Below are 479,516 nucleotides of genomic sequence, written 5' to 3' on the forward strand. Positions count from 1 at the left end.
CGTTTGCAAACTCTGCTCCAGCCTCGTACGGACGACCAACTGTGGCAAATGGTTGACAGAGAATGGAGAACCATCCCTCAGGACACCATCCGCACTCTTATTGACTCTGTACCTCGACGTGTTTCTGCGTGCATCGCCGCTCGCGGTGGTCCTACATCCTACTGAGTCGATGCCGTGCGCATTGTGTAACCTGCATATCGGTTTGGAATAAACATCAATTATTCGTCCGTGCCATCTCTGTTTTTTCCCCCAACTTTCATCCCTTTCGAACCACTCCTCCTTGGTGTTGCATTGTCACTGTCAGTCAGTGTACATGGAAATACATCACAACACCCTAGCTCGGTGAGTGGTCTCATGTAACTTTCACAAATACATTCAACAGAATAGAAATAATAGACGGCTTGGGAAATGTGCATCTCACCGAACAGGCATAAGCTAATCTACGAGCTCCTACCACAACACAACAAGATTTCCAGAGAAAAATTGCAAATTATATAAGGGAAAGTCGATTGTCAACATTTATCTTCAAAATAATGTAGTATGTTTGATACTGACATGGTTTGGGGAAATGCCAACAATATTTCCACCCTAGCCACAGGCTAATTTAAATAACCTCTCAGTAGTGACAACTGATGTACTTCCGTTAGTACTCATTCATGAACACACAAAACCTGCCCTGGATGACCTGCTGGGACTTTTATCCTGTAAGGACATACTGGTCATCATCACTGATGCCTAAGAACAATCTTATAAAACTCATTAGTGACCTCACATGTTGCACTATACATTCATCATCATTACTAACCTCAACAAGTTTCACTATACCATCGCTCGCGAATTCACATTATTAGCCTCACATCAAGAACTCACTAACATCATCGTAGATTCACATTATTAGCCTCACATCAAGAACTCACTAACCTCATCGTAGATTCGTTCTATTAGCCTTATATCAAGGACTAACTAACATCAAAGCAGATTCACATTACTAGCCTCAGATCAAGGACTAACTAATATAATGGCAGATTCGTATTACTAACCTCACATCCAGGAATAACTAACATCATCGCAGATTCATATTACTAGACTTATGTCAAGGACTTCTAACATCATCCCGGATTCGTATTGCTAGCCTCACATCAAGGACTCGCTAACATCATTCATCGTAATGTAATGGTTATAGAGTCCGCCATGCCAACTCGCTACGCGCCGGGGGCATCACCCATCGCCCCCATCCCCGTTACGCTCGAGCGCTCCAATCCCGAGCAACACTTGGTGCTAGGCCGGCCCTCTCGCCTCCGTACGCGGCCTCACAGCAAAGGACGACGGATATTACTACTATTAATCTGGAGTCTTCCATCCCGCGAGGTTCCTGGATCCATCAAACATGCGGACGATTCTAGAAGGGCCAGCCTGGAGTCAGTGAGAGTTAGACGGAGTTAGTGAGTAAGAGTGAGTGAGAGCGAGATTGAGTTCGCTGGAGCGCAGTCAGTGATGGCCTGGGAGAGTGCAGCCTGATGGATTATCTGCCTGTTGGAGCCGAGGACTCGTTCCTGTTCCCCTGACGTCGCGTGTGCGTATGCGCGCCCCTTGTGGCTGGCTGCTGGAGGAGAACCTTGGGAGCTCTGGAGCGGCGAAGAAGGGAACACTGTGTGACGACTTGTGTAGACTGCGAATGTGGTTTGACCGATTGAGTGAACAGCGGATACTATCCCGACCTGCGAGACTGACGTATAGGCTGTGGACCGGGACAGCGCTAACGAGTGTGACTGAGTGGCTGAGTAAGTGTAGTGTAAATAATCGGGGACTCTGTGTGTATGTGTCATTGTAGATGGGAAATGAGAAACTAAGAGAGAGAGCGCGCGAACCGTGTAAGTGTACTTGTGTAACTTGTAATCTCGGCTATCGTCTGTGTGTGTAAATCTGCAATTGTAGTGCTAAGTTAATAAGTTAATAGGACGCTACCAGGTTCTGTACTCATTTATTCATTTATCTTCCCCACCAATACGTTACAACTGGCGTCAGAAGTGGGATGGAAAGTGTGATGAACTAGCGGATAACCTCTTACGTTAAAACTGGTGTCAGAATCGAGTATCTGGTAGCGAATTTTGTAGTCGACAGAAATTTCTTCGAGTGAAATGAATTCCGAACAGCTTCAGATTTATATAAGCAAATTTAGTGAACTAGAAAACAAAATCTTATCTACCTATGGCGAACTCATTAGTGAACTAGGATCTGAACGGAGATCAAACCCGGACCAATTGAAAACAGACTCAAGTGAACGGAAGAGCGAGCAGTTAAAGTCAGAAAACGAAGTGCGCTCTCTTGAAACCGAAGTCGACGATGACGATGTGCGGGATGACAACGAACTGGAAGAGAAGGGATCCGAAGAGATGCTCGCGGTTGTGGAGTACGGAGTTCGAGGCCCAGCGGTGGAAGTGAGTGCCCTGCGTGCGGAAACGATGGCTGTGGAGACGCAAATGAATCCCCTAGCAGCGACGGCGGCTCCACCTTCGTGAAATCGGAAAACCTACAGGACGAAGGGATTACTTCCAAGAGAACATGCCGGACTCAGTTCGGGACCGGATCGTCGTCCAAGAAGAGTGCCGAATACCCGATCACCCGACTACGTGTACAGAAGATGATAGTTCAACGCAGCCGCCAGCCGAGTTCGACCTACGAGGAGGTTGTGGGAGTGGTGTCCACCAACCGAGTCCAGCTGCAGGAAAGGAGTCAGCTCACCGATGTAACGCCGCGGATAATCGACGCCGAGATCGAGCGACTAGGCGACGTGATATTGGAAGAGTTATCCCGTGGTGACACCAAGCTCGAGGCTCTGACGATGGCCCACGAGACAGAGGAAGCGATTGCAACGGCACGGCTGGGGGGACCCCTACTAGAAGACGGAGCACCAATGAAAGATGAACCGATGACCAACGAACGAGGATACCACCTGACCACGACTCTTGTTCCGGCACGAAACTGCGTGACGGTACGAACATCAAATTCAGCATCCTTGAAGAAAAGGAAATTCAGCAGTGCTAAAACTGGGACCACAAACCAGTCACGGCATCCCACCAGAGGACTTCGAAGGCGCTCAAGCCCTTAACGTGGACGCGGGTGTGGACGAAAGGAGAACCACCGAGGTTCCGGCTGCCACGCGAAGATTTGCCGATAGTTATGAACGGGAACGAGGACACCGTCGACCGGACCCAGCGGATCCCCCATGGGAAGGTGGTGGCCAACCGAACAAACCATATTGCAGCGTATCCTGGAGCAGCCCGAGACGAGCAGCCTTAAGGAGGGGGCAATGTAATGGTTATAGAGTCCGGAATGCCAACTCGATACGCGCCGGGGGCGTCACCCATCGCCCCACCCCCTTACGCTCGAGCGCTCAAATCCCGAACAACACTTGGTGCTAGGCCGGCCCTCTCGCCTCCGTCCGCGGCCTCACAGCAGAGGACGACGGAAATTACTCGACTATTAATCTGGAGTCTTCCATCTCGCGAGGTTCCTGGATCCATCGAACAGCAGGACGATTCTAGAAGGGCCAGCCTGGAGTCAGAGTAAGACGGAGTTAGTGAATGAGTGAGAGCGAGATTGAGTTTGCTGGAGCGCAGTCAGTGATGGCCTGGGAGAGTGCAGCCTGATGGATTATCTGCCTGTTGGAGCCGAGGACTCGTTCTTGTTCCCCTGACGTCGTGTGTGTGTGTGTGTGTGTGTGTGTGTGTGTGAGTCCCTTGTGGCTGGCTGCTGGAGAAGAACCTTGGGTGTTCTGGAGCGGCGAAGAAGAGAACACTGTGTGACGACTTGTGTAGACTGCGAATGGGGTTTGACGGATTGAGTGAACAGCGGATACTATCCACTATACTTAGTGGCTGAGTGAGTGTAGTGTAAATAATCGGAGACACTGTGTGTATGTGTCATTGTAGATGGGACATGAGAAACTAAGACAGAGAGCGCGAATCGTGTAAGTGTGTAACCGTGTATTTGTGTAACTTGTAAACTCGGCTATCGTCTGTGTGTGTGTAAATCTGTAATTGTAGTGCTAAGTTAATAAATCTTAGAAATAGGACGCTACCAGGTTCTGTGCTCATTTATTCACCCCGCAAACCCGTTACAGTATTGTTAGCATTACATCAAGGACTAACTATTATCATCCCAGATTCATATTACTAACCTCATATTAAAGACTCACTAACATCATTAATTTTCACTGATACAGTTTACGATGAGCAGACAACGGATTAGCATCAAATGCCGACATGTAGTGGTCCTAAACCGGCAAGGAAGTACGTTTGAAGGCTATCTTCGACCAATTATTGAGTTTAATAATGCAAGTACACATATATTGGAATATATTCGAAATTAGTGTATACATTTCAAATTTCGGAATTATTGTACATGTTTTCGAATTTTATTTTAAATATTTTAAGCTGTTCTACAAGCATTATTCAAGAAAGTTTAAGTAATTAACGTGTGAAGACTTTCGGCAATGACACAGTTGAAAGGTCACTGATATCTATCACGACACTTAGAAAACACACCGGGATCAGTCAAGAAGCTAGAAACACGTGGATTGCGTCTTGGGGTACGTGACGTGTGAACTGAAAGGTTTCTCCCAGGAATCCTTCGGATTATGACTATCTACCAGAATGTTTATCACCCACATTCGCTCCCGAACTCAAGTACTCTCTTGTCCGATCCGATCCGTAAATGTAGAGATCATTCTCCACGCAGAAGCTAATTTTTACAGACAAACGCCACAGAATTTAAATAGAAGACCTGCAAAAGTCTTCGTGCACTGCAAAGCATAGCAAATAATACGGACATCGAAATAATCATGCAAATTAGGCAAGTTATAATCTGTTAATAATTCTGGTAACAGAAAATAAGGAGCGTACTACATCCATCCGTCGCCCTTATTCCTAATAAATACACGGTGATGTAAATGTGAACATTTTAACACAAAAATGAGAGCGAAACCCGCAGCGTTAAATTGGCGTCGTAGATAAAATTTCTAACTCTTAGCAAGTTGACCTTCAGATGTCCATACTGTAGCGTAATAAATATCACAAGGGAATAATTATATACGGTACTTCACAAACGTTATTTCTATTTGGTGAAACGAAATTAAATGCAAATTAAATTCACATAAAACAACCTTAAAGATAAATACAAACACATTTCCAAATACAATATATTTATTTGTTCGGTTCAATTTCATACAAGCTACTTAAATATAAAAAGTGCATCATCAGCAGCTAGTATAAAGGGAACATCCTTCATGTGAAATATGTGGCTATGTTCTTGATTCCGTACTGAAATTATGACTATTTTTGTGTCTCATTTTCTATCTTACTGTGTATATTAGTATCCACCATGAAGGTCGGTTAGAAATTTCATGTTATTATTATTTGAAAATTTTTCAAATGTTTTAGTCTCAGAAATTAAGACAGTGTATATTTCATCCATTCCGCAGCCAGAGGTATGGTTAGTTATTTCTTTATAATTATTATGGACAACATGGCATTTCAATTGAATGGTGTGCCAAGAAACATACAGCAGTCCGGCTTATCGCCACTATGGGCACTTTTAGGTTCAACGATTGGATATCTCATAGCATTACTCAGAATTATTTTGCTATGGAGAACGCATGCGACCCAATATGTTCCTACAGCGTGGGTTTCTGGATGAAGGTTTTGCTCAGCAATTTGGCTTCTAACCTGTAGGTTTCCGGCTAGAGGCAAGTAGCACGCCTAATCGCATGTATACGCCCGCAAATGTTGTTAGCACAGCTTCGCCGCACCAACTGCAGGAGTACGGCTTGTGCCATTGTGTGTCATAATGTGATTGGTTAGATGAGCTTTCTGGCTAAAGGACTTGCTACATATATTGCATGTGTACGGCTTGACCCCTGTATGACTACGCAGGTGTTTGGGTAAATATGCCTTTAAGCTAAATGCCTTCCCACATACATTGCAAAAGTAAGGCTTCAAGTGCGTATGCGTAGGCATGTGGTTAGTCAGATTCGTTTCATTCCTAAAGGCCTTGCCACAGGTATTACAACAGAACGGCTTCTCGTCAGTATGTATCCGTAAGTGTCTAGAGAGATTTGTTATCTGCGAAAAGGACTTTCCACATATGTTACACAAGTGGGGCCTTTCACCGGTATGAGTCCGTAGGTGTTTTGTTAGATCGCCTTTTATGTTAGACGCCTTGCCACATATATTGCAAACGTACGGCATTTGGCCTTTATGCGCCCGCAGGTGTGTGGTTAGACGGTATTTACGAGTAAAGACCTTCGGACACACATTGCATTTGTACCGCTTCCCGCTCATATGCGTCCGCATGTGGATATTCAATTGTGACGCACTTCTGAACATTGTCTGGCATACTGAGCAATGAGATCTCATTACATCCGTGTGCAAACCCATATGCACGGTCAGGTTGCTACTCTGTGTGAAGCTTTTCTGGCAAATTCGGCACTCGTGGAGCACCTGTTCCATGTGGATCAAGACGTGTTCAGCCAGGCTGTTTTCGCTACTGAATAGCTTTCCGCAGTCATCGCATATTAAGGGACGATCCTCTTCCGGTCTCTTGAGATGTCGTCCGCCATCCGGAGGTGGATGATCCGCGCAGCTCACTTCTGGGCACAATCTGAAGTGACAAATTGAAACTATGTGATCAATAGTTCAACAGGCTACTCCACTACAAGCCTCACACAAAGGAAAGGCTACTTACCATTTCACTGACTATTTTTTCCCATGCAGGGAGCTCGTTACTAATGACCATAACATTACTGAGGGTGAACCTCATCTCAAGTCAAATTCCGAGTGCAATCGTGAATTTAAAAAGCAATTGCTTCTTAAGAGGAGGTGTTGCGTCTTTTCTCTCGAATATCTAATGTCACAATATAAAGGTCAATAATCTTCTGACAATTTAGTAATGTACGAGCTCATAGACTACCTCATTTAAAGAATGAAAGAGGAGAAGTGGTCTAACCAAAAGGAGAATCTCTTACATCCGGCAAACATTTATCTATATTTAAATTAGTAAGACTGCTCTCCTACGTAAGGGACGGCATATTCTTTGGAGTTTTGAACTTGTTCAACCACACTGTGGTTTGTGGCATGTGTGCAATTAATTTTTGTAAAAGCCCTTGTTGTCACTTCTGAGAATCTCAGTGTTGTAAGTATTAATAAAGCTGAGAACGTTCTTTGGCGACAGTCATTAAGATCCACCAAACCATGGCAAATAGTTTATAAATATTATGTACTGTGACACAAACATGCTATAACACTCTCAGCTGCACCCGAAAAGAAGTTGACTATCACTATGCAAAAATGTACGAAGAGACAGAATGTGCGGCAGAAATGATAATAATCATTTGTCATTTCATTTGAATGTCATGCTATATGCCAGGGAGGGAAATTTATGTACTTATGAATGAACGATGATTTGGGAATAGTCTCCTATTTTGATTAAAATTATTAGTATTAGCGTGAATGTGCGTGTAGAGGTTTCTTCATGTCGCGCCGACGCAGGGAGGCATTATGGCGACAATGCGATAGGAAAGGTCTAGGAGTTAGAAGAAACCGCCCGTGGCCTTAAATAATGTAGAGCGCAAGCATTAGCATGGTGTGAAAAGGGGAAACAACGGAAAACTATCTTCAAGGCTGCTGACAGTGGGTCTCGAACCCACTAACTCCAGAATGCAAGCTCACAGCTGCGCGCCCCTAACCGCAAGGCCAACTCGCCCTGTGTACAGTTTTCTTGCTAGAATTGTAAGATTTACAAGATATTCATACGGAAGGGAATTTGACGTACGTTACCGGTACCAAGAATTTAATAACTGGCGTCAAAAGTGCGAGAGTGCTTGGAAATTCGTGACCGTTAAAAGACAGTAGGATGTAAGGTATATAATACAAGGAATAATGACTTTGGTGAAAGAGTTTGAACGATTCAAAAATGCCGATCTGAAGTACGATATGGAAGAACGCGATGAGCATATTCCCGAGATCAAGGCCGTGTTATTATCACGACTTCCAGCTGGAACAGAAGCAGAAAGTAAGGATACAGATAAAGGCAACTTTGAAATAGCAGGTGATACTAAGAGAACATCCACAAATGTTAGAAGATCGTAGAAGGTTCTAAAAAGACTAGCCAAAAATTTTGGTTTATTTGAGTAAAAGCTAGCGAAATATTTTCGGAAAAAGCTGTAAATTATAGATTGGTAGAATCTAAGAAAACTGAAATTGATAAAGGAATAAAACAAATAGAAACTGATATAGAGCGTAAAACAACGAGTAGAGAGGGCCGATTTGCATCACCAGAAAAGGAGTCCATACGAAAGAAGAGACCTACAGCTGAATAGAGAAAAAATAACTGAATTTTGCAGAGACGGTGCGTGTGAAACCACCACCTTACGTTCGTAAAACTCCATGGAATTCTAATCGAAGGCAATTTTAAGCCGCAGCCCACACCGATGGGTTGACTAGAAAAGAAAAAGGCACTGCCTTGGAAGTTGCGCAGCAAGTTGATACACTGGATATATTCCGAGCGATTCCAGGCAGTGACCAATGTAATTTCAATTCCCAGGTGGCCAGATTACAAATGAGATACGATGATAAAACTCTCCAACAAATTTACCATAGTCAACTTAGCAGACGCCAGAAACGTAGCGGGACACTAAAGAATTTGAGACAGACATCGCGCGTCTTGCTTGTATGACATATCATTCAGCTACAAAGGATGTCATAAAACAGATCAAGTTATGTAGAGTCTCTTGTGATGGATATATCCGACCCAGAAATGCAACGAGCTCTTCGTCTGGCGCACCCGAATAGGTTATATAATGCGTTGGCTCGTGCATTTTAATCCGAAGCTGCTACACTGACCGCAAATCTACAGCAGCTTCGAAGGCTGGATGAGGAGGAGCCTCTAGACGGAAAGGTAGAGATGATTGCATTGATAACACAGTCCAACGAGGATGGAAGATTTTGAAGGCGGGTGATTCGCTGTTGGAGTTATGGTGAGCTTGGATATACAATAAAGAAAGAAAAAGATCCACCTTTTCAATTCTATATATTACGTGAAAATGTTTACATTTCTGTTAAATCATCACGTTTATGAACTTTTGGTACCGGTTTCGACAAAACTATATGTCATCATCAGCCAAGGGCAAATTATACAATGACAATAAAATACAGTACATTGATCATGACTCTTATAGTAAAATCACAACAGTGGTTTAGGAAATATACGTGATAAAACTAAAATAATATTTACATATATAAGGTGATAGTCAGTAATATAATAGTCATTTTTATAAGGTGTATACCTTAGTGGTCCTAATTAAAAAGAATGACTTGTTAAAAGAAGTTAGGTTTTTATACTATATATTTGTAGTAAAATATAATGTCAGCTTTGATCTATCGTATTTTCATCTACTGAACACTCTGGTTCATTTTATAGAGGTTTAATAGCCATGTTTGACATTCTAAAAGAAGCGGACAAACACTTAGTCATAAGTTGTTCGACATGAGTATATACAAAATAAAATGTAAAGAATATGCTAATGGGGCTTTAACATGGACTTGGATATGTCAGTAGGCGCCGCCATAAAGACTCAAAGTTTCAGGAAAACTAAAGAGGGTGGTGCAAAGAGGCGATATAGGCGTTTCAGCCCTTCTGCCCCGAGGAAGGTGGTACATTATCATTTTACTCGTGCGTCGTTCAGACAGCATTTCTGTCGACGGATCAGTGAATGGTTTTGCTCGTACTTTGCTTCTAGACATCGGGGCCCCACCAACGTTGTCAAGGAAACCATAAAAGGACACCTGAAACCTACATTTTACTGAAAACCGCAACCGAAGACCCAGTGAACACGTACGGCGAGACATAATTGAACATCGGCCTGAGGAGCAAGTCGATAGAACATCGAATAAAAGTAGCTGATGTCACAGATGTTATTCATGGCATGGATATAATGACTAAATTTGAGCACACTTTGGATCTGAAACGGGGATGCTTGAAATTCGCAAACGAACAAGACTTTCATCGCGGATGAATCAGTACAACCATTCAAAATGTTTTAAGTACAGACGAGGTACTTAATCCCAGAAGCAATTATGTGATCGTGGGTCAGATGGATAACATAGACCGATAAGTGACGGGAATTGTCGAGCCCGTTGCAGAAGAGGAAGTCTGCCCAGTAGTATTAGAGGGAAGATGTTTTGTAAATGCTAAGGGGCCTACTCCAATCAGAATGATGAACCTAAAGATTTCCCAGTATCACTGAAGAGAGGCACTCAGGTGGCCTGTTGTAATCCCGTATGATCCATTGTTCGTGGGGAGACCACGAAGGATACCCAGGATGTCCAAAATTAACAGAGAACTCAAGACATACTAAGCTGACGCAGGATCAAAGGGCCAAAGTCGAAGAAATGTTCTTCAAATATCAAGATGTCTTCGCAATCGAGAATTGTCCGTACGGCAGGACGAGAACCATGAAATATAAACACCAGAAATATACAACCAATAGGACAGCACCCACGAAGCTCCCCACTATCGAGATGGAAGGAGGGTGAGAGAACTGTTTTGCCATATATATGCAGGGTGTTACAGAACCGTCAAGCAGTCCCTGGACGTAACCGGTGGTTTTAGTGAAGAAAAAGTACGGGTCGACCAGACTGTATGTGGACTAGCGACAATAAAAGACATCCATTATCCAGGAGAGATGACACTCTAGACACACTGTGTGGATCTTAAGTGTCCTCAACACTGGATTACCAAAGTGGATATTGGCGAGTAGAAATGGAGGCTGAAGATAGAAGACAGCGCTCTCAATTCGAACAGGACTTTGACACTTCACGGTTATGACTTCTGGACTTCGCAATACACTAGCTACGTTTGAAAGACTGATGGAAACAGTACTCCGAGGTCTGTCGTAGGGAACCTGCCTCGTTAACTTGGATGAGACATAGCAATAGGTAAGACTTTCGAAGAACACCTATTGAACCTGGAGGAAGTATTTAAGCGACTTCTGGAAGCCAACGTGAATATGAATCCAAAGAAATGGAGAAATGTCCGTTATTTTGGATATGGTGTAGTCGTAGATCCAGAGAAGATACGTGCCTTACAAGAATGGCCTGTCTCCAGAGATGCACATGAACTCGGGAGTTTCTTATGGCTATGCTCCTAATACCCATGTTTCGTGCCCAAATATCCCAACAAAGCTAAACGGATGAACAGGACGATTGAAAAACAGCTTTCTAAAGTTGTGACTGACAACCAACTTGACTGGGATGAACACTTGCCATTATTTTTAATGGCATATCGGTCTCCGGTCCATGAAACGACAGGACAGACTCCGACCTGCGTTCCCTTCAGGAGGGAGATGCGTTTTCCCTCCGATCTGAAGTTCGGCAGTAGACCCGGCGAGCATCAGATGGCTGGGGGACGAGTACATGAGGTGTTTGAGAGAAAGAGTGGGGTCAGATTAACGGCCTCGATCGAAGAAACTCAGAAGCTGCTGGTGGCCTAATAAAAAATGCCTACGAAGCGCGTGCTGAAGAAGGTGGATTCGAAGCCAAGGATTTGGTGTGGCTCCTTAATACACGAAGGCGGCGATGTCTGCCACCTTAACTCCAACGTTCATGGGATGGGCCGTAAGAGGTGTTGAAGTCTTTATATATCGTGTTCTTAGACCTTCCAAGGGAATGCCAAATGCGGTGCATTTCAATCGGTTAGCACCATACGAAGGAGCAAATTCCTTGACTAACGGGTAATCGAAGACTGGTTGCGAAATGATCCAGGACGGAACAGTGTTAAGGAGGGGAAGTATTACGAGTGAAGGAGTAATAATAACTCCTTCAGCTGGACTGAGAGACAAGTGACGAGCGCTAAGCGAAAAAGCAAGTAGAGACAGAATGTGCTGCAGAAGTGAGAATAATCTTTCGTTTGTTGTTGAATGTCATGCTGTATGCCAGGGCAAGGAAATTTATGTACTCGTTAATGAAAAACAATTTGGAAATCGTTCTGTTATTTTGATTAAAATTATTACGATTGGCGTGAATGTGCGTACAATTCACTTGATAATTTGGTAATGGGATTTACAAGGTAAGGTGACATAGGGATTCCTACAGAAAAGAAATTGACGTACGTTACCGGTACTCATGAATGTAACAATAAGTACTGTACTTGTACAATGTTATCATACCAGTGATCATTCTATTGTGTCACAATTTGGTCATAACTGATCACATAGCTTTCATGTGCAATCAAACAGAGCCTGCTTAATTATAGTACAGTAGGATTAAACATAGAAGTTCATACTGACTACCATGTATTACATCAGTCTATGAAATAATTGCTTTCTTTAACAAAGGCCATATGCAACATGGAAATCACTTATCCTGATGAAATTTTGGGGAAGCTTAAAGTTAACAACCAGATGACAGCTCTCTCCCTAACTTTTGGCGCTTACACATCATCTATAGATAATGCTGTCCTAGACGTTACGATGGCGACAAAGAATATAGCTTAGGTTGTAGTGTTTTATTAAAGTGTTCTGGTATCCTGAAAAACTTGAATCCAAATGCTAGCTATCATGTCCATGAATTATTTTCTTACAAGTGTTAAATTGACACTACAGCTAAAAGGAGCATGAAAATCAAAGCTTAAACAACAATTCGATACAACAGGACATTGAAATGCACCGCAATGTCACACAGAAAATATCGAAATATGCATACCAAGCAAATTACAGCTGCTATGGACAAGAAACATAGTAGCTACGACTACACATAAAGACGGGAATCTCCGTGCATATTAGTGGTTGCTGCAAATGAACCCACGGCACGATAAATCGTCTTTGCTCCCTTAATGGCAAGAGTTCTCCCAAAATGCAACCCTTCACAAAATCTTTACTGATCTGCATTAATTATCTGCTCTGGTGTAAACTTATACTCAATAATGAAATGCCTTACTTCCTTAACAAACTCACCAGTCTTCTCTTCTATATCAGAAGAATGAATGGATGAATATTAATTTAAAACAATCCGTGGATCCGACTCGCAATGCCTCACCTTCCCAGGAACTATATGACTGACCAAGGCACTGCTTCCAAAGCACAATCCTGAATCGGTGATGCTTGTTGTCTAAATGGGTTCAATATAAGGTCAAAGGTCCCTCATAATGGCATTTTTGCTAGTGAATAAGAACCAAGGTATTCCTCAAGTTGCGGTACTAACCAAAGTTAGCGTAAACTCATGGTGTTCCAAACATTATGGTGCTACTAACAAGTATTGTACGTCGTACAGGTAACGCACACCTATGGTGTTTCTCATATAATGGTGACACCCGTCGGCAGCACAAACCCGTTGTGCACCTCACATAAGTGTACTAATCACAGGGACTTCTACTATGCCATAGTGTTCCTCACATTGTGGGTACAGATCACAGATAATATTTTTTGCTAGTTGCTTTACGTCGCACCGACACAGATAGGTCTTATGGCGACGATGGGACAGGGAAGGGCTAGGAGTGGGAAGGAACTGGCCGTGGCCTTAACTAAGGTACAGCCCCAGCATTTGCCTCGTGTGAAATCACAGGTAACGCAGACCAACAGTGTCGCTCATATAGTGGTTCAATTTATTTTTTGAGATGAACAATCCATGCACTAATGATGTCAATGTAAGTAATGAGAGGCTATTAAAAAGCTTAAGTGTAGGTTCACTAGGGATAATAAAAGTAGGAAAAATTTAGTTGGAGGCAAAAATTTGCATAGCAATGTGAAACCAAACTTTTGACCACATATTTGCTATTGCTGAATTGTGTTCCCAGTAAATCATGGGTTAGAGTTCTCTAGATTTGTTACTGTGTTGTGAAACCACATGCGAAATTATTAATAATGCAATTAAGTCATCAGGCTTAAGCATGAAGAATGACCTTTCTTGGTTACTGAGAACAAATTTTTTGGTTTTGCCTGAAGTTACCTATAAATGTTAGGTTCTTCTGGCTCGAAACACTAATTTATGATCAAATACAATTTACAAAGTGTATGAAAACAGAACCTTTAACAACAGACTATACCTGAAGAAGAACGACGTGTTTTATTCTTGAATGACTTCATCAGATTCTAAAAAAAACTTTTTTTAAATTGTGAATTGATTAATATAATAGGAAGTGTACGACCTTTCATGTTAAGCTATTGTGCACTCCTTTAATAATTGCTGAAGTGTTGTTTTTTTATTTTACACATTGTTTTATGTCGCACCAACACATATGTTTATTTATTAATGTCTTTCTGTACATGGCGGGGCTCAGGCTATGAAGCCTGCTATTAAGCCAAACCATATAATTGTACACCTCCATGAACATAATATATTGAACATTACAACTAATGTACTTAAAATTAGAAATAAGTTTATTATAATTTAAAATTAACATGAGATGTAATTTAGCTGAAATGTAAAGTATCATAAAAATGTTTTTAACATTTTAAAATGAATTTATAGTATTTTCTGTTACTAAAACTATACCTCAAATATTGTCAACTATAATGTTACTAGTCTTACATTTACATTTTATTCATTTGACTTAATCTAACATTTGAGGGAGCTTCTTAGAGTAAATTATTCTGAATGTACGTAACATTTCCAGCACATTCTTCTGAATATCTTCAGGTTGCTTACGTCTCTAATTTCATCTGGGAGAGAATTCTAGGAATGTATGGTCCCCAGTACAAATGAGTTGTTATACATACTAGTGTGGTGGGTGGGGATGGACAGCAGGGATCATACTGATGACTTGAGGGTGCTCTACCTGAGGGAGGGAGGTAGCTGAAATTTATTCTCAGGTAATATGGTTTACCTGTTTGCAGTATTTTGTGCAGAAGGGAAACAGCATGGTACTTATGTCTATCACTTAATCTTAACCAGGACAGCTGATGGAGGAATGGGATGATGTGGAAATGGAGCGGAACATTTAGAATGAATCAAATGCAGGCATTATCCACCCGTTAAAGTTTAGAACCAAGTGAACAACTTATGTTATTACAGACTACGTCACCATAATCAAATATTGATAGTATTAGTCCTTGTACAAGCAGTTACCTGGTTTTGACAGGTAGAAAGTCCCTCAGTTTGTACAATGAGTGTAATGAACTGAATACATGTTGACAAATTTTTGACATCTCTGACCAACTTAAATACTTATTAAAAATTATTCCAAGGTTCTTAACGGAGTCTTTTGGTGTTATAGGTGTTTCACTGATCTTGATAACCGGTATATTGATACTTTCTAACTTGGCATGTGCGTTTTTAGATCCTATTATGATGGCTTGTGATTTTAATGGGTTTACCTTCAGGCAGTGGCTACTTGTCCATTCGTTAATGTTAAATAGGCCTTCATTTAATTTCATGGTTACTTCTTGTATGTCTTTGGGCTTGGTATGAATATACAAATGGATGTCATCTGCGTATAAGTGATATTTACAGTCAGTCAATTGTTCTGATAGGTCATTCATGTACAGGGGGAATAGAAGCGGTAATAACACCCCACCCTGTGCTTCCCCAATCTCAGTATTTAGCCATCTAGACATATTGTCTCCCACTGACACACATTGTTTATATCCACTGAGATAGGAATATACTGAACCATTCAGTTCATGGACCAATAGTATAGATTTTAGTATTAGATATTGGGATTACATAAGACCACCCAGGAAGTCATTGTTTTATATTTTATTTCATAAAAGATTCCAGAAGAAGCGTTCTCGTGGGAAGAGAGCTAGAGCGTCATTATGAAAATCTCCAGAACCTCATTAAAGGGAGTTATGTCCCAAGCCAAGCCTCTTAATGAAGATTGGGGACGCTTCCCGGATCCCGGCAAAACTAACCTTCGGAGGGAAGAAAGAATTAAATTAATATCTTTGGTTACGAAAGAGATGCATTGGATCTGATACAAGAATTCCAACCTGCATAATTTATGCTTAATTTTGATATGCAATACGGCTATAATCATAAATGCATTCGTTAAGTAGGGTACTTGACGTGCTTTGTGCGGGAAAACTTCGAGTCGCGGGCGCGCGTATCCTACACGCGATCAAGCGGCGTGGCTACGCCAACCTGATTATAAATGCAAGGCCGCCTGGCACATCAGTCTCATTCTTTGACCGTAAGGCTGCTTGAACGAAGTCGTCATACTGCGAGTCGGCACCGCGAACAACGTTTCATTTTCGAGCTGCACATACAACTAGTACTACTGAATCTGCGAGGAATTACCCCTGCATCAAGCCAGAACGAGCTTCTACATCATCATTGCGAGGAAGCCACAACGGGAGCTGAAGCCGGCACAACATCGGGAATCGATCCAGGAACGTGGGGCGTACCTGATCAGCGCGACGTCGAAGGGGACATCTTCCAACCATCTAAGGAGCTGCAAGGATTCACGCAAGATAGAATGGCTCCAGTCGTTCACCAGTATCTTCTGCAAGCGTCGCAGTTTGTCATGATGTGGTAAATTCAGTGGTCCACAGGAAGGGCCGCTCCGTCATGTCATCAATCATATAAGGTCAGAGCTTTCCAATTCTGTTTCAAGCATGTCATTTAAATTTAGATAGGAACAGGGGGGCCGTCAGCCAACAGGTTAGTTTATGGTAGGAAAATTCTTGGTAATAAGAGCTAGGCCTCAAGCTCGAACCCCGTACATTAGAGTAGATGATAGTTTGTAGAATCCTTGTTGGTGTGATTATATTGCATTTCGATAGTATTAGATTAGTGTACATGTAATCTTCATGGGTCAGGTCGAACTCCCTTGGTGATGGTAGGTAAGTCTGACAGGCAGGCTCTGTTTATTGTGTAGCGTTTAGGCATTTGTCTCTGCAGACGTAGGTTGTATATTTGAGATCAGGATTTACCCCGTAACTCACCTAGCTTTACTGACAGGGCGAGCGAGTCCGTATGTTTGAGATGTGGGCATTATGCATGTAGCTGACTGTATGAATTGATATGAGAGAGCCCAGCACCGTTTGAGAGTATTGGATGCATTTGAGATGCCTTATTATGGCTATGTGATTATAGCTTACTGAATTGTGCCTTTGTACTATCAAGGTTGAGCCCATGGGAGGCGGAAATGAGATTTGTTGTATTGCTGGCGAGATTGAGATGAGGGCGTGTAGCCCATGTGTATTTAATAGAGCGCTTTTAGCAGCCAGATTATGTGAGGTACTTTGAAAGGCGAGGTTTCTTAGCACTTAGCTACTAGTCAGTCAGCTGAGCTCGTACATTGTGTGGACTGCAGCCGGTCGAGTGCACTGCTGGTGAGGGTTATTGTGCCTGACGTCACAGTCTTGGAACTTGGTTATATTGCTGTCTGCAGCTCGTCGAGGGTGTACAGGGGAGAAGACGACCTTGATGTTTTGACGCAGGGAGAGATTTTAGTTCTGTTTTTTCAGCTTTATTTTAACACTTGCCCGTTTGATATGGACCCTTTGGACAAGTTGGTTGTATTCCTTTTTATATTGTTTGTATATGAGTATTCAACGCCTTGCTCTTCATGGGACCAGGGTTCGAGACCGGGTCAGGGCACGGTACATTATGTGTTTATATTTGTTTGCACCGGGGTTCGATGGTACGAGGCATAGTAAAATTTTATGGAAATTACTGTTAGATGTGTATTTCAGCAGATATCCATTTTCTCTGTATTTAATTACTTACACGATTGTATCATGCTTGTTACAGCAAAGCTGTTTCGTGAAGGCAGTGAACTGGTAGTCATCAGCTCAACCTTATCTTTACCCCAGTCACATTTGAAAGCTCTTCTATTTGTAAATAGTATTTTATGTAATAAATCCCTGATTGTAAAACTTTGAATGCAGCGATGTTTTCTGTTAGATATTTTTTTTCATTTTATTTTAGCTGATTCTTACCTGATTAGTCACATATCCTACTGTTTTATCTTAATTTTGCCCTTTGTTCACCCTTGTTATCCCTGAGATGTGCGCGACTGTGCGGCCGAGCGTGGATATGTGTTCAGGTAAGACTATGTGCACAAGCTCACGTTTGTGGGAGTTCTTTCACTACTGTACTCTGGGTTCGAGACCGGCATTCGCCTGGCCGGAACCATAGGGTCCTGTAGGGCACAATACCCAGCATAATAAATTATTAGAAAATTTCATAATTTCTAATTCGGCTTTGTAAGGTCGAGAAGAATTAGAATTGTCATCTGACCATTATCCATTGCTAGCTGAATGTCGCTAGTTACTTTTACTAATGCTGAGTTGGTACTGTAATTTGATCTAAACCCTGATTGATATCTGTTGAGTAAGTTACGATGTAAGAGATAGTCTGTAATTTGTTTGTGTTCTAGTTTTTCCAGTACTTTTCCTAGTACAGGGAGGATACTGACAGGGCGGTAATCGTCAAGGGTTATAGGGGTACTATTTTTTGGCAAGGGGCATTTCTCCAGTTCTCAGGAAAGATTTCCATCATAAGAGAGGTGTTAATAATGTGCGTTATTGTAGGAAGAATGACGTTCAGAATTTTTCTTCAAAGGACAGGTTTATTCCGTCGTGTCCAGTAGACCCTGATTTTATGTCATTGAGGGCGCTCTTTACATCACCTGGAGTCACATCAGAGAAGTAGAATGTTTCTCCATCATGCTTTCACTTTGAAGATATTCTATCAGTAGTAGCTCCCTTGGTATTTTCTGTTCGTCTAGACGTTTCCTGAGCTAAAATAATCATTCAGATCATCCAAAGGTGCATTACGGTTACTATCCTTTGTCTTTGTTTTATTACACACATATAGCAGAGAGTTTACCATACAACAGCAGACTTATGTGTATTTAAAACTTCGTATGAGTGACGTATCTTAGTGTTTCTTATCATCTGCATTGTTTTATTTTGGAGTCTTTTATATTTCTCAAAATTGTCCTGTGCTGGATGTTTCACACAGTAACCATAGACTGCATGTCTGTCTTTCATTTGATCACGAATTTCAGGCAAGGATTAGAGGGTCGTTTCACTCGAGCAGTACGTAAAGGGGCATGTCTGTCATGTAAAGATAAGAGAAGTTCATTAAAATGAGATACTTTTTTGTCAATGTCCTTTATATAATGAACTGTGTGCCATGGTGTGCTCAGAGCATCCTCAATGAGGGCTTCTTCGTTCAAATTTTTGAAATCTCTCTATGTGATTACCTTAGGTTTGTATTTAGGACACCTCAAAGAATATGCAGCATAAATCATATCATTGCGGGAAAGGCCTGGCACAGGCATCTGTCCATGTGACAATATACAGTCTTCATTGTTTGCAACAATTAGGTCAGGAAGTCTGTGCAATGTTGCAACATGGTGTGTGGGTTGTAAGGGCAGAATTGTCATATTAATGTACTCAAACATGCATGTTAGTTACCCAGTTTCAGTAGTTTCATTTGTGAGGTCAGTGTTAAAATCTCCCATTTAAATCATATGTTCATACCTGGATATATAATTCTGTAGGGCTTCCTCTAGATTTGTTGCATTTCCAGTCTTTGCTGGGCGATACACTTCACCGAGTAAACACTTCATACCACGAATTTTAATTTCTACGAACAAGAACTCTGCTCTGTGAGGGTATTCACTTTGCGATTTAAATATTACCTTGTATTTCAACTCATCACGTATGAATATTCCGACTCAGCCTGCAGGCTTTCCCTCTCTATCATTCCTAATTAAAGAGTATCTACACATTTCAACCGGTGCTGAAGGGATAGACTGACGCAGCCATTACTCCAAAATCAATATAGCACACAGATTACAGGTGGAAAATATTTCGGAGAATTCTGAGAAATGTGGGACAATGTTCTGTGTACTGACATGTGCTATTTGTAGACAACTAGAGTAGGCTGCAAGAATGTCTTTGAGATGGTAAGCAGTATTCTTGGAGGGGGCTGGCACGACGGGGTAATGACCTGCCTGGGACAGTGGTGAAAGGAGGCTGAAAGTAGAGACCTTTGTTTTCTGGTTGTTTAATGCTGCCAACTTGAAAGTTAAATTATGGCAACTGATACTAAGAAGTACCTACTACAACTATAAGATTAGCACATAAATTAGAACTACAACTACGTGGAAAATTAAGTGACCTAAAATAACTATGGTAGTCCTTATATTGCAGAGAGTCTGCTCATGACTAGTGAATACTGTTCAAATCTGAACGATTAGTTATGGCTATTTTATGGTTCCCTTGTTTTACATATATGATCCCATCTCTAGACCATATGTTCTGGACGGTAAATTTTGCGACTGTGTCATCAGGAAGTCGGAGTCTTGCTGGAGTAAGGTAATCATGGATAGTTTTATTCGAACCCTTAAGTTTCTTTATGTTGGTGAACATAGCGTTTCTTTTAGAATATGACGCAAACTTGACAATCATAGGTCCCAGACGCCTGTTCTCGTTTTTCCCAACCCTGTGAGACCTATCAATGTCATCCACCGAAAGACTGACCCCGATTTCCTCCGCAATGTCAAGTACTAAGTTGTCAGTGTTCTCATCTACAGTTTCCGGTATACCAAACACACGCAGGCACTGCCTACTTTGATACTGTTCCAAACAGTCAGTTTTATCCCGCAGTTCAGTTCTTAAATCCCTGATTGTTTTGTCCCTCTCCTCCAGAGCCCTCCTAGGTTCTTCAATTACACTCGTATTAAAATTAATAGTCTCTTATTGTTCAAAAAGTGACTTTGTTACCTGGTCCTGGATAAGGTTGGCAAGCATGCCAAGTGTCTCCTTGTTGCTCAGCGCTTCCTGTACAGCCTGCTTAACTATGGCTTCCAATGGCACTTGCTTCACCTCACGTGGCATTATTAATTTATTGAATTTTTGCTTTTTGCTTTCACCAATCACTTCACTAACATCATTCAGAACCGCTGCACTGGTAGAGATAATCCAATACACTCTGAGCTGCCACACTATGAAAATTCACCTGTTAAATTCACATCTATGCACTGTCTGCCATTAACGATGATGGCGACGATGGGACAGGAAAGGGCTAGAAGTGCGAAGGATGAGGCCCGGGCCTTATTTAAGGTACAGCACCAGCATCTGCCTGGTGTGAAAATGGATAACCATGGTAAACCATCTTCAGGGCTGCCAACAGTGGGGCTCAAACCCACTATCTTCTGAATAATGGGTCTACTGTGTTGGGAGGATAGTTATATTCTACCATGATTTCTTTTACTCTTTGCATTTTTGGTTAAAATCTCTTTTGACCACTGGTACGATCACAGAGCTGTGTATCATTGTGTTCAGTTCTGCTAATCTGTATGTGGTACGTGATTGGAAAAGTCATCTGTTGTGTTTGATGTTCCATGTATATCTTCTAGAACAATTTATCTTCAATTCTACTGATCATGATGTCAAAAATGTTGATCCTCTCATTTCTTTCTGATTCCATTGTGAACTTTATTAACTCTGTAATGAGTTAAGTACAGGGTGACCCGAAAATCCATTAACATTTGACCAGGCAATACTTCACAAAATATTGGAGATACAGAGGTAATAACTGACACACATGTCTCAGGTTTTATGAACACAAGACTTTTGTACTCATCTTAACCGGTGAGATCTTGAAGATATTATTGTATCGTCCCGGTCCTCGGAACATTGTCATTCCTTCATGTTACCACATTTTCTAGGCCCGCCAAAACTCCATCCCAGTTTAGGCCTGCATCATTACATTGGCGGGTACTTCAACATTACAATTCTCCATCTGATCCATCATAGAGTAAACTGCAACTTATATAATTCAATTAGTACAATATTATACACCAAAATAAATATTTCAGTATTCCGATGCCATACTCGACTTGTATGTCTTTCTGTAAGGGACTGTAGTTTCTACTTTTAAGATTTACTTTACTTATTGGCATACAATTATCAGATAAATTCAACTGTACTGCAGTTACATATCTTGTCATTCATGACAAGCAGTGATCATTCTGATTTTTCCTTATACTCTTTTCATATTAAACAAAACCCAATTCATCGCTACAATAATATAGCTGTGTGCATTTTTCTGACTAAGAAAAATCTAAGCAACTTTGCCTCTTTTAATAGTACTTCTGAGAAATGAGAATTGAGGAACATTCTCTTTGACATACCTGATCTCACAAGCGGGAATGCTCAATTAACAATGGAATGTGCCCAATAATTCATATCGTTATTCCTCCAATTCTGTTCGAATCGACAGCTTCCTAGAGAATTCTCAATCATTTGTGGATGTCCATAGCAAACAGATACTGCATAACTAATGCAAGTGAAGGTAAATCCAACATATGTATTTCATAAGATTTTCCAGTCCATGACCTGCATTGAATACACTGTCATCGAAGTGAAACATTGTGCATTAGTAATCAATTTACTCTCCTGTCCAGTACGGTCATCTTCACTCAATAGTTGAGTACTTTAAAATCAAACTTCCGGACACAAATTTATTAGGTACCACAGAGTTCTGCTCTTGTCAATTTTCACACAATGAATATTTACTTTAAGTTATCACTCAGTTAAGCGAGTTACTTTGAATTATTGCTATATCAAACCATAAACTGACAGGACGTATGTTTTTCTCAAGATTTCAACAGACTTCAATGTTATAATGAACTTTAAAAAGTCCTTCATGTTTGACCGGAATCAGCTGAAAGGTATAACATATATATATTCCTTTGCAGCACTGCACAATTAAAGGTTTTCTCAACGATATTTAGGTATAATTATACAGTATATCTATATAAATATGTATGTGTGCAGGCATGGAGGTTTAGGAACAGAAAAGTTGCCTTATCAATTTATTAATTACATTATTTAGTAGGGAAATTTTGAACTCTGAATGGAATACTGAGAAATCCAAGTTGTGTGGTTCTTAACTAGCATACTGAAAGCAGAGCAGATTCTTACCAATGGGGAGTTATAGTGAATTAGTAAATTAAATAATATATTTTAAATTATATTTAACTCCACAAGATAAAATGAATTCTGGTAAGCAAATCTCCACAGTCTATATGCTCATTACTAGACCAGACTGATGGCTAGTCCATGAAATATTTTTATTTAAGCACTGTTTATCTAAGTTTTTAAAGTTTATTCTATTCTGTACCTATGTTTTATTTAGTTCTGAACCAGTGATTATATAGGCAAAGTGAGGTACGTTTTTGTCTGAAATTTAACATTATAAACATGTGACTTGAAATATGTCGAACAGTCTGATATCAAAGTTTTGTGTCTTTTATATTTATTTACAAGGAAAACATATATGGTTTTCAACAATAGCTTTTTATCATGATGTGAAGATCAAACTTTGATGGCATCATTGTTCTCTGGTCTACCTTTTTAAACATTTCTCCAGAATTTTGGACTCTTATGTTTCATATGTTGGTTGTCTGAGATTATTTTGCTGTAGATTATGTATGAGTGATCGGTAACACAGTTGTGTATGAATTATCGTTTATGTTTGTTATTTACACTCATCGACAAGCAGTTTTTTTGCTAGTGGCTTTACATCACACCGACACAGACAAGTCTTATGGTGACGATGGGATAGAAAAGGGCGAGGAGTGGGAAGGAAACCGCCATTGTCTTAATAAAGGTACAGTGGGATTTGAAACCACTATCTGCTGGACACAAGCTGACAACTGCACAGCCAATTGTACTCATCACATGGTGAAATATGAACATTTCTCTGATATAAAATGTACATGCAGCTTCAAAAGTAAAACAATGGGCTGAGTCATTATCTGAAACAAAACTCTTGTTAGTTATCTAAATCTAAGCAAGGAACCACTACTTAAAGAGAAAATATTGATGAGGTACTTTATGGTGCAAATAAATATTGTATAATAGCTATCAAATTGCATAAACTATTCCCAAATGCACGGAAAATAATCGACTGAATGTGAGATAGGAGGAGAAGGTCCGTGTAACACAGAGGTTATGATATGAGTAAAGGAGTGGAATCGGAGGTAAGGCTTTTTGCGGATGATGTTATTCTCTATAGAGTGATAAATAAGTTACAAGATTGCGAGCAACTGCAACGTGACCTCGAAAATATTGTGAGATGGACAGCAGGCAATGGTATGTTGATAAACGGGGTTAAAAGTCAGGTTGTGAGTTTAACAAATAGGAAAAGTCCTCTGAGTTTTAATTACTGTGTTGATGGGGTGAAAGTTCCTTTTGGGGATCATTGTAAGTATCTAGGTGTTAATATAAGGAAAGATCTTCACTGGGGTAATCACATAAATGGGATTGTAAATAAAGGGTACCGATCTCTGCACATGGTTATGAGGGTGTTCACGGGTTGTAGTAAGGATGTAAAGGAGAGTGCATATAAGTCTCTGGTAAGACCCCAACTAGAGTATGGTTCCAGTGTATGGGACCCTCACCAGGATTACCTGATTCATGAACTGGAAAAAATCCAAAGACAAGCAGCTCGATTTGTTCTGGGTGATTTCCGACAAAAGAGTAGCGTTACAAAAATGTTGCAATGTTTGGGTTGGGAAAAATTGAGAGAAAGAAGAAGAGCTGCTCAACTAAGTGGTATGTTCCGAGCTGTCAGCGGAGAGATGGCGTGGAATGACATTAGTAGACGAATAAGTTTGAATGGCGTCTATAAAAGTAGGAAAGATCACAATATGAAGATAAAGTTGGAATTCAAGAGGACAAACTGGGGCAAATATTCATTTATAGGAAGGGGAGTTAGGGATTGGAATAACTTACCAAGGGAGATGTTCAATAAATTTCCAATTTCTTTGAAATCATTTTGGAAAAGGCTAGGAAAGCAACAGATAGGGAATCTGCCACCTGGGTGACTGCCCTAAATGCAGATCAGTATTGATTGATTGATTGATTGAGAGGTGGCAAGGGAAGTGAGGCTATTGAACCTGGATACTTCTTTCCAAACTGAAGACTAGGAGACAGAAGAATTACCAGCCACAATCAATGACAAGTATGAGAGCTTTAGTGGGTTTAGTAACCATAGTATTCCATTTTTTATACATATGTGCCTCTATTGCAATCAGTAGTTAACCAATCTCCTCAGCTCTAAATCATCACTGAAAAATCAATAAATATAATAGTGAACTGAAGTTGCATTGTTTTGAGCTTGAAAAAACTTTACACTGCCAGATGACAAGGAATTGCCACTTCGTAAGGAAACTGTCGTAGGCATATGAGAATATTTTCCTATGCCAACAATACATTAAGTGTGTTGTAATAGGCCTAAGCTCCAAAATAGGAATGGAGTTCAGGGGTGAATAATGACTGTTCATTACCAAGTTAGGAGTTCTTAATGGTTGCGTAATTCCACATTGAGTATACTACACAGTTTTTATTCCTTCGTCTATTTAAAAAGACACATGTCTCATCTCTCACATATGAGACATATGCAGCCTTGATACAATTGTAATTAAAAACACATAATATTCTTGATAACAATCTAGAACAATGACTTACATAAATCTAGGAGTCCACATGACTCTGTCAAACCATGCATAAAATAACTGTAAGCAGTTCATTCTGTTAAAATATCTTGTGATGATAATATTGTCATGAAGGTAGACTGCTGACTTACAATAAGTAGTTAGGAAAATGGAATCTTATTTGTTGGACTATTTGACAGTCAAGTTCCTTACATCTTATTTTAAATGTTCATAACAAATCATGGCAACATTCAGAATACCAATGCAACCTGCAGGGTAGAAGACAGGTACCAATACATTTTTTGTTGAACCTTCAAGATATATCATCTACAATAAAATAATTTAGTTACCACTTAAAATGCAGATGACCATCAAATAAACTAGCTGAAAATGAAATACAAAAACCAAGGAGGAGTTAAGTCATTTAAACAAAATATAGCCGACATGTCTGAACATCTGAAATATGACACCTATTCAGATTTGTACTCTACTCAATGAAAATGAGTACTAGTAGTATTGTGCCATTTCACCGTTCTATAGTTGCTGTATTAGGAACAAAAATGGCGCTCCGGCTATTAACGGATCAGAATAAAAGCAATTAGCAGCGGTACGAGCTGAAGAGACAATAAATTCAACCGGCAATCACGGAAAGAACCACTTTTAGAAGGCGGTGCGAAAGAATGACGAGAGCGGATTATTTAAACCGATTATTGAAAAAAAAGTCTTCCATTAGAACAAATCTCAATCCTGCACTGCATCGAAGAAAGGACGGAGTCGAGTAAAGAAACCAGCTAATTATCGAATTCTTTAATCAATTATTGAAGAAAAGATCAAATCTGCGATAACATGCTTAACATCAGCTGTGGTTGACACATATACGTGAGATTATAGACCAGCTGTTAGGAAACGTCAAGTTGGTTCTGTACTACGTCACGGTTGGGCTCGGAACATTGTATTTGCCCGATACTGCACAACTTCAAGAGAGTTGAATTAAACAGAAAATAAAGTGCAATTCTAAAAGCACGTAAATTCACACCGTTTCGGCGAGCAAGGCAGTGGAAATAAGACGATATTTAGAGCTCTTATAAGCAAACTAGACGGACCAAATTACACATATACTTTTCGCATTAGCACTACTAAGCAGATTACAACATGTATAAATCAACTAATGCCTTGTGTTATTCTGTCCTTGACGCAATGAAGACCACTATGATGTTCTAAGAAGCTGAGGCAGAGACTACTCCGACTATGGTGGCGCTTCATGAGATTGATGACCCAGGAGGGCGGTAATCAGCTGTGAGGACGAGATGGACCCGATTACCTAAGCCGAACCATGGAGCGAGGCCTACCATCCCATGACGATTAACAGCGAGATGGAAGTCAATACCCAATAAGCAAAGTTAAGTCCCCATTTGAGTCGTATCGTAAGTAGAAACCTTTATTCTTTTGGTTAATATATAATGTGCATTATGACATTGTGTGTGCGTAGTTAATATACAAGTGTACTTACAAGGAAATAAGTATTCATCTGAAGCTACCAAAAATCCCAGACATAGGTGTAAAATACCAGTGAATGCCGTTCGTAAGTTTGTCAATATGGTATTGGAGAAGTGATTGATATTTTTCTTAAATCGTTGTCAGTGAAGTGTTAGAGTATTAAGAGGAAGCTAATATATATATGCGTGATGGCTTTAACAAAATAACAAGCGTAAAGATCGTATTTAGGGAATGTTTACAATAAAATATAGTGGCACAATTTTAAGGTTACTATGTGCTGTTCTTTGATACTATGACAGTAATGATAATGGTTTTATATGTGTAGGTTATGGCACATATGTTGCGTATTTGATGAAACGAGTGCTTCGATTATGAATGCTACGCGATAATTGAAGTGTTAAATGGTGAATGTAATAAGCATATGAGTTGATAGTATATTTTGATGGTGATAGTTATTGTTATTTAGGAAGTTGGTCATAGTATTCTTCGAGAGATGGTAGTATGTGTAGGTTGCACATGCTAAGGTATATGTATTGAAACGTACTGTTTCCGATCGCTATTTTATTCCCTAATATATATAATACAGATTAGGATACGATCTTAATGCCATCACTATAGAATTAATTGAGTATGTAGGATCATCAGAAGAGCCGAGAGGCCACCTACGTCAATATTTAGGCCTTCACTGACATACCTATGATTGTTTTCATGTATTCTCACAAACGGCAATTTAACTTGTGATTTTATGGGAGCAACTTAACACATCACTGGTAACTTAGTCTTTCATATGTGGATTTTAGATGAAGATAGAGTCTTCCTATGTGTCAATTTTTCCACCTATGGTATTATTCGTTGGAAGGTTAATTAAATACACTTGGTAATGCTATATTAAGTCATATACGCACTTTAATTGAATTTCAACCATGAATTAAAATAATAATTGAATGATTTAACCACATAAGCCTTACGATTGAATTAATTTTAGATTACTTACGACTTAAAATGGACTTAGATTTGCTTATATGGAGGTCAGTTGATGTGAAATATGAAACATGTAAAAATTTGAAACCTCAACTAGAGAAAATCCCTAATGGACAGACATTATTTTCTCACACGATTTTTCTACTGTGCGTGGACATTGATGTGAAGTGTTCAGCCGAGTGATATGCATTTCTTTAATTGCATGTGAATTTAGGTTCAGACGATTGAATTTTGGTAATTTTAAGAAGCAACCTAGCTTAATATGGAAAGATTCCAGATCTTAATTAATTAATTAATTGATTGATTAATTATTGGCCACTTTCTTTGCGTTTTCACATTTTCAATTGAAACTCAATTTGAACATTGTATATAGTAGGGAGTATAGCTTATTTTACTTAATTCATTTGGATGCATCCGATTATTATAATTATGTTGAGTAATTTTACTTGATTATATAATTTATTTTTTTTTCTTTTCATTTAATTCTCTTGGATACTACTTAGTCACGGTACAATTCTTCGACAGGCCAGGAGTAGGATATAGATGAATGAGGCCTAATTTCATTTATTTATTAAAGGTTTTTCCAAACATGTTTTCTCCAATGCCATTTAATTACGGCACTTAGAGATGCTGATTGCGTAGAAAACCAGCCACAGTGTATAAATAATTTTTCAAGATACTCTACCTTTATTTCAGATCATACTTAGACAAATTTATTAATAAAAGCTGAGTAGTGAAAACATTAAATTCTTTCAATGTCTACTTAGAATAAGTACTAGATATAAGCTTATAATGACTAATTCTGATTGCGATTATGATGATGACATGCATGGAATTCTTGACAAGCCATGATAATCTGATTTTTACGATAAATTTCGGTATCATACAAGTACGGTATCCGACTGATAGCGTGTTGAAGACGTTCTTCTACGTAGGTTAGGATTTACCGTAGACCATCGGTACTTTCTCACGCGGAACTCACAACCCAGCAATATTTGGCAGATGAAATTGTTTTTAAGAGCTAGTCTGGAACTCGTGTATCCCCACCTGGACGCGGGAGTGGTGCAGTATACACAGTGTAGTTGAAGTGAGGTACGTGTGAGTCAAACATGCCTTTAAGGTGAAAACGAAGTTAGTATCAGCAGCTTACTGAAATTTAATAAGGCTGTACAGTAGGGCTATAAGAAATTGGAAGGTTTTTCCCCAATATACTGAAAGAATCGGCAGGGATGTATCCACAGTGTATTGGTGTTGGTAACAATGATAAAAAATGCACTGTTTCAAGAAGACCAGGGTCTGGTCACACACAGGCCACTACAGAGAGGGAACACCGGCATATTCACTGCACGGCTGTAGTGGATCATACTGCATCTGAAGAAGCAAATTGTAACAAATTGATTACATGAGGGATAGTTCCAAACCAGATGTCCTGTAGCGTTCATGCTAGAAACTCTGAATCACTGCCATCTGCAGAAGCCAATAGAGCTTCAGAGTGACACAGCAAACTGTAACAAAGTGATTATGTCAGGAATAGCTCCGAACCATCTGTCCTGTAGCATTCATGCTAGAAAGTCTGAATTACTGACATCTGCAGTTTCAATGGTGTCAATCTAGAGCTCATTGGAGGGCAGAGTGGAGACTGCTGTGTTCTCAGGGGAGAGAAATTCCTGCCTTGGAGACGGTGATGGCCATAGGTTAGTAAGAAACAAATGAGCACTTGGAGCCAGGCTGCCTGTCGCGTCAACACACTGGACCTACACAAGGAGTTATGGTCTTGGGAGTGACTTCCTGTGACAGTACGAGCACTCTTGTTGTTATCCCAAAATACTGACAGCAGTTGAATATGTTTTAAAATTGGGAGTTTTCCGACTGGACAACATTAGTCCTCCTACTGTTACTGTCACCCAATGTGCTCTAGATAAGGTTGACCAGTTCCCTTGACCTTCAACATTAAAATACCTTTTGCCTACTGAGAACATTTGTGACATTATGGAAAGACAATTTGAGTGTCATCCAATGCCAGCATTAACTGTTTCTGATTTGGCTGACCAAGTTCAAGAGGCACTGAACTCCATCCCACAAAATGACTTATGGCACTGGTATGACACAGCATGCATGTTTGTTTCCATGCATACAAAATTGTGGTGAATACAGCGGCCATCAATGTAGCACCATATCACAAGTTCACTCGCGAATGCTTGAACCTGTGACATGGAAATATTAATAAAATAAATATGTCACCTAGACAATTTAAGAATCTAAATTGCATTCCTCTAAACTAATTTGGTGTTTGGATTATGTTTTCTGCAAATATGTACAACCACTTAACAAAGAAAGAGCAGCAGCAGCTGCAAGATTTTGAGAATAAAGTTTATAGAAAAATATTTGGCTCATGGCATAATCCTATCTTTCAAAGCTGGCTGAAAAATCTAAATCTATGAGATTTACACCCTCTCTCAACAACACACTAATCCAACACATTATGCTGGGCTGGACATTGAACTGACACTAAGAACACGACGAAGACCTAGTGCGGTGGATTTGGTCAAAACTAGCAAAAAATGGCCAGGAACTGGACCTGGCCTCTTACAGATAACAAACATATAAGAGATGCAAAGAAATAAAAATATAACAGTAATAAGGGCAAGAACTTAAATTTATTATGGAGATAAAAAAAAGTTGCATAGGTAAAACAAGGAGGCTAAAAATCAAATAGGTACTATTAATAATATGTGGCTCATAATCAAAATACACCAGATTCTTTGATTATAGCACCTTCACACATGCTTACCTTCATAAAAGAAGTGATGAAAAGTTTGGTATAAGGAGTTGGCATCTATCATAATTAATTGAAGAATATGAATTCAGTTGGTTACAAAGCATTTCTTTGTAGCACATCGGGTCTAAACAACCATAAGTTTAGGGAGTAACAGCACCTAATCATAACATTCACCCTTTCAATTCCTCAGATAAGACCTAAAACTCTCAACAATAAAAATCAAGTCTCCCGAGAATACAGTATCATTAAGTAAAGAGCTTGAAACGGGAGAAGAGGGAAGGGTGCACCGAGCTCATAAAATAAATGCAAAGAGAAAAGGGGAAGTTACCATGGTTTCACGCCAAACAACAAAAACATATGGAAAAGGCAACTCACAAAGAATAAAATATATTAAACTAGAAAATAGGTAAAGAAAGCCAATCACAGCAATGTGAAATGAGCAATAAATAAAATAAATTAGGCACAAAAGGTATCATGAATCAAGCGTCAGAACTACCCACTCACACAGAGACCAAGGGGTTAGGTCGCCGAAATAAACGGACGTATAAGAACGTCAATGCACAGCAGATAACCAAATAAACAACCGCTCTCAAGCTCAGACAATATGAACCAGAAAGTGGTCCATTTTAAAGAGACGGAGTGTCTCCAACACCAAAACACACAGAAGCAGACCAATCGCGTTGTTAGCTCGTATTCATACCAAGTCTATGAAGTGGACATGAATTATACCGAACACGCCATAAAATAATACAACATCAGCTCAAGTAAAATTTTAGTGAAGCAACATGAGTAAAAGGTCTCGGCCGGCACACAGCAAACAATCTCACACGCACACACACATGAATCTGCATCTCCTTCTGTTCTCAAAATAAACATAGTGGATCGGTAAATGAAAATACCGAAAGAAGCATGTAAAAGTAAAGTTAACATACAAATAAATTAGAAACACATGTAATGAGGGAAACCTTTCTAAGCACAAAACGAAGCAATAATGAAACCAAGAGAAGATTAAAGAAAACTAAATACCATAATTACATAAGCAATTCACATTCTCGAAAGGCCGAGATATGTACAATGATGTCTTGAATCTGTTAAAATATCTTTAATATGCCACAAAGGCGACTTGGAAATCCAATCCTTCCATCTTCTCAAGTCAAAAATCTCAACACCACCCCCCAGAAAGATAACCCAACAAGATGGGGCAGAAAAGAAATGCTTTGACCTATGCTATCGTACGAGATGCCATCTACCGGAATAAGGAAAGATTACATAGTGGTAACAACACATGATGGGAAAGAGTAACAGTTCATAAGTACAAGAGTTCGCTAGGAACATGAAGACTTCAGAAAAGACAAACATACCATAAAACGACATGGTGCGGTTGAAATAGTACTGACGATGCAGGATAACAGAGCACCGGAGCATATTTGGGACATACAAGGGATCTCTTAATGGGAAAAGATGTTCAGGAAGAAAGAGATGAACAAGATACGCCGGACCCTCCAAACCGATAACTGGGAAGAGCGGGCTCAAGATCGAAAAGGTTAGAAGAGGTTGTGAGATCAGCACAGGAACTTTACATCCTGCAGAAGCCTATGGAGTGAGTGAGTAAATGAGTGTGTGTAACCACTGGAAAGTAAGTAAATGAACAGATACAGTTCAAAACATGAAGACAGAATTCAAAAAATGAAATGGGGTATGGATATTAGTACCGGGATGTGTCCGAGGACTTTGGCTCACCAGGTGCACGTCTTTTGATTTGACGCACGTAGGGGACCTGCGCGTGATAATAAGGATGAAATGTTGATGAAGACAACACATACACCCAGTCAACATGCGAGGGGATTCAACCAATTATGGTTAAAATTCCCAACCCTGCTGGGAATCGAGCCCAGGACCCCTGTGACCAAAGGCCAGCATGCTAACCAATTAGCCATGGAGCCAGACTGCAGAATTGAAACAATTAAGCAAATTGCAGGATCACACAGTCTTCTGAACAAATACATCAAAAATTGAAGTAATAATTGTCATAACTTTGCAACTCACATATATGACCTAAGTACATTTATTCTGCATCTGTTATACAAAAAAAAAAAAGCATCACTGTGAGAAACCTTGGCATGACTACGACTTTAACTCGACTGGATATCACATATCAAAAATTTACATCAGAAGGTATTCACTTCTATATCCATTCAAAAGAAACAAAACGTTTAACCACCAGACATGTGACAAAGACTAGTTGAAACATTAATCCTTCCTCTCTTCATATCCTGTGAACTAATCTCTTCTGATGCAGCTAAACAACAAATGATGAAACTGCAGTGACTTTTCAACATTTGCTTCACATTCACTTTTTTTAACCTGGCAATGATGGACATATACCTCCATGCTATCAAGAACTTCAATGGATAAAACCTGATCAAAAGTTCCAAAGCCTGTTTCTAGTCAACTGAGTCCAGAATGGAAGGAATGAAGCCCTATTTAGTGCCAAGAATAGAAACAATGCAAGCTGTTGAAGGCTGCCACACTCCTTTGTGGCAATGATTAATGACTGGCAGGTGAAATGAGTTGCTGGAAAGAAAGATGACAGTGAAAAGAGGAGGACATGGAGAAAAGGCCGTCTGACCTCTGCTTTGTCCAGCACAAATCTCAGCTGTAGTGACTGGGATCTGAACCCCTGAACCCAGCAGTCACAAGGATGGCAGCGCTGCCGCGACTTGGAGGCCTAAAATCTGATAATACACAAAAACGTAACATATTTCATTAGTACATAAACATCTGCAAAGCAACTCGCCTCAGTACATTCCTCCAAATTTCACTTGTCTTCCTCCTTTCATTACTGTAATACGAGTGTTGGCACTGGCCTCGCTATTCCTCTCCACCAATCATCAATATATAACAATCCCTTTACTGTGAGTCGTTCCAGACTTTGGAGTACCTCACAGTCATTGTCAGGGACAGTGGTTGAATACCTCAATTCAAGATTACCTGTTGATAGTTACGGATTGTACAGCTGAACACATCAATGATGAAGGATTACAAGTGGTTTTCTTTGTACATCAGCACCTACTTAACTGTTGTGTAATATGTATAATTATTGTGTGGGTGCAAGATTACTTGATATTCATATTGGTTACCCTACAGTACACCATTTAAATTCTTTTATGAATGTGAGAGTGTGTGTTTGAGTATACTGCAACAGTTGTAAAATGAGGTCAAGTGTAAGGAAAGAAGCAATATCAATAAATACATCAAACAAATATACTGGAATGTGTTGGCAGGGTAAGTGAATGAATAGATGAGTGCAGAAACTGGTAGCATCCTATTTCTATGACTTATTAACTAAACACTACAATTACACATTTACACACCCACACACACACAATTGCTGCACTTACAACTTACACAAGTACACGGATACACACTTACACGGTTCTTTCTCTCTCTCTCTCTCTCTCTCTCTCTCTCTCTCTCTCTCTCTCTCTCTCTCTCTCTCTCTCTCTCTCTCTCTCTCTCTCTCTCTCTCTCTCTCTCTCTCTCTCTCTCTCTCTCTCTCTCTCTCTCTCTCTCTCTCTCTCTCTCTCTCTCTCTCTCTCTCTCTCTCTCTCTCTCTCTCTCTCTCTCTCTCTCTCTCTCTCTCTCTCTCTCTCTCTCTCTCTCAGTTTCGCATGTTCCATCTACAATGAAACACACAGAGTGTCTTTGATTATTTACACTACACTCAATCAGCAACTCAGTCACACCGTTAGCGCTGTCACGGTCTCAGCTTGGGATAGTATCGACTGTTCACTGAATCTGTTGAACTCCGTTCGCAGCCTGCACACGTCATCACCCAGCGTTCCTTTCACACAGCTCCAGAACACCCAAGGTTCTTCTCCAGCAGCCGACCTCACACACATGACGTCAGGGAAAGAGGAAAGAGTCCTCGGCTCCAACAGACAGATACACCAATAGTCTGACACCTCAGCCCAGGCTGGACTCTTCGCTAACTCACACCAGTAAACTCAATCTCAGTCTCACTAACTCCAGGCAAGGTGTTCCTCTCTTATATACCCGCGCTTGGCCTTTCTAGAACAGTCCGGATACTAGACGGATCCAGCCATATGGCAACAGCATCATAAATTCTTATATATCTTCACTTTATCGGAGCCAGCATACTTTTTATTTATACTAACGCAATGCTACAACTTTCTAAAGAAATTAGCAATGCTGGGACATTACAAGTGATGAAATGCATTTGATGACACTTTCAATAGGACAAAAAAAGAATTTCATCACTTGTAATAATAAAGCCAACCAGGCTAATAAAAACAAGTATCAAAACCTTAAGATAAAAATTAGTAAGATCTCAAAAGATATTCAATTCCTGAAAGAATGTGTAAGATCCAATCTAGTACCGAAGTTTTTGAAATCAACTCAAAGGAAAAACATTCCAAAACATAAATGTAAAGACATTCAAAACAAAATCAACAACATTTGGCTCAAAAATGAAATAAAACTAATGTATAAAAAGAAATCTTTTTTAAATACACAACTTTATCGTGAACATTTGATTATCACGCAATTGTTATCTCCTCTAGAATGGAATTCTTATCAACAACACATTGCATATAAAATACAGATTACATTGAACAAAAAACAAGAAACCCTAAACCGCAAATTAACACATCTAAAAGAATAAAAAGCAAAATCGCTAAACCAGAACAGTAGTATGAAAATATCCCCCTCCCCTTGGAACAATGTTCCAACTACAATCAATCTATCTGACATCACCTTCTCAGAGAAAGAAACACAATTGTTCAACCAAGGCCTAAAACATAATTGGCCCAACCCACATAAAGCAGAAGACATAATCACCACAATAGCCGAAGCTGAAGCAAACATAAATAAACAAATTCCAACAGCCAAACAGAATGATGTAAAATACGAAATTAAAAAGAAGTTACCTGCCCTTGTAAAAGAAATTTCTAACAAAAATAACTCTACCTCACAAAAACAGATCCAAGAATTAAGAAAAAAAGTGGACACTAATAACATCATAGTAACTGAAGCCGACAAAGGTAATACTACAGTCTTAATGAAATAGACAGGATTACATGCGAAAAACAGAGGAGTTCTTCTCTAATGAAACTTACACAACAATCCCAAAAGATCCCACTACAAAAACTCAACGTATAGTTGGAGACAGAACATGACGACCTCAGTTCCTAGAAGTGAGCCGGAAGCCAGTAGTCAATCACACCCTGCACCCTGCTGAGTTAACGAGTTCTAAGTGATCCTAGTTTGTTTTGGAGAGGCTGCCAAACCACTTTCCTCCTCACTCTCTGTAGTGTTTACCCTTTCTTCGTGTAGAGTGCAGTAGCCAATTTGGCAACTCTGGCTACAGCGGAGGTAGTAAATCCTATAAATCGCTAATAGACACCGAGCTGCCGCTGGAAAGTAGTGGTGTGAGGCGAGGTCGTTATGATTTGTCCCCAACTATAATCTAAAAACACTTTTTAAAAACTCTTCATTTTTATTTAATGAACATGAATACCAAAGTCTCATTAACATGAACCCCAAACTACCCACCGTCAGATCATTACCGAAGGTACATAAAAAGGACGTTCCCATTCGACCGATCATAAACAGCCAAAATAGCCCGACATACAAAACTTCACAATTCCTCCAAAAATTTCTCAAAAAACATTTCAAATTCCATAACAAACACCCCAAAAATTCAATAGAACTATGTGAAACCCTTAAAAAATTCAACTTAAAACCTAATCATATAATGTGCTCTTTCGACGTCACTAACATATATTCAAACATTCCCGCTAAAAAACTACAGAAATAATAAAAAAACAATCTTTCCAAACACAGCAGTTTAAGCAAAATAAAAATTGAAGAACTCTTAAAAGTACTAAACTTTGTCTTACATAACAACTATTTCACTTTCAACAATAAAATATACAAACAGGAAGGCCTGGCCATGGGAGACCCTTTATCTGGAATCCTAGCTGAAATGTATATGGATAACCTCAAAAACAGCAAAATAATAAAAGACATCAATGGATTAAATGTCTGGCTATGCTATGTTGATGACATGCTAGTAATAATTGACAATAATCTGAAGAACAGTGAAAACATATTAACTTATTTAAATAATCTAGATAACAGGATCAAATTTACTAAAGAGGATGAGAACCAAAACTCAATTAATTTCCTTGACATCACAATAACAAGAACTTTCAATAAGTTTGATTTTCAAATTCACAGAAAATCCTCATTCCCCTTTCAACCACCAATTTAAAAAAAGCAATGAATACAATATAAAAGAAATAGCCACTTTTAATGAATACAACCCCTACATCATAGATAAACTAATTAATAAGGTTAAATTGAAACTATCCACAAACCTCTCCCCAATAAAAAATGAAAAACCAAAGTATGCAACCTTTACATACACCAACCCAATCATACATCAAATAACCAATACCTTAAAAAATCAAGAGATCGAAATAGCTTTCAGAACTCAAAATTCAAACCAAAAAACGTTCTTCAACCACAATACAATAAACTCTGGAAATAATAAATAATCAGGCTCCGGTATCTATAGATTAAAATGTAATGAGTGCCTCAGCTCATACATCGGACAAACAGGTAGAAGCTTCATAACTAGGTACACCGAGCATTTCAATGCTCAGAAACATAATAAACACTCAGCAATGAGCAATCACATGAAAGAAACTGGGCACAACTTCACCACAATTGAACAGGACCTTCAAATTTTAAAATGACTAGGAAGCCCTTTATATGATCACATAGTAACATTATTCAATAAAGTAAACTTTCTGGACAAACATTATTTTAATATTTTCAAAACGGTATCAATAAACGCTCCTTCCATGTCAACAAACACATCACACCCCCCTTCCCCTCCCAACTTACATAATTCCCCTCCATGTGCCAATCTTAAGCCATTAAATGCTCCACACACCCCCCCCGCTTCACCCACTACACACAACTCCCTCCGGTACGCCAATCACAAGAATACAACCCCGCCCCCTTCAACCCATCCCCCTCCGCCCAGACAACATACATACAACACAAGGAGTAAAAACGTTAGTGATCACTAGTATCCTGATAACGTTTTACATAACATGTCAAACGGGCTAACAACGCCATAGGTAAGCACCAACATCTTCTCTCCAACAACACTTCGACAAAACATTCCCAAGATTTTTCTTTTCATTCTCATCAAAATTAACTAGTTTTTTCTTCATTTCAGAACCCACCAATCACAATAATAATTCAACAGCCCCATCAAACTTCCACAATATCTTCAATAATATAAATTTCTACTATCAATGTTTTGAAAACATATATTGTCATCAGATGAAGAAAACAACAGCCATTCAACCTTCACGTCAAAATCATACCAACGTAAAGAATAACATGGTAATTGTCTTCAGATGAAGAAAACAGCCATTCAACCTTCGCGTCAAAAATCATACCAACGTAAAAAATAACGGCTCATCATTATCTCAACAAACTTACTTTGATGACTTAAAATAAATTTAAGCTAACTACAAACTCCCTTTTAACACAACCTCGCCGATCAAATCTATATACAACCTATGAACTGTTGACCATTAAACCTCACGGATAAACATACGCTAATGCCAAATAATATTTGCCCAGCAAAATTGGAATGTTTTTCCTTTACATTTTATATTCAACGATGGAATTTATTTCATATTTATTCATTACATATTAGCATGTTATTTTACTTATACTTCAAACATTTACTACGGCTTTAAGCCATCAATTGTCACTCATAATTATATGACACCTCCATCTTTATGTGTACTACCTACGAATCTACTAGTTTTTTAAAGATCATTTGAATGTATTGTATATCTTCACTGTAATGCTTTTATACGCTTCCCACTATGTTTTGGATATCTGGTATTGACTAAGGCTTCAAGCCATTTTCTTGTTACTGTACCATCGAATGACGTCCTATTCATCAAGTGAATTACACATGATTTCATCATTATATTAGATTTTTAGTTATTCATGAACATTATTACAATAACTGTAAAGAAAAATTTATCTCTCCTACAATCATTATCAAACACATTTTAGGATAATTTCAACCTGTTGTCTGACAAAAATAAAAAGGTTTTGATAGTGACTGAAGATGCCTGACAGTAAGAGGCAAAACATGTCTCACATTTAAAAAAAAGTTTAACTTATATGTCAACATCTTGTATTGTATTGAATAGGTGGAAATAAATATTAAATATTTTCCTATATACATTTTATAATGCTGGGACATATCGGGATGATTACCATCATTTGAAGCAATTAATTACCTTTCAATATATTATGAAATCATACAATACTGAATTTGTACATTTAGTTGACAATCTATCTCTGGGTAAAATTGTAGGTACAAAAGTCCATATTTCTTAGAAAGTTGAGAATGCTTTGGAGGAAATAGTTATAGATCACATTTCAGATGATAAAAAGATATGACGACAAGCACTGTAGTGACAGTGAAAGAATGAAGACAATTTTCATGGTTGCTCAAAGGTACTAAATGAACCCAATTCAGAAGTATCTGATTTACCTCAGATACATTTTACAGACTGTATCAGCTAAAACTATGAACAGATTAAAAATGTTCTTAAAGATCCTGAACATTTCACTTGGTTCTAACCACAAGTTTTTAAGATTATTCAACCTCAAAGTTAACCTTGTAAAGAGACAATTAAAGTGATGGACAAGGGCAGTTCATGAACATAAAATAATACACACAACTGAGCATGTTAGTGAATAAGTAATTAAGATATTTCATTTTATGTAGGTTTAGTGGTGTACTTACTTGTTTTCTTCTTTGATAATTGGAACAGGTTGATGTTGTTCAATGAACATTTCTTCTTTAATATCTGTAGAAGGCTGTAAGTAAGATATAAGGAGAGAAGGGTGAAACACATCTACAAGAAGCAGATAAGAAAATAAATTTGATATTGCTAAAATAATCATTAATTTATCATCCTATGTAAAAATATGAGAAATGGAAAAGAAGAAATGAAGTGTTAAATCAAGTCATAATTATATGGAGAGGTGGGAAAATGAAAAGGAGCACACAATCATACAGTAGCAGTTGAACTGGTGGCAGCAGGACATGACAACCTACATATCCTTAGACAATTCTCTTGCAATTGCTCTTTCCAAAAAAAGCAAGCTATATTGTTTATCATATTCAGTGCTCCATTCCAAGCTGCATTGTTTCTATTCATGAATTCACTTGTCACTTTTTGTTTCTTTCCATTGTAAAGAGGATTCTAACTATAAAACAGACATGTAATGGCCCTCATTGCAACAAAGCTATCCACCTTCATGAATTGCCTACCATCATTCCAAGACAGTTTCCCAATCATACACTATGTATATTGCAAAAAATCTTGGATCTCTTTCAGCTGTTGTATGGTATGGACCAACAGGCCTTGGAAAATGCTAGTTGCCATACAACACCTAACTAAGTGTTACAACACCCAATGAAAACCTTGGAACGATGTGCAGAAAACCAGAATACTATATAGAACTAGCCGTTACCCACGGCTTCGCTTGTGAGGATTTGTTAAGTTGATAAAAATTAATTGTTCTTTGAAACTGCACCAAGACATTATCTGAAAATCCCTAAAGTATAAAAACTACCCAAAAATTTGCATTTTATCTACACCAGAACCTCTTTGTAAACCATGTTTGTGGTATTGCCTTTTGGAGCTAAGATGCTTCTTCTGCTATTTGCTTTACGTCAGACCTCCACAGATATGTCTTATGGCGATGATGGCATAGGAAAGGCCTAGGAATGGGAAGGAAGCGGCTGTGGCCTTAACAAGGGGTGAAAATGAAAAACCACGGAAAACCATCTTTGGGGCTGCTGTCAGTGGGGTTCGAACCCACTATCTCCCGATTATTGGATACTGGCCGCACTTAAGCGACTGAAACTCTCGAGATCGGTGGGGTGAAGATGACCAGCCTACTGGCAAAGCTAAATCTGGAACATGCGACATGGAACTCTACATGTGGGAAACAGTCCTCTTTTAAGTCAGAAAGAAAAGGGTTTCTTTACTTCTAAAGGAGATTCCAAATACCAGTTTTCATGTCTGTAACATGTTAGGTTTTTGTGATATATTGTAGATAATCTTGCTACTGTCAGAATGCTGAAGATGACATTGCCATGGTTATGGCAGTTAATTTCTATATCTGATTCCTAGAGCACGGATAGTGTGGTGTCAATATCTCCATAACAGTGGGTTTTAGGGCCTTTTAACATGGTTTTCAGGCCCATAGGGCTTACCGAGTTTTGTACTTTGCATTAAGGGCTTAAAATGAGGTTTGTCTCGTCCTTGTTGGATAAATTCGATTTCGCCTAAATTAGCCTATTATTTTATATTTTTATATCTCCCCCCCCCCCATTGACACCCACCTTGAATTATTTTGAAAATAAAATACTGCCCATGTTACTCACTGGAAATATAGCTTCCTATAGGTGAATTAATTTTTAAAATCGGTTCAGTAGTTTTTGAGTCTACCTGTTACAAACAAATATACACATTTTTCTTCTTTATAATATTAGAATAGATACCTAACAAGCCTATGATAAATACTACATTTTAGAACAAATTCTGACTTAGTGCTCCAAAATAAGGAGTCTCTCTTTGAAATGGGATCTATAGTTTTCTCATGTTACTACAGTGTGTCAACAAGAGTAACAAATGGAAATGTACAGAAACTCTGTATTCAAAGATACTCACAGAGTCAAAATTAATAGTAGCAATGATACCATCTCCTACACAATAGGTAATGGAGGTTGTTGAGAATATACCATCTGCCCCTTGATACCTACTGTGATATCTTGGAACAACCCAAAGCAAATATGGAAATTTGGTTATAAAAGGACATTCAAATTTTATGTAATGAAATAAAGGGTCACACAGTGAAAACTGTTTTGCCTTCTTCTTACTACTTTCATTATCAGACAATGGCTTATCAAATTATATACATTACCTCAAATTCATTTTCATGTGTTGGCCCTGGCTCTGTTAACTCTAATTTAGTTTCTTCTTTCAGAGGTATCATTTCTGATACAAGTTGAGAATGTTCCTGCAGAAATGAATATATATCAGGCATGCAATTTGCACATATCCACTAAAATAGTCACCAACAAATTAACATTATAATACATTATCTGTGAGTATTTGAGTTAATTTCAAAATTTCACTATTAATTAGGGAAAATTTCTACAAACAGGGCATCCTTAAATCCAATGGGTGCAGTTCAGTAGAAGAAAAACATCCTATTAGATTGCAAGGGATGCTTTTCATTGCATAGGAATCATTTCAAATATAAAACACTTTAAAATATCACTAAGATATCAGGAAAAGCATACATAAATACTGATAATTATTCTACTCATCCTAATATTTAAACATTGAGACCACCAAACTTTACTTATGTAGTTATGTGAATGAGTGAGTGAATGTCTTGAGTAAATAGTTCCCAAAAGTTTACATAAATTAATGTTATATTATATTAATTCCAAGTAGAGTAGTTAATATTGAATTTATTTTGTTCATTTTAGACATAGGATGAAGATCTTTCAGTTTTAGTCTATATTAGGTTATATTATTATATACAGTATGTTATGTTTGAATATTAAGTTTGTATTCATTATCAAGCCGCATAATGTGGTTAAGTGTAAGAGAGGTCCAAGGGCCGTAACTTTGTTACAAATAAAGACACCAATAAACACATAAATAAATCCTGAGCTAAAAGAATGGTTGGATCAACTCAAAAAATCTATAACCAACTGCACCAGAGAGATCAGGTACTACCAAGGACGCATACTACAGAAATTAGGAGTGAGATAGTGCCAGAAAGTGCTATCACATGTTAGTCTGCAATAACCACAGATTTTGTTTTTTACTATTTGTTATACACAAACAAACATGGACATGCCCCATGGCAATAACAGGTTAGAAAAGAAATGAGCTGGGACTGTAGCCTTAAAATAGGTAAGTAAAATGGAAACAATAGAACACCAACTTCAGGGATGACAACAAAGCCGTTGGACACCACTATCTCCCGAATGCAACCTGGCAGGTCTATGAATTTGACCAACTGTGGTCTCTGATTGGTCGGTATAGACTAAGTTTATTCAAAATATCATGGGTAGATGTATATTCCTGTCAATATTTTATAAAGGTATATACTCAATACTCGTACATGTTTCAAATGATATGGTATCCACTTTTTTCATCAGAAGCCTAACGTATACAAAATAAAAATTCCCCTATTCGAAGATCATCTTAATCTAACTTATATTAACACCTATAAATATTTAAAATTCAACATTAATATATACAACACTGTTGTAGTATTGATTACAATTTTAGTTTAACCTGACAGGTCTGCAATACAAATCGCTCAGTTAACTTGCACGATCCCTATGATATCTATAACAAAAGCCAATCATAGATACAAACAATGACCCAAACGTCTCATAGCAGTGGTCTCCAGTACTAACAAGAAACAAATGAGGTACTTGCAGCTGCTGCTATCTGCCACCAAACAAGTGATGCCTATCCCCTCACACCAATTCAATAATGCAGCACGGCCTATTCCTCCCCACTTTTTTTTTTTTTTTTTGCTATTTGCTTTACGTCACACCGACACAGGTAGGTCTTATGGCGATGACCTCCACCTTTTAATACTGCTGTCTTCGGATATGTGATGTCCTCTATATCCCCTCCAATTCCCGATTAATCCTTCACACAATGAACATAAAAGACCGCGTTCTTTACAAGATCCTCACACGCCAATACCTGGTCTCTCAAACTTATCCACCTGTCCTTGGGCTTCAAGCCTGAGGAAGAGGTGAACAGCCAAGAAAACCAGCAAATTTTTGGTGGATAGTGGTATGATCCAAGGGGAGAGTCCTCTCCCCCAAACTCAGTCTCTGACCTGATCTACAGGGCTCTTCAAAGAGAAACTGAGAGGTTATGTTAGGGGTAATGTGTTACATTAGGTTATGATGTGATGACCTCAGTGAAGTCAGAGAGGTAATTGATTTTTCTTACATTGCACCAATTAAAAATGTTGACTCAGAAAAATTCTAGTCGCCCATCCTAGTCCACAATTGCCCTAGCACATACTATTGATATCAAGGCAACATCTGGACATGAAATCTCTACTGCTTTGCTGATTATTACTATATTCATATATGGTTATTTGAGACCATGTTAAGCAACAATCACACATTACTGGAAGCCCTCCTTGCAGCTTAAAATCTTTGCATTCTTTCTCTAGCACCCTCTTTCCTCTATCCATCCCTTATTCAGTTTCCATTCATCATGGAAGCCTCTGAAGCTGTCAATCACTGATCTCTACTTTTTTCAGTTCAGGATAACTTCCTCATTTAAACCAGACTGTTCAAGATCATTTCTTTACCTGCCTGAACCATTTGTAAGAAATTTTAGGTCTGCTACCAAATTTTTTAAAATATGTTTTGTCAGCCTATTCTCATCCGTATTAAATATATGTTCAAAAAATTTGAGTATTCCTTTCCTTGCTGACTCAATCAATGCACAATGCCCACAACAATGCAATCTAGAGTCAGCACTTAAATGGAACAGTAAGACTGTTGGGGGAATCAATTAAGCAACATACTCTGAGAGATTTGGCAACATGCTCATCTTTCTTGAAAACATTACACACAAATTTTTCTTTTTCTTCTAGAACTGAAATGCCCATTTTACTCATTTATGAGTGTCTTAGGGTGTTTGAACTTGCAGAATACGTCAGCATCCTTGCAATGTGCACTGACTGAGCAAATGTTATGGGATAGCGGAGCACTGATGCGCAGGTGTGTTGTCTGCACACCACACACCCCCTGTGCCAGCGGCAGTTGTATAGGACACCTTGTGAGCAGTGGCTGTGCATGTGACAGGTGTAACATGGAACGTCATCATGAGCTGACACTGTTCGAACGGGGTATGGTGGTCGGTGCCCAACGGATGGAAAGTGTGATTTTGGAAGTGGTGCGGGAATTCGGCTTCACACGATCAACCATGTCCAGGGTGTATCGTGAATGGTTGAATGCGGGCGTCACCATCCACGACAGTCGAACGACCGGCCGTCCAGATACCCTCGATGACCGTGACCGGTGACATCTGAGAAGGATTGTCAATAGTGCCAGATGGGCAACCGTGCAACAAATCACGGCTCAATTCAACACAGGCCGGCTAGACACGTCTCCCAGTTGACAATCCATAGGAACATGGGCTCCAAGGGGTATGGGAGCCAGCGCCGCACACGGATGGCACTGTTAACCCAACGTCATCGGGCACAATGACGCGCATTTGAGGCGTCTAGTATCAAAACCGGCCAAGTCACAAAATTTACTAAATGAGTTATCAATTTGAAGTAGAAGTATAGTACTGTCAGGTAAAACAAGAATATGCTTTAAAATCGTCCATGTCTTCATGTTACAGAGCACTGAATTCTTGGTCATGCAACAGAATGGGCCAAGTCATGCAGTCAGTGAATTCAAAACCGGCCATGTCATGTTGCAGCATTATTGTCTGGAATCGTGTGTTGTTACCTTACACAACGTGATAATATCAGTAGGCAAAATCGTTCCATGTATTGTATATTCTTTGTAGTCATAATATTACCTATTTTGTTCATTTGCAACACTGAAATATGTATTCGCAGGCTTCTTACCTTCATTTGCACAAAACCAATCCTATTTCCTGTGTGCTCGTATTTTGTCATTGTTGTGTAGTATAATGTGTATATTTTTCCGAGTGGTGAACTTAAAAATTTATTTTCATACCTTGTCCTACATTACGGAAACATAAATAGATGAAATCCCCAGATCAAGTGCAAGAAAGAGAACAAGAGATACATCACACAGGAAATCACAACAATGGAAGCAAGAGTGGTAAGAATAATATTTAATTTTATTTTAATACAGATTATCAATGTTTCTCGCACAAAATTCTGTTCATGTAAATGGTGAGGTATTTTACAATCACAGAGTGATCAAAGGCATTACTCTTCCTGTCTCTAAAACAAAAAAATCTCCTGCAGAACCACTTTGGCCCAACGTGGCAAGATCATCAATCACTGCAATTTTATAAAACTATAATATTAGCAAGAGAAACAATTTTCAATGGTCATGAGAGTTCCAGCACTGTCTCTGAAGTCTGCATCAATAGTTCACGTGAAATGCCTGACGTATAATAAATAAGAGCAAATTGAAGACTTAAAACAACAATATTATATATTATTTGCGAACAGTACGTATCTTAATAATGATTCTATTAATATAAGTGACTATTATTGCTGATCATTTTCTTTCTAAGTGAGCTACAAACTTTTGGTGAGAGAAATTCTATTTTGTATTCTCCTCAGCTTTCTGATGTTCTTCTTCATATATTATTATTCCATTTATGATGAAATGCTTTTTATTGATTACACTAAAGAAAAGTACTTACCATGTCAGTTTATTTTCATGTAATTGCCTTTTTTCACAAGTGTTTGAAACTTAAATTGAATACAGTTTTAGAAAAAAAAGCCTAAAATTATACAAAATTGCAACAAAAACGGCCAAGTCAAAATTTCTATTAACAAAAAATATGGGTTAATTATGAGTCAGATTTCTCAAAACAGTGGAACTTAAATATTAAACCATTAAGGATGTAACTATGAAAAAAAACCTTTTGTGACTATCATTGCTTTGTCTCTAACAGAATTTTCATCCATACTGAAAAATATGCCTTCAGTGACTTGGCCGGTTTTGATATTAGACGCCTCATTTGTCACCAGTCATCAGGGATGGACACTGGAACAATGGCATAATATGATATGGTCAGACGAATCACGATTTCAACTGCACCATGCCAATGGGATTCACCGTGTATGGCGCAGACCACATGAAGCGATGGATCCCGCCTGCCCCGAAGGTGTGGTCCAGGGTGCTGGTGTCCCTGTTATGGTCTGGGGTGCATTTTACTGGTATGGAATGGGCCCCTAGTTGTTCTGGAAGAGACTTTGAATGGTACGCGGTATGTTGGGCTGCTCAGAGAACATCTCCACCCATTTTTGGCCTTCCAGCGCCCAGACGGTTCTACGGTGTTTCAAGATGATAACGTGCCGCCATATCGCTCCCACGTCGCCTGGGAATGGTTCCAGGAACATGCAGCGGAGGTCCAACGACTGCCATGGCCACCCAGGAGACCCGATATGAACCCTATGGAGCATATCTGGGATGCCCTGGAATGCAGCCTTTGTGCCATGGATCCTGCACCCACAAACAGACCAGCACTGGCGGCCGCTCTGCAAACGATTTGGTGTCAGCTGCATCCAGAGGACTACCAGGGACTTGTCGACTCACTTCCACGATGTCTCACTGCAGTTCGCACTATCCCATGACATTTGCAAAGTCAGTGTAGTTTGTTCTCAATGGGAGGTAAGACAGCAAATTTAAATTTCTACAATACTTGGTAATAAGTGACAGTTACATAGTTCTATTAGTTTTGGAATTATTGTAAATTTTTGTATCTAAAAATGGGGAGGAGTAAAAACCGTCCCTACTGTTGAAGTTTTACTTTGACAAAGTTTCCACTATAGCACAGAGGTACAGAAACAAGGTGCTGTTCATGGTTTGAATGTTAGATGATATTTCTCTCTATAAATGTTCCAAATTTATCTAAATATAATTTTTTCATTTGTGTACCAATTATTAAATTCTATCTATCCCATGTCGGGCTCATTTGCTCATTATCTCACTCATGCCAATAGTACTGGAGATGGGAATGGCATCTGGCTCTGGTCATGGGGGATTCCATTGTAAGACACGTGGGGAAAGTGTGTGGAGGAAAGGGAACCAGGGTAGAATGTTATCCAGGAATTAGGTTGAGGCAGATGTTAAGGAAAGTAGAAGAGAGGGAGGAGGGGAAGGAGAAGGTGGCAGTGTCTCACGTTGGTACCAACAACGTAAGGCAAGCTGATATAAGTACTAACATAGTTGGAGATGTGTGGGATCTGGTAAATGCAGCACGGGAGAAGTTTAAGAAAGCGGAGATTGTTATTAGTGGAATACTGTGTAGGAGGGATACTGACTGGAGGGTGATTGGGGATTTAAATGAGACTATGGAGTGGGTATGTGGGAAACTGGGAGTGAAATTTCTAGATCCTAATGGGTGGGTAGGAGATAGGGATCTGCGCTCGGATGGCCTTCATTTAAACCGCAGTGGTACGTATAAGTTAGGAAATTTGTTTGGAAGGGTAATAGGGAGGTACATTCAGGGAAATGGGATGGCCTAGGGAGCGGTGATAAGGGAACAGGGAACTGGAAATCAAGTAGGGATGACATAAAATTGTTAGTGTTGAACTGTAGAAGTATTGTAAAGAAAGGAATAGAATTAAGTAATTTAATAGATATATATTTACCAGATATTGTAATAGGAGTTGAATCATGGCTGAGAAATGATATAATGGATGCAGAAATTTTCTCACAGCACTGGAGTGTGCATCGTAGAGATAGAATAGAAAAGGTGGGAGGGGGAGTTTTCATTCTGGTGAAAGACGAATTTGTAAGCTACGAAAAAGTTAAAGATGAGACACATGAAATTCTAGGTGTAAGGCTCATTTCTAAAGATAATAGGCAACTTGATATATTTGGAGTGTACAGATCGGGAAAGGGTAGCACTGATGCGGATTCGGAATTATTTGATAAGATAATCAGCTATGTAGGAAATACATGGAAAGAAATATGATTGTACCGGAAGATCTAAATTTGCCAGATGTCAATTGGGAAGGAAATGCGAACGACAGGAAGCATGACCAACAAATGGCAAATAAGTTAATATGGGAAGGACAACTGATTCAGAAAGTGATGGAACCAACTAGAGGGAATAATATCCTGGATGTGTTGCTGATAAAACCAGATGAGCTCTATAGGGAAACTGAAGTAATAGATGGTATTAGTGATCATGAAGCTGTTTTTGTGGTAGTTAAAAATAAATGTGATAGCAAGGAAGGTCTTAAAAGTAGGACTGTTAGGCAGTACCATATGGCTGATAAAGCAGGTATGAGGCAGTTTCTAAAAAGTAACTATGATCGGTGGAAAACGATAAATAAAAATGTAAACAGACTCTGGGAAGGGTTTAAAGAAATTGTTGAGGAATGCGAAAACAGGTTTGTACCTTTAAGGGTGGTAAGGAATGGTAAAGACCCACCTTATTATAATAGAGAAATAAAGAGACTAAGAAGGAGGTGCAGACTGGAAAGAAATAGAGTTAGAAATGGCTGTGGAAGTAAGGAGAAATTGAAGGAACTTACTAGAAAATTGAATCTAGCAAAGAAGGCAGCTAAGGAAAACATGATGGCAAGCATAACTGGCAGTCATACGAATTTTAGTGAAAAATGGAAGGGTTTGTATAGGTATTTTAAGGCAGAAACAGGTTCCAAGAAGGACATTCCAGGAATAATTAATGAACAAGGAGAGTGTGTATGTGAGGATCTTCAAAAGGCAGAAATATTCAGTCAGCAGTATGTAAAGATTGTTGGTTACAAGGATAATGTCGAGATAGAGGAAGAGACTAAGGCCAAAGAAGTAATAAAATGTGCATATGATAACAATGACATTTACAATAAGATACAAAAGTTGAAAACTAGAAAAGCGGCTGGAATTGATCAGATTTCTGGGGATATACTAAAGACAATGGGTTGGGATATAGTACCATATCTGAAGTACTTATTTGATTATTGTTTGGCCGAAGGAGCTATACCAGATGAATGGAGAGTTGCTATAGTAGCCCCTGTGTATAAAGGAAAGGGTGATAGACATAAAGCTGAAAATTACAGGCCAGTAAGTTTGACATGCATTGTATGTAAGCTTTGGGAAGGCATTCTTTTTGATTATATTAGACATGTTTGTGAAATTAATAACTTGTTCGATAGAAGGCAATTCGGTTTTAGGAAAGGTTATTCCGCTGATGCTCAACTTGTAGGATTCAAGCAAGATATAGCAGATATCTTGGATTCTGGAGGTCAAATGGATTGTATCGCGATTGACATGTCTAAAGCTTTTGATAGGGTGGATCATGGGAGACTACTGGCAAAAATGAGTGCAATTGGACTAGACAAAAGAGTGACTGAATGGGTTGCTATATTTCTAGAAAATAGATCTCAGAGAGTTAGAGTAGGTGAAGCTTTGTCTGACCCTGTAATAGTTGAGAGGGGAGTTCCTCAGGGCAGTGTTATCGGACCTTTATGTTTTCTTATATATATAAATGATATGAGTAAAGGAGTGGAATCGGATGTAAGGCTTTTTGCGGATGATGTTATTCTCTATAGAGTGATAAATAAGTTACAAGATTGTGAGCAACTGCAACGTGACCTCGAAAATATTGTGAGATGGACAGCAGGCAATGGTATGTTGATAAACGGGGCTAAAATTCAGGTTGTGAGTTTCACAAATAGGAAAAGTCCTCTCAGTTTTAATTACTGCGTTGATGGGGTGAAAGTTCCTTTTGGGGATCATTGTAAGTATCTAGGTGTTAATATAAGGAAAGATCTTCACTGGGGTAATCACATAAATGGGATTGTAAATAAAGGGTACCGATCTCTGCACATGGTTATGAGGGTGTTTACGGGTTGTAGTAAGGATATAAAGGAGAGTGCATATAAGTCTCTGGTAAGACCCCAACTAGAGTATGGTTCCAGTGTATGGGACCCTCACCAGGATTACCTGATTCAAGAACTGGAAAAAATCCAAAGAAAAGCAGCTCGATTTCTTCTGGGTGATTTCCGACAAAAGAGTAGCGTTACAAAAATGTTGCAATGTTTGGGTTGGGAAGAATTGAGAGAAAGAAGAAGAGCTGCTCGACCAAGTGGTATGTTCCGAGCTATCAGCGGAGAGATGGCGTGGAATGACATTAGTAGACGAATAGGTTTGAATGGCGTCTATAAAAGTAGGAAAGATCACAATATGAAGATAAAGTTGGAATTCAAGAGGACAAACTGGGGCAAATATTCATTTATAGGAAGGGGAGTTAGGGATTGGAATAACTTACCAAGGGAGATGTTCAATAAATTTCCAATTTCTTTGAAATCATTTCAGAAAAGGCTAGGAAAGCAACAGATAGGGAATCTGCCACCTGGGCGACTGCCCTAAATGCAGATCAGTATTGATTGATTGATTGGCTGTAAAACTCAGATCATCAGGAAATGGTCAAGAAGTAGAAGAACTGAATCAATAGGAATTTCACTGTGCTCCGGCAATTGTGTCCATCCTCCCTTGCAAAATAAATCACATCATCACAAGCATGGATGAATGCGGGGACTCAGGAAAGGAAGGCTGGTCATAAGACCTAAATTAATCATCGCAAACTTCCTTCAAACATTTTCAAATGAATCATGAAATACTACCTTCATTCATAAACTAATTTTCTTTCCATCCTATCCTAGTTACCTAACAGAGATTACTGCAGAGAACGGATAAAAATCTAGGATGGAGATACGAGGTCCAAGACTTCTGGAGGAACAACTGGAATTTAGCAGAAAACATCAATAATTGAACGGTGTTATTCAATGGAGTAATTTTTAAAAAAATAAGACTTTGATGCTACTAAGTGAATTGTACAACGAACTATCTGTTTTGGTGCCTTTCACTTAGTAATGGTAGTAGAGAAAATGCAACCCAAAGTAAATAATGTGGTGGAAACCACATTTCATCTTTCCCCAAGAGTAACCAAAGAAAAAACTGGAGACATCTTGCAATATGATGGAGACTAATATCAAGGAAGAAAATGGTAAAAGAGGGCAAAAATGTGACATGGAGTAAGACCATATGTGCAATAAAACGAACATGGCTGCTTCCTTTTGGGAAGTGCTTTACATCATCTAAGAACATTAAGCTTAAAAATCACTCCAAGCAAATCGTAAGCCAAACAGAACCAAAATGAATGAAAATATTAATTTGCAACACCAGCAGAAAGTTCAATTGGCAAAACACAAAGACCCATATGGAGAGATGCTGTTTAAACAAGACAGCAGGCAAAATAAATATGTGACAAATTGCAGAAAGAGAGTCTCCTGCTAATTCAACTTCGACTTCACAAATGCAGTTCCACAGATACCAACTCGTGCTACTCCCATACCACCAAGAATGCTTTAACACCTTCTCCTCATGAGACACCACTTACCTTTGTATTCAAACAAAGCTCTCTTGTAGCAACATAAGTGGACATAAACATTGCACTGTATGTGTATGTTTAGTCATCAGCCCGAATGCTGGTTGGATCCTCAACAGTTCCGCCATGAGCTGTCATAGATGGCCTAGGCATCACTGAAGAGGCATACTAGGGAAGTGAGGTAGTTTCCCGTTGCTTTCCTCACTGAGCCAGCCGTTGCTATTGCATATCAGTCTGCCAAGCCCACTGAAATGCATGCACCAACCGACCCTATGAGCAACAGTTTCACACTATTCATAGCAGGGACTGGCTGCGTAAGGAATGGCATTACTAACATCGCTCATACCTCAGTCACTTTCATATTGTCAAAGCCAAAGATAAGACAGACACAGATCAATGAAAGTAACAAAATTGCTCTAGCCTATACCAGAAGACATAGTGCAGTGTAAACACTAGGTCCCACCAGCAAAGCCATAAAACATTGCACTATGTTATTCAAATTGAGAAATAATTCCATTCGAAATCACATATAGACAGTGTTACCAATATCAGAACAATACATCCTCAAACAACCAGGATCAAAGCCCATAATAAGCAATACAGTCACACAAATATGCATTTGAATAAGAACCTTGCACTGTAGGTAACATGCAAGTTAGATACAGGAACATCTAGCCGCATGAGATCGCATGCTGTACATTAGAAAAATAAAAAACTAACATCACAGTACAATATGAATTATGATTCTAACACAGATATAACATGTCCACCAGGTACTACTGAAATAAAATATCCATACACATCGGATGGTAGAAAACATGCAAGATGTACTGGGATAGGAGCACGACATTGTGTCCAACTTACCAGATTCCATTTACTGCTGAAGATAATTAATAAGAAATGGGTAAATATTAATATGTATGCCCATATTTTTCTCAACAGAAACAGCCTCAAACCTGAACCAAATTTGGTTAGCAATACTTGAATTTGAAACTCATTAATATATCAAAGACTTTTGGTGAAATTAATGGATACTAGTAAGAATGATCCTACTGCTGTCTAGTGTGACCAAGTTTAGTAAATTCCGGATATTAAGAAATCACAATCAGGTCGGAAAGAGTAATTGGAGCTAAATGGTAATTGCTCAACATCAAGCTTGAGGACTTTAAGATCTATCCGAATAGAGTTATATTCAGTTCATGTCAAGTTATATTCAGCATGTCAAAGATCTAATGAAACCTACCATCCTTAGGTACAAGAACTCCATATGCAGGATAATAATGATCCAAATGGTGAGGTGAGAAAGAAGATAATCATGAGATTAATGCAGTGGAGGATGTAGGATTATATGTACATCATCACTGATGACATATCTAACTTATCCTTATTCCCTTCCATCAGAGTACTCTCCTGCCATTGTTCTAACCCATAAGTACCACCAATCACTTTTGATGTTTTCATGTGTAGTTACTTCCTGTTTATGATTAATATATTCTGAGTTCTTCTAGCTTAACTCCCATACCACAAATTTGGGCTGAAACAGAGTGTTGTAAAGAGTCCTTTCTTGCGGAATACCAATGCTCGCTGCAAAATCTTTGCTATATCTACATTAAATTTCACATAACATATTACCATCCTGGCACTTAAAATGATCCACTTCTTTCAGTGTCATTTTTTCTAACAAACATTCAGCCTCCTGATTTTTTTTTTTTTTTCAAAAGACATCCTTCAGTCTTAATAATAATGTTATTTCTTTTACGTCCCACTAACTACTTTTTAAGGTCTTCGGAGATCCTTCAGTCTTGGAAATGCTGACTCACTATACCTCCTTCCAAGCTCTAAGATACTGCACCGCCACTACAACCAAATCCATCACATAGCCAAGAATCCTTACTATATTTCCATTTACCGTAATCCCTCCCTGCCGTTTAATGATCCATGTATACCATGAATAACCAGTAACAAGAGTGAGCCTGTAATATTCTATGGCTAACAACCAATGACTTTTACTTCATACTCTGACGCATGCCTATACTAAAACTACAAATGATAAGCATAACTGTCTACTCCTCACATAGTATTTTACAGTTCCTTGGTTGATCTGACCGCCCCTCTGTGCTCTGAAGAACTGCATTGGCTTTCATCCAATTGACTCCATTTTACACTCTCAATTATTCAATATTACTTATTATAATCAACTTACTAAGTATGGGGGCTCTTCTTCTGTATCCAACAATGATGTTGGCTCACATTTGACAAACACAGGTTCCTCCATACTTTTTGACAGAATGCCCTGCAAAATACAAGCAGTACAGCTCTTAAAATAAGTCCTATACACAGAAAATCACTGAATTAAACACTAGAAATTGTAATAATGCCCCCAGATATACCTTCATATCACTAAGAGTGATTTAGATTTTAGGGGATGTAAATTGGGGGTAGTTGAGCTTTTTCCCTTAACTCTAGTCAGAAGAATTTTAAAAAAGAGGAGTTCAGTAAAACTGCAGTAACTAGCTCAAGCAGAGAGATTAAAATCCAACATGGCGTCATTCACACGACATCACAATATCCTACACAATGTTCCCAATTTCGGAGCTATTCTTTCACGGGCTACGGATAAGAACATGACAGAATATGAGACATGTCTGGCTAGTGATAAGACCATTAGGCCCCAGGTTAGAGTCGCAAAATGGCCCACACACTTCTACTATCCACTGTAAGAGCACTGGCTAGTGACAAGACCAATTTATAGTAATGTCACCTACCGAGCTCGATAGCTGCAGTCGCTTATGTGCGGCCAGTATCCAGTATTTGGAAGATAGCAGGTTCAAACCCCACTGTCGGCAGCCCTGAAAATGGTTTTCCGTGGTTTCCCAATTTCACACCAGGCGAATGCTGGGGCTGTACCCTAATTAAGGCCACGGTTCCCTGCCCCATCGTTGCCATAAGACCTATCTGTGTCGGTGCGACGTAAAGCAACTAGCAAAAAAAAAAAGTAATGTCTCTGAAACTGCCATTATATTCAGCACACGCCATGGCATTTCACTTTCAGACTCTGAGGTTTCATTATTCTCGGTCTGGATTTTAGGGCAGACGTTTTCTAAATACCATCTGTTCTCCAGCTGAAAATTCCCACATAGTATGTACAAGAATTGGAGCTGCAGCTATCCTGGTAATAATGCCCTCTCTCCTAACTAAAACAATAATCTGTCAAAAATAATGAGTAATTAGGTCACACATGGACAGGAAATCTTAATACCGTACCAGAAATTAACTACTAACAATTTGTATCTCTACCGGACAAAACTGAGGCAACAACAGACAGCATTCCTCATCAAGTCATACACTGATATTTCGCCATACCACGATAAGTGCATTTCCAGTCCAAAAGATGTATTTTTGTGTGATCTCAACGTAAAAGTATGTAACATTAGACCCTTAAAATAGCTGTATCACACTGGAGTTCAGCAATGGTGTCATGTTCAGATTCATGGGTTTTAACTGGAAACTGAAGGAGAACTCACCACGATATCTTCAACTGTCGTGGTTTTGCGTGGCTATTGTTTGGAACATTTAGAAAACTTCAAATCCCTATTTCTCAATAACGCGATTTAGCAGATACCGTAGCCTTGCACTCGCATAGCAATGTGTTAATAACAGAAACGAAAGCTGAAATCATACGATTAAGACCGTGACTCTGCTGGCCGACAGGAGCTGTACCAGTCACCAGCAAGTTCTAAACAGAATGACGGCCAGTTCGAGACGGAACTTTCACCTTCCTACAGAACTTCAATTTAACATTATCGTAAAGAAACATGCTGAAGAAGTAGCAAGCTGTGGCAGCAACACTTCCAGAGCAAATTACATGTTTATCTACCATTATAAATCTAAATTAGTGGCAAGCACTATTACTGGTTGGGAAAGACATTGTACAATCACCACAAGTTGTACCGGTAATCGTTATCAGAGCCGAAAGTAACACATTATTATATCTGCAACGTATTTTAACTTACCTCCCGTCAGAAGAAAACAAAATTTCAGCTTGATTATTAGAAGAAGTCCTCTCTATATCCTGAAATGGTAGAAGACTTCGAGAAACCACTAAAAAGTTTTCGCTACTATTGTTTAGTCGTGTTATCCCGATATTTAACGCTGTCATGGTCCCTTGGCCGTGATGACGGGTGGAGTGGGATAAGATATGTACGGTGTAATAATTAAGTTATTACCTAACTGAAATTAGCGTTAAGATATTAGAGTCGCCTCTGTACGCTAAAATATCGAATGAATAGCGCCTACTGTACCGGTAACTAATTTAAGCGACATTATATGAGACGAGCCAGTTTATGTTGAAATCATTGATATTTTAACTGTAAGAGCAGGGGCTTATTTTGTGTGATAACAATAGTTTCTTGTGTCTATTTCAAGCAAAGTGCATCCCTTGTAAGGTGTGGCGAGGCATTGAGGGGTATGAGGGAGGAGTTGGAGAGTTTGAGGGAGATAATTAGGATTCTCACAGAAGACAGAATGTACAGGTTACAGTAGGTGTAATAGAAGGATGGGAAGGAAAGGGGTGAGTTGTAGAAGACAGGTTGTCTAATGTTCTAAGGGGAAGGAGATTGCAGGCTAAGGGCTCTATTCAGGATCAGAATTCAGGACAGGTGTCTGTGCGAAATCGGTACGAGTCACTCCAGGTAGAACAACAGAGGGAAGATGAGGGACAGTAGAGATGGCTGAAAAATAACGTAGCAGTTACTTTGTCCCAGTTACATGTCTGTCACTGTTACAAATATAACGAGGACGAGAAATAACAGGTTATCGAGTAACGACAACAGAAAAACATACTAGTGAAAACAGTAACTGGGAAGTGGGGACCAGTCACTAGTAGCAGCTTGCACACTAGTAGCACCTTACAGACACAGAATGTGACCTTCAGATAGTACGCATGTCTTCCAAGTGAGAGCGGTTTCGTAGGAGATTGCTTTAAGTTCCTGCTGTCATCTAGTAGTGGTAACTAAAGTGTAAACTGTTATCACACATTCAACTGTTCGTGCAAGGCCACCTACATTATAATATAAGTTTCACCCGTATAATTTTTCTTGTACCATAAATAAATTATTATGCTAACTTTCCATACTGAACTGATATTATAGAATGAACGTAGATAAAATGCATTTTGTAATACTATTTTACTTTGACATCATTATAATTGAATAAACCTGACCCCGCCGGGAATCGAGCCCGGGACCGCCAGGTGACAGGCGGGCGCGTTGCCCCCTACACCGTGGAACAAAATGAGCACAATTGTTTGAATATTCATAACAAGTACAATAAATTTTTCAGATTGTCATGAATGAAACGAACGTGATAACGTCTCTTCACCCACTTAAGTTTTTATTAATTCATTTCACACAATCCATTATAACAAAATAACACATTATCGGTTCTTCGTTTTACTTAAACGATCCTCTTGTACCGGTTTGTGCAAGGTTTGGCAGACAGATCATCATGTTTTCTTGTCTTCCATCCTTAACTGGGGCATTGTCAAACTCACTCCTCTAGATTTCAGAAAAAGATGCTATGTTGTCTTCTCATTTCATCCCGTGTCTGCCTCTTGATAACTTTATAGCAAATTGGAATGCGTGTTTTGCTGTTCAACAGCGTGTGTAGTGATGCGTGCGCGCATGTGTGAGTGAATGAATGGCAATTTGCAACACAGCTGTAAGGGGACAAACTTGAAGCCGTGACCAGGCTGTGACCAGTAAAAGGTGAGTAACGTTGGACGTTAAACGGGGACAAGCTTGAAGCCGTGACCAGGCTGTGACCGCACAGAACACCTATGTGTGACCGGTAAAAGGTGAGTAACGGTGGACGTTATTTTTCACTGCTACTTTTCACAATTACTTTATTGTAGCAGTGACAGATGTAGCAGTTACACAAAAATAACCGTTTGTCACACCTCTAAGGGACAGGGAACTGTTGCTGAGATGTGTGGAAGTAGGAGGAAGGGAAAAGGTAGGAAAGAGAAATGTAGAGTAGAGGATAGGAAAAAACAGGTGGAACAGGGTAATGGGAGAGAGAAAAGGGAGGAGGGAGTATTATCCGCATACTTTATCTTGGTGCATTTACACCCTTGTGCTTCTTCTTCTTCTTCCCCTTCTTGGTTAGTTGTTGGACATCGTCGTAAGACGCTACGTCCAGTCACTGGTTTGCGGGTTAATTAATGTCTGGGAGAGGTGCCAACATTTGAAGAAAGTAGTACACTACGAAAGAAGAGGGTTAGCTATGTAATGAAGCTAATTGCAGCAGGTAATGATGAAACTTAGGAAAATACCAATGATATATAGGATAACCTATCAGGGCATAACACAAAAACACTGGGACACAGGGTTCTAATTCTTCATGTCTGTGTGGTCTGTCACGACGTCTTACTACAAACAAACAAGACCGGACCACAAATAAGGGTTAGTATGTGCAAGTCCGTACCTAGAGGAAAGGAAAAGGTTACAAATGGATGTTACCTGTAACTAAAAAATTGATGATTAAGTCTACAACGTGAAAAGTCGGTTAGAACACTAAACACGAAACGTTTAACGGCAGTTGGTAGCCCGCATGAAAAAGCTTACCTATGAATTCGCGACGGTGATGGTCATATGTCTGACAGTGAAAAAAGATGTGAGTTACAGTACTGACTGCTCGGCCGCATGGACATAAGGTACTTTCAAGAAGAGTAAGGCGATAGAAATGTGCAGGCGTACAGACATGATTTAGGCGGAGTCGGATGAGTGTAGATGCTCCTACAATTCTATTGCAATAGCCGTATGTTTTACTTGGAAGGAGTGGAGTGTCCCAATAAAAGAAGAATCTCATCCTGTAATGACTTTAACAGATGCTTCACTTGGATATTTTGTCCCATGTTTTCTATTAACTCTTCAAATTTCTTAGAGACGGTGCGACATTTGTCGGTAGAAGTAACATTTGAATTACAGTGTGAAGCCGTGACAGAGGGAGGTGCAGACAGTTGTGCGTGGGAATTCGAAGGTTGCCCTTGGGGACTTGACTTCCGTGATGTAGATGCAGGCTCGTTAGGAGTAGCAGGTATCAAACGCACTACTGGAGTGCCAGAATGTTCTGGAACCGTCTTCGGATTACTTATCAAATTCAGATATGATGCCCTGTCATAACCTGGTTTAACGGATGGGCGGGGAGGGTTACTAACCACCATAGTAAATTTACGCTTTCGAGGGAGAGTTTCTTCCGATTGGGAAGGTCTATTGGGTAAAGGAGGGAAATGTTGTGGCATCAGAAGGGGGTTGGATATGGACTGTAATGGGGCAAAATAGTTTTTCACTTCTAAATATGATTTGTTTTCAACACTCATAATGCGTTTGATTTCTTTCTGTTGTTTGTGGATTTCACAACATTCAGCCCCCGCAGGATGATTTTCTTCACAATTAGCGCATTTAACTAGGTGGTGAGTGCAATCTTCGGTAGAGTGATTAAGGGAACATTTTCCACATCTCGGCTCCCTGGAACGACAATTAGTAGCGGTATGTCCATACCGCTGACATCGTTTGCATAATAAAGGAGAGAATATAAAGGCCTGAACCTCTAAAATGACCTTAAAAATGGACACACTTTTCGGAAGTTCTTGACTTTCAAATACAACCTTTACAGTACCTGTAGGGATATGTTCAGTTTTACCCTCTTTGGATGATCGTCTATTTAGACGTTGTACTTTCACTACAGGATATGGCGATTCTAAATAGGTGAGAATGTCGGATTCGGAAATAGTAGTATCTACTCCCCGTACTACCCCTACTCGATGAATATTCGAAGACGGAATAAAAGCTGTCAATTTCTTTTCCTTAAGAATGGGATGAGAAAGAAAGGCGTTTGCAGCCTTACTAGACATGAAAGTAACTTGGATCTTATTTCTTCCCTTCCTATGGGTGGCCTTGACTTCACCAATTTGCCTCTCAAAGAAAATCCGACCCAGAGTCATAGGGTGAATATGTCCTATTTTATTTTGAGATTCGGTCGAGTCTACATATACTATGTAGGAGCCAAGATGAGTGTTAGAATATGTAGATACAGGAACGTGCTGGCGCTGATCCATGTCACGTATTGTATCTTGAGAACTGTCTCGTTGGGTATCAGTATTACTAACGTCCATGGGTAAGTGCTCACGCATGGCAACATTGCCAATATCAGGAGGTCTTCCGAAAGGTCCACCGCCACTATCTATAGACATAGTACTTCGAAAGGTGAGGACACAATACTAGCCCCGAAACAAACACAAGAGAAGAAGTACTAGGATACGAACACAAACATAAAACACTCTACTTATCTACAGACGGGAAAAAACCGCTGCACCAGTGACCGGAGAGAGACGTGTGCACTGCACAACAGCCGAACACCGAATGATATTTTTCTTACCTAGTGCTGAATCGGTCGACCTCGGCGATCTTCGAGATTCGTACTGGCAACCTTTGAAACACAAACTATGAATCGCTAAAGCATCGTTGTGCGACATCTGGCGTACACTTTACGTACTAGTACTGTTGTTGTTTACACAACAAAGCCAAAGTATAGAATTCATGCTGCGAACAAGATTCGCATCGAGAAATGTTTTATAATGTTATATAATGTGTATGTGACTTAGTTGTTGGCTTAAGATGATAACGGTTTAGAAATTTCATATCGATCGATCACATTCTCGATTCAATTCAGATTTCATTAACATTCAGTTGGCAACACCAGGCAGCACTATCAGTACCGGGACAGCTCCCTCCTTACTCCTCACCCCCGCACACAAATGCACCAACATAAAGTGTGCAGATAATAGCTTCTGCAGCTGTCAGGAAAGATAGGGCTGAGCAGGAGGCGATGGGATCAAATGAGGTGGGTAGGGTTGAGGCTCTGGTCATGGGGGATTGCATTGTTAGACACGTGGGGAAAGTGTGTGGAGGAAAGGGAACCAGGGTAGAATGTTATCCAGGAATTAGGTTGAGGCAGATGTTGAGGGAAGTAGAAGAGAGGGAGGAGGGGAAGGAGAAGGTGGTAGTGTTTCACGTTGGTACCAACAACGTAAGGCAAGCTGATATAAGTACCGTACAATGGGGTGAAGTCGATCAAAATAAATAGTTTTTTGCATATTACGGGATGAAAATAGAGGAAAGCAATTCTCAAAAAGCGTACATACATGTAATGAATCTTTATCTTTCTAAAGGTTGCGAAACAACATGACAATCTCAATATATTACGAAGTTATTACGGTCTTAAGTGTGATCGACTTCACCCCCTCAGGTGGGGTGAAGTCGATCATAGATTTATTTCAGCCTAAAAACGACTTTATAAATGATGTGGGGTGACTTCGATCATCGGTTTAGTTTTAAAAATGTTTCGTTAAAGATTTAACACTTTTAAAATTACAAAATGACTACATTTAACTAATATTTGACACTTGGATGCCTAGTCTCCAAGTATGGAATATAAATCACAAAATAAAATCCCTGTTTAATTTAAATTAATGTTCTGTACATTTCTGCGATATCATTCAATACTGGAGATATCTATGTTTGGAAAGATATAGCGTCCCCTTTGCAAACATTTTGAGGACAATTTCACTATTATTTGTCAACCAGATGTTTCTTGAATAACGGGCACATCTGGAAATGAGAAATATATTTGCTTGACACCTCCTTTTTCAGATATGATATCTCGTGGCCATTATCAACTTCTTTTACAATTTGTCCTACGAAGTTTCTGTCTCTTTTCAGTAGGAAATGAAACCACAACAAAATCATCAACACAAAAAATGTCTCGTTCACCTTTGACATCACTTTGATTTTTTAAACTGCAATTGTATTCTCATTCACATCAGAGTGACTTTCATTATCTTCGGCATTATGAAGATCATCATCATAATATTCCTCCAATGCTGCTGTCTCAACTAGTTCTTCTTCATCAGAATCAAGGAGGTCATTTACGACTATTCCCTTACTAGCAGCAATATTCTTTCTCTTTTCTCTTGCTGGACGTCTTTCACTAGGTCTTGTTCCTCCAATTCGTGCCTGGTGCAGATGTTCCACAAGTGTGTCACTACATCTCTTTTCTGCTCCTATTAGCGAATCTCCGGGATCCTGGTTAAGGCTTGACAATTTCTTCAAGACCATTTCTCGATTTATTGGTACAAGTAGTATAATAGGACAGTTCGGGCGCCACCACCTCCTCCGGCTCTCGGGAGGGCCCTCCACCACCACCACAGCCAGAGGCCTCCCAGAGGTCTCCTCCACCACCCGCGGGAAATTTGAATTTGTAAACAAAGCCACGTGCTTTTTGAGAGCTATCATCGACAACAACGCATCGCTAACCTCACTGCTGCCATCTTGACGGGCCTAAACCTCAGTAGTACCAACTTAACCTAACTAGCGCGAGGTAAAAAAATCCACGTGTTTTTTGACAGCCACGTGCTTTTTAACAGACAACAACGCATCGCTAACCTCAGTACTGCCATCTTGAAGGCCTAAACCTCAGTAGTACCAACTTAACCTAACTAGCGTGAGATAAACAAATCCACGTGCTTTTTTGACAGCTGTCATCCGCCATCTTTAAACTACAGAGCACCGTGCTGCCCTCTTTATCCCAGTAGCAGCAAATTAGTCACCTGTCATCGGCAGTGCTGCCATCTTGGCGGGCCTAAACCTTAGTGCTACCAACTTAACCTCACTAGCGTGAGTTAAACAAATCCACGTGCTTTTTGGCAGCTGTCATCCGCCATCTTTAATCCAGAGAGCACAGTGGTGCCCTCTTTAGCTACTTACCTTTGAAATGTGGTGACGGATAATTTGAAAAATGCTTTTTGACAGCAGCCATCTTTAATCTAGAGAGCACCGTGCTGCCCTCTTTAGCTAGATACCTTTGAAATGTGGTGGTAGGCAATTCCACATGACAGCAGCCATCTTTAATCAAGAGAGCACCATGCTGCCCTCTATGTGGTGGCGGCAATTTGAAAAATTCTACATGCTCTTGTTTGGAAACAAACTCACGCGCTTTTTTGACAGCCGTCATCCGCCATCTTTAATCAACAGAGCACAGTGCTGCCTCTTTAGCTAGATACCTTTGAAATGTGGTGGCGGCAAATTCCACGTGCTCTTGTTTGGAAACAAAGACATGTGCTTTTTTGACAGCTGTCATCCGCCATCTTTAATCAACAGAGCACCGTGCTGCACTCTCTAGTTGAAATGTGGTGGCGGCAAATTCTACATTCTCTTGTTTGGAAACAAACCTATGCGCTTTTTTTGACAGCTATCATCCGCCATATTTAATCCAGAGAGCACCGTGCTGCAGCTACCATCCGCCATCCTTAATCCAGAGAGCACCGTGCTGCACTCTCTAGTTGAAATGTGGTGGCGGTAAATTCTACATTCTCTTGTTTGGAAACAAACCTATGCGCTTTTTTGACAGCTATCATCTGCCATCTTTAATCCAGAGAGAACAGTGCTGCACTCTTTAGTTGAAATGTGGTGGTGGCAAATTCTACGCGCTCTACAAACTCATGTGCTTTTCTGACAGCTGTCATCCGCCATCTTTAATCCTGAGAGAACAGTGCTGCACTCTATGTGGTGGCGGCAAATTCCACGTGTTCTTGTTTGGAAACAAATTCTACGTGCTCTTCAGCTGTCATCCACCATCTTTAATCAAGAGAGCACCGTGCTGTCCTCTTTGTGGTTGGGGATAATTTGAAAAATTCTTTTTTGACAAGCAGCCATCTTTAATCCAGAGAGAACAGTGCTACCCTCTTTAGCTACTTACCTTTGAGGCGGTTAATTTGAAAAATTCTATTTGACAAGCTGCCATCTTTAATGAAAAGAGCATCGTGCTGCTATCTTGCGGGTAATTTTTACGTCACAGCTGTCATCCACCATCTTGCATTGCTAACCTTAGTGCTGCCCTCTTTAGCTACTTACCTTTGAAAATAAATCTATTTGACAAGCTGTCACCCGCCATCTTGCATCGCAAACCTCAGTGCTGCACTCATTAGTTGAAATGTGGTGGCGGATAATTTGAAATAATCTTTATGACAAGCAGCCATCTTTAATCCAGAGAGAACAGTGCTGCCATCTTTAGCTACTGCCATCTTACATCGCTTACCTCGGTGCTGCACTCTTTAGTTGAAATGTGGTGGCGGTAAATTCGAACAAGTTTAATCACGCATCGGGAAAGCTAGAGTAAGCACGTGCTGCAGTGATGACGTCATCATGCATGTTTAAACTTATCCGTTTTCTTAAGAGTAAGTCGGTGTAAAGGACTGGAATAAGTACAACATTTTTGAATGCGATCAAATATTTATTTACAAATGTACTACAACAGTGTTCGTATTTGCTGCTGACAAGCTTGGTGTGCTTCTTAACAACGTATGCTTCTGAAATGCATCCTGCAACATTCAAATTAAACAAAACATTTAGAAATACACTGACTGACAGAGCAAATGCAACACCAAGAAGGAGTGGTCAGAACTTTATGCCAATTGCAGGGTAGACTGACGACACTGAGGTATGCTCATGATGTGAAATGCGCCGCTGTGCTGCGCACGTAGCGAACGATAAATGGGACACGGCGTTGGCGAATGGCCCATTTCGTAACGTGATTTTTCAGCTGGCAGTCATTGTAGAACGTGTTGTCGTGTGCCACAGGACACGTGTATAGCTATGAATGCCAGGTCGCCGTCAACGGAGGCATTTCCAGCAGACAGACGACTTTACGAGGGGTACGGTGATCGGGCTGAGAAGGGCAGGTTGGTCGCTTCGTCTAATCGCAGCCGATACCCATAGGGATGTGTCCACGGTGCAGCGCCTGTGGCGAAGATGGTTGGCGCAGGGACATGTGGCACGTGCGAGGGGTCCAGGCGCAGCCCGAGTGACGTCAGCACGCGAGGATCGGCGCATCCGCCGCCAAGCGGTGGCAGCCCCACACGCCACGTCAACCGCCATTCTTCAGCATGTGCAAGACACCCTGGCTGTTCCAATATGGACCAGAACAATTTCCCGTCGATTGGTTGCAGGAGGCCTGCACTCCCGGCGTCCGCTCAGAAGACTACCATTGACTCCACAACATAGACGTGCACGCCTGGCATGGTGCCGGGCTAGAGCGACTTGGATGAGGGAATGGCGGAACGTCGTGTTCTCCGATGAGTCACGCTTCTGTTCTGTCAGTGATAGTCACCGCAGACGAGTGTGGCGTCGGCGTGGAGAAAGGTCAAATCCGGCAGTAACTATGGAGCGCCCTACCGCTAGACAACGCGGCATCATGGTTTGGGGCGCTATTGCGTATGATTCCACGTCACCTCTAGTGCGTATTCAAGGCACGTTAAATGCCCACCGCTACGTGCAGCATGTGCTGCGGCCGGTGGCACTCCCGTACCTTCAGGGGCTGCCCAATGCTCTGTTTCAGCAGGATAATGCCCGCCCACACACTGCTCGCATCTCCCAACAGGCTCTACGAGGTGTACAGATGCTTCCGTGGCCAGCGTACTCTCCGGATGTCTCACCAATCGAACACGTGTGGGATCTCATTGGACGCCGTTTGCAAACTCTGCCCCAGCCTCGTACGGACGACCAACTGTGGCAAATGGTTGACAGAGAATGGAGAACCATCCCTCAGGACACCATCCGCACTCTTATTGACTCTGTACCTCGACGTGTTTCTGCGTGCATCGCCGCTCGCGGTGGTTCTACATCCTACTGAGTCGATGCCGTGCGCATTGTGTTACCTGCATATCGGTTTGAAATAAACATCAATTATTCGTCCGTGCCGTCTCTGTTTTTTTCCCAACTTTCATCCCTTTCGAACCACTCCTTCTTGGTGTTGCATTTGCTCTGTCAGTCAGTGTATATTATACTAAGTATGTTATGCTTTACAGAGAAGATCATATACTTCTTACCTTTTTGTTATTCCTTTTCGGAATTATCATAATCATGAGGTACTAGAGAAAGTTCATTCATACACTGTGTACAGTGTTCAATCCTCGGATTTGGTCCATCCCAATCATCATCACCATTTTCTCCTCGATGCTTGTAATGTCGTTCACAAGTTCTGCATAAAGCTACTTCGATAGACATCTTACTGTGTAGAGGAAGGATGTCCCAAAAATTATGTACGTAAGGGGCAGCGTACGTATATAAAAATCCTGGTGGTAAGTATTGAATAAGATGTTTCGGCATCGACGATCTATGTTTATAGAACATCTTAATAGCCTCAATCACTCGTGTAAGGTAAATAAGATGTTGCGTATGAGCATGCAAACAGCATGCACATTTACAGTTTTGTTCCATAGCGTACGATGTCGAAGCACACACTAATGAAAATGATAAAGATCTATTCTTATTTATAGTCTCGTAACAATATTCGTTAGCGGATGGTAAGTAACATCACTCATATGAATAATAAGACAATAGGCTGCTGTGTTAGCAGGAATGTTTTCAGATGTTTCAAATTCTAAACGAATATCAACTGGAGATTCTTTTATAGATTCTTCATGATAAGAGCAGTCTATAACTACAATCGGAGCTTTATTTTTAAATTCTTGAGGTGTAAATAGCGGACGATCTTCTTTCTGATAATACGATGATTGAAATTTACAAAACATGTCATAGAGCATCCCAAACGTATTTTTCTCAAAGTTAATGTCTATGTTTTCGTAGGGATACGTAATTCCGTTGAGATATAGTCTAACGTGTCTTAATTTACAGTGATCAAACAGTGAGCTATCTTTTTCGTGATTGAATTTACGATTAGTTTGAAATCCAAAAATAATGTACAAGGGCTTCTCAGTAAAACGTGATGTTTTAACAGCCCAGCTATGCTTGTTTGTATGTGGTAACACAGGATATTCATGCAGCTCCCAACTTCTAAAACGTATAGGTAATGGTGTATCATTTTCTACAGTCTTGAGCAATCGAAGTTTTTCACGATCAGATAAGGTTACATGTGGAATCCGCCACAGTATACGATGCAGTGTTATTTTCGATTCTACTGGTGTTTCTACTGCTTTAAGAGAATTGTAATCACTTCGATCACGGATTAGAATAAGCTCTTGTTTTGCGTTGATTATAATACGTGTAAAGTCTTCTGCGAATCCAAAAATATGTTTCAGTGATAACATACCAGTAAAAGTTCCATCCTCATTAATCATCCAGTTGTTAGTAGCTTTTGGACACCATCCAGCCATCCGCAAAAGATTACTTTCTTCATCACAGAAAGAAGGGTAGAGTTTCATTGCACTTGTAATACCAAGATTCTTCGTTCGATCTATTTCAACATTATTTACTTCATATCGCGCTTCAGAAAAGAGTAAAGCTAGAGCATGGTTGTTTAGTTGTGAAGTGCTTGGTCCACTTCCATCAGACTTTTCTAGTCGTCCTTCAATATAGAGGTAGCTTTCGTGTGGTAAGGTGTAAACATCTTGCTGATTAATAATAAAAAGGAATTTCATCGTTGTTATTTAATCCAAACGTAAAAGGTTGATAGGAATGAAGCTCACTTCGTACTACACCTTCACGACTTTCTACTGTATTCGTAATGTCTAGCATTTCTTCCATTCTGTTGTAGTAGTGTATATCCTAAATCTTGGAGTATCTGCTTATGGGTATCTGTTAACTCGATGAGTCTCTGCACACATGTAGTATGTTTTCGGAATGTACACCGTGTTTTATAGATGGTTTTCATACTGGTTTAAGATGTAGTTTGTAAGCTACGTACGCGTGCTGATCTAAATGAATAAGCTGATTATGTTTATTTACAAGTCTAAGAGTAATGTTGCTAATGTATTTTACAGACAAAGGATGATAAAGAACTACTGCTGGTTTCTCACAAATAGTTTATCCACGTTCCTCTGTAACAATAAAGTCGTGCAGGACGTGCGAAGGTTGTAGATTACTATTCAAGTCTGTAATATTACAAGTAATGTTCACATTATAATCATTCAAGAGTTTTATAGGTTGATCGGACTCGTAACGTACGTTCGGTAGGAGCTCCCTCGATGAAAATCCAAGCAGTGGTCCAATCGAATCATGTTGTGATTTGAAGTCAATCTTAAATGATGATTCAATAACAGTGTGATGGTAGTAGTACCAGACCTGTAGCTTAGACCCTTTCCAACAGAACAAAGATGGCCTAGGCCACCATAGCTCAATTGGTAGAGCAACCGATGCGAAATCGGGAGGTTGTGGGTTCGGATCCCACTGGTGTCGGGTTGGCCATTTTTGTTCTGTACATAACATCTCTTCATCACGTACTAAATGTACGTAACACGACCTAATAGGTTGAAAGTCGCTTTCGATTACAATGTGGTCGTGAAAATTCAATATTCATTGACTTGGCCCTCAACGGGCAACTTGAACGCACTCTACAGTGTGATGGTAGTAGTACCAGACCTGTAGCTTAGATCCTTTCCAACAGAACAAAGATGGCCTAGGCCACCATAGCTCAATTGGTAGAGCAACCGACGCGAAATCGGGAGGTTGTGGGTTCGGATCCCACTGGTGTCTGGTTGGCCATTTTTGTTCTGTACTTAACATCTCTTCATCACGTATTAAATATACGTAACACGACCTAATAGGTTGAAAGTCGCTTTCGATTACAATGTGGTCGTGAAAATTCAAAATTCATTGACTTGGCCCTCAACGGGCAACTTGAACGCACTCTACAGTGTGATGGTAGTAGTATCAGACCTGTAGCTTAGATCCTTTCCAACAGAAAAAAGATGGCCTAGGCCACCATAGCTCAATTGGTAGAGCAACCGACGCGAAATCGGGAGGTTGTGGGTTCGGATCCCACTGGTGTCTGGTTGGCCATTTTTGTTCTGTACTTAACATCTCTTCGTCACGTACTAAATGTACGTAACACGACCTAATAGATTGAAAGTCGCTTTCGATAACATTTATGTGTAGTGTTGCTTATAGTGATTGAGAACTTGTAATTATGATTACTAAAACTATCTTCCCCAAACTGATCAATTAACGTACTTTCAATATAGTCGTGAATATCGTCTACTGTATAACTACCTGAGGGTAGTGTTAGCACATACTCATCGTAATAGAACTTGTTTAAACCATCACGCACATTAGAGATTTTATTGTAGCTTTCAAACGATACTAGTCCAAGACTATGCGGCTGATAGCTAAGTTCGATTGGTGGATTAAAATAGACGGTTGTTTCAGGTCCTTCTCCACGTACAGCAAACGTTCTTTCACTGTTCGTCATCACGTAGACACTAATGCACTTTCTCTACTGTCTGGGTTTGATATAAGAACATAAGACATAATCGTCCGCACATACGTGTATTAAAGTTTTGCACACGGTTTTTATTGTAAACAATGTCTGCACTGCTTCCGAAATAACGTATGAGCTCAAAAGGGGGAGGTAAGTCTCCATAGCTATCAAAATACCATACTTTAGATTTACGTTTTACATAAGCAACGTAATGAGTTCCAGGTCCACGAATGTCGTCCAAGTTAATTACGGCACTTTCACGTTCACGTGGGCGCGCTAGTAGTTGATCGCGCATATACACTCCTCGAAAATAATGAATTCCTAGTTGTTTAGCAAACGTAAAAACTTCATCATACGTTAGAGCTCGATATGGCAGTGCATTCAGTAGACGTTTTTTGGAGAAATGTAGATACCAAGCCCTTTCTTGTATGGCGCTAGCTTCATGTTCATACCTTTGCCTCGTAACGCAATTGCCTCCATCGTCTTGTTATGACGTTCACTCTCCTTCAACTGTTGTTTCGCTTCTTCTACAGCTTTGACAGTTCTCGCTACAGCACTAGCACCACCTAGCAATGACCCTAAAGCTGATAAGCCAGCAAACAGCGCAGGAAGAAATCCTCCTCGTTTTGGTACAGGAATAATTCGTGCACGTTTACTAAATATTGCTCTGCACTTTGGAGAAATTCTCGCTCTCGCTGCACGTAACGCTTTAGTAATAGCTACACGAGGATTGTATTCCCCTCGAATAGCTTTTTGCGCAGCCTTTATAACATCTTTCCATCCAACAGTTTTTACATTCTTCTTCTTCTTCATGTCGTTTGGATATCGTTGTTTTACCGTGCTGGACACGACTTTACTAGTCAAGAGCAAATCATAAACTAACCGTTACCTCTTGTTTCGTTTAATATATATATTACTATTACGTACTTTATGATACAGTTATCATGAAGATTATAAAGCAGCAAGACACGCTACCTGTTACCGACATTGTACCACATCTCTTACCTAGTTCTAGTACAACTACAGGAAAACGTCATGGAACGTTGTTTCCTTTTACTGCTCGATGTATTATATCAGGCCCGTCGGGATGCGGGAAAACCAATCTTTTACTCACACTTATTACTTCTGTAAATGGTGTACGCTTCGAGAATATTTACGTTTTCGCAAAGTCACTCTATCAGCCGCTATATACTATTCTACAAACTGTAATGCACGATCTAGTTAAAGATGGAATAAGATATTTTAAATTTAATTCGCATGAGCAAGTACCATCACCAGACGATGTGCTTCCTAATTCTCTTATGATCTTTGATGATGTCGCAACAGAACAGCAAAACGTTATTCGTGCATTCTTTAGTATGGGTCGGCATAAATATGTTGATTGCATCTATTTGTGCCAAACCTATTCTCGTGTGCCTAAGCAGTTGATACGCGACAACGCAAATGTTATTGTGCTTTTTCGGCAAGATGAGCGCAACATGCGACATGTGTATAACGATCATGTTAACACTGATATGACATTCGATGACTTTAAACGTATGTGTGCTAAATGTTGGTCATTACACCGTTACAGCATTTTAGTTATTGATAAAGAAAGTGATGTACAGCATTGACGATATCGCATGGGTTTCGATCATTTTATATGCATTAACACAGAATTACAATAACTACTTGATTAAAAACCATCATCATGTTAACATCTAGCAAGGAGATCACAAAACATATCATCCAAGCTCGAAACAATATTCGACGGAAATTTAAGGAACATAAACGTATTCAAGCAGACACGGATTTATTTTTAAAAACACAACTAAGTACACCACTCAAAGAAATTTTTAATTCTACTTCATTACCACAGTCTACTTCAAGTTTTGCTTCTATGCAAACATCATATCATAAAGAGAAGCACAAAGAAGAAAAGCATGAACAAGATAAGGAAGAGAAGAAGCAGGATGTAGATCAAGAAGAGGAAGATAAGGAAGAAGAAAAAGAACTTAATGATACATCACCATCTAAGCGTGTTGAGTTTTTAACTACAGATGTTATTGCTGAAACACCTACTACATCGACGCAAAATCTACCATCTTTGTCTGAGGTTATGATTACACCAGAGTATCGCAATCAATTTAGGACTTTTATTCAAGATACCTATGGATCTCTCTTTGCACCTTATATAGAAAAACTTTTTACAGGACAAACTGACACTACCTACGGTATTCGCTACGAAGATGACTGTTTCCGGATAGGAAATTCAAATGTTAAGATTAATAAAAACAAACTCATTGTAAAAGGTGTTACCTATAAACCTACGAAAAGACTCTTAGAACTTCATTTCTCACGAATACCTGACAAGGATATAATTTTACATGATGATCTTAAAAAATATAAAGCAATACTTTTTGCTACTGATGCAACACGACGTAATTACAAGAGAACAGAAGCTGTAAATGCGAATAAGAGTTACAAGTATCGTGAGTTTATTTCTAAGCTGTTTCCGACTGCACGTAGTCTTGATGTTATCTACAAGCCTTTGTTGCCGTATGTGGATGTAAGATACTGGAATGACCCAACCTTACTCGTTGAACGATTACAACTTTTAAGAGCATCGCAAGAGGCTGGTCACACTGGTCACGGATCAGAAATTCTAGAAATAGAAAGAGAACTACGTTATGCCGGTATTATTTTGTAATGGCTCGTCAAGAGAAGATCTCACCTGTAAAGGTAAACATCGCACATGAGTTACATAAACCAGCACGTCGCACCTACTGTCGCAGACGCGTTATTACACGAGGAAAAGATGATCTCTGGCAAGCAGACTTAGTAGAAATGATTCCATATGCCTCTACTAATAAGGGGTATAAGTATCTACTTACTGTTATCGATGTGTACTCGAAGTTTGCTTTTGCACAACCCGTGCGTTCTAAAACAGCAGCTCAAGTTAAAGAAGCATTTAAACATATTGTTGAAGAATCGAAACGCTGCCCAAGGCTTCTTCAAACTGATCAAGGTAAAGAGTTTTACAACAAGGATTTTTCTTCTTACCTCAAGTTACTTGGCATTCAACACTACTCTACGTTCAGCAATCTCAAGGCTAGTGTTGTAGAGCGCTTTAATCGTACACTCAAAACAATGGTGTGGCGAGAATTTACAGCGCAAGGTTCATATCGTTGGATTGATCTGCTACCTCGAATTTTATCTACCTACAACGACACACCTCATCGCACTATCGGAACAAAACCACGTCTATCGCTTTAAAGAAGGTGATTTTGTTCGCATCAGCAAACACAAGTCTATCTTTGCAAAAGGATACACACCTAACTGGAGCACTGAAATTTTTCAAATCAGAAGTGTTAAGCTTACTAATCCAGTTACGTATTTACTTCGTGATCTCAGAGGACAGCCTATTGAAGGAGGATTCTACATCGAAGAACAGCAGAAAACAAAATATCCTGATCACTATTTAGTTGAACGTGTTATTCGACGTCGTGGCAATAAACTGTATGTTAAATGGCTTGGTTTTAATAACAGCTTTAATTCATGGATTAATAAAGAGGATGTACTTTAAATCTTATGTGTGTTTTCTTTTAATCCTCTACGTTTCCTTCCTTCTAAGTCACTAGGACATGCTGTAGGATTAAACAACACCTGTATTATGTTTTGACAATTCATATTTATTTTAGAATATATATACATTTTTATCTTTTGTTTATTTTACGGTCTTTGTCACTCAGTTTTCGTTTTATTACACCAACAACGACAAGTGCTGCTATATTCTTCTGAGCAGCTAAAGCACTAGGTAATAACACACACACGGCATAACTTTACGAAGCAGATTTTAACAGCTACACGACATACTCTATGCAGGCATCATGTAACTACGTGTCAGGCGAACGTGTTCTAGGGCCGCAGGGGAGATGAAGCACGAAGAAAAGAAGATCAATCACTCTATTGATGAGTCCACGCCCAACATGCTTCCTCATCTTTCTCCCAGCACGTTTCTTCACCTTTTCCTTGTTTACTCTCTCCACAGCCATGATAAGTGTTTATAAGCGAAGACAACTCGTTAGTTTTAGGTCCGTGATACAGTTTAATTAGTTGACATGTACGGCACTGTCTCACAGAAGGTCTTCTACCTAAACTCACGTGTTCATGATTTAAACTACAAGTTTGAAGCTCTGACAAAACAGGATCTTGAGTCCACTCACGAGGCACCTTATCCCAAATCTTCTTTACAGCATTCGCAGCTACATTAACCAAAAATGCCTTTGGAAATGCATTTAACTCTTCTTCAGTAAAAGTGTTAATTTCTTTTTGCATGCATAAAATTTTACGATCGCCTATTCAACTGCGTTACACTTAGTATCTCTTAGAAATGACATGATGTCTTTACTCTACAAATGTTTCTTTTACACTAAGGTTATTTCGACACTGCAGTATACATATGTTGTTCACTTCCCGGCATGCACTGCAACACAACCAATCAAAGAGCATGCATACATGTTGTAAAGACTGTTTACTTGTTTCTCTACTATGCTCTTTCGGAAGAGTTTTAAATGATGGGCACCCTAATTCATGCATGTCGATAATTTCACACGATGATGGTAGAAAATCACGCAACCATTCTTTCTTTTCACAACCCTTTAAAAGAACAAGATCTGCTCTTGACAAATGTGCATTCATCATTAAAGGTAGAAAACGATAAGGTATTCCTTTTTCTTCCCACTTCAAACTTAAATTGTTTTCAATCCACTGAGTCTGCTTTTTATCTTCATCTGTTTGCAAGCAGTAAGGGAACGGTGGACTAAATACTAAACTAACAAGATTTGGTGCCCACAACACACTGCAATCTAACACAGCCACCTCTTTAAACACAAATTTGTTTCCGATTACTTTAAAGCCTTGCACATCAACTATTAATGTTTTCGTCATGTTTGCACTCCACTCTCTATCACTGTTTCTTGAAGACTAAAGCTTTTAGTCAACGAACGGGTTTAAACATGCACAAAAACGTCATCACTGCAGCACATGCAAACTCTAGTTTTTATTTCAAAATTTATGATGCATACTTATTGCATTCCTTTACACCGACTTACTCTTAAGAAAACGGACAAGTCTAATCATGCATGATGACGTCATCACTGCAGCACGTGCTTACTCTAGCTTTCCCGATGCGTGATTAAACTTGTTCGAAATTACCGCCACCACATTTCAACTAAAGAGTGCAGCACCGAGGTAAGCGATGTAAGATGGCAGTAGCTAAAGATGGCAGCACTGTTCTCTCTGGATTAAAGATGGCTGCTTGTCATAAAGATTATTTAAAATTATCCGCCACCACATTTCAACTAAAGAGTGCAGCACTGAGGTTTGCGATGCAAGATGGCGGGTGACAGCTTGTCAAATAGATTTATTTTCAAAGGTAAGTAGCTAAAGAGGGCAGCACTAAGGTTAGCAATGCAAGATGGTGGATGACAGCTGTGACGTAAAAATTACCCGCAAGATAGCAGCACGATGCTCTTTTCATTAAAGATGGCAGCTTGTCAAATAGAATTTTTCAAATTAACCGCCTCAAAGGTAAGTAGCTAAAGAGGGTAGCAATGTTCTCTCTGGATTAAAGATGGCTGCTTGTCAAAAAATAATTTTTCAAATTATCCCCAACCACAAAGAGGGCAGCACGGTGCTCTCTTGATTAAAGATGGTGGATGACAGCTGAAGAGCACGTAGAATTTGTTTCCAAACAAGAGCACGTGGAATTTGCCGCCACCACATAGAGTGCAGCACTGCTCTCTCAGGATTAAAGATGGCGGATAACAGCTGTCAGAAAAGCACATGAGTTTGTAGAGCGCGTAGAATTTGCCACCACCACATTTCAACTAAAGAGTGCAGCACTGTTCTCTCTGGATTAAAGATGGCAGATGATAGCTGTCAAAAAAGCGCATAGGTTTGTTTCCAAACAAGAGAATGTAGAATTTACCGCCATCACATTTCAACTAGAGAGTGCAGCACGGTGCTCTCTGGATTAAAGATGGCGGATGGTAGCTGCAGCACGGTGCTCTCTGGATTAAAGACGGCGGATGACAGCTGTCAAAAAGCACGTGGATTTGTTTATCTCACGCTAGTGAGGTTAAGTTGGTAGCACTAAGGTTTAGGCCCGCCAAGATGGCAGCACTGCCGATGACAGGTGACGAATTTGCAGCTACTGCGATAAAGAGGGCAGCACGGTGCTCTGTAGTTTAAAGATGGCGGATGACAGCTGTCAAAAAAGCACGTGGATTTGTTTATCTCACGCTAGTTAGGTTAAGTTGGTACTACTGAGGTTTAGGCCTTCAAGATGGCAGTACTGAGGTTAGCGATGCGTTGTTGTCTGTCAAAAAGCACGTGGCTGTCAGAAAACACGTGGATTTGTTTACCTCGCTCTAGTTAGGTTAAGTTGGTACTACTGAGATTTAGGCCCGTCAAGATGGCAGCAGTGAGGTTAGCGATGCGTAGTTGTCGATGATAGCTGTCAAAAAGCACGTGGCTTTGTTTACAAATTCAAATTTCCCGCGGGTGTTGGAGGAGACCTCTGGGAGGCCTCTGGCTGTGGTGCTGATGGAGGAGGCCTCTGGGAGGCCTCTGGCTGTGGTGGTGGTCTAGGAGGCCTCTGGGAGGCCTCTGGCTGTGGTGGTGGTGGAGGGGCCTCCCGAGAGCCGGAGGAGGTGGTGGCGCCCGAACTGTCCTATTATACTACTGGTACAATCCTACAAGCCTTGAAACCAGAAAGAAAAGTTGAGCTGTCATGGGCTCCCGCAACACTGAATGACTTCTTGAGCATGGAAGGAAACTCACACTTGGGTAACACACCTATTTTCGTCATCTTCCATATTATAATTTCGTTTACCGACAGGACCTGGCTTCTTCTGGTATATTCGTCTCATGATCGACTTCACCCTATAAAATGTAAACATTAGGCACATTGCATCATTGCCCGAATGCTGAGAAAATTGGATGTACCGGTACCAACATAGTTGGAGATGTGTGGGATCTGGTAAATGCAGCAGGGGTGAAGTTTAAGAAAGCGGATATTGTTATTAGTGGAATACTGTGTAGGAGGGATACTGACTGGAGGGTGATTCGGGATTTAAATGAGACTATGGAGTGGGTGTGTGGGAAACTTGGAGTGAAATTTCTAGATCCTAATGGGTGGGTAGGAGATAGGGATCTGCGCTCAGATGGCCTTCACTTAAACCGCAGTGGTACGCATAAGTTAGGAAATTTGTTTGGAAGGGTAATAGGGAGGTACATTTAGGGAAACGGGGTGGCCTAGCGAGCGGTGATAAGGGAACAGGGAACTGGAAATCAAGTAGGGATCACATAAAATTGTTAGAGTTGAACTGTAGAAGTATTGTAAAGAAAGGAATAGAATTAAGTAATTTAATAGATATATATTTACGAGATATTGTAATAGGAGTTGAATCATGGTTGTGAAATGATATAATGGATGCGTAAATTTTCTCACGGAACTGGAATGTGTATCGTAGAGATAGGATAGGAATGGTGGGAAGGGGAGTATTCATTCTGGTGAAAGACGAATTTGTAAGCTACGAAATAGTTAAATATGAGACACGAAATTCTAGGTGTAAGGCTCATTTTTAAAGATAATACGCAACTTGATATATTTGGAGTGTACAGACCGGGAAAGGGTAGCACAGTTGCTGATTCAGAATTATTTGATAAAATAATCAGCTATGTAGGAAATACATGGAAAGAAATGTGATTGTAGCGGGAGATCTTAATTTGCCAGATGTCAATTGGGAAGGAAATGCGAACGACAGGAAGCATGACCAACAAATGGCAAATAAGTTAATCTGGGAAGGACAGCTGATTCAGAAAGTGATGGAACCAACTAGAGGGAATAATATCCTGGATGTGTTGCTGATAAAACCAGATGAGCTCTATAGGGAAACTGAAGTAATGGATGGTATTAGTGATCATGAAGCTGTTTTTGTCGTAGTTAAAAATAAATGTCAAAGTAAGGAAGGTATTAAACATATTACTATTAGGCAGTACCATATGGCTGATAAAGCAGGTATGAGGCAGTTTCTAAAAAGTAATTATGATCGGTGGAAAACGGTAAATAAAAATGTAAACAGACTCTGGGAAGGGTTTAAATAAATTGTTGAGGAATGCGAAAACAGGTTTGTACCATTAAGGGTGGTAAGGAATGGTAAAGACCCACCTTATTATAAGGAGAAATTGAAAGAACTAACAAGAAAATTGAATGTAGCAAAGAAGGCAGCTAAGGATAACATGATGGCAAGCATAACTGGCAGTCATACAAATTTAAGTGAAAAATGGAAGGGTATGTATTGGTATTTTAAGGCAGAAACAGGTTCGAAGAAGGACATTCCTGGAATAATTAATGAACAAGGGGAGTGTGTATGTGAGGATCTTCAAAAGGCAGAAATATTCAGTCAGCAGTATGTAAAGATTGTTGGTTACAAGGATAATGTCCAGATAGAGGAGGAGGCTAAGGCTAATGAAGTTCGGTATTAAAATTTACATATGATAACAATGACATTTACTATAAGATACAAATTTGAAAACTAGAAAAGCGGCTGGAATTGATAAGATTCCTGGTAATATACTAAAGATAATGGGTTGAGATATAGTACCATATCTGAAGTAATTTGATTATTGTTTGGTCGGAGGAGCTATACCAGATGAAAGGAGAGTTGCTATAGTAGCCCCTTAGTATAAAGGAAATGGTGATAGACATAAAGCTGAAAATTACAGGCCAGTAAGTTTGACATGCACTGTATGTAAGCTTTGGGAAGGCATTCTTTCTGATTATATTAGACATGTTTGTGAAATTAATAACTGGTTCGATAGAAGGCAGTTCGGTTTTAGGAAAGGATATTCCACTGAAGCTCAACTTGTAGGATTCCAGCAAGATATAGCAGATATCTTGGATTCAGGAGGTCAAATGGACTGTATCGCGATTGGCCTGTCTAAAGCATTTGATAGGGTTGATCATGGGAGACTAATGGCAAAGATGAGTGCAATTGGACTAGACAAAAGAGTGACTGAATGGGTTGCTATATTTCTGGAAAATAGGTCTCAGAGATTTAGAGTAGGTGAAGCTTTATCTGACCCTGTAAAAATTAAGAGGGGAATTCCTCAAGGCAGTATTATTGTACCTTTATGTTTTCGTATATATAAATGATAAGAGTAAAGGAGTGGAATCAGACGTGAGGCTTTTTGCGGATGATGTTATTCTCCATAGAGTAATAAATAAGTTACAAGATTGTGAGCAACTGCAACGTGACCTCGAAAATGTTGTGAGATGGACAACAGACAATGGTATAAACGGGGTTAAAAGTCAGGTTGTGAGTTTAACAAATAGGAAAAGTCCTGTGAGTTTTAATTACTGCGTTGATGGGGTGAATGTTCCTTTTGGGGATCATTGTAAGTATCTAGGTGTTAATATAAGGAAAGATCTTCATTGGGGTAATCAGAAAAATGGGATTGTAAATCAAGGGTACAGATCTCTGCACATGGTTATGAGGGTGTTTATGGGTTATAGTAAGGATGTAAAAGAGAGGGCATATAAGTCTCTGGTAAGACCCCAACTAAATTATGGTTCCAGTGTATGGGACCTTCACCAGGATTACCTGATTCAAGAACTGGAAAAAATCCAAAGAAAAGCAGCTCGATTTGTTCTGAGTGATTTCCGACAAAAGAGTAGCGTTACAAATACGTTGCAAAGTTTGGGCTGGGAAGAATTGAGAGAAAGAAGAAGAGCTGCTCGACTAAGTGGTATGTTCCGAGCTGTCAGCGGAGAGATGGCGTGGAATGACATTAGTAGACGAATAAGTTTGTGTGGCGTTTATAATAGTAGGAAAGATCACAATATGAAGATAAGGTTGGAATTCAAGAGGACCAAATGGGGCAAATATTCAGTTATAAGAAGGGGAGTTAGGGATTGTAATAACTTACCAAGGGAGATGTTCAATAAATTTCCAATTTCTTTAAAATCATTTAGGAAAAAGCTAGGGAAACAACAGATAGGGAATCTGCCACCTGGGCGACTGCCCTAAATGCAGATCGGTATTGATTGATTGATAGACCCTCCGATGAGGTTGGGCAGCACAAACACCCAGCCCCCCGGACCATTTGAATTAATCAGTGAATGTTAAAATCCCCAATCCGGCCGAGAATCGAACCCGGAACCCTCTGAACCGAAGCCTGTTCGGTGACCATTCACCCCACGAGTCGGATTTTCTGTGATGACAAGGAATACTGTACCAAGACCAACTACAACTTCTCAGACCTTGATGCAGAATCCAACATGGCGGAAACATTGGGCACACTCGCTGCTGTGGGACGTAGCAGGGCATTAATTCCTAACAATATAACTAGTGTCGATAACATTATAATGTTCGTAAAGAAGAATTAGTACATGAAATATAAATCACGTTTCCATAGAAAAAAACTAAACGTTTTAAAACGGTATTCCAAAAACATAACCCTACATCAGTATATTTGACAATGACAAAATGTAAGTAATTAACATTAGATGGATGGATGGGTGGCTGGATGGATCTCGTCTTCAATACACAATACCCTTTGAGCTTTCTCTCAGACTCAAGAATTTCTTCCACAGAAGCAGTATAAGTGCAACCACTCAAACTTTTTTACGCACCAAACCTTCCCGCTATGCTATCTGTCTGCAATTTGGCAGGAAGCCAATAAGGCCAGTGGTACTTATTGAAAATATGTTTACACAGTTCTATCACTGTAGTAAGTGTGTGTTTCAATCTTCCTTCTGTTTATGACATGTGTCATAAGTCTATGCATATTTTTAAACATGTAAGGAATGAACGTTTCATGTCATTAGGACCAGAAATTTGACTAGTATCTTCATTTCTCGTATATGTACATTTCATGGGATTCTGTACATTACAAACTGACCACCACTTTTGAATTAATGTCAGAAACTGGATTGTGCAATTGGAAACAACCACACGTTGACCTTATGCGAATCCAAACCAGCAAAACTCTTACGATCAAATAATTTACTTCTAATGATGTAGTCTGTCTCTATTGATAATGGGCGGAGAGCTTTTTTTAGCAACATTCTCTCCTCTGAATGAAACAAGTCCTTAGTGTCCTTCATCATCTTCAGTATGATGAGCGTCGTGATCTCATTTTTTCACTTCATTAGTAACTGCATCCTTAACGAGATTTTCCCTTAACGAGATTTTCCATCGTGAACCGTCTTCAGCTCTTCTTAAGATACTGTGAAGAGGCAGACCGGTGATCTTCTTGGCTTTGCCTAACCATCTGTTTGTTGTCTGTCTGGTGTCTTGCAGAAAGGTCTCTTCTAAATTGTCTACTTTTCTTCTCAAAATGTGTCTCAGGAACTGGAGCTATCTTTAACGCGGGAAGATAAACGTTTTGTTATGTTCAATTCTCCTATAATGGAGGCATTTGTTCTTCTTTTTGCCCATGGTATACGGAGCATTCTCCGCCAACACCACATCTCAAAGGCATCTGTGACGGACTCAAGGCGATACCGCACGCCATCTAGCGGTTGTAGTAACGTCTATGTATGTATTTATGTAGAGTCTGAGTCTGGGGGATTGTTAATAAAAGGAGACTAGCTTGTAATAAACACGCTGTTGTTACTCCACAACTTTTGGTGCAGAAACCCGGTAGATTATTGAGAGTTCACACGAACCACGAATACTGTCGGTTTACGAAACATATTTGGTCGTTTCTGTGAGGAGAAGGCAGTGATGTTAAGTTCACTTCTTAAGGATTATTGAAAACCGTAAATCACTAACTTCACGTCATCAGGTTTAGCCTCAACACGACGGATAAGTACAAGCTTCCTTTCTTAGTCAAATACTTACTGGCATTCAAGTAGGGCTTGGCTCAATAGTTGTTTTTCCCTTTAGTGCCGTAATGATTGGTTTAGGTGCGCGTTTAGTTGTATGAATGCTTGAACCCATCATTTAATTCCGAAGGCGTCATTTTGTGACAGAGAAGACTTGATACCACAAATCCACGCTGGTCATCTTGACTAGTGCTGCCATCTGCCACTTCTCTAGGAACTCAACCTAATGCGAAGATTCGTCATTTCTACTCTAAAGTACGTACAAGCGAGAATCCAGCATCAACATGACTGAAATTGCAGGGCATCTTTCAAAATTAAAACGTAAACGGATAACTCATCGAGCAAATGCCACACGCTTGATAAATCAAATAAATACGTTCGATCATTCCACACCTGTTGACGAAATAGTGCATTTCAGTGAACGTTTACGCGAAGCTTTGGACAACTTACTCGCCTTAGATGATTCTATTCAAGATCTGCTCGATGACGTAGAATACAATGCAGATACAATAGAATGTGAAGAATACAGAGACAAAACAAACGAGCTATTAGAAGGGTGAAACATATTCTGGAGCAGAGTCAAGTTGGAAATAGCACGAATGTCGCCACCCAATCTTTTACAAATCCAACGGTTGACAACGTTGTCCCAGAAGTCAGGTCACCAACGATAAAACTACAAACTTTCACGGGAAGGATTGAGGAATGGTCTCGTTTTGGGAACAATTTGAGGCATCCGTAGACAGTCTCTGCCATAAATAAACACGTCTCTCTGCGCGGATACTTGGAACGTGAACCAAAGCGGGAACCAATACGATCGTATTACACTTCTTCCACCAGAGCGTGTGGCAATCGCATGTGCGCTCGGGCACCTATCGATGATGCATGTATCGAATATCGTACTAATCTTCTTCCGACAGAACGTCGATCGATGAGCAGTAGATAGCGAAGATGCGCGCGCACATGCTGATCTTAACATTCTCTCCCACTCACTCAACGTAGGTATAAATACGAGTGTAAGACAATGTGTCCCTTGCTTGCCTCGTAAGAGGCGGCCGTGCCCTGGCCCCAGGGCAATATGTTTTGTAGAGGAGACATCGCTACGGTGGTGGACCTCTATGGAGAGAGAGAGCACATCTCTCACTCACCCGTCCCTTGTTTTTGGTAAGAGGAGATAGGGGAGAGAGGACTACCTCTTTAAGCCCCCTATAGTCCCCCGAAGTCAAAAAAGCATAACCATTTACTTAGGTTAGCCTAAGATAACAGATATCGAATTTCAAATTTTGCGCGCCGACGTGCTTAAGGTAGCATCCATGAGGATTAAGCCGCGTCAAGATGCCAGCACGATGCTCTCTGGTTTAAAGATGGCAGATATCAGCTTGACAGCTGTCAAAAAAGCACGTGGAATTTCAAATTGCCCGCTACTACGTGCCTATGGTAGTAGCTATGAGGTTTAGTGCCGTCAAGAGGACAGCACTGAAGTTAGCGATGCGTTCTTGTTCAAAGATGGCAGCTGTCAGCTGTCAAAAAAGCACGTGGATTTGTTTACAAACAAGAGCACGTGGTCATGACATCACGGGGTCAATGACCTTTGGCCGGAGTCAATGACCTCAAGTGCTGACTCAACGCCTTAGGAGCCACAATGCTCCACTACTGAACGGTATTGAACGAGTAAGTGCCGCGAGTGTCCAAGGACAAGTTCCCCTCACCTCTTGATCAATCTCTTAGACACCATTGGGAGAGCTACACGTCTGGGAGTGAGATGATATTGATGATGATGATTAGATATGGAGAAGGTCACACATAGCCTGCTCCTGACGAATATCACCGAGGATCTGCTCAAGGTTTGACGTCATCATCAGAGCGACGAATCACCATGAACAGCGTCGTTGTCCTCAGTCCGTAAGAACACTCCTGAAAACAGTCTTTCGGCACGCAATCTAGTGATTCGAAAATGCGTACCACCACCTTTTCTAGATTCTGAATGAAAACTTTTCCACGATAGAGACTCGAACCTGCTAACACAGTGTAAGACCATAAAGACTTAACGCCCTAACGATCACGGCCACACACGCAGTTCCCCTACCTTGTCGGAGGGTCTGTCTTACACCAGACACACAAAAATCTTATTAATACCTCGACTTTAGAGATAGTGAAGAATTTGTCTGCACAGCTGACGCCAAAAGAGGACCAGAGTTGACGAGGGCAAATACGAACGACGAAAGGAATGAGCAACGACACACTCCATTGCACGCTCATCGCGATGGGATGGAATACAGTATGAGTATCAACGCAAAATATGTTTTGTACCTTTTGTCCAATCTCTGCTTTCCCATCAGTTCCCGCACCACATTTTGTAGCGTTTTACGGTGAGTCTGATTCTCGTGGTCACTTCTTATTGTCTGCACGGGACATTATAGCATAATGAAAATTCTTTGATGAGAAAAAGTACCTTATAAGTAAGGTCGGAAAGTAATTTCAAATATGTATATCCAAGACCATCTACAATATTATTAGACCTGAATGCATACGTGACAAAATGGCTGCCACATAGGGCCACGTGTTAGCCGGCGTGTTAGGCCATGTTCACATTCAGTTTGGTTCAAACCGCGCACACATGTGGTTGGTTGAGGTAATTTTGTTACTGGAATTGGTGTTTGTGTGTTAAATAGTGCTGCAGTGTCCTTTTATCGGCTCTTTTATTGGTTATCTAGATACTTTTAAAAAGTTAGTGATGTTATTAGTAATTATTATTATTATTATTATTATTATTATTATTATTATTATTAAGGTGTCTTTATTGTGGCGAAGTTAGCGCTCCCGGCCCTTTCTTGCATTTAACCACTTCATGTATATACAATATAATTTTTACATAAAATTTAAATATATGAAATCTTTACAACCTAAAGTATAACTAAAGCAACTAAAGTATCACTAACTAAACTAACTAAAGTGAGTAGCCTAAAGTATAATTAAAGTATAAACATGAACACATTACAATAAACAACCATATTCACTCTCATTCATGCATCCCGTTCACACTCAAGTAAGACTGGAAGTGCTTATAAGATGACGCTGGCAAAGGATTTTAAATTTTGTCTTAGATTTAGCTTCCCTGATGTCATTGGGGAGTTCATTCCACCAGTTCGTGGCGGTGATCGTGATCGATCTGTTGTAGGTTGCGGTTCGATGCACAGGAATTTCTAGCGTACAGCCTGACCGGGTATTGAACAGGTATAGGGAACTAAGGTAGCGAAATCTGGTGGATGGGTAAGGAGGAGTGTTTTCAGAAAGCACTTGATACACCAAAGTAGTTGCGTGGAGTTTACGTCTGTCATTCAGTTGTAACGAAGATAATTGTCTATAGTATGGGGATACGTGGGCATATGGTCGTATGTCGTATGCATACCTGATGCATGCATTTTGGGCACGTTGAAGTCTCATGCCTTGCTCGTTATTGATATCAATAAAAACTGTATCACAGTATTCGAGAATTGGGAACAAAAGTGATTGAATGAGCTTTATTTTCAGGGACCAAGGAAATATATTTTTAAACCGCTTCAGAGTATGCAGGCTTTGATATATCTTTTGGCACACTTTCGTCACATATTGCGACCAGTTCAATGTTTCGCTTATAGTCACACCAAGATTCATAACTGTTTCATAATATGGAATAATGGTATAGTTTAGTGCTACAGGAGGAGGATTAATTTTGAGATTGTTCCTCAGTGCAAAATTACTTTTGAGACTTAAATCTGCATTAACTTTTTCTACAGCACTCTGAATTTTAACAGTTCCTGAGTGGTAGTAGATGTGCAGATCATCAGCATAAAGATGATACTTGCAATGTGTAATCGATTTGGCAACATCGTGTAAGTAAATTGCAAACAGCAATGGTCCAAGTACAGACCCTTGGGAGACACTGAGGGGTTTGTTAAGCCACTCAGATCTACTAATATTTACTTTGACACACTGACGGCGATTTTTGAGGTACGAACTGAAAAAATTTATTGCCGTTTTGCTGAAATTTAATGAATCCAATTTTGAAAGTAGCAGTTGAGGAACAACAGTATCAAAAGCACTAGAAAAATCAAGTAGAACCAGTACAGTCACTTGTCGAGTGTCCATTGCGTGTCGGATATCATCAGTTACTTTCAGTAGGGCAGTCGTTGTGCTGTGTCCTTTCTTGAAACCAGATTGGTAAGGGTCAAGCAGTGAGTAGTTAGTCAAGTAAGTGAGGACTTGTTCGTGTACCAAGCGTTCTAGTAGTTTGGAAAGGGGTGGGAGAATGGATATAGGGCGATAATCTGATGGTAAACTAGGAGAATTCTTCTTAGGAATGGGAATGACGATACCGTGCTTCCACACAGTTGGGAATACTCCTCTATTCCCGCTCGTTCCATACGTGTCGTGGCCTAGAGTCCTCCTGGAGGAGGGCAACGTCTCCGATCCTTGGCACACCCTGTTGATTGTGTGGTATTTTCACCTCGTGGTAGCTTCGCAACTGGAGAAGATACTCTTCTTTCCAACTTTCCAAAAATCTTGAAGAACTCGCTGCCTCCTTTTAAATTCCGATGTCAAATTTTTCCCTATGGTGGGTTCTACTCCAAAAGGGATGGCTGTTAACCTTGTTCCGGCTAGAAAGTGAGACGGGGTCAGAACATGGCCAGTGTTTGTGTCCTCGGTGATCGGTCTGCTGTTAAGGGCGGCTTCTCTGCTGACAAGTGTTGTGTACAAGCCTTCCTCGTCCTGCTGCGAGCGTCCTAGAAACTTCCTCAGGCATCGTTTGGTAGAACCGACCATCCTCTCCCGGAATCCTCCCCACCAAGACGCCCAAGGTGCGATGAACTTCCATTGGACTTCTTGGTGAGCACAGTAGTGATGCATACTGGGGTCTACCAAGACGCCTTCGAGAGCCACGAGTTCCTTATTCGCTGCAGAGAAAGTGCGTGCGTTGTCCGAGTATAAGGTGTGCGGTATACTCCGTCGGCTAATGAATCTTTGCAAAGCCATTAAAAAAATTTCTGTTGACATATCGGTTGATAGTTCCAGGTGGAGTGCGCGCGTGGAGGCACAAGTGAACAGAACTATGTACGATTTATTAACTTCTCTGCCCCATTTAACATACAGGGGGCCAGCGAAATCCACACCTGTTACAAAAAATGGCTCCGTAAGTTGTACACGATCAAGTGGTAGGGGGCCTCCATCTCGCTAAAGCGAGTGTTTCGATCTATCTTGCATGGTAGGAATGAATGGAGTACTTTCTTAATTGCTCGCCTAGCTTGGAGAATCCAGTATTCTTGTCGTAGATCTCCTAATACGTTGCGAACTCCTAAGTGGTGCAAACGTATATGGGTGTGTCTAATTAGCAATTTTGTGAAGTGGTGTTCACCATGCAGTATAATTGAGTGTTTCTGCTCATTGGTCAACTCCGCACATTGGAGTCTCCCACCTAGTCGAAATACACCTTGGTCCATGAAGGGGTTGAAGCGTGCAAGCTTAGATGTATTGGGTAGCTGTACATCTCGCTGCAGTGCGCTTATCTCGGCAGGAATTTTTTCTCGCTGGACGTTTTTGATCCAGTATGTTCGGGCGGTTTGCAATTCTGCGGCTGTCAATGCGTTAGAACGGGTTGTTTTATCTTCAAGAGCTCGGATGAATAGAAATACCCACGCTGTGACATGTAGTAGTTTCCAGTAAGCGCTTAGCTTTAGTACATCTAGGACGGGTTCAGTAGTGGTGATTACGAACACATTTGGCAGTTTTTTAACCTCTGGATGTGGCAGGTGTCCCATTGTTATATCAGGTGGGCAAATGTTGCTGTGAGTAAGCCATCAGAGAGCACACCACCACATTTCTAATGAGAGTAGCTGGTCTGCGTCTATACCTCGCGTGAGATAATCTGCAGGGTTTTCGTCTCCGGGAGAGTGTCGCCATTGGCTGGGAGTTGTGTGGCTAATTACCTCTGTTACACGATTGGCAACGAAGGTCTTCCATTTGTTTGGGTCGTTTTTTTATCCATCCCAACGTCACTGTAGGGTCGCTCCACAGAGTGACCCTGTTGAGGTCGAAACCTGTTTCCTCACAAAAATAGCGCAGGAGGCGAGTGCCTATAAGTGCGGCGAGCAACTCTAATCTTGGAAGCGTCACCTTCACTGGTGCTAGTCTGTTTTTGCTGCAAACTATGCGAGCGGGTGTAGTATAGTCCCGTGTTGACGTCACATAAATAACTGCTCCGTATACCCTATCGGAGGCATTACAAAATACGTGCACATGTGATTCGTGATTTGTCTGCCCCATCCCGATCCATCTGGGGATGTTTATAGATGACAGGAAGTGAAGTTTGCTAATCCATGAATGCCAATCCTTTGGTATATGCGGAGGTGGTAAATCCTCTCAGGTTAAACCTCTAAGCCAGGTGTCCTGAAAGATTAATTTAGCAACAATTCCTACTGGTGCGAAAAGTCCAAGAGGATCGTAGAACTGGGCGGTGGCACGAAGAATGTTCCTCTTGGTTCCTGGTTTGTGCTTAACCTTTACCACTCGTCTGTCGGGTGAGGCCCGACATTACGATATTCCCGTTCCGGTCGCATGTCGGAGAACACCCGACATGGCGTTTTATCGCCCACCGCTCGTCTGCCGTCTCTTAGCCGACAGAATACACGATGATATACTATACTGCCATCTTTTGGTTCCACGTAGAACTTTGTAGAATCCAGATACTATTCGACAGTCAGTCAAAAATCCATTATTTAGATGGCAGTGTAGCCGTCAGCTGTCAAATCACGCACATGAAAGCTCGAGCGATAGTAAACAAACATGGCTGCCATGTGCTCTTCTAGTCATATATATGTTGTATATGTCAGGCAACACACAGAACCTCAGAATTTTCGCACCTCTGCTCCTAATGAATATATCTAATAGCATTTCACGATGCCTAAAAGTGAACTGACGATGGTCGGTTTGTGTACCGTAACCCAACATGTACCTGATGCTGACGGCTGGCACAATTATAAATCAACAGATTCAGATTTAAAGAAATTGCCGTTTACAGTGGTTTCAGCCTACAAACTACTGCGAGGTATGAAAACAGAGACTGAATAGAGTTTTTCAATTGATTTTTAGCAATAATTTGTACAGTAAATTATTCACGAAACCAATCGGTATGCGATAACGGTAACAATAATAATAATAAAAATGTAAAATAATTCGTCTTAAATTCCAAATATTCCTTTTTTTTGCTCCAGTATAGCTTGCTGTAAACGTGTATAGCCTAACTACATCATTTAAAATCAAGTGCTATCTCCAAAATCGTGAAAGATTAATACAGGTCATATAAGATAAAAATGTACATTTAAAGTACGAGTAGTAGAGGCAACACAGAGAACTTTAATTCGAGGGGTAAGGGTTAAGATCGCTAGCAATCTTCTACTTGTTGGTGAAGAGACACCAGTCTACTCCCAGAACGGACGTCACTCTTCGTTCCTCCAGCTTTTCCTTGCGCCATAACGTCTTTAACGGTTCCGAGTTAGTTGGAGAGTGGGAGTTTAATCTGTTGTAAGAGCGCGGCGAGTTCGTGATATTTAGCGATTACCTTTCAGTCATCATTAATACTTGCAGTGAAGCCATCCATAAACATAGATTTGTCAACTAGCTCCGATGCAACTGTATATCTGTCCCGATTCAGTGTGGCAGTTTCCCTTATAGTGGCCGACAGGAGGAATGGTCTAGATGTCAGTCAAAGGGCAAGCATATAAAGCGATAGGTTATCAGCTCGTTTGATGTGTCACAGGTTCCGTCCTCCCTCCGCTCGACACAATTCCATAGAAATCTCGTAAGATCTCTATCATCCTCGTTGAGTGTTAATTGTAGGAATGCTTGTTGGCTGTCACATAAAATTGCCTTGGAGTGTTTTCTAAATCTTAACAGTATGCCCAGAATTTCCTGTAACATGTTAGGGCCCATTTCCAGCGCGTCGTTCAGTGATGGAGAGCCTGCTTCGTGGGAGGATGTGTCGAAGACGACTCTGTATTTTGTGATACTCACGTTGGATTTCTTCACAATGTGGTGGGGTAGGAAAAACACATCCCCAGAACAGTTGTTGTGAGGAACAGCCTCTACTTGATCTCTCCACATATAATCTAACATGTGTTTATGGTAAATGGACTTCAGCTCATCATTCCTTTGTAGTCTATTTTCTAATGATGATAATCACTTTTCTGCTGTGGTGAAGTTGTAGGAAAAGAGAACGCCCTGTTTCCTGGGAAGCGAGACAACTCTCCTTATGGTAGGTGTTGTGATCCTTGGGTGACAGTGCTCCCCCTTGATGTTCTCAAAACTGACGTACACCGTCATCGGAGATTTCATCTACAGCAAATGAAATATGAAGGACCATTATCTGGTTGACTGTAACGCCGGATCTGTTTCCGCAAACTACGTATCCAAATATAGTAGGCAGTAGAACAAGAGAATGGGATACTCTCATTGGTTGCTTCATAGTCACAGTCTTCCAGTAGTGATGTGCACCTATTACATCTTCTATCGGAAGTTCTCTTTCGTCTTGCGGATCTGCTAGTTTGATTTTCTTGAGTGAAGCCAGGACCGTTATGTCATGCGGTGGCGTCAGTTGTGGTGTATAGGTGTTGTTACTTTCGAAAGCACCAACTGAAATACGAGCATTAGTCGAAAATCCCATCATTTCAAATGAGACGTTCCTTCTTGAAGTTAAAGTCCTAGCAGGTGATTCAAAGGTGCTTAACTCCAATGTCTGGCTATGATTAACGTTCAGTTCCAATGAATCTATCAGAGAATGATGAATAAAGCTAGACTGACTACTGTCCAGGACACAACGGGTAATTTTCAGTTTTCCTGTCGGTCCTTTGATCCACGTGCGAATAGTCTGAAGGTATGTGAAGTTAGAAGAGTTGACTTCTACTTTGCCAACGGAAGAAGACCCTTACACTGGTTGCAGGATGTCTTTCCTCGTTTGAAACACTCATCCTTATTGTGACCTTTCCTGAGACACAGGAAACAACGTTTTGCCGTCTTAAGTTTACCACTTCTAACCTTGGGGTCCTGACTTGGCCCCAGTGCCCTTCATTTTCACAATACACACAGAACGGTGCCGTTTCTCGCTTGCTTCTTCCCGCAGCATTGTTTACTTTTGTGTTCACCTGAAAAGTGGCGGCTGTAGGTATTTCACAGCGAAGTCAGAGATTTATATGATACCCCTGCCTATTAGATAGAGGTCTCCGAGTCTACCTAGGTCAGTACTACCAGAATATGCAGTAGTTTCGTGTTCCTGCCTTGCTGCGTGTTAGCCGCCCAAGAAGCTGAAGCGTGTCTACTTGTTCTTTGCTTTTCGTCCAGACACGTCGAGTTCAGCAGCAGTCGCTTCGTAGACCAAGGCTGTAGAGGTTTAGTTTCCTTCCTCCCCCGTCGTGTAGGGTGCGTGCTTTGACTCTGAGTTCAAATCCTCACCAGGTCAGATAATTTCCCCTTCGACCTATGAGCAGAATTTGAAATTGCCCGCTACTTTTTGCAGGCAAAAAGTTTTAGCCCCGTCAGCACAGAACTTAGTTATGTTTAAAAGATGACAGCTGTAAGAAAATCACGTAAAATTGTCCTGTAGTCGTAATGTTTCACCCCCCATCAAGATGGCAGCACATGTCTAAGGTAGCAGTCATGAAGATATAGCCCCGTCAATATCCTCTCTTGTATAATGATGGCCGCTGTCAGATGTTAAAAGAAAGCACGTGGAATTTTTTCAAATTGCCCGCTAGCATGTGCCTAAGGTTGCAGCCATGAAGTTTGAGCCCCCGTCAAGATGCTAACACTGAAGTTTGCGATCGTCTGTTGTTTAAATATGGTCGCTGACAGCTGTCAAAAAGCACGTGGCTTTGTTTACAAAGAAGAGCACATAGAATTTTTGAAATTTCGTGCACCCACGTGCTTAAGGTAGCCCCAATGAGGATTTAGCACCGTTAAGATGCTCTCTTGTTTAAAGATGGCCGCTTGACAGCTGTCAGAAAAGCACGTGGAATTTCGAATTGTCCACTACTATGTCCCTAAGGTGGTAGCTATGAAGTGTAGTGCCGTCAAAATGGCAGCACTAACGTTAGCGATGCTGTCTTGTTTAAAGATGGCAGCAGCTGTGAGCTGTCAAAGAAGCACACAGCTTTGTTTACAATCAAGAGCACGTGGTCATAACGTCACGGTCGCCTGGTCATGACGTCACGGGGTCAATGACCTCGGGTGCTGACGCAGCAGAAAAGTGCTGACTCAACGTCTTGGGAGACACACTGCTCCACTACTCCGTTCGTCGGTTCGTGACGTTCAAATGAACGAGGTAGTTCACGAGCTGGTGTCGTGGCTCCTCGATCAAAAACGAGCAACGAACTAGAGAGAGGACTCTAGAGTGGCTACCAGGTCTGCTATAGCGCTCTGTGTGATGCCATGGCGAAATAGCGCCGCCGTATTATATTCGACTCTCAATTACGGTTTATTCCTTTTATGGTTTGGTTCTTATCGTGGATAATTGCACTGAATCGGATAAATTAACTGCATAAATTATGCCGCCTATATGTGCAGCATGCCTTTGCTGGCAGGACCTAGTGTTTACAGTGCACTATGTCTTCTGGTATGGGCTAGAGCAATTTTGTTTCTGTCTCTGTCTTATTCTTGGCTTCGACAATATGAAAGTGACCGAGGTATGAGCGATGCTAGTAATGCCATTCCTTGTGCAGCCAGCCCCTGCTATGAATGGTGTGAAAACGTTGCTCATAGGGTCGGTGGGTGCATGCATTTTAGTGGGCTTGGCAGACTGATATGTAATAGCAACTTCTGGCTCAGTGAGGAAAGCAACGGGAAACTACCTCACTCCTCATTTCCCTAGTACGCCTCTTCAGTGATGCCTAGGCCATCTATGACAGCTGATGGCGGAGCTGTTGAGGATCCAACCAGCCTTGGGGCTGAAGACTGAACATTCATACATATGTGCAGCAATCAACTGCAACTCAAGGATATATCATATTTCAGCTAAGTTTCTTTTAGTAAAGAGCGCAATTTTTGGTGCTTAACGGAGTTTGTTAACCCGTTGCCACTGTTTGTAAATCAATCCATGCTTTTCTCTAGTAGGTTCCCTTTGAAAGATAGGAACTCTCGAAACAATGGGTAATAAAAATGAAACGTGATAAATGGTTTCCTACAAAGCACAGTTTGCTGTGTTCACGACATTTTGAAGAAAAATACATAGTGATCAACAATGATAGAAGACGCTTGTTGTCCATAGCCATCCCTGCAATGTTTTATAATCCGAGTCACCTTAAGAAAATACAAAGTACTAGACTTCCTACAACTATACGAAGCAATAAGAAACCCTCCAGTTCCACGCCAACACTATCCGACTCTTCGTCCACAAATATGGAATTGAATAATTCAGGTGACTATGAAATTTAACATAATTAACATTAACACAATAATTAATTCAAAAGGTTAGACCTACGACGTGTTCTGTCTTTTATAATTATAATTATTGTTATTATCATCATCTTCATCACCGCTATGAGACGGTTTGTTGCAGTATTCGGTTTTCCATGTGTAGATATTCCAAGAATATATGGATGTCATATGTTAAGAGAGTTTGGGTTAATTTTAAGATTGAAAAGTTTCATTGCAGAGGTAAGTGTTAGGTTGGATAAATGTTACACAGATATCCTGCACTGCTCTAGTTGCTTAAATCACTCTTTCTTTGATGTGGGTAGTGAAAACAATTACCTGATTTTGAAGATTTAACTCAAGTTCTTGAAATACATTGTCATTTACTAGTTAAAATGTGTATCTGTACATTACCTCCTTCTGCCAATCTTCATCCTTTGATGCAAAATTCAAGCTACACTGTTTTCTGGTGGTTAATTTGCAATTCATCGGACATTGCCCATGCTGAAAAATGATTTCGAGATTCCTGCTGTTCTTCTTTTGATGTGTAAGGGTCAGCCGCATATGTGTAAATATTTACTCTTGTGGAATTGGTATTGCAACTTACATCTGCTGTTACCATATTTCAAAGAATGCTCCTTAGAGGATCCCCCTCTAGAACCCCGATATTTTGTCATCAATTACTACGTTATTTTATTAACTACATGGTCCTTTCTCATCGTAATTTTCTTAACTTATTGTTGTCTGTTAATCATATCAAATGCTTTTGTAATATCTATGAAGACTGTGTATAGCTTTCCTTTAGCATGTGTCAAGGAATCATAGACATAGTCTCTCAGACTGCCCCTACATCCAGTAACCTGTCAATTATTACCCTCGTAGGAAGATCTAGTCCTTATTTGTTAGTAGTAAAGCTAACAGAGGATTATGTGTAATCGTTTCACTTTTATTTTTCTTCTGTTTTCAGGAAGTGCTGAGCTGAAGATCAGAAGAAATGATCATTCATACTGTGTCCATAGCCCACGCAAATAAAAAGAATGTACAACAAGGCAACGGAAGAAAATTCCAGTTTAAAAGAAAAGGTGAAATGTCTTCAACAGAACATTAATAGAAATACTAGTAAAATAATTAAATACCAGCAGGTAGTCTTGGGACTAAAAAAAAGGCTATGTGAATCTGGCTCTGAGATTTTAGACAAGTATTTACCGGTGTACTGAAGGAAATTGTAGAACCTCAGATCAAGGTTTGTGGTCAGAATTATACTGAGAAGATGAGAAGATTTGCTTTGAAGCTAAAGTGTTATTCTTCACGAGCATATCAGTGCCTCAGAAAACATGTTAAACTTCCTCGTCCAAGGACTCTCCGGCGTTGGGCATCAGTTCTGGATGGTAATCCAGCCTTCACAGAGGGAAGTTTCGTGAAAATTACACAGGATATAGAGGGAAGTGCCGAACCTATCCTTCCATCTTTAATGTTTGATGAAATGTCAATAAGGGAAGATGTTTTGTGAGACGGTAATAACATTTGTGGTTATGTAAAGTTAGGGCTGGGCTTTATTGGAAGTGATAACTTTCCATTGGCCAGGGAGGCTCTTGTGTTTATGGTTACGGCTTTAAATCGTAAATGGAAGACACCTGTTAGGTATTGCCTTGTAGATGGCACATCAACGCCTATGGAAGCTAATTCAATAGAGCAGTATCTTATCAAAATGCATGAGTCGGTATAATATGTGTAGCCTGTGATGGAACACATACAAATACATTTGTTATGCAGATATTGGGTGCTACTTTTTCTGGTGATAATGTACGGTACTGGTTCCATCAGCCATCTTAGCAGCAGGGAAAAGTTTATTGTTTTTTGATGCTGCAATATGTTAAAGTTAATGCGGAACTTGCTGGCAGATAGGGCAGTTCTCGCTGATGGCACAATTCAAGCAAGTGACAATAATGATATTAAATAGGAGTATTTTAGTAGTCGGGTTACTCTCCGGGGAAAAGTGGGTTTATTGCTGTTAGACGACGACATATTTATTATGAAACCCAAAAAATGAAATTTTCCCTTGCTGTTCAGATATTTAGCAGGTCAGTGGGCTATGCTATGTGTTTCTTTAATGCATTAAGATATCAGGAATTTGCAGGGTGTGAACCCACTGTTATGTTTGTTAAAGGTTATTGATTTAATAAATGATATCTTAAATTCCTACAACCCAATGGGTAAAGAATGAAATCTCCCATCTCCAGGACTGTGTCAATTATCTATGAAACATAAATCTTTCAGATAGAATACTTGTTTGCAACTCAATGAGGAAAACGCTGATTGTTGGGCTCACTGTTGATCGTCCGACCAACCAGACGAAGTCTATCTACCAGCCTACAGTGCTGTATTATAAGAACTGGACGATATAGAAGTGAAGGGTCTCATGATCGGTGCGAGAAGAACATCAGTACCAAGGAGTTCATCGACTGGGGGCTGAAAGCGCTCAGGGGTTCTCTTTTTATACTCAGACACCACCTATACTCGCCAGACTGAGACATAATTTACTTATTTTATTTTTGAACGAAATTGTATATGTATTCTTTGTCTTTGGAAGCCTCCAAATGGAGGAAGATTTTGAAAATAAAAAATAGATGTCGTAGATGTCTGTTAACTCATCACTCAACCAAAGTTTCAATGGATATACCCATACGCTCTTTGACCCCAGGGGCTCTTAACAAGGGAGCGTGGGCTGCTCCCACGGGGCACTTAGCTGAGTTATCGCATTGCTCCCACTTACTTGTGCCAAGCTATTAATCACCTATGCTATCCGATTTCCCTTGGTCAACACTTGTTCTTTTCCGACCCCAACGGTATTAGGTTTTGGAGGCCTACAGACTCTTTAATTTTCACGTCCTTTGTGGCTCTTAGCTTTCTTAAACCGATATTTTCATTTTTCGAATTGTCGGACCCCTTCCGTTTTCCCCTCTGATTAATGTTAATAAATAGAGGATCTTTGCCTAGTTGTACTTCTACTTAAAGCAATGATCACCACCACCACCACCACCACCACGCTCTTCCGGATATTTCGTACCGTGGACATTTCTTACCACTTGATTTTTCTGGAAATCTAGCAGGCCGTTAACTACCTGAGAATGGCTTTCCCATAATGTATTTATTTATTTATATATTTATTTCTTTGAAAGTGCACCTTTAGCACCTGCGATGCAAACTTCACCACCTTTCAGAGCACGTTGAATATTTTTCTCGTACTGACTTGTTAACCACGATACAGAGGCTTTACTGTAGTTTTCATTTTGTTCTTTATCTATTACTGCAGTGGTTTCTTCTTGGAGATATTTTGATCGGTATATAACCATACACAAGCCAGCTATACTTAAATAGCAGAACGGATCAATGTTTGCAAGTTCGAAAAATTGTTTTCGTAGTTCTAAGCATCCTCTTCTCAGAATATCGACATCGGACTCGCAGTAGTCATTAATTTCGGTCTCCATCTTGAAAACAATGTTTTTCTTCAACTCTTTCTTTATGCCATTTCAGATAGATTTCTCAATCTTTAGGCTTCATGATGTCAACGCAATAATACTTTATGTCAGGGATAGGACCTATGTAATTTTCATTTTCTTTCGTATTGAACAGGTGATGAATGTATCCACCCAAATGTTTTTGGAAAGGAACTCAGATACAAAATTACTACTGTCAATAATTTTCATGCCTAATCTGTGAATTTCGAGTAACATGCGTTGTAAGGTTCAATCGTATTTTCAACGCAATACTTTAGAATAAACTGTGAACCATAGGATAATGAGCGATAACTATGTACTGTAGCTTTTCAGAAATCATCCACCTACAAAACTGAACCACTGAAATCGTGAGCCACAACTAAATTCGGTACATGAATTCCAGTTTCCTGTTGTCCCTCGTAATCGAACGACATATATTTTTCAGTATAGCTACATACTTTTGCAGGTTTCGAAATACCTATTTTATATTTACAGCACTTGAACTTGGTACCTTTGATGACTTTGCTGCATTCAGAACATTTGAAATAATAATAATAGGGTACATGTTTCACAATTTTGTTTTTATTTGGTTAATGCTCATCCGTCTTTACTACAGCTTGGACATCGTCTAGCCATCGAAGATTTACCATCTCCCTCAATTAATCTATAGCACACACCACCTTTTGCTTCAGATTTCTCATGCAGCACTTGTGACTTTCAATTTTAATCACTTCTAGACAGTTTCTACATACTTCATAGCCACACCTACGGTCAGACGAATTTCTTAAAACAATTTTGTTACATCCTTCGCATTTGTAAGCTGTATCACAAAAGTTTTGGTGGTTATCTAAGCAATATCTGTTGCATTTGTGGCAATATAGTTTACGTTCTTCACTTTTATGCTCCACACGTTTTCTTTATTTTTACTTATATACCTATGTTTATTTTTATTGTCGTAGGCAGTATTGCATTTGTGACGAAAGTAAGATGAGCCAAAGAATGCCTGCATAATGTTGATGACGTCAAAGTGACTTTTATTTTTGTACAGATATATCTTGATCTGTCTGTCGCTGCCTCTGTAAATAATCGAGTTGAAGTTTTCTGCGCAAACAACATTGATTTGTATATTTAACAAGTCTTCGGTGTTTTTGATATCGGTCAACGTGAAGCCTTCTTCATTAAATTTACGTAGTCTGTTTTATAATTCTAGAGCAATTTTTTGTTGTAGTAATCTTCTTTCTCTGGTGTACTTGACCTCATTATTGCTTAATTCTCTGAGAAGGATAGATTTGGTGTGCTATGTTAAAACCGTAATGACAGCTCTAGGATAACTTAAATTATCTGCATTGTTGATCTGAGATATGAACTTTTTCGTCCGCACATCTTCACTTAAATTTATAATTTTCATTCCACCCCAAGCACCTCTAGGCTTTGATATCACTCTGATGTTAAAATTAGTACTAGTAAAGTCAACAGAATCATCTGAAGTTTAAAATCTGAGCAACTTGATCGCATAATGAGCGAACTGATTGATTGTAGCTCATAAATCTGTAAAATGGGAGACCGTAAATGCGGATTACGAGCAAAAATAGAGATCCGATCGTCTCTGCGTAGATTAGTTCTTTTTCTAACTAACCTTAGCTTTTTGTTTAGTGCTGATTCAATTATGTAGACGTCAGGATTTTCAAACTCGACGTTCTCGTTGAATTCAAAGCTGTAATTAATTTCGTGTGCGTTAAATCTAATGTTGAACCTCGGTGGTGATTCTACGATGCTAAAAATTTCCTGTTCTCTGCTAGTATTAAATAATTCATCGCCAAACCGATAAAAGTAATTTATATTGGGAATTCGATTAGATCTTTGAGGTCTTGGTTGCCAAAATACTCCAGTAGAATAAGGAAATACATCATTCAAGGGTGTCGGTTCTGGAGTATAAACTATTTCATGGTCTTCTAGATTAGAAAATGGCAACTCCTCAATCGCTTCTCTATTCTGACTGTAAAAATTTTCTACGCGCTCAATAAGCTCTGCTTTTTAAGTTCAGAATAACCTTTGATACCCCTAGACTTGCAAATAGCTTGAAGTTATTTTACGGTAGGCGTTCTACTAACTGTGTTTGACGATGGTTCGGTATTGTTGTTGCTGTTGATTAAGTCAGTAAGTTGAGATTTATTAAGCTTAGAGTAGCCTCGAAGCCCCAAGTTCTTAGCTTGAGCTTTCAACTGGACAACTTTGAGGGTCTCCATTTATTCGAAATAAAATTTAGAAGAATATTTTTTAGTAAAAATAATTATGTGAAATTAATGCAGTAATTTTTTCATGATAAAAGAAGTTTCAGATGGCTTTTCAGACTACATCTGGAATTTTTTTCCACAGACGCATTCAACTTTCTCAGCTAATTTTGCTTTTTAGTTTTGGTAGTAGGCTTTCGAGCACTCTTTGCAAATGTAATTGCCAGTGCAATTCAAATACCGCCCTTCTCTTGGAGGCCGATAACCGCATTTGTGAATATATCTGTTGCTATTTCTAACATCTGTTGTCGCACTGTGGACAAGTAAATATTTCTTTCTTCCAGTCTTGTTCGAGTCTCTTTATGTGTTCTAAATGATGTTCCCTATATTCCTTTTGCTTCCTTTTTATACACTCAAAGCACCCGCTTTTCGAAGGTAAATTTTGCTTGGTTACTTTAATTTCTTTGTGAATTTCTATTTCTTGGTTGCACAAAGGACCGATAACTACAGAATAATTTTCCATTTATAAGACAAGAAAATGTGTGGAAACTGATAAGACACCCATCACACCTGGAGGCCTAAAATTTGAAATATGGAATATCAAGTTCAGTGGGGTACGCCCATCCCCCACTAACTATATTTGAGGGGTCGTGACGCCGGTCCCTAAAAATTTAAGAGTATCAAATCTCGTGTTACAACACGAAATATATGTTTCAGGCCTATGTAAGTCTGAATAGCTTTTTAGTATATAAATAAAGTAACTTCAAAAAAGTTTCTAAATAAATGGAGCAAATAAGTTAGTCTACAATGGCAAACAAGTGTTTATGGTTACTGATGAAGAAAATAACCCATGGTTTCAAGGAACCGATATAGCTAGAATTCTAGAATATAGAAACCCAAGACCAGTCGTATATGATAATATAGATAAAAATGATACAAAAATATATAGCGAATTAACCGTATGGTTGTCAATAGTAAGCCAGACACTATTTTTATTAATGAATCGGCTCATTATGGAGTTGCAGCCTGTATGAGCATACAGACTGAAAATTAAAGAATATTTCAGTAGGACTGAATGCTACCCAACTACATTTCAGAGTCTGGCACGCCAGACACTGGAAAATATTTTTAACCCCTGACAAATTACCGGGGTTAATAAGTAATGAAAAATCTGCAACATCTATTAGTGAACCTGGATTATTTTTCTCTTAATAATTTTTCCTATTAGATAGAGCAAACTATGGACGTACAAAATAACCAGCTTGTCTACAATGGAAAACAGGTTGCTGCGATTATTGATAATGAAAATATTCCTTGGTTTAAAGCAAAGAATATATGTGATATTTTAGAATGTAAGGGGAGTAGAAAATCTGTAGAAGATAAGGTTAGTGAGAAATATAGAACAAGCTATGTCAATATAAAGGGTGGAGCCCCGAGTCCCATCCTTAAAAATCAGCAACCGCATGAGATTTTTTTAAATGAGCCCGGCCTGTACTCATTTATAATGAAATCTGAAATGAAAGCGGCTAAGCTGTTCCAAGAATGGGTATTTGAAGAAGAGCTACCAGCAATTCGCGAAACAGGACAATATAAATTACAAAAGGCTATAGAGTTAAAAGGTCAACAAATGAGACCACTAGCTTTAGAAAAAGAACAACTCGCTCTAGAATTAACAGAAGAAAAATAAAAATGATAAACCTAAGAAAAGTTGTAAAAAAGATCGAAAATTGAATTAAAGATTGTTATCAACGTTGTAACTACAGACATACATCAAAAGACCAATTCTTCGAAGTTGGAGGTACAACTAAACATGAATTAAGCAAGGGTTAGCGACGTACAATACTGGCGAACATCCAAATATAAAATTTCATTACATTTACATTGGAGAGTACATTAACTATTCATCTTTTGAAGGCCGTTTTAAATCTTATTTCGAGTAGTTCATAGTAGAAGACGATAAAGAATTGTACAACATTACGCTCGAGGATATAACATACTATTTAGACATTTTTATTGACTCAGAATCCGACATGATTTTTAATCAGTTAAAATAAAATACTGAAGAAGTAACTGAAAAATTATATGATAATCTTTTAACTCCAAAACTGAAAATTGAGCCCTTAGAAATTTCTCAAGAGCTCGTCACTAAAATTAACAATAAAGTTGTAGGTAAAATGATCTTAAATGATCTAAACGGAGATTAAATTATTGAAATTATTCAAAACTGTTTTGAAGCTTATCCACATAAACAGGAAATTACTAGAAAAGATTTTGAACAGCACTGGATACAACATAAGTAAGAAAAGAGCAGAGAGCTCTAGGAAGTAGAATGAAATACAAATATTAATTTTTCTTTCGCTTCATGTAGTAAATAAAAATTAATCTACTTCATCTCCATTAATATCATAAATAAATTTTACAGATTTATCACTTAACTGATTTATAAATTCTTTAACTTTATTTTCATCATGGAATCGAGTTAAATAAAAATCAAGAAAAATATTTTTTCTTTAATGCTATTTGGTTCTTCAAATTTTTTACGTCCATTTATATAAGATAAAATTATTAAGTGAATTCCAGAAAAACTCAATTATTGTATATTTATGTTCAGTAGCGAAATATATTTTGATAACGTGATCATGTTTTCTACTAGGACTCGCCCACTCCGTATTCAGCAATAGCCTCTTTGAACATAGTTATTGATGCGTATAGTGCATGCTATGAGTACTAGTTTACTCTCTTTGGCATAGAACAATTTTGGAAGTTCATCTAATTCGTAGTCGATGGTGAAATTTTCTAATTCACCCACGACGTTAAACAATGCCCTTTATATAGATAAAAATAAGCTAAGCTTCAAAAAATTCAAATTTAATATATTCGTGTTCAGTACTGAAATATAACTCAATAATGCCGACAGTAGTTTCCCAACCATCATAATCCTCATCTTGAGCTGCTGTGTCCTCAAATTCTGTCAATGTTTTCAATATGAAATGTGTACGCCATTGATATTACTGAAAAATACTTTCGCTTGTTCACTCAAATGATAGTTTATATTGAAATTGTCTAGTTCTCTACAGCACCATTTATTTAGCAAAAATTAGGCGACACTATTTTCTAACTGAGCTACAACATTTCTCAAATTACTTAAAATTTCCATAAAGGAGGAAGACTTTTTCGGACCACATATACCAAACCCGTTGTACTCGTGCACAGTCTTGTCGTTAAAGAAATACAGTATTCCATTGATCTACCGAAACGCTGAATCCATAGCTGGAGGCAAACTGGGAAAACTTCTTGAAATTATTCCGTGACGTTTAGGCCGAAAATTACACTCATCAATGTCTGTAAAAAATGTGTCAGTGTGGAAAATAAACGTATTCAGAGCTGTGTGGATGTTTGTATCTGGCCGAATATTCCACATAGACATTGATTTTGAATAACCACTTGACAACATTAAACTCGGATAGTCCATCATATAAGTCTCGTTGTTCAATCTCACCGGATGCTCTTTGGTAAACAGCCACAATGTTTTTGAAGACTTGAGGAAAGAATGTCAGCCAATCAGGAATGAGCTGAGGTCGCGTATTTTTTATAGTTGTAGAATTATCGAGATCGAAAATCCAGAATCATTTTTCGTGAAATGTGTACATCAGTTGATTGACAGTTAAAAATATGTTTACATTCAAATCGCAGTTTAGGCTCAGTCTTTAGTGACTTGGGGGTTGGAGTATATTTTTCAGGTTCATCACCGTCGGTAGGTTTTCTATACACACTTTGAATAGTAAGAATAACACCTTGGTGTAATAATAATGTTATTTGCTTTACGTCCCACTAACTACTTTTACGGTATTCGGAGACGCCGAGGTGCCGGAATTTAGTCCCGCAGGAGTTCTTTTACGTGCCAGTAAATCTACCGACACGAGGCTGTCGTATTTGAGGACCTTCAAATACCACCGCACAGAGCCAGGATCGAACCTGACAAGTTGCGGTTAGAAGGCCAGCGCCTTAACCGTCTGAGCCACTCAGCCCGGCATACCTTGGTGTAGTTCTATTTGATTTTTATTGTACGGGTACATGATGGCATCTTGAATATTTGAATGTGTTATTCCTAATGCATGTCCAATTTCGCGTAGCAAAACAGCATAAATACTTGTTTGACCTTGCGGTGTATTGAGGTCAATGTTCAACTACCAAAATTGATCTCGATCGATATGAATTTCAATAGGTGAATTAATGCTATTTGCGCAATGTGTGTGAGCAAGTATTCCTCCTTTAACATCAAATCTACCAGAATATTGGCAGCCAATTTTATGATTTCGATGTGGATTTCCTCGCTTGTTGCATATAATGATATCTGGATTCCGTATTGCTCCCTGGTGGGGGTGTGATAAGCGTCATGCAATTGTAATTATTTATGGAGGAATATATATTTCATTTTCAGAATAAAGAATATCTTACTGTACATACAGTAAGAGCAGGCCAGGTCGAGATGGTATGGTGAAACATACACAGATTATTGTCTCCGCTGAGATTAACAAACACAATGAACGGCAGAATTATAATTCTCAGAAATTGTGACGACGGGGGAAAGAGAAAGGCACGAGTTGTTGACAAGTTGCGGAAAGTTTTCATAGCCCCGGGCAGAATAGGTAGTGGCAACAGCGCAAAGAGCTGGGTGCAGATTTCTGATAAATGATGGCAGGGTATCTCCATCTACTAGCGGGAGTTGAACGCGGGGTTGGCACTGGAAGAAAAAAAAATATGAGCCTTCCCGGTCCCGTGGTTTATGTGGACCAATAGAAAATTTCATCGACCAGTCGCAGGTACGCCAACTTCGTATTGTAAGAAGCACTAGCGAGGCTAACACCGCGGATTAAATTGATAGAAGGAAGTGAGATATCAATTTAGAATAAGGTGGAATTTAGGAGCCTTACTATATTATAAAACTTATAAAAAGTTAATAATTGCGGGAAATTGCATGGTGTAATTCTGAGAATTAATGAATGCTATCCGATGATTGGCTGGAGGCAAAGGACGCCACAATATAGCGCGAAACCCCGAGCCGGGATACGGCAGCTAAATTCGCAAATATAACGATTACCAGCGAACGATAATAGTTGAGAATTGGTATAGAGCGTTTGAGAACATAATTACATCATTGGATCATATACTAAAGCCACGGCCAAACCGCAAAGTGTCGTAGGAGGATATCGGGACTGCGCGTCCAAAGATGACCTCCTCTGAACTCGGAAGAGAGGGGATACAAGTATAAATATGAGGTCGTGGACAAGGACTGACAACTACTTTCGACAAAGCGTTCGAGCGGATACCACGCGTGGGGTGCGTGACAACTTCTGATATTTTGTTCGAGCCGTAATTACGCCAGGGGTGCGTGTGTGTACTTACTCGTGGAGTAGGGTTCGAAATATTATATTGTTACATAGTACAGTGATTCGTAACGTGATGTAGCTCATATTACAGTCTTGAGCAGTATATTAGTATGAAGTGTTTCAAATAGACAGGACTCAGTAAAGCATAACTTACGGAGTGTGAGATTCTACCAACAGATTAGGAAGTACGTTACGTGAGAACGATCACGAGTGTTTGATGTATTTCACCTAGTAAACAGTCGATTATAAACTGATACCTGGTCAGCTGTGTGAACGCGTGACGGAAATTCAAGTGCGCGCACGGGCCGTTGTAAAGGGGATCCCGAGGTATCCCATGTTCCTAGTGTCCGGGAAAGGAATGAAGAATGTATATCTACATTAAGTGGGCTAGATACAAGGCCGAGAGTGTAAAATTTGTGAGTAGAATTTAGGGTGCAAATTATTCCAGAGTAAAACAGTTATTTTACTTGTTTTTATTCACAATTTGTCAAGTTGAAAAGGGTCAAGGATTAATTCTCCAAGCTGGCATGAATACCAGTGGAATGCAGTGCTAAAACCGGAGGGGCTAGGCTCCTTGTCCGGTTTTAGCAGACTACAAGGGCAGAGATGAGTAACCTTTTAAAATATTTGTAGATGGCTATCGTTAGGGGGTGGAAATTATATAAATTTATCATGTAACTTAATTGTGAAACGAGCCGTTTCCGGCTCGTATAAATTCAAAGATAGATAGACAAAGGGACGAATTAATATGTACATAATTAGATCAAGCACTCACCAAAATGTTGATTATTAAATAGAGTAGAGTAGTGTTTATTTGTTCATTCAAGTGCTTGAGTTGTTTGATATGATATGGAGCACGTTTCACGTAAAGATAATGTTAATATTCATTTAGAAGTGCTTCCAAAGTGTTTTTCCGTTATCGGAACTTTTATACATATTAAGGCATGTTGTTAAGATAATCCAGAGTTAGGGTTGCCAAGTGATTTAAATTATTGTGGGACGGAATGAAGTCAATTGATCTGTTTGTAAATAACGCGACGTTCGCCAGTGGACAAAATAATAATAATCTGTACAAGTGTCGAAGTAGTTACATTAATATTAGGTAATGTGTAAAGGCGTGTTTAATAATAATCTTTGAGAATAAAGGCACGGGCTTAGTTGGATAGAATGATTGCAAATCAAAGTAATTTAAATGTGGAGATATTAGGTGGCATGAATATTTAATTTGGGCATTGAATCCGAATTTAACACTAATTGTTGATGTAACGTTTTTGGACTCCATAATAATCATAAATAATTTTGGTAGAAACGAGATAGGAATTTTGATAATATGGTCACGCTATGTTTGAGGCCCAGGGTGATTTGAGTCAAAAGTTGAAATTTGGAGTTTTGTGGGACAGAAATCCGGCCCGAAATAAAAGTGAATTGTACTGATGTTGATGAAGATATAGATAGATCCTAAGGCCTACATAGAGGTTGTATTTCTATATCGGTGATATGAGTGGCAGAAGAGAGTCCACACACCGAGGGTTAATTAATGAACATGTTTTGAAGAGTTCCGATGGATAAATGGATTTCAAAATGGAAAAGGAAGGAATAATTTAACACTTGCAGAAATTGGAGGTATTTGCCCAAATGCGAGGTGTTATGGAATTTGAGAATTGTCTTAGGAGCATATGGTCTGCATGAATTAACTACAGTACGAAAATAAGGTTGCGGGTTCGAACACTATTATGTCCCGAACGATGTGAATTCGGATCTTGGTGTTTTCTGTTTGGGAGAGAACGTATGTGACTAAATTATAAAGATGGGGAATAAAAATAAAGATTCTCGAAAGCATAAGAATATTAATAATAATAATATTCCAAGTAAATCATGTCTGGATTGATTAGTGCCAAAATAAATCGGAATTGTAAAAGGGGTTATGCGTTAAACATATTAAGAGTGGACTACCGTGTAACGAGCGAAATATTTTTTTAAATAATAATAATAATAATAATAGTAATAATAATAATAATAATAATAAAAAATATTTGAATAAGAAGAAGAATTTACTTTTTATATTTTGAACATAATGATGATTTTGGGAGTTGAAATGAAACATTTGAGATTTTTAACTAATAATAATAATAATAATAATAATAATAATAATAATAATAATAATAATATTTGAAGAAGGAGAAGAAGATTAAAAAGGAAGCTACTTTTTTTTATTTTTTGATGAGAATAATAAGAGCGAGAAGTTGAAGTATTATAGCGAGGATGATTACGGGTTACGATAATCACGATTTCCACCATTAATAATAATGTTGATAATAATAATAGTTTTTATATTTTATTTTATTGTATTATTTCGGATGCTGATCATGAATGATACTAGGGAAGTCAGCTGGCGAATAAACGTAATAATGTCAAGTGTTGTGAATAATAAGTTAAGTTAATAGTTTTAAAATTAAGGCAAATCCCTACATCTGGGCCAGTAAGTTAGAGTCTCTTTGTCGTTTCCTTCAACTTACGATTAGCATATCTTGGTTAGGAACCCGGAGAGAGTTTGTAGTTTCCCGGGTTGGTCTCATCTCAATCAAAGTGGAGGCGATAACATGGTCCATGTGATCGCGCCTACTTAGCCAACAGGTAATTGATCCAGGACCAAATATGATCATGGTGTTAACGAAGGTAAATCTGAAATCTGATACCTTCAGATATCAACGGTTCCACCGCCCAAATGGAAGGGTGGTCAAAAGTGATAAATATTATGTAATCATTTTTCAGGAATAATTTGCCAAATTACCGGCAAATCAAGGGTCAACAGATTTTGATTGTGTGTAAAAATTATTTTGTTTACTTAAATACTCCTTTAGCATTTGCAAGGAAACAGTTCCAGGTTCTTGTTCTTGTAGAATAGTAAACCCTTGGTGACCGTTTAAATATCCGTCCCCATTCCTAGGACGGAGCCTTCATAATTTTCCTTTGATCTGAATATATATATAATTTGTGTATTTTCTGATGAGCCTTAAAGTTAAAGATTAGAGTGTCCCGTTCAACCCTGTAGTACTGATTGGATGGCGCCCTTACATTTAGATTGAGATCTTATATCTCAAAATATAAATGTTTATTGTTTATTAGTTGCGATAGATTCGGACCGTAACCCTCCCTGAGATAAATGCTGGTTGGGACTAAGGCTTTGAGCGGGTACATCATTTCGCCCAACGTAAAAGGGCTGATTGCATCATACTTGAGCAACGTGTGACTTTAATTTTGAAAAAAAACGGAACTTTGTTGCATTAGCGACGACATCATGTCACACAACTAAGGGACGGATTGCATAATAGTTAGACCAAATCGTGATACTTTAACATTTATGCTGATTACATCATGATTAAACCCAATCGGGGTATTTGAATTAATTATAGACCGCATCACGGTTACGCGTAGTTGGGAAGCATTTATTCAGATCTAGGAAGGTAAATCTAAATAATGATGGCATTATCTAGTGTACGAGATGACCCCATTGTTATAATACTTTGTTTATTAAATTTGATGTTTACATTTCATTTGTTTTTCATTTATTTATTCTGTCATTGTGTTCAGAAATGTATTAGCATAGCATAGGCTAGTAGTAATTTCTGAACGGGACTCATTTGATAGGATGATAGAAGTAGGTTGTTGGGCTCATCAGTTAGTAAAAATTTTTTTGTTGTAAATTTTCTGATGCGATTTAATATCTGCGAATGTGGAGGCTCCACACTTTGGTCACCAAAGGGCAGTAGGAGTATATTATAGGAACAAGGAGAAAATGGTAAAATTTATACTGAGTACCGAACTCCAAGTTAATACAGGAATGAGAACTTGAACTGTGTCGACGAGAATTTATCAATTTCAGATTTAAAGCTACGAGACGGCTCTGTTATGTCAAAATTTCAAGGTGGTGTTTGACATTACAGTTCTGAAATTAATTTATATACGTGTCTAACACGCATTTATTCTGGATGGAGCCAAGCAAGATTTGTTGTCCTTATGCTACTCGTTGTTTGATACGAGTGATTGAATACAAATTTTGGTAAGAAAATATAAATTTATTTCGAGTAAGTGAACCGTTAGGTGATAGGATTTTGACCAACTGTTAAGCGTAGTGCTGTAGGGCGAGGAGCCGTTTGGCCCTATTTGTTATTATATAAACTCAGAATGTCTGATGTAGAGGGGGAGATATCCCAGGATGGGCATGTAGGAGAGGAAGAATCGCTCACGTTGGCGGAGATGATGAGGGTTATGGCTCTTCAACTTAAGTCGTTAGATAGGTCGGTAGAGCAGTCCAAATCTTCTTCAAAACAGTCGATGGAGCAAAATAATGATTCCTTAAAACTAGTCGATGGAGCAAAATAATGATTCCTTAAGTTCGATTCTTGAGGGCAAATCACGCCAAAATGGTTCATCAATGAGATCACAAATTACATCCAAGAGCACAGGATACCTGCCGAAAAACAACTGCGGACAGTGGAAAAATTTCTGGACGGAGCGCCAGCGATTTGGTTCAGGGCGTTTCTTTACACCTTTGATGACTTCATGGGGTTCCTCCAAGCCTTTTTACAGAAGTATTGGAGTATGGAATCGCAGAAGAATCTCAGGTTAGAGTTATACTCGAGACGATACTCTACTTGTGCGCCAACAAAGTACTCCGAGTACTTCACCGCACAATTTCATAAAATGCGCGAGTTAGACAATCCGGTCTGTGAGACCGAGCTCATAAGTGCTATTGCGAAGCAGTTGCCGTTCGAAATTCAGCGAATGTTGATTGCTTCTAATGTACGCACTGCAGTACAGACGGAAAATCTGTTAAGACAGCTTGACCAGACGACCCATCACGGAAATGGTAGGCACCAAAGATCGTCAGAGCCGCAGGTCAATAATATTGAAATGGGGACAAGCCCGAAAACAGAGTCCACTAGAGACCAGAGCACGAACACAAGTCGTGAACTAACAACTTCTAACGGTAGAACGTATGAGCAAAATTAGCAACATAGACCATGGAACAACCGACGGACATTTCAGGAGAAAGGAAGACCGCAGTACCGAGGAAACTTCCGGAGAGATAGGGGATACCGAGGATATCAGGGAAGGAGGAATGACAGTCGACCTTACCCGTACCCAGGACGGAACCCAGTCCAGCATACAGCTCGTCAGAAGGCCAATAACGAATTGGAGAATCGACATCAGGAGAGCAGGCGATATATATATGAAATAAATAAACGGAAATGGAAAGATGCGATCCAGAATAGAAATCCAGATGAACAGGTTTCGGTAGCTGAGAGCATACAGCTACAGCAAGCCAGGGTTGAGCGCCAATTGAATCCGAACGCGAGCCAATTTGATCCTGAACAAAGGTTCGGGGCTACAAAAAACGCCAAATTTTAGAGGGGGTATGGACGATCGCAAAGATCGATTCATGGATCGCGACCCCGGAAGAATTGATCGACGACCCCCAGCCTCTGTTCGCCAAGGGCATCAGACAGTTACCCATTATCTTTACTAGGATTAGGAACTTAGAGATTCGCTCACTTATTGATACAGGCGCTAGCATCTCCGTAGTTTCACAAAATTTAATGGATGAATTAAAATCAAAATTTAATATCCCTATTATTCCAGTTTCAAGTATCAAAATTCGAGGGATAGTTCCGGACAAAAATATAGTCTGTAAGCAGCAAGCTTTACTGGAAGTCGAAATTGGTCAGTCGACCTCTCCACACGCGTTCGTGGTGATGGCTAAGATTAACTACAATCTTATCATTGGGCCGATTTCATGACTGAGTATCACGCTTTGATTGACATGGGAGAAAATATAATCAAGTTCAAATGTGAAGACATTATAGAAGACGCATCAATGGACCCTCAGGAAGCGACAATATATAACGAAGAAACTGTCTGGAACACGGAGGTTCAAATTTGGGACAACGAACTAGTGGACGCAGCAGGTATTGATACAGAAGAAATTGTCGGAACTTCGGGCGAACATGATGGGGACTGTGAGAAGAACATTGAGGGAAAAATCAATGAAGCAAACATCGATCCAGAGGGAAAGGAAAAATTAGCGGACATTTTGAGAAAACATTGGGACACATTAGGCGCGAAACCGGGGAAGATCCAAAATTTTGAATATGAATTAGATGTTAATGACTGGTCCCCGTATAAGAGTAAGGTGTACCCGGTCGCGGAGAAATTCTATCCGCAAGTCAGGGAGGCTATTAGGGACATGGAGAAGGAAGGTCTTATATCTAAGTCTCCGACTCCATTCTTAACCCGTTAGTGGTGGTCAGAAAACCCGATGGTTCCGTGCGCATTTGCCTGGACGCACGGGCCATAAATGAGAGTCTGGTACCAGAATGTGAACAAGCGCCAGCCATTAAAGAAATTTTAAAGAAATGTAGGGACATGAGGTTCTTCTCGCGTTTGATCTCACCTCGTCCTCTTTCATCATATAGTATTAGAAGAGAAATCAAAATTGTTAACTGGATTTTTGTTTGACCAGCAAACATATGTTTTTAACAGGCTCCCATTTGGTATTAAGAACGCTGGATCAGTCCTTATCCGCGCTCCTGATCGAAACCTCAGCCCTAAAGCCAGAGACACAACCATTCGGTATGTGGATGATATTTTGATAGCCACAAAATCTCTAGAGGAGCATTTAGGAATCATCGATGAGGTCCTCACAGATTTGGGGAAGAATAACTTCAAAGTAAATCTACCCAAGTCCCATCTGTGTCACGAAGAAGTTCTGTTTTTGGGTCACTTAGTTGACGGAGAAGGAGTACGACCAAATCCTTTGAAAATAGAGGCAATTAGGTTATTCCCGAAACCTACCAAAATTAAACATATCAGGCAGTTTCTCAGAATGTGTCAGTTCTTCGCAGATCATTGCCCAGAGTATACATCGGTCGTGGTACCATTGCAAGACCTCCTCAGAAAGAACAACCGTTAGAAGTGGGATTCGGCATGCGAAGAGGCTTTCACTCAAACCAAGCAAAGGCTCTTGCAGAGCGTGAAACTAGGATATCCAAACTACGAAGCAAAATTTATCATTCAGACAGACGCTTCCACCATAGGGATCGGGGCTCATTTATTACAAGAAGAACCAGAAAACTCCATCAAGAAAACATATATTGCGTTCGTGAGCCGAAAATTGCGGAAACATGAGACGAAATACACCATCACCGAGTTAGAGATGTTGGCCATCGCCAATGCTTTGCAATATTCGAGGAAGATAATCTATGGTTTCCCGATTATCATTCGCACAGATCACAAGGCATTAACGTTCATAATGAAGACAAATATGTCAAGTGAGAGGTTCAGCCGGTGGGCTTTGTTTGTTCAACAGTTTGATCTTACCGTTGAACACTACCCAGGGAGATTGAATATCTTGGCGGATACATTAAGTCGTAACCCGAACCCAGATGATTTCGCGATACACCGTTTGGAATTGGTCGATGAGGATCGTGAGGTACTAGAAAAGTTGAGGGAAATCGGAACGCTGCAGAAGAGAGACGATTTTACCAATTTCATGATTGATTTCCTTACCCAGAAACTTCAACCTGGCAGTCCCGAATTTGTTAGAGCAGGAAAAATGGCTCCAAATTACCATTACTACAATGGGACCCTGCACAAGTTCGTGGACGAGAACCATACGAAGCTGAGGATAGTCGTGCCTTCGGAGATCCAAAAGGCACTGGTAAATCACGTTCACCGAGTCATAGGCCACGGTGGAATCTGAAAGGTGTAATCCACGATAGAAGAAACTTTCGTACGGAATAAAATGAACAAAACTGTCAGAGTTGTGTTGAGAACATGTGACATTTGTCAGCGAATTATGCCGAATCCATTCTTGCTCAAACAATCACCGCGTCCATTGTTACCAACTGAGCCAAAAGAGATGTTCGCAATGGACCTATACGGCCCTTTGCCAAAAGCCCGCAGGGGAAACAAATTCATTTTAGTAAGTTTAGACGTGTTTTCCAAATTCGTGGCTCTATATCCCATGCAGAAAAGAATTCTAAACTGGTATTGAGGGGGATAATATCTCACATAATCCCAACCATGGGAAAGCCAAAATTCATCTTGACTGACCATGGAAGTCAATTCACATCCTTGGCATTTGCAAACGAACTATGCAGGCTAGACATCAAACATGTACTGAGCACGATACGGCATCCTGAAGCCAACCCGTCAGAACGAATCATGAGGAAATCGCCAAATTCTGTAGGATTTACTGCTCAGAAGCACACTGGCGATGGATTGATGTGGTACCCACAATCACGGAATGTATCAATACCACTATGCACGAAGCTACGGGACGAATATCTGCGGTAGTTCACCATCACCATTTTCCAGCCAGACCTTGGCATGAAGACGTCGATTGCCCGACGGATCCGCGAGAGTCACAAGAAATGTGCGTGACTAAGACACGTGAACACCTGCAAGCGCAAGCTGATAGAAGGTTGAGGAGGCTGAAGAACAAGTGGTTTAATCGCCCATTGAGGGTAGGCGAGCTTGTATTAGTCAAGAAGCCGACGCCATCGAATCCAGAGCAAAAGGTATACCACAAATTTTCTCGACTTTATGTGGGACCATTCAAAATTATTCATACATACGAGAATAATTCCTACAAAGTCCAAAACATGGATGGCACCACAGAAAGTGTGTACAACGCTGCAAACCTTAAATTGTACCACACGCCAGCCGAGGGTATAGAAGAAGAAGGCGGAGAAGACGAAGAAGACGAGGTAGAAGAAGAGGGGGAAGGAGATGAAGAAGAAGATGCCATAGGAAAAGAAGAAGCCATGGAAGTAGATGTCCAAATGATCCGGCCTATATCAGTAGCCAGACCATGTTCAGAATATGGAAACCCAGACAGCGACGTCCTGGAGTTCATATAAATGATTCGTCAATTAGAGCAAGAGAAAGAGGCTCTTCAAAAGGAGTATCATCAACGACGAAACGAGATTGTAGAAGCCAAGGAACTGATTGAGTTTAGATGGATGTCAGAAAACAATTGATGACGCTATAGTGATAACAAAGTTATTAAAAATTTCATGTATGCACAAAAATTTTAAATGTAGCGTGGGAAATAATGCGCCCTGGTGGGGGTCTGATAAGCGTCATGCAATTGTAATTATTTATGGAGGAACATATATTTCATTTTCAGAATAAAGAATATCTTACTGTACATACAGTAAGAGCAGGCCAGGCCGAGATGGTATGGTGAAACATACACAGACTATTGTCTCCACTGAGATTAACAAACACAATAAACGGCAGAATTATAATTCTCAGAAATTTTGACGACGGGGGAAAGAGAAAGGCACGAGTTGTTGACAAGTTCCGGAAAGTTTTCATAGCCCCGGGCAGAATAGGTAGTGGCAACAGCGCAAAGAGCTGGGTGCAGATTTCTGATAAATGATGGCAGGGTATCTCCATGTACTAGCGGGAGTTGAACGCGGGGTTGGCACTGGAAGAAAAAAATATGAGCCTTCCTGGTCCCGTGGTTTATGTGGACCAATAGAAAATTTCATCGACCAGTTGCAGGTACGCCAACTTCGTATTGTAGGAAGCACTAGCGAGGCTAACTCCGCGGATTAAATTGATAGAAGGAAGTGAGATATCGATTTAGAATAAGGTGGAATTTAGGAGCCTTACTATATTATAAAACTTATAAAAAAGTTAATAATTGCGGGAGATTGCAGGGTGTAATTCTGAGAATTAATGAATGCTATCCGATGATTGGCTGGAGGCAAAGGACGCCACAATATAGCGCGAAACCCCGAGCCGGGATACGGCAGCTAAATTCGAAAATATAACGATTACCAGCGAACAATAATAGTTGAGAATTGGTATAGAGCGTTTGAGAACATAATTACATCATTGGATCATGTATTAAAGCCACGGGCCAAACCGCAAAGTGTCGTAGGATGATATCGGGACTGCGCGTCCTAAGATGACCTCCTCTGAACTCGGAAGAGAGGTGATACAAGTATAAATATGAGGTCGTGGACAAGGACTGACAACTACTTTTGACAAAGCGTTCGAGCGGATACCACGCCTGGGGTGCGTGACAACTACTGATATTTTGTTCGAGCCGTAATTACGCCAGGGGTGCGTGTGTGTACTTACTCGTGGAGTAGGGTTCGAAGTATTATTTGTTACATAGTACAGTGATTCGTAACGTGATGTAGCTCATATTACAGTCTTGAGCAGTGCACTAGTATGAAGTGTTTCAAATAGACAGGACTCAGTAAAGCATAACTTACGGAGTGTGAGATTCTACCAACAGATTAGGAAGTACGTTACGTGAGAACGATCACGAGTGTTTGATGTATTTCACCTAGTAAGCAGTCGACTATAAACTGAGACCTGGTCAGCTGTGTGAACGCGTGACGGAAATTCAAGTGCGCGCTAGGGCCGTTGTAAAGGGGATCCCGAGGTATCCCATGTTCCTAGTGTCCGGGAAAGGAATGAAGAATGTGTATTTACATTAAGTGGGCTAGATACAAGGCCGAGAGTGTAAAATTTGTGAGTACAATTTAGGGTTGAAATTATTCCAGAGTGCAACAGTTATTTTATTTGTTTTTATTCAAAATGTGTCAAGTTGAAAAGGGTCAAGGATTAATTCTTCAAGCTGGCATGAATACCAGTGGAATGCAGTGCTAAAAACCGGAGGGGCTAGGCTCCTTGTCCGGTTTTAGCAGACTACAAGGGCAGAGAAGAGTAACCTTTTACAATATTTGTAGATGGCTATCGTTAAGGGGAGGAAATCATATAAATTTATCATGTAAATTAATTGTGAAACGAGCCGTTTCCGGCTCGTATAAATTCAAAGATAGATAGACAAATGGACGAATTAATATGTACAGAATTAGATCAAGCACTCACCATAATGTCGATTATTAAATAGAGTAGAGTAGTGTTTATTTGTTCATTCAAGTACTTGAGTTGTTTGATATGATATGGAGCACGTTTCACGTAAAGATAATGTTAATATTCATTTAGAAGTGCTTCCAAAGTGTTTTTCCGTTATCGGAACTTTTATACATATTAAGGCATGTTGTTAAGATAATGCAGAGTTAGGGTTGCCAATTGATTTAAATTATTGTGGACGGAATGAAGTACATTGATTTGTTTGTAAATATCGTGAAGTTCGCCAGTGGACAAAATAATAATAATCTGTACAAGTGTCGAAGTAGTTACATTAATATTAGGTAATGTGTAAAGGCGTGTTTAATAATAATCTTTGAGAATAAAGGCACGGGCTTAGTTGGATAGAATGATTGCAAATCAAAGTAATTTAAATGTGGAGATATTAGGTGGCATGAATATTTAAGTTGGGCATTGTATCCGATTTTAACACTAATTGATTTAACGCTTTTGGACTCCATAATAATCATAAATAATTTTGGTAGAAACGAGATAGGCATTTTGATAATATGGTCACGCTATGTTTGAGGCCCAGAGTGATTTGAGTCAAAAGTTGAAATTTGGAGTTTTGTGGGACAGAAATCCGGCCCGAAATAAAAGTGAATTGTACTGAAGTTGATGAAGAAATATATGGATCTTAAGGCCTACATAGAGGTTGTATTTCTATACCGGTGATATGAGTGGCAGAAGAGGGTCCACACACCGAGGGTTAATTAATGATAATGTTTTGAAGAGTTCCGATGGATAAATGGATTTCAAAATGGAATAGGAAGAAATAATTTAACACTTGCAGAAATTGGAGGTATTTGCCCAAATGCGAGGTGTTATGGGATTTGAGAATTGTCTTAGGAGCATATGGTCTCCATGAATTAACGACAGTACGAAAATAAGGTTGCGAGTTCGAACACTATTATGTCCCGACCGATGTGTGTTCGGATCTTGGTGATTTCTGTTTGGGAGAGAACGTACGTGACTAAATTATAAAGATGGGGAATGAAAATAAAGATTCTCGAAAGCATAAGGATATTAATAATAATAATATTCCAAGGAAATCATGTCTGGATTGATTAGTGCCAAAATAAATCGGAATTGTAAAAGGGGTTATGCGTTAAACATATTAAGAATGGACTACCGTGCAACAAGCGAAATTAATTTTTTAATAATAATAATAATAATAATAATAATAATAATAATAATAATAATAATAATAGTTTTTATATTTTTATTTTATTTTATTATTTCGGATGCTGATGATGAATGATACTAGGGAAGTCAGCTGGCGAATTAACGTAATAATGTCAAGTGTTGTGAATAATAAGTTAATAGTTGTAAAATGAAGGCAAATGCCTACAACTGGACCATTAAGTTAGAGTCCCTTTGTCGCTTCTTTCAACTAACGATTAGCATATTTTGGTTAGGAACCCTGGGAGAGTTTGTAGTTTCCCGGGTTGGTCTCATCTCAATCAAAGTGGTGGCGATAACATGGTCCATGTGATCGCGCCTACTTAGCCAACAGGTAATTGGTCCACGACCAAATATGGTCATGGTGTTAACGAAGGTAAATCTGATACCTTCAGATATCAACGGTTCCACCACCCAAATGGAAGGGTGTTCAAAAGTGATAAATATTATGTAATCGTTTTTCAGGAATAATTTGCCAAATTACCGGCAAATCAAGGGTCAACAGATTTTGATTGTGTGTAAAAATCTATTTTTGTTTACTTAACTGAAATGCTCCTTTAGCATTTGCAAGGAAACAGTTCCAGGTTCTTGTTCTTGTAGAATAGTAAACCCTTGGTGACCGTTTAAATATCCGTCTCCATTCCTAGGACGGAGCCTTCATAATTTTCCTTTGATCTGAATATATATATAATTTGTGTATTTTCTGATGAGCCTTAAATTTAAAGATTAGAGTGTCCCGTTCAACCCTGTAGTACTGATTGGATGTCGCCCTTACATTTAGTTTGAGATCTTATATCCCAAAATATAAATTTTTATTGTTCATTAGTTGCGAAAGATTCGGACCGTAACACTCCCTGAGATAAATGTTGGTTGGGACTCAGGCTTTGAGCGGGTAGAGTATATTATTTTCAAACTGTAGATCAGCATGTTGTTGCCACGCTTCGAATGGGGCTTCGGCTAATCCTAGTACTTGTTGATTAGCTAAAGCATAATGCAATTTTATATTTTTATTGTTCCACTTGCACTTTTTCGCACTGAAATAAATTTCATCGTCCGGAACAACACATCTCGGACTGCTGATTAATTGTAATGTTGCTTGGTCTAATGTTCCAGCAACTTGGAGATTGTAGTACTCTTGGAATAGTTTTAGAGCTTGTTGATATGTCGTCACATTTACGTCTGAAATTGGTTGTTCACCAATAACTGATAGATAACCGAATTCATGTAAATAATTTATGGTAGATAGAGTTTGATTTTGAGTGGATAGTGTTGTTGGCCTCCTCTGCGAACCATGTGACCTTGCCGCGGTGGGGAGGTTTGCGTGTCCCAATTATGCAGATAGCCGAGCCGCAGGTGCAACCATATCGGATGGGTATCTGTTGAGAGACCAGACTAACGAATGGTTCATCGAAAGGGGGGTAGCAGTCTTTGGGTAGTTGCAAGGGCAGCAGTCTAGATGATTGACTGATACGGCCTTGTAATAATACTCAACATGGCTTAGCTGTGTTGATACTGCTACACGGCTGAAAGCAACGGGAAACTACAGCCGTAACTAACTCCCGAGTACATGCAGCTCTCTCTGTATGAATGATGTATTGATGATGGCTTCCTCCCGGGTAAAATATTCCGGAGGTAAACTAGTCCCCCATTCGGATCTCCGGGTGGGGACTACGCGAGAGGGGGCGATCATCAGGAAAATGGATACTGACATTCTGCGAGTCGGAGCGTGGAATGTTAGAAGTTTGAATCGTTGTGGTAGGTTAGAGATTCTAAAAATGGAGATGGATAGGCTAAAGTTAGATGTAGTTGGTATAAGTGAAGTACGTTGGCAGGAAGAACAAGATTTTTGGTCAGGCGACTACCGAATTATCAACACGAAATCAAACAGGGGAAATGCAGGAGTTGGTTTAATAATGAATAAGAAAATAGGGCAGCGGGTAAGCTACTACGTTCAGCATAGTGAAAGTATTATTGTTGTCAAGATAGACACCAAACCAATGCCCACCACAATAGTGCAGGACTAACTGCCTACTAGTTCAGCGGATGATGAAGAAATCGAAAGAATATACGAGGAGAGAGAAGATTTAATACAATATGTAAAAGGTGACGAGAATCTAAGTGTGATGGCAGACTGGCATGCAGTGGTAGGGAACGAAAGAGGAAGTCGTCTGGTTGAATTCTGCACTGATCATAATTTAGTCCTTGCCAATACTTGGTTCAAACACCACAAACGACGGCTGTATACATGGACGAGACCTGGAGACACTGGAAGGTATCAAACAGACTTCACTATGATTAGGCAGAGATTCAGAAACCAGGCATCAATCATCAATCAATCAATACTGATCTGCATTTAGGGCAGTCGCCCAGGTGGCAGATTCCCTATCTGTTGCTTTCCTAGCCTTTTCCGAAATGATTTCAAAGAAATTGGAAATTTATTGAACATCTCCCTTGGTAAGTTATTCCAATCCCTAACTCCCCTTCCTATAAATGAATATTTGCCCCAGTTTGTCCTCTTGAATTCCAAATTTATCCTCATATTGTGATCTTTCCTACTTTTATAAACGCCATTCAAACCTATTCGTCTACTAATGTCATTCCACGCCATCTCTCAGCTGACAGCTCGGAACATACCACTTTGTCGAGCAGCTCGTCTTCTTTCTCTCAATTCTCCCCAACCCAAACATTGCAACATTTTTGTAACGCTACTCTTTTGTCGGAAATCACTCAAAACAAATCGAGCTGCTTTTCTTTGTATTTTTTCTAGTTCTTGAATCAGGTAATCCTGGTGAGGGTCCCATACACTGAAACCATACTCTAGTTGGGGTCTTACCAGAGACTTATATGCACTCTCCTTTACATCCTTACTAAAACCCCTAAACACCCTCATAACCATGTGCAGAGATCGGTACCCTTTATTTACAATCCCATTTATGTGATTACCCCAGTGAAGATCTTTCCTTATATTAACACCTAGATACTTACAATGATCCCCAAAAGGAACATTCACCCCATCAAAGCAGTAATTAAAACTGAGAGGACTTTTCCTATTTGTGAAACTCACAACCTGACTTTTACGCCCGTTTATTAACATACCATTGCCTGCTGTCCATCTCACAACATTTTCGAGGTCACGTTGCAGTTGCTCACAATCTTGTAACTTATTTATCACTCTATAGAGAATAACATCATCCGCAAAAAGCCTTACCTCCGATTCCACTCCTTTACTCATATCATTTATATACACTGACTGACAGAGCAAATGCAACACCAAGAAGGAGTGGTCAGAACTTTATGCCAATTGCAGGGTAGACTGACGTCACTGAGGTATGCTCATGATGTGAAATGCGCCGCTGTGCTGCGCACGTAGCGAACGATAAATGGGACACGGCGTTGGCGAATGGCCCACTTCGTACCGTGATTTCTCAGCCGACAGTCATTGTAGAACGTGTTGTCGTGTGCCACAGGACACGTGTATAGCTAAGAATGCCAGGCCGCCGTCAACGGAGGCATTTCCAGCAGGCAGACGACTTTACGAGGGGTATGGTGATCGGGCTAAGAAGGGCAGGTTGGTCGCTTCGTCAAATCGCAGCCGATACCCATAGGGATGTGTCCACGGTGCAGCGCCTGTGGCGAAGATGGTTGGCGCAGGGACATGTGGCACGTGCGAGGGGTCCAGGAGCAGCCCGAGTGACGTCAGCACGCGAGGATCAGCGCATCCGCCGCCAAGCGGTGGCAGCCCCGCACGCCACGTCAACCGCCATTCTTCAGCATGTGCAAGACACCCTGGCTGTTCCAATATCGACCAGAACAATTTCCCGTCGATTGGTTGAAGGAGGCCTGCACTCCCGGCGTCCGCTCAGAAGACTACCATTGACTCCACAGCATAGACGTGCACGCCTGGCATGGTGCCGGGCTAGAGCGACTTGGATGAGGGAATGGCGGAACGTCGTGTTCTCCGATGAGTCACGCTTCTGTTCTGTCAGTGATAGTCACCGCAGACGAGTGTGGCGTCGGCGTGGAGAAAGGTCAAAGGTCAAATCCGGCAGTAACCGTGGAGCGCCCTACCGCTAGACAACGCGGCATCATGGTTTGGGGCGCTATTGCGTATGATTCCACGTCACCTCTAGTGCGTATTCAAGGCACGTTAAATGCCCACCGCTACGTGCAGCATGTGCTGCGGCCGGCGGCACTCCCGTACCTTCAGGGGCTGCCCAATGCTCTGTTTCAGCAGGATAATGCCCGCCCACACACTGCTCGCATCTCCTAACAGGCTCTACGAGGTGTACAGATGCTTCCGTGGCCAGCGTACTCTCCGGATCTCTCACCAATCGAACACGTGTGGGATCTCATTGGACGCCGTTTGCAAACTCTGCCCCAGCCTCGTACGGTCGACCAACTGAGGCAAATGGTTGACAGAGAATGGAGAACCATCCCTCAGGACACCATCCGCACTCTTATTGACTCTGTACCTCGAAGTGTTTCTGCGTGCATCGCCGCTCGCGGTGGTCCTACATCATACTGAGTCGATGCCGTGCGCATTGTATAACCTGCATATCGGTTTGAAATAAACATCAATTATTCGTCCGTGCCGTCTCTGTTTTTTCCCCAACTTTCATCCCTATCGAACCAATCCTTCTTGGTGTTGCATTTGCTCTGTCAGTCAGTGTATATAAGAAAACATAAAGGTCCGATAATACTGCCTTGAGGAATTCCCCTCTCAACTATTACAGGGTCAGACAAAGCTCACCTACTCTAACTGTCTAAGATTAATTTTCTAGAAATATAGCAACCCATTCAGTCACTCGTTTGTCTAGTCCAATTGCATTTTTGCCAGTAGTTTCCCATGATCTACCCTATCAAATGCTTTAGATAGGTCAATCGCGATACAGTCCATTTGACCTCCAGAATCCAAGATATCTACTATAACTTGCTGGAATCCTACAAGTTGAGCTTCAGTGGAATAAGCTTTCCTAAAACCGAATTGCCTTCTATCAAACCAGTTATTAATTTCACAAACATGTCTAATGTAATCAGAAAGAATGCCTTCCCAAAGCTTACATACAATGCATGTCAAACTTACTGGCCTGTAATTTTCAGCTTTATGTCTATCACCCTTTCCTTTATACACAGTGGCTACTATAGCAACTCTCCATTCATCTGGTATAGGTCCTTCGACCAAACAATAATCAAATAAGTACTTCAGATATGGTACTATATCCCAACCCATTGTCTTTAGTATATCCCCAGAAATCTGATCAATTCCAGCCCCTTTTCTAGTTTTCAACTTTTGTATCTTATTGTAAATGTCATTGTTATCATATGTAAATTTTATTACTTCTTTGGCCTTAGTCTCCTCCTCTATCTCGACATTATCCTTGTAACCAACAATCTTTACGTACTGCTGACTGAATACTCCTGCCTTTTGAAGATCCTCACATACACACTCCCCTTGTTCATTAATTATTCCTGGAATGTCCTTCTTGGAACCTGTTTCTGCCTTAAAATACCTATACATACCCTTCCATTTTTCACTAAAATTTGTATGACTGCCAATTATGCTTGCCATCATGTTTTCCTTAGCTGCCTTCTTTGCTAGATTCAATTTTCTAGTAAGTTCCTTCAATTTCTCCTTTCTAACTCTATTTCTTTCCAGTCTGCACCTCCTTCTTAGTCTCTTTATTTCTCTATTATAATAAGGTGGGTCCTTACCATTCCTTACCACCCTTAAAGGTACAAACCTGTTTTCGCATTCCTCAACAATTTCTTTAAACCCATCCCAGAGTCTGTTTACATTTTTATTTACCGTTTTCCACCGATCATAGTTACTTTTTGGAAACTGCCTCATGCCTGCTTTATCAGCCATATGGTACTGCCTAACAGTCCTACTTTTAAGACCTTCCTTTCTATCACATTTATTTTTAACTACCACAAAAACAGCTTCATGATCACTAATACCATCTCTTACTTCAGTTTCCCCATAGAGCTCAACTGCTTTTATCAGCACGACATCTAGGATATTTTTCCCTCTGGTTGGTTCCATCACTTTCTGAATCAGCTGTCCTTCCCATATTAAGTTATTTGCCATTTGTTGGTCATACTTCCTGTCGTCCTCTATGGAGGAAGAGTGGAGAGTCATGAAAAATGAAGTCAGTAGGGCTGCTGAAGAAATGTTAGGAAGGAAGAAAAGATCAACTAAGAATCAGTGGATAACTCAGGAGATACTAGACCTGATCGATGAACGACGAAAATACAAGAATGCTAGAAATCAAGAGGGCAGAAAAGAATACAGGCGATTAAAGAATGAAGTGGATATAAAGTGGAAGGTAGCTAAGGAAGAATGGCTGAAGGAGAAGTGCAAGAATGTCGAAGGCTGTATGGTCCTGGGAAAGGTAGATGCTGCATACAGGAAAATCAAGGAAACTTTTGGAGAAAGGAAATCTAGGTGTATGAATATTAAGAGCTCAGATGGAAAGCCACGTCTAGGGAAAGAAGACAAAGCAGAAAGATGGCAGGAGCATATCCAACAGTTGTATCAAAGTAAAGAAGTAGATAATTCGGTTCTGGAACATGAAGAGGCTGTTGATGCTGATGAAATGGGAGAACCAATTTTGAGGCCAGAGTTTGACAGAGCTGTGAGTGACCTCAATAGGAACAAGGCACCTGGAATTGATGACATTCCCTCTGAATTACTGACTGCCTTAGGAGAAACTAGCATGGCAAGGTTATTTCATTTAGTGTGCAAGATGTATGAGACAGGAGAAATCCCATCCGATTTTCGGAAGAATATTGTTATACCTATTCCCAAGAAAACCGGTGCTGACAGGTGTGAAAACTACCACACCATTAGTTTAGTATCTCATGCCTGCAAAATTTTAACACGTATTATTTATAGAAGAATGGAAAAACAAGTTGAAGCTGAGTTGGGAGAAGATCAATTTGGCTTCAGAAGAAATGTAGGAACACGTGAAGCAATCCTGACTTTAGTCTGATCTTAGAAGATCGAATGAAGAAGGAACGTACATGACATTCGTAGATGTAGAAAAAGCATTCGATAATGTTGATTGGACCAAGCTATTTATGATTCTGAAGATGATAGGGATCAGATAACGAGAACGAAGAATTATCTACAATCTGTATAAATATCAGTCAGCAGTGATAAGAATTGAGGGCTTTGAAAAAGAAGCAGTAATCCAGAAAGGAGCGAAGCAAGGCTGCAGTTTGTCCCCTCTCCTTTTCAAAGTTTACATAGACCAGGCAGTAAAGGAAATCAAAGAGAAATTTGGAAAGGGAATCACAGTCCAAGGAGAGGAAATCAAAACCTTGAGATTTGCCGATGATATTGTTATTTTATCTGAGACTGCAGAGGATCTCGAGAAGTTGCTGAATGGTATGGATGAAGTCTTGGGTAAGGAGTACAAGATGAAAATAAATAAGTCCAAAACTAAAGTAATGGAGTGCAGTCGAACGAAGGCAGGTGATGTAGGAAATATTAGATTAGGAAATGAAGTCCTAAAGGAAGTGGATGAATATTGTTACTTGGGTAGTAAAATAACTAACGATGGCAGAAGTAAGGAGGACATAAAATGCAGACTAGCACAAGCAAGGAAGAGCTTTCTTAAGAACAGAAATTTGCTTACTTCAAACATTGATGTCGGAATTAGAAAGATGTTTTTGAAGAATTTCGTGTGGAGCGTGGCATTGTATGGAAGTGAAACATGGACGATAACTAGCTCAGAAAGAAAGAGAAGAGAAGCTTTTGAAATGTGGTGTTACAGAAGAATGTTGAAGGTGAGATGGATAGATCGAATCACGAATGAAGAGATAGTGAATCGAATGGGTGAGAGGAGATCGATTTGGCTAAATTTGACGAGAAGAAGAGATAGAATGATAGGACACATCTTAAGACACCCAGGACTTGTTCAGTTGTTTTTTGAAGGAAGTGTAGGTGGTAAGAACAGTAGGGGTAGACCAAGGTATGAATATGACAAGCAGATTAGAGCAGATGTAGGATGCAATAGTTACGTAGAAATGAAAAGGTTAGCACAGGATAGGGTGGCGTGGAGAGCTGCATCAAACCAGTCTATGGACTGATGACTCAAACAACAACAGTGTTGTTGGATAGCCATTCAAGACTGTGATAATGGTTGTAACAAGAATTAGTCTGTTCATTTATGTAAGCGAAAAAGTATCTGAATAAAATTATTGCTTCTTACAAAATATTGATCACTCACACCTGTTGGTGAAAGTGTAAGAATAGAATTGTAGTGAGTATCGGAAGTCAAATATAGAATATCCCAAGCACCATTACCATCATATTCCAATGAATGTCTTTCTGCTTCTTCAATTATATCTGTTAATGGTACTGTTTCCATTTCAAGTTCACTATGCGCATGTGTATATTTTTCTCCAACCCACGTTTCGCATATTTTAATAAGCTTGTAAGAAATATTTCATTCCTTTAATTCTGATTCAAATATATTTATCATTATATGGTCTGTTGAACGTAATCGCATTCTGCTTTTCTGCTCTTCCATTTACACCCAAATCACAATACAACACCATCTCTCGATATCCAACTGTTGTGAGAATTATCGAACCCAAGCCACTTGACATAAATTTGATCTACTTTCTTTCGTAGCACTTTTTCAACCAAGTAGTCTTTGGGATGTTTTGTTTTCTGTAGTTCTTGTTCGTAGAATGTAACTTTAATTACTTCGCCTGTAGAATCTTTAAGAAAGTAGTAGGTGGATTTGTTGCAAAAACTTTGTAAATAGTAAATATTTCTGTCGACCAGTTACCTGTGTATCCCTTTTCGAAGAGTCCTTTTATTTTGCTCACACGTATATAGTCACCGACCTAAAATTTTGGTTTTGTGTGTATGGTAGAATCAGAATGATCATATACAAATTCTTGGTTCTTTGGACTTACATCTACTTGTTTCATTTTGATCGTGCGATGTACTGTGTGATTGTAGTCGTGTACTAATTTTGGAAGCATATCGACCCACTTATAACTTCCTTGCATAGAAAACTGCTTCCATATTTTTTCCTTCAGTGTTCTGTTGAATCGCTGGACAACAGCCGCTTTGATGGTTGTATACGTAGAGCAGTGGTTAAAGTTGAATTTCTTTATGGGATCATTTACGTCCTTGTTGTAAAACTCTTTACCCTTGTCTGTTTTCATGTTTGATGGTGATCTATTTGCTGTCTTAAATATGTGTTCTAGCGCGTCTTTAACACTTTTTCCTGATTTATCTTTAAGTGGAATAGCCCTTGCAAACTTGGAAAACACATCGATGATCGTCAATAAATATTTGTAGCCTTTGTCGATTTTTGAAATTCCTTTCAAGTTACCAGAATCCATTTCTACAAGATCAGTTTGCCAGCTGGTCTATGTCGTCACTTGGTGAGCATCAGCTGTGTCCGTTGCTTCTTTGCACTTCATGCACAAGATACGCGTCATTTATAATGAGGAAAATTGAATTCAGTCCCTACTTATTGAGGTAAAAGGGGATATAGCGCGATACCCCCTTAAAATATGCAACCTACTGCATTTCCAAGACTACAGTCGTCGTAGCGCCATTAAAGTCGACCAAGTTATTTCTCCCATCTGGGACTTCGAGACGTATATTTTGAATTTTGTCATGTGGAGTAAAAACAGTGGGCATTGTGGTTCGTAGCATCATCTAGCATAAGAGAAGCAAACACGTTGTCCATCCTTTTGAAACATTCCATCAGCTAAATTAAAGTGAACTTTGATCATTTCGAAGGGAATTATTTTTGGTAAGTGACGCGCTTTTGTTTTTGGCTCTACAATTTGTTTATTGAAACCCAACACTGACCCACTGCTTTCTTCTTTATCGAAGTACAATTTAAAGTCGCTCTTGGTTTCAACTCTGTTTAGCTGTTTATTTGCTTCAATATTATGTTTGTAGCGTTGAAAGGTGCTTGACTCAGAATCACTTTTTCTAAATCTTCTAGTGTATATTGACCTGCAGGAAAAGTTATTGTTTGTACAGGTTCCTTGTCTGTTTCATAACGGAGTTTATTGTTTTTAAATTAACATTCGGCGTCAGAAATCGAGAATAAAAACCCCCAAGTCTAACTTGAGTAATTTACCGGGCGAGTTGGCCGTGCGCGTAGAGGCAAGCGGCTGTGAGCTTGCATCCTAGAGATAGTAGGTTCGAATCCCACTATCGGCTGCCCTGAAAATGGTTTTCCGTGGTTTCCCGTTTTCACACCAGGCAAATGCTGGGGCTGTGCCTTAATTAAGGCCACGGCCGCTTCCTTCCAACTCCTAGGTCTTTCCCATCCCATCGTCGCCATAAGACCTATCTGTGTTGTTGCTAATCGGCACAGTCAGTCTCTGTATCCCCACTCAGCCTAAATAATCTACTCATTTAATACTAAATGAAGACTGACTGGGAACCAAGAATAAGATTTCCCGAGAAAAAATAAAACATAGACATGGAGAACTTTTGCCGAATTCTATTCGTTGTGCCATCATTCGGCCAAGTCGATGTGGGAAAACGCCGATTATGATAGATAATTATCTCCTGGCTCCAGGATGGCTCAATTGGATAACATTGAACACTTGTACGTGTTTTCAAAACGTTTAGACCAAAAAAGTATCAGCAAATGTAAGAAAATTGAAAGTAAAAGCGGTCATTCGATAGCTACGTTTATCGACAATAATGAAGATGCTACACTTTTAGAGGAGTGTGAAGATTGTTCCGTAGTTTTATTTGACGATTTAATTCTAGAAAATCAAGACAATCGTTAGGGAATATTTTACTAGACGAAGACACAAGGGCATTGACTGCTTTTATTTAGATCAAAGTTGCTCTAGAATTCTAAAAGAGTTGGTTAGAGATAACTTGAATTTTTAAAGATATTCAAACTAGACGACTCCAACTTAAATCACGTTTACCACGAAAAAGTCGGAGGAGACATGAAACTAGATGAATTTAAAGAAATGTGCAAAGACGGTTGGAATCAGGATGATTTTGGATTTGTAACCATAGACTTGACTCGTAAAACACACGATGGCAGATACAGACATAAAATTGCAATGTTCTCAAACATATAGACACACACTAAGATAACAGCAGCCTGTTTTCCTGTCAAATATATGCTAGCCATCATGATTCTGTGGTTGATAAACAGCAAAAGAAAAGAAGAAGAAGCAAATGAAACAAGCAAGAGGAGATTCTGAATCAGCAGTTAAGCAAGCAAATAAAAATCTTAGAAAACTTCAAAAACTAAAAGAGGGCTTCAGAACCTGGAATATAAAGCCGATAACAGAATACGAAAAATACAAGACGGAAGATCACCCCATCATAGATGCTATAGATAAAGTTCAAAGTAAATTAGGAGGAATCGAAGAGTGTGTCCTTAAAGCTACATAAGAAAACAGAGAGGTTGAAAAAATTAGTACCTTATAAACACGACGTTAATAATTTATTCCCGATACCTTCTACACCTGAGAAACGTCGTTTGAAAAACGTTTATTCGATGACGATGAATCAATCCCTTCTCCGACACGAAGAAGTTTAGAACCACTTTTGGAACAAGTTGAAAACCAAGAAAGAAATAGAATGATCAAAAAAGGTGTTGAGTTAGTAGAAGCCCTCAATAACGCCAACGATTTAGGCGAGTAGAGGTTTATTGGAGATTTTCGATCACGATGATGTTGTCGTTGAAAGCACTGGCAAAAAATATGTAGGAGAAAAGCGAGTACACAGCGGAAGATTTAGATCACTACTAGGAAATTGCAATAGACACAAATTTGGTTTATGAAAACAACGATCCGACTACGAAAAAAGTAATATCGTCTACTGGAGACAAATGGATGGTTATTGTAAGTGATCTGTGGAAAAAAATAAGGGAAGAAAAAGGTATAGGAAAATATCGAGATCAAAGTCTGTAAGCACTCCGCGAAAAACTGGTACAGGATTTGTGAAGCAATATACAGAAAAAGCCACTAGAATCTGTTTGGATGAATGATGTTCGGGATTTAATCGATAGACTTGTAGTCATTCATGGAGAGGAAAATGCCGGCAACAATAATTTATACAACGAGAAAGTTGGGATCACACAAATGCTAACTAATAAGTTTAGTGACTTTATTTTCAATCATCCTTATCTAATTCGGTTCTTGAGTATTCTTCCTCATATTTTCTGGAAGTCGGAAAAATAGGGTAAAGAAGTTCTACAAAATAATTATGGTGGACATGGAATTTTCGGACGAGTTCCTGATATTGTATCATTTCTAAGTAGCATTACTCCACATCTAAATACAACTCCACAACAGTTTCGACGAAGAAGGCTGTAAACCTCATGATATTGCATATAGAGATTACAAAGATTTAGAACATAGACACGAAGCCGAAAAAAGTTACAAGATATAGCTGTAAAGAGATTGCTAAGTAAAGATGCAAATTTTAAAGAAAGAGTAGCCGCAGCAGCCGTTACCCCAGCTATGTACGCAAAAAGAAAATTAGGTATGGGTATCGAAGTCGATCAAAATGGTTTAGGTCTGTAAAAAATTTTTATTGTCAATAAATGAAACCGTTCAGTATCAACTTTGTGCCTTGTCCGAGTGGCAAATTTAAACCCAGGTCTGTTTCTGTAAAATTTTCTAACGATGAGCTGAAGGAATTTGATGTCCTCGATGATTACCTATCTGATGCACAGCAAAAGAAGGAAAAGAATCAGATAAAAAAGGTGGGAGTTTACTTCTAACATTTGCTATACCTGTATTTAAGGAAATATACGAGCATTTACTAAAAAAAAAGAAAGAGGGTTCGGATCTGACAAAACATAAAGAAGGAATTTTGCCCATTTTGCTGCATTAGGCGCTCTTGGTGCACTAGCTGGAGGAGCTGCAGCAATAACAAGCTCTGTACACAATAAAACAAAGAATGATGCAGAACTAGGAGAGCTAAAGAGGCATAATTTACCTATGGAGAAGAAAGGATCCGGTCTATCAACAATTCTTGGATCACTATTAGTCAAGTACGGTTTAGAGAAAATGATTGAGACACTGAAGAACAAATCTGGTCAAGCGAAATAGATGCGGATATCGCACGTCCACTATGTAATTTTGACATTGAAAAAGTAATTAAAAATTAAGGATTAAATTTTTAGAGGTGTGTTTATGATCAATGAGCTGCCGGCTAAACTGGATAAAAATATTGAATTAGGCTTTGTAAATCTAGATACTTCTAATCATGTTGGTACTCACTGCTATTTCAAGAAAGATGATGAAAATTGTTTATTCGATTCTTACGGTGGCAATGTACCCGAAGAATTAGTTGACTATCTCAAACCCGATCACGTATTCTTTAATGTAGAAAGAATACAAAGTTACGACGAATACATCTGTGGTCACTTGTGCCTATGTGTTCTGAAATTGTTTTCCGAAGGACACGATAACCCGAGTGAAATTTTAAACACAATAAATGGCCTTAAACATTTTTGGAAAACAACTTCAAGTTAAGTTTGGTGTGACAAAAGATGAGCTGGATGCGAAAATTAAGAGTCTGCCAAACAATCTGAATGAAATCGTTCCAAAATGTTTAAGCCGTAAGATAACTACGTTAATTTTCTCAAGTAGAGATCAATTAACACAGCAGAACCCGTCGAGAAAAAAGTGCAAGCAAAGGGGCTCATGATCTGAATAATTATTTCACTGTAGTTGAAATGGAGATAGCGTTTCGAGATTACTCTACAAAAACGGAAATCGCCCCTTTAGCCAATGAAATTTATAATCTATGTATAAAAATATTAGATAGCGATAAAAAGTGTTTGACAAAATTATATTTGAAGAAGATCTCGTAAAGAAAATTGACATCATAAAACAGTTTTTTCAGAATGATGTCTATGTAAGGAAAATAATTATTCGAGTAGTAGAGCCTGATAATATTTTTACTAAGTATACAGAAGCAGAAATGAAAAAAAGTTTTTGATGTTTCCGTTACTCATGAAGGAAGTAGAGAAACAGAAAAATGTAATCGATGGTGGTAAGTCATTTTCAGTTCAATCAGGTGATGAAATACTTTCCAAGGTGAATGAAGGAAATAAAGCAATGCACATCAATGTGCAAGTCATGTTTGGAGAACTAACTGTTGACCATCCTTTTAAATCCGAAACTGTAGATCCCGACGAAGAGGATGTGAAGAGGACGTCACATTTTATTTTCTATAAATGGATAAAGTTGAAAGCTATCATTGGCATTCATTCCCACCGAATGGAAGAACTAAAAATAACCTTATGGTTACAAATAAAGACACCGAACAAGAAATCAAAGTTGGCGATTGATGGGAAAAGAATAAATTTCAACTAGCCATGAATTTCGATATCACTCACGCCATTGGTACCGACTATACCCACAACGAAGGATATCGAACGTAAAGCTCATAGATAATTTCCCTGATTTTCTGTGGTCTGCAGTTTTCTATCAAAAAGGGTAACCATCTTGTTTCTAGAACAGACTATCCCGGTATCGTCGCAGCAGTATTGCGTCAACTTACTTCCTCTTTAAGTGATGAAGTTCGGCTAGAATCTAACGTTGTCAATAACGGTAAGCTGCAATCAAAATCAAACGAAGTGCTATATCCTTTGGAAAAGCTAGGAGGATTCTTTAAAGATTACCAAGAGATTGAGTGGGAAGGTAATTACACAATAAGTTTTACTTGGAGCCCATACGCAAAAGATGCCCTCTACAGATGGAAGTCAAGTAAGGAAAATGGAACATTGGACGATCCTTCTCTTCCAGAAGAAGGGAAGTAACCATTGCACATATGGAAATACGGACGCCTGTTATCAAGTACGAGCCGAATTATGAAGTTTAACGCAGAGAGCAAGTATAAAAAAATCCGAAAAATCTCATCTCATTTTTTGATGTACGAGCGCACGAATTTTCTGATATTGTTGGAAGAAGAAATTTTGTAATAGACGTCACCAATTTCTATCAGTCTATGGAGTTTGACCAGCCTTTATATATGCTTGTAGTGTTTCAAACCAACAGAAAGGAAAATCGATTGCTCGATTCATCTCAGTTAGACCATGCCCAGCTTGAAAACATTTATGTGAAAAACGGCAGAGATGAAATATTTCCAGAAGAATCTTGGGATCTTGATCCTCCTAACAAATTCTTGACAGCTTACGGTGCGTTTACAGATTTCAAAAGAATAACTCAACTAAACTCAGACGTAGGCATCAGTCCTCGACAGTTTATACGATCGTATCCTATTTATATCATTAACATGAGTAAGCGTAGAAATGTTGTTACTGCTGCAAAGACAGGTATGAATTTGTGCTACTATACCCGCAAGTAGTATAATTAGATGGTTCGGACGCCACCGCCACCGCAGGCTCCCAGAGGCCACCTCCACCACCACCACAGCCAGAGGCCTCCTAGAGGCCTCCTCCACCACCACCACCACAGCCAGAGGCCTCCCAGATGCCTCCTCCACCACCACCACAGCCAGAGGCCTCCCAGAGGTCTCCTCCACCACCCGCGGGAAATTTGAAATTGTAAACAAAGCCACGTGCTTTTTGACAGCTATCATCGACAACAACGCATCGCTAACCTCAGTACTGCCATCATGACGGGCCTAAACCTCAGTAGTACCAACCTAACCTCACTAGCGCGAGGTAAACACATCCACGTGCTTTTTTGACAGCTGTCATCCGCCATCTTTAAACCACAGAGCCCTCTTTATCGCAGTAGCTGCAAATTCGTCACCTGTCATCCGCAGTGCTGCCATCTTAACGGGCCTAAACCTTAGTGCTACCAACTTAACCTCACTAGCGTGAGATTTGAATCGGTAAACAAAACCACGTGCTTTTTTGACAGCTGTCATCCGCCATCTTAAATCTATAGAGCACGGTGCTGCCCTCTTTAGCTACTTACCTTTTAAATGTGGTGGCGGATAACTTCAAAAATGCTTTTTGACAGCAGCCATCTTTAATCTAGAGAGCACCGTGCTGCCCTCTTTAGCTAGATACCTTTGAAATGTGGTGGCAGGCAATTCTACATGACAGCAGCCATCTTTAATCAAGAGAGCACCATGCTGCCCTCTATGTGGTGGCGGCAATGTGAAAAATTCTACATGCTCTTGTTTGGAAACAAACTCACGCGCTTTTTTTGACAGCCGTCATCCGCCATCTTTAATCAACAGAGCACAGTGCTGCCCTCTTTAGCTAGATACCTTTGAAATGTGGTGGCAGCAAATTCCAAGTGCTCTTGTTTGGAAACAAAGCCATGTGCTTTTTTGACAGATGTCATCCGCCGTCTTTAATCAACAGAGCACCGTGCTGCTATCATGCGGGAAATTTCGTCAGCTGTCATCCGCCACCTTTAATCCACAGAACACCGTGCTGCCCTCTTTATGGTTACTACCTTAAGCACGTAGTAGCGGGCAATTTGAAAAGTCCTGTTAGCTATCATCCGCCGTCTTTAATCAAGAGAGCACCGTGCTGGCATCTTTAGCTAGATACCTTTGAAATGTGGTGGCGGCAAATTGAAAAATTCCGCGTGCTCTTGTTTGGAAACAAACTCACGTGCTTTTTTGACAGCTACCATCCGCCATCTTTAATCAACAGAGCATAGTGCTGCCCTCTTTAGTTTGAAATGTGGTGGCGGCATATTCCACGTGCTCTTGTTTGTAAACAAAGCCATGTGCTTTTTTTGACAGGTGCCATCTCCCATCTTTAATCAACAGAGCACCGCGCTGCTATCATGCGGGTAATTTCGTCAGCTGTCATACGCCATCTTTAATCTACAGAGCACCGTGCTGCACTCTTTAGTTAAAATGTGGTGGCGGCAAATTCTACGTACTCTTGTTTTGAAACAAATTCTATGTGCTCTTCAGCTGTCATCCACCATCTTTAATCAAGAGAGCACCGTGCTGCCCTCTTTGTGGTGGCGGATAATTTGAAAAATTCTTTTTTGACAAGCAGCCATCTTTAATCCAGAGAGAACAGTACTGCCCTCTTTAGATACTTACCTTTGAGGCGGTTAATTTGAAAAATTCTATTTGACAAGCTGTCATCTTTAATGAAAAGAGCATCGTGCTGCTATCTTGCGGGTAATTTTTACGTCACAGCTGTCAACCACCATCCAGCATTGCTAACCTTAGTGTTACCCTCTTTAGCTACTTACCCTTGAGGCGGACTATTTGAAAAAATCTATTTGACAAGCCGTCACCCACCATCTTGCATCGCAAACCTCAGTGCTGTACTCTTTAGTTGAAATGTGGTAGCGGATAATTTGAAAAAATTCTTTTTTGACAAGCACCCATCTTTGAGCACCGTGCTGCTATCTTTATCGTAGTAGCGAGCAATTTAAAATCTAGATGCTTTTTTCTAACAGTTGTCATCCGCCATCTTTAATCTAGAGAGCACCGTGCTGCTCTCTTTGTGGCGGTGATAAATTCCACGTGCTTTACAAACCCACGTGCTTTTTGTCATCCGCCATCTTTAAATAAGAGAGCGCAGTGCCGCACTCTATGTAGTAGCGGATAATTTGAAAAAAATTACTTTTGACAAACAGCCATCTTTATTCAACACAGTTACCGCCATCTTACATCGCTTACCTCGGTGCTGCACTCTTTAGTTGAAATGTGCTGGCGGTTAATTCGAATAAGTTTCTTCATACATCGGGGGAGCTAGAGTAAGCACGTGCTGCAGTGATGACGTCATTATGCATGTTCAGACTTGTCCGTTTTCTTAAGAGTAAGTCGGTGTAAAGGAATGCAATAAGTATGCATCATAAAAACAAGAGTTGGCATGTGCTGCAGTGATGACGTTATTGTGCATGTTTAAACCCGTTCGTTGACTAAAAGCTTTAGTCTTCAAGAAACAGTGATAGAGAGTGGAGTGCAAACATGACGAAAACATTAATAGTTGATGTGCAAGGCTTTAAAGTAATCGGAAACAAATTTGTGTTTAAAGAGGTGGCTGTGTTAGATTGCAGTGTGCTGTGGGCACCAAATCTTGTTAGTTTAGTATTTAGTCCACCGTTCCCTTACTGCTTGCAAACAGATGAAGATAAAAAGCAGACTCAGTGGATTGAAAACAATTTAGGTTTGAAGTGGGAAGAAAAAGGAATACCTTATCGTTTTCTACCTTTAATGATGAATGCACATTTGTCAAGAGCAGATCTTGTTCTTTTAAAGTGTTGTGAAAATAAAGAATGGTTGCGTGATTTTCTACCATCATCGTGTGAAGTTATCGACATGCATGAATTGGGCTGCCCATCATTTAAAACTCTTCCGAAAGAGCATAGTAGAGAAACAAGTAAACAGTCTTTACAACATGTATGCATGCTCTTTGATTGGTTGTGTTGCAGTGCATGCCGGGAAGTGAACAACATATGTAAACTGCAATGTCGAAATAACCTTAGTGTAAAAGAAACATTTGTAGAGTAAAGACATCATGTCATTTCTAACAGATACTAAGTGTAACGCAGTTGAATAGGCGATCGTAAAGTTTTATGCATGCAAAAAGAAACTAAACACTTTTACTGAAGAAGAGTTAAAAACATTACCAAAGGCATTTTAGGTTAATGTAGCTGCGAATGCTGTAAAGAAGATTTGGGATAAGGTGCCTCGTGAGTGGACTCAAGATCCTGTTTTGTCAGAGCTTCAAACGTGTAGTTTACATCATGAACACGTGAGTTTAGGTAGAAGACCTTCTGTGAGACAGTGCCGTACATGTCAACTAATTAAACTGTATCACGGACCTGAAACTAACGAGTTGTCTTCGCTTATAAACACTTATCATGGCTGTGGAGAGAGTAAACAAGGAAAAGGTGAAGAAACGTGCTGGGAGAAAGATGAGGAAGCACGTTGGGCGTGGACTCATCAATAGAGTGATTGATCTTCTTTTCTTCGTGCTTCATCTCCCCTGCGGCCCTAGAACACGTTCGCCTGACATGTAGTTACATGCTGCCTGCATAGGGTATGTCGTGTAGCTGTTAAAATCTGCTTCGTAAAGTTATGCCGTGTGTGTGTGTGTGTTATTACCTAGTGCTTTAGCTGCTCAGAAGAATATAACAGCACTTGTCGTTGTTGGTGTAATAAAACGAAAAATGAGTGACAAAGACCGTAAAATAAACGAAGGATAAAAATGTATATATATATATATATTCTAAAATAAATATGAATTGTCAAAACATATTACAGGTGTTGTTTAATCCTACAGCATGTCCTAGTGACTTAGAAGAAAGGAAACGTAGAGGATTAAAAGAAAACACACATAAGATTTAAAGTGCATCCTCTTTATTAATCTATGAATTAAAGCTGTTATTAAAACCAAGCCATTTAACATACAGTTTATTGCCATGACGTCGAATAACACGTTCAACTAAACAGTGATCAGGATATTTTGTTTTCTGTAGTTCTTCGATGTAGAATCCTCCTTCAATAGGCTGCCCTCTGAGATCGCGAAGTAAATACGTAACTGGATTAGTAAGCTTAACACTTCTGATTTGAAAAATTTCAGTGCTCCAGTTAGGTGTGTATCCTTTTGCAAGGATAGACTTGTGTTTGCTGATGCGAACAAAATCACCTTCTTTAAAGCGATGGCGACGTGGATCAGCTGTTTTAATTACAAGATGAATATCATTTATACGAGGTGTATTCTTTGTAACAAGACGTGGCTTTGTTCCGATAGTGCGATGAGCTGTATCGTTGTAGGTAGATAAAAGTCTAGGTAGCAGTTCAATCCAACGATATGAACCTTGCGCTGTAAATTCTCGCCACATCATTGTTTTGAGTGTACGATTAAAGCATTCTACAACACTTGCCTTGAGATTGCTGAACGTAGAGTAGTGTTGAATGCCAAGTAACTTGAGGTAAGAAGAAAAATCCTTGTTGTAAAACTCTTTACCTTGATCAGTTTGAAGAAGCCTTGGGCAGCGTTTCGATTCTTCAACAATATGTTTAAATGCTTCTATAACTTGAGCTGCTGTTTTAGAACGCACGGGTTGTGCAAAAGCAAACTTCGAGTACACATCGATAACAGTAAGAAGATACTTATACCCCTTATTAGTAGAGGCATATGGAATCATTTCTACTAAGTCTGCTTGCCAGAGATCATCTTTTCCTCGTGTAATAACGCGTCTGCTACAGTAGGTGCGACGTGTTGGTTTATGTAACTCATGTGCGATGTTTACCTTTACAGGTGAGATCTTCTCTTGACGAGCCATTACAAAATAATACCGGCATAACGTAGTTTTCTTTCTATTTCTAGAATTTCTGATCCGTGACCAGTGTGACCAGCCTCTTGCGATGCTCTTAAAAGTTGTAATCGTTCAACGAGTAAGTTTGGGTCATTCCAGTATCTTACATCCACATACGGCAACAAAGGCTTGTAGATAACATCAAGACTACGTGCAGTCGGAAACAGCTTAGAAATAAACTCACGATACTTGTAACTCTTATTCGCATTTACAGCTTCTGTTCTCTTGTAATTACGTCGTGTTGCATCAGTAGCAAAATGTATTGCTTTATATTTTTTAAGGTCATCTTGTAAAATTATATCCTTGTCAGGTATTCGTGAGAAAATAAGTTCTAAGAGCCCTTTCGTAGGTTTATAGGTAACACCTTTTACAATGAGTTTGCTGTTATTAATCTTAACATTTGAATTTCCTATCCGGAAACAGTCATCTCCGTAGCGATTACCGTAGATAGTGTCAGTTTGTCCTGTAAAAAGTTTTTCTATATAAGGTGCAAAGAGAGATCCATAGGTATCTTGAATAAAAGTTCTAAACTGATTGCGATACTCTGGTGTAATCATAACCTCAGACAAAGATGGTAGATTTTGCGTCGATGTAGTAGGTGTTTCAGCAATAACATCTGTAGTTAAAAACTCAACACGCTTAGATGGTGATGTATCATTAAGTTCTTCTTCTTCTTCCTTATCTTCCTCTTCTTGATCTACATCCTGCTTCTTCTCTTCCTTATCTTGTTCATGCTTTTCTTCTTCATGTTTCTCTTTATGATATGATGTTTGCATAGAAGCAAAACTTGAAGTAGACTGCGGTAATGGAGTAGAATTGAAAATTTCTTTGAGTGGTGTACTTAGTTGTGTTTTTAAAATAAATCCGTGTCTGCTTGAATACGTTTAAGCTCCTTAAATTTCCGTCGAATATTGTTTCGAGCTTGGATGATATGTTTTGTGATCTCCTTGCTAGATGTTAACATGATGATGGTTTCTAATCAAGTAGTTACTGTAATTCTGTGTTAATGCACATAAAATGATCGAAACCCGTGCGATATCGTCCATGCTGTACATCACTTTCTTTATCAATAACTAAAATGCTGTAACGGTGTAATGACCAACATTTAGCACACATACGTTTAAAGTCATCGAATGTCATATCAGTGTTAACATGATCGTTATACACATGTCGCATGTTGCGCTCATCTTGCCGAAAAAGCACAATAAAATTTGCGTTGTCGCGTATCAACTGCTTAGGCACACGAGAATAGGTTTGGCACAAATAGATGCAATCAACATATTTATGCCGACCCATACTAAAGAATGCACGAATAACGTTTTGCTGTTCTGTTGCGACATCATCAAAGATCATAAGAGAATTAGGAAGCACATCGTCTGGTGATGGTACTTGCTCTTGCGAATTAAATTTAAAATATCTTATTCCATCTTTAACTAGATCGTGCATTACAGTTTGTAGAATAGTATATAGCGGCTGATAGAGTGACTTTGCGAAAACGTAAATATTCTCGAAGCGTACACCATTTACAGATGTAATAAGTGTCAGTAAAAGATTTGTTTTCCCGCATCCCGACGGGCCTGATATAATACATCGAACAATAAAAGGAAACAACGTTCCATGACGTTTTCCTGTAGTTGTACTAGAACTAGGTAAGAGATGTGGTACAATGTCGGTAACAGGTAGCGTGTCTTGCTGCTTTATAATCTTCATGATAACTGTATCATAAAGTACGTAATAGTAATATATATATTAAACGAAACAAGAGGTAACGGTTAGTTTATGATTTGCTCTTGACTAGTAAAGTCGTGTCCAGCATGGTAAAACAACGATATCCAAACGACATGAAGAAGAAGAAGAAAGTAAAAACTGTTGGATGGAAAGATGTTATAAAGGTTGCGCAAAAAGCTATTCGAGGGGAATACAATCCTCGTGTAGCTATTACTAAGGCGTTACGCGCAGCAAGAGCGAGAATTTCTCCAAAGTGCAGAGCAATATTTAGTAAACGTGCACGAATTATTCCTGTACCAAAACGAGGAGGATTTCTTCCTGCGCTGTTTGCTGGCTTAGCAGCTTTAGGGTCATTGCTAGGTGGTGCTAGTGCTGTAGTGAGAACTGTCAAAGCTGTAGAAGAAGCGAAACAACAGTTGAAAGAGAGTGAACGTCATAACAAGACGATGGAGGCAATTGCGTTACGAGGCAAAGGTATGAACATGAAGCTAGCGCCATACAAGAAAGGGCTTGGTATCTACATTTCTCCAAAAAACGTCTACTGAATGCACTGCCATATCGAGCTCTAACGCAAGATGAAGTTTTTACGTTTGCTAAACAACTAGGAATTCATTATTTTCGAGGAGTGTATATGCGCGATCAACTACCAGCACGCCCACGTGAACGTGAAAGTGCCGTAGTGAACTTGGACAGTCGTGGACCTGGAACTCATTACGTTGCTTATGTAAAACGTAAATCTAAAGTATGGTATTTTGATAGCTATGGAGACTTATCTCCTCCTTTTGAGCTCATACGTTATTTCGGAAGCAGTGCGGACATTGTTTACAATAAAAACCGTTTGCAAAACTTTAATACACGCATGTGCGGACGATTATGTCTTATGTTCTTATATCAAACCCAGACAGTAGAGAAAGTGCATTAGTGCCTACGTGATGACGAACAGTGAAAGAAAGTTTGCTGTACGTGGAGAAGGACCTGAAACAACCGTCTATTTTAATCCACCAATCGAACTTAGCTATCAGCCGCATAGTCTTGGACTAGTATCGTTTGAAAGCTACAATAAAATCTATAATGTGCGTGATGGTGTAAACAAGTACTATTACGATGAGTACGTGCTAACACTACCCTCAGGTAGTTATACAGTAGACGATATTCACGACTATATTGAAAGTACGTTAATTGATCAGTTTGGGGAAGATAGTTTTAGTAATCATAATTACAAGTTCTCAATCACTATAAGCAACATTACACATAAATGTGTTATTGAATCATCATTTAAGATTGACTTCAAATCACAGCCTGATTCGATTGGACCACTGCTTGGATTTTCATCGAGGGAGCTCCTACCGAACGTACGTTACGAGTCTGATCAACCTATAAAACTCTTCGATGATTATAATGTGAACATTACTTGTAATATTATTACAGACTTGAATAGTAATCTATAACCTTCGCACGTCCTGCACGACTTTATTGTTACAGAGGAACGTGGATATACTATTTGTGAGAAACCAGCAATATCATCCTTTGTCTATAAAATACATTAGCAACATTACTCTTAGACTTGTAAATAAACATAATCAGCTTCTTCATTTAGATCAGCACGCGTACGTAGCTTACAAACTACATCTTAAACCAGTATGAAAACCATCTATAAAACACGGTGTACATTCCGAAGACATACTACATGTGTGCAGAGACTCATCAAGTTAACAGATACCCATAAGCAGATACTCCAAGATTTAGGATATACACTACTACAACAGAATGGAAGAAATGCTAGGCATTACGAATACAGTAGAAATTCGTGAAGGTGTAGTACGAAGTGAGCTTCATTCCTATCAACCTTTTACGTTTGGATTATATAACAATGATGAAATTCATTTTATTATTAATCAACAAGATGTTTACACCTTACCACACGAAAGCTACCTCTATATTGAAGGACGACTAGAAAAGTCTGATGGAAGTGGACCAAGCACTTCACAACTAAACAACCATGCTCTAGCTTTTCTCTTTTCTGAAGCGCGATATGAAGTAAATAATGTTGAAATAGATCGAACGAAGAATGTTGGTATTACAAGTGCAATGAAACTCTACCCTTCTTTCTGTGATGAAGAAAGTAAGCTTTTGCGGATGGCTGGATGGTGTCCAAAAGCTACTAACAACTGGATGATTAATAAGGATGGAACTTTTACGGGTATGTTATCACTGAAACATATTTTTGGATTCGCAGAAGACTTTACACGTATTATAATCAACGCAAAACAAGAGCTTATTCTAATCCGTGATCGAAGTTATTACAATTCTCTTAAAGCAGTAGAAACAACAGCAGAATCGAAAATAACACTGCATCGTATACTGTGGCGGATTCCACAAGTAACCTTATCTGATCGTGAAAAACTTCGATTGCTCAAGATTGTAGAAAATGATACACCATTACCTATACGTTTTAGAAGTTGGGAGCTGCATGAATATCCTGTGTTACCACCTACAAACAAGCATAGCTGGGCTGTTAAAACATCACGTTTTACTGAGAAGCCCTTGTATATTATTTTTGGATTTCAAACCAATCGTAAATTCTATCCGAAAAAGATAGCTCATTGTTTGATCACTGTAAATTAAGACATGTGAGACTATATGTCAACGGAATTAGGATATTTTGGTTCATAAATTACTGGAGTACCAAATATTAAATCAGGTTTGAAAGAAGCAATAATATTTGTTTCACGGTGAAAATGCCCAAATCTTTTACAAATATTCCATCGGCATGGTTAAAATGGATTTTAATCATTTCGAACGGAATTATTTTTGGTAAGTTGCGCGCAAGTGTTTTGTGTTTTGGTTCCACAATTTGATTATTAAAACCTAAAACTGAACCAATACTTTTACACTTATCAAAATAAATTTTATAATCACTAATTATTTTAACTCTGTTTATAATTTTATTTTGTTCAATAATTATACTAGGTTCTTGATTTTGAATAAATTTCCCTACATTTTCTAGAGTATATTGTCCTGGAGTTATAAACATGACAATTATCTTATGTGACCCAACTTCACTTACTCCAGGGACTTTTTTCATAATGTAGTTTATTATTTTTTGTTGTAATATTATGGGTAAAGAATGTTGAATAAAATCCAATTAATCCAACTATTTAAAATTCACCTCTCAACGGAATAGTTAATCTTTTTATAAAACTGATGATCTATCAATTAATTCAAATATTTTAATCATTTATTTAGTAATAAATAGATAAAAATGAGTGGTAGATTGGGAACCAAAAGTAAGGCTTCCTGAGAAAAAATAAAGCATAGAAATGGAAAACTTTTGCTAAATTCTATTCATTGCGCCATCATTGGCCCAAGTGGTTATGGAAAAAATACACTATGTTAGATACCGTAACTACTTTATAGCTCCAGGATGGCTCAATAGGGAAAAAATCAAACACTTGTATGAATGTTCAAAGAGCTTGGACCATGCAAAGTATCAGAACCTCACCAGCAGATTTAAGGAAATTGAAGATAAATGCTGCTTTTCGATACCTACATTTATCGACAAAATTGAAGATGCTATACATTTAGATGAGTGTGAAGACAATTCACTTGTTGTTTTCGACGATTTTATTCTAGAAAATCAAGACATTGCTCGATAATATTTTACAAGAGGAAGTCATAAATGTATTGATTGTTTTTATTTAGCCCAAACATACTCGAAAATACCACAACAATTGGTAAGAGATAACTTGAACTTTTTAAATATATTCAGACAAGATGATACCAATTTAAATCATATATATAAAGAATTTGTGGGTGGGGATATGAAGCTTGAAGATTTTAAGGCTATTTGTAGCAAATGTTGGAATGAAGAATTTGGTTTTATTACTGTTGTTATGACTCGAAAAACTATTGATGGGAAATATCGTACCAAATTAAAACGTTTCTACAAACAACACAAACAAACGTCAACGCCAACGTTATCACATTTTTTGCAAAATATGATGCTGAGGTTGTTAAAAAGCGAAAAGGAAAAGGGAGAAATATGAAGAAATGAAGGATGAGTTTCGAAAATGGGAGAAGCAGCCTATAATAGAATATGAGAAATATAAAATAGAAGATCAACCTGTTACTGATACTGTCGGTGTTTTAGGAGATAATTTAGATACTATTAGAGAAAATGTTACTAAAGCTATAGAAGAAAATAGAGAGGTGAAGAAGCAAATAATTCCTTAAAAATGAATATAAATATGAATTCCCATCAGATTCTGAAGACTCACATTTTATAGATGAATATGATGTTAGTGATGAGCAAAAAGAAGCTTTAAAATCAGCAAGAAAAGTCGGAAGAAATTTAGAAGTTCAAACAGAAAACTTACAGAGAAGAAGTGTATATGAAGATTGTGAGGAAGATATCAATAGAAAGTATATAACAGATTGTTCTACAACGTACCTGGGGCCTATGATTTCAAAATATTTGCCTGGAATTAATGATCCTAAATTTAGGATAAGATACGATGAGAATTTTCATAACCATTTTATAGGTGATTCAAAAGTTAATTTCCATAATGATGATATTATAATTAATGGTAAGAAGTTTAGAGGTACAAAAAGTTTAATGATATTTTTAACCTCAAATAATTTATCAAACGATGATGAGTATACTGAGGAAAATTTAAACAATTATAAGGATATTTTAAAAATAACAAACGCGATACATTAAAATAATGACCAAAGTAATCCAAAAACTACAAAATGTGTGGGTAAAAAGTATAATATGTTGATAAGTGATATACAGCATTCAGAGAAAGCATCTCTAACCACTCGCCCAAAATCAGGATTCGGTTTTGTAAAAAAAGTATTCAAAACTCCGATTGAATATATTTGGATGAATGATGTAAGAGATTTGATAGATAGATTAATGGTTATTCATGGTGAAGAAAGTGCTGAAAATAACCACCATTACAACGAAAAAGTTGGAATAACAAAGATGCTTATGAGTAAGTTTAATGATTTTATTCTTTACAATCCTAAAGGGATACCATGTCTAATTAGATTTTTTAATAACATTCCTCATACATTCTGGAAATCAGAAAAATATGGCAAAGGATTAGTTAATTGGGCTTTAGATAATTTGCTAATGCCTGAGATGCATATGCCAGGATATAATAATTGTGGTTCATTTACATAACTTGACGAAAGGTTAGCTAGAAGAGATAAAGGAATAAATCCATTAGACGAAGCTTGTAAACAACATGATATTGCTTATAGAGATTATAATGATCTACAACATAGGCATGAAGCTCATAAAAGATTACAACAGGCTGCAAAAGAGGGAATGTTTAGTAAAGGCTCAGATTATAAAAAAAGATTAGCAGCAACAGCAGTTACCGGTATCATGTTTGGAAAACGAAAATTAGGAAAGGGCGTTGAAATTGATGACAATGGTTGGTGTCTTTGAAGTAAATTTCGTCTTTTATATATTTATATTTTTTATTTAATAAATGAAAGGATTTAGCATTGATTATAATATTTCCCCAAAAGGGCATGCAAAACATAAAGCTGTTAAAATAAAACTCTCGAGAAACGATATACAAACTAACTACTTTTTGGACGAATATTTGACAGATGCACAAAAGAGTCAGAAAGCAACATAAATAAAAAAAGAAGGAAGTTTACTTCTAACTTTGGCTATACCTGTAGTGAAAAAATATACGAATATTTGAAGAGAAAGAAAGAAGGTTCAGGATTAACAAAATATGAAGGAGGAATTTTGCCAGTGGTGATAGCCGCACTGGGTGCTATTCGTTCACTAGCTGGTGGTGCTGCAGCAATAACAAGTGCAGTTCACAAAAAGCAAAAGGAAGACGTTGAATTAGCAGAACAAAAAAGACATAATTTGGGAATTGGAAAAGAAAGGTAGTGGAGTTAGACGACAAACTTGTAAAAAACAATTTGAAAAAGTAATTAAAAATTATAATAAACCACCGAGTAGTTTTGATTTAGAAATATCAATTACAGAATTAAAAAGAAAATATTTTAGAAATGTTTTTATGATTGATCAAATACCAACTAAACCAAAAAGATTTGAATCAGGAATTGTTAATTTAGATACTTCTGATTATGTTGGTACTCACTGGATTTGTTATTTTAAAATAAATAATGAAAAATTTGTTTTTGATTCATTTGGAGGTAATATACATACACAATTAGTTAATTATCTAGGTTCAAATAATTTGTTTTACAATACACAAAAGATTCAAAATCTTGATTTATATATATGTGGCATTTATGTATTTTGATTTAGAGGTTATAACTTAAATGAAATTTTAAACGAAATAAATGGATATATTCGGAAATAAAATTAAAAACGATGATAATACAGAATTATCTCCACTTAAGAAAAAATAACAAGTTTAATAAAAACTATAGATTATAAGGTTTATAGAAAGATAGATGTACATAACAAAATTAAAAATTTAACATCTAAAGGAGATTTTGATAAAGAAACTAAAGGAATATCAATATTAATAAATAATGTCGATGATAATGTTTATAAAGAGACAGATGTAGATAATAAAATTAAAGATCTCCTATTTAAAGAAAATTTTGATGAATTCAAAAATATAATCTGGTATGCTAAGGAATATTTTGGATTCAGGTATAAGATATTAAGAAATATTGGTGATGGTGTTAGGGATAATGATGAAATTAATTTGGAACAATTGAATGTAGCATTAGAAAAAGTCACCAGTTCAAACGATACTTCTCATGATGAGTTTAAAAAATATTATACAAAAGAAGAAACTGAAATAATATTTCGAGATTATACAACAAAACCGGATATTGCCCCCATAACAAATGATATCCAACATGAAGAACAAATAATATAGAAAGGAAGGTGTTTGATAAAATTGATATAAATAAGACCTTTACAACAAAGGAAGATACTGAAGTAGGGCACACATTTTTATATAAAGTATATATTTAAAAAATTATCGTTTCAGTTTGTGATTCTAAAAATCCTATTCCAAAAATATATACAGGTGCTGATATACAAAAGTTTTCTCCTGTATATCTAAAAAGATATATTTTAAGGACACTATTACACATATAGATTTGAGTAGATCATTAAAAATTGGTCCTTTACATAAATTAAATGTCAAAATTGGTGATTGTCTTAAGATCTTACCTACTCAAGTGAAAAATAATTATGTTTGGCGAGATAACACTTAACGATCCTACCGAAACAGAAATTGATCCTGATGAAGGCGTTGATTTAGAATTGCCTTATATTTTATCATTTAATAAATGAATGATCATATTTGGTGTTTGAATTGCAAAAAATATACTGAAACAGTTCATCCCCATAGACTTGAGACTAAAAAAGTAATTATAAACGAAATCCATAAACCTACGAGGAAACTTTTTCCAAGAAGACAGAGACTGACATTTGGAATTGACGATTTAGTTTAACTTGATTCTGGTAAATTAAAAGGTACATCTAATAAAGGTTATAAATATTCGTTAACAATTATTGACGTGTTTTCAAAATATGCTAAAATAAAACAGGCCAAAATGTTTCAGGAGCATTTGGAAACATTTTTAAGGATAGAAAACCAAAGAATATTCAAAAAGATAATGGTAAAGAATTTTATAATAAAGATTTTTCAAAACTGATGACAAAATTTTATATTAATCATTATTCTACCTTTACTGAAGTAAAAGCTGCAGTTGTAGAACGATTCGATAGAACACTGAAAGATAAAATGTGGAGACAGTCTGATATTCATGGCAACTATAAATGGTTTGATATTTTGCCAAAATTAGTCAATAATTACAATAATACAAACTATAGTACAGTAAATACGAAGCCAGTTGATGTTAATAATAATAATAATGAAAATATACTGTTAAAGACTGTTTTTACTAAAAACGTAGTACTAAAATGGCTAAATCTAAAATTGGTGATAAAGTATGAATCCGTAAATGAAAAGACATTTTCGAAAAGGGATATACAGCAAACTGGTCAACAGAATTGTTTGAAATTTAAAAAATATTTATTCGGAACCAATTACATATAAGTTGAAGGATAAAAACAATGAAGAAATAAAAGGTATTTTTATGAACACGAATTGCAGAAATCAAAATATCCAGATATCTATCTTGTTGAAAAGTTTTAAAGAAAAAAGATGATAAAGTTTATATCAAGTGGCTTGGATTCGATAATTCACACAACATTTGGGTTTGAAAAGATAGTATCATAATCTAATAATTCATGTTTGTAGAAACGTTTTAATTTTTGTATAATAGTTTATGGAAATTGTAAATAATTTAAGGAATGTTGTGAGTCAGTTAGAAAATAATGTTGTATAGTTTTTATATACATAAATTACTAAAATAGATTCAGAGGATTTGGAGCATAAAATTACAACACACATCATTGAATATAAAAATCCTTGAAGTTTTTTGACAATTCCATGATGAAAATAATGTTAAAGAATTTATAAATCAATTAACTGATACATCTACAGAATTTGTTTATAATCTTAATGGTGAGGAAGTAGATAATTTTTATGTATTATATGAAACAAAAGAAAAAGCGGACCCTGCCAGAATACGGGAACAACGTTAGGAAGAAGATGAAGTTAAGAATTTATGAACTGAAATATTATTATTATATTATTACTATCATCAGTATTATTATCCAGATTTTCTTTCATTCTTGGATATTTTTCTCTTTTAATTTTCAAATTATATTGATTTAAAAAGTTATATACAAATGGAAGCTGAACTGAACAAAAAGACTTCCCAGAATTAATAAGAATTTGTAAGGAAAAGAAATACAAAGATTTTCCTAAGTTGAGAAGAAAAGATATCTTAATTAATCTAATATTACAAAAGTCCAATCAAACAAGAAAAATTAAGTGATAAAACCATAATGTCGTTATGGCGTTTATGAAGTCAATATAAAATTAAAAATTATTACAATATGAAAAAATGTGATCTTGTTAACGGAAGAGAAGAAAAATGAAATAACCGCCACAAATAGATCAAGAAGAACAGGAAGAACATCAGGAAGTTCTAGAATTATGTAATATCTGTGGAAACGTTACTAAATAAAATAACAGATGTTATATCAGTGAGCCAGTTATAAGGAATAGTAAACATAATACAAACTCAGAGAGACTAAATCGGTTTCGTAAAATCTTATTACATTTAAATTTATTCTTAATAAATGGTTAACCATTTCGAACATTGTCAGATCTGTGACAGATTCAGTGTATTAGACAGTTGTTGTTATAATTGTTATCTACCACACGTAAATACTCATAGCAATTTTAACTATAGACATAGACGTTTTCATAAATACTTGTTAGAGTTAATAGATAGTCATTGTGATAGAATTAAAATTGAAGAAGTCTTTGAAATTTCTATTGATACTTATAGAAAAAAGCTTTACCCTATAAGTTTTTTATTGCAAAGATAGCTGATTTATTAAATATTAATCATAATGTTCATATTTCTAACTTTAAAAGAAATATTCAATTATGGATTGACCTTTTGGAGATGAAACCTTTAGATTTTATTGAAAAGAAAAAGCAGTTTAAAGAGTATTTTGAATCAGATTAAGATGATGTAAAAGTGCAGGATTTAAAAGTTCGTCTCTAATAAATGGAAGCTGTTCTCAAACATGCAACTGTGAAGCAACTCCAAAATTATTGCAAACAAAATAATATAATCAGATATTCTAAACTTAGAAAAGCTGATTTGATTAAAAACGTTATAGATGATATTCAGAGAAAACAATTTGTAGAGAATTTAAATTTAGTTCTGATCTAATTGCTAAACCTAGAAAACCTAGACCTATTAAAGAACCATTACATAGATTTTTTAAATTTTGTTTGTGATATTTTTAATAAACCAAAAGAAGAAAAGCCAGAAACATTAACCAAATATTTCCATTTAGCGATAAATTGTTTAAAGAAGAACAGAAACGCAAGGAAACCACACAGGATAAGATATTAGACATTATTGAAATCACTTCGACGTTTAACAAGTAATTTAAAGCGTGGTCTGTATATTACAAAGTAACATTTACAAAGGACGTAAATACTACATTTTCCATACTTGCTAATAAGGTTGGGTATGGGAATATTGATGTGATACGAACAGCTATCAATAATATTGTAGAATTAATGAAAAAGGGAACTAAACTCCGTAAACGTGACATGATCAGGATCACAGTGGAAAACCCTCGTTTATACTATGCCATTTCTACTGGCTATAAGAAATTTAACACAACTGATAACCTAATCATAGATTTGTATGAGGAAATTAAAGATACATAAGGGAGATTGGGACTGAATTTTGAAAAATAGTAATTATTGATAGAATTGAATGAAATTTGGTTTGTGGTCTCCTAGTAGTGAAATAAGGCCATATACTAATTTTGAGGAAAATAGCAACAGCACTTTCTGAGAAATTAACACTTACAATTTAAAACTTTAAAAATTGATGAGCATAAAAATGCTCCAGCTGAACAGTTACTTCAAATATCACATTGAAAACTGGTGTACAGGCACTTCAAGGTACGGAAAGAATGTCTGCATATGTAGTCCATGAATGTGAGGAAAATGTGTTTTATATGTTTACGTTTTTCTCAAATTATGCTAAAAAATACCCCTTGGTTCAGCTGAAACATTTTAAATACCTGAAAATGTGTATATGAGAAAAACACATTTCCGTAAGTAAAAGCTAGTGGATGGGGACTCAACCGGGCATTTAAATACCACCGCCAAATGATCCGCAGGAGTCCGCCGTACAATAATATGCAAAAATTGAAAAATCGATAATTAATAATGTATATATGTATATACTGGATCGATTACTAGTGTGATTGGCTATCTACCGCGGACGTGTAAAGACACATTTCCAAGCGCATCCCAATGGAATTATGACATAGAATCAAAGTTTGTGTCGACTTAACGTTAATAAATGTAATCATCCGAAGTCACTCCCAAGTCGTGCGTTTCTTTATTAGGGCCGAGTCCCAGGTGTCATATGGACATGTGCGCGGCCACCAGGCTTTACTGTTTTGTCATTTCGTGTTGCTAGTGAGTGATATTAATGTGTTAGATTGATAAATCCATTTCACCCGATTTCTTTCTCTTAGTCACGAGATTTATGTACCCGTAATCCCGTCAATGTACCTATGGTGTTTGCGTCAGGGAGAGGTTAGATTAATTAGCTCTGCCGATTTGATTTTCCGAACAGTAACCATGCGCTCTTCCGCGACTAGCCCGGGATATTTTGAAGACAGGTACGGTACAGTATGGTCATCAAGACGAATCCTCTCGGCCGTTATTCCTGGCTTTATAGACCGGGACCGGTATCTCACAGTCAGGTTGCTGCTGGATTATAATCAAGTGGGCTGAGTGTACCTCGAACCAGCCCTTATATCTAGGCCGGGCATCGAAACCGTGACCTCCAGTAAGAGGCAGGCAAGCTGCTCCTACATCGCGGAGCCAGCTGTTTACTTTTAGTTCTCCTTATTTTGGAATTTAACTTAAGCCATCCTGCATTCGATTCCCGGCCGTGACAGAGTTCACAATGCAATGAGATGGGGAATATACAGCCTTGTTAATGGGTGCAATAGAGTTGGCCTTGAGTCTCCCGTAATCGAAATATCTACGTCCTGGAAGTCACATTTACGGCCGGAAGTTTCAAAATTTTTCCTTTCCTTAAGAAGACAAATTAAATGAAGATTCTACTTCCTCACAAACGAAGAATAATATTATTAATATTACGAACAGTTTCAATAATACAGTCGCTTTATGTTAAGAGTACGGAAGGTATGAGGGCCATTCATCATGAAACGAGCCGGAGGCTACAAAATGAAAACCTGTACCGTTACGTCAAACGTATTGCTCAGCACTGATGAGGCACTTGACCCACTGCGACACAAGGCGGTGAGTGGCCGTCTCGTACAATTCCTGGGGCTGCGTTGTGAACCAGTTCCTGCTTGACGTCGTCGTCCGAGGTAAATCGTATTCCTCTCAGAGCACTGTTTAGCTCACCTTGGATATTCGGGCGGCGGAGACCCTGTATGCTACCACTGGAGGCTTTGTCGTTTTGACTCGAGTTCGAAGTGATGGCACCATGTCTCGTCTCCAGCGACCAGTTGTGACAGGAACAAATTCCCTTCCTTGACATAGCGCATTAGATGTTCAACAAAGAGGTTCATTTGACATGGTTCTTGTGGTGATTGTATACAGTGAGGCGCCCAATGGGCGCACTTTAAGCGAAATTTCAAATTTTCCTTAATGACGGCGTGAACAATTCCGACACTCACTCCGAACTCTCTGGCAATGGCTGCTACCGTAACTCGCCGGTCTTGCATAATGAGGGCATCCACCTGCTGGACAATGGCATCGGTGATGCGGGCTGGCATTCCAGATCGTGTATTATCGACCAACGACATCCGTCCTTCCCTGAATCACTTGAGCCATACCTTGGCCCTTTCAACGGGCATGCAGTGCCCTCCATACATTTCTGCAATTCTTTTACGAATGTTCGTTTCTCTCAATCCTTCTGCTGTCAGGAAACGTACCACACCGCTTTGCTCTCCTTTTGAAGCCCCCATTTCACTGTTTTCAGCACAACTGGGTTTAGTGAATGAACAAAGCGAGCGCGCGCTCGCAGATATATCCCTCCAGCAGCCAGCACTCATATAGGGACCGTACCTTCTTCCGCAGGCAATTGCTTTACGAACCCTTAACGGTTTTCATTTCATAGACCCCAGCTCATTTCTTATTGAATGGCCGTCATACATGGTAACAATCAAAACCATCAATATCTACTAAATATCCGTCACTTCACTCGGTAGGACCGGCTTTATTTTCATATCCCCTCCCAAGTTAAAGTCGTATCCAAACTACCGGCTTGGACTTATACCACACTGAAATTATTTTCTGGGCACGCCTCTGCATCCACTCACCATTTAAGGTACAAGGTAAGCTCTAAGAATGGATGGATACTCAATATGCACAGCCATGGATGATGTGGTTATGGCTCAAAAGTGCTAAGGAATGGTAAGCGACGGGTTGTACGGTTTTAAGCAGAATCCGAAGCAATAGAACGTGACGTGACTGCGATTCAAGCCTCGCCCGTCTTGATGAGAATATAGAACCATTAGAACTGAGTTATCACGCCCGCCAATTACAAAATTGTTACCCGCACTTTTGATGGTGCCATTTGAGGTTCCAATCAGTTCCCGGGCCTTATAGAACTTAGGCACGCATCCGCGATCTTGTTTTGCTACTACATGCTAGGGCTGCCGATAGAATAACTTACCGAGGATGTACATAGGTTTGGCTTCTTTATGACAAAACCGTCCATTCTATAAAAAGGAACTAACGTGCAGCTCACAATACGGTTACAGTCTTCCTAACATCGCAACTTAAATACAGTGCATTTCTGAACCACGGTTCAAACCGACAATAGCGACCGCGCTGTGCCAGGGTTCCTGGGATATTGTTGTTTCCTGGTAACGATGTACAAAAGCTGACACGATGCAGTAAGCTTGCAACTTTTTCTTGCCGTGGGCCCCCGTGGTCACGTTCCGGCCCCCTACAGTGTAATCCTTTGCTAATTGCCCTTCGCCTCATCTCTTGGCATTTGTCAACACACGGTTACATTCTGAATACTGAGGCCTACAGGGAATTGTCCCCACGCATCAAATCCTACTTTCATTCATGCTTATTCAAGAAGTACAGATATGTTGAATCACGTAAGGACCCACTGAGCCTTGCTAGTAGATTCTTTGTCTCTACGTTAAAATAACATTTCGGCGCCAGTCCTTAATTTGTTCGTACCGTATGCGAAACAACGTCTGATCCTCGCTCTATTTTCAGGATGTGCCTCCCTTCTTTCTACGCCAGTAGCTAATAGAACATAACGAAGGTGCGTGTGTAGTTGGGGACAGAACATGACGGCCTCAGTTCCACAAGCGAGCTGGAAGCCAGTCAATCACACCCTGCTGAGTTAAGGAGTTTTTAGTGATCCTTGTTTGGTGTGGAGAGGCTGCCGATGTGAAAGAAGAATGGAAATATCATCAACATTTACAAATCTAATAGAAATGCTACCACTAATTAATAAGTAAGTATTATTTGTACAAAGATGAACAGGAAGGCATCATAAATTAGTACCGGTACTTAAATGTCTGATGGACGTGGATCTCCGTCGATGCTCTGGAACTGCTCGTTCACATGATGCTGGTAATCTGCTCCAGTCGCTATCTCCCCATGTTAGATGTTGCCTACATCTTAATTCGTCATAATGACAGCCAAGTCCAGATCAGTAATATTGTAGGTTTCTCCTTCAGATGGTAATTGAAACATGTTCCGGTCTTCTTCTGTCTCAGTGAGGAGAAGGCTGCCTTTCTTCTTGTCGAGTGCTGTAAGCCGCTAATAGACACCGGCCTGCCGCTGGAAAGTAGCGCTGTGAGGCGAGATAGTTATGATTTGTCCCCAGCTATACCAGCGAAAAATGTTGATCCAAATTTTGAGGATTCTTAGAAAATAGATTCAAGAAACATACACGTGCAGTTAAGAGCGGTGCCATCGTCATGTTGCGTGCGGAGCATGTTGAAATCGCAACTGTTTGGCAAAGAGCTAACTCCGCTGTACTCAATCAGAGTAAATCAGGGACTTCTAAAACTGTGTGGATATAGATATAGTTTAAAATACTTACATGTAAACATTCACAGATTCAACATTATACTTGCGTTGCTTCTCTCCAGTAAACAAGAGAACACAAAAAGCATAAATACAGGACAAATGCGTGATAAAATAGGACGGTGGTCAGGTGTAGTTAAGTAACACAAAATCAATTTCCTGTTCATATTAAGCCTTCTAACAACAGGGCACGATATTTCGCTAACTTTTGTGTAAATGACCAGGACATTTGTATAATTCTGTCCAACGAGCGATAATTCCCCCTCTCGCACGAAGCGAATGAGTGGGTTTTTATGGTAGACAAAATACAGTCATCGCCGGTTTAAACGCTGTCCTTCTGAGCTCAGGTTGGCAGCTACGAGCCTTGCTCAGTCCGGTGATACTTGAAGGTGCTCAAATATGTCAGCCTCTTGTAGATTTACCGGCACTTTAAAGGGCAAATCAGCGCCTCCGAAAACCGTGTAAGTAGTTAGTGGGACGTAAATTCATTATTATTGTCGATATTTTCTAAGCGTGATTACAAGTGGAAATATAACCCTAGGCTGTGGTTTCAGCCCAGTATGGAGTTTATACTCACCTTTTCCTGAAATGTGTGTTTCGCTTGAATATTTTAACTTGTAAAAAGATTTGCGTTGATGTAAAGGGAGAGTGGTAAATTATATGATTGAAGAGAACTGAAAACTACTTACAATAATTTTTACAATTTGCTTTACATCGCAAGACACAGATACGCCTTATGGGATAGGAAAGGACTAGGAGTGGGAACGGAGCGCCCATGGGATTAATTAATGTACAGCCCCAGCATTTGCATGGTGTATAAATTGGAAGCCATCTTCAGGGCTGTCGACAGTGGGGTTCAAACCCACTATCTCCTGTATGCAAGCTGACAACTTCGTGACCTACGGCCTGCAGCCACTCGCTCGGTATCATGCATGTGGCCATTCAGTGAAAGGAAAATATCATTCCTTGTATTTCCTAAAACATTAATTTCAGTCTTCAAGGTAAGATCCAATGAATCTCATTCACATCGACATGGGAATCAGCCGCGAAGTCAGCCCAAGTAGGCCAAATCACATGACAACAAGTGACAAGCAAAATATAACTTTATACGCACGGAAATGAACTTCAAGGAATCATACCTGTGAAATGGCTCAACATTGCTCTTTATCAACCCCTAAGCTGCACAGGGGAATGGAGTTTTCCTTCAGAGAAGTATATACTTCAATTTGTCGGGAAGCTCCAGTAGCGATAGTGCCAACCTATCCAGCTTTCGCCAAACAGCGCGCTCCCTCAACATCGCACGCGACTGCAGTGCCAGTGCTACATCCAGTGAATTATTTACTAACATTATGTTTCTACAAGAGAGATGCATGTATACTTCCCGACTGTTTCAACCAAGAGTAGAAATGATTTTGAAAATAATAGCTGGAATTCTTGGGATAAAGAAATTCCATATCTTGTTCTGAATGCTATACCTTATAGTGAAGGAACACCTCAAAACTGTGAAAAGGTACAGGGCGGAAATGATCAGTTATACTGGTATGAAACAGTGAATGAGGAAATGCAGTCATTGAACAAAAATAATACATGAGATCTGGTGGAATTACCAGAAGGTGAAAAGGCAATTAAGAGTAAGTAGGTGTTCTTACTAAAGAGAAATGTTTGTGGTAATGTGATTTGCTATAAATCTAGATTAGTTATGAAAGGTTCGCAACATAGGGAAGGGCTTGATTATTTTGAGACACATGCACCAGTTGGAAAGCTGGCTACACTCAGAATATTATTGTGTGTAAGAAAAAATGCTAAGCAGCACTTTGCTTGATATAAAAATGCCTCCTTAGTTGAAGTCCTAAAAGAAAACATTTGTATGTATCCACCAGAAGGAATGAAGCTCAACGGAAGTCTGTATTATATACTTAACAAGACATTGTATGAACTAAAACAGTCACCCCAATAGTGGAATGCTAGGTTCAATGTGTTTGTGAAATCCCTTGATTTTGTGCAATTCCTGACTGACAGATATCAGTATATAAGAGTGGATGTAGCTGTAGTTGCATATTTGCTCTTGTATGTGGATGATTTTATAATTACCAGTAATATGCTTGAGGTGTTAATGGATGTGAATCAAAATTTTATCAGAGAATTTAAAATGAGAGATCTAGGAGAGCTAAGTTACTTTCTGGGTATTAAAATAGTGCGTATGGGAAACATAATTTTACATCTCAGAAACAGTATTCGCAAAAGGTAATCAGTGAATTTAGGATGCAATCCCCCAAACCCAAACAAACCCCTTTAGGAAGTACAGCCTATCTGAGAGATAAATACCTCACAACCTAATGCATTAGGAATTAAACCCTATCATGAACTTATTCGAGAATTAATGTATGTGTGTCTGACTTGTGTGCAGCAGTAAATTTTTTACAGTCAGTACCAGAAATGTGCCACTAAATTTCAATAAGATGGATTGAAGAGGATTTTGATGCATATTCAGGGTAAAGTAAATTTGGGTCTATGGTATAAAACTAGTGGTAGGGTGTGCAGATGCTGACTTTGCTAACCATATGCATAGAAAGTCTGTGTCAGGATTTATGTTTGAAGTGTATGGGGATACAGTAGTGTGGACCTCAAAGAAACATAAAATTGTGTCACTGTCAGCTACCGAAGTGAATTCATTGCAGTGGCTTCGGCTGTAGCAGGACCAATTTAGTTACAACAACCACTGGAGGAGATGGCGATCGCAGTAAAATTTCCAGTAAGAATATATGAGGACAACCAATCATGTATAAATTCTTTATCTGTTTGGGATCAGAAAAGACTTAAACATCTAGGTATAAGCTATAACTTTGTGAGGGATCTATGCATCACGAAATGAGCTGATGTTATGTATATTCCAAGGCAGATATTTTCACAAAGGGACTACCTTTTGAGTTGTCCAGGAAGCACAGAGAGAACTTAGGTACGTGTGAAGTAATAAGTAAGTAAGAGAAATTGAAGAGGAGTGTTAGCAAGCAGCAATATCCTCATGTGCTGAGAATGTAAATGGGAAATTTCTCACAGGTGTTTTTCTGTTTATTCCTTGTATTCTTCGGTACGATTGGCATTATAGTGTGTAGTTTGTTTTACGTGCGTTGTTATATAAAATTAGTGTAAAGAAGTGAATTCTGTATTCTCTGGGAAATTTTGTATATATTGAAATGTGTTTATATCATGTACGGTATTAAAGTAGCATACTAACATCGATCTGATAATTGTTTTATTACTGACAAACAGTAACCTCTTAGGACAGTTAGTTCATCCAACTAATAATTTCTCATGGCGCTTCCCTTTCATTATCCCTAAGGTCGAGTTTCTCGAAGTTATACAAATAATATTAATAAGAACTTCGTGTGTCTGGCGCAGCTCTAGTAGGAGAAACTGCGTGTGTGGCCGTGGCTGTTAAGGTCTGACACTGTCGTTAGCTGGTTCGAGTACCGTTCGTGGATAAGTTTTCAATCAGAGTGTACTAAAGGGGTGGTATGCAATTTCTAATCTCTAGATTGCGTGCCAAAAGCCTGGATTCAGGTAAAAACCTCTCAGAAGTGTTCTTATAGATTGATGGCGCAAGACGCTGTTGATAGTGATTCGTCGGTCGTATGGGTACGTTAAGCCTTGGTGCTATTGGATAGAAGTAGGCTGTGTTTGTCACCGAGCTTCATCCGCTTCTACCTCATAATAATCATAATCATCATTGTCTCACTCCCAGACGCGTAGATCTAGAAAGGGTGTCTGATATGAACGGAACTTGTCCTTGGTCACTCAAGGCACCAGTTCATCAGTTCGAGTCGTTCAAATGAACGAGGTAGTTCGTGAGCTGATTCCGTGGCTCCTTGATCAAGAGCGAGATATGGCGGCGCTTAGTTCGAGTGGTAGCACTGGTTCCTTCACTTGTGGCTTGTCGACCTCAGGAGACAGTAAAAATGTAAATTATTTGACACGTTCAAGGATGCTGTACTTCCTCGGTATGTAAAATATAACCTTTCTGGATACGACGGTTTGATAAATGGATACATTGAAAGCATTAATGACACTGTGTTTCTGAATAATTTGATTTCACCAGGATATTTTTTTCTATAAGAGGGAATGAAATCCAAAAGAATGTAACTGAATATTGTTTTTCGTATTTGTAGACATTTTAATGCAGAAGGTGCTACATTCTATACTGTAAATTAAAATGTTCTTTTACAGGTGAAAATGTATGGTTTTCGTGGAAGACAGAACGCAACTGTCACACCGAATTTGATTTCCCATGTCATCCTTTTCCATTAGATAAAACTACACATTAGGTTTCCTCAGGGACCAACATTTTTCAGTAATCTTAAACAGAACAGCGTAGTATATATTAGATAATCTTCACAATATAAAATATGGCCTGGAAAAATATCTAATCAAATTTTGCAAAATTTTCAGTTTAGCACTTTAAAATTTCACTTCATTCCCGTTCCTGTATTGCTGTTTTCTTCATCCTCTTATAGCAGGACACAAATAGGGCCTTTCACCTGTATGATTTCGCGTATTAAAATCCTCAGTTAAGTTATAACTATCAGATGGTGTTAGTATTACAAATCTGATCTCTATATGTTTGTCTGTGTGCTCATGCTCTCTATGGCGTGTCGGAGTGGTACTGGGAGCTAGGCTCTCGGAAAGCCACTAAGGCATCGGACTCTCCCTGATCCCCATATGATGTCCCATGAATCCTTGCGGAATTATTTGCTCTATATTGTAAAACATTCGTTTTTATTCATTAGTCTAATCATCTCAATTTGAAGCAAAAAAAAATTCGTGCATTCTCCACACAAAGAGACTGGTTTGTGCAGCACGGACGACTTTGAAGTGTGTAAGAATTTTGAATGATTTCATAGTTGAAAACGATAATTGGAGGATGAAGAAAATTGTATTCAAAACTATATTTTACGCTGAATGCAGTCAAAGTATAGGGACGCCTATCTGTCGCAGTAGCATGTCTACGATTGGTGCCAGAAATCGCAGAAGGTAAGACGTTATTGACTGATGCTCCCCTTTTTCGTCAGGCTCATCGAGTTGTGACAGAGGAATCCATAGTCTCAGCCAATCGGTTGAAATGGCTTGCTTAATTAATATGAGTTTCGGTTCAGTACAACACATTGTGCATGACGAACTCCACTACAGAAAATTGTCCGCCACGCGGGTCCCTCGAGAGCTGATGCAGGAACTGAAAGACTGTTGGTTGACGCAGGTCAGAAGTTACTGAACCGTTATGAAGATGATGGTGAAGATTTTGTAGGTAAAGTTGTCATCGGCGATGGAATTGGGTGAATTATTTTCAACACGTGACGAAACGTACAAGAAAAGAATGGCGAGATTCGGCTTCGCCGAAAGTAAAGAAGTTTCGCAGCCAACCCTCTGCAGGGAAAGTCACGTTTACTTTATTCTGGGGTAATAAAGGTCCCATTCTGGAACACTACATTCTCCCAGAAAGGTCCCATTCTGGAACAATACATTCTCGCACATACGGCAGTCATTACTGCCACCTACAGCGACCTTCTCAAGAACTATTTGAAGCCAGCGATACGCACAAAGCGAAGGGGATTGCTGAGTGCAGGACTTTTGCTTCAGCACCATAACGCTCGCACTCATTCTGCTCGTGCAACCATAAATACCTTCGACAACCAACGCCTTAATTGCCTCCCACATCCGCCATGCTCGCAGTGTTTGGCAGCATCTGTTTTCCGCATGTTTGGTCCGTTTAAGTAGCACCATGGGGGTAGAGGTTCAAGTCTGATGAAGGCACCCGATCGGCGATGTTCAGGTGACTGCAGCGTCAACCAAAATAATTTTCCCCCTTGATATCGACGTAGTACTTAACCGATGGTGTAGGTGCATTGATTTGCGAGAGGATTATGTAGAATAATAAAGTACAAGAGAGGTAGAGCCGAGCTTGAGCTGACAAAACAGGAAAACAGCTTACTTAGGCCATGCCCTACGAGGTAGAATGTACGGGCTTCTACATCTCATATTACAAGGAAAGATAGAAGGCAAGCGAAGAGCTGATAGACCACTTGCAACACCAAAAACACCGAACAAGTCTTCAAGTTAGCTAAAGGAAGGCGTGCCAACCTCTGGGGAACTGGATTGAAGAAGAAACATTATCTCTGTATTAAAACATTGAAAAAATAGCGATTTATCGTTCGATTCTCCGTCGTATCTGTTTCTTAGTGCAGTCTCGGTTTGATTTGTGGCTGTAACAGTAATGCAATAGCACTTTCTGGTCTAGAGAGGAAAACAACGGCAAACTACCTCATCATTGAACCTCCATCCGTGTTTGCATTTTTCTTACAATTAAATAATATTTGATGGTGCTTTTCAAGGACCCCACAGGCCTCCGAAATGGGGACTTAACAGACCAACCATAATCCGGGTTATTTATCAAAATTATATAAAGCTCACTTCAAATTCTGAAGTTTGAAATGTATTTGCAGAAGTATGCACGAAAATAACATTTTCAATCAGAAATGGTAATTTTTAAAACACAAGAAAAACACAAGGTCACCAAAATTCAATAATCTACCAGAGGATTAGAATGTGTAAAAGAAATGTGTATTTATTTTTAATAGTTTACACGTTTTTACAGAATGACCCTTACCATAACATAAGGTGGGCTTTGCAATTTTGTCTGTTATTGTTAACAATTAGCCATTCGATTTCAATTTTCTTTTCAAGAATGTATGGCATGGAAGAAAAAGACACCATTCCAGATATATTCTAACACTTCCACCAAGACATTGTAACAGGTCATCTACAACTGTGCCTACGTATTTCTGCTATCGCAGTGGAATGTTCAATAGAAGAGGAAATGGATTATGGCATACGGACATTCAGGGTTCTTGTAAAATAAACACACTACCACATTTACAAGAATCAGCCGGCATTGATACGCAAGTAAAGAGTAGAAGCAACAACTTGAAAGGGCCTGAGGGACGGTTTGTGGAAAATCACCAGCATTTTAAACATCTATACAGGAGACGCCATAACGGAACTTTTAGCTACCACCAATCACGCACACATGTTAACGGCAAACTGCACAGTAGCATACAGCACTGCTAACTGAAAGTGGGAGAAGCACTAAATCACGTTAAATAATTGCTAAAAGGGAGAAGAACGAGGGTTAATGACTAAATTGCTGATGGAAGGGGAAAACTAGATCAAGTATAGGAATTCATATATCTCGGAAGCCTGACGGGAAATGTACGAGAGGAGGAAATGCACAGGCGAAGGGAGCTTTCTCTGCCAACAGATGAGACCAGCGGCATGGAGGTACGCAAACACTATGGAACCTGTGGTGCTGGCGTCGACTCCCAGGAATGCCTTAGACGAGAACGTTCTCAGGGGAGCAAATGAGACACGTGCCTTAAACGAGAGAAGAAATAGCTTCGTTTGCCACTTGGTTCGTCATTCTCACTGGTGTACCACACTCTTTGAAGGGTAAATGGAAGGTAGAAAGTTCAAAGGAAGTTCTAGGGTGCAATTTATAGACAACAATAAAGCAAGTACACCTACAACCACTTGAAGCTGTTGACCAGAGTACGGAAACGCTTGGAAGATATGCTTGTAACCCACCAACCTTAGGTTTGAGGAGAATAAGAAAAAAGAAAGAATAGAGATCTCTCACACGGTTATGAGGGTATTTAGGGGTTCTAGTAAGGGTGTAGGCATAAAGGAAGGTCATATATGTCTCCGGCAAGACCCCAGTTAGAGTACGGTTCCAATGGATGGGACCCACACCAGGATACCTTGATAAGAGGACAGGATAAGTTCCAAAGGAAAGAAGCACGAATTTTAGTTTTCTGGGTGATTTTTGATAAGAATGTTGCAAACTGTGGGATTGGAAGACTTGGAAATAAGGAGACGAGCTGCTCGACTAAGCGGTAAGTTCCGATCTGTCAGCGCTGGCATGGCGTGGAATGACGTAAGTACACAAATAACTTTCAGTGGAGCGTTTAAAAGTAGGAAAGATTAATTTACCAAAGAAAATCTTCGATAGATATCCATGTTCTTTGAAATCATTTAAGAAATGGTGAAGTAAATAACTGATAGGGAGTCTGGCACCTGGGCATCATGCGGTCTCCAATTTAAAGCACAGTTCTGGGTAAATCTTTAAAAATATGCTCCTTTTTCTACTCTGCTCTATGTGTTTATAGGAATTTATTATTATATTTCGTGTGAAGAGCTACGTAAATTCATTGTCTTACTTTATAGATCACACCTTGAGTCACCAGTCTTATGAGAATTATTCGCACCGGAGAAACTTTACTGGAGATTAAACCTTCAGCAGGTTGCGATAAAATAGTTTTCAAATCTTGGACTTCTACTCTTAGTTCTGTAATATTCTTTGCGTTCGATCCATTTCCACACGTAACTGTTTGAAATTATTCGCTTCTTCTGAACTGTCATTAGCTGTTGGCGGACTTCTCATTCCTCTTCGTGCTTCTACGTTTCCTATTCCTTGAACGACGACTTGAGACTTTCCTTGGGTAAGTTCCTCTCCCAACAGTTCCACTTGCAGCACTGCTATGTACTCGGACGGAGACACTTTACTCTTTCTATATGTGACGTGAGTGTTAGTTGACGCTCAAGCTTGGACAGCCCTGCCGTTTTTGCAAACCTTGAATATCGTGAACAGCAATACCAACCTCTAGGTTCATCATGACAATTGTAACCAAGAAAATGAATGCAGTTAATATGAGTACAAGCAGTACATTAGTGTTTTCTTTCTCTATTGTGAGAAGGTTGATCAAATTTAGTTCCCCATTGATCATAACAAACACCTTTATAAATCCTACATGAGGATACATGAATTCATCAAAGAGAGGCATTATGATGCATAATCTGAATGTGAAGCCACTCAGCAAGAAACAGTAAGCCGAAAATTCTTCACAAATTCTGTAAGAACTTCCACAAAGATGGGAACATAAGGACCAAACAAGGGTAGTTGGCCTATTTGGTACATAAGACTTGTCCAACCTAGCAGAACAGCAATTGCTGCCAAATATTTCTGCCAAAGTTTAATGCGTTCTGTGTAAATAGCGATAGAGACTAAATAGAGACTAAAACCGTGAAAATTAGCAAGACATTTTATTCAGCTTCCACAACACGGGGAACTATCACTTATAAAGACCCTATATTTGACATCTCGTGTTTTCTGTAACATTGAATCGAATTTGTCGTACAAGGACGAGACAAAAGCTCATTTTAAGCCCCTTGACGCAACGAACAAAACTTGGTAAGCCCTATGGGCCCAAAAACCATGATTTAAGGCCCTAAAACCAACCGTTATTGAGATATTGGTACACACTACCTCTGCTCTGGGAATCGGATAAAGAAATGAACTGCCGTAACCATGGCAACATCAGCTCCAGTATGCTTACAGCAGCGAGATTATCTACAATCCTACTATATATAAAAACTAAGAATGTACCCGTGCTTCGCTACGGTATACTACGATGTATACGGATATCGAAGTAAATTGCTGTACATGAAGTGAATAAGATTTTTTAAATTGCATGTCTCTTGGCGTTATCCGACAAAAAGCATAGGTAGGTCCGCAGACGTTGTTTCCAATGTAAAGTGCGAGTTGCAGAGTTGTGATGATAACGACAGGTCTACTTGTCTGCCGTAATTCACTACACGTAACGCCAGTCACATTTTGATCGGTAAATTTGTTTATAATCGGGGGCACCTATACCTAATGTTATAGAGAATCAGGTAAAAGAGTGTTTTTTTTTTAAAATTGCATGCTCCCTTGCCTTCTGCTAGTCAAATCAAGAAGGGAATTATACATTACAACGGTACACAGGCGCTGGTGAAGGACACCATTCCTATTGCTAGTTAAAGTCGATGTGGGGAGTACTGATTACAACAGCAGACGCCCTCCTGCTGAGAGTCACTATTGATTTGTAAAGTATTAATTACAATGTAAGACACACCCCCTTCAAGATCGCTACAAATCGACTTAAATTAATAAACGTAGATCGACATATGGAAGTATATGCATGTTCACCTTCATTTACAGAATAACTGCTGCTAAACGGTGCTTTCATATTGAAAAACGGATTGTATGAAAAGACGCCTCTGGCCTCATTTAGCGATCTAAATGGCTGGCCCTATGATATTTCCTCGTATGTCAACTATTTAAAGATAAGATTATTTAAGAAACGTTGAATAGGGTGAAATTTGTGTAAGGTTTACACACAGTGAATTACTTTTCAGATACTTATGCGACAGCTTCAAACATAGAATTTGGCTGCGTGGGCCAATATTCGTGTAGAATTTGATGATCCCATCTTTCCTATAAGTGAATCAAACCATCAATTATACGTGTACAAAGTGCAAAATTTAGGTAAATCCAGAAATAGAGCCAAATTTAACATAAGGGATAGAGATACGACAAAAAGTCTTTGGACCAAAGTTGTAGATCACTTCAAATTGAACAGAGATTGTGCCATCGGTTTTGTGATACGACTTACCGTTTAGGCACCAAATACCTCGAAAGGAAGGTCTGAACCGCCCTTAAAATTGCCTCCATATTTCGATATTTTCCGGGAGTAAAAAATAAAATGTTTAAGGGGATTGGTACAGTAAACAACCTTCGGAATGTTGACATTTTAAATAACTTTTATATCAGCTTCTACTGTATATACAACAACGAAACTTCATAAATGAAGCATACTGCATGTTTACTATGCAAGCACATATATCATGATTGATTTTGGCATTATCAAACTCGCTAGTTAATTATTCAAAATGGCGGCCCTTTGTGTGTCTGTGTTCACCGTTTCCTTCATAGCTGAGCCATTTATCAGTATATTAGTATTCTGTTTTTTAAATATACCGACTGAAGTTACAGCTACAAAACTGACCCCTTCTAGAACTGTATTTGCAAAATTAGTATTTTTAATTTTGTGTTACTTAAATATTGCATATTTTGGTCATTTTTTTACATGTAGATATTTTTTTCCAAACAATCATCAACCCTAGGCACATGAGCTTGGTCAGTTGATCACTAAGATCACGAGAGAAAAGTGGCATTGTAATACACCATATAATGTAGGAGTTACAAGGGAAATTCTTTTGAAAAATGTAGTTTTGAGAAAATGAGCTGCAAAGTTATATGACCCCTGTAAGGACACAGCAGCCTTCTAGTGGCTGCTAAAATGTTCCTGGGGCAAAGGATGTTCCATGTAAAGCAGTTTTATGAGCTTCGTTTTCCAGTCTTAATCTTCTTCTGCTTTGTCTGGCCTCTTTTGTGGCTTCTCGTACATTTTTTCAGCAGACTTTATAAGCAACACATCCCCTTGTAGCATTGCACGTTCACAAAAGACACCAGTATTCATGCCCATTTTTTGCGGCACAGCCAACCTACTCTTTACTCCATCATTAAATATCATGACTGTATCATTTGTGGCAATCTCCACAATTGTCTTTCCATAGAATCCAGTTTTGGGGCACATAAGAGGCTCATTAGCATTCTGTGTATAACCTCCTAAACAGTTCAGTAGCAACCAAATCCCTGAAAACATCCATAACAGCTGAAGGTAATGTGTTTTTGTGTTTCCCTGTGCCTGCAGTGACAGCTTGCTGGTACGGGCACCAGGAATTATCTCTTCTTGAGCAGAAGTAATGAAGTGCATTTTCATCAGATGAGCTTTTATGGTACCAGATAGCCCAGATAGCAGTTCTCATATCATTTAATGATGTTGAATTACTTCTTATGGCATTTCCACAGTAGCTCGTCTGAGTATTTATTGCAGAATCTGTCAGTCTGTTTTTTACCCCGACAGTAACTTGCCATCTGAAAGTTTTTCCACTTGAATTCTTTCTTCAGATTCCTCAGTCGTGTGCCCATGCATTTCTGAACATGACCAACAGGTTCAGCTTTGGTGATTGATACACTAGGACCATACGGTTGCATATCTTGTGTCACCATCACCAATGTATGGTACATACCGCACGCCATATCTTATCTCAGAACGTTCAGAGTTCTCTAAATAGCCTATGCATTGTCTAGCATTTTAAGTCATAACTCCCAAACTAGTGCAGATATTTAAATAATTATTTCACCAGAATGAACTAGAACAGCGCAGTTATACATTAAAAATACTTTGAAAAATCAAATTTTTGAAGGTTGTTTACTGTACCGATCCCCTTAAACATCTCATAAAATTTCAATCGGTTACAGGCAAAAGGCTATAATTTTGCCAAATTTCTGTTTTCTAACTTGTCTGGGAGATTGTGCTGCCATCTTGATATGGGGGAGGGGGTTAAAAATTAGGACTTTCAGGAAACTTTTAAGCCCATGAAACCTATAGGTTATCGTTCAGGATAAATATCACCGACTGTGTTCTTTTGCAGATTTGAAACTCCCAACGTGTCTCTCTCAGAGAATTTTGAGAATTTTAGATTTTTCTAGGGATCCCGAAGTCATCAGGTTGACTTGTACCAAGTTTTAAGTTTCTAGGATGCCTAGAATGGTATCATTAATTCACGTCTGTTTTCATTTTTATGCCTTAATTTATATATGTATAGTACAGTATATATAAATCGCGCCAAACTGACTTCTATTTATTAATATGGATTATATATTTCAACCGCTTCCGAAACGGTTCTAGGGGCGTCTTACTCCCACAGTATGTTTTCCAGGTAGTAAGTCATACTTGAAAGTCATACTGGAACATGCACACCTCTATTACCTTGGGCATTCTTGACCATTTATTTTCTCACCCTTTCTCACCATTTATGCCAAAGGGGGGCATTTTTGAAGCTGGATTTTAAGAATCCGGAATGTTACTATTCATCTCAGCGACCCGAAAAACTATGGATTAGGCAGTATATTCGATTATTATGTCTCAATCCCCCTCCCCCTAAAGGGGGTTAAACTTTGAGTTTTAAAAAATCAGGAGTGTTACTATTCATCTCAGCGACCCCGAAAACTATGGCTTCGACACTATTGTCGATTATTTTTAAATCTGAATCCCCCTCACCCCCTACCAGAAAGGGGGATGAACTTGGACTTGTAAAATATCCGGGGTCTCACCATACATCTCAGCGACCCCGACAATTATGGATTCAACATTATTTTCGTTTATTTTTATATATCACTCTCCAATTGCCACCCACCACGAAGGGGGCTGAACATTAAAAAATTCCGGAGTGCCATTATTGATCTCAGCGACCCCAAAAAGTATGCATTCGACACTACATTCGATGATTTTTATATCACAGCCCCTTCGCCCCCCCGCCCCTAAGAGTTACTGGGGTGTCCTACCCCCACGTGGTTTGTCTCCTGATACTACAAATCCGAAGCGTACAATTAACCTCGGCGACCCCGAAAACTATATATACGACACTATTTTCGATTAATTTTCTATATCACTCCCCCCTCGCCCTCCCCAAAGGGGGATGAACTTATAAAATATCCGGAGTCTCACTATTCATCTCAGCGAACACGACAACTATGGATTCGACACTCTTTTCGATTATTTCCATATATCACTCTCCCATCGCCCCCTACTACGAAGGGGGCTGAACTTGGACTTAAAAAAATTCCGGGGTGTGACTATTCATCTCAGCAACCACGAAAAGTACGGATTCAACGCTACTTTTGACGGTTTTTGTATCTGAGCCCCCTTGCCCCCCTGCCCCTACAGTTTCTTGGGCTGTATTACCCCCACGTGGTTTGTCTCTTGATACTAAAAATCCGGAGTGTCACTATTCATCCCAGCGACCCCGAAAAGTATGGATTCCACAATATTTTCGTTAATTTGTATATCTGACCACCCTCATCTCCCGCCCCAAAGGGTTCCTGTGCTGTCTTAACACCACGTGGTTTATCTCCTGATACTAAAAATCCGAAGTGTACAATTCACCTCGGCGACACCGAAAACTATGGATTCGACACTATTTTCGTTAATTTGTATATCTGATCCCCTTGCCCCCACCCCTAAGGTTTCCTGGGCTGTCTTATCCCCACGTGGGTTGTCTCCTGATACTAAAAATTTGGAGTGTACAATTCACCTCGACGACCCCGAAAATGTATCCGACACTATTTTCCTTTAATTTTATATATCAGTTCCCCCTCCCCCAACCCAAATGGGAGCAGAAATTTGACTTTTAAAAATCGGGAGTGTCACTATTCACCTCAGCGACCTCAAAAACTATGGATTCGACACAATTTGCGATTATGTAGTTACCTGAACCCCCTAACCCCCACCCCTAGGGGGGCTAGTGGTGGCTTACCCCCACAGTGTTCGTTTTCAGATAGCAAATAATATGCGTTCAAAATTTGATTGAAATTGCTCCAGTGGTTTAGGAGGAGATGTGTCATTTACACACATACATCCATCATCAGTCCCCCATCGCCCCCCACCCAAATGGGAGCAGAAATTTGACTTTTGAAAAATCTGGAGTGTTACTATTCACCTCAGCGAACCCCGAAACTACGGATGCGACACTATTTTCGATTTTTTTTTTTATCTGACCGCCGTAACCCCCACTTCTAAGGGGGCTAGAGGTGGCTAACCCCCACAGTGCTCGTGTCCGGATAGCAAATAATGAGTGTTCAAATTTTGATTGAAATTGCTCCAGTGGTTTAGGATGTGTCATATACACACATACATCCATCATCAGTCCCCCTCGCCCCCCACCAAAATGGGAGCAGAAATTTGACTTTTAAAATATCGGGAGTGTCACTATTCACCTTAGCGACCCCCAAAACTACGGGTGCGACACTATTTTAGATTATTTTTTTACCTGAACCCCTAACCCCCACTCCTAAGGGGGCTAGAGGTGGCTAACCCCCACAGTGCTCGTGTCCGGATAGCAAATAATGAGTGTTCAAATCTTGATTGAAATTGCTCCAGTGGTTTAGGAGGAGATGTGTCATTTACACACATACATACATACATACACCCATTTTTATATATAGTAAGATGCATGTATGTATGTCCGACTCGTTGGCTGAATGGTCAGCGTACTGGCCTTCTGTTCAGAGGGTTCCGGGTTCGATTCCCGGCCGGGTCGGGGATTTTAATCGCTACTGATTAATTCTTCTGGCTCGGGGAGTGGGTGTATATGTCCGTCCCAACACTCTCCTCATCATATTCAGACAACATACTACACTACCAACCACCACAGAAACACGCAACAGTGCTTACATCCCTCCATAGGGTTGGCGTCAGGAAGGGCATCCGGCCGTAAAACAGGGCCAAATCCACATGTGCGACGCAGTTCGCACCCGCGACCCCACAGGTGTGGGAAAAGTGGCAGGAAAAGAAGAAGAAGATGTATGTATGTGTGTAAATGACACATCTCCTAAACCACTGGAGCAATTTCAATCAAATTTTTTACACTTATTATTTGCTCTCCGGAGACGAGCACTGTGGGGGTAAGCCACCTCTAGCCCCCTTAGGAGTGGAGGTTAGGGAGGGTCAGGTAAAAAAATAATCGAAAATAGTGTCAAATCCGTGGTTTTTGGGGTCGCTGTGGTGAATAGTGACACTCCCGAATTTTAAAAGCAAAATTTCTGCTCCCATTTGGGTGGGGGACGAGGGGGAACTGATATATAAAATGAAAGGAAAATAGTGTCGAATACATAGTTTTCGGGGACGTCGAGGTGAATTGTACACTCCAGATTTTTAGTATCAGGAGACAAACCACGAGGTGTAAGACAGTCTAGGAAACCTTAGGGGCGGGGGGGCAAGGGGGTCAGATATACAAATTAACGAAAATAGTGTCGAATCCATACTTTTCGGTGTCGCTGAGATGAATAGTGACACTCCAGGTTTTTTAAAGTCCATGTTCAGTTCCCTTTGGGAGGGTGAGGGGGAGTGGCATATAAAAATAAACGAAAATGTATGTATGTATGTATGAATGTATGTATGTGTGTAAATGACACATCTCCTCCTTAACCACTGGAGCAATTTCAATCAAATTTTGAACACTTATTATTTGCTATCCGGAGACGAAAACTGTGGGGGTAAGCCACCTCTAGCCCCCTTAGGAGTGGGGGGTTAGGGGTTCAGGTAAGAATGTAATCGAAAATAGTGTCGAATCTCCATAGATTTTGGGGTCGCTGTGGTGAATAGTGGCACTCCCGATTTTTAAAAGTCAAATTTCTGCTCCCATTTGGGTGGGGGACGAGGGGGGGACTGATGATGGAAGTATGTGTGAAAATGACACACCTCCTAATAAAACCACTGGAGCAATTTCAATCAAATTTTGAAACTTATTCTTTGCTATCAGGAGACGAGCATTGTGGGGATAAGCCACTTCTAGCCCCCTTAGGTTTGGGGGTTAGGGGGGTCAGGTAAAAAGTTATCGAAAATAGTGTCGAATCCATACTTTTCGGGGTCGCTGAGATGGATAGTGACATATCGAGTTTTTAAAGTCCAAGTTCTGCCCCCTTTGGGGGTGAGAGGGTGAGTGATATATGAAAATAAACGAAAATAGTGTCGAATACATAGTTTTCGGGGTCGCCGAGGTGAATTGTGCACTTCCGATTTTTAGTATCAGGAGATAAACCACGTGGGGGTAAGACAGCACAGGAACCCTTTGGGGCGGGGGGTGAGGGGGGTCAGATATATAAATTAACGAAAATAGTGTCGAATCCATACTTTTCGGGGTCGCTGGGATGAATTATGACACCCCGAACTTTTAGTATCAAGAGACAAAACACGTGGGGGTAATATACCCCAAGAAACCTTAGGGGCAGGGGGAAAGGGGGCTCAGATACAAAATTCATCAAAAGTAGTGTTGAATCCATACATTTCGTGGTCGCTGAGATGAATAGTCACACTCTGGAATTTTTTAAAGTCCAAGTTCAGCCCCCTTCGTAGTAGGGGGCGATGGGAGAGAGATATATGAAAATAATCGAAAAGAGTGTCGAATCCATAGTTGTCGGGGTCGCTGAGAAGAATAGTGAGACTCCGGATATTTTATAAGTTTATCTCCCTTTGGGATGGTGGGCGAGCGGAGAGTGATACATAAAATTAATCGAAAATAGTGTCTAATACATAGTTTTCTGGGTCGCCGAGGTAAATTGTACCTTTAGGAGTTTTAGTATCAGGAGACAAACCACGAGGGGGTAGGACACCCCAGGAACGCTTAGGGATGGGGGGCGAGGGAGTGAGATATAAATATAATCGAAAGTAGTGTCGAATCAATACTTTTCGTGCACGCTGAAATGAATAGCAACACTCGGGAATTTTTTAATGTCCAAGTTCAGCTCTCTTCGTTGTGGAGGAGATGGGGGAGTGATATATAGAAATAATAGAAAATACTGTCGAATACGTAGTCTTCGGGGTCGCTGAGATGAATAGTGACACTCCGGAATTTTAGTACAGGAGACAAACCACGTAGGGGTAATACACCCCAGGAAACATTAGTATCGGTGGGCGAGGGGGCTGAGATATACACATCATCGAATGTAGTGTCGAAACCATACTTTTTGGCGTCGCTGAGATGAATAGTGACATTCCGGAATTTTTTCAGTCCAATTTAAGGGCCCAATCGTGGTGGGGGAGATGGGAGAATGATATATTAAAATAATCGAAAATAGTGTCAAATCCATAGTTGCTGGGGTCGCTGATATGAATAGTGAGACTCCGGCTATTTCATAAGTCGAAGTTCATCCCCCTTTCGGATCGGGGGCGAAGGGGGGAGTGATATATAAAATTAATCGAAAATAGTGTCGAATACATAGTTTTCGATTTCGCCGAGGTGAATTGTACACTTCGAAATTTTAGTATCAGGAGACAAAACACGTGGGGTAGGACACCCCAATAACCCTTATTGGCGGGGGGGGGGGCGAGGGGGCTGAGATATAAAAATCATCGAAAGTAGTGTCGAATCCATACTTTTCGGGGTCGCTGAGATGAATAATGGCACTCCGGAATTTTTTAAAGTTTAGCCACCTCCGTGGTGGGTGGCAATTGGAGAGTGATATAAAAAATAAACGAAAAAAATGTTGAATCCATAGTTGTCGGGGTGGCTGAGATGAATGGTGAGACCCCGGATATTTTACAAGTCCAAGCTCATCCCCCTTTCTGGTGGGGTGAGGAGGATTCAGATTTAAAAATAATCAAAAATAGTCTTGAAGCCATAGTTTTCGTGGTCGCTGATTTGAATAGTAAAACTCCCGATTTTTTAAAACTCAAAATTTAACGCCCTTTAGGGGGAGGTGGAGTGAGATATAATAATAATCGAATATACTGCCTAATCCATAGTTTTCCGGGTCGCTGAGGTGAATAGTAACATTCCGGATTTTTACGGTCCAGCTTCAGCCCCCTTTGGCATAGAGGATGAGAAAGGGTGAAAAAATACATTGTCAAAAATGCCCCCTTTGGCATAGAGGGTGAGAAAGGGTGAAAAATAAACTGTCAAGAATGCCCAAGGTAATAGACGTATGTTCCAGTATGACTTTCAAGTATGACATACTACCTGGAAAACGTACTGTGGGAATAAGACGCCCCTAGAACCACTTCGGAAGTGGGTGAAATATATAATCCATATTAATAAATAGAAGTCATTTTGGCGCGATCAATATATATACGGTACTATACATATATAAATTAAAGCATAAAAATGAAAACAGACGTGAATGAATGAGACCATTCTAGGCATCCTAGAAACTTAAAACTTGGTACCAGACATCCTGATGACGTCAGGATCCCTAGAAAAATCTTAAATTCTCAAAATTCTCTGAGAGGGACACGTTGGGAGTTTCAAATCTGCATAAGAACACAGTCGGTGATATTTATCCTGAACGATAACCTATAGGTTTCATGGGCTTAAAAGTTCCCGGAGAGTCCTAATTTTTAACCCCTCCCTCATATCAAGATGGCAGCACAAACTCCCAGACGAGTTAGAAAATATAAATTTAGTAAAATTATAGCTTATTGCCTGTAACCAATGGAAAATTTGCGAGATGTTTTAAATTTTAATTTTTACCCCCCAAAAATATCAAATATGGAGGCAATTTTAATGACGGTGCAGACCGTCCTTTCGAGGTATTTGGTGGCTAAACGGTAAGTCGTATCGCAAAACGGATGGCACAATCTCCGTTCAATTTGGAGTGATCTACAACTTTGGTCCTATGACTTTTTGTCGTATCTCTATCCCTTATATTAAATTTGGCTCTATTTCTGGATTTACCTAAATTTTGCACTTTGTACACGTATAATTGATGGTTTGATTCACTCATAGGAAAGATGGGATCATTACATTATATACGAATATTGGCCAATCCAGCCAAATTCTATGTATGAAGCTGTCGCATAAGTATCTGAAAAGTAATTCACAGTGTGAAAACCTTACACAAATTTCACCCTATTCGTTTCTAAAATAATCTTGCCGTTAAATAGATGAGATACGAGGAAATAAAATAGGGCCGGCCATTTAATCGCTAAATGAGACCAGAGTCGTCTTTTTATACAATCATATGAATGCACCGTTTATCAGCAGTTATTCTGCAAATGACGGTGAACATGCACATACTTCCGCATGTCGATCTACATTTATTAATTTAAGTCGATTTGTAGCGATCTTGAAGGGGGTGTGTCTTACATTGTAATTAATACTTTACAAATCAATAGTGACTCAGCAGGATGGCGTCTGCAGTTATAATCAGTACTCCTCACATCGGCTTTAACTAGCAACAGGAATGGGATAGTTCTCCAACGCCTGTGTATCATTGTAATGCTTAATTCCCTTCTTGATTTGACAAGCAGAAGGCAAGGGAGCGTGCAAGAAGTATAATAGGCGGGTTCTAGCGCCACCGCTACCGCGGGCTCCCAGAGGCCACCTCCTACGCCACAACAGCCAGAGGCCTCCCAGAGGCCACCTCCACCACCACCACAGCCAGAGGCCTCCCAGATGCCTCCTCCACCACCACCACAGCCAGAGGCCTCCCAGAGGTCTCCTCCACCACCCGCGGGAAATTTGAATTTGTAAACAAAGCCACGTGCTTTTTGACAGCTATCATCGACAACAACGCATCGCTAACCTCAGTACTGCCATCTTGACGGGCCTAAACCTCAGTAGTACCAACTTAACCTAACTAGAGCGAGATTTGAATAGGTAAACAAATCCACGTGTTTTTTGACAGCCACGTGCTTTTTGACAGACAACAACGCATCGCTAACCTCAGTACTGCCATCCTGACGGGCCTAAACATCAGTAGTACCAACTTAACCTAACCTGCGCGAGATAAACAAATCCACGTGCTTTTTGACAGTTGTCATCCGCCATCTTAAAACCACAGAGCACCGTGCTGCCCTCTTTATCGTAGTAGCCGGAAATTCATCAGCTGTCATCCGCAGTGCTGCCATCTTGGCGGGCCTAAACCTTAGTGCTACCAACTTAACCCCACTAGCGCGAGATTAGAATCGGTAAACAAATCCTCGTGCTTTTTTGACAGCTGTCATCCGCCATCTTTAATCTATAGAGCACAGTGGTGATCTCTTTAGCTACTTACCTTTGACATGTGGTGGCGGCAAATTCCACGTGCACTTGTTTGGAATCAAAGCTATGTGCTTTTATGACAGCTGACATCCGCCATCTTTAATCTATAGAGCACAGTGCTGCCCTCTTTAGCTACTTACATTTGAAATGTTGTACGTCACAGCTGTCATCCGCAGTGCTGCCATCTTAACGGGCCTAAACCTTAGTGCTACCAACTTAACCTTACTAGCGCGAGATTTGAATCGGTAAACAAATCTACGTGCTTTTTTGACAGCTGTCATCCACCATCCTTAATCCATAGAGCACAGTGGTGCCCTCTTTAGCTACTTACCTTTGAAATGTGGTGGCGGATAATTTGAAAAATGCTTTTTGATAGCAGCCATCTTTAATCCAGAGAGCACCATGCTGCCCACTTTAGCTAGATACCTGTGGTGGCAGGCAATTCCACGTGACAGCAGCCATCTTTAATCAAGAGGGCACCGTGCTGCCCTCTTTGTGGCGGTGGCAAATTCTACGTGCTTTACAAACTCACGTGCTTTTTTCTGACAGCTGTCATCCGCCATCTTGCATCACAAACCTCAGTGCTGCGCCCTTTAGCCAGTTACATTTGAAATGTGGTGACGGCAATTTGAAAAATTCTATGTGCTCTTGTTTGGAAACAAAGCCACGTGCTTTTTGACAGCTGTCATCCACCATCTTTAATCAATAGAGCACTGTGCTGCTATCATGCGGGCAATTTCGCCAGCTGTCATCCGCCATCTTTAATCTACAGAGCACCGTGCTGCCCTCTATATAGTAGCGGGCAATTTGAAAAGTTCTGTTAGCTGTCATCCGCCATCTTTAATCAAGAGAGCACCGTGCTGCCATCTTTAGCTAGATACCTTTGAAATGTGGTGGCGGCAATTTGAAAAATTCTGTGCTCTTGTTTAGTAAACAAAGCCTCGTGCTTTTTTGACAGCTGTCATCCACCATCTTTAATCAATAGAGCACTGTGCTGCTATCATGCGGGCAATTTCGTCAGCTGTCATCCGCCATCTTTAATCTACAGAGCACCGTGCTGCTCTCTGTAGTAGCGGGCAATTTGAAAAGTTCTGTTAGCTGTCATCCGCCATCTTTAATCAAGAGAGCACCGTGCTGCCATCTTTAGCTAGATACCTTTGAAATGTGGTGGCGGCAAATTGAAAAATTCCACGTGCTCTTGTTTAGTAAACAAACTCACGCGCTTTTTGTCAGCTGTCATCCACCATCCTTAATCTATAGAGCTCAGTGCTACACTCTTTAGGTACATACCTTTGAAATATGGTGGCGGATAATTTAAAAAGAAAAATTCTACATCAGCCATCTCTCGACGCTAATTGCACAAGATGGTGGCTATACATAACTCCTTAAAGGTGCTTATACACGATGGCCGCTATACATAGGTTCTTATGAGATGCCCTTGGGATGCTTGCGCAAGATGGCGGTTATACAAGGCTCCTTATCAGACGCCCTAGAGATGCTTGCGCAAGATGGCGGTTGCTCTTATGAGGCGGCTTAAGGGTCCTTGCACAAGATGACTAGAGATGCCCTAAGGATGCTTGTGCAAGATGGCGGACGCAAGATGGCGGCTATACACGACTCCTTATGAGACTACTTAAGGGTGCTTGCGTAAGATGGCTGCTGCTCTTATGAAGAAAGCTAGCTTAGAGGCCAACGTGTCGTGCTAGTTCGATTCATTAAATTTGGGGCTTAAATGCATAATGTTAAATATCTCGAAAACGGTGCATCGTAGAGCAAAACGGACAAAATTCTTCTACCAAATACCTCGGTTCGCAGTTTGGGGAACATGATATCATAAGAAAAACATAGTCTAATGATGAGATCAACGGTTCGGTTCTAACTTAGGCCCTTTGGCATTAGCTTTGTTTCAGCTTGTAATGAAGCAAGTCTTCGTAACATGATCAGGTCTAGCTATGGTAGAGAGTATAACGTACCGTGCGGGTTCGATTCATTACATTTGGGGCTTAAATGCAAAATGTTAAATATCTCGAAAACGGACAATATTTTTCTACCTGATAACTAGGTTTGCAGTATCAGGAACATGATAGCATAAGAAAAACATAGTCTAATGATGAGATCGACGGTTCGATTCCTACTTAGGCCCTTTGGCATTGGCAGCTATCTATTTCTACCAGATGGCGGCTATACATAGCTTCGTATGAGACAGCTTAAGAGCGCTTGCACAAGATGACTGCTGCTCTTATGAGACGCCCTAGGGGTGCTTGCGGGAGGTAGCAGCGACAAGACGATGACTATACACAGCTGCTTATGATACGGCCTAGAGGTGCTTACACAAGATGGTGGCTGCTCTGATGAAGAAAGCTAGCTTTGCATCGTGCAGGTATTTTTACAGCACTAAACCTCATACCTTTGAAATGTGGTGGCGGGTAATTTAAAAATTCGACATGCTTTTTCATAAGCTGTTAAGGCCTCCTCTTATGTCAAGGCATAGCTCTATCGAACAAGTTTAAACCTGCATCGGAATAGCTAGAGTAAGCATGTGCTGCAGTGATGACGTCATTAAGCATGTTTAGACTTGCAAATCACAGAAGAAACGTAACAAGGCTGGAATCGAAAACTGCACTCTATGCCGTTAACTTTATCATGTGATCGGAACATTGATTGAAGTGTTTAGAACATTAAACAAGTAGAACCGAACACTGTACTCGATACAACATGTGTTTAGAACATGTCAGGGGATACCTTTGTTCTAAGAAGATTAGTTTACCGCACATTCCTTGTAGGGCTAATAGGCTAAGGGGCTAATGGGCAAAAGGGCTAAAGGGCTAATGGGCTAATGGGCTAAAGGGCTAAAGGAGCAACAACCTCATCGATCGCTATCAGCAAGAACGCTTGTACTTTGTTAAGTGAAGAAGATTAATCTTTATTTGTAAATGGTTTCATGTTCAGAACAAGAAATGGAACCTAGGGGTTACGTCTTACCTAATAAAATCCCCGAGGTGCGATGAGTTACGTTTTTCGAACTAGTGTTTGGAACACTGAACTTTTCAAGATGCTAGCAGAGAGTTTAGCAATGTTCTGTTGTTGGATTATAAATTCCGCGCTACAACATGCATAAGGTAGCAGCCTTGAGGTTTACTGCCGTAAAGATGACAAGAGTGAGGTTAACAATGTTCCGTTGTTGGATTTTAAATTCCGCGCTATAACATGCATAAGGTGGCAGCCTTGAGGTTTACCGCCGTAAAGATGGCGGCAGTGAGGTTAGCGACGCTCTATTGTCCTTCAAAGTGAGGTTAGGGTTCGTCAAGAAGACAGCTGTCAAAAAAGCACGTGGCTACGTTTACCAAACAAGAGCACGTGGCTGTGACGTCACGGTCACGTAATCAATCCTTAGCTCGACGACGTTAAGAGCAGCATTAGGATTAGCTATGCTTAAAAGTCTTGGGAACAGAGCAGCAGTATGAATGGCCATGTTTCAAAGCGTGTACACATCACCTATCGATTTTACATGCATCGACCATCGAACTAAACTTCATCCGCTAGATCGTGCTGCTATCTTAGTATAACCTATACCCATAAAATTAAAGTTCAATGAATGAATAGCCATGTTTCAAAGCGTGTACACATCACCTATCGATTTTACATGCATCGACAATCGAACTAAACTTCATCCGCTAGATCGTGCTGCTATCTTAGCATAACCTATATACATAAAATTAAAGTACAATGGATAGCCATGTTTCAAAGCGTGTACACATTACCTATCGATTTTGCATGCATCGACTCTCGTACTAAACTTCTTCCGCTAGATTGTGCTGCTATCTTAGCATAACCTATACGCGTGAACTTAAAGTACAAAGAATAGCCATGTTTCAAAGCGTGTACACATTACTTATTGATTTTGCATTCATCGAATCTCGTACTGAACTTCTTCCGCTAGATTGTGCTGCTATCTTAGCATAACCTATACCCATGAACTTAAAGTACAATGAATAGTCATGTTTCAAAGCGTGTACACATCAACTATCGAATTTGCATGTATCGACTCTCGTACTAAACTTCTGCAGGTAGATTGTGCTGCTATCTTAGCATAACTTATACACATGAACTTAAAAGTACAAAGAATAGCCATGTTTCAAAGCGTGTACACATTACCTATCGATTTTGCATGCATTGACTCTCGCACTAAACTCCTTCCGCTAGATTGTGCTGCTATCTTAGCATAACCTATACGCATGACCTTAAAGTAAAAAGAATAGCCATGTTTCAAATTGTGTACACATCACCTATCGATTTTGCATGCATCAAATATCGTACTAAATTTCTTCCGCTAGATTGTGCTGGTATCTTAACATAACCTATACCCATGAACTTAAAGTACAATGAATAGTCATGTTTCAAAGCGTGTACGCATCAACTATCGATTTTGCATGTATCGACACTCGTACAAAACTTCTTCAGGTAGATTGTGCTGCTATCTTAGCATAACTAAGACGCATGAACTTAAAGTACAAAGAATAGCTATGTTTCAAAGCGTGTACACGTCACCTATCGATTTTGCATTCATCGACTCTCGTACTAAACTTCTTACGCTAGACTGTGCTGTTATCTTAGCCTAACATATACGCATGAACTTAAAGTACGAAGAATAATCATGTTTTAAAGCGCGTACACGTCACCTATCGATTTTGCATGCATCAAATATCGTACTAAACTTCTTACGCTAGATTGTGCTGCTATCTTAGCATAACCTGTACGCATGAACTTAAAGTACAAAGAATAGCCTTGTTTCAAAGCGTGTACACATTACCTAATGATTTTGCATGAAACGATTATCATACCAAACTTTTTCCACTAGATTGTGCTAAAATCGTGTAAGTGTGCTGCTATCTTAGCATAACCTCTCGATTTTACATGCATCGACTATCGTACCAGACTTCTTCCGCTAGAGCATATAGCAATCGCTTTTGTGTATCCCTAACCCATGTGCACGAACTTAAAGCACACAGAAGAGCTATGTTCCAAAGCGTGTACACATCACCTATCGATAATGTATGTATCGAATATCGTACTAAACTTCTCCTGCCAGAGCGTACGACTATCGCTTGTTTGTGCACGAACTTAAAGCATAAAGAATAGCAATGTATAAAAATCTTGTAAACAAAGCAGCAGCATTAAGTGTAGCCATGTTTAAATGCGTGTACACATCATGTATCCATGATGCACGCAGTACTAAACTTATTCCATTAGAATGTACAAAGTACGCATGTGTTTGTGCTGCTAACTTAGCATAGCCTATGTGCATGAACTTAAAGCATAAAGAATAGTTATGTGTAAAAAAATTGTGAACATAGCAGAATGTTTACTACGTAGATGTAGACATTGAACTTTGCATGCTGAGGCAGCATACTACGTGACCGTGACGTACGACCACGTGCTCTTGTTTCGTAAACATAGCCACGTGCTTTTTTGACAGCTGTCTTCTTGACGAACCCTAACCTCACTTTGAAGGACAATAGAGCGTCGCTAACCTCACTGCCGCCATCTTTACGGCGGTAAACCTCAAGGCTGCCACCTTATGCATGTTGTAGCGTGGAATTTATAATCCAACAACAGAACATTGCTAAACTCTCTGCTAGCATCTTGAAAAGGTCAGTGTTCCAAACACTAGTTCGACAAACGTAACTCATCGCGCCTCGGGGATTTTATTAGGTAAGACGTAACCCCTAGGTTCCATTCCTTGTTCTGAACATGAAACCATTTACAAATAAAGATTAATTTTCTACACTTAACAAAGTACAAGCGTTCTTGCTGATAGCGATCGATGAGGTTGTTGCTCCTTTAGCCCTTTTGCCCATTAGCCCCTTATCCTATTAGCCCTACAAGGAATGTGCGGTAAACTAATCTTCTTAGAACAAAGGTATCCCCTGACATGTTCTAAACACATGTTGTATCGAGTACAGTGTTCGGTTCTACTTATTTAGTGTTCTAAACACTTCAATCAATGTTCCGATCACATGATAAAGTTAACGGCATAGAGTGCAGTTTTCGATTCCAGCCTTGTTACGTTTCTTCTGTGATTTGCAAGTCTAAACATGCTTAATGTCTTCATCACTGCAGCACGTGCTTACTCTAGCTATTCCGATGCAGGTTTAAACTTGTTCGATAGAGCTATGCCTTGACATAAGAGGAGGCCTTAACAGCTTATGAAAAAGCATGTCGAATTTTTAAATTACCCGCCACCACATTTCAAAGGTATGAGGTTTAGTGCTGTAAAAATACCTGCACGATGCAAAGCTAGCTTTCTTCATCAGAGCAGCCACCATCTTGTGTAAGCACCTCTAGGCCGTATCATAAGCAGCTGTGTATAGTCATCGTCTTGTCGCTGCTACCTCCCGCAAGCACCCCTAGGGCGTCTCATAAGAGCAGCAGTCATCTTGTGCAAGCGCTCTTAAGCTGTCTCATAAGAAGCTATGTATAGCAGCCATCTTGTAGAATTAGATAGCTGCCAATGCCAAAGGGCCTAAGTAGGAATCGAACAGTCGATCTCATCATTAGACTATGTTTTTCTTATGCTATCATGTTCCTGATACTGCAAACCTAGGTATCAGGTAGAAAAATATTGTCCGTTTTCGAGATATTTAACATTTTGCATTTAAGCCCCAAATGTAATGAATCGAACCCTCACGGTACGTTATACTCTCTACCATAGCTAGACCTGATCATGTTACGAAGACTTGCTTCATTACAAGCTGAAACAGAGCTAATGCCAAAAGGCCTAAGTTAGAACCGAACCGTTGATCTCATCATTAGGCTGTTTTTCTTATGACATCATGTTCCCCATACTGCGAACCGAAGTATTCGGTAGAAATATTTTGTCCGTTTTGCTCTACGATGCACCGTTTTCGAGATATTTAACATTATGCATTTAAGCCCCAAATTTAATGAATCGAACTAGCACGACACGTTAGCCTCTAAGCTAGCTTTCTTCATAAGAGCAGCAGCCATCTTACGCAAGCACCCTTAAGGCGTCGTATAGCCGCCATCTTGCGTCCGCCATCTTGCGCAAGCATCCTTAGGGCATCTCTAGTCATCTTGTGCAATTAGCGTCGAGAGATGGCTGATGTAGAATTTTTCCTTTTAACTTATCCGCCACCATACTTCAAAGGTATGTACCTAAAGAGTGTAGCACTGAGCTCTATAGATTAAAGATGGCGGATGACAGCTGACAAAAAGCGCGTGAGTTTGTTTACTAAACAGGAGCACGTGGAATTTTTCAATTTGCCGCCACCACATTTCAAAGGTATCTAGCTAAAGATGGCAGCACGGTGCTCTCTTGATTAAAGATGGCGGATGACAGCTAACAGAACTTTTCAAATTGCCCGCTACTACAGAGAGCAGCACGGTGCTCTGTAGATTAAAGATGGCGGATGACAGCTGACGAAATTGCCCGCATGATAGCAGTACAGTGCTCTATTGATTAAAGATGGTGGATGACAGCTGTCAAAAAAAGCACGTGGCTTTCTTTACTAAACAAGAGCTCATACAATTTTCCAAATTGCCGCCACCACATTTCAAAGGTATCTAGCTAAAGATGGCAGCACGGTGCTCTCTTGATTAAAGATGGTGGATGACAGCTAACATAACTTTTCAAATTTCCCGGTACTACATAGAGGGCAGCACGGTGCTCTGTAGGTTAAAGATGGCGGATGACAGCTGACGAAATTGCCCGCATGATAGCAGCACAGTGCTCTATTGATTAAAGATGGTGGATGACAGCTGTCAAAATGCACGTGGCTTTGTTTCCAAACAAGAGCACATAGAATTTTTCAAATTGCCGTCACCACATTTCAAAGGTAACTAGCTAAAGAGCGCAGCACTGAGGTTTGTGATGAAAGATGGCGGATGACAGCTGTCAGAAAAAAGCACGTGAGTTTGTAAAGCACGTGGAATTTGCCACCGCCACAAAGAGGGCAGCACGGTGCCCTCTTGATTAAAGATGGCTGCTGTCACGTGCAATTGCCTGCCACCAAAGGTATCTAGCTAAAGAGGGCAGCACGGTGCTCTCTGGCTTAAAGATGGCTGCTATCAAAAAGCATTTTTCAAATTATCCGCCACCACATTTCAAAGGTAAGTAGCTAAAGAGTGCACCACTGTGCTCTATGGATTAAAGATGGTGGATGACAGCTGTCAAGAAAGCACGTAGATTTGTTGACCGATTCAAATCTCGCGCTAGTAAGGTTAAGTTGGTAGCACTAAGGTTTAGGCCCGTTAAGATGGCAGCACTGCAGATGACAGCTGTGACGTACCACATTTCAAAGGTAAGTAGCTAAAGAGAGCACCACTGTGCTCTATAGATTAATGATGGCAGATGACAGCTGTCAAAAAAGCACGTGGATTTGTTTACCGATTCTAATCTCGCGCTAGTGAGGTTAAGTTGGTAGCACTAAGGTTTAGGCCCGTGAAGATGGCAGCACTGCGGATGACAGGTGACGAATTTGCAGCTACTGCGATAAAGAGGGCAGCACAGTGCTCTGTGGTTTAAAGATGGCAGATGACAGCTGTCAAAAAAGCACGTGGATTTGTTTATCTCACGCTAGTGAGGTTAAGTTGGTAGCACTATGGTTTAGGCCCGCCAAGATGGCAGCACTGCGGATGACAGCTGATGAATTTCCGGCTACTACGATAAAGAGGGCAGCACGGTGCTCTGTGGTTTTAAGATGGCGGATGACAGCTGTCAAAAAGCACGTGGATTTGTTTATCTCCCGCAGGTTAGGTTAAGTTGGTACTACTGAGGTTTAGGCCCGTCAGGATGGCAGTACTGAGGTTAGCGATGCGTTGTTGTCTGTCAAAATGCACGTGGCTGTCAAAAACACGTGGATTTGTTTACCTATTCAAATCTCGCGCTAGTTAGGTTAAGTTGGTACTACTGAGGTTTAGGCCTGTCAAGATGGCAGTACTGAGGTTAGCGATGCGTTGTTGTCGATGATAGCTGTCAAAAAGCACGTGGCTTTGTTTACAAATTCAAATTTCCCGCGGGTGGTGGAGGAGACCTCTGGGAGGCCTCTGGCTGTGGTGGTGGTGGAGGAGGCATCTAGGTGGCCTCTGGCGGTGGTGGTGGTGGAGGAGGTATCTGGGAGGCCTCTGGCTGTGGTGGTGGAGGAGGCATCTGGGAGGCCTCTGGCTGTGGTGGTGGTGGCCTCTGGGAGGCCTCTGGCTGTGGTGGCGGTGGAGGTGGCTTCTGGGAGCCCGCGGTGGCGGTGGCGCAAGAACCCGCCTATTATACTACTCGTGCATTCTTTTTAAACTCTATTACCTGATTCTCTTTATCATTAGATATAGGTGCCCCCGATTATAAACAAGTTTACCCATCAAAATGTGACTGACCTTACGCATAGTGAATTGCGGCAGACAAGTGGACCTGTCGTTATCATCACAACTCTGCAACTCGCACTTCCCATTGGATACAACGTCTGCGGAGCTCCCTATGCTTTTTCTCGGATAACGCCAAGAGACATGCAATTAAGAAATGTCTATTCACTTCAGGTACAGTAATTTACTTCGATATCCGTATACATTGTAGAATACCGTAGCGAAGCACGGGTACATTTGCTAGTACATCATAAAAACCTAACATGTTACAGACATAAAATTTGATATTTGGAATCTCTTTTAAAAGAAAATAACACAAATTTATGATTTCAGAAAATCCGCTTAATGGGTGAGGATTGAAAAGAAGTGGGGAAGGAGTTGAATTCTTTGAATATAATAAGAAAATCGGTTGATCTATCAGAATTGCAATAAAGGATCACTCTCCCTCCCTCCCTCCCTCCCTCCCTCCCTCCTATTACATTTAAATTTATCTACTACTACCTTAAAACATCACGCTTACCTTTAATTACTATTTACACATAATCTATAAATCATACTTTTAAAATAAAATTATTTATTTTTGTTATAGACATTAACAGGACAACATGTATCTGACCCTTATTATTAATTGGCGCCAGGATTTGTTTGTTATGAGTCCGAACAGATTTCTCCTTCACTTACAATAGACACCGTGAATTCTTGACCTACAGCTACGGAATTCCAGCAGCTGAGAGATGCATTTCATCCATTGTAATGTAAGCAGATTCCCATGCAATTTAACACATAAATAGTGACAACAAAAATACAACCATGATTCTAACAGTTGACTTTATTCTTAGTTTCTTAAAATACAAGAACTTTTCTATTCGTCCTGGTGTGATCCATTCTTTGTTTAACAATTTAGCAACTCTCTTTCCATTTTTGATTTATATTCACCTCCAAACTATTTAGTTCTAAGTGCGTCATACTCTCAATACATGAGCCTCTCCCATTATTTCCCCACACAGTAAACAATGATTTTCATAATGTTTTTCTCCCAGCGCCTTATTTTTTTATATCCACATTAGCCACCATACCTCAATTCCTAGTTCTCTATTTGGAAACCTTTCGTTCCTTATTGAATATTTTGGATAATGGATAATTTCACATAATTCTGATAATTTTCTTTTAGTCTCACATTTTGCCATAATCATCTGCTTCTCAATGTCCTTCACTCTGACCGTTACTTTCTTGATGAATCTCTTCTCCTTACTGTGCATCTCCCATTCTAATTCTGACTGACATACTTCTCACTACCGTCAGCCGATAATCATCATCATGTGGTTGTGGTATGCTACATTCAATATTTCCCGACAATCTGCTATTATTAATCTAAAAAATATTTTACTACCTTCCTAGTTAAATCTGCTTGGATGCTGATAACGTCACATAGTCTTTTAGCTCCACTAATTGCTGCACATTTTGGTAGATCCATTATTATGTTACAGAATATATTAATTATATCTAATTCGTTTTCTGTCTACTTCGATATTGTAACCGTTCATAACCACGCCATAGGCATGTCATGAGGTCTAGTTAACAATATATGCCGTTTTCCGTGACATTCTGCGACATACAGTGTCGTAATTAGCTATTTCCGCCCAGATCGGGATGCGACTTGCGGTACGCTAGCTGGAGGAGAGCAGGTTTAATTGCTTGTACCTAGAGCGAGAAGGCGCATTACAGCGGAACCTTGGAACTGCGCTCCCACTGCGCGAGAGAGAAGGGAGAGAGCACGCCAAGCGCAGAAGAGTATGTGGATGAGAAGTCGGAAAGTATCACGGCATGCTAACCCAAGAGATATAAATTCTTAGCGATTTACCCACACCTTCATTGGTGCGAACCCACCGTATTTAACTGCTCATAATACTCATTAACATTTGCAAGGACTCATCTGAACCGGCGTATTTTATGCAAATTGATTATGTAAGGCAATACTTTATAAATGGAGCGGTAATGCCGCAGTGCGTTTGGGTCTGACCGCGGGAGATAAACGAGTGAATCCCCAGAATATAATCAGGGAAGCTTTCGAGATTACAAGAAATTCAGTGATCGGATCTATATAAAATAGATCAGTGTAAAATAGGAATCAAGAGCTACAATTTAATTACCCTGACGACGCTGAAAGATCATGATTAGCCTAGGGGCGTTGTTTACCACTTCCGTAGTCACCCGGCCAGATTGCTATAAGTCAAACCCAGACCTAGCTCCATCAACTCATTGTAATTTGTGCAACCGTAGTACTTACGTGTCGGCGTGAAACTGTGACCCAGTGCAAAATGGATAATAGTGTGAGAGGTGCCAGCGCGGTACAGGCCGCGTGGATTGAGACAAGTACAGTAGTGTTTAATAGAGGTGTATTTTTCATTCCTATAGATGTTTGTAACTTCAGTGACGGCTCATAAAATAATTGTCAAAGAACGGGCAACGTATAAGGTCGCTCAGAGATAGTGAGACAGCCGATTATATTTAAGTGATTAATAGTGGCCGAATTTAAGGTAGCTGAATAGTGATTGACGCTCAAGAAATTAATAGAACGTTGTTCTCAAAAGAAGTACGTCTGCATACTCAATGGACACTCACGTTAAGTAACGGTAACCATTAATCAGGCCGTGTAACGAAACGGGACTACACAGACTTACCGCTAATCAGGTTAGTCCACTTGAGTCAATGGGTGGGTCTAACCACCAGTAGGTTATTTGAAAACACATAAACAGTATTCATTAAAAAAATTCCCATTTTTGCCTGTATATTTGTGAGTAATCATCGAACCCATGATAGGAATCAACTCGAGTCGCCCTTTAGTGCCAGCATTCATCTCTTCAGGGAACATCGAAATATTCCAACTGCAGGAGACTACAGTTCGAGACATCATGGACAGCACCCAAAGAAAGAGGAGCCAAGGCCTACCTACTTACGAGGCCGCAGTGATGGAGGCCAAAAATGCCCAGGTGTACCCTCAAGATGACAGTAGACCGCACACAGTATCGATGGGTACATTTTAATGTACTAGGCATGAAATCCGCATGGTCGCATAACAAATACAATTTGTACATATCATTCTTGTTTATTTTTATATAATTAATAATATTGAATGTATGGGACGCTATATGCGTGTTACTGGGGAAGGTTATTCATTAATTCAATTTTTATTACGATTTTCTTCTGTGATTTAAGGATAATCAATAATTTCTTCCGCGAGCTTATTTGCATGAATTAGTACGTAAGATCCTATAGGGATTAGTTGCGTGAGAAGCATATTTTTAAGGGTTGAACCAGCACTTCAGCTGAATTTATAATTCATTCCTAATTTCACTAACTGGTATGGATCTTCACAATATTTTGAGCATATATTACGCATTTGCTTCACATGGTAATGCATGCATTTTTATAATTTCCTTAATATTTAAGAATACTGATAATCGAAGATTTATAATTCCGAAGTGCAACCTATGAATTATATAAATACGCGAGTGAGGTGGTGTTAGTTAACTACCTGTTGAGTAGAGTAAGGTGGATTTGAGATGCAGTAGTGTGAAGGCAGGGGAGATGATACTTGTGAAATGTTCGAGATGACAGAATGGGAAAAGAATTTGAATAATTATGATTATCACGACGTATTTAACCAGGCTGAATATGGCCAGAATTATGAGGGATAAGAGTTGGCACCTCTGAATAATTATGAACCTGGAAGGGAGCAATTGAAAATTACGGAGAGAAGGAACATTGTAGGTTGTTCGTATGGGCCAGCTGGTTGAACGCAGCTCACTGTAAAGGGACAGATTCGTGACATGAAGGTGTGTCAGGTCCTGTGGTACGGGCCAAGCCGTCTGTTAGAGCTCTCGGAACATTAGCACTGGTATTCTCGTTCATTTCACACTGGATCAATAATTCCATGCCAATGATATATTATGACCAGCGTTGTGAATTTAATGAGTCTGTAGAAGATGGATTCCTCCCCATTTTTGTATATTAAATTAGCTCGTGATAGGTGATTCAGATGTTTGTACCTCGGAAGCTGGCGAACGCGGGTTCGACCTGCGTCAGGATGATGAATTTGGGCTGACACCATATAGCTTGACTAGGCCTTAACTTCAGATATATTGTTTGTTGGTGTATTTACTAGTGACTGTTTATTTCTTTGTATATTGTATTCATGTATTTGTGTTATCCATGAATGTTTTATGGTGACGGGCAGGTAAGCCCAGAAATACGTGTATGCGTTTAATGTAATGTGTAATTGATTTGGTCAAGTAGACCGTATGTTCGATATGCGGCAATGTGATTTCGTGGGTAGGGAAATGTACGCAATTATATGTGTAAGAAACTCCATAATCATGACGGCCGAATAAAATAATATGGCCTCACGAGAAATGTCATTTGCATATTTTGTCTATGCATTCGTTGAACAGACACCATCGGGTCTCATTGTCAGGTGACAGGATAAAACTTGTGATTTGTGCATAGTTTAAATTAGAAGTGCGTGTTAATATGGCGATTTAAGGCATGGAAAATGATAGCCAAAAAGACAAGATGAACTGGCAAGGACATTCAGGCATTCTGCGTATAAGTGATTTTTATGTATGTAATAACATGGCATTATCTCGTACGATTTGATCTTGTGCTTCTATCAGTTTATTAAATTCTTTGTTCAAAAACTGGGGAAAAAATCTTCTCATTTACTAGTATTAGAGTATTCCGCTCACATTAGAGAAAACCCTACTTTCTATATGTTTAAATAATTTATTTATTTATTTATTTATTCCTGACTTACATTTGTGACGAAGTTAGGGCTCACGGCCCTCTCTTACACTTAACCACTATGAGCAGAATTTAAAAATGTAAACATAAAAGTAAGACATAGAAGTTCTAAAAAGAAATAATACTACACACAGATAATTCTAAGACTATCGCTAAGTTAGGCCTACATATCAGTACAGCAATTAATGTGACAATATTATTAATAATAATAATAATAATAATAATAATAATATTAATAATAATAATAATAATAAATGAAGAAAACCCATTCACACAGCATACACACAATTACTCACACAACTCAATATTACCAGGAAAAACTTTCTGCAGGCAGATTTGAATTTATGAGAGGAAGTAAGGTGCCGAATGTCCATTGGGAGTGTATTCCAGAGTCTCGATGCGGTAACTAAAAAGGAATGTGTTGTAGGAATTCGTTCGACTTAGTGGAATTTCAAGTAAGGAACCAGAACGGGTACTAATTTCATGGAATGAGGAAAGGAAACGAAAATTAGAAGAGAGGTAAGTAGGAGTGTTCGTCGAGAGCACTTGATAAACAAGTGTCATTAGGTGAAAATTCCTTCGTTCATTAATGCGTAGCCATTCCAATGTTTTGAAATATGGTGTAACATGAGCGTCATGTCGCAGTTGGAAGGCATATCGTATGCGTGAGTTTTGTGCTCGCTGAAGTCTCAAAGCTTGTTCAGCATTCAGATTGACTAGTACCCTATCACAGTAGTCTAAAATTGGGAATAGTATTGCTTGGATTAATTTTAATTTAAGTTTTTGAGGAAAAGAATTATTGTGACGTTTCAGGGGATATAGAGCTGCATGAACCTTTCTACATACATCTGTTACGTGTTCATTCCAGGTCAGATTCTCATTGATGGAGATTCCAAGATTAGTTACATTTTTAAGGTACGGTACAGCAATGTCATTGATTATGTTTGGAGGAGGATTGATATTGCTTATTACATGTAATAATTTAGAGTTTCCTATGATAATACTTTGTGTTTTACGAGGATTTAGGAGTATGTGGTTGTTTTTAGCATAGGCGTTAAGCCTTTCAATATCCGAATTAATATGCTGATCTGTTTCATGTAAATTGTTTGTAGTGGTGTGTTTGTATATCTGCATATAATCAGCATATAAGTGGTAGTTGCAATACTGAAGTGTGGAAGATATGTCATTAATATGCAAGACGAACAGTAAGGGCCCTAGAACAGACCCTTGAGGGACACCGGATATTTTTACAGCCCATTGGGATCTTTGATTGTTTACGACTACGCACTGGCGACGATTTATAAGGTACGACTTAAAAAATTAAGGGCTATCGGGCCGATATGCAGAGAGCGTAGCTTGGATAATAGTATGTCTATATTTACCGTGTCGAACGCACTACTAAAGTCAAGGAGTGTCAGTATCGTCACCTGCCGTTTGTCCATTGCAAGTCTTATGTCATCTGTTACCCGAAGAAGAGCAGTCGCAGTACTGTGTCCCTTTCTGAAGCCAGATTGCAATGGGTCAAAAAGAGAATTACTGGTTAAGAATTCTACTAGCTGCTCGTGTACAACTCTTTCAAGAACTTTTGAGAGAGGGGAAGAATCGAGATGGGACGGTAATCAGATGGCGCATTTGCTGTGGTACCGGTATGCTTTAATATTGGGGTTACTAGAGCATTCTTCCATGCAGTTGGAAACGTCCCTGTGGTGAGGCAGTGGTTTACAATGTGGGTAATAATTGGTAGGACCGCGCCAATAATGTTTTTATAAAGCCAACTGGGATGTAATCTGCTCCTTTCGCTTGTGACTTAAATGAATTCAAAATACGCTTTACATCATTTACACTGACAGAGTGAAAAGGGAAATTATTTTCGTTTTCTGTAGGGTCACTGATGATTTTATTTAGATTGATATGATCTTGAGGTTGAGATTCCTATTTTTCTTTTGCGAACAGACCATTGACCCGTAATGCTCATGAGCTTAGTCGTTGATTAAGTGAAAGTAGGAAGGATGGCACTTCGAGGCCCGGGAAGTGATTTCCGAAGTTTCTCATATAGGGAATTCCATCCATATAATTCCTTGTGAAACTGAGTTATTTAAATGATGCCCTAATAAGCCCGGGACAGGTGCAGTACAGTATTTGATCGGTCCAGACTGTACATAATGTGCATGATCCAAGAGTCGGAGCGTATACCGTATATTATGATCATTATACCGTATTTGATTCCTCCAGACTTTCAGGTAGGTAATACTACTTTCAATGTTCAATTGTAAAGTACACGGTGACGATGTATGCCGGACGCCTTCGTGGAAGAAAGGCAGGGGCTGCCATAATTGCAGTCTCGTGCTAAGTGCTCTCGTAACGAGCTACACCTGTGATATCACCGAGACCACATCCTTCACTTCTCCAAGGTTTTCCAAGCAGCAACAAATGAGAGCGGTTTACGTGTTTATTGAATGAATTAGTGCAATGTGCGAGTACTCGCACGGAGGAAAATTACGATACATACCCCTTATGCCTTTCAGCGTTCAGTCTGCAACCTCTGTCGCCTCATTTAGTTCTATACCTCTCCTCTTGAAATCATTAATCTCCATGACCGAGTCTACTATTTTCCTAAGTAACCCACCCTTCTCCATTCGCCTCACATAACGATGAGCAGACATCGGATTTCTCTGCAAATGCCGATATGTAGAGCTCCAAAATCGACAAGGAAGTGCGTTTCAAGGCAATATTCGAACAATTATTGAGTTTAATAATGCATGTGTATATATACATATATATATATATATATATATATCAGACTAGTGCGTTCATTTCAAATTTCGTACTTATTGTGCGTGTTTTCGACATTTATTTTACATATTTTAACCTGTTCTACAATCAACATTAAAAAATTAAGTAATTAATGCGTGAACAGTTGAAAGGTAACATGCATCTACAAGGATACACTACGAAATCATACCGGAATCAGTCAAGAAGCTAGAAAAACGTGGATTGCATCTTTATGGACGTGAATTGTGAACTGAAAGGCTTTCCAGGAATTCTCGGGTAATAAGGCTCTACCAGAATGTTTAACACGTACACTCGCTCCCAAATTCAAGTACTCTCCTGTCACATCCGTAGCTGTGGAGAGACTATTCTCCGCACTGAAGCTAGTTCTAACAGACAAACGCCACAAAATTAAAATAGAAAATGGAAAAGACTGTTTTAGTGCACTGCAAAACAAAGCAAACAATAAGAACATGGATATAATCATGTAAATTACGCATCAGTTATAATATGTTAATAACTCTTGAATGCAACATAAAGATCGTACAACATCCATAAATTGTCCTTATTCCTAATCAATGCACCGATGATGTAAATGTGAACATTTTAACATAAAAATAAGAGCGACCACCGCAGGCCTAAAGTAGCGTCGTAGATAAAATTTCTACCTCTTAGAAAGTTGACCCTCTGATGTCCATACCGTGGGATAATAAATATCTCAAGCGAAAAATTATACTCGGTAATTCTTAAATGTAATTACTATTAGGTGAAACGGAATGGAATACAACTTAAAATTCACCTAAAACAACTATAAATGTTAAATGAAAACATAGTTTAAAAACAATATATTTAAGTGTTAGGTCCAGTTTTGATACAAGCCACTTAAAACTCATCAAATACCTCATCAGCTTGTGTACTTGGAGCTTTCTCCAAGTGAAATAAGTGGCCAAGTTCTTGACTCCTCACTGAAATGAAGACTACTTTTATGTTTCTTATTTTCTATTTTACGGAGTATGTGAGCAGAGTATTCAACATTAGGGTAGGTTGGATATTTGAAGTTATTATTAATTGCGAAGTTTTCAGATGCTTGAATCTTACAAACAATCACAGTCTTTATTTGATCAATACTGCAGCCAGAGGTTTAGTTAGATTATTATTTTTTAAAATCATTATGATGATTATTACGGAGAGCATGGTGCTGCGATCGAATGGTTTGCGAAGAAACATACAGAAGTGAGGCTTCTCGCGAGTGTGAGTCATCATGGGTCTTTAAGTTACAATACTGGATATTTTATAGTATTACTGAGCACTTTTTGCCTTCGAGCACATTTGCTTCCGAAAGTGTATCAACAGCGTTCGTGTCTGGGTGTAGGCAGAATGGATCCTAACCTGTATGTTACCGAGAGTGTTTAGTTGAGTTGAGTTTCCGGCTAAAGCCCTTGCCACATATGTTGCTGAAAAACGGCCTCTCTCCTCTTTGCGACCGCATGTGTATGATGAGAGAGGCCTTGTGGCGGTAAGATTTCCCACAAATATTTTATTTGATCGGCTTCTCGCCTGTATGAGTCCGCATGTGTCTGGTTACATCGCCTTTTATGGTAAAGCCTTTACCACACGTACAGCATACGTGCGGCTTTTCCCCTGTATGCGTCCGAAGGTGTATGATAAGAGCGGCCCTGTCGCTGTATGTTTTCCCACAATTATTGCAGGTTAACGGCTTCACGCCGGTATGGGTCCCAGTGTGTTTCCTTAGTTCGTTCTTAGTCCTAAAGTTCTTCCCACATATATTGCAAAAGTGGGGCTTCTCCTCTGTATGAGTTTGCAAATGTTTCCGGAAATCGCCTTTCTCACTGAAGGTCTTCCAGCACGTTACGCAGCAGAATGGCTTTTCGCCTGTATGCCTCCGCATATGCCTGGTTACATCGCCTTTGTTGCCAAAGAACTTACCACACACACTGCACGAGTGCACCTTGTCGCCTGTATGCGTCCGCATATGTCTGTTTAACCCGCTCTTAAAACCGAAACAGGTGCCACAAATGTTACAGCTGTGTGGTTTCATTCCGGTATGTGACAGCATGTGCTTGGCTAGATTCGAATCCTGGCTGAAGGATTTGCCGCAGATATTACAGAAGTACGGCTTCTCTCCTGTATGAACCCGCATATGCAAGGTCAACTGCGACGAAATTCTAAACCGTTTTAAGCACACTGCGCACTGAAATCTCTTGTCATCTTCGTGCGACCCCATGTGAACTGTCAAGCTGCTCCTATCTGCAAAGCATTTCTGACAAATTTCGCACTTATGGAGCACCCTTTCCTTGTGGATCATGATGTGCTGTGACAGGCTGCTTTCGCTACTGAACAGCATTCCGCAATGATCGCAGTTGAAGGGACGATCCTCTTTGTGTCTCTTCAGATGCCGTCCGCCATCCGGGAGAGGACATTCTGCGTAGCTCTCCTCTGGGCTCGATCTACAATGACAAATTGAAACCATGTGACCAATAATTCAACAGTCAACCCCACTACAAATCTCACACAGAGGAATGGCTACTAAACATTCCACTCACTGATATCCCATGCAGAGAGCTCTTTATTAATGACCATCACATTCCTGAGGGTGAAGATCATTTTAACCCATTCGGTGGCGATGCGCCGAGATCCGCGGCTACAAGTCGTTTGCTCGGTGGGGAACGTGGATATATCCGCCGATTCAAATTATATTTTTTCTCAGTTGCCTGCCTGCAGAGGTTATTTCCTTTTCAGCAGCGTATTCTGGATGAGTCTTCCCTCTGATGCGAATTTTTTCAACTATGTTCTCCCAATACTAATGTGTCATCCATGAGTTGCAACATAAAGAACGCAGCTGAGTCCGAACGATCTAAGGTCTAATAGCTCCGCGCTAAGGCTTTAGCTCATCGCCTAATCGTCCCTTAGATGTAATAATATTGCTGTAGAACGAATTTCTAGAGATTATGACACTGAACAGACCTCTCTGATGACATTTTAGAACTGTGACCTGATTTATTATCCCCAGTCTTGAGTTCTTCCTTCACGACTGGAGTGTGTGTTTATCGCGAGTTACACAACATTTTATTAGCGCACGCATCCGTAACACAGTCATATTTTATGTTTTCCGTCCAAAGTGCTGAGACCAGGGTTCTATTCGATCCTTTTTTTCTTACATTTTCCGCTAAAATATCTGTAACGAATTACCGGTCCGGACTGTTAGAGGAAGATGATATACGGCTCGTGATATACGAAATGTTGGTATTCAGTGCGTAGAATTGTGATTAGTGAAGTAAGTTCTGACGAAGGGGAACTCGTGAAAGGAAATTACCTGGAATAAGTACTTCAGGCTCGATTATACAGGATTTGGGCGTAGCTGATGCGAATGTTCAGTAGTCGCAAAAGAGACAACACGTGTTCGATTCCAGTTCAAGTAGCAATCATGACAGTGCCAGTTGTGACGATAATACTGATTACAATCCAACTATTGCAAGTTCTTCGTCAACTTATACTGAAAATGGACAAAGACATTCCCGCTTTGATCTAAATTTCCATCGTGAAGTAAAGAGAGTGTTTTTAGGGAAAGCAAAACTGGGCGAAATATTTTAATTACTTTCTTATGACGAGATATGCCAGAACATAGCTCAACAGACAAAAGATGCCGAGCAGGAAATCGCACATAAAACCCAGTTTAGTAGGACGAAAAGAAGGAATCGAGATCAAGACCGTGTCCGGACAAATAAGGACGAAATAAAGCTTCTTATGGCCATACGATTTCCGCAGGGGATTGTCCATAAACCTAAATTAGGACACTATTTCTCGCAATCGCTTGTTCACTACGCCTATTTTCTATGAGTTGATGACACAGAATAGTTTTTTCTCGCCAGATTGAGTGGCCTGGCCAGCCTCCGGACCCCAACATGGCAGGTTCGATTCTGGCTCAGACCGGTGGTATTTGAAGGTGCTCAAATACGTCGGCCTCTTGTCAGTAGATTTACTGGCATTTAAAAGAACTCCTGCGGCACTAAATTCCGGCACCTCAGTGTCTCCGAAAACCGTAGAAGCAGTTAGTGGGACGTGAAGCCAATAACATTATTATTATTATTATTATTATTATTATTATTATTATAAATAGATATTCTTCCACACCTTTTTAATATCTCTGACAATGAGGTGAATAATGCAAAGCTTCCTCCCGAAACATACGAGATAAATCCAGTATTTGACCATCTGTTACCAAAATTTTCGATCCGGGCTGAGTGGCTCAGACGGTTAAGGCGCTGGCCTTCTAACCCCAACTTGGCAGGTTCGATCCTGGCTCAGTCCGGTGGTATTTGAAGGTGCTCAAATACGACAGCCCCGTGTCAGTAGATTTACTGGCACGTAAAAGATCTCCTGCGGGACTAAATTCCGGCACCTCGGCGTCTCCAAAGACCTTAAAAAGTGGTTAGTGGGACGTAAAGCAAATAACATTATTATTATTATTATTATTAAAATTTTCGAAAGCTTATACACCTGATGGCAAAATGTCAACTGACGAGAATCTCTTTCTATGGAAAGGGTGGCTAGGGTGGAAAGTTTACACAATAAGATAACGATCGCGTTTCGGAATGGAATTATATAAATCATGCGAAGGCGAGAGAGGTTATATAACAGTACCTGCTTCCGTGTGTATCATAATGAACAGCTGTAAAATACATAACACTGTGAAGACTGTACATACTGTAAATATTACCTGTATTGTAGTGTAATATAGTCCGTTTATGTTACATGTGAATTGTAGGGAGGCTATATAAACTTCATCCCTCGAAAGCGCTAACCAACATAAGAGAAAATTCCGTGAGTATTACATTTTTATTCCATTGTACATCTTTTAAGTACATATAAACTTTGTAAATCTACAATTTACATATACAGAAACATTTATTTACAGGCAGAGATTGATAGTAAACTGCCTAAAATATTCAGGTGAAAGTTACTGTATAAAAAAATGCAGAGCTTTGCTGTTAGGAAGTAGCAATCTCGATTTCACAGTGTGAAAGCACTTAGTACGTTTTTGCACAAAGCATTGAAAAATTAAAATAATCAAATTTTTCAACAATTAAATACATTATATTCCAGTAAATATTTCTCTTTTGACCCTTCAATAGTTCATTTTAGTCTAAGATTATTTTTAATCAAGTAACTAAATATTTTCTTCAGTCAGGGAAATCGCTCCCCACCTGGGAGTGAGCTAGTGTGAACCGAGCTCCCCGCTTAAGGGGTTAAGTCGAATTCAGTGTAGTCGTGAATTTCAAAATCACTTGCTTCTTAAGAGGGGGTGTTACGTCTTTTCTCTGGAATGCCCACCGTCACAATATAAAGCGCAATAATATACTGACAATTTAGTAATGTACGAACTCATGGAATACCCCATTTAATGAATGAACGAGGAGAAGCGGTCTAGCCGAAAGGAGAAGCTCTTACATCCGCCTAACAGTTATCTGCTGAAATCCGAGAAAGACTACTCTCCTACATAAGGGACGGCATAAGCTTTGATCTTGTTCAACAACACTGAGGTTTGTGGCAGGCTTGTAATTAACTTTTGCAAAAGCCCTTGTTGTCGTTTGAGAGAATCCCAGTGTTGTAGGTTCTAATAAATTTGACAGTCAGCATGTCTGCTCAACGATGGCAAACTGTTTATAAATATTACTTACTGTGACACAAACATACTATAACACTCTCAGATGGACCGGGAGACGAGTGACGATCACTACGCAAAAAGTACGAAGGGACAATGTGCGGCGGAATGAGAATAATAATTTGTCCTTTGTTTTCAATGTCATGCTGAACGCCAGAGCAAGGAAATTTTGTACTTCTGAACGAAAATTTCGGAATTGTTGTACGTTATTTTGATTAAAATTATTAGTATTAGCGTGAATGTGTGTGTAGAGTTTTCTTTATGTCGCAACGACACATACAGGCCTCATGGCGGCGATGCGATAGGAAAGGCCTAGGAGTGGAAAAGAATCGGCCGTGGCCTTAAATTATGCAGAGGCCAAGCTTTAGCCTGTGTGAAAATGGGAAAGAGTTGAAAACTTTCTTCAAGGCTGCGACAGTGGGAATCGAACCCACTAACTCCCGAATGCAAACTCACAGCTGCGCACCCCTGACCGCAAGGTCAACTTGCCCGGTGTACAGTTTTCTTGGTAGAGATGTAATGAGATTTACAAGATATTCCTACGAAAGGAAATTAACGTACGTTACCGGACCGACGAATGTAACAACTGGCGTTAGAAGTGCGATACTCCTTGGAAATTCTTAACTTTAAAAGATAGTATGATATCAGGAAGACAATGCAAGGAGTGATGGTTTTGATGAAAATGAGTCTGAACGATTTAAATGTTGCCGAACTGAAGTGCAAGCTGGAAGAACGTGATGAGGTAATTTCCGGAACCAAGGCCGTGTTGCGGTCACGAGCAGTAATAGAAGCAGAAGGTAAAGATACAGATAAAGATATTTTTGAAATTGCGCAAAATTTTGACGTTCCTAAATAGTTCTAAAAAGACAAGCCAAAACTTTAGCTAAAAGCTAGCGAAATGTTCTCAAAAACTACCTGAAAATTATAGATTGGTAGAATCTAAGATAACTGAAATTGATCAAGGACTAAAATAGAAACTGATGTAGAGCGTAAAACAACGACTATAGAGGACCGATCTGCATCACCAGAAAATATGTATATACGAAAGAAAGGGCATACCACTGAATTCAGAAGAAAAGCAGAGAATGTTGCCGGGACGGTGCGTGTGAAATCACCGCCTTATGTTTGCAAAACTCCATGGTCTACGTATCGAAGGCAATTTTAAGCCGCAATGGATTGACTCGAGAGGAAAAAGGCACTGCCTTGGATACTGCGCGGCGAGGTGATGCGTTGGATATACTACGAGCGATTCCAGACAGTGAGCAATCTAATTTAAATTCTCTGGTTGGCCGATTAGAGATGAGGTACTTGGTTATTGCGCAGCGAGGTGATGCGTTGGATACACTACGAGCGATTCCAGACAGTGAGCAATCTACTTTAAATTCTCTGGTTGGCCGATTAGAGATGAGGTACCTTCAACAAATTTACCATAGTCAACTTCTTAGTAGACGTGGCGAGACAGACATCGCGCGTCTTGCTTCTATGGCTTATCATTCAGCTACAAACTATTTCACAGAACAGCCGAAATTATGTAGAGTCTCTTGTGATGGATATAGCCGACCCAGAATTGCAACGAGCTCGGATAGGAAACTGACGTACGTTACCGGTACCCATGTAACAACTGGTGTACTAAGTGGGATAGTCCTTGGACAATTCGTGACCGATAAAAGATAGTACGATATAAGGAAGACAATACACGGAATGATGGCTTTGATGAAAGTGAGTTTCAACGATATAAAAGTTACCGATCTGAAGTAAGAGCTGGAGGAACGTGATTAGGATATTTCCAGAACGAAGGTCGTATTACGCTCACGATTTCGAGCAGTAATAGAAGCAGAAAGTAAGGATATAGATGGAGACACTTTTGAAATAGCGGGTGATGCTAACATATTTGCACAAATGTTGTAAGAATGATCAAGGAATAGAACAAATAGAAACTGAAGTAGAGCGTAAAACAACTGCTATAGAGGACCGAAAAAGAAGTCCATAGGAATGAACACGCCTGCCGCTGAATTCAGAACAAAATCCGAGAATGTTGCAGGGGCGGTACGTGTGAAACCAGTACCTTACGTTTGCATTACCCCGTGGTCTACGTATCGAAGGCAATTTGAGGCCGCAGCTGCCGCCAATGGGTTATTTTGGAGCGAGGTGATGCTTTAGATATATTCCAAGCGATTGCAGACAGTGGGCAATCTAATTTCAATTCTCTGGTGGCCCGATTAGAGATGAGATTCGATGATAAAAACCTTCAACAAATTTATCATAGTCAACTTGGTAGCAGACACCAAAGACGTAGCGAGACACTAAAAGAATTTGAGACAGACATCGCGCGTCATACTTTATGGCTTATCCTTCAGCTACAAACGATTACATAGAACAGCTATATGTAGTCTCGTATGATGGGTATATCCGACCCAGAATTCCAACAAGCCCTTCGTCTGGCGCAACAAAATAGGTTAGACAATACTCTGGCTCGTGCACTTCAATTCGAAGCTGCTACACAGACCTCGAATCTACAGGCGCAGCATCGACGGTAGGATGTAGGGGAGCCTCTAGACAAAAAGGTCAAGAGGATTGTTTTCATAACACAGTCCAAAGAGGATGGAATACCTCGAAGTCGGGGGATTCGCTGTTGGAGTTGTGGTGAGCTTGGATATGTCAGTAGCCACTGCAATAAAGACTCAAAGTTTCAGGAAAACTAAAAAGGGCCTGTGCTGAGGGGCTAGAGCCACATGTCACCCAGATGTCCCGAGAAAGTTGGTACGTGTTATTTCACTCGTTCGTCAGAGAGACAGTATCTTTGTCGACAGATAAGTGAATGGCTTGGCTCGTACTTCGCTTCTGGACACCGGGGCCAAACCAACGTTGTCAAGAAGGACACCTGAAACCTACGACAATTTTATCGAAAACCGCAACCGAAGACCAAGTGAACACGTACGGCGAGAAATAATTCAACACCGGCCTGAGGAGCAAGTTGATATAACATCGAGTAACAGTGGATGATATCAAAGAAAATGTTATTCTTGGGGTGGATGTAATGGCTAAATTTGAGCTCGTTTTGGATCTGAGACGAGGATGCTTGAAATTCGCAAACGAAGAAGACATTCATCACGGATGAAACAGTCCAACCATTCAAACTGTTTTAAGTACAGACGAGGTACTTCATCCCAGAAGCGATCATGTAATCGTGGTTCAAATGGATAACACAGACCGAGAAGGGACGGGAAATGTCGAGCCCGTTGCCGAAGAGGAATTATGCCCAGGAGTATTGGAGGGAAGAGGTGTTATAAAAGCTAAGGGGTCAACTCCAATCAGAATGACGAACCTAAATGATTTCCCAGTATCATGGAAGAGAGGCATTCAGGTGGCCTGTTGTAATCAGTATAATCCATTGTTCGTGGGGACATCACGAAGGATACCCAGGGTGTCCAACACCTTTCAAAATTAACTGAGACCTCGGACATACTAAGCTGAACGAAGAAATGTTATTCAAATATCAAGATGTCTTCGCAATCGAGAACTGTCCGTACGGAAGGAGAGAGTGCGCTCGTGAGATATAAAATAAGCACCGGAATATACAACCGAATAGACAGCGCCCACGACGCTCGCCACTATCAAGAAGAAAGGAGGCTGAGAGAATTGATTGTGACATGTATTAGCAGGGTGTCACTGAACCGTCTAGTAGTCCCTGGACGTCACCGGTGGTTTTAGTGAAGAAAAAGGACGGGTCGACCTGATTTTTGTGTGGACTAGCGACAGCTGAACACCAAGACAGTGAAATACATCCATTATCCAGGATTGATGTCATTCTACACACATTTTCTTATCTCAGGTGTTCTCCACTCTGGATTTGAAAAGTTGATATTGGCAAGTAGAAATGGAGGCCGAAGCGTTCTCAATGGGTACGGGACTTCGCCAGTTCATGATTATGAACTTTGGAGTGTGTAATGCACCAGCTATGTTTGAAAGACTGATGGAAACAATACTCCGAGGTCTGTTGTATGAAACCTGCCTCATTTATTTCGATGACGGCCTTGAAATATGTAAGACTTTCCATGGACACCTACGGAACCTGGAGGAAGATTTTAAGCGACTGCAGGGAGTCAACCTGAAGCTGAATCCAAAGATATGCCAGCTGTTCCGAAAAAAAGGTCTGTTATTTCAGACATGCCGTTTCCAAAGATGGTGTAGCCGTAGATCAAGAGAAGTTACGTGCAGTAAAAGAATGGCCTGTCCGCAGAGATGTACATCAAATCCGGAGTTATTTAGGACTATGCTCCTACTACCGATGTTGCGTGCCGGATTTGCTAACAAAGCTAAACGGATGAACACGACGATTGGAAGACATCTTTCTAAAGTTGTAGCCGACAACTAACGTGACTGAGATGAACACTTGATATTATTCTTAACGGCATATCGGTCTTCGGTCCGTCAAGCGACAGGACAGATTCCGGCTTGTGTTCTCTTCGGCGAGGAGCTGTGCTTTCCCTGTGATCTGAAGTTCGGCAGTAGACCCGGCAAGCACCAGATGGCTGGGGATGACTACGTGAGGTGTTGGAGAGAAAGAAAGGGTCAGATTCACGCCCTCGATCGAAGAAACACAGAAGATGCTAGTGGCCGAATGAAACATGATTACGACGCGCGGGATGAAGAAGGCTGATTCGAAGCCAAGGATTTGGTGTGGCTCATTAATCAAGGAGGCGGCGAGGTCTGCCACCTAAACTCCAGCGTTCACGGGATGGACCATACGAGATGTTAAAGACGTTATATATCGTATTCTTAGACTACTCCGAGAAATGCAAAAGGTGGTGCATTTCAATCGGTGGAGCAAATTCCATGACTAACGGGTAATCGAAGAATGGTTGCGAACTGATCAGGGACGGAACACACTTAAGGAGGGAGCAATATTACGCGTCAAGGAGTCGTAATAACGCCCCCAGCTTGACAAGGAGACAAGTGACGAATGCTAAGCAAAAAAAGCAAGAAGAGGCAGAATGTGCAAGGAAATTTACGTACTCGTGAATGAAAGAAGATTTGACAAGTGTTCTATGTTATTTTGATTAAAATTATTAGGATTAGCGTGAATGTGTGTGTACATTTCACTTTGTAAGTTGGTAATGAGATTAGCAAGATATGGTGCCATAGAGATTCCTATGGAAAGGGTATTGACGTACGTTACCGGTTTCCATGAATGTAAAAATACGTATTGTACTTGTACATTGCTATCATACAAGTGTAGCACTCTATTATGCCACAATTTGGTCATATCTAATTACACAGCTTACATATGCAATCAAACAGAGCCCCCTAAATATAGGAGAGTAGGATCATACATAGAAGTTCATAATTACTATCATGAATTTCATCAGTCCATGTGTTAATTGCTTTCTTTAACAGAGGCCACATGAACATGGAAACCACTCATCATCATCAGTGTTCTGCCAGGTGACAGGTCTTCACACGGCACCGCTCCACGCAATCCCATCGCATGCCACCCTCTTTGCTTCCACATACTAGTATTCTATCCTCATACCGTCCAGCATCTGATATCTTCTCCGTTCTCTTTGTCTTTTTCCATTTACCGTTCCTTCTATAGCTTCTACAAGCAAGCAATCTCTCCTCATCCAATGACCAATCCAACTGTGCTTTCTCTTCCTGATTAATTTTAATATATTTCTCTCTTCCCCAACTCTTCTCAAGACTTCTTCATTCGTTACTTTTACTATCCATTGTATACTTTCTATACTCTTGCAAAACCTCATCTCAAATGCCTCCAGTCTTCCTTCGCCCTCTTTTCTCGATGCCCATGTCTCAGCTCCATACAGTGCCACGCTCCATACAAAGCACTTCACGAATCCTGCCTCAAGTCTCTATCCATTCCCCCACAAACATGTCTACTCTTCTTATTAAATGCTTCCTCCGCTATCGCAATACGAGTTTTTAGCTCTCGACTGCAACTCATGTCCTCTGTTATTACACTTCCCAAGTATTTGAAAGCATCCACCTGTTCTATTATTTCCTGCCCTAACTTCATGGTTGTCTTAACTTTTCTTGTGCTTATCACCATACATTTAGTCTTTGCCTTATTAATTCTCATTCCAAATTCTTCACAGACAGCATTTAGATAAGTTAGCATTGCCATCATAATTCGTTCACTCTCTGCCAGCAGGACCATGTCATCAGCAAATCGAATACATTCTATTCTCCTAACACCAACTTTCACTCCTCATTTTCCATTCATGCATTTCTGGATAATCTCTTCCAAATAAAAGTTAAAAGTATGGGGGAGAGACTGCAGCGTTGTCTTACTCCCCTTCCGATTTTCGTTTCCTCAATCATCTCATTCCCTATATGCACCCTTATCTTCTGCTGTAGATACAGATTGTTAATCAGCCTTCTCTCCTTCCAGTTGACTCCGTTCCTGCTTAGAATGTCCATTAAACTTTTCCACTGTACTCTATCATAAGGTTCTTCCAGGTCAGTGAACACAGCATATATTTCTCTTCCTCTTTCAATGTATCTCGCGCCTAATGTTCTTAATAGTCCAATAGCAACTCTTGTTCCTTTACCTCCCGTGAAGCCATACTGTTCCTGAGAGGTACAGTTGTCTAGCCTCCCATGAAGTCTTCTGTTCCGTACTCTCCGTAATACATTGGCTGCATGTGTGATCAAACTGATGGTTCTAAAATCTTCACATTTCCTTGAATTTAACTTTTCAATCGGTACTATTACTCCTGGAAGAAAATCATTTGCCCATTCGCCACTTTCATATATCTTACTACAGAGATATATTAGAGCTTTCACTCCTTTATTTCCAAGACTCTTAAAAAGCTCTATCGGTAATCCATCAATCCCACTTCCTTTGCGATTCTTCATTTCTGCTATGTGCTTTACGTCGCACCGACACAGATAGGTCTCATGGCGACGATGGGATAGGGAAGGCCTAGGAGTGGGAAGGAAGCGGCCGTGGCCTTAATTAAGGTAGAGCCCCAGCATTTGCCTGGTGTGAAAATGGGAAACCACTGACACCGAGGTGTCGTTTTTATTCGTCGTTTTGTTGTGGGCTAATCGCCATTGAAATTCCTGTCAAACGATCTTCGTTCCTTTTCTTTTCTACTGCTGTTTTATTCAATACACCTGATCTCCGAGCATTGCGCTCAAAGTCTGGGTTTGACCTTATGAGAAGAAAGCTCCTTGTATGTGCGATCTCTACACGGAGTGTTCGTACTACGATGCTCCGCCCCCTAACCAATTACAGCTCTCTGCAGAAAAAGCCTTTCCTTTGTGGCACACCGATAATCGAACAAGATGGCAATCGAACAACAGGCGGCCCAACATCGCAGCCCAAGTCTTCGACTGTCAGCGCGGCCACCAAAGAGATAAGAGGCTCTCCCCAGCGTGAATCACGCCAGCTACTTAGAGAAGGGCCTCAATAGAACACAAACACAGGAAATGGAGAGCGATGGAAATCTGGGCGAAGCCAATAGGCTAACAACAATAACAGAGGGTGGAAGGAGTATGAGGTAGAGCAATTCACAATAATGACACACTCAGTCACACAAAAAGGACCAAAACATAATATAATCAAAAGAATAATAAAGGTGGGTGGTGCAATTTTAAAACAGGAAAATGAAAACAAAACATCATCTTTTAAGAAAAGAGAAAACTGATGACAAGGCTCATTTACAGAAGAATCACCAACCGTAGTCACCATGCCAATAGTTACAACTAATTTTTTAGAAGAAATTCCACAATATTTCCCAACACCATTAACTTCAGTAGATTTAAAAGATTTCATACAATTTACTTGTTGTTACAATTTACTTGTTCGAGCTCGAAACCATCCTTCTCTAAGGAAGTTAATATAATAATAATTTTTAGTTATTCATATTTTAGGTGCACCTGGATACGTCGCGCGCGACCTTACAAATTACACAAAATTTTAAGAAAATATATGTTTGAAATTTCTCAGTGAACACCGAAGCGTTTCGAATTACAACATTCAACCGCGTCCCCGAACGGACGGACAATGTCCACAAGAAACATTAAGGAAGGAACAAAATAAAGAGCCCACATCAAAAGAAAAACAAAGAAAGATGGAAGGAAATTAATAATAATAATAATAATAATAATAATAATAATAATAATAATAATAATAATAATAATAATAATGTAGCACAATAATGAAGAAACAATTAACACGCATCTTGTGACCCAGTTCATCACATTAACAACATAGGCACGCTATGCAACAACGAACGTCAGCATACCACGAGTATTGTTAACAGACACACTCCGCGACAATGCAACAGAATCACGACGTTATCAGAAAAAAAGACGGAACATACCCCAACAACAGTGGAATAGAAATGGAGCGAAGGTTCAAACCGTAACATTTCATCAAAATTTAAAGAAAGAAAAATTAATAAAATAATAATAATAATAATAATAATAATAATAATAATAATAATAATAATAATAATAATAATAAAGGAAGAAAATTAATTTAAACAGGAAAATGGAATTAGATACAATTCGATCCGAAACACGCTTCAGTATTCACTAGGTTTTAAAATAATTTTACAAATTTAGTCGCCTCTATGAGGCTAATGACACAATAGACTACACACACCTTCACTTGTCACAGCTCCAGTTAAAATAGCAGATCATTTTAAACCACACTGTTCCCGTGACGCATAAGTATGTGCATCAATAGAAATCATTCACTTGTTTTAGTATAACATAATTGGTAGGCCGTATTTAGATTGGCGGAATTCAATAATGGAAGATGCGACCGAAAACACAGATAAGATCAAGATAATACAACCTAACGGTCACAAGATTAATATAACAATGCATACAAGACCAATAATAGTAAGAACATTAGCAACTTCCGTATAATTCAGAAGGAAGAAAATATAATGTATCTACCTAAAATATCCCCTTAACAAATATAAATATAGGAGAGTGTCCAAGAGCTAATATATTTATGAAGTAGCTTCGAAAATATTATATTCTTAACGCCTGGAAAACCATCTTTATCACATCACCAAGATGTAGCACGATATAAATATTAACCGTAGCAGTTTTGGAAGTAGAAACCCATAAGAATATTTACCGAACCAGCACAATATTCTCAACTAAATTTTATAAGCTCTCAAAAGAAAACAGTTTTTATTATTATTATTATTATTATTAGTGTCAAATTTAAATACCAGTATACCGAAGGGGTTCGCACAAGAATCTCCTCTGGCACATAAACATTGCTCTCCTGCAAGTAGTATATTGAGGTAGTGGTTCACAAGATGTCTCCCAAAAAATATTAATTCAAAACATCGAAGAAGGTAGCCATGTTGGCGTCTTACTCACTGCAGAATAATCCCCTGTAGTTTACATGGAAGGTCTGTTGTAGTTAATATCATGCCATACGATCACTTACCAGACAGTTGATAACAATTTTGCAGTACTCACTTATACCTTTTCGCTCAAAATATTCCCAAGGATAATATTATAATGAGCTGCAGGCACTCGTAGTTGTGAATAAGGCTGCATTCCACATTCACACACAAGTTAAAATTACACTACCACATAGGAAAATCCACATATAAAGGTCATTACACAGGCCTACGCCTCCTTTCACAACCACGTTACGATGGTTTAAAATCGTTCTCGCCTGCCATAATGAATGGCAGCAAGCCAAGCGACATGAGCCTGCCCTAGCCGAGCGCTGTAACAGAAGTGCTCGTTTAGAATAACGGCGCCGTGCAGAAAAGTTGACTATCAAGCAGTAGAGCTACCAACTAACGAGCTCATAGACAACAACGTTCAATAAAGTCCAGTGGCGAAGCAATTGCCCACAGTTATATTACATTTTTCCGGTGTAGCGGTGATTTCACACAGTTCATAAATTATACCGCTACACCTTGTTCATCCTTGCTCAGTGAGAGCGGCCATTAAGTAGGAGATTGATCTCTGTACCGTGTGTCTCATGTGCGAGAGGATTTCGGCGTGCGTTATGGATTACGGCTGAAGTATACATGTGAGATGGCTCCTTCTCTCGCCTTCAATATGTTTTTAATGTAATCTACATCTTCTTGGGAGCGTCACCAGACTGTATGTTTTTTAAATTTTCCTTATGGTTTTATCATCATTTAGTATTAAAATGGCGCTTTGGTGTCATCTCAAGTTCCGGAATTTTTCCGTCCCTTCGTGAAATGGAACTTCTTTTGGTATGGATCTATTTTGAAAATTTACTGGATTATGTGGAGTGTGGGACTCTAAATAGCTTTCAGTCTTCACATCTCGGCTTAATTTTTTTAAATTATTATAAATCAAAGATATTATTCGGGTTCGTTGTAATTGAGGTGTTGATGCTATTGAGCGTGTACTGTAAGTGCACTTAAACTTGGGGTGAAGCTAAATTATCATTTGAATTACGTTAAAAATTTGAAAAATTGTGTAATATTTAATTTTTGGTATGCTACCAAAACACCCCACTAGGTAAAGTTTTGAACCATTTGAGTTCCAACCAAGAGGACGGACATTTTATTTCATTTTACTCTGTCTTAATTTTAATTTTCTTGGTTCATTCTTTGTTCTTTTCGTGTAATATTATGGTTTTCTCTTTCGTTATTCGGGCTATTGTTACCGTTGTAGCTTTTCGTTATGCTTTGGTTCATGGTGTTCGTGCGTTGCAACAACGACCGGTGATTACTGTACTGTTCTTCCGTATGGATCAATAGCTGTCATGCTAAAAAGGTGGACACGGTCCTGAATGAAACAATGCGTGTCATAAGTGGCACAGTAAAATCTACTCCTCTTTTCTGGTTGCCAGTGCTCAGCCACATAGAACCTCCTAGAATTAGAAGAATGAACTTGTTCAGAGAATACAACAAGATATTAACTAATCCTGATCTCCCCATCCATGAAGATGTTGAAGTCAGATTCAGCCGCCTCAAATCAAGATCTCCTCCTATTCAAACAGCACAGGAACTTGTTAGGAGGGATTTCAATCCAAAAGCAGATTGGCAACAAGAGTGGAACAGCGTAGCTCCGATTCAATGGCGGACATTGTTCAATTATAAGAATCTTCCAGCTGGCTTTGATTTGCCCCGCAAGACATGGGTAGCCCTCAACACAGTCCGTACTAATCACGGGAGATGTGGTTCAATGATGTTTAAATGGGGTATGAGATCTTTTCCAGCCTGTGACTGTGGTGCAGTTAAACAGACTATCGACCATATTGTCACCGAATGCACTGGAAGGGCATTCGCTGGATCCAATCAGGACTTTGTGGTGGCTTCTGCTGAAGCCATACAATGGCTAGAGATCTTAGATCTAACTCTTTGAACCGTTTTGCTTGCATGTTTGTTTTCAATGTAATGTGTATATCTTATAATTATGTATATAATAGTTTGTGCTTATTGTTCATGTATATTTAATTTTTGTATTGTTTTGTGTACGTTACCATACGCTAATAATAATAATAATAATAATAATAATAATAATAATAATAATAATAATTTTTTAAAAAGGAATGATGATGTTTTCTGCTTTCCCGGAGACTAGCTATCTTGTGTGACGATTCTATTTTATTGTATGATTTCCGCTTGCTCTAACGAAATTTTGAGCTCGCATTTGAGCTATTTAATATAAATTTTCTGTCTTTATTTCTCCCTGTGTGAAGCAGTCGTTGTGATAATTTTATCTCGACTACCGGTAACCCTTCCTGTTGGTGAGAACTCCGTGGTTAAAGAAGTAATATTTTAAAGTACAATTATAAACAAATAATTATTTTATTTTCCCTACTCCTCTGGTATGTTGAGGTCTCCAAGATATTAGTTTATGTTATGACTAGCTCATTTTCCTTCTTGCGTTGGTCGACCACGATTTGTCACGTTAACTTTTCGTTTGGGATCCTAACTTAATTTTTGACAGTTTCTTTTCCTGCATGGACGTTTTCCCTGTTACTAATTTTATATTCAATTTCATTTGAAAATAAATCGTATTATATTTTCTTTTAAGAAAGTCAGGAAAATTTCGAGAACTTAATTGTGAGATCATTATTAAGTAGTTTGATCGCTTGTATTTAAGAAAGTTTCAAGCAAGAAGGACATGGATTGTAATGGAAATGAAATTATGAGAATAGTTAGAAAGATGTAAAATCAATAACTACCGATCTGCATTTAGGACAGTCGCCCACGTGGCAGATTCCTAGCCCTTTCTTAAATGATTGCAAAGAAATTGGAAATTTATTGAACATCTCCCTTGGTAAGTTATTCCAATCCCCAACTCCCCATCCTATAAACGAATATTTGCCCCGATTCGTCCTCTTGAATTCCAATTTTATCTTCATATTGTGATCTTTCCTACTGTTAAAGACATCACAAAAACTTATTCGTCTACTGATGTCCTCCCACGCCATCTCTCCACTGACAACTCAGTACATACCACTTAGTCGAGCAGCTCGTCTCCTTTCTCCCCAGTCTTCCCAGCTCAAACTTTGCAATACTTTTGTAAACGCTACTCTTTTGTCGGAAATCGCCCAGAACAAATCGAGCTGCTTTTCTTTAGATTTCTCCAGTTCCTGAACCAAGTAATCCTAGTGAGGGGCCTATACACTGGAACCATACTCTAGTTAGGGTCTCACCAGAGACATATATACTCTCTCCTTTACATCCTTACTACAACCCTAAATACCCTCATAACCACGTGCAGAGATATGTACCCTTTATTTACAATTATATTTATGTGATTACCCCAATGAAGATCTTTCCTTATACTAATACCTAGATATTTACAACGATCCCCAAAGGGAACATTCATCCCATCAACGCAGTAAATAAAACTGAGAGGACTTTTCCTATTTGTGAAACTCACAACCTGACTTGTATCCCCGTTTATCATCATACCATTGCCTACCGTCCATCTCACAACATTATCGAGGACATTTTGCAGTTGCTCACAATATTATAACTTATTTATTACTATGTACAGAATAACGTCATCTGCAAAAAGCCTTATCTCTGATTCCACTTCTTTACACATATCATTGATATATATATATATATAAGAAAACATACAGATCCAAAAATACTGCCTTGAGGAATTCCCCTCTTAATTATTAAAGGGACAGATAAAGCTTCACCTACTCTAATTCTCTGAGTTCTATTTTCTAGAAACAGAGCCACCCATTCAGTCACTCTTTTGTCAAGTCCAATTGCACTCATTTTTGCCAGCAGTCCCCAATGATCCACCCTATCAAATGCCTTAGACAGGTCAATCACGATACAGTCTAATTGACCTCTTGAGTCCAGGATATCTGCTATATCTTGCTGGAATCCAACAAGTTGGGCTTCGGTGGAATAAGATTTCCTAAACCCAAACTGCTTTCTATCAAACCAGTTATTAATTTCGCAAACATGTCTTATATAATCAGAAAGAATGCTTTCCAAAGCTTACATGCAATGCACGTCAAACTTACTGGCCTGTAATTTTCAGCTTTATGTCTATCACCATTTCCTTTATATACAGGGCCTACTAGAGCAACTCTCCATTTATTTGGTAAAGTTCCTTCATGAAAACAATATTCAAACAAGTACTTCAGATATGGTACTATATCCCAACCCATTGTCTTTACTATATCCCCCGGAACCTTATCAATTCCAGCTGCTTTTCTAGTTTTCAACTTTTGTATCTCATTGTAAATGTCATTTCTGTCATAGGTAAATTCTAATAATTTCTTAGTATTAGTTACCTCCCCTATCTGGACATTATCCTTATAACCAACAATTTTTACATACTGCTGACTACTTCTGCCTTTTGAAGATCCTCGCATATATATTCCCCTTGTTCATTAATGACTCCTGGAATATCCCTCTTTGAATCGGTTTCTGCCTTAAAGTACTACACATACTCTTCCATTTTTTACTAAAATTTGTACGGCCGCCAATAATACTCGCCATCATGTTATCCTTAGCTGACTTCTTTGCTAGATTCAATTTCCTAGTAAGTTCCTTCAATATCTCCTTACTTCCACAGCCATTTCTAACTCTATTTCTTTCCAACCTGCACCTCCTTCTTAGTCTCTTTACTTCTCTGTTGTAATATAGTGGATCTTTACCATTCTTTACCACCTTTAAAAGTACAAATCTATTTTCACATTCATCAACAATTGCTTTAAACCCATCCCAGAGTCTGTTTACATTTTCATTTACCGTTTCCCATCGATCATAGTTACTCATTAAAATCTAGCTCCTGCCTGTTTTATCAGCCATATGGTACTGCATTATAGTCCTAAATTTAATATCTTCCTTTCTTACACATTTATTTTCAATTACCACAAAAACAGCTTCGTGATCACTAATACCATCTATTACTTCGGTTTCTCTATAGAGCTCATCTGGTTTTGCCAGCACCACGTCCAGAATATTCTTCCCTCTGGTTGGTTACATCACTTTCTGAATCAGGTGCACTTCCCACATTAACTTATTTGCCATTTGTTGGTCATGCTTCCCGTCGTCCGCATTACCTTCCCAGCTGACATCTCCCGCTACAATCACATTCCTTTCCTTATCGTTTCCCACATAGCTGACTATCCTATCAAATATTTCTGAATCCGTGTCTGTGCTCGCATTTCCCGGCCTGTACACTCCAAAGACATCAAGTTGCCCATTACCTTTAGAAATGAGCCTTACACCTAGAATTTCATGTTTGTCATCTTTAACATTTCATAGCTTACAAATTCTTCTTTCAACAGAATGAATACTCCCTCTCCCACCATTCCTATCCTATCTCTATGATACACCCTCCAGTTTCGTGAGAAAATTTCTGCATCCATTATATCATTTCTCAGCCATGATTCAACTCCTATTGCAATATCTGGTAAGTATATATCTATTAAATTACTTAATTTTATTCCTTTCCTTTACAATACTTCTACAGTTGAGCACTAACATTTTTCTGTCATCCCTACTTGATTTCCAATTCCCTGTTCCCTTAACACCGCTCCCTAGACCACCCCTTTCCCTGAATGTACCTCCCTATAACCCTTCTAAACACATTTCTTAACTTATATGTACCACTGCGGTTTACGTGAAGGCCATCTGAGCGCAGATCCCTAACTCTTACCCACCCATTATGATCTAGAAATCTCACTCCCAGTTTCCCACATACGAACTCCTTAGTCTCTTTTAAATCCCCAATCACCTTCCAGTCAGTATCCCTCCTACACAGTATTCCACTGATAACAATCTCTGTTTCCTCAAACTCCACCCGTGCTGCATTTACCAGGTGCCACACATCCACAACTATGTAGGTACTTATACCTTACATGGTTAGTACCAAAGTGAAACACTACCATCTTCTCCTTTCTCTCCTCCTTCTCTTCTACTTTCCTCAACATCTGCCTTAAAATAATTCAGAATAACGTTCTACCCTGGAACCCTATCCTCCACACACTTTCACGACATATGTAACGATGACAGAGTAAGCCTGTATTTTATGAGTGATGTAGAATAAGCAGGATGCCGCGGATAAGAGGCCCTGTATTTCAACGGAGAGCATTTTTGTGACATAGTGTATCGGATGAGATGTAATATTTCTGAGAGACAGGCTGTATAAGAGGAACAATGTCCTGTAGCCATCCAGGACGACTGATGAATACAAAGGTTGCCAAATCCACGTGAGCGCGTTGTAACGCCTATTTTGAGTACAAGTTAGTATTCTCCCATGATTACTACTGTATTTTACGTAAGACCGTAGGTAACGACAAGTCTAAGTGATGGTTCTATTTCATACCAACTAAGTGCATTTTGTGATAGCCGACCTCACGAACAAAATACATTCTGACACACGGTCAAGATAATACTCGATTACCGTAAATTGAATTCTATTCTGTACCTTTACGAGACGAAAATATCACTGACTGGAATCATTGCGGGTGTGAAAAATAAATGTTATTAGAATGAGAGTTTAGGTTGCGTACATCGATGGGAAGTTACTTGACTGGACAGTTCACAGTGATTCCAGTTTGGAATGTTAACATTACAGGTCAGTTGGAGCCTCACACTCGAGTTGTACAGTGAACTTCGTGATGGTAGTGATTACTGTTTTCAGTGAAAAAATCCACCGCCTGTTTCCAGTCAATGACCGGGTCAGGAATGGAGTGAATGGAGCCCCCATCTAGCGGCTAGGATAGGAAGTGTGCCGGCTTGCCAAGCCTGTCGCACTCCTCTGGGGCAATGATTAATGACTGACAGATGAAATGAAATGATAGTGGAGAGTGTTGCTGGAATGAAAGATGACAGGGAAAACCGGAGTACCCGGAGAAAAACCTGTCCTGCCTCCGCTTTGTCCAACACAAATCTCACATGGAGTGACCGGGATTTGAACCACGGTATCCAGCGGTGAGAGGCCGGCGCGCTGCCGCCTGAGCCACGGAGGCTTCACTGTTTTCAGTGATATTACGTAATATCAAACGAGAGTCGAGGTCATTTTTATTTAGCGAACTTCACTGCATGTGTTGAGATTGTGTTGAGGAATTTCGATTTCACACTTTATTGTAGGAAATAGACACATTAATATTTCAAGGTTCGAGTTCATTTTTGTAGTGATTTTTACTTCATGTTGTGTTGGAGATTCAACGAGAATCAGACGTAAATATCCGGATATTGTGTTAGAAGTTTCGATTTCGCCAGGCAGTATGAGTGATTTGTAGATACCATAACGTTGTTCAAGGATAGATTTAGGATGCCGCGTGTATTACATAACTTAAGGATGAGTAGACACTGTAGCGTTGGCTCAACAACAGGATTAGGGCGTCGTCTGTACATAGTCGAGTCATAGGTCATCGACTTGAACGATGTTAGTGTTTGCAGTAGTGGATACTCTTCAGGCCATGTTTCGGCATAATTCTTACTAGCTAGAAGGTGCTCCCATAATAGCGTTGCATCAGTAGCGACATGAATATAAGGGATGTCCCACGTGGAAACCTGCCTAATGGAGACTGATCCTTACTGCTTAGCCGCGTTTGTTCATGTTCGATGACCTTTCGTTTTCAATTTTCTTGTCTTTACTTTAAGATTTATTGTCCGGGTGCCCGGTATATTACGATATTGTCGAGTGTTGACACCTAGTTCATTTATGTAGGATTTACACTACGAATGCGGTTTCAATTCGTCAGCTGTTGATATATTTTATTTTCATTTTTTGTTATTCACATTATGTATGTGAGACGTTGATCTAGCGATCACTTGTAGTTTGGTTAATTGGGACAAGTGTAGGTAGACAGATTTGTGATTGTAGTCGCAGTTATGGAAAATTGGAGGGATTTCTGTTTGTTTGTTTGTTTGTTTGTTTGTTTTATATTGTGGACTTGTATTTAACGAATTTAACGACGTAACTGTTTCATAACCTGAAAGTTGGTTTAGTAAGAACATTTTCAAGTGATTTATCACTTTTCTTTAACTTCAGTGTTTAGTATTTCTTCTAAATGCATAATGATTTCATATTTTCCTGCATTTCGCAGTTTTGTTCCTTCAGAGCGATGCAACGTAAGATCCCATCGGATCAAGTGTTGTTGATTCCTTCTTAACATCTGTCTGGGGTGATCCAAATTCAGGATCGGGATTCATCTGTAACTTAAGGGTGTCACGAGATGACAATACATGGTGGAATTTTGTTTGATTGTCACAACTGCTGTTAACTTGTAATGAACAATATGCTTTCAAGTAATATTTCGCAACCTATTCAAACCAAATGATAGTCGATTTGGTTCGATTAAGGATCCATTTCGGGGGGTGTTCCAATATCCGACAGGATAGTCGACTGGTAGATAAACTTAATTACATGTAAATCTGGAATTCTACTTGTTGAAGGTCAGATTTTCCACGGATCACGTGGATTAACTCTCAGTTATCGTTTGGATCAATGGTGCCCGATTTTCAGGTTGCATTCTCGTTTTCCGGTTTTTGCTATCCACGAATTTTACACTACGTTTTCATTGTTTGAAAGATAATAATAAGCAATTTCAGTACAACTTTACCACTCACGTTATGCATTGCGACTGCGTTAAAATATGTTGTGAAAATTTAAGTGATTTTTCTTGCCTTTTCAATAAATAAATTATCGTGATTTACATTAAATAAATATTTTAGTAATCACATTTTTGCTCCTCACTTGAGTTAGTTATGCTCTCCTTTGAACCCTATCGTTTGGTCAATGAAGTGACAGAAAAAAGCTTGCAGTGACCCCAAGATCCATATAGCTGTACTGAAGCAGCCGAGGCAGAAGACTAACGATGGAACGGTAAGTTCAAGGATTATGTAAAACGTGGGGCTTAAGTCACCCGACGAAGAGATTTTGACAAGTTGTTCGCCAGTAAAATGGCCTATGTCACGATAACGATGAAGGAACCTTTCACACAAAAATAATGATAATAGGAAATAATTTTGGGGCCTAAGCCACATTATAAATATACCAGATCAGGGAAAACCACAATCGACCAAAGTAAGACGAGAATTAGGAAATAACTGCGAACAATCACATCCTAGAAAAGAGGACTGGAATAGGCGTAGGGAGAACTGAAATTATCACCAGAAGAGGAACCCTAACCGGAGACGGTATTATTGAAATGGAGGTAACCGCAGGCATTTTACGAATGATTAAAATAACCGAAGGGACAGAAAGGTACCTTAAAGGTGCGCCGTTATTATGGTTCAAAGGCTTTCCTTATCATTTTGACACTTTTGACGAGTTCCAGCGGGTGTTTCTAAGTAATAACGACGATGAGAGATATCGAGAGCGGTTTCGATATGCTGATGAGTTGAGAAGAACTCAGGAGAAAGAAAAGTGAAAGGGTGCCATTCAACACCGGGAAGTAAACACAGATTGTTTTGGGGCTGAAGGGTTAGAGTTCCAGGGAGCAAATCACCAGGATTAGCGGGATTCTAACTTAAATCCTTTTGTGAGGAGTTTCGAACGTGATTCACAACCGTCACCTGATAATGACTCTTGGATCATTACACCCGATGACCTAGTTGAAGACCACTTGAAACAGGAAATTACCAAAGTAAAGAAACTACCCCCAATCAATGTCCGCATATGTAATTTTCAGGTCAAATCTTTCGTGGATACTGGTGCCAGTATCAGCATCATCTCTCAAGCTCTTTTTGACAATTTGAGACATCGAAATAAGTTGACAATAATCAGTCCTACCTAGTCAGCGATCGGGAACAGGCGTGCTGAGTGGAGTGTGGCGGTAGTGCGGGAGTAAGGGAAGAGGAAGATGATTGGTGTGGATCAATATCGGCTAGTCTTTGGAAGATGGCAGGGGAGGTGGAAGAAGGAAACAGCCAGGAATGAAGGAGGTAAAGTGGAAACAAGAATGATGGGTGAGATGATACTGGTGGCAGCGGTGATTATGGTACTGCTAGTTATAGGGGGTGCGGAAATAAACCCCGGCCCGACTTCCAGTGACAACATGAACTGGGAAGACGTGGAGGTCATAAAAAGTGTAGTTAAAGAAGTTTGGAAGAAGTATGCCCGTTTGAGCAGATTAAAAACATGATGAAAGAACAAATGAGAGAATTTGAAAATATGAGGCGTTGGATACAGGGAAAACCCGACGAAACAATGAACAAAGTGGAAATCAACGAGAGAGAAATTATTTCACTCAAGGTAAAAATAAGGGACATGGAGGAAGATGTGGTGAAGCTGAAAGCAGAAATAGAAGATAGTAGCCGAGAACGCAGGAAGAAATGTTTGTTTATATATGGAGTGCCGGAAGAAATCAGAGGACAAAGTGTTGACAACCTACAAAGTTGTGGAAGTCATCCAAAAAATGATGAAAATTAACTTCAGTGAAGCTGATATTGACGATAGGGAAAGGATAGGCAAAGCACGGGGTAATACGCCGATAAAAGTGAAGTTGTTTTCCACCCTGATGGCGAAAATAGTGATAAGAGGAGCGGATAACATACGGAGTACAAGAATTTGGATTAAAAGAGACATGGGAAGAGAAGGGATTAAGAATATAAACACTCTGAAGAAACATTTGGCCAGGGCAAGAATGCAAGGGTTAAGAGCCTATATTAAGGGTCAACAATTAGTGGTAACAAATGGACAATGGACCAGATTTTGGACAGTAGCGAAATTACGGGAAATGAATGAAAAATGAAGAACGAATTGGTAATGGGGAAGAGAGTGGAAGAAAGGCAAGTTAGAGACGTAAAGCCGGTGAAGACGGGCATGGGGATAAAGAAAAACACAAGGAAAATAGGGCATTGGAACAGAGCTTGCAGCAAGAAGAAATCAGCAGGGCAGAGGAAGGTGTGCATGCTATCTTCGAAACGATCGTAGAAGGAGCCAGGGGAGCAGCAACTGAGATGAGGAGGGAGACCAGGACATTAGTTGAGGAGCTGAGGACTGATGCCAGTGTGAGTGAAGAAAGGAAGATACAGGGAGTGAATAAAGCACAAGGTGTGACAAGTGTACATAAACGAAGTGAAAATACGGCTTGGAGAGAGGAAGTAGAAGCAAAAGGTATCTTGACGAAAGGGAGAAGCTTGAGCCTAAAAGAGATATGGGGTAAGAAGAGCAAATTGGATGAAGGTGTAGTGACAAGAAGTAAAAAAACAAACAGTAGCAGTAAGTAAACTATTTAAGCACAGGAGAATAGTGAAGTGTGTGTGTTATTTGTAACTGAGACAAGAGCGGATAAGTAGTTAAATTAGTAGGTGGTGAAGTGTGTATTATAAGTGCTGTCATTAGATGGTATTGGAAGAATGTAATCAAGATGAGGCGGGTATTTGGTTAGTGAGTAAGGAAGTGAGTGATTGTAAGACAAGGAAGGTATATGAGCTTATGGTCTAAGTTGTTACTGAATAAGATAGTAGAGTGGATGTAATTTTTTTTTGCTAGGGGCTTTACGTCGCACCGACACAGATAGGTCTTACGGCGACGATGGGACGGGAAAGGCCTAGGAGTTGGAAGGAAGCGGCCGTGGCTGAAATTTAAAAAGATAATAAGTGTAGCGAGATAACAGAGTTAAACAGTGGACATTAGTAATGAAACGTAAGGAGAGTAATTGCACACCGGCACGGCAGTGGATGTAACACGTAAGCTGGGTTTGCAACCTAAGCAAAGCAACAGAGAGGTCAGTGTACAGGAAGGATTACGCTGAGTTGCGAGCTCGGCCGGAAGTGATATATACTTTGTTTGAATGCAGATACCGCCTGCAGACACTATTGTACTCCACACAGCGGACAGTGTCTGCCCTGTCTCATTGCCATTTTATTATTATTTATATTATTTTATGATTATCATTATTATTTATGGTTTTGTTCATGTGTCTGCCTATCTGGTGGCATTCTTTTACTTTTCTTTTAGTAAACTGATCTAGGTCAGACTTGTTATTTTTTCGCTCCATAAATGGATAATATACATACTATATAGATTTAGAGAAAAAATAAAGAATCAATCAATCAATCAAACAATCAATCAAAAGTTGCCAATAATTCCAGTGTCGAAAGTAAAATACGAGGGGTCATAGCTGAAAAAGTTGCTGTTTGTAGGGTACAAACGTTTTTGGATCTCCAGATTGGAAATTCCACGTTCGCTCATCCATTTGTGGTCATGTCCAAGATGCACTACAATGTGGTTTTAGGAGCCGATTTCATTAGAGAAACTAAGTCTGTGATTGACATAAGTAAAAATCATATTAAATTTAGGAAAGATGAAGGATATGAATTTGTTCAATTAAATGAGGATTCGCTAGAAGACAGAATATTTGAATATGGCGAAGAGGATGTCCCAGGTTCAAATCCTGTAAATAAAGTAGAGGAAAATTCTGGTGAAAGTGAGGTTATAGAGGATGAAGGAATTCATCGTGAGGAGCTACATGAACCGTGGAGGAAAAGGATCAACTTAGATATATTTTGATGGAGTATATATCAGTGTTCGATTCCAGACCACGTCTAATCCCTAACTTCACTTATGCTTTAGCTGTTGCGGATTGGACGCCTTTCAAGAGGAAACGGTATCCTATTCCCGATAAATACGACACCCAAGCTGACAAAATTATCAAGTTAATGGAGGAGAATGGGTTAATTTCCAAGCACCCTACGCCATATTTAAATCCGTTAATGGGAGTTCACACTGCGAGTGTGTCTGGAGACTCGTGCCCTCAATTAAAGATTGATCCCCGTGAACGATCAAGCTCCGCACACTAAAGATGTTATTAGACGTTTTAGAGGAAAAATCACGATTCATCAGCGTAGATCTAACATCCTCATTCCACCACATCAGGCTGGACCGTAAGTCAAAGCTGTTTACTGACTTCATTTTTGATCAGAAAACGTATGTTTTCAACCGCTTGCCCTTCGGATTAAAAAAAAGGCGGTGCAGGTCTCATAAGCGCCCTAGCTCGCTGTCTCACAGAATAAATTAAGACTGTGACAACGCGTTATGTGGAAGATATTTTGTTATCTTCAGGAAGTTTCGATGAAAACATTCAAAAATTCAGGAAACTGCCGGGAAATTTAAGGGCATCAGGCTTCAGTAAATTTAAAGAAGTCCCACTTTTGTCAGAGGGAAGTTTTGTTTCTTGGTCATGTTATTGGTGGCGATGGATACGCCCGAATCAGTACAACTTCAGGCCAAAAGCAAGTTTCCGAGGCCACTCAAACATTAAAAATGTGAGGCAATTCCTTGGAATGTACCAATTTTTCGCGGATCACTGCTCAAATTATACCGAAGTTGTGGCCCCACTTCAGAGCTTGCTTCATAAAACAATAAGTGGAGGTAGATTCCAGTATGTGAGGAAGCATTCAGGAAGACCAAAGAGCTACTGCTAAACAGCGTCAAGCTTGGTTATCCCGATTGTGAGAAACCCTTTCTTTTTACAAACGGATGCGTCCACCGTGGGAATCGGGGCACTTTTATATCAGTAGAGTTTAGACTAGCCCACCGATAGGAATTATTTGTCCTTCTAGAGTCGGAAACTAAGATCGCATGAGATCAGGTACAGCGTGATGGAACTGGAAATGTTGGCCATTGTTCAGGCATTGCAGCACTAGGAAATGATGATTTATAGATTTCATACCAGTACGACAGACCACAAGGCACTTACTTTTATAATGAAGACCGCTGTTGCGAGTGAACGAGTGGCCAGGTGGGCTCTGTTATTCCAACACTTTGACTTTCAGATTGAGAATTATTCAGGGAACTCAAATATCCTGACGGACTTATTAAGCAGGAACCGTAACGATGAATAGAATGTGGTAAACCATCTAGATATAGTCCAGGAAAATCGAGATTTTCTGATAGAGTTGGGAATACTAGGAGACCTACAATCGAGAGACTATTTTTTGCAAGAAAATGATCTCGTACCTTCGAGGAACCCTTCCAGCTGAGCATCCACGATACTTTGCCTTCCGATAGGTTGCTGATAACTACTTGTTTGTGGATAATACACTCGTGAAATCTGTAGATAGTGGTCATGTAAAATCCCTGATATTGATACCAACGCAGCTACGAAAAGGATTAATTTGGCACGTGCACATAGTTTACGGTCATGGAGGGATGGATAAGGTTGTTTCAACCATTCAACAGACCTTTACCTGGGTGAATCTGCAGGAGAATATAAGAGAAAACATCATTACATTCGACACATACCAGCGGGTTAAGGCAAACCCTTATTTAATTCGACAGATACCTTTCCCTCGCTTGCCTTCACAACCAAAGGAGCTATTCGCTATGGAGATTTATGGACCTCCTGTGAAAGGAGAGCGTGGCAACAAGTTTGTCTTAGTAACCACTGACGTCTTCTCCAAACTTACAACACTGTTTCCTATGCAGAAAGTGAACTCCAAGCTTGTTTTTGAGGTGTATTTCCCGCAACATTATTCCAGATATGGGCAAGCCGAAATTCCTTCTCACAGATCATGGCCCCAGTATACTTCCGCAGAGCTTATGACGGTCATTCAGAACGTGGAAATTCATCATATTCTCAGTAGAGTTAGGGAAAAACTAGCGAGAGGGTAATGCAGGCAATCATCACATATTTACTCAACTGGTTTGCTTTCGAAGATTTGTCTATAGCACTGCAGTGTTGGACTATTTATTTCCAGTTTAATGTTTGGCAACCAGTCAGCTGTTCCGGATTGCTAGCGGAATCTCATATACAGCCTGCCACAGAAATATCACATTTAATATACAGTCTGCCTCAGAAATTCTTCGCCATCGACAAATAAAGCCTCTTCATCGCCTATCACAATAATAATAATAATAATAATAATAATAATAATAATAATAATAATAATAATAATAATAATAATAATAATAATAATAATTACAGCAGGATAAATTTTTTCAACGTTAAACTAGTATTCAACAGTAATGTCGAATAGATCTGCGTTCGTTTCGAAATCCAGTGAAGTCTGGTAGAGTTATATTTATTGATTGGAAGTAATTTTTTGTGACACCGTGTATGTTGGTGATATAGGAAATCACGCTATGTTATTTTGTCTTTGAAGTCCGAAAGTTGTAATGAAATGAATGAAAAGATTCTTATAAAATTGTTCGTCATGAGATTATTAAAGTTTCAAAGGTTTTGGAACAGGAAGAAATGGATTGTGTCGGAATATGTTGAGAGAATAGTTGTGTAGATTTTGAAGGCATACGGAGCCTGTATTTCATGAGTAATGCCGTCGTGATGATAGGCGATGAAGAGGATTTGTGAGACAGGCGATATTTGTCGATAGCGAAGAATTTTGAGACAGGCTGTGTATTAAATGTGATATTTATGTGGCAGGCTGTATATAAGATTCCGCTAGCAAACCGGAACAGCTGACTGGTTGAATGACGGTCAGAGTCGAAGTGAGTGCGTTGTGACACACATTATGATTTCAAGTCAAGAACTCCCCGTAATATACAATTTCTGTAGAAGATTGTAGCTCTTGGCAGTTATGTCCAAATGACAATTTATGTAAAGTCAGCATAGTGAATGTTATAGTAAGCGACCTCAAAAATAGAAGGGAATTCTGAACACGGTTGGTGTTATTTAACTGTCGCAACAAATTTCCATTCAGTATTTTTTTATTACGAGACGAGGTTATCATTAAATCGGAAACATTGTGGGATGAGATATTACACTTCATTATAGTGATAGTTTGACGGTGTAGATTTAAGGAATTTCGCTTCACTGGATATTTCATGGATAGAGATGTTTTGAAAGAGTGAGATGGTAGGCGATATTTTGGCCTCGCCCTAGATTAGGCTACAGTGTGGATTTTGCATTGGTGATGATTACTGTTTTCTGCGATATTTACGTAGAGTTAGACGTGTGCTGAAATTCATTATTATTTTTCCACACTTCACTGCGTATGTCGAGATCGTGTTGAGTCGTGGATTGAGTAGCCGCGCGATATTAATTTTCATTTTTCGTTTTGTTGACGAGATATGGACTTAGTTGCATTTCCAGACTTGTGTTCATTCTGTGGCAAGATTCGTTTCATTGTGTGCTATAGTTTCGACATGGTTTCAAGGTAAATATGAGAGTGTGTTTGAAGTTACAATTTCGCCTGACATTTTAGAGGATGAGTAGACATCCCAGTTTCCGCTCGACAATAGATTTAGGATGTTGCGAGTATCATAGGAGTATACTGATGAGTAGACATCCCCATTTACGCTCAACGGTAGGTTTAGGATGCTGCGTGTGTGTATAGAGATGTTATTGTTAGGGTGTGTAGACACTGTAGGCTCGAAGACAGGATTAGGGTGTCGTCTGTATATAGTCACGTCTTAGGTTAGGTGTTTTTGCGAACTGACTTGAACGATGGTAGTGTCTGCAGTAGTGTATGTAATGCGAAGGGTGTTAGCAAAGTAATATTGAGGCAATGTTTCGGCACAGCCCTTACCAGCTGGAAGGTGTTCACATAAGATTATGGAACCACTAGTGGCATAAACGTGAGGGGTTTTCCAGCATTGGATACTGATCTAACGGTGATTGATTATTACTGCTGTTTGCCACGCGCGTTTGAGTTCATTGAAATTTAGTATTTTAATTTTTCTTGACTTAATTATTTGTCGTTCAGACGTCCGATTGCTTTGATAGTGTGCGTGTGGACACTTAGCTTATTTATGCGAGGCTTGAGTTACGAATGCGGTTTCGATTCGTCAGCGTCGAATATATTTTATTTTCAATTTTCGTTCTTTCATTTTATAATAGGTATGACTTTGATCTATCAATAACTTGTAGTTAGTTTATTGGGACAAACATAAGTAGACGGATTTGTAATGGTAGTCATAATTTGTAAAATGGAAAGAATTCCTTAGATATCCCTTTGGTATTTTTGGATGATATTGAAAGGCAATTTTCCAAAATACATGACAGGTTGAAAACCGATATGGACAAGCGTTTCGATGAAAGCCACGACATATACGGTAGATTATGCGATAGTCAGGAGGTGATGAGGAAGCAGACGTGCCAAGTCTCCCGATTTGAGTGGGAGACTCCCGATTTTTCGTTGTTCCTCCCGATCTCCCGATCGCCGGGTCCGATCTCCCGATTTTCAGAGCGATATCCGTAGTTTTCGTATTATTTTAAACTCCCGCGGATTTCCTCGTTCTATCGATATATGGCTGAGTATGGCTGGTCGATAGTAGTTCTAATAATGATACCAGATGGCAGTACGGGGCACGGTGGCCAGTAATGTGCTGCTCTTTGGAGTAACCTAACCTCAGAAGTAGCACACCATAGTCGTTCTGCTCGTGCTGTGCCTTAATATTTGTTTTGGCCAAAATGTCAAAAAAGAAATATGATGCAGTGTTTAAAAGTGCTTATAGGGAAGAGTTTCCGTGTTTGAGTGAATCCAGAAAGGGACCAACGTTCACATTCTGTACTATATGTAGGTGTGAGTTTTTGTTGCACATGGTGGGAAATGCGATATACTTAAGCGTATGCAAACGAACAATCACAAGGAGTGTCCAGTGTGTAGAAAGAAACCAGAAACTGAAATTTTCATGTAAAAACCAAGATGTAAATCCTGTGACGAATGTCGAGGCATTATTTACGTCATTTATAGTAGAACATAACCTGCCTGTAAATTGTGCCGATCACACCGGACCTTTGTTTCGCAAAATGTTTCCTGATTCGGAAATCGCTAAACGATATGGGTGTGCTAGAACGAAAACAGCGGCTATCATTACAGAAATGTGCATGAAAGAAAGGGCGAAAATGTATCACATTTGCAGGTGAATGCATTTTCTGTTGCTACTGATGGTACCAATACAAGCGACTTGAATATATATCCCAGTGTTGTAACATTTTTTAGGTCTGAACCCAATGAAATTCAGAGTTGTCTACTCTCTGTGCCTAATTTAGAAGGGGATGCTACTGGAACTAACATTGCCAATATTTTGCTCTCAACTTTTCGGGAATTCTGCATTCCATTAAAAAACTGCCTAGCTCTTGGTGCTGATAATGCTTCAGTAATGGTAGGATTAAAGAATGGTGTGGCAGAATGTTTGAAGCTGGAAAATAGTAACATAATCATTGTAGGCTGCTCTTGTTACCTAATTAATCTTGCTGCCGAGAAGGGTGCGGCATGCTTGCCCATAAATGTAGATGAAAGTATAATTGATATATCTTATTATCTGGAAAGGAGTGCAAAGAGGAAAGAAAAGTTCAGAGAATTTCAGACTTTACACAACACAGAGATCAGGAAAATTTTGAAGCATGTGCCTACTCGATGGTTATCACTAAGAAGGTGTTTAGATAAGATTTTGCTTCAGTGGGACCCTTTGGTTACATTATTCAGGAGTGAAATTGTGAGTAAGGGTTCTCAGATGGGAACCTTAAAGACTTACAAAATTCCTAAGCACAGTTTAAGTGCAGATGTGTCTTGTTTGTCTGAAAACGTTAAGGATTCTCATAACATTTCACCTCAGTTAAAAGGAAAACCCAGTAATCAGTTTCACTAAAAAAAATGAAACTACTGATGACACTAAGAGCCATGCATTGTCACGTGAAGAACGACTTTTCATGTTCCTTTCACCAAATTTACAAAAAAAATTGCCTTTTTCTCTCAAGTTTTATGGATATCTTTGAGAATCCAAACGTAGCTCTTCAGTCAAGTATGCCACACATCCACTTATTGAGGTCAGTTTTGGAGGAACTATTGAAGAATGTGATGGCAAGTTTGGTGAAACCAGACGTTATTAAAAGATCCTCCTCTCTCCTTGATGTAGATTATCATACTCCAGCAAATCAAAAGGATGATTGTGATCTGATGATAGGGAACTCTGCGTTTGTTTTAGTGAACACCTTGAAGTCTGAGGAAAAGTTCATATTCTTTAAGTCTGTTAGAAAGTGTTTCTCTTCATCGTGTGACTACATGGTACACAAATTTCCATTCAAAGATGAAGTTTTAATTAATGCAAAAGTTGCGGATATTTCTGCTATAAGTAAGGCATCATTTTCTAGCCTTAGATTTTTTATTAACAATTATCCGAACATTTTGACTATTGAAACGGAACATTTGGATAAAGAAACTGATATTCTGCACTCCCAGTTCTGTAACTTTCAGCTCAAAGAAACAGACCTGGCAAAAGGAAGAATTGATGTTCAATGGGCATTGGTAGGTCATATGAAATCAGCTGATGGTGTACTTAAATATGACAGACTCTCTAAGGTGATGCTTGCTATTTTATCAATTCCACATAGCAATGCAGAATGTGAAAGGATTTTTAGCAGTCACAAAGACAAAAACACATTTCAGATCTTTGCTGTCTGAACAAACTTTGGAGAAACTTTTAACCTTGAAATCAGTTCAGCAAGGCAAGTGCTTTGAGCAAAAATTTACTTCCGAGTTTCTGCAGAGGGCTAAGTCAGCTACTGGTGTGTTGAACAAGAATTAGTCGTGATGTGATCACCATGTTGGAAGATGAGAAGTCACATGTTCCTACAGTTGAGGTATGACCAGTATTTAGTATTCAGATATAAATGATGAAAAAAAAAAATATATGACCAAATAGAATTGTTAATGTATTGAATTATAATGAATTTGTACATGTTCTGCCATCAGTGATGTGTCATAATACGTCGCGATTCGCTGCGAAATTTCTCCTGATTTTTCACTTTTGAAAGTTGGCATGTCTGAGGAAGGAACTTGACAAACAGTTAATGAGAGCCAGGTGATACATAAACTGCTGATCGATATCCATGTCGAATTAAAGGCCGACATTACCCAACACGTCGTAGACATACGGAATTCCACTGATCAGGAGAAGGGGAAAACGTTAACCATATTGGATGAACAGCGTGAAATTTTATCAGCTGACATTAAGTCATTGGATAGCTAGATAGACAGTCAGTGGGGAACTGGACAGTAAATTAATGTCGAAAACTGAACCCATGGAGAAGAAACTATTGCAAATTAATGGAGAAGCAATTAGTAAACTCCAAGTTGCTAATGAGGATTCTGAAATTTTAATTAAAGAAATACAAGAAGAATTACTTGGAATACGAAATGAACACACTCGGGAATTCAACGATAAGAATAGTAATAGTGAACAGGATTCGAGAGAGATTACTAAAGCCCAGGAGGAAACGAATGAGAAGGTCAAGTCCAATGAGAATGAAGTCAGTAGTGAGATCAGTACAGCTGATATGCAATCCAAGGTGGTTAGAAATTTGAGTCAATCTACGGAAGTTCATACTCCAGACATTAGTTGTAAATTGCCAAATGACAGTGACGTAAATGTTGAAGGTCAGAGTTTGAACTTTGAGACGAGTCAGTCTCAAGGCTCAGGGATTACGAAAGTCATAAATATGATTAGGACATATCAGGATCTGAAGGAAGACCCGCATGTAACTGAAAAGGGATTCTTTAAAGATCTTAGGGATGATATCCTGAAGAACGGCGAGGGAGTACAGCACGTGAACATTTTTACTTCGATAAGGGAAAAAAAGGCCGAAGAGCCACTTCAATGAAATGCAGGTAGCTATTGTAACGAGAGAGACATGCCGGAGAGACACCCTAATGAGAGGCAAACAACAACTACAACAAGAGACAGGCTGAAGAGCCATCCCAATGAGATGAAAACATCAACAGCAACAAGAGATAAACCAGAAGAAAGAGTCCCACCACCGGATGACGTCGCCTTAGCAGCAGAGGAAATGGTCGTCGAAGAAGATGAAGAAGAATAATTACAGCCCGTAAATACGGTCACAACGAGAGAAAAACAGGTGGAAGAACCACTCCGAGGACAGGCAGGCAGTTGCAGTAACCCAGAGGAAGACCAGGAATGTCCACAGTGTATATCTTTAAGATTTTTCATCGTAGAATTATAGGTTCAATACTTCATCGGTAGATTCTGTTCAAGTCAGTACTCCACCTGCTAGTGCACAAACTCTTACTCGAGGTTCATCCTCTTTGCCAGTTTCGCAAGTATTGCTTTCCACAGCCGTCGTTCAAATAAAGAATTCCAGAGGTCAATGGAACTCGGTTCGATGTCTGGTGGATAATGCGGCCACTCACGACTTTATTAGTGAGAATTTCATTGAAAGGCTAGAATTGCGAAAACTTCCTACCGATGTGGAAGTCACAGGCATCAACAATAACAAAATATCTTCTACTAGTTATGTGAGGATCTATATTAAGGATTCCATTCAAATCAATGTACTTTTTAATTTGAACTGTTTAGCTATGAACGTTGTCGGTAGAAATACACCTCCTCTTTCCTTTGACATTCAAGACTGGGTCATCCCCCCTTATGTCAAATTAGCTGATCCTAGTTTTTTCGAGAGCGCGCCTATAGATCTTTTATTAAGTGCTGTTATTTTTTGGCAATTATTTTTACCTGAGAAGATACAAATTATGCCTAATGTGTCTGCCCGTAAAACTAAGCTGGATTCGATTCTCACTGGACGTCTTCCTACGAATTCTATGACTATTAAATCCCAATGTCATTTTATTTCCACTCAAGATCAATACAATCTAGAAAGATTTTGGAAATAGGAAGAATGTTCTTCAGATTGCCTTCAACTCTCTTAGCAGCAGCAAGTCTGTGAACAACCCTATAAACAAACTACTTTTCGTAATTGTGATGGTAGATTCGTGGTCCAACTTCCTCGTGTCTCCAATCCCCCTGTCTTAATTTTTTTGCTATTTGCTTTACGTCGCACCGACACACATATGTCTTATAGCGACGATCGGATAGGAAAGGGTTAGGAATGGGAAGGAAGCGGCCGTGGCCTTAATTAACGTACAGCCCCAGCATTTGCCTGGTGTGAAAATGGGAAACCACGGAAAACCATTTTCAGGGCTGCCGACAGTGGGGTTCGAACCTACTATCTCCCGAATACTGGATACCGGCCGCACTTAAGCGACTGCAGCTATCGAGCTCGGTGTCTTAATTAATACTAGGCCTCGTGCTCTTAAGGCCTTGATAGCAATTGAATCAAAATTCAAGCATGATCCCTCTCTTAAACTTCAATATACTCAATTCATGGAAGAGTATGAATCTTTAGACCATATGGAGGTTGTAAAGAAAATTGAAGACACTAGCCTTACAGATTTTGTCTTAATCATCATCCCATTTGGAAGAGTGAAAACGAAAAATCTAAGAAAATTCGATTAGTAGTCTATGGTTCAGCCCTTGATGATCAAGGAATTTCTTTAAATTATACTCGCTTGACTGGTCCTTCTATTCAAGTAGATTTATCTATTATCTCGTTGAATTTTAGTTTATTTCCTGTTGCAGTGATGGCCGACATTCAGCAGATGTATCGACAAATTCTGATTGATCCTACTCAACGTGATCTGCAAATGATTCTTTGGCACGATGATAATAGAAAACCATTAAAAGGCCTCAGGTTAAAAAATCTAACGTATGGATTGAAACCTTCCGCCCTTCTGGCTATCTTGCTCATTTGGATGGTCACCTTTTTCCTCCTGAGGTAAGTCAGGCTCTAACTACGCCCTTTTATGTGGACGATTTCTTGTCCTCTTTTTCTTCAGTCTCGGAGGCTACCCAGGTTGCTAAGGGTTTGGTTCAATTACTTGAAGGAGGTGGATTCGTCCTACACAAGTGGTGTTCCTATCACGACCAATTTCCAACTGCCTTTAAGGATAGAGATCTGATTAATGATTGCGCAGAGTTGTTTAAGGAAGAAACTACCATCTAGGCTCTTGGTATATATAGGTGTCTCAAGAAGGATATATTTAATTATAAACTGACACTCTTCCCAGAGCCGCCTACCACTAAACGTCAAGTTCTTTCAGAAATTGCAAAAATCCTTGACCCTTTGCAATATTTAGCTCCCATTATAGTCCTGACTAAACTTTTCATGCAGGAGTTATGGACATTGAAAACTACTTGGGATGAAATTGTGCCCTCTAGCCTTCTTCAAAATGGATTAAATATAGAGACAGCCTTCTTGAATTTTCTACTATACCCATACCTAGAGTTCTCATTAAGCATCCTCCTGCTGATATTCTAGAACTTCATTTGTTCTCTGATAGTTCAGAAAAGGCATACGGGTGCTGCGCTTATCTAGTCCCAAGAAACGAACCCTTTTTTTCCAATCTTGTGTCTTCGAAATCCAAGGTGGCTCCTTGAAAGGTTGTTTCCTTACCTCGGTTAGAACTCTGTGCCTCCCTACTCGCTATAGAATCGTCCGATAAATTGCTTCAAAATTTAAAGGTCCATATATCTCAAACTTTTTTCTGGACTGACTCGACTATCGTCTTGTCTTGGCTCGTTAAGCATTCATATTATTGGCAACCTTTTGTGTCTCAAAGAGATGCTCAAATTCAACAACGAACTTCAGTGGACTCCTGGCGTTAGGTCCCTACTCGTGATAATCCTGCTGATATGATTTCAGGGGGTTGTAGTCCTAAGCGTTTAGCTAACCCTGCTTTATATTGGCACCGTCCTAGTTGACTTAGTCAATCCACATCTCAATGGCCTACCTATCCTAATTTAGAGTCTGTTGAGCAAATTGAAGTTCGCAGAACTGTCATTTCTGCGCATTACAAGTTATCGATTCCTTCAAAGATTTTCCACTTTCCATAAACTCGTACGAGTAATGGCTTATGTTCTCAGATGGAAATTTTTTGTACTAGATCAACCTTTAAAACCTCGAGAATTTCTAACTGCCTTAGAGTTAAGGGCAGCCACTAATCAAATCTTTTTTTAGTGCAACAAGAAACATTTCTGGAGGAGTTTCGAATCCTCAGTAAAGGTATTGCCTTGAAGAAGCGTAGTAACTTTTGTCGTTGTCCCCCTACCTTGATCACGATAATCTTTTACGAGTGGATGGTCGGTTATCTTCTTCGATCTTTTCAGAGGATAAGAAGCATCCCATCATCTTACCTTCTAAACACCACGTTACCAACTTCATTATCAGCATTTGCATGCCGGTGCTCGCACTTTGTTATATCGTACTCGTGAACATTATTGGATCATTAACGAGATTCATGAGGTTAATTCTGTGATTCGTAAATGTGTAAAATGTTTTCCTTTCTTATGAATAATTGACTTCCCTTCTTGTCTTGATTGAAGGCCGCTTACCCCTTACTCCAATCCATGTCCGGTGCTGCTCCGGAGACTTGATTTATCTTCGCCAATTTTGTGGAAGAAGGTAGAGGCTGCTTGTAGCCTTGGCGCCTGCAATACCTGAGGCAGCTTCAGGTAAGGAGTAAATGGCAGTTTGAACCCAACATCAAAGAAGGCGACTTGGTTCTTCTCCGAGATCCAAGTCCTCGTTTAGTTTGGCCATTGGGTAGAGTTGTTCAAATTTTTCCGGGGCAGGATAAGAGGATTCGGGTGGTAAAGATCCGCACCAGTGGTGGATTCTTTATTAGACCCATTACGTCGGTATGTTCTCTCCCTCTTGATATTTCTTGATTAATTTGTAATCTTTATAATTGTAAGTCCTGAAATAATATTTTTTTTCTTTTTGCCCTCACCCCAGTATGATTCATGCGCCCATGAATGTCCAATTTGTTGGTATTTTTCACTATTTTCGGTACCTCTCCTACTTGTCTGAATTTATGTTAGATGTTGCTCTTACCTTAATTGCTTTAGGTTTGGTTACTTTTCGGTAATTTATTATAAGTACCCTTTGACGTGCAATCATGTCACATGTTATATGAACACTGCTCGCCTATCTCTGGCTCCACTAACTTACGTCATTTTTCCTTGCCTGTTGATTGGTTACATTACCTTGACATGACTATTTGCGTCAGCAGCAACTTCATTTCCACTTGGTACCGGGAATGTATTCTTCCGCGTCTTCCTACTTTTTCACTGGGCATTTCTGTTATTTGCTTTTTGTCTTATTAATTGGATGTTATTTTTCTGGACTTCCTTTCTCTCGTCATTTTATATTTTTGATGAGGTTTTTATGTACTTTTTAGTAATTACTACTGTTAGTCTTACAGCACTACTTTATGTCGGATCTGGAACCTTCTGCAGTGCTTCTTAAGGACTGTCCCTCATCATGTTCTCCAGGATTCGGCTCCTCATTCTCAACAAGCAGCTCACCTTAATTGCCGCTCCGCTACAGCTTGTATGCTGACTTCTCGTCCTGGCTTATATTTTCGCCGCGCGCACTGGAGGCGGCATTTTTGACGACATCCATTTCACTTCGCCTAGCTTGGGACCGTTGACCTGGGCTTTGCTCACCTAATTGAACTAAAGCATGTCAAGTGGAGCACTTTTGACACTCCTGTAGCTGGCCTGTCCGGCACTTCTAATCTCTTACTGAATTCTACTAATGACAGCCTGGACTTTGCTTTCTGCATGAACTTGTGCATTAATCTTATGAATATTTTAATCTATGTTTTTGTCAGCATGTCTGTTTCTGGAAGACTACATTTTTACTCAACTGGTTTGCTTTCGAAGATTTGTCTATAGCACAATACAGCAAGGCAAAATGTCATGTGTGCATTCTATGACATCGAAGAGAAACAGATGACGATCACAGAAATCAAATGAGAACTTGACAAACCGAGTAACTCATTAGATAACACTTCTCTTTCTTATACTTGGCCAAGATGGCTTGAAAATATTTAAAATAATTAATATAATTATTATGACATTAAGGAAATGAAATTCAAGCGCCATAAGCTTATACAGAGACTACTTACATGATAGGTTAGTTCAGAGCTCTTCAACGTAAATATACCTTTACAGACATGAAAATTAGAAATAACTGAATTAAAGGAAAAATGAATATCATCCATACATTAAGGTTGAAACCCCAAGGATATGAAAATAACGTAGATATGATTAAGACCCGATTCTCAATTTTAAACAACCTCGAAAAGTTCAAAAACCAACTGTAGACTTTCTTACATATCCTTGCGCTTAAAAGTGTCCATGTCTCTTAGTACGATTACAGCACTCTTCGTTTTGGTAGGTTAACAGTACAGAAACGGTTAAGATTTACTTACAAGGTCGGACGCTAGCATGAATCAAAATCAATATTTTAAAAAATAACCCATAAATTCTTCAGGCCTTACGCCCAGATTGGGAAAACATCATCCTGGATCGAGTCCCACAACCATTCTTCCTTCTTCTTTGACAATTTTACACAAGAAACACGACCAGATGTTAAGGTTTTTTTTAAGCGTCTTATTCCAATTCAGCCACAAGAATCAATCATTCAAACAACTGCTGCTCAGAGTTAATTGTCGGGCTCATACTTCACTTGCCGCGATCAGATAGCAGCACCGCTTAGCGAGCTCTCGGCTCAAGTTCCGAGTTGACCGCTAGATGTCTCACCATTACCAATTACGGAAGATCATTCCTTCCGATATTTGTTTACGTAGAGAAGCAGACAAGGTGAGAGCGCATAAATATAATGCAGAGTACATTGTACCATAGCGAGTAATAATTGTAATTCCATTACAAACTTGTCCTTCTTTAAGTTTTGTTTTGACTACATTATTAATTTCAGTTATTCTTCGGGCATTTTGTCTGTTTTGTCATTCGTCAAATATTAATTCAAATGAACTATCATTGTTGGGTGCTCCTCTTCCGAATTCAATGTCCTTGGTAAAATAATGTTAATTTTTAATTTCACTCCTTTAAGCTGACGTTCAATAGTGTTTTAAGCAATTAAAATTATCAAACCTTCATTTCAGTTGAACTATGAACATTATTTCGTACTGGTACCTCTGTTCTATTTGTAGAAATTTACGAAAATTGGCTTATTATTAAAGTGCGGCCCATGATCATACCTAAGGTTTCCAATGCGGCCCTCGAGCCCTTACTAATTGGAAACCCCTGCTCTATATGATCAAATAATAATTTTGTTTAATAAGTTAAACCTTCAAGACAAAAAATTCTTCCAAGTTTTTAGGACAATATCAATAAGCACCCCCCACTAAGCTGATAAAAATATCACACCCCTCTTCCTCTCCCAATGCACACAATTCCCTCCCATGGGCCAGCCACAAGCCCACAGCTCCGCCTTCTCAGGTCCACTGCCCCCACCAAGACGACACACACACAGTACAAGGAGCATAATGTTAGTGACTGCCAGTATTCCAAAAACCTCATAAGGAACAAGATAACAGCCCAACAACACTAAAGGTAAGCGTTAACACCACAGACTCAAAACTTTAAGCGTAAAACCTCATCTCGTTTCCTTCATTCTATCAACTCTATTAACTATGGATTTCTGCTTCCTTTCAGAGCTTATATACGTTGGACAGCTTGACATGATTAAATCATACCACAATTTCACAGCCCCTTTCAACTAATAAACCAACATCTGAATACTCCAACAACAGAAACACACTATCAACATCAAAATATTAGTCAACAAAAGAAAATATTAATGACACTTCAGCAGTCCTCACCAAGTTATTAATTTAATTATTCAACATAGTTTCGATTTTCATTACGACATGAAACCATCGTATTTCTGTGCTAGGCACATCATTAATACAGAGAGTGCTCAACGAAAGTGGATGGTCTAATGACATTTCGGCAAACTCATTTGGTTGGTCTACAATATATTTGCTCAACATAAGTGCTCAGGTTGAACAGCAACATGAATGCAACGTCTTTCTGGGCTAGTCGCAAACTGAAAAGCAAAAAATCTATAACTTGTTCGCTATTTGAATAGACTAGATCAAGTACCGCATGCCAAGGTCAAACATGACAGAAATTGGCACAGTATTGGAATTCTTTTCCTCTTTATTTCATACATAAATATTTGCATTGTTCTATACACATTTCCACTATTTTGGAATAATATTTTTTAAACTTTCATTAATATTTAGCATCGACCATGGCTCCAGACCATTAATATTGTTAATTTTACTTATATGACGGCTTTTTAAAGTGAAGTTTGTTCAATGTATCATTGATGTAGTAGATATTTGATCAGTTTTATACATAGGTGATGTGCACTTCAAATTTGGCCAGCAATGAACATTTTATTGTGTAAGGAAATAAGAGGCTGTCATTCATTTATTATGGGTGATATATTTCAAGTTCAGTTCTACACAGTCGTGCTCGCATGCATGGAACCGGTTTTTACCAGCCGGGGGAGAAGTATTGATTTTTCAATCGACAATTCAGCTTTATCATGTGACCTACTTGGATACTTTCAAGGCCAAGCTATGTGCAGTGCATGAGGATTATTCCGGAGAATGTAATTTCTAGAATTGCAGTAACCTATCAGGTGTAAGAACAACGTCCAGTTACGAGACGATATTGTGACACACCCACCGGGTTGAAGGATTAAATACTCGTGTTTTACGAAGAAACGCTCTCTTATACTTTGATAATTTGAGACGCTGGTACTCTGACAGTCTTACACTCTGATATTTGGACACTCTGAGACGCTGATACTATGATATTCTATTTATGGTACTCTCCGACATTATAGTATTAGACGAGAAAAGCAGATTTTCGAAGGCTGTTACAAACTGTTCTTCAATAAATTCAACGTGGTTGATGATGCCCCATAGGAAAGGGCGAAACATGTCCCTACTCTCATTTTAATAATGTTACAACTAAAACGTCAATATCATGAATTATATTGAATGGGTTGAAGTAAAATAAATTTCTTACATTTATTATGTATTACCAGCTACTATTGAAAGGCAAATAAGTCCTATCTGTGTGCAGAAAATGAAAACAAGTGTGGATATTCAAAATCCATACAATAACATTGTTCATCTGTAGAACCGTTAAACACACTCAAAATCCGAACATTTTTCAGAAATTCTGGAATACTTGGCAGGTATGTTACTGGAATGGTAACATCATTAGTGTAGCATCAAAGTCTGTGCCTGTGTCCACACTGCAGAGTGGTCTAGATATTCTAGTAATGAAGAGGCAGAAATACAAATTACTTGGTTGAAGGTGGAATCCGTTTAAAAGAGGCAGATGGGAAAAGTGGATCACGCAGGCCAAAATAAATTGTAACATGAAGTGGTACTTCCCAATTGTCTCTGTATGCCCAGCATTTTTATGGCACTGCGGGATTCATGACTTCCTCACAAGAATAGTAGTGGGAGGCTCGACATCGTGTTGTTGTAGTTGCACTCTTTGGAAAAAATAAAAGGACAGAGAAGAGGGGGATTTGATTCCAGATATGACAGGCTAGACCACTTGATCATCACACAAGATATTGGCACCACAAGACAACACGGGGCAGAAAACACGACAGTGGCTTTTATGCCATACATTTTATGACATATCAATCAAGAAAAGGTGCAATACTCTGCGCAATTCTCCTTTATGTAATTAGGTTTTTGGTGACAAGTGATTTATCAGGTTTTCAATTAGATGGTCAGTAAAATGGTATTTCATGTTGTATTGATGAATATTCGCCACGAACCAGTTATGCTGCTGCAAATCGCTACTTGACTGGCAGGAAGCGCGGGACACTGGTGGAACTACTTTGACAAAACTTCAATCTTGGAATGTCCCCATCTACCAATCCCAACCACTCCGCTGTTGATGGTCCAAAGGAGGAAATTGACGTCACTGAAGTCCAGGCTGTGCAGAAGGAGATGAAACCTGGGAAAGCAATTGTTCCTGATGATCTTCCGGCAGAGTTTTGTCCAATGATCTTCCAGCAGAGTTTTGTCCTTTCAATGGTGGGATGCAACAATGTGGCTAAAACAGCTTTTCAACCAGTTCATTTGAAGAAGGTCAAATACCACACTTTGGTGATGGAGAATCCATTAAAAAATAAGGGAAGCCCTGCCAATTTTTCTAATTATCACCCGATCAGACTTCTGAGCCATGCAATAAGAGTTCTTGAACAAGTCCTCGAGAAAAGGATTAGCGACTCAGCCAAACTTATAATGGCCAAGCTGGATTTGCGGCACAACAGCTGTAATCCACACTGCACGGCTGTTAGGTGAGAAACGTCGTGAAAAGAATAAGATGTTTCATCTCCACTTTCTGGACTTTCAGAAGGCCATGACCTAATCTGGTCAGCGCTACGACACATGGCATTCCAGAGCACCTTGTTGTACAATTGGAGTTTTGTTCAAGGAGCATAGAATGACTTCCGCAGATACCCTGCCTTATCACCACTGCTGTTCATTCTTGTGATGGACACGTTACATCAGACCTGAACAAGCCAATACTACAGACACTTCTCTATGCTAAAGGTGTCGTTTGGCTGCAGAGAATAAGCTTCATCTACAGTGCCAGACAGAAAATTCGAACAATGCACTACAGCAATATGACTTGCACCTCAATAAAAAGAAGACAAAGTACATGACATTAGATACTCGAGAAGTTGGAACCATCTACGTTGATGGTGAAGATACACCATGAGTACATAAATTATGTATCTTGGCTCCACAACCTCTGACGATGACCAAATTAACGATGAAGTCAACTTAAAGACATACGCAGCCTGGCTGAAGTGGTGAATGACAACGCCCGCCCTTGCGACCATCGAATGAAGTACCATCTGAAGTGTAAGATCTACCTAACTGTTATCCATCCTGTCATTTTCTATGGCACAGAATGTTGGCCAGCTACAAAGGCGGTAGAATGCCTACTAAGTGTCATGGATAGGAAAATGCTTAGGTGGAAGCCTGGCATAACTAGACTGGATCACATTTCAAATTACGTTATTAGGAAACATGTTGGCGTTGCACCAATCCAGCCTACTAAGTGGGTCATTAGGGTCATGTCTCTCTCCAGAAATGGAAGGTAATCTGAGTACTAAATGGTTAGCTCAGGGCCATGTATCCTTCTACAAGTCAGCAATTAAGAAATTGATTAATCTTCATAACATGCTCTTATGTAATTCGGTGCCAAATTGAAATGGAAAATCTTTTAGACATTTTTAAAGAAGTCATTTAAGTTGCTCCATAATATTTGTAGACTGCTGAAATCAAAACAAGGACAATACAGCGCCAGAGGTGAGATGTTAAAAAACATGGGAAGCTGTAGATATTGTAAGAGCCTGTCAACTGGATCCTTCAGAAGCACCCAAGTCCTATGATATTCAACGGACTAAGCTACTTAGAAAATGGACTGTCCTCTGCCTTCTATACTGAGAAAAATTATTATATGCAAAAGTCTTGTTACATTTCTGGTTAGAGAGTGCCTCTCCACAACATATTATAGGAAGAAGAAAGCAAAATTAAACCCCATCCGAAAATAAAAATAGGCACTGTGGAATAACGATTTTCATAAGCAACATTTTTATTGGTGGTCATATGATGAGATTGTTTTCTAAATTAGCCTATTGTGTCCTGTTACACAAGAATTACAAAGAAACAGGAGAATTTGAACCTCGAAGAGTTGATATATTAGAGCGTTCTCCAGTTGTGTGCATGGGTCTTCTAAGACTAATGAGAGAATATAATCTGGTACTTGACGGTTCTGAGGACCAAAGAGAATATTTCATGCCACTAGTTGTGAATGTACAGAAGGAACAAGTCAATGCATCACACAACAGATGAGAGGACACAAAAAATACCAATAATCCTTTCAGACAGAATTCATAACTTCCATCAAGGATGTGGTATGAAGACAAACCTTGAGCCATGACTAGCCATAGCAGAACCAGCCGATACAAGACTGCGGCTGAGAGTACAAGTCTGAGCTTATACGAGCACATGCCAGGAAGCGCAGGAGTGACAATCAAAGATCATTTTATGCAGTAACCAGCAAAGGTGTGACAGCAAGAACATAAGTAGCAAATAGCCCAATGGCACACCCACAGTTAGGAGGTCACTACTGCGTTAAAGTGTGATAAAAGGATATACAGTGGAGCTACACTGTGACATCACTGATATAATATCAATTCTGAAATAAAATTAAATCATCACATTATTATTCACCTAACTTACATGTATGAGATAGTAAACTTAATTATGTGAAGAATTGTGGCAATTTTTACCCCACCTCAACAAATTTAAAACTTCTCCTGTAGCTGCCCATTTGAATACTTTATACTAACTATATATACTAATTATAGTAATTGTGTAACTGTGTCTGCAATCAACACAGTACAAGCACTTGACTGACAATGAACACTAAAATGAAAAGTAGGAAATGGTAACAATCAACCAGTATGACCATAACACTTGAACAAACTTCAAATCAGCACCACAATATCTTGTTACGCTTACAAAAATGTGGAAATTTTAGTTCAAAACTATGATATCTAAGATGTGGATCTATTCATTTCCACATCCCTTCTGCTTTGGCATCCACAAATGGAGGAATTTGACACAACACACAATAGAACTGGATAGATCATAAGAGATGAAATCTAACAAAACAAATAATTTAAAAAATGACAATATTCTTTGTGTTATTATACTACTGAATGGAGCCATCAATATACTGATTAATGAAGCTAAGTTATGTAACTTGAAATAATTATATTGTTTTCAATGTCCATAAAAATTTAACGATTTTGAATTTGTTGATTTTGTTTATAATCTATAAACATGGCTTCCTCTGTATGTCACTGTTGGTACTCACACACAAAATTTCTGAGAATATCTGGAGGTAATAGTTGCAGATGACATTTCAGATGACAAAAATATGATAAACGAACGATGCAGTGACACTCATACCTGCCAACTTTCGAAAAGAGAAATCCGGAAGATCCTTAAGCGGATTTTTTTAACAATACGGGCATGCATACCAGTCATGAGATATAATGAAAAAGGATGGCAAGGGGTGTGGGAGATTATAAACAATACTAAACAAGTTAAAAACAGTAAAACCTCAATTCATCGTTCCCGGAACTGTAGTTTTTCCATATTCATCGTTGAATTTATTTGGTCCCAAACATGTTCCATATAAACCAATGATAAATTTTGCCGCATTTATAATTTCTCAAACTACTATCGTTTTATTGCATCAATCGTCGAAAAATTATTTGTCCTCAATCACAATTTTCCGGCACTGATCGATCGTACATTAGAAAAATATACGGAAATTTTTTTTGGAAATTAGAGGGACTGCCCAATAATCTTAGCATATAATAGCGGCAGCCTGTTACGCGAGAATGTACATGCAATTCGGAGTTGGTAGTCTTGAACAAGGATCTTGTAGGCTAGAGTGCTGTGTGCAGGTTATTCACGCGCAACCTTACTACAAGCATCCTGCCAACGCTTCTCCTCGACCCATAAACCGACCCCTGGAAGTATTCTTATTTATAAGAATTAAATCATAGACAGCATAAAACTCAAATTTGCCACCATTTTCTGTGCTGGTATAGGCTGGTTAAGGCTGCCAACTTCGTTAAAGAAAGAGAAAATCGCACAGTGCGCCATATACAATTTTAATTAGGCACAGGGTGATTAATCGCGTCGTACCTTGTGGGATGCTAGAGGCCTGTTAACCGCTTTGTTGCCCTCTGCCCAATAGTCTCGTGACAAGCTGAACCTACCCCAGCCAGACCAATAATCTTTTCTCATAGCCTAGTCTTGTAACTAGTTCTTAAGTTGGCAGCTTTGAACAAGCCACTGCGACAATATTCGAGACAAGCAGCATTGAATTTCTAACCTCTGTGACATCGTCTGAGCTGAGCTGCAGGAGCCACGCCACGTTGGGTATTAAACCTATCGTTCGCAAACGGTCTACTGAATCTTCTCCTACATACAGGTTATCGCCGTAATATCCACGTATATCTTTAATTTGCAATAAGGGAACTGAACTTAAAGGTTTTCAATTATTACAAAATGTGTAAAGGAAGTGAAATGAAACTGAGTAAAAGTCACGCTTTTTATTTTCATCCCGTAGGCCTATATCATGGTTGCAATATTTTGATATGGTTATGTATAGTATGAGCTAAATGGTTAACACGTGTTGGCCTTTGGTTCAAGGGGTCTGGATTGGGTCGAGGATTTTAACTTTCCTTGGTTAATTCCAACGGATCGGGGGCTGTCTGTTCGCTGAATTAAACATTAGAATTCATCTTACGTAGGGCCGCATTTTCATATGCGTGTAGATCGTCTATCACGCGACAACTCAAGAGACCTGCACCCAGCTCCAAATGCCACACGTCATTATTGTTTTTTATAATAATAATAATAATAATAATAATAATAATAATAATAATAATATACTGGCAAAATTTTTCCTTCCGCAGCCCAAATTTATAATATTATAAGGAAGCTAAAATAATGCAAATCTTACTTGGAATACCTTATAGAGGAGAGATGTGTTCATTGCGATGTCTAGGCACCCACCATCCCGCCCCCAGAAGTACATTTACTTTTATAACCTAATAAGAACAGCAGCCGCCATCGGCCATGGCTAGAGTAACTACTCGCATTCTCATTGGTGAACGTGAACGGAATGTGACGTCATAGCAATCAATGCTGATAGGTACATTGTGTTACCAACCCCGGCTGAATAAAAGCTCAAAGAAAAAACACCATGTAAAGGAAACAATGTGAAATACACAACAGCAGTAATTCAATTTAATACTTACGTCCAGATAAATCGTGTTTCCTCACGAAACTAGCTGCCTAACGCCGCTTCGCGGCTTCTAACCATCCAGACCAATGGTCTTGTCCACGGCAAGAATCCTAACTGTCCAGACCAATGGTCTTGTCCACGGCAAGAATCCTAACTGTCCAGACCAATGATATTGTCCACGGCAAGAATCCTAACAGTCCAGACCAATCGTGTTTCCCCACGAAACTAGCTGCCTAATGCCGCTTCGCGGCTTCTAACCATCCAGACCAATGGTCTTGTCCAAGGCAAGAATCCTAACTGTCCACACCTATGGTCTTGTCCACGGCAAGAATCCTAACTGTCCAGACCAATGGTCTTGTCCACGGCAAGAACAGTAACAGTAAGACCCACTCATTAGTTCCTAAGTACAGAGGTTGGCAGCCCTGATCGCCTCTCGACAACATTCTACTCGAGTGTGCAAACAAACGACAGTCATACAGCGTGCAGCTGAATGTAGCGAGTGCTGGGCTCCGGAAGGTAAAATTATAATGAATAACATAAAGAAAAATGTCCCAGTACAATAATTATTTTGCTCTCCCGTTATTTTTTATGTCGCCCACATTTAAATTTTTCCTGCATCTGTCATTATTTTCCCCTTGCCCCCTGAAAAACGATGTATCGAGGTTTTACTGTATATGTTATGATCACCCCTGACATTAAATTTAAAAAAACAAAAAAAAAAACCCCATGGCACTACAGCCCATGAAGGGCCTTGGCCTACCAAGCGACCACTGCTCAGCCTGAAGGCATGCAGATTACGAGGTGTCGTGTGGTCAGCACGACAAATCCTCTCGGCCGTTATTCTTGGCTTTCTAGACCGGGGCCGCTATCTCACCGTCAGTTAGCTCCTCAATTCTAATCACGTAGGCTGAGTGGACCTCGAACCAGCCCTCAGGTCCAGGTAAAAATCCCTGACCTGGCCGGGAATCGAACCCAGGGCCTACAGGTAAGAGGCAGGCACGCTACCCCTACACCACGGGGCTGGCCCTGACATTAAATACTGTACACAAATTTACATCTAGATGAGTGCTCACCTGTTATCACTTAACACTGGGAACACTTTCCGTGATCGTATAAAACAAGGAAATTAAGCAGAAAAGGCCTCCCGAAAAGACTGATAATATCATTTCTTAGTTGAACTCATTACGAACACCACTAAAAATACTAAATCGCTTAGAAATTCGTCACACAATCCCACGAGTTTCAGAACTACTGCCAATGTTATACACATACGCAAACAAAGCCTTTCAGCTGCTACAAAGCACGACATAGTTACTAAAGATGTTTTATATAAATGCACAGCCTCCTACTTTTCATGGATTTCTTTTCTTCAAAATCGCAGCCTGCTACTTGTGTGGGAACATCTCTCATATTCTCATTGAATGAAGTAGCAGCTGAGGTCGAACAGGTGACAAAAGCACGGTGATAATCGATAATGTTATTATTGATACATTTACCAGTTGAATTTCAAACACTGCATCTCGTATTACCAGCTACAGTCGAAAGTCGAACAAATCCGATTTGACCGCAGAAAGCAAAACCAAGCGCAGATATTCAAAATCCGTACAATAATGTTGTTCATACGTACAACCGTACAACCGTACAACCGTAAAACCAGAATACTTTTATAGTTGCTTAAATGTATTATAAACATATACACTTCAGAAATATCTACATCTACCAGATGTTTTTTGCATATACATATATTCAATAGAACTACATTGAGGAACATTAATATGATCTTACAGTTCCTGAAAATTTTAGAAAATTTTAACAAATCGATTTTTAATATATTAGAGTATAAACGCAACCTTGTAAAGAAAGGATAAAACATGAAAATGGCCGGTTTTTGGAGATAAAATATCCACAACTGAACAAAACAGTGAATAGGTACAACCTTATTCCTTTCTATATAGGGTTTGTGGTGTACAAACCTTGTTTCTTCTTTGATGTACGGAATGAGCTGCTCACCAGTGTGTTGGTCCATGAATATTTCCTCCTTTGTGTCTTCAGAAGACTATAAGTAAGAAATAAGAAAAGTGGAATAAAGAAGTGAGGAAAAAAATATAAACAAGAAAAAGCTGAGAAAATAATTGTCATATTGTCACAATAAGAGTATAAGTAATTTATCTCCCAATGTAAAAATATAAGAATGGAAAGGAACAGACAAGTGACAAGAGAGATAAGAACATGAAAAGAAACACATGATAGGATAGCACTAAACGAGGTAGCAATGGAATAGAAGAAGCATGAAAGCACAAAGACTGTCTCCAAATCCTTACCCAATACCATTCCTTGCTACCTTTTCTCTTTCTTTTGACTCGTAATTCCACACTGTCTAGCTATTTTTTTATCCTCTTACATTCACATTCCCCTGTTCCCATCTTTCTACACACGGCTTGACTTGTCGCTTCTTTGTTCCATTTTCCTACGTACGTTCATTCCCAAAACACCACACTTTAATACCAAATAGTCCCACATTATTTCTACCACTTTCGCAACAAGTGGACATTGCTTAAATCATAACCATAGACATATCAATCCTCCCTCTCTGTACATCACATTAAGATGATCAAGCATAAATTAATTAATACATAAATAAATAAGTCAACCATAAAATCCATCAATCAACACAGATCAGCATTTACAGCTGTCATGCAGGTGGCAGAATGTTTACCAACTGCTAATGTAGAAAAAAAAATTGAAATTTATGAAAGAATGCTCTTGGTAAATTATTTCTTTTGCTAACTCCCCTTCCTATAAATGAACATTTGACAATATTTGTCCCCTTGAATTTCATATTATTTTCATGTTGTAATCTTTCCTAAATATAAAGAACACTGACTTAAATTTATTCATCTAATAATGTCATTCCAAGCGATCTCTCCAATGACAACTCACAATATATCACTTAGTCGTGCAGCTTGTTTCCCTTCTCCAAGTCTTCCCAGCTCAAAATCTGCAAAATCTCTGTAACAAAACTTTATTGTCAGAAATCGCTGCTGATGATGATGATGATGATGCTTGTTGTTTAAAGGGGCCTAACATCGAAGGTCATCGGCCATTGTCAGAAATCACCCACAAGAAATGGAGCTGCTTTCTGTGCATTATTTCCTGTTCTCTAATCAAGTAATCCAACTCTAACTGTGGCTTTGCTGGAGATATAAATGCCCTCTCCATTACAACCCCTTAATAAACTCACATAATAATACTCCAATGCTCTTACTTCTATTGTCTAGAAATATACCCACCCCTTTAGTCACTATTTTATCCAGCTGAATTGCACTTATTTTTGTCAGTATTCTCCCATGATCTGCCCCTTAGGTAGGTCAATAATGATACAGTCCATTAGACCTCCTGAATCTAAAATATCTGCTATATCTTGCTTGAATCCTGTAAGTTGAGTACAGTAGAGTAACATCTCATAAACCTGAACTACCTTCTTTTAAACCAGTTAGTTATTTTGTAAACATGTATAATACAATCGTAAAGAATGCTTTCCACGAGCTTGCATGCAATAACAGTCAAGACAACTAGACTGTAATTATTGGCATTATGTTTATCACCTTTAATTTATACAACTCTTTATTTTTTTAGTATACTTGCTTCATACAAACAGTAATCAATTAAGCACTACACTATGTATACTGACTTTAGTATATCCCCAGAAATCCTATCAAACACAGAAGTATTTCCAATTTTAAAGTTTTGTATCTTATTATCATGGCTTTGCTGGTGAGACCTGGTTTTTACAGTACATTATGTCTTCTAGTACGTGCTAGAAATATGTTGTTACTTTCAATGATCTGGCACAGTCTTATCCTTCACTTTGACAATAGGAAAGTGAGCGAGGTATGAGTGATGCTAGTAGTGCTATTACTTATGCAGCCAATCCCTGCTATAAATGGTGTGAAAATGTTGTTCATAGGGTTGGTTATTCCATGCATTTCAGAAGGTTGGCAGAGTGATGTGCAATAGCAACTTCTGGCTCAGTGAGGAAAGCAATGGGAAACTAGTTCACTCTTCATTTCCCCAGTATTCTTCTTCTTCAGTGATGCCTAGGCCATCTATGACAACTAATGGTGGTGCTGCTGGTGATCCAACAAGCCTTCAGACTGGGGGACTGAACTTTCATATATTTAATTGTTGTCTTTTGAATCATAGGCCCATGTGGATATGGGTGAAACTGTTATCTGTGTCAGGTACTGCAGAAGGACATGACAATAACACTTTTCCTGTGCCTTCTCATTCATGGGTGCGATGCCCATTTCCTCATGAACGGTGTCTTTTTTATATGATACAGGGGTTCAATGCCCATCAACTGAGTATACATAATAGGTGCAGGCTCTAACACACAATGAAGTCAACACCATTCCTGTTGGATGTTCTCAGATAGATTAGTTCATAAACATCTCTGACGTCATGAGATTTCTGGCCTTTCCAAAGCAAGCAAGATACAATCTAATTATAACAACTATTCTTCAATTATAAACTTTACTTAAATGTATCCTAAATACAACAAGTTAAATGAAACAATAGAAATTTAGTGAGAGCATTATTCCTAGCGAGATTTATCCCCTACAATGTAAAGATTATGTAATAATAAAGCGTGCATAATATTTACTAATCATTTAACTACACTCCAATAGGTCGTAAATACACTGACTGAGCAAATGTCATGGGATAGCGGAGCACTGAGGTGTAGGTGTGTTGTCTGCACACCACACGCCCCCTGTGCCAGCGGCAGTTGTATAGGAGACCTTGTGAGCAGTGGCTGTGCATGTGACAGGTGTAACGTGGAACGTCGTCGTGAGCTGACACTGTTCGAACGGGGTATGGTGGTCGGTGCCCGACGGATGGGAAGTGTGATTTCGGAAGTGGTGCGGGAATTCGGCTTCACGCGATCAACCGTGTCCAGGGTGTACCGTGAATGGTTGAATGCGGGTGTCACTGTCCACAACAGATGAACGACCGGCCGTCCAGCCACCCTCGATGACCGTGACCGGCGACATCTGAGATGGATTGTCAATAGTGACAGATGGCAACCGTGCAACAAATCACGGCTCAATTCAACACGGGCCTTGCTCGACACGTCTCCCAGTGGACAATCCGTAGGAACACAGTTTCTATGGGGTATGGGAGCCGGCGCCGCACACGGGTGCCACTGTTAACCAACGTCATTGGGCACAACAAGGCGGATTTGTTGCCAGTCACCAGGGACGGACACTGGAACAATGGCGTAATGTGATATGGTCAGACGAATCACGATTTCAACTGCACCATGCCGATGGGAGGCACATGAAGCAATGGATCCCGCCAGCCTCGAAGGTGTGGTCCAGAGCGCTGGTGTCTCTGTTATGGTCTGGGGTGCATTTTCCTGGTATGGAATGGGCCCCCTAGTTGTTCTGGAAGAGACTTTGAATGGTACGCGGTATGTTGAGCTGCTCTGAGACCATCTCCACCCATTTTTGGCCTTCCAGCGCCCAGATGATTCTGCAGTGTTTCAAGATGATAACGTGCCGCTACATCGCTCCCACATCGCCCGGGAATGGTTCCAGGAACATGCAGTGGAGGTCCAACAACTGCCATGAACCCTATCGAGCATATCTGGGATGTCCTGGAATGCAGGCTCCGTGCCATGGATGCTGAACCCACGAACAGACCAGCATTGGCGGCCGCTCTGCAAACAATTTGGTGTCAGCCGTATCCAGAGGACTACCAAGGACTTGTTGACTCACTTCCATGGCGTCTCACTGTAGTTCGCAGGGCCAGAGGAGGCCTCATACGCTATTAGGTGACTATCCCATGATATTTGCTAAGTCAGTATATAATAGTTTAAATGAAACAACAAATGAAGTTAAAACTATGAACCTATGAAACTTATAAACATATAAATCTTTCACTGACTACGTACACAACATTTAGTTTGATGATATTTAATAGTTTTATGGCAAGAACAAAAAGGTGAAAAGTCTGAATGTAATTAACAGTCAAAGAACAAAGGCCAGTTGTATGATGAATTTTACTAAAATTTGGATGTGCGTCGCAAACCGACATACCTAGGAAATGTAACATGGCAGATTAGTATGCATGATTATGTTTTGTTGGGCTTGTTGAGATTTTACTTAAATTATAATATTATCCAGCGAACCCCTAGTAGTGCACATGATTGACGTGAGCGCTAGACTTTGGTTAACTCTACTGTCTGTACTGTACTGCCATCTGGCAGCATGCACTGTACTACTTGACTCGTCTTTTGTGGAGCTCTGCGTCAAGCGACAATAACGTGACTGTCTGTTGTTCTCCTGAGATCGTCGGACTAGAAACATCGAGCTCTGATTGCTGGATTAAGGTTTAAAAAGAATTAAGTAAAACAAGAAGGATGGATGCTGCACGTGTATGAAGCAGGTTGATTATATCGCCATCCGGTGATACGCCCTGTTTCTTGCTTTTTTCTACATCCTCTACTCATGCTTTGGATTACTGTAAGAAGCTGTTTAACTTATTGATTGCTGGGATTGAGCTCCACTGACAACTTCGCCGTATCAAGCTTAAGGAATATGAACTGTTTAAATTTAAACCTTGTTTGGTGAACAAGTCAAATAATCACTGAACTATGATAATTCAATATTAAATGACCCAGTACTTAAACGTGAAATACATTGGTTAATTGTATACTGGTATTAGGCTTATTTTTTGAGCTCTCATTAAATTTAATTACCTGGAAACATTTCTTTGGGTAACTTTCTTGTAATTTATGTTTAATCATGGAAAATGTCAGGGAAATCATGTAAACCTAAACGAAATTGGAAATTGTTTCTGGTCATGATCCAGTAATTATTTGGCAGGCATGTTGCTTGCTTTGTTCACGTGATCTGGTTGCTATGGGTTCCCTTTTAAACATTCTTGCATGGGGTGTGTCCTTTGTTGACAGGTAGCATATGAAGTGTGACTACTGAGTCCCGTGTTATCTGTTTTAATGTCGTGGATTGAATCTTGATTTTGTTTTCTCTTGTGTCTTGGGTTTTATTACGTTCACGTCCTAAAACTATTGTGAACCCTTGGTGAATTAACCTGATTTATTGTTTCCTTATTTATTTTCCTTGGGTTGTAGCTTGATATTTTTCTGGGAATGTTTTATTTCTCTTACATATAAGGCCACTCTAAGTCATGAAGAAACAGTTTCATTCTCAATTTTAACATGAAGTAGTTCATGGGTGATGCGTCACTCAATTAATTAATTCAATAAGTACTTATGTAAAGATTGTAAGGTTTAAGTTCAATTTCAAGTAATTTATTATTGTATGTTTCAAAGACATTGATGGTTATATAATTTATACGGTTTGATCCTTTTCACATAGTGGTTTTCTTTGAGAAAGCCAAGAATAATAGCCGGGAGGATTCGTCGTGCTGACCACAAGCACCACATAATCTGCAGGCCTCCGGGCTGAGCAGCGGTCACTTGGTAGGCCAAGGCCCTTCAAGGGCTGTCGTGCGATGGGGTTTGGGCTTTCTTTGAAGGAATTCTGATTAATTATTCAATAATTCCTTGAATCTTGGTTTTAATTCATTGTTGAGTTGATACCTGATTTATTTTAGTCAGTAAATTTGATTTTCTTTTCTTCTACCGATCCACCTGACCCGCGTGGGCTCAATTTCTTCCACATTTCTGCACAACATTCTTTGAGATATTATTGATAAGTGTTCCATATTATTTTATGTCCTTCTTGTTTACTGTCCTTGGACATGCAACTACTGTCGCTGATAATATCTGGAAATTATGCGATAGCTGAATTACTAACCAAGATTAATTAAACATCCTATGATTCTAACAGTTTCTCTTTCACCAAATAATTATTTTTAACAATCTGCTTTACATCACGCCAACACAGATAGTCTTATGACAATGATGACATAGATAAGAGCTAAGATTTCAGTGAAAATGTGAAACTATGGAAATCCTGCACTTCAGGGCTGTCGACAGTGGGTTCGAACCCACCATCTCCCAAATGTACACTGATAGCTACATGGCCACTTGTTCATTATCACGAAAAAAAATTTACCTGAATTCCCCCTATTCCTAACCATATTGTTGGGAATAAGTATAAGGAATATCTTCACCATACCGACTGGCCCAGAAGATTGAGACGCTGGCCTTCTGAACCCAACTTGCTGGGTTCAATCCTGGTTCAGTACGGTGGTATTTGATGGTAGTGAAATATGTAAACCTCATGTCGGTAGATTTGCTGATACGTAAAAGGGACAAAATTCTGGCACCTCGGCATCTCCAGGAACCGAAAAAGTGGTTAGCGAGACGTAAAGCCAATAACCTGATAATAATTAATTAACATCCTAAAATGTAATTTCAAACAGTATGTTAAAAATTAAATTTTTATTTTAAAAATTGAGTGTTCATTGTTACCCAGATATACATGTAACTTTAGACATAGGTTTTCACAGACATTTCCAAAATTTTATGATACATTGTGTTACATCACAAAATAAACAATAAATTAGAACTCCACTGCACAGCACGCTTTCCTCCCTTGAAGTAAAGGTGGGCTGCCTACCTACACTCTTCGGTTCTAGGATCTAGGCTTCTTCGTATGTCATTCACCCAATATATCTTTAAGAACCTTACCGAGCATATCACCATTGTAATTACGATAGATCATCCTTCCAGGTTTATGCTTATATTCTTGCAGCACTGTCCTCACAAGCACCATACTTAGAAAAAATGCCAAAGACATGATTTCTGAGGTAATTAACCTGATGCAAGTTGATCCAAAAAGATATTGAGTTATTGTAAAACACTCAAAAACAATTCACTTCAACTAACATTTGCTCACAATGTGAAAAAACAAGAAATAGGTTTATCACAATACTGATATGAACTTTGACTGTCCTATATCAACAACAGATCTATCCATTTTGAGAAAAAGAAGCATACATATGTTGAAGTTAAATGTGTCCTCAGGATTAATCCCATTGAATATTTTGAGGCAATACTAAGAAAATTCTAATGAAACACCACTAAATTTCATGGTATATCCTGTAAAAGAGAATCAAGTCATAATTAGCATTGCCCTCGGGAAAATAACAAATAGCTAGGGTGAATTCCAGAGCGCTTTAACAATTCTCGATAATCGCTCACAGAGCAACTGCATTTCACAACGTGTTGTTCAGAGGCTGCAAATCAAGAAGTAAAGAAACATCTTAAAACTACAGGTATCTGAATATCTCACTTCACAAGCGAACACAATCATCAAAGCAGAAGTTTATTCTGATTAGAGCAACTGCAATTTCAACATTGACTGAATTTTCCTTTCTAAAAGAACTGATCATCACCTTCCTACTGGAACATTCCTGGAGAATTAATACTTGCTGATCCCACTTTCCATACTCCTAAAACTCACCTATCAGCGAGAACTCAAGTTTTCATGCACCCATTTAATAATGGAGCAGAAAAATCGCAAAATCACAAAACACAAAATCGGGATGAACTGACAGTTATCTACAAACAAGAAAGCAAGATGACAAAACTACAACTCATCATTCTCTATTCCTACATTACCTACAAAACAAAATTCAACTACTTTGGAACATACAAGAGGAGGACACTACAGGAAATGGAGTGTGAAGCAGACTTCCAGAAACACATGATGACAGACACATCAGGCAGATACACTGTAGAACCCCACATTAAGGAAGACATTTTAAAGCTTGGTAGATCTAAACAAACGGCAGCTCAGCATGTCCTGCCCTTGGAAAAAAGACTGAAATACAAGGAGAAGTTTCGTCAGAAATATATTAAATCCATGTGAGAATTCGAGTCACTTGTTGGATTTTAAGTATTTTATTTTCTACTTTCTGGTTAAAATTAATTCTTTTTCTCCTATGTTAAATTTCCCTGCATCAATTCCTATTTTCGCCATGTTCATCCTTATTTTATCTATATTCATTACACTATTTTTTTCTCGGCTCTCCCCTTGTGCGTGTTTTACATTTTTATTGGCTTTCAGGTACCCTTATGTATTCACTTAAGTTCCTTTCTCATTAAAACCAAGTACGTGATAAAGTTTGGTCTAAATAAATTCTTATGTAAGGCAATGTAATTTAATTGGGTAAAATATAGGGACACCCCCACCTGGAAATTATATACATGAGTGGTATCGTATATTGTGAACATGACACGAATATAGCTCCTGTAAATATGAAGGCTACTCATAATTTTACAAATTTCAATACCAAACTTGGAAGATACTGAAATTGTAAACATGTATTAATCATCATTTCTGTGGTTTAAATTCCATCTAAATTTCTCTTATTGTTACTGATATCTAAATTATGACCGTGGTATGCCATTTTAATAGGTCTGATATCCAAGATGATTTCCTCTTAAATTAAAATCATTCTACATGTTATTTATTTTAAATTCTAGATATTTTAATTTTATATCTTTTATTTATCCTCCCACCATTCTTATTATTACATTCAATTTTGGTCTTTAAACTATGGCATATAATGTTATTTCTGGTAATTGTTCTATTTCTTGTACTGTGTAAGATCAACTCCTCAGTTGCAGTCACTTGAGCTTGGTACCTGCCCAGATATTCCATGGCTTCAAGTCCTGTCTTGTGCTTTGTGGCATCCCTCAGAAGTTGGTGTGATGTTCGCATTGGGATAACCGCTGAACTTTGTCGTTGTTATGCTTGCAATTGACACTGATCTTTCCTGTGTTTTGCTGTTGTGGTGTTCGACAGTTGGTACGCCACAAAATGAGTGGTACTGTACCATATACTGACCAAGGACAAACCCTCTGACTTAGTGTCCAAACAACCACATATGAACATAATCTTCAATAGTTCACTTTGTTGGCATGGTCCCAAATGGTTGAACTAAGATGCCTTGGGTTGGCCAAAATCAAAATGTGATGTTCAAATTTATCTCACAGAATAAAGAGTGCCACCAATACTTCTTACAGCCACGCATGATGATCTATTCATAACAAAAGTTTCCACATTATACAAAGTACAAATAGTAGTTGCTTATTGTTTGCAACTTGCCTCACATTGTTGTAGACAACCCATGGAATGAACTTACAGTTCACAGTTCATATTCAATTTCAACTCCGCACTCTAATTTTGCATTAATATTGTGTAGGAAGCTATCAACTTATATTAAGACTATAAACCCAATCACAGATCAAGAAGGCAATATTTATGTCGGCAGAGGACTGAACAATGCCCAAATTCTAGTGGAGTCAAAACACCACATCTATCTGCATCCATACCATCATCTAACAAGCTAATATAAGTTAATATTCATGGCATAACACCTTCGACTATTTCATCCTGACACTCCACTCTTAAATACATCTCTAAATCAAACAGAAAATGTTAGCATCCCATCAGCAAAAGGGACGGTAAAGAAGCCACACTCATGCACGTCACATGCGTTGCAAGTTGAATGCTGATACTTCTGTACAATTGATGTGAAATACAACAAGGATTCATGTAACTCTGATGCACCCATTCCTTAACAATGGAATAGACTATTCTGGAACAATGCTCATAAAAAACGTAGTGAGCTCGAACAAGACCACACTGGCTAGCTACCAAGGCTGTCTACATAGACATGACACCTGATCTGACCATAACTACATTTCTCGCTGCTCTTCGTCGACTTCATTCTCATAGAAGTCAACCCCTGAACATTTACAGTGATCTGCCAAATTATAATAATAAGAACAAGTATTTGCCCTTTTGAAGAGCAAAGTTGTTGAATTTTCTATTGCTAGTTCTACAGCTTGTCTATTCATGAGTTATTTATTCTTAGGAGACTGCTACATATATTAAGAAGTTCGCAAGTCATGAAATAGTGTCATGTCATTGTTGGTCATCCTGGAACTTCAGCAGTATTGGTGCGCAAGTTGTGTATCTTATTGTTCGTTGATGTCCTATGCTTATTGTGGTGTAACTGCTCTCTTTTAAGGTTAGTAATTATGTTACTTTTTCAGTAAGAAATGCGGAGTACTTAGTAATAAGAAGCCGTCTGGAACAATGCATTAAATCTGTTGTTATTCTCCGTTTAGGGATTCTAACCTACAAATTGAGATGGGGAAGCGTTGTGACTTGAGCCCTCATAAGAAAGCCACAATTACTACATTATTATCCCACTGTCAGTATAACCAACAGCATATTGCATCAATCATGGGGATTTCACACTCATCGGTGAGAGATGTCGACATAAACATGAAATAAGCACACCTCTTGACTCATGCCGCAGAGGTTGGTACGGCAGAAGGAGGATAACTTCGCCCAGAACTGACAGAATAATTCACAATTATGCAACAAAAAATCGTTGTACATCTGCTTAAGTGTGAACCAATAAACTTCGGAATGCTGGGATTGCTTCATTGCAAAGAACTTTAGAGCAGCGTTTCAAACAGATGGATCTGAAGTGATGCTGCCCTTTAAAGAAACCAAAGTTGACAACTGCTATGAAACAAAAAAGGCTTCAGTGGGCTAAGGATAACAAAAATTGGTCAGAGGAAGATTGGAATACGGTTTGTAAAATTGTACATGCAATTTCTTGTGTTCTCTTGATATAAGATAATATTGATGAAAACTTTCTTACACTGCCATTGTACTTTTCATGTTTGCTTCACAGATTATCTTCCATACAGATCCTCGATGATAAAACTGAGTTTGTTTGGCACCGCACTAATGAAAAATTAAATGAAGACTGTGTTGTAGAACGGGTGAAACATCCTCTCTCCATAATGATATGGTCTGTGATTAGCAGCAAGAGTGGCGGGCCTCTGTATATTGTTCAAGGAACAATGCGGAAGGATCAGTACGAGCTGGTGCTAAGAAACATAGTTTTGCCTCAAGTGTCAGAATGGTTCCCGAAAAATTATTTTACTTTCATGCATGATTCAGCACCATGCCACAAGCCTAAATCGCTAACAGCATTCCTACAGAATCAAAAAATGAATGTATTGGACTGGCCAGCCTACTCACCTGACATGAATCAAACAGAAAATATTTGGAAGGCACTGAATAAAGAAATTATTATAAAAGGTGTCACTACAAGCAAGAACATGCTCCTAGAAAGACTTAATGAGGTTTGAAACAGCCCATACATGGAGGAACAGGCAAGAAAATGCAATACAAGTATAAAAAGAAAGGTCTCTGCACTGATTGCAGCTAAGAGTGGCTCAGAAAATACTAAATTTTGATCATTATACGGACCACTTTAGTTAAGAAACTGATTTTCTGTGGAAAATGGTAAATAGAATATGTGAAATACAAATGATATAAAGAAAATGCATGAAACTTTAACAGAAATATATTTATTTTGCCAAAATGTTACCATATCCATGTATTTTCAATCTGTATATAATAATTTGGCAGACCACTGTACAGCGATAAAGGCAAGAACTTCCTTGGAGCAACTAAAGAAATTGAGGCAATTCTGTAAGACAATCCTCATAAAAAGCAATACTTCACTGCAACTGCAGGCATGGGACTGACATGGCATTTCATCCCTCCTGCAGCGTCATATTTTGGGGGATTCTGGGAAACATCAGTCAAGAGTCTGATATATCACCTCAGAAGTGTTGCTTGTTGTTTAAAGCTTGTTGCCTCAGAAGTGTGATGGGTACTTATTACTTCACCTACAATGAACTGACCACCTTTGCAACACAAACGTCCTCTCAACATAGTTAAATAATAGCCCTTCTGACAATTCTTACCTAACTACCATATTTTCTTGCATAATTAATGCCGTTGCATAAATAATTTACACATGCCAATATTTTTGCTCGACTGAATATAAGAATGTATCTTATAGCAAATTTGTGTTTGAAGATGTTTACGCAGTCAAAAGTATTAGTAGCAATAATGCCAGTTCCAAAATGATATGCATTAGAGATCTTTGGAGCAATCCCATCTGCTACATCATACCTAATGCAAGATCTTGGAACAACTTGAACGAAATATGAAAATTAGGCAAGCAAACAGTTAATCTCATAAAAAAGAAGTATATTTTCCATAGTACTATCAATCATACACATCAAAATGAAGGGTCATCCATTGATACCTGTTGAGCCACTTTCTAACCATTTTCATTACATGACAATGGCTTATTAAATTATGTACATTACCTCAAATGAACAATCCTCTGTTGGACCTGGCTCTGTTGACTCTGATTTGGCTTCTTTTTTCACAGTTATAATTTGTGTTACCTGTTCAATATTTTCCTGTGGAAAAGAAGATATATTAAGTAAGCACGTAACACACTTCTACGAATACAGTCACGAACAAAAGAGCATGGCAGTTCATTACCTGCCAGTTTTACACTTATTTTCAAAATTCCGCTAAAGTTTACGGGAGGTTTCTACCAGGAGACAATTCTTAAAACCGAAGGCTGTATTAAGATTGGTGTTACTATCCTTGCTCACACCTAATGTCATGGAAAGGACAGGAATGTTATCAACATATAAACTGAGAAAAGTTTTCCAGGCATACCAGAAGATACATTGCATCCTACCAGAGATGGAATTGGAGCCATCTAGCACATAATTTTGGAATTAAGCAGCCACAGACATAAATACAAAATCATATAAACTGTTTTTATATGTCTGATCATATCGAAATTATTTTATAGGCTGTTTGAACCTTTTCAAAGTGTTAAAACTGTTCTACATCTGTTGACATACAGTGAGAGATATAAATACTACATAAAATATCTGAGGCACATTCTCTACTCTGGTTTTGCCAAGCTCAAAAATTGAAAAAATAATATTAAAAAAGCAGGCTTATCAGTCACATTCCAGGAAAAGATGTGATGTGGATCACACTCAAAGCAACTACAAATGAAATGTTTTAAGAATACAAGGATGTTACATGGTGTTCTGTAAAGGACTGGGGGTTTGAGAACACCATCAGTGCTGAGCCAGCAGTGTTGGCAAGTACATCTGCTGTTTCAGAGCCTCTTTCATGATCTACTAGGATGTGATGAAAGGAAGACGCAATGAACATTTGGAGAGGTTTCATTTCTTATTATATGAAAATCTTTAAAAGGTCGGTATAGGTCTTTGGACATTCAATGCATCATTTAGAACTCTGCACATTTATGAAGAAAAAAATTGTTTCTGATATTGGCACACATTTCTCTAACATAATTTTGATATTTTTACAAGAGGTGGCAGAATGATATGCAGGAATTCAGTATAACTAAGGACATGTGCTGGGATAAACCAGCTTCTTCAAATACCTCTAGACTGACCCCAAGTCATACTTCATCATCATCATCCTAAACCATCTCCAGTTTCCTGGGTGTGGTATATGAGCCTCCTCCATCTCGTCCTGTCCTTGTACCATTCCTCCTCCAGCAACTTGTCCCAATCATGACCTCCCATCATAACATCATTTTTAACTAAATCTATCCATTTCTTTTGTGGCCTTCCCACGGGTTGTCTTCCTTCTACATTTCTGTCAAATTCCTTCCTTGCAGTTCTGTTGCCTGGCATCCTCTTCATGTGACCAAACCACTTCAGTCTTGATACCTGAATCTTATTAAGGAGAGAATCATCTATTCCTACTTCTTCTCTAATTTTCTCATTCCTAATCTTGTCTTTCCTGGTTTTCTGGATCATAGTGCATAGGAATTTCATTTCAGCTGCCTGGAGTATGGAATTATCTCTATTGGTCAGTGTTGCGGTTTCGAGACAGTATGTAAGAATTTGTGTAAAATAGGACTTGTAGAATGTCATTTTTGTTTTCATAGGTATTTGCTCATCCCACAGCAGGTGTCTTACCTGCTGGTAAAATTGTGTTGCCTTATTGATTTGATTGTTCATCTCATGTTTTGTTAGATTGTCATTTGATAGAATGCTACCCAAGTATATGAAAACTGGAATGCTGTCCAGTTGGGCTTCATTTAACATGACTATTACTTCTGCTCCTTCCCCATACACTTTCATCACCACCGTCTTGGTCTTACTGATGTTTAAACCATATTTCTTAAACTCCTCATTCCAGCTTTGCATTCCCACTCCCAATTCCTCTTCAGAGTCACTCCAGATTGCAACATCATCTGCAAATCTCCATGTTCTTTCCTTTTAATAGCTTTCATTACTACATCACAATAATAAATAGAAGTGGTGACAATGAGCTGCCCTGTTGCACTCCTCTCTTTGTTTCAAACCAGCCTGACAAACCACGTCCTACTTGAACACAACTTCTATTCCCACTATACAACATTTTAACTTTGTCTATGAGGCTGTCTTGCACTTTAAGTTCTTTCATGCATTGGCAAATTCTTTCCCTTGGTACAATGTCGTAGGCTTTCTCAATGTCCAAAAATATTAGAAATAAAGGCTTGTTCTTCTCCCAGTAGTTTTCCATTAGCATCCTAATTGCAAATACACTGACTGACAGAGCAAATGCAACACCAAGAAGGAGTGGTCAGAACTTTATGCCAATTGCAGGGTAGACTGACGTCACTGAGGTATGCTCACGATGTGAAATGCGCCGCTGTGCTGCGCACGTAGCGAACGATAAATGGGACACGGCGTTGGCGAATGGCCCACTTCGTACCGTGATTTCTCAGCCGACAGTCATTGTAGAACGTGTTGTCGTGTGCCACAGGACACGTGTATAGCTAAGAATGCCAGGCCGCCATCAACGGAGGCATTTCCAGCAGACAGACGACTTTACGAGGGGTATGGTGATAGGGCTGAGAAGGGCAGGTTGGTCGCTTCATCAAATCACAGCCGATACCCATAGGGATGTGTCCACGGTGCAGCGCCTGTGGCGAAGATGGTTGGCGCAGGGACATGTGGCACGTGCGAGGGGTCCAGGTGCAGCCCGAGTGACGTCAGCACGCGAGGATCGGCACATCCGCCGCCAAGCAGTGGCAGCCCCGCACGCCACGTCAACCGCCATTCTTCAGCATGTGCAAGACACCCTGGCTGTTCCAATATCGACCAGAACAATTTCCCATCGATTGGTTGAAGGAGGCCTGCACTCCCGGCGTCCGCTCAGAAGACTACCATTGACTCCACAGCATAGACGTTCATGCCTGGCATGGTGCCGGGCTAGAGCGACTTGGATGAGGGAATGGCGGAACGTCGTGTTCTCCGATGAGTCACGCTTCTGTTCTGTCAGTGATAGTCACTGCAGACGAGTGTGGCGTCGGCGTGGAGAAAGGTCAAATCCGGCAGTAACTGTGGAGCGCCCTACCGCTAGACAACGCGGCATCATGGTTTGGGGCGCTATTGCGTATGATTCCACGTCACCTCTAGTGCGTATTCAAGGCACGTTAAATGCCCACCGCTACGTGCAGCATGTGCTGCGGCCGGTGGCACTCCCGTACCTTCAGGGGCTGCCCAATGCTCTGTTTCAGCAGCATAATGCCTGCCCACACACTGCTCGCATCTCCCAACAGGCTCTACGAGGTGTACAGATGCTTCCGTGGCCAGTGTACTCTCCGGATCTCTCACCAATCGAACACGTGTGGGATCTCATTGGACGCCGTTTGTAAACTCTGCCCCAGCCTCGTACGGACGACCAACTGTGGCAAATGGTTGACAGAGAATGGAGAACCATCCCTCAGGACACCATCCGCACTCTTATTGACTCTGTACCTCGACGTGTTTCTGCGTGCATCGCCGCTCGCGGTGGTCCTACATCCTACTGAGTCGATGCCGTGCGCATTGTGTAACCTGCATATCGGTTTGAAATAAACATCAATTATTCATCCGTGCCGTCTCTGTTTTCTCCCCAACTTTCATCCCTTTCGAACCACTCCTCCTTGGTGTTGCATTGTCACTGTCAGTCAGTGTATAAGTTCTGTAGTTGACCTTCCTGGTCTGAAAAAATACTGCTCTTCTTCCAAAATTGATTCAACAGTATCACTGATTCTGGTCTCTATTATTATTTTCAATATTTTCAGGACATGAGACAGTAGTGTAATACCACGATAATTAGTACATTTTCGTCGGTTCCCTTTCCTGAACAGAGGTACAATGATGCCCATCTTCCAATCCTCAAGAATAGTATTTTCATCCCATATCTTGTTGAGCAGTCTGTAGAGCCATTGGATTCATGGAATTCCCACCGCTTTTAGCATATATGCATTTAGTTCGTCTAGGCCCACTGCTTTTCCTTTCTTCATGCTCTTGAGCGCATTTTTAACCTCATGCCATGTAATTGGTTGTTCAGTTGTAGTTCCTAGACTTGGCTATCCTCTATACGTTGTTATGTTTTCTGTATCTCCATTCAGCAACTTTTCGAAATAGATCCTGTGTTCCTGTTTAATTTCTCCCTCTTCTTGTGCCAGAGTCCCATCATCACGTTGTATTGCTTTTATGGTCTCTTGATTCCTTCGCTTGCTTTTCACGACTCTGTATAGCAACTTCATATTTCCTCTACTGTCCTCTTCCAGTTTGTCTGCAAACTCATTCCATTTCTTCTCTTTTTCTTCCTTTACAATGTTCTGTACAGCAAGTTTCTTGTTCCTGTATATACCTTGGACTATTTGTATTTCTTGTTCATTGCATTCTTGTCCCTGTTTTTTGATTTTTCCTTGTCTAGTGCCTTCTTTATTTCACCACTGTTTTCAGTCTATCATTCCACCATGGTGTGTCCTTTTTTTCTTTTGATGGAACTTGTAACTCCACATAGGTTTTGGCTTCTCCAACAAAGGTGTCTTTGAAAGCTTTCCACTCTTCATTAACGTTGGTTACTTCACAATTCGGTAGACTCTGTTGAATCCTTAGTTTATATTCTCTCTTTATTTGGACTTCTTGCAACTTCCAAGTTTCAACCCTTGTTTTTTTTTTTTTGTGTAATAATTTTTGGCGTTTCCTTAGCCTTATGTTTGAAGGCTACTACCAGCAATCTGTGGTCACTGTCCATGCTTTCACTGGAGATGACCTTTACATTTGTGATGTATCTACAACCATCTTTATTCATGATTACGTAGTCAATCAATGTTCTATACTGGCCATCCCAACTGTACTTTGTTACTCTGTGACTGTCTCTTTTTTTGAAGAATGTATTTTTGATTATAATATCATTTCTTCTGCACAGATCTAATAGTTGCTCTCCTTCTGGGTTCCTTTGTCCAAATCCGTGTGGACCAATGACAAATACCCCAGTACCCCTATCTGTCTACCCCAACATGAGCATTTAGAACTCCAATAATAATATTTTCCTTATTATCTGTATCTTCGAGGTCTTGCCGAAATTTCTCTTTGTCTTCCTCACTGCAGCCTTCCTGTGGGGCATACACATGTATGACGGTGTACTTAGTGTTTGCCAGTTTCATGAATATTTTAATGATTAATAAGTCACACTTGCCAACATGAAATTAGCATGTCATCACTTTACCCTCTGAGCTATCAGATGAAGGAGCACTGAACTGAAAGCCACTCAGAAGATCGCAATGGACTGAGTTTTGACTGCTTTTCTGCCTTTAACATAGTGTTTGCTTTAGATATGCTATACTGTGACAGTATTTTACTATGTACACACCCAACATTAGTAACATTGTATAGAAATTTAAATGATGAAAATCTTACCTGGAATGTCTTTCGAAGGAAAAATATGTTCACTATGATAACCAGGGAAATACCAGCAATAACCTAATTAAATCTAGCACCCACCAATGTCCATCACTTCAGCAGCTAGTAGCATTGCAATTGACTGATATGACAGGAAATGATGTCAATCCCACAAATATAAAACTAGCAAACCATGCGGAATAAAGACCACCACACAACCTTCTCAAAGCCATATCAATAATCAACAACAGTACAGAAAAAAAAATAAACAGTCAATCACTGGGTACTTAGCACATGAAAGGCACTGAAGCCTTGATCATGAGACTCTGCCTATCATGACTTTGTCACTAGCTGGACCTAACAAAGCCTCCTTCACTATCAAACACAAAACACTGATTCAGCTTTTATACACTATCAAATATAAAATACACTGCTGTAAAAATGAAAACCTACAACCTGTTTTCAAGTCAGAGACCAGCTCAGGGATGGAATGAATGAAGCCCACATCTTGTGGCAAGGATGGGAATTGTGCCCACTGTCGAAGCTTGCCGCAATCCTCTGCGGCAATGATCAATGACTGACAGATGAAAATATGTTGGAGAGTGTTGCTGGAATGAAAGATGACAGGAAAAACTGGAGTACCCGGAGATAAACCTGTCCCGACTCAATTTTTTCACCACAAATCTCACATAGTGACCGGGATTTAAACCACGGAACTCAGCAGTGAGAGGCTGACGCACTGCTGCCTGAACCACATAGACATACAATGCACTACTGTCTCCCTAGTAAATGCTAGAAGCCAATTGGCCACTTTGTGGCCGTAATCTGGGGGCTTATGCCACCAGAACCCTTTTGCTTACCAATGAACAATGATTTTGTCACTAGCTAGACCCAAATATGTACATCGATACTGCTGTTTTTAGTTCCTAAGTGTTGGCAGCCTTGTGTGTAGCCCACTGTCACATATTTCCAGATGAAGAAACATAACAGAGACATAACATGCCTAAATGTCCATGCTGCAAGTGGTGACTGCTGGTGTTAATATTGGGTAAGCACATAGTAAATTTTGCCCCTGCCAAATTTATTCAGCTACTAAGGGTTAAATTCTGATCTCCATAAAGTTATCTGGAACAAGACTTACAAGTGAAGCATTTCCTGTTCCTTCAAGCCAGGCTGGCTCCTCTTTGATCTTTGTTTCCATGTCCACTTCACACTGCAGTGAGTAGGTAGAAGGTACTGGGATTGTTGATTACTTCCAGTGACCTTACACTGAAAACCAAGCCAGGAAAATATATTATCATTTTGCTGTCATTATTATCTAGGTTATTTGTCAACAGACTAGGCAACAAGCCTGTAATATTACATGATTGTCAATATCATGATCATAGCAAAACACTCAAATTTTACAAGACTGTTGATATTCTGATCGCACCGATAGAGGCACAAGTTCTGTATGATTAATACTATGATCATAGACAAGGACCTCCAGTTTTACATGACTGTCAATACAGTGATCACTTCCATAGGATATCTAATTTAACTGACTGTCAATACAGTGATCACTTCCATAGGATATCTAATTTAAAATGACTGTAAATACAGTGATCACTTCCATAGGATATCTAATTCAACATGACTGGCAAAACAGTGATCACTTCCATAGGATATCTAATTTAACATGACTGTTAATACTGATCACTTCCATAGGATATCTAATTTAACATGACTGTTAATACAGTGATCACTTCAATAGGGTTTCTAATTTAACATGACTGTCAATACAGTGATCACTTCCATCGGATATCTAATTTAACATGACTGTCAATACAGTGATCACTTCAATAGGATATCTAATTTAACATGACTGTCAATACAGTGATCACTTCCGTAGGATATCTAATTTAAAATGACTGTAAATACAGTGATCACTTCCATAGGATATCTAATTTAAAATGACTGTAAATACAGTGATCACTTCCATAGGATATCTAATTCAACATGACTGGCAAAACAGTGATCACTTCCATAGGATATCTAATTTAACATGACTGTTAATACAGTGATCACTTCCATAGGATATGTAATTCAACATGACTGTCAATACAGTGACCACTTCAATAGGATATCTAATTTAACATGACTGTCAATACAGTGATCACTTCCATAGGATATCTAATTTAACATGACTGTTAATACAGTGATCACTTCCATAGGATATCTAATTTAACATGACTGTTAATACAGTGATCACTTCCACAGAATATCTAATTTAACATGACTGTCAATACAGTGATCACTTCCATAGGATATCTAATTTAACATGACTGTTAATACAGTGATCACTTCCATAGGATATCTAATTTAACATGACTGTTAATACTGATCACTTCCATAGGATATCTAATTTAACATGACTGTTAATACAGTGATCACTTCCATAGGATATCTAATTTAACATGACTGTCAATACAGTGACCACTTCAATAGGATATCTAATTTAACATGACTGTCAATACAGTGATCACTTCCATAGGATATCTAATTTAACATGACTGTTAATACAGTGATCACTTCCACAGAATATCTAATTTAACATGACTGTCAATACAGTGATCACTTCCACAGAATATCTAATTTAACATGACTGTTAATACTGATCACTTCCATAGGATATCTAATTTAACATGACTGTTAATACAGTGATCACTTCCATAGGATATGTAATTCAACATGACTGTTAATACTGATCACTTCCATAGGATATCTAATTTAACATGACTGTCAATACAGTGATCACTTCCACAGAATATCTAATTTAACATGACTGTCAATACAGTGATCACTTCCATAGGATATCTAATTTAACATGACTGTTAATACAGTGATCACTTCCACAGAATATCTAATTTAACATGACTGTTAATACAGTGATCACTTCCATAGGATATCTAATTTAACATGACTGTCAATACAGTGACCACTTCAATAGGATATCTAATTTAACATGACTGTCAATACAGTGATCACTTCCATAGGATATCTAATTTAACATGACTGTTAATACAGTGATCACTTCCACAGAATATCTAATTTAACATGACTGTCAATACAGTGATCACTTCCATAGGATATCTAATTTAACATGACTGTTAATACAGTGATCACTTCCATAGGATATCTAATTTAACATGACTGTTAATACTGATCACTTCCATAGGATATCTAATTTAACATGACTGTTAATACAGTGATCACTTCCATAGGATATGTAATTCAACATGACTGTTAATACTGATCACTTCCATAGGATATCTAATTTAACATGACTGTCAATACAGTGATCACTTCCACAGAATATCTAATTTAACATGACTGTCAATACAGTGATCACTTCCATAGGATATCTAATTTAACATGACTGTTAATACAGTGATCACTTCCATAGGATATCTAATTTAACATGACTGTTAATACAGTGATCACTTCCATAGGATATGTAATTCAACATGACTGTCAATACAGTGATCACTTCAATAGGATATCTAATTTAACATGACTGTCAATACAGTGATCACTTCCATAGGATATCTAATTTAACATGACTGTTAATACAGTGATCACTTCCACAGGATATGTAATTTAACATGACTGTTAATACAGTGATCACTTCCATAGGATATGTAATTTAACACGACTGTTAATACAGTGATCACTTCCATAGGATATCTAATTTAAAATGACTGTTAATACAGTGATCACTTCCGTAGGATATCTAATTTAACATGACTGTTAATACAGTGATCACTTCCATAGGATATCTAATTTAACATGACTGTTAATACAGTGATCACTTCCGTAGGATATCTAATTTAACATGACTGTTAATACAGTGATCACTTCCATAGGATATCCAATTTAACATGACTTTTACTACAGTGATCACTTTCATCGGATATCTAATTAAACATGACTGTTAATATAGTTATCACTTCCATAGGATATCTAATTTAACATGACTGTTAATACAGTGATCACTTCCATAGGATATCTAATTTAACACGACTGTTAATACAGTGATCACTTCCATTGGATATCTAATTAAACATGACTGTTAATACAGTGATCACTTCCATAGGATATGTAATTTAACATGACTGTCAATACAGTGATCACTTCAATAGGATATCTAATTTAACATGACTCTTAATACAGTGATCACTTCTATCGGATATCTAATTTAACATGACTGTTAATACAGTGATCACTTCCATAGGATATCTAATTTAACATGACTGTTAATACAGTGATCACTTCCATAGGATATCTAATTTAACATGACTGTTAATACAGTGATCACTTCCATAGGATATCTAATTTAACATGACTGTTAATACAGTGATCACTTCCATAGGATATCTAAATTAACATGACTGTTAATACAGTGATCACTTCCATAGGATATCTAATTTAACATGACTGTTAATACAGTGATCACTTCCATAGGATATCTAATTTAACATGACTGTTAATACAGTGATCACTTCCATAGGATATCTAAATTAACATGACTGTTAATACAGATATCACTTCCATAGGATATGTAATTTAACATGACTGTTAATACAGTGATCACTTCCATAGGATATCTAAATAAACATGACTGTTAATACAGATATCACTTCCATAGGATATGTAATTTAACATGACTGTTAATACAGATATCACTTCCATAGGATATGTAATTTAACATGACTGTTAATACAGTGATCACTTCCATAGGATATCTAACTTAACATGACTGTTAATACAGTGATCACTTCCATAGGATATGTAATTCAACATGACTGTTACTACAGTGATCACTTCCATCAGATATCTAACTTAACATGACTGTTAATACAGTGATCACTTCCATAGGATATCTAATTTAACATGACTGTTAATACAGTGATCACTTCCATAGGATATGTAATTCAACATGACTGTCAATACAGTGACCACTTCAATAGGATATCTAATTTAACATGACTGTCAATACAGTGATCACTTCCATAGGATATGTAATTTAACATGACTGTTACTACAGTGATCACTTCCATCAGATATCTAACTTAACATGACTGTTAATACAGTGATCACTTCCATAGGATATCTAACTTAACATGACTGTTAATACAGTGATCACTTCCATAGGATATCTAATTTAAAATGACTGTTAATACAGTGATCACTTCCGTAGGATATCTAATTTAACATGACTGTTAATACAGTGATCACTTCCATAGGATATCTAATTTAACATGACTGTTAATACAGTGATCACTTCCGTAGGATATCTAATTTAACATGACTGTTAATACAGTGATCACTTCCATAGGATATCCAATTTAACATGACTTTTACTACAGTGATCACTTTCATCGGATATCTAATTAAACATGACTGTTAATATAGTTATCACTTCCATAGGATATCTAATTTAACATGACTGTTAATACAGTGATCACTTCCATAGGATATCTAATTTAACACGACTGTTAATACAGTGATCACTTCCATTGGATATCTAATTAAACATGACTGTTAATACAGTGATCACTTCCATAGGATATGTAATTTAACATGACTGTTAATACAGTGATCACTTCCATAGGATATGTAATTTAACATGACTGTTAATACAGATATCACTTCCATAGGATATGTAATTTAACATGACTGTTAATACAGTGATCACTTCCATAGGATATCTAATTTAACATGACTGTTAATACAGTGATCACTTCCATAGGATATCTAATTTAACATGACTGTTAATACAGTGATCACTTCCATAGGATATCTAATTTAACATGACTGTTAATACAGTGATCACTTCCATAGGATATCTAAATTAACATGACTGTTAATACAGTGATCACTTCCATAGGATATCTAATTTAACATGACTGTTAATACAGTGATCACTTCCATAGGATATCTAATTTAACATGACTGTTAATACAGTGATCACTTCCATAGGATATCTAAATTAACATGACTGTTAATACAGATATCACTTCCATAGGATATGTAATTTAACATGACTGTTAATACAGTGATCACTTCCATAGGATATCTAAATAAACATGACTGTTAATACAGATATCACTTCCATAGGATATGTAATTTAACATGACTGTTAATACAGATATCACTTCCATAGGATATGTAATTTAACATGACTGTTAATACAGTGATCACTTCCATAGGATATCTAACTTAACATGACTGTTAATACAGTGATCACTTCCATAGGATATGTAATTCAACATGACTGTTACTACAGTGATCACTTCCATCAGATATCTAACTTAACATGACTGTTAATACAGTGATCACTTCCATAGGATATCTAATTTAACATGACTGTTAATACAGTGATCACTTCCATAGGATATGTAATTCAACATGACTGTCAATACAGTGACCACTTCAATAGGATATCTAATTTAACATGACTGTCAATACAGTGATCACTTCCATAGGATATGTAATTTAACATGACTGTTACTACAGTGATCACTTCCATCAGATATCTAACTTAACATGACTGTTAATACAGTGATCACTTCCATAGGATATCTAACTTAACATGACTGTTAATACAGTGATCACTTCCATAGGATATCTAATTTAACATGACTGTTAATACAGTGATCACTTCCATCAGATATCTAACTTAACATGACTGTTAATACAGTGATCACTTCCATAGGATATCTAATTTAACATGACTGTTAATACAGTGATCACTTCCATAGGATATGTAATTCAACATGACTGTCAATACAGTGACCACTTCAATAGGATATCTAATTTAACATGACTGTCAATACAGTGATCACTTCCATAGGATATCTAATTTAACATGACTGTTAATACAGTGATCACTTCCGTAGGATATCTAATTTAACATGACTGTTACTACAGTGATCACTTCTATCGGATATCTAATTTAACATGACTGACAATATTGTGATCATAGCCACCAACCCCTAGTTTTACATGACAGCTGATATCACAATCATACAGTTTTACATAGAAATGAAACCACAGCAAGGTGAGATTTCAATTTTAAAACTTGAGGTAACTAAGTGAAACTAACTAAACAATTCCCAGTGCTCTGAGTTTTTTTCTATCACACTTTCCCTTCTTAGGATCAAATTCTAGCGAACTGTTCTCCTCTCATCAAGCTGATTCACTATCTCCTTATTTCAGACATGTTCTATACATCTAATCTTCAACAACTTCCGATAACACCACATTTCAAAGGGTTCAACACTGTTTTTCTCAGCACCAGTTACTATCCACGTTTCACTCGCATACAGTGCCATACTCCACACTAAACCTTTTACAATCTGCTGAATCTAAGGAACGTATTGATGAAAAGATTGGAGTTCAGGCATGATTTAGTGATGATACTTATACATATTGAGATGGCATATGACAATGTACCACGGCAACTGGTCTTCGATACACTGTTCAAAAATGAAGGCAGATAGAACAGCAGAAATTATCAAAGCCACATACGAAAAGTGAAAAAAAATATGAAAATTACAATAGGATAAACAAACTGGTTCAATGTAGAAACAGAACTTCAACAAGGATGTGTACTATCCCCTCTACCATTCATTACAGTCATGGATAAAATCCACAAGAGTAGGCCTATACAACAAACAATGGGAAGCATAGAGACAAAGGCCTTACACTTTGCAGATGACATTGTAATATGGGGAGAAGTTGAAATGGAAGTACAAGAAAAAGTTACTGTATTGAATCAGCAGGTAGAAGAATATGGAATAAAATAAGTGCAGAGAAGTGTACAATGGTAGCGGTGACAAGAGGTAATAGAGAAAGAAGAAGGACGAGAGAATATTGAAGTAAATAGAAGACCATTAGAAGCTGCAGAAAGATTCAAGTATTTGTGGAGTTTACTTGCAGAAGATGAGAAAATAATATATAATAGTTATTTGCTCTACATCCCACTAACTACTTTTTTTACAAATTCCAGCGACCGCAACTTGCCAGAATTGAGTCCCACAGGAATTCTTATGTGCCAGTAAATCCACCTACATGAGGTTGACATATATTTGCACCTTCAAATACCTAGACTGAGCCACATTCAAACTTGCCCAGTTGGTGTCAGAAGGTGAGCACCTCTACCATCTGAGACACTCAGCCCAGTGATAATGGGATAATAAACAGAGAAATTGGAAAGACAACTGAACAAGTTTTACCAATGTGTGAAATTTATAGTGTGGAATTGGAGCGTCCCAAAGAAATGCAAGAAAATTCTGTACCCAAAGTGTTACACTGGAATTTTGATATATGCGACAGACATTGACAGCAACAAAACATAATGAAAGCAGAATCCAGGCAGCCAAGGTGAAATTCCTTAGAGGAATAATTTGGAAGACATGAAGTGATAAAAGGAGAAAGATAGAAATTAGGAAGAGAATTGGAATTCCTAAACAGCTGGACGAGGTAGAGACCAGTAATCTGAAATGGTATTGACACATGATGAGAAAGGAAGAGGATAGAGTTCCAGAGAGTGTATTTAGAGAGAAAATAACAGAAGAAAGACAAAGGGGAATGCCCGGAAAGAGGTGGATGGATACCGTGAAGGAGAGTACAGAGAAGAAAGGAGTAAAAGTAGAAGAAATATTGGAGTAGGAAGGGAGTTGGAGAGATAGAAAACTGAGGTCTTTGATTTACAACTCAACCCACAAGACTGGAAACGGAAAATGAGAAATAAGAATCTGTTCAACGGAAGACAAATTTTATACAACACTGGTATCATCTCATTTCACTGAACAATGCTACCAACCTTTCTTTATTTTTCTGTTCATATCATGTCTAATGACAGAACCAAGGGGGTGCATACCACAGCCCCCCATGAAGGGAGTTCCATGTCAAACGAATTTTTTTCAATGTTTAGCAGTTTTTATTGTTCCCCTGGTGGTACGAAAATTGTCTGTGTTGAATACCTCAAATGGTGCCTCACCTAATTCATTTCATTCTATAGCAGTGTTTGTTAGTCAATGATATTTTACCATCCAAGCTCACCCCAACTTGCCCCTAACCATGCAGCCAACTCACTCAGTCCTGAAGAAGTCCCTTAACACACCAATAAATATCAGAAAATAGCTTACAAAAGAGAGGCAGGCTACTGTTAAGATAAAACATGAGGAATAAATACTGGACATAGCTGTTGTGGGGTAATGATATGACACAGAAGAATCTCCAAAACAACACTGATATGCCAAGAATTCTACTCATTCAGATAATCTTACAGATATCCTAAACGGAACAACTTGCAAGATTCCGAACAATACTACCATCTTTCGCAGCCTACAGTGTAAAAAAATCAACATTCACAGTGTCACTTTTAGATCGCACACAGAGGCAAATAACATATCAACACAATAATTACAATCTATACTAATATTATAAAGAGGAAAAATGTGTTTGTTTGTAACGAATAGTCTCAAAAACTACTGAACCGATTTAAAAAATTACTTCACATATATAAATCTACATTGCCAATCAGTAACATTGGCTGTATTTTATTTTCAAAACAATTCGAAGTGGGGGGCATGGGGGGGGAGATATAAAAATAATAGGCTAATATAGGCAAAATATCGAATTTGTCGTATAAGGATGAGACAAAGATTAATTTAATCCTCTTGACGCAAAGAACAAAACTCGGTAAGCCCTATGGGCCCGAAAACCATGTTTTAAGGCCCTAAAATCAACCGTTACGGAGATATTGGCACCACTCTACCCCTGCTCTAGGAATCGGTTAAAGTAATGAACTGCCATAACCATGGCAACGTCTGCTTCAGGATTCTACAGCAGCGAAATGATCTACAATAAATCACAAAAACTTGACATGTTACAGGCATGAAAACTGATATTTGGAATCCTCTTTAAAAATAAAAGAACACAAATATTCGTTTTCAGAAAATCCACTTAAGGGGGGGGGGGGGGTGAAAGTGAGGAAGGAGTTGAATTATTTATATGAGGATACATATATCTCAAAAAAGAAGATGTTACAGACTTTAAAATTTTGTACTTGGAATCTCCTTTAAAAATGAACACACTCTTTTTGGAAAATCCACTTAAGGGAGTGAAAAGAATAAAAAAGGGGGTGAATTTTTTTAAAAATGAGTATCTTCTTCTTCTATCGCTTTACCCACACCTGTGAGGTTGCGGGTACGAACTGTGTCGCACATGTGGATTTGACCCTGTTTTACTGCTGGATGCCCTTCATGACGGCAACCGTATGTGTAGGGATGTAATCTATACTTCTACACTAATATTATGAAGAGGAAATATTTGAATATTTGTTTGTAACGGATAGACTCATAAACTACTGAACCGATTTTAAAAATTACTTCACGTAGAGAAAGCTACATTGCCAGTGAGTAACATGAGCTGTATTTTATTTTCGAAATAATTCGAGGGGGCGACGGGGGGAAATCGAATTTGTCGAACAAGGACGAGACAAAGCTCATTTTAAGCCCCTTGACCCAAAGAACAAAACTCGGTAAACCCTTCGGGTTCGAAAACCATGTTTTAAGGCCCTAAAACCAACCGTTATGGAGATATTGGAACCACACTACCCCTGCTCTAGGAATCGGATAAAGAAACGAACGGCCGTAACCATGGCAACATCAGCTCCAGGATTCTACAGCAGCGAGATTATGCCTGTACGTTTGGGCATAGCTGCAAACCAAAATTGATACACATATGACTTACTATCTGGAAAAATTAAACTGTTGTGTAAGACGCTCATAGCACTCCTTTGGGCAGGGATGGGAAGGGAGTGAAGTATAAAAGTAATAGCCCGGGAGTTCTGCGTAGTACAGCGACCAGCGGTTGCCGACGGGCCTCCGTTTTTACGTACGGTACTGGCTTAGGTTTCAGCATTTTTGCGGAGTCTGTTACCTATAGTTTAAACTATTTTCTATCAAATCATGGAGTAGTAGGATCATTGATGTTATTAGTGCCGATATTTTAGTCCACTTTTACGATCACTCTAACCATGAAAACAACCTATATACTGTACACAATTGTCAAGATTGTCATGACTTGAAAAAATTTCTCAACGTTTATACTCAGACAAGGATGACAAGCCCTGAGAATTTTCTCGATAATTATAGTAGTTTCTTTTGTGCATCGCGTATTGCCTTCATCATTTGTAATAGTTACGAAATGTCGGATCAAACAAATACATTCAATAATATTCATATTTGTGGTACTATCTAGCGGAAGTATACTTACACTAAACCTGCAGCTTGGTGAAGGGAGCAGGTATATCTAGGTGGGAATGAAGGAACAACATGGTAGCAAAAGATCTTAGAGGTCGACGCTAATTACGAACAAATATTTAGAGGCTCCCATGAAGAAAAGAAGAAGAAGATACACTATTATTCCAAACATGACAAATAATTTCTACGTACTTAAGTAAATACACCAGTGATATAAATATCTAATGAAGTCAGTCACACCGAAAGTATGACTAACAAAGGCCAGTTTCTGATAACCCGTACGAAGAACGGATACTTCTGCTAGTTACACATAAAATTTCTTTCTAATGTCACCATCCTTAATTCTTCGGGAAAATTATCCATACCATTAAATTCAGATATCCGATTCACTGAAACTGAGATATACCTTACACTGTTTCAAAACAAGAGGGAAAGACTTGCCGGCAATTGTAACGCAGAGGCTAGGATTTTTCAAAACGAAGCTAGTTATACAGGTCATCACCATCATCATCATCATCATCACTGTACAGTTCCAGTTTCCCGGCTACTGTTAATGAACCTCTTTCACTTCTTCCTGTCCATATACAACTACAGGTATAAGTTACTAATGCTTAAGTAAAAATAGCTTTTAAGAAAGTAAAATTAGAGGTAGCTCGAAACATGCAGAAATCTGAAACTGAGAAAGGTTAGTATTTAATTCTTACAGTTCTCGATTGAGATCTATAAGTTTGGCAAAAGTAAATGATTGAGACTTGAACATTACCGACAATATGTTAGAGCTTGTGGACACAAACAATTCCTTAATGAAGAGAATCTTAGAGAAGTACTTCACTGAATTAATGGAATAAGTTGTACGGTACTACTGCCTAATTCGCAAAATATAAAACTGCATACCTGTCATTTCGAAACCGAACCTGATACTGCGATGTACCGGTATCGTACCGTAGTTAAATAGTAGTAAATATAACATCGTATTACGTACAAACGCTTGAAGAACAAATTTGATTTCTATCAGCCAGTAGAACAGGCTGGGTCTAGAAAATTACAACTTCAGAGTATACGTGGGGGAAGTATCAATCAAACAATGAATCACTACTGATCTGCATTTAGGGCAGTCGCCCAGATGGCAGATTTCCTATCTGTTGTTTTTTCCTAGCCTTTTCTTAAATGATTGCAAAGAAATTGGAAATTTATTGAACATCTTCCTTGGTAAGTTATTCCAATCCCTAACTCCCCTTCCTATAAACGAATACTTGCCCCAATTTGTCTTCTTAATTGCAACTTTATCTTCATATTGTGATCCTTCCTACTTTTAAAGACACCATCCAAACTTATTCGTCTACTGATGTCCTCCCACGCCATCTCTCCACTGACAGCTCGGAACATACCACTTAGTCGAGCAGCTCGTCTCCTTTCTCCCCAGTCTTCCCAGCCCAAACATTGCAACATTTTTGTAACGCTACTCTTTTGTCGGAAATCGCCCAGAACGAAACGAGCTGCTCTTCTTTGGATTTTTTCCAGTTCCTGAATCAAGTAATCCTGGTAAGGGTCCCATACACTGGAACCATACCGTACTCTAGTTGGGGTCTCACCAGAGACAAATAAGCTCTCTCCTTTACATCCTTACTACAACCCCTAAATACTCTCATAACCATGTGCAGAGATCTGTACCCTTTATTTACAATCATATTTATGTGATTACTCCAATGAAGATCTTTCCTTATATTAATACCTAGGTATTTACATTGATCCTCAAAGGGAACTTTCACCCCATCAATGCAGTAAATAAAACTGAGAGGACTTTTCCTATTTGTGAAACTCACAACCTGACTTTTATCCCTGTTTATCATCATACCATTGCCTACCGTCCATCTCACAACATTATCAAGGTCATTTTGCAGTTGCTCACAATCGTGTAACTTATTTATTACTCTGCACAGAATAACATCATCTGCAAAAAGCCTTATCTCTGATTCCACTTCTTTACACATATCATTGATATATATAAGAAAACATAAAGGTCCAATAATACTGCCTTGAGGAATTCCCCTCTTAATTTTTACAGGGACAGATAAAGCTTCACCTACTCTAATTCTCTAAGTTCTATTTTCTAGAAACAGAGCCACCCATTCAGTCATTCATTTGTCAAGTCCAATTGCACTCATTTTTGCCAGTAGTCTCCCATGATCCACCCTATCAAATGCCTTAGACAGGTCAATCGTGATACAGTCCAATTGACCTCCTAAATCCAGGAATCCAGGAATAACCTTTCCTAAACCCAAACTGCCTTCTATCAAACCAGTTATTAATTTTGCAAACAAGCCTTATATAATCAGAAAGAATGCTTTCCCAAAGCTTACATACAATGCATGTCAAACTGACTGGCCTGTAATTTTCAGCTTTATGTCTATCACCATTTCTTTTATATACAGGGGCTACTATAGCAACTCTCCATTCATTTGGTAAAGTTCCTTCATGCAAACAATAATCAAACAAGTACTTCAGATATGGTACTATATACCAACCCATTGTCTTTATTATATCCCCCGAAACCTTATCAATTCCAGCTGCTTTTCTAGTTTTCAACTTTTGCTTCTTATTGTAAATGTCATTGTTATCATATGTAAATTTTAATACTTCTCTGGCCTTAGTCTCTACCTCTATCTCGACATTATCCTTGTAACCAACAATCTTTACATACTGCTGACTGAATACTTCTGCATTTTGAAGATCCTCGCAAACACACTCCCCTTGTTCATTAATGATTCCTGGAATGTCCTTCTTGGAACCTGTTTCTGCCTTAAAGTACCTATACATACTCTTCCATTTTTCACTAAAATTAGTATGGCCACCAATTATGCTTGCCATCATGTTATCCTTAGCTGACTTCATTGCTAGATTCAATTTCCTAGTAAGTTCCTTCAATTTCTCCTTACTTCCACAGCCATTTCTAACTCTATTTCTTTCCACCCTGCATCTCCTTCTTAGCCTCTTTACTTCCCTGTTACAATGTAGTGGATCTTTACCATTCCTTACCACCTTTAAAAGTACAAACCTATTTTCAAATTCCTCAACAATTGCTCTAAACCCATCCCAGAGTCTGTTTACATTTTTATTTACCGTTTTCCACCAATCATAGTTACTTATTAAAAACTCCCTCATGCCTGTTTTATCAGCCATATGGTACTGCCTAACAGTCCTAATTTTAATCTCTTCCTTTCTTTCACATTTATTTTTAATTACCACAAAAACAGCTTCATGACCACTAATACCATCTATTACTTCAGTTTCTCTATAGAGCTCATCTGGTTTTACCACCACCACATCCAGAATATTTTTCCCTCTAGTTGGTTCCATCACTTTCTGAATCAGATGCCCTTCCCATATTAACTTATTTGCTATTTGTTGGCCATGCTTCCTGTCGTTCGCATTTCCTTCCCAATTGACATCTGGTAAATTCAGATCTCCCGCTACAATTACATTTCTTTCCATGTTGTTTCCTACATAGCTGATTATCTTATCAAATAATTCTGAATCCGTGTCAGTGCTACCCTTTCCTGGTCTGTACACTCCAAAGACATCAAGTTGCCTATTATCTTTAGAAAGGAGCCTTACCCCTTACCCCTAGAATTTCATGCTTGTCATCTCTAACTTTTTCGCAGCTTACAAATTCTTCTTTCACGAGAGTGACTACTCCCCCTCCTACCATTCCTATCCTATCTCTACGATACACCCTCCAGTTCTGTGAGAAAATTTCTGCATCCAATATATCATTTCTCAGCCATGATTCAACTCCTATTACAATATCTGGTTAGTATATATCTATTAAATTACTTAATTCTATTCTTTTCTTTACAATACTTCTACAGTTGAGCACTAACAGTTTTATGTCATCCCTACTTGATTTACAATCCCCTGTTCCTTTAACACCGCACCCTAGGCCACCCTGTTTCCCTGAATGTACCTCCCTATTACCCTTCTAAACAAATTTCCTAACTTATATGTACCACTGCGGTTTAAGTGAAGGCCATCTGAGCGCAGATCCCTATCTCCTACCCACCCATTAGGATCTAGAAATTTCACTCCCAATTTCCCACATACCCACTCCATAGTCTCATTTAAATCCCCTATCACCTTCCAGTCATTATCCCTCCTACACAGTATTCCACTGATAACAATCTCTGCTTTCTTAAACTTCACCTGTGCTGCATTTACCAGATCCCACACATCCCCAACTATGTTGGTACTTATACCTGCTTGTCTTATGTTGTTAGTACCAATGTGAAACACTACCACCTTCTCCTTTCCCTCCTCCTTCTCTTCTACTTTCCTCAACATCTGCCTTAACCTCATTCCTGGATAACACTCTACCCTGGTACCCTTTCCTCTACACACTTTCCCGACATGTCTAACGATAGAATCCCCCATGACCAGAGCCTCAACTCTACCCACCTCATTTGATCCCCTCCCCTCCTGGTCAGTCCTATCTTTTCTTACAGCTGCAGAAGCTACTTCCTCCTCCCTTTTCTCCATCCCATGACCCTGTTCCACCAGTGGCGTATGCTGGGATCAGGACGTGGGCTACCACTAGACTTAGGTTATTCCTTTTCGATGGTTGGTTTAGTAAACGTCAAGCTTTCAGCGATTTGAGCTGCAGCCAATAGCCTACGGAGAAGCTTGCTGTGTTGTGAAGGCTGCTTCACAAGCTACTGCCCTGGCCTCTGCTACTACCAATACTTAACACCTGATCAGTGGAGATGGTAGCCTAAGGTTTAGCAAATTAAAGTACGGTTTTGTGGCTAAATTTATAGAATGCTTGCCTTTGGTCCGAAGCCCCAGATCAATTTTCAGAATCAACTCCCTCATACTGTTAATTTCTCTGGCTTGGGGAATGGGTGTTTATGATATCTTCGCCTTTCATTTTATCTTCATTAGGACCACACCAAGCCTAACAGATGCCATGCACCATTATTATTATTATTATTATTATTATTATTATTATTATTATTATTATTATTATTATTATTATTATTATTATTATTACTATTAAATGAAAATGTTGAATTTTACAGCGGTCGTATCCATTGTTCACTGGTTAATTAGCTTCCTCGGGAGATCAGTGGTGGTGTCCGACTCATGATCACGGGTTCGATACCATCCAACAAAAGAGAACCTGAAAGATTGCATTCCATTTTAGCAGATTTACATATTAAAGAAAACTATATTACTGCTATAACAGCAGCCCTTTCGTGTCTTCCTACGAGGAAGCGGAAGTAAACTGAAGTGTTTACAAGCACTCTGTTATCTACATGATTAAATCAGAAGAATGAGGTGAGGAAGTATATACGATGAGTAACGCTTGGTTGATAGTTAACAGTGGCGACCTGATGGACCGAAGCCTAGCACACCTATCTCCCCCGGTTCCCGCTCCTATCTGACATATAGTAGTAAGGCGCGTGCGGCGAGTAGAGGGGAGGGGAACGAGAATCTGGGCTGCGATATCAGTCTCCGATGCTTAGCTCTCAGAAATACGTGAGACGTTTTTTCTCGCTGCTTTCAAGTTTTGTAAATGTAACAATGTGTCAGATGGTTACATTATAATGTGGTTTAGACTTTTATTTCTCAATTGAGGTTTGGGCTTCACCGATAGCCTTGGTAGCCCTCAGTATACGCTACTGTGTTCCACCATTCTTTTCCTATCCACTACTCCATATTTCCCTTTCCTACTTCTTCCCTTTCTCCTACTTCCAAACTTCTCGGCAACAGTTCCCTGTTCCTCTTCTTCCCTCGGTTTTTCTGCCTGCAGTGACTCGTAGGCCTACCGATTTCTCACCGACACCTGTCCTGAATTTTGATCCTGGATGGAGCCCTTAGCCTGCAATCTCCTTCCCCTTAAAACATTTGACCATCTGTCTTCCACAATTCCCCCCTTTCCTTCCAATTCCTCTATTACGCCTACTGTATCCTGTTCATTGTTTGGAGGCCTACTTTCCTTCCTGTCCTCTGAGAGAATCCTAATTACCTCCCTCAAGCTCTCCAACTCCTCCCTCATACTCCTTAATGCCTGGCCACACCCACAGTTCCTACACTCGCACTGCTTAGCCATTTTTTACTGACTAGTGAACAGAAAAGGAAAAATAAGATAACTTATTCTGTGCAAAATAAAAACGAAAGGAAAGAAATATTGTCTAGGTTAGTTCACAAAGATCACACGACAGTAAGTTATTTAATATAAGCTACTACTTCACTACTATACTACTTAATTGTACTATTTTTATTCCTACAATACGCTAACACGATGAAAATTGCTGTTAATTACTGGAAAAAGATGAATACACAAGAATTAGGGGAGGATTGAAACACTTTTAAGAAAATTTACTGTACGGTACCTAACTTCTATTTTACTGGCTTCAGATGCTCGCTATTTGCATTATAATTTCGCCTTGTGTTTAGGGCACAAAATGTTAACGATTTCAGAACATTTACATTCACACATTCTTCACAAAATACAAACATGTCATCACCTGCAAAATGTATCACACCTCCCTATGCTAGAGAGATTTGATACACCATTCAGGAAGGTATGATACACTGTACATTATTGTTAATTAAAGCAAACAAATACCGTACTCAGAAATACTTAAAATATATACATAGGTTACATCAAACAGCGTTACCACAGGTTATTTATTCCAAACAACCCTTCTTTAAAAATTATTGCTACAGTTCTCTTATGTTTCAACATAATCTTTGGCTCACTTAACACCTTTTCCGGTAGAAATTCAGTTAGACTTGCATTATTTTTACGGCATGATAAGGATGTAATATGTTTGAAATCTTAAGTGGAATACCTTGTAGAGGAGAGGTGTGTTCACTGTGACAGTTAAGCACCCACCCCACGTCCCCCAGAAGTAATTTTGCTTTTGTAACCTAATAGAATTTATCCCGCGCCATAGTCCATCGCCTAACAACGTACCAGCTAGAGTTGGTCGTTCATGAACTAACTAGTTAATTTGAACGACTCTTTTATTTGAACAGGTACGAGTTCGTTCAAATATTTTGAACGGGTCGTTCACGTGAGCGTACAGCATGTTAGAGGACGAAGACCTAAGCAAGCACCATCTACTGTAAAATGTACGTACTAGCTCGCGCTTCGTTCAGTCGTTGCCTACGAGCAAGACCAACCAAAGCCTACTAGACAGAAAGCCAATTTCTTGCATTAAAAGCGGGGTAATAGTTTTTTCTCTTTTCCACCGCTAGGTTCGCGTTTATGTTCTGTTGTTTGGCGCGAATTCTATGATTACGTGTGTTACTGCAACATGTTTTATGAGATGATATAACATATTCAGCTTCATTTTATAAGGCAAGGCCTTTTCTAACATGAAATATGAGAGATTTGTCGTTTTTAAATTTATTTGCAATATACGAATGGTTGCTGAGATGCATTTAACATTTGTTTAGTTATGTGCTTCCAAATTACCGTGAAGGTGGTGGTGGTGATTGTTGTTTTAAGAGGACGTACAACTAGGCAACCATTCTCTATATAACACTAATCAGGGAGAAAAACTGGAAGGGACCCGTCACTTCGAAAAATGAACGTATTGGCCAAAGGAAGACAAGGGCCACGAAGGGCGTGAAAATGAAAGACTCCCTAGGCCTCGGAAACCTAATAGCATCGGAGTCGGAAATGAACTAGAGTTGACAAAGGAAGGTCGCATAGGATAGATGAAAGTGAGGAGCCTGGCACAAGTAAGTGGAACAAATGCCAGGGCTCAGTTAAGGGCGTCGTGGTCGCCAACCCACGCTCCAAAGTTCAGAGCCCCTGGGGCCAATTACCGTCAAGTTTCTCTTTCCATTCTGTAGGTTAAGATGGTTTATTGTTGCGTGCCTAACTGCACATCCGACACCGCGAAGAAATTTACACAAATATAAATCTTCATCTTTTTCCTAAAGATCCGAGTTTACGGGAGAAATGGAGGCTTGCTATTTCTCGACAGGGCAGCAGAAAAGGATCTCTTTGGGCTCCTAATGATAACTCCAGAATATGTAGCTTGCACTTTGTCGAATCAGATTACAGTGTAAGTACTGTGAGGGGAATTCTGCCTCCCCGACAAAGTGCCGACGCAAATTCGTCTTCTTCTTAAAAATGTATTAATATTTACAACGCGGGCGTTAGGATATCTCGGAAAATGTAACCTTGTTTAAAAGCTGAAATTCCTTACCGCTCCAAAGTTTAAAGAGACGTTTCAGTGCTGCTACTGTGATCAAGCACACATCACATACGTTATACTTACAAAAATTTTCAGGCCTGTTCTTGGTAACAATGCAAAGAAAGTGACTAATGGCTGTGATTTATTAAACAAATTCAAGAGCAAGCCTCTGAGCAGAAAAGTGTTGAAATTATAGAAATAGGGAAAAATCGGGTGAGTACTTCTATTTAGGCGTTTTTTCCCTATTCTTTATTCTTGTGTGATAAACAAGTGCAAAATGAAAGAAATCTATGAAGTGTAGTGTGTTCTAAGTGGTTTTATATATTTATATCTGATTCCCACCGGGCATAATGATAATAAAAATGTATTATTTCGCGTTATTGTATGAATATTCAATATAAGGATATAGACAGAACATGAGAACAACAGAACATAAACGCGATCAAAGCAGCCATTGCCCGAACTACTTTGTTCGCCCAGAAATGTGTCGGCTTGTCCAGGCCTTCTATTATAGCGTAGGCAACGGACCAACTCCAATACTCAGACCTCAAGCAGGTTTCGATTAGTGGCAAGATGGTGGTCAGCGCGGACCAGTGTGATCGTGAAAGCCAGTTAAAGTAATCGTATTTCGGGTCTGTTTTTAATAGCTTTCAGTAGTGACAAACAAGTATAGGAGTCGTCCGGTTCTTTTTATCTGGAAGTAGCCTATAGGTTATCTCCTGTTTACACGTGGTCATGTACAGGATATGTGTTTGTTCATCTTTGTGTTCGTGTGTTATTGATAATATTATTAGTGTCGTTTTAGAATTTAATGTACATATTTTAGATTAGCATGGGTCGATCGTGTTGTGTACCTCTCTGTAAGTCCAATTATGGCAATTCTTCGGGAATTTCTGCCTTTACATTTCCGAAGCACACGGTCTTACAAGAGAAATGGATTCGTTGCATTCATCGTGAAAATTTCACTAAACATTTTGACCCTAAGTTTATTGTGCGTGAAGATATTTTTCCCTTTGAGAATAGTGAACCGATTCGCATCCCTAGGAAAAATCGTAATTGCACCTGATGCCCATCCAACCATATTTGACAAATCAGCCTTCGTATAATACCATAATTTTGCATCGAGAAAAAAATTACCCTGAAGAGTGTAAACAGCACTTGCTACAGAAAGACGAAGAAGCGTTTAAACGTTGGTGTGAAGAGGACAAGATAGATAATTTTCTGGTTTTCACGACAAAAGTGAAGAAGAGAAATATGAGCCCATTCAATGTGATTGTAAAAGATAATAGTGTTCTATTCTTAAAACTTCAAGACCAAGGTATTCCACCAATAGTGGTGAGTTTTAAAGTGATGAGTGACCTAGAAGTGAAAGCATATTTTAAAAACATCCCTTTACCTGCAGAAAAATTAAAGTTTATATTAGGATGTGAAGGACAGGATGGCCTGAAGTATGACAGATGGAAAAGATTCGAAACTCTGGTAAGTCATCTTGGTAATTAAGAAAAGAAGTATTTAACTGAAGCAAGTGAGATATACTTTTGAGTTGCTAATATAGGCAGCAACTTCTTACTCTTCTTTTCCTGGGGCTTATTGCATGTTGAGGAATACACATGTGATGACTTTACCACATCCTGTCTATTTAAGACACTTTTTGACAAAAATAGGTCCAAATAGCACTGGTATTGGGCCTTCTCAAAAATAATTTTTAAAGGAGAAGGCTAAACTTCTCCAGTACAATGATAAAGTTGTGACATTGATGTTGGATGAAGTCTTGGTCAGTTCTAAACTAACATATAAAACTGCAAAGATTTTAGGAGTGGCAGAAAATAGTTCTGAGCTGCATCCAGCTATCACCATTAAGGTTTTTATGTTGTCTTCAATACTTTCTGACCACACAGATGTTATTGGACTCTTCCTGGTAACAAAACTAAATGCAGACACACTTTTGAAACTCACAATGGGGTAAAACTTAAGAATGAATGGTGTAGAAACATTCTTTAAAACCGTTTGTTGGATATGCACACTGCTAGTTTTGTTCGACTGCAATATTTTGGCGAAGGGTGAATAATGAGCTAATGGGTATGTTGTGTTAGTATTAATAAGTTAGAAGGAAAACTGGTTTTTTTTCTGTGCTTGTTGTTATGTTCCTTAGTCTGTAATATGTTTGTTGGATGTGTACACTACTAGTTTTGTTTGACTGCAATATTTTGATGAAGGGTGAATAATTAGCTAATGGGTATGTTGTGCTGGTGTTAATAAGTTAGAAGGAAAAATAATTTTTTTCTTTGCTTGGTGTTATGTTCCTTAGTCTGTAATATGTTCGCTGGATGTGTGCACTACTAGTTCTGTTCGACTGCAATATTTTGGTGAAGGGTGAATAATGAGCTAATAGGTATGCTGTACTAGTGTTAAAAGAAGGAAAACTGATTTTTGTGGGTGTTATGTTACTTAGGCTGTAATTTTCTTGAATATGTGTTTACATTTAAATGAATTCATACTTATAACTTGCTGTTTTTCGTAAAGCTTTCAAAGTCTGCTCTATGTACGGTAACATACTCTCATAGGTAAAGCGCAATTGAAATTACCATTGTTATTTTATGTTTCAAATATTGCGTGTTTGATAACCATGGAAAAATATTTTCATACTACAAATTTCTTAGGACTATTATTAGGTTATTCGTCGCCATGTCAGCTTTGGCACGGTACGGCAGCCATGTTTTTTCTGCATTGTGATCTGAGTATTGGAGTTGGTCTTGCCTACGAGATATACAAGGCCGGGACATAGCTACTAATTTGTCGCTGAAAAAGTGGCCCAACCGTGTTCACGGTTTTTTTCAATTCAGTCAACACTGATCTGCATTTAGGGCAGTCGCCCAGGTGGCAGATTCCCTATCTGTTGCTTTCCTAGCCTTTTCCTAAATGATTTCAAAGAAATTGGAAATTTATTGAACGTCTCCCTTGGTAAGTTATTCCAATCCCTAACTCCCCTTCCTATAAATGAATATTTGCCCCAGTTTGTCCTCCTGAATTCCAACTTTATCTTCATATTTCCTACTTCTATAAACGCCACTCAGACTTATTCGTCTACTAATGTCATTCCACGCCATCTCTCCGCTGACAGCTCGAGACATACCACTTAGTCGAGCAGCTCTTCTTCTTTCTCTCAATTCTTCCCAACCCAAACTTTGCAACATTTTTGTAACGCTACTCTTTTGTCGGAAATCACCCAGAACAAATCGAGCTGCTTTTCTTTGGATTTTTTCCAGTTCTTGAATCAGGTAATCCAGGTGAGGGTCCCATACACTGGAACCATACTCTAGTTGGGGTCTTACCAGAGACATATATGCCCTCTCCTTTACATACTACAACCCCTACACACCCTCATAACCATGTGCAGAGATCTGTACCCTTTATTTACAATCCCATTTATGTGATTACCCCAGTGAAGATCTTTCCTTATATTAACACCTAGATACTTACAATGATCCCCAAAAGGAACTTTCACCCCATCAACGCAGTAATTAAAACTGAGGGGACTTTTCCTATTTGTGAAACTCACAACCTGATTTTTAACCACGTTTATCAACATGCCATTGCCTGCTGTCCATCTCACAACATTTTCGAGGTCACGTTGCAGTTGCTCACATTCTTGTAACTTATTTATCACTCTATAGAGAGTAACATCATCCGCAAAAAGCCTTTCCTCCGATTCCACTCCTTTACTCATATCATTTATATATATAAGAAAACATAAAGGCCCGATAATACTGCCTTGAGGAATTCCCCTCTTAATTATTACAGGGTCAGATAAAGCTTCACCTACTCTAATTCTCTAAGATCTATTTTCTAGAAATACAGCAACCCATTCAGTCACTCTTTGGTCTAGTCCAATTGCACTCGTTTTTGCCAGTAGTCTCCCATGATCTACCCTATCAAATGCTTTAGACAGGTCAATCGCGATACAGTCCATTTGACCTCCTGAATCCAAGATATCTGCTATATCTTGCTGGAATCCTACAAGTTGAGCTTCAGTGGAATAACCTTTCCTAAAACCAAACTGCCTTCTATCGAACCAGTTATTAATTTCACGAACGTGTCTAATATAATCAGAAAGAATGCCTTCCCAAAGCTAGATGTCAGGTTTCCGTTCTGTTCTTTGCGGACTTTAACATTGTGATATGCGAAGTAATTTTGATGCTGTGTTGATTTTGTGCAATTTATTGTGGATATTGTTTCTGACGGTGAGTGTCTCTGAGAAGAAGGTGCACTGTTGTGTACCTCTCTGTATTTCGGATGACACTAAAGAAGCATGAAAATTGACGTTCCATAGTTTCTCTTCCGAATGCGGTTTACGGGAGAAATGGAAGCAAACTACCTATTTCTAGGCAAGGTGATATAGTAGGATCTCTTTAGGTACCTATCAATTCTTCTCATAAAACAGTTTCAGTGTAAGCACATCAATCAACTTCCTTCTGTTTTCATTGTGTATCCTGTTTACAAACAGGAAAATGTCAAACGCAGGAAGTGTCCAGTTCCCAAAAATGATATATTGCCATCAAAATTTAGTAAAAGTTCCGATTCAGATAACGATGAACATACCATATCTTCATACGTCAGCCACAAACGAAAAAAGGAGTACAAGTCTCATTTCTACATCAAGGAAAGTCTACGAGTATCTCTGTTAAATCTAAAAAAAATATACGTATGAGAAAATTAAATACCAGATTACAGAAAACGATCTGTAAATTGAGAAGTAGGATACGGGTAATGAAATCAGAAAAAAGTTTTACGGTATCTAAACTGGACCAAAAAGCAAGCCAAATTGAAAAGCATGCTAAAATTGGTCATTTAGCAGCTTTATTCCTGTCAGAATGAATTTAATTTTCTTCTTCTTTCTTCATCCGTTTACCCTCCAGGGTCGTTTTTTCCCTCGGACGCAGCGAAGGATCCCACCTCTACCGCCTCAAGGGCAGTGTCCTGGAGCGCCAGACTTTGGGTCGGGGATACAATTGGGGAGGATGACCAGTACCTCGTCCAGGTAGCCTCACCTGCTATGCTGAACAGGGGCCTTGTGGAGGGATAGGAGGAGAAGTGGGAAACCACGGAAAACCACTTCGAGAATGGCTGAGGTGGGAATCGATCCCACGTCTACTCAGGTGACCTCCCGAGGCTGAGTGGACCCCGTTCGAGCCCTCGTACCACTTTTCAAATTTCGTGGTAGGGCCGGGAATCGAACCTGGACCTCCGGGGGTGACAGCTAATCACAATAACCACTACACCACAGAGGCGAACACAAATTTAATTTTACGGGAAGAAAAAAGAGAAATACGGTGAAACGACGCTAAATATTTGTGTCCTCTGGCATAGGAAAGCACTTACCAGTTACTCTACCGTATCAGAAGACGCTAAAATATTACATAGCATTTTCTAATGGCGAAATGGGCATAACATCGCTCACCAAACAGCGGTTTCAATACGAATGTCAAAACGTCAGATGTGCGGAGGAAAAGATTGGATCGCTGATAATTGGTGAAAAGGCGATTAAACCCAAAGTTATTCGGATACTCTGAGGCACAATTAAAGGAATCGGTAAGAAGTGACAAACTCGCTATCAGATTTCCCTGCTTCTTTCGTGAATTACTTATTTCGTTTAAGCATATTGTAAGAAATACGTTGTAGAAAATAAATCAAACAATTGCCCTTGGTCTATCTTTGATCTCTTATCTGATTGCTGCCTTCTGAAATTACTAGTATTAATGATTTTGTATAGTTTTTCATATTCGAACGTGTTGCAATGAGCGGGCGAGACGGATCAGTAAAGAGAACTCTAGCGGCGCTTGTCGAAAGTATCTCGAGGACGAGTCTAGTGTGCTGTATTTCCCGGCCTTGTGTATCTCGTAGGCAACGGTTCAGTGAACGAAGTGCCGCGAGAGATGTTTCCATGCAGACAGCATAAATGAATTACCTCGTTCATTTGAACGACAAAATAAGCTCGCACATACATCGCCAATGGCGTGCCGTGTTAATGATCACATAACAGCACATCTCCTCTCAGGCGGCGGCGCTGTGCTTTGAGTACTTGTTGTCTGTTCGTGCTAAGGAGCTCCGAAAGACAATCAAATTCCAAGTTCGCAGAATGTCGTACTTGCCTGCTAGCTATAACTGAGCTCATGTTTGTTCGAGTCCGGTCTTATGCAAGATACGGTCCACAATACGCACAATGGGGTGATAATGTCGCTGGTTTACCTCTTAAACATTACGAAAAACTAAAAACGTGTTTACAGTCTGGCAATTACGTACAATACTGTAAGCGTTCTATAATACACGACAGTTGTGGAAATTATACACGGGCACTGGTAAATAAATACTTTGTCTACACACAACAACATGAGGCACAACGAAATCACACGCACTTGGAGCGGAGTAGCAAAATCATGTTATCACACGAGACTACGGCACTCTATTCAGTACGCATCTTAAGATGAGTGTATCGGCGTAGAAGAATAATCAAGTAAAATAACAGCATATGTTAAACTATTGTTCATACCACAAAGTGCCCTCTTGTCAGAACATTTACTGGCACGTAAAAGAACTCCTGCGGGATGGAAATTCGGCACCTCCACGTCCATGAAAACCGTAACAATAAATGGGGGCCGTTAAACAGTTCGGATATTACCGTTCAGAAATAATAGCTGCTGAACCCTTTTTCGTGCGAGACGATTCCTATTCTCGGTCACTATCTGTCCTGTCCCATGTGTAATGATGTCTAAAAAGAGATGTATGTAGTAGTGGTTAAAATTAGGTGGTGATCGACAGAAAACTATAGAAGTTCACACCGGTAATTTCAGTCATTACTCCCCTTATTACAATGTAATATTAATGGAAAAATTAAGGGATTTAGAATTTACACACCAATAGCGCATATCAAACGTTAACGGGCTTCTGATAAATTCACTTGCATACATCCGACCGTCAGTGGTTAGGGCCTGACACATCCCACTCTGATGAGTGTAGTGTCAGGCATAAGGAAAAACACTGGTTTTATACAGTAAACATTTGAAAAGACTTGCAATTTTAGTTAGTTACTAGCAGAAGTACCGGTTCTTCGTACGGGTTATCAGAAACTGGCTTTAGTTACTCATACTATCGGTGTGACTGACTTCATTAGATATTTATATCACTGATGTATTTACTTAAGTACGTAGAAATTATTTGTCATGTTTGAAATAATAGTGTATCTTCTTCTTCTTTTCTTCATGGGAGCCTCTAAATATTTGTTCGTAATTAGCGTCCACCTCTAAGATCTTTTGCTACCATGTTTTTCCTTCATTCCCACCTAGACATACCTGCTCCCTTCACCAAGCTGCAGGTTTAGTGTAAGTATACTTCCGCTAGATAGTACCACAAATATGAATATTATTGAATGTATTTGTTTGATCCGACATTTCGTAACTATTACAAATGATCAAGGCAATACGCGATGCATAAAAGAAACTACTATAATTACCGAGAAAATTCTCAGGGCTTGTCATCCTTGTCGCCCATCATATAATGAATCTGAGTATAAACGTTGAGAAATTTTTTCAAGTCATGACAATCTTGACAATTGTGTACAGTATATAGGTTGTTTTCATGGTTAGAGTGATCGTAAAAGTGGACTAAAATATCGGCACTAATAACATCAGTGATCCTACTACTCCATGATTTGATAGAAAATAGTTTAAACTATAGGTAACAGACTCCGCAAAAATGCTGAAACCTAAGCCAGTACGTAAAAACGGAGGCCCGTCGGCAACCGCTGGTCGCTGTACTACGGAGAACTCCCGGGCTATTATTTTTATACTTCACTCCCTTTCCATCCCCGCCCAAAGGAGTGCTATGAGCGTCCTACACAACAGTTTATTTTTTCCAGATAGTAAGTCATATGTGTATCAATTTTGGCTGGCAGCTATGCCCAAAAGTACAAGCAAAATCTCGCTGCTGTAGAATCCTGGAGCTGACGTTGCCATGGTTACGGCCGTTCGTTTCTTTATCCGATTCCTAGAGCAGGGATAGTGTGGTTCCAATATCTCCATAACGGTTGGTTTTAGGGCCTTCAAACATGGTTTTCGAACCCGAAGGGTTTACCGAGTTTTGTTCTTTGGGTCAAGGGGCTTAAAATGAGCTTTGTCTCGTCCTTGTACGACAAATTCGATTTCGCCTACATTAGCCTATTATTTTAATATTTTTATATCTACCCTCGTCGCCCCCCCTCAAATTGTTTTGAAAATAAAATACAATCCATATTACTCACTGGCAATGTAGCTTTCTACAGGTGAAGTAATTTCTAAAATCGGTTCAGTAGTGTTTGAGTCTATCCGTTACAAACAAATATACAAATTTTTCCTCTTTATAATATTAGTATAGAAGTATAAATTACATCCCTACACATACGGTTGCCGTCAGGAAGGGCATCCAGCCGTAAAACAGGTTTTAATCCACATGTGCGACACAGTTCGTACCCGCAACCTCACAGGTGTGGGTAAAGCGATAGAAGAAGAAGATACTCATTTTTAAAAAATTCACCCGCTTTTTTTATTCTCTTCACCCCCTTAAGTGGATTTTCCAAAAAGAGTGTGTTCATTTTTAAAGGAGATTCCAAGTACAAAATTTTAAAGTCTGTAACATCTTCTTTTTTGAGATATATATATCCTCATATAAATAATTCAACTCCTTCCTCACTTTCACCCCCCCCCCCTTAAGTGGATTTTCTGAAAACGAATATTTGTGTTCTTTTATTTTTAAAGAGGATTCCAAATATCAGTTTTCATGCCTGTAACATGTCAAGTTTTTGTGATTTATTGTAGATCATTTCGCTGCTGTAGAATCCTGAAGCAGACGTTGCCATGGATATGGCAGTTCATTACTTTAACCGATTCCTAGAGCAGGGGTAGAGTGGTGCCAATATCTCCGTAACGGTTGATTTTAGGGCCTTAAAACATGGTTTTCGGGCCCATAGGGCTTACCGAGTTTTGTTCTTTGCGTCAAGAGGATTAAATTGAGCTTTGTCTCGTCCTTATACGACAAATTCGATATTTTGCCTATATTAGCCTATTATTTTTATATCTCCCCCCCGTGCCCCCCACTTCGAATTGTTTTGAAAATAAAATACACCCTATGTTACTCGCAATGTAGCTTTCTATAGGTGAAGAAATTTTTTAAATCGGTTCAGTAGTTTTTGAGTCCATTCGTTACAAACAAACAAATTTTTCCTCTTTATAATATTAGTATAGATTCAGGAACATTCCTTATTAACAGCTCTTTAACAGCTAAAAAGGGACAATTATCTTCTTAGAGAAATATTTTCCCGTGGATAAAACCGGTAAATAGCTTCTTCTCGCTCAAACTCAAACAGCTGATTCATACGCCCCTCGAACCGCCGAGCTTTAAATAGCTGTTGCTAAGATGCTCATAATAAACTACTTCGTTCATTTGAACGACTTCGTTCATTGAACGAAGTGCCGCGTGAGCTCTTTCCATGAAGACAGCACAAATGAACGACTTCGTTCATTGGAACGACTTCGCTGATTGAAGGAAGTGCCGCAAGAGCTGTTTCCAAGCAGACAGCACAAAAGAACTACCTCGTTCATTTGAACGACAAAATAAGCACGCACATAAATGGCCAATGGCGTGCCGTGTAAATGGTCACGTGACAGCACATCTCTCCACACTTCTTAACTGAGGGAGAAGGAGTTATACAAAATTATCTGTCTCGCCGTCTCTCGTAGATACCATTTCTCCATTTAGGCAGACTGGTGGCATTGTGTAGCTGTTTTCTGTTTGTGCTCATAATAAACTAACTCGTTCATATGAACTAAGTGCCGCGAGGGCTGTTTCTATGACATCACCTCATGAACTACCTCGTTCATTTGTACGACTCAAGGCTATGAACGGTATCTAATGAACTAGTTCAAGCAAATGAACTAACTGGACGCATCCCTAGTACCAGCATTTCCATTGGGTGAGACACAATGGGATAGGACGTCACTCCCAGCAATGAAGTAAAATGAATTCCGTAACCAACCCACGCACAAGAAATACACAACTGCCCAGACCAATGGAGGTGTTACGCGGGATACTAGAGGCCTAGGGCCGCTTTGCGGCTTCTAACCTGGGGGCTTACGTCCCCAGAACCCCTTCGCTTGATCCAGACCAATGGTCTAACTAATCCAAACCAACGGCTTTGTCACTGACCAATGGTCTAACCAGTCCAGACCAATGGCTTTGTCACTATCCTACCCTGACCAATCTAAACCATTGGAGGTGTCACGCGGGATACTAGAGGCCTAGGGCCGCTTCGGGGCTTCTAACCTCGCCCCCTTTGCTTCATCCAGACCAATGGCCTCACCAATCCAGACCAATGGCTTTGACACGAAATTTGTAAATTCAAAAGTAGTGCCGCTGCACTAGGACTAGTTCTTTATATAAACAGTTTATTTATTTATTTATTTATTTATTTATTTATTTATTTATTTATTTATTTATTTATTTATTTATTTATTTATTTATTTCATACCACCAACAGAGATGTTTATCCAATTACAGGCGGCTTAGTCACTATGAGTAGTATAATTGGACAGTTCGGGCGCCGCCACCGCCACCGGCTCCTAGAGGCCTCCTCCACCACCACCACAGCCAGAGGCCTCCTCCACCACCACCACAGCCAGAGGTTTCCTAGAGGCCTCCTCCACCACCACCACAGCCAGAGGCCTCCCAGAGGTCTCCTCCACCACCCGCGGGAAATTTGAATTTGTAAACAAAGCCACGTGCTTTTTGACAGCTGTCATCGACAACAACGCATCGCTAACCTCAGTACTGCCATCTTGATGGGCCTAAACCTCAGTACTACCAACATAACCTAACTAGCGCGAGGTAAACAAAGCCACGTGTTTTTTTGACAGCCACGTGCTTTTTGACAGACAACAACGCATCGCCAACCTCAGTACTGCCATCTTGACGGGCCTAAACCTCAGTAGTACCAACTTAACCTAACTAGCGCGAGATTTGAATAGGTAAACAAATCCACGTGTTTTTTGACAGCTGTCATCCGCCATCTTTAAACCACAGAGCACTGTGCTGCCCTCTTTATTGTAGTAGATGTAAATTCGTCACCTGTCATCGGCAGTGCTGCCATCTTAACGGGGCTAAACCTTAGTGCTACCAACTTAACCTCACTAGCGCGAGATAAACAAATCCACGTGCTTTTTTGACAGCTGTCATCCGCCATCTTTAACCTATAGAGCACAGTGCTGCCCTCTTTAGCTACTTACCTTTGAAATGTGGTGGCGGATAATTTGAAAAATGCTTTTTGACAGCAGCCATCTTTAATCTAGAGAGCACCGTGCTGCCCTCTTAAACAAACTCACGTGCTTTTTTCTGACAGCTATCATCCGCCATCTTGCATCACAAACCTCAGTGCTGCAGTCTTTAGCTAGATACCTTTGAAATGTGGTGGCGGCAATTTGAAAAAATTCTATGTGCTCTTGCTTGCAAACAAAGCCACGTGCTTTTTTGACAACTCTTATCCGCCATCTTTAATCAATAGAGCACTGTGCTGCTATCATGCGGGCAATTTCGTCAGCTGTCATCCGCCATCTTTCATCCACAGAACACCGTGCTGCCCTCTTTATGACATGTAGTAGCGGGCAATTTGAATAGTTCTGTTAGCTGTCATCCGCCATCCTTAATCAAGAGAGCCCCGTGCTGCCATCTTTAGCTAGATACCTTTGAAATGTGGTAGCGGCAAATTGAAAAATTCCACGTGCTCTTGTTTAGCAAACAAACTCACGCGCTTTTTGTCAGCTGTCATCCGCCATCTTACTTCGCAAACCTCAGTGCTACACTCTTTAGGTACATACCTTTAAAAAATGGAGGCGGATAATTTAAAAAGAAAAATTCTACAGCTGCCATCTCTCGACGCTAATTGCATAAGGTCGTGGCTATACATGACTCCTTAAGGGTGCTTACGCAAGATGGCTGCTATACACAGGTTCTTATGAGACACCCTTAGGATGCTTGCGCAAGATGGCAGTTATAGATGGCTCCTTATGAGATTCCCTAGGGATGCTTGCGCAAGATAGCGGCTGCTCTCATGGAACGGCTTAAGGGTCCTTACACAAGATGGCTTGAGACGCCCTAAGGATGCTTGCGCAAGATGGCGGACACAAGATGGCGGCTATACTCAACTCCTTATGAGGCGCTTTAAGGGTGCTTGCGCAAGATGGCTGCCGCTCTTATGAAGAAAGCTAGCTTAGAGGCTAACGTGTCGTGCTAGTTCGATTCATTAAATTTGGGGCTTAAATGCAAAATGTTAAATATCTCGAAAACGGTGCACCGTAGAGCAAAACGGACAAAATTTTTCTGCCCAACACCCAGGTTCGCAGTATGAGGAACACGATAGCATAAGAAAAACATAGTCTATCAACGGTTCGGTTCCTACTTAGGCCCTTTGGCATTCGCTCTGTTTTAGCTTGTATTGAAGCGAGTCTTCATTACATGATCAGGTCTAGCTATGGTAGAGAGTATAACGTACCGTGCTGGTTCGATTCATTAAATTTGGGGCTTAAATGCAAAATGTAAAATATCTCGAAAACGGTGCACCGTAGGGCAAAACGGATAAAATTTTTCCACCTGATACCTAGGTGTGCAGTATCAGGAACAAGAAAAAACATAGTCTAATGATGAGATCGACGGTTCGATCCCTACTTAGGCCCTTTGGCATTGGCAGCTATCTAATTCTACAAGATGGCGGCTATACATAGCTTCTTATGAGGCAGCTTAAGAGCGCTTGCACAAGATGGCTGCTGCTCTTATGAGACGCCCTAGGGGTGCTTGCACAAGGTAGCAGCGACAAGACGGCGACTATACACAGCTCCTTATGATACGGCGTAGAGGTGCTCACACAAGATGTTGGCTGCTCTGATGAAGAAAGCTAGCTTTACATCGTGCAGGTATCTTTACAGCACTAAACCTCATACCTTTGAAATGTGTTGGCGGGTAATTTGAAAAATTCGACGTGCTTTTTCTTAACAGCAGCTATCTTTAAACAAGAGCGGCTATACATAAGCTGTTAAGGCCTCCTCTTATGTCAAGGCATAGCTCTATCGAACAAGTTTAAACCTGCATCGGGATAGCTAGAGTAAGCACGTGCTGCAGTGATGACGTCATTATGCATGTTTAGACTTGCAAATCACTAAAGAAACATAACAAGACTAGAATCGAACACTGCACTCTATACCGTGATCATGTGATCGGAACATTGATTGAAGTGTTTAGAACACTAAATAAGTGATCAAGACTAAAATAGAACACTGTACTCGATACAACATGTGTTTAGAACATGTCAGGGGATACCTTTGTTCTAAGAAGATTAGATTACCGCACATTCCTTGTAGGGCTAATAGGCTAAAGGGCTAATGGGCAAAAGGGCAAAGGGCTAAATGGCTAAAGGGCTAAAGGGCTAATGTGCTAAAGGGCTAAAGGGCTAGGGTGCCTCTCCTCTCTTTATCCGGGATTGAGACCGGCTCTACAACTAGAGGCGGAGTTAACACCCTAAGGAAGGGAGAATGTTGGGAAATAATCTATACGAATATAGCTACTCGATCGACTATATACTAAAGATGGATGACTTAGGTGAGGGTAAGCGCTTACTTAATAATACCTACACGACGTAATTCATGCTCTATTTCAAAAATATCTTATTTGTACTGTGTGTAACCAGCATCATGATAGGCTCTTAGCAGTTGTAAACGTTTTACCAGTACGTTGGGGTCTTTACAGTAGCTTATATCTATATACGGTAACAGAGGCTCGTTGTGAACTTTGAGTCTATATGCGGACAGTTGATGTGTAGGGACTTGTTTTGATGTAATACGTGCTTCAGCAGTAGCGTTTCTAGGTACAAACTTAACTTGTTTCGATGGCGATGAAGCGTTGAAATTTCCTTCTTCTTTACCTTGCATCTCTTCTTGAGATGTTTGCACTGCGACAGAACGTGTAGTAGGCTTAGGAAATGAAGTAAAATCATCAAGCTGTAATGGCAATGAAACATTCAGATTTTCTTCTTCTATTTTCCCTTTACTACTGTTTTGATCAACATCATTATCCTTATTATCATAATCATGATCTTGCCTCTCTTTATCTTGAAGTTTGTGCTTAGTAACAGAACTCGCAGCAGGTCTAGACAACAAGGGAGAATTAAAAATCTCTCGCAGAGGTGTACTTTTTAAACATAAATCAGTGTTCGCTGGAATATGGTTGAGCTCTTTGTATTTTGTTCCCGATGAAGCTACATTACACGCGGCTTCCTGACGTTGAGCGTTATATGCGTTCTTGAACTTTCTTCTACAATGTTTGCATTGAAAAATTGTCCTACATGATATCTCATGACGTCTCCTGTGATAGCTTCGGGAAAATGCTTTTCCACACTCTTCGCAAATATACCTAGAAATAGGTTTTCCCATGACGGACTTTTACCTTCTGCTAACAGAATCTTCTTTAAATCTACTTGACATTTGTTACTCTCTACTTCGATGATGCGAACAGCTTAGCGATTAACAGTAAACTAACACAAAAGCGTATAACCAAGGTAGCAACAGTAAGGTTTAAGCCCATCAAGATGGCAAGAGTGAGGTTAGCGACGTTCTGTTGTTGGATTTTAAATTCCGCGCTATAACATGCATAAGGTGGCAGCCTTGAGGTTTACCGCCGTAAATATGGCAGCAGTGAGGTTAGCGATGCTCTATTGTCCTCCAATGTGAGGTTAGGGTCCGTCAAGAAGACAGCTGTCAAAAAAGCACGTGGCTTGGTTTACTAAACAAGAGCACGTGGCAGTGACGTCACGGTCGCGTAATCAATCCTTAGCTCTACGTCGTTAAGAGCAGCATTAGGATTAGCTATGTTTAAAAATCGTGGGAACAGAGCACCAGTATGAATTGCCATGTTTCAAAGCGTGTACACATCACCTATCGATTTTACACGCATCAACCCTCGTACTAAACTTCTTCCGCTAGATCGTGCTGCTATCTTAGCATAACCTATACCCATAAAATTAAAGTACAATGAATAGCCATGTTTCAAAGCGTGTACACATTACTTATTGATTTTGCATTATTCGAATCTCGTACTGAACTTCTTCCGCTAGATTGTGCTGGTATCTTAGCATAACTTATACACATGAACTTAAAGTACAAAGAATAGCCATGTTTCAAAGCCTGTACACATCACCTATCGATTTTGCATGCAATAAATATCGTACTAAATTTCTTCCGCAAGATTGTGCTGCTATCTTAGCATAACCTATACCCATGAACTTAAAGTACAATGAATAGTCATGTTTCAAAGCGGGTACACATCAACTATCAATTTTGCATGCATCGACTCTCGTACTAAACTTCTTCGGGTAGATTGTACTGCTATCTTAGCATAACCTATACGCGTGAACTTAAAGCACAACAAATACCGATGTTTAACAGCGTGTACACATCACCTATTGATTTTGCATGCAACGATCATTTTTTACCGTCAGAGTGTACAACGATCGCATATGTGTATTGCTAACGTATGTGTATAAAGCTAAAGCACAAAGAATAGCTATATTCCAATGCGCGTACACATAACCTATCGATTTTGCATACATCGACTATCGTACTAAATTTCTCCCGCTAGAGTGTACAACGATCGCAATTGTGTGCTGCTACCTATGTGCGTGAATTTAAAGCATAAAGAATAGCGTGTACACATCACGTATCAATGATGCAAGCGTCGAGTATCGTACTAGGCTTCTTCCGCTAGAGCATGTAGCAATCGCTTTTGTGTATCCCTAACCCATGTGCATGAACTTAAAGCACAAGGAAGAGCTATACTCCAAAGCGTGTACACATCACCTATCGATAATGTATGCATTGACTATCGTACTAAACTTCTTCCACAACAGCGTGCGATCATCGCTTGTGTGTGCTGCAATATTAACATAACCTATGTGCATGAAGTTAAAGCACAAAGAATACCCAAGTTCAAAGCGTGTACACATCACCTATCGATTTTGCATGCATCGACTTTCGTATTAAACTTCTTCCACTAGAGTGTGCGACAACGTTATAAGTATGCTGCTAACTTAGTATAACTTACACACATGAACTTAAAGCATAAAATATACTGATGTATCAAAATCTTGTGAACACAGCAGCAGCAGTAAGAATAGCAATGTTTTAAAAGCGTGTACGCATTGCCTATCGATTATACATGCATCAACCAGAGTACAAAACCTCTCCCGCAAGAGTGTGCTGCTATCTTAGCATAACCTATGTGCACGGATTTAAAGCACGAAGAATAGTTAAGTTTCAAAGTGTGTACACAACATCTATCGATTTTGCATGCATCAACTATCGTATTAACACATCCCGCTAGAATGTATAAGGTTCGCAAGTGTTTATGCTGCTATCTAAGCATAGCCTATGTGCATGAACTTAAAGTACAAAGAATAGCGATGTTTAAAAATCTTGTGAACATGGCAGCGGTAAGAATAGCAAGGTTTAAAAGCGTGTACACACCACATTTTGATAATGCATGCATCTTCTACTAGAGCACTTGACCATCGCTTGTATCTGATGCTATCTTAACATAACCTATGTGCACGAACGTAAAGCATAAAGAATAGTTATGTGTAAAAATCTTGTGAACATAGCAGAGTGTTAACTACGTAGGTGTAGACATTGAACTTTGCATGCTGAAGCAGCATACTACGCGACCGTGACGTCACTGCCACGTGCTCTTGTTTAGTAAACCAAGCCACGTGCTTTTTTGACAGCTGTCTTCTTGACGGACCCTAACCTCACATTGGAGGACAATAGAGCATCGCTAACCTCACTGCTGCCATATTTACGGCGGTAAACCTCAAGGCTGCCACCTTATGCATGTTATAGCGCGGAATTTAAAATCCAACAACAGAACGTCGCTAACCTCACTCTTGCCATCTTGATGGGCTTAAACCTTACTGTTGCTACCTTGGTTATACGCTTTTGTGTTAGTTTACTGTTAATCGCTAAGCTGTTCGCATCATCGAAGTAGAGAGTAACAAATGTCAAATAGATTTAAAGAAGATTCTGTTAGCAGAAGGTAAAAGTTCGTCATGGGAAAACCTATTTCTAGGTATATTTGCGAAGAGTGTGGAAAAGCATTTTCCCGAAGCTATCACAGGAGACGTCATGAGATATCATGTAGGACAATTTTTCAATGCAAACATTGTAGAAGAGAGTTCAAGAACGCATATAACGCTCAACGTCATGAAGCCGCGTATAATGTAGCTTCATCGGGAACAAAATACAAAGAGCTCAACCATATTCCAGCGAACACTGATTTATGTTTAAAAAGTACACCTCTGCGAGAGATTTTTAATTCTCCCTTGTTGTCTAGACCTGCTGCGAGTTCTGTTACTAAGCACAAACTTCAAGATAAAGAGAGGCAAGATCATGATTATGATAATAAGGATAATGATGTTGATCAAACCAGTAGTAAAGGGAAAGTAGAAGAAGAAAATCTGAATGTTTCATTGCCATTACAGCTTGATGATTATATTTCATTTCGTAAGCCTACTACACGTTCTGTCGCAGTGCAGACATCTCAGGAAGAGATGCAAGGTAAAGAAGAAGGAAATTTCAACGCATCGTCGCTATCGAAACAAGTTAAGTTTGTACCTAGAAACGCTACTGCTGAAGCACGTATTACATCAAAACAAGTCCCTACACATCAACTGTCCGCATATAGACTCAAAGTTCACAACGAGCCTCTGTTACCGTATGTACATATAAGCTACAGTAAAGACCCCAACGTACTGATAAAACGTTTACAACTGCTAAGAGCCTATCATGATGCTGGTTACACACAGTACAAATAAGATATTTTTGAAATAGAGCATGAATTACGTCGTGTAGGTATTATTAAGTAAGCGCTTACCCTCACCTAAGTCATCCATCTGTAGTATATAGTCGATCGAGTAGCTATATTCGTATAGATTATTTCCCAACATTCTCCCTTCCTTAGGGTGTTAACTCCGCCTCTAGTTGTAGAGCCGGTCTCAATCCCGGATAAAGAGAGGAGAGGCACCCTAGCCCTTTAGCCCTTTAGCACATTAGCCCTTTAGCCCTTTAGCCATTTAGCCCTTTGCCCTTTTGCCCATTAGCCCTTTAGCCTATTAGCCCTACAAGGAATGTGCGGTAATCTAATCTTCTTAGAACAAAGGTATCCCCTGACATGTTCTAAACACATGTTGTATCGAGTACAGTGTTCTATTTTAGTCTTGATCACTTATTTAGTGTTCTAAACACTTCAATCAATGTTCCGATCACATGATCACGGTATAGAGTGCAGTGTTCGATTCTAGTCTTGTTATGTTTCTTTAGTGATTTGCAAGTCTAAACATGCATAATGACGTCATCACTGCAGCACGTGCTTACTCTAGCTATCCCGATGCAGGTTTAAACTTGTTCGATAGAGCTATGCCTTGACATAAGAGGAGGCCTTAACAGCTTATGTATAGCCGCTCTTGTTTAAAGATAGCTGCTGTTAAGAAAAAGCACGTCGAATTTTTCAAATTACCCGCCAACACATTTCAAAGGTATGAGGTTTAGTGCTGTAAAGATACCTGCACGATGTAAAGCTAGCTTTCTTCATCAGAGCAGCCAACATCTTGTGTGAGCACCTCTACGCCGTATCATAAGGAGCTGTGTATAGTCGCCGTCTTGTCGCTGCTACCTTGTGCAAGCACCCCTAGGGCGTCTCATAAGAGCAGCAGCCATCTTGTGCAAGCGCTCTTAAGCTGCCTCATAAGAAGCTATGTATAGCCGCCATCTTGTAGAATTAGATAGCTGCCAATGCCAAAGGGCCTAAGTAGGGATCGAACCGTCGATCTCATCATTAGACTATGTTTTTTCTTGTTCCTGATACTGCACACCTAGGTATCAGGTGGAAAAATTTTATCCGTTTTGCTCTACGGTGCACCGTTTTCGAGATATTTAACATTTTGCATTTAAGCCCCAAATTTAATGAATCGAACCAGCACGGTACGTTATACTCTCTACCATAGCTAGACCTGATCATGTAATGAAGACTCGCTTCAATACAAGCTAAAACAGAGCGAATGCCAAAGGGCCTAAGTAGGAACCGAACCGTTGATAGACTATGTTTTTCTTATGCTATCGTGTTCCTCATACTGCGAACCTGGGTGTTGGGCAGAAAAATTTTGTCCGTTTTGCTCTACGGTGCACCGTTTTCGAGATATTTAACATTTTGCATTTAAGCCCCAAATTTAATGAATCGAACTAGCACGACACGTTAGCCTCTAAGCTAGCTTTCTTCATAAGAGCGGCAGCCATCTTGCGCAAGCACCCTTAAAGCGCCTCATAAGGAGTTGAGTATAGCCGCCATCTTGTGTCCGCCATCTTGCGCAAGCATCCTTAGGGCGTCTCAAGCCATCTTGTGTAAGGACCCTTAAGCCGTTCCATGAGAGCAGCCGCTATCTTGCGCAAGCATCCCTAGGGAATCTCATAAGGAGCCATCTATAACTGCCATCTTGCGCAAGCATCCTAAGGGCGTCTCATAAGAACCTGTGTATAGCAGCCATCTTGCGTAAGCACCCTTAAGGAGTCATGTATAGCCACGACCTTATGCAATTAGCGTCGAGAGATGGCTGCTGTAGAATTTTCCTTTTTAAATTATCCGCCTCCATATTTTAAAGGTATGTACCTAAAGAGTGTAGCAATGAGGTTTGCGAAGTAAGATGGCGGATGACAGCTGACAAAAAGCGCGTGAGTTTGTTTGCTAAACAAGAGCACGTGGAATTTTTCAATTTGCCGCCACCACATTTCAAACGTATCTAGCTAAAGATTGCAGCACGGGGCTCTCTTGATTAAAGATGGGGGATGACAGCTAACAGAACTATTCAAATTGCCCGCTACTGCATGTCATAAAGAGGGCAGCACGGTGTTCTGTGGATGAAAGATGGCGGATGACAGCTGACGAAATTGCCCGCATGATAGCAGCACAGTGCTCTATTGATTAAAGATGGCGGATAAGAGTTGTCAAAAAAGCACGTGGCTTTGTTTGCAAGCAAGAGCACATAGAATTTTTCAAATTGCCGCCACCACATATCAAAGGTATCTAGCTAAAGACTGCAGCACTGAGGTTTGTGATGCAAGATGGCGGATGACAGCTGTCAGAAAAAAGCACGTGAGCTTGTTTCCAAACAAGAGCACGTGGAATTTGTTTCCAAACAAGAGCACTGGAATTAGTTTCCAAACAAGAGCACGTGGAATTTGCCGCCACCACATTTCAAAGGTAAGTAGCTAAAGAGGGCAGCACGGTGCTCTCTGGATTAAAGATGGCGGATGATAGCTGTCAAAAAAGCGCATGGGTTTGTTTCCAAACAAGAGAATGTAGAATTTTTCAAATTGCCGCCACCACATTTCAAAGGTATCTAGCTAAAGAGTGCAGCACTGAGGTTTGTGATGCAAGATGGCGGATGATAGCTGTCAGAAAAAAGCACGTGAGTTTGTTTAAGAGGGCAGCACGGTGCTCTCTAGATTAAAGATGGCTGCTGTCAAAAAGCATTTTTCAAATTATCCGCCACCACATTTCAAAGGTAAGTAGCTAAAAAGGGCAGCACTGTGCTCTATAGATTAAAGATGGCGGATGACAGCTGTCAAAAAAGCACGTGGATTTGTTTATCTCGCGCTAGTGAGGTTAAGTTGGTAGCACTAAGGTTTAGGCCCGTTAAGATGGCAGCACTGCCGATGACAGGTGACGAATTTACATCTACTACGATAAAGAGGGCAGCACAGTGCTCTGTGGTTTAAAGATGGCGGATGACAGCTGTCAAAAAAGCACGTGGATTTGTTTACCTATTCAAATCTCGCGCTAGTTAGGTTAAGTTGGTACTACTGAGGTTTAGGCCCGTCAAGATGGCAGTACTGAGGTTGGCGATGCGTTGTTGTCTGTCAAAAAGCACGTGGCTGTTAAAAAAACAAGTGGCTTTGTTTACCTCGCGCTAGTTAGGTTAAGGTGGTACTACTGAGGTTTAGGCCCGTCAAGATGGCAGTACTGAGGTTAGCGATGCGTTGTTGTCGATGACAGCTGTCAAAAAGCACGTGGCTTTGTTTACAAATTCAAATTTCCCGCGGGTGGTGGAGGAAACCTCTGGGAGGCCTCTGGCTGTGGTGGTGGTGGAGGAGGCCTCTAGGAAACCTCTGGCTGTGGTGGTGGTGGAGGTGGCCTCTGGGAGCCGGTGGCGGTGGCGGCGCCCGAACTGTCCAATTATACTACTACTATGCATTAATTATTAAAAATAACAAATGTCAGAAAGAACTTAATATATAAAATAAAAATATACAACATTATTAACAAGTAGAGTAGCAAACGGAATTTACAGCACATTAATACTTTTCAAGTTCGAAGTGGACTTTTGACCTAAAATACTTAATATCTAAAAATGAATTAAAAAGCATAAATACAGAAACATAAAATAAATTAAGAATTAGTATCTACAATGGAAACAACTCCAATCTTAAACTGACACCAGTTAAAGCAACTGACATATAAAAGAAAATCATGGAAAATAAGGCATGAAATATATGTGTTTGGTAAGAGATGAGTTGTGGCCATCAGTATGAACAGCACATTAAATCTTAAGTACAAATAGACATTAGTAATGACAATTTGTTTGAAGTTTTCCCTACATTTGGTTTATATATATTTAAATCATATAAATTTAAATAAAATAAAACACTAGAATAAAACACAAATTAATCTAGAAGTAAGTATAAATATAGTGCATATATACACCTATAGGGTAAACCTTCTGAGATAGTGAAGTGAACTCAATGTGCCCTGCATAATGCGACCATTACTTTAACTGTGTGCCTTCTTCAATAATTTTACATAATAATTGTATCTAACAACAAAGTCTAGATCAAGATAGGTAATTTATGAACTGTGACGTTATAAGTATTGCACATTCTGAACAGTGGTGAGCTTCTATAAAATACTGTTTTAGAAATCGGAAGAAATAAGAGATGTCTGTGCCTCAAACTTCCTTTCCGGGTATTGAACGAGAATTGTTGTAGAAAGTAACTGTTATCTACCACATTACTGATAACTCTATGGAGGTATTTTTGATCATTTATTATACGTCTGTTTAATAATGAAGTGAAGTTAAATTCCTTCAGGAGATCTTTATAGTGAATTATGCTGTTAGGGACAAACGTGTTATATTTTTAAAGTAAAGATAACGTAAGAAGCATTTATGAATTTTCTCCACATGGTTTTGATAAGATTTGTAAATGGGAGACCAAATTACCGACGCGTACTCAAGTTTGGACCTCACAAGTGTGTTGAACAAAAGTGTGAGGGCTTGGATATTATTCAGGTCTCTGGTGTGTCGGATTAAGAAGCCCAGTCTTTTGTAGGCATCATTAATTGTGTCATAAATGTGTGGGTTAAACGACAAATTGTTTGTGATGCGTACTCCTAGATCATTAATTGAATTAACCTGCGTCAGTACACGTGTTCTTTAGGGAATTTTCCGTGTGTAGTTTTCATGAAGCAACATTTCTTTATACTGAAATATTAATATTTTCTATACTCAATTCGTGTAATTGATTTAAGTCGCTTTGTAATTTTTAACCCTGTGGAACACCAGAACAGACAGAAAAAATGTCTGAATTACAATTGCGATGTGCTACATACTGCTTTCTGTCTCTAAGGTAGGATGAAATCAGTGATAGCATTGGCAAAGTCATTGCAAATTCAGAGAAGTTTTTCAATAAAATATCGTGATCAATTTTGTCATAGGCTTTCGAAAAATCCAAGTAAATTACATCAACATTTCCCTGCCTATGTAGAACATTAAAAGAATACTCTGCAAAATTAACAAGATTGCTTATTATTGATCTAACAGGCATAAAGCCATGCTGATATTCACTTATAGCCCTCTTTACATGAGCGAAAATACGACAATATAAAATTTGTTCCAGGATTTTGCACAGAGCGCATAAAATACAGACAGGTCGATAATTCTCAATCATCTTATTGTCCCCAGATTTAAGGATTGGACAAACTCTCGATATTTTCCAGGCTTTGGGAAATGTCTGCTTCTTAAGTATTGTAACGTGCTCCCCTACTTTCTCAACTGCTCAACTTGTGCTCTTACCTCTGCGTGTGTTTCGTCCGCTCACTCAGCACGCTATGCGCTCGCCCTCCGTTCTAGCCCCTGCTTGTGTACGTCACCTTGCGCTCTCGCTCTTACGATATAAAATGCTCGCTCTGGCCTCGAACGTGCTTCTCGCTGCGCTCTCTCTCTCCTTGCCAGGCGCTCAGTACTTCTCAAGTGCTAACCAGGCAGCTGTACTTATTAGTACGACTTCGGAAGATCATTTGTCTGAGCTGAGCACTTCTCAGTGCTCGCTCTTTCTCTTTCAGAGTTTATTACAGGAGGACCAGGATGACTACGGCGGACGACGACGAGATGGACAGGGACGGGTGCGACCCCCCTGACGGCTTCGAGTTCCGAGAGAGCTCCGCCACCCCGGCGGACCCGGCTCTCCTCGTCTACTACCGGCCGGGGCAGGACGCAGCCAAGGAGCGGGACGGGGTCCTGAACTTCATGCGCCACCCCGTGTCCAAGGGGGCCAGGATCTCCCCTACGCAGGGCGTCGAGAGCTTCCTCCCGGGAGGCTTAATCATCAGGGACCCCAGGCAGGAGCGCCTGGATAATATCGCGAGAGATATCTTCCAAATATACCAGGTCATCCGGCTACCAGGCAGGGACGACGCACCAGGGATGTTCGACGCCTACATATGGAGGCCCAGTACCAGCACGGCCGCCATCCAGACGGACAGGAGGGACCGATGGACGAGGAATAAGGCGGTTAATACCGACTTAGTCCTCCCGTCCACGCCGGAGACCAGCGACGCCACCACGGAGGTGGAGCATGCCGCCCCTGGCGCCGCGACTGTGCGACCCAGGCTGAGCGGCTCGGAACTGCAAAGTGGACGCAGACCGCTCCTCCAAGGGCCACCTCCACGAAGTGGTCGCAGACCCAGGCCTACCAGGAAGGGCCTGTCACCCGGGCGCAATCCAGAAAGGCGCCCCTGATGGCGGATGGCAGCACAGCAGTGGAAAAGGACGCCCCATGGCGTTCGGGGGCTGCTACCCAGGCCCAGCCTGCCATCGCGTCTATCGAGCTGCAGACCTCGATGTGCGTCCCCCAGGACCGGGAACGCAGTCGAGTGTTAGCACCGACCGACGCCGCTGCCGCCAGCCAGGAGAAGGAAGAAGACGGCGACGCAGCGGAGTCATCAGCTACCCCGGGGTTATCAGGCCGGGAGGAGGGCCACCAGGACGAGGCCTCTTCCCCTGCCGAGAAGAAATCCCCGGGAAGAAGAAGAAGACGACGCCGGACGAGGAAGCAGAAGGCGACGCCGGCCCAACAGGAGAGGGCCGCCCAGCCGCAACCCAAGACTGCCCCTAGGACAGCAGTCAACCGAGGAGCCAATCAGAAGAGGACCTCAGCGGGTAGCGGCAGTCAGGTGAGAGTAAAACGTCCCCCTCAGCAGCTCTTGCAGTGTTTCCGCTATCTGAGGTGGGGCCACCGTCAGGTCAGCTGTGGGCTCGAGGTGAAGTGCAACCGCTGTGGTGGTGATCACCACTACACGGCCTGCGCAGCACTTAGAGACGCGCCGGTGTGCGCCAACTGCTCGGGGGGCCACCCGGCCTCCCATCGCAGTTGCCCTGTCTACCGGGCCATGGCGCGGGCAGAGAGGAAGGAGGCCCGGCGCCATGACCCACCCCCTTCCAGGAGGCTCCCGCCTCGGCGGGCTTGGCCTCATTCTCCGGGATCGGAGACTGGGTACGAGGTACCCCAAGGAGGTGGAGCCGTGCGACAGGCCCTAGTGGTACTCGACGCATGGCTCCGCAGCCGCCAAGGACCGCGCTAGACCCAGCAGTGCCCAGACGGACTGATCCCCAGGCGATGGAATGGCGAGGAATGGGTTTTTGTTTCGTGCATGTTACCTGTTCCTAACTAACACAACCTCTGGTCTTTTTCCAGCCCACATCCTTGCATGTGCTATCACAAGATGTCAGGTTTTACATGTAGGCTCTTTCTTCTTTCTGCCTATGTGGTTTTTCCCTGACCCTTCAATACCAAACTTCAACACCATATACCTAGCACAATCTCGCCTGGTAGCGTGTCTGACATGGAAACAGCAGATACTCCTTATATCACTTCTCACTCTACCCAGCTATCTCTTTTCTTCTTAGAAATTAATAGCATGTCGGAGGCCATGTAGATTGAGTCGATGGTCACGGCGGGGGAGCGGGCTACGGGGGCCCCCCGTAAAAAAAATAATCGAACGGTCAGTCGGACTTTCTCCAACGAACTGTGTGGAGGGAGGAGTCCATACTCGCATCTACGGCTGGCCCGTATGCGATGTTTTACCTTGTCTGCAACTCGAGATCTGAACCTACGACCGGTGGCTGGGTGAGCAATAATTAATCTCGTTGTGCTTTTTACTTCTAAATTCTGAAAAACTTCTAATATGCCCTTCCGGCTGAGAATGCAATACTACACTTACTGTGGCTACAAGAGAACATGATAAACTTGTATGTTCATTCTGAAGTTCATATTTAAATTTTCCAAAGTTTATTCTCCAACTAAAAAAGGTAACTAACTTGACGAACAGACGCAAGAACTGACAGTCGTACGTGTGATTGTCTTTTTTTTTTTTTGGCACTCTCTTTACGCCTGGTTCTGCGCGTGAGCTTGCTACTTTTTTCTAAACTTATTCGCAGGCTGTACCTTTTCCTTTCCCTTCGCCAGCCCTTGGATTTAATTTTCTCCTCCGTTGCTCCCTTATTCTCCTTTTTATCCTACCCTGGGGGTTTACATATTGTACAGTGGCCTTTGTAATTTTTAGAATTCCCTTTGGATACAGTGTTGTATATATTGATAGGGTACTAGTCATATTGATTCTAGTCAATCTTTTTTGTATCAAATCCCATATGTATATTGTGGCGTACAAACCTAGTATTTATATTTTTCTTTCTTTTCCGCTTCAATCTATTGCCCCGTTTTATGGTGTTACAATTTCTGCTTCTGTTGTTTACAACTTAATACAGTCGCTTATTCTAGCAATAATCAAAACTTTGTACATGTGATCGCCTTTGTCGTTTTTATAATACATGTGTATTATGAAAATTGCTGTCTCGCCTAATACCAAATTCCTTGTCAACTTGTACCTACCATGTATAACTTCTGGAATGGTCTCAGTGTAACGCTTCGCGGCAGACTCTGCTTATTCACTACGATTTCATTCTGAATACTATTTTGATGAGGAGCTTTTGTTAAATGCTGGGCACGTATTATGTGAAGGTCTGTTTCCATTACCTTGTTGCTGTACTTCGCCCATGTTTGCTTGCGCTAACTGCACTGGTCAGACTAGTGTCTTCATTTATTGTGGACATTTCTGTCCAACGTGTTATTTTGATAGTTGCTTATTTTGAATAATCTATTTATCTACGATAACTAATATTACCCTTATTCCTTACGTCCATCACCACCACCATATGTATTTTATCATGTCTCATTGTCAAATTATACACTCTCAGAAGAGGAATGAGTAACACTTCGGAACAGGCTTTTTATGATGTAGGGAGGTATCCCATCAGGGCCACATGATTTTTTGGATTTTAATTTCATAATAGCTGCTTTATATTCACTTGTGGTTATAAATTATAGTCCTAGGGAATCGTTTACCAGTAATCGCGGTGTTCCCGAAATAGCGTAAGAAGGTGGAGGAGAAAAGTATACGGATTTAAAGAACGTTGCAAAACCATTGGAAATACATTGACCATTATCTAACGTAATATTATTAAGTTTCATACTCTGTAAGGGTGGATCTTTTTTAGTTCGCTTATTTTTAATAAAATTCCAGAATGATTTAGTATCTTTCGTGATGTTGTTTTGAATTTCAGATATATAACGATTGTACGGTTTGTTGATTAAGGTTTTAACATATTTCTTAAGTTGTTTATTTACATGTTTACTGTGATCAGAAAATTTTTGTCGTCTTCTACGCAATTCTTCCAACATATTATTATGGCTTATTTCCGAAGTAAACCAAACCGGGTGATTAGTTCTCGAAAATAAATGCTCTTTTGGGGAGCGTGGCTTCAAATACAGAATTTACATTCACGTAAAAATGTTCTACTGCTTCATCTACATCTTAATTTTTTCCAACTCAGACCAGTCCGTTTCTCGAAACATGTTATATACATATACCAAGAATATTTGCTTTCTGAAAATCATACGCTATAGTACGAATTTGCTTTATTCGATCACGTTCACCTCTTGGTTCTAAAAGAATTGTTAGTGCAGGGTGGTGTGGATCTTCTGGGACTAACGGATATTGCTCTCTACTCACAGTAACACCACTTACATTAGTTAAAATGAGATCAAGAGTTCTATCATTAACATTCAAAACATTATTGAGAGATTTCAATTGATACAGAGACATAACATTAGCTAGGGACTTGTATGTGATTCCACCATTTAACATATCATAATCTGAACTAACTATTAATAGAAGGTTGAAATCGCCTACAAGTATGATATCCTGGCTTTGAAGTTTTTCATTAGTTTCAAATAAATTATAAAATGTTAAGTATGTTTCTAGATCACTAGCAGGTGCAAAGTATACAGATACAATGTCGCATGTATGATGGTGTAACACTATTTTAACACATATTGCCTCAATATCCTTAAATATTAAATGTAGTTGCTGTGACATAATCTCCTGATTGACAGCAATAAGTACCCCTCGTCCCCTCTTGGTACCTGTTCTATCTCTACGATGTACATTATACTTATTATCTAAGAGTTCACTATTGCTGACATCACTACATAACCATGTCTCGGAAATTAACAATACATCATGTTCTGAATCGGTACTATTTACGCAAAATTCATTTAGTTTGGTATTGAGTCCTCTCACATTCTGATAATAAATATAAATTATATTGGAGTCCATTATGAGTTTGAGAGATAAGTCATTTAGTTTAACTTACTGACGTCTTCAAGTGTTTTCAGGTTAAACACGTACTGGTCCTCTTCCCGCTTGGGAAGCTGTATGTTGCCTGAAGGATTAGCCCACAAATACGCGTAGTTCTTCTCATTCTTCAATCTGCGCGCATGCCCAAGAATGTTCTTAGGATAAGGAGTTAAGTTCTGGTTCATGTAGATTATATTCCATTACTTGGAAAGCCAAGCTGGGGTGCGTTCAGATTCCTCTTCACTTTACGTCTCGGAATAAAGTTTTCTTTATCTGATTCCCGCTGAGGACTGATGGGATTGTTTCTTTAATCTGTGGCAGGTGTCGATCATGTCGTTGTTCACTTCAATGTCCAATGCTCGACCTAACACCTTCACTAATTCCAGCGTATCTTCTGTTTTCGTTTCAGGAATTCCATTAATTTCGATGGAATTCCTCCCACCATACTGGTCTAAATCGTCAAGCTGCAATGTTACATTATTAAGCTGCGTTTTAAGTTGAAGATTCTCCTCTTTCAGTTTGTCAATGTTTTCTAAGCACAGCGCTATTTCTTTTGGTTGTTCCTTAATTAGCTCCGCGGCGGTGTCAAGTTTCTTAAGAGTTAATTCTAAACTCTTGCCCATTTCCCGTTCGGTTTCCATGTTCCTTATTTTCACGTTCTCTAGTTCAGTCTTTACACTTTTCATCTCGGTTTTAACTTTCGCTACTTCATTCTTCAACTCAGTTAGAAGTTGGTAGATATCACTAACAGATGGCGCCTGCACTTTATCACCACTGGCTACAACCTGACATGTCTTACACTTCCATAACCGTCCCTCCTATTCTATTATGTCCACATCCTGTCCTGTTAAATCAACACATTTGCTGTGGTACCAACCCTCACATGCTCTGCACTTAATTTTCTGTTTGCCAATAGTTTTATCACACTTTACACATGAATTCATAGCGGAGAATTTGTGAAACGGTGAATCGATAGTTCAACGGCGATAGTTTGAAATTGTCTGTTGGTAACAGTGCATTCACTACTATTTGTTTACATCTATCCTGCACAATTCGTACTCACTTTATTTGGAATTTTACTGTTCTTTCAGAATTTCGATGCACACGTATTTATCATTCTGATAGTAAAATGCTAATTGTTAAAATTACATACCTTTCTAGCTGCATACACAAATTATAACACACTGAAATTGCACAATTTGAGGGAGCTTCGCCGCCACACAACTACCTACCACCACGCCATGTAAGAAGTTGGCAGCTCTGTCCACCGCACGATCAAGCACTTCGCGAGACGCGAACGAGAGAGAAACAAATGAAAGTGCAATCGTGCCTAGATGCAAGCACTGGAAAATGTAAGTTGTTCTGAATTTTCGCCCCTTTTCCACTTGATCTTTATCAGTAATATATTCATCTTCTGTATCAGGCCAACGAAATTTACTTCCACTCACACGCCTTACAAACTTAACTTTCCGCCCATCATCCTCGCCTTGTTAAACATCTTCCTCAATACGTCGAACATAATGCCAAACACACATTTTCTCGCGAAATGAAACCAGCACCCAGTCTCCTAGTGTAACTGAACGTTTGATGTCCTCCTCTAAAGACATTTCCTCTACCCAGCCAGAGTCTGATTCTAAAGACACTCGAAGTTTCAATTTCATGTTCTATTCTTGCTTTCCTTTTTGTTTTCTGTATATCACTGGTAAAAAGAGCAGTGCAGCTTACTAATTTCCTCTTTTGTTTTAAAGCTCTTTCATGAAATGTTTGATGCAATTGGATTTTAATTGCTGTGTCAGTTAAAATCTGTGACTTAATTGCCTTTCTTCGAGATTTTCCCTCTTTTGGGGGCAAGCTTTTACTACGGGACGAACATGTTCAGGAGACAAGCTGTTGTTGGCAATGCAATCCACTTGCTTCGATGAGCTTGGCTGAGATGGTGAATTCTGGGAACGTTCAGGATGCAAACAATCACTGGTAATAATATCAACTTGGTCGAGTTGGTAAACATCCCCTTTGAATGTCCGAGGCTGAGTCAGCTCCATACAAATCTAGATTTATTTGTGAAGCCTGAGATGTGGATGGTGGCTCGGAGCCACCTGAAGAGTGAGTCCAAGAGGAGCACAAAAAATCTTGATCTGAGAAACAATCTCAATTAAATGGCCAGATTCCAGCTTTAGCAAATCCAGAGGGGTATTTCTGGCGTGAAAGCTTCTGGAAATGTAACTCCAACCAACTCGGCTATTCCATAAATTGTCATGGGAGTTGAAGGATGGTTTATCATCCACTGCTGGCCAGCAACATTGTAAGCATGTTGAAAGGAATAATGAACTGTCAAGTCTACGGGTTGAAGGCAGTGGCAGGTATGGGTGGGTATTGTTAACAATATGATTCCATTATCTTTTGCGATTTGAAGGGAGTGGAGAGAAATGTGACTCCCATGATTGTCCATTATCATCAAAGTGTAGTTTTCCTTTGAGCATCTAGCATATTTTACAAAATGATGCAGAAACTGAATAAAATTATCTGCAATCATCCAACCACTATATTTTGGATGTCCTACAGCAGCTGCCCTGGAGGTGCACCTTTAACCCTATAATACTTCACATTGACTCGTGGAAAAACCATAAATAGCGGGATTTTGTTCCCTAAAGCATTAATAGCGTTGCAATCTGTTATCAAGGTACCGGTACCTCGTTCCTCTGAGATTGCTTTCCCTACCTGTTTATCACCTTTTTGATCTATAACTTTGCTAGGCCTATAGACAGTTGTAACACCTGTCTCATCGATATTCCGAATGTTTTCAGGACCAAATTTGTGTTTTACATATACCTGTTCTAAAAAGCAGTCGCACTAAAAGCAGATGAGCGAGCAATACTAGTTGCTTCTGGAAGCCTAATTGATAAGTCTGAGTTTCGTTTCATAAAACCGCGGAACCAGTCATATCCTGCAGTTAGATTCGCATCCCAAGAACCTGGATAATTTTTACCTCTTGCTTTGGCAAGCTGGCGACAACCAACAGTTCCTAGACGATAATGATGCTTTGCGGCCTTCTAAATATGTGGGAAGCATAGTTTCTTCGGCTTTGTTGAATACCTGGCTTGCATTATACCCTAGTTCAATTATTATAGGCTTGGTCACATCTTTAAACTTCACAACATAATGTCTCAAAGTCATTTTATATATACTGAATTTTGCAGCGGTAGCACGAAGTCCACATCCATCCTGCACCACTTCTGCTACTGTAGCCGTCATTCGTGTAGGTGACACACATTTCCTTTGTTTGGTACCTTCCTTTGCCTTGTAGTTAATTGGCATCCTTGAAAATCAAAGAATGGTGTAAAAACATAGAAGCTATCGTAAAATTATAACGTGGTTAGTTACTCTCCCTATAATTTGACTTACGGAGACATGATACATGTATCAAAGCTCCCCAAAATTTGTGTATCAAGCCTTCCCATAAGACACAATGAATATTATACATGAAGAAATCTAACATAGAATAATGATATTTCCTTGTCCTATTAGTCAAATCACACTGAAATACGAAGCAATGAAATGTCTATATTCACTTATGGAACACAGAAAACAAAATGAAGTACATAGTGATACTCTAAAAACTTACTTTGACCACCTGAAAAGAAACAAATTGGACCTGCTCGAAAATGTTATGTTGGATAACTCACACAATTTCACAACATGGCTACCAGGTCTCAGAGAGTACAATATCCACCACAGAGATTATAATAGCAAAGATTACATATAAAAATTATCACTGTATCAAAGCTCCCTGTGTATCAACTTTCCCCTCCCACCCTACATCTTCTTCTGATTTTTCTTCTTCTTGATCGTTGTTGGACTCCGCATAAATACTCAGTACTCAATCCTCTCAGTCAGTACTGACCTGCATTTAAGACAGTTGCCCAGGCGGCAGATTTCCTATCTGTTGTATTCCTAGTGTTTTCTTAAAGGATTTCGAAGAAATGAGATATTTATTGAACATCTCTCTTGGTAAGTTATTCCAATTCCTAACTTCCCTTCCTGTAAACAAATATTTCCCTCAATTTGTCCTCTTGAATTCCAACTTATCTTCATATTGTGATCTATCCTACTTTAAAAGACACCACCCACATTTATTCGTCTACTAATGTCATTGCACGCCATCTCTCCGTTGACAGCTCGGAACATACCACTTATATTAAATAAAACTAGTATTGTTTTATTGTTTACCCACCAATTCAATACAATATTAAAAATTAGGACTTTTTCCTTATCAAATTGTCAACATAAAAATTAATACATTGGAAGGTACGGTCAATGTTTCGCCTATCAACAGTAGGCATTATCAGCCATAGTTTCACCTTAGGAATAAATCAGGTACCAGAATGGAAATGACTTATGTATACTGTTGGTAAGTAACTATGTTTTTTTTAATGGATGAGAGATCGTTATACAGTTATTACAATATAGGATGTAGTTTACTATTAGCTTAACAATGTTTTTTACAATATTTGACTCGAAAACATAAAAATTATTTGAGAATTATGACATACGGTGGTTGATTCTTGACATTAAAAGTTATTACAACATGCTTAAAAACAACAAAGCACATTCCAATTAAATGTCAAATGTTAAAAACTTGAGGAATGTTGAACATTCAAACTTCATCTGGTAATAGTATTTGGTTTCGAAGTTGATATGTATTAATTCCTCCCCTGCGAACCATGTGACCTTGCCGCGGTGGGGAGGCTTGCGTGTCCCAATGAAGCAGATAGCCGAGCCGCACGTGCAACCATATCGGATGGGTATCTGTTGAGAGACCAGACTAACGAATGGTTCATCGAAAGGGGAGTAGCAGCCTTTCGTAAGTTGCAAGGGTGGCAGTCTGGATGATTGACTGATATGGCCTTGTAATAATACTCAACATGGATTAGCTGTGTTGATACTGCTACACGGCTGAAAGCAACGGGAAACTACAGCCGTAACTAACTCCCGAGGATGTGCAGCTCTCTCTGTATGAATGATGTAATGATGATGGCTCCCTCCCGGGTAAAATATACCGGAGGTAAACTAGCCCCCATTCGGATCTCCGGGTGGTGACTACACGAGAGGGGGCGATCATCAGGAAGATGGATACTGACATTCTGCGAGTTGGAGCGTGGAATGTTAGAAACTTGAATCGTTGTGGTAGGTTAGAGAATCTGAATATGGAGATGGATAGGCTAAAGTTAGATGTAGTTGGTATAAGTGAAGTACTTTGGCAGGAAGAAGAGGATTTTTGGTCAGGCGACTACCAAATTATCAACACAAAATCAAACAGAGGAAATGCAGGAGTTGGTTTAATAATGAATAACAAAATAGGGCAGCGGGTAAGCTACTACGACCAGCATAGTGAAAGAATTATTGTCGTCCAGATAGACACCAAACCAATGCCCATCACAATAGTGCAAGTCTATATGCCTACTAGCTCGGCGGATGATGAGGAAATCGAAAGAACATATGAAGAGATAGAAGATGTAATACAATATGTAAAAGGTGACGAGAATTTGATTGTGATGGGAGACTGGAATGCAGTGGTAGGCCAAGGAAGAGAAGGTAATACAGTAGGAGAATTCGGATTGGGACAAAGGAACGAAAGAGCAAGTCGGCTGGTTGAATTCTGCACTGATCATAATTTACTTCTTGCGAATACTTGGTTCAAACACCACAAACGACAGCTTTATACGTGGACGAGACCTGGAGACACTGGAAGGTATCAAATAGACTTCATTATGATTAGGCAGAGAATCAGAAACCAGGTGTTGGATTGCAAAACTTTCCCAGGAGCAGATGTGGACTCTGACCACAACTTGTTGGTCATGAAATGCCATCTGAAACTGAAGAAATTGAAGAAAGGGAAGAATGCAAAAAGATGGGATCTAGACAAGTTGAAAGAAAAGTGTGTGAGGGATTGTTTCAAGTAACATGTTGCAAAAGGACTAAATGAAAAGGCTGAAGGAAACACAATAGAGGAAGAGTGGATAGTCATGAAAAATGAAGTCAGCAGGGCTGCTGAAGAAATGTTAGGAAGGAAGAGAAGGTCAGCTAAGAATTGGTGGATAACTCAGGAGATACTAGACCTGATTGATGAACGACGAAAATGCAAGAATGCTAGATATGAAGAGGGCAGAAAAGAATACAGGCGATTAAAGAATGAAGTGGATAGAAAGTGCAAGGTAGCTAAGGAATACTGGCTGAGGGAGAAGTGCAAGGATGTCGAAGGTTGTATGGTCCTAGGAAAGGTAGATGCTGCATACAGGAATATCAAGGAAACCTTTGGAGAAAGAAAATCTAGGCGCATGAATATTAAGAGCTCAGATGGAAAGCCACTTCTAGGGAAAGAAGACAAAGCAGAAAGATGGCAAGAACATATCCAACAGTTGTATCAAGGTGAAGATGTAGATAATTTGTTTCTGGAACAAGAAGAGGCTGTTGATGCTGATGAAATGGGAGACCCAATTTTGAGGTCAGAGTTTGACAGAGCTGTGAGCGACCTAAATAGGAACAAGGCACCTGGAATTGATGACATTCCCTCTGAATTACTGACTGCCTTAGGAGAAACCGGCATGGTAAAGTTATGCCATTTAGTGTTTAAGATGTATGAGACAGGAGATGTTCCATTCGATTTTCGGCAGAATGTTGTTATACCTATTCCCAAGAAAGCCGGTGCTGACAGGTGTGAAAACTATCGCACCATTAGTATCTCATGCCTGCAAAATTTTAACACGTATTGTTTACAGAAGAATGGAATAGCAAGTTGAAGCTGAGTTGGAGAAGATCAATTTGGCTTCAGAAGAAATGTAGGAACACGTGAAGCAATCCTGACTTTACGCCTGATCTTAGAGGATCGAATCAAGAAGGACAAGCCCACGTACATGGCATTCGTAGATCTAGAAAAGGCATTCGATAATGTTGATTGGACCAAGCTATTTAAGATTCTGAAGGTGACTGGGATCAGATACCGAGAACGAAGAATTATCTACAATCTGTATAAAAATCAGTCTGCAGTGATAAGAATCGAGGGCTTTGGAAAAGAAGCAGCAATCCAGAAAGGAGTGAGGCAAGGCTGCAGTTCGTCCCCCTCCTTTTCAATGTTTACATAGAACAGGCAGTAATGGAAATCAAAGAGCAATTTGGAAAGGGAAACACAATCCAAGGAGAGGAAATCAAAACCTTGAGATTTGCCGATGATATTGTTATTTTATCTGAGACTGCAGAAGATCTCGAGAAGCTGCTGAATGGTATGGATGAAGTCTTGGGTAAGGAGTACAAGATGAAAATATATAAGTCCAAAACAAAAGTAATGGAGTGCAGTCGACCAAAGGCAGGTGATGCAGGAAATATTAAATTAAGAAATGAAGTCTTAAGGAAAGTAGATGAATATTGTTACTTGGGTAGTAACATAACTAACGATGGCAGAAGTAAGGAGGACATAAAATGCAGACTAGCACAAGCAAGGAAGAGCTCTATTAAGAAAAGAAATTTGCTCACCTCAAACATTGATATAGGAATTAGAAAGATGTTTTTGAGGACTTTCGTGTGGAGCGTGGCATTGTATGGAAGTGAAACATGGACGATAACTAGCTCAGAAAGAAAGAGAATAGAAGCTTTTGAAATGTGGTGTTACAGAAGAATACTGAAGGTGAGATGGATAAATCGAATCACAAATGAAGAGATACTGAATCGAATTGGCGAGAGGAGATCGATTTGGCTAAATTTCACTAGACGAAGAGATAGAAAGATAGGACACATCTTAAGACATCCAGGAAGGATGTGTAGGTGGTAAGAACAGTAGGGGTAGACCAAGGTATGAATATGACAAGCAGATTAGAGCAGATGTAGGATGCAGTAGTTAGATAGAAATGAAAAGGTTAGCACAGGATAGGGTGGCATGGAGGGCTGCATCGAACCAGTCTATGGACTGATGACTCAAACAACAACCACATGTATCATTTTGTGTTTATGTGCTTATAAAATTTGAAGAATTTTCATATGGCGTGGTTCTTTTTGAGATAGTATTAGTTTGAACGCTGGATGCCGTAGGCCATATTAAAGTTTGTTTTAGATGTCATTGAGCCATCTTCTTTGATATGGTGTTTGCGGGAAGAGTTTGGATTTGCTGTAGCTCTTTGTTGTTGGACGTGTTGGAGTAAGCGTGCTAGTCGAAAGGGAACGTTGTAGTTGTAACAGTTGTTGTCAATCGCTTGATAGCCTAGTATGTGATGAAAGTCTGTAATTACATTCTTTTTTAAATTTATTGAAGATCCATATTTGGAATGAGGGGGCTAATAGCGGAAGTTGAATGAAAAGTGTTGACACTTACCCTTTCAACCGCTGAGATGTTAACTTATGTTGAGTTCATTAGAGCTACTGGCAACCATCAAGCTCTTACTTCGCGTGTTGCATGCGTGAAGTCTTGGTGGAGGGCGTTGAGCTTGAGAAGGAACTATCACCACATCGACACAGTAATTAAAGCTAAGAGGACTTTTCCTATTTGTGAAACTCACAACATGATTTTTAACCACGTTTATCATCATACCATCGCCTGCTGTCCATCTCACAATATTTTCGATGTCATTTTGCAGTTGCTCACAATTATGTAACGTATTTCTTTACTCCATATAGAATAACATCATCTGCAGGAAGCCTTATCTCTCTGATTCTACTTCGTTACTCATATCATTTATATATAAGAAAACATAAAGGTCCGATAATACTGCCTTGTGGAATACCCCTCTTAATTATTACAGGGTCAGATAAAGCTTAGTCTACTCTAATTTTCTGTGATCTATTAACTAGAAATATAGCAACCCATTCAGTCACTCTTTCGTCTAGTCCAATTGCACTCATTTTTGACAATAGTCTCGCATGATCCACCCTATTTAAATGCTTTAGACAGGTCAATCATGACACAATCCATTTGACCTCCTGAATCCAAGATATCTGCTATAACTTGCTGGAATCCTACAAGTTGAGCTTCAGTCGAGTAACCTTTCCTAAACCTGAACTGCCTTATGTCAGACAAGTCATTAATTTAGCAAACATGCCTAATATAATCAGAAAGAATGCCTTCCCATAGCTTACATGCAGCTCATGTCAAACTCACTGGCCTGTAATTTTTAGGTTTCTACCACCCCTTTATTTACACACAGGGGCTACTATAGCAACTCTTCATTCATTCGGTATAGTTTCTTCATGCAAACAATAATCAAATAAATACTTCAGATATTGTACTATATCCCAATCCATTAGGTTTAGTTTATCTCCCGAAACCTTATCAATATTATAGCTACTTTTTTTTTTCAACTTTTGTATCTTGCTGTAAATGTCATTGTTATCATATGCAAATTTTAATACTTCTTCAGTATTAGTCTCCTCCTCTATCTGGACATTATCTTTGTAACCAACAATCTTTACATGCTTCTGACTGTATAATTCTTCCTTTGAAGATCCTCACAATACACACTCCGCTTGTACTTTAATGATTCATGGAATGTCTTTCCTGGATCCTGTTTCTGCTCTAAAATACCTATAAATACCCTTCCATTTTTCACTATAATATGTGCGACTGCCAATTATGCTTGCCATCATGTTATCCTTAGCTACTTCCTTGCTAGATTCAGTTTGATAGTAAGTTCCTTCAATTTCTCCTGACTTCCACAGCCATTTCTAAATCTATTTCTTTCCAATCTGCACCTCCTTCTTAGTCTCTTTACTTCTCTATTATAATAAGGTGGGTATTTTCCATTCTTTACCACTTTTAAAGATTCAGACCAGTTTTCACATTCCTCATTAGTTGCTTTACGAAATCCCAGAGTCTATTTACATTTTTATTCACCGTTTTCTACCGATCATTGTTACATTTTAAAATCTCCCTCATGCCTGCTTTATCAGCCATACGGTACTGCCTGATAGTCCTACTTTTAAAACCTTCAATTTTATCATATTTATTTTTAACTATGACAAAAACAGCTTCACGATCACTTATACCATCTATTATTTCTGTTTCTTTATAGAGCTCATTTGGTTTTACCAGCACCACGTCGAGGATATTCTTCCCTCTAGTTGGTTCCATCACTTTCTGAATCAGCTGTCCTTCCCATATTAACTTATTTGCCATTCGTTTCTCATGCTTCCTGTCGTTCGCATTACCTTCCCAGTTGAAATTTGGTAAATGCAGATCTTATGTAATACAATGTTGATTCCCATAGGAAACCTGAAATATATGTCCCGAATGAGTAAATTTATAAAACCAATATAGTTGGTCCATTATTGGAAATCATACATTTTCCAGATAACTCATTCCTGGTCGCCAGTGTGCTAAATTGGGCTAATTAGTTGGTAAATAACACACCTACTAAGACCCATTGCTAGTGCATACTGTGGAGGCCAGTGCGTAGGATACTTGGAGACACTGGCAGTGCCCTTTCAAAAATTGATGTCTGCCTGGTCATGAGATGATATAGATGTTGATTCCCATAGGGAACCTGAAATATTTGTCCCGAATGACTAAATTTATAATACCAATACACTTGGCCCATTATAGGACATTATACATATTCCAGCTAACTCATTCCTGGTTGCCAGCGCTTCGCCCCAGTGTAGTGCACACCGTGGAGCCTTTTTTATGTCCCATTCACCGCCCGAAAGTAACGCCGCCCCCGGGCCGGAGCTGTGGGGAAAAATATGTGGTTTGTGGGAATGAGGATGGTGGTTAATGCAAGATGAACTGAAGGAGCCTGTTGGGATTATGGGGAGGTTGTGTGCGAGGTGTGGAGGTTAGAGGAGAGTTCCAGGGTAGAGATGTAAATTTAGGAAGTGGAGGTTAGCGCTGATATTACAAAGAGAAGACGTGAGAAGTCGAAGGAGATCTAGTGTCGAAGGGGTTGGGGAAGAAACGAGTTGGGGGAGGGGTGGACAGGTGGATTGATGGGGTGGAACAGGAGGAGGGGTTGGCCGGGTGCGACGGTAGGTATTGTTGGAGGGATAGCGAGCAGTTTGTTGTGGGGGACGAGAAGGCTCCACTCTGTAGCGATGTTGGTAGATATGGGCGCCGGTGCCAATAAGGGGTGGACGTAGCCTTCAGTTGGAAGACGTAGGCGAACCATATATGTAGGGCCGGAACTGTTTTTAATCGTGAACACACGACAGGCGGGGTCCCCTGCTGTATGAAGTTCACAGAGAATGTCCCGTTCGGAGATGGTAGGTTCTATGCCGCGGTGACTGCGCTGGCGGTGATGAAGGGCCGGCGGTTGCTGTGGTGGTGGCGATGGCGGTGCTGCTGCGGTGGAGTCCAAGACGATGTCAATAAGTTGCTGGGGCGAGGTTGTGCGGGAGTTGGATGATATCATTATGGGCGAAAGATAGCATGTCGTAACGGTAGTGGTGGGAATGTAGGCTGACGTCATAAGGGTCGTGGTGGTGGTAGTGGTAGTTGAGGGGTAAGTGGAAAAGGAGGGCGTTGACGACTGTTTTGATGTCCTGGGTTGAGGTGCGTTGACGATGGGCAGGATGGTGCTGTCTGCGGTGAGCTGAGCTATGATGTTCTGAGGAGGTGCTGCAAGTCGTCCAAAGTAGGTCGATATAAAATAATCTGTGATGATGGTGATGAATTGGAGCCGTCCAACATCCGGTAGGCTTTGAGGACTGGGACGCCGTCTGAGCGGAGCTGGCTGTAAATATCGTCTTCGGAGATGGGGGGTTCAACAACGCTAATGATGCAGGTACGCATGTTGTTCCGGAGGCTGACTGCCAACTCATTGTCAGCCTGTTTGCTTAATTGAGGTCGGTGAGGTAGCGAAGTAAGGATAGCAGCCACCCGGCCGAGCAAATATATTTGGAGATGGCTGCGACGGAGATTAAATGTCCGTTTTAGAGAGATTTGGGCTTTGGAGGTGGCGGCGGCGGAGAAGTAGGTAATATGGAGAGTTCCGCCGCCTCCACCTCCACCGGCTCCCAGGGGCCTCCTCCTCCACCTCCTCCCGAGGGGCCTTCCCAGGGGCCCGCTCCACCTCCACCTCCCGAGGGACCTTCCCAGGGGCCCGCTCCACCTCAGCCAGGGGCCTCTTCTACAGTGCTGCCAACTTAAACTTACTAGCGCGAAATTTGAATTGGTAAACAAACCCAAGTGCATTTTTTTGACAGACTGCAACGCATCGCTAACCTCACTGCTGCCATCCTGACGGGCCTAAACCTTAGTGCTACCAACTTAACCTTACTAGCGCAAGATTTGAATCGGTAAACTAATCCACGTGCTTTTTGACAGACAACAACGCATCGCTAACTTCAGTGCTACCATCTTAACGGGCCTAAACCTAGGTGCTGCTAACTAGCGCGAGATTTGAATCGGTAAACAAAGCCACGTGCTGGCTCCCATCAACCATGTTGCATCACGAACCTTAGTGCTGCCCTCTTTAGCTAAAATGTGGTGGTGGATAATTTGAAAAATGCTTTTCGACAGGAGCCATCTTTAATCAAGAGAGCACCGTGCTGCCCTCTTTAGCTAAAATGTGGTGGCGGACAATTTGAAAAATGCTACAGCAGCCATATTTAATCGGCAGAGCACCGTGCTGCACTCTTTAGTTGAAATGTGGCGACAGGCAATTCCACGTGACAGCAGCCATCCTTAATTAAGAGAGCACCCTGCTGCCCTCTTCAGCTAAAATATGGTGGCGGCAAATTCCACGTGCTCTTGCAAACCCACGTGCTAGCTGTCATCCGCCATCTTGCATCACAAACCTCTGTGCTGCACTCTTTAGTTGAAAAGTGGTGGCGGATAATTTAAAAAAATATTCTACAGCAGCCATCTCTCGACGCTAATTGCACAAGATGGTGGCTATACATGACACCTTATGAGACACCCTAGGGATGCTTGCGCGAGATAGCGGCTGTTCTTATGAGACGGCTTTAGGGTGCTTGCACAAGATGGATTGAGACGCCCTAAGGATGCTTGCGCAAGATGGCGGACATAAGATGACGGCTATACACGACTCCTTATGAGACGCCTTCAGGGTGCTTGCGCAAGATGTCTGCTGCTCTTATGAAGAAAGCTAGCCTAGAGGCTAACGTGCCGTGCTAGTTCGATTGGGGCTTAAATGCAAAATGACGTATCACGAAAACGGTGCATCGTAGAGCAAAACGGACAAAATTTTTCCGCCTAGTACGTAGGTTCGCAGTATGAGGAACATGATAGCATAAGTAAAACATAGTCTAATGATGAGATCAACGGTTCGGTTCCTACTTAAGCCCTTTGGCATCTGCTCTGTTTCAGCTTGTATTGAAGCAAGTATTGTAACATGATTAGGTCTAGCTATGGTAGAGAGCATAACGTGCCATGCCAGTTCGATTCATTAAATTTGGGGCTTAAATGCAAAATGTTAATTATCTCGAAAACGGTGCATCGTAGAGCAAAAAGGACAAAATTTTCCCGCCTAATACATGGGTTCACAGTATCAGGAACATGATAGCATAAGAAAAACATAGTCTAATGATGAGATTAACGGTTCGGTTCCTACTTAAGCCCTTTGGCATCTGCTCTGTTTTAGTTTGTATTGAAGCAAGTTTTTGCAACATGATCAAGTCTAGCTATGGTAGAGAGTATAACGTACCGTGCTAGTTTGATTCATTAAATTTGGGGCTTAAATGCAAAATGTTAAATATCTCGAAAACGGTATATCATAGAGCAAAACGGACAAAATTTTTCTGCCTAATACGTAGCTTCGCACTATCAGGAGCATGATAGCTTAAGAGAAAAGTAGTTTAATGATGAGATCAACGGTTCGGTTCCTACTTAGGCCCTTTGGCATTAACGGCTATCTACTTCTACAAGATGGCGGCTGCTCTTATGAGACAGCTTAAGGGTGCTTGCACAAGATGGCTTGAAACGCCCTAGGGATGCTTGCGCAAGATGACGGACACAAGATGGCGGCTATACATAGCTCCGTAAAAGACGGCTTAAGAGCGCTTGTACAGGATGGCTGCTGCTCTTATGCGACGCCCTAGGGGTGCTTGCACAAGATAGCAGCGACAAGATGGTGACTATACATAGCTCCTTATGAGAAAGCCTAGGGGTGCTCGCACAAGATGGTGGCTGCTTTTATGAAGAATGCTAGCTTAGAGGCTACTGCGCAAGATGGCGGCTGCTGTTATGCATGCGGTGGAGGGCAATTTGAAATTCTATGTTCTTGCGGCTATATTTAATTAACAGTGCACCGTGCTGCTATCTTTACCTACTACCTTCGAAATGTGGTGGCGGCAATTTGAAAAGAATCTTTTAAAAGCTGTCATCTTTAAACAATGGCGGCTATACATAGGCTGTTAAGGCGTTATCACTTTCGTCCTCCTCCTCCTCTAGCTCCTCCTCCTCCTCCGCCTCCTATGTCAAGGCATAGCTTTATATCTCTAACCTGCATCGCGAAGGCAAGGGTGTGCAAGTTTAGACTTGCTAAACATAACAAGACTAGAATCGATGTCGTTAACCTCAAGATGTGATCAGAACATTGATTGATGTGTTCAGAACACTACATAAGTGATTAAGACTAGAATCGAACACTGTACTCGATACAACATGTGTTCAGAACATGTTAGAGGATACCATTGTTCTAAGAAGATCAGATTAAAAGATAACAAGACTAGAATCGAACACTGTAATCGATGTTGTTAACTTCAACATGTAATCATAACATTGTTTGATGCGTTCAGAGCAAAAGTACAATTTTAATGATTTGCCTACTGTAAAAATCAAAAACACACTGTGCACATATCACGTAGCTAACTCGCTCAGTAAACGATGTTGCAAAAGTACAACTTCAATGATTTGCCTAGTGTAAAAATCGAAAACACACTGTGCACACATCGCGTAGCTAACTCGCTCAGTAAACGATACAACTTCAATTATTTGCCTAGTGTAAAAAAATCAAAAACACACTGTGCACATACTGCGTAGCCAACTTGCTTGGTAGACGTTATGGCAAAAGCACAACTTATGATATTCGTCTTGTGTGAAAAACTATACCGCGTAGCCAACTCGCTCAGTAAGCGATAATCTGATTTAGTTACAATAGAAAAACATAGATTCAAACCCTGTTCTATTATTGCAAACACCGAGAGTAAAATTAATCAGGAAGATTGGTGCTATAAGAAATACATTGATTACATTTAAGTCCCTAGCAGTCGAACAAGTTATCGCATAAACATGTAACATGAAAGCAGCACGGTGCTCTGCCGATTAAGGATGGCTGCTGTAGCATTTTTAAAATTGTCCGCCACCACATTTTAGCTAAAGGGGGCAGCACGGTGCTCTCTTGATTAAAGATGGCTGCTGCTGTCATGTAGGATTGCCTGCCACCACAGGTATCTAGCTAAAGACGGCAGCACGGTGCTCTCTTGATTAAAGATGGCTCCTTTCGAAAAGCATTTTTCAAATTATCCACCACCACATTTTAGCTAAAGAGGGCAGCACTAAGGTTTGTGATGCAAGATGGTTGATGGGAGCTAGCACGTGGCTTTGTTTACCGATTCAAATCTCGCGCTAGTTAGCAGCACTCAGGTTTAGGCCCGTTAAGATGGTAGCCCTGAGGTTAGCGATGCGTTGTTGTCTGTCAAAAGCACGTGGCTGTCAAAAAGCACGTGGATTTGTTTACCGATTCAAATCTCGCGCTAGTAAGGTTAAGTTGGTAGCACTAAGGTTTAGGCCCGTGAGGATGGCAGCAGTGAGATTAGCGATGTGTTGTTTTCTGTCAAAAAGTACGTGGCTGTCAAAAAAGCACGTGGCTTTGTTTACCAATTCAAATTTTGCGCTAGTATGGTTAAGTTGGCAGCACTGTAGAAGAGGCCCCTGGCTGAGGTGGAGCGGGCCCCTGGGAAGGCCCCTCGGGAGGTGGAGGTGGAGCGGGCCCCTGGGAGGGCCCCTTTGGAGGAGGTAGAGGAGGAGGCCCCTGGGAGCCTGTGGAGGTGGAGGCGGCCGAACTCTCCATATTATCTACTCGGTGAAGTTATGCTATTTCTCGGGCCGGGAGAAGTGACGAGAACAGTGCGGTGTTTTAGATATTGAAGATGGGTAGACGATGTGAAGATTAGATTGAGGGGAAATGATGGGACCTCTTGGCTACTGTGATGGGAATGATAGGGTATTTGCGAGGGAGATGTGATGAAGGGATGATGCGCAGGCGATGGGTAAGGTTATACAAGAGTGCCAGGGTAGAGGTGATTAGGAAGGCGCGTGGCGGCGATCTGAGAAGTGGTGGGAAGAAGGAACGAAATTGAGGGAGGAGGTGGGCAAACAGAAGAGCTAGGTTGATTTGGAGCGGGGGCTGGCAAGATGCGGCGTCGTGTGTGTCTGGGAGATGATCGAGAAGGGCAACTTTATGCCGATGTCTGAAGATATAAACGCCGTTGATGGCGGATGTCGGCTTGCGTAGGTAGATGAAGTCTTATCAGAAATGTTGGTCCAGTAGGATTCTTGATGCCGGGATACGTGCTGCGTGGAGTTATCGAAGTATGGCTGAGACAGAAATGGTAGGGTCGACGCCTCAGATGACACAGCCATACACACCCTGATGAGACGAATTTGGTGTTGGTAACGATGGTGGAGGTGCGTCGGCTGTCGTAAATGTTGGAGTGGCAAGTGCGTCCTGAAGTGGCGGACGTTGAAGGCGATTGGAGCGTTCACGCGGTGTAAGGGTGAATGAGGACATGGCCGGAGATGGATGGGAAGACGTGAGCGTGTTGAGAGATACAAAAGGCGAGATGCGAGCGGAGGCCAGCTGCTAGTTGCTTTATTCAGGTCGGCGGGGGCTCTAAGTAATGATCAACATCCACCCGGCCGAGCAAAAACTGTAGGAGAAGCTGCGGGGATTGGAGATGCCCAATAACAGCGAGGTCGATCAAAGACCCCGTGGAGCCACTGGCAGTGCCAATGGGAGACTTTGTCTCATTTTCATAAATTAATACCTGCCTGGCCACGCTCACAGTTCCCACACTTACACTCCTTAGCCATTCTGTACGGGAAAATGAAATGAAAAGTAAATATAAGATAATTATGTGCAAAAACTGAAAGGAAGTAAATATTGTCTAGGATTGTACACAAAGATCACACGACAATATGGTAATTAGTACCGGTGTACTACTGCACAACAATAGTACTTAGTCGTACACTATTCTTATCCTACAACACCACAACAGGATAAAAACTGCCGTTAATTACTGAATACCGAAAAGAATACACACGAATTACACAATTATGAACTGCAGTTAAGCCTATAGTAATGATAACAGCAGAATTCTAGTAAAACAGTTTCTACCAATACCTCTACTACACAAATATTTTACAATAATAGATTTAGCATGCTAATTCCTAACAGATATTGCTCGTGTACTACAGTACACTTGAAGTGCAATTGAAAAGGAAATTGAAAACTCACTTTCATTATTTTCTGAAGAAAACTGTTCCGTAGATGCTTGAATTTCTCATATTGGAACAAAATATGATTGGGGGTACCGACTTTTTTAACACATTCGCAAATATTCGTATCGATCACCTTTATTCTAAATAAATGTTCCGGGGTACAGGCATAATTGGGGCTTATTCTTACAATTGTCGTTATATGTTGTGTCGTGTAGGAACCTGCAGAGAACCATTAATGTTTGGGGATAGTCTGAAAAATATCAAATAGACGTTTGCTTTTACACTGAGACTCACGTTTCCAGTTTCCAATCCACTGTTCCACTGCTTCTCCCCATAAATCTAAATAAGGTACAGGTACTTCTAAATGATGCGCTAAGCCAAATTCATTCACAAATTTCCGTATTTTCTATGTGACCTGGAACCCACAAGAATAATGTTATTTTGACATTACCCATTTCTAAATCGTAACTTAGTTTTCGAATGTTTTGAACGTATCTACCAATTGGTATGCTTTTCAACATGAAGTTAAGGGGAAAGGGCACTAAGCGAATACGGACACCAATTAAAAGAGCTCTAGGAGGACTTACAGGAGACAAGGAACCACTACGATAATGAACAGACGGGAATAAAGAAATTCGACATCGGGTGCCTCAGTGGAAAAAAGAAAACGACAGCAGGTTCAAAAGTCATGATGTATCCATATACAAGGAGAGATCGGCTAACTGAACTTTACAATCCAATTCTTCTTATAGTAGAAATGAAATTGTACAGTTATTATTATTATTATTATTATTATTATTATTATTATTATTATTGTTATTATTATTATTATTATTATTATTATTATTATTATTATTATTATTATTATTATTATTATTATTATTATTATTTAGTCTTACGGAGATTCCGTGGTGGATGGAGGTGAAAGAAGGTGCGGGCACGAATGAATCGATATAAGACAGAAGAATAATTTAAAACTTTAACATTCTTTCTCTGCAATTTTTTGGTTTCTTTCCTGATATAATTTATTTGTGTGATCTCTTTGACATGTCTTAATCCAGTTTTGAGTTGCCTTATTTGTATATTTTCCCTGACACTTTCTATTCAGATGTTACTGTTGCCATTGAATTTGTGTATGCACCAGTTGGTCTTTTTAAGTTTAATAAAACCTTAGAAAAGGTGATTACATGTTCATTCACTTCAATTTATTAAACTTAAGAAAACAAGATATTGGAAAAATTGCTTCGTCCGGAACGTTTAAGCATTGACCCAGAATCGAGTAACGCTCAACAAGAATGGAAACTTTGGTACAGCACGTTCAAGAACTTCATTTTGGCGTATCAAGTAAGTGACGCATATTGATCAACCATGTTTCACCTACCGTTTACGAATATATCGATGAAGCCAAAACTTATAATGACGCCATTAGTATTTTTTCGAAGCCCGTGAACGAGATGTTTGCCTGACACAAATTGGCAACTAGGAAGCAGCTACCTGGCGAAACTGTGTCGATATATTTACAATCTTTAAAGCTTCTGAGCAAGGATTGTAATTTTAAAGCTGTGACGGCAGAAGTGAACAGAGACGATTGTATTCGCGATGCTTTTATTTCTCGACTCAAGCATTCGTCAGAGGTTATTGGAGAATCCTAACCTTACTCTCGAGGAGGCTGTAGAGTCGGCACTGGAACAATCTATTCAATACCAAGGACCCGCTTTAGTCAATACTGTCCAGCAGCATCGCTCCTCTAGTTCATCTCACTCAATCGGCGAAAGACTTGAATGTAGCTCGGCGGGTTTTAAAATATCAGGTGAGGTTGTCGCTGCAACAAAAAAATGCTACTTCTTTGGACTTAATTATCACAACAGGAACTCTTGTCCAGCAAGGGAGGCCATCTGCCGTGCCTGCTCGAAAATCGGCCACTACGCAAAGGTGTGTATGAGCTCAAAATCTTCAAGCTCCAAAAAATCTTGCCATTGTCATACCATACTTTTAGCTTCTATTTCTCCAATGGGTTCTTTATCTAAAGCTATAACACCCATCCGTTTGAATGGAATGGAGACCAACGCTCTTGTTGATACGGGCAGTTCAACAAGTTTTATTTCCGAGAAGCTGGTCCAAAAGCTCAAAATACCTATTTCTTCTGGTGGCCTCACTGTCACTATGGCTTCAACGTCGCTTAGCTCTTTAGTGAAAGGAGCCTGTTCTGTAGATATAAAAATTGAAGACCACATTTACAAAGATGTTGAACTTAAAATTTTGACAGACCTTTGCTCTGACGTCATTTTAGGACATGATATCCTTGGCCGTCATTCATCTGTAGAGATTAAATTTGGGGGTCACAGAGAACCTCTGAGTATCTGCGGATTAACAGTCGCGAAGGTCGAACCTGTTCGACTATCCAAAAATATACCTCCAGGTTGCAAGCCAATCGCCATAAAGTCCCGACGCCACACAGCAACTGATACCAAATTCATTGAACAAAAAGTTCAGCGACTTTTGAATGAGGATGTTATAGAAGAAAGCTTTTCACCATGGTGTGCTCAGGTTCTTGTTACCAAATCAGAAAACCACAAGCGCCGTATGGTAGTTGACTATTCACGAACAATAAATCAGTATACCCAGCTAGATGCTTGCCCACTCCCACGTATCGAGGATATAGTCAACAAGGTAGCAAATTATGAAGTGTTCAGTTCAGTTCATTTGAAAATCGCCTATCACCAGATCCCCATTGTGAGGAGGATCGCCCTTACACAGCATTCGGAGCATGCGGCAAACTTTGGCAGTATAAACGCGTTCCATTCGGCCCCACAAATGGAGTACCTTGTTTCCAAAGAACAATAGATACGATCGTCAAAAATGAAAGACTCAATGGGGTTACTGCTTACCTAGACGATATCATTGTGGGTGGCAAGAACAAGGAAGAACACGACTTCAATTTGAAGAAGTTCGTGGAAAAGTATGAATTCACGATCAACGAGAAGAAGAGCGTTTATTCGGTGAAAGCAATAAAGCTACTGGTTTATATCATCTCGCCCAGATCCCGACCGATTGCTCCCACTGCTTCTCTTCGAAGAGCGATGGGCATGTTCGCTCATTTTGCCAACTTCATCCCAAGATTCTCCCAGAAAATACATAACCTTTCAAGTGGTAGTTTTCCATTAAATGACAAAGCTATTGAAGCATTTAAAGCGCTGAAAGATGATGTTATAAATGCACTGGTATCAGCTATAGATGATAAAGCTATGTTCACTGTAGAGACTGATGCTTCAGAACATGCCATTGCAGCAACACTAACACAAAATGGACGCCCCATTGCTTTCTTCTCTCGCACACTAAACCGATCTGAACAACGACATTCATCCGTTGAGAAAGAAGCGCAGGTTATCATTGAATCCGTTAAAAATGGAGACATACCTGCTAGGAAGACATTTTCGACTCATCACTGACCAGAAGTCAGTAGCCTTTATGTTTGATACTAGACATCTTGGTAAAGGTGAAGAATGAGAAGACTTGAACTCTCGTGTTTTGATTATGAAATAGTTTACAGACCAGGACAACATAACGAATCTGCAGATGCCTTCTCCAGAGTTTGTTTGGCTATTCAGTGTTGCGGACCTAAACTGAAAATCCTCCATGAAGCTTTATGTCACCCTGGTATAACACGGCTTAATCACTTTATTAAGTCGAAGAACTTGCCTTATTCACTAGGAGATGTAAAGAAGGTCATATCAGCTTGTACAATTTGTGCTGAATTGAAACCTAGATTCATCAGGCATGAAGGTAATCTCGTCAAAGCTAGCCGTCCCTTTGAGCGCATCAACATGGACTTTAAGGGACCTCTACCATCCAAATCTAGAAACCGTTATCTCCTCATATTAGTTGATGAATATTCCAGATTTCCCTTCGCCTTTCTTTGTCCAGATGTCACATTGTCCACTGTTATTTCTAAACTTAAGCAACTTTTCTCCATATTTGGATTGCCTTCATATGTTCATTCCGATCGAGGCTCAGCATTCATGTCCCAGGAATTGAAGACATTATTCACGGCTGTTGGTGTGGCGACTCCATACAATCCAAGAGGTAATGGCCAAGCAGAAAAATATGTTGGAGTTGTGTGGAAAACTATAGAACTAGCTTTGAAATCAAGGGGAATGGATATCCAACAGTGGGAAGAAGTTGAACATGATGCCCTCCATGCCGTCAGATCACTGCTGTGTACTGCTACCAATGAAACACTCCACGAGCGGATGTTTAAGCACCAGAGAAAATCCAGTTATGGACACTCAATTCCCTCATGGCTTCCGACTCCAGGTGCAATACTCCTAAGAAAGCGTGTCAGGCAATCTAAGTACGGGCCACTCGTGAAAGGAAGTTACTCTTCTTGAAGCTAATTCCGAGTATGCTTATATACAACTCCAAGATGGAAGGGAAACTACTGTTCCGACTAGAGACCTGGCATCATTGCCTTCTCCAATAGGCACATCTGAAGAAAGGGGGGAAGAAGATGCCGGAGGAGTAATAGATGGACAACATTCCCATGGAAGCCCAGAACATTGCCACATCCCTGTCTCATCTCCATGCGAGACGGAATGTCCTGAACCATGAAGGTCAGAAGAAAGAGTTCCAACCGCCTCTCCCACTCCTGACCAGCTACCGAGACGGAGCACAAGAATCCACCTTACGGACTATTATCTAAGTGGGGGTGAATGATATAATTTATTTGTGTGATCTCTTTGACATGTCTTAAACCAGTGTTAAAGATGCCTATTTGTATATTTTCCCTGACACTTTCTAGTCAGATGTTACTTTTACCACTGAATTTGTTTATGCACCAGTTGGTCGTCTTAAGTTTAATAAAACCTTAAAAAAGGTGATTACATGTTCATTCGCTTCATTTTCAAAATCTCAACTTTACAAATTCAGGTACAAAGGTTCGTAAGATTGGGTAACAATTTTGGAAAAAATGAATAATGATCAATTAACCAATTCGAGCTTGAAGCTACCTAATTATAAATGCTCCGTGAGCGCTTAGGCTCTTTTCAACAACAGCCAAGGAGACGGATCTCTTTTACATCAATAGTAAGAAAATACAATTCGGTCCAAAATAATAATAAATGTTTTATTGTGCACAAATGTGCATGGACAAAATTCTTATGTGCAATCGTCTGTACAGAATTTTTTGAGGATTCTATTCTCAGTTTACACTTAAGTACGTGATAGCGTTCACAAACTTCGCCGCACCTTTTGCACCTGCAGTCCGGACTAGGCTCATAGAAACTCGCTTTAATACACAGGCATGGACTGAGAGTCTGCTCACGACGTGTCTCAACTCATAGCCTCCCTGAGTCCAGTTGCGGTTGATCATCGCTTCACACTGGTAAAAGTCCCACCATATGCTGTCCCTTTTTTGTTGAAGCTCTTGTAGGAGTTCCTTGTAAGCTGGGGTGGTCGGGACCAGTAGTTTCAAACGCAACTCTTCCCTCGACAGTTGGTATACGAGGCGTGATAAAGTGTACTTTGATAGGCAAAGTACTTTATTTAAATAGAATACTTTCACCTTCTCTATACTATACTCTTTCCACGATATACTGAAACAGGAACGCCCGTACTTCAGTTTTTCGGAGAGCATGTATGACGTCAAGGCGTGTACGGCCCATGCTTAGAGAGTAGGAGAGAAGAGTAGTGTAATAAATTTATGATTAACGTGGAACTTGCTGTTTATTCAAGAGATAAACATAGGAATTGTATCACCTTTTACAGATGTACTGTGTGATTGTCCTTGAAGGTGCGGCGGTGACGTTATTCGGCGGCGTCGGCGTCGTCCTTCGTCGTCGGTGGTGGCGTCGTCCCGGGTCGTTGGTGTTGTCTCAGCACTGGACGTTGACGACGAGTCGAACCTGACGCAGATCGTGCAGCGTGAAAGAGTTGTTAAGGAGCGGAGAAGTGAAGAACTTCTGCACAGAATGCAAAGGGGATCTGGTGCGACATTTTTCTACCGCACCGTGAATTAAGGCGAAGCACTTTCGAATAGTTTCCCCAGTAATGGTGTCGGACGCACTTTTGAAACGAAGATGAAATCAAAGTCACAGTAGGCACTATCGTACTTGGAATAATAAACAATGCAAGCGATCTGGAACCTTCCGAGATGCAATAATTAAACACTTCGCTCAGTCTCAAAAAAAAAAAAAAAATTAAATCCTTTGGATACAGTCTTTGCACTGTATATAATGAGTACAGCACGCACCTTCTCGTTGAAATAAACTGGAGCTTCTACGAAAATATAAAGAAATAGTTTACGACAGTCCAAGTTCTGTAATGTCGTAATTTCTCAGGGATAAGGCTATCAATGAGGCGTAATTTTTGACAGTTTCATGAGGGGATTTGACATAGTCTTCGAATGAAATGAAGGTTGGCACAGTTTATGTTAGGAAATATTAAGACTGTTTCCCGCGGAGCGGTAGACACAGTCTGTGAGGGAAAAGAAAAAAAGTAGGCACTGTCCTTTCCTAAATAACGTGATACACTGCTCGTAAAAGGACTGCTCAGTCGCTAGGGCACAATTTTACCAGATAGCTTAGCACGGTAGAGGAAACAACTACAGCACAGTTTCAAACGTACAGTCACTTTAAATTCACAATCCACGAACGAAATACAAATGCACAGCGCTACAGACTGATATAAACGAAAATAAGCTTTCGTTCACGCGCAAAGTCCAAGTCCACGGAGAAGGTTTTCAACACTAACACTTTCGAATCCAAGTACACAACCGGACAGAGTAACGAACCGTATCGCGATGTGCTTGCTCGCACACATACACTGAGTGACACACGCACTCACCGCCTACTGCACACTGCTTTACCCAAGGCTGGCGAATCCCTTTTATTGCCCAAGGTCGGACTGCGTGGTTGCACATGTGGGCATCAAGAAAAATTTATATTTCGGCCATCCTTTTGCCGATCTACATGAAATTTTGGCTAGCAGCAGTTATTGTTCAGGTCTACAAGGTGACGTCCTCGAAATTATGATATTACGTTCCGTTTGTGATGAAATGCCATGGAACAGGAGAGAACTTTCGGTGTGACGTCACTTGGCCTTGGCTGGCACTGTGGAGCAGCGCGAGCTTGCATGTTGTATCCCACAATACCTGCGCGCTCCACGGCCGGGTGTTAGTGAGTTCCTCACAAGAAATGCATCAACGTGAATGGGCGTTTCAATATCCATATATTTTCTAATCCATAGTAGTAGTATAATTGGGTGGTTCTGCCGCCTCCTCCTCCTCCCGCGGCGCGGGAAATTTGAATTCTGGCGGGAGATTTGAATTTTGGGGGGAGATTTGAATTTGTAAACAAAGCCACGTGCTTTTTGACAGCTGTCATCGACAACAACGCATCGCTAACCTCCCTGCTGCCATCTTGACGGGCCTAAACCTCACTAGTGCCAACTTAACCTAACTAGCATGAGGTAAACAAAGCCACGTGTTTTTTGACAGCCACGTGCTTTTTGACAGACAACAACGCATCGCTAACCTCAGTACTGCCATCTTGACAGGCCTAAACCTCAGTAGTGCCAACTAAACCTAACTAGCGCGAGATAAACAAATCCACGTGCTTTTTGACAGCCACGTGCTTTTTGACAGATTTGTAAACACAGCCACGTGCTTTTTGACAGCTGTCATCGACAACAACGCATCGCTAACCTCAGTACTGCCATCTTGACGGCCCTAAACCTTAGTGGTACCAACTTAACCTAACTAGCATGAGGTAAACAAAGCCACGTGCCTTTTTGACAGCTGTAATGCGCCATCTTTAAACACTGTGCTGCCCTCTTGCGTCACCTGTCATCGGCAGTGCTGCCATCTTGGTGGGCCTAAACCTTAGTGCTACCAACTTAACCTCACTAGCGTGAGATAAACAAATCCACGTGCAGCTGTCATCAGCCATCTTTAATCACAGTGCTGCTCTCTTTAGCTACTTACCTTTGAAATGTGGTGGCGGATAATTTGAAAAATGCTTTTTGACAGCAGCCATCTTTGAGCGCCGTGCTGCCCTCTTTAGCTACTTACCTTTGGAATGTGGTGGCGGTAAATTCCACGTGCTTTACAAACCTATATGCTTTTCTGACAGCTGTCATCCGCCATCAGAGAGAACAGTGCTGCACGGTGGCGGCAAATTCCACGTGCTCTTGTTTGGAAACAAATCAACATGCTTTTTTGACAGCCGTCAACCGCCATCTCTAATCACCGTGCTGCCCTCTATGTGGTGGCGGTTAATTCCACGTGCTTTACGAACCTATATGCTTTTCTGACAGCTGTCATCCGCCATCTTTAATCCAGAGAGAACAGTGCTGCCCTCTTTGTGGTGGCGGGAAATTCCACGTGCTCTTGTTTGGAAACAAACTCACGTGCTTTTTTTCTGACAGCTGTCACCCGCCATCTTGCATCACAAACCTCAGTGCTGCACTTTTTAGCTAGATGCCTTTGAAATGTGGTGGTGGCAATTTGAAAAATTCTATGTGCTCTTGTTTGGAAACAAAGCCACGTGCTTTTTTGACAGCTGACATCTGCCATCTTTAATCAATAGAGCACTGTGCTGCTATCATGCGGGCAATTTCGTCAGCTGTCATCCGCCATCTTCAATCCACAGAGCACCGTGCTGCCCTCTTTATGATATGTAGTAGCGGGCAATTTGAAAAGTTCTGTTAGCTGTCATCCGCCATCTTTAATCAAGAGAGCACCGTGCTGCCATCTTTAGCTAGATACCTTTGAAAATGTGGTGGCGGCAATTTGAAAAATTCTATGTGCTCTTGTTTAGTAAACAAACTCACGCGCTTTTTTGTCAGCTGTCATCCGCCATCTTTAATCAATAGAGCACTGTGCTGCGGACAATTTCGTCAGCTGTCATCCGCCATCTTTAATCTACAGTGCACCGTGCTGCCCTCTTTATGACATGTAGTAGCGGGCAATTTGAAAAGTTCTGTTAGCTGTCATCCGCCATCTTTAATCAAGAGAGCACCGTGCTGCCATCTTTAGCTAGATACCTTTGAAAATGTGGTGGCGGCAAATTGAAAAATTCCACGTGCTCTTGTTTAGTAAACAAACTCACGCGCTTTTTTGTCAGCTGTCATCCGCCATCTTATATCGCAAAGCTCAGTGCTACACTCTTTAGGTACATACCTTTGAAATATGGTGGCGGATAATTAAAAAAGAAAAATTCTACAGCAGCCATCTCTCGGCGCTAATTGCACAAGATGGTGGCTATACATGACTCTTTAAAGGTGCTTATGCAAGATGGCCGCTATACATAGACGCCCTTGGGATGCTTACGCAAGATGGCGGTTATACATGGCTCCTTATGAGATGCCCTAGGGATGCTTGTGCAGGATGGCAGTTGCTCTTATGAGGCGTCTTAAGGATCCTTGGCTAGAGACGCCCTAAGGATGCTTGCGCAAGATGGCGCATGCAAGATGGCGGCTATACATAGCTCCTTATGAGGCAGCCAGTACTCAACACAACATGTGATCAGAACATTGATTGATGTGTTCAGAACACAAAATAAGTAGAATCGAACACTGTACTCGATACAACATGTGATTAAAACATTGTCTGGTGTGTTCAGAACACTACATAAGTAGAATCGAACGCTGTACAACATGTTAGGGGATACCTTTGTTCTATGAAGATCAGATTGAAACATAACAAGACTAGAATTGAACACTGCACTCGATGTCGTTACATGTGATCAGAACAATGATGGATGTGTTCAGATCACTAAGCAAGTAGAAACGAACACTGTACAACATGTTAGGGGATACCTTTGTTTAGATTGAAACATAACAAGACTAGAATTGAACACAGCACTCGATACAACATGTAATCAGAACATTGATTGATGTGTTCAGATCACTAAACAAGTAGAACCGAACACTGTACAACATGTTAGGGGATACTTTTGTTCTAAGAAGATCAGATTGAAACATAACAAGACTAGAATTGAACACTGCACTCGATACAACATGTAATCAGAACATTGATTGATGTGTTCAGATCACTAAACAAGTAGAACCGAACACTGTACAACATGTTAGGGGATACCTTTGTTTAGATTGAAACTAACAAGACTAGAATCGAACACTGCACTCGATGTCGTTAACCTTAACATGTGATCCGATACAACATGTTAGGGGATACCTTTGCCCTAAGAACCGAACACTGTACAACATGTTAGGGGATACCTTTGTTCTAAGAAGATCAGATTAAAACATAACAAGACTAGAATTGAACACTGCACTCGATACAACATGTAATCAGAACATTGATTGATGTGTCCAGATCACTAAACAAGTAGAACCGAACACTGTACAACATGTTAGGGGATACCTTTGTTTAGATTGAAACTAACAAGACTAGAATCGAACACTGCACTCGATGTCGTTAACCTTAACATGTGATCCGATACAACATGTTAGGGGATACCTTTGTTCTAAGAACCGAACACTGTACAACATGTTAGGGGATACCTTTGTTCTAAGAAGATCAGATTAAAACATAACAAGACTAGAATTGAACACTGCACTCGATACAACATGTAATCAAAACATTGATTGATGTGTTCAGATCACTAAACAAGTAGAACCGAACACTGTACAACATGTTAGGGGATACCTTTGTTTAGATTGAAACTAACAAGACTAGAATCGAACACTGCACTCGATGTCGTTAACCTTAACATGTGATCCGATACAACATGTTAGGGGATACCTTTGTTCTAAGAAAATTATATTGAAACACTAGAATCGAACATTGTATGATGTGTTCAGTACAACTTCAATGATTTACCTAGTGTAAAACACACACTGTGCACATATCGCATAGCTATCTCGCCTAGTATGAAAATCAAAAAACACATTGTGCACATATGGCATACCTAACACTTCAAATGATTTGCTTAGTACGAAAATAAAAATGTAGCTAACTCGTTCATCGCACTGCTCAGACGCTTAGTAATTGCGAATACACTCATACGAAAATCAAGAAAGCACACTGCGTAGCCAACTCGCTCGGCTCACTCGCTTAGTAATTGCAACACTGATACACACACGGATAAGAATGTTCCGAGATACTACATACTTACATGTTTTTTTAAGGGGGGGCTGAAAGATCATAAATTATTTGTACACATGTTGTCTCCTCCAAGTTGTAAGATGAAATAGGCGCAGTACTGCGAGTTTCCGCTCTAGCTGGCGAACGGAAGTAGCATGATATCTCAGCAAAAAAAAAATAATCGTGAGCTTGCAAGTCAGACACAATGATGGATACCGCGATTCAAATCCTGGCAACTTATGCCGTCGGGAAGGGCATCCGGCGAGCATCTAGCTGTAAATCCCCGATTCTCGCGTTGTGAAACAGATTCTTAATCCCAGTTCTTTGACGTCAGGAAGGGCAACCGGTCGAAAACAATAGTGTATGATGTAAGAGGCTAGATACTGCTAGTTTTGCGTCAGGAAGGGCAACTCAACAAATTCTTGCGATTTAAAATCTTAGTCAGGAAGGGCATCCGGCTGTAGTGATACAGCGATTTACAATCTAAGAAGAGCATCTAGCTGTAAAACCCCCGATTCTCGAGTTGTAAAACAGATTCTTAATCCTAGTTCTTTGACGTCAGGAAGGGCAACCGGTCGAAAACAATAGTGTATGATGTAAGAGGCTAGATACTGCCAGTTTTGCGTCAGGAAGGGCAACTCAACAAATTCTTGCGATTTAAAATCTTAGTCAGGAAGGGCATCCGGCAGTAAAACAATAGTTCGTGATACAGTGATTTAAAATCTAAGAAGAGCATCTAGCTGTAAAACCCCCGATTCTCGACAGATTCTTAATCCGAGTTCTTTGACGTCAGGAAGGGCAACCGGTTGAAAACAATTATCGAACACGCATCGCGAAGGCAAGAGTGTGCAGCGATATGCATGTTTAGACTTGCAGATTACGAAAGAAACATAACAAGACTTGAGTCTTAAAACAAATTCTTGCGACTTAAAATCTTAGTCAGGAAGGGCATCCGGGAGTAAAACAATAGTTCGTGATACAGCGATTTAAAATCTAAGAAGAGCATCTAGCTGTAAAACCCGCGATTCTCGAGTTGTAAAACAGATTCTTAATCCGAGTTCTTTGACGTCAGGAAGGGCAACCGGTTGAAAACAATTATCGAACACGCATCGCGAAGGCAAGAGTGTGCAGCGATATACATGTTTAGACTTGCAGATTACGAAAGAAACATAACAAGACTTGAGTCTTAAAACAAATTCTTGCGATTTAAAATCTTAGTCAGGAAGGGCATCCGGCAGTAAAACAATAGTTCATGATACAGCGATTTAAAATCTAAGAAGAGCATCTAACTGTAAATCCCCGATTCTCGACAGATTCTTAATCCGAGTTCTTTGACGTCAGGAAGGGCAACCGGTCGAAAACAATAGCGTATGATGTAAGAGCTTAGATACTACCAGTTTTGCGTCAGGAAGGACAACTAGTCTTAAAACAAAACAGATTCTTAATCCGAGTTCTTTGACGTCAGGAAGGGCAACCGCTTGAAAACTATAGTGTATGATGTAAGAGGTTAGATACTGCTAGTTTTGCGTCAGGAAGGACAACTCAACAAATTCTTGCGATTTAAAATCTGTAAAACACATTTTTATTCCCAAGAGAATCGAACCCGAGACTACCGGGTGAGAGGCATGCATACTAAACTGTAGGCTATGGGTTTGTTCTACGGTCTTTGAAGTTGTATCGACGCAGTCATTCTGAGCGAGTTATGGAATGCATGTGTTAGCTCAAATTGTACACGTATCTTCCGGCTGTAGTAGTAACCTTGAACGAAGACACGGTGTGCTGATAAGCGACTTGTAACTCACGAACGTCTTCTTAGCTGAGTAGCATTCAGCCATGTAAGCTCTTAACATATTATGATTGTACGGAGAGGTTAAAACACAGTACCAATTAAGGTTGTAAAATATTCTGTTCAGTAAAACTGAAATAGTCCTCCTCTGTGGTGTAGTAGTTAGTGTGATTAGCTGCTACCCCCGGAGGTCCGAGTTCGATTCTAGCCTACTCCTACCGAAGAAGCCTGCACAAGGCTTATTACCTCCATCCGACAGATGAATCACCATCAACACTCTTGTACTCACAATCATTTTCGAAGGAGCCTGAACAAAGTTTAACGCCCCCCATCAACAACCCTTACTTAATGCTGGCTTTTTTGCACACCCCGCCTCTTAGATGATACACCATAGTTTTACGACCGGTTGCCCTTCCTGACTAGGATTTTAAATCGATAACTAGATATCCCGACATAGCCTACTCCTACTGAAGAAGCCAGCACAAGGCTTATTGCCTCCATCCGACAAATGACTCACCATCAACGTCTTGTACTCAAAAATCATTTTCGAAGGAGTCTGCACAAGGTTTAACACCCCCCTATCAACAGCCCTTACTTATTGCTGGCTTTTTCGCACACCCCGCCTCTTAGATCATACACCATAGTTTTACGACCGGTTGCCCTTCCTGACTAGGATTTTAAATCGATAACTAGATGTCCCGACATAGCCTACTCCTACCGAAGAAGCCTGCACATAGCTTAACGCCTCCATCCGACAAATGAATCACCCTCAACACTCTTCAATCATTCTCGCTACTTCGGAAGATAGCGGGTTCGAACTAGAAGCCGTGAAAAATAGCAAATGCTAGGCGAGGGACCTGCGCGATCGTCATCACATGATCTAGCCGGATGCCCTTCCTGACGGCATAAGTTGCCAGGATTTGAATCGCGTACCCTTCCTGACTAGGATTTTAAATCGATAACTAGATGTCCCGACATAGCCTACTCCTACCGAAGAAGCCTGCACATAGCTTAACGCCTCCATCCGACAAATGAATCATCCTCAACACTCTTCAATCATTTTCGCTACTTCGGAAGATAGCGGGTTCGAACTAGAAGCCGTGAAAAATAGCAAATGCTAGGCGAGGGACCTGCGCGATCGTCATTACATGATCTAGCCGGATACCCTTCCTGACGGCATAAGTTGCCAGGATTTGAATCGCGTACCCTTCCTGACTAGGATTTTAAATCAATAACTAGATGTCCCGACAGAGCCTACTCCTACCGAAGAAGCCTGCACATAGCTTAACGCCTCCATCCGACAAATGAATCACCCTCAACACTCTTCAATCATTATCGCTACTTCGGAAGATAGCGGGTTCGAACTAGAAGCCGTAAAAAATAGCAAATCCTAGGCGAGGGACCTGCGCGATCGTCATTACATGATCTAGCCGGATGCCCTTCCTGACGGCATAAGTTGCCAGGATTTGAATCGCGTACCCTTCCTGACTAGGATTTTAAATCGATAACTAGATATCTCGACATAGCCTACTCCTACCGAAGAAGCCTGCACATAGCTTAACGCCTCCATCCGACAAATGAATCACCCTCAACACTCTTCAATCATTCTCGCTACTTCGGAAGATAGCGGGTTCGAACTAGAAGCCGTGAAAAATAGCAAATGCTAGGCGAGGGACCTGCGCGATCGTCATTACATGATCTAGCCGGATGCAATTCCCGACGGCATAAGTTGCCAGGATTTGAATCGCGGTATCCATCATTGTGTCTGACTTGCAAGCTCACGATTATTTTTTTTGCTGAGATATCATGCTACTTCCGTTCGCCAGCTAGAGCGGAAACTCGCAGTACTGCGTCTATTTCATCTTACAACTTGGAGGAGACAACATGTGTACATATAATTTATGATATTTCACCCCCCCCCCTTAAAAAACATGTAAGTATGTAGTATCTCGGAACATTCTTATCCGTGTATCAGTGTTGCAATTACTAAGCGAGTGAGCCGAGCGAGTTGGCTACGCAGTGTGCTTTCTTGATTTTCCTATGAGTGTATTCGCAATTACTAAGCGTCTGAGCAGTGCGATGAACGAGTTAGCTACGCGGTATAGATTTTTTTATTTTCGTACTAAGCAAATCATTTGAAGTGTTAGCTATGCGATATGTGCACAGTGTGTTTTTTGATTTTCATACTAGGCGAGATAGCTATGCGATATGTGCACGGTGTGTGTTTTACACTAGGTAAATCATTGAAGTTGTACTGAACACATCATACAATGTTCGATTCTAGTGTTTCAATATAATTTTCTTAGAACAAAGGTATCCCCTAACATGTTGTATCGGATCACATGTTAAGGTTAACGACATCGAGTGCAGTGTTCGATTCTAGTCTTGTTAGTTTCAATCTAAACAAAGGTATCCCCTAACATGTTGTACAGTGTTCGGTTCTACTTGTTTAGTGATCTGAACACATCAATCAATGTTTTGATTACATGTTGTATCGAGTGCAGTGTTCAATTCTAGTCTTGTTATGTTTTAATCTGATCTTCTTAGAACAAAAGTATCCCCTAACATGTTGTACAGTGTTCGGTTCCTAGAACAAAGGTATCCCCTAACATGTTGTATCGGATCACATGTTAAGGTTAACGACATCGAGTGCAGTGTTCGATTCTAGTCTTGTTAGTTTCAATCTAAACAAAGGTATCCCCTAACATGTTGTACAGTGTTCGGTTCTACTTGTTTAGTGATCTGAACACATCAATCAATGTTCTGATTACATGTTGTATCGAGTGCAGTGTTCAATTCTAGTCTTGTTATGTTTTAATCTGATTTTCTTAGAACAAAGGTATCCCCTAACATGTTGTACAGTGTTCGGTTCTTAGGACAAAGGTATCCCCTAACATGTTGTATCGGATCACGTGTTAAGGTTAACGACATCGAGTGCAGTGTTCGATTCTAGTCTTGTTAGTTTCAATCTAAACAAAGATATCCCCTAACATATTGTACAGTGTTCGGTTCTACTTGTTTAGTGATCTGAACACATCAATCAATGTTCTGATTACATGTTGTATCGAGTGCAGTGTTCAATTCTAGTCTTGTTATGTTTCAATCTGATCTTCTTAGAACAAAGGTATCCCCTAACATGTTGTACAGTGTTCGGTTCTACTTGTTTAGTGATCTGAACACATCAATCAATGTTCTGATTACATGTTGTATCGAGTGCTGTGTTCAATTCTAGTCTTGTTATGTTTCAATCTAAACAAAGGTATCCCCTAACATGTTGTACAGTGTTCGTTTCTACTTGTTTAGTGATCTGAACACATCAATCATTGTTCTGATCACATGTAACGACATCGAGTGCAGTGTTCAATTCTAGCCTTGTTATGTTTCAATCTGATCTTCTTAGAACAAAGGTATCCCCTAACATGTTGTACAGCGTTCGATTCTACTTATGTAGTGTTCTGAACACACCAGACAATGTTTTAATCACATGTTGTATCGAGTACAGTGTTCGATTCTACTTATTTTGTGTTCTGAACACATCAATCAATGTTCTGATCACATGTTGTATTGAGTACTGGCTGCCTCATAAGGAGCTATGTATAGCCGCCATCTTGCATGCGCCATCTTGCGCAAGCATCCTTAGGGCGTCTCTAGCCAAGGATCCTTAAGACGCCTCATAAGAGCAACCGCCATCTTGCACAAGCATCCCTAGGCCATCTCATAAGGAGCCATGTGTAACCGCCATCTTGCGTAAGCATCCCAAGGCAGTCTATGTATAGCGGCCATCTTGCAAAAGCACCTTTAAAGAGTCATGTATAGCCACCATCTTGTGCAATTAGCGCCGAGAGATGGCTGCTGTAGAATTTTTCTTTTTTAATTATCCGCCACCATATTTCAAAGGTATGTACCTAAAGAGTGTAGCACTGAGCTTTGCGATGTAAGATGGCGGATGACAGCTGACAAAAAAGCGCGTGAGTTTGTTTATGAAACAAGAGCACGTGGAATTTTTCAATTTGCCGCCACCACATTTTCAAAGGTATCTAGCTAAAGATGGCAGCACGGTGCTCTCTTGATTAAAGATGGCGGATGACAGCTAACAGAACTTTTCAAATTGCCCGCTACTACATGTCATAAAGAGGGCAGCACGGTGCACTGTAGATTAAAGATGGCGGATGACAGCTGACGAAATTGTCCGCAGCACAGTGCTCTATTGATTAAAGATGGCGGATGACAGCTGACAAAAAAGCGCGTGAGTTTGTTTACTAAACAAGAGCACATAGAATTTTTCAAATTGCCGCCACCACATTTTCAAAGGTATCTAGCTAAAGATGGCAGCACGGTGCTCTCTTGATTAAAGATGGCGGATGACAGCTAACAGAACTTTTCGAATTGCCCGCTACTACATGTCATAAAGAGGGCAGCACGGTGCTCTGTGGATTAAAGATGGCGGATGACAGCTGACGAAATTGCCCGCATGATAGCAGCACAGTGCTCTATTGATTAAAGATGGCAGATGTCAGCTGTCAAAAAAGCACGTGGCTTTGTTTCCAAACAAGAGCACATAGAATTTTTCAAATTGCCACCACCACATTTCAAAGGCATCTAGCTAAAAAGTGCAGCACTGAGGTTTGTGATGCAAGATGGCGGGTGACAGCTGTCAGAAAAAAAGCACGTGAGTTTGTTTCCAAACAAGAGCACGTGGAATTTCCCGCCACCACAAAGAGGGCAGCACTGTTCTCTCTGGATTAAAGATGGCGGATGACAGCTGTCAGAAAAGCATATAGGTTCGTAAAGCACGTGGAATTAACCGCCACCACATAGAGGGCAGCACGGTGATTAAAGATGGCGGTTGACGGCTGTCAAAAAAGCATGTTGATTTGTTTCCAAACAAGAGCACGTGGAATTTGCCGCCACCGTGCAGCACTGTTCTCTCTGATGGCGGATGACAGCTGTCAGAAAAGCATATAGGTTTGTAAAGCACGTGGAATTTACCGCCACCACATTCCAAAGGTAAGTAGCTAAAGAGGGCAGCACGGCGCTCAAAGATGGCTGCTGTCAAAAAGCATTTTTCAAATTATCCGCCACCACATTTCAAAGGTAAGTAGCTAAAGAGAGCAGCACTGTGATTAAAGATGGCGGATGACAGCTGCACGTGGATTTGTTTATCTCACGCTAGTGAGGTTAAGTTGGTAGCACTAAGGTTTAGGCCCACCAAGATGGCAGCACTGCCGATGACAGGTGACGCAAGAGGGCAGCACAGTGTTTAAAGATGGAGGATTACAGCTGTCAAAAAGGCACGTGGCTTTGTTTACCTCATGCTAGTTAGGTTAAGTTGGTACCACTAAGGTTTAGGGCCGTCAAGATGGCAGTACTGAGGTTAGCGATGCGTTGTTGTCGATGACAGCTGTCAAAAAGCACGTGGCTTTGTTTACAAATCTGTCAAAAAGCACGTGGCTGTCAAAAAGCACGTGGATTTGTTTATCTCGCGCTAGTTAGGTTAAGTTGGCACTACTGAGGTTTAGGCCTGTCAAGATGGCAGTACTGAGGTTAGCGATGCTTTGTTGTCTGTCAAAAAGCACGTGGCTGTCAAAAAACACGTGGCTTTGTTTACCTCATGCTAGTTAGGTTAAGTTGGCACTAGTGAGGTTTAGGCCCGTCAAGATGGCAGCAGTGAGGTTAGCGATGCGTTGTTGTCGATGACAGCTGTCAAAAAGCACGTGGCTTTGTTTACAAATTCAAATCTCCCGCCAAAATTCAAATCTCCCGCCAGAATTCAAATTTCCCGCGCCGCGGGAGGAGGAGGAGGCGGCAGAACCACCCAATTATACTACTCATAGGCGGGTATAGGATTAACCTTAAGATGAAATAACTCGATGGCACATGAAAGTGAGAGTGGCTACAAGATCTGATGTCGTTAGTGGATTTTATGGCAGCATTTAGGCGGCCTTTGACATGTAAAGAGAACCCACCAACAACTCTTACTTAATGCATGTCAAAACAACAATAAAAGGGCTATATTTCATTGGTTTACTAAACTTCTTTATTTAAAAGTTAAATCAAGTTGTACAGAATATATTGCATCATAATCACCTTGCATTAATATTTTATGTGTCCAGCTCGTGCCTTTTTAAGTGATTGAACTCGATGGGTCATTCACTCGACAAGTTTTTGAAATGAAATATACTTCAGTTAGTTACAAAAATGGATACTAGATGGCACTTACATACTTGGAAGTTCCATTTCACTCCACCAGTTGTCTCTAGTTTGTCTTCCCTCCAATTTTCTCTCAGCTGTTATTTGTTAAGTTGAATTGTGTGCATTTTATGAAGAATTGTGGTGAAACCTAATTGCGCAAGTATCCAGACAGTTTTTATATTTATCTATTGTGTTATTTAAAGCATAAATAACAATTACTTTGTGTTTTCATGGTTATTCATACAAATAATTGGTTTGACAGGTTATGGAAAAGAGAAAAGTCCCTTCTCCAAGGAAGCAAGGGATGGTGTTGGGACTCAAAACAGATGGATTCTTGTATGGGGAAGTTGGTAGGAAATTACCAATTGACCACAAAACTGTGGGAAATATATTGAAGAAACAATCTGAAACTGGAAAGTCAAGTTTAAGGTACAAATGTGGTCGGAAGATGGTGCAGAGCAATGAAAATGATGGCAAGGCAAGACAGAAAACTAAGTTCAAGGTAGATGAGCAGGAGTTTGGGACCTCTACTTCCCATCAAACAGCCTATCTGAACTCAACCTGAAGAAGAAGAAACCTGCAAAGAAAGCCCTCCTAAAACAAAAACATGTTGAAGAAAGAAAACGGTTTGTTGATCTGTATCAACACTGGATATCCGTGGACTGGAAGAGAGTGGTTTTTCGGATGAGAAGAAATTTAATGTGTATGGGAATGACAGTGGATTGAAACTGTGGATGGAGCGAGGAGACGAATTAAAGAAAGATTGTGTAGGGGAAACAAAGAAGATCAGTAAAACTGTAATGCTGTGGGGAGCAGTTACTCCCAAAGAGTGGGGAGAATTATGGTTTGCGCAGGTTCAATTACAGAGTTAAAATACAGTGATATCCTTAAAAATGAGGTTTTAGAAACAGCAAGAGATCATTTCAGTGGGCAAAATATTGGGCCTTTCATTTTCCAAGATGACAATGCTAGTTGTCACTGTGCCAGGTTTGTTCAGGAGTGTTGCACAGATCTGGGTATTGTGCGGTTATGGTGGGGCCCACATTCTCTCGACATGAACCCTATTGAGAATTTGTGGGCGATTATGTTGAGAAAATTGTTCAAGCCTGGCACCATGAAATTCGACCTCCTACATGTGAAAAACTTGTTGAATCAATGCCACATTGAGTTTAGGCCCTTAAAAGGCACCAGGTGGACACACAAGATATTAATGTATGTTGATTTTGATGTAATATGTTCTGCACAACTTAATTTAACTTCTAAACTAAAAAAGTTCAGTAAACCAATGAAATATAGCCCATTGTCGTTGTTTTGACATGCATTAAGTAAAGTTTGTAGGTGGAGAGATTTTTTGGACCGAATTGTAGTATCCAAAATATGCAATCATAAAAAAAGCACCTTTGCTCCACAAAATTATCCAGGAGACTACTCCCCGAACATTATGATATTACAGCCTTCCAAAGGCACCATTCGACCTTTTCCTTAATAGAAAGAACGTCTTGTTCTATGAATTTACACTTAGGAACCTATTTCCAGAAATATCCACGCCTATCAAAGGCATGACGTACATTTTACAAAGTTAAACAGTACCGGGTATTCACTGTCTTGAATGCTCAACAATCTAATATCATTAACATGAAAAGGAATGACATTGATTGTAACAGGGGTAGCACGTACCCATTCTTCAAGGCGTCTGGTAAAAGCAGAAGGTTAACTTACTGGCCCAAAAACCAAAATGGAAAGGAGGAGGTGATCTCTTGCACTCCTAGAAATTTAAAACAGAATACATAAAATCCTATTTGGGCTTATGGCCCGACGTTACAGAGGCTAAGCCTATACTACTGAGGTGACTAGATGGAGAGAATTTACAACATTATAAAATCATAGTCACCTCAGAAGCTAGTTAAGAGGGTAACTCACCCTCTGTTCCCTATTTCGGCTCAGTTCTTTCGAGTTGTTTGAAATTTACATTTTAGAAAAAATGAAGAAGGTTTGAAACTTCCCCTCGAGCTAACTGGATCTGCCATTACCTTGAGCTGGTGGACCTCCTGAAGATGGACGAGGCACCCGTGCCTCCCTTTAAGAACACACACAAAGACCGGAGCGATAAATAAGACCACCTGGCCAGAAAATGTGCCAGCTTTTATATTACCTTTAAATGAATTATATGTGCCAAATTGAGAATGTTAGTGGTAGATCGTTAGCATTTAAGCGCATATGTATGCCAATTTACGTAACAGATATAGTCAAACATGAAATGATAGGGTTATTTTAACATATGTGATGTGTGTATCGATTTCAACGTACCAATCTTCACGGAAAGTTTAGTTAACTATGAACTGGGAGGCACTGAGAAGTATGCATGAGTTGTTGAGGTTGGTCTAGTCTTGAGGAATCCAAATCGACAGGCATGGAGGGAATTAATTTATTAATTCGAAGAAATGGATTATACTGGGAAATGCGTGTTATTACGAAGATCACATCGTCGGCAGAGTATCGAACCGTAACAAAGATGATATTTAAAGGAAGCGAAATGAGATTAAATATATTCAGAAGGATTAATAAGAAGAGATGGATGTGAATTATGTGGCAATGAGAGTATTGAGATGTAATGTTTGTTTCGTCGTAAGGTTACATGAAGGAAGTTGCTGTTACGGATTCTTCTTGATAGATATTGGCAATGCGTGACAATGCAATGAAGGTTATAAGGTTACGTCATATTGGAATGAACATAGAGCAACAGTTCAGCTGATATACTGTCGACTTGTGACATATCGTAATAGATAAAGTATATTTATTGAGTTACAGATAAATAATGGTGTAGATGTAGGGACATTAAAATTATCGTCCTATTGAGAGTAAGCGCCTCCCAAATAAACGGTAGATTGAGAAATTAATTCACATTGAACTATTGGCACTGCGGTATATGGAATGAGATTATTCATCATTAATGGTAGGACAAATTTTGTTGTGGAAATCATTGCCAAGTTTTGTTAGTTGTTTTCAAAACTATCAGAACCTTTCTAACACTGTTTTTTGGACATATTGTGAGATATGTGGTGTGTGATTCAGCTTCCTTTTGTTAAGGAATCCGTCTGACTTTCCTATCAGGCGGTATGGCCTCGTTTAATGATTATGCTTAACATTTGGGCACAAGAGTACATTATTTCATTGGCCCAATCTTGGCTCAGCAATCCAAGAATCCCTTCATGCACTTCAAACACAATCCTACTTATCCACTCCAGGACACACCATCGACAAACCTTAACGTCCAGATACAATATGAACATAGATTCTAAATATCTAAAGACATCATCCTGAGACTAAAATAATTATTAAATGGACAATGTTAATACGAACTAACACTGTGCTATGGAAACATTGAAACTTGGAATATTAAGCCAAACGTTCGGAAATGTCATCAAGAATCCACTCTATGATTTGCCTATGAAATAGAAACAAACACGTAAACACTCGTGCTCCCTCTCGCCTGTGTACATGGTGCTGCGTTCGAACGATTTGCCACAAAACATACACCAGTGAATCTTCTCGCCCGTATGAGTCCAAATGCGTATTGTTGTGTTCCACGACGCTCTGGATTTCTGATAGCATTACTCAGCACAAGTTACCGTCTGCCCGTATGCGTCTACGTATATTTCGACAGCATGCGCTACAGGGTGGAGGAATTGCAGCAGACTCTACAGCAGTTCCGCTCTTCTTCTGTTTTGATCCGAATCTGAACCGTCCACGCTCTTTTCCTAGGGAAAGACCTGCCAGAGATACTGCAGCACAATACCTTCCACCTGAGTGCAACCGCATGTGGCCTGTCAAATCTTCTTTCAGGCTACAGGACCTGCCACATGGTGGGGCATCTCGCTCATATGAGTCCGCAAGTGTTTGGTCAGACGGTCTTTCTGGCTAAAAGACTTTTCACAGATATTGCAGCGGAGGCGCTTCTCGCCTTTATGTGTCCGCAAGTGTTTGGTTAAACATTCTCTCCGGCTGAAGGATACGCCGCAGAAATTGCATTGGTTGCATTTCTCGAACGTATGAGACCGCAAGTGTTTGGTTAAATCAGTTTTCTGTCTATAGGTCCTGCTACAGATATGGCACCAAAACGGCTTCTCTCCTGTGTGCGTAAGTAAGTGTGTGGTAAAATGATTTTTCTGGGTAAAGTACTTCAGACAAATCCTACATTGGAAGGGCTTCTCCCCTGTATGAGTCCGCAGGTGTATGGTTAAATAACCTTTCTGGGTAAAGTACTTCCTGCAAATATCGCATTGGTAGGGCTTCTCACCTGTATGAATCCGGAAGTGCTCAGTTAAACTTAATTTATGGGAAAAGTCTTTGCCACACGTTTTGCATGAGAAAGGCTTCTCCCCTGTATGAGTCCGCATATGATCGGTTAGAGTGGAGTTAGTACTAAAGGCTTTGCCACAGGTTTTACAAAGAAATGGCCTTTCGCCTGTATGAGTCCGCATATGCTTAGTTAGACTTTGTTTGTGGCTAAACGCGTCCCCACAGGTTTTACAAAAGAATTGCTTTTCACCTGTATGCGTGCGCATGTGTTCCACTAGACTCCCATAACGCCTACAGGCTTTGCCACATGTGCTGCATTGGAATGGTTTATCGCCTGTGTGCGTCGAATAGTGATTCGTTAAAGCATCTCTCCGGCTGAAGGAATTACCACAGATATCACAACAAAACGCCTTTTCCCCTGTATGCGTCAGCAGATGTCTAATTAAAGGATCTTTGCGGCTGAAGTATTTGCCACAGATATTGCAGGAGTATGCCTTCTCGTCTGTATGCGTCCGCAGGTGTTTTGTTAAAGTATTTTTCATCTTAAAGGACTTGTCACAGATATTACAGTGGTTGAGCATCACATCTCTATGTGCTGTCAAATGTTCTCTTAGATTGGTTTTACGGCTAAAGGCCTTGCCACAGGTCTTGCACAAGAATTTCTTGACTGTATGCGTCCGTACGTGGTTGGTCAAAAGCCGTGAGTTTTTGAACATTTTCTGGCATACTGAGCAACGAAATACCTTGCCGGCCGTGGGCAACTGCTTGCGCTCTGTCAGCGTGCTCCTATTTGAAGAACATTTCTGGCAATATCTGCAAAAATTCAGCGCCTGGTCCTTGTCGATCATGACGTGCTCCGACAGGTTGCTTCCGCTATCGAACAGCTTCCCGCAGTGATCGCAGATGGAGAGACGGTCCTCATTACGTCCCTTGAGATATCGTTCGCCATCTGGAGGTGGTTGATCTCCGAAGCTCACGTTAGGGTTCGATCTAGTGTGACAAATTTAAACCATATTACCAATAGTTCAACAGACACCTCCATTACAAATCTTACTCAGAGGAATTGCTACTGAATATTTCACTCACTGATATCCTATGCAGAGAGCTCGTTACTGATGAACATCACATTCCTGAGACTGAACATCTGAGCTCAAATTCAGGTTGAAGTCTTAAACTTCATAAGCTCTCACTTGTTACGAGGATGTGTTGTGTCTTTTCTCTCGAATGCCTAACGTCACGATATCATTCTCAATATCTTCTGATAATTTTGAGCACGACATCATAGACTACCTTATTTAAGGGGACACGGAATGCCTTACCCCGCAATGCTAAATTATCAATGCTTGACATGCCTTTCGTCAAAGACTACCCATGGCAGATGTATGCAATGACTAGACATTGAATCGTATGTCACTGAAATTGTGCCCTCGGTTTAATAAGTATAATTTTTTGTGAGTGTAAAAATGTGCATTTTGCTGAACCTAGCCTTCATTAAGCTGAATATGCATTTGAAACCTGGCATTTAGAGACCTTGAATATAAACGGAACACTTGAACAAACAAACTGTGAATGTTTGAAGCTCCTAAATGTGGCAGGGTCTGATAAAACGTATATTATGCAATAAAAAATAAATTTACGAGAAAACGGCGTCCTAATTTCGAATGTCAAAATAAGCCTGCCCCACAACTTGGGTCATCTTCTTCCTCTCCAAATTTGTCCAGAGGTTTACTTTTGGCAGTTCCTTGCCTTTTTCGGGCTTCTATGGATAAATCCTAAAACTTTGGTTAGCATTTCGGAGTATTTCCTTGTCGCGTCATAGCACGGTATCAACAGTTCGACTCGCGACACGCAATCGCAGGATTGTCAAAACTTACTTATGTTGCTACTACATCAAATACGCAGAAGTGTGGGGAATAAATACTCACAAACACTGTATTGGAAATCCGACTCCAGACGACATTGTTTACACCATCATTTGTATTTTTTGTCTGGCCGTACAGACATTTTTTCAACAGGTATGGGTGTGCCAAGTCATTAAAAATCGGCTTTAATATTCCCACCAAAACAAGAGGTAGACTGTGTGGCTGGTAATACTTTTTCCCAGTTATCAAGCTACTATTACACTTGCACAAGCCTTCAGGACCTACCGAACAAAATCCATGGTTGGGGTCTTCATTTGAGGACAGTGTGTAAAAATACAGAGCACACACAGCTCTTTTCATAACGTCCGAAATTTCCAAATTTTGCCTGATTGCGAGGCCAGAGCAGTTTTGAAGGTGGTCTATAGCTGAGTCAGTCTGTTTCTCCCACTGACTGGCTCACCACCTGACAACTTTTGTCCCTTCATATTTTCCTTGAATCGCCTCAGTCGTGATCCCATTATTTTCTGCACATGGCCAGGCATTCCAGCTTATTTATGTTTATGGTATCTGCATACGGTTTGATAGAATTCACATCATTATTTGCCTTGCTATCGCCGTCACGTAAATAATTTATACATCGAACATTATGCCATTGGACAGAACGCTGAAGACATTTTCTCACTCCTTATGTCTCCATCGCCCAACATGACCCCTCACAGTTGGCAGCAGAATCGTCTTTATGGGCATCTTTCATTCTCAGTGGACATCTACAGAACTTGGATAATATGTGCACCTCTATTACTTTTCCAAGGTCAGTAATAGTGGCCGTCAATACTCCATTATGGGAGGGGGGTATGTCCTCTTTTTTGTCAAGTACCATCGAAAAGTCAACTGAGGCCACGAGGATTATCACAGTCATTTGCTACTACTTATACTTCAACTGCATTTTTCATAGATTGTAATGCAACATCATCTACAGGTGAACTTATTACATAGCTATAATCTACAAGTTTTGCAGGTGGAGACGGTAAAATTAAAACTCCACAAAGCAGATCTCCAGCTGATTTTCCTTTCCCAACGCAGCGAAGACCATATATTAATCTACTATTCACACTGTACAAGTTTCCTTGTTCAGCTCTCACATTCACATATACAGCACGGGAATTATAAAATTTCACTAAATATTTTCAACATTTACAAACAATTTCCAGCTCCGCTTTAATGCCTGTATGATTATGTACAATTATTTCTAGGCCACTGCTACTGCACTGTCTACACTGCACACGTTCACTTAGAATAGAAGAAAGAATTAATAAATCAATTCTTTAATTGATTTCATTATCCTTATAGGGCTGTTGTACACTTCTGTGACGCGCTTTTAACACTGGATGTGTTAGTGAGCTTAGAAGACTCTGGTCCCTAAACTTCTGATTTTAATGCAACTTCACTTACACAACAAGTTAATTTAGCTTTCCTCTGCCAACACACGCTTCAGAAACAATGTGAGAACACTAAAACCATAGAGATAACTCCGTCTACCATGATGGCTATCAGGTTGCAACTTTTCAGGTACGCGTTATTTTAAAGATTAAAAATAAATAATTTCAAGTATCACACAAGAATGATTTATGTCATTCTGACGCAGAGATTCCAAATTTAATTTCATATTAACAAAATAAATTAAATTAAATTTGATTTGATTTGATTTTCTGAGCCTATATCTCCATTACGGGTCCCCTTTAAGAATGTACGAGGAGGTAGTTGTAAAGCCGAAAGGAGAAATACTAACTCTTATGTCCGGCAAACACATATCTATTGAAATCCGTAGGAGTCTGCTCTCCTACATAAACGACGCACATGATCTTGTCCCACCACCCTGTTGCTTGTGGCAGGTGTGTAATTAATTTTTCTAAAAGCCCTTGATCTCGTTTGAGAGAACCCCAGTGTTGTAGGTTAATAACGTTAAGAACATGATTTGCGACAGTCAGCAAAATCTGCTCAACTATGGCAAAAGGTTTATATATTATTTACTGTGACACAAATATAGTATACTATAACGAGTCAAGGAGTAGTAATAACGCTCACAGATGGAACGGCAGACAAGTGACACTATGCAAAAGTACGAAGAGACAGAATGTGCGGCGGAAGTGAGAATAATATTTCTTCTGATGTGTTTGAATGTCAAGCTGTACGTCAGGGCAAGAATATTTATGTACTCGAGAATGAATGAAGATTCGGGAATTGTTGTACGTTATTTTGATTAATATTACTAGTATTAGCGTGAGTCTGTGTCTATACAAGTTGCTTTACATCGTACCAACACAGACAGGTCATATGGCGACGATACGAAGGGAAAGGCCTAGGGGTGGGAAGAAAACGGCCGGCGCCTAAAATAATGTACGGCCCCAGCATTTGCCCGGAGTAAAAACGGGAAACCACAGAAAACCGTCTTCAGGGCAGCCGACACTGGGGCTCGAACCCACTAACTCCCGGATGCAACGTCACAGCTGCGCTTTCTTAACCGCACGGCCGAATCGCCCGGTGTACAGTTACCTTGGTACGTTGTAATGAGTTTATCAGATAAGAAATTAACGTACGTTAACGGTACCCATGAATGTAACAACTGGCGTCAGAAGTGGGATAGTCTTTGCACGATTCGGGACCGTTAAAAGATGGTAGGATATGAGGAAGAGAATCCAAGTTATGATGGCTTAGGTGAAAGTGAGTTTGAACGATCTAAATGTTGCCGATATGAATTGTGAGCTGGAAGAACGTGATGAAGACATTTCCGGAATCAAGGTCGTGTTACGGCCACGACTTCGAGCAACAATAGAAGCAGAAGGTAAGTATACAGATAACGACATTTTTGAAATAGCGGGTGATAACAGATTTTGAACAAATGTTAGAAGTTCGTAGAAAGTTCTAATACAACAAGCTGAAAACTTAAGTTTATTGAATTTGAATTTAGCGAATTGTTCTCAGAAACAAGCTGAAAATTATTGACTGCTAGAAACAAAGCTCCTTGAAATGTATCAACGGCTAGAGCAAATGCAAAGTGATGTAGAGCGTAAAACAACGACTATAGAGGGCCGATTTGCATTACAGGAAAAGCAGTCGATAGCATATAACAGGCCTACCACTGAATTCGGAACAAAATCAGAGAATGTTGCAGCGACCGCGCGTATGAAATCACCACCTTATGTTCGCAAAACTCCGTGGTCTACGTATAGAAGGCAGCGGCCAACAATGGATTGACTAGAGAAGGAAAGGGCACTGCCTTGTTTATTGCGCAGCGAGGTGATGCGATAGATACACTTCAAGCAATTGCAGACAGTGAGGAATCTAATTTTAATTCTGTGGTGGCCCGATTAGAGATCAGGTACTGTGATAATGGTCTTCAACAAATTTACCATATTCAATTTAGTAGCACTTATCACATTAATTTTAGTAGCAGTCGCCAGAAACTTGGCGAGAAACTACAAGAATTTGAGACAGACATCGCGCGCCCTACTCGTGCAGATTATCCTTCAGCTCCAAACGATTTCACAGAACAGCTACAGTTATGTAAAGTCTCTTGTGAAGGATATATCCGACCGAGAACTGCAACGAGGTCTTCGTCTGGCGCACCCAAATGCGTCAGATGACGCGTTGGCTGGTGCATTCGAATTCCAAGCTGCTACACAGACCTCGAATCTACAGGCGCATGTTCGACGATTGGATGAAGAGGAGTCTCTAGATGGAAGTGTATAGAGGATTGTTCTGAAAACGAAGTCCAATGAGGAGGAAAACCCCGAAGGCGGGAGATTCGCTGTTGGAGTTGTGGTGAGCTTGGACATGTCACAAGCCGCTGCCATAAGGACTCGAAAGTCTTAGGAAAACTAAAAAGGGCCTGTGCTAAGGGATGCAGACCTGCAGCCCCGAGAAAGGTGGTACATGTCATTTCACTCAAGCGTCAGTTGGACAGTATCTTTTCGACGGATCAGTCAATGGTTTGGCTCGTACTTTGCTTCCGGACACCCGGGCCCCACCAACGTTGTCAAGAAGGAGACATGAAACCCACGAGAGTTATATTGAAAACCGTGACCGAGGACTCAGTGTACGCGCAGAGCGAGATATAATTCAACATCGGCCTCAGGTGCAAGTTGATACAAATAGTTGCTGATGACACAGAAGACGTTATTTTTGGGATGGACTAGATTTGAGCTTACTTTGGATCTGAAACGAGGGTGCTTGGTATTCGCAAACGAAGAAATCATTCATCGCAGATGAAGCAGTCCAACCATTCAAATTGTTTTAAGTATAGACGAGGTACTTCTTCGCGGAAGCCATAAGGTGATCGTGGGTCAAATGGATGACATAGACCGAGAAGTGCCGGGAATTGTCGAGCACGTTACCGAAGAGGAAGTCTTCCCAGGAGTGTTGGAGGGACGGGGTGGTGTAAATTCTAAGGGGCCTACTCCAATCAGAATAATGAACCTAAGTTATTTTCCAGTATCATTGAAGAGAGGCTCTCAGGGAGCCTGTTGTAATCCGCTATAATCAATTGTATGTAGGGAGACCACGAAGGATACCCAGGATGTCCATCAACTTTCAACATTAAATCAGACCTCGGACATACTAAGCTGACGCAAGATCAAAACGCCAAAGTCGAAGAAATGTGCAAATACCAAGATGTCTTCGCAATGGAGAACTGTCCGTACGGCAGGACGAGTGTCGTGAGATATAAAACAAACATCGGAAATATACAACCGAATAGACAGCGCCCACGACGCTCGCCACTATCAAGAAGAGAGGAGGCTGAGAGAATTGTTTGCGACATGTATAAGTGGCGTGTCATTGAACCGTCTAGAAGCCCCTGGACCTCACCGGTGATTTTAGTGAAGAAAAAGGACGGAGCGAATATATTTAGTGTGGATTAGCGAAAGTTAAACTGCAAGACAGTGAAAGACATCCATTATCCAGGATAGATGACATTATAGACACATTGTCTGGATCTCAAGTGTTCTCCACACTGGACTTCGAAAGTGGATATTGGCTAGTAAAAGTGGAGGCCGAAGATAGACGACATCGTTCTCAATAGGTACAGGACTTTGGCACTTCACAGTTATGCACTTTGGTCTGTGCAATGCACCAGCTACCTTTTTAAAGACTGATGGAAGCAGTACTCCGAGGTCTATCGTACGAAACCTGCCTCGTTTACTAGGATGACGTCATTGCAATAGGTAAGACTTTCGATGAACACCCACTGAACCTGGAGGAAATCATTAAGCGACTGCTGGGAGTCAACCTGAAGCTGAATGCAAAGAAATGCCTCTTTTCCGGAAAAAGGTCAGTTACGTGGGAGATGTAGGCCCAGAGAAGATACGAGATACGTGCAGTAAAAGAATGGCCTGCCCCAGAGATGTACATGAATACTGGAGTTACTTAGGACTATGCTCCTACTACCGATGTTTTGTACCCGGATTTGATAACAAAGCTAAACGGATGAACAGGAAGTTTAGAAAACACCTTTATAAAGTTGTAGCCGACAACCAACGTGACTGGGATGAACACTTGCCAATCGGTCTTCGGTCCATGAAGCGACAGGACAGACTCCGGCTTGTGTTCTGTTCGGTGGGGATCTGCGTTTTCCCTGTGATCTAAAGTTCGGAAGTAGACCCGGCAAGCACCAGACGTCTGGGGATGACTATGTGAGATTTTGGAGAGAAAGACTCGGTCCGATTCACGCCCTCGATCGAAGAAACACAGACGCTGCTAGTGGCCGAATGGAACGTGTTTACGACGCGCGGGCTGAAGAAGGTGGATTCGATGCCAAGGACTTGGTGTGGCTCTTTAATCCGTAGAGGCCAACTAAACTACAGCGTTCATGAGTTGGACCGTGCGAGGTGATAAACTTTATATACCGTATTCTTCGACTTCCCGGAGAAATGCCAAGGGTGGTGCAATTCAATCGGTGGAGCATATTCCTTGACTAATGGGTAATCGAAGACTGGTTGCGAACTAATGCGGGACGGAACAGTCTTAAGGAGGGGGCAGTATCACGAGTCAAGGAGTAGCAAAAACTCCCTCAACTGGACTCTTCGAGCATGCAAATAGATAGAGAGGCCGCTGCCAGCAGAACAAGGCGCCAGATACAAATCAGCTGATGCTGGGCACTTTTCGTAGATTGCGCGGAGCAGCGGCGTAAGCGGGGAGATTTCAAGGATTCATTGTTGACAAAACAAGGCTTTTTCCATGCAATTTTAAAGTGTTACAAACATAAAAACACATATTTTCGCTGATGTGATAAGAGAAATGCACTAGTCTGAAACAATATAGCAAAAATCATGCTCTGCTTACAATTTCAGTCAGAGATTTGAAAATGGGAGTAAGATATCTTTTCACAGGTAAGGATTAAAATGATTTAACTGAAAAGTCCGGCTCCATGGCTAAATGGTTAGCGTGCTGGCCTTTGGTCACAGGGTCCCGAGTTCGATTCCCGGCAGAGTCAGGAATTTTAACCTTAATTGGTTAATTTCGCTGGCACTGGGGCTGGGTGTATGTGTCGTCTTCATCATCATTTCATCTTCATCACGACGCGCAGGTCGCCTAAGGGAGTCAAGTAAAAAGACGTGCATCTGGCGAGCCGAACTTGTCCTCGAATACTTCCGGCACTAAAATCCATACGACATTTCATTAACCGAAAAGACAGCCTTGGCTTCATACAGTATCTAGGCTGCTAGGGAAATGACTTGTACTCTTCTCCCATAGATAGATATTAACATGTTTACTCGTACCATTGGGACCAAATGAAATATTAGGCCTAGGTACATGTACAACTACATCATGGATTTATCTTATTTTGAAGTTTTTGACTAATCGTTTTTCCTGTAAGCCTAAATTTATTTCTGGACCTCACAACACAGCCGTAAGTCGCTGAGCCGGATGTCCGGAGACAAAGTTCGAATCCCGGTACTGACTTTCCATCCTTAGAATAGTGACTTTACCCGGGTTTTCCAATACTCCTTCCAGGAAAATGCCAGGATTCAACGTCGTTGAAACCCCCACCTACCTGAATCGTAGACCTTAGAAACTAGTTACACACACTAGGTTATCAGAAAAATTCAACAAACACCTAAGTATAAGAGGATGATGGCCAATATGTCCCAAGCCACTCAAATGAAGTAACATCATTAATTTAATGTAAGATATACATGTATGGGGAAGGAAAATAACAATGGATGCGCGCGCGCGCGCTTATTCATATCTGACAGTGACCTAGATGTTAGGTTGTTCTATGTGCGTTCATGCATGATAGTGGCTGATAACCTAGATGTTAGGCCCTGAAAAACAATAATTATCATCATTCCCAAATGTACATCTGTAAACTAAATTTGAAGGTCTGTGAATAAGTATGATGATGCCTCGGAAATAGTTCAGAAAAATTCCGAAAGGCAGTGCGCGCGCCAAGTTCAGTGATGATTTTCCTGAAAAAAGCTCATTTTCCTAACGTGGTTTTGTCTCTTGGCCCATTATATATCTCCACTGTTCAATTCCAGACAACAGGACGTTGAAATGCACCGTAGAGGATACTGCTGCAATTTAAAGGAAGGAAAGAGGTTACTTTTATTTCAAAACTCCAAGGACCATGCGATTATCTCTTAATGCATATCTGCCAACTTTCAAAAAGAGAAATCGAGAAGATCCTAAAGGGGAAAATTTATAACAACACGCGCATGTGTCCCAAGTATTGAGACATAGCGAAAAAGGAAGGCAAGGGGAGATTACAAACAATACTAATACAATTTAATTACATGTTATGATCACCCCTGAAATGAAATACTTAGAAAAAGTTACATTTGGATGAGAGCTCATCTGTTTACACATAACACTGCGAAAAGAACACAGCACACAAGCTGTGTTCTTCTGGAGTTCAAACTTGCGGATCACAATACGAATGTTCATGGTTCATGGTGTCGGTTACCGTAGTCACGTCCTAGTTCGTGAACCATGGGCAACGACTGAGTGGCCTAGTAAGTGGTCCTGAGAGTCGGGTTAACAGTTGCTATGACATGGGAGTGGGCATCTCGGACATATTCTGAGTCATGGCTTTCCTTGTGCTCAGGAGGCCAGGGCTAAACAATCCACAGAGGGGCCCCTAACCCGTTAGAGGAGAGATCCTCACTTAGACTATGTGTGAGTAGGGTAGCATCCTGCTTCATGAATTTACTGAGCTCAGAACAATTTAAGCATAGCTCGGACCTATAGGAGTACCGGAGTCCCGCTCCCATTTGACAGGCAAGGGACTCCTTCGAAACAAATTAGCGAAAGAAATGGAATTCGATAGGGAGCTGAGTCAGCAAGGATATGCCAGGAGTAAATGATATTCGAGTAACGGGAGGTAACGAGGAAGAGATCGGAGATTATAAAGTGCACTTGACGGGTGTTAAAAAGAGAAGGGCAGAGTGTGGGGTAGGGCTGTTATCAGGAATACAATTGCACGCAACATATATTCTGTTACGCACGTAAACGAGCGAATGATGTGGGTAGATTTGACAGATGAAGGAATTACGACGAGAATTGTCTCAGTGTATTCACCATGTGAGGGTGCAGATGAGGATGAAGTAGACAAGTTTTATGAAGCATTGAGTGACATCGTAGTCAGGATCAACAGCAAGGATAGGATAGTGCTAATGGGCGATTATAATGCGAGAGCTGGAAATAGAACTGCAGGATACGAAAGGGTTATTGGTAAATGTGGGAAAGATATGGAAGCTAATGGGAATGGGAAGCCTTTGCTGGACTTCTGTGCTAGTATGGGTTTAGGTGTTACGAATACATTCTTCAAGCATAAGGCTATTCACCGCTACATATGGGAGGCTAGGGGTACCAGACCCATAATAGACTATATCTTAACCGAATTCGAATTCAGGAAATCTGTTAGGAATGTACGAGTTTTCCGGGGATTTTTTGATGATACAGACCACTACCTGTTCTGTAGTGAACTAGGTATCTCTACGCCTAGGGTAGAAAAAGTGAAATCAGTCTGCAAACGAATAAGGGTAGAAAATCACCAGGACGAGGAAATTAGACAGAAGTACATGGATATGGTTAGTGAGAAGTTTCGAACAGTAGACGGTAAGCAGATTCAGGATATAGAAGGAGAATGGGTGGCATACAGTGATGCTGTAGTAGAAACAGCAGGGGACTGCCTAGGAACAACTGTGTGTAAAGATGGGAAAAGGCGAACATCTTGGTGGAATGTTGAAGTGAGAGCTGCTTGTAAACGTAAAAAGAAGGCTTATCAGAAATGGCTCCAAACAAGGGCCGAGGCAGACAGTAGTGTTTGTTATTTGTGTGTTGATGCGATGGCATATCTGTACAAAGATTTAAACATGCGCTTTATTAGTAATTAAAATGTCATTGTAAAAATCAATTCATTCCTCTCAATGCCTAGTTTGATAGTATACCTCTCATTATCAAGACTCTCCTACTATAAATTATTAGAACACTGCCCAGTAAGGACAGACTAGGCCCGTATGTTCTATCGACATAGCTAGCACCGCATTATGCTAAGTAGGGGAGATGGGTCCCCGACGCCGGGCTTTGTCGGAGGTCTCATCCAAAGTGTTCAATTTCAACGTCATGTTGCGGGACTATTCTGATCTATTGTTTTACTGATACCACGAAAAGGGTACAGTAAATCAATGTAATTAGTAAAAAGATCCGAAAAGTGGACAGTAAGCAGGTTCTATGGAAAGCGAATGGTGGCATACAGGATGCTGTAGTAGCAACAGCATGGGAATGACAAAAAACAACAGTGTGTAAAGATGGGAAGACGCGAACATCTTGGTGGAATGATGAAGTGATAGCAGCTTGTAAACGTAAAAAGCAGGCTTATCATAAACAGCTTCAAACAAGGGCCGATACGAACAGAGAATTGTACATAGATGGAAGAAACAGGGCGAAAGAATAGTTGCTGAATCCAAAAAGAAGTCGTGGGCAGATTTTTGTAATAACCAGGAAAGGATATACCAAGCAGAAGGGAAATATTTCTGGACAGTAATAAAGAATTTTACGAAGGGAGGGAAAAGGGAAAAGAACAGTGATTTGGGTAATTCTGGTGACGTAACAATAGATCCTAGGGAATCATTGGACAGGAGGAAGGAATATTTTGAAAATCTTCTCAACATAAAAGCATACCTTCACGGTGGTCTCACAAACAATGGAGCTCATAGAGTGGGGTAAAATGATGTTGGTGAAATTACGTTTCAGGAAGTGGAAAGGATGGTACATAAACTCCACTGTCATAAAGCAGCAGGAGCAGATGAAATTCGACCTGAAATGGTGAAGTATAGTGGTAAGGCAGGGACGAAATGGCTTAATAGAATAATGGGATTAGCATGAAGTGTTGGCAAGGTACCTTCAGATTGGACAAAAGCCGTAATTTCACTTATCTATAAGCAAGGGAACAGGATGGATTGTAACAATTACCGAGGAATTTCACTGATTAGTATACCAGGCAAAGTATACACTGGCATATAGATGAGAGGGTGCGGTCAGTGGTTGAGAGGAAGTTGGATGAAAACCAGAGTAGTTTCCCACCACAGAGTGGCTGTCAGGATTAGATTTTCAGTATTCGCCAGGTCAGTTCAGCTTAAGCCACGGTCGAGCGCGGACGTATTGCGTGGAGGTTCCCGGGAGTTGGAGTAGGGAGAGAGAGTGCTGAGTGCTGGAAGGTTGTGTGGAGTTTATCGACAATGATTGGTGTGGAACAATACAGAGCAAGTATAGGAAGATGGTAGGGGAGACAGAAGAAAGAAGAAGTGATATCAGGTGGGTGTAAAGTTGAAGTGGAGATGAAAGGAGAATTATTGCTATCAGCGGCAGTGGTTATAATATTGCTATGGTTTGGGGGGTTGAGCTGATCCCAGGTCCGACATCTAGTGGAGATGAGACCTGGGAAGACATGGAAGAATTCAGAAAAATTATAAAAAGAGGTGGTTGCGGAAGTCTGCCCTTTTGAACAACTTAAAAATATGATTCAAGAACAAACCAGGGAGTTTGAAAAAATGAAGGTATGTTTACGGAAAAGGGCTGACGATACAACAGCACAAGTGAGGAAAAACGCTGAAGAAATTGCAACATTAAGGGAAAAAATAGGACGACTAAAGGAGGAGACGTTGAAACTGAAAGCAGAAGTGGAAGCCAACACTTTAAATCGCAGGAAGAAGTGCCTATTTATATATGGTGTGCCGGAGGAGTTGAGAGAAGATAAAGTGCTTACAACCTACAAAGTAGTGGACTTAATACAGGGGAAATTGAAAGTAAATTTTAGTGAAGTGGACATAGATGATGTGCAGAGATTGGGGAGAATTAGAGGCAACAGGCCTATCAAAGGTCAACTGTTTTCTACGCTGATGGCGGATGCTGTGTTAGGCAATGCGGGGAATGTGCAGAGGGAAAACATACGGATCAAGAGAGACGTGGGAATGGAGGCGATTAGGAATGAAAAAATACTGAGAAAACACAAGATACGAGCTATAAAGCAGGGGCTGAGAGCAACGATCAAAGGACAGGAACTAGTGGTGACAGGCAGCAACTTGAAGAGAATCTGGTCTGTGAATAGATTGATGAACTTAGAAATGAAGATAGAACAAGACGAAGAAAAAGAGGGACGAGCAGCGATGATAGGCAAAACACCAATAGTATCAGTAGTCCATGTGAAGTGAGGCAGGGAGAGGGGCCAAGTGAAAATGGGACCATAATCAGTGAAGAGGATAGGCAGGAAAGTGAAAGCAGTGAAGTAAGAGAAGCGAAGGTTAAAAAGGTAAGGTCAGGGGCGACCTGGGAGAGTCTGGATCTGAGTAGGAGCAGAGGGAGGAGCAGAAGTTTAAGGGACCTGAGTGGAGCTGAAGTTGGAGGCAAAGGAAACCAACAGAGTGAAGATAGTGATGAAATGGCGGCCAAGAGAGGTGGTAGAGAAGCAGCAAGGCACAGAAAATTGACAGACATGTGGGGTACAGGTGGAAATGAGAGGGGTGTTGTTACTCGAAGCAAAAAACATTAGTGTATTGAAGAGCGAAGTTAAAGATGGTTTGACGACAGAATATAGAGTTGAGAAGTGATGTTCGCTGGTATGGTTCGATGACAGAATAAGTGAAGAAGGTTGAGTTTATTGAAATGTGGTGTTGGAGAAGTATTGAGAAGGGGTTGTGTATTTATTGTTGTGGTATGAGTTATTGATATGTTGGTGTTGAATTACGAGTAATTTGTTAGTAAGGGATGAAGTCGTAAGTGGTAGATGGTAGAGTGATGGTAGATGTGGTGGTATGGAATTTAAGAGTAAGTGGTGGTGTATGTATTGTTGTAGTATGATTTATTGACGTGTTGGTATTGAAATATGAGTAAGTTGTTAGTATGGTATGAAGTGTAAGTGAAGGTGGTTTGGTAGATTGAAATGAGGTGCTGGAGAAGTATAGAGAAGTGGTGAGTGTATTTACTGTTGTAGTATTATTTATTGATGAATGAATGTTGAAAGGTGGGGTTGGAGAAGTAGGAAGAAATGGTGGTGTATTTTATTGTTGTAATGTGAAGATGGTAAAAGCTGTGAGTAAGAGAGGCAGTGGTAAGTGAAAGTGGCTTGGTATGTGGAAATGTAGTGTTAGAGAAGTATAGAGAAGTGGTGGCGTATCTATTGTTGTAGTATTATATATTGATGAATATGTGTGGTATTGGATTTATGGAGATATTATTGATTAAGTCTTGGAGAAGTATGGAGAAGTTGTTAAGTTATAGAAGGACTGATGGTATATTTTCATGGAAACGGGATGACAAATTTAATGCGGAGTGTGGCTGGGTTTTTGAATTAGATTAGGTAGGGTTAAATATGAAGTGCTGAAACAGAGAAGTAGCACAAGGATAAAGTTGCAACATGAGCAGATGAATGTAAACAAAGTCCAGACTGGTGATGTAAGGGAGTGGGTCAAGCAGAAGTACAATAGCGGTGAAGGAATGTGCCGTGACGGCAAGGATGAATGTGACGAAAGTGCTGAGTGCAGAAGGACACGAGTAGAGTAGAGGCAGTGACGGTGCTTTTTTCTCACTATGGCAAGGCAAGAGGGGCAAGGGTGAGCAGGACACACCCGTAAGGAGGCGGGGTGGGACGGGCCCAATACAAATAAGCAAAAGAAGGTGAAAGGCGGGATAAGAGAGGAGAGCGGCTCGAGTTTCATGGGGATGGCCGCAGTGGAATGGTCATCTGGTAGGATTGTCGAGGCCTTCCTTGGGACCCCACGGATAGGGCCGGTCGTGTCATCATCGGGAGGGCGGCCTTCTTCTCACCAGGGGTGATGACACGGCCGGACAGTAGCAGTAGTTATAATTTGTCTTTTATATTTTATTTAAAGAACATAACTTGGAGTGGCAATAGATATATTTAGGGGAGACGATGGACGTGGCATGAAGGTACGGAGGATGACTACTGTGTTGACCCAAACTTTGTGGGTCAAGTTTCCGGAGTATCCAACGGACTTCATGGCATGTCCAAGGAGAACCGTTTGGGGTTTATTATTATTTCCGTTTGTATTATTAATTTTATTAGGAATTTGTGTTGTCAATTTCTGTTGGTGGAATTTGGTGGCTTAGGATGAATATTGTTATTTTTCTCATTCAATGGATCGATTGGGTATTTGGTTACTGTGATCTGGAGAAAAATAATAATAATAATAAAGAATAAAGAATCTACGTATTTGCCAGGTAACTGAAAAATACCACTAGAGGAATATACAGTTGTGTTTATGTTCCGTACAACTAGAGAAAGCATATGACAGGGAACAGGGAAAAATATGTTCACCATACAGCGGGATTATTGGATTAAGTGTAGATTATTAAAATCAATCATAGGCAGTTTCGTTGATAACTGGACTGCAGCGAGAATTGATGGTAGAATGAGTTCTTTGCTCAGAGTACTTACAGGTGTTAGACAAGGCTGTAATGTTTCACCTCTGATGTTCGTAGTTTACATAGATAATCTGCAGAACACTATAAAGTGGCAGGGAGGGATTCAGTTACGGGGAAATGTACACATCAGTCTGGCCTATGCTGACGACTTGGTCTTAATGTCAGATTGTGCCGATAGCCTGCAGTCTAATATCTTGGAACTTGAAAATAAGTGCAATGAGTATGGTATGAACATTAGCCTTTCGAAGAATAATTGATGCCAGTAGGTAAGAAATTCAACAGGACTGAATGCCAGATTGTGGAAATATAGATAATTTCAAGTATGTAGGATGTGTGTTCTCCCAGGAAGGAACTAGAGAGTAATTAAGATTGAACCGAGGTGCAGTAAAGCAAAAGCAGTGAGCTCGCAGTTGCAATCAGCAGCATTCTGTAAGAAGGAGGTCAGGTTCCAGACGAAACTATCTTTACATAGGTCTGTTTTCAGACCAACTTTGCTTTATGGGTTTAAAAGCTGGATGGACTCAAGATGTCTTATTCATAAGTTAGAAGTAACATACATGAATGTAGGGAGAATGATCGTTGGTATAAACAGATGGCAACAATGGGAAGAGGGTACACGGAATGAGGAGATACACTTTATGTTAGGAATGAATTCGATGGATGGAGCACTACGCATAACCGGCTTCGGTGGTGGGGTTATGTGAGGCGAAGGGAGGAGGATAGGTTACCTAGGAGAATAATGGACTCTGTTATGGATGGTGAGAGAAGTAGAGGGAGACAAAGACGAAGATGATTAGACTCAGTTTCTACGATTTGAATATAAGAGGTACGGAACCAAATGAGGCCACAGCACTAGTTACAAATAGAGGATTGTGGCGACGTTTAGTAAATTCACAGAGGCTTGCAGACTGAAGCTGATAGGCATAACGCTCTACAATGATGATGTATGCTTGTACACTTATTTACAAGATTCTCTCAAGTTCACAGTATGCAGGCTATTATTAATCATAAGTTAGAGAGGACAGATTGAGATGAGTTGCTTTCTTTGCATTCTTCAGAAATTCTGCAGAAAAACTACTCGGGTAACATGGACCAGTACTTCTGGTTTTCAAAACAGAATTAAAATCCAGAATATTACTTGACATTGAGTACTTAAACTGATTTTGGTTCTTTTTCAACAAGCTGAAAACACGTTAACACTCGGCAGTAGTCGTTAGCCTGGATATCCTATCATACTTAGGAACACCATCAGCTCCACGAATGTACATCATTCGGTGTCATCTGTCAAATTCAACAGTAGAACAGTCTTCAATCTAAAGAGCTACAAATTGGTTCTGAAGCACATTCATTGCGTCCTCAACAGACTCAGTGACCTTCCTGGACAGCAATGATGGAAATCTTTCGAAAAAGAATTGTACAGAAGAAAACTGGGCATTTTCAACTTTTGAAACATCTTCAAACTTTGCATGTTTCAGTACTTCAAAATTGAGAGGAAACTTGTTAACAAGATACTCACACGCTGTGCATAAGTAACGCCTGGCAGATGCGAAGGAATGTTCATTTATCTCTATCATTACGTTTCTTCACCAAGTCCATTATCTCAATGCAAATGCCCAGCTCGTCAATGTCTCTCTGATTCTCGATAGAATGGTATGGAACTTCTATTAAAAGGGATTTTGTGATCACTTTTGGTTTAACAAGTCATGAAGTCATTAGTTCTAGCAGTTTATGAATGTGTAGAATAGAGATTCTCAAATAAAGGAATGATAGCATACAGGAAGACACGCTATGCCTTACTGAAGCATGATGACAGAACCATAAAAATTCTTCACAATTCTGAATAATATTCTTATTCTTTAGCAAAAAGTGTAGGATTTTGTGACACATTCAAATTTTTGGGAGCGACTCTGTATTTTTCTTCCTTTCATGGTCTTTGGAAGTACCAGGCTCGGCTTTTGGGATCGTAAATGATGTTGAGCTAGTAGTTCATGAACACTGAGCATTATCAAGCACCTCATCTTTAAAGAAACCAAGTAGAGGATCTCACTGCCGTAACATCCTGAGCAGACACCTTACTAATGATAGCCATGTTTCAGTATCTTCTTCATTTCTTTGCTGTGAAGCCCTTGGAATTTCTTACGGCGTTTCTTCCTCTTACGACTCTTTTCTAAATAACAGAAGATGTCGACTTTAACAGGCAAACTGCGTGTGCCTTTCTCAGCAGCCAAGTTAATCAAATAGCATGGGCAACCCAGTACGAAGACAGATGACTGTGTTTCCCTTAAAACAACACAATTTTGAACAGGTATTCTGTAACACACTGTGAAATTACCAATATCACATCCCACTGAATCACCCACCAAAGGCTGCGACAGACAACACTGAGCTTAGCATTACTAACATTGCTTCCACCTTTATCTAAAGAAAATGGATCATGTTGCATGTAACCACCGAGTTCACTTCTTGAATCCGTAGCCATTACCTTCGTACGACCACAGCCATATTATTTGGAATTTCTGAACCTGGAAACATTTTCCTAAGCAGAGCACCAGCATGATCGACAGCAGCTAACGGGATATCATGTTCAATCAAACATGACGTGAACAAGCATTCCGCTCCTACTCTATCAAAGTCGGCTCTAGAATTGGTAACAAACGAATTGATTTTCCGACTGCCATCCTTACATTTTGTATTGCAGACGTGTTAAATTTAACGTGATTTACTAATTCTGTTTTTCTCCTTAAGAAACGTTATATCACACGAGCACGTGGAACAGAAAGTGAATATTTCGCCTTTCCATGATCGTAGAAAACAAGAAAATCCAGCAGAATGTGCCTCCCTAAAAGATTGATAATATCGTTGCTAAGTTGAACTCATTACGTAATCCACTAAAAATACTAAATCTGCTACAAATTCGTCACAAAATTCCACAAGTTTCAGAACTACCGCCAATGTTACTCACACCAACACACAAACAAAGCCTTTCAGCTGCTAAGAAGCAGGACGCAGTTAGTAAAGTTGTTATATATAAATTCATAGCCTGCTAGTTTCCACTGATTTCTTTTCGTCAAAATCACGCCCTGCTACAAATTTGGGAACATCTCAGTGAATGAAGTAGCAGTTGAAGTCGAACAGGTGACAAAAGCACGCTGATAATCGATAATGCGATTACCGATACATTTACCTGTTGAATTTCGAACAGTGCATCTCGTATCACCAGCTACTATCAAAAGTCAAATAAATCCTATCTGACCGCAGAAAGCGAAATCGAGTGTAGATAATCAAGATCCGTGCAATGACGTTGTTCACCCGTACAACCGTAAAACACACTCAAAATCCGTACATTTTACGGAAACTCCGGAATACGTGGCAGGATGTTAGTGGAATTGTAACATCGTTAGTGTAGCATCAAAATCTGTGCCTGGCTCCCCACTGCAGAGTGGTCTGCATATTCTAGGAATGAAGAGACAGAAATACAAATTACTTGGTTAAAGGTGGAATCCGTTTACAAGAGGCAGATGGGAGAAGTCGATCATCCAGGCCAAAATAAATCGTAACATGAAGTAATACTTCCCAATTGACTTTGTACGCCCTGCATTTACATGGCACTGCAGATGCATGACTTCCTCACAAGCAATGTAGTGGGAAACTCGTGTTATTGTTGCACTCGTAGGAGAAAATAAGTGGACAAATAAAATAGGGACTTTGATTCCACATACGACAGGCTAGACAACTTGATCATCACACAAGATATTGGCACCAAAAGACAACAAGGGGCAGAAAATACGACAGTGGTTTGCATGCCACAAGTTTTGTGGCGTATCACACAAAGGAAAAATACCGCCATTCTCTGCGGCAATTCTTCTTTACGTAATTAGATTTTCGTGACATGTGATTTATCAGGCTCACAATTTGTTTGTCAGTAAAATGGTATTTCATGTTGCATTGATGAATATTCAGCACGAACCAATTAAGCTGCCGTAACACGTGGCGCGTCCCAGGTGACGGATACGCGTTCCTCACCGGCCTGCAGGCGGACTTGAGCGAAACGTAACAGCTCTCGCGGACCAAATACGCACAAAGTACTTAACGGCAACTTTGGCGGGGTTGGAAACCTTCATTAAGGGAAAGTTAGCAGATGAGGTGCTTCTACCTTTCCGCAAGTTAATGCAGAAAGGAACGTAGCGTTCGTTCTCCAGAGGAGCGGCCCAGCTCTAAAATGCTCCGTGACCAGTCGGCCTTAAAATTACACCGTCATATCTTATGGAAATATGTCTCGTGGAATTGAACCCAACGTTTGAGCGACATATGTTGTCAGGCCCAGTTAGCGCGAAAAGGATGCAATGGCTACCGTCGCTCGGGCGGTGACAGCTGAACAAGGGATTCATCACATTCTGTATCCCATCACTGAATGATGTCTGGTCGAAGTAGCGAATAAGCCATAGCACTTTAGAGAAGGCGGCGCAGGAAACAAGATGGAGTGGAGAAAGACGGCATTGGGTGTGATGAAGAAATTACGTACAACGGTATCCGAAGGAAAACTAATGGTGTTGGCACGGTTATATCAGAAAATTGTATATTTCGGTCTCCGAGGCGGAACGGTACAACGATCCCTTGATGAAAATCGTCTATGTCGCGGATAGAAAGTGAAAATTTTCAATGCCAAGGCTCCACAAACAAATGGGGCCTGCTTGACAAGAAGGTCGTTCACTGTCTTATCACTGACGGTGATCTCAATGGACACGTAGGGCGGAGGGAAGAAGAACACACAGGCCATGGCGCATGGATATGGACAAAACGATGACGAAGGACAACGAATTCCCGATTATGATCATCGCGAACACGTGATTGAAAAACTGTAATACACATCTAGCCACCTACCATAGTGGCTCCCATGCAAATCACATTGAACACACCCTTAAGAGACGACAATATCTCAAAGAAGTTCTAGATACAAGAGTTTTTCCTTACTAACCGTTCCAACGCAACATCGACCAGCCATCTGTAAGCTGCGGATAAAGTCGCCAAGAGCCCAATGCTTTTCTAGAAATGGAACAAAAGGAATCAAACGGTGGAGACAGGAATAACGCCGAAGTTGTTGCAAAAATAACCAATCACCAGAAAAGCGAGCTGGCTCTACTCTTGGAACAAGTAAACCAGAACGAATGACAAGTGAATACAGATGTAGCACAAGTTTCTTTCAGTCAAATCACCATCTCGTTGGAAAGTCTAGAAAACAGCCCGTAATGAAGCGAAGAGAGCAAACAGGTATACAGGGCTACATGTAACAATTAACACGCACGAAGGTGAGGGGGATTTTACCGGCATCCCAAAACGGAAGACACCCAACATTCTTACAGCATCATTGAGGAAACGGACGATTTGTTACTCGACTGGCAGGAAGCAAGGGACGCTGGCGGAACTACTTTGACAAAATTTCAATCTTCGAATTTCCCAATCTACCAATCCCAACCACCTCCGCCGTTGGTGGTCCAATGAAGGAAATTGACGTCACCGAAGTCCAGGCTGTGCTGAAGGAGATGAAACCAGGGAAGCCATCGCTCCCGATGATCTTGCGGCAGAATTTTGTTTCCCTCGATGGTGGGATGCAGCAGTGTGGCTAAAACATCTTTTCAACCAGTTCAGCAAAGAAGGTCAAATACTAAGAGATCGGCGAGGGAGAATCCATTCAAGAATAAGGGAAGCCCTGCGGGTTTTTCTAATTACTGCTCCATCAGACTTCTGAGCCACACAACGACAGTTTTTGAACAATTCCTGGACAAAAGGATTAGCGACTTAGCCAAACCTACACTGGAAAAGCTGGATTTATGAAAAATTGTGGCACGGCAGCTGCAAACCACACTGCACGGCTGTTAGACGAGAAACACCGTGAAAAGAATAAGACGCTTCATCTCTAGTTTCTGGAGGCCTTCCTTTGAGTAGCACCTGACCTAATCTGGGCAGCGCTACGAGAACACGGCATTCCAGAGCAACTTCTTGTAAAATTGCTCAACGAAAAACCAGGGTTTTATGTTCAAGCTGCCACAGGAGCGTCCTATGACTTCCGCATAACTGTAGGAGTCCACCTTTGCTCTGCCTTATCACCACTGCTGTTCATTTTTGTGATGGACACGTTACATCAAACCTGAACAAGCCAATACCACGGGCACTACTCTATGCTAAAGGAGTCGTCATCTCCAGTGTCAAACAGAAGACTGAAACAATCCACTAGAGCAATATTGCACGCATCTCAACCAAAAGAAGACAAAGTACAAGACATTAGTTCCTCGAGAAGTTGGAACCATCCACGTTGACGGTGAAGATACACCACAAGTAGATAAATGTATGTATCTTTGCTCCACAATCTCTGACTAGGACAGAATTACTGATGAAGTCAACTTAAGGATATACGCAGCCTGGCTGAAGTGGCGAATGGCGACCATCGGATGAAGTAGCATCTGAAATGTAAGATCTACCTAACTGTTATCCGTCCTGCAATTTTCTACGGCACTGAATATTGGTCAGCTACAAAGGCGATATTGCGTCAAGTAAGCGTCATGGATAGGAAGATGCTTAGGCGGAAGGCTGGCATAACTACGCTCAATCACATTTCACATGATGTTATTAGGAAACGTCTTGGTGTTGCACCGATCCAGAAGAAAATTCAGGAAAGCCATGTGCGCTGGTTTGGGCATATATTGCGTGCAGAGGATGATATATTGTCAAAGTGAGCGTACACACAGTAAGTCAGTGGAAAGAGATGCAAGGGATGAACAAGGCAGTAAAGTGCACAATTCCCAAAAAGCTGTAAGACTACATGCAGACACGGCCCGAGAATTAACTAACGGGACACACCGAATCACAACATTGGACCTTGCCAACAGGCAGGACAAACGCTAATGAAGCAGACTGATGAATATTCTATTGTAAAAATGGAAAACAACGGATATTTTACCCATCCTAGCATTCAAATTAGTATGTTCAAGTTCTCTCCCTTAAAGGCTGTGTCCAATATCTATAAAAGACTTATTTTAGCAAAATAGTGTTTCCATGACAGAACGCTTGATGAATTTGTGTTTAATTGACTCCATTATTGAAAAAATAACTCAACAATAGAAACATGTCAGGATTATCTAGGTTAATCAGCAGTGGCAGTCATCAGTTCATAGACTGGTTTGATGCAGCACTCCATGCCACCCTATCCTGTGCAAACATTTTCATTTCTACGTAAATATCGCATCCTACATCTGCTTGTCATATTCATACCTTGGTCTACCCCTACCGTTCTTACCGCATACACTTTCCGAGCTAGCTCTGGTTGTCTTAAGATGCGTCCTTTCAGTATCTCTCTTCTTCTTGTCAAATGGATCTCCTCTCACCAATTCGATTCGGTATCCCTTCATTCGTGATTTGATCTATCCATCTCACCTTCAGCATTCTTCTGTAACACCACATTTCAAAAGCTTCTATTCTCTTTCCTTCTGAGCTAATTATCGTCCATGTTTCACTTCCATACAATGCCACGCTCAAGATGAAAGTCTTCAGAAACATCCTTCTAATCCCTATATCACTGTTTCCAGTGAGCAAACGTTTTTTTCTTAAGAAAGCTCTCCCTTGCTTGTGCTAATCTGCATTTTATGTCCTCCTTACTTCTGCCATCCTTAGTTATTTTATTATACAAGTAACAATATTTATCTACTTCCTTTAAGACTTCAGTTCCCAATCTAATGTTTCCTGCACCACCCTCTTTCGTTCCACTGCACTCCATTACTTTTTTGGACCTATTTATTTTCATCTTGTACTCCTTACCCAAGACTTCGCCCATACCATTCAGCAACCTCTCGAGATCCTACGCAGTGTCAGACAAAATAACAATATCATCAAAAAATCTCAAGGTTTTGATTTACTCTCCTTGGATTGTGATGCCCTTTCCAAATTCCTGTTTGATTTCCTTTACTGTCTGTTCTGTGTAAACACTAGAAAGGAGGGGGGACTGCGTGCAGCCTTGCCTCACTTCTTTCTAGATTGCTGCTTCTCTTTCAAAGCCCTTGTTCCTTATAACTGAAAACTGATTTTTACACAGATTGCAGATAATTCTTCCTTCTCCGTATCTGATCCTATTCACCCTCAGGAACTCCAATACCTTGGTCCTATCAGTATTATCGGATGTCCTTTCTAGATCTGCGAATGCCATGTACGTGCGTTTGTCCTTAATTCTATACTCTAGGATCAGACGTAACGTCAGGATTGCTTCACGTGTTCCTACATTTCTTCTGAAGCCAAATTGATCTTCTCCTCACTCACCTTCAACTTGTCTCTCCATTCTTCTGTAAATAATGCATGTTAAAGTTTTTCAGGCATGAGATAATGGTGCGGTAGTTTTCACACTCGTCAGCTCCGGCTTTCTTGGGAAGAGGTATAACAACTTTCTGCCGAAAATCGGATGGCACTTCTCCCGTCTCATTCATCTTACACAGTAAATGGAATAACCTTGCCATGCTGGTTTCTCCTAATGTAGTCAGTAATTCAGAAGGAATGTCATCAATTCCAGGTGCCTTGTTCATATTAAGGTCTCTCACAGCTCTCTCAAACTCTGACCTCAGTATTGGGTCTCCCATTTCATCTGCATCAACAGACTCTTCTTGTTCCAGAACCAAATCATCTACATCTTTACCTCGATACAACTGTTGGATATGTTCCCGCCATCTTCCCGCTTTGTCTTCTTCCCCTAGAAGTGACTTTCCATCTGACCTCTTCATATTCATATCCGTAGATTTACTTTCTCCAAAGGTTTCCTTGATTATCCTGTATGCAGCATCTATCCTTTCTAAGAACATACAACCTTCGACATTCTTGCACTTCTCATTCAGCGATTCTTCCTTAACTACCTTGCACTTTCTATCCACTTCATTCTTTAATCGCCTGCATTTTTTCTTCCCTCTTCATTTCCAGAATTCTTGTATTTTCTTCGTTCATCAATCAGGTCTCGTATGTCCTGAGTTATCCACTGATTCTTAGTTGATCTTTTCTTCCTTCCTTTCCTCAGCAGCCGTACGGACTTCATTTTTCATGATTATCCACTCTTCTTCTATTGTGTTTCCTTCATCCTCTTCATTTAGTCCTTGTGCAACATGTTCCTTGAAACAATCCCTCACACTATTTTCTTTCAACCTGTCTAGATTCCATGTGTTTGCGTTACTTCCTTTCTTCAATTTCTTCAACTTCAGATAGCATATCATGACCGACAAGTTGTGGTCAGAGTCCACGTCCGCTCCCGGGAAAGTTCTGCAATCCAACTCCTGGTTTCTGAATTATAATGAAGTCTGTTTGATACCTTCCATTGTCCCCAGGTCTCATCCATGTGTACAGCCGTCGTTTTTTGTGTCTGAACCAGGTATTGCAAAGGAGTAAATTATGAACAGTGCAGAATTCAACCAGCCGACTTCCTCTTTTGTTGCTTTGTCCCAACCCGAATTCTCCTACTGTATTACCTTATCTTCCTTGGACCGAGCTCGATAGCTGGAGTCGCTTATTTTCGGCCAGTATCAAGTAATCAGAAGATCGTGGGTTCGATCCCCACTGTCGGCAGCCCTGAAGATGGTTTTCCGCGGTTTCCCATTTTCACACCAGGCAAATGCCGGGGCTGTACCTTAATTAAGGCCACGGCCGCTTCCTTCCACTTCCTAGCTCTTTCCTATCCTATCGTCGCCATAAGACCTATCTGTGTCGGTGCGACGTAAAGCAAATAGCAAAAAAAATCTTCCTTGGCGCATCACTGCATTCCAGTCTCCCATCACAATTAGATTCTCGTCACCTTTTACATATTGTACTAGACCTCCTATCCTATCATCCGCTGAACTAATAGGCATATCCACCTGCACTATTGTGATGGGCATTGGTTTGGTGTCTATCTTGACGACAATAATTCGTTCACTATGCTGGTCGTAGTAGCTTACGCGCTGTCATACTTTATTCTTCATTATTAAAAAACTCCTGCATTTCCCCTGTTTGATTTTGTGTTGATTATTCTGTAGTCGCATGACGTAAAATCCCTTTTTCCTGCCAACGTACTTCACTTATACAAACTACATCTAAATTTCGTCTATACATCAACGATTTCAGATTCTGCAACATAGCACATAGATGTAACCTTCTAACATTCCACGTTCCGACCCGCAGAATGTCAGTATCCGTCTTCCTGATGATCGCCCCCTCTCGTGTAGTCCCCACCCGAAGATCCGAATGGGGACTAGACTACCTCCGGAATATTTTACCCGGAAGGAAGCCGTCATCAGTACAACATTCATATAGAGAGAGCTGAATGTCATCGGGAGATAGTTACGGCTGTAGTTCCCGTTGCTTTCAGCTGTGTAGCAGTATCAACACAGCTAAGCCATGTTGAGTATTATTACAAGGCCTTATCAGTCAATCAACTAGACTGCCGCCCTTGGAACTTCCGAAAGGCTGCCACACCATTTTGATGAATATCGGGCGAAATTCTATGAGTAGCAACAAGAGCGGAGTCTCTCAGTGTGTTCTAGGCTGAATGGAATTTCACAATTCATTTTTCTGCCTACACCATCGTAGACAGCAGACTATCAGATTCATTAGTTTGTTATTTTCACCCCGATCAAGTCTATAAATATGGAGACCACGGAGAAGCGGCATAAAGTGATATTTCAAGGCCATGTGTCTTCCGACAAGTCAGCAATTAAGAAATTTTATTAATCTTCATAACGTGTTCTTATGTAATTCGGCGCCAAATTCAAATGGAAAATCTTTCAGTTGCTGCATGATATTTGTACACTGCTGAAATGAGTCAGGAGGATACAGTGCTAGAGGTGAGATATAAAAAAGACGGGAAGCAGCAGATACCGTAAAAGCCTGTCCACTGTATCCTTCAGAAGCATCCAAGTCCTATGATACTCAATGGACGAAGCTACTTAGACAATGGACTGTCCTCTACCTTCTATACCAAATGATTATATGCAAAATTCTTGTTGCTATCCTGGTTAGAGAGTGCCTATCCACAATATGTTATAATAAGAAAGCAAACTTAAACATCCATTAAGAATAGAAGTATGCACTGTGTAATAATGATTTTTATTGGTTGTCGTATTATAAGATTGTTTTCTAAATTAGCCTATTGTGTCCTGTTACACAACAATTACAAAGAAACAGGAGAAATGGAACCTCGAAGACTTGACAGGTAAGAGCGTTCTCCAGTTGGTCGCATGGCTCTTCTGTGACTAATGAGAGAATATAAGCTGGTACTGGACGGTTCTGAGGACTTAAGCGAATATTTCTTGCCACTACTTGTGAATGTACAGTAGGAACAAGTCAATAAACCACACAACAGAGGAGAAAACTAAAAAAAGTAAACCTTTCAGAATTTATAATTTCCATCCATGTATGTGCTACGTATTTGCACCCGCCGTGGCCCATTCTGATTCTTTCAGGGATGTCCAGTTCTTGCAAGGTAGCTGAAATACACTTGCAAGCTTAGCACCTGAAAATATTTTAATGCAGGTGCACTTTTCTTGCTACTTCCCGTCAAACTTTTCATCCTTCAAGATATTTAAAGCACCTGGCAACCACAACATCAGCAGCATCACGCAGTGTTGGATGACGTGACCAGCCTCAGAAAATGCAAAAGTGGCAGGTCCCTATGTGGGAGTCCACGAGATCATTTGGAGTTCGTTGATAAGGACAGCAGATCTGTACAAATCAGGTGGCATTAATTATATCCATCAACAGTGAACTGGAGTGATTTGACTGCACATGGTAGTGTTCAGCTGGGTGCCAACAAGCCTTATATGATGACTGTTCAACCAAAGAGGTGTATAATACTCTGGACTTGAGCTAACCAAACACAAGGTTGAAGATTACAGGGTGGATGCTGAAGATGGCCAGGTAGTTCCGTGGAGAATGCTGTAAGTCCTCAACCTTGGGTTCCAAATATGACGAAGGACTCTGCTGCTGAAACTAATGCCGAGTTTTAAATTTGTCGTATTATTATTCAAATGAAAGCAAGACACCTGTTTCATTCACATTGGGTTGAAGTTGCCAGTTTTTGAGTAAGACTCCAACAAAGGTAAGACGTTGGTCAGCAACTTTTCTGCGTCTTCAAGTTGCTTTCGTTGTACGGCTAGAGCCAGATTGTTTGCTCAGAAGAATTTTCTTGCCAGAGTGTCAGGAAGGTCAGATATGTACAAGTGGAACAGAAATGGTGAAAGAACTGATCCTAGGGGCAATTCATTCTTAAGCTTTCTTTCCTGACTTATCTTGCTTACGACAATCAATTGGAAATTTCAACCAGTCAGAATATTATCAAGTCCAAACAGCGTCGAAGGCAGGAGTAATGTCAACAAACACCACAGATTTTTTCAGGATGAATGAGATACCACTTGATCACATAAATTATATTCTGGTCTGAAGCCTGCCTCATCAGCTCTACTCAATCTGTTACAGACGGGCCTTTCAAAGAGCTATAGCAGAAGGGCTTTCTGCCTAGTTGCTTTGTTTGCTAGGTTTCAAACTAGAAATGATCTTCACCTTATTAATGACCAGTCAACAGCATGTTGGTGAACAATTTTGCTTACTAGTGCACGAATCAGGAACTGAATTCAGGACCGTTTAGAGTCAATGTCTGAAAACGTGAAGGAACGTACAGAATCTGATGTTGGAGATAGAGTCATTTTCAGGTTGTGTAGCTGTTCTCGAATGTACCTGGTATGTTTCTTATCAGGACATACTCTAGTGATATTAATAATGTGAGGAGCATTTTGGTTCGGTGTCACTTCAGAAAATTTTCTGCATACTGGGGGAATTCTTCCCTGCCGATGACCTAGATGTTATGCCCTTTTCAACAACATGAAACAAGCTGGAACTTGTTCCGAATCTTCTAAGATGACTCTGTTTCTGTTGAAGTGCGTAAATGCCATTTTATCGACTGTGTCGAAACTTGGCAAAAGCTGGATTGCTAATCAGGGTCTCCACTCCATTGGAAGTGTTGGTACAGTGTCTCACTTTCGTCGTTCCATTCTGGAATTTATTCCTTACAGTATCCTAACGGCATACAACCTTTAGCTGCACCAATGAAGTGTTGGTAGTTCTTATACGACAGAGGGATCCAGTGAATGCACTGATCAAGTTACACAGAAAACTCAGTCCAGTCATCTTTCTGGATATTGCATCAGACATGTTGTGTTGATTGGATGACAGGGACCATAATACCTACAGGTCTGTATTCGCTGTGAGTTTCCCATGACGTTCATGGGATAGCACTTTCATTTCAGCTAACAAAACGTAAGTGAGGATTTGAATCCTTAAACCCTGGAGCAGACATGTAAGTATCTTGAGTCTTGGCATCAAAATCGGCATTAAGATTGTTCTCTTTAGCCCATTCACCAAGCATGCTATCACTTACATCTTTGTCAGAGTACAGTCAAAATTTATGATGACTGTTGAAGTTCCCTATGTAAATTGCAGCGTGCTCTGCAGTGTGAATTACATAATTAGGCCAGAGTGTTTTGGGTGGCTTGTAAACATTTGTGCCAGTGAATCCATGCAATAATGTATAACTATACGTATATATGCATCCAAATTTTCAGATATCAGCGAGGCTTCCTCTATGTTGCTCCGGACAAACGTAGCAACTCCACACAACATGCGGTATGTTGCTCCAAGTGTGGTATACACTGCAAGTTATCCTGTACTTCAGAACTTTTCTTCACTGGGACCATGCATTTCCTGAATGATGACAATTTTTTGACAGGTAGTCACACTTTGCCTTTTTAACATTTTAAACGTTAAGTTGGAGAAGTGTAATTATAGGTCCAACCTGTGTCATTAATGAGCTCTGAGAAGAACTGTGTTTACTACTTTGATTGTGTGCAATTGCCAGGAGATCCTGTGGATAGCTCGGCTGTCTGTATCCTCGTTGATTATTCTGCACCATCCACTGATAGGCTGTTGGATACGGGCTTAATTTTAAGCCTAGTTTATCAGCAAGCTTACCCAACGTGACGTTCATCTGAGATCTGCTACCAAGTGACACGCCACAGTCATAAAACACCTCTACTGCCCCTTACTCTGACAGTAGCAGTAGACAATAGAACTTCATAGTGCTGAACGATTCCACTAACTGTCCAGTATGGATGATTTCTCACTGTCTGTATGGAGGGATCGGTTGCAAATCCTGATGTTTACAAGTGTGAATCTCATTTTTTCAATGTCTACTATGTTGCTGATGAACTAAATGCTGTCACTTATAGTCAAGTTTTAGAAAATCGTACATTTTAAAGATAATGAGGCCATTGCATCACTCATATGATCAAGAAGTAGAAGAAAACGCCTGAGGCCACCTAATTGCTATATCAGGTTCATATGATTGGATTTAATAAGTGTTGCTTTGTGGAACGACAAGAGCTCTGGACGCTGACAACTGATCTCTTAAAATTTAACTGAACCTTGTCAACAGTGACATGCTTCACCTAAACTATCACCCTTCCACTGCTTCTGGAAAGATGTACCGATTATGTCCATGATAGAGAAAGGACATCTTCATGTAACTGACTTTTCACCTCTAACACTAGTCTAGTATTGAGATTACCGAATAGTTTTTTATTCAGTAACTTCACATCCTTTGATGATTCTGATTTGACTATAGTTTCTGAAAATAACTAATTTGCAAATCCAAAATTAATCCAGGATTATTGTAATGACTACAGATAAGATCCCATTCAGTTCTTAGGTTCCCTTGTGTTCAGTTCGTCTGACTGCAAGACAAGAGGTAATATTCACACTGGATATCAGTCAATGAATTGTTTTCAATTATCAAGAGAGAAATATATCATGGAAGTGCATGAAATCAGCAAGTGAACCCCTGAATTTTGGGAATGAAGCTATTGGCAACTGAGTATTGTAACTGGGGGTTGTAGATTGCTGATTTATTGAGGAAGGTGGAGTTACATTAACCCAATTGCTTCAGGATTAACGCTCCCATGCGCTTGGTTAGAAATAAGATTTAAATCACCCTCAAGGAGAGTAAACCATCCCATCAGAATTAATGTGCACCACTGTGAAATAAATGTCATAAATTATTATTATTTATTTTGCTTATACTGTACATGTACAATCTATGTGTGGTAAATGGAGAAAGGGCACGCCCCATATATACAAGAGTGCCTCCATCCCCACATGTATGTTTACATAAACTCTACGGAATATTTACGTATGTGTGAACAATTTTAAATTTATATATTTACACTCCAAATACTGTACTCTTAGAATAATAATTATCCTGATTTATGTTATACATATCACAGTAAGAATACCCGGTTTTTACACCCTCACTCATACCCCTGTGAACACACACTTAATCACTTAGAAGTGAAGCTTCCACGGTGTATAGAATTATTTATTTCTTTTTCCGAATTGAACTGGTTAACAGTGCCATAGCGATATCAGACGCAGAACACCTCGAAGAAGAAGAAGAAAAGAACGCCTTACGAGAACCCCCAGAAGAAATGGCTACTCACTTAATAATATCCAACGAGTCGTCAGAAAATCTGAAGAAAACAAAGAAAAGGCCACCGTAGAAGAAAAAACGGGAAAGACAAACTGACCCGCCCGAAAACAGCAATACTTCCACACATTAGTCACACTACAGACAGGATCGGCAAGATACTGAATAAATACGACATAAAAATAATGTATAAACTAACCGGAAGGTAGCCCGTTATCTACCACCAGTAAAAGAGACAAAAGCTACAGGTTCCTGGATTATACCACATTGAATGTAGCTGTGGAACGTGCTATGTTGGTGAAAAGAACGTCTGATCTCTACCCGCCTAAAAGAACACATCCGTCTCACCAAGAACCAAAAATACAGATATTTCAGCTGCAGCTAAGCATTCGTACGAACCAAGACACGGAATATCATTTGACAAGACCAAGATCTTAGCAGCTATCCATTCGAATCGGGAAAGGAAAATCCGTAAGGCTATTGAAATCAAGAAGCACCCCAACAATGTGAATTTAGAAGAAGGTTAAAAAATCAGTAATTCTTGGATGCCTACCATGCATAGATTAAGACATACATATAGACGCAGGACGAACCTCTAATTACATAACAGCGTGGGCAAGTCCCACTACCTGGCTGTGACACATACATTTCCAGAATTCTCACGAGACAGCCAGGGGCTTACGTCAGCCACAAAGTGTAGGATGACCACCCTCGTCGTGTGACTGCTGCCTGGGACACTGATTACCTCGGATAGAGTAGGGGTATTTCAGTCGCCTGCAATGTATTCGAAACTTCAGCAAACTGTACGTAATGTACAGAAAACCACACGGTTCAACCTGAAAAAAGAACTGAATAATTCATTATACCGTGGAAGCTTCACTTCTAAGATATTGGTTTATATTTAATTGGGTGGTTGTGTAAATCAGCCTTCCAGCTGGTGAGGACAATGCATTGGGCATCAACTGCACAATACGTGGATGTTTGCTGTTTTGTCAGTTGCTCAACATATCGATCTCTCCAGCTACAAACATCGCATGTGCATGAAGTAAACTGTTGAGGAGAGCAGTTTACAGTTTTGAAAATTAACAATCAGAGTTTTATGAGCTCTATGGAATGCATTTACTGCTTCCTTTATTTTGCCTCAAGGAGGATGTTTTAAGTAGTTACGATATCACTGGACTGAAATTATCACATCGTATGTGAGGAAGTAACGATGTTATTCATTGCTAATTGCGAAAATCATGTTACGTTGTTATTGTTTGGACTTTTAGTCCAATTATGATCATCAAGTTCAAGTAATAATACCTTTCTTAAAGTTAAATTTTATTTTTACTCCAAATGACCTAAAAGGAATAAGTGACTGAACTTGAGATTGTTGCCTGTGAACAACACATCATTAAAGACAATAGAGTTTGATGTGTCTTTCGAAATAAGTTACCAACTTACGGGACAGATGACTTTCTAGGATAATTAATACCGGTATTTATTATTTTTACCTGCTATGCTAAGTGGTTTAGACGGTTGAGGCCCTGGCCTTCTGAACCCAACTTTGCAGGTTCGATCCTGGCTCAGTCCGGTAGTATTTGAAGGTGCTCAAATGTTGGTAGAGTTACTCGCAAGTAAAAGAACTCCTGCGGGACTAAATACGAGCATCTCGGCGCCTCCAAAAACCGTCAAAAGTAGTTAGTGTGGCGTAAAGACAATAACATGAAATAATGACTATTTTCTCAGATATTTATAAAGTTTGGAAAATATACAAACCTAACTACATGAACTGTGTGATCACTTCTACTTTTAACCCTGTAAGTCTTTGTTAATCACTAATTGTGCCTCATTCAGTTGCTTCAGCTGCAGCAGTTTTCAGAATTTTGTAGACATGTTCATACATATCTGGAGTGAGATCATGAGTGCACATAAAGCAGTAGGTCGTACTTCTTTTCCGAGCTACTGGCAACAGTCCCTTATACGTATTCCCAAGCCCCAAAAGTGCGAATTGATTCCCGTCTTCCTCGTCGTTTCTGGCTAAACTTCCGCATTTCTCGTCTAATTGGAGGCGTTAGCTGTTGCTGGTGAAGAATACCTTTCTGACACATAAACATGACTGGTTCTGCTCAACACCTAAAGCGATCATGTTCCTCACTAAATCAATCATCAATATGCCACTTAAATTCATTCTGGAACGGGTAAAATACTGCGTACACATTTTAGTCTGCGTTTTACATTGCACTGTGTCTCGACTTGAGAGTCTCCAGCTGATAAAATGAGAACTATAATCACCGCTCACGTCACTGAGAGATCACAGCTCGTCATTGTGGACAGATGTGCAAAATCAGTGCCATCCTCATCATGCAGTGTTGAGTGAGATGATCGTAACTTAGAACTGCTTACAGACAACACCCCGTTTAAGAACATCGAATCTTAATTCACCATGTACTTAATTGGAACACATTAAATAATAACATCTAAGATGCTCTTAAATAACGAGTTAACAAAACTATAATGCAAATCAGGGAGGAATAATTTTTCATTTGATGGAGCTCACTTTTTGGAACATGATAAGCTAATCATCTCAAAATCACAAAACATTGACAGATACGGTGTTCTTAAGTGGAGGGGTCGATATCAACAACAGAATTACGTAGACCTAGATGGGCGAATGAAAAGTAAGTTACCCTAGCTCACCGCGAGAGCGGGTTGTATATCGTGACCGAGCAAGCTACAGTAACTGCTGACACGTCCGATAGGAAGGCTGGCGTGGTGTGTGCAGAGCGGGCGAGGCTCAATGGCGCGTCAACTGGACGTTCACTCCAAATTGGAGGTGCATCCAATGATCAGATTTATATGGGCCAAATTTCACGGAAATTCATCGTAAACGGATGCACACCACATCACCACCATGAAAGGAGGTCGAACCTTCAGCAGTAAAGGTAATGGCGACAGTGTTCTTTGACATGAGGATGTGGTGCACGTGGAATGCATGACAATCAACTCGGCTTCGTATTGACAAACGTTGAATCGGTTGCGTAAGGCAATTAAAGAAAAGAGGCGGGGAAAAGTGATCGCCGGTGCGACTTCGCTGCATGATAACTCAAGACCTCACACGGCGCGCTAAGCGTCCAAACTGCAGCAGTGATTCCAGTGGGAGGTATGGCAACATCCTCCACACAGCCCAGACTTAGCACCAAGTGTTCGGTAAGCTGGAAAAGGATCTCGCTGGCGATGGTACCAACACGATGAGAAGGTGAAAGCAGCTGTCATAGCGCTGGCCATGGTACCAACAGCATGAGGAGGTGAAAGCAGCTGTCATAGCGCTGGTACCAACACCATGAGGAGGTGGAAGCAGCTGTCATAGCGCTGGCCATGGTACCAACACGATGAGGAGGTGAAAGCAGCTGTCATAGCGCTGGCGATGGTACCAACACGATGAGGAGGTGAAAGCAGCTGTCATAGCGCTGGTACCAACACCATGAGGAGGTGAAAGCAGCTGTCATAGCGCTGGTACCAACACCATGAGGAGGTGAAAGCAGCTGTCATAGCGCTGGTACCAACACCATGAGGAGGTGAAAGCAGCTGTCATAGCGCTGGTACCAACACCATGAGGAGGTGAAAGCAGCTGTCATAGCGCTGGTGATGGTACCAACACCATGAGGAGGTGAAAGCAGCTGTCATAGCGCTGGCGATGGTACCAACACCATGAGGAGGTGAAAGCAGCTGTCATAGCGCTGGTACCAACACCATGAGGAGGTGAAAGCAGCTGTCATAGCGCTGGCCATGGTACCAACAGCATGAGGAGGTGAAAGCAGCTGTCATAGCGCTGGTACCAACACCATGAGGAGGTGAAAGCAGCTGTCATAGCGCTGGCGATGGTACCAACACCATGAGGAGGTGAAAGCAGCTGTCATAGCGCTGGTGATGGTACCAACACCATGAGGAGGTGAAAGCAGCTGTCATAGCGCTGGTGATGGTACCAACACCATGAGGAGGTGAAAGCAGCTCTCATAGCGCTGGTGATGGTACCAACACCATGAGGAGGTGAAAGCAGCTGTCATAGCGCTGGTACCAACACCATGAGGAGGTGAAAGCAGCTGTCATAGCGCTGGCGATGGTACCAACACCATGAGGAGGTGAAAGCAGCTGTCATAGCGCTGGCGATGGTACCAACACCATGAGGAGGTGAAAGCACCTGTCATAGCGCTTCAGATGATTCTTACGCATCCGGAATCAAAAAGTTGGTAGAAATGTCTACAGTCTCTTGGCGACTATGTCGAGACGTGAACTTACATTTATGTGGTCCCAGCCGTGTTGCCTATGTCTAGTTAGTTTCATAAATGACCATAACTTGAAAGTATAAATTACTCTTCGATTCGCCCTCGTGTTTCGCCGTAAGTTCCAGCTTATGAGAAGGACCTCTTCGTTTCGTTAGTGATCAAAGCATCAGTGCACTTTTCAGTAGAGAATAAGACATAGTTTCTACAAAATGTCTCACTTCTACGTGAAATTTAGTAAGAGGGTACAGATTACGCTTGTTACGGAGTAACGCATTTAAATCCTTTTTCAGGAAACAATTTAAAACTGGCAATCTCGGCGTGGAAATTCTTGCCATTCAACGCACCTAGGTATTTGGTTTCTCCTGTACTACAAGGCGATTTTAGAGTTACTCATCTTATATTAATTATATGTTTGATTGTGGACTGAAAGCGAACTCCTCTAAGGCTTCTTACATATATGTATTAATTTAACTGGCCTTTTCCTACGCCATCTGCAGGGTGCTGCGATCTTGCGCTAGCGACCTAAACAGGTCGCCCTTCCAACCACTTCTCGACCAATCAGAGCGCGGCCACATCGTTTGGGAGTAAGACCGGCCATGATGTGAGTTGACTTCGTCTGAGAAAGCCGTGATGTGGTCTCCAATAATACCACTGTCTGGCTGGAATATCGACCCTGGTTGGGGATATCAACCTGAGTGTTTACAGACTGGAGTATATTTATTTATTTATTTATGTATTTAATTATTTATTTATTTATTTATTTATTTATTTATTTATTGATGTCTTTATTTGTGGCGAAGTTGGGGCTCTTGGCCCTCTCTTACACTTAACCACATTATGCGGCTTGATCATGAATACGAATTTAATATTCAAAATTAACTCACTGTATATAATATAATAATATAACTTAATATAGACTAAAACTAAATGATCTATATCCTAAGTCTAAAAATGAGCAAAATAAATTAAACATTAACTACTCTAGGTGGAATTCATGTAATATAACAGTAATTTATGTAAACTTTTGGGAACTATTTACTCAGGACATTCACTCACACATTCAGACATAAGTACATGATATAGCCTACGTATTCAAGAGGAAATCTTTAGACTGTCTTTTGAAGGTTATTAATGAGGGACAATTTCTAATTTCAAGGTGTAAAGCATTGCATATTCTATCACCAGACACAAGGAAAGAATTACTGAAGGCAGATGCATGATGTAGAGGTATTGCAATAGTTGACCCAGATCGCGTGTTACGGTCATGAAAGGAAGATAGGAAACGGAAATTACTAGAGAGATATTCAGGTATATTTTCAGTCAAGAGTCGATAGATAAGGGTTGATACATGTTGATTTCTCTGCTGCTCTAATTTTAACCAAGAGAGTTGTGCATAAAAAGGGGGTATATGCGAGGCAAAATTCAATGAAAAATAAATCTAATGCTAGAGTTTAAAGCTCTCTGGAATTTCCTATTTTGTTCACTGGTAGCATCCAGCAACACAACATCACAATAATTAAAAATTGGAAGTATCTATGTTTGAACCAGTCTTATTTTTAAGTTGAGAAGTAATAAGTTCAGGCGAATCTTAAGGGGATTAAGTGATGAATGAACTTTCCTGCATACATTAGTGACATGCTCATCCCAGTTTAAAGTTTCATTTATAGTGACTCCAAGGCTTTTAAGTGATTTACAGAATGGGATAGCAACGCCATTTAGTAGAATGACTGGTAGTTGTAGACTGTGTAAACGGGCAAGCAGTTTTCTCTACCCTAGTTTGATAGCGTGTGTTTTCGTTGGCTTGATTGAGAGAATTCTCAGCTGCATAACAGCTGATCTGCTCTAAGTTTCGGTTCATATTTTCAAGAACTGCATTTATATCATTCAATTCTGTGTGGCAGTAAACTTGAACGTCGTCGGCATAGAGAAGGTAGTTGCAGTTTTCCAACTTAGAAGAGATGCCATTCAAATATAAAATAAAAAACAGGGGGCCGAGTATAGAACCTTGTGGCACACCATTAACTTTGTACTTCCACTCCGTTCTCTTATCATTCATGACAACACACTGTCGTCGGTTATGGAGGTAGGAAGCGAACAAATTCAGAGTAGCCATGGCTAAGATGGAAGGAATGCAATTTCGCTATCAGTATGTCCGTACTGATAGTGTCAAAAGCACTGATAGGAGAATGAGCACGGTCACTTTACGTTCATCCATTGCTTTTGTTATGTCATCCGTAATTTTTAGAAGAGCAGTAGATGTACTATGTCCTTTTTTTAAATCCAGATTGCAAGTGATAAGTAACGAATGGTGCTTCAAATATTGGAGCAGTTGTTCATGCATGAGTTTTTCTAAGACTTTCGAAAGTGAAGAAAATATACACACAAGCCAATAGTCGGATGCAAAATTTGCTAGAGACTTTTTTAGTACTGGGAAAATTAAAGCATCCTTTTAAACAGTTGGGAGGTAGCCTTACGAAAGACACGAGTTACATATGTGGGTTAAAACTGGCACTACTACATCTATCAAGGTAACGACCAAGGATATCGGGATGTCGTCCATTCCGATTGCTTGTGATTTGATAGATGTTAGTTTTCTTCTTACACCATTTTCATTTACTTTACGAAATTTGAACAAAGGCCGTTGTGGTAACGGAGTAGATTGAAGAGAATTTATTGCTGTTTGCATAGTATGAGGGTGGGTACTAACTATTCCTCTAGTAAAGTGGGCATTTAATTCATCTGGATTTATGTCATGCGTATTGAAGTTTGTAGTTTGGCTCCCAATACCTACGGATCTGAGTTGTTTCCAGGTACTTTTTGTGTTCAAGTTACTGGCTAATTGTTGGAAGTATGCATATTTTTTGTTTCTGATTATTTGTTTAACTCTATTTCTAAGCACAAGGTACTTTTTAAAATTGCCAGTTGATAATGTAACATCTGTAGAGTGCATTACGTTTAGCACTGTTTTTGATAACCATGGAGCAGCTTTGCGAGTCACCCTAGCAGTACGTGTTTGTTATACAATCCCAACAATAATAATGTGTTAAACCTCTTTACTTTTTCGTCATTGTCAGTCAAGTGCAGTATTTCGTCCCACGGGCAGAGAATAGCGTCTTGTATTAATTGTTGAGGATTTATCATTTTCATGTCTCTATAATCCAACCATCCCTTTCTTTCTCGAGTCGTATAACCTTAAAAAAATTACGGTGACTGGACTTTTCTTTGGCGCGAGGGGAACAATTCCCAAATCTTTCGTCACATGGCGACAAAAATATAAACTAGCGAGAAGCCTACAAGATGAGATAGTCGTCTCACTCATCAAGTACTCCGTTTCGATTCTTCGTCACCATTTATATGGAGTTCATGCCATTTAACATGGTTAATTGTAACCTATCATTTTTTTAAACATTAATCTTTTAATCTTCCCTCAAAATTGTTATTGTGTATTATTCTGTGTCTTATGGCAAATCTAGGGTGTCGTGGATCAGACTAAATAAATAAAAATTATCCACTTAGGCTTTGCTTTGGGAACTTTCAAAGAATAAGCTAAATATATGAGATCATGGTATGATATACCAGGTACAGAAGTTTGTCCGTGTTTTAGTATTTTCTGAGGATTGTTTGTGATAAGTAAATCTATTATAGTGTGAGAGGATACGTTAGCCGTATGCATGTGGTGAATGGGGTTAAGTGGCAATACTGACATGTTACAAGAGATAAATATGTTCTGTAAACGATTTGTTGCAATGGAGTCTATTAACAGGTTTGTGTTAAAGTCACTAAATATGAGTACATGTTGGTAGGTATGAGTCTTAGTAAATTTTCTTCGAAGTCGGTGAAGTTTCCTGCTTTTGGTGGTTTTAAAACAACTCCAATAAGTACTTTAGTCTTATCAACAGGTAGTTCTACAAACATATATTCAGTTAACGTGTCAGTAGATAACGTCGAAGTTTGTATAATCTTCCCCGTTAAATTGTCTTTGTAGTATAGAGCTACTCGTCCTCCGCGGCGCTTCTATCCTTCTATACTTGACGTGCTTAGAGGGACCGAGTCCTCCATCCAACTCTCACTAATTGCTACAACATTTACCATGCTTCCTTCAAAAATAGCTTTCAGCTCAGTGTGGCGGGCAATTATAGACTGAGCATTGACATGGGCACACAGTAATGAGCGGGGAAAGGACGAGAATTCTCTCTCCAGGTGACTGCGGGCGGGGTGGGAGGGTTCACTAACAAGGTGATGGTCGTTTACTCTGCCCAAGGAGAAAGCTACCTTACCACCTGTGTTAGCCGTAATCAAAAATAAACAAAGGACAACATACCATGGTTTCCTCTTGTATACGTAAGCCACTTGAATAATTTAAACATTCCTCACACTAAACTTACAATAAAAGCACTTATAATTAAAACGTAAATCCATGAGTCATGAACTCTACTAATCGCCTGAAGTAACAGCGTTTAGTTCCGCTTTAGTGGTCACTAAATTTGTTTTTGCCTACAACTATGATTCTTCCTTCCTGGGTTCAAACGTTACGCACTCCGAGCTGGTCTCGGGCTCGATTTAACAGATCTTTCCTTGTAGCAGTCAATGACTCCGTAACCAACAGCTTGGTGCCTTTGACGAGCTTCTTGGCGCGTCAGACACGATCGCGAACATGAAACCGGACGAATTTAACTATAATCGGCCTGTTTCCCGAGGTCACGACTTCCGCAGCTGATCTGACTAAAGGTCCCAATCTCTATCGATGTCATCCATCGATAAGTCCACTTGCAGGTTAGATTTTACTGCCTGTATCACTTTAGCACAGACATTCTGAGCCGGTTCTTCTTTGACCCCGTGATAGTTCCGCCTACAATGTTTCACAACTAACAACTCCGCCGAGATACTGGCGGATGTCTTTGAACTCAGAAGAGAGTGAAGTCAGATTTTCATAGGCGCGGTCGTTAGTGTTGGTAGCCCTGCTGGCACTGGCTGATGTCAACTATTCCAAGCGAGCTTGGAACTCGTCCATCTGTTTAAAAGTCCGACACACGCTTATTTACACTTTTTACGGACATGTTTTTTGCTAGAACTAGATCTTAGTTGTCCGGTGTAATTACTGACACACACTCACAGGACCTGTCTGCTAATTATCTTGCTAAATTGGGCTGGCAACACGGAGCTCTCCTACACAACACACACAGCCGGCGCCATCTTTGGGCCATCATGATTATTATTATTATTTTATACTTTATTAGCTGCATTACCTTTACTGGTAGGATTGTTCAATGTTTATAGAATTTATGGTAATTTAGATATAAGATTATTAATAAATGTAAATGTTAATGGGTACATTTTGGTATAAATTCCTACATTTCTTGTTCACTTATGATTACTCAAAGCACACGTAGAAGCTCCAGTTTCCATATTTATAATTTTGGGTCGCAGGTCTTAAAACCCTGTTGTTTTCCTGACTACTTATATTGGTCATCGTCTTTCTCATATTATATTTGAATTGTTTGGTGACACAGATGAAGAACGAAACTGTGAGGATGCTACATCTAACTTGTCCTCCTTGACGATGGGATATACACAAGTAAGTCTACAATCCTATAAACAAATTACCTTCAGTGATTATGAACTAAGATACGTCTTGGAAATTACCTCAAGAAAATTGAGTGCTTTCGAGATTAACCTTCTCCACGTGCCAGCTTTTGAATGATAATATTTTAAAGGAAGTGAAAATGTTGTGAAATTTGCTACAAGTAGTATTAAAGTTAATAATATAATTTTCTAATTGCCATTATTCACGGTGAATAGGTTGGCCTTAATTATGTAAATTAAAACTAAGGGTATTCGCCTATGGCGACTCAAGTCTAGGTGAGCTTTCAAAGGTGCATGAAAGTTCTGGTCTCCATTAATCTATTTTATGTTTCATGACACACTATATTTAATTTAATTGTTTTCGAATGTGGCCCGGTTGTTTTTTTTCACGAGTTGGGTAGTATAAATATTGTGAAGCTTTGCCAATCATTTTCCTCTTACAAGTTAATATTTATTTTTCTACTTTTCCTGTCAGTTTTCCTTAACTTAAAGTTAATTCAAGTTCCTGAAGGTAAGTTTCTGGAGCTAGAATCTTATGCTCTCGTGCAGGATCACTTATGTAAACCTCACTGAAACGCTCATTCTTAATTGTTGGCCCCAAGTCTACCATATTTTCCTTGCGTCAAGTTAGTTAGGTAAGACGGGCCCGCGACTTTAAGTATAACCTTGATTTAATTTATTAATTACAATTTCCTACTAATTAAGTTGACTTTCATTTATTGGACGGCGTCCGTTTTGATTAATTATGTTTTACTGTTTCTTTAAATGAATTTTTGAAAGTTGAGTTTTCTTTCATAGTCTTAAGCAATTCAACTCTGAAAAGGGGGATGTCCTCTTAGTTTGCTTCCTGTCCTACTCATCATCGGCTCAAAGGTGTATTTGTTGCTGTCGGCGATGGCGGGTCAGTCATTGGTACCAGAGCGTGGTTTAATTTTCTTTGACCTTGCTGCTAATCATGTTCTATCACTTTTCTTCCCCTTTTCCTTGATAACCGTTCTAGAAATAGCGTTGAATTGCTGTGATGTGAGAGAAGAATTAATTAAATTATTATTAATTAATTAAATTAAGATGAGAGAAAAGAAAAATAACGTGTATTGTCTAGGAATAGTCATCCAATGCACTCACAGGAAACAACAATAGAAAACAGTGCCTGGGAGTTGTTGAAATTCGTAGTACAATTGACTAAAAAGTTAGGTTACATGAATAGAGACAGAACTGGGACAGAACTTCATCACAGAACATGTGAGATGTGATAAAACATGCAATAAAGTTCACTGAACATGCCGAACATCCCCCAACATTGTTCTAAAAACCCGCCAGTATGATATCAGGAAATTATTTCAAACATTCAACATGTAACATTCGTAGACGGCGGTAAAGTTGAGGCGCAAAGGGACTGCAGTACTCTTGTAGACTAAATAGACAGCAGTACAACATACGACAGCAATGTTCAATTACTATCAGGTGATATTTTTGGAGAAGGCCAGAACAAGACGGTACCGTCTCCGCAATACAGGAACAGTATGAAGAGACCGAAAGGTTCAAATACATTCCACATTTCAATGTTGCTAGCTTTGCATTCCAAACTGGTCAAAACCTACAAAGTGAGAATGAGGGCATCCAGGAAATCTTGCGCTTACTGTATGCCTTCCGGTCCTGAGTAAGGCGCCACTCCTCTTGAAGTGTATTTCATCCTCAAGCCATTCTGAATATTCATCCCCCTCCAGCCTTGTGCAAGTCATTCACTGTCTTCCCTCCATTGCTGCCCTCAGCATCCTTTCATCTTCCATCCTAAATACTCTACATCCTCATTCTAGCCAAGCTTCTTATTCTTGAATGGCTGACTTACATATTAATGTTGGGACCTAGTTCATGCAGTTGTGTTCCTGATAAAAGTACTTCCTTGACCATCCAGCCCATCTCTTGAATGTCACATTTCATGGTACACTTTTCAGTGTCAACTTAGTAAATGTTCAGTCTGTTGAAAACACTTATTATAACAGATATAACACTATAACCTGCATGTAAAACAACACACATAATCAAACAAATAATGAAACATTTCGTTCCAAAAGAAAATTCCCAAATTTTATCAAATCACTTTAGATTATGTGCATATTGTTTGCTTAGTGTAAATGTGACGCTGATTGTGAAGTGGTGATGTTATGAACAAGAACAAATAATGACTGTAAACGTCTTCCACTGTGACTTTGGTAACTTATTTTAACTGTCAGCAACTGCGTTTGGACCGAAGCCAGCGTCCTTTCCTTGGTATTGGTAGCAAAATAGGTGGTGATGGGAAGTTCTCCAAGCAATATTTCTGTTCGGGTGAAAGGGGAGGGTAACTAGTGGGCTGGGGGAAAGTTAAGGGTGTTAACTTTGTTTGCTGGAAAGGGGAGTGGCAGTACTACCTCTTATCCATTACTGTATTGTTGTGTATTAGATAGTTAATGTCAGTTAATGAATTTGATGAAATAAATGTACTGCTTACAGAATTTTCTCTGAACCCTACTTAGCTACCAATACCAGGGCAAGGAGAACGGCTTTAGCACAAATGCAGCTGCTGAAGATAATGTACAATTAACAGGTTAGATACGGACAGAAGAAATTATAAATGTTACTTAAATGACAGTGGAGAACTACTACAATTACTACTTCTTCACTAATTCACAATCGCTGACAAGTTCCACAGTCTGGCTTGAGCAACCGAGGAGTGAAGTGCGTGCCGGGAACATGGTCGCTATTGAGCAGGTGAAGCAGAGGAAGGAGAACAAGAATGGACGAGTGCTAGGAAAAGAAGGAGTAAAAATGGGAGAAGCGGTGCTGGTAGCGACAGTGATAGTGGTGCTGCTGGTTATTGGAGGGGTGGAATTAAACCCAGGCCCAAATACCAGCGGAAAATTCACCATGGAGGACTTGACAGCACTTAAGGTGGTAGTGAGTGAAGTAATGCAGGAAAAGTGTCAATGGGATAAGGTACAGGAGATAAAGGACATGTGGGAGGAGCAGAGAAAGGAGATAGGGAACATGAAGAAATGGCTGGAAACGAAGACTCAGGAATCGAACAGGAGAGTGAGCAACAATGAGAAGGAAATAGATATATTAAGGGGGAAAGTTAAACTTCTGGAAGAGGACGTGATGATAATGAAGAGAGAAGCAGAGGGATACAGGCAGGAGAGATTGAAGAAAGTCATATTTATATATGGTGTGGAAGAAGGTGAGACGGAAGGCAAGATGGATCTGATATACAAGGTAGTAGAGATCATAGGAGATAGAATGAAGATAAACTTTAGTGAAGCTGACATAGATGATGTAGAGAGAGTGGGAAGAGCTAAAGGACGGAGGTCAATTAGAGTGAAATTTTTCTCGACCCTAATGGCAGAAATTGTGATAGGAAACGGTAACAATTTACACGGCCAGAAAGTAGGGGTGAAGAGAGACATGGGGAAGGAAGTGAAATTATGAACATTCTGAACAGACACCTTTGGAGAGCGAGAAAACAGGGACTAAAGGCCCGTATAAGAGGTCAGAGGTTAGTGGTGACAAACGGAAGATGGGTTAGGGAGCACTCAGTGGCGAAGCTGAAGGAGATGGACGAAAGCGTCAATTCCGAGGGAGAAGTGAGGACAGGCCAAGATGGAAGGAAGAAAGAAGTTATAAACGAGGTGTGGAGCCGAGGAAGGAGAGGATATCAACTCAGGAGAGAGTGGTCAGGGCAGTGTGGACACAGAAGATCAGAACAGTGAAGGGGTGAGTGAGGGTGAACAGCAAGAAACGACGAGAACAGAGTGTAGTGGTTTAGTGAGTAAGAAAGGACATGAGAAGAGTGATCGACAGGAAGGTAAAGCTGCTATGAACAAAGGAAGAAGTAGGAGTTTAAAAGACCTATGGGGTAAAGTGTGTAAAGGGTTGGAGGATACGGAAGGCATGGACCGGAATAGGTTAGTAAGAAAAGGAGGAATGGAGATAGGGGATGAGCGGGCGAGAACTACAAGGAGTAAGATTAGGGGAGGAAACTTAGAAGGGAGAGATGGAAAGTTATAACTATATTGGAAAATAGGATGTGTAAATATTGAGGGGCTATTAAGCAAATTATGAAATAAGAAAGTTCGGGAAGTAATAGAAAGTTGTTGTGGCACTCTTGGAGACGTGGTTGGAAACAGGGAAGGAGATATCATGGAAGGGGTTTGTGATTAAATATATAGAAGAAAGGAGAGGATGAAGGGACGTGCCCCAGGAGGTATAGTAGTACTAATTAGGGATGAAATTAGAGAACTGGTGGAGGATATTGAGACAGATATGAATGAAACCATATGGCTGAGATTGAATATAGGAGAGGTAGAGGGGAGGGTGAGGAAAATAAATCTAGCATTCGTGTATTGCCATCCTAGTAGTTCAGCAAACGCAAATAAGTACCTTTTTGAGGAGCTATTGGTGGATATTAGTATGATAAGAGAGAAGTTTGCAGGAGAAGAGGACATGTTGTTATTCGGAGATTGGAACGCGAGAATAGGGGAACAGTGCCCAGTATATAGTAGGGAAGATGGAAGGTGTATGCTGAAAAGCAGAAGAATTGAGGATAAAATTATAAACAATTATGGGGAGAAGCTCCTAGATATGTGCGCTGCGGGAAATTTGTATGTCTTAAATGGTTGGATGGAGGGGGGCAGGGCAGGGAAATTGACATATGTTACAGAGAAGGAAGGTAGTGTGATAGATATGGTTTTAAGCTCGGAAGGAGTGTTGGAGGAGATTATAAGGATGGAAATAGGCGACTGGATTGAATCATACCATTTCCCAGTGTGGGTGATGTTGAAAAGGGGAGAAGAGACGCATATAGGGAAGGAAGCTGAGATGAAGGATAAATTAGGGAGTGAATATAACAAGTACAAATGGTCAGAGAAAGTGGGACGGGATTGAGATAGGGTAGCGAAAGAGGAATTACAATTCTTGAAAAATGGGTGGGAGGGTGCGTTAGAGGAAAATAATATTGATAAAGCCTTGGAATTGCTGCTACATCCAATAAAGATGATAGCACAGAAAGTAGAATGTAGAAGGAAGAAAAGGAAAGAGGGGGAAAAATGGTTTAATAGAGAGTGTGAAGGAATGCGGAGGAGGGTGCTGGGGGCGTTAGAAGAGTATAGAAAGAAAGGGCGGAATGAAGAAAGGGAGGTTTTCTGTAAGTTGAGGAAGGAGTATAAAAAGAAAATTTGTGAAGTAAAAAAGGCGTGGTTAGAGAAACAAACGGAAGCCATAAATAAATAATGTAAGACGAACAGCATGGGAGAAGTTTGGGATAGGATTAATAGAATAATTAAGGGTGGAAGGAGTGTAGAGAGAACGAGCATGGAGGAAGTTCAGTGGGTGAGGTACTTTGGGGAATTACTTGGGGGTACGGGGGAAGATTGGGGGAGGGATACGGGGGAAGAAGTAATTTGGAGAAATAGAAGAGTGGCAAATTATGAATTGGACAAAGAAATTTCAAGGGAAGAAATCTCGAGAGTGATAAGAAAGATCGGCAGGGGGATGTAATGGGATCAATAACAAGCATTGTAGGGAAATTAGCAGAAATGTGACTATGATAGAGGACATAGTTAAACTGTGTAATAAGATATATGAAGGGGGAAAGCATCCGAAGGAATGGGAAATAGGAATTGTATGTCCAATATATAAGGGAAAAGGTAGCAAGAATAGTTTGAACAATTATACAGGAATATCTCTGTTAGACTCCTTAAGTAAAATTTACACGGGTGTGTTGGCGAACAGGTTAAGTGAGTGGGCCGAAAGAAATGAAATACTGACAGATTACCAAGGAGGTTTTAGAAAAAAGAAAAGAACAGTGGATAATGTAATGACAGTAAGGACAGTCTTAGAGAAGTATAGGAGCCTGTCTAGAAGTAAGGTGTATGTGGCAGCTATCGATTTTGAAAAAGCGTTTGATAAGGTGAATAGAGAGGCTCTATTGGAAAAATTGGGTAGGTTGGGGGTTTCGGAAAAGATGATGAGGGCAGTGGAAGGAATATATAGGGTGGTCAGGTTTTGTGTAAAATTGGGAGACGATAGGTTGAGCAGACCCTTAGAGTCGAAGGTGGGTTTGAAGCAGGGGTGCAAATTATCGCCAATATTGTTTATTTTATTTATCAACGATATCTTGGATGGACATGGGGATAGATATTGGGCTGTGCCGGTAATTAATGGGTTGGAGGTACCAGGATTGATTTTTGCTGACGATGTAATATTAAAGACTCTAACGGCAGGAGGGATGCAAAAGGCCTTGAATTCAGTGTCGGTTTTCGCGAAGAAATGGACCCTGAGAATTAATGGGAATAAATCTAAAGTGTTAGTAGCCCAGGTAAGCAGAGGAAGAAGGGAGGACGGGAAATGGGTCCTGGAGGGGGAAAGGTTGGAACAAGTAAGGAAGCTGGAATATTTAGGAGACATTATTAACAGTAAAGGAACTTGGAATGATCAGATTCATAGGGCAAAGAACAGAGGTTTGGCAGCCCTAGCCTCAGTCAAAAACTTGTTAGTTAAATATCCGAGTATCAGTTATAAAACGCTGATGTTAAGATCGGCGATTTTCGGTAGGGTATTGTACGGCGCGGAAGTGTGGGGGTTGGATGAGAAAAGAGGTGAATTAAGAAGAATTATAAGTAACTCTGGGAAGATGGTGATGGGCCTGCCGCTGCGCACAACTAATGCGTGGGGAGCATATGTGAAAAGAATAGTTAGATACTGGATGAACTTAAAAAGACAGGAGGGGGAGGGTATTACAGGCCGCTTATGAACAACAACGAAAGAGCATGTTTAAGGGTGGCTGGCTAGAAAAAATTAAGGTATATTTGGAGATGATAGGTTTGGGGTATATGTGGGAAGAGGTGTGGACAAAGACAGATGCTAGAGGGATGAAGGTACTGACACAGAGGATTAAAGATATGTATAGGCAGAAATTATTGGCTGAAAGTAGAGTAAGAAGTTCTCTTAGTGTTTTTAATAAAGTAGAAGAAGTAACAGTTATAAGTATTAGAAACCTTGAGAGGTTAAACAGGAGAGAGTTGGTTTAGCGGTTATTAGGACTTCATAAAAATAAGGGATGGTTAAAAGGTAGAGAGAAGTCGGTATGTATACTTTGTGGTGCAGTGAACGATTTTCAGTTATTAGGTAATTGTGAAGGAATAAGTAAGATCAGAAATAAGCTATTGAGTGCCAAACGTCGGAGAATGTTAGTAATAGGGGACGAGGGGAGAATTTTAAGGTGGATTATTAAGGAATGGGAAGACGGAGGAGAATTTAATAGATATTTATGTGCGCTTAAAAAGGCATGTAAGAGAAAAATGGAAGAAGGAGATTCATAGGGAAATGGCGATGATTATAGATTGGAGCAAATAAAGAGGCATGTGTTTGGGAATGGAGACGGGTGTTTACAATGTTTAGGGGGTCTTGTTTAATAGTATTCAGTGGGTGAGATTGTTAGATAAGTTCAGCAGTAAATGTTGGTGACATGGTAAAAAATGAAGACTTCGGGCCTGGAGGTGAGGTAATGTGCAATGTGCATTCAGATTGCGAAGTAATTGAGATAACGATATGGTATGTTCGAAATGTGGAGGTCTTACAGTTCGCGAGAGTACAGGAAAGAACGCGATTGTTGTTATTTGGTGTACTACTAATCCAGGGCAAGCCAGTGAAGAAACAAGGAATGCAATGTAAGCAATTGTGTAGACAAGGACTTGAACTAAATCAGTGGTAATGTAATGTCAGCGGTTTCTTCTGTTGCAGAACTATTTGGTGTGACAGTCAGGTGGTGGTTTGTGTTTAAAATTATTATTATTATTATTATTATTATTATTATTATTATTATTATTATTGCTGCTTGGTTGTATTAATTAGGGCATGTGCTTTTTTCTCACTATTCACGTATAGTAGGAGAGGGTAAGGAAAGGCGGGAAAGGGAGAGTAGGACATACCCGTAAGAAGACGGGGTGGGACGGGCCCACTCCAAATATGTAAACGAAAGGAGAAATGTGAGAGGCGAGATAGGGGAGGAGAGCGGCTCCAGTTTCACGGGACAAGCCGCAATGGAATGGTGAGAGAAACGCACGGTCATCTGGCAGGATTGCTGGGGTCTTCTTTAGGGGCCCACGGATAGGGCCGGTCGTGTCATCATCGGGAGGGCGGCCTTCTTCTCACCAGGGGTGATGACACGACCGGACGGTAGCAGTAATCACCAATATTATTCCTTGTTTGATTTTATCTTTTGATTGTGCATTTTATTGTTTTGTTATTAAGTGGAGACGATGGGCGTGGCATGAGAGACTGAGGATGACTGCCGTGGTGATTCTACCTTGGGGAGTTTCACGTTTCCGGAGTATCCAATGAACCTCATGGCATGCCCGGGGTTTCCGGTATTTCTTTTCTTTTCGTTTGATATCAGTTGCCCATGTGAACATGTATCGGGGCAAATTCGCCTGTTATGTTCAATAAATATCAATATCACTGACAAGTTCATGCTATGTAAATACATATGCACAATTTGAAGTGATCTGACGGAATGTGAGGATGAACATGTTTCTTGGTGGGTAGTGTTTCACTGGTAGACTGTAGTGTTAGAGTTGTCAAAAGACTGAAAAGCTTCAAAGTTACATTTTCTCATTTCAGCTGCTCACTCCTCTCATGTCTCTCCAAGAAGGTTGGACTCTCAGTGCCATTTAAGGGCAGGTTGTGGGATTGCTAAATACATCACCTTTATCTCATCATTTATCCTCCTCCTTCGAACTAATATCCTACTAAGTTGACAATACACGTGACACAGTAGTTTACTTCTATCCCTGGTTTGCCATCTGAGGTGATTATTGTTCCAAGGTGACCTGTTCAAAGCCTCTTTCCAACGCACTGGATATCTGACCCATACCTTAATAATATCATCATCTATTTCTTTTGTACATTTAGCCTTAACCCATGATCAGTACTGATTTTTGCCCACTCAGCCACCATAATGGACTGTACATTTTCCTGACTTCCTACAACACAGAATGCCATCGGCATACCCAAGAATCTGAATGTATCCTGGTCTTAACTTCATGATTCTCACCTCGCATTAATGGTCTCTGTCTTTGACAGTTTGAATATTCCCTTTCATTGTTATCAATAACAAAATTTGCATAAGCTAACATGGCATGGAGAGTTGTTTAAAACACGTCTAAAGATACTAAAAAACAACCATAATGAATGAATAGGAACAGTTACAAAATTCCACCTGACTGAAGTTATTTTAACATTTTCAACATTATGCTGTACAGGATACTCTCCTGGTTGTAGACGGCACCTGTACACCATACGGGCATGACTTTTGCACGTATTTACAGACAGCGGCATGTATACAATATGGTTCCCGTCCCTTGATTGGAGTAGTATTTTATCTAGTGTCCACTAGAATGCAGCAGTTAATGGGAAGTTCAAACTGACACGTGACCTCTACCAAAGCAATTGATGTGCCAGGTGCTGAACGCACCAAGTCTGTAGTGATGTCATCTGTGACTGTATGAACATGTCCTCGTGCAGGGTCAATGATAGTGATACCTTGGATATAAGCAGATTCAGAAGTAGATGGCAGTGATGAATAATCTGCTTACGAACTAGATGATATATCAAGTGAGAGTTTGGGCAAGATTTTCATTTTTGCGTCACATTCGGATGCAAGGTTTTGGCTAACATGATATACTCTGAATACAAAAGATAGAAATACTCCACTTCTCCAGATATTTGGGGTTACTTTTACGTTCAGACAAAGAGACAGAGGCTGACGATTAACCTCTACTGTGAAAAAAAAGTAGATGATGGTGCCAGCAGTGCAAGGTTGGACTGTGAGTAATAAAATGTTTTCAGGGCTACTATACCAAAGCAAACTATTCCTGAATAGGTGAAATGCGAATTTAAAATATAACTGTGTTTACTTGAAGCTTAAGTAGCCACAATAAATGATTGATTTTTGTTTTCTCAGCAGGCTTATTGGTATAATTGAATATAACATTTGGGACACAGTCGTTGACAGGACATTTTCCCCAACAGCTCAATTTCTTCTCAGGGTATCCGATTGTCAAGTAACATCTGGAGATTTTACACTAGGTTTCGCTTTACGTGAGGTCGAAGAGAATGGCGATCCACGGTAAACTTATCTGCAGTCGTTTGATATAGACATACTAGCAATTAATTATTTCTCCTAACTAAGGTGCCAACGACGTGAGAAGTCAATATATTCAAATTGGGTAAATACCCATTCGTTAGTTCGCATATCTTATCAACTAACTTATCAACTATGTCAAGATGAAAGAATTCATAACACACCAAATTATAGAAAAGCACAATAATAGTATTTATTGAATAAACAGATGCCCTATGAAAATGTAATCTGATTTGGGGTAGTATTTACTCTGGTATTATTTACAGGTAAAAGTTCAGAGTCAGCGCTGGCAAGTAGAAAAAGGAAATAAATATAATGTTAAGTTATGTACATCAGTTCCGTCATGAACTCAAAATCGGATACTAATATTTGCAATTAATCACTGGATTCCTACGGTCTTCCTTGAAATCAAGTCCTTGAGACGACACCAATATCATTATGTTGTTAGGATTGCTCAGTTTCATTATAAACCTAAGCTAAATGGATTTGAATAGACGTACAGTTAATCTGAAGTGAATGTAAGATCAACAAATAGATCTAAGCTTGAAAATAATTCTGAATTATAAATCTGAATTATAACTTCGAAATATATATCTCAATTATATTTGAATTATGAATAATATTTAAATTATATGTTGCAAATCATAAATCTGAACTCATTTATTTGTTCTTTCTTCAATGTTGCGCATGGCTAACGATTTACGGATTAAGGCATTTCCCCTAGCGCCTGTTAAATCTAGCTCCTAGCCTATCATTTCCCTAACCATTACTCATTGAAAGAATGTAAATTCCAACAAACTCCGTTTCAGGATAAATAAGCTATCTATCTAATTTCAACATACGTTTTTGGTCGACATACACACGTATTCGAGGCTCAATATGCCCTCTCTCTGTTATATTCCATAACATTTCTCATTTAGGCAAGTTACTGAATTCTTATGCGCAGTCGTAATGTAAATAATACGTATTTGTACAAGGGAATATATCACCGCATTTATGGATATCCTGAATGCATTTGGTCAAGATCATCGATATAAAACATATGATAATATTCTCGTAATTGGAACAAAGCATCTACAATTGACATATAATCCCGTCATAAATTCAATTCTACTTCAATGAATTTCTTCCATACCTTGGTTTAGCTCATCTCCGCGGTGTGGTCAATTTCACGTACCTGTATCCTTTCACATAATTCCTTCCCTATAATAAGTGTGGCATGGCACATCCTAAGCTGCAGGCACTCCTTGGCCTCTACGTAATACATTAATAAATCTTCGCATTTCATATACAACAACATACTTCGTCGAGTTACCACTATTGTAACCATATTTCCACACTCACTTAACATCTTAATTATCATAGCCTCCATAACAACATGTCGCGATTATATTCACTTTACCATGTCAAAATGCCACAATTCCTTTCTCATAAACGCGTTTCAATATCGCTATTTATCATAACCCTAAAGCTGAGTTCAATGCACTTACTGCGAAGCAAAGAGTACGTGATTCTATGCATTCATTACCACCGCGCATACCAAACGTGACGTAGACATATAGCATAACAAATATGAATTCATTGCAATTCCACAATGTGTCATTACTATCAGCTGTTATTAAAGACACTTCTTTCCACTTGTAGTTACTCACGAGTTATTCTGACCAAAATGCGGTGATGGATATATATAACATACAAGAATCTTATTATACACTGCTCAATCGTATTACTATGGACTTAAATATCTCACACATCACTTTCATTATTCACTTGCATTTTAAATTCCACGGTTTCTATAATCAACTTATCGGCACATGCCAAAAGCACCTGTGTACGCGAACCAAAAACTATGTAATTAAATAATGTAAATGGCTTAGCTCGCTTATCGTTACATCTGGTCCAGCTGTTCCGCCTCCACTCGGATGTAGTTGGCTCTGCGGTCAGGTCATGGGTTTGTCGCCTGGTAGGTCCTCGGCCTCCTCATCATGGGTTGGTCAACTGGTTTCCCGTTGCCTTCCTCATCATGGGTTGTGGTCTGGTTTCCCATTGCCTTCCTCATCATGGGTTAGTGGCCTGGTTTCCCATTGCCTTCCTCATCGTGGGTTGGTCTTCCGGTAAGGATGTACTGCTCCCCCAGCTCGGTCCATCATGCGTATTTAGCAAGCCATCATCATGCTACTTCTGTTAGCAACAAAAATGCAGATTTCAGAGCAGTAAATAGCCATGGTATGTTCCATTCGACGATAATAATTCCTCAATTATTATTTCCTTTGCTGCTCTCAGAGGTGAATTTAATTTCGTCGGGTTTAAGTTCTGCGTATATATATCTATATCGGCTGCTTCCCGCAAATGTCGAAAAAAAATTCTTCTTCTCTTGAAACTAAATTCAGATAGTCTTCTTCCCGTATGGGAATCTTACTCCTAGGTTTCACTTGCTTCTTCCTTGTGGAATGTAGCTCAGTTGCTGTCGAGATCCTCCCACGCGTATTTCGTCGTATCTTGCCTATTTTATATTTTTTATCGGCTTTCCTTCGTCGGCTGGTGAATTACGTCGTTTCTTTACTACGACGATCCCTTTTTCTCAAGTACTTCTATAAACGTTTTGCGTCTTCACCCTCCGATGAAATTTTTTTAAAGATGGAGTTTTTTAACAATCCGTTGTCTTCTATTTTTTTCGTAAAAAAATTCATTTGACAGTCCACTGTCCGTAGTGCCTTCAATATATGACCGTTCCGTGACGTGTATGGCCTTCATATAATATCGCATTAGATATCTATTCCTTGCATCTTATAGATCAGACGGGCCATACCTTCACTCGGCGCCATTTTGAAAGCTGTCTATGAGATGTAAATGGGTACACAGTTTTCCATACATTTATTATGTTTTTCATGAGATTTGTGTAATTAAATTAGTTAAGTTATGTACTTCCCAATTAATATCTTCATTTTGGATACCTCCATATGATACAAAAATCAGGTATGAGCCGTGTTTTGCTGTTCTGTAATAACACTTTGAGACACAGGAAAAAGACCCAGTTCACTGCCAGTGTCCATGTTAAAATGAGGTAGTGTTGAAAGTGTAAAATGGTAGAGATGAAAATAACGAATCTGATTTGGTATAACTTATAACAAATTTATTTTCCCATACAGCAGAATCCCTTACATTATAGAGGGGAACTGATGGAGGCATATTGTCCACAAAAGTCCTACCCGGCACATTGGAAGAATACTCGGATGATGATGAGCGGAACCCCAGGAATCCTAACTAATTGGGGCTGTCGTTGTTTCGGATTGAAAATTGTCTGGATTATTCAAAAAGTATGCAGACATGCCAAATGTCAAAAGTAAAAATTCAGGAGAAATTTGGCAGTGAGTCACAACGTATTATACACATCACTGATGGCAGAACATGTACTAACTCATTATAATTCAATTCATTAACAACCCTATTTGGCTGGTATATATATTTTTCTTTATTTATATGTACATATTAAATACTGGACAAACATGAACTTCAGGAACATGTGACTTCTCATCCTTTGATGTACTGAATACATTAGAAATAATTGTTTTTCAACACATCTGTAGCTGAAATAGCCCTCTTCAGAAACTCAGAATTAAATTTTTGCTCAAAACACTTGCCTTACTGAACTAATTTTAAGGTTAGAAGTTTCTCCGAAGTTTTTTCAGACAGCAAGGATCTGAACTGAGTTTTCATCTTTGTGACTCTGCTATAAATTCTTTAACAATCTGCATTGATATGTGGAATTGATACAACAAGCATCACCTTAGAAAGTCAGTCATATTTAAGTAAACCATAAGCTGATTTTGCATGACCTACCAATGCCCACTGAACATCAATTTTTCATTTCACCAGGTCTTTCTTCGAGTTGAAAGTTACAGAACTGGGAGTGCAGAATATGTTTATCTAAATGTTCCATTTCACTAGTCAGAATGTTCGGACACTTGTTAATAAAAATCTAAGATTAGAAAATGATGCCTTACTTACAGCAGAAATATTTGCAACTTCTGCATCAATTAAAACATCACTGAATGGAAATTTGTATACCATGTAGTCACATGAAGAAAAACTCTTTCTAACAGACTTGAAGATTATGCACTTTTCCTCAGACTTCAAACTATTCACCAAAACAAATGCAGCGCTCCCCATCATCAGATCACAAACATCCTTCTGATGATCTGGAGTATGATAATCTACATCAAGGAGAGAGGAGGAGCTTTTGAGAACGTGTAGTTTCACCAACCTTGCCATCACATTCTTCAATAGTTCCTCCAAAACTGACTTCAATAACAGGATGTGTGGCATACCAGATTGAAGAGGTATGTTTGGATTCTCAAGGATATCCATAAATCTTGAGGGAAAAAGGAAAAAGATTTATGTAAATTTGATGAGCTCCGTTTCGATTCTCAAAGATATCCATAAATCTTGATAGAAGAAGGAAAAAAGTTTTATGTAAATTTGACGAAAGAAGTATGAACAGTCATTCTTCTCGTGACAAAGCATGGCTCTTAGTGTCATCGGTATAATTTTTTGGGTGAAACTAATGACCTTTTAACTGAGGAGTGTGGTGAAATGTTACGACAATGCTTTACCTTTCCAGACAAACAAGACACATCTGCACTTAGACTGTGCTCAGGAAGTTTGTAAGTATTTAAATTTCCCATCCCTGAATCTTACTCACAATTTCACTGCTGAATAAAGTAACCAAAGGCTCCCACAGAAGCTAAATCTTATCTAAACATCCCTACTTAGTGGTAACCATCGAGTAGGCACGTGCTTCAGAATTTTCCAGATCTCTGTGTCGAGTAAAGTCTAAAATTCTCTGGACTTTTCTTCCCTCTTTGCACTCCTTCCCAGATAATAAAATATATCAATTATACTTTCATCTATATTTACAGGCAAGCATGCCAAACCCTTCTCAGCAGCAGGATTAATTATGTGATAGGAGCAGCCTACAATGATTCCTTCTTCAAATATCCTGCCATACCATTCTCTAATCCTACCATTACTGGAGCATTATCAGCACCAAGAGCAGGGCGGTTTTGTAATGATATGCAGAATTCCTGAAAAGTTGAGAGAAAAAGATTGGCAATATTAGCTCCAGGAGCATCATCTTGTGAATTAGGCACAGAGAGTGGACAACTGAGAATTTCACTGAGTTCACGCCTAAAAAACATTATATGTCGCTTATATTGCTACCATCAGTAACAACAGAAAATGCATTCAACAGCAAATGTGATAAAATTGTTGCCCTTTCTTCCATTCACATTTCTGAAAGGATAGAAACTGTTTTCATTCGAGCACATCCATATCATTTAGCAATTTCTGAATCAGGAAACATTTTGCGAAACAAAAGCCCCACGTGGTTGGCATAATTTACAGGCAGGTTATGTTCTACGATTAATAACATAAATAAAGCCTCGGCATTCGTCACAGGATTTACATCTTGTTCTTTACTTGACAAGTTCAGAAACGAGTTTCATTCTACACAGTGGACACTCTCCTTATGTTTATTGTTTGCACATGTTTGAGCATGTTCCTGCCATGCGCAACAGAAATATCACACTTACATATAGTACAGAATGTGAACGTTGGACCCTTCCTGGATTCACTGAAGCATGCAAACTATTCCCTACAACTGCTTTTAAACACTGTGTCATATTTCTTTTTTGACATTTTGGCCAAAACAAATATTAAAACATACAACCAAGCAGCACTGCTTCTTGATGTAACACAAGCACTTGAGCAGGACCTGCCCCAAGTAGACGTCTATGGGGTTCTACATCTGATGTTAGGCTACTCGCTTGCAACTTCCACTTCCCATTGTAATGTGTTGGCGGGGTAAATAAATGAATAAATGAGTACAGAACCTGGTAGCAACCTATTTCTAAGATTTATTAACTTAGCACTACCATTACAAATGTATACACCCACACAGATGATAGCCGAGATTACAACTTACGCAAGTACACTCACACGGTTCGCGCTCTCTCTCTTAGTTTCTTATGTTCCATCTACAATGACACACACACAGAGTCCCCGATTATTTACACTACACTCACTCAGCCACTAAGTATAGTGGATAGTATCCACTGTTCACTCAATCCGTCAAACCCCGTTCGCAGTCTACACACGTCGTCACACAGTGTTCCCTTCTTCGCCGCTCCAGAACACCCAAGGTTCTTCTCCAGCAGCCAGCCACAAGGGACACACACACACACACATGACGTCAGGGGAACAAGAACGAGTCCTCGGCTCCAACAGGCTGCACTCTCCCAGGCCATCACTGACTGCGCTCCAGCGAACTCAATCTTACTAACTCCGTCTAACTCTCACTGACTAACTCTCACTCATTCCAGGCAAGTCAGTCCTCTCTTATATAGCTGTGCCGACCCTTCTGGAACGGTCCGGATGCTAGATGTATCCAGGAACCTCGCGAGATGGAAGACTCCAGATTAATCGTCGAGTAATTTCCATCGTCCCTTGCAGCGCGACCACGGACAGAAGAGAGAAGGGCTTTTAAATATTGCTCGCGACTGGCGCGCTCGAGCCTAAGGGGGTGGGGCGATGGGTGACGAGCTCGGCACGTAGCAACTTGGCATGGTGGACGCTATTCTTAAGCTATTTTTATATTTGACTGTATTATAGACCAAAGAGGAGCACATGGCTGGCCACTGTGCCCTGTACTGCCATCTGGGTATGAATATTAGAACTACTATCAACCAACCATACTCAGCCATATATCGATAGAACAAGGAAACATGCGGGAGTTAAAAATAAATGAAAATCACTGAAAACGCTCTAAAAATCGTGGGATCGGGAGATCAGGATGAACAATGAAAATTCGTGTATCACCTGCTTAAATTGGTAGAGTTGGCACATCTGAGCATGTTATACCATACATAGCAGGCCTGTACCTGTACAGAGTCACAGCTACAGTGTTAGCAGCCACTTGGCAATATAGCGCAATGATGACACAGAAGAGCGAATGTGCTCAGTTGCAATAGTGTGAAATATTTAAATAAATTCCAAAGTATTCTAAAATCAAGATGAAGCTTGCACATACTATACACAATCTGCAAATACGGCTTCCTATGTGTGCTATTGGTGGTACGAAAGAGAAAATAGTTATAGGTGATATTTCAAATGATGAAAGTAAGATGCCAAATGGAACAGTGACAGTGAAGGAATGAAGATAATTATAGGTTGCTAACAGGCAACCCACTTTGGAAATGTACTGAACAAATTTAGATAAATTTTCAGAAGTATCTTCAATAAAATTATATCCAGAAATAGATATGACCTATTTTTAAAGTTGCTTAATTTTAATGTCTAGCATGCATGCCACTTAATTTGATTTCATCTAATGCCAGCTCATCAATTCCAATATTCAATTTTATATTAGGCCTACTAGAAGCCAGAGTAACCGGATACACTTCTAATTTACATATGATAACAATGACATTTACAATAAGATACAAAAGTTGAAAACTAAAAAAGCGGCTGGAATTGATAAGATTTTTGGGGATATACTAAAGACAATGGGTTGGGATATAGTACCATATCTGAAATATTTATTTATTGTTTGCATGAAAGAGCTATACCAAATGAATGGCGAGTTGCTATGGTAGCCCCTGTGTATAAAGGAAAGGGTGATAGACATAAAGCTGAAAATTACAAGCCAGTAAGTTTGACATGCGTTGCATGTAAGCTTTGGGAAGGCATTCTTTCTGATTATATTAGACATGTTTGTAAAATTAATAACCGGTTCGATAGAAGGCAGTTCAGTTTTAGGAGAGGTTATTCCACTGAAGCACAACTTGTAGGATTCCAGCAAGATATAGCAGATATTTTGGATTCAGGAGGTCAAATGGACTGTATTGCGATTGACCTGTCTAAAGCATTTGATACGGTGGATCATGGGAGATTACTGGCAGAAAAGAGTGCAACTGGACTAGACAAAAGAGTGACTGAATGGGTTGCTATATTTCTAGAAAATAGATCTCAGAGAATTAGAGTAGGCGAAGGTTTATCTGACCCTGTAATAATTAAGAGGGGAATTCCTTAGGGGAATATTATTGGACTTTTATGTTTTCTTATATATATATATTATATGAGTAAAGAAGTAGAATCAGAGGTACGGCTTTTTGCAGATGATGTTACTATGTATAGAGTAATAAATAAGTTACAAGATTGTGAGCAACTGCAGTATGACCTCGATAATGTTGTGAGATGGACAGCAGGCAATGGTATGTTGACAAACGCGGTTAAAAATCATGTTGTGAGTTTCACAAATAGGAAAAGTCCTCTCAATTTTAATTACTGCATTGATGGGGTGAAAGTTCCTCTTGGGAATCATTGTAAGTATCTAGGTGTTAATATAAGGAAAGATCTTCATTGGGGTAATCAAATAAATGGGATTGTATATATAGGGTACAGATCTGTGCACATGTTTATGAGGCTGTTTAGAGGTTGTAGCAAGGATGTAAAGGAGAGGGCATATAAGTCTCTGGTAAGACCCCAACTAGAGTATGGTTCCAGTGTATGGGACCCTCACCAGGATTACCTGATTCAAGAACTGGAAAAATCCAAAGAAAAGCAGCTCGATTTGTTCTGGGTGATTTCCGACAAAAGAGTAGCGTTACAAAAATTTTGCAAAGTTTGGGCTGGGAAGAATTGGAGAAAGGAGACGAGCTGCTCGACTAAGTGGTATGTTCCGAGCTGTCAGTGGAGAGATGGGGTGGAATGACATTAGTAGACGAATAAGTTTGAGTGGCGTCTATAAAAGTAGGAAAGATCACAATATGAAGGTAATGTTGGAATGCAAGAGGACAAATTGGGGCAAATATTCATTTATAGGAAGGGGAGTTAGGGATGGAATAACTAACCAAGGGAGATGTTCAATAAATTTCCAATTTTTTTGAAAACATTTAAGAAAAGTCTAGGAAAACAACAGATAGGGAATCTAGGGAATCTGCCACCGGGGCAACTGCCCTAAATGCAGATCAGTATTGATTGACTGACTCCTGGACATCTTGTGCTGATTTCTATTGCCATCATCATAAAACATGAAGTGTTAATCCATCCCATGAAACTGACGACCTCAGCTGGGTTTGAAGTCCTGATCTGGGGTTCTGGAGGCTGACACTCACTACAGAGGGAGCATATTGTATAGGATTAAGAGCATGGAATGTAATTGTGGTACTTACTTGTTTTCTTCTTTGAAACACGGGACGAGTTGATCAATTGCAGCTTCTTCTATTTTTATTTCAGCCTTAACATCTGAAGCAGGCTAGAAATAAGGAAAGCAATATAAGAAATACAAAGTGAAGATGTAGTACGAATAAAAATATATAATTCAAATGGAGAAAGTGATCCAGACATTTATTATAGTAACTATAGGTTAAAACACCATGATAACAGTTTGGATTTTTCTTGGAAGTCATCTTCAGCCATGACTTTTAAAAATTTACATAACAATGACACAATTAGATAAAATGAGGAACAATAAAATCTGATGATATTTTTCAAAATGTTTATGTTTTGATTATAAAAGTCTATTAAGAATGTTCTACATTAACCTTAGACAAGCATTACATGTGCCCGTCTGATACTCGTCTGCTCCCAAAACAGCGAGACTTCTTTATCCAGAATTTTACATTACATGCTTTTGCAATTGTACGTTTTAGATTATTTTGATAATATTAACTGGCAGATGTCAGGAGTGAATACACTAGGCCCTTAGTTAGGCTGTCTTCATATTACAAACTAGATTCTTTATCTTGCAAGTTTTATCCCTTGTCCAGCAGATTATATTTTTGGCCGTTAGTGTAATTAATTTTCATGATGTTATTTTTATTGGTAACGAACAGAGACACTGCTCAAATGTGAGTAGTCGAGCGCAAAATAGGCCATTCATACCTGATTTCTTGAGAATAGGTTGCAGATATCCATTTATTCTGGTAGAAATAAATACTCAATTTCCTGCTTTTGTACAAAAATGGCACAAGGCAGGCCACTTTAATATCACAAAACACTAATTATTTTACATCTGCAAACCTTGGTGTCATTCACTTTCTTGCTTATCTCATAATTCAATATAATAGGTAAGGGTTATACTGCCCGAAGGCAGGTCCGAACCTCCACAGAGGTGTTCCTGAGCCGGAGTTTACGTGTGGTAGGGTGGCCAGTTCCTTTTGCGCTCTTCCATTCCCTTACCCCCCACCAACAGCGTGTGGCAACCCATCCAACTGCTGACCACGCCCAATGTTGCTTAACTGCGGAGATCTCACGCGATCTGGTGTTTCAACACGGCTACGGCCGTTGGCTTCAATATAATTATAAGTATAATTATTGAAATTCAAAAATTCATTAATACATTTGCTCAGTAAACTATATGTGTGAAAATGACAGGCAAAATGAAATTTTATTTGCGTTGGAAACTAGAATTATTCGTGGTCCTGGATCTTGATTTGTGACCTAATACCATTCCTTGCTTTCCTCATTACTGTTATTGACGTTTCCTCAAATTCTGATGATTACACCCACCAGTAACACCTGACTTTTCAAACGGTCTGAGAGATGACAATATGCAGCCCATGCATATTGTCTAGGTAACCTGTGTAGTGATCTCTACATCAAAAGAGACAGTAACGTTAGACAGGGTGATAGGAGTGGAATCGTGGTTGAGGGAAGGGGTGGGTAATACAGAAGTATTTCCAGAAGGGTATACAGTCTATCGTAGAGACCGAGGAGATAAAAAAGGAGGAGGGGTATTTATTCTGGTGAAGGAAACTTATTGTTCGCATGAATGGTTTACTGATGAAAGGAATGAAATATTAGGGATAAAATTAGTTTGTGATAATATGAAGGAGGTGGGAATTATAGGAACATATAGGCCTGGAAGAGAGGAAAGAGATATGGAAATATTTGAGAAAATAATAGATTATACTCATAAAAACAATAATGATACGGTAATAATTGGGGGAGATTTAAACTTGCCTGAAGTTGAATGGAATGGAGCTGCAAGTGAAGCCCATGAACAGAAACTGGCAAATAAGTTGATTTGGGAGGGAGGATTTACACAAGTAGTACAAGAACCAACTCGTCTCAATAACTTGCTAGATGTATTCTTGGTTAAACCATGGGAAATTGTTGATAAAACTGAGGTAATTGAAGGAATAGGTGACCATAAGGCTGTAATAATGGATGTAGGACTCGTACAAAAATGCTTAATAAGAGGGTCACAAAAGACAAGAAATTATACCGAAAAACTAAAGTTGATGAATTTGGGACTTACCTTAAATCACAATTCAGTTGTTGGATAAGTGAAGGGAATAATGTGGATACACTTTGGGCTAAATTTAAAGGAATAATTTGGGAAGGAGAGAAGATATTTGTACCTGTTAAGAAGGGTAAAATGACCTCAGACCCTGTTTATTACACAAGGGAAATAAGAAAATTAAAAAGAAAATGTAGAATAGTAAACAGGAAAATCAAAGAAGGTAGGGAGAATAGAGAAACTAGAAAACAACTAATGAGGGAACTGAATAGAGTGAAAAAGGAAGCAAAAGAGAATTATATGAATGGCATTCTTCAAGAGGGTAATGACCACAAAGGGAAATGGAAAAAGCTGTATTCATATATTAGGAATCAAAAAGGAAAAGGAATCCAAATTCCTACAATGGTGGGAGAAGGGGGTGAACACTATTTAACAGATACTGAGAAAGCAAACCTCTTTAGTAGGGAATTCCGAGATTCAGTAGAAGATTGTCAGGACTTGGAAACCGTAACAGAAGATAGAGAGGGAGAGACACAGAGGGAAACAAGAAGCTTCTCATTCACAAATGAAGATATTTTCAGAGAAATCCAACTGCTTCAGCAAGGAAAAGCAGCAGGAAGTGATCAAATTACTGGGGAGGTATTAAAGACAATGGGGTGGTATATAGTGCCTTATTTAAAATTTCTCTTTGACTATGTCATAAATAATAGTGTGATACCAAAGGAATGGAAGGAATCTATAATAATACCAATTTATAAAGGAAAGGGTGATAAAAGGAAACCAGAGAACTACAGACCAATCAGCCTGACCAGTATAGTTTGTAAAATACTGGAGAGTTTAATAGCAAAGTACATCAGAAGGATATGTGATGATAAAAATTGGTTCATGAGGAGCCAGTATGGATTTAGAAAGAAATTTTCTTGCGAGGCACAACTGGTGGGATTTCAGCAGGACATATCAGATCAGTTAGATTAAGGAGGCCAGTTAGATTGCATAGCCATAGATCTTTCCAAAGCCTTTGATAGAGTGGAACATGGAATATTATTAAAGAAATTGGAGGGAATAGGATTGGACGTAAGGGTTATACGTTGGATAAGAACATTTCTAAATTCAAGGGTTCAGAAAGTCAAAGTAGGAAATAATTTATCACAGGAAGAGAAAGTCTGGAAGGGAATTGCACAGGGTAGTATAATCGGTCCGTTACTTTTCTTAATATACGCAAATGACTTAGGGAACAATATAACATCGAAAATAAGATTGTATGCAGATGACATAATTGTTTATAGGGAAATAAATAACATTGAGGATTGTTCAGAATTACAAAGGGACCTTGACAGTATCCAGGAATGGGTTGAAGAAAATAATATGAAGATTAATGGAGCCAAATCAACTGTTACAACATTTACAAACAGGAGCTTTAAAACTGAATTTGAATATACTTTGGATGAGGTAGTTATCCCAAAAGATGGCAAGTGCAAATACTTAGGTGTGAGATTTGAAAGTAATTTGCACTGGAAGGGTCATGTTGATGACGTTGTTGGGAAAGCATACAGATCTTTACATGTCATAATGAGGCTACTTAAAGGATGCAACAAAGAAGTAAAAGAAAAAAGTTACTTAAGTATGGTTCGTCCATTATTGGAATATGCAAACAGTGTTTGGGATCCTCACCAAGAATACCTAATAAAAGAACTAGATGGTGTGCAGAGGAAAGCAGCAAGGTTTGTAACAGGGGATTTCAGGAGAAAGAGTAGTGTATCAGAAATGTTAAAGGAACTTGGGTGGGAAACTTTAAGTAAGAGAAGGGAGAAAAGTAGACTTATAGGATTATATAGAGCCTATACAGGAGAAGAAGCATGGGGAGATATCCGTGAGAGGCTTCGGTTGGAAAATAATTATATTGGTAGAACTGACCACAAGTACAAAATTAGAAGGAATTTTAGCAGAAGCGATTGGGGTAAATTTTCTTTCATTGGGAAGGGCGTGAAGGAGTGGAACAGTTTACCAGGGGTAGTGTTTGATCCTTTTCCAAAATCTGTACAGATATTCAAGAAGAGAATAAACAACAACAGAGATAATAAATTAAATGTTAGAGGGCATTCGACCAGTGCAGGATATTGTAAATAATAAATGTGTGTGATTAAATTAATTCCATCCCCTGGTCTAAGGAGTTTGGACAGCCCAAGTAGGGGACTGCCTGTAGGGGTGAAGTACAGTGGGGACTTCGAGGGCCCTGGGACCGCTACGGTAGCTGTGCAGGCCCTTCAGGAACTCTGAAAAGTGGTGGCAAAAGGGGCTCTGGTTAAGACGCAGCAGGTCGTTATGCTACTTAGGTTCCAAAACGGGTAAAATATAAATATGTAAATAAATTCAATGTTAATTTTAATCTTATACCAGTTGTATAGTATTATTAGAAGTAATTTCACATACCGTACTGTATATGAGTTGACTATGTTTGTAAGATATTATAAGTAGAATTTTGTAAACAATGTAAATTTATTAAGGATGATGTGTGTGTTTAATAGAAAACATTGTTAGCGTAAATTGTATAATATTGTATTCTAGGAAAATTTTCTTCGTCTCCTGTTAATTTAAAATTTAGTGCTTGACAATAATGTATTTTAGTGTACCATTTGCCACCGAGGTAGACACCTCATTTGCAAATAAAGAGATTTTGATTTGATTTGAGACGCAACAGCCAACACATACACACACCAACTGTTATTTGTTAGGAACGGCGTTTTCCTGTACCAACAATTAGGACACATGAGAATGAAATGTTTATCAACATACCTCACAGGCATAGCAGTTAGGTGTAACACTAGTGTATTTGTACAATCTCGAAAGCAGAAGTGAACAGATAGAGTCATACTGAAACGTTCCCATCCAATAAAAGTACGCCAGGCTAAGTCGGAGAGTTTTGTGGTACGTTCGTGTAAAAAATGGGTGTAAAAACTACAACTAACTTGCTAAGAAGTAAGTACGAATGGGAAACAGTATCATAATATTGTGAACAAGAAGCAAATTCAGAGGTAGAATAGCTTTATTAAACTAAGACACATGATAAATTATTCACACTAAACTTGAAAATGAAAGTAGAAAAAGGGTTAACTGGACTAAAACGGTCAATAACAGTACAACTGTGTGCCTAGCACATCTGAGATTAATTACAAATAAACAAATAAAACAGTAGTCGGACCATTTACCGAACAAATGAAAAAAATATCTTGATAAGTATCTACATCTTGCATTGAGTCGATACCGATAACTTAGTATGCCGGTACCCCCACCGGCGTGCGATCATGCAATCGCCCGATAAGTTGTTCCTTGACAAAAGAAAATCACGCTAGTTTCGATCCATTATTTACATATTTACATAATGAAAGTAATAAAGCACAACAAGGCTTTTCCAGGTTTCTTAAAACTTACTATCTACACACCTTCTATCGACAGACTGTTCTGTCACAAATGGATCAGCACTGAACCTGACTTCCCTTAGAAAATTAGCTCCGGGCTAAGTTAAAATCCAAAAATGAAAACAACGTTGACACAAAGACATGGACAACAAATTATAAGCACTGTCAAACATGGTAAATAAAATAAATAATGGAAATCCTGAAATTTAAGGCAATAATCACTCGATATCAGAAATAAAATACACAAGAGAAATATACGTCTTCTGGAATGAGGTCCTAATAAGGCATGACCCAGTGAACACCTGGGCTAAGTAGGTTATGCCATGATGGCACAACAGGGCAGACTTCCACTTTCACTCCTTCTGTCTGTCAGCTGTAAACATCGCAAGAACTTCTGCCTAGCAGAAAGTTAAACAAACAGAGCGAGCGGAGTTAGGAGGCTATTCTTACGAGAGGCTTCGTCAAGGGCGTTCACCCTCACTCAAAGCAGGGCTGATTTCCACTTTCACTCCTTCTGTCTGTCAGCTGTAAACATCGCACGAACTTTTGCCTAGCAGAAATATAAACAGAGCGAGCGGAGTTAGGAGGCTATTCTTACGAGGGGCTTCGTCAAGGGCGTTCACCCTCAATACGCCGCTCTCTCGCGTAACAAGGGAAACTTCAAATGCCATTCCCTTTGCTTCTATAGCTGCCGCGCTGCACGAAATAAATCATTCTCCTATTCACAAAATACTCTGGCTTAACAGAATAATTAGAACCTAATATCACAACTTAATAACTGCGCAATTCGCTATCAAATAAGACGTCAATCAGACCTTCTTTACTCGCGGCACTGGAGTTCGAATCTCAACTGTATCACCGAATATCCAGGAGTATTCAAGCCCGTCTCCTAATAAGCAGCTATCACACATATTTTTCCCTTCACTGAAATTTTCACAGGCTTCTATTCCCGTTTCAATACCCTCATTATATTCTAGGCGCAATCTGCCTTTTGTTTTCACCTCTATTGCTCTCCTACCCGCATCGCCTGTTTTCTCTGCTCAAATAAATGAATCTCACTTCACAACGTAGCCTCCCACTCGTTCGGCAGCCATATATATATCTGAAAACGCGCTGCTTGCATATAAACCTACACTGCTTTGAATATTCTTATCCCCACAACTTGAAAGGCGCATAGCCTGGGTAATGAAGAAACTATTTCTTGTCTTTCCGTCATGAACAAACATAACGGAATATTCTGAAGTAAAAGCAAATGAAACACACTAATATCTACACCTAAACATTCCCCCCTTTCAAATCACTAATATAAACACGAAACAAAGGGGCATTAGCATTCAACTACCCTGGATTTCCATTTACGTTACATGAACTAAAGCATAGCTCAGCTCTAGCGAGCTGACATTTAATATTAACCTTGCACCCATATGCCGAATTAGCATTTTTTAATGAATTCTTTCAATCGATATTTGATAATATGAGACGGCCGCTGCTGTAGATATTTCGGCGGGCGGCATGGCAAGTCTAATAAAAATTGGTAACAGAGAGTCGGGCCCTGTCACCATGCTTAAGGCACGTTCTAGGGTGCCGCCAAAGATAACTGCACTCCCTACTACCCTCAAATAAAACTTTAAGCCGAGAGCTATGTGCTCGGATCAGCGCTTTCTCACGGTGCCAGCGCGCTACCGTCGTAAAATTTCACCCAGCAACTGAACAAAGGCGGCAGAAAGACGGAGAGACCACATGTTCTGTGCGAGTGAGACGCAGTGATGACAGACCTCCCTCGGACAGAGGTGGTTCCTTTCATACAGAAGAAAGTCATGTACCGCTGGGCAAAATTCAGCCAATCAGGGAGCTCAAAATTATTCGTTTCAAAAAGGCGCCTATGATAATTTAGTTGATTTCGGACATCAGAACAGTATTAAGGTCGATTTTTGGTGATCCTGACAATAGGTGAAAATAGTATATTTTCAGTGCGATTTTATTTATTTATTTATTTATTGTATGTGACGTGACTTTAAATGTGGAAGTGCGTCATTGTAATGCAAATTCCGCGTTGCCGATAGTACCTCCCAGGCATTCAAATTAAGTGAAAAACCTACGATCGCTGTCGAATGGAACATCAGTTAGAGAAATGGCTAGGAATATCGTGATTCAACGTATACTGAATAAGTGAATAGGTGACGCATGTGATAAAACTATTTGTGCGAGGGAAAACCATCCCCACAGTGCACGAATATCAGTGACGCCAAAACCCCCAGGGTACCGCGCCAAGTCCAGTGTACCCAGGAATACATAAATTAAGCCCAGCTACCACACCCAAGGGGGAGTGAGGGAAGATCAGTTTGTATTACTGTCTCGCGAATGATCAGTCTTTGTGTCCAGTGAACTGTAATAATGTGCAGAGTAATTCGCTCGCCAGTTACAGCCATCGCTAGAGTAAGCTACTCATGAACTGCGAACTTTTATTGTATTTACTCACGAACAATGATCAGGAACATTTATTTCAATCAGTTACCTCCTAGTAATTATAAACTATATGAGTACTTTGCCCAAGGAGAGAGGATGAACTTTTCAAGTTAACGATCCCTATGGGATAAGAAACGAGTTAACCGTATGGCACATCGGGTCAAGAAGTTCATATTCCTGTCGCAGAAACTATGAATTGTGCACACGCGGCAACATCTCGTATTTTCCATTTACCATTCTTGCAGTAACGATCAGCCATTCAAACGAATAGACGTTACGTCTAGGATCTGCTAATAAAGACAGACAGCAATTGTTTAATGATGGGGAAATGCGCCAATTGCCCAAGGAATGTCCTGCTGCAATTCATTCAAACTAGGAGAATTCTTAGAATTGCCAGGTGAACGACCTCGAATATAAAAACAGCACGGAAGCTCAACTAGGGGAAGGTAATCCCATGGTCCCGTTACATGAAGAGAGATACAAGACCAGCTGTCTAGCAGTCAACAAAGAAGAGGCTCAATATCATACGAATACTGAAGAAAATGGAAATTGCAACACCAAGAAGGAGTGGTGCTACATTGCTGCAATTGAACATGCAGGACGACTGTTCGGTTGTGATTCGATGATAACACTTTCAGGTCCCTCCGACCGCAAGTTTGGACAACAATCAATACAGGATATGCCCACAACGAGGAGCAATACATTGATGAATTCGTCGAGGCATGTAGTCAATAAGGTCCTGGATCGCTTCCTGAGGAATTGTGGCCCATGCTTACTGCACTGCACGGGTCAGTTGTTCCAGAGTTGTGAGTGGCTGAGGACGGTTGCCATTTGTCGACCCATCATGTCCCACACATGCTCAATAGGACTGAGGTCCGGGGATCTGGTGGGCCATTCTAAGGTTGTGATGTCGTGGAGAGCTTCTCTGGAGATGCGTGCAATGTGAACCCGGTCATTATCCTGCTGAAACATCCCATTAGCAATGATCGCCATCGTAGGGACAACCACTGGATTGAGTACCCTATCAACGTACTGTCGAGCAGTCATAGTGCCCTCAAAAAGCACTAATTGTGATTTCACATTAAAGCCAATAGCTCTCCAGACCATAACGCTTCGTGTTGGCCCTGTGTGCCTCTCGACTATAAGATCTGGGCGGAACCTCTCCCCGGTACGTCGGCGCACAGGATTCCGGCGATCAATGCGGGCAAGACAGAAGCGCGATTCATCACTAAAGACGACCCTAAGCCATTCGTCGACCCACGTCGATCTTTCTCGACACCAGGCCTGCCATACACGTCGCTGTTGTAGGGTCAATGGAACACCTTCTGCAGGGACACGGGCTCGTAAGCCAGCTGCACGCAGGCAATTACCAATTGTTTGTTGTGTAACGAGGGGTGCCACAGCTGCTTGAATTTGCACCGGTGTTGTGTGGGGTTCCATCCGGGCCATCCGAATGATGCGGCGGTCCTCTCTCACAGTTGTCTGTCGTGCTGGGCCTGTGCCAGGTCTACGAGTGTGGGTGCCTTCATTTGATCACTGCTGCTATACACGTTGTGCCGTAGAGGCTGTCGGACAACACGTGCAGCGACAGTCCTTAGCGATAACCCAGCCTCACACAGTCCAATTATCCGAGCCCTCTCAAACGGCCGCAGTTGTTGATAGGGTGCTCTTCTCTATCGTCGAGGCATGTTTGACGAGGAACACTTCACTGCACATACTGCAAGTTAACGACGCTACACAAGGGTCCGTATACTGGAGTTGATTCCTCCGCGACCAATCGCGTGGGGAGACCTGTAGCAACAATCCAATGAGTCTGAAACTTTGATAGTTTACATACCTAAATGGCATCATTCCATATCTTGAAAATCAACACAAACGACCAATGCCTTCATGATGTTGCAATTTCCATTTTCATAAGTGTAATTAATGTATTAGAGTAGGGTATAGTTCTTTAGTGTGTGTGTGTGTAACATCAAGATCAATACGTACGTGTCTGTGATCATGTGGAATACGCAAGCAACCATATCAGGATATTGCAAGTGAACCCCGTCACACGTCTCATCATGACGGCGTGAGGATTATGGAGAAGCGCGGCCGAACCACCAGCATGAGTAAGTGAAATTTAGTTTAAGGTGCTGTTTGTTGTAAATAATCTAAATATTAATTTGTACAGGACGCAAGCTGTCGGTGATGATAATTCAGTAGTTTAATTTTAAACATAGGTTATTCATCTTAAGATTAAACCACAGTCATCACTTTGAATATAATTTAACATTCACGCATTTTGATTTGATTTAGAAATATTGTTACGCATGCACTGAGGCAGATTCTCGTTATATTGGTCACGTATCGGCAGTATTCGTGGTATTTCGCGCAGGCAGGGTTCTGTACTTCCGACTTCCATGGTTCAGGCTTTCTTTTTGAGACCATTAGATACTGTTTGATTCTTTCTCTAATATTCGTTAAATCAGTCTATGTGGCTAGTGATATGATTGATAATGTAGTTATGTAAAAATTATGGTAACGCTGAGCAGTCCATTACGGTACGACGAGGATTCTGGAACACTGATTATGAATTGCATCTAGTGAGTAAAGAGGCTAGGACCATGGATTCATAGTAATAATAATATCAAATGTGTTTTCTTTCTTTTTTGTCTGAAACATGATGTCGCAGACTGCACTGCATTGAATATTGTGAGTAGGTAATAACATCATTTTGGTCAACCATTTATGCGCCATGTTTGTTTTGATTATTGTTATGTGAATCAAAATAGGGTCATGGTCACCTTTTATTTCAACGACAAATATCCTAGGACGTTGAAATTAACATGCGGCATTGTAATTAGGGATTTGATTATTCAGTAAAATTTTGATATTGCTTAAATTATGCGTGTTGTGTTTGTATATTAATTAGGGTATTTTTCTCAGTATAGATTCACTTCCCTTGATTTCTATGCGTAGCTTAGGCAGTAATTGACGATGGTGAATAGTGTAGATATTCTTTTGTGGTGTGGTAAACGGAAGATTCTCCGTTGTGTAAACAGAGTAATGTATGACAACGAAAGCTCGCGTCAAACAACCCAAACATCATCTTAGAATTCACTTTTTGGTTGTAGAACGGCAAACATAATCAGTTTATATCTTCACTGAACAGCAAACCTCATATTTATTTAAAATTTATCTTATCGGAAGTTGGGTCATGATCCTGTATTTGTGAACAGGTATTGATAATCGTCATGTTTTGTAAAGTCATTTAGGTCCAATTGAGACAGTTATAATCACCACTCATTATGGTATAAATAAGACAGCTGTTCAGTTGGTTAATCATTCAATTTGTTTTGAGATAAATATGCCACATTATGGATTGACACAGCGAGTATAATTTGATTAAATTAAAACCATCCTTACGTCTATTATTCTGAGTACAAGCTACCTGTCAGATGGAGATGATTAGCCATCACCGATCTATAATTGAAATAACGGAAAATGATAATGTTATTCTAGTTTGATAGGTGTAACAGGGGAGGCAATGAATCCCCGTGATCATGGAATACTCTGAGTTATTTGTAGTTCTTTCATTTTATAATTAAATATTGTGAATTCCTACCTAGTTAATTTCATTCTCAACTCATAGTCTTGATCATAATACTGGTGAGTGATATAATTGGAGTAGAGGCAACTCCTATATAATGTAATCGATCGCAAATCTAACGTAGATTTGTTATGAACAAGGTTTCCCATTGAGTTAACGAATTAGCACATTTTATTTTGGAGATTATTCAGTCGTCTTTACCTCCTCATTAAATTAAAACGGAACAGATTACATTTATTTACGCATATGTTTGAATTAATGGATTTAATATTATTGTAATAATATTTTAATACTATTTTATATCAGTTATATTACCATTCATTTTCTTCCTATAATAAAATTTATGTCAGTGGTGGGGTCATGTGAGACGAATGGAGGAGGATAGGTTACCTAGGAGAATAATGGACTCTCCTATGGAGGGTAAGAGAAGTAGAGGTAGACCAAGACGACGATGGTTAGACTCGGTTTGTAACGATTTAAAGATAAGAGGTATAGAACTAAATGAAGCCACAACACTAGTTGCAAATCGAGGATTGTGGCGACGTTTAGTAAATTCACAGAGGCTTGCAGACTGAACGCTGAAAGGCATAATAGTATATAATGATAATGAATGAATGAATAAAATTTATTAAAATACAGTCTGGGCCAAAACATATTTATTTCGGTAGGTTAGTTAGCCTGTAGCCTAGTAACCTCATATCCCTATCGCGAAAGCACCCCGACAGTCCAGAGAACGTCACCAGCCCTGAGTATTTTTATTCCAGTGGAGCCGAGGCAGAACCCAGGATGACGAAATCATCGACCAGGTCATATGAAAAGGGTGCAATATATAATTGACTTAGGATGAAACTGAGCTCACTACTTCTGTCTATAAAGTTGGCGATCTCCCCTCCTACACCAGTCACATGACTGCTGCGATTGAGGATTTACTCTGCTATTACAACACACTGGATGTTTTCACAATATACTGCGTTGACACTGGGTGATGCAATCAAGGTTGTTGTAAGGTAACAAACACTCCTAGAATGAATGTCTAGTTGCTCTGAGTACACGCGTACTTTACATATGCAAATACCTGGCTGTTATAATAATTAAGCCAATAGGAAATTGAGCTTCATTTAAAAGTTAATGCTTGACGGAATGAAACCCGTACCTGTTCATATGTAAGAGCAGTAATCGTACCGAACACACGCGCTGCTTCCGCGATCACAATACGCGACCCGATAAATGATCACCCATATGATAAATGCTAAATCGGTCTATACACTGGCTTAGCAAATGTCACGGGATATTCACCTAATAGTGTGTGGCGCCTCCTCTGGCACTACGAACTGCAGTGAGACGCCGTGTAAGTGAGTCGGCAAGTCCCTGGTAGTTCTCTGGACGCAGCTGACACCAAATCGTTTGCAGAGCGGCCGCCAATGCTGGTCTGTCCGTGGGTGCAGGATCCATGGCACGGAGCCTGCGTTGCAGGACATCCCAGATATGCTCGATAGGGTTCATATCGGGGCTCCTGGGTGGCCATGGCAGTCGTTGGACCTCCGCTGCATGTTCCTGGAACCATTCCCAGGCGACATGGGCGCGAAGTGGCGGCGCGTTATCAACATGAAACACCGCAGAACCGTCTGGGCGCTGAAAGGCCAAAAATGGGTGAAGATGGTTTCCGAGCAGCTCAACATACCGCGTACTATTCAAAGTCTCTTCCAGAACAATTAGGGGGCCCATTCCATACCAGGAAAATGCACCCTAGACCATAACAGAGACACCAGTGCCCCGGACCACACCTTCGAGGCAGATGGGATCCACCGCTTCATGTCGTCTGCGCCATATACGGTGCCTCCAATCAGCATGGTGGAGTTGAAATCGTGATTCGTCCAACCATATCACGTTACGCCATTGTTCCAGTGTCTATCCCTGGTGACTCGCGACAAATGCACGTCGTTGTGCCCGATGACGTTGGGTTAACAGTGGCACCCTTGTGCGCCGCCGGCTCCCTTACCCCATAGAACCCATGTTCCTCCGGATTGTCCACTGGGAGACGTGTCTAGCATGGCCTGTGTTGAATTGAGTCGTGATTTGTTGCACGGTTGCCCGTCTGTCACTATTGACAATCCGTCTCAGATGTCGCCGGTCACGGTCATCGAGGGTGGCTGGACGGCCGGTCGTTCGTCTGTTGTGGACGGTGACACCCGCATTCAACCATTCACGATACACCCTGGATACGGTTGATCGTGTGAAGCTGAATTCCCGCACTACTTTCGAAATCGCACCTACCATCCGTCGGGCACCGACACCATACCCCGTTCAAACGGTGTCAGCTCACGACGACGTTCCATGTTACACCTGTCACATGCACAGCTACTGCTCACAAGGTCTCCTATACAACTGCCGCTGGCACAGGGGCGTGTGGTGCGTAGAAAACGCACCAGCGCATCAGTGCTCCGCTATCCCATGACATTTGCTCAGTCAGTGTACTATTATATGCATTTACCGTACTATACCGCCTCCCGAATTTTCAATATATACTGTGCCTCTCGCACTTAGCATTACTGTACTTTGTCACACGGGCAGAGGTAACTGCCACAATAACGGACTGTTCACTCCCGGATTCATGTGAATTAATTCGCACCAGGATAGTGCCCATTACAACTGCTCTCAAAATAAGACTCATTATTCATTACATCCAGTTCTCATAGTTAAAGTAGTTGCAGCGTCACTTTTGAAACAGGCTGCAAACAAAGAACACGGCAGTCACGACTGACGTAAACACTGCAGACAACAGGGAAATGAATGAGAAAGCTGCCCCTGCTGCTCGCTTCTTTATAGTTTCACTTGCCTTATTCAAAAGAGGGGGTTCCCCATGAGACCACTGCTTGAGGGCTCAACCGCTGTCTGAAGACAAAGCGCGTAACAGTTGGAAAGTAGCAATTCAGTACACCGATCGAAAGTAGCCGAAATATTAACATATTTATATGTATCTGTAAATTCAACCACAACTCAGTAGACATATCAAAACCACGGAGCATGTGTTTTATAACAGATTTCTCCCATAAGATGATAGCAGTTTCAGCAATGCGACGGACGAAGTTGGTAGTACGGAAAAACTTGTTCTGGGGATCGTCGCCGCCGTAAACCACGCCTTCTAACTCGCGATTGGTCTACCTTAAATACATCGCACATCAGGCGATACTACGACACAACCTGTCGACTCGTTCAAATTTTCGAATTACTCATGATCACAAGGCTTGCTACAGACTGTTCTCTATCTCTGCGCGGTCCAGAATGAATCCATTGGCTAACCGCCTCTCACACAAAGCTCTCTAATATAATGAACCCACAGAGTTATTAAATATTCATGGTGCATATACGATATGTCTCAATACCTAGTTATTTTATACACCTATATGTTGTGGTTACAGTTTTTCCACAACTCCAAGATGATTTTGGTAACTTTACGTTCCAACAAGATGGAACTCCATCGTACAAGTAACTCTCAGAGCACTGGATTAGACTCAGTACTAACGATCACATGGTGCATTTTACATGTGGGGAAATACCGCCATCAGATACTTATTGTTGTAAGAATACTGACGTTATATATTACCCCCACTCCTCCACCCAGGAGTGCTGTTAGAGCTACTGAGAACTGGAGATAGTCCTGTGAAAGACAGGTTGCTCACGTGAAGGAGTATAAATATTCATCATCCCCAAGTAACAGATATCCCTTAACATCGATTTTAAATAATTTCCACAACTGTTGATGTTCTGGATGCATATTTTGTAATCATATAAACTCAATGAATGGTTCAGTGTCACCTCCACATGAAGATGGGTGTAAATCTTCCACCTGCCAGTACAAACTATTCACACACAAAGTAAACAAACTAGTGAATTGATGGAAAAAAAACAAGAAAATAAACTGAGGGGCAGCAGACAGAATACTACATGAAAAGTGTCAACAAATAACTAAGAACTCGCATAAACAACATCAAGCATTTCTATCCACTACACGCAGGTCCATTACGTAATAACTCCGAACAACCAATTATTAAAATTTGACTCTCGAAGCCATAAAATCTATTCAACGAGGAGAAACAAAGAGCAAAAATCAATAATTAGCACAATCCCCATATAAACACAAATATTACCCATACCCAGTGAGCAAACTAGCAGTAAATCTTTGACACGAAAGATAACATAGACTGATAAATACTGCAATAGTGCACTCGTTCGGCTTGTCTCATTTTAAGCGGACACAGGACCCAACCAGTGTCACTATCACTGATTTTGCCAATAAACAAGATAATAACATCAGGAGATCAACTTTGAGCATTACTCATGGACCGTGTACTTACAGTTATCTCAAATAACAATATGACATTCCACTATGTCACCTCATAGTTCAATCTCATGTGTTTACAGAATTACATGTCTCACATAAAATTGATGGGATAGGCGTTCCAAACTCATTGAAAATAAACGTAGAATTGTGGAGAAATTCTCAGCCTACTTTTGCAATATCTCAAGGTCCCAAGATTCTTGAACTGAAGGAAATGAAAAATAACAGTCCAGGCAAAGATAAATACGCTAGGTAAAATTTGACATAGCACAAGGACGGGACTTGAAGGAAGAAATAATATATTACTGCAGGTGTGTGAATACAAGATTTCTGCACCCCAATGTAATCCAAGTGTAAAATAAATTAAGAAATTATGGTGATGATGATTATGATGATGATGATGCTTGACGTGTACGAAAGTTGTTTGAAAAGTACGTGCAAACTCCGAGAGATGGCACCACCAACGCGTATCGAGGTCGTATTTGGTTAGTAGCATCTCTTGAATGAACGCACACAAGGTTTCAGCCATATTTGTCTATTTTTTGTGTTTGGCATTCGTGTGAATCAAGGAAGTCGAGTGATTTTCAAGAAATGGACGAAAAGGAATTTCGTGTGCTGATGAAACATTACTTTTATGAAAGGCAAAACGCCTCACGAGACTAAAGAGAATCTTGATAAACATTATGGTGACTCTGCACCTTCGATTAGAACAGTTTGTAAGTGGTTTCAAAATTTTCGGACTAGCCACATGGGCACAAGAGACGCTGGACTTTCTGGACGGCCTGTGGAGGTTACGACTCCAGAAATCACTGATCAAATCAATGATATGGTGATGGATGACAGAAGAGTTAAGGTGCGTGAGTTTGCTAGTGCTGCGGGCATCCTGATTGAACGGGTACATAATATTTTGCATAAACATTTGGACATGAGAAAGCTATCCGTAAGATTGGTGCCGCGATAGCTCACGCTTGACCAAAAACAGAATCGTGTGAAGTGCTGCAGGGATGGTTTGCAGCTGTTCCAGAAGAATCCGTAGGACTTTAAGTGTCGTTTCGTCACTGTGGATGAAACATGGATACATTACTATACTCCTGAAACCAAACAACAATCTAAACAATGGGTTACCAAGGAGGAATCTGCACCAAAAAAGGCGAAGACCGTTTCTTCGGCCAGAAAGGTTATGGCGACTGTCTTTTGGGATTCGCAAGGGATAATCCTCATCGACTATCTGGAAAAGGGTAAAACCATTACAGGTGCATATTATTCATCGTTATTGGACCGTTTGAAAACTGAGCTGCAAGAAAAACGCCCGCGATTGGCCCACAAGAAAGTCCTTTTCCATCACGACAACGCACCAGCACACACCTCAGCAGTTGTGGTCGCAAGATTAATGGAAATAGGATTCCAACTCATTTCACATCCCCCTATTCTCCAGATTTGGCTCCCTCGGACTACTGTTTGTTCCCCAATTTGAAGAAATGGCTGGCGGGACAAAGATTTTATTCAAACGAGGAGCTGATTGCAAACACTAATGGATATTTTGCAGACTTGCACAAATCCTATTATTCGGAAGGGATCAACAAACTAGAACATCGTTGGACGAAGTGTAGAAGCCTAAAAGGAGACTATGTCGAAAAATAAAAAAGTTTACCCCAAACACGTAAGTAGTTTTTATTTTTGCACTGGTACGAGATGGACGACATGATATGATCATTAAAATTATAAAACCTATTCAATGATTAGAATTTAAAACAAATGAAGAACAATAATGTTGAAATCACAGGAATAGAACCAGCATTATGCAGAGTTTCGTCCAGACGTGCCATTTGGACTCATCAGCTGGAATGGCACGCCCCTCCAGGACTCTGCTTAGCAGTGGCAGACCAAACTGTGTGGCCCCGCCGTGTTAGCAAATCAAGTTTGCTAACCTGCTAAAGGAGAAAAAATGCTCTCCAATGGGGGAGATAAAACAAACCCTTATCGCTCATAAAACGGATGACGAGGTCTGCTGACTGCTCATCATCTCACAGGATGAGGGAGATGGTACTCGGGAGTTTTAGACTACGGCGCAGATGGACCAGGTCCACGCACTGCTGCAAGTACACACCGGAGGGGGTTCTCCTGCCAGTAAATAGGAGTGTGTTACTGTACCGTGGCCAATCCAAAGAAGACATAATACCACTGCTTCCCTTCGAGAAGCCCGAAGGGAACTCCTCCATACATTCATTGTACCTTTTACCGCTCTCAGCTTACCTGGAAGTGGAGTGGCCTGCCACTCCATCGCCCAATGGGACATAACAGTATGTCTCAGCTGAGAGTGAATATCACTTGCTCGAACATTGTAAGGCAACGGGGGCAATGTAAGTGCCTCCTTGGCAGCCGTATCACCTAAACCGTTTCCTTCTACACCCATGTAGCTTGGCTTGGGAGCCACATGGTGCCGGCATACAAATACCAGGCCAGCAGGTCCTGGATCTGCTGCACCAGAGGGTGCAGAGGAAAACAGGTATCAAAAGACTGTAGTAAGCTCAAGGAGTCAGTACACAGCAGAAAGGGTCGGCGCTCATCGGACAGAGCTTCACATATAGCAGAGAGCTCTGCTACAGGTTTCCGGGAGAGCAAAATGAAACATATCACTGAACAATGAACGCACAGCCCACTTTCGTCTCTACCCTAGAACCATCTGTGCAAACGACGGCTAAAGCTGAATACTGGCCAACAACGGATAGGAAGAGCCTCCGATAAATCGTAGGGTGCATGTTTTCCTTCGGGGTAGTGTGCAGATGCAGGATTGGTTCAAGTCGTCGTATTACCGACGGAGGTACCACACTGGTTGTCTAACAAGGCAGGGAACTGAAGGTACACCAAATAATCTATGACTGCTATCCAAGCATATTTCAACCGGCCGCACTGCTCAGGGATAAGCAGCGTACAGACGACGGTTTCCATTTTGGAATATGCAAGGATACCTTGAGTGAAGTGGCATCTGTCATAAATTTGCACAATAGGACAGAGGCATTTGCTGGTGCATTAGGTGTAAAGGCAGCACACTAGATTCAGCGAGCAGGCCAGCGATGGGGCTTGTACGAAAAGCTCCCGTTGTCAACCTAACCCCGCTGTGGTAGATGCTATTCAGTTTCGCAAGAACGCTTTGCCTTGCTGATCCATATGCTGCACTGCCGTAGTCTAACCTGGATAAAATATATTCCCTACAAAATTGTAGGAGCACCGTGTGGTCAGCCCCCCGATTAATATTGCTAAGAATATGCAAAATATTCAACATCTTAGTTGACTGCACTTTTAACTGCCGCATATGTGTCTCCCACGATAATTTTCTATCGAAAATGAGTCCAAGAAATCGGTAAGTGTCCACTACAGGAAGAGTGACATTTCCTAAATAAAGCTCAAGATGCGAGTGAAGTGTGTGCATCCGGCAAAAGTGTACAACAGACGTCTTTGCGGAGGAAAACCGAAAGCCATGTTCAGAAGTCCACTGTTCTACTCTACTAATAGCTTGCTGTAATTGTCGCTCTGCATCTGCCATACTGTGCGAGCTATAATACAGAGTAAAATCGTCCTCATATAGCGATGGTATTATTACTGAACCAGCAGCAGCAATAATAACGTTTATGGCAATCGCGAACACAATGACACTAAGAACGGATCCCTGTGGGATACCGTTTTCCGGAACGTGGTATTTCGAACATGCCTTCCCTACTCGCACACGGAATAGACGGACCGACAAAAAATTCGCTATAAATACCGGCAAGTTACCTCGGAATCTCCATAGATGCAGGACTGAAAGGATACCATATCGACATGTGGTATCATAGGCATTTTCTAAGTCAAAGAAAACAGCCACCAAATGCTGTTTGCAGAGAAATGCATCCTGGACAGAACTTTGCAGGCATATCAAGTGGTCAGTATTCGAGCGAGCAGCTCGGAAACCACATTTTTACATGGACAAAAGTCCTTGAATATTGAATTTCCACGACCGCATTGTAATCTAAACCGTATTTCAACCTACTGCGTTGTTACGTACATTTATCACATGTTGTAGAGATGTTAAATATAGAACAAAACGGCCAACTGGACACCAGTGGGATCCGAACCCACAGCCTCCCGATTTCGCGTCGGTTGCTCTACCAATTGAGCTATGGTGGCCTAGACCACCTTTGTTCTGTTGGAAAGGATCTAAGCTACAGGTCTGGCACTACTGCCATCACACTGTAGAGTGCGTTTAAGTCGCCCGTTGAGGGCCAAGTCAATGAATATTGAATTTTCACGACCGCATTGTAATCGAAACCGACTTTCAACCTATTAGGTCATGTAACGTACATTTAGCACGTGTTAAAGAGATGTTACGTACAGAACAAAAATGGCCAACCGGACACCAGTGGGTTCCGAACCCAAAACCTCGGGAGATCCTTTCGAACAGAACAAAGATGGCCTAGGCCACGATAGGTCAATTGGTAGAGCAACCGACTTGAAATCAGACTTATTTTGGGGGCGGACGTTTGTCCTACGAGAGTAGCGCGCAGGTTTAGGAGCAGGTGTGCCTGCAAGCGCTGATTCACACCCTCCAGATGGAGGGCATGATTTCCCCTTCGCAGGAGAAGTGCCGGAGCGCCTGGTAAAGGCGCTCCACTTCTCCGCCTTCTTTTAGACGGCCTGTGAAATATTTTCGCAGCCCTGGTCGAAAATGCCGGCTCCGCCAGTGTGTACGAGCAGCTTTCTCCAACCGCTTGGTGGGGGAGACCTGGCCTTCCCCCCTTGCTAGCGCAGCCGTAGGAGTCCCAGCCTGCACAGACTTATTGGTGGTCGAAGGTGGGGTGGTCTCCCCTTCAAGCTTTTACTCTTTGAGGCTTTGCTCACAGGAGCAACAGCCACCTTGGGCGCAGAGATCGCAAAAGGTTTAGAAGATGTAAACGACGAACCTGGAAGACTCTGTGCTATCTTCGTGTAGTCTTGCATCTTGGCGGGTGCATTAATAGAACTGAACTTATGGTGCACTTCCTGGTAGGAAAGGCCATCTCCTGGATCTTCACCTCACCGAGGTATTCCGGACAGTTCCAATGTCGGGGTGAATGAAGACCAGGGCACTTATGGTGCACTTCCTGGTAGGAAAGGCCATCTCCTAGATCTTCACCTCAGCGAGGTATACCGGACAGTTCCAATGTCGGGGTGAATGAAGACCAGGGCACTTATGGTGCACTTCCTGGTAGGAAAGGCCATCTCCTAGATCTTCACCTCAGCGAGGTATACCGGACAGTTCCAATTTCGGGGTGAATGAATACCAGGGCAGCACTTAGTGCACCATGGCCTCCTCTGCCACATGTACCACGTACAGACTGATTCGAGCCGGAACCTCTGGCATTGATTGCAGTGCAGCTGCCCACATCGCAGCGATAGGTTGTTACCTTGACTTTTACTGGTAACACTGACAATTTGAAGGAGACAATGAAAGCTCCCATGGCAACGTCCTCGCTGTTGACTTTGCACGTAATGCGCCGGACGTGTGCCACGCCACGGTGCTTCATGTCTTCCATCAACTCATCGTCAGTGTTGAAGATGAGATCGCTGTAAAAAGATCACTCCAAGACCCAGAGTCAAGGTGTTGTGCTCCTCCACTATGACGGGAATATCACCAAAGTGGTCGCAGGTGAGCAATCGATCAGATTGCACGGCCGTGTACGTCTTTAGCAACAAATTACCACTGAACATTTTTCAGATCTTCTTGATCGCCGTAGTCACCTTCTATGTGCCTAATAAACAAAATAGACCTTATCAGCTTGAAGTCACTCTCATCAGTTCTGGTAGCAACCAGAAACCTAGGGAAGCTGGATCGCATTCCTTCACGCTGCGCTTGTTCCCAGGGGTTGAGCCCCTCCAGAAATCAAGAGTTAAAGACTTCGGCGGGAGACCACCTTGGGCATGCTGAAGCCATTTAGAAGCCATGCCCAAAATCATCCTTCCCGAATGCCACTCACCCCGATCAGCCAAGGCACTGCCCACCTGGTCGTAGCAGGTATTGCCCGGGGTCTGAAGTTGAACAATGCCTAATATGGAATGATTAAGGCAATGGGCACTAGACTCCCCTCCTCCAATCAGGTACCCCATAGTGTGTACAGAGTAAAAAATATGTTTAAAAATATTTAAAAAATTAATAATAACATGTCCTTCTGCCATTCGGCTGTGCAGGTACCTGTGTTGTCAGACAGACACTACTCCACGGGTACATAGTAAATTAAGAAAAATATTACTGCTGGACTGCACTAAAAGCTGAAGATGAAAGGGACTCATAACTGACCCTAAAGAAAAAGACATCTATTCGAGAAGCAAACCAAAATAATTCAGGTTAAATTAGGAATAATCTGTCTACTTTGGTTAGTATCAAGTATGATCTATGGGCATCAGTCACACAGAACATACAATGACCCATCCCAAAATCCCATGTGCCAATGAAGGAGCCATTATTCAAATGTCAAGGAAAATAAAAATATATAAGAAGGGACAAGCCTATGAATTGCCACAATAGGGAACATGCATAATCCGGGGTTTTAATTAAAAATATGCTAATCTGATTCAAAATTTCATGCAGAATTCAAAAATGTGATCAGAATGTGGAAATAATAACTCCAAACATGATAAAAATCTAAATGAATGTACGAAAATGTCACGTGACTCAAGTACGCGATCTCATTGGTCTGACGTCATCGTACAGGTTGACTGAATTAGCAGACGAAATAACACATAGTGTGCTGTGAGAAGCAGGATACACTTTGCGTATTTCTACTTTATGTTAGTGTCTGGTATAGTTAAATTCGAGATCTATACATTGGATAATAATCTGAGTGGTATATTTTAGACTTAAAATGAATCCTGCGCAGACAGTGAGGCAGAAAACTTATAAATGGTGTATAGTTCCGATGTGCAATACCACATCGCATACCATCCCAAACAAATTGTTTATAAATGTTCCAAAGACGCTAAAACTAGGAAGAAATGGATTTTGGCGAGCCGGAGAAATGCTGGTGACATAGCGGAATAGTCTACAGTTTTTTTTTTTTAAGCTCATTTTAATGTAAGTTGAATTTGTTTGAATTTTCAATCACTTTTCCATGTCAGTTGTTCTAGTGGTAAAACTTTAAATTGTAATGTATGGTGCTTTAATGAAATGCTTCAATTACATCTTGGAATATGAAAGTAATAAACAGTGCATTAATTAATGCTGATATTAAAGTCTTCTACAAACCTGACCTATGTTTTGGGTGATCCATATCAAGGTAATAAATCAAAGGGGTTATGATCCATATTGACAGCTCTAATTATACCAATTTATCTTTGCATGCGACAGTTATTTACGTCTTTATTGAAGAGCTTACACTTGTACAGAAATTTAGGCTATAGCTAAATACTCTATAATATAACAAAACATAGGCGTGTACATCATGAAAGAAAACAACGTGAATTTAACAAATGTATATCTCTACACAAAACCAATGCTTGTCTGTTGGGGTCTTATAAGTTAACAATGCTCAATTATAATAATTATCATAATATTAATGAAATAAATAATATAATTGCACACAGGTGAAAATAGTGATGTTGGTATTTAAAATATTATCAAACTTCGCCTAAGTTTTAGGTTATACAAGCCAAGTCAATAAACCGAAGGGTAAAAATCCCGGGCGAGCTGGCCGTGCGGTTAGGAGCGCGCAGCTGTGAGCTCGCATCCGGGAGATAGTGGGTTCGAACCCCACTGTCGGCAGCCGTGAAGATGGTTTTCCGTGGTTTCCCATTTTCACACCAGGCAAATGCTGGGGCTGTACCTTAATTAAGGCCAAGGCCGCTTCCTTCCCATTCCTAGGTCTTTCCTGTCCCATCGTCGCCATAAGACCTATCTGTGACGGTGCGACGTAAAGCAAAAAAAGAAGTCACAGCACCCAAAGACATTCCTGTATTGAACGACTAAAACGTCACCAAGACAATTTTCTTGCGTGATATGCTCAGCTTGTTAAAAGCCAAATGTAATTAATGTTATTGGCTTTACGCCCCGCTAACTACTACTACAGTTTTCGGAGACGCCGATGTGCAGGAATTTAGTCCTGCAGGAGTTCTTTTACGTGCCAGTAAATATACCGACACGAGGCTGACGTATTTGAGCACCTTCAACTATCAACGGACTGAACCAGGATAGAACCTCCCAAGTTGGGGTCAGAAGGCCAGCAACACAACCGTCTGAATCACTCAGCCCGACTTGTGAAAACTAGATGAAGTCATTTTTATATTTATCTTTAACATGTTTAACTTTTTCCCTCGGACTCAGCTAGGGATTTCACTTTTAACGCTTCAAGGACAGTGTCCTGGAGCGTGAGACTTAGGGTATGGTGATACAACTGGTGAGGAGGGCCATTACCTCGCCCAGGCGGCTTCACCTGCCATGCTCAACAGGGGCCTTGTTGGAGGATGGGAAGATCGGAAGGGATACACAAGGAAGAGGGAAGGAAACGGCCGTGGCCTTAGGTGCCTGGAGGAGAAGTGGGAAAATACGAAAAAGCACTTCGAGGATGGCTGAGGTGGGATTCGAAACCCCTCTACACAGTTGACCTCCCGAGGCTGAGTAGACACTGTTCCAGCCCTCGTACTATTTGCTTTCAACTTTCATGGCAGAGCCGGGATTCGAAACCTGGCCTCCGGGGGTGGCAGCTAATCACATTAACCACTACACCACAGAAGCGGACTAGTACTATAATGCTACCTACATGTTTATGTTAGTGCTGAAATACGATTTCTCACTTTACTAACGCTCAAAGCCCGAAAATGTAATGTTATTCTTTAATATGGGAATCAGTCTAGAAGTAAATGTTGAAAGTGATGTGATTTCTATCCAGGTTCGTTGTTATCGTAATATTATGAGTTACAGTACGTATGTAAAAGATGCCACTTACAAACTTGCTTTTTATCCGCGAATTTCTGCGGCCACAAAAATCACTATTTTTCAAGAATGATGACATCTACACATGGTAGATTGTCTGATTGTGCTGTTTTGAACCTTTCTTCTGTCATTTTGAAGTTATTCGCGATCACGAATAATAAACAATCGGCTTTTAGTAACGGCTGATGCACAATGGCTGGTAGAGCTGCATGCTGTACTGGATCGTGACGTCACAGCGCGCCGCTACGAGAGGCCGTTTCAATCGCCTTGCGGAAAGGCACTATTAAATATTTTGTTAATGGTAGAAAACAAGGCAACTTACCACAATGTAATACGTTTACGTACTATTTCATTGGTGTACTTTTCAAAAAAAAAATATGAAAATTATGCAAGTTCCCTATTACCTCGCTGGCAGAGTTTTAAACATAAACCCACATTCTTACGACAATTTGCATATCCATCACAAGTTCCCAAGAAGAGTAGCTTCAATACTGAAAATTACATATATTCATAAAGCAACCTTGGAGACAAGATACATATAATATCTCAGAAAATAACATCCCTGCCAGCATGTGACCAAACAATGCAACACATAAACCCAATTTTGCGTGGTCTACATTTAGCATAAACCCACACTTAACGAACGAAATTTTATGCCCCAAAAGTTATTCCACAAGAGCACTGACATTTTATATTCAATGTAATGTAATTCAGAATGGGACCAAAACTGCATTAAGTGTTAAGGATACGTTAAAATTCTCAAATATTGATTTTATTCATTTTGGTTATGGGAAATAAGGAACCTGTGAAAAAAATGCCATAAGGGCTAAAGTGAGATATTAGACTCGGATACACATCACGGTGGGCCGAAAAAACTCGAATTCTTTTTTCCAAGTCGTAATACCCCGGAAAAGTTGCGAATTGGGGAGAATAAAACGGGGTAAAAAAGAAAGAAAATAGGTTAATTTCTTCAGCTCGCGAACGTGCTCTAAAGTTTGCCGAAATCCGGAAAAATGTATATTTTTACGATAATTTTCCATCTTGCTTAACTTGTCAATATTTGAATGTAATAGCTCTAGTCGACTGTTACTCGAACCATTAATGATTTAGAAAACAAGAATGGTTCAAATCGGTTAAGGTCTTTCTCTCGCGCAACAGCCGTCAAACCTAACAACTGCTCGCGCTCGTCGTAACTCGCTCGGGTCAAAGACCCTGACGCTCCGCCCACCTACCACTCAGTCTGCACTCATCCCTCGCGTTTGATGTGTTTCATTCGCTCTTCCGGTTACTATTGTGTCATTTGTATCTACTGTATTTCGATGTTTGTTTTATGTTATGACATTTTTGTGTAACTTTGTGACTTAACGGTGGTATACTACGGCTGTACCTATGAAACTCACCAGAAAACAGGTATTTGATAGCCCTCTATTTGGTGCACCTAAAGACTTTTCATCAAACAAGCTTGCTACTGGCAAGGACGTGATTCGGTGTTGTTCACAGGAGAGATACCACTTGGCGCTTAAAGTTAATAATAAGAGCGTCAATTTTTCACACGTTGCCAGTACAGTAGCTAACAAAATATTTGGTTTGTAGCAGAAAGCATCCATCGGATTGGTTACAGATAAGAACTGTGCAACTTATAAAAGCGTTGCATGATAAATATTACAGCATTCGAAAATCATATACTCCGGATAAGAACATTCGTTTAAGCTGAAAATTGACGAGTTTAAGCAAAAATGCTCATTGCTTTTTGACGTAGCGGCTTGCAAATTCTCCATTGTTGTTAATTGCATTTGTAACAGATGAGGTTCAGATTCATTATCCAGAGTTAAATGGCTGTCACGCGATATCCATTCCAATGATTGAATACGTTTCTTTGTTTCAGACACGTTCAACCTTCCAATTTTTCCTATGCTGTGTGCTCGTAATAAGTAAACAAATCTTAGCTCAATAGCAGGTATTTTGTTTGATTTTGCACAAACACAGTTGACAGTTATATCGCATTTACGTAAATCGGAGGTTCTGTTACAAATGCAGTCAACAACAATGGAGCATTTGCAAGCCGCTACGTCAAAAAGCAATGAGCATTTTAGCTTAAACTCGTCAATTTTCTGCTTAAACGAATATTCTTATCCGGAGTATATGATTTTCGAATGCTGTAGTATTTATCATGCAACGCTTTTAAAAGTTGCACAGTTCTTATCTGTAACCAATCGGATGGATGCTTTCTGATACAAACCAATTATGTTGTTAGCTACTGTACTGGCAACGAATGAAAAATTGACGCTCTTATTATTAACTTGAAGCGCCAAGTCGTATCTCTCCTGTGAACAACACCAAATCACGTTCTCAGCAGTAGCAAGCTTTCTTGATGAAAAGTCTTCAGGTGCACCAAATAAATACCTGTTTTGTGATGAGTTTCTTAGGTACAGCCGTAGTATACCACCGTTAAGTCACAAAGTAACACAAAAATGTCATAATACAAAACAAACATCGAAATACAGTAGATGCAAATGCCACAATAGTAACCGGAAGAGCGAATGAAACACATCAAACGCGAGGGATGAGTGCAGACTGAGTGGTAGGTGGGCGGAGCGTCAGGGTCTTTGACCCGAGCGAGTTACGACGAGCGCGAGCAGTTGTTAGGTTTGACGGCTGTTGCGCGAGAGAAAGACCTTAACCGATTTGAACCATTCTTGTTTTCTAAATCATTATTGGTTCGAGTAACAGTCGACTAGAGCTATTACATTTAAATATAGACAAGTTAAGCAAGGTAGAAAATTATCGTAAAAATATACATTTTCCTAAATTTCGGCAAACTTTAGAGCACATGCGCGACCGGAAGGAATGAACCTATTTTTTTTCCTTTCCCCGTTTTATTCTCCCCAATTCGCAACTTTTCGGCGGTATTGCGACTTGGAAAAAAGAATTCGAGTTTTATCGGCCCACCCTAAAACGCATGCAACCATGGCCGCTGTAATACAGTAGAAGAGAACACCCATTTTAACGAGAATGTTACTATGCCTTTTGAAAACTTATATATAGTTCTGTGTAATATTCTTCTGTTAAAATGAGAACCCTTTTAGTGATTCATCCATCATCACGGGCAAATTTGGGCATGCTAAATTTTATCCGCTATCAGTATTTTTACACTATACACACTTCTCCAGTGTATATATTGAATCTGATCGATCATCTTCCACATGGATTCCTCACTACACACGAGCGAATCGATCCTGAGCGAGCCAGAGCTCTCCTCACAATTCTGACTGGTGCAAACAAACATCGGGAAAACCTGGGAAGAAAATGTTTTTCTGCAATAAATGCAGTGACAGCAGTTGTTAATTCCTTACATGTAAAGGTTGAAATAAAATAATACTTAATTTTAAGACTATGTACTGAAATAAAATAAGAATGTGATTTTCCTCCTTCTCAGGGTAGAGCTACGTTGATAACTAATTTCATAGGTTAGGTTCACTTTAGCGTCTTAGTAAATTTCAGAAAGGCTGTTCCCATGTAAATTCATAGTGAAATGGTTATCAGTATTCTACAGGGAGGTTGAAATACATTTTCATAATACATGTGTGGTAGAGCCTCCGTGGCTCAGACGGCAGCACGTTGGCCTCTCACTGCTGGATACCATGGTTCAAATCCCATGTGAGATTTGTGCTGGACAAAGCAGAGGCGGGACAGGTTTTTCTCTGTGTACTCCGGTTTTCCCTGTCATCCTTCATTCCAGCAACACTCTCCACTATCATTTTATAGCATTTCTGAGTCATTCATCAATCACTTTGCGAGTGGTGACCCCATTGCAATAACAGCCTATATATGGTTCATACATTACATCCCTGACCTGGTCAAAGACTGGAAAACAGGTTGTACGTTTTCATTCAATACGTGCGTGGTAAACCTACACCGTCTGAAGTAAGAACATGGAAATGTTTGCCTCTGGAGTGATGTTTTTATAATATTTTAGAATGAAATTGAATATGCATGTTGAAACTGTTGAAATTAGAACATATGTGCTAATGAGTAAGCCGCTGCTTGGAGAACATCCATGAAAAAGTTTACACAAACTGATTGCTGTTTAATACCGATTTTATACTTTTGTGCAAGATTGGTATCTTTCCAGACTTTTATAGGAAATAATGCATAACGTTATAAGAACGACCTAAAACCGAAACTCTTTTGCATTCACCCACAAAAATCTGTCCAAGGGAAGAGTTAACCATGGGCTTGCCATTATCAGGAATAATAACGAACATATTCCTTAATAACATTGAAAAGAATTTCTTATCAAACCAAGAGATGTAGAGGGAGACAACGTTTTAAGAGGCACACCACTATACAGACCAGCAAAATGGATCAATTGAATTTTCTAATAAAAAACATGTTTACTTATGAAACATTTGTTCTATTATTTACACTGATCATTTTCATGAAGAAATATGTAAGCCTGTTACTGCTACCCTTATCCACTTAGAAAATTTTTTCGTTAAAATAATCACTGCAAGTAATAAAACAAATGTTAACAATATAACATGCTTTATTTATTTGAAAATTCAAGTGATCCATAAATTTTGCTGGTCAATGTAAAAGAAGCTACAGAACTGGTTACAAGTAGAGGATTATAGAAGCACTTAGTTAATTCGCAGAGGCTTGCAGACTGAATGCTAAATGATATAACAGTGTACAATGAAGATGAATCTATGAGATTATGATCCACCATCTAGCAACCACATTTCCTTATGTGCCTTCAACAATTATTCAGTTGTGTTCAGCAAACAGCACAGGTCTGTTATCAGGTGATAGTGCACAGGAACAAATTTGTTAGGGCATACCTAAGCATTTACTTATTTGATTACATTTATTTATTTTCAAAGAACAGTCTGAGCCAATGATATTTATAGTGCAATACAGGTCTCTATATAGATAGCAGGGTCAGTTTAACACAAGAGTAATCTTCAGCACAAACCGTACAATGTTGTAACTTCAGTACAGGGTGTAGGGTAGATATCTCCTTGTTTTATTGCTGTCACTGTGTAAGTAATGTACAATTGTATAACACTTGTTTATACAAGCAAAGATCTCAGGAAAAGGTGTGTTTTCTACTGAAACATCAAAGATAAACCCCAATTTAAGGCTTAAAAATATTATGTTCCTGCAAGAACATTACAGGTTCTACTGTTTATATATATATATGGGCGACTCCAATCAGACACAAATACACAAAGGTAGATCATACTACATTATTAAAAGATGCAGCATAATCAACAAGTTTAACAATCAAAACTCGTACAAGTACAGAGAGCAAAGTCAAAACCGGCTAAAGTCACACATGATAAAGGAAAACAAACATCCTCTTATAGCATGATCATAGCCAAACTGTAACTATCGCAAAAGAAGTAAAGGACACAGACCATCAAAATGAAACAGGAAAATAAGCAAATAAACTAACAGATTCCCTGAGAATCAATGAAGAACTCACTTAAATCTTTGATAGATGTCACAATAATGCAAGAAGGCTCCGTAAAATCCTTTCTAATCATTTTTTTCATCACTAGCCTCAACAAGGAATAACACACGGAAAGATATGAATTTAAATTCAAAGAGCCAAAAGAAAGTAGGTACGAGTTGGAACTCCCGCGCCATCTTTGGAGCACCAATGATATACTCGTTAGTTAATAGAATTTCCAAAATATGATATTGAAAACAGAGTCCACAACTCCAAGCAGACAGTGAAGTCAGTCAAAGTAACATACATCAAAATGCAGGAGCATTTCAATCTATAGAACCTACGGCCAGCTCTGTTATGCTGCCACTGAAGATAATAAATATTAGGTAACAAAACTTTAAACTATCCCTGTAGGGGCCAATGGCCTCAGATGTTAGGCCCCTTTAAACAACAGACATCATCATCACAAACTATCCCTGGGATTAGTGGGTATACAATATCAAAAACTACCCACTACTTTCAACAACAGTAAACAACATCCAGGATCCCATCACCACTCATCTGAAGAGCACAAAAATGCAACAAAGTGTAGGAGTCCTAGATATGACCATCTAGAGGTGTTGTGCAATGAAAGAAGAATACTATAAAACACATGCAAAAGCACCTTATAAATTTGGAGAGTTTCTGTTTCTTGTTATGTAATGAACTTTATTCCTGATGAAGTACTTCATAAATTGAAAATTTTAAAATGTGATTAATCATGTATAAAAGTTCTGTATATTCATACAATGAAAGAATACTATGTTTTAGAATATCACTTCCAATATTAGCACTATTTTTTATATAGAGTTGTTAAACAAGCATTAAATTCTAATCACTGTAAGGTAATCTGGAATGATATTTACAAACGATGTTCTTGCTCTTCCTTCCAGCCAGACTGTTTCCTCCTTGATCTGTTCTTTCTGGTCCATTGTACACAGGAACTGTAGTATCTAAATGAGCTGGAGTAGTTGTTACTTCCATAGACTTTCTGCTGAAACAAGGAACAGAAAATGCATATCATTAATATTCTTATCACTGTTAGGGTAATTAAGTTATAGACTGACCCAGTAAACAAGCAAGCCTGCAGCTTTCTGACATTGTCTATTTCTTCACCACACATTACTTCTAGTCTTGAATGGAATTCAAATCACAGGGACATGGCTTCTAATTCAAACATCCAACAGGCACTGGCTTCCACTGAAACATAGGAACTTTGGTGAGAAATAAGTGATAATGCCACTACATTATCAGAGGTCTGTTAACTGGTTTAATACAGATCTCCATGTCACCATATCCTATGCTTATCTAATCATATCTACATAATATTTCATCCTCCATCTATTCTTATCTGCATCATGCCTTTACCAAATTCCTAACCAATTACTTACATTTGAAATCATCTGAATGAGTTCCGGGTTTCTCAACATTCATCCTAACAATCTCTTCTGAAGGTCATCTTTTGAAATATCTTTCTCCTCTTATCAACCTTGTGCACTATCTCTTGCACTCTCAATCTGACCTATGAAACATTTTAGTAACATCACATTTCTGACAGTTCTATTCTATTTCTTTGTGTGTCACACATTATTCATGGCTCACTTCCATACAGTGAATGCTCCAAAGTGATGTGTTCAAAAACATATTTATAATATGAGTAACCATATTTGAGGTGAACAATGGTCTCCTATTATTATTATAGTAAAACACTTCAATAATGGGTATCACCTTCAAGTGTTACTCTTGAACAGTGTCCTAAGATGGTACGTTTATTGGAATACAACGGGGCTTTTAATGTAATCCACTAAAGTTCTCGGCCACAACTTGTAAAATGAAGCTAGAAAGATGTGTTACAAAGGATGTACACCACCGAAACAATATCACACCGCCAATGGATTTATGAGTATTTTTTTACAAGTCATTTTTTGTAGCACCGACACAGATAGGTCTCGTGGCAAAGATGGGATTGGAAAGGGCTAGGAGAGGGAAGGAAGCAGCAGTGGCCTTCACTAAGGTAGCATGTAAAGCAATATTCAGAAATGGATGAATAAGCAGTTGTATGAAGAGGTTCATTTGCTACTGTACATCTGTTGAGCAAAGACAGGAAATGACTACCCTTATTATGGCTAAACCAAGTGCTATACCGGTACTAAATTTATCTACCACATACAGAGGACTGTACATGACTAAGGGATAACATGATGGCATAATTGGCAGTCATACTTTAGTGAAAAATAGAAGAGTATGTATACAGTAGGTACTTTAAGGCAGAAAAAGCTTTCAAGGAGGATAATCCAGGAATCGTTAATGAACAAGGGGAGTGTGTATTCGAAGAACTTCAAAAGGCAGAAGTATTCAGCCTGCAGTATGTGAAGATTGTTGGTGACAAGGATAATGTCCAGATAGAGGAGGAGACTAACACTAAGGAAGTATTAAAATTTACTTATGACAACAATGACATTTGCAGTAAGATACAAAAGTTGAAGACTAGAAAACAGCTGGAATTGATTAGGTTCCAGGGGGTATACTAAAGACAATCGGTTGGGATATACCGGTAGTACCATATCTGAAGCACTTATTTCATTATTGATTGCATGAAGGAGCTATACCAAATGATGGAGAATTTCCATAGTAGTCCCTGGAGAGTTGCTATAGTATCCCCTGTATATAAAGGAAAATATGATAGACATAAAGCTGAAAATTACAGGCCAGTCAATTTGACATGCATTGCATGTAAGCTTTGAAAAAGCATTCTTTCTAATTATATTAGACATGTTTGCAAAATTAATAACTGGTTTGATAGACGGCAGTTTGGGTTTGGGAAAGGTAATTCCACTGAAGTTCAACTTGTTGGATTCCAGCCAGTTATAGCAGTTATCCTGGATTCAGGATGTCAAATTGACTGTACCGTGATTGACCTAACTAAGGCACTTGATAGGGTGGATCATGGGAGACTACGAATAAGTTTGAGTGGCGTCCTTAAAAGTAGGAAAGATCACAATATGAAGATAAAGTTGGAATACAAGAGGACTAATTGGGGAAAATATTATTTTATAGGAAGGAGATTTCGGGACTGGAATAACTTACCCAAGGGAGATTTCAATAAATTTCCAACTTCTTTGCAATCATTTCAGAAAAGGCTAGAAAAGCAACAGATAGGGAATCTCCCACCTGGGCGAGTGCAGATCAGTAGTGATTGACTGATTCAACAATTGGGTATCCCAATGGATATCTACTACCTACATAATCATACGAATTAATGCCTTCAAAACAACAATCCATTAAACACAATATTATAACATTTAATACATAGTATTATAATCTTTAATATAACTGAAATAAACCTACCGCTTATTATGCTGTGCAGATTATATTTAGTATACGCTGTTTGAATTGCAGTACAACACTCTGGAGGATGTAACGCACTACCTTATATAATACGACGTAGAATAAACGCACATTCAAGCGGTCTGAACTGTGTTAAAATTAATTTACATGGTTGCTGAAATTGTTTAGATTGTTAGAGGTTATATTTACAGTTCCTCATTGTAGCGAACCATGCAGAACTGACACAATTAACGGAATAAAACTGCACTAAGTGCGCCCATACGTGCAAGAAACCAAATGCCTATCATATATTACACAACATGCCTACTACTTCGAAACCGAACCGTACATAGGTAATTGACTTTCATGAAAAAGTATAATTATTGCGGTACACTTTGCCCTTATCAATATAACAACAGTATTGATCGCTTAAAAAACTACTACTAGTACTACTCAACATGAAGCTGAGTTATGCCAAGGAAAACAAGAAGTCCACATACCGCACATGTCTGTCTGTTAGGTCATCAGCCCAGAGGCTGGTTGGATTCTCAAATAGCACCACCAAACGTTATGCGGTTATAAGGATACCCCAAAAACCAATGGCAGCACCAAAATGAGGCGTACTAGGCAAGATGAGGAGTGAGGCGGGTTGCCATTGCTTTCCTCACTGGGTCAGAGAGTACTATTGCAGCACGACTGACCCTATGAGCAGCACCTTTCATAACACTCAGATGCACTAGTCATGCTCTGAATGTCAACTTCCATGTTGTCACAGCCAAGGATGTTGACTGGGACTTCGGTGGAAGCTGCACATTGCTCTGGCCTGTGCCAGATGGTATTAGTGATCATGAAGCTGTTTTTGTGGTAGTTAAAAATAAATGTGATTGAGAGGAAGGTCTTAAAAGTAGGACTGTTAGGCAGTACATATGGCTGATAAAGCAGGCATGAGGCAGTTTCTAAAAAGTAACTATGATCGGTGGAAAACGGTAAATATAAATGTAAACAGACTCTGGGATGGGTTTAAAGAAATTGTTGAGGAATGCGAAAACAGGTTTGTACCATTAAGGGTGGTAAGGAATGGTAAGGAATGGTAAAGACCCACCTTATTATAATAGAGAAATAAAGAGAATAAGAAGGAGGTGCAGACTGGAAAGAAATAGAGTTAGAAATGGCTGTGGAAGTAAGGAGAAACTGAAGGAACTTACTAGAAAATTGAATCTAGCAAAGAAGGCAGCTAAGGATAACATGATGGCAAGCATAATTGGCAGTCATACGAATTGTATTGCAAAATGGAAGGGTATGTATAGGTATTTTAAGGCAGAAAGAGGTTCCAAGAAGGACATTCCAGGAATAATTAATGAACAAGGGGAGTGTGTATGTGAGGATCTTCAAAAGGCAGAAGTATTCAGTCAGCAGTATGTAAAGATTGTTGGTTACAAGGATAATGTCGAGATAGAGGAGGAGACTAAGGCCAAAGAAGTACCGTAATAAAATGTACATATGATAACAATGACATTTTCAATAAGATACAAAAGTTGAAAACTAGAAAAGCGGCTGGAATTGATCAGATTTCTGGGGATATACTAAAGACAATGGGTTGGGATATAGTACCATATCTGAAATACTTATTTGATTATTGTTTGGTCGGAGGAGCTATACCAGATGAATGGAGAGTTGCTATAGTAGCCCCTGTGTATAAAGGAAAGGGTGATAGACATAAAGCTGAAAATTACAGGCCATTAAGTTTGACATGCATTGTATGTAATCTTTGGGAAGGCATTCTTTCTGATTATATTAGACATGTTTGTGAAATTAATAACTGGTTCGATAGAAGGCAATTCGGTTTTAGGAAAGGTTATTCCACTGAAGCTCAACTTGTAGGATTCCAGCAAGATATAGCAGATACCGGTATTTTGGATTCTGGAGGTCAAATGGACTGTATCGCGATTGACCTGCCTAAAGCATTTGATAGGGTGGATCATGGGAGACTACTGGTACTGGCAAAAATGAGTGCAATTGGACTAGACAAAAGAGTGACTGAATGGGTTGCTGTATTTCTAGAAAATAGATCTCAGAGAATTAGAGTAGGTGAAGCTTTATCTGACCCTGTAATAATTAAGAGGGGAATTCCCCAAGGCAGTATTATTGAACCTTTATGTTTTCTTATATATATAAATGATATGAGTAAAGGAGTGGAATCGGAGGTAAGGCTTTTTGCGGATGATGTTATTCCTTATAGAGTGATAAATAATTTACAAGATTGAGAGCAACTGCAACGTGACCTCGAAAATGTTGCGAGATGGACAGCAGGCAATGGTATGTTGATAAACGGGGTTAAAAGTCAGCTTGTGAGTTTCACAAATAGGAAAAGTCCTCTCAGTTTTAATTACTGCGTTGATGGGGTGAAAGTTCCTTTTGGGGATCATTGTAAGTATCTAGGTGTTAATATAAGGAAAGATCTTCATTGGGGTAATCACATAAATGGGATTGTAAATAAAGGGTACAGATCTCTGTACATGGTTATGAGAGTGTTTAGGAGTTGTAGTAAGGATGTAAAGGAGAGTGCATATAAGTCTCTGGTAAGACCCCAACTAGAGTATGGTTCCAATGTATGGGACCCTCACCAGGATTACCTGATTCAAGAACTGGAAAAAATCCAAAGAAAAGCAGCTCGATTTGTTCTGGGTGATTTCCGACAAAAGAGTAGCGTTCCAAATACGTTGCAATGTTTGGGTTGGGAAGAATTGAGAGAAAGAAGAAGAGCTGCTCGACTAAGTGGTATGTTCAGAGCTGTCAGCGGAGAGATGGCGTGGAATGACATTAGTAGACGAATAAGTTTGAATGGCGTTTATAAAGGTAGGAAAGATCACAATATGAAGATAAAGTTGGAATTCAAGAGGACAAACTGGGGCAAATATTCATTTATGGGAAGAGGAGTTAGGGATTGGAATAACTTACCAAGGGAGATGTTCAATAAATTTTCAATTTATTTGAAATCATTTAGGAAAAGGCTAGGAAAGCAACAGATAGGGAATCTGCCATCTGGGCGACTGCCCTAAATGCAGATCAGTATTGATTGATTGATTGATTGATTGATTGATTGATTGATTGATTGATTGATTGATTGATTGATTGATTGATTGATTGATTGATTGATTGATTGATTGATTGATTGATTGATTGATTGATTGATTGATTGATTGATTGATTGATTGATTGATTGATTGATTGATTGATTGATTGATTGATTGATTGATTGATTGATTGATTGATTGATTGATTGATTGATTGATTGATTGATTGATTGATTGATTGATTGATTGATTGATTGATTGATTGATTGATTGATTGATTGATTGATTGATTGATTGATTGATTGATTGATTGATTGATTGATTGATTGATTGATTGATTGATTGATTGATTGATTGATTGATTGATTGATTGATTGATTGATTGATTGATTGATTGATTGATTGATTGATTGATTGATTGATTGATTGATTGATTGATTGATTGATTGATTGATTGATTGATTGATTGATTGATTGATTGATTGATTGATTGATTGATTGATTGATTGATTGATTGATTGATTGATTGATTGATTGATTGATTGATTGATTGATTGATTGATTGATTGATTGATTGATTGATTGATTGATTGATTCAAAAGTACTGTATCCATCAGGAAATGACAGCAGGCAGTACATATCAGTATCAAAAGCAAAGCATACCGTACATTATGTGTTAAGGCAGAATCAATTAGAGTTGAGCAATACGATTCTTTTTTACGAATCGGCTCTAACGATTTATTCATACATGACGAATCGATTCTTACGATTCGTTCATGATTCGTTCAAGATTCTTTTCCGTTCTTTCGCGACTCGTTGAAGCCGGACGGAGAGCGATTTCAAAGACTCATAGATGCATGAAAGATTTCTTCCCTAGTGTACCGGTACTGTAGGAAAAAGTACCTTTTTTATCGCTACTAAAACACTCTTTAATGCTTACAATAACCATATGTATTTGTTTTTATTTAGCAGCGTACAACGATTCGTAGTTCATCTCTGTAAAACAACAAAAGATCCCAAACTAAAACTCCTGAAGTGTGTTTCTTTGCTATTTACAAAGTCTCGAAGACAAATCTCAGGAGTAATGGGAATCAAAGAGGTTACACTAACAGGTCTCGCACAACATCCTCCCACCTTAGTCAAATGAATGTTAAGGCAATGCATCTGTGAAAATCCTAACATCTACAGTTTTCATCCTATCACCTTAGAATTTTGATCATTTAAAGTCAGTTTCAGCATCATACAACATACAAAGTTTAAAGTTTCTATCAATAACAGTTTTTGAGATATTCATAAATTTATCAATATTTTTAACAATTTTCGATGTATTTATAAAATGCTCCTCATGCCAAACGGCTCAACAGATCTGGCTTAAAATTTAATCTTGGTCTTAAAAGACCAATATAAAAGAAGTGATGTGTGGGTTTTGACAAATTTTAATTACACTGAAAGGAACAAATTATTTCACATAGGCTTAACTTTTTAAATATATTTCATGATGATCATGATGAGAAAAAAACTAGATTGCCACTGAACTATTATATGTATTTTGAAATTTGCATATCAGTTTGTTATTATGTTGTATCTGAAACTATCCTAAAAGTTTCAAGTAGATTGATTGAAAACTGTGGCATAAGGAGCATTTTGAATCTTGAAAAATGCTGGAAAATAAATTCTGAGGAAGAAGAGTTTGAAATTTTAGAGATGAACAGTAGTCCAGTACCTGAATCTAGTTGACTTAAAACTCCCCAGCACCATATGTTGGACCCTCTGCTGCCTTCTTGCTGGTCTCATTAGCAGTTTAGAGAGTTTTAGTTTCCTTCGGGCTGTTTTGAACCCTTGTCGCCCAGACACTCCACTGTGGTCAATTCTACGCTTGTGCCTCATTACACTAATTTTCTGTCCTGAGCTGCTAACTTTAACACCCCTAACACTAGCCTTTAGTTTCTCACTTGCTTCACAACCCATGTTGAATTCAGCAATTGCTGATGTTACAGCAATCTCCAGTTCTTTATTTGACATAAACACTTCCTTCGGATACTTAGCCCAAATTACATTATGCATTCCCGGGCGCAACATTTGGTGTGGGGATTTTAACTTCCCCTACTTGATCTTGTAAAATAGTACTTACATTCTGATTCCTGTTAGAAATGGCATTGTTTCACTTTATCCAACACTTTACTAGGTCGTTTCTTCCGACGACGACAAGTCTCAATTCTTCTGCCCATTATGTACACTGATAATAACACCACCTCACAAATCCCAACCTCAAAAACTAAGCTGCTTGCACTAAGTAGATACTGTTATTGTTCATGGATCATTTATAATACACCTATTACAAATGTAACATTTAAGAAATTACAGAAAAGCAGAGTAGGACTAAAACACGAATGATAAACACAAAACGTGAGATCACAACTCTTTGTTTACATTCAACACATGGACAAACTCCATCCTTGAAATAAGCGCCAATTCCACTCGATATATCGATAGTCCATCAGAATAGCCAACATAAAGACCCACAGCAACAAAATTTCTTACATTCAACCCGCACGCTCAATTTACAATCTTCGAAAAACGAAAGATATTCATGAGAATAGTGTCAATGGGCGGCAACGCCCACTTGCACCGGGTCATTTAAATGGCAGCTAAGGGCTTTAAATGGCTGATATTTAAATAAAACAAAGCTCAAAAGTAAAGCACAAGGTATAAACATTATGAGAACGTAAAAAAACTAAAAATTGATTTTTTTCACAATTTTCACCAAATTTCACCGATACATTGCCTTAACATGAATTGACTTACACTCTTTATGCACAAATCGCCACTTTCATAAAACAGTCTTGAAACAATTAAAAAATGATAAAATTCAATAAAATAAACACAAAGAAATATGTTAATTGACACATATCACAAATTTAACTTTTCTGGCTTGTGAATCAATCGTCCTAGACGAGTTATTTTCACTGTCTGCTTTGAAACTTGAGGATCATCTTCAGGGGTAGTAGAAGAGTCACATGCTCCGGCCTCGTGATTATCCTTTATATTTTCCTCACTTGGAACAAAGTCTTTCCTTAGGTGGTTCCGGATTTCCTGGGTATCCTCAGGTGGTTGAAACTCGAGTTCTGGTGGGTATATTCTTTGAACTGGCCTTACAAGCTCGCCTGAAACAGTGACTACTCTAACATTGCCATCCTTTTCCTTAACAAGCTCAACAACTCGTCCCAATGGCCAATCCATTCTTCTAGTGTCATCAATGCCAACCAAAATAATTTCTCCCAGTTTGAGATCATGTGGCTTATCCTTGTTGGCAAATAACTTGAACCGACCTAAATACTCAGTACGAAATCTTTCTCTAAGATTCTTTTCCAGCTGATGGCGATACTGCAGCCTTTTCGGAAGACCAGTTGCTTCGAACAGGTCATACTCAGGTACTGCTACTTCTTCTATGTCGTGTAGAAACATGTTTGGAGTTAGAGCAGCCAGATCTGATGGGTTGTCAGACAAATAGGTTAATGGCCGAGAATTTATGACGGTTTCGCAGTCACAGAGGATTGTCTGCATCTCTTCATAGATGACACATGATGATCGACCAAGCACTCGACGGAGAAGAGTTTTGAGCATTCCTACTAGTTGTTCCCACCAACCTCCCCACCATGGTGAAGCTGGAGGATTAAAACGCCAATCTATCTTCCGCGCTGAACTGTACTGTGAGATTGCATTCCAGTCCAGTTTGTGACAGGAGTTCTTAAACCCAACAAAATTCGTTCCCTGGTCACTGTAGACAATGACAGGTCTTCCTTGTTTGCTGCAGAAACGTCTGAAAGCTTGTAGAAAGCTGTCTGTGGATAACGAAGACACCAATTCCAATCGAACTGCACGGTAAACTCCGCAAGTGAAAAAGCAAACCCATGCCTTCTTCGAGGTTCCATCATCAGCTATGATGTAGAGAGGACCAGCAAAATCAACTCCAGTAACTTCAAAAATTCTTGCGTCACGCACTCTACTCTCAGGTAATGGTGAAGGATGAGTTGCCAACCTCTTTGAACTGTGACGTATACAAATCATGCAGGAGTTAATAACAGCTCTAATTGTTTGTCTACCCCCTAGAATCCAATACTGTTGCCTCAGAATTGACAAAAGCATCTGCGTACCAGCATGACAGTTGCTAAGATGGGCGTCCATAATCAGTCGCTGAACGACTGGGTGATCAGCTTTTGGGAGCACAATGGGATGACAAAAGTCCCTGACATCATCCCGTTTAGATATGTTGGTCATCAAACGAATCAATCCCTGTTCGTCAACAAATGGAAGTAAGCTCTTTAGTTTGGAATTGAAAACATCTATGAACACTTCCTCCTGCACCCACCGTAAAGTCTTCCTTTCTGCCGTGACAATTCGTCACTTGTCAGGTCACGATGTATGCGTTGAGCTTTGCTGATGCGACAGTTGGCCAGAAAGCGCAACATCCAGCCTACCATCCTTACAATTTTCTCGTACTGAGAAAAGTGTCGGTAATACCAATCTTTACTGATGTCTTCTGAATTACTTGATATCAATGAAACGACATTCTTCCTTCTCTCCGAATTTATATCTTCCTCATTATAAGAAAAGTCAGTTTGTGGCCAGCAGTCTGGATTTTCTCTCAACCAACCAGGCCCTTCCCACCAACGGCATTGTATCAACCTCTCCACAGAACATCCACGTGATGGAAGATCTGATGGGTTTTGTTTTCCAGGAACATGTCGCCATTCACAACCACCTGACAGTTCTCGTATCTCATTAATCCGGTTCATGACGAAAGCATCCCATGCTTCACTTCGCTGAATCCAAGCGAGAACAGTTGAAGCATCTGTCCAAAAAATTGCCTTAATATCGGGAATACAATACTCCTTTACAATCGATGCATATAATATCGTTCCTATTGAAGCTGCTAAAAGTTCTAACCTGGGAATGGTCAATCCCTTACCTGATTTTCCAGTTGGTGCAACTCTTGACTTGGCTGCCACCAAGTAATAGTAATAATAATCGTATGGCCTCAGCTACCGTGTGCAGACATTTCAATTTGACGCCATCTGGCTGTCTGCTCGTCAATTTCGACGTTCCGTTTTACTCTAGGCCTCCACTAGATGGCAGAACGAATAAACCGAAACTCTCTTGGGCGTATATGGCTGAGATTTAATGAATTTTGTCGGGTAAACACCAAATGTGTCACCAGAGATCATTTACATGCCGACATCGTACGACATGGAGTGTCGAATGGACTTTCTTCCGCCCTTCAAAAATCTGACAACCTCTGCCGGGTTTGAACCCGCTATCTTGGGATCCGGAGGCCGACACTCTACCGCTGATCCACAGACAGCTTGCCACCAAGTGAACACTCACTTCACCCCCTTGCTCAACACGCAGGAATACAACCGCTGCATATGATGTCTGACAGGCATCTGAAAAAATGTGAAGTGTCCAGGAGTCGTTTGGGCTGTTGCAATTAGACAACAAACGAGGAATCTTGACTTGAGCTAAAAGAGGAACTTCTTCAAGCCAACTCAAGAATTTCATTTTGATCTCTTCATTGACTTCTTCATCCCATGTCAAACCTTCCCTCCAAGTCTGTTGAAGCAACTATTTTGGTATTAATGCTACACTGCATGTGACACCCACCGGATCAAAAAATTATATGGGCAGCACTCAAAATAACTTTCTTTGTTATTTTCTCGAAGCTAAACCAAAGATTGTTATCTATGTTGATTGCTAGGGAATCGTCAGACTTGTTCCATAGGAGTCCTAACACATTGGTAGGTCCGGAAACGTCATTACTTCCGGTCAACTCCCACCGTCGAAGACAAAATTGCCGTTCCCTCATGACACCTGAAGCTACATCAATAAACTATTTAGCTTGTTCTTCATCGTCCAAACTGGCAAGGCAATTATCAACATAGAAGCTATGGGTAAGAAGTTCCACAAATGACTTGGGCCATGGTGACTTCCCTTCCTCACACAGTACTAATGTATTTTCAAGGTGAAGTTTGATGCATGATTCTAATAGAAAAGGACTGGGAGAGACTCCAAATACAACACGACAATGTCTGTATGTCTTGAGACTTCCATTTGTGTCTAACCACAAGAATCTCAAAAAATTTCTGTCTGTCTCGCGAATGCTGATCTGGCGAAAAGCTCTTCTTATGTCTCCAACAACTCACACCTTCTTCAGTCGGAAACGTGCCAACACAGAAGGTATTTTCTCAATTAAATTAGGGCCTTTCTTAAGACATTGATTGAGGCTTGGCTGTTTATTTTCCTTAGACGAGGCATCGAACACGGGGCGCAATGGTGTTGTTGATCCAGGTTTCACAACGTGACGATGAGGTAAATAGTGGCAATGAACATCCATTTCCTGAGGAGGCACCCCTGCCCTCAGCCAATCATCTAGTACTTCCTGATAAGCATCATAGTAACCTTCAGTCTTCAATCTCTTAACAGTAGACATCACTCTCTTCAGTGATAATTGGCAGTGGAGGATGGTTCTCAACATGATATATTATTTAGTGTGATTTTGAGTAAGAGCAGGCATTCCTCATCTGAAAGGCCTTGCCTCGGGTAGACTGTTGAGCAGCATATGTAATGGATGGGACCCTGTGGTTTGGATGCTTGCTGCATTATTTTGGGAGACGTCGATCTCCACTTTTGAGTCATTCCGCCGTGTTTTGTCCAGGGTGATATGTTTGTCTACCGAGGAGAGTTTTTTTGAGCGGCTTATACTTCGTGATTTGTTTCTAGCCATGTCCCTACGGTTGTTGCAGTTGACGATAGATTTATATCGCGAAGATTGGTTTGGTTTTTCTTTTGTGATATAACCGCGCTGAGGAATATTTTGTGTCAGGTAATCTTTTCCAGGATACAACGTTGAATAATGTGTTTAAAGTTAAAGCCTACTCTGTTATTTTTATGAATTTGTGTCACATAATTTTATTTTAGGAAGCCACGCTGATTTGTGCGTGATATTGTAAAGTCCACTAGTTTATTGATTTTGTAACATGTAATATATTTCAGGATTCTACGTTGAGTACGAATTGTTGCTTGAAGTGTAATTATGTTTCCTTATATTTACCATCGAGATTTTGTGTGTATGAGAGTTGCGTGAATGCCGCATGCTTTTCTTGGTGAGCCCTTGAAAATATGACATCATGTTTTTATTTCTGCCATTTATGTGATTTTGATTTTGTGTGGCTCCGATTCACTTTGTTTGCTATGCTCATGAGTTTGCTCATGACTCGAGATGTATGTATTTGTGCGTAGGATGTTTTACCACTCAGCGTGTTATATGTCGTAGAGTTAGATTTGTTGACTTCCCTTTCGCGCATTAAATCACATATTTTCTTAAGGTTAGGGACTCCCACTGCAATGTGAAGTGTGCTGAAAAGAGGAATGTACTCATCTACAGTTGAAAATGTTAACGAAAATAAAGCCAGGAGCGTGGTGCGGGCACGCAAGCCCAAGGAGTACAATTAATGAAACGTCAAGATTTGGTTTGATATGTTACCTATGTGTGTCGGCATACATTGTACATTTGCAATATATTCTGATTCTCAAGGTGGACTTTATCAAGCTGAAAGGAAACATCAGAGCCATGTAAAAATTTGGATTATTTGACCCTTTTTTCTATTTTTAAATAATCTTTTGCTTATTTATTTTAATTAACAGATTTTCTTCCAAAAGTGATGTCATGCTTCGCCTAGTTTTTAATTCACCTCACCGTGTCCATATTTAGTCAGATGTTCCCCATCAAAATCGAGGGTGCATGTATTTTTAAGGAATTATTTTTATCACAGTTGCAACTGAGCACCCCTGGGTGCGGGTGACTAGTCTGGGGCAAATTACCTTGATGGTAGAAACGGGGACATATGAGTGGCAGAACCAACTTGGTGCTTCTGTTTTTGTTTCTCACACCTTTAGGTATTTTGGACACGGTGGTTATTCGAAATGCTTCGCCAATGTGTGATGTTATTGTCTTTATTTGTATTTTGATGAGGTTGAAGTATCCATTGTTACCGGATGCGAACGACATGAAGAACGTGGGAATTAAGTAAAATAAAGTTAGGTTAGAGAATAGAATCCACGTTACCCATAAAAAGGACAAAGAAACGGTGAAAGGAAATATAAATTCATATTAATCGCAAGTAGTGTAAGTGGATGGTTCAAGCGCCGCCTCCTCCTCCGGCCCTCCGCAGATGCGTCCTCCTCCTTGTCCACTGACAATGTCATGTTTGTAAAGATAGCCACGTGCTTTGGTTTGTAAACAAGGCCACGTGTTTTCTGACAGCCACGTGCTTTTTTGACAGCTGTCAAGCTGACAGCCACATGCTTTTTTGACAGCGGCCACCTTTATTGTAAACAAAGCCACGTGCTCTTTTGACAGCCACGCGCTGTTTTGACAGCATTCAAGCTGACAGCCATGTGTTTATGACAGCGGCCACCTTTAATCAAAAAAGCATCGCGCTGCCCTCCTTATGGCACTATACCTCATCGTGGTGGCGGGTAATTTAAAGTCCACTTGCATATTGACGGCTGTAATCCGCCATCTTGCATCGCTAACCTCAGTGCTGCCCTCTTTACGGCACTAAGGCGGGTAATTTAAAGTCCACTTGCATTTTGACGGCTGTCATCCGCCATCTTGCATCGCTAACCTCAGTGCTGCCCTCTTCACGGCACTAAGGCGGGTAATTTGAAATCCACGTGCTTTTTGACAGTTGTCATCCACCATCTTGCATCGCTAACCTCAGTGCTGCCCTCTTTACGGCACTAAGGCGGGTAAATTGAAATCCACGTGCTTTTTGACAGTTGTCATCCGCCATCTTGCATCGCTAACCTCAGTGCTGCCCTCTTTACGGCACTAAGGCGGGTAATTTGAAATCCACGTGCTTTTTGACAGTTGTCATCCACCATCTTGCATCGCTAACCTCAGTGCTGCACCCTTTACGGTACTAAACTTCATTGTGGTGGTGGGTGATATGAAATGCACGTGCTATTTAACAGTAGTCAGCTGCCATCTTTAAAACAACAGAGCGTCGTGCTGCCACCTATACGGCACTAAACCTTATATGCGTGTAGTAGTGGGCAATTTCCATGTGCTTTTCTTTTGACAGCAGCCATCTTTAGACAACAAAGCATCGTGCTGCTATCTTTACGGTACTAAACCACATACCTTTGAAATGTGGTGGCGTCAATTTCCACGTGCCTGTTTTGACAGCTGAGATTTTTAAACAACAAAGCATCGTGCTGCCATACTTACGGCACTACCTTTGAAATGTGGTGGCGGCAATTTCAACGTGCTTTTTGACAGCCGCCATCTTTAATCAAAGGAGCATCGTGCTGCCATCTATACGGCACTAAATCTTATCTTTATACATGCGGTGGAGGGTAGTTCGAAATTCCACGTGATTTTTAAAGCCACGTGCCTTTGGTCAGCGGCCATCTTTAATCAACAGGGCACCGTACCACCATCTTTAGCTACAACGTTTGAAATGTGGTGGCGGCAATTTCTACATGCTATCTTGACAGCGGCCATTTTTAATCAACAAAGCATCGTGATGCCATCTTGACGGCACTAACTTTGAAATGTGGTGGCGGCAATTCCTACGTGCTTTTTGACAGCCGCCAACTCTAATCAATAGAGCATCGTCCTGCCACTTTGACGGCACTAATTCACATACCTGTGGCATGTGGTGGCGGCAATTTGAAATTCTATGTGTTTTTGACAAGCTGCCATGCTTAATTAACAGAGGGGCGTTCTGCCATCTTTACGGCACAAATTCACATACCTTTGACATGTGGTGGCGGGTAGTTTGAAAAATTCTACGTGTTCTTGACAGCTGTTGACGGCTATCTTTAAACCAAGCCACGTGCTCTTTAAAGCTACGTGCTTTCTAGACAGCTGTCATCTGCCATCTTACATCGCTAACCTCAGTGCTGCTATCTTTACGACACTAAACCTCATTATGGTAGCAGGCAATTGAAAAAATCCATGTGGCTTTTTAACAGCTGCTATCTTTAAACAAGACAGCATCGCTAACTTCAGTGCTGACATCTTAACGGGGCTAAAACCTTATGGCTACTACCTTAGACACATAGTAGCGGACAATTTGAAAAAGAATCCGTTATTTATCATCTTTAAGCAACAAAATTTTAGTGCATTCTCGACGCCTAAGAGGGCGAACCTAACCTCAGAACTACTATCTTGAAGGGGCTAACCTTAGTTTTAAAACAAGTTGCCCTTACCGACGCTAATTACACAGGATAGCTGCTAGTAGCTTAGAGGCTACTGCACAAGATGGCGGCTATAAAATAGGCTGTTATAACCTCGTCCTCCACCTCGTCCTCATCCTCCTTCTCCTCTGTCAAGGCATATCTCTATCGAACATGCATCGCGAAAACAAGAGTGTGCACGTGCTGCAGCGATAACATCATTGTGCATGTTTAGACTGGTACACATACTTACGAAGCTGATGTTCAAAACATATTATGACTAGAACACGTGTTGAGAACACGAAATGACTAAATCGCATACTATAGTTCGATGTTGTAAGTCTGCATTGCAAGACACTTTTCAGAGAGAAATTCCCATCTCATCACTCATACTCAGCTGCTCTTCTTTTTAGCAAGCTGAGACGATGACATACTTAGGAATCTGAACACCTTCTTTCTTGACACACTTTACTCTTCTTCTTAGAGTGATGTAGTAGTGAACAAAACTTCCAAGAAGAAGGAGCGGGAGGAGGAGAATGTAATACCTAATCTAAAATAAAAGAATATGCCTATCCTACATATATTTTTGCAACATGTGTGTACAAGTTTTATCTTAAATCACTTGCTGTAGTGACTTCTGCTTGATGTTCGTGTATTTCTCCCCTTCCTAATGTAATACTTGCATGTACATGTTTTATCTTACAATGTTCCTTCATGTAAGTGCAAGTTTTGGTTTATGTTGTACCCCCATGGAACACTGGTAAGGGAATTACTATCCGATACACTTTTTTTCTCGAAAGGAAGCAGTGGACATTTATTTTGTTCGATCGAATACACATGATGTTTACGTGATTGAATCCTTTTTTGCATACAGATAGCGAAATTTCTGGAGATAAGTACATAGCGAGGTGTAAACGGCTAACGGACGCCTTTTGTTTTTAACAGATTGAGAATTTTGAGTGTTATAGACATCCAACAGTCAAGGAACCGACAAATCAGAACGTGCTAATATAAAAACGTACTGTTATGATCTAAACTAATAATGTGCACTTTCTAAAAGAAGAGCAACAAAACGCACCCTTTCTTAGAAAACAGCTCAAGTTGCGGAAAGTTTTATTGCAAATATTAAAAACTCTAAGACACGTACTTAATGTTTTTCTCGAACACTTGCAGGACAAAATTCCGGCACTACAATACTGTGATAGTGCATCCAACAATGCAATATTCAAAAAAGGTCGATAAAAAACTTAGAATGTAAAATAGCGAATATTGAAGAAACAACACATGCAGTACAAAATTCCGGCACTTCAATACTTTGAAGCTGCATCATCGTAAGAGAGTACTAAAACGGCTTTGAACTTGGATCGAACGTTGATTTAGTTCTTCTGTTCCTAAGTAGACCAAGGTTTAGATTTCTGCTTGCTTCTCTCATCGTGCATGCTTTAACTCGAATCCTGACTAGGTCCGTTGGATGGGGACCGTCAACAAGGGCATCCGGTCGTTCTTTATGCTGAATGATAAGAAAAACTGAATTTTGTATAAGACCGCTTAATATACGTGATAACACAATGGGTAGAAATACTTTGAAGTCCTGAGAGACGCACATAATTCTTTCACCAATTTTTTTCTGTGCATTTAACAAAGCCATATCGAAAAAACCAACCGATTAGAAACTTATTTTAAAGCTGCACTCAAAAACCAACTAATCTGTTATTTGTTCCAAGGCTAGGGTTTAGATTAAGCGCTATATGCATAAACAGCAAATTTCTGTACAAAAACATTATAGCAAGAGAGTAAAAAAGAATTTCGATCTAACAAAATACACAATAAAAGACATGTATGTATAGTTTCCCAATCCATCAACAAAACTAACGTCCTCATTCGAAACCCGGTGCAGGCACATAGCGTAATCCTACACTGTCGTCAGCAAATGCTAGGGGGCGGCCGCTTCCGCGCTCCTAGCCCTTTCCTGATAGTATTCCTAACAACGCAAGAATCTGCTTCACGGCCGGATGCCCTTCCTGACGCCAAAATCTAACAAAGAACAGGACCTGGATTTTACAGTAATGTATATTTTTGCTAAGTCACTTCCGTTTTGCAAGCAGTAGCACAGAGGTTGCATGCTTTGACTCTCAGTTCGTAGGGCTCAAAAAATGCGTTCTTACAGTTGTTGCGTAAAAATAGTTAAAGCATGTTAGATGCAAGTCGTGCTAAGCAGCAGTCGCTCAAGGCTGTAGTTTCCTCTCGTCGTGCATGTTTAACTCCAATCCTGACCTGGTCCGTCGGATGGGGGCCGTCAACAAGGACACCTTCCTAGCAGTAAGCCATGTGCTTGTAGTTGAAGATGGCGCCTAACAGAAATTTTCAAATTGCCTACTACCAGATGCGTAATGTTGCATGCATGTGGATTTAGCCAGCACTATGCTGCACCACATGTCAAGGGTATGAGGATTTGTGCCGTAAATATAGCAGCACGGTGCTCTGTTGATTACATATGACAGCTTGTCAAAAACCACACAGCATTTCACATTGCCGCCTCCACATGTCAAAGGTATGTAGATTTATGCCGTAAATATAGCAGCACGGTGCTCTGTTGATTAAAGATGGCCGCTGTCAAAAACACGTGGCTTTAAAAAGCACGTAGAATTTCGAATTGCCCTCCACCGCAGCATAAGGATCAGGTTTAGTGCCGTATAGATGGCAGCACGATGCTCTGTTGATTAAAGATGGGGCTGTCAAAAAGCTCGTGGAAATTGCAGCCACCACATTTCAAAGGTAGTAGTTAAAGATAGCAGCACGATGTTTTGTTGTTTAAAGATTGCAGCTGTCAAAACAGCACGTGGAAATTGCCCGCTAGTACATGCATATAAGGTTTAGTGTCGTAAAGATGGCAGCACAATGCATTGTTCTTTATAGATAGCAGCTGACAGCTGTCAAAAAGCACGTGGTTTTCAATTACCCGCCATCACGATGAGGTTTAGTACTGTAAAGAGGGCAGCACTGAAGTTAGCGATGCATGCTGGCGGATGATAGCTCTCACAAAGCACGTAGCATTGAAATTGGTTAGAGATGCAAGATGGCGGATGACAGCTGTCAAAAAAGCACGTAGCTTTCAAATTACCCGCCACCATGATGACGTTTAGTGCCGTAAAGAGGGCAGCACGATGCCTTGTTGATTAAAGATAGCAGGTGGCTGTCAGTTTGACAGCTGTCAACAAAGCACGTGGTTTTGTTTACAAACAAGAGCCCAGGAGCTTGGGTAAGGTCAAGAGCAGGTGGCCCAACTGAAGGGAGAGATAACGGACACTAGGGCTGACTTAATGGTCATCGTAAAAAGTTTAAAGGGAGCAAGGAACGAGGTAGGCACACTCAAAGACGGTATGACGAGATTTAAGGAGGAGGTCAACGTTTCGATCACCGAAGCCTCCAACAATTTTTAACATAGAATATCAAGCTTGAAGACGGAGATGTTGTCGGTCGTAGAGGCTATCCAAGAGAAGACAGGTCAGATAAACAGGGTCAAGGAAGAGATGACAGTTGAGATTAAGAAGGAAGTCCAGGAAGTAAGTCATTTGGCGGAGTAAGAATTCAGCCGTGTAAAGAGAGAAATCAGGGGCGAAATGCCTAACTTCCGGAAGGAAGTTAACGGCAAGATCGTCCAAAACCAGGATGAAAGTAGCCAGAACGGCATAGAGCTAGGAGAAAGAATCACGTCATGGGGGGGGACGACAGCAGAAGGCCGAGATCAGAATAGATAGCAACGCTGGCCAGATAACGAACCATAAGCGTGATTTATGGACGCACGCTAGTATAACACACTAGACCTCCAGAGGGAGGTGGCACAGTTAAGATTGCAGGATGATAGGTCCACGGTGAACATAAAATCTGTCATACCAACAATGTTACCTGTGACCGGAACCATTATATGAAGCCAGTAAGTTAGGACAACCACCAGATGACACAGCGCACGATAGTCAGAGTATACCCAGTAACATAGAGGGAGCGCATATGAGCCGAAATGCACAGATGTCCACTCCAATATTTGATATTATTCGGACAGGAGACGACATGACCAGGAAATTTGACGGATTAGGAGCAGTGACTCCCAAGGGTTTCTCGCGTCAGCTGGAAGATTACATATACGACCACAGAGTACCTCGTGAAAAACAATTCAGGACCGTGGAAAAGCTACTGGACGGGCATAGCTTAACGTGGTTTACGGCGTTTCGGTACTCGTTCAGTAACTACGAGGAATTTAAGCAAGCGATCCTGCAGAAGTATTGGAACCCACAAACACAGGAGGCCATAAGATTGGAGCTATATTCCAGAAAGTACCGGGAAAAATCTCCATCTAAGTACTCTGAGTTCTTTGCAGCACACCTGCAACAACTCAAAGAATTAGATAATGCACCCACGGAGAAGGAATTGATAATCGCGATAGAGAAGCAGATGTCAGTCGAAATTCAAAGGATCATGATCGCTTCGAATATCAAGACGCTAGTGGACGCCGAGGCCATTCTGAGACACTACTAATTGGGTGCATTCAGTGCATTTCCAGTTTTGCGCCGTTTTTGCACCGAAAAATCACATAAAAGTCGCTAAAAATCACCAACAATCATCAAGAAACCGCGAAAAATTATTAAAAATCACCAAAAAATCACCAAAAATCACTAAATTTACGCAAAATTAAGAAGGCATTTTTATCCTTTTTTATTTTTCTGCGTATTTTTTGATTTTTTATATTTTGATTTTTCCTACGTATTTTTTGTTTTTTATATTTTCCAAAAATTTCTGTAATGAAAACTAGACACTAAATTAACCCCAAAATCCGTTAAAATAAACAGAAATTACCCAAAATCGACTCCCAGAAACCCAGGAATACACAATATTACCCAAAAATACACGAAAATTCACTCAAATTCACTAAGATGTTTGCATCTCGTAGGAGCTACTATGAACTTTTTTCGTAATTTATTCTGCTCCCGAAATTTAACAAAAATATCACCTCTATTAATTCTCGTGTCTAAAAACAGCAAATTTGGAATATCACGAATTATTTTCCCCGATCTGATTTTTCCAGACAAATTTTCCCACATAAAAATTTGCAAATATTCACTGAAAATCAACAAACATTGCCAAAATCGCGAAACAATGGCCAAAAAACACAAAGAATTAACGAAAATGCACGAATATTCGCGATAATTCAGTTAAATTTATGACACTTACTAACTTCACGAGGGAAACAAGAGGGAGCGTAGAGGAAGAAAATTAAAAACATGAAATGAAAAAGTATAAAAGTAGACTTATGCGCCGTCAGATTTTGCACTGAAGCTTGTATATATCCTCCATTTTCCTTTCCACCAAGAAGGTGGAGCTATTTTACAGTAGGAAGTGGCTCGCTGATAACAGATAACAGTTTAACCGCAGATTTATAATTGCCGCCGGCTGCCGGTCGACAACCCACTACCTACTGGCATCTGGTGGATATTTCAGAAAATAATAGTAATTATGCTGCGATCTATTAGTGAAATAAAGTAATGTTTTGAATAGCGCTCTCTTTAGATAATAGTCAGAACTATATCAGTTTCAATACTAAATGTAACTTAACAAACCCGTTGTTTCAATACAGATTCTCGTCCTCTCCAATAGCTCAGTTGGTTGAGGCAGGAATGTGTTGGTTTCCGTTCTTTAATACATGAGACGCCCGTATATTGAAGTTCGAATCCCAATAGTTCCAGAAAATGTGAGCACTTGTTAGGATAGGTAGATGCGAATGCGAATGTTAGGATGCGAAAATGGCTGAATGGAAGGAAAGCGAATGGATGAAACAGTGGACCCACTAAGCTAATAGCTCTTCCGAATAAACATAAGTTAATTCTGGATAGATGCGAAACAGTTAGCACATGGAAAAAAGCGGAATAAATGTTGGAATGTAATTGCGAGCGTGGAGATTTCGCGAAATCTCATGTTTTTTCCTTGTACTGGCGTTATCTCTAATCAGGCTGTACATATCCGCCCAGTGCATCGTTCATTTTTTTTCCTTGTACTGGCGTTATCTCTAATCAGGATGTACATATCCGCCCAGTGCCTCGCTTAATTATAAATGCGGAAGATGGCCTGGTACAACCTATATCGCCACAAAAATGGTAATTTACTATTACATGTATTCCAATATCGGCAGTACATCAGTTCGATTCTAAAAGCGAGTAAAATTTGTTAATGCCTGTATCTCAAGCATTTATGGGCCGAATTTAATGAAACAAAGTTTATTGAACTTTATGTTACTAAGCGCATTATACCAGAGAATAAAACTTTTAATGTATCAGAGAAGAAAAATATTATATTTTTAAGTGGAAAAAAATAAAAGAGAAGAAAAACTATATATAAAAATGATTTTTTCAGATATCTAAACTATTTATTTGAAAAGACAAAACAAACAGTAGTTAATTCAAGAAATTCTTTCAACTTTTCATTCATTTAAACCATATAAAAATTATTCAAAATTTTCAGTTACTATACCATGTTTAACATCGTAAGTTAAATTCTTTTTGCATTTTAATTATATAAGCAAGCGTGTTATCAGGAATATTAGCATTACATGTGGCACAAAGTCTCATACAAGTTTCCTGTGCCGTCACCACATTTCACCGAGTCATATTGATAACATAAATAGGATAATAATTGACAAACTCGCGGGGATTAACAGAAATATTCGATTTCAACTCAGTTACCCTCTTAAAGTTTCTAAAAGTGTTCCGTTATGTAGACAAACCACAAACACCTACGATAACGGCAGTAACATAAAAGAAACAAACTAGCAGGAACAGAAAGAGCTAGTTCAATAAGAAAATGATAAACAGGAAGCGTAAAAGGACACTCTCAAACATCACCAAAACCAACAGAAAGACACTTACCTTAACAGATGGAATAGTGTCCCATTAAAACCCCGTGGAAAGAAATGCAGATACCTGGTATCAATTTACCACTTGATTAAAAGGAGATAATTCTTTGAGAATTTACATAAATAGTTTTATTTAGTGAATGAAAATATGTAAGATATTAGAAGGGAAAACAGTCAACGCAGGAAAAAAATTAAATTGAATTAACCTACAGAGGAAAAATATAATGTGAAAAGTATCGTGGTCGACCACCTCAAAATAAAATGCATTATTTTATAACACAGGTTAGGCCTCAACATACCAGTGAAAATGGTGAGGTAAATACAAACTCTGTTCACAATTAATCATAGAAAACCTTTCGAACCACTGAGTTCAGACCAATGGAATGATTATGGACGGTCCGGATTAAATAAACACAACGACACCACATACCGGTACGAAATAATAACCGGGAATATAAAATAAAATTGTCCCAGTGCGAGCACAAAGTTACATAAAGGAAAATGAAAAACAAACGGTAATAACAATCATTACATCAAAGCGGAAGAAACTGAGATATCAACAACATCATCCATCATTAGAAGAATCTATCTTTTTTAAACAATCGCCATCAAGACCCGTTAACATAGTAACACCCAAACACCGTGTATCACGCATGACAAAAGGTAACCACGGAAACCGAACCACAAACAAAACAAGGGAAAGGAATGAAATTACACGAAAAGAACCAAGAATAAGCCAAGGAAAATACAAATAAGACAAAGATTAAATTAAATTACTGTCCACTTGGTTAGAACTCGAATGGTTTAAAATTGATTCCACTTGGAGTGTTTTCATAAGGTTAAATAATTTAGACTCTACAAGGTCTTCAAAAATTTTCTACATGAGGAATAAGATATCGAAACTTCACCCCAGATTCATTGGTAGAATATTATACTAGATCCACGAAACGTTACATTGTAAGATAATAATAATAATAGGTTTTTAAAGGAACCGAGATCTATTCTTTGACAGAAATTTAGAGTCCCATTCACCACATAATGTAGATTCTCAAATTGATGGAAGCCGAAGAAAATAAGGTTCTTAAAGGTACCGAAAAATTCCACTGGATTGAGATGACGCGATACGCCATTTTGATACTCACTTCCTTGTTGATGAGCCCCAGGCAAAATTAAAATAAACTTACAGACTGGTGACGTACTCACGTTGGTTTTAAAAGATTTAAATCATAATGAGGGCAAGAGGAGAAGCCCTCTTACAGTTTTCTTCATCTAACGTCCATGCCGTCCGAAGAATCCCACTCACACCAGAGAGACACCAAACGCAGATCCATCTTTTATGTTTACATTTTTAAATCCTGTTTGTAGTGGTTAAGTGTAAGAGAGGGCCGTGAGCCCTAACTTCGCCACAAATGTAAGTCAGAAATAAATAAATAAATAAATAAATCTCAGTCTACGCTCCACTCGATAATCACCGCTCTCAAACACCACAAGAATCGTCGAAGAACTTCGTTCGTAAGAGAGAGCTCTATTTGGTCAAGGGGCGGAGCATCGTAGTACAAACATTCTGAGTAGAGATCAGCACATACCTGATCCATGCTTTCCTTAGTTTCAATGAACAATATGAGCGCAATGCTCGAAATACATGTTTTAAAATAAAACTTGAAGTAGTAAGGATCAGAATGGAAGATAATACACAGAAAGATAGAGTTAATATGGCACACATTTCCACGCCGTTTAGGCCCATCTAAAACGTTGTGAGGAGGAGAAGTGAAATAATTACATCACGATGTCAAAAAGAATCATAGGCTTTCAGAGAAGTATTAGGAGGGTTAATATTCCACATTTATTCTTGAAACATTTCGTTTCTTCCGTTTTCCAGGTAAATGTTTTGAAGTTGAACCTGGTCAAACTTAGAAGAATTTAGATCTTGATTACCTTTTCTATTAGTTTGAAACACAACAAATATAAAATACGGCATATCAAATTGCACTGAATTGTAGTAATTTGTAATATCTATTTCGAAGTTCTTTTTTCCACTATTGCCAGAAATTTCTTGAGTTTGCAGGTCATAGAATGGTATAGGTATCTGAGGTTCTTTTACTGTTTTTTCTCTTAGTTCGAGCTCATAATGTGTAATTCTTATTTCCATTGAATTTACAGTAACTTTTCCTCCTTCAGGCCGAATTCCAGCAATATCCTCTTCGGCTGTATTCTTACTAAATCATATATACATAGCATCCTTTGCATTTTGGCTCCAAGTAAAAGTAACTGTTATATCTACTTCCCACATAATTTCTTTATAATCTTAAAAAAAACCGCCTAGAAGTTTTAAGGGGTACAATACCTCATTTGATTTCTTCTGCAGTTTACCATTATTAACGAAAATCCCTTCATATATTAAATTATCACTATTAGAGGAAGTTAAGTGATACAGAACCGTTGAAGGAATATTTGGATGTTGAATTCGATAGATGGTGCATTCTCGCTTTTCTACAGTTATTGTGTCCCAAAACTGAAAGGTAAAGTTATCAATTAGCTTTACATTTGACTTGCCCTCATAATTAGTGTAATCAGTTCCATTAGCATGATTTGCATCGAAAGTAAGGTACAAATAGGCTTCATTATCAATCCAACCATCACCAAACCTAATATCTATTTCTACGTCCTTGTTTAGCAAATTTAAATAATTTTTAGTTTTATAATTTACAGGAAATGACTGCCACTGATAACTTTCTACTTTGTTCATTTATGAGAAAGAAAGAAGTAAATAAATATAAATTATGTCATCTCTAAAATTACTGTTACTTTTGCGCCATCAAAATCTATGATTTCATCTTCTTCATTAGTTAGAATAACTTTCAAGTTTTGTATTTTACCAAACTGAACAAAATATAGGATATTTTGGTTCATAAATTACTGGACTACCAAATATTAAATCAGGTTTGAAAGAAGCAATAATATTTGTTTCACGGTGAAAATGCTCAGAATCTTTTACAAACATTCCATCGGCATAGTTAAAATGGATTTTAATCATTTCGAACGGAATTGTTTTTGGTAAGTTGCGCGCAAGTGTTTTGTGTTTTGGTTCCACAATTTGATTATTAAAATCTAAAACTGAACCAATACTTTTTTCTTTATCAAAATAAATTTTATAATTACTAAATATTTTAACTCTGTTTATAATTTTATTTTGTTCAATAGTTATTCTAGGTTCTTGATTTTGAATACATTTCCCTAAATTTTGTAGAGTATATTGTCCTGGAGTTATAAACATGACAGTTATCTTATGTCACCGAACTTCGCTTAATCCAGGGACATTTTTTCATAATGTAGTTTATTATTTTGTTGTTGTAATATTATGGGTTAAGAAAGTTGAATAAAATCCAATTAATCCCACTTTTTAAAATTCACCTCTCAACGGAATAGTTAATCTTTTTATGAAACTGATGATCTATCAATTAACTCAAATATTTTAATCATTTATTTAGTAATAAATATATAAAAATGAGTAAAATAAAAAGGGTAGATTGGGAACCAAAAGTAAGGCTTTCTGAGAAAAAATAAAGCATAGACATGGAAAACTTTTGCTAAATTCTATTCGTTGCGCCATCATTGGTCCAAGTGTTTATGGAAAAAATACACTATGTTAGATCCCTTAACTACTTTCTAGCTACAGGATGGCTCAGTTGGGAAAAATCAAACACTTGTACGTATATTCAAAGAGCTTGGACCATTCAAAGTATCAGAACCTCATCAGGAGATGTAAGGAAATTGAAGATAAATGCTGCTTTTCGATACCTACATTCATCGACAATAATGAAGATGCTATACATTTATATGTGTGTGAAGACAATTCACTTGTGGTTTTCGACGATTTTATTCTAGAAAATCAGGACATTGCTCGAGAATATTTTACAAGAGGAAGACATAAAGTTATTGATTGTTTTTATTTAGCCCAAACATACTCGAAAATACCACAACAATTGGTAAGAGATAACTTGAACTTTTTAAATATATTCAGACAAGATGATACCAATTAAAATCATATTTATAAAGAATTTGTGGGTGGGATATGAAGCTTGAAGATTTTAAGGCTATTTGTAGCAATTGTTGGAATGAAGAATTTGGTTTTATTACTGTTGTTATGACTCGAAAAACTAATGATGGGAAATATCGTAACAAAATTAAAACGTTTCTACAAACAACACAAACAAACGTCAACGCCAACGTTATCACATTTTGTCTCTTTATAAATGTTTGCAAAATATGATGCTGAGGTTGTTAGAAAGCGAAAAGAAATAGGGAGAAATATGAAGAAATGAAGGATGAGATTCGAAAATGGAAGAAGCAGCCTATAACAGAATATGAGAAATATAAAATAGAAGATCAACCTGTTACTGATACTATCGGTGTTTTAGGAGATAAGTTAGATACTATTAGAGCAAATGTTACTAAAGCTATAGAAGAAAATTGAGAGGTTAAGAAACAATTAATTCCTTATAAAAATGAATATAAATATGAATTCCCATCAGATTCTGAAGACTCACATTTTATAGATGAATATGATGTTAGTGATGAGCAAAAAGAAGCTTTAAAATCAGCAAGAAAAGCCAGAAGAAATTTAGAAGTTCAAACAGAAAACTTACAAAGAAGTGTATATGAAGATAATGAAGAAGATATCAATAGAAAGTATATAACAGACTGTTCTACAACGTACCTGGGGCCTGTGATTTCAAAATATTTGCCTGGAATTAATGATCCTAAATTTAGGAGAAGATATGATGAGAATTTTCATAACCATTTTATAGGTGATTCAAAAGTTAATTTCCATAATGATGATATTATAATTAATGGTAAGAAGTTTAGAGCTACAAAAGGTTTAATGCTATTTCTAACCTCAAATAATTTATCAAAGGATGATGAGTACACTGAGGAAAATTTAAACAATTATAAGGACATTTTAAAAATAACAAACGCGATACATCAAAATAATGACCCAAGTAACCAAAAACTAAAAGTAGTGTGGGTAAAAAGGATAATATGTTGATAAGTGATATACAGCATTCAGAGAAAGCAAGTAGACAACAAAGATCTGCATCTCTAACCACTCGCCCAAAATCGGGATTCGGTTTTGTAAAAAGTATTCAAAACTCCGATTGAATATGTTTGGATGAATGATGTTAGAGATTTGATAGATAGATTAATGGTTATTCATGGTGTAGAAAGTGCTGAAAATAACCACCATTACAACGAAAAAGTTGGAATAACAGAGATGCTTATGAGTAAGTTTAATGATTTTATTCTTAACGATCCTAAAGGGATGCCATGTCTAATTAGATTATTTTAATAACATTCCTCATACATTCTGGAAATCAGAAGAATATGGCAAAGGATTAGTTAATTGGGCTTTAGATAATTTGCTAATGCCTGTGATGCATATGCCAGGATATAATTATTGTGGTTCATTTACAAAACTTGACGAAAGGTTAGCTAGAAGAGATAAAGGAATAAATCCATTAGACGAAGCTTGTAGACAACATGATATTGCTTATAGAGATTATAATGATCTACAACATAGGCATTACAACAGGCTGCAAAAGAGAAAATATTTAGTAAAGACGCAGATTTTAAAGAAATATTAGCAGCAACAGCAATTTGGAAAGGGCGTTGAAACTGATGACAATGCTTGGTGTCTTTGAATTAAATTTCGTTTTTTATATACAGCTGAACCTGAGTTATACGTATATCAAAGGGAAGAGGAAAAATTACTTGTTACTCAGAATTACTTAGAAATCAGATTTACGCAATATTTCACATATTTACTGAAAAACCAATGGAATAGACTTACATGTGTAAATCCTTGCAAATAATAAATACATTAAGACAGAAGATATTATTTTCAACTTCATCCAGCCTTAAAGAAATCAGATAGTTTGGCTTGTTCACTTTTCTTGCATTAAGAGTATAAAACTCCTTTTGCAAACTTAGTAATGAATTCAAAGCATTTTCTCTACAAGTTTCCTCACTAATGTAACACCTACCCCCTACACACATCGACTGCACTTAATACTTTACTCAGTTCAGGTGTTTCAAGATTCAAGTCGTTATCTCCATCTCCAGTGTCACTATCGCTTGTAGCTGCTCCATCAGCACCGCGTTGTTGGCATACATTAGCAATAATCTCTTCATCCGATAGTTCTCCACATACAGCCAGATTATCATCGAAATGCACAAAAGTATCGAATTCCGTACTCTCCGGTAGCGTTAGCTCACTGTCAGACAAAACTTCGTCCCCATAGTCAGTATTAGAGGCGGCCTCTTCTAATAAGACACCAACTTTTTGGAAACAGTTGCTGATTGTGGAGGATGTCACCTGCTTCCAGGCAGCCGAAATAAAGTCCAAGGCTTGTTGCAAATTAATTGAGAGAGATTCATTTCCTGCATCACTCAGTGTTATTAAATGTTCAACCAGCATCTTTCTATAATGCGCTTTGAAATTTGCAATGACGCCCAAATCAAGCGGTTTTAGAACACTGGTACAGACAGGAGGGAAGAATTCCACTCGGACATTATCCAGAATTTGAAGTGGATATACTGCAAATCGATCCATTTCTTTTTCATTTTAATGTCGAGTTTTTTCAACCACTGTTCCATTAGAAGCGTAGTCATCCAAGAATTCCTGTTGGATTCATATTCCGCAGGTTTTGTTTCCGCACCCTTAAAACACCTCGGATACCTGGATTTTCCTATCACAATTGGAGGAAGTTTGTCAGCTCCATCTACGTTGTTGGCGAGAAGTACTGTTACACGAATTTTACTTTTCTTCCCTCCATGGCATGAGTCACCATTTTCAGCTAATGTTTTATTAGGAAGGAGATTGTAGAATAGGCCGGTCTCATCACAATTGTAGATGTTTGGAAGCTGATAATCGCTTACGATACCCGGCAGAACCTCTTCTTTCCAGTGTTGCACCGTGACGTCGTCCACAGCTTTTGAGTCACCACGAATTGTTCTCCCTGTGACTCCATGACTATCTTTAAATCCTGACGAAGTCTTGATATCAGCAGTGATACTCATAATCGCTTTTGCCCTTAGCATGTCTCCACTAATTGGTAGAGCTGCAGCCCGCTTTTGCTGGAACCATGAGAAAAGTGCTTTCTCCAAATCTACGTACCTTCCTTCTTGTTGACGGATGCGCTTTCCTAATTTTGAACGCAGTTTTATGAACTCATCCAAAATAGCGTTTCTTTTACTGATGACTACATAGCGTGGTATAAGCAATCCCTAAGTCTGAAGCAATTTAAGTTTTTGTTTTGTGTGGATTAACGTCCACTTCTCCTAAATATTTTACATTTTCGTATAGGGTATAACTTTTCATTTTTCTGTTTTCCAGGGCTAATCAAAAGCAACTGAATGACAAAACTACTGTTCAACAGTAAACACGAGATACCGGCACCGTGGACATTTTATTCTCCGTTGTTCCTTGCGAAAGAAATTCTCATATTCAAACACATTTACTATGTTTTCTTTTGTTTCTACACCGAAACCGCCCACTTTGCTTGTAGAGGAGGAGCGAATGGGACTCATTTGGTTGGCCTTTGTTGAACCATCAGTAAGTAAAAGTCAACAATGTTACTCGGCGAAACTCTTTGTGTTCTGTTTCAGCACCGAAACCCGACCGCTCTACTTCCGCCTACGCCGACAAAGAGGAAACTTTGTAAATACAGTAGTGAGCACGTGCTCATTACTCAGGAATATTTCACTGACACTTAATACGTATAACAGAGAATTACGTCTAAACGGATTACGTATAAATAAGGTTTAATTAACACACTTTTAAATTACAATTTACCGGGACCTAAAGGAAATTAGGTACAAATACGAATTACGTAGAACAGAGTTACGTATAAAGCAGGTTCAACTGTATTTACATTTGCTCTTTAATAAATGAAAGGATTTAGCATTTACTATAATATTTCCCCAAAAGGGCATGCAAAACCTAAAGCTGTTAAAATATAACTCTCGAGAAACGATATACAAACCAACTACTTTTTGGACGAATATTTGACAGATGCACAAAAGAGTCAGAAAGCAACAAAAATCAAAAAAGAAGGAAGTTTACTTCTAACTTCGGCTATACCTGTAGTGAAAAAATATACGAATATTTGAAGAAAAAGAAAGAAGGTTCAGGATTAACAAAACATGAAGGAGGAATTTTGCGCTAGTATTAGCCGCATTGGGTGCTATTCGTTCACTAGCGGGTGGTGCTGCAGCAATAACAAGTGCAATTCATAAAAAGCAAAAAGAAGACGCTGAATTAGCAGAACAAAAAAGACATCATTTGGAAATGGAAAAGAAAGGTAGTGGAGTTAGAAGACAAACTTGTAAACAACAATTTGAAAAAATAATTAAAAATTATAATAAACCACTGAGTAATTTTGATTTAGAAATATTAATTAAAGAATTAAAAAGAAAATATTTTAGAAATGTTTTTATGATTGATGAAATACCAACTAAACCAGAAAGATTTGAATCAGGAATTGTTAATTTAGATACTTCTGATCATGTTGGTACTGATTGGATTTGTTATTTTAAAATAAATAATGAAAAATTTGTTTTTGATTCATTTGGAGGTAATATACCTACACAATTAGTTAATAACCTAGGTTCAAATAATTTGTTTTACTATACACAAAGAATTCAAAATTTTGATTAATATATATGTGGCCATTTATGTATTTTTTATTTAAAGTTGTTTTTCATTGGTTATAACTTAAATTAAATTTTAAATGGAATAAATGGATATATTCGGAAATAAAATTAAAAACGATGATAATACAGAATTATCTCAACTTAAGAAAAAAAAGATTATAAGGTTTATAAAAGATAGATTTAGATAAAAAAATTAAAAAATTAACATCTAAAGAAGATTTTGATAAAGAAACTAAAGGAATATCAAAATTAATAAATAATGTCGATGATAATGTTTATAAAAGGACAGATGCAGATAATAAAATTAAAGATCTCATATCTAAAGAAAATTTTGATGAATTCTAAATTATAATCTGGTATGCTAAGGACTATTTTGGATTCAGGTATAAGATATTAAGAATTATTGGTGATGGTGTTAAGGATAATGATGAAATTAATTTGAAACAATTGAATGTAGCATTAGAATAAGTCACCAGTTGAAAAGATATTTCTAAAGATGAGTTTAAAAAATATTATACAAAAGAAGAAACTGAAATAATATTTCGAGATTATACAACAAAATCGGATATTGCGTCCATAACAAATGATATAGATAATCTAACATGAAGAACAAATAATATAGAAAGGAAGGTGTTTAATAAAATTGATATAAATAAGACCTTTACAACAAAGGAAGATACTGAAGTAGGGCACACATTTTTATATAAAGTATATATTTAAAAAATTATCGTTTCAGTTAGTGATTCTAAAAATCCTATTCCAAAAATATATACAGGTGCTGATATACAAAAGTTTTCTCCTGTATATCTAAAAAGACATATTTTAAAGACACTATAACACATATTGCAACGTTCCCACGTCCAGGTGAGGATACATGAGTTCCAGACTAGCTCTTGATAAACGATTCTTTCTGTTTAACATTGCTGGGTTGTGGGTTCCGCGTGAGAAAGTATGCCGATGGCCTATGGTAAACGTCAACCTACGCAGAAGGACGTCTCCAACACGCTATCAGTCGGATACCATACTCGCATGTCGCCGAAACTTAACGCAAAATCCAGGTTATTAAGGCATTTCAAAAAATTCGTGCATGTTGCTACCGAAATCGCAATCAGAAAATGTGTTACTATAGCCATATATCTAGCTCTTATTCTAAGTAGGCATTAAAAGAATTTTATAGTTTCACTACTCAGCTTTTATTGGCAATTCAGTCTAAGTATCATTAAATATTATGTAAAATATCGTTAGAAATTGCCTCATATAACGTAGACAGTCTCATAATGCTATCAGCATCTCTATGCGTTGTGATTATGTTGCAATAAAGGAAAACAGGTTTTGAAAAACCTTAAACAAGTAATTGAAAACCAGGCCTTAATCATCGACACACTAATTCTGGCCTGTCGAAATATTAGGTTGTAGTTAGGTAATGTCCGTAAAATCAAATGAAAAAGAAAAATTAAAATATATATAATCAAATGAAACATATTAAATATAGTTTAAATAATTAGATGCATCCAATTGGTTAAAGTGAAAAGAAAACTATACTCCCTACTATATACAACATTTCAAATTATAGTTTCAAATTAGAATGTGAAAACGCAGTGAAAATAACCAATAATTAATTAATTAAGATCTGGAATCTTTTCTTAGTGAGCTGGATTGCTCCTCAAAGTTACCAAAAATTCTATCATTTAATCTTTAATTCACACGTGGCTAGTGGAATGAGTATCACTTTGCTGAAAACTTAACATCCGTGTCCACGCACAGTAGAAAATCGTGTGAGAAAGCAATGTTTGTTTCCTTAGGACTTCAAATAATTAATAAGTTTGAAAATTTTCATGTTCGTTTCATATTTCACAATGTCTGATCTCCATATAAGCAAATTCAAGTCCACTGTAAGTCGTAAGTAATCTCAAATTAATTCTATCATAAGGCTTATGTGGCTAAATCACTCAATTATTATTTTAATCCATGATTGAAATTCAATTTAAGAGCGTATCTGGCTGAATGTAGCATTGCCAAGTGTACTTAACTAATTTTCCAACAAATTATATCACAAGTGGAAAAATTGGCATACTAGAAGACTCTACCTTCATCTAAAAGTCCATATATGAATGACTAAGTCACCAGTGATGTGTCAAACTGCTCCCATAAAATCATAAATTAAGTTACCGTGTGTGAGAGTACTTAAAAAATGATCGTAGATAAGTCAGTGAAGGCCTAAATATTAACGTCATTCGCCTCTCGGCTCAAATGATGATTCTACATACTCTAATAACTCTGTATTGATGGCATTGAGATCGTATCCTAACCTATTTTGTGTATCAGGGAATAGAAACAGCAATTGAAAACAGTACGTTTCAATATATACCTTAGCATGCGCAATTTACACATACTATCATCTCTCAGAAGAATACTATGACCAACTTTTCAAATAACAATAACTATCACCATCACAACTTAACATCAACTCATATTATTACTTCATTCAACATTTATAACTTCAAAAATCACGTACCATTTATATTAGTGCGTCTCAGGCACTCATTTCATCAAATACGCTGCATATGTGCCATAACCAACACATATAAAAAACATTATCCTTACCGTCATAGCACCAAAGAAAAGTGCACCACAATACTAAACTGTACTACTATACTTCGTCGTAAACATTCCCTAAATACGATCTCCAAGCTTTTTATTCTGTTAAAGTCATCACATATGTATATTAACCTTCATATAATACTCTAACACTTCACTGACAACGATTTAAAAATATCAATCACGTTCTCTCGCATCACATTGATAAATTTGCGAACGGCATTCACTGGTATTGTACGCCTATTTATGGGATTAACGGTAACTTCAGATGAATACCTACTTCCTTGTAACTACACTTGAATATCATCTACGCACGCACAATGTCACAAATCATATCACACATAGCCAAAAATAAAGATTTCTACTTACGAAAAATTACTCATAGGGGACTTAACTTTGCTTATTGGGTCGAATCTCCCATCTCGCTGTTGTTCATCGGGAATGGTAGGCCTCGCTCCATGGTTCTGCTTAGGTAATCGGGTCCATCTCGTCCTCTCAGCTGATTACCAACCCTCCTGGGTCATCAATCTCGTGAAGCGCCACCATAGTCGGAGTAGTCTCTGCCTCAGTCTTTTAGAACATCATAGTGGTCTCTAGTACGTCAGGAACATAATAATACAATTCATTCGTTAATATTGACATACTGCAATTCGTTTCGTACTGCCAATGATATAGGAATATATGTGTTCTAAGCCGTCTAGTTTGGCTATAACAGCTCTAAATGTGCTATTATTTGTCAATTCTCTTGCTTGCTGAACGGATGTAATTTTTCCGCGCTTTAGAATTGCACTTTACAGCTGATTGAATTCTGCTCTCTACGGTGTGCAGTATCGGACAAAATATAACGCTTCCAAAGTCCAACCGTGACATAGTAGCTGAACAAGACTTGACGATTCCTTATCGCTGGTCTTAAATTTCGCGTATATATGTCAATCTATACAGTTGACGTTGAGCGGGCTGTCGCGGATTTAATTTTCCTCCAATAATTGATCATAAAATCAGATAACCGGCTTGATTCTTTAATCGATTCCGTCCTTTTTGCTGCACTGCTGGATTGAGTCTAGTGTTCTAATGGAAGTCTCTTTTTTTAATAATCAGTTTAAATAATCCGCTTCTGTCATTCTTTTCTCACCGCCTTCTAAGAATGGTTCTTTCGGTGACTACCGGTTGAAAGGATTATCTTTTCGGCTCGTTGTGTTGTTTGAGTCATCAGTCCATAGACTGGTTTGATGCAGCTCTCCATGCCACCCTATCCTGTGATAACCTTTTCATTTCTACGTAGCTATTGCATCCTACATCTGCTCTAATTTGTTTGTCATATTCATACCTTGGTCTACCCCTACCGTTCTTGCCACCTACACTTCCTTCAAAAACCAACTGAACAAGTCCTGGGTGTCTTAAGATGTGTCCTATCATTCTATCTCTTCTTCTCGTCAAATTTAGCCAAATCGATCTCCTCTCACCAATTCGATTCAGTATCTCTTCATTCGTGATTCGATCTATCCATCTCACCTTCAGCATTCTTCTGTAACACCACATTTCAAAAGCTTCTATTCTCTTTCTTTCTGAGCTAGTTATCGTCCATGTTTCACTTCCATACAATGCCACGCTCCACACAAAAGTCTTCAAAAACATCTTTCTAATTCCGATATCAATGTTTGAAGTGAGCAAATTTCTTTTCTTAAGAAAGCTCTTCCTTGCTTGTGCTAGTCTGCATTTTATGTCCTCCTTACTTCTGCCATCGTTGGTTATTTTACTACCCAAGTAACAATATTCATCTACTTCCTTTAAGACTTCGTTTCCTAATCTAATATTCCCTACATCACCTGCCGTCGTTCGACTGCACTCCATTACTTTTGTTTTGGACTTATTTATTTTCATCTTGTACTCCTTACCTAAGACTTCATCCATACCATTCAGCAACTTCTCGAGATCTTCTGCAGTCTCAGATAAAATAACAATATCATCGGCAAATCTCAAGGTTTTGATTTCCTCTCCTTGGACTGTGATTCCCTTTCCAAATTTCTCTTTGATTTCCTTTACTGCCTGTTCTATGTAAACATTGAAAAGGAGAGGGGACAAACTGCAGCCTTGCCTCACTCCTTTCTGGATTGCTGCTTCTTTTTCAAAGCCCTCAATTCTTATCACTGCAGACTGATTTTTATACAGGTTGTAGATAATTATTCGTTCTCGGTATCTGATCCCTATCATCTTCAGAATCATAAATAGCCTGGTCCAATCAACATTATCGAATGCCTTTTCTAGATCTACGAATGCCATGTACGTGGGTTTGTCCTTCTTGATTCGATCCTCTAAGATCAGACGTAAAGTCAGGATTGCTTCACGTGTTCCTACATTTCTTCTGAAGCCAAATTGATCTTCCCCCAACTCAGCTTCAACTTGTTTTTCCATTCTTCTGTAAATAATACGTGTTAAAATTTTGCAGGCATGAGATACTAAACTAATAGTGCGGTAGTTTTCACACCTGTCAGCACCGGCTTTCTTGGGAATAGGTATAACAACATTCTGCTGAAAATCAGATGGGACTTCTCCTGTCTCATACATCTTGCACACTAAATGAAATAACCTTACCATGCTGGTTTCTCCTAAGGCAGTCAGTAATTCAGCGGGAATATCATCAATTCCAGGTGCCTTGTTCCTATTTAGGTCACTCACAGCTCTGTCAAACTCTGACCTCAAAATTGGGTCTCCCATTTCATCAGCATCAACAGCCTCTTCATGTTCCAAAACGAAATTATCTACATCGTTACCTTGATACAACTGTTGGATATGCTCCTGCCATCTTTCTGCTTTGTCTTCTTTCCCTAGAAGTGGCTTTCGATCTGAGCTCTTAATATTCATGCACCTAGATTTCCTTTCTCCAAAGGTTTCCTTGATTTTCCTGTATGCAGCATCTACCTTTCCCAAGACCATACAGCCTTCGACATCCTTGCACTTCTCCTTCAGCCATTCTTCCTTAGCTACCTTGCACTTTCTATCCACTTAATTCTTTAATCGCCTGTATTCCTTTCTGCCCTCTTCATTTCTAGCATTCTTGTATTTTCGTCGTTCATCAATCAGGTCTAGTATCTCCTGAGTTATCCACTGATTCTTAGTTGATCTTTTCTTCCTTCCTAACATTTCTTCAGCAGCCCTACTGACTTCATTTTTCATGACTCTCCACTCTTCCTCTACTGTGTTTCCTTCGGCCTTTTCATTTAGTCCTTGTGCAACATGTTCCTTTAAACATTCCCTCACACTCTTTTCTTTCAACTTGTCTAGATCCCATCTTTTTGCATTCTTTCCTTTCTTCAATTTCTTCAATTTCAGATGGCATTTCATGACCAACAAGTTGTGGTCAGAGTCCACGTCTGCTCCTGGGAAAGTTTTGCAATCCAACACCTGGTTTCTGAATCTCTGCCTAATCATAATGAAGTCTATTTGATACCTTCCAGTGTCTCCAGGTCTCGTCCACGTATACAGCCGTCGTTTGTGGTGTTTGAACCAAGTATTGGCGAGGACTAAATTATGGTCAGTGCAGAATTCAACCAGCCGACTTCCTCTTTCGTTCCTTTGTCCCAATCCAAATTCTCCTACTGTGCTATCTTCTCTTCCTTGGCCTACCACTGCGTTCCAGTCTCCCATCACAATTAGATTCTCGTCACCTTTTACATATTGTATTAAATCTTCTATCTCCTCATATATTCTTTCAATTTCTTCATCATCCGCTGAACTAGTCGGCATATAGACCTGCACAATTGCGGTGGGCATTGGTTTGGTGTCTATCTTGGCGACAATAAATCTTTCACTATGCTGGTCGTAGTACCTTATCCGCTGCCCTATTTTCTTATTCATTAATACACCAACTCCTGCATTACCCCTGTTTGATTTCGTGTTGATAATTCGGTAGTCGCCTGACCAAAAATCCTGTTCTTCCCGCCAACGTACTTCACTTATACCAACTACATCTAACTTTAGCCTATCCATCTCCCTTTTCAGATTCTCTAACCTACCACAACGATTCAAACTTCTAACATTCCACGCTCCGACTCGCAGAATGTCAGTATCCATCTTCCTGATGATCGCCCCCTCTCGTGTAGTCCCCACCCGGAGATCCGAATGGGGGACTAGTTTACCTCCGGAATATTTTACCCGGGAGGAAGCCATCATCAGTACATCATTCATACAGAGAGAGCTGCATATCCTCGGGAGGTGGTTACGGCTGTAGTTTCCCGTTGCTTTCAGCCGTGTAGCAGTATCAACACAGCTAAGCCATGTTGAGTATTATTACAAGGCCGTATCAGTCAATCATCTAGACTGCCGCCCTTGCAACTACCGAAAGGCTGCTACCCCCCTTTCGATGAACCATTCGTTAGTCTGGTCTCTCAAGAGATACCCATCCGATATGGTTGCACCTGCGGCTCGGCTATCTGCATCATTGGGACACGCAAGCCTCCCCACCGCGGCAAGGTCACATGGTTCGCAGAGGAGGCTCGTACCGATGTTAATTGCGTTCATATTGATCTTTTAATGGCTGGAACGCCATTTTTGTTCCTAATACTGTAACTATAGAACGGTGAAATGGCACAATATAGATTTGAGTATATCATTAAAAATTGGTCCTTTACATAAATTAATTTTCAAAATTGGTGATTGTCTTAAGATCTTACCTACTAAAGTAAAAATACACTGACTGACAGAGCAAATGCAACACCAAGAAGGAGTGTTCGAAAGGGATGAAAGTTGGGGAAAAACAAAGACGGCACGGACGAATAATTGATGTTTATTTCAAACCGATATGCAGGTTACACAATGCGCACGGCATCGACTCAGTAGGATGTAGGACCACCGCGAGCGGCGATGCACGCAGAAACACGTCGAGGTACGGAGTCAATAAGAGTGCGGATGGTGTCCTGAAGGATGGTTCTCCATTCTCTGTCAACCATTTGCCACAGTTGGTCGTCCGTACGAGGCTGGGGCAGAGTTTGCAAACGACGTCCAATGAGATCCCACACGTGTTCGATTGGTGAGAGATCCGGAGAGTACGCTGGCCACGGAAGCATCTTTACACCTCGTAGAGCCTGTTGGGAGATGCGAGCAGTGTGTGGGCGGGCATTATCCTGCTGAAACAGAGCATTGGGCAGCCCCTGAAAGTACGGTAGTGCCACCGGCCGCAGCACATGCTGCACGTAGCGCTGGGTATTTAACGTGCCTTGAATACGCACTAGAGGTGACGTGGAATCATACGCAATAGCGCCCCAAACCATGATGCCGCGTTGTCTAGCGGTAGGGTGCTCCACAGTTACTGCCGGATTTGACCTTTCTCCACGCCGACGCCACACTCGTCTGCGGTGACTATCACTGACAGAACAGAAGCGTGACTCATCGGAGAACACGACGTTCCGCCATTCCCTCATCCAAGTCGCTCTAGCCCGGCACCATGCCAGGCGTGCACGTCTATGCTGTGGAGTCAATGGTAGTCTTCTGAGCGGACGCCGGGAGTGCAGGCCTCCTTCAACCAATCGACGCGAAATTGTTCTGGTCGATATTGGAACAGCCAGGGTGTTTTGCACATGCTGAAGAATGGCGGTTGACGTGGCGTGCGGGGCTGCCACCGCTTGGCGGCGGATGCGCCGATCCTCGCGTGCTGACGTCACTCGGGCTGCGCCTGGACCCCTCGCACGTGCCACATGTCCCTGCGCCAACCATCTTCGCCACAGGCGCTGCACCGTGGACACATCCCTATGGGTATCGGCTGCGATTTGACGAAGCGACCAACCTGCCCTTCTCAGCCCGATCACCATACCCCTCGTAAAGTCGTCTGTCTGCTGGAAAAGCCTCCGTTGACGGCGGCCTGGCATTCTTAGCTATACACGTGTTCTGTGGCACACGACAACACGTTCTACAATGACTGTCGGCTGAGAAATCACGGTACGAAGTGGGCCATTCGCCAACGCCGTGTCCCATTTATCGTTCGCTACGTGCGCAGCACAGCGGCGCATTTCACATCATGAGCATACCTCAGTGA

General features: G+C 39.9%; 2 protein-coding genes across 3 annotated transcripts; both read right to left on the reverse strand.

The window, feature by feature from the left end:
* Positions 1-5,212: 5,212 nt before the first annotated feature.
* On the reverse strand, positions 5,213-56,116 carry LOC137500936 (zinc finger protein OZF-like). Of its 2 annotated transcripts, none has more exons than XM_068227695.1 (5): positions 55,989-56,116; positions 54,179-54,268; positions 41,780-41,875; positions 39,588-39,661; positions 5,213-6,660 (listed from the first exon to the last, which is right to left on the reverse strand). In XM_068227695.1, exons 2-5 carry the CDS (start codon positions 54,248-54,250, stop codon positions 5,790-5,792), a joined length of 1,113 nt encoding a protein of 370 aa, XP_068083796.1. In that variant the 5' UTR covers positions 54,251-54,268; positions 55,989-56,116; the 3' UTR covers positions 5,213-5,789. The 2 variants fall into 2 exon arrangements, with proteins under 2 accessions (XP_068083796.1, XP_068083797.1); XM_068227696.1 differs by lacking the exon at positions 55,989-56,116 and adding an exon at positions 55,500-55,600.
* A 134,594-nt stretch (positions 56,117-190,710) lies between these two features.
* LOC136875091 (zinc finger protein 782) lies at positions 190,711-442,233 on the reverse strand. Its single transcript, XM_067148822.2, has 7 exons — positions 441,983-442,233; positions 439,501-439,625; positions 408,318-408,400; positions 260,386-260,513; positions 253,839-253,934; positions 241,603-241,685; positions 190,711-192,470 (listed from the first exon to the last, which is right to left on the reverse strand). Exons 4-7 carry the CDS (start codon positions 260,443-260,445, stop codon positions 191,540-191,542), a joined length of 1,170 nt encoding a protein of 389 aa, XP_067004923.2. The 5' UTR covers positions 260,446-260,513; positions 408,318-408,400; positions 439,501-439,625; positions 441,983-442,233; the 3' UTR covers positions 190,711-191,539.
* Between the last annotated feature and the right edge of the window lie 37,283 nt (positions 442,234-479,516).

This window comes from Anabrus simplex, chromosome 5 (assembly GCF_040414725.1).
Source record: "Anabrus simplex isolate iqAnaSimp1 chromosome 5, ASM4041472v1, whole genome shotgun sequence".
NCBI lineage: Eukaryota > Metazoa > Arthropoda > Insecta > Orthoptera > Tettigoniidae > Anabrus > Anabrus simplex.

Bases quoted from the DNA above. Each gene is read 5' to 3' on its own strand.
- LOC137500936 (XM_068227695.1), bottom strand. From the start codon at position 54,250: ATGGAGGAACCTGTGTTTGTCAAATGTGAGCCAACATCATTGTTGGAT. The intron at 41,876-54,178 runs GTAAGTTGATTA...TCATTTCTGCAG, and splicing joins AAGAAGAGCCCCCATACTTA to GAACATTCTCAACTTGTATC. The intron at 6,661-39,587 runs GTAAGTACACCA...TTGTCACTTCAG, and splicing joins ATTATCAAAGAAGAAAACAA to ATTGTGCCCAGAAGTGAGCT.
- LOC136875091 (XM_067148822.2), bottom strand. From the start codon at position 260,445: ATGGAAACAAAGATCAAAGAGGAGCCAGCCTGGCTTGAAGGAACAGGA. The intron at 253,935-260,385 runs GTAAGTCTTGTT...TCTTTTCCACAG, and splicing joins GAACAGGAAATGCTTCACTT to GAAAATATTGAACAGGTAAC. The intron at 192,471-241,602 runs GTTTGTACACCA...TTGTCATTGTAG, and splicing joins TACATCAAAGAAGAAACAAG to ATCGAGCCCAGAGGAGAGCT.